At 52.9% G+C, this 445,456-nt stretch overlaps 156 protein-coding genes across 170 annotated transcripts; 80 read left to right on the forward strand and 76 right to left on the reverse strand.

Moving 5' to 3' along the window:
* Nucleotides 1-3,886: 3,886 nt before the first annotated feature.
* On the forward strand, nt 3,887-4,739 carry LMH87_000583 (uncharacterized protein; the record flags this gene model as incomplete). Its single annotated transcript, XM_056198510.1, has 3 exons — nt 3,887-3,936; nt 4,468-4,498; nt 4,545-4,739. The coding sequence occupies 3 exons, from the start codon at nt 3,887-3,889 to the stop codon at nt 4,737-4,739; spliced, it is 276 nt and encodes a 91-aa protein (XP_056055453.1).
* A 14,108-nt stretch (nt 4,740-18,847) lies between these two features.
* On the reverse strand, nt 18,848-20,106 carry LMH87_000584 (uncharacterized protein; the record flags this gene model as incomplete). Its single annotated transcript, XM_056198511.1, has 2 exons — nt 18,848-19,031; nt 19,091-20,106. 2 exons carry the CDS (start codon nt 20,104-20,106, stop codon nt 18,848-18,850), a joined length of 1,200 nt encoding a protein of 399 aa, XP_056055454.1.
* A 1,064-nt stretch (nt 20,107-21,170) lies between these two features.
* On the reverse strand, nt 21,171-24,146 carry LMH87_000585 (uncharacterized protein; the record flags this gene model as incomplete). Its single annotated transcript, XM_056198512.1, has 3 exons — nt 21,171-23,149; nt 23,208-23,838; nt 23,928-24,146. The coding sequence occupies 3 exons, from the start codon at nt 24,144-24,146 to the stop codon at nt 21,171-21,173; spliced, it is 2,829 nt and encodes a 942-aa protein (XP_056055455.1).
* Nucleotides 24,147-26,395: 2,249 nt separating this feature from the next.
* On the reverse strand, nt 26,396-28,154 carry LMH87_000586 (uncharacterized protein; the record flags this gene model as incomplete). The annotated part of the gene is made up of 4 exons (XM_056198513.1): nt 26,396-26,431; nt 26,483-27,731; nt 27,788-27,938; nt 27,992-28,154. 4 exons carry the CDS (start codon nt 28,152-28,154, stop codon nt 26,396-26,398), a joined length of 1,599 nt encoding a protein of 532 aa, XP_056055456.1.
* A 697-nt stretch (nt 28,155-28,851) lies between these two features.
* On the forward strand, nt 28,852-29,880 carry LMH87_000587 (uncharacterized protein; the record flags this gene model as incomplete). Its single annotated transcript, XM_056198515.1, has 5 exons — nt 28,852-28,966; nt 29,034-29,317; nt 29,395-29,519; nt 29,581-29,667; nt 29,847-29,880. 5 exons carry the CDS (start codon nt 28,852-28,854, stop codon nt 29,878-29,880), a joined length of 645 nt encoding a protein of 214 aa, XP_056055457.1.
* A 583-nt stretch (nt 29,881-30,463) lies between these two features.
* Nucleotides 30,464-32,227, reverse strand: LMH87_000588 (uncharacterized protein; the record flags this gene model as incomplete). The annotated part of the gene is made up of 3 exons (XM_056198516.1): nt 30,464-30,699; nt 30,754-30,942; nt 31,000-32,227. 3 exons carry the CDS (start codon nt 32,225-32,227, stop codon nt 30,464-30,466), a joined length of 1,653 nt encoding a protein of 550 aa, XP_056055458.1.
* A 975-nt stretch (nt 32,228-33,202) lies between these two features.
* On the forward strand, nt 33,203-34,919 carry LMH87_000589 (uncharacterized protein; the record flags this gene model as incomplete). Its single annotated transcript, XM_056198517.1, has 3 exons — nt 33,203-33,399; nt 33,484-33,933; nt 34,007-34,919. 3 exons carry the CDS (start codon nt 33,203-33,205, stop codon nt 34,917-34,919), a joined length of 1,560 nt encoding a protein of 519 aa, XP_056055459.1.
* Nucleotides 34,920-35,066: 147 nt separating this feature from the next.
* LMH87_000590 (uncharacterized protein) lies at nt 35,067-36,032 on the reverse strand (the record flags this gene model as incomplete). Its single annotated transcript, XM_056198518.1, has 3 exons — nt 35,067-35,548; nt 35,606-35,799; nt 35,890-36,032. 3 exons carry the CDS (start codon nt 36,030-36,032, stop codon nt 35,067-35,069), a joined length of 819 nt encoding a protein of 272 aa, XP_056055460.1.
* A 584-nt stretch (nt 36,033-36,616) lies between these two features.
* Nucleotides 36,617-36,973, forward strand: LMH87_000591 (uncharacterized protein; the record flags this gene model as incomplete). The annotated part of the gene is made up of 2 exons (XM_056198519.1): nt 36,617-36,709; nt 36,767-36,973. 2 exons carry the CDS (start codon nt 36,617-36,619, stop codon nt 36,971-36,973), a joined length of 300 nt encoding a protein of 99 aa, XP_056055461.1.
* Nucleotides 36,974-37,076: 103 nt separating this feature from the next.
* Nucleotides 37,077-38,237, reverse strand: LMH87_000592 (uncharacterized protein; the record flags this gene model as incomplete). Its single annotated transcript, XM_056198520.1, has 2 exons — nt 37,077-38,137; nt 38,198-38,237. The coding sequence occupies 2 exons, from the start codon at nt 38,235-38,237 to the stop codon at nt 37,077-37,079; spliced, it is 1,101 nt and encodes a 366-aa protein (XP_056055462.1).
* A 396-nt stretch (nt 38,238-38,633) lies between these two features.
* Nucleotides 38,634-39,196, reverse strand: LMH87_000593 (uncharacterized protein; the record flags this gene model as incomplete). Its single annotated transcript, XM_056198521.1, has 3 exons — nt 38,634-38,826; nt 38,980-39,084; nt 39,174-39,196. 3 exons carry the CDS (start codon nt 39,194-39,196, stop codon nt 38,634-38,636), a joined length of 321 nt encoding a protein of 106 aa, XP_056055463.1.
* A 1,165-nt stretch (nt 39,197-40,361) lies between these two features.
* Nucleotides 40,362-42,140, forward strand: LMH87_000594 (uncharacterized protein; the record flags this gene model as incomplete). 2 transcript variants are annotated; one of them, XM_056198523.1, is made up of 4 exons in its annotated part: nt 40,362-40,489; nt 40,552-40,784; nt 40,880-41,351; nt 41,456-42,140. In XM_056198523.1, the coding sequence occupies 4 exons, from the start codon at nt 40,362-40,364 to the stop codon at nt 42,138-42,140; spliced, it is 1,518 nt and encodes a 505-aa protein (XP_056055465.1). The 2 variants fall into 2 exon arrangements, with proteins under 2 accessions (XP_056055465.1, XP_056055464.1); XM_056198522.1 differs by having other exon boundaries at nt 40,898-41,351.
* Nucleotides 42,141-43,021: 881 nt separating this feature from the next.
* LMH87_000595 (uncharacterized protein) lies at nt 43,022-44,032 on the forward strand (the record flags this gene model as incomplete). The annotated part of the gene is made up of 1 exon (XM_056198524.1): nt 43,022-44,032. One exon carries the CDS (start codon nt 43,022-43,024, stop codon nt 44,030-44,032), a length of 1,011 nt encoding a protein of 336 aa, XP_056055466.1.
* Nucleotides 44,033-44,404: 372 nt separating this feature from the next.
* On the reverse strand, nt 44,405-45,553 carry LMH87_000596 (uncharacterized protein; the record flags this gene model as incomplete). Its single annotated transcript, XM_056198525.1, has 3 exons — nt 44,405-44,535; nt 44,613-45,394; nt 45,453-45,553. The coding sequence occupies 3 exons, from the start codon at nt 45,551-45,553 to the stop codon at nt 44,405-44,407; spliced, it is 1,014 nt and encodes a 337-aa protein (XP_056055467.1).
* Nucleotides 45,554-47,704: 2,151 nt separating this feature from the next.
* On the forward strand, nt 47,705-48,508 carry LMH87_000597 (uncharacterized protein; the record flags this gene model as incomplete). Its single annotated transcript, XM_056198527.1, has 2 exons — nt 47,705-48,246; nt 48,346-48,508. 2 exons carry the CDS (start codon nt 47,705-47,707, stop codon nt 48,506-48,508), a joined length of 705 nt encoding a protein of 234 aa, XP_056055468.1.
* A 462-nt stretch (nt 48,509-48,970) lies between these two features.
* Nucleotides 48,971-50,969, reverse strand: LMH87_000598 (uncharacterized protein; the record flags this gene model as incomplete). The annotated part of the gene is made up of 11 exons (XM_056198528.1): nt 48,971-48,990; nt 49,086-49,103; nt 49,147-49,158; nt 49,292-49,587; nt 49,640-49,725; nt 49,776-49,872; nt 49,927-50,000; nt 50,325-50,497; nt 50,558-50,563; nt 50,701-50,829; nt 50,915-50,969. 11 exons carry the CDS (start codon nt 50,967-50,969, stop codon nt 48,971-48,973), a joined length of 966 nt encoding a protein of 321 aa, XP_056055469.1.
* Nucleotides 50,970-52,446: 1,477 nt separating this feature from the next.
* LMH87_000599 (uncharacterized protein) lies at nt 52,447-54,850 on the forward strand (the record flags this gene model as incomplete). Of its 3 annotated transcripts, XM_056198531.1 has the most annotated exons (11): nt 52,447-52,575; nt 52,629-53,023; nt 53,102-53,321; nt 53,379-53,401; nt 53,508-53,535; nt 53,621-53,720; nt 53,771-53,886; nt 53,946-54,259; nt 54,330-54,589; nt 54,646-54,777; nt 54,825-54,850. In XM_056198531.1, 11 exons carry the CDS (start codon nt 52,447-52,449, stop codon nt 54,848-54,850), a joined length of 1,743 nt encoding a protein of 580 aa, XP_056055471.1. The 3 variants fall into 3 exon arrangements, with proteins under 3 accessions (XP_056055471.1, XP_056055470.1, XP_056055472.1); XM_056198530.1 differs by lacking the exons at nt 53,771-53,886; nt 53,946-54,259; nt 54,330-54,589; nt 54,646-54,777; nt 54,825-54,850 and having other exon boundaries at nt 53,379-53,411; nt 53,474-53,535; nt 53,621-53,636; XM_056198529.1 differs by lacking the exons at nt 52,447-52,575; nt 52,629-53,023; nt 53,102-53,321; nt 53,379-53,401; nt 53,508-53,535 and having other exon boundaries at nt 53,668-53,720; nt 53,784-53,886.
* A 280-nt stretch (nt 54,851-55,130) lies between these two features.
* Nucleotides 55,131-58,863, reverse strand: LMH87_000600 (uncharacterized protein; the record flags this gene model as incomplete). The annotated part of the gene is made up of 2 exons (XM_056198532.1): nt 55,131-55,194; nt 55,259-58,863. The coding sequence occupies 2 exons, from the start codon at nt 58,861-58,863 to the stop codon at nt 55,131-55,133; spliced, it is 3,669 nt and encodes a 1,222-aa protein (XP_056055473.1).
* Nucleotides 58,864-59,292: 429 nt separating this feature from the next.
* On the forward strand, nt 59,293-61,408 carry LMH87_000601 (uncharacterized protein; the record flags this gene model as incomplete). The annotated part of the gene is made up of 2 exons (XM_056198533.1): nt 59,293-59,489; nt 59,542-61,408. 2 exons carry the CDS (start codon nt 59,293-59,295, stop codon nt 61,406-61,408), a joined length of 2,064 nt encoding a protein of 687 aa, XP_056055474.1.
* Nucleotides 61,409-61,943: 535 nt separating this feature from the next.
* On the forward strand, nt 61,944-63,889 carry LMH87_000602 (uncharacterized protein; the record flags this gene model as incomplete). Its single annotated transcript, XM_056198534.1, has 5 exons — nt 61,944-61,949; nt 62,379-62,983; nt 63,031-63,163; nt 63,216-63,550; nt 63,604-63,889. The coding sequence occupies 5 exons, from the start codon at nt 61,944-61,946 to the stop codon at nt 63,887-63,889; spliced, it is 1,365 nt and encodes a 454-aa protein (XP_056055475.1).
* Nucleotides 63,890-64,467: 578 nt separating this feature from the next.
* Nucleotides 64,468-65,898, forward strand: LMH87_000603 (uncharacterized protein; the record flags this gene model as incomplete). The annotated part of the gene is made up of 2 exons (XM_056198535.1): nt 64,468-65,450; nt 65,514-65,898. 2 exons carry the CDS (start codon nt 64,468-64,470, stop codon nt 65,896-65,898), a joined length of 1,368 nt encoding a protein of 455 aa, XP_056055476.1.
* Nucleotides 65,899-66,104: 206 nt separating this feature from the next.
* Nucleotides 66,105-69,963, reverse strand: LMH87_000604 (uncharacterized protein; the record flags this gene model as incomplete). The annotated part of the gene is made up of 2 exons (XM_056198536.1): nt 66,105-69,653; nt 69,709-69,963. The coding sequence occupies 2 exons, from the start codon at nt 69,961-69,963 to the stop codon at nt 66,105-66,107; spliced, it is 3,804 nt and encodes a 1,267-aa protein (XP_056055477.1).
* Nucleotides 69,964-71,318: 1,355 nt separating this feature from the next.
* Nucleotides 71,319-73,054, forward strand: LMH87_000605 (uncharacterized protein; the record flags this gene model as incomplete). The annotated part of the gene is made up of 3 exons (XM_056198537.1): nt 71,319-71,363; nt 71,433-72,054; nt 72,114-73,054. The coding sequence occupies 3 exons, from the start codon at nt 71,319-71,321 to the stop codon at nt 73,052-73,054; spliced, it is 1,608 nt and encodes a 535-aa protein (XP_056055478.1).
* A 410-nt stretch (nt 73,055-73,464) lies between these two features.
* LMH87_000606 (uncharacterized protein) lies at nt 73,465-74,402 on the reverse strand (the record flags this gene model as incomplete). Its single annotated transcript, XM_056198538.1, has 2 exons — nt 73,465-74,276; nt 74,357-74,402. The coding sequence occupies 2 exons, from the start codon at nt 74,400-74,402 to the stop codon at nt 73,465-73,467; spliced, it is 858 nt and encodes a 285-aa protein (XP_056055479.1).
* Nucleotides 74,403-74,985: 583 nt separating this feature from the next.
* On the reverse strand, nt 74,986-76,576 carry LMH87_000607 (uncharacterized protein; the record flags this gene model as incomplete). Its single annotated transcript, XM_056198540.1, has 3 exons — nt 74,986-75,155; nt 75,211-76,198; nt 76,274-76,576. The coding sequence occupies 3 exons, from the start codon at nt 76,574-76,576 to the stop codon at nt 74,986-74,988; spliced, it is 1,461 nt and encodes a 486-aa protein (XP_056055480.1).
* A 429-nt stretch (nt 76,577-77,005) lies between these two features.
* On the forward strand, nt 77,006-77,648 carry LMH87_000608 (uncharacterized protein; the record flags this gene model as incomplete). The annotated part of the gene is made up of 2 exons (XM_056198541.1): nt 77,006-77,401; nt 77,460-77,648. The coding sequence occupies 2 exons, from the start codon at nt 77,006-77,008 to the stop codon at nt 77,646-77,648; spliced, it is 585 nt and encodes a 194-aa protein (XP_056055481.1).
* Nucleotides 77,649-77,721: 73 nt separating this feature from the next.
* Nucleotides 77,722-79,420, reverse strand: LMH87_000609 (uncharacterized protein; the record flags this gene model as incomplete). Its single annotated transcript, XM_056198542.1, has 4 exons — nt 77,722-78,152; nt 78,211-78,848; nt 78,911-79,311; nt 79,391-79,420. 4 exons carry the CDS (start codon nt 79,418-79,420, stop codon nt 77,722-77,724), a joined length of 1,500 nt encoding a protein of 499 aa, XP_056055482.1.
* Nucleotides 79,421-80,175: 755 nt separating this feature from the next.
* On the reverse strand, nt 80,176-80,644 carry LMH87_000610 (uncharacterized protein; the record flags this gene model as incomplete). The annotated part of the gene is made up of 3 exons (XM_056198543.1): nt 80,176-80,236; nt 80,427-80,522; nt 80,586-80,644. 3 exons carry the CDS (start codon nt 80,642-80,644, stop codon nt 80,176-80,178), a joined length of 216 nt encoding a protein of 71 aa, XP_056055483.1.
* A 101-nt stretch (nt 80,645-80,745) lies between these two features.
* Nucleotides 80,746-81,827, forward strand: LMH87_000611 (uncharacterized protein; the record flags this gene model as incomplete). The annotated part of the gene is made up of 2 exons (XM_056198544.1): nt 80,746-80,762; nt 80,831-81,827. The coding sequence occupies 2 exons, from the start codon at nt 80,746-80,748 to the stop codon at nt 81,825-81,827; spliced, it is 1,014 nt and encodes a 337-aa protein (XP_056055484.1).
* Nucleotides 81,828-82,529: 702 nt separating this feature from the next.
* On the forward strand, nt 82,530-86,810 carry LMH87_000612 (uncharacterized protein; the record flags this gene model as incomplete). Its single annotated transcript, XM_056198545.1, has 2 exons — nt 82,530-82,647; nt 82,750-86,810. 2 exons carry the CDS (start codon nt 82,530-82,532, stop codon nt 86,808-86,810), a joined length of 4,179 nt encoding a protein of 1,392 aa, XP_056055485.1.
* A 577-nt stretch (nt 86,811-87,387) lies between these two features.
* On the forward strand, nt 87,388-90,486 carry LMH87_000613 (uncharacterized protein; the record flags this gene model as incomplete). Its single annotated transcript, XM_056198546.1, has 1 exon — nt 87,388-90,486. One exon carries the CDS (start codon nt 87,388-87,390, stop codon nt 90,484-90,486), a length of 3,099 nt encoding a protein of 1,032 aa, XP_056055486.1.
* Nucleotides 90,487-90,910: 424 nt separating this feature from the next.
* LMH87_000614 (uncharacterized protein) lies at nt 90,911-97,483 on the reverse strand (the record flags this gene model as incomplete). The annotated part of the gene is made up of 5 exons (XM_056198547.1): nt 90,911-91,257; nt 91,311-96,239; nt 96,301-96,401; nt 96,458-96,778; nt 97,383-97,483. The coding sequence occupies 5 exons, from the start codon at nt 97,481-97,483 to the stop codon at nt 90,911-90,913; spliced, it is 5,799 nt and encodes a 1,932-aa protein (XP_056055487.1).
* Nucleotides 97,484-98,828: 1,345 nt separating this feature from the next.
* Nucleotides 98,829-100,245, reverse strand: LMH87_000615 (uncharacterized protein; the record flags this gene model as incomplete). Its single annotated transcript, XM_056198548.1, has 2 exons — nt 98,829-99,602; nt 99,661-100,245. 2 exons carry the CDS (start codon nt 100,243-100,245, stop codon nt 98,829-98,831), a joined length of 1,359 nt encoding a protein of 452 aa, XP_056055488.1.
* A 1,152-nt stretch (nt 100,246-101,397) lies between these two features.
* Nucleotides 101,398-102,415, forward strand: LMH87_000616 (uncharacterized protein; the record flags this gene model as incomplete). Its single annotated transcript, XM_056198549.1, has 2 exons — nt 101,398-101,666; nt 101,758-102,415. The coding sequence occupies 2 exons, from the start codon at nt 101,398-101,400 to the stop codon at nt 102,413-102,415; spliced, it is 927 nt and encodes a 308-aa protein (XP_056055489.1).
* A 495-nt stretch (nt 102,416-102,910) lies between these two features.
* On the reverse strand, nt 102,911-105,314 carry LMH87_000617 (uncharacterized protein; the record flags this gene model as incomplete). Its single annotated transcript, XM_056198552.1, has 3 exons — nt 102,911-104,745; nt 104,799-104,937; nt 105,306-105,314. 3 exons carry the CDS (start codon nt 105,312-105,314, stop codon nt 102,911-102,913), a joined length of 1,983 nt encoding a protein of 660 aa, XP_056055490.1.
* A 1,803-nt stretch (nt 105,315-107,117) lies between these two features.
* Nucleotides 107,118-110,077, forward strand: LMH87_000618 (uncharacterized protein; the record flags this gene model as incomplete). The annotated part of the gene is made up of 3 exons (XM_056198553.1): nt 107,118-107,135; nt 107,279-109,852; nt 109,907-110,077. The coding sequence occupies 3 exons, from the start codon at nt 107,118-107,120 to the stop codon at nt 110,075-110,077; spliced, it is 2,763 nt and encodes a 920-aa protein (XP_056055491.1).
* Nucleotides 110,078-110,736: 659 nt separating this feature from the next.
* LMH87_000619 (uncharacterized protein) lies at nt 110,737-111,662 on the reverse strand (the record flags this gene model as incomplete). Its single annotated transcript, XM_056198554.1, has 2 exons — nt 110,737-111,245; nt 111,299-111,662. 2 exons carry the CDS (start codon nt 111,660-111,662, stop codon nt 110,737-110,739), a joined length of 873 nt encoding a protein of 290 aa, XP_056055492.1.
* A 405-nt stretch (nt 111,663-112,067) lies between these two features.
* On the forward strand, nt 112,068-117,305 carry LMH87_000620 (uncharacterized protein; the record flags this gene model as incomplete). Its single annotated transcript, XM_056198555.1, has 6 exons — nt 112,068-112,111; nt 112,213-112,279; nt 112,340-112,452; nt 112,509-114,250; nt 114,443-114,541; nt 115,213-117,305. 6 exons carry the CDS (start codon nt 112,068-112,070, stop codon nt 117,303-117,305), a joined length of 4,158 nt encoding a protein of 1,385 aa, XP_056055493.1.
* Nucleotides 117,306-117,672: 367 nt separating this feature from the next.
* On the reverse strand, nt 117,673-119,991 carry LMH87_000621 (uncharacterized protein; the record flags this gene model as incomplete). The annotated part of the gene is made up of 4 exons (XM_056198556.1): nt 117,673-119,392; nt 119,439-119,558; nt 119,609-119,767; nt 119,828-119,991. 4 exons carry the CDS (start codon nt 119,989-119,991, stop codon nt 117,673-117,675), a joined length of 2,163 nt encoding a protein of 720 aa, XP_056055494.1.
* A 553-nt stretch (nt 119,992-120,544) lies between these two features.
* Nucleotides 120,545-121,790, forward strand: LMH87_000622 (uncharacterized protein; the record flags this gene model as incomplete). The annotated part of the gene is made up of 2 exons (XM_056198557.1): nt 120,545-120,675; nt 120,725-121,790. The coding sequence occupies 2 exons, from the start codon at nt 120,545-120,547 to the stop codon at nt 121,788-121,790; spliced, it is 1,197 nt and encodes a 398-aa protein (XP_056055495.1).
* A 2,169-nt stretch (nt 121,791-123,959) lies between these two features.
* LMH87_000623 (uncharacterized protein) lies at nt 123,960-124,535 on the forward strand (the record flags this gene model as incomplete). The annotated part of the gene is made up of 4 exons (XM_056198558.1): nt 123,960-123,972; nt 124,039-124,254; nt 124,331-124,390; nt 124,450-124,535. 4 exons carry the CDS (start codon nt 123,960-123,962, stop codon nt 124,533-124,535), a joined length of 375 nt encoding a protein of 124 aa, XP_056055496.1.
* Nucleotides 124,536-124,994: 459 nt separating this feature from the next.
* LMH87_000624 (uncharacterized protein) lies at nt 124,995-126,295 on the reverse strand (the record flags this gene model as incomplete). The annotated part of the gene is made up of 3 exons (XM_056198559.1): nt 124,995-125,160; nt 125,259-125,624; nt 125,676-126,295. 3 exons carry the CDS (start codon nt 126,293-126,295, stop codon nt 124,995-124,997), a joined length of 1,152 nt encoding a protein of 383 aa, XP_056055497.1.
* A 2,109-nt stretch (nt 126,296-128,404) lies between these two features.
* LMH87_000625 (uncharacterized protein) lies at nt 128,405-130,406 on the reverse strand (the record flags this gene model as incomplete). The annotated part of the gene is made up of 4 exons (XM_056198560.1): nt 128,405-129,294; nt 129,343-129,438; nt 129,489-130,079; nt 130,127-130,406. 4 exons carry the CDS (start codon nt 130,404-130,406, stop codon nt 128,405-128,407), a joined length of 1,857 nt encoding a protein of 618 aa, XP_056055498.1.
* A 751-nt stretch (nt 130,407-131,157) lies between these two features.
* Nucleotides 131,158-132,933, forward strand: LMH87_000626 (uncharacterized protein; the record flags this gene model as incomplete). 4 transcript variants are annotated; one of them, XM_056198561.1, is made up of 1 exon in its annotated part: nt 131,158-132,933. In XM_056198561.1, the coding sequence occupies one exon, from the start codon at nt 131,158-131,160 to the stop codon at nt 132,931-132,933; it is 1,776 nt and encodes a 591-aa protein (XP_056055499.1). The 4 variants fall into 4 exon arrangements, with proteins under 4 accessions (XP_056055499.1, XP_056055500.1, XP_056055501.1 ...); XM_056198562.1 differs by having other exon boundaries at nt 131,419-132,933; XM_056198563.1 differs by having other exon boundaries at nt 131,509-132,933.
* A 60-nt stretch (nt 132,934-132,993) lies between these two features.
* On the reverse strand, nt 132,994-134,971 carry LMH87_000627 (uncharacterized protein; the record flags this gene model as incomplete). Its single annotated transcript, XM_056198566.1, has 9 exons — nt 132,994-133,030; nt 133,123-133,265; nt 133,319-133,411; nt 133,465-133,680; nt 133,728-133,975; nt 134,023-134,551; nt 134,603-134,706; nt 134,788-134,832; nt 134,938-134,971. The coding sequence occupies 9 exons, from the start codon at nt 134,969-134,971 to the stop codon at nt 132,994-132,996; spliced, it is 1,449 nt and encodes a 482-aa protein (XP_056055503.1).
* A 940-nt stretch (nt 134,972-135,911) lies between these two features.
* LMH87_000628 (uncharacterized protein) lies at nt 135,912-137,748 on the forward strand (the record flags this gene model as incomplete). Its single annotated transcript, XM_056198567.1, has 4 exons — nt 135,912-136,487; nt 136,550-136,959; nt 137,016-137,429; nt 137,487-137,748. The coding sequence occupies 4 exons, from the start codon at nt 135,912-135,914 to the stop codon at nt 137,746-137,748; spliced, it is 1,662 nt and encodes a 553-aa protein (XP_056055504.1).
* A 1,393-nt stretch (nt 137,749-139,141) lies between these two features.
* LMH87_000629 (uncharacterized protein) lies at nt 139,142-143,222 on the forward strand (the record flags this gene model as incomplete). Its single annotated transcript, XM_056198568.1, has 4 exons — nt 139,142-142,777; nt 142,832-142,978; nt 143,058-143,128; nt 143,180-143,222. 4 exons carry the CDS (start codon nt 139,142-139,144, stop codon nt 143,220-143,222), a joined length of 3,897 nt encoding a protein of 1,298 aa, XP_056055505.1.
* Nucleotides 143,223-145,640: 2,418 nt separating this feature from the next.
* On the forward strand, nt 145,641-147,105 carry LMH87_000630 (uncharacterized protein; the record flags this gene model as incomplete). Its single annotated transcript, XM_056198569.1, has 2 exons — nt 145,641-146,603; nt 146,665-147,105. The coding sequence occupies 2 exons, from the start codon at nt 145,641-145,643 to the stop codon at nt 147,103-147,105; spliced, it is 1,404 nt and encodes a 467-aa protein (XP_056055506.1).
* A 742-nt stretch (nt 147,106-147,847) lies between these two features.
* LMH87_000631 (uncharacterized protein) lies at nt 147,848-148,709 on the forward strand (the record flags this gene model as incomplete). The annotated part of the gene is made up of 3 exons (XM_056198570.1): nt 147,848-147,873; nt 147,942-148,255; nt 148,324-148,709. The coding sequence occupies 3 exons, from the start codon at nt 147,848-147,850 to the stop codon at nt 148,707-148,709; spliced, it is 726 nt and encodes a 241-aa protein (XP_056055507.1).
* A 260-nt stretch (nt 148,710-148,969) lies between these two features.
* LMH87_000632 (uncharacterized protein) lies at nt 148,970-150,060 on the reverse strand (the record flags this gene model as incomplete). Its single annotated transcript, XM_056198571.1, has 6 exons — nt 148,970-149,134; nt 149,189-149,295; nt 149,355-149,729; nt 149,797-149,807; nt 149,878-149,990; nt 150,046-150,060. The coding sequence occupies 6 exons, from the start codon at nt 150,058-150,060 to the stop codon at nt 148,970-148,972; spliced, it is 786 nt and encodes a 261-aa protein (XP_056055508.1).
* Nucleotides 150,061-150,559: 499 nt separating this feature from the next.
* Nucleotides 150,560-153,153, forward strand: LMH87_000633 (uncharacterized protein; the record flags this gene model as incomplete). The annotated part of the gene is made up of 3 exons (XM_056198572.1): nt 150,560-150,616; nt 150,669-150,839; nt 150,898-153,153. 3 exons carry the CDS (start codon nt 150,560-150,562, stop codon nt 153,151-153,153), a joined length of 2,484 nt encoding a protein of 827 aa, XP_056055509.1.
* A 650-nt stretch (nt 153,154-153,803) lies between these two features.
* On the reverse strand, nt 153,804-154,461 carry LMH87_000634 (uncharacterized protein; the record flags this gene model as incomplete). The annotated part of the gene is made up of 2 exons (XM_056198573.1): nt 153,804-153,946; nt 154,353-154,461. The coding sequence occupies 2 exons, from the start codon at nt 154,459-154,461 to the stop codon at nt 153,804-153,806; spliced, it is 252 nt and encodes an 83-aa protein (XP_056055510.1).
* A 79-nt stretch (nt 154,462-154,540) lies between these two features.
* Nucleotides 154,541-154,956, reverse strand: LMH87_000635 (uncharacterized protein; the record flags this gene model as incomplete). The annotated part of the gene is made up of 3 exons (XM_056198574.1): nt 154,541-154,562; nt 154,639-154,766; nt 154,876-154,956. 3 exons carry the CDS (start codon nt 154,954-154,956, stop codon nt 154,541-154,543), a joined length of 231 nt encoding a protein of 76 aa, XP_056055511.1.
* Nucleotides 154,957-158,473: 3,517 nt separating this feature from the next.
* On the forward strand, nt 158,474-160,212 carry LMH87_000636 (uncharacterized protein; the record flags this gene model as incomplete). The annotated part of the gene is made up of 3 exons (XM_056198575.1): nt 158,474-159,154; nt 159,242-159,293; nt 159,353-160,212. The coding sequence occupies 3 exons, from the start codon at nt 158,474-158,476 to the stop codon at nt 160,210-160,212; spliced, it is 1,593 nt and encodes a 530-aa protein (XP_056055512.1).
* Nucleotides 160,213-160,657: 445 nt separating this feature from the next.
* Nucleotides 160,658-161,536, forward strand: LMH87_000637 (uncharacterized protein; the record flags this gene model as incomplete). The annotated part of the gene is made up of 5 exons (XM_056198577.1): nt 160,658-160,718; nt 160,809-160,858; nt 160,913-161,303; nt 161,386-161,452; nt 161,524-161,536. The coding sequence occupies 5 exons, from the start codon at nt 160,658-160,660 to the stop codon at nt 161,534-161,536; spliced, it is 582 nt and encodes a 193-aa protein (XP_056055513.1).
* A 389-nt stretch (nt 161,537-161,925) lies between these two features.
* On the forward strand, nt 161,926-162,440 carry LMH87_000638 (uncharacterized protein; the record flags this gene model as incomplete). Its single annotated transcript, XM_056198578.1, has 2 exons — nt 161,926-161,985; nt 162,060-162,440. The coding sequence occupies 2 exons, from the start codon at nt 161,926-161,928 to the stop codon at nt 162,438-162,440; spliced, it is 441 nt and encodes a 146-aa protein (XP_056055514.1).
* A 36-nt stretch (nt 162,441-162,476) lies between these two features.
* On the reverse strand, nt 162,477-165,584 carry LMH87_000639 (uncharacterized protein; the record flags this gene model as incomplete). Of its 2 annotated transcripts, XM_056198579.1 has the most annotated exons (2): nt 162,477-164,207; nt 164,267-164,344. In XM_056198579.1, the coding sequence occupies 2 exons, from the start codon at nt 164,342-164,344 to the stop codon at nt 162,477-162,479; spliced, it is 1,809 nt and encodes a 602-aa protein (XP_056055515.1). The 2 variants fall into 2 exon arrangements, with proteins under 2 accessions (XP_056055515.1, XP_056055516.1); XM_056198580.1 differs by having other exon boundaries at nt 162,477-165,584.
* A 464-nt stretch (nt 165,585-166,048) lies between these two features.
* On the reverse strand, nt 166,049-170,667 carry LMH87_000640 (uncharacterized protein; the record flags this gene model as incomplete). The annotated part of the gene is made up of 4 exons (XM_056198581.1): nt 166,049-166,814; nt 166,868-167,478; nt 167,540-170,365; nt 170,470-170,667. 4 exons carry the CDS (start codon nt 170,665-170,667, stop codon nt 166,049-166,051), a joined length of 4,401 nt encoding a protein of 1,466 aa, XP_056055517.1.
* A 783-nt stretch (nt 170,668-171,450) lies between these two features.
* On the reverse strand, nt 171,451-176,443 carry LMH87_000641 (uncharacterized protein; the record flags this gene model as incomplete). The annotated part of the gene is made up of 4 exons (XM_056198582.1): nt 171,451-171,816; nt 171,875-173,386; nt 173,439-175,969; nt 176,035-176,443. 4 exons carry the CDS (start codon nt 176,441-176,443, stop codon nt 171,451-171,453), a joined length of 4,818 nt encoding a protein of 1,605 aa, XP_056055518.1.
* Nucleotides 176,444-177,532: 1,089 nt separating this feature from the next.
* Nucleotides 177,533-179,196, reverse strand: LMH87_000642 (uncharacterized protein; the record flags this gene model as incomplete). Its single annotated transcript, XM_056198583.1, has 5 exons — nt 177,533-177,748; nt 177,815-177,910; nt 177,963-178,282; nt 178,340-179,019; nt 179,117-179,196. 5 exons carry the CDS (start codon nt 179,194-179,196, stop codon nt 177,533-177,535), a joined length of 1,392 nt encoding a protein of 463 aa, XP_056055519.1.
* Nucleotides 179,197-181,326: 2,130 nt separating this feature from the next.
* On the forward strand, nt 181,327-182,232 carry LMH87_000643 (uncharacterized protein; the record flags this gene model as incomplete). Its single annotated transcript, XM_056198584.1, has 2 exons — nt 181,327-181,444; nt 181,499-182,232. The coding sequence occupies 2 exons, from the start codon at nt 181,327-181,329 to the stop codon at nt 182,230-182,232; spliced, it is 852 nt and encodes a 283-aa protein (XP_056055520.1).
* An 862-nt stretch (nt 182,233-183,094) lies between these two features.
* Nucleotides 183,095-186,013, forward strand: LMH87_000644 (uncharacterized protein; the record flags this gene model as incomplete). The annotated part of the gene is made up of 2 exons (XM_056198585.1): nt 183,095-184,231; nt 184,286-186,013. 2 exons carry the CDS (start codon nt 183,095-183,097, stop codon nt 186,011-186,013), a joined length of 2,865 nt encoding a protein of 954 aa, XP_056055521.1.
* A 247-nt stretch (nt 186,014-186,260) lies between these two features.
* LMH87_000645 (uncharacterized protein) lies at nt 186,261-187,621 on the reverse strand (the record flags this gene model as incomplete). The annotated part of the gene is made up of 4 exons (XM_056198586.1): nt 186,261-186,358; nt 186,417-187,230; nt 187,474-187,491; nt 187,601-187,621. 4 exons carry the CDS (start codon nt 187,619-187,621, stop codon nt 186,261-186,263), a joined length of 951 nt encoding a protein of 316 aa, XP_056055522.1.
* Nucleotides 187,622-188,430: 809 nt separating this feature from the next.
* On the reverse strand, nt 188,431-188,874 carry LMH87_000646 (uncharacterized protein; the record flags this gene model as incomplete). The annotated part of the gene is made up of 1 exon (XM_056198587.1): nt 188,431-188,874. The coding sequence occupies one exon, from the start codon at nt 188,872-188,874 to the stop codon at nt 188,431-188,433; it is 444 nt and encodes a 147-aa protein (XP_056055523.1).
* Nucleotides 188,875-189,311: 437 nt separating this feature from the next.
* LMH87_000647 (uncharacterized protein) lies at nt 189,312-190,217 on the forward strand (the record flags this gene model as incomplete). The annotated part of the gene is made up of 4 exons (XM_056198589.1): nt 189,312-189,320; nt 189,448-189,484; nt 189,555-190,044; nt 190,112-190,217. 4 exons carry the CDS (start codon nt 189,312-189,314, stop codon nt 190,215-190,217), a joined length of 642 nt encoding a protein of 213 aa, XP_056055524.1.
* A 194-nt stretch (nt 190,218-190,411) lies between these two features.
* LMH87_000648 (uncharacterized protein) lies at nt 190,412-191,497 on the reverse strand (the record flags this gene model as incomplete). The annotated part of the gene is made up of 2 exons (XM_056198590.1): nt 190,412-191,363; nt 191,460-191,497. The coding sequence occupies 2 exons, from the start codon at nt 191,495-191,497 to the stop codon at nt 190,412-190,414; spliced, it is 990 nt and encodes a 329-aa protein (XP_056055525.1).
* Nucleotides 191,498-192,125: 628 nt separating this feature from the next.
* Nucleotides 192,126-193,741, reverse strand: LMH87_000649 (uncharacterized protein; the record flags this gene model as incomplete). The annotated part of the gene is made up of 6 exons (XM_056198591.1): nt 192,126-192,156; nt 192,206-192,311; nt 192,365-192,506; nt 192,556-192,665; nt 192,714-192,985; nt 193,047-193,741. 6 exons carry the CDS (start codon nt 193,739-193,741, stop codon nt 192,126-192,128), a joined length of 1,356 nt encoding a protein of 451 aa, XP_056055526.1.
* A 1,335-nt stretch (nt 193,742-195,076) lies between these two features.
* LMH87_000650 (uncharacterized protein) lies at nt 195,077-195,566 on the reverse strand (the record flags this gene model as incomplete). Its single annotated transcript, XM_056198592.1, has 3 exons — nt 195,077-195,245; nt 195,327-195,449; nt 195,505-195,566. 3 exons carry the CDS (start codon nt 195,564-195,566, stop codon nt 195,077-195,079), a joined length of 354 nt encoding a protein of 117 aa, XP_056055527.1.
* Nucleotides 195,567-198,631: 3,065 nt separating this feature from the next.
* Nucleotides 198,632-199,125, reverse strand: LMH87_000651 (uncharacterized protein; the record flags this gene model as incomplete). The annotated part of the gene is made up of 3 exons (XM_056198593.1): nt 198,632-198,717; nt 198,772-198,807; nt 199,023-199,125. The coding sequence occupies 3 exons, from the start codon at nt 199,123-199,125 to the stop codon at nt 198,632-198,634; spliced, it is 225 nt and encodes a 74-aa protein (XP_056055528.1).
* Nucleotides 199,126-199,950: 825 nt separating this feature from the next.
* On the reverse strand, nt 199,951-208,395 carry LMH87_000652 (uncharacterized protein; the record flags this gene model as incomplete). 5 transcript variants are annotated; one of them, XM_056198597.1, is made up of 1 exon in its annotated part: nt 199,951-208,395. In XM_056198597.1, one exon carries the CDS (start codon nt 208,393-208,395, stop codon nt 199,951-199,953), a length of 8,445 nt encoding a protein of 2,814 aa, XP_056055533.1. The 5 variants fall into 5 exon arrangements, with proteins under 5 accessions (XP_056055533.1, XP_056055532.1, XP_056055531.1 ...); XM_056198594.1 differs by having other exon boundaries at nt 199,951-203,202; XM_056198596.1 differs by having other exon boundaries at nt 199,951-202,749.
* A 189-nt stretch (nt 208,396-208,584) lies between these two features.
* On the reverse strand, nt 208,585-209,361 carry LMH87_000653 (uncharacterized protein; the record flags this gene model as incomplete). The annotated part of the gene is made up of 1 exon (XM_056198599.1): nt 208,585-209,361. The coding sequence occupies one exon, from the start codon at nt 209,359-209,361 to the stop codon at nt 208,585-208,587; it is 777 nt and encodes a 258-aa protein (XP_056055534.1).
* Nucleotides 209,362-211,267: 1,906 nt separating this feature from the next.
* On the forward strand, nt 211,268-212,668 carry LMH87_000654 (uncharacterized protein; the record flags this gene model as incomplete). The annotated part of the gene is made up of 1 exon (XM_056198600.1): nt 211,268-212,668. The coding sequence occupies one exon, from the start codon at nt 211,268-211,270 to the stop codon at nt 212,666-212,668; it is 1,401 nt and encodes a 466-aa protein (XP_056055535.1).
* A 975-nt stretch (nt 212,669-213,643) lies between these two features.
* On the forward strand, nt 213,644-218,284 carry LMH87_000655 (uncharacterized protein; the record flags this gene model as incomplete). The annotated part of the gene is made up of 11 exons (XM_056198601.1): nt 213,644-213,784; nt 213,853-213,958; nt 214,016-214,100; nt 214,179-214,233; nt 214,296-214,631; nt 214,687-214,857; nt 214,926-215,020; nt 215,095-217,479; nt 217,554-217,672; nt 217,753-218,189; nt 218,258-218,284. The coding sequence occupies 11 exons, from the start codon at nt 213,644-213,646 to the stop codon at nt 218,282-218,284; spliced, it is 3,957 nt and encodes a 1,318-aa protein (XP_056055536.1).
* A 278-nt stretch (nt 218,285-218,562) lies between these two features.
* LMH87_000656 (uncharacterized protein) lies at nt 218,563-220,574 on the reverse strand (the record flags this gene model as incomplete). The annotated part of the gene is made up of 8 exons (XM_056198602.1): nt 218,563-218,565; nt 218,627-218,830; nt 218,892-218,977; nt 219,041-219,104; nt 219,169-219,399; nt 219,466-219,916; nt 220,002-220,288; nt 220,356-220,574. 8 exons carry the CDS (start codon nt 220,572-220,574, stop codon nt 218,563-218,565), a joined length of 1,545 nt encoding a protein of 514 aa, XP_056055537.1.
* Nucleotides 220,575-221,281: 707 nt separating this feature from the next.
* Nucleotides 221,282-222,478, forward strand: LMH87_000657 (uncharacterized protein; the record flags this gene model as incomplete). Of its 2 annotated transcripts, XM_056198604.1 has the most annotated exons (2): nt 221,282-222,197; nt 222,245-222,258. In XM_056198604.1, 2 exons carry the CDS (start codon nt 221,282-221,284, stop codon nt 222,256-222,258), a joined length of 930 nt encoding a protein of 309 aa, XP_056055538.1. The 2 variants fall into 2 exon arrangements, with proteins under 2 accessions (XP_056055538.1, XP_056055539.1); XM_056198605.1 differs by having other exon boundaries at nt 221,282-222,478.
* A 143-nt stretch (nt 222,479-222,621) lies between these two features.
* LMH87_000658 (uncharacterized protein) lies at nt 222,622-224,595 on the reverse strand (the record flags this gene model as incomplete). Its single annotated transcript, XM_056198606.1, has 4 exons — nt 222,622-222,866; nt 222,930-223,261; nt 223,316-223,621; nt 223,733-224,595. The coding sequence occupies 4 exons, from the start codon at nt 224,593-224,595 to the stop codon at nt 222,622-222,624; spliced, it is 1,746 nt and encodes a 581-aa protein (XP_056055540.1).
* Nucleotides 224,596-227,122: 2,527 nt separating this feature from the next.
* On the forward strand, nt 227,123-227,764 carry LMH87_000659 (uncharacterized protein; the record flags this gene model as incomplete). Its single annotated transcript, XM_056198607.1, has 1 exon — nt 227,123-227,764. One exon carries the CDS (start codon nt 227,123-227,125, stop codon nt 227,762-227,764), a length of 642 nt encoding a protein of 213 aa, XP_056055541.1.
* A 457-nt stretch (nt 227,765-228,221) lies between these two features.
* LMH87_000660 (uncharacterized protein) lies at nt 228,222-230,319 on the reverse strand (the record flags this gene model as incomplete). The annotated part of the gene is made up of 2 exons (XM_056198608.1): nt 228,222-230,218; nt 230,301-230,319. 2 exons carry the CDS (start codon nt 230,317-230,319, stop codon nt 228,222-228,224), a joined length of 2,016 nt encoding a protein of 671 aa, XP_056055542.1.
* A 1,906-nt stretch (nt 230,320-232,225) lies between these two features.
* LMH87_000661 (uncharacterized protein) lies at nt 232,226-235,486 on the reverse strand (the record flags this gene model as incomplete). Its single annotated transcript, XM_056198609.1, has 8 exons — nt 232,226-232,467; nt 232,526-233,274; nt 233,333-233,345; nt 233,726-234,046; nt 234,101-234,401; nt 234,450-235,022; nt 235,074-235,243; nt 235,309-235,486. The coding sequence occupies 8 exons, from the start codon at nt 235,484-235,486 to the stop codon at nt 232,226-232,228; spliced, it is 2,547 nt and encodes an 848-aa protein (XP_056055543.1).
* A 635-nt stretch (nt 235,487-236,121) lies between these two features.
* LMH87_000662 (uncharacterized protein) lies at nt 236,122-238,180 on the reverse strand (the record flags this gene model as incomplete). Its single annotated transcript, XM_056198610.1, has 3 exons — nt 236,122-236,504; nt 236,564-237,211; nt 237,424-238,180. 3 exons carry the CDS (start codon nt 238,178-238,180, stop codon nt 236,122-236,124), a joined length of 1,788 nt encoding a protein of 595 aa, XP_056055544.1.
* Nucleotides 238,181-240,412: 2,232 nt separating this feature from the next.
* On the forward strand, nt 240,413-242,341 carry LMH87_000663 (uncharacterized protein; the record flags this gene model as incomplete). The annotated part of the gene is made up of 5 exons (XM_056198611.1): nt 240,413-240,564; nt 240,616-240,911; nt 240,963-241,131; nt 241,188-241,897; nt 241,950-242,341. The coding sequence occupies 5 exons, from the start codon at nt 240,413-240,415 to the stop codon at nt 242,339-242,341; spliced, it is 1,719 nt and encodes a 572-aa protein (XP_056055545.1).
* Nucleotides 242,342-242,551: 210 nt separating this feature from the next.
* LMH87_000664 (uncharacterized protein) lies at nt 242,552-245,443 on the reverse strand (the record flags this gene model as incomplete). Its single annotated transcript, XM_056198612.1, has 1 exon — nt 242,552-245,443. The coding sequence occupies one exon, from the start codon at nt 245,441-245,443 to the stop codon at nt 242,552-242,554; it is 2,892 nt and encodes a 963-aa protein (XP_056055546.1).
* Nucleotides 245,444-246,654: 1,211 nt separating this feature from the next.
* LMH87_000665 (uncharacterized protein) lies at nt 246,655-247,821 on the forward strand (the record flags this gene model as incomplete). Its single annotated transcript, XM_056198613.1, has 5 exons — nt 246,655-246,986; nt 247,084-247,393; nt 247,478-247,533; nt 247,610-247,718; nt 247,780-247,821. 5 exons carry the CDS (start codon nt 246,655-246,657, stop codon nt 247,819-247,821), a joined length of 849 nt encoding a protein of 282 aa, XP_056055547.1.
* Nucleotides 247,822-248,510: 689 nt separating this feature from the next.
* Nucleotides 248,511-250,135, reverse strand: LMH87_000666 (uncharacterized protein; the record flags this gene model as incomplete). Its single annotated transcript, XM_056198614.1, has 3 exons — nt 248,511-249,733; nt 249,808-249,955; nt 250,025-250,135. 3 exons carry the CDS (start codon nt 250,133-250,135, stop codon nt 248,511-248,513), a joined length of 1,482 nt encoding a protein of 493 aa, XP_056055548.1.
* A 528-nt stretch (nt 250,136-250,663) lies between these two features.
* On the forward strand, nt 250,664-252,476 carry LMH87_000667 (uncharacterized protein; the record flags this gene model as incomplete). Its single annotated transcript, XM_056198616.1, has 4 exons — nt 250,664-250,872; nt 250,949-250,983; nt 251,107-251,463; nt 251,515-252,476. The coding sequence occupies 4 exons, from the start codon at nt 250,664-250,666 to the stop codon at nt 252,474-252,476; spliced, it is 1,563 nt and encodes a 520-aa protein (XP_056055549.1).
* Nucleotides 252,477-252,664: 188 nt separating this feature from the next.
* Nucleotides 252,665-255,403, reverse strand: LMH87_000668 (uncharacterized protein; the record flags this gene model as incomplete). The annotated part of the gene is made up of 1 exon (XM_056198617.1): nt 252,665-255,403. One exon carries the CDS (start codon nt 255,401-255,403, stop codon nt 252,665-252,667), a length of 2,739 nt encoding a protein of 912 aa, XP_056055550.1.
* A 1,425-nt stretch (nt 255,404-256,828) lies between these two features.
* LMH87_000669 (uncharacterized protein) lies at nt 256,829-259,340 on the forward strand (the record flags this gene model as incomplete). The annotated part of the gene is made up of 5 exons (XM_056198618.1): nt 256,829-256,867; nt 257,047-257,145; nt 257,234-258,568; nt 258,621-259,071; nt 259,129-259,340. The coding sequence occupies 5 exons, from the start codon at nt 256,829-256,831 to the stop codon at nt 259,338-259,340; spliced, it is 2,136 nt and encodes a 711-aa protein (XP_056055551.1).
* Nucleotides 259,341-259,603: 263 nt separating this feature from the next.
* Nucleotides 259,604-260,578, reverse strand: LMH87_000670 (uncharacterized protein; the record flags this gene model as incomplete). Its single annotated transcript, XM_056198619.1, has 1 exon — nt 259,604-260,578. The coding sequence occupies one exon, from the start codon at nt 260,576-260,578 to the stop codon at nt 259,604-259,606; it is 975 nt and encodes a 324-aa protein (XP_056055552.1).
* Nucleotides 260,579-260,973: 395 nt separating this feature from the next.
* LMH87_000671 (uncharacterized protein) lies at nt 260,974-263,289 on the forward strand (the record flags this gene model as incomplete). Its single annotated transcript, XM_056198620.1, has 1 exon — nt 260,974-263,289. The coding sequence occupies one exon, from the start codon at nt 260,974-260,976 to the stop codon at nt 263,287-263,289; it is 2,316 nt and encodes a 771-aa protein (XP_056055553.1).
* A 423-nt stretch (nt 263,290-263,712) lies between these two features.
* Nucleotides 263,713-265,122, forward strand: LMH87_000672 (uncharacterized protein; the record flags this gene model as incomplete). Its single annotated transcript, XM_056198621.1, has 2 exons — nt 263,713-263,762; nt 263,838-265,122. 2 exons carry the CDS (start codon nt 263,713-263,715, stop codon nt 265,120-265,122), a joined length of 1,335 nt encoding a protein of 444 aa, XP_056055554.1.
* A 259-nt stretch (nt 265,123-265,381) lies between these two features.
* On the reverse strand, nt 265,382-266,695 carry LMH87_000673 (uncharacterized protein; the record flags this gene model as incomplete). Its single annotated transcript, XM_056198622.1, has 2 exons — nt 265,382-266,142; nt 266,203-266,695. 2 exons carry the CDS (start codon nt 266,693-266,695, stop codon nt 265,382-265,384), a joined length of 1,254 nt encoding a protein of 417 aa, XP_056055555.1.
* Nucleotides 266,696-267,147: 452 nt separating this feature from the next.
* On the forward strand, nt 267,148-268,630 carry LMH87_000674 (uncharacterized protein; the record flags this gene model as incomplete). The annotated part of the gene is made up of 5 exons (XM_056198623.1): nt 267,148-267,201; nt 267,254-267,309; nt 267,359-267,555; nt 267,609-268,406; nt 268,461-268,630. The coding sequence occupies 5 exons, from the start codon at nt 267,148-267,150 to the stop codon at nt 268,628-268,630; spliced, it is 1,275 nt and encodes a 424-aa protein (XP_056055556.1).
* A 92-nt stretch (nt 268,631-268,722) lies between these two features.
* LMH87_000675 (uncharacterized protein) lies at nt 268,723-270,214 on the reverse strand (the record flags this gene model as incomplete). The annotated part of the gene is made up of 2 exons (XM_056198624.1): nt 268,723-269,640; nt 269,741-270,214. 2 exons carry the CDS (start codon nt 270,212-270,214, stop codon nt 268,723-268,725), a joined length of 1,392 nt encoding a protein of 463 aa, XP_056055557.1.
* Nucleotides 270,215-270,785: 571 nt separating this feature from the next.
* On the forward strand, nt 270,786-272,087 carry LMH87_000676 (uncharacterized protein; the record flags this gene model as incomplete). Its single annotated transcript, XM_056198625.1, has 1 exon — nt 270,786-272,087. The coding sequence occupies one exon, from the start codon at nt 270,786-270,788 to the stop codon at nt 272,085-272,087; it is 1,302 nt and encodes a 433-aa protein (XP_056055558.1).
* Nucleotides 272,088-274,346: 2,259 nt separating this feature from the next.
* Nucleotides 274,347-274,663, forward strand: LMH87_000677 (uncharacterized protein; the record flags this gene model as incomplete). The annotated part of the gene is made up of 2 exons (XM_056198627.1): nt 274,347-274,427; nt 274,523-274,663. 2 exons carry the CDS (start codon nt 274,347-274,349, stop codon nt 274,661-274,663), a joined length of 222 nt encoding a protein of 73 aa, XP_056055559.1.
* Nucleotides 274,664-274,845: 182 nt separating this feature from the next.
* LMH87_000678 (uncharacterized protein) lies at nt 274,846-276,636 on the reverse strand (the record flags this gene model as incomplete). The annotated part of the gene is made up of 3 exons (XM_056198628.1): nt 274,846-275,144; nt 275,209-276,416; nt 276,503-276,636. The coding sequence occupies 3 exons, from the start codon at nt 276,634-276,636 to the stop codon at nt 274,846-274,848; spliced, it is 1,641 nt and encodes a 546-aa protein (XP_056055560.1).
* A 908-nt stretch (nt 276,637-277,544) lies between these two features.
* On the forward strand, nt 277,545-278,093 carry LMH87_000679 (uncharacterized protein; the record flags this gene model as incomplete). The annotated part of the gene is made up of 5 exons (XM_056198629.1): nt 277,545-277,625; nt 277,690-277,769; nt 277,848-277,901; nt 277,958-278,004; nt 278,071-278,093. 5 exons carry the CDS (start codon nt 277,545-277,547, stop codon nt 278,091-278,093), a joined length of 285 nt encoding a protein of 94 aa, XP_056055561.1.
* Nucleotides 278,094-278,264: 171 nt separating this feature from the next.
* On the reverse strand, nt 278,265-279,764 carry LMH87_000680 (uncharacterized protein; the record flags this gene model as incomplete). Its single annotated transcript, XM_056198630.1, has 1 exon — nt 278,265-279,764. The coding sequence occupies one exon, from the start codon at nt 279,762-279,764 to the stop codon at nt 278,265-278,267; it is 1,500 nt and encodes a 499-aa protein (XP_056055562.1).
* Nucleotides 279,765-282,618: 2,854 nt separating this feature from the next.
* On the forward strand, nt 282,619-283,623 carry LMH87_000681 (uncharacterized protein; the record flags this gene model as incomplete). Its single annotated transcript, XM_056198631.1, has 1 exon — nt 282,619-283,623. One exon carries the CDS (start codon nt 282,619-282,621, stop codon nt 283,621-283,623), a length of 1,005 nt encoding a protein of 334 aa, XP_056055563.1.
* A 160-nt stretch (nt 283,624-283,783) lies between these two features.
* On the reverse strand, nt 283,784-285,421 carry LMH87_000682 (uncharacterized protein; the record flags this gene model as incomplete). The annotated part of the gene is made up of 4 exons (XM_056198632.1): nt 283,784-283,894; nt 283,949-284,204; nt 284,266-284,939; nt 285,020-285,421. 4 exons carry the CDS (start codon nt 285,419-285,421, stop codon nt 283,784-283,786), a joined length of 1,443 nt encoding a protein of 480 aa, XP_056055564.1.
* A 1,363-nt stretch (nt 285,422-286,784) lies between these two features.
* Nucleotides 286,785-287,422, forward strand: LMH87_000683 (uncharacterized protein; the record flags this gene model as incomplete). Its single annotated transcript, XM_056198633.1, has 3 exons — nt 286,785-286,923; nt 287,011-287,312; nt 287,381-287,422. The coding sequence occupies 3 exons, from the start codon at nt 286,785-286,787 to the stop codon at nt 287,420-287,422; spliced, it is 483 nt and encodes a 160-aa protein (XP_056055565.1).
* An 815-nt stretch (nt 287,423-288,237) lies between these two features.
* Nucleotides 288,238-291,193, forward strand: LMH87_000684 (uncharacterized protein; the record flags this gene model as incomplete). The annotated part of the gene is made up of 2 exons (XM_056198634.1): nt 288,238-288,503; nt 288,568-291,193. The coding sequence occupies 2 exons, from the start codon at nt 288,238-288,240 to the stop codon at nt 291,191-291,193; spliced, it is 2,892 nt and encodes a 963-aa protein (XP_056055566.1).
* Nucleotides 291,194-292,325: 1,132 nt separating this feature from the next.
* Nucleotides 292,326-295,974, reverse strand: LMH87_000685 (uncharacterized protein; the record flags this gene model as incomplete). Its single annotated transcript, XM_056198635.1, has 3 exons — nt 292,326-295,225; nt 295,291-295,768; nt 295,906-295,974. The coding sequence occupies 3 exons, from the start codon at nt 295,972-295,974 to the stop codon at nt 292,326-292,328; spliced, it is 3,447 nt and encodes a 1,148-aa protein (XP_056055567.1).
* Nucleotides 295,975-297,518: 1,544 nt separating this feature from the next.
* On the reverse strand, nt 297,519-298,230 carry LMH87_000686 (uncharacterized protein; the record flags this gene model as incomplete). The annotated part of the gene is made up of 5 exons (XM_056198636.1): nt 297,519-297,544; nt 297,612-297,677; nt 297,764-297,914; nt 298,083-298,097; nt 298,183-298,230. 5 exons carry the CDS (start codon nt 298,228-298,230, stop codon nt 297,519-297,521), a joined length of 306 nt encoding a protein of 101 aa, XP_056055568.1.
* A 332-nt stretch (nt 298,231-298,562) lies between these two features.
* LMH87_000687 (uncharacterized protein) lies at nt 298,563-299,293 on the forward strand (the record flags this gene model as incomplete). The annotated part of the gene is made up of 3 exons (XM_056198638.1): nt 298,563-298,750; nt 298,812-298,916; nt 298,984-299,293. 3 exons carry the CDS (start codon nt 298,563-298,565, stop codon nt 299,291-299,293), a joined length of 603 nt encoding a protein of 200 aa, XP_056055569.1.
* A 355-nt stretch (nt 299,294-299,648) lies between these two features.
* LMH87_000688 (uncharacterized protein) lies at nt 299,649-300,846 on the reverse strand (the record flags this gene model as incomplete). The annotated part of the gene is made up of 4 exons (XM_056198639.1): nt 299,649-300,122; nt 300,309-300,504; nt 300,709-300,785; nt 300,844-300,846. The coding sequence occupies 4 exons, from the start codon at nt 300,844-300,846 to the stop codon at nt 299,649-299,651; spliced, it is 750 nt and encodes a 249-aa protein (XP_056055570.1).
* A 1,725-nt stretch (nt 300,847-302,571) lies between these two features.
* On the forward strand, nt 302,572-303,618 carry LMH87_000689 (uncharacterized protein; the record flags this gene model as incomplete). Of its 2 annotated transcripts, none has more annotated exons than XM_056198640.1 (1): nt 302,572-303,618. In XM_056198640.1, one exon carries the CDS (start codon nt 302,572-302,574, stop codon nt 303,616-303,618), a length of 1,047 nt encoding a protein of 348 aa, XP_056055571.1. The 2 variants fall into 2 exon arrangements, with proteins under 2 accessions (XP_056055571.1, XP_056055572.1); XM_056198641.1 differs by having other exon boundaries at nt 303,154-303,618.
* Nucleotides 303,619-304,462: 844 nt separating this feature from the next.
* Nucleotides 304,463-304,973, forward strand: LMH87_000690 (uncharacterized protein; the record flags this gene model as incomplete). The annotated part of the gene is made up of 3 exons (XM_056198642.1): nt 304,463-304,542; nt 304,591-304,900; nt 304,959-304,973. 3 exons carry the CDS (start codon nt 304,463-304,465, stop codon nt 304,971-304,973), a joined length of 405 nt encoding a protein of 134 aa, XP_056055573.1.
* A 478-nt stretch (nt 304,974-305,451) lies between these two features.
* On the reverse strand, nt 305,452-306,285 carry LMH87_000691 (uncharacterized protein; the record flags this gene model as incomplete). The annotated part of the gene is made up of 1 exon (XM_056198643.1): nt 305,452-306,285. The coding sequence occupies one exon, from the start codon at nt 306,283-306,285 to the stop codon at nt 305,452-305,454; it is 834 nt and encodes a 277-aa protein (XP_056055574.1).
* Nucleotides 306,286-307,310: 1,025 nt separating this feature from the next.
* LMH87_000692 (uncharacterized protein) lies at nt 307,311-307,989 on the forward strand (the record flags this gene model as incomplete). The annotated part of the gene is made up of 3 exons (XM_056198644.1): nt 307,311-307,803; nt 307,907-307,914; nt 307,969-307,989. 3 exons carry the CDS (start codon nt 307,311-307,313, stop codon nt 307,987-307,989), a joined length of 522 nt encoding a protein of 173 aa, XP_056055575.1.
* Nucleotides 307,990-308,394: 405 nt separating this feature from the next.
* Nucleotides 308,395-308,931, reverse strand: LMH87_000693 (uncharacterized protein; the record flags this gene model as incomplete). The annotated part of the gene is made up of 1 exon (XM_056198645.1): nt 308,395-308,931. The coding sequence occupies one exon, from the start codon at nt 308,929-308,931 to the stop codon at nt 308,395-308,397; it is 537 nt and encodes a 178-aa protein (XP_056055576.1).
* A 935-nt stretch (nt 308,932-309,866) lies between these two features.
* On the reverse strand, nt 309,867-310,930 carry LMH87_000694 (uncharacterized protein; the record flags this gene model as incomplete). Its single annotated transcript, XM_056198646.1, has 4 exons — nt 309,867-309,986; nt 310,067-310,468; nt 310,530-310,804; nt 310,867-310,930. The coding sequence occupies 4 exons, from the start codon at nt 310,928-310,930 to the stop codon at nt 309,867-309,869; spliced, it is 861 nt and encodes a 286-aa protein (XP_056055577.1).
* Nucleotides 310,931-311,339: 409 nt separating this feature from the next.
* Nucleotides 311,340-311,924, forward strand: LMH87_000695 (uncharacterized protein; the record flags this gene model as incomplete). Its single annotated transcript, XM_056198647.1, has 2 exons — nt 311,340-311,856; nt 311,917-311,924. The coding sequence occupies 2 exons, from the start codon at nt 311,340-311,342 to the stop codon at nt 311,922-311,924; spliced, it is 525 nt and encodes a 174-aa protein (XP_056055578.1).
* A 370-nt stretch (nt 311,925-312,294) lies between these two features.
* Nucleotides 312,295-314,145, reverse strand: LMH87_000696 (uncharacterized protein; the record flags this gene model as incomplete). The annotated part of the gene is made up of 4 exons (XM_056198648.1): nt 312,295-313,103; nt 313,158-313,320; nt 313,389-313,903; nt 313,956-314,145. The coding sequence occupies 4 exons, from the start codon at nt 314,143-314,145 to the stop codon at nt 312,295-312,297; spliced, it is 1,677 nt and encodes a 558-aa protein (XP_056055579.1).
* Nucleotides 314,146-314,998: 853 nt separating this feature from the next.
* On the forward strand, nt 314,999-315,640 carry LMH87_000697 (uncharacterized protein; the record flags this gene model as incomplete). The annotated part of the gene is made up of 1 exon (XM_056198650.1): nt 314,999-315,640. The coding sequence occupies one exon, from the start codon at nt 314,999-315,001 to the stop codon at nt 315,638-315,640; it is 642 nt and encodes a 213-aa protein (XP_056055580.1).
* Nucleotides 315,641-318,079: 2,439 nt separating this feature from the next.
* LMH87_000698 (uncharacterized protein) lies at nt 318,080-318,889 on the forward strand (the record flags this gene model as incomplete). The annotated part of the gene is made up of 1 exon (XM_056198651.1): nt 318,080-318,889. One exon carries the CDS (start codon nt 318,080-318,082, stop codon nt 318,887-318,889), a length of 810 nt encoding a protein of 269 aa, XP_056055581.1.
* Nucleotides 318,890-319,736: 847 nt separating this feature from the next.
* Nucleotides 319,737-320,273, reverse strand: LMH87_000699 (uncharacterized protein; the record flags this gene model as incomplete). The annotated part of the gene is made up of 1 exon (XM_056198652.1): nt 319,737-320,273. One exon carries the CDS (start codon nt 320,271-320,273, stop codon nt 319,737-319,739), a length of 537 nt encoding a protein of 178 aa, XP_056055582.1.
* Nucleotides 320,274-321,782: 1,509 nt separating this feature from the next.
* On the reverse strand, nt 321,783-322,968 carry LMH87_000700 (uncharacterized protein; the record flags this gene model as incomplete). The annotated part of the gene is made up of 2 exons (XM_056198653.1): nt 321,783-322,867; nt 322,959-322,968. The coding sequence occupies 2 exons, from the start codon at nt 322,966-322,968 to the stop codon at nt 321,783-321,785; spliced, it is 1,095 nt and encodes a 364-aa protein (XP_056055583.1).
* Nucleotides 322,969-326,958: 3,990 nt separating this feature from the next.
* On the forward strand, nt 326,959-328,754 carry LMH87_000701 (uncharacterized protein; the record flags this gene model as incomplete). Its single annotated transcript, XM_056198654.1, has 9 exons — nt 326,959-327,129; nt 327,195-327,272; nt 327,325-327,374; nt 327,426-327,570; nt 327,627-327,669; nt 327,729-327,814; nt 327,868-327,937; nt 327,990-328,221; nt 328,271-328,754. 9 exons carry the CDS (start codon nt 326,959-326,961, stop codon nt 328,752-328,754), a joined length of 1,359 nt encoding a protein of 452 aa, XP_056055584.1.
* Nucleotides 328,755-329,770: 1,016 nt separating this feature from the next.
* Nucleotides 329,771-331,919, forward strand: LMH87_000702 (uncharacterized protein; the record flags this gene model as incomplete). Its single annotated transcript, XM_056198655.1, has 2 exons — nt 329,771-331,832; nt 331,903-331,919. 2 exons carry the CDS (start codon nt 329,771-329,773, stop codon nt 331,917-331,919), a joined length of 2,079 nt encoding a protein of 692 aa, XP_056055585.1.
* A 368-nt stretch (nt 331,920-332,287) lies between these two features.
* Nucleotides 332,288-333,693, reverse strand: LMH87_000703 (uncharacterized protein; the record flags this gene model as incomplete). Its single annotated transcript, XM_056198656.1, has 2 exons — nt 332,288-333,458; nt 333,539-333,693. The coding sequence occupies 2 exons, from the start codon at nt 333,691-333,693 to the stop codon at nt 332,288-332,290; spliced, it is 1,326 nt and encodes a 441-aa protein (XP_056055586.1).
* A 636-nt stretch (nt 333,694-334,329) lies between these two features.
* LMH87_000704 (uncharacterized protein) lies at nt 334,330-335,253 on the forward strand (the record flags this gene model as incomplete). Its single annotated transcript, XM_056198657.1, has 6 exons — nt 334,330-334,376; nt 334,426-334,451; nt 334,520-334,608; nt 334,679-334,808; nt 334,865-335,143; nt 335,198-335,253. The coding sequence occupies 6 exons, from the start codon at nt 334,330-334,332 to the stop codon at nt 335,251-335,253; spliced, it is 627 nt and encodes a 208-aa protein (XP_056055587.1).
* A 298-nt stretch (nt 335,254-335,551) lies between these two features.
* LMH87_000705 (uncharacterized protein) lies at nt 335,552-336,700 on the reverse strand (the record flags this gene model as incomplete). Its single annotated transcript, XM_056198658.1, has 2 exons — nt 335,552-335,994; nt 336,067-336,700. The coding sequence occupies 2 exons, from the start codon at nt 336,698-336,700 to the stop codon at nt 335,552-335,554; spliced, it is 1,077 nt and encodes a 358-aa protein (XP_056055588.1).
* Nucleotides 336,701-337,270: 570 nt separating this feature from the next.
* Nucleotides 337,271-338,168, forward strand: LMH87_000706 (uncharacterized protein; the record flags this gene model as incomplete). Its single annotated transcript, XM_056198659.1, has 2 exons — nt 337,271-337,315; nt 337,431-338,168. The coding sequence occupies 2 exons, from the start codon at nt 337,271-337,273 to the stop codon at nt 338,166-338,168; spliced, it is 783 nt and encodes a 260-aa protein (XP_056055589.1).
* Nucleotides 338,169-340,065: 1,897 nt separating this feature from the next.
* On the forward strand, nt 340,066-344,977 carry LMH87_000707 (uncharacterized protein; the record flags this gene model as incomplete). The annotated part of the gene is made up of 3 exons (XM_056198661.1): nt 340,066-340,111; nt 340,184-340,332; nt 340,562-344,977. The coding sequence occupies 3 exons, from the start codon at nt 340,066-340,068 to the stop codon at nt 344,975-344,977; spliced, it is 4,611 nt and encodes a 1,536-aa protein (XP_056055590.1).
* A 675-nt stretch (nt 344,978-345,652) lies between these two features.
* On the reverse strand, nt 345,653-349,304 carry LMH87_000708 (uncharacterized protein; the record flags this gene model as incomplete). The annotated part of the gene is made up of 3 exons (XM_056198662.1): nt 345,653-346,824; nt 346,874-348,594; nt 349,162-349,304. 3 exons carry the CDS (start codon nt 349,302-349,304, stop codon nt 345,653-345,655), a joined length of 3,036 nt encoding a protein of 1,011 aa, XP_056055591.1.
* A 1,214-nt stretch (nt 349,305-350,518) lies between these two features.
* On the forward strand, nt 350,519-352,314 carry LMH87_000709 (uncharacterized protein; the record flags this gene model as incomplete). Its single annotated transcript, XM_056198663.1, has 2 exons — nt 350,519-350,980; nt 351,034-352,314. 2 exons carry the CDS (start codon nt 350,519-350,521, stop codon nt 352,312-352,314), a joined length of 1,743 nt encoding a protein of 580 aa, XP_056055592.1.
* A 174-nt stretch (nt 352,315-352,488) lies between these two features.
* On the reverse strand, nt 352,489-353,127 carry LMH87_000710 (uncharacterized protein; the record flags this gene model as incomplete). Its single annotated transcript, XM_056198664.1, has 1 exon — nt 352,489-353,127. The coding sequence occupies one exon, from the start codon at nt 353,125-353,127 to the stop codon at nt 352,489-352,491; it is 639 nt and encodes a 212-aa protein (XP_056055593.1).
* A 1,120-nt stretch (nt 353,128-354,247) lies between these two features.
* LMH87_000711 (uncharacterized protein) lies at nt 354,248-355,228 on the forward strand (the record flags this gene model as incomplete). Its single annotated transcript, XM_056198665.1, has 7 exons — nt 354,248-354,343; nt 354,396-354,467; nt 354,517-354,634; nt 354,685-354,818; nt 354,869-354,967; nt 355,019-355,136; nt 355,188-355,228. The coding sequence occupies 7 exons, from the start codon at nt 354,248-354,250 to the stop codon at nt 355,226-355,228; spliced, it is 678 nt and encodes a 225-aa protein (XP_056055594.1).
* A 400-nt stretch (nt 355,229-355,628) lies between these two features.
* Nucleotides 355,629-358,644, forward strand: LMH87_000712 (uncharacterized protein; the record flags this gene model as incomplete). Its single annotated transcript, XM_056198666.1, has 21 exons — nt 355,629-355,832; nt 355,893-355,930; nt 355,990-356,001; nt 356,075-356,122; nt 356,178-356,280; nt 356,333-356,359; nt 356,462-356,543; nt 356,597-356,634; nt 356,803-356,821; nt 356,877-356,899; nt 357,044-357,076; nt 357,138-357,321; nt 357,372-357,548; nt 357,601-357,608; nt 357,800-357,822; nt 357,876-357,892; nt 358,014-358,077; nt 358,128-358,249; nt 358,300-358,373; nt 358,510-358,561; nt 358,610-358,644. 21 exons carry the CDS (start codon nt 355,629-355,631, stop codon nt 358,642-358,644), a joined length of 1,383 nt encoding a protein of 460 aa, XP_056055595.1.
* Nucleotides 358,645-359,735: 1,091 nt separating this feature from the next.
* LMH87_000713 (uncharacterized protein) lies at nt 359,736-361,210 on the forward strand (the record flags this gene model as incomplete). Its single annotated transcript, XM_056198667.1, has 6 exons — nt 359,736-359,842; nt 359,928-359,948; nt 359,999-360,152; nt 360,219-360,309; nt 360,364-360,741; nt 360,792-361,210. The coding sequence occupies 6 exons, from the start codon at nt 359,736-359,738 to the stop codon at nt 361,208-361,210; spliced, it is 1,170 nt and encodes a 389-aa protein (XP_056055596.1).
* A 304-nt stretch (nt 361,211-361,514) lies between these two features.
* LMH87_000714 (uncharacterized protein) lies at nt 361,515-362,525 on the reverse strand (the record flags this gene model as incomplete). The annotated part of the gene is made up of 5 exons (XM_056198668.1): nt 361,515-361,599; nt 361,662-361,709; nt 361,858-361,863; nt 361,925-362,046; nt 362,490-362,525. The coding sequence occupies 5 exons, from the start codon at nt 362,523-362,525 to the stop codon at nt 361,515-361,517; spliced, it is 297 nt and encodes a 98-aa protein (XP_056055597.1).
* A 1,573-nt stretch (nt 362,526-364,098) lies between these two features.
* Nucleotides 364,099-366,906, forward strand: LMH87_000715 (uncharacterized protein; the record flags this gene model as incomplete). Its single annotated transcript, XM_056198669.1, has 4 exons — nt 364,099-364,161; nt 364,264-364,407; nt 364,465-364,546; nt 364,604-366,906. 4 exons carry the CDS (start codon nt 364,099-364,101, stop codon nt 366,904-366,906), a joined length of 2,592 nt encoding a protein of 863 aa, XP_056055598.1.
* A 626-nt stretch (nt 366,907-367,532) lies between these two features.
* Nucleotides 367,533-368,263, forward strand: LMH87_000716 (uncharacterized protein; the record flags this gene model as incomplete). Its single annotated transcript, XM_056198670.1, has 2 exons — nt 367,533-367,672; nt 367,732-368,263. The coding sequence occupies 2 exons, from the start codon at nt 367,533-367,535 to the stop codon at nt 368,261-368,263; spliced, it is 672 nt and encodes a 223-aa protein (XP_056055599.1).
* Nucleotides 368,264-368,354: 91 nt separating this feature from the next.
* Nucleotides 368,355-371,220, reverse strand: LMH87_000717 (uncharacterized protein; the record flags this gene model as incomplete). Its single annotated transcript, XM_056198675.1, has 10 exons — nt 368,355-368,950; nt 369,003-369,171; nt 369,229-369,407; nt 369,468-369,520; nt 369,568-369,732; nt 369,796-370,515; nt 370,572-370,743; nt 370,803-370,887; nt 370,938-371,020; nt 371,076-371,220. The coding sequence occupies 10 exons, from the start codon at nt 371,218-371,220 to the stop codon at nt 368,355-368,357; spliced, it is 2,367 nt and encodes a 788-aa protein (XP_056055600.1).
* A 955-nt stretch (nt 371,221-372,175) lies between these two features.
* Nucleotides 372,176-374,945, reverse strand: LMH87_000718 (uncharacterized protein; the record flags this gene model as incomplete). Its single annotated transcript, XM_056198676.1, has 4 exons — nt 372,176-373,661; nt 374,041-374,061; nt 374,232-374,242; nt 374,394-374,945. The coding sequence occupies 4 exons, from the start codon at nt 374,943-374,945 to the stop codon at nt 372,176-372,178; spliced, it is 2,070 nt and encodes a 689-aa protein (XP_056055601.1).
* Nucleotides 374,946-375,940: 995 nt separating this feature from the next.
* Nucleotides 375,941-377,619, reverse strand: LMH87_000719 (uncharacterized protein; the record flags this gene model as incomplete). The annotated part of the gene is made up of 3 exons (XM_056198677.1): nt 375,941-376,121; nt 376,176-377,416; nt 377,482-377,619. The coding sequence occupies 3 exons, from the start codon at nt 377,617-377,619 to the stop codon at nt 375,941-375,943; spliced, it is 1,560 nt and encodes a 519-aa protein (XP_056055602.1).
* Nucleotides 377,620-378,182: 563 nt separating this feature from the next.
* On the reverse strand, nt 378,183-378,714 carry LMH87_000720 (uncharacterized protein; the record flags this gene model as incomplete). The annotated part of the gene is made up of 4 exons (XM_056198678.1): nt 378,183-378,300; nt 378,356-378,480; nt 378,532-378,602; nt 378,654-378,714. 4 exons carry the CDS (start codon nt 378,712-378,714, stop codon nt 378,183-378,185), a joined length of 375 nt encoding a protein of 124 aa, XP_056055603.1.
* A 427-nt stretch (nt 378,715-379,141) lies between these two features.
* On the forward strand, nt 379,142-380,587 carry LMH87_000721 (uncharacterized protein; the record flags this gene model as incomplete). The annotated part of the gene is made up of 3 exons (XM_056198679.1): nt 379,142-379,761; nt 379,824-380,274; nt 380,366-380,587. The coding sequence occupies 3 exons, from the start codon at nt 379,142-379,144 to the stop codon at nt 380,585-380,587; spliced, it is 1,293 nt and encodes a 430-aa protein (XP_056055604.1).
* Nucleotides 380,588-380,966: 379 nt separating this feature from the next.
* On the reverse strand, nt 380,967-383,454 carry LMH87_000722 (uncharacterized protein; the record flags this gene model as incomplete). The annotated part of the gene is made up of 5 exons (XM_056198680.1): nt 380,967-382,742; nt 382,813-382,897; nt 382,975-383,070; nt 383,172-383,218; nt 383,401-383,454. The coding sequence occupies 5 exons, from the start codon at nt 383,452-383,454 to the stop codon at nt 380,967-380,969; spliced, it is 2,058 nt and encodes a 685-aa protein (XP_056055605.1).
* A 1,684-nt stretch (nt 383,455-385,138) lies between these two features.
* LMH87_000723 (uncharacterized protein) lies at nt 385,139-387,017 on the forward strand (the record flags this gene model as incomplete). Its single annotated transcript, XM_056198681.1, has 2 exons — nt 385,139-385,397; nt 385,465-387,017. 2 exons carry the CDS (start codon nt 385,139-385,141, stop codon nt 387,015-387,017), a joined length of 1,812 nt encoding a protein of 603 aa, XP_056055606.1.
* Nucleotides 387,018-387,742: 725 nt separating this feature from the next.
* On the reverse strand, nt 387,743-389,740 carry LMH87_000724 (uncharacterized protein; the record flags this gene model as incomplete). Its single annotated transcript, XM_056198682.1, has 3 exons — nt 387,743-388,866; nt 388,928-389,514; nt 389,574-389,740. 3 exons carry the CDS (start codon nt 389,738-389,740, stop codon nt 387,743-387,745), a joined length of 1,878 nt encoding a protein of 625 aa, XP_056055607.1.
* Nucleotides 389,741-394,988: 5,248 nt separating this feature from the next.
* LMH87_000725 (uncharacterized protein) lies at nt 394,989-396,122 on the forward strand (the record flags this gene model as incomplete). The annotated part of the gene is made up of 3 exons (XM_056198683.1): nt 394,989-395,063; nt 395,165-395,748; nt 395,813-396,122. 3 exons carry the CDS (start codon nt 394,989-394,991, stop codon nt 396,120-396,122), a joined length of 969 nt encoding a protein of 322 aa, XP_056055608.1.
* Nucleotides 396,123-397,037: 915 nt separating this feature from the next.
* On the forward strand, nt 397,038-397,673 carry LMH87_000726 (uncharacterized protein; the record flags this gene model as incomplete). Its single annotated transcript, XM_056198684.1, has 2 exons — nt 397,038-397,512; nt 397,576-397,673. The coding sequence occupies 2 exons, from the start codon at nt 397,038-397,040 to the stop codon at nt 397,671-397,673; spliced, it is 573 nt and encodes a 190-aa protein (XP_056055609.1).
* Nucleotides 397,674-400,087: 2,414 nt separating this feature from the next.
* Nucleotides 400,088-400,491, forward strand: LMH87_000727 (uncharacterized protein; the record flags this gene model as incomplete). Its single annotated transcript, XM_056198686.1, has 3 exons — nt 400,088-400,238; nt 400,295-400,394; nt 400,461-400,491. The coding sequence occupies 3 exons, from the start codon at nt 400,088-400,090 to the stop codon at nt 400,489-400,491; spliced, it is 282 nt and encodes a 93-aa protein (XP_056055610.1).
* A 1,702-nt stretch (nt 400,492-402,193) lies between these two features.
* On the forward strand, nt 402,194-404,971 carry LMH87_000728 (uncharacterized protein; the record flags this gene model as incomplete). Its single annotated transcript, XM_056198687.1, has 1 exon — nt 402,194-404,971. The coding sequence occupies one exon, from the start codon at nt 402,194-402,196 to the stop codon at nt 404,969-404,971; it is 2,778 nt and encodes a 925-aa protein (XP_056055611.1).
* A 332-nt stretch (nt 404,972-405,303) lies between these two features.
* LMH87_000729 (uncharacterized protein) lies at nt 405,304-405,579 on the forward strand (the record flags this gene model as incomplete). Its single annotated transcript, XM_056198688.1, has 1 exon — nt 405,304-405,579. One exon carries the CDS (start codon nt 405,304-405,306, stop codon nt 405,577-405,579), a length of 276 nt encoding a protein of 91 aa, XP_056055612.1.
* A 5,665-nt stretch (nt 405,580-411,244) lies between these two features.
* LMH87_000730 (uncharacterized protein) lies at nt 411,245-413,880 on the reverse strand (the record flags this gene model as incomplete). Its single annotated transcript, XM_056198689.1, has 3 exons — nt 411,245-412,550; nt 412,609-413,767; nt 413,832-413,880. 3 exons carry the CDS (start codon nt 413,878-413,880, stop codon nt 411,245-411,247), a joined length of 2,514 nt encoding a protein of 837 aa, XP_056055613.1.
* A 3,551-nt stretch (nt 413,881-417,431) lies between these two features.
* LMH87_000731 (uncharacterized protein) lies at nt 417,432-421,825 on the forward strand (the record flags this gene model as incomplete). Its single annotated transcript, XM_056198690.1, has 2 exons — nt 417,432-417,623; nt 417,695-421,825. 2 exons carry the CDS (start codon nt 417,432-417,434, stop codon nt 421,823-421,825), a joined length of 4,323 nt encoding a protein of 1,440 aa, XP_056055614.1.
* Nucleotides 421,826-431,695: 9,870 nt separating this feature from the next.
* Nucleotides 431,696-433,349, forward strand: LMH87_000732 (uncharacterized protein; the record flags this gene model as incomplete). Of its 2 annotated transcripts, XM_056198692.1 has the most annotated exons (4): nt 431,696-432,058; nt 432,111-432,156; nt 432,239-432,961; nt 433,027-433,349. In XM_056198692.1, 4 exons carry the CDS (start codon nt 431,696-431,698, stop codon nt 433,347-433,349), a joined length of 1,455 nt encoding a protein of 484 aa, XP_056055616.1. The 2 variants fall into 2 exon arrangements, with proteins under 2 accessions (XP_056055616.1, XP_056055615.1); XM_056198691.1 differs by having other exon boundaries at nt 431,696-432,143.
* A 1,596-nt stretch (nt 433,350-434,945) lies between these two features.
* LMH87_000733 (uncharacterized protein) lies at nt 434,946-435,455 on the forward strand (the record flags this gene model as incomplete). Its single annotated transcript, XM_056198693.1, has 1 exon — nt 434,946-435,455. One exon carries the CDS (start codon nt 434,946-434,948, stop codon nt 435,453-435,455), a length of 510 nt encoding a protein of 169 aa, XP_056055617.1.
* Nucleotides 435,456-435,860: 405 nt separating this feature from the next.
* On the forward strand, nt 435,861-436,316 carry LMH87_000734 (uncharacterized protein; the record flags this gene model as incomplete). Its single annotated transcript, XM_056198694.1, has 4 exons — nt 435,861-435,884; nt 435,950-435,967; nt 436,022-436,133; nt 436,204-436,316. 4 exons carry the CDS (start codon nt 435,861-435,863, stop codon nt 436,314-436,316), a joined length of 267 nt encoding a protein of 88 aa, XP_056055618.1.
* Nucleotides 436,317-436,545: 229 nt separating this feature from the next.
* LMH87_000735 (uncharacterized protein) lies at nt 436,546-437,007 on the reverse strand (the record flags this gene model as incomplete). The annotated part of the gene is made up of 1 exon (XM_056198695.1): nt 436,546-437,007. One exon carries the CDS (start codon nt 437,005-437,007, stop codon nt 436,546-436,548), a length of 462 nt encoding a protein of 153 aa, XP_056055619.1.
* A 104-nt stretch (nt 437,008-437,111) lies between these two features.
* LMH87_000736 (uncharacterized protein) lies at nt 437,112-437,391 on the forward strand (the record flags this gene model as incomplete). The annotated part of the gene is made up of 2 exons (XM_056198696.1): nt 437,112-437,241; nt 437,315-437,391. The coding sequence occupies 2 exons, from the start codon at nt 437,112-437,114 to the stop codon at nt 437,389-437,391; spliced, it is 207 nt and encodes a 68-aa protein (XP_056055620.1).
* Nucleotides 437,392-438,366: 975 nt separating this feature from the next.
* LMH87_000737 (uncharacterized protein) lies at nt 438,367-439,615 on the reverse strand (the record flags this gene model as incomplete). The annotated part of the gene is made up of 2 exons (XM_056198698.1): nt 438,367-439,247; nt 439,327-439,615. 2 exons carry the CDS (start codon nt 439,613-439,615, stop codon nt 438,367-438,369), a joined length of 1,170 nt encoding a protein of 389 aa, XP_056055621.1.
* A 1,782-nt stretch (nt 439,616-441,397) lies between these two features.
* LMH87_000738 (uncharacterized protein) lies at nt 441,398-443,087 on the reverse strand (the record flags this gene model as incomplete). Its single annotated transcript, XM_056198699.1, has 4 exons — nt 441,398-442,285; nt 442,341-442,420; nt 442,479-442,725; nt 442,797-443,087. 4 exons carry the CDS (start codon nt 443,085-443,087, stop codon nt 441,398-441,400), a joined length of 1,506 nt encoding a protein of 501 aa, XP_056055622.1.
* Between the last annotated feature and the right edge of the window lie 2,369 nt (nt 443,088-445,456).

The following is a 445,456-nucleotide window of genomic DNA, read 5'->3' on the forward strand; positions in this document are numbered from 1 at the left end:
TCGCTGTGCTGCCTCGATTCGACATGGTGTCCAACAGCCACAGCGACTAAGGATTCGTGATGATTGTACGTTCATCAAAGGCGACCTATTTTCAGGTTGCTGAGAATGTTTGTGCAGTGTACAGAAGACCAGGACTGTGTGAAGAGCACAAGGGCAGAGTGTAGGCGACCCGCCAAGTTTGTAGAGTTGCATGTCTTTTTCCTTGTAATTTGGACAGGCCATCTGTAAACCTGCAGAGTAGCTGTGTAATTCCTTCTCGGCCAAGCAAGTAGAGCGTGGCTCCAGTTTTGGTCCCCTCTCTCATCTGGTAATGTCTACGCAGTCTGGCCTAGTGCAGCAGAAGCAGGAAAATCTCCAATCCTTCTCGGTTGAACAGTGTCGGTATCAAGCCTGGGAGGTGCTTTGCAAATGCACAGAGCCCTGCTTTGGCAATTTCGTGGCTTGCGATTCTACAACGTACATGCCGGACTAAGACACATCAAGTCTTCTTGGACCCCATCTTGCGTCACTGCCACCATGATACGGGGTAATCTTGCTGCGAAGCGAGAATGAGCAGCGGAAGTAAATGCAGCCTCTTTCGGTCAAGCTAAAGGCCGTTCCCTCATGGAAAATCACGTAGCGAAACTAATCTGCCCTCTCGTCGATCGGTGGAATGAGTCTCTCCGGCCAAGAGTGTCGGTGCGCCTGGCTGGCTGGCTAGCATGGCTCAACACCTACCCGCGAATAGCCTGCCAGCAGCAACGTTGCCATCGCCATTAGCAACTAGGTCAAAAAGAAAAAGAGAACCACTGATGAATTATGCTTTACCACGTATCTACCGTTAGCCTCGGCCTGTTGAGGTAATTACCCAGTAGAGTCTAAATAGGCCAGAGGAACGAAGGCCATGACCTAGATCGCGAGGCCTTTTTCGCATCACGATAATGGCGCCGGCCGAGAGACGTGTGGGTGGTATGCCGATGTCTGCAAAGGAACGAGGACGGTACGTACACCCTGGTAGGTCCCTTGACCGGGGTGTGTGTCCGTTGACCTGCGTCTTTTTTTTAGCAACTGGCAAGGGGTGCGGGTTGCAACTGTTGATCTTTTTTGTCTTGCTGTGCACATGGCCGGCACTCGGGGCCAATCAGCGCAGCGCCCACCGGCAGTTTCACTTAGCTCGTCGTCCAGTCTTTTTGCATTTATTATGCAAGTTAGAATTAGGTGGTGGTGGTGTAGCAGGGCACACTGCACACTGCCACCACCACCACCACCACCACCGGTATTGTGGCCGGCCCTGCGTCATCCCATACGGCTGGGAAAATCCCATCTGCAGGTTCATGTATGGAATATTCCATCGAGTGAAACCCGCCCCGGGACATGCATTTTTCGGGGTGGCCGTCACACCGGGCACATGAAACATTGGTGGGCTGCCAGCGCAGCTTTCGACAACGGGACAATGGGATAAGACATGCAGCACACTAGCATTTTGGCATTTCTCTGTGTGTGTGTACGGACGGATAACACTGGTATTTTCGCCGGGCGCCCTTCTCCCTCCCAGACTGCTGGGCCGGAACTAGTGAGCGAGTCAACCTAGCCTCTCCGGAAATGGCGATGCCGCCTCACTAGCGATCGCTCTAATGCAAAAACCAGCAAAAGCTAATGATGGACTCCCACTTTGCCTCCCTTTTTCCTCTTTCTTTGCGCGCCCGAAACATCAAAACATTTTGTCATCTTCTACCACGTGTTGAATGGCGACATGTCTCTAATCTCTACCGAGCTCCCAATGTAGAGCTGCAGCTGTTTTTCGGAGACCCCGAAGCCCAGTACTGAGAATGGGCAACAAGGTGCGCAAGAGCCGGCGCCATTCCACTTCGAGCTCGCTAGAAGTGGATACCACGGGCAAGAAATTGAAGAGATCGCTGTGTGCAAGGATTACTGGTACAGTGCACTTGGCAGCTTGCTCAGGCACAAAGGGAGGGTTGCAGCGCATCGGATGTGGCCTCCTTCGGGGGGTTTCTTGTCTTGTCTGCCTATCAGATGCCCGTCGTTTGATGGGCCAATCACAGGGCCGGCTGCCTTTTCTGCCAGAATCCCATCACTGGATCACAGAGCTGCAGGGGAACCCCATGCTTGTGTTCCCCCCTCTACGGCGACTTGTGTGTGATCGACTTTCTTGACCCTCAGCCCTATTCTCAGCGCTGGGGGCAGTCTCTCTCTCAGCCCCCAGAGTGGACTTCTCTGTGCTCGCCTGCTGTGTAACTTGCAGTTGCGGAATGCTAGCTGTTAGATTGATGGGAGGTTGTATTAGAATAGAGTGCTGGGCAAGGTCGGTGCCGACAAGCTGTCCCGGGCAGATACACACTGGTAAAGATCCGGCCCGGAGGAGTCGCGGCATGTTTCACCGGCACATGCCGTACTGGTACATGCCGTGGTGGTACAGAGGAGAGACAGAGATACAGAGATGAAAAGCATAATTGGGCATATTGCCTCGTCTAGAGCTTGCTGATTGGGCCCGTCGCACGACGACGTGGTTCGAGCTCTATCAGAGAGTGCGATTCCGGCAGTGTTGCACGGTGAGTGGCACTGGAACCTGCGTCGAACGACGTCTCCAGCAAGCAATTTCGCAGCCTCGAGCTGGTAGTAGCACATCTGGGGAGAGATGCCGCGCGCGTGTGTGTGAGTGAGTTTGGACGGCCAGAACTAGGCATCTGGTCCAATTGTCTCTCACCATCACCTTGGCGGGCTCGTGTACGAGAAGAGGAAATTACTTGTGCTCATCACTTGTGGGCAGAGCGCACAAGGCAACTCAAAAAAAAAAAAAAAAAAAGGAAGGCTGTGCAGCGCAGCTGAGTAGCCTCGCCACGAGGACAGCGCACGGCTGGGTTCTGCCCCCCCCCACGACTGCTACGCTGCGCTCTTCAAAGCACGTACGACTGCTGCAGGCCGTGGAGGCATAGAAACGAGAACGAAAATAAAATACGCATGGATGATAAGTAAACGAGATTCGTCTTTCTAGCTCAACACGGGACACATGCTAGCCCCGACCAGAGAGCGGAAAATAGGGGGAGCGAGACAGATCGAAGCGCAAGCCTCAGCGCTGTTCGTTCCCCTTGGGCAGGCGTGTAGGCCACTGGCTCAACTACGCACGGCTGCCCGGAAACAGGCAGATCTCTCTTTTGCGACGAGGCGGACAGGCTCAGGTCAAGGTTGCGCTGGACGTTGCATTCTCCAACGATGCCGTCCATGGCCCCCCTTCCGAACTGTCAAAAAGCCCGCCTTGCGTGTCCGCTCCGCACCCCCGGTCGTTTTAGCGGCCCCCGTACCTGTAAATTTTGGTGGAGAGCCTAGGTAGGTACGGATACCGTGACAGTCACCACTGGGTGAGCAGCGCTGGCGGGCACAGCGTATCTTGGTCCTATCTTCAGCGCAGCCTCAGGGCTCGAGGCCGCTGTAGCCTTGGGCCATCCGCCGCTGCTGCTGCTGCGGAAAGCACAGACAGTCTCTGGAGCCCCCCCCCCTCAAATTCCCACAACACACAATTCCATCAAACACACCACACCCACAGCCTCGCCCATCGTGCTCCATCCCATCGACGCTCATCATTGGCTTGTTCGCTCGTTCGCTCGCTGCCGCGCGGTGAACTCTGCTCGCAATGGATATCGCATTTCTGGCGCCGTCGCTGTGCCCCCCCGCACACCTCTCCCTACCTGGGCCGGCAACGGGTTAACACTCAACGTTTCTTGTCCCGCGGACCAGCATCCCCGAGCACTGCCAAGTGCTTGCCTTGCCTCTCTCTCTTCCTGGCTGCCCATGAAGGCGTTATGCTTTGGAAAATAAAACGCTTCGAGCGTGTGTTGCAGTTGCAGATCCCACGGTCGCTCCAAGGCGCAATCTGGACACCGCTTTGCACATGATGCGCACTCCCAAAGCTTCTCTCGCCCGGGTTACACACTCGTCCGCGTAAGTTCGGCTGGATTACTCCATACATGATAGATGAGGGGTCGCGACTGTTCAGTACTGGCAATGTCTCGATGGCCTTGTCCAGCTATCGACACAACAGGCAGGGGGCCTTGGTCGCCCATCATTGATCAATGACGCCAATAGTCTGTACCTATCCTTGGCCCGCCCCCAAAACGTCCTTGGCATCTCTGGCACTCGGCCTGGCTGTCGCTGGCTCTCCTGTCTTGCCTCTCTCGCGCTAACCCTTCGCCGTACTGGACCCAAGCCTCTTTTCTAGGCAGCACTATTCTTGATGCAGCCTACCTGCATGGGGTCGTTTGGGCCAGGGAGAAGAATCCTTGCTCGGTTGTCGCGCGCAACATCTTTCTTGAAACAGTCTAGCGGCCTGGCTCTCGAGCAAGTCGCGCTTTCTGGCGACATGGTCTCGCCCCCGCCTCCCCTCCGCAGAGGGCTGTTTTTGCCTTGAACTCGGGTGGTAGGGCGGGCACGTTATAGTTGTAAACGTGTAGTAATAGCTCACGCCGCAATTAGCACTGGTCCAATTGGCAAGTTCCGCAAAAAAGTACGTCCTCTCTAATCTAATTGACACCAGCTGACAAGCCAAGCAGTTCGCCTATTCTGAGTGGCAGCTGCGTGTGCAACCACACCTTGGACTCGGAAGAAGCTGTTTTGTGCTCTTTCCGCGGTCGAAGGCAGCTCTATTGGGCCTGTGCCGACCACAACACAGAATGCGTCACCATGGTCAGTCTCGCCTACGACCTGTCCGTGCTCATTTATCCTGGTCGGGTCCTACCCGAATGTGACCTGCGTCGCAGCCATGCGTTGCGATGTCATCGGACTGCAACAACAACCCGGATATCGGGTGCTTCTCTATCTGCTTTAGCTTACAGCTTCTGCTTCCTTTCGGGCCCTTTTGCTTTGCGGCATTGCCTCCTGCTAGAATTTGTCTTTTTGAATGCTTGGAAATATAAAAAAGACTATTTACGACTCAGTTGCATGGCACCCCGCGGCGCCGTTGTGGATTTACGAGTTTCTCTAGTCCTCAATCACTCAAAGCATGGGGGTCACCAGTGGTACTGTGCTTTGCAATTTGCCACGGTCCAGGCTATCGCCAGTAGCAACCCGGCTATCGCTGTGGAGAGACTTGGCTGGGCCTTTATTTGGTAGTATGGAGCTGCGGCGGATCAGGGGGCGTGCATCGAGCAGGGCCACAAAGCGAGGCTCCCCGAACTCATCCAGCAGCACCGAGTCAGAGAGGACGCTGTCTGGCGGGCCGCATGAGTCCTTCACAGCCGATACCCCTGTCCGTCCACATGGTCCCAAGAAAGTTAAGTAACTGGAGCGCTGCTGCGCGCTGGTTGGCTGGCAGGATGGCAGCGCGACGCCAGCCCCAAAATTCGGGCAAGAGAGCGGACAGCCTCTGATCGTTGCGCATACTCGCCGTCTTTGCGCCATCTCGGTCAGGCATTTCGCTTGTCTTGACCGGCGATTATGAGCCCTATTTCTCTCATCTATCCGTTCACGATGGCTCCTCGCAGACACAGTCAAACGGGAACGTTGGCTCCGCAGCGTCAGCGTTGCGCCGCTGCAAACTCAAATGGCACAAGCACAACGGCATCAACTGGCGCAAAACTCTATCGCAAGAGATCATGGGCAAAATACGGCATTGTGACAGTAATAAGGCCATCGCCACTAGCCCGGTGGCCGCTCCTAACTCAACCACCGTCCCAAAGTACAATTTTTACGCCGGCCCAGCAGCAAACCTGTTCGTTTACCAGAACTGGTACAACGAAATCGAGTTGTGGCCCAAGCTTTGGCTTTTGATTTGTCTTCGGGAGAAGGCCGACAAAATTGGATCGCTAGTCTCTGCCCTATTCGTTATTATTAGTCCATCCTCTCCAGACCAAATCTCCAGTCCCAATCTTGGGGGAAGAGACTAGAGCGGCATTTCCCACCACGCACTGGTGTTTTTGTCGGCAGCATGGCCAGAGCGGCTCGAATCGCACGGGTCACCTCTTTGGGAAGTTTGCGTACGGATAGTCAACTCCTTCTCCCGTCCCTAGGGCAAGCCACACGCCCAAGTGCCAGTACGGCCGAGAGTGTTGTGCCACGCGCAGCCATGCCACCGCCACACGGTGTCTAGCGGGTGGTCAACGCTTCTCCTCTAGCTGCAGCTTCTTTTGCTTCTAGTCCAGCGCAGGTTTTACAAAGTGTCTTGATTTTCTGAAACCGTACCGCAAATAGTCCGGTCTCACGATCTGGCAACCATTTTTATTTTTTTTGCCTGATTACCTTTGTCGCAGGCTGTGGCGTCCGTTCGGTGCAAACTGACTCGTCTCTTGTTGACGAATTTGTCCGCGCCCTAGCTGCGTTGACCTTTCGGCCGAAACGCAAAATTACTACCCGTATGCCCACGCCTCGACTAAGAGACACCCGTCGCAAACGCCGAAATGGTAAATGCCTCGTTTATCTGTGATACGGATACTGATCACCACAGTCGAGCGAAAACCGTGCTCTTGCTTTCTTGGCTCGTGCAGGGTCCTCCCATCTACCAAAACCAAGCTTAGGGAACAAAAGCCAATCCTCTCAGCGCAAGCTCATCTTGATATCCGTCGATACCAGTGCTTACATGGCGCTGCATTGTGCTGGCGAAGGCCAAGACGGCACAGCAGCCACAGTGGGCGCAACCTATCTCGATAATATCGCTCCTCATGTCGCCACTTCGGTCTTACGAAAGAGGGGTAGTAAAGCCTTGTGGTAATGAACATTATCAACGACCTGCAACCACCTATAAACCTTGGCGATTTGAATTCGTTTAGAAAAGCAAATTGCACAAACAGCCATGTTCAGCTCCGGATGTACAGGAGATCGGCAGGGAATACCAGTAGAACAATCGATAGCCCGCCCCCCATGACATAATGTAGCGCGCGCTAGCCACAACAGGTGAACGAGCAAGGCGAGCAATCGTCGCAGCCGTTTTGGGAAATTCGTCTTTTTGGCAGCGCGAACGCTAGTTAGGCGTGTGGAGCTGGCCTGCTCCTGTCCGTTGACCTTGGTGTGTCTCTCCGTCCCATACCGGCCCACAGATCCCTGGGCTAACTTTACCCATTATTTCCTTCGAGAAGCAGGGAAGCTAGACATGACGTCTATGTGTGAGTGGCCTCTAACTAGTGTGATGGTGGGTGTATGTGTGTATGTGTGTGTGCCTGCGCAATGTGCCTGACAGCTTGTGTGTCGCTCGTTCAACTTGATGCCGTGTTCCGTGAACTAGAAGGCAGATCAGCTGCACACATTCCTCTGGTCTGTCCCCGAATCTGACGAGACCCGCCGCACCAAAGCATGCCGATATCCAGGGCCGGCGCAACGCCCGCCCCCCCTGTAAAAGATGAAGAAGGGCACGGCACGTTTTGGGGGGAGAATCAGCACTTGGAGCCGCTTTCGTTCAACTGTCCCATTGGGGATGAAATGCAGACACACACAGGGCCACATCTTTGCCACGAGGAGCAAAACCCAGACACCACCCCACCACACACACACGTTTTCTCTTAGTGCGGTACTTGCCGTAGGCGATGCCTGCAGTAGCACGACTGTCGTGGAGGGTGAATACCACGCTGCCATGATCGCTTGCTGGCATACGTCTCCGTCGCGTGTCTCGAAAGACGTGGAACACTATGTCAGAACCTCGAATCTTTTCCTAATCTGCCAAACGGAGAGGCACACACAGCTGCGCGACGGTAATGCGACGCTGTGTCTCGGGGGGGACGGTGCACCCTGTCAGTTCGGATGTCGTCAAGCTCCCTCCGTCCCCTCCCCTCTTGTGATGCAACTGCTTCGACAGCGACGACATCCGGCACCAGCGCAAGTGACTGCACCGTGTCTATAGCACGCTAAAGAGATGAGATGCCGTGGCCATGTGCATCGACCATTGTCACTTGCTTTCGTGCTGCTGCACACGCCCCCCTCCATCTCCCCATCCCGCGCAAAGAAATCTGGGGGTGCTAAGCTTGATTCTGATACACGATGCTCGATGCGACATGCAATACCACGCAAGACGCAGAGAGAAAAACGTGGTCCGGCCTTGGCTTGAGTGTCTCGCCACCCCGTCGTAGCTCGGAGGCTGGCCTTGTAGAAAGCATATTCGCTCTTGGAAAAGCTTGGGCCGTGCCTTCGTGGTTGCCTTAACGCCTCCTTTCGTGCATTATCCTGCTTTCTGCCCGGCTATCGCGGCGCCCGGGGGGATCTTTAGTCCACCACCACCTCTTCACCTTGACTAGACACCAGATATGTGTGTGAGCCAGATCTAGAGGGGAATAGGTGTGCAATGCTAGCTTCCCATCTCACGAATTTCCCGATTGGGAAGTAGCCGTCTCGCGTGTGACTGTTGCCTTTTGCCTCTGTTTATGGTTCTCATTGCAAATACAAGCTACAGAGGAGAGTGCAAACAGCATCAGTGAAAGGGAAGACCCTGATGGTTATCGCGCCCAAGTAAGTACCTGGGAGTATGCAAGACCACATGGAAACCGGGGCCCAGTTTGAACTATCGACAGCCGGGATAACACCCCCCCCCCCCCCCCCCCTTGGCTCATAGCAAAGCACAGTTACACAGTTACACTGCATTTGCAGGGTCGCAGCGGCGTGCCGCTGCCACCAAGCAGCGTGGACCTTGCAGGAGCTTCTACGGAGTACTCATCAATAAGCATGCCTGGGGTTTGCTCCCGCACCCCCTGGCAGGTTATGTAGGTGGCACAAACTGCATACGGTCTCGGGTTAGCTCATGTCCGGACCGGTTATCGCTGTGAGAAGAACATGGGCATCATGGCCCAGGCAGGTCGGCAATGTGTGGTGATGGTGGCGCCGGGCCGGGGCCTTGGTTGGCTGGTCCGGGGGTTCAGCTTGCCGGATCAGATAGGCCCTTCCTCCGCCACTTTGCTGGGAATGGGTGCCACAAGCAAGTCTGCGGTATGTACTGGATCAACATCATCATATACGTCGTTCAATCTCAAGTGCGACAAAAAAAGAATGTTGCAGTGAAACAAGGTGCAGGGTTGCACCTGGGGTAAACCACCTCTGTCTTTCCCGTTTACAGATTTGGGAATAGGCAGCGTAGTACGGAGCCTTTTTTTTTTGTCCATGTATGTCTCAGGCAATCAGCTGTTGATGTGGCTCACGAAAGTCGAGATGGGATCGACTAGGCGATTCCAGGATCAGGTGTACGCCGCGCGCGCTCAAGTTCACCGTGCTTGGCCGAGAGATGAAACAGCCCATGTCATCATGCGAGGTAGGTAGGTAGGCAGGCGAGCCAGCAAACAAGGGAGTCGGAGCCTAGCCAAGCCCCAAAACACGTGTGGCTCATGGCGGGCGATGCAGATGGGGTCGCCAATCTCTCTTGCGATATGTTTGGCTGGAGAGACGAGCTGGGCACAGAAAGCAGGTGAGATTTCAGCCACACGACCCGGTGAGAGCGTCAGCGCCGCCCGCCCCCGTGGCCCCGGCCCCAGCCCTCTTGCGAGGGGCAATGCTAGGGCCATTTTCATTCCGGTTCATACGGTCGTTTCCGACAGAAGCGATATCCTGCGACTTTTTGTATGAGGTCAGGAGCTTGACCCCCGTCAGTCTGGACTTTTCTTCTTAGCTGCAAGACCGGTGTTGGTGGCGTTCAAGACCCTGCAGACGGCGACCATATAGCGGGCTAGGCGATGATCTGATATATGATAGCTGTTTGTATTATTATCCACTGGTGATGTTTTGGTATGATTGTTTGAGCCCAAGTGGTTGTGCCCCCAATTTGCAGCTGTCGGCATTTGCCCAGCCGTACACATGGCTCGCACTTACACGCAGCGTTCGTTCGCCAGTTGCAGCCACACTAAGATGTGGCTATTTCTAGCGGACCTTCACGTCGTTCAATCAGCTCATTATATGAGGCAGACAAACTGGATACGGCTTTTGGAATAGCATCGTTTCTCATTGCCTCGTGGCTCCTTCGACCACGCCCCCCTCCCTGCTCCTTAACTCAGCTGAACAGCCCGAGGTCCCAAATGTTAAAATGCTTATCATATATTGCAATCACTGTTGCCCCTGTCAAATGCCTCACCCCACGTTCAAAGCGACCAATGCTGTCTCTGCTCCAGTCAACCTCCGGACAATTACTGTTGTACTCGCGGTGAGCCCTACCGTGCATTTGCTGATCTTCGCTTCGTGAATGAGGGGCCGGGCTGAAAGCCTCGTTCCCCCATCCAACGGTAGCGTCAACATTTCGCTCACCTTGATTGCTGTCAAAGCCACGGCCGCCAGCCACTGACGAGTTGATCCGACGATCAGACATGCCTTTTTTGCGTAGGCAAAACAAAAAAGGCAACCCTGCGAGCCTCGTTTATAATGGTTGTGTAAATCGGCGACTTGGTCGCGACGCCTCAAATCGGTGATGTGCCCGGGTTCCTATCAATAGCTCTGATGACGCGCCTTGGCGCAGGATAGGCGGTGCACCAAGATACGTGACCATGCTTCGGGTCCGAAAAGGCAAGATGAGCGGTAATCAGAGGCACACTTTTTGCCGTACTTCCGAGAGCTGGAGCCCAGCTACTGCAAGTATACGGGCGTGGTGTGGATACGACCGCTACGAAACGTGTAAGATCGGGCTCAATTAGAGCGAACAAAGGTCCCTGCAGGCACAAGCACTGGGCTAACGAGACATTAATATCTACAGGGACAAGCCACTTGCGGAATGCGGTTTTTCCTGTGGCCGTGTGCATTGCTTCTCATTAGTCGACTCGTTTGACAATTTGGGAAGCTTTCGTGGCAGATCATAGCTTGCTGGATAGACGACGAACCAACGACACTACACTATGTAACTGCACCAGAACGGTGCGGACAGTCGCGCGCGCATGTGTAAAATACAAGGGTGGCAATGCCACACCGACGTAGCTCGACCGGCACTCCGTACTGGACCGTCTTGCTATTCCTGGTGCTAGAGACATTGAATGCACAACCCAGAGCACTGGTGCGGAGAGCCAGCTGTGGAGAGACAAAGCAAGCTTGGGCCCTTATTCCCTGGTTGCTTTCTCGCCGCGCATCTCAGAGTTTGTCAATGCTATAGATGGCTTGAAGCTAAAAAATTATGCAAGTTTGCGAATATCCCGGGGGGGGGGCATTTACATGCACACCCTGAACTGTTTTTGGAATTACGCGGTGATATGAAGTCGGCCGCGAGTAAGATGGCTGTAGCAGCCCAAGGTGAGGAAAAAGAAGGGTCCATGGGAATCCTTTGCGAGAGCCTCGAAACTATCGTGTTCTTGCAGCTGCGCCTAGTCAACAACAGCAGACCGCTCTGACAAGCGCAATCACACAATCGAACAAGCTGAATGAACGAATCTTATCAGCCCCAAGGCGGCGTAGTGTCGCTCACCCGCATCGTTCTGGGGCTGGGAGCCCACGTTGCTGCCGGGCTCTATTAGTGCCAGCACCTCCCAGACCATAATGATGACAGAACTCCGGATTAAAAGCAAACCCGCTGGCAGTTTGTTCGCCACAAGTACCACTGCGACGGATCTATGGTCAGATAGGGTTGGACTGTACAGGAGTTAAGCCCGCGTTGCTCGCACACACACACACCCCAACCATGCAACAGCGCAAAGCAGCAGCTCATCGGTCCAGCAATCTACATAGGTGTGCATCCACTTCAGCCCAGAAGATGACCGGCCGTTTAAAGAGGAGAAATTAAAGGGGGGCGTGTGCATCACGCCACGCTGAGCAGAGAAGTAACGAACAAAGACACTCAAAGTGGTGATGGTGAGAGCTTCAAGGGTTTCCCGCTAGCGCCGTGTCCACTCTTTGATGATGGCGCCCCGGTTTCTCTAGCATCGTCGAGCTCGGGGACTTGTACCAGTGGATAGCCTTTACGGTAGTTGGGCATGGGCTAGCTTTGTTGGCCGAGATCCAGAAGGGTAGCGAGAAGCGAGAAAATGGATGTAGCCCACATCGTTCATACGGCAAATGGAGGTATTGCTCCAGAAAATAGCTGCTTGCACTTCGGCGCCACAATGGCAGGACAAGCCATTTGAGATCCCCAGGTGAAAGAGCCACGCCGTTGGCCCTGTCGACGCCAGCTCGAGGCATCACAAACCGCCTTGTACATAGGCTGGCTGATTCGGTCCCCACGCGCATCCCATCTCTCACCGTAGCATTGGCCATGCAGACTTGCAGCTTCCGACTTTGCCGTGACAATCTCTTACACCCCCAACACTAGCCCTCTCCCTACCCGCACATGGCATACATACATACACCTTGGGAGATCCATTCCCTGTAAGGTGTAGAAGGTCTCCGTCCCGGACCCCCTGTCGAGGCAGATTTGGGCCCATGCCCCATCAGCTTCAAGGTTCACCAGTGCGTGGTCTCACAATGCTATACTGAGTACGTGCTGGGATAGTGGGCTGTCATACGGAAAGTTGCAACAGCCCTAGGACTGCCACGAGGCCATGTGTGGCGGTGGGAATAGGACCTTGGAGCGTGCTCAACCTTGTATGGCCCCATTCCCCTCATGATGCTCAAGTGCTGATGCTTTTGACGACAGGTTGGCGATGCCCTTGTATAGCTTCTATCAACACGCCAGGACCCAGTACACTAGCTGTCCCTATACGCCTTGTCAAACCGGGAATTATTTGAGAAAAGGGCGGCAGTTGGTAATTCGATGGAGGGCACGTTGATCCAGTAATACGTGGCTGAAGAGTCATTAGCAAATGACGAAGGTGATGTGAAAGCAGATTATCGACAAAAGTAGACGCTGCCGTGTTGCGCAAGGCACGTTGTCGGGAGGCGGTTGGAGATCGGTACCTCTGGAACACTCACTTACACCACTCTTGACGAGCTGCATCTTGTGCCTCGTTACTATTGTAAGAATATTCTATGGTTTTCGTTTACAGTCCACAATTAATTGCTTCATCTAACGTTCGTTCTGTCAGAATACGACTATGTTGTGAAAATATAGACTGAAAAAGGTTAAAAAGTCGCAACTCAGCGATGTAACTGCAGCATGCACAGAATACGGTTACTTCGCTTTGCTTCGGACATCCGCTCACTGTCTGTTGAGCCAAATAAGAGGAGCGGACGTGGTAGTAGCTCTGACAAGTGCAGGCCAATCTCCCAAGGCAAGCAACGTGCACTTTCTGTCAAGCTCGGGCCAGACCTGGGCCATTGCCCAACATTCCCTGACTCCCCTGATTTATCCCGTACAGCTGGTCTATGCTTTTATCGCCTCCGTAAATTGCCTCTTTTGCGGATTGTAAAGTCCGGAACGAGCGCGGGGTTAGAGTTGTAAAGTTGCCGCACGGCGCAGCGCTCGTCGGGTGCTTCGGAGCTGTTTCTCGCTCTCGGCCGCGGAGCTCGATGAGGTCCTGGTCCGATGGCCGACAGCGAGATGCATAGCTGCCTCACAAGAGTAGTTAGTAAAAGCAGAAAGAAAAGGCAGAAGCCAAGCGGATTTGTAAAAGTAGTACTGCCAGCTCGAACTAGGAATCGCCCAGCTAGACCTCGGACAAGGCACAGTGCCGCAGAGTCCGAGCAACATGGACTTAAGTTATGAGAAATGTTGAATGCAGGAGCGATTCCTGATCAACTGGCTAGTAAATGCTTGTTATAGATTGTGAAACGTTAAAATGCATGGCTTTGGCTGATGTTCGCCGGTGCAGAGTCGGTGATTTTGCCCACAACCGAACGTCTTCGCTGCTTGTATCCCCTGCAACTTCAGAATGCGCAGTATAATACCGTAACAGTGTCCAATAAGGGGTAAAAGCGTAAAGTGAAGTGATACACTACTATTTCGGCAGTTTTCTTTTTTTTTTTGCCAGATTCGGGCTTCTTTCACGCCATGGCTGTGATGCGCACGCGTTCTTTGAATGCATCTAGGGTAGGGTTTCGCATATGGTGTCATCGACGTCGACCACGGCTTTCAAGTTGGAAGCGCATTAACGGAGACAATGCAGCTTTGTAGGATATAGAACACTTACCGACAGTGTGAAGCCGGCTTACGATTGCCTGATGTGGCTGTCTCGTTGATGAGGATTCATGCAGGATGGCCGTGCCAAGTCGTATAGTCGTTTCGCGCGACTATCGCAGCAATGGTCTTACACTCAACAAGGTGCATGGCCTCTATTGAGCGATACTTGGTTGCTTTTATGATATAACCCATATGCAAGGCAGTTTGTGAAACTCCAAGTGGTGGTATCTAGAAGCTACAGGTGTGTCGTTCCCCTTCCGGAGGCAGGTATACCGCGACCTGATGTCGCTAGTAAAGACGTCCGACACGAAAAATTCCCAATGTAAATTGTCTGATATTAAATAGCAGATTAATTAGATGTGTTGGAGAAGCAAGACTGTAACCGAAACAACACATAGATCGTCATTGTCGCCTTGAGCCAGTTTCACTCCACACAGGCAGGCAAGAGTCACTTACAAGTCGTGCATAGTTGTGTTGTTGTTCAAAGCCTTGTACAGATACTCAATTGGTATAATGCTCAGTGATTGACAACGAATCACAAAAACGAATTGAGCTTCACGGCCTCCAACTTTGCAACCACCAATCTCTCCTCTTACTTCTCGACACTGACTGTAGATGAAAGGTGCAAGTTGCTCTTCCTCTGAACTGATGACTCAGCAACCTCGCGATGCGATTCACGCACGCCAACGGGAGAATGCCATTCACGGCATGGGGATTCTGCTCGGTGTCCCGCCCGCGCCGCAAGTGCCGGGCGAGCTGCTCCGACCGAGTCCACTGTGGCTTTCCCGCTGCGCTTCTCTCGGTGCGAAATCGACCTCTTGGCAATCAAGATATCAAGGACCCCTCAAAAAGCTGAACCCTTTTGGTTTCTTTGGAGGAGAGGGGGGGCGCGAGCATAGCAACGGGTGAATCGGCAACGCGAAGGATTCGCTCGCTAGCCATATCAGTGGGAAATACCTGGTGCCATCTACGTAGGTGTGTAGAGAGTGGGAGAAACAGAAAGAGAGAGTCTACTTGAAACTCCATTCTGCGAGTCCCAGTCCCAAGGGTCCGCCGCCCATGCCCGTTTTCTGTTCAGGTACATACACCGTCGGCTGCCCCCCAGTAAGCACACCTCATTCAGGATTGGCCCTCTCGTTCGATGGATTGGGTTTAGTGTCGAGTAGAGTTAACGCAAAGCCACATCGAAGACCTGGTAGAAGCCTGTAAAGAACAAGAACCCCCCCCCCCCCCGTAAGCAACCGACCGCCGAGCCCGTGGGTGCAGCTTCTCGCTCTCATGCAGATGGCCTCGTCCAATGGGGGCGTTTGTGGCTGGCCAACTCCCGGACCCCCGGTTCTTTTCTAATCGGGGATCTTTTCCCGCATTTTAGTGCCAAAAAGAGATACAGCAAGGCAAATAGCGTGGCTGGCTGTCGCTGGGCTGGCACTCGCTTGGCTAGCCCAATATGCAATCACACCATATACCAACCCCACGCGGAATTGTAGGGTTCTGACGACCACGTTTCGGATCCCTCATTTTCGGTCAAGGATGCGATGATCCTGCTGTGCATGACTAAAGCCAGGTGAGTGCACTGGCCGACCGATACTATTCGCCGGCTGTTGCATTACAGGATGCGACGCTGGCTGCATGCTGTGTGAATGAAAGCCTTCTTGATTGGCCACGTTCCTTGAATCTAGAAGGAAAATCCCCAGCCGAAAAACTCTCGTGCATGATGAATATGCAGTGTATCCCTGATGGAGGATTTGGAGAATGAACGACTGAAAACAAAACCTCGCCTTCCCTGTACAAGGGTAACAACCGATCCATCTCCGCGCAATGGCCAACTGCAGTTCATAGACACCATTTGCCAGAAATAGCCTATCTGACCTGTAGCAATTGTATAGTATCGATCGAATTGTCGATTGTGAGAAAAGCCTCCCACGAAAATAGCGAGATGGCACACGGAAATGTCTCCGCGGTCGTTCAATCTCCTGCCGTGCATCCCGTCTGGGCAGCAAGCCATAATCGCGTTGGAATCCTTGGCGGCCTCAGGGTCTCTGCGATGCCCGCGCGGGTGTGAGAAAGCAGCGCGCAGATCACAGAAAAGTCAATGCCAAGCCGCATGTTCCCTTCATTCGATCCAGGTCTGTCCCCGCGAGACAGCCGATATCCGTGCCTTGGTGTTTCTTCTGCATAAGTGCCGGGGCCAGGGTGGACTTTGGATGCGGGCGACGCGCGCGCGAAGGCAAGGGGACCTTGATTGCATCTTGCAGCTACGGCCGAAAAATAAAGGGATGGCTTCACACTAGCAAAAGAGCGAGTGTAGCTACGAAGAGCTGTTTCTCTCTCGTCACCTTCGGACTCTCGTTGTGCTTTGGGAAAGCCAAACCGAGAATTGCGACGGTGAAGCTTCCAACTCTAGTTCATAACAGCAGCCGAGCAACTATCACATTGAAAGAGTTCGCCTGGCTCTTTGCTGCACACGCCCCCGACGATCATTGTGAAAAGCTATCATTGCATGAATCCTTCCAAAAGTCTGCTCGACGATGTCCGTCGCCTCCTTGGTCAACTTGCGAGATGGTGGCGCTCTGGAAGTGATCCCTTTTTCATCGGCACATTAGCCTCCAGGCAGCAGTATTTCCTTTTAATTATCAAGCCACAATCCATGCCATCTAGGTTCATCGTGGCGTTTTTTGAAATTGAGGGCGGATTGGTCAGTCGTGTCAAAACCCTTTGGAAGCCCCCGCCGTCGGAATCGTCAACTCCGCAGTAGCTGTATCCCGTGCCTGCAAATCTTCATCTCTATCCCGACATACTTTTTCCCATCTTTTGTGGCTTGATTTTCCCTGCATTTCTTTAATGCACGATCTTGAATCCATGTCCCCTTTATTATTTTTAACAGGACACTCCCCCTCCCTCTTCGCTCGGGCTCTCCGAAGCCACGAAATGCAACCACACACACACCGGCCATCGCAACACCAAAACACGGGATTCAAAAACGACCGTTTTGAAAATGGCTCTCGGTATCCCTAGAGGTATGAAGCCATGATTCGATGTTCCGCAAGTGCCGTACAGGGCCCGACACCTCTCGGTATCCCAAAGGAAGAAAAAGATAGCCACTAAAAGAAGAAGAAAAATACTCAAATGCCGTGTGATGGCTCGCCATTTGTCGTTGGAGAACGCCACGATATCCGCCAACACCGTGCATCTCTCGGGACTCCGAAAGACAAGCCACAATGTCCGTAAATGCCGTACATGGCTTGAGATTGCCCCCAAAAGCTGCTGCCTATCTTCCCTTTGAATGCCGGCAACCTTGCAAGCTCTGATTTCTCGCACCTTTTGACAAACATCATCGGCATCGCCGCTGCTTCGTGGCGTCGACCTGATCCTCCATGTTGACAATCCTAGGGCGGACCGTTCGACCTCGACGTGGGTGGCTGGCTGCCCACTGGGATGAAGAAAAGCACAGCCCGTAGCGAGGAATGCACTCGTCGAGTATTTTGCCCAGTTTCAAACAGACCATTCTGGTCTCCTTTCTTGTTTGGTATAGTCTGCCATTCTCAGGCAAAATCGTCGTTCCCCAAGTTAGCACAATGGCTGCATCCTTGCCAGACCATGCATGGCGTCTAACTTTTCGCCGCCTGCCATGTCGAGCGAGCTCTTCTGTCCTTGAGAACCTCAAAAGTTTCGACATCGGGGCAATAATGCTGCTGAATACTCCGAAAGTAATCAATCTCCGGCCATGCTCGTGCGTAGTGTAAAAGCCCAAATCGCTGCCTCTTTGGCGATGCCTTGTCTGTTGCTGCCGTCCCCAGCAGGATAAGAACCATCAGGCGAAGACGGACGAGCAACAATCACCCCCCAAGCACGCTCGGAAGTACGCTCGTGTGACCTATAGCCTCCCAGTCGCCTTCCTCTTGGTGATACCATGTCTGTTGCTGCTGTCTCCAAGATGTACAATCAGCAGACGCAGATGAACCCGCAAGCACAAACGAAGCATGTAAAAGAACAATCCGAGTAAATTCTTCGCTATCCACTGCCTACACACACCTCTTTTCACGCAAAAAAGGCAAGTTCCCAGTTAACAATGAAGAGAAAAGAAAGAAAAAGCAAATACCACCCAAATAATTTAGTGTCCCCTCCACCCGATGCATTATAAATACACATTGTTGTACAGATGTACACATCATCCGTCCCTTAACCCTGATCCTTGTTCCGAAGCTGCAGGTGTCCATGCCTCCTCTTTCACCGGTCTCACCGTTGCTCGTGAAAGAGTTCCTGTAACAGGCCACGCAAGTCCATGCCCCGTCTCAGCCCTTCCAACCTGTATAATCATTTGTCCAAAACCGAGTCCCAACTCCAATTCGACCGAAAGTAAGCAAAGAATGAGTAGGAAGAAAAATAAATAAACGACTCGAAGCAAGTGAAAAGGAGGGTCGCGAGTGTTTAGCAACAGGCTAAAGTCACAACTCCCTTCTTCCATGGATCTCGAGAAAACATCTCTCGCCCATGGCAGAATGCCGTTCGAACCTGCGCCGCCGGAAGCGAGACCATGATCAGTCTCTTCAACTGATGAAATGCTGCGGCAGTCAGGGCCAGAGACGCCAAAATTGCAATAAACCCAAAGTACAGTAACGAGGCATCAACGCACACAATCGCAGCTGATAGACCGGTGAGACAAAGGCCTCTGTTGCGGCCACAAACTCACAGTGCGTGGTCCAGCCTACAAATTCAGCCGATGGTATCAATGTTGCTGAAATAACAAATGTCGTGATCAAATCCCTGGTTCCGTTTTTTACTCCACGATGTATTGTCGAATGATAAAATCAATTTTCGCCGATCTCCATAATCGCCATTTGAATGCAGAAAGAAAGTAGACGAGCGTCTGCGTCGTCTTGTGACTGCGCGCGTGCGTGTGCGCGTTCTGTCCGGTCAACCTCTTCACATGCCCGAGACGCCAGAGTTACTGTGGTCCCCGACATTGTCGGAGAGGTTGATGAGCAGCTGAGCGAGACAGCGTTTAGTAGCCGCGTCATCGCGCAGAACGGACGAGAATGTAGCATCGCGGAGGGGTTCGGGGAGGCATTGGCGCAGGGCCTCGCGAGCTCTGGCATTATCACTCAGACTGCAGAAAAGTGTTAGCGTACAACGGTAAAGTCTTGTCGAGCCGAGTAGGTCACGTACCGGAGGAAACACCTGACGACGTGCTTGAGCAGCCGCGCAGTTTGGGATTCGACAAGCTGAGCAACCATGTTGCTCAGGACAGTACCGACGGCATAAAATCGCTCGTATGTAGCGCAGATGTAGTTGAGGCCGTTATCATCAAGTAGGATCTTCTGGACAATAAAGATGGCGACAGTCTTGCTAAGTTCTGAGCCAGTCTCCATGATTCGGAGGCACAGAGGAATTATCTCGGTGGTCAGCAGAAAGTTGATGACGTCCGACGAGTCGTTTTTGACCAGTGCACCAATGACACCCAGACTGGTGAGGCGCAGGTATTCAAAAGGCCGCGACTTGGAGGTGGTGTTGAGAAATGGGTAGAGAAAAAGAGGAATGTGCGCGTTGAGGAAAAGGGCGCGTGTGTCGTTGTGCGATGCGACGCACTGCAGCAGGGCAAGGGCATTGCAGACACGGTTGGAGGCCGCCGCGGTGAGTTGCGATGGGTTAAGTAGGGTGTAGACGGAGATGATTTCCTGCAGTAGGGACGTCATGACGCCAAAGGAGTGCCACAGGATGAGGGCCAGCTCCGGCACCTGCTCGCGCTTCTTGCTGAGCTCGAGGAGGGCTGCCTCGCGCGTGTTTTCGTTCAAGAGGTCGGCGATGTAGGCCATGGTGCGGCGGTTCTCCTCGGAGATGTGCTCGTGGCCATTCTCCTGCTGGTTGTGTGCGGCATTTTGGTTGCCGGCGTTGGCGTGGTTGTTGGAAGCGAGGCGGCCATAGTGCTGCTGCTGCTGCTGCTGCTGCTGCTGTTGCTGCTGCTGGGCCTGCTGCTGCTGCTGCTGCTGCTGCTGCTGCTGCTGCTGTTGCTGCTGAACCTGTTGAGCCTGCTGCTGCTGCTGCTGCTGCTGCTGAACGGCCGACGCGCTGTTACCCTGTTGAGGATGCTGCTGTTGGTGATGGCCGGACTGCTGGTGCATCCAGGACGAGTCGGCCTGGTGTCCGAACTGGTGATGTCCGTAGACATGCGCCGCGGGCATCATGATGGGCTACGCTCCACTCAATATCGAGGAAGCGAGCGGATACGTTTTCGCGAGAAACGGCGATTTTTGTGCAAAAATGATTGTTTGTCGGAAAAGGGTGCGCCGGATGGCGATGTTGCGACTCGGGAGAAGAAAGGCGGGGGGGGATACGATGCCAGATGCTTGCGCGTGCGTGGCTGGGGGGTTTCGGCGACTTGGGTTTCGACTGCCGGTTGAAGGATCGCAAGGTGGGAAAAGGCGCCGACTCTGGATGGATCAAAAGATGTTACGTATGTGGTCAATGGCGAGCGCCTTAGATGAGGCGGAAAGGCTTGGATGTGGGCGCGAGGTGTCGTCGAGCCGTGGTCGGGGAAGCTTCGAGGCTTTGGGGGAGGCAAGAAAGGCGGAAACAGCTGGCAAAAGCCCGGGGCTTGGGCGAGTTGCAAGGGAGCAGAAACTGGATTGGCGACGCTTAAACTTTGGCAGCGCTGTGGTTGTGCACGAGCCACGTTGATGTAGCGCGCCACCATAATTTGGTGGCGAGATACAAGCCTTTGTCACACGCCGTACACCGCATGGACACACAGGTGCTCGCTCAGGACAAACGATACTTGCTCAACCACCAACCTTGGCAGCAAACACATGTACCGCCAGGCACCCTCCCGCAACAGTCGCGCAGCTTCGTCGTATTCACTGGTACTTACTTGTCCACCTTCTGTGGCTGCGTGGCACGTACAAACAGTATTTCAATAAAGAAATTCTTTCCTAGTATAGACTATGCTAATGCCATGCCGATGCTCTTTTTTGCTACCAATTCAATTAATTCAAGACAAACAAAAAAGACGTATTAAAATACCAGACCCCCGCTGACAGGGCCCAGCCCATGCAATGGCCATGACTGCTACCCAGTATGCTCAAATGCATTTCGCAAATTATATATCTAGTACTTGCCCTGCTCCCCGCTGTGCGGCCGCTTGGGTGCCTGTAAATAGGACATCCCGTCAATCCAAACGAGAGGAAAAAACGCCATAACGAATCTAGGGATCCATCCACCATCGTATACCAAAAATGAGTATTTACTCGATTTATAGCTTCAGTTCCTTCAGAATCTGATCTGCCATATTCTTGAACTGCCATGTATTGCCTTCCATGCGCTTGAACTGGATGCCGTGCAGCGACAGCAACGGCACCTTGACGATAAAGATTTCAAACTCCAAAATCATGCTACCACCCAGATCGCTCTGTACCTGCGTGCTAGTTTCTCCCGGTGCTCGTCGTGTTGTGCCTCCATTCCTTCGTGGAATGCTGTCGACCGATGTTTCAGAGTTGGAGTAGCTGCGATCTCGGTCGCTCCTCTCCCGGTCGCTGCGATCTCTGTCGGAACGCCCTGGGGTTCTTGGAGTGAGGGGGCCTCTGTCAGAGTCATCCCTGTCATCTCCACGGCGTAATCCTCCGAAACTGAAGCGTCGTCGGTGACCACTCGACTGCCCGCCAGCCGTGCCAGGGGGGTCTTGCACCTTATTCAGGTCAATGCTAGGTGAATGCCTGCAGCTGAAGCCCCCCTTGATCTCCGTATACTGCACGTTCAGCCCGTCCAGCACGCGACGTATCTCGGCTCTGATAGCAGGGACAGATTTGCCGGACGTTGTCGACACGCTAAACAATCCCTTCAAGAAGACAGGCTTCGCCAGCTCACTGGTGCCTAGCCGCTCTGTGGACTGCCCACTCTGCTCAACTTCTCCGTCCGTCTCCTCTGGGACGTTTGATTCAATCGGATTTTCTCTTCGTTGTCGGCGACGCTGAACACTCTCTCGACGGGCGTGACCAAGAGATTTGGCCCTCATAGTCATGGACTGCGAGTGGCTATGGCCCTTGTGGCCGCTTCTGGGAAGATCATTCTCCACTGACTGGTCACTACCGCTAGTGACAGCCTGTTCGCGAGCCGCCCTGGTCACATCGCGACGACGCATGTCGCCAGAGTTGACGCTAGTTGAGCGCCCAAGTCCCGATTTGTTAGATCTGCCTCCCGAGGAAAGCGGGGGGCTGAGAAGCTCTTTATGATGCGGCTGACTTCCGCCAGACCGCAGTTCCTCCGGATCAGGGCGCGTCCTACGCACACTGAAGCTCTTGCGTGGGGGCATGGGTGATGGCTCGGACGGAGATTGAACGTGAACCATGGGCGGGTGTGAGCGGTCTCTTTCGTGACGTTGCGGGTCTCTACGCTTGCGCGTGCTCAAGCGACGCAGAAAGCCGGCCGCTGTGCCTTCCTTCTTGGGTGTAGGTTCCGCCTTGTCCTGTGGCTTCTGCTGCTTGACAATATCGGGTTCATCGTCCTCTCCGTGAGTGCGAGCCCGTGGTCGTGTACGGCCACCCGTCGGCCTCTCTCCGGGCATCTCGAATGCTGCAGCATTTGTGTGCGCCGCCTTCGGAGGGGCGAGTTCAGGCATGGCATCAATAGGTCGATCACGCGCATCACGGTCACGATCCCGCTCCCTTTCTCGCTCACGTTCACGCTCGCGTTCTCTCTGCTTCTCCTTTTCTTTGGCAGACGCCGGTGTCTGCGTAAGCATGCTTTCTTGCTCCCTCACCTGCTTCTCCCGAACGAGGTAGTAAATGGACAGCAGAGGACTAAACGCATTGAGAGGATCACTGCCCAGTTGCAGCGCATCAGAGCTCGGGTGTGTCAAGGTGTCGCGGCTAGCGGAGCCAGAATTGCGCCGCTTATAAAAGTCGAATCCAAAGCTCTTCTTCTTTTCCACTTCTGGGGTCTGCTGGGAAATCTTCCTCTCCCGGTAGTACAACCTGACAGCCTGTTGATATTCGTCCGATTCGATGATTTTGGTCAGTTGGGCGTTGATGCTCTCAGGAGAGCCAAAGTTGAAGCCTTGCATGGCATGCACAACCTCGGGCTCCAGAGGCAGGGTCAGAGGCTCGCGAAGAGGTAGGTAGTTGTCTGGTGGTCCGCTGTAGCCCTTGGTCATCCATGGGTGGATCATGACCTCCTGCATCGTCGCACGCTGCTTTGGGTCGGTGACAAGCATTCGAGACATGAGGTGTTTGCATTCTGCATCGGCGGTCAGTAAAGAAAATGAGCCGAGAAAGGGAGAGGTGAGCCTTCATACCGCTTGACAGGAAGCTTGGATAGTCAACGAGGCCTTTCTTAATCTTGGCATGAAGAGCGGGCATGCTATGGTCATCGAATGGCACTTTTCCACAGACTAGCACGTAGAGCACAATGCCAAAGCTCCATACATCGACTTCTGGTCCTGTGTAGGCTCTGGCTTGCAACAGCTCTGGCGCGGCAAAGTACAAGCTTCCGCAGAACGTCTTCAAGTGGCCACGCGGGGCAAACAGGTTGCTTAGGCCAAAGTCAATAATCTTAATATCGCCAGTCTTGCTGATGAGAATGTTCTCAATCTTCAAGTCGCGGTGAACGATGCTGTTGCGGTGGCAGTAGTCGAGAGCGCTAGCGATTTGGCGACTGAATTTGCGGGCTTGCTTCTCCTTGAGCTTGCCGTGGGAAATTATGTAGTCGAGCATCTGGCCTCCATTGACAAACTCGAAGAGCATGTACCAGTGGTAGTTTGTACGAACGACATCACGCAGGCCGCAAATGTGGGGATGGTTGAGGAGGGTGACGATGGCAGCTTCACGGGCGGTGCGAATCTCTTTCGACTGGTCGGCGCGTTCTTTATCGGCACGGCTCTGGTGATTATCGTCGGTCGAGCCTCGAGGAATGATCTTGCAAGCGACCTGCAGTTGGGACGGCCAAGGTTAGTTCTCATGTGGGGTTGGTGATGGGCAACAGCCGACTCGGGGTGGAATAGGGGCACGAGACGAACCTGTTCACTGCCGTCTTCTTTGCGGGCAAGTTTGACCTTACCCATGCTGCCCGCACCAATGGTCTTTCCAAGAATCCATTTTCCAGACTGCGTAGGGATGGTGGTGCGCGAGCGCGATTGCTTGGTGGCGTGCGAGGGCTGGGCGTCGGTGGCCGCGTGCGAGGAGCGGCCGTGGGACGACGGCGGCGGCGCGGGACTGGCCGCAGCAGCAGAAGGCATGTCGGGCGGATGATGATGATGCGGTTGGGTAGAACGGGAGCTGCTGCGTCGGTGAGGACGGTTGGGGTCGTGGCCCCTGGCGATGTCGCGGCTGGGACTGCGCTTGGGGTGGGAGGCTATGCGCGTCGTGTCGTAGTCATGTTGCGGCGACGGGGCTGGGTTGCCGGAGCGTTGCGAGGAGGAAGCACGGCGCTGGTGGTGGGAGCGCTGTGCCTGCTGGTAAGGAGCAGAGGCAGAGGCAGAGGCAGGAGCAGAGGGAGAAGCAGAGTTGGATGTGGCTGATGCGGCGGTCGAGGGACGTGATGAGTATGATGGATCTCTGCGAGTGGAAAATGACCGGGATGGTGGCGCCCGCGAGGGCGAGGCGTGCGAAAGATCGGAGCCTGGGGGCGCTGTCGTCGTCATGATGGGCCTCTAGCGGAGGAGAGAGGGGGAGGTTGACGAATGCCTTGCTTTGGCGGGAGACGTGAGATGGAAACCTGCCGTGTCTCTTTGGTCGAGGGAGAAGCAACCGGCGATGGCAATTTATTTTACTTGATTTTACCGTCTGTCTGGCGGGCTTTTTTGGGCGCGGCGAAACGAGCCTTTAATGTTTTGTTTGCGACGCTACCGGCAGGCGAGGTACCTGCGGCCAACCGCTGCGGAAAGAGGTGTCAGAGGTACCCTTGGACTGGGAAACCCTGAAGCCAGCTAGGTAGGGACTGGCTAGGTAGCAGCAGACCAGGAGCAGCTGCAGTACCAGAGGCCCAAATTCGGTGAGATGGCGGTAGAATACGGCGGCTTCCTTGCTTCGTTGGACTGGATGCTATAAAGTCAGTGATGTCTGCGAGCGAGGAGCATGGCTGGTTGCCGGGAGGCTGCTGTTGGGTCACCAGCAAGAGGCAATGCAGTGGACAATGCCAATGTACCTGAGTTTTGTTCAGTGGATGCGCGGCTGATGCTACAGTCGCAAGATTCACTACCAGAAATTAAAGCCCAATAGCCCGTTCCTCGAATGATTGTGGGGTTCCCAAAAAATGGCTGGGGCCGCTGTTACCTTGACAATTGACTGTTCGCGACAACACGGACGACGGAGCAGGCAAACAGGGAAGTGCAAGAAATCAAGAGGCAGAGTTCCGGATCCAACGTAAATATAGCAGCCCAATCTCAAGGCCGGCCTGTCAGTTGCCGAGAGATATATAAAGAGGCCCGTGTGAAAGGGGTAGCATGGTGACTACGACGGCGCGCGAAATAAAGCACATTTCAAGGTCAAAAAAGAAAAGACATGCAGCCTCCCGCTAGTACCCAGTCTGCTAGCCTGTTTACTGGTAAATGGCCAACTTATAACAAAGCCTCTTCGATGAAGCGGTCTACTTGGCCAAATATGGTCTTGCGCCGGCCCCTTACTCCGATAGGTTACTATTATCCGTATATCTCGCCGCCATGCGCTTTGCGGTTGCTGCATTCTCTCTTTTGCTTGCCCTTCGTGCCCATGTCAACGCATCCTTCCTTGGCTGGTCTGGACAGGCACGGCTCAACATCATGACGACACAATGGGGCTTCCCTGGCGTACCTGGGCAACGACACCGCCGCTAACTAAATATGTGGATCTGGCGCGCCGTCTTGGGCGCCAGTAATGGCAGCAACCCCGTGCCACCAAGCCGCTAATAACACTCTTTATTCAAGCTCTTGTCTTTGTTGCTACTGCTCTGCTATCATTCGCCGATTCAGTACTTTGGTGATTTCTTTAATAAGAGGTCTGTCGCTCAATCCCAGATTGCTTCTTCCCTCACCCTCGAATGGAAAGCGTGTCGCTCTACTGCACGGTGCATGCATGCCGTTGAAGCCTCAGCCTCCTACAGCAGGGCTGTTCCTTTTTCTCAAGCTCTGTCCAATTACTGGCGATGGACCAATCACTCTGCAGCGGCCCCTTCCCTCCTTGCATGATGCCCGGCCCTTCACGAGCGCATTTGCGCCAGGAAGCGTATTATCAAGAAAAAGGACGTAAAATGTCATCTTGCCCCAGGGCTGCAGAAATTTGCTCGTGGCAGACAAACACACAGCTGTGCAGACTCCATCCGTCAGGTTTCAAGAACTAGACCCGGCGCTACTCCCTATACAATGAGAATCCTGAAACTGCCGACGCAACTGGGACATGGTAAAGTCGAATCATTTTCCAATTTTTATTAAAACCTGTAATTAACCCGCACCTATTTTCAAAAGAACACCCGTACGTTGATTGCGCCTCTACTCAACTCTCAGCGCAGCACTTATGGGCGCTTCGTAAAGACAAGGGGGCACGCATCCTGAAATAGTTTGTTAGCACATGACGCAGCATATTATCGGGATTGACTCACCATCGGGAACAGACAGGCAAATACACGAATATCCTCTGACTTGTCTGTCGCATGGTGCACCCAATCAAGCTCCAGCGAAGCCTTTCCAATCATGGCCGCCATGTACAGCGGCACGTATCTCCTCGCAAGGCAGTCGTGCGGTCCGGCGCCAAAAACAAGCCAGTTCTTGGTCTTGCTCTCTGCGTCTCCCGTAATCCACCGGTCTGGGTCAAAGATGTTGGGCTCCGGGTAGGCTTCGGGATCATGGAGCGCCGGGTAGCAAGAGGGAATGATCATGGACCCCTTGGGCGCCGTGTAATTTGGGGTGACGGGGAAACTCTTGGTTGTCAGATACGGCACAAAGATTACAGGAGGCCGGTGACGGAGCAGCTCCTTGATGACAGCGTTGGTGTATGTGAGTGACTCCAGCATGGGCAGATCGTACGCCTTGTTCCTGTCACCTCCCCTTGCAGCGAGATTCTCCTCGCGGATGCGATCCAAGATATCCGGTCTCTGAGCCAAGATTTGGAAAAGCCAGGTTGTCGCACTGCTCGAGGCATCTTGCGAAGCAAAGAGGAAGGTAAAGAGGGTCTCGGAAATCTCTTCATTGGTAAACTCTCGAATCATGTTGCTTGGCTTCTCGAGGCTCGTCTCACCAGCGGCGGTGCGCTGACGGTACTGCTCTGATTCCATCATGTGAAGCACCCATTGGTCAACAATACAGGTAGGGGTAGCACCAATCGACATCTTAGCCTTGCAAGCTGCGGCGCACTTGGCAAACTCGCGGTGCACCTGGTCGGCGATGCGCTTGCCCAGCCACTGCTTGCTGTAAGGGATGTACATGGAGAACGGTACGTTGACGAGCTCCATGGCTTCGGTAACACGGTAAAAGTCGTCTGCGATCCTTTTTACTGCCTCTTGGGAGATGTAGTCGCCGAAAAATGTGCGGCACGACAGCGCGCAGTTGATCTCGCGGAACCAGCCCATGAAAGGAAACGGCTTTCCATTGTTCGCAACGCTCTCGGCGACGAAACTGTCAAAGTAGTCTGCAAAAACCTTTTCCTGCATAGGAAGGTAGGTGGAAATGGCCTTGTTGGTAAACAGCGGTGTGAGGCCACGACGATATTCCGCATGCGCTCTGCCTTGTAAGAACACCCAAGCCTTGTGGCCAAGGAGATCCTTTGCGATAGGTACAATACAGGGTTCGGCATATGCAGGCGACTTGAATACTTTGTGCGCCAGGTCGCGGTCGGAGACAAGGACGACGAATCTGTAGTCGAATGGTGATCAGTGAGGGTAGGTACTGTGATGGGCGTGCACACGTACTTGTGGAAAACAGACACGCAGCTTAGAGGGCCGCTCGCCCACTGTGCTAGATACGAATCGAACTTGGGGTGCAGTGCCTGGATAAAGGGTCCCATGAGAGGAATCTTGAAGGTTGGGCCGGCGATGGAACCTTTTTGCTTGATGTACATGACTGAAAGGCGTGTCAGCTGCATGCTCGACGATATGAGAGCTCAGAGATCTCACATTGATCGTACGCGACGACTCCCAAAATGACAGTCACGACATACTGCCAAGCAGACCAACCGGCGACGGCGGCGAAGAGCAACTGCTGAACCTGTTCAATTAGTGATGGTAAAGGGAGTGCCGTGAAAGGCAGCGAAGTGCTGTTCGACCCATTCACAGACATTTTTACCAGAGGTGACAATGACAAAACATACGTGTACGAGGGGAATCCGGAAAAGGAGGACAAAGACTCTTTTAAGGAGCAGACACGGCCCGTGGTGTTATTAGTCCAGTGCAGCTCCCCTGCCTGGTAGGAAGGGGAACATAGCAGCTTGTGGGCCTTCACGTCTACAACGAGGCTGTCGACTATAATTATTCAGGTAAGGACAGTTTCATTCATATGCTAATGACTTGACACTCGCGTAGGATCCGCTCTTTGCTTGGTAATAAGCACGCAACGACAATGCCCATTGGCGAGATACCAACGGCGGTTGCTGCAAGTGATGGCCCAAAGAGGACTAGACTCCGATTCGTGTTCGGCTAAGGATGACGGGGCGGAGACTAGTCCCTTTTGGGACGTCCACATCAAACGGCCACGGCCGTTCCGCCCGCAGGTCCGGGACTGAACTTACACTGCAGTCTAGTCCCGCCAACATCAGGCTACCACAAGCAAAGCACACTCTTCTGCTCCATGCCAATTTTTCCTTCTGGCAGGGTGACGCTCCAAGACCAAGGACACACAAGTGGAAATGCGCCAGACTCTTCGACGGTCCTGTAGCGCCTGCGCCCGTGCAAAGAGTCGCTGTGATTTGCGCAAACCCCACTGCTCGCGTTGCGCTGCTCGCAGCATACCATGCGTGTACGCAAACGAGCCATTATCTATGCCGCATGGCCCGCAGCATCAGCAGATATCAGGATTTGGGTCCGTCGATCCATTCGAGACGTATCCTCTGGTGAGGCTGGGGAAAGAGCACGTGCAACGTCTAATACATAGCTGTACGCATTTTTAATGTCCCTCTTTGCGCATGACAAACACAGATATCACGTACTTACCGCCAGGTAGTTCTTCACAAGATTGCCTTTCAATACTACCCTCTGGACCGCAACCCACATTCAAATCCATTCCTAGTATCGTGGTGGCCACTGGCTTTGGGAGACCCCGTCTTGTTTCACGTCTCGTTGCAAACGGCATGCCTCGACGAGGAGTTCTTTGGCCGCAAAGGCTTTCAGACCTCAGAGCAGCTCATGTCTGACTCTGTCGTCCTGCTTCGACGCAAAGTTCAAGATGTCTCGTTGGCTATGCAAGACAGCACAATAAATTCTGTCATCACGCTCGCCACAATAGAGGTAAGAGAGACTTGTGCGCCCACATCCCAGCGTCGCTTCATGCAAACGGCCACCAGCTAACAAATCGGAAACTCCAGTACGGAAAAGGCAATATAGAAACAGCGCAAATGCATGTTACAGGAGCGAGGCGACTCGTAGACATGCGTGGGGGGCTCCAAGCAGTGATGCAGACCAGCCCTCTAACTGCGCGCATGGTCAGCTGGTAAGCAATTCCCTGTTCTGTTGCCCGCACTTTTACAAAACACAAACCTGACAAGAAGAAGGGTATCGATGCTTATAATCGGCGTTCCCCAGTACGAGACCCAAGATGATGACGGGAGTGGTGATGGCATCAGTGCAATTCCGGAATGGTCAATAACTCGATCTATCGACCCAACCGCCTTGTCCGAGGGAGACGTGGGGCCCGATACTTGGAATGTCTTTGCACGCTTATATGGCATATTTCATCGCGCAAATCGTACTCCGCTTCCTCTCCTACGACTTCATGACCTCACCTGTTTTGTGGTACATCGGCTTCTCTCACCGCCAGCTTCAGAGCTACCCTCCTCGACCAACTCCGATAGCATTCGCTGCGCCACAATATTATATATGCTTATTCTGCAAGGACCAATATACTATAGTCATGCAGCAATACTATACAAGACTACAGCACGACTGCTCATGCAGCTCCAAGGCCGTGCGCCCTCGCAAGCGTCTGGCCAGCTGGATTCCTGGCTGGTTGCAGTTGGACTGGTGGCTTCGCACAACACGCCATCTTATGAGCCATTCCAGGACATGGTTCGCTCGCTTTCCAGAGCCTTGGGGCTGCAATCGTGGAAAGAAGCGTCTTCGGTGGTCAAAAGTGTCCTGTGGCTCGAGGCAACTCACACCGAACATGTATTCCAAAGCCACTGGGACATAGCACTTGGCCATGATTGTCAACTGGTGACTTTTGGGTCGGCACAAATTGCTCCGTCCAACACAAGCAATCTAGATACAAGCACGAAGCTTGTAGAAATACGAAACGAATAAAGGTGGCGACACAAATCATGGCACGCGGACAAGAACGGATTTTGGCGCATCTAGGATTGCAAAATGAGGAGCCACGATGATTACCGGCGCTACAGGAAAATATGGAACAACTCGAGATTCGATTTAGAAGAAATGCTAAGATGCATCTTCGCGCAGCTTGAACTCGACACAAGTGTTCAAATCTGGGATAACAACATCATACATGCTTGTGTTTGCAGGACGCTCTGTGGCCCCACCAGCGAAGCGCAGATGGTACTTGATGAGAATGTTCGAGATGATCATTTTGATGGAATGATCAGCAAAGAAGCGACCGGGGCAGACAATCTTGCCGTGCCCGAAATGCAGATTGTTCTCGCTCGTGGTGGTGAATTCTACAGCTGGGTTAGCGGACACTTTATAGACAAGCTCGAACAAAGGCTACTTACGGTGCCAGTTGCCTTGACCAGACTGCTTTCTATTGTTGTACTGCCGCATGCCGTCAAATCTCTCAGGATCGGGCACTCGATCAGGGTCAATGCCGATTGCATAAGTCGCCATCTGGATGTGTGCGCCTTCGGGGAGGACGACTCCGTCGTGAAGAGTAACGGGTTCGCGAACAACAGCATTGAATCCAACTGCGAGGTAAGTAATTTAGTCAAATATCATCAATGGTTTAAGGCTAAGAAACGTACGCTGCGTAGGTGGGCTGAGGCGTTGCGATTCTCTCATAAAACTGTCCATTTTCTTCATCTCTGCCAGAGCCTGTCTGGTATATCCCCCGTTGTGCAGGACTTCGATCGCCTCCTGTCGGAGCGGCTCCACGTACTCCGGGTGTGCGCACAGGTCGAACAAAACTTGCGCCACCGCAATGATTGTCGAAGGACCAGAGCCCAGGTATGTCACCATGAGCCGCTGCACGGTGGTGTCAACATCGTCCTGGATGTCCACGCCTCCGTCCATCAGGTGCTGGAGAAAGTCGTCGGGTTTGGTATAGTCCACGTCCTCGGCCTCGCGTCGGCGTCGCTCGCGGATCAGGGGGATGACGAGGCGCTTGGCCTTGCGGAGGGCCGCGTCGACGCCCCAGCTGGTGGGCAGGAAAAAGGCCACGGTGGGCTTGGTCCAGTCCGGGAAGACGCGGAGGAGGAAGTTGTGCATGAAGCCGTTCTCGGAGTAGCGAATAGCCGTTGACAGGTACTCTTCATTCTCGGCCAGCTCGGTGACAAATTGTGTCGCCACGCCTCGATGGACCATCCGCCGGGCGAGCGCGAGTGCGTTGACGCTCGTCCACTTGTCCGCCGTCGCTGGCAGCTCCTGGGGCAGATGCTTCCGGAACTGGGCCTGGACCAGTGGTACGTGGGCGCCGAGCTTAGGCGTCAACCTCGTCATAATCATGCGGGTTTGCAGGCTGTGGTCGGCAATCACGGCCGTGATGGAGTGCAGACGCTGGAAGGCATCGACAATGGCCGTGTTGAGACTCAGTATCTCGGGAGGCATGCTGGCCAGCTCAGCCAAGTACTTGTTGGGAACGATGAGGAGGTCATTTCCAGATACCTTGAAGAAGGTATCGCGGTATTTGGCGTAGCCCTCGCGGATGAGGGCTGGACCGTTGCGGTAGAACTGCCATCGACCTAGGATGGCATTCTTGTATCCAACGATGGGAGCTTCAAAGTTGTAGTTGCCATAGATGTTTGGCACGGACTTTTTGTTTCTGGTGGAAAGAAGCCACCAGATGAATAGACAGCCGAGGACTGTCGTAATAGCAGAAGTGGACGATGTAAACAGGGCTTGAAATTTTGGAGTGACTGCCTGCAGCTTGGTCTCGTTGTGCATTGTAGACTCCATATTGTCAACGAGAGCCCTTTGAGTTTCAAAGGTCTCATATCTACAGATTCTAGGAATATAGGCGGCCTTTAGAGTCATTTATAGACAAGAATCGGCAGCTGAGCCGTCCGGCGACGGCTGCTTGGAAGGCTGACGCCGGGCGGAAACTGCAAAAGTGTTCTGTTCTCTACTGCCTCCCGTGCAACATGTGCTGCTTCGAGCGTGCGAGTCTATTGTCAGCTCCTAGTACCGCATATTAGGTTTTGATATATGGGGTGTGCTACTCGCTGACGCACCGTTGACAGACACAGGTTGATTGGCGCCCAATGCAACCCACCCAGGTTGACACCCACCCAACTCCAGAAAGGAGCCATCTTGCTCGCCTTCAAACCGCAGGCCAGCCTCACCCCGACTTGGAGGAAGGATTTCGGTCTAATTTATGCCCGCCTCGAAGCCTGCTATGCAAGGCAGCGGGCCGAGACCAGAAACCAATGCACGCGAAGGCGGGAGACCCGCTTCCTCCCGTCTCTTGAATGTTCCGTTTCGCCCGGCAGACTGAGAACCTCACACGAGACGCAGGCTGCTGCGAGCCAATGATAGAAGCTTCATGTATCAACAGGCTGTCTGCCGAAGGAAGCAACCTTCTAATTTTCAGGTTCTTGTAATGATATTGGTTGAATTGAGGGCACGCTTCAGCCTCGTTTGAAATTGCCACCACATGCACACACACAGGAAGGGAACGTGTACAACAGTAAGACGCCAGAAGCATTACAAACAACGCCAAGTATTGGCCAAGGAAAATGACGAGTCCCATCAGTTGACGTGGCTTGCTGCGGCCCGCTGATAACTACTGAGACAAAATCGTCGGCTCGGTTTTGATGTATGATTGGATGCGACGACGGCATGGAGCCTTGCAGGGAGGCTTTGTGGCAGAGTTGAGGATTGAGTGAAAGATCAAGCTGCTTTCAAGTTTGAGAGGGAATACTATGATAATACAGGAAACCCTCCGACGCGGGTAAAGGAACACTAGCAACACTGACTTTGACAGTCCCTACGGAGGCTTCAAGTTACACAATGGGAAAGCTGTCCGGCATGGCTCAGTATCTGGCCTGTGGCGTTGCTGCTACGGTCATACTCGCATACTTTCTCGAGTACCTCATTAGCTCCAGGGACGATGCCGGGGAGCCACCTAGACTCCGCGCCAAGATACCGCTGGTAGGGCATCTACTCGGCATCATCACCAGCGGCCCGTCATACCACAGCACTCTCAAGTACACCACTGCCCCCCCAAACCCTGTGTAACCACCATCGCATCGCTCTTACCCCCTTCGCTAACAGTTGACCGGATGTTTAAGGAGAAGCAACGATGTGGAAATTTTCACCATCGGCATCTTCAACTTTAAGCTGTACACCAGCGTGTCCACGCGGCTGCTGCCGCTGATCCAGCGCCAGTCGCGGCAGCTCTCCTTTCGGCCGATGCTTCGACTCGTCACCCGGCGATGGGGCGACGCCAGCAGCGAGACGGACGCTCTCTTTGCGAGCACGCAGCTGGTGGCCGACTTTGGCCAGGCGATGAGGGCGAGCCTCGCGCCGGGGCCGCACCTGGACGCCCAGAACCTGCGCATGGCCCGCAGAGCGCTGCTCGACGTGGACGAGCTGCTCGTCGAGGCCGCCGCCGCGAAGCTGGGCAACCACAAGATATGGCTCTTGGAGTGGACGCGCCACGCGGTGATGCAGGCTTCTAGCTGCGGCGTGTATGGCAACAACCATCCATTCCTGGATCCAGATACTGCCGCGGCATTTTGGTAAAGTGCTCCCTCTTTCACTCTCTTGAGGGTCGCAACTTGTTTCTAGCACTGACTTTGGAAAAATGAATAGGAAGTGGCATCGTCACCTCTCTGCGCACATCTCGGGCGTCGACTTTGACATTTTCCGAACCGGCTACGCCGCCCGCCAAAGGGTATTTGACGCACACAAGAGATACTGCGCGGCCGTCCCGGACGACGCGTCCCAGCTGCTTACCGAACGCTGGCGTGTTCTTCGTGAAGCCGGCGTGAGCGAGACGGACTGCATCAAGCAGCAGGCCACGCTGCCGATTGGAATGCTCAGCAACACCGTGCCGACGCTCTACTGGACCCTATGGGAGCTCTTCTCCCGACCGGCGCTTGTCGCGCAAGTACGCGAAGAGCTCGTCTCCCACGCCATCATGGCCAAGAATGGCGGCAGTAGCTTCGCGCTCGACGTTGCCGCTCTCAAGTGCCGCTGCCCGCTACTGCTCTCCGTCATGCAGGAGACGCAGCGCGTGCGCCACGTGCACGCCGCCATCCGCAGGGTCATGCAGGACACGCTGCTCGACGACGACCGAGTCCTGCTCAAGGCCGGCCACTACCTCCAGATGCCGGGCTACGCGGTCCACCACAGCACGCGCATCTGGGGCCCGACGGCGGGCGAGTTTGATCCATGCCGGTTCGTGGCGCCGGGGACGGGGAGGGAGAAGAGGAGCGGCCGGGACTTTTTGGCGTGGGGGGCGCCGCCGCACCTGTGTCCGGCGAGGCAGTTTGCGGCGACGGAGATTCTGATACTCGTGGCGCTGCTGGTGATGCGCGCGGACCTGGAGCCGGTTGGCGGGAGGTGGGAAGCGGCGCCGGCTTTGGACTTTAATGACCCGGTGACGATGCTGAATCCGAAAAAGGATGTGCTGATGAAGGTGGTGCGCAGGCCTGAGTGGAGTGGTCAGTGGACGGTGCTCATGTCGGAGAGCACGCTTCGTGTGCCTCTGGCCTCGGGCTGAGCCAAGAATCACACACAGCAGGTCTTGGGTTAGAAGTCACTCCTTGATTTCGTAAATGCATCTTTGTATATCATGTATCCCGACCCCCGAAAAAAACGCCAGTTAGTAGCCCCATGTTGTATCAACTGTCTCGCAAACCCCCCATAACTACCAAGGCGGATCCTCTCTCCGCCGGAACAAAGCTACAAACTTGAGCCCCTTGTTCCTCGCCACCTTCTTCCCCTCCTCCGTCTCGGCCCTCATGACCGCCACGCACGGGTCGCTCTCGACCTCCTCGTCCGCGACGCGCTCAAACGCCGGGTGCGCCTCGAGATGCTCCACCATCCACTCGTGCAGCGCCTCGACGTCGGTGATTGTGTAGATGACGCCGCCGGGCCGCAGCGCAAACGCGTACTCGGAGTTGAGCGTCGTCGACACGATGCGCGCCTTGTGCTTGCGCGCTTTGAAGTGGGGGTCCGGGAAGCAGATGAAGATCTTGGCCAGCTGCGCCTTGCGGAAGAAGTTGGGCAGAAACTTCATCGAGTTGGCGCGGATGCAGGCGGCGTTTTGGTACGCGCCGGGGCTCTGCTTGCGCAGGGCGTAGATGCGCTCCTGGACAAACGCGGTGACTTGCGAGCGAATCTCGAGGCCTAGGAGCGGTTGCTTAGTATATCGAGGGAAGAAACGGACCGGGGGAGTGCTGGTACCTAGCATGAGTTTATCCGGAAGAATGGGGGACAGAGCAACGAGAAGTCCGCCGTAGCCGCAGCCAATATCGACAATCTCGACATCTTGCTTTAGCGGTCTTGGCTGACTTGAGTTGGCTTCCTCAGAGGATGTGGATTCTGATACATATTCGGGGTAGAACTTGGCCCAATCCATATCCGCCGGAGATACAGGACTGTTGGATTGTCAATATAAGGTTGCAAGAAGATAATGAGAGAAAAAAAGAAAAAGACAAGGTTCGCAAGCAGAGCAATATGCCACGTACTATTCTAAAGCATGGTCTGAGAATGGGTTTGCGTGTGCTCTCTGACGGTAAAAGCGCTTCTGGGGGAGCTGGGTGCCATCGTTTTCGTCTCGAGCGTTGCGATACTTTTCACGGTTGGCCCTTTTTGTCGCAGAGGGCGGCATCTTTTGTGTCCTTTTGTTTTTCTTCTTGCTTTGCTGAGAAAATTATATATACAATGGTTGAGATTTAATGTCAAGCGTCGTCGCTGAAAAGAAGTTTTGCGCGGGACGTTGGAGGTCGAAAGGACGCCCGAATGGGCAGGCGGTGAAGCGCAAGGCCAGGTGTGGCGCGTCCCGTCTTTGTGCTGCCGCGATCCAAGTTCCAGGGCGCGCCATGTGCCACTGTCGCAAGCTCTAAAAGCTTGGGTAGCTTTTGGTAGGGCAGCTTTCCAACGTCGTTGCCACGGCTTTCGCATAGACAATAGCCTGCCCATACATCATACGAGACCTAGCAATTACACATGCCATTGACTACTGGCTTGTGACAATTGATCTTGCCATTATAGTTGCTTCTGCTATAAGTTGTCTGCCTCGGCCCATATCTGCCTCGCTTTTCTGCTTGCCAGCCACAGCCCTGCAAGTGGCCCTCAGGGGTGGTGCATTTTATTGCCCGGCCCGCTGAGCACATCCGAGCTGGCCGACAGCGCATCGCATCACAAGCAAAGCAAAAGATGGGCTCGTCAAACTTTGCATCCTACACAGCAGTCATGTCGTCGTCCCTTTCAGATTCGTCGTGGCTCTATGGCGCGGCACTCTTGATTTACTCGTCGTCGTTTGTGAGATTCGTCACTGTGACTTGTGTATGTCCAACTGCCACCAGCTGCTGCATCGCAGCTTTTGCTAATGCGACCTTGTAGCTCCTCATCGGCATCGCGTCCAGTCTGCCCCTGGTCGTTTTTCTTACCATCGACATTGTTCTTTGGTGCTGGAGAATGTTTTGGCATCGCTCGCCTGACGAGCCTGCCCCGCCACAGGACGCCCAGACGGAGCCGGTTGCTACGACAAGCACTTCTGTCAGTACAAATGACGATGTATTAGGAGCACAAGCTACACGGCGAAGATGATGGCGAATCTTGACTTCTAGCGTCTTTTTATTTCATTTTCTCCAGCCAGCTACTTTGATTCCCTTTTTTTTTCTTTTCATTCCATTTTGGCATTGCACATCTTTCATGAAAACTGCGAAATAACCTTGATGAGATCGGCCGTGACGCCCATGGCAGTGACATCGCCGCCAGCCCCGGCACCCTGCACGATGAGCGGATTGCTGCCGTAGCGCTCTGTGTAGAAGCTGATGATGTTGTCGCTTCCCTTGAGGGCGGCAATGGGATGCGAGCGGTCAAACTCTTGTAGGCCGACCTTGACGGCGTTGGCCGCCACGTCGATGCTGCCGACGAAGCGGACCACCTTGCCGGCCTTTTCCGCAGCCGCCTTGGTCTCCTCCATCTGGGTGTCAAAGGCGGGCAGCTTCTCGAGGAACTCGTCGCCGCTGGTGCACGTCTCCAGCTCCTTGGGGATCAGGCTCTGGACGGGGAACGAGGTGGGCGACTCGACGGGAAGGCCGGCGAGACGGGCAAGGATGGTGAGCTTGCGGGCGACGTCGAGGCCGTTGAGGTCGTCGCGGGGGTCGGGCTCGGTGTAGCCCAGGGCCTTGGCCTTCTTGACCTCGTCGGACCACTTGCCGCCCTGTCCCTCGGTGGGCGCAAACGAGTTGAAGAGGAACGACATGGTGCCGCTAAAGACACCCTCAATCTTGGTCACCTTGTCGCCGGTGTCGACGAGGTCCTTGAGGGTGGAGATGACGGGCAGGCCAGCGCCGACAGACGACTCGTGGTAGACCTTGGCGCCAGAGGCCGTGGCGGCAATGAAGATGTCCTTCCACAGCTGGTAGGAGCCGGAAAAGGCCTTTTTGTTGGGGGTGACGATGCTCACGCCGCGGGACAGGGCGAGGGGGTACTTGTCGGCGACATCCTGGGAGCTCGTGTTGTCGACGAGGATCGTCTTCGCGGGGGCAGCGGCGAGGTACTCGATGACCTGGGACAGCTCGGGCGGCGTCTTGGTTGAGGCGGCGAGCGCGTCGATGGCGGTGTCGATGCTGATCTCGCTGTAGTCGTCGTTGAAGAGGGCCTTTTTGCTGGTCGAGATGTAGCAGAGGGTCAGCTTGGGCGAGGGTCGTCGGGTCGCGAGAGCCTGGAGCTGCGACAAGAAGCTCTTGCCGACGCCGCCAGCACCTGTCTACAGGTCAGCACATTTGTGTGTGTTGGTTATCCAGAGCGATTCGTATTCCATACCAACGACGGCAATAAAAACTTGGTTCGCTGCAGAAGCCATGATTTAAAAACAGTTTCTGTGTATATAAAAGAAGAATTGGTATATGCAGAAGTGAGAATTGCGGATTGGGAGTCGGGTGCGAGTCAATTTTAAGATCCGATAGCGGGGTGGTGGTGGTGGTGCTTCAAAAACGTCGCACCACCACGGCCGTCAGGGTCGATCACAGGCGGGGGGGACAGCGCCGACCAGCGCTTGTAGTTAGGTACCTAGGTAGGCAGTTTCAGGCTAACAATTTTGCCTTGGTGGGGGAGTTCGCAGCACGTCATTGCACATGCGCATATCTGGTGTTGCATAATTGATGCGCTGCATTCTCCGTCATTTTTTTGTATTTACAAGAAACTTGTTGCTATATATAAAAGCGGAAACTGCCGATCAAACCTTGACTGGCCATCTCTGTTACAGCGCCTTGGCCAGAAAGGCGTCCAGCTGGGGCGGGTTCGGCTCGAAAATGTCCTCGACGCGGTTGCCGTCCTTGAAGAGGATAAAGGTGGGCATGCGGCGGATGCTGAGCTCCTTGCTCAGGTCCTGCAGCACGTCGACGTCAATCTTGCAAAAGTAGACGTCTTTGAACTTTTCGTCGGCAGCGTGCCTGGCAGAGATGAATACTGTGTCAACGGTTTTTTTCTTGGTCTTTTGAAATGCATGGCAGATAATGGCGGGGTAATGAAAGCAACGAGGGGCAGAGAATGAGACCCTTGGACTGGCATATGCTGGGGGGGCTGATTGTAGGGTCTAGACGTACTTTTTGAAAAAGGGATCAATCATCTTGCAGTCGCCGCACCACAGAGCGTGAAAGTCGGCGACAACCACCTTGTGCTCCTTGAGCGCCGCGCGAAAGGTGTCGGGGCTGTTGCCGGGATGTTAGCCAAAGCCACTGTCCGTGCTGATGATGGAGACTAGCGGAAAAGACGGCTTCCTGGAGATACGAGTACATACTTGGTAATCTCTTCGATGGCCATCGTGTCTGCTCTATTTCTTCTGGTCGGCAAGTGTAGGGAAATGATGCAAGAATTGCGACTCGTGTTCAAAAGCCAAAACGTCCCTCTCGTCCAGCGGGTCTCGGCCTGTATTATAGGCGATGAGGTGCTCCGGCGGCCGACAGGCTAACCCATCCCAGAAGTTCCAGAAGGGAGCAGACCCTGTAGAAGCTTCTATAACGGGCTCGCTGAACGAACGGCGGGGCTGTAGTTGGGAGACTCTGCAGGCCCCTGGGCGACGTGAAGGAGCGCCATGATTAATGCAATATTCTGCCTACCATGAGAGACGCATTTTAATAGTGTTCAGAAATCTTGATCCTTTGCAACATTGAACTTGATTCTGCGTCTCATTTCCATCAAGGCAGAACCACCGTCTTCATCGCCTAGTCAACTGCGTCGTAACATCAAGTAGTTATTCACCACAACGTCACAATTTCCGGCTATTTGACAAACTTGTTTATTCTAAAGCGAGTCACGCAGACATGCAGAAGTACGTCACCATGCAATGAGGCCCCGGATATCAAGCTGATATCCTGCACAATCCAGCCAGACCGAGTTCGTCTCGAGTCGGTAGGGTCAATTAGGCGTGCAGGCTGGTTGGACTGTGGTTAGTAGTCAGCATCGGAATTGAGAAGCAGATTTCGCCTGAAAGAGAAAAAGAAACCGAAAGGAACAGGAAGAGGGAAAATGTCCGACACAGGTCAGCGATAGTAGCCAATCTACCAAAAACCGCCCGCGAATGAATTCCTTTTTGATTGGGTTAGAACCGTCAAAAACGGGTGTGGCTCTATGACATCTCTTATGATATGGGCTGGAGTGGAGACATCCCATCCGTTGTGCATCATGCATAAAAATGTCCCAAAAGTCGACCAACTACATACTTCCTCCCAGCCAGCTAAGTAGAACTGCGTTGGGGGAAAGACTTTGCTGCCATCGCAACGAAACCCCCATATTGGCTTAAGAATTACTAATTGCTGATGTGCTTTGATGCAGACGGGACTGTGAATGATCAATTGACCCGCCCCCTACCAGGGTCAACTACCCATTTGTGAACCAGCCTAGCATTTTGCATCTGACAGCAACGAACACATCCGAAGCCCAAACAACTAGACATATATCAGAAAATCACTCCGCACATGGCATTGAAATGCCTACTCCAAGCAGTTCTGGGTCCAATGCCGTCGTAGAAATCCCTTCGTCAACAACGACGCAGCAGAGCGCACCACGACAAAAGAGATGGGCTCCCCGATCTCGATCTGGTTGTTTCACCTGCCGGTAAGTCATGAAGCTGCCCCCGTCCCTATACCGTTTCTGGTGGCTGATTCGCACGCTTCTAGGGCTTGTCGCGTCAAGTGCGACGAGGCGAAGCCAGTCTGCGGCAGATGCGTTCGTCTCGGCAAGCACTGCTCCGGCTACGGCGTGGTGATGCCCGCGAGGACCACGGGTACCAGCTCAACCTCCAACTCGCCGGCTAGCTCTGATGGCACATGCGCGCTGAGCCGCCGGAAGCAGCGAATATGTATCGAGGCTGAGCCGCTGGACTGGGATCATATGCAAGCGATCCAATTCTGTATGTACAACCCCCACCACTGATATCAAAATGCACCTGTCTCTGCGACCGCTGCAACGCCCTTCGCCCATCGCCCTGCGGAAGCTAATTGGAAGCGAAAACAAAAACAAAAGTCGTGCTGCATCTTCACCCACAGCGTTCGGCTCATCTACCTCAGCCGCCTGCCCCGCGCTTCGACACCTGGAGCCACGTACCCGTGATTTTCATATGTAGAATGATCTCTCAACAGATTCAATGGGCGTCAGCGAGCCGCGGCAGCCTGCTGCGACCGGGCGAAGATCCAGCGCTTGCGGGCACCTGGGCCAAGTACTTTCACTACTATCGGGAGCTCCTTTGGGTCACCAACAAGTGTATTCAGGGCAGCGACCCGCATGGAGGGAAATGCCGTGCTCTTAACTGCATCTTTGCCCTGTTTGGTATCGATGTTCAGTTTGAGGAGTCTATGTGGCAAGCTCATCTCAATGCTGGACTTGCGTACGCCGAGAAGGTGGGAGGCCTCGAGGCGCTGCTCACGTTTCCGACTGAATTCAGTGCCTATGCGCTGAAGGACCTAAAACGTGTGCTATTGTAAGTCGCCTTTTGATTCCACATATGTCCTTGCCACACAGCTTAGAGCCTTGGACAAGATGTCGAGCTCAATTACTAACTTGTACTGCCGTTCGTTTTGCTAGAGCTTCCATCATGTGCAACACTACAAGTCCTGCCAGTAAGCAGGTTCGCGGTGTGGACACCTACACGGATGCGGAAATGACAACGATGATCGAGAGTGTGGAGATCTTGGAGCCGCCTTTGGCAGTAGATATATTCATTGCCATCGCTCGCCTTACCGAGCTGCGCGTCCAGGCAGCCACTGGAGCCGCAGCGAAAACAGTAATCAACGAGGCTGCGCGGCACCGTCTTGACGAGCTCGAATCCTTCGACCCAGATGCCTGGGCCAGAGAGCACGGCCTTGGCGAGTATCCGCTCGTGTCCGCGACGGCGCAAATTTATCGAGTCGCGACGCAGCTCTACGGTGCCCTCACCCTGGGCCGGGCATTTGCGGCCTGGTGGCCAGCAGATGGGAAAGTCCCGCGAAGGGTGCTGCAGGAGAGGCTTATCAGGCTACTGGGTGCGATGTGGGATCGGATCGGCAATCACGGTACCTTGCTGTGGCCGTTGATCATTGCCGGCGTGGCCGCGGCAGACGGCGACGCAGAGGAGCGTGCATTCATTGGGCGCTGCTTCCAGATCGGGAGTCGCACGCGGAGCATGTTTGTGAAATTCTCCAGATGTGCAAAAAAGGTCGAGCGGATATGGCTGGAGGGGGCGACGGACTGGGAAGACTGCTTCGCGGAACCTTTTGTGTGCATTGCATGATAGTAGGATAAACCGCTGCTGAAGACGAATGTCACAGGACACACTTACATGGTATGGCAAGGCACGGCTTATAAAGTCCGTTGGTCGGCATGCTGCTGTAGAATCCCATGTCAGGCGTAATGACTACCCAAGACTTGAAGAGGGCCGCCAGCGAGGAGATATGGGCGTATCGGAAGAGCCTCTTTTGCCTCTTGCATAATTAGAGCATCACTAAAAGGTAGGCGCATTATATACTACATGTATTTTCTCCGTTGGCACATTCACTCTACAATAAACATGCTCTGCTCGGCACCTGAAGCTCCAGCTTCTACCACTCTCCGAAAAGAGGCTAAGTCTCTCGTCGGCTTCTAATTGAGAATAAATCTATTTTATTCAGATTGTTAGTAGAATCTTCATCTACCGTATGTTTCGTTATTTAGTCAAGTCCTATTGTTTCATAACCCTGGGCTAGAGGATACATACAATTCAATGTCATTTTCCGTCACGACATTGACTAAAGAGCATATGCGATGAATCTTAAAATCTTCTGCAAGCTGAAAAGAAATCCTCTCAAAACTTGTATATTCTCACTACAGTTGCTTCTTCTCATGCTCTGCAATTGAAAGCTCATCCGGTGGCTCGGCCCAGGCCGCGACATGGCGCCCCACCAGCATCGCAAACTCGCGCCGAATCTAGCTCCTGCAAAGACAGGATTCAGCTTTGCCATCTCACACCCTCAATATCAAGTAGCACTCCTACATGATACTTTGCGGCAAGCGGGCACGACGAGGACACTTCATTTTGCAGAGATGAGGGTGATGTGATTCGCTTTCAGGAACACGGGTTGCCGCAGACCGTGACACGCATACAACAGACACCACAAACACACCACATCGCCGGAGATGCCCCAAGATCCCAACTTGTACGGGCAGCGGCCCAAGAAGAAGCAGAGAAAAGATGCCACCCTCTCTTCCTCGCTGGACTTTACCGCCCAGCTGACTTCGCTGATGGCGTCGGGCTCCTCGTCCGCCTCCGCCACTGGCGGTCGCGCCCGTCCTTCCAAGGAGCCCAAGGAAGACCTATTCCGCAGCCACACGGCGCGGAAGCGCGAAGCCGGCCACAAACGCGCCGAGGGCGACAAGCTCGTCCTGAAGGACGTGGCCGGCACCGAGGACGAGTCGCGCGAGCTGGTCCGCGCAAAGCGCAACATGGAGAGCAAGGCGCGCCTCTACGCCGCCATGAAGCGAGGCGACTACGTGCCGCCGCAGGACAGCGACAGGGCCGCCGCCGAGCCCCTCATCGACTTTGACCGCAAGTGGGCCGAGCATGAAGAAGGCAAGGGCCTGTCCGACTTGAGCTCGTCGTCCGGCGACGACGAGGGGCCCAGCAACGACGCCGCCGACGACCAAGTCATCGAATACGAGGACGAGTTTGGCCGTCTGCGGCGCGGCACGCGGGCGGAGAGGGAGCGCATGGAGCGGCGCGCGCGTCGCGGCCTGCTCGGCGCCGAGGAGCTCGACCGCATGTCGGCGCGCCCGGCCGCGCCGACCAACCTCATCCACGGCGACGCCATCCAGGCCATGGCGTTCAACCCCGACGACGCGGACGGCATGGCGGCGCTGGCGCGCAAGCGCGACCGCAGCGCGACGCCCCCGCCGCAGAAGCACTACGACGCGGACAAGGAGGTGCGCAGCAAGGGCGTCGGCTTCTACAAGTTTAGCAAGGACGAGGCGGTCAGGGAGGCGGAGATGCGGGCGCTCGAGGGGGAGAGGCGCCAGACGGAGGGGAAGCGCGAGGAGAGGGAGAAGCAGAGGGAGGCGAGGAGGAGGGAGATTGAGGAGAGGAGGAAAGCGATGGGAGATCGGAGAGCGAAGAAGCAGGCGGATAGCTTCCTGAGTGGCTTGGGAGAGTGAAGGATGGTATTTTGTAAGATGAGGTGCATTTCGGGCCATCATCTCGTGTAACACATCCACCCAACTACGGTGGTGAGGCACTTCTTTAGGCTGATCCCTCCAAAGTCGGCATTGCGCTGTGTGTGCGATGCGGCAACTCGCCTCGGAGTCAAGAAAAAAAAAAGGGGGAGTAAAAAAGAAGCTACAGTTTACGAGCTCCGTGGCTCTGAAATCACAGGGCAACAGCACTAGCCTTGTTCAATGCTTGTTTGATTTGCCTATTCGATGCTCATTGTAAAAACGACATGTTCAATGCCCACCATGTTCCATATATTGCGTAAAATTCGAGTTGTATTATTTTAGATTTTAAACATGTTCGCGCAAATAGACTCCCTATTTGTGGAACTTCTTGACCTTTTCCATCTCGTCGTAGCTGCCCATGAAGATGCCGGCACGATCGTGGATGTGTTCGGGGACGACTTCGAGCATGCGGCGCATCTTGCTGTCGAGAGCCTGGCCACCAGCTGTTTCCTAGTTAGCTTGCATTCCGAATCCAAAAGTTCCATGCCTTTTTTCTTTGTAGCAATTCCAGATGACGTACCATTCTCGAAAACCATGGCCATGGGCGCACACTCGTAGAGGATGCGGAGCTTGCCCTTGGGGCTCTTCTTGTCGGCGGGGTAGGCAAAGATGCCTCCGTACAGCAGCGTGCGGTAGGCGTCGGCGACCATGGAGCCAATGTAGCGCGACGAGTAGGGCTTGCCGTTCTCCTGGGCCTCCTTGAGGGAGTTGAAGTAGTCGATGGTGGGCTGCTCCCAGTAGAGCGAGTTGCCCTCGTTGACCGAGTAGATGGCGCGGGCGCGGGGCATCTGCATGCTGGGGTGGGTGAGGATGAACTCGCCGATGCCGTTGTCGAGGGTGAAGCCGTTGACGGTGGAGCCCTTCATGGTGAGGACGAGCTGGGAGGAGGCGCCGTACATGGTGAAGCCGGCGGCGACGAGCTCGGTGCCGGGCTTGAGGACGTCGGCCTTGGAGGCGGTGGAGCCCTCGGGCAGCTTGTGGATGGCAAAGATGGTGCCGACGGAGACGCCGGCGTCGAGGTTGGAGGAGCCGTCGATGGGGTCGCAGGCGACGGCGTAGCGCGCGCCGGTGGCGTTGCCAAAGTAGATGATGTCCTCCTCCTCCTCGGAGACGAGCAGCGCGCACTTGTTGGAGGAGCGCATGGCCTCGATGAAGAGGTCGTTGGAGATGACGTCGAGCTTCTTCTGCTCGTCGCCGGTCGTGTTGGAGGAGCCGGCGAGGCCGGTCAGGTTGACGAGGGTGGCGCGGCGGATGTAGTAGGCGATGGACTTGAAGGAGAACTGGAGGGCGTGGCAGAGGAGGCTTGAGGACGTGTTAGCGAGGCGAGCAAAGAGCTCGGGTAGGGAAGAGAGCAACTCACGTAAAGTCACCGCTGGCCTCGGGGTGCTTGGACTGCTCTTCATTGAGGAACCGGGTCAGGGTGACAATGCTGGTGTTGATCTTTTCCCCCTCGTTGGACATGATGGCGGTGTTGTGTGTGGTGGTGAGGGTGGTGGCCGTAGGATATGTGGACGAGGGCGGGAGAGAGACGGAGAGGTATGAAAGGGGGGTATATGGTAAAGGAGGATGAGTATGGGAGGAATTGGCAAGGAGGAAATGGGAAAGAAGGATAGTTTTAATCACGGTCCCACGATGCGCCGCTGCCGAGCTGGGCAGAGAGGAGCGTAGGTTTATCGCGTATTCTCGGGATGCAAAGCCCGAGAAATAGCTGGGGCCCAGGAGGGGATGGCGGGGGAGGGGCAGCAAGAGACTTTTGCCTGGGCGGGCGAGGACACGCCATGACGACGAGTTGGGTCTAGAGGTGGTGACGGGTATGGCTATGAATTGATGGTTTATAGTATTTGACCCAATTTCTTGAATCTCTCGAATCAATTAACATGGTGCTTTTTTGGCAGTCATCGTGAAAAAAAAAAGCGTCACCGGTCGGGCGGCCCATCGCGGCGGCGGCGGATCGATTGCATTACCACATCATTACCACAGCGATTGGACAAGCAGCCCGCAGCGGTTGAAGCAACGGTTCTAGGCTCTTTGGCTGGGCTCAGCAGTGGCCCAGGGCGGCTATCCGAGGCTTGGCGGGGTGACAAAAGGGCAAAACGGGCATTTTCTCGCAGCGGTCTTGCCCACTGTACAGTCCAAGCCACAGTGCTGTATGCATCTTGGCCTGCACCATGTTTGGCAGCGGTAACTAACTTGAGCTAGGGAGATGCGGGTCAGGAAAAAAGCTCAAGCAGAAGTCCTCTTTTTTTGCGGGCTCGTCCTGTGCAGAAACGCCGGCGCAGCAAGAGGATTTTCCGGGACGCTTTGGGGCGGTCACGCGAGAGAGGCGAGTTTTGCGCAGAGATGTGGCTGCGGCTGGCTCGGGGTAACGAGTCCGGGACAGGACGAGATGAGATTCTCACAGCAGCCGCAGGAGTGTTGCACAAACGCAGGACCAAAGGAGAACTGCGTAACCGTCGAGAGCTCTTTGCGGGCGTGATGAACTCTCTAATCACAGACCTCGCGGAAGGATCCGGCACATGGTATACTGCTGTACCGGTAGCCTTGTGCCTGGACTAGTTTGATAGCTTGGCCTGGTCGCCGCGCCATGTCAATCTTGGACCGGCGACATGGAGCCGCCAGCCAATTGAGCACATCGCAACTTCAAGTTGGGATGATAAGACAGCTGCTGTTAGCAACCAGCGCCCAACATTGTCAAGCTTGGCGCAGTGTATCTGTTTGCAGAGTGCGCTGGCATCTCTCGACGCCTGGCTTCAGATTGCACATGAAAGAGCCAGTTGCCATTCCCGTAAACATCGCTAGCACGTGTTGGCAGACGCAATTTTAATGAAACTCGCCTTGTGTTGGCAATGCGAATCTCTTTTAATGCTCATGTTGCAATAAGATAGCTGACCCATGCCAGCGGCCGCTCTCACGTGCATCAGAGCAGAGCAGTTGGGCCGCCGACCAGCCCAGCCCAGCGTAGTGTCCACTGAGCCTCCGGCTACCGGGCCTTGCAGGCCTGTATTCCCCAGACCGGTCGGTTATGTGATTGAGCACGTAGGGAGCAAGCGATGCGACAGCTCCCTCTTTATATAAGCATACACGCAGTGGAAAAAATCATTAAAATGATCATGAGTAAAACAAATGCGCGAAATACACTGCCAAGCCACTTTTTTTTTTCTTCACGCCTATACCGCCCGTCTTAGTAAACCCTCCCCATGGGCTTACGGTCGTCTGCATCATCTTCCTGGCTGCTGTTTGCTCTTTCTCGGTCGCTATTTTGTGGGGTGTGGACCTCGGCATGTGCGCGCGTTTCCGCCCGGCGGCCATCACCTCATATTCCCTCCGGGCACGGCGATTACAGTCAAAAGCATCTCTCTTCCAACGTCAGCCATTTTTTGACATTTCTCCAACCATCTCCATCTTTCCTCCCCGGCTTTGAGATTCCATCTCTCTCCCTCTGCCCCCGTGTATAGCACCTCTGCCCGAGCCGCACAGTGCAGCCTCAGCCACCTGCGCAACTAATCAACGCCGCTTCACCCTCAAGCCGGCAGATCTCAGACTTTCTTCACACACACACACACACACACACACACACACACACACACACAGACAGCTTTCCTTCCATTCACCATGGTCGCCGACGCCCTCGTCTACCACCCCTCGGTGGCGCACTACCTGCGCTTCGCCGCCACCACCGTCGGCAAGGACAAGCTCCTGCGCCTGCTGCAGTACTTTGCGCGCTTCTACTCGTGGTACCTGCTCCGCACCAACGGCACCCCCGACCAGATCGCGCCCTGGAACGCCATCAAGAAGCAGTTTGGCACCGTCCGCAAGGTGCTCCGCTTCGGCAAGAACGTCGAGCACCTCAAGGCCGCCGCCGCCGCCGCCGACGCCAAGGGCATGGACCCCTTCCTCCAGTACGCCGCCGTCGGCCGCCAGCTCGGCTACGCCTCGTACCTCACCTTTGACGCCCTCGCCCTGCCCGACGTCCTCGGCATCCGCAAGAACCCCAACGTCAAGACGCTCACGACCAACGCCTCGCGCGCCTGGGCCGTCGGCATCGTCTTCAGCATCGTCGCCCAGACGTACACCCTCTACCGCCTGCGCGTGCGCGAGGCGCAGCTCGACCGCAAGGACGGCGAGGGCGTGGTGGAGAGCAAGCGCATCAAGATGTAAGTGCCCTTGGAACCAGTTTTCATGTGAAAATGCCACACACAGAGACCCAGCTTTCGCAAAGGAAAACAGAATAGAGATGCTGACCAACTTCACAGTGAGAGAGCCACGAGCCAGCTCCAGCTCCTCTCCGATCTCTGCGACTTGACCAACCCCGTCTCTGCCCTCGGCTGGGTCGGCTTCGACGACGGCTTCGTCGGTCTCGCCGGTACCACCTCCAGTTTGATCGGCATCTACAACCAGTGGCGCAAGACGGCCTAGGTCAGCCGCTTCACGCCTCCGTACTAGACTCCTCCCCACGAGTCCTTGTTACGATATCCGCCAAACACGTGTATCAACATCTCCTCCCCCCAAGAGGCTGAACTTCCAAGTCAACGAGCCGCTTCAGCCTATATGCAACCATGTCCGCCTACCTACGACTCGCTATCACAGGCAGCAATTCCTGCCCTGTCAACTGTGCTGGGTCATGTCAGTGTGTCTCAAACTGTCAATTTTTATTTTCATGTTGCAACTTTGTCACGGCACGCGCTTAATTCAATTTCAGATCTTAGGATAATACTAGCCAAAAAAATAAAGAAAATCAAGTTCCAGATAAAATACTCATGTCCAATGTTCAATTTTGTAGCCTCGACTCGCTATGAGTTCTTGAAATAGAGTAAAACAAGATGAGAAAAAATGATGAGAATAGATGGGCATAGCATACATCAATCAGTCCTGCGCCGCTTAGACGTTTTTTTGGACAGCTTGGATCGGTTAACCATTCCAAAATCCCGCATGGACATTGCCGTATTTTACAAGGCGCTCTCCGGTATACACGCCCTTGTCTCATGATACTCACCCGCGTCACATTTTTCGTCTGTCGTTCTGTTTGCCGGCTTGGGCTCGTCACGGCTCTGCACTGCGCGAGTCATCTAGTACACGCTTGGTCAAGGACGGTTCCAATGTTTAAAACGCCAAATGGAAACTCGACGAGCACAGCAAGACAACAACTTGATGCGGGACACGACACAAGGAGTGGGCCATGACACAAAAGAAAGCATTTACCAGTAGCGTCCACCACGGTCATAGTCCCGGCCATAGCCCCCATCTCGGGGGTATTGCGGCGGGCCTTCGCGGGGTGGGAAGTCTCTGGGAGGCGGAGGGCGGTCGTAGGGGCGACCTCCATACGGTCCAGGTGGCGGGGGTGGCGGATAGTCGCGGCGGTACGGCTCGTCGTAGTGTCCTCGCGGTCCAGCGGGCGGAGGATAGTCCTCCATCGGGCGCCGGGGAGGCGAGTGGTATCCGGCTCTGTCGTCGTAATAGTCGCGGCGAGGGCTACGTTCTCTGTATCCGTAGGGCGGCTCGTCGCGGCGCGGGCCATATCCTCGGGGAGGAGGTCCACGGCGGTCATACTCGTCAAAGGGTGGCGCATTATAAGGGCGACGGCCGGGGGAACGGGAACGCCCGCGCTGTCGGCTGGTGGGCACTTCGGCTTGAGTCTATACAGGTATTAGCATGAAGTGGATGTCCGCAAGGGTTGGTAGCTTACGTCGACGATGCACTGCACAACCTTGCCCTTGAACTCGCATCCATCGAGTTTCTCTACAGCGGTGCGCAGGTCGCCAGCATTCTCATATTCAACGAAGCTGAGGACAGGTCAGCTATGAAATGAGTACATGCCAAGCTCTCTAGATTCTTACCCTCTGCCCGAGTCGCGGGCTGTTTCCGAGTAGACGACGTCGAGGCCAGCCTGACGCCCAAAGTCCTTGAGATCCTATATCCAGAGTCCATGTAAGTGCCTGGCCAGGTGACGAAATAAAATAAAAATTGAGCAAGCTTAGCCGCGACAGTGCAGAATCTGATCCAAGAGGATGCGCGACAAGCAGAAGCCAGAGCATCGCATCCAGGCAGCGGAGAGTGCGATCAGTGAAGCCGGGCAGTCCCAGGAGAAAGGCGGGAGTGTCGTCCGTGATGATGCAGTGTTCCGGCCGGTGCGAGTTCATGAAGCAAGTCCTCTTGACGCCCGGTCAGGGAGTGCAAGTCCTGGGGGATCCTGAAGCAGGCGCGGCACGAGCGGAAAGAAAAGTGGAAGACAGACCTGCCAGCTGGTTTCGTTGGGAAGTCCGGTGATGGTCATTCGGTGTACGGTTCGTCGGGGCCGAGGAGGCGCTCGCTCGTGGTGACCGCCGCCCGCGTAACCTGGCGGTTCACGAGGACGGGGACCACGCGCAAACTGGACCGTGAGTCGAGTTCCTTTGAAGTCGGATCCGTCTTGGTGGTTGTTAGCAGGGGCAGTCAATGGGCAGAGTTCTGCAGAGGTTGTCCGCTTACGAAAGGCTGATTGACGAGCGCAAAAGAAATATCCAAGGTTAGCTGAGTCGTGTCGAAGATGCATTGACAGAGGTGCGCTTGTCCTCTCCAGCAGTCGCATATTTTTGTCCTCTCCGTTGGGTTGAAAAGTAGGCGCCACTAACCAGGAACGACGTCTCGGGCATCCATGGGATCCTTGTATTCGATGAAGCCAAAGCCGTGCATGAGCTTGACCTCTGTGATTTCTCCGGTGCCATGCGTGGCAAAGTGCGCCTCAATATCGGCCTTGGTAGCTGTTGTGCAGTCGCGCGTGTCAGTAGATGGGGTCCCAGGAGAGCTGTGCAGTTCAGAAGCGGGACGGTGGAGAGAGAGATGGACCATTTGGAGGGAGGTTCCCCAGGTAGAGCCGGGTGTTGGAAACCTCGTTAGACATGATGGGCTGCGGGCGAGCCTTTTGCGATGCGATTGGGAGTGCGGCGACGGCGACGGCGGGTGTTGCGGAGTGGCGAGCAGCCCAAGTCGCTGTGGGATGGCGGAAGACACCAGAGGGGTTCCTGCGATGATCCGATGGGCAGATGGAAAGAAAAGCTAGGATGGCAAGTCCAGATGAGATGTGTCCGGGACGCGCGCGGTAAAGGAGGGGAGGAAGCTTTTGTTGTGTCGTGTAGGTGTGGGCGGGCTGCAAATCCAGAGGAGAAGAGGAGGAGTGTGAGAGGTCCTGTCCTGTCCTGGGGGGGCCAGGCCTGGGGTTGGGCTGTGTCGTCCTAGGTAGAGCCTTGGGGGGGCCGGAGAGATGCAGGGCTGCGCAGGACGCAAGGCAGAGTGAGAGAGGCAAGAGGCAAGAGGCAAAACGGCAAAGGTACAGTCCAGGTGAGGAGGAAGAGGAGAAAGTCCAAGCACCAGTAACTAATGATAACCCACTCTTTCATCGGCGGCAGCTATTTGGGGCAGCTATTCGCACCAGGTGAGCATTCTTGTCTTGCCCCGGAATGTCCACGCGGGATGCGCTGCGACCTACTGGGAGCTAGGCAGAGCTCCCCCGTGCTCTGTGTGTGCTACGAAGCCACCACCACCACACCTTTGAAAGTAGCTGCCGTCTTCTTCGCCCTGGTACTTGGTACTTGTGAGAGGCGCTACACAGCAGCAAGAGGAAAGGTACTTGGTTTTTCTTTTCTTTTCTCTCTTCATCAGTCGTCGCAACAGGAACGGTCAAGGGGCGAGACAACTACACCATGTGGAGGCAGACGGATACCCGCCACTTAACTAGCACTCCCACTGAGTCTAACTAGTCACTCCTCAGTAGAGTGTCGGGATTTTAGTGGCTTTGTTAGCGGGCGACGAGGTCCGACGTCCACTGGCAGCTGGGTCGCTGCAGAGGCTGTTAGGCAACAGGCTAGCCGTGAGGCTGTCCGGGCCGGTCGATGTTCCCGTTACACTCGCCCCGGCCCCAAATTTCAAAACCCGTGATACGCTGCACAGCTTGCTGCTAAAATAGCTGTCATCCATAAATGCCTGTCTTGCCTAAATAGTGGTATTGCTGCACATCACTGCTAGATAGGTACGTTTTGCAAATTCGTAGGCGCACAGGTACCTCCAGGCATCCTGGCAAAGGTGCAGTGCCCAGGCATTGCGTGGCTGATGTTTGTGTTTCGAATAACCCTCTTGGGCGGTGAGGCGTGCTCGCTTGTTGTTTTTCCCTTGTGTACGGACACCTGCAGTGCAATCACTGTCAATCCCATGCCCAGTATTCCCGAGAGCGTTACACGCACGTCGACCCGTAGGCCGTCAGCCGGCAAGATCCCTTGTCTACCGATAAATATACACCAGAGCTCAACGGCGCCTCTGCATGTAGATACATCCAACTCCCAGTTCCTTCTTTGTTCTTACGCCGTTGCGTAGCGGAATCGACCATGGTCGCGGCAACCCTGTTCATACTTTTAGCAGCCGTTCAGCTACCTGCCGCCATGTTGACAACACCGTACATGTCAACAGTCATCAGACTGGGAGAGGTTGCCTGCTACATGCACCCTCTCCCTGATGTAGGGCATCGTCTCTGCCGTTTCGTGTGGTCCGGCTCAACTGATTTTCGTAGGAATACAAGTTGGAATCCCCCGCTTTTGACAAAAGCCCAGTTGCATTACCCTGCACCGTAGTCGCCTTGCAAGACCCGAAATTGAATCTCGCCCAAGAGCTGCAGTCCGCTTTTGATGTCTTTGCTCAAGCTGATGACGTCTGGTCTGCCGACTTTTCAGAAAATGTCATCATTCAGGCGCCAGAGGATCTCCATACACTCTCAAAATCCCAGAAAGTGGCAGCTCAGGAGCTGGGGATAACCAATTTGCGTCTGATACCCGCCAGTCTAGCCCAAAACAAATTACCTCCAGGGCCCTACTTTGTCCATTACGGCCGCTTGTACCAGGCCTACCGGCTCTACCCAGATTCTGCAGGTGCTTTCATGGTCTCGGCCGTCACGGATGACGACGATGGGTAAGTAGTGTCGCTTTAATCGCTTTTTTCTATACCATATGTCTCTCTACTCTATAACGTATTGACACTCTGGCAAAGATTCCGACCGATTGATGCGGCAGCTTACGGAGAGCAGTTTCCGTCTGCCCTTACCGTCGCCGTTCCGTCGCGACTTTACTACAACAAAACAGAAACCAAGCCCTACGCAGGCTTGCGACTAGCTATCAAGGATATTATTGATGTCAAGGGCCTCAAGACTGGAGCTTCGTCCCGTGCATACACCGAGTTGCACCCTGTCAGAGAGGAAACGGCCGAAACTGTACGGCGACTCATAGACCAGGGGTTTGTGGTTGTCGGCAAGCTAAAGAGCTCCCAGTTTGCCGATTCTGAGTGGCCGACGTGCGATTATGTTGATTACCATGGACCGTTCAACCCTCGCGGGGACGGTTACCTGACGCCGAGCGGGAGCAGCTCCGGCAGTGCTTCTGCGGTCGCAACCTACAAGTGGCTGGACTTTTCTCTTGGCGCCGATAGTGAGTTTATCGCGTACAACAATACATTCCATCAATTTAACGGCCTTTCTGATCAACTTGACTCATTGTACTTGCTTGATTGTAGCCTTGGGAAGCATTAGATCACCAGCTGCTGCCCATGCCCTCTTCGCGATGCGTCCCACGCTGGGGGCGACAAGCACAAACGGTGTCGTCCCGTACAGCTCGTGAGCCGGTTAATTTCTATTCTCTTTTGACTACTTGCAAACTAATGTAGTGTCCAATAACAGGAAATGGGATACGATTGGCGGCTTCGCCCGGTCGGCCGCAGAGTACCAAGTGCTGGCGCAAGCACTCTACGGATCAGCAGAGACTGCTAACAAGACTTACGAGGCAAGACACTTTCGAATTTATCCACAGTATCTGTCGCAACTAACGATTTTCACCTATAGAAACCTGTGACGCTAATCTGCCCAAGTGATTATTGGCCGGTCCAGGACGAAGCGAGCCAGGAGGTCTTTGAGACGTTCATAGTCCGAGTGGAAAATTTCCTGGGCATTAAGCGAACCAACATTCATCTCGCCGATACTTGGGAGAAACATCGTCCCGACGGTGTAGATGAATCTCTGAGCGAGTACATGCACTCGGCTTTCGCGTGGTCCGCAAACCGCGACCAGTGGCTGGGGCTCCTCAAGCCATTCATTGATGAGTATACAGAGAAGATGGGCAAGCCTCCCGTTCTCAACCCACAGATCCGCTTCAAAGTGTAGGTACCAGCATATACCTAGAACTCTACCATGCCGCAAAGATTCATGCCTACTAATACTCTCTTGTAGGGAGTACACGCCAACCGTTACAAAGGAACAGCAGGTCGAAGGCGGCCGGCGCCTCAAAGTGTACCACGACTGGTTTTACCAGCACATCATGCCTCCCGCTGAAGACGGGCACTCAAGCAGCGTTATGGTCTTACCCTGGACGACTGGCAAGCCGGATTATCGCGATACATACAAGGCGGGTCCGCAGCAGTTCACGGGCGAGGGTTTCTTTTTCTACAATATCGGCCCATACGGAAACTGTCCGGAGATTATTTTCCCAGGTAACTATTGCCATTCGTTTGTGGCATGGCAGAAATGGGTAACTAACGCAGCTTAGCTGGCAGCACACCGTACATCTCCAAGTACACGGGAAGGGAGGAGCAGCTCCCGGCTGCACTGGGACTCATAGGTGCCCGGGGTAGCGATCTAATGCTCGCTGATTTTGTTAGCAAGCTTTTTGAAAGCACGGGTACAGTCATCACGCCTGTTAAGGAGCAGGTCTAACCTGAGCTGTAGTTCCAGATTGGGCGGAGTTTGAATGACTATGAGAAACACTAGACGCAGTCAGGTGCGCTACTTTAGTTCCTGAACGTGGTCACGTTGCCGCCCTTGCATCGCTTTGCTTTTTATCGTCGTATTATCGTCCAGTACATTATGATATTACTTCTTCAAAATCTACCAACACCAAGGGGGTATCCATGTCTGCGCCTGCCGTGGCTCCCGCTCACCGACTTCTTCTCTGCGATCCACCGCTCGCGAGACAATTCATCCAGGGCTCGCGTCTGACTGCCCGATTCGCCAAATTTTCTTTCCAGCATCGCATCAGACATCATCGTCAAATAGTATCGCAATAATCTCATCCAGCACTGTAAATGCCAAGTGCGCACTAGTAGTAGGACTGTTAGCCAACGCCCAGTGGGATGCTCAATATCGCGTATTGTCAGACTTACTTGAGTCTCGAGTTGTTAAAAGTAGCAAATAATCGACGGCTTGCTGCCTGTGCGTTCACTCGACCAACCACGCTGCCTGCTAGGTCGGGCAGCAGCGTCGCCAACATCAGGCTCGCTTCGGTCCGCGTCTTCCTCTTCTCCGCCGCACTTCGCGGCTGCTTGTCTCGCACCAGCTGTCCCTTGGGCCACATGTTGTCCCGAAGCAGCCCAATATAACGTAGCAGCGGCTCCTCTGTCACCAGCATCTTGAACGTGTCACGTACTTTGCGTTCGATGGTACCTCCCAGCAGCTGCTGAAGCACCACAACCACCGCCCTGCCCCGCAGCCAATTGTTACCACGATTGAGCTCAAACACTTCCAGGAAAATATCGCAGATTGGCTTGATAAACGGTTCCAGCTCTTTGCTCTCGAATGCGTTCAGCTCCGCCTCTGCTTCCGCAGCCGGAAAAGCCTCTGTACTGGTATGCAGCGGGCCTGAGTTGAGCTGGTTCGTTGCCGCCGCAATTAGATTTTGCCCAGCCACTGAAATTTGGTCCAGCACCGGTATATTGCCTAGAATGTCCTCCATGCCATCGGTGACAGAATCGTACAATCGGCTCACAAGATCCTTTTTGTCTTCTCTGTCAAGCAAATTCTCGCCATGCGCGATGGCGCTCTCGGACAAAAAGGCGCGCAAATCGCGACTTCGGCAGACATCTGGCAACAACAGAAGCCCTTGCAGATACCTTTCCAGCGCAACTCGTCTTTTGCGTAGAAACTCGCTTTGGAATTTCATCACCACTCTCCTGCCAGGAAAGTCAAGAGTTCGGACAGACGGGTACCTGGAACGCAGTTTTTGGTGGAGGTCGTGGAACTCACTGTATCGCCGTGCGACCACCCATGAGGCAGCAGGCATCTGCTCGCCTGCATCACGCTGCACTTCGATAACATACAGCGCGAATTCCCTGCCATCATCTTCCCGCCCAACTTGAATAGATTTGATCTTGACCGAGGATCGTCCGTAGAGGCTGTTATCGCTCTCCTGCACCACGTACTGCTGACGCTGGAGCTCTTTGCGTCTGATTTCCCTGTGCAGGCTAGCTTTCGACTTGAACAGAATGCGCAGCTCAGCAGTGTTGTTAGTTAACTCTGCTTTTCTAGTCAAGGAATCGATGATAGCCTCTTGCGCGGCTAGGCGGTCAATGTCGTTGCTCAGTACTGTGATGGCCTCCGCAAGACCGAGGTCACCTGGAGCAGCAGCGTGAACTTCATCCTCGTCTTCGTTATTGTCGTCATCTTCCATATCTTCTCTTTCATCTGACAAATGCTTGTCCTCGTATGCAAATAAATCGTCGTCCACAAAGACGCCAATTCGTGAGGCTGCGCTCACCAGGCCCAGGGATGACAGACTCGGCTTGTCCTCCTTCCCGGCAGTAGGCCGACCGCCATCAACAGACCCTCGGGTTGAGTCCTCATCATCTCCGAAAAGGCCACCAGGGCTTCTGCCAAAATTATCCTCATTTGTAAAAAGAGAGGCTCGCAGGTCCGCGGCTGTCTGGGGCCGGTCGTCCTCCATGATATTATTCAGAGCTTTTTCAACAGCCTGAACTGCCTGCGTGTCAGGTTTGCCATAAGCGTCTTCTTGTTCAATGTTGGGAATGGAGTCTCCCATGTGGTCATGCTCGATTTCGTCGTCATCAAATAGAGGATTGCCCGCATCCTCGTCCAAAGATCTTCTGGTGGCAGCCAGCGGGTCCATGGCGTCGCTCTCCCCGTCGTTAGACGTGAGATCTGACGTCGAACCAGCTCTTCGTGCAATAGCACTTAGACGCGCCAGTGACTTTGACTTGGGTGTTTTGCTAAGCGAGCGTCCATTCGTCTGGCGTGGTGTGCCCATATCGGATGCTGACAAGGCCATGGGTGCTGGCTCTGGAATGGTGGTTGATTCTTGCGAGGCCAAGCACTTGTAAAACAGATCCGACTTTTTAAAAGCTTGGAAATACTGGTTCTTCATTGTCTCCAAAGCCATGCTCTGCACTTGCAATATGGATCTGCGTGCCTTGAAGTATTGTGCTGGGGTGGCGGCCTTGCCTGCCTGTAGGAATTCTCTAGCGTTGGCCTGCGAGGATTCAGGAACGTTTAGTTCTGGCTTTGACAGGTATGCTTGCTGGATTTGACGTAGATCTAGTCGATCCGAGTCCGTCCACATGGGCAAGTTGGAGGGCAACGCTTCGTCATCAGGCCCGTCGTCTTCCAGGGGGTTTCGAATGCCGTCCACCACCAGCCAGAACTGCACAAGAGTCATCATCTTTTGTCGGTCCATAAATTCCATGAAGTAGGAGAGGCCAGAGGAGTCACGCAAAAGCTCTACCAGTCCAGCGTTCTCAAGTCGAGATGTGGAAGCTGCCTTGACCATTTTGGGGGCTTGAGGAGCAGATGTGTGGCCAGTCCTGTCCCCCCCAGCTGCCAAATGAGCCACTCGCTGATCCAGTTGCCTCTTGCCCATCTCTAGTCGGCGCAGGTATACCTGATCCAGATTTTCCTCCAGCGAGTCTCGCTTGAGTTGACTAGCAACCTCGTTTCTGAACCGCCGTGCATCTGACAGGTTATTTACTTTCCGAATTGCGCGAATGAACTTTTCAAATTTGCGCTCGCTGTCGCCTGGGGCTATGCGAGGAGCTGCAGAGACTTTAATGGTCCGTGGCGCAGGCGAAGCATGTTGGTCGAGAGCAGCCCTCAACTTGCGAACTGTTGATCTATCCTGCAGCATCGAGCGGCCCATGTTTTCCATAATCTGGTTCCAAGTGTCTGGCTCTGAGAGAAGTTGCATAACGGGCGAGAGAACGGCGCAGCTGACTATTTCTTTGACAATAATGGAGACGGCCCTGCTCGACAGCATATGTGGAGGCATAACTTTGGGCAGAACACGGGCTATCAAACCTCTGAGATAGTCTTGCTGAACCATCTTTGTGTCAGGGAAAGAAAGGGAAGCCGCAGGATGAAGTTTTCCGCTGTTATACTTGGCAGCAATAGCAAGATCCAGCTCTTCCGACTCGGTGACTGATTTGTTTAACTTTTTCCCTCGAATAGATCGCTCCGCCTCGTAAAAATCTCGAAAATGTGATGTTAGGATAGGGACAACCCTGCTGATCACGAGCTCGACCAGGTCCTTGTCGTGAAGGCAATCGAGCAAGCTTATGATAGCCAAGCGAATGGCGCGGTCGACCTCGTCTGGAAACTCGGGGTTCAGGCTAATATTGTTGTACCAGACTTTCACAAAGTCGCGAAGGATTAGGTTCAGCAAGTTGTCGATTGCCATGGCGACGCGCTGCGAAGGAAGACCCAGCGAGGGACGCTCGTATGTCTGGCGTTTGCGCAGCGCTGCCACCTCGTCGCGCCAACGCTGCGGGCCTAGAAAGAAGGCTGCTCTCGGTCGCGGTCGACGGTCAGATGGACTGCGTGCAAATAGCAACAAGGCGCTCAAAAGTGCCACGAGCCCGACAAGGAGACCACTGCCAAAGGCGTAGCCTGCCCAGCGAAGGGCGCTGAACCAGCTCACGACATAGCCCCAGGCAATGAAGGCGACGGCGCCGGCCAGAATCGCGTCTCTGCGCTTCAAGGCCATCGCCAAGGCGAAGACGGAAACCGAAGAGGGACACCGATAAAAAATTCTAAAAGACGGAGTGAAACATGTCGATACTGTCAAGCAGCAAGAATTAGAGGGATGGTCGACAGGGTCGCTCCCAGATGTCCCCGGTCATGAGGAGCTCTCCTGCTTAATCGGTGGTGCTAGCGATTGAGCGGTCTGTTTGTATTGGTACTTGTTAGTGGATGTGAGCCCCTGCAAGCTAGCTTGTGTCGGAACGTCATTTCTCCTGCACTTGCTCGGCGGTCGCCTTTATCGATAACGATGCAGGTCAGCTCCGTCGAATTTGTTTACTGCGTTGCGCTCCGGAAAAGAACGTCGCACCAACTCGTGACGAACCGCGCGACCCGTACATGAATTGCGAGTGCCCCTCACGCAGGGGTAGAGACTGATCTCCTCCCGCACACCATGTCTTCATACAAGCGCTCCCGCACGACCTTCGAAGCGGACCAGCATGCACCGTATGCTGTCTTCGGCACCCCGCTGCCAGACGAAACAGAAGGCCGTGATGATGGGTCCTATCTACCTCTCTGGAAGCAAGATGTTCGAGACGAGCGAGGTCGAAAGAGATTGCATGGAGCATTCACCGGTGGCTGGAGTGCTGGGTGAGTTGCATTGCATCACATTGAAGAGCGCACTGCTGACGCACCTGGATAGATACTTCAACACAGTCGGCTCGAAAGAAGGCTGGACGCCTTCCACATTCATATCCAGCCGCAGCAACCGAAATCAATCCGATAAACGAACCATTGAACAGCGAGCGCAAGAATTCATGGATGACGAAGATCTGGCAGACGCCGCCGAGGCGCAGCAGCTCAAGACGGCACAAGCATTCGCTGGCTTTGGTGCCTCCGGCGATGACCAGGGACATGCTGGCGGTTTAACGGGACTATTCAAGGCTGAAGGTGATACCATGGGCTTGAAGCTGCTGCGCAGGATGGGGTGGAAGGATGGACAAGGAATAGGGCCTAAGGTTCGGCGGACAGCACGACTGGACAATAATTCTTCGTCAAAGTCAGACGATGCTACCTTTTTATTCGCACCCGACGATACGAACATGATCCGGTTCGTGCGGAAAACAGACCGAATGGGTCTCGGCTATCAGGGCGAAGCTAAGCTTGGCAAGTCACAGCCTGAAAATGGCAGTGATCAGGAAAACGAGGACGAATCTCTCGGCCCCAGGAAGTTGTCAGCTGCTGGATCCAAGCCCAAAGCCAAATCGAACGTGCAACGTGGTGGCATGGGGGTGGGAACCTTGAACGACAATGGCTCAGACGATGAAGATCCGTACGAAATAGGGCCGAGAATCAATTACAATCGTGTTCTTGGTGGCGACAAGAAAAAGAAAAAGAAAGCAGCAGCCGTTCCCAACCCTGCCCTAGGAGCTGCGCCTACTTTTCTACCGAAAGGAACTCGCGCTGGTGGGAGCTTGCGACGGTGCCAGGATGGTCGATTGCCGCTTGAGGGCTTTATGTTGGCCAAAGCGGTAGATGATCTGACAGCTCTGTTGTCAAAGTATGCACCGCTTGCAGTCCCTGAGGGTTGGACCTCAACAAAGTTAACAAAATCTCAATCGGAAGGCGACGCCTACCAATCTGCAGCGGATGCCGCAAAGGGCTCAACGTTAGACCCCAAGGCGAGGGCTGCCATACTGGGCGAAAAGGCTTTGCCGGGCAAATCAGTGTTTGATTTCATCTCTTCCACTACACGGGATAAACTCGTGACAGTCTCCGGCAAGACCAATCTTCCTCCCGGCCTTGGTGAGGTGCCCGCAGGATACGCTTTATCCGAGGAGGAGAAGCTGAAGGCCCTCTGGGAGCAAGTGCCTAAAGTGGACAAAGATACTGCTATTGCAGCGATATCTAGAGGATCATCTGGTCCATATGCCGACGATGAGCGCAAGAGGAATCGTTACCGAGCATACCTTGAGCATGGCGCGAACCAAGATCGTCCACTGCCTGTCAAACCCGCAGCTCTTTCAGACGAAGACTTCCTACGAGAAATGACGGAATTTTACAACTGCGCTCGAATATTTAAGCCGATGACAGGGTTCATGGCCTCGCGATTCATCACAGCCAAGACACAGCCAGGCACCGCAGACACGAAGGGGGTTGAAGTAATATCACAGCCAGAGCCGAAGGTCACTGATCCCGCCGAAGACGCGGCCAAGGTTGGCATGTATGGCAAGCTGACGAGATCCGTACGCGACTTCTATCCGAGTCGACTGTTGTGCAAGCGATTCAATGTGCGAGCGCCGGCCCACTCGCAACCAGACCATGATCCAGATAGTGCCAGAGCCACAGCCGGAGGAGCTCGTGCTCAGGAGCCAACCCAACAGCTGCTTATTTCTGGGAGCGCAGGCGCAGCGCCTGGACAGCAGGGTGAAGCAAAGGTCGCTCACGGCCAAGTGCGGCCTGGGCCGGCAAAGATTGATCCAGAAAAGAACGAGGCTGTCGAGGCCAGCGCCGCAAGCCAGGACCTGCTAAAAGCCGTGTTTGGAGACAGCGACGATGAGGAGGACTAGATATATAGATTTGCCATTTTATGCAGCGACAGATACCCTGAGAAATACACATTATGAGACACGGTCGATGAGATTTGGATGCATCTTATTATCAGGATGCAATGAAATGTGATGAGACGGCTGGTGCAGGTTGCAGGCGGTTAGGATGGCACGTTGAGGGCATGCGATTGGCTGCTGCCGTCTGCAATGTTGCTGTCACCGGCTCAGAGCCTAATTTACAGCGCAACATGCCCATCCCCCAGCGCAGATTGGCCCACTGTTGGGCGCCCAGACCTGGCGTACCTACCCTAGGTATCTAATTAGCGCCCACTGAGCAAATGAAGGACCTCTGCCAACCAACCCCGACACCTGTTTGCTTCTCCACCCGGTCCGCTATCTCTCTCTCCTCTCTGCCTTCATTTCGTTCGTCTCCAGCATCACCATCTGCACCCCCAGCTTTGAATCCCCACCAGTCTTCTACGGGCTGTATCCCAACGGCGACTATTGACGGTCTCATCCTGCCAGAAAGCAAGCCGAATTTACCTTTGCACAGCCCATGTCTGTTTGCTGCTATCGCTCCCTGCCTAGGATAGCCTGACGACCGCTACATACCTACCTAGCCGCCCTCAGTGTCCACCGCTATTGCGATCCGTGCACCGTATCCCATCATTCAACTGCCGGCCTTCAGACCGACGTCCATTCAATAGCCAACACAGCTATCCGTACTCTCTTGCCGCTGCTTCATCTCGACACATACATAGCGCCCGCTGTTACTCGATGACGATTTGATTCCGCCCGCCTATCAGCTGTCCGTGTTGAGACGACCCACTCGCGCCGTTGCACTCGCATCGACAGACAATAGGGTCTTCCAGACATTCGTGCTTTTTCTTGCGTGTTTTCGCTGTCGCACTGTCGCCGGAAACGCACAACAACCGCTCCTCAGCCTACTCTAGCGCGCCGTCGATAATCCGCCACATTGTCTGCATCACAGGAAGCTGCAATAGGGCCTTCAGCCTCCCCGGAGTCAGCTGAGACTCGTGTGCACCGCGTCGCCAGCCTCGAGAGCGCCGCCAAGGGAACGTCCTCCGCCGCCGACCACGACGTCGCCGAGCACTCGCCGCCCCCGCCGCAGTACCCCGTCTCCGAGGCCTCGTCTTCGCCCCGGCCGCCGGCCTTTTCGTCGCTCTTTACATCGCTAGAGCTCCCAGAGCGACCCGTTCGCAAGTTTCATCCCGCCGTCGTCTGCGAAGAAGCAACTGCATCGGGCTCTGTCGCAGCGCCGGCCTACTCGTCCAGCCTCGAAGAGTCTACACCCTTTGACCCCGACCAGGGCGCAGGACGAGCGTTTCAGGACCCTGTTCAGGAGACCAAACGCGCTCTCCCCAACGATACTAAGGCCGATTCTAGCGGCAAAGACGACGACGCAGAACCGCCGCCGGCGTATACCGAAGGAGATAGCCCGCTTCAATCCTTTACATTTCTAATGGCTGCCGCCGGAGGAACGTCGAGTATTATTACTCAGGTCCAGCAGGGTGGACCCCCCATCAACGCCATTGGAGATGTGGGCGCCGATGAGACTATTGTGATGGACCTTCGGTAAGTCTTATATAAATACAATTCTAGTTTTTTCTAACAGACTACAGTGGTACCAGATTTGTACTATCCAGAGATGAGCTGCTCACGCTCCCCGAGTTTGTGCTGCTGTCTCTTTTCCCCAATGGTCTATTCCCAGAAGGCCACATGGGTGGCCCCAACGACGATGCGGTGCAAGTCGATGTATGACATCCCCTTTCTCATGAAGTCCTGTCGAATGCTAACCCAGGCACAGTATGACCCTGTGTCTCTTCAATACATGCTCGACTTCTTCCGTGATGTTGCGCAGTCGATACCCATGGACTCGGAGGGCGCTTCAAACGACGGCGACTCGCACGGGCTGGACTCCCGCGATGACGCGTCTAAGCGAGCCGGTATCATTGTTCTCAGAGAAGATCTTGATTTCTATGTCATTCCTCCTAAAGCGGACATAACAAAAGCGGATATGATCAAGGTCAAGAGAGCTGCCGCGCAAGCCCTCCAGAAGCAAGACGGCATCTTTTCCGGCCTGAAGCGCAGTGACGAGCCTGGAACCACCGAGGCACATCTTATTGAGATGCTGACTGCTGGGTACGCACCAATCGCCATTTGAACGTGACTAGAACATGCTAACCCTTCTGCAGTGGTTTCAACCACGACGACTGCTGGGGCCACCGAGCCGGCGAGCCCAACAAGGCCGTCATTTGTAGCCTGGCGCTGACCCGGCTGAGAAGCGACATCCGCGGCAGCGACCTGGGCAACAATGCGATGGGTATGGCGCAGAAGCTCCTGCTGTTTTGGCGCAAGCCCGCGCGACGATGCTGGTGGGAGGGCATTGAGCTCGACAATGTCGACGGCGTCCAGGGTCAGCTCAAGGTTTGGATCCGACGCGTATGGACGCTGGAGATGTCCGTGATTGGACTCCGCTGAGGGGGTACTCTTTTGAACAAGAAAAAAATGGGCTGCAAAGATACCATGGATCGACTCGGGAGAAAGTAACTAGGGAGTATTACACATGCTGGCGTCAGGGTACAATCGTTTGTTTTTCTTTTTTCTGTCGTTTCTTACATGTCGAGTTTTCTTAATACGGTGTGTAGCAACTTCTACATGCTTCGTCTTGTTTCAATGCGGGCTTTTGACTATGGCTCGGGGAGTACAGCAAGTTTCACCAACACTATAAGTAGCATAAACAGATGGGTTAAAAAAGTCAATAGGAAGTCCAAATTAAAATGACTAGATTGTCCTTCTCTGCACTGTTGGCGAAACAAACGTTTATTAATTACGAAACTCGGAGTAGCATTGCAACGGCGTATAGCTCAAGTGGTTCCACTCTCCACCTCCTAACGTGAAGCTTCTCCAACTACGGATAACAACACCATCATCACCAGTATCCTTTGAGAGCACTCAGAAGCCGCCAAGAAGCACTAGACACAATCGCGTTCCCCCAATGACTCGATAACTCAAGACAGTGACTTCTGAAATCCACCGCCTCGGACGCCAACGCCGCCATGGCACCCAAGTCCGCCGCGCCAGTAGCAGCAGCAGCAGCAGCGCGCTCCTCCTCGCTACCCGCGGCGCTTCCCACCCTCACATGTGCCTTTATCGCCTGGAAGGCCCTTATCCTGCTGCTATCCCTCGGCGCCCTCGTCGGACCCGACTACGACACGTCTACCTCGCTTTTATTTTCACTCCTCCGCTCCTCCTCCTCCTCCTCCTCCTCCTCCTCCCCTCCCTCCAGCCTCGGCGCCACGCTCGCCGCTCGCCTCACCCGCTGGGACGCCATCTACTTTGTGCACGGCGCCCGCGCCGGCTACGTCTACGAGCAGGAGTGGGCGTTCAGCCCGACCCTCGCGCTGGCGCTGCGCTGGGTCGCGGGCCGCACCCGCGTGCTCCTGGCCATTCCCGCCGGCGAGGGAGAGCACCTGGAAGCCCTCGCGGGGGTCGCGCTCGCGCACGCGTCGCACGGCGTCGCTGTGTTTGCGGTGTACCGCCTGACTTTGCTGCTGAGCGGTAGTAACAAGCGGCTCGCGCTCCTCGCGGGCCTGCTGTGCGTCGTCTCCCCCGCCGGCGTGTTCCTCTCGGCGCCGTACGCGGAGGCGCCGTTTAGCGCGCTGTCGTTTGTGGCCGTCTGGGCCCTCGCGGCGGGCTACCAGCGCGCGCGGGGATCGCTGGCGCGCAGCCTGGCGGTGCTCGTGGCGGGCGCGGTGCTGGGCCTGGCGACGGCGATCCGCAGCAACGGGCTCGCGAGCGGCCTGCTCTTCGCGGTCGAGGCCCTGCAGGCGGCGGGTGCGTTTGTGCAGACGCCGGGCGTCGCTCCGGTGGTCGCCGCGGGAGCGGCGGCCGCGGGCGGCATCTTGGTGGCTCTGGGGAGCGTCATCCCGCAGTATGTTGCCTATAGCATCTACTGTGCCGGACCAGAGGGCCTTCTACGGCCGCCCTGGTGTGACAAGACGGTGCCGAGCATCTACAGCTACGTCCAAGACGTCTATTGGTAAGTTCATCTTAACATGGTGGCTTTGGTTTCTTCGTTACTTATATATGCTGCGACGATTAGGAACGTCGGCTTCCTCCGCTACTGGACCCCCAACCAGATCCCGCTCTTCATCCTCGCCGCGCCGGTCCTGACGCTGCTCCTCGTCTCCGGGTACCAGATGCTGCGCAACCCCGCCAGGGTCATGGCGTCCGCGGCGGCGGACCACCGCGTGCTCGTGCAGACGCTCGCCGCCAGCCAGGCCGTCGTCGCGCTCCTCGCGCTCACGAGCTACCACGTGCAGGTCATCTCGCGGCTGGCGTCGGGCTATGTCGTGTGGTACTGGTGGATCGCGGCATGCCTGGTGGACAAGTCGAGCCGGAGTACGGGACGGGCAGCCGTCATCTTCATGGTCATGTATGGTGGCATACAGGCTGTGCTGTTTTCTTCGTTTTTACCACCCGCGTAAACAGGGTACAGACGAGGCTGAGAATCGGCTGAAAAGGAATGTAATTTATATCAACTCGCTATATATCCCAAACTTCATTACACGTAGCCATCTATATGTATTATGGCTGTGTGTATCCAAAATCGTGTACTGAACATTGATTCTAATTTTGCGCAATGCTCTTGACAGTTAAACCAATCTGTAGCCCTGTATCTTGATGACGACCTTTAGTACTCGTCCTCTGAGTCGCTCTGGTCACCGATACGGATTGCGCGCCACCTCCGGTCCGTAAGGTCCTGCGCTGCCGTGCCCTCGCTCTCCGGGTCGACGTAGCCGCTGCCTCCCGCAATGCTCAGCGCCACGGGCAGGAACACAAGCGCATGCAGGGCCGCAAAGACGACGAGCGAAAGCCACACGCGGAAATAGTAAATCTCAAAAATCTTGGAGCGCGTAAAGGCCAGGACAAAGACGCCAAGCAGCTTGGTAACGGTAATGCCGGAAAAGACGGAGCCGCCAACGTTAACAAGCGCCGTCCAGGCGCGTGCATCCTTGCCCCGTAGGGCGTTGGTGTTGCTTTCGAGCACGGTTCGCGAGGGGAACATGAAGGCGCGCGCAATGTGGGCGCAAAACTCCACCGAGATGCCGACGCAGATGATGAGGTTGACGAGGGAGACGGCGTTGAGCGACACGCCAAAGATGGCCATGGCGCCCATGATGTCCACGACGCTCATAATGACGGTCACGGACACGACGGCGGCCGTGGCGACGGAGCCGAGCAGGACCGAAGCAACGACAAATATGATGCCGACGGCTGCGGACAAGAGACCGGCGGTGAGGGGGATAATGGTGAGGTACTGGTCAAAGAAGATGTAAAACACGCTGTAAGGGAACACGTCGGCGCCTGTTCGCTCAGAAATATCGGACGCGATGCGGCGTGCGGATGAATAGGCGTTGATAAAGTCTTTCTGGCTGCGAAGTGGTGTGTGCGATGTTCTGAAGTGACTGGCTTTGATGCCAGTGGCAGCTTGGTCGAGTACCACGGCTTGTCCATAGGCAGCCTTGCCTCCAAGCGGGCACTCCTCGTCGGCGTCGCTCTTCAAGAACTTGTCGAGATAGCTCAAAAATTCGCCGTCCTCGGGCATGCCAGAAAGACTAATATTCCAGGCAGGGTCTCTGTCCGCAAAGCAGGCAGACTGGCCCTTTTTGCAGCACGCCTCGTAGGCCGGGTTCAGCCACAAGAAGAAGTCGTCGATCCAGCTTGCAGTGGGGGAGGCAATGTACGACACATTGGGTCTACGCCTCTCCATTTCCAGGGTGTTTGTCATCGAGAGCTGCTGGCAAGATGTGAAGCGTGAGCACAGCTGTTGCTGCTCAGTTCTCTGCGCGACATTCTCTCTTGCGACAAAGTACACAGGGGGCCCGACGCCAAAGTAGGCGTACATGTCGTTAAAGTACGGGATCAAATAGGATCCATCAGGAATGGCAACCCTCTGGTCAAGGCCGATTTCCATGGTGGGTAGCAACGCTATCGCAGCAGCAAACATGCCAAGGAATATCGTAATGATAATGACCTTGGCTTTTCTGGCAAGAATGGCAGTGGAGTAAGTGTTTTTAATAAACACTTGCAACATGCTTTCTTCGTCAATGTCTGACGCCCGGCCGGTAGTGTACCCGTTGCCAGAGCTCAGGTGTACTCTAGCCGTCTTGACTTGCCACCATGGCCACAGCTCGCAGCGATAGTCCTCAACACGCAGCTGGTTAAGTGTCAGGAAAGACACAAACATGGTCATTTGCAAGATGGCATTGACCAACACAGCGCCAGCAGCGTATGCAGCAAAGTTGCGAACAGCAGGCATGCCGACAGCGGCTCCAAGTGCGAAAGCCACTGTTTCCGTCAGAGCAGAGAACAAGATGGAAGGGCCCATTCTGCCGAGAGCTCGGGCGACACGCTCTTCAACCATCTGGTCAGGGCAGCTCAAGTTCACTCTATCCAACTCGTGGACAATGAGGAAAATGTTGTCAACGCCTACTGCCAACACGATAAAGGGAATTACTTCGACAATAATCAGAGTGGCCTTTAATCCGACCCAGGAAAAGAAGCCGATAGAGGCGCAGATGGACATGAGCACAATAATAATGCCGACTAGTCCGAGGGTAACCTTTGATTCGACCAGGAGCACCGCAGGGTTGCGGAAGATGTGCTTCAAAGGCATGCCTAGGGCCAAGCAGGCATAGATGAACATGACGACATAACTGATGACGACAATCTTGGCATCAGTGTTGGTAGACTTGTTGAGTTCCTGTTCAAGACTGATTTCAGTGTTGAAAGAGAGACGAAGGCCACGTTCGACAGCCTCTTTTTGCACTTCAAGAAGCTTGTCGCGGAGGGTGTTCTCCCAATCAACGGCGTGAGCAAATTCAGCGGTGCCTCCAGGAGAGTTGTTGACTACCCAGGTGACTGTAATTGCCTTGGCTTCCGCAAAATCGGAATCATAGCCGCCCAAAATCATCTCGGGTTCGATGGGCTGCCCAAACTCGGGACGACATTCAACAGGGCTCTTTGCGCAGGCGCGGAGCTCATCCTGCCAAGTATTGCGTCCAAATCCACCCTTGGCCTCCCAGTACGCCGACACAGATTGAACCACGCATGCGTCGTTTGTCGGCTTGAAACAGAGATCCCGAAGATACTTGCCATAGGTAGGGCTTTCGAGATTCTGAATGCTTCTCTCAACGCCAACCCACCACTGAAGAGTCTCGTAGCTGAGAACAGGGGAGGGTCCATTTGTGATTGTGTCGTTGACAAGAAAAGCCTGCTCGGCACGGTAGAATGGTCCAAAGTTGTCATCGAAGTAGGCCTTTTCTTGCGCCGCGGCAGAGGATGGGCTGACCCAAAGTCGCGCAGGTTCCTTTTCCAGGTCAAAGTGGACCCAGCCAGCGCTCAGTATCGCCACAACAACGAGGCAAATGGTGATGGTTATAGCAGGCGCGCTTGCAGCGGTCAGCCCAAGCTGGTAAAAGGCCTTGTCGCACCGGTCGTTGAGCCAGTATCGTTTTACAGGGCGATCGCGCATCGCTTCAGATTGAACAGGGCCGCCTTCGTCTTCATCATCGCTATGAGAAGCCTCGTGCAGAAGCCTGGTTCGCTCAGCTCGTCTCTTGGCAAACTTTCTCCATGCCACATGGCCGGACAAGAGGGCAGCAAGAGCAAAGAGCAGCACACTGTAAGTGAAGATGGAGGCAAAGGAAACGCACGGTAGCGCGCCGACTCGGCATGAACGGTTCTCCTTGACTTCGGGAAGATCGGGGCAAACTTCAGGGCAGTCGACACAGACACAGCGATAGGCCGGGTCTTCGTCATTGCACTTTTTGGGCTTCATGTCCAGGGGTCCCATTGCCGGGTCGTCATAGGTCCGTGGAAAGTTTATCTGGAATGGGGATCCGGCAAAGGGCTTCTTGTCTCCGAGGAACTTGAGGAAAGCTTTGTACTCCTTTGCGCCGCCTCCGATGAGGTTCATGGCCCTTGAGTTGGCGCCGCCAAATTTGACTTCCTTACAGCTGTCGTAGAAGCCAGCGCCGTATTCGTCTGAGACCAGGTGATCGAGCTCGGTAACCAGCAGCTTGTCTCCCTTTTCGGCGGCACTGGTGATGTTGACGAAGAGAGACTGGTCCGGAGAGCAAGTAAACTTGCAGAACGTATTGAAGAAGTTGTGTTTGCATGCCGGGCACGATCCGATCAGAGTGTTGGGGGTGCCGAGTTCGGATTTGAGAGCTTTCACCTACGATTCGTTAGATTTGCAGAACTGTCGCATTAAAGCTCGGCTTGACGCATACCTGTGGTAGGGTACAGCAGACTGGTCCCTCGCGCCATTCCTCACCGCAGAGGTCGACTAGCTCGCTGCGAAGCTCAGCCTCGGGGTCCTGGGCGAGGCCATTATCAACACAAGGCAGCTCCTTTCCAAAGAAGCTCTGCTTTCCGCATTGTCCGCGGAATGCGCATCGTCCCTGTTCGTGCTTTGGAGTATAGTCCTGGGCGCTGACTAGCGCAGCGCCGATGGCGACGACTGCAGTGACAGCGTGATGACGCATTGCAGATCGGCCGAGCGCTCGGGGGCGCGGCGAGTGTGTAGAAGCTGCAGCCAGCTGCAGTTCAAAGATTCTGGGTAAACGAGGCGCCAAACGAAAATCGAATAACGCTTTCAAGTTGTGATGGCGATGCTTGGGGAAGAAACAAAAGGGTGGAGGGACGCTTTGGGAGCTTGAGTGTATTGTCGGCGGCGAGACCTGCAGTAGCTTAGCGTCAAGGCCAGGCGTCGCATGACGAGCTTCCCCAATGCGTTTCCGGTGTGGGGCCTGCTGCCTTGCCTTGTCAGGTACAGAGCTTTCCCGTTTGCGAGGCTGATTCTTTTTATTTGAAAAGTCAAGACCGAATATTCTTGTTCGAAAAATTATGAGCTTGACACAAAGCGCTGATGGACCAAGTGCCCTTGCCTGTTTTTTTCTGGGGACTTGCGTGGCTTCACTGTAGAGAAAATAGTTGCGCAAAAGACGACGCCACCTCCACGATCAACCCGGCCGGCAGCCCGCAACAAGGTACCTATCTCACAATAGGTACCTACACTCACTGTACCGTACCTACCTAGGTACCTACCGCTACACGCAGCCTGACGTAATGCATCTCATCACCACCGGATACCTGCAGCGCACGCAGATGGGCGCTATGGTTCTCATATTTGTCTTTGCAGCAGCGTATTACCCTGTAAACAGCTTATCAGAACCGTTTGCCTAAGTACCTACCTCCACGCTTTGTCTTGGCTGCCTCACAGTTATGTCGCTGCACATCAGCCTCCAGCAATCGTACGCGTCTCTTGACACTACACCAAGTACTAGCTGCATTTCGGTGAAACAGCAATTACAGTCTCTATTGCCCCGACGCCACACCTCACCGAGCTGTCTACTCGGGCACTTGTGTATCCGTGTAGTGCCTGCATTTCGTGTCGTGTTGCTCGCACACCCACAACGCAGACTTCAAAAGGAACATCTAAAATCTCTACTTACCACTCGACTCGAGAAAAAACATCGATCTCTACAGATTTTCACGTCTGTCGTAATCGCATCGACCTTCGTAGTGCCTTCGGGTCCAACTGCCCCGCACGTGATTTTTTTTGAATTCAGCATCGTGGCGCCGCTGCGGCGCTACCAGTTATGCTTCATCGGTTCTGCATGCCTTGCTTGCCGGTCTAACTTGCTCAAATATCCAAGAGAAAGTACTAAATATAATGCATCCGCTTCCCCCGACTCGCCTCCCTTTACTTTCCCTTGATATATTCTGGCTTCATCTTCCTCGGCCTCTCTAGCTTTTCCAGCTGCTTCTGGTCCTCCTCGGCTTCCTCAACCCGGCTCACAATCACACTCACAACATCCAACTTGGATAATAAACAAAAATGGCTCCATTCGAGCGCAACGAACCCTTTATAGCAGAGCTTGTGGTCAGTTAATCCCCATAAGTCCTTGCTTCAAATGACGTAGTGCCTGCTAACGCGTTCTCGCGTTTGTAGGAGTCTTTTAGAGCTCTGCTAGACGAGTCTGTCGTTACAGCTATAGCAAGTGACTATGAGCTGTACCAAAAATCAGGGTTTGCCGCCGCTACCAAAGTCCTCCAAAGCCTGTCACAAGATGTTGTCGCTGAGGAAAACAGCGGCTTCAACCCTACAGGCGTTGCCGGCTTCAAAGACGGCGAGAGTCAAGATACGCAGACAGCCACGTCTGCGACCAGCAATAGCCAGCATGTATCTGGCGGTCAAGAGACAAACTCGACCAGCTCCGGGTCAACGTCTGACCCGGTTGACGTAACCTGGGTAGCACCACGGGTGACTTCATTCAACAACGATACCATCGCGGACAAGTTCCTGCAGCTGCATGCCATGTTTCCTGAGATGAAGGAATTTGACGTGAAATACGCGCTCAAAAAGTGCAACAACGACTTTCAGTCCGCGCTGGATCATCTGCTCAATATGCAGTACTTAGAGGAAACCGGACAACAGACCAGGGGCATTGATGGATTTGCCCAGCTCGAGGAGCCCAGAAAGCAGCGGAAGGGTAAGGGCAAAGGGCGAAAACGAGAGCCGTCGGAAGACACAAAAAGCTCTGTCCCAGCAGAACTTATCCAAGAAGCCAAGGGTATGCTTGCAGGCTGTTACATTTCTCAAATCTCCCTGCTGACATGCATGCCGCCTCAGAGCAAGCAGACATTGGTTACATTGCAGAACGCTTCAATCTCACTTTTGATGCCGTCTCGGAGACATACTACGGCAATGACTGCTCATCACCAGCCACTGTGGTGGCTCTTCTCGACCAGCGACTCTCACAGGACCCCGGCCTTGTCGACGACGCCACAACACAAGAAGCCGTCGGCCTCTTATTCCGCAAATACAAGCAAGTGCCTGAAAAGTACCTCAGGGCTATCATCAACGCGACCAGCTCCATTAAGCCATTTTCAGACGATCTCGCGCAACTCGTCAGCAAAAAGTTCGCTCGCACCAAGAGGAACAAGGGCCAGAAGATAATGCTCGACGGCGTCCTGACCCCCCTCGCTGAAGACGAGCTCGCAGGCTCGACAACCTCCAATGGGTCAAATTCACCTACTCGATCCGCGCACCGTCCCCTCTCCCCCAGCACGCCAGCCACCGCTGCCGCCGCCAGCAACTTTGCCGACGCTGTCAAGATTTCGCAGGCTCTTCACCAGGCGCGCCGCGAAGCCTCGGCCTCGGCCGCCCAGATGCAGCGCAAGGGCGGCTCGCACGGGCTCTACCGCCAGGCCGCCGGCTACTACACGGCGCAGGCGCGCGAGCACGCCCGCAGCGCAAAGGCAGCCACGTCCACGGCAGCCGATCTGCTGGTCGACGAGCAGAGCTACGGCTGTAGCATCGATCTACATGGCGTCTCGGTGCAGGACGGCACCAGGATCGCGCTCCAGCGCGCGGCGGCGTGGTGGCAGCAGCTGGGCGAGTACAAGGCCCAGGAGGCCAAGACGCGCCCACTCGTCGTCATCACCGGCCTCGGCCGCCACAGTGCCGGTGGCGTCTCCCAGTTGAGAAGGGCGGTGGCCGCTGCTCTGATTCAAGACGGCTGGAAGGTAGAAGTGGGCACTGGAAATTTTACAGTCAGTGGACGACGCTGAAATACCTCCTCTTCCTTTTCTCGGGGAATAACGACGATAATGATCATGATGTTTGCGAAAAGATAATAGGCAATGATCTTACCGCCTTTTGCATATTTCAGCGGCATAGAACTTGGGTATATATTTTCCATTGCTAGTGGACGGCGCCGCGGCCTGATATGCTTTGGCACACGATGTAGGATATGTTTGGAATTGTATTGGACAGCCGGTGGGCAACTTCGAAAGTATATATTTTGGCATTACAAGGGCGATGGGAGTTGGAAACTTCAAGGTCGAACAGACCACAATCTTTGTCTGGTGTATTTTGTTGGTATAAAAGCTTGGTCTATTTGAATGTCTATCAAATATGGGCAAAAAAAGTGTAAAAAGCAATCAAGACTTTTTCCCTTCCCGATTCCTCGCCTGAAATTCTATGCCAGAGCTCTACCACAACGCTCCCAGTGGCCCTTGAGCGTAATCAGAGACGTGACCGCCATGGCAACGCCGACCTGGCCCGGGTGAAAGCTGGACCATCCGCAGATATTCGCCGGGATGACCATGTCCAGCGCATCATTGACCATTTTGAGCGTCAGCGCCGCGATTTGCGCATTTGTCTTTCTCGCCGCCTCCTCCTTGTCCTGCTTCCTCTTCCTCTCCGCCTGACGCTTCTTCTCCCTCTTCACCAATCCATCTTTCTCACTCCCGCCGCCGCCGCCGCCGCCGCCGCTCTTCTCATCCTCCGCCTCGGCGCCAAAATCGGCACTGGCCGGCACGGCGCGCTCCGCCAAGAGACGGAGGATCTTGACGCCGCTGCTCAGCACCATGGCCAGCAGCGCCGCGAACCAGCACATCTGCGCCTGCACGTTGAGCCGCCGCGTCTCGTCCGGGCCAAAGACTGCGAGGCCGGGGATGCGTAGCATGTCCGGCAGGGTCGCCGTCTCGAGCAGGCCAAAGACGCCGAGCAGCGAGCCGGCCACCACGTCGAGCAGATCCTCGATGCCTCTCGGGCCTGCGGTAGTGGCGGTGTACTGCGCGTAGCTGCCCTGAAAGGCGCGCAGGAACCAAAAGGTGCGCATGCTCCGGCGCGTCACGTTGAGCCAGTCCTGCAGCGAGACGAGCGTCAGCCGCGCGGCGAGGTGCTGGGCGGCGCTGCGCGAGGGCTGGGCGAGCGCGATGAGGCCAGTGTAGGAGGTGAAGATCATGCCAACGGCCTGGAGGAGGCGCATCAAGCGCTCAAGAGCGACTATTCGAAGAGAGAGAGCGAAAAAAGTCAGCGACGTTGGATCGGGCAGTGAAATGTGGTGCTCAATGAGATGAACGTACATATATCCGCCCCAAGGGCGATGAACGTCTCAACAGTTCTGGCCATATTTGCTTCGCCGAAATTTCCGGTGGTGACCTGGTGGCTGCCGGTATGGAAATGGCCCTCTCAGAGAGTATTGCGTGTATAAATGAGAAAATTCAAGGTTGTTGGCGTGCGAAGGATTATGACGACGCTTACGCTGGTACATAGATTTGTTAGGCTGCAGACGTTGAGCCCCTAAATAGTTCGCTCGCGCCGCCTGTCGGGTTTCGCAGATCGCGGCGCTCGGCCCACTTCAGCAGCTCATTATGAGCAACGAAATTACGATGTCGGATTGATAACAAGCCATGTCCAAAAAATAATATCAGAGTCACAAATAAGTGCACCGATAACATGGCATCAGACACCGAGGCGTGGAGAATAGACCATCGGAGACTGGCGGAACCTGCAACGATATGTGCAGCTTTTGGCAGCATACACACAATGCAATTGTCGTTTGAATTTTTTTGAAATTGTAAGGAATAGATTGATGACATAGTAAAATAGATACAACCGCAACAATGTGCGGGCAGGTTGCGCAATTGCGCTTCGAAGGCCGCGAAACCTATAACCCTCGCTCAAAAACCCTCTTTTACTCCAACTGTTACAATTATTGGCCAGGTGACAGAAGCTTGCCCTCGGCACGCGCAGAGCGCGGCAGACCGCCAGCGAAAGCCTGGCCACCGTTCTCCTCAGCAAACTTGGCCATGCGCGCCTCCAGCTCCGGGCGGAAGTGGCGGATGAGACCTTGGATGGGCCAGGCGAAAGCCTCTCCCAGAGCTAAAGATGCATTAGTTTCCAATGTTAAAAATAGTAGTTCGTTCAGTTTACTTACCGCAGATAGTGTGTCCTTCGACCTGCTTCGTGAGCTCCTGCAGCATATCAATCTCACGCTCGCGGCCTTGGCCCTTTTCGAATCGCGACATGATCTGCTCAGTCCACTTGCTGCCTTCACGGCAAGGAGTGCACTGACCGCAAGACTCGTGGCGGTAGAAGTGGCTGAGACGGCTGATGGCACGGACGACATCGGTGCTCTTGTCCATGACAATAACAGCGGCGGTGCCAAGACCAGACTGGCTATCCTTCAGGGCATCAAAGTCCATCAATTGGTCGTCGCAGATATTCTTGGGTAGAATGGGAGTGGAAGAACCACCAGGAATAATGGCCAGCAGGTTATCCCAGCCGCCACGGACGCCACCGCAGTGCTTGTCGATAAGCTCACGGAGAGGGATAGACATCTCCTCTTCGACAGTGGCGGGGTTGTTGACGTGACCGGAGATGCAGAAAAGCTTGGTACCCTGGTTACGCTCGCGACCGAAGCCGGCGAACCAGCTGCCGCCACGACGGCAGATAGTGGGAGCGACAGCGATGGTCTCGACGTTGGCAACGGTGGATGGGCAGCCGAAAAGACCGACAGCGGCGGGGAACGGAGGCTTGAGACGAGGCTTGCCAGGCTTGCCCTCGAGAGACTCGATAAGGGAAGTCTCCTCGCCGCAGACGTAAGCACCGGCACCACGGTGGATGAAAACATCAAAGTCATATCCGGAACCGCACGCGTTCTTGCCGATGAGGCCGTCCTTGTAAGCCTCATTGATGGCTTTTTGGAGAACCTCAGCCTCGTAGACGAATTCACCACGGATGTAGATGTATGCCGCGGTGGCGTTCATGGCTCGGCCAGCGACGAGGCATCCCTCGATGAGCTTGTGGGGGTCCTTGCGCATAATCTCGCGGTCCTTGCAGGTGCCAGGCTCGCCTTCATCGGCGTTGACGACGAGGTATCGGGGCTTGCTGTCCTTGTCCCAGTCCTTGAAGTTCATGAAAGACTGCATGCCCATTGGTTAGTTGTGCCGTCCGTGATCGCATCCTCGCCACACCGAAGCAGCCGCGCTAAAACGTACCCATTTCAGACCCGAGGGGAAACCGGCACCACCACGGCCGCGGAGACCAGAGGTCTTGACCTCGTTGATGATCCAATCGTGCCCCTTGAGGATAATCTCCTTGGTCTTGTGCCAATCGCCCATCTTCTTTGCGCTCGCGAGGTCGGCCGGGTATCGTCCGTACAAATTCTGGAAAATGCGGTCCTGATCCTTCAGGCCGCCGTAGGTTCGCTTGGGGGTGCCATCCTGGACGGTGGCCAATCCTCTCACGGCAGTCCGGGAGACGTTGACGGCCGTCTTGGGGGCCGCTCTCGTGGACAGCATTTCGGTGGCTTCCGTTGAGCGGGTTGGGGGTTGAAAGACGTACTGTGCGCTACTTGGACGGGCGAACTTGCAACTAATCTGAGCATCAGAAATGCGGACGATGTGGTTGGTCAATGCGAGCCAAATACATGACTAAGCATGAGTGTTAGCAGATACCCCATGGACCATACAACTTACTGTGGGTAGCTTGTACTGCCCAGCATCATAGACTTGCCACCATTCAGAGAGCCGCTAGGCCGAACTTGGACCTGCAGTTAGGAGCTCCCACCTCCGAACGTGGATGGCTTGTTACGGGCGCGTCCTGGCTCTTGAACCTTAAAGCTCGCCATAACTTTCCCGCAGCCGTTAATTTTACATCACAAGCAAATCTTTCCATCTCTCAAGTCGGCGATTCTTATCAATCTTTCACCGAGTATTTTGGTACCTACAATGTCGAGCAAACGCCACTCAATCCTACCCGCAATTGACAGATCCGGCCCCAAGCCACCAGTCAACTTTTCATCTACCCTCATTATATCCGACAATGCCATTCTCCAAGGCACACACTCTATAACTATGCAGGCTGAAACAGTGATTCATCCTCGCTGCCGCTTCGAGTCTAATGAGGGTAGTGTTCTTATTGGACGACGCTGTATTGTGCACGAGCGCGCTCACATCGGCGCTCGACCGGAAAACCCCGAAACCGCTGGCACCGGAGGTGTCGCCGTGGGTGACTACGTCCAGATAGAGGTCGGTTCCATAATAGAGTCGGGCGGTACAGAAATCGGCGAAGGCAGCTTAATTCAAGTTGGAAGCAAGATTGGCAGCGGCACAAAAATCGGGGCGGTACGTGTTTTCGTTTGTTCACCTCTTCGACACGCTTGCGAAGCTAATGGCGACCAAGAACTGTACGATATCCCCAATGTCCGTTGTTCCCGCCGGCAGCACATTACCCGACTATACTGTCGTCTACTCGAACGGCACGCAACGAACGGACCGACGCGACGCATCCGATCTAAGAAAACTAGGCATGGTTAAGCAAATAGCTGTCCTACGACACATGATACCGAGCAATCCGGACAAGTTCAAGTGAAAAACGTCAATGCACGTGTATTGCCACTACTTCTCTATACAACTCCAAGAAAACAAGCGCGCGAGTTCTACCGTTAGTGTGTCATGGCATTTTCGAAGAGCTTCCTAAGCTGGTCCCGCTCAGTCTCCAGTTCCGTAGCCAGACCAGGCGCGAGCATGAGCACACGGGCTTGAGGGAGAGTACCCTCAACCAGAGCTTCGATGTGCTCGCTACCGAAGCCGAGGCCCTTTAATCCGCTAGGCTGGTCGCCGAGGTCGGCCAGGAACTTGGTCAGGGCTTCAGCAAGGACTTCGCCAGCGCTCTCTCGCTTAACGTTCGAAATATCGACACCGAAAGCCTCGGCGGCAGCAAGATGGCGTTCAGGGTTGGAAGCGCCAGTGAAGCGGAAAACGGCCGGTGCCGAAACGGCAACTGAGACACCGTGGGGAATCAGTGGTGCAGGAAGCTCATAGCCAGCGTGTTTATATCCAGTCGGATTCTGTCCGGAGATGGGATACGACATGCCTGTACATAGTTGTTAGATGCCGGTCATCTTCCATAATTATACTAATACATCACATACCATGACAAAGATGGACACCAGCATTGCCAAATCCAACACCGGCTAGCGTAGCAGCAAGCAGCATTTCGCTCTGAGCCTCAAAGTCATCGGGATTTTTGACGGCGCGGGGCAGGTACTTGACAGTGGCGCGTAGGGCGTGGAATGAGAAGACGTCGGAGATGGGGTTTGCGCCCTGGTAGGCAGGTCGCAGAATGGGGTTTGCCGGGCGGGGAGTTCGTTCGTTGTAAGGAATGGCGGTCCAGGACTCGAGCGAGTGGCACAGCACGTCCAAGCCGGAGCTGGCCATGACGGCCGCCGGCATAGTTCTCGTGTTGAGCGGATCACAGATGCCCAGCGTCGGCTTCAGGTTGCGGTGGGCAACACCGGTCTTGGCTTTTTTCGCAACGAGATCAAAGATGGCAGTGCCAGTGGTCTCGCTACCGGTACCGGCCGTGGTGGGCACAGCAATGAGAGGCTTCAGTTGCTTGTCGACAGGGCGGCCCTTGCCGAGGGGTGCATTGACAAAGTCGAGAAAGTCGGCATCGGGATAGCAGGTATACAGGTTCATGAGCTTGGCGGTATCCATGACCGAGCCACCGCCCACGGCGAGGAAAGCGTCTGGCTGGTACGGGCGCGCCCAGGCAATGGCTTCCTTGACACTGTACACAGAGTTGTGAGCAAGGTGCGTTCGTCATCTTCACAGCAAGTTATCCGGACTCACGAGCTATCCTTGGGCTCCACGCGAACATCGGCAAAGACTTCAAAGGGGACGCCCTCGCGCGTGAGGCCCTCGACGACCTGCTTCATGGCGTCGAGCTTCTCGACGGTGCGGTCGGTGACGACGGCGACGCGACGGGCGCCGAGGTTCTTAAAGTCCATGCCGACCTCCTGCGTGACGCCGGGGCCGAAACGGATCGACGAGGCCGCCATCTCAAAGGCGTACTCCTTGAGCGCCTCGGTCGTCTTGGTGGGCGTCGCGTAGCGGCGGTGGCCAGGCCGGGACGCCGGCCGGGGCAGCACCGCCGGCTGCGACTGGTGGTAGCCCGGGTTGGAGTGGCACGGGCACGACGGCGGATGCGTGTACTGGATGGTGCGGAGGAGGCTGCTCGCGCGGACGGCCGCCTTTTGGAGTAAACGGGACACTTGGTCAGCAAATTGTATATTGTTGTGGGAGTTGCGCATTTCTAGGACGTGATCCTACATTGGGCACAACTCGGACGGGCGCGACCATTGTGATAAATCAATCTCTTTTGCAAATCACCCAGCTATCGGATTGCCAATTGAGGGTTGAGAGCGTGTCTAGATGGGTTGTGAGATTGGAAGAAGAGAAAATATCAAGCCAGGTGAGGGGGAGCGAGACCGCTCAGCACCCCAAGAGCCTCGGGTGTTGCGCCGTACCCCGGATTTATGTGGTGCTCGCAGCGGGGCGAGCGGACCTGGCAGCATCACGGCGTTGACAACGAGAGCCAAGTCCCTTCGGCATCCGCATACCGGGCTCTGGTGGGTATGGTAAATGCTGGAATTTTTTATCACAAGACGGCTCTAATTCTATGATTGCTGATTCGAAATTAATTTGACATATGTTCACGAATTTTAGTGCTCGGCATCTCGTTGCCATCTCCACATCCTGCCCGCCGATCAGCACCGGGCCGTGACACCCGCAATACCCGCTGGAGGATTATCTGCACCGCGGCCCAAATTCGTCGAATAGGGTAGTCATTAGTTTTTATCTCGATTGGGTCTTATTTCTTACATTATGTCCCGTTCTTCGAGTTGATGAGCGTCAAGATCTATCTCGTGCTCTACTTTGGGCAACATTGGACAGCCTCCATGACGAGCCTACCCTGTAGCATTTTTCGGTATGTCACAGGCTCATGTACCGCTACGCCAACTTGCAAGAGACTAGGTATTATCGGTCCGAGAATCAATCAGGAGTCTAGCTATGGCTTATATAGCTGCTTGTTTACAACCACGCAAGTCATGTGACTAAAGAGGTCTGCCGATCCACTCACGCGTATTGGTATCACGAGTGCTGCCGTCACGAGAACTAGAACCAATGATACATGTAGGACACAAAAAGCCACCGAATGTGACCAAAGCCCAGACAGCGGCCAGGCTCAATTATGATCGCGAATAGCAGTAGCACCTGACAAGTAATACACCTATATCCTTCTTCCATCTCTGAAGCTGCCGAGTCCTCCGGGTGAACTGTTCCTTCTGTCATCCCGCAAACACACTTCTGATAAGAAGAAGAATAGTGAGAGCGATCGGGGCTAGAGAATCGCAGAAGCTTCAAATCGGGGCTGAAAGAGCTCCCCGGCCACGAAAATAACCTACAATCACAGTCAGCCCCCCTTAGCTTCTCCACAACAACCACAATCATGTTGTTGAAGTACTTCGGATTCGATTCCACGCCAACTGGTGTGGATTCCACGTCTTGCTCTCCGCGACACATAGGTCAAACTGAACCAAAGTCTAACCGAATGAGGGTGCGCGAGGCAATACCGGGACTTCGCCTCGGCTTCTTCAAGCCTGGAAAACTCAACTCTATTACCGATGTTCCTGGCGTGCTGGTAAACGTCACGACTATTCAGTCCGAAGACAAGAACGTCAATACTGGACTTACGACGATTCTATCAAGGCGGGACTGGCACAAATACTACGCTTTCTCTGGCGTATTTCGCTTCAATGGATGTGGCGAGCTGACAGGATCTCACTGGATCAAAGAAACTGGCCTCCTCACATCGCCGATTATCCTCACATCGTCTGCAGCAGTTGGCGATGCCTACCGGGGCACCTACGAGTACTGTTACCGATATCGTCTGAATACTGAGGGCGAAATGCCTCTTGTCATTGTCCCCGTCGTTGGAGAGACTTATGACGGTTTTCTGAGTGACAACGGCCGATTCCCATTGACAACAGAGCATGTCATTGGCAGTATCAATAATGCTTCTTCAGATGCTGTCCTCGAAGGCTGCACTGGCGGCGGGACCGGCTCGGTTTGCCACAAATTCAAGGCCGGCACAGGGTCCAGCAGCCGGATTGTAAAGGGTGTAGACGCAGCTGGCAACAAGGTTGTCTACACCGTCGGCGTGATCGTCCAGGCCAACTACGGCCTTGCGGACACATTCCATGTCGGCGGTGTTCCTGTCGGGGCGATCCTCCAGGAAGAGCAAGAGGCCGCGCAGAAGGAGAGAGTGGCACCGTCTGAGAAGAAAGTCAGGAAGGACGGCAGCATCATTGTCGTGATCGCGACAGATGCACCTTTGCTGCCCATCCAGCTGAAGCGACTGGCGAAGCGTGCCACGGTTGGCCTCGCCAAGGTGGGTGGCTATGGCTACAATAGCTCTGGGGACGTTTTCCTGGCCTTTTCCACCGCAAACAAGATTCCTTACGAGGAGTTGGCCCTGCCGGGCCAGCCGCCGCGTCCGGTGGACCCTATGCAGCCGAGCCCGATGATAGTGCAGATGACTGACAACGAATCCATCGATGGGCTTTTCGAGTCGACGGCAGATGCCACCGAAGAGGCCATCTACAATGCCATTTTTATGGGCACAACAATGACTGGGCTGAAGGGCAGAACGGTAGAGGCGGCGGATATTGGAAAGATCAAGGCAATTGTTGAGAAGCGGCTGTGATGGGATGATGTACTGGGTAGATTAAGTCAGCCCCTGGAGGCTGGCGAGGTTACTTGTGCGGGTGAGATCATGGGGTAGGTACCTAAGCTAGCTAGAGGGGTACTGCAGCACAACCAAGGTTGAGACTGCAGAGCACAGCTTCGTATATGAGATTCTGCAGAAATGAAACGATGAAAAATCTATAAAGACTAATGAAATATCTTTGGCCGGAAGGTGATGAAATTACTCGCACATGGCGTTGCATTGGGCGGAACAGTGTCTGCTGTGCTTGTCGTAGCCTAGCGTCGGGACGAAGGCCTTTTAGCTTAGGTACCTACCTACCTACCTAGGGGGTTGGCGCTGTCGCTTCAGGGGTTCTAGGCAGCTGCTGAGCGGGGTCTGCCACTGGAAAGAGAGGCCAGCTTGTTGCTTGTCAGCCAAGCACTGTAATGAGGTGCCTACCTTAGGTACCTACCTTCCTAAGCACCGCAGCGCTAATGAAACCTCGCGGAGGACAAGCTGGAGGTCGTCACCAAGCCAAGGCAGACCCACCGCCGCGTTCCCGCACCCGCACTCCTGAACTCCAGCCGCGACACTCCCGCCACCTCCAAACATACTGACTGCTAGTATTCCCGACATCAATCCTTTGTGCCGCCGCTGGCTGCACCATTATGCTGCGCCATCATCTCCCGACCTCTGCTTCGTGATCATTCTCGCATCGACATGGACCGCGCAAACGGAGCCGGCTCTGGCGCGGCGGCCAGCAGGGCCGAGCGATTCGAAGATGAGAAGCGTCGCATAATCGAGAGCTGCTTCAGCAAAAAAGACCAGGATGGCTCCAGTAAGCTTGCACCTTCTACCATACCAGCATGGCGCAGACGAGAATGCATTTTCAGTAGCGCTTTTCCCGCGATAAGTTACCAAGCTAATGCTTCCTCTTCAGTGATCGAGACATACATCACCCACATTAAAATTACAGAATACTCAACACACCCTACGTCACCCCCTCCTCCCCAGGCCCGAACCCCCGATTCCGAGAAACCTCGAGTCATCATCGTCGCTGTCCGTCAGTCAGGCCGAGTGCGCATGCACAAATCCAAGGAAAACGCCAACGGCACCTTTTCAATCGGCAAGACTTGGAACCTCGATGATCTTAGCCACATCGAATCCTACACCGGGCCTCAGGTCAGCCTCAATCTGCGCGATTGGGCTGGGGATACTGGTTTCACAGTCACTCTTGGAAAACAATATTACTGGCAAGCTCAAACAGACAAGGAAAAGAAGTTCTTCGTCGCAAGCTTGATTAAAATATACAGCAAATATACCGGTGGCAAGGTTCCTGAGCTAAATGGCTTCGACCCCAGAGAGCAAGACCAAGTCCTCGGTGCTGGTAGACGCCAGGCAAATGCGCCTCCAAGGCCAAATGGGACGCCAATTTCGCAAGTAACCCCCGGACTGGACTCCGCGCCTTCGTCTGTTACATCGACACCGTCTGGTGCACCTCGCCAAGCAACCCCCGACTCTTCTAGGCTCCAAAAGCCGCCTTTCCGGCCCCCTCTGAATGGCGCAAACTCTCCAGCAAGCAGCTTCGAATCCTCGTTTTCTAAAGAGCGATCTGATCGGCCACCTCCGCCACGATGGGCGGCTCAAAATAACAAAAGTCAGGAGTCCTTTGCCACGTCCATGTCGGCCTCGGCGCGAAGTGACGACACCGCTAGCCAGCCTCCTAGATCGCGCAACGGCCCCAGTGTTCCCGCCATCCCCGGAAGGTTTGGCGATTCTCGCGATATGCCAGAACAACCGCCCACTGTGCCCCAAGGCTCTGAACTTCCGCCCCCAGAGCGTCGTCGACCCCCCATGGACCCCTCGCGCCCAATGGACAGAGACGTTGTACCGCCGCCTTTGAATAGCCCCATCAACAAGAAAGACCCCGTGTTCCCGCCTCCGCGCAGCAGCGACAGAAATTCACCCATGACAGGCCCACCCGGACGCGCTGTGGAGGGCGAGTCCTCTCCGGAGACACCGAAGCCGCGCGGTATGACACCTCCGGTTATGACGCGCGTGAAGAGTGAAAGCGGCTCTGTTTCTCAGTCAGACGAGTCCGTACGATCGCCACCCCCCGTTCCCGCTGAACCTACGGAGGAATCGCGACCGGGGCTGGGACCCATGATCAAATCGAAGCGGTCCAGAGGTGATATTGCCGGCGTGTTTTGGAAAGCCGCAAATGCTGCCACTGCTGCGTCAGCATTCAAACCACGCCCTGGTGGCGCGGCAGAGAGGCTGCGATTGGCCCAGGCCCAGCAGAAGCCGACTGACGGCCCGGATGGCATCACCGGCGTGGTCCCTGCACCCCCGCGACCAGTGTCAAGAGATAAGCGGCCAGAGACACCTGAGGCTGTACCAGCAGCTCTGGCTGCTGCACCGGCTGCTACCGCTGCCGCTACTGCTGCTGTTATTCAATCCAACTTGCCTGCTCCCTCTCCTCCACCCACTGCCCCCGTACCACCACCGCCGGAACCCACCGTCCCCGAAGTCACGGTAACCCCTACGCCGCCGCCAGTATCAGAACCCCAGCCACCGAAGAAGGCAGGCCCAAGCGAAGCTGCTATCAAAAAGGCAGAAGAAGAAGCCAAGGAGAAAGCAGCTCGGGCGGCCGCGGCCAGCAACGACTCGAGATATCTTCAAGCGCTTGGAGTCGACGCAACACTCTTGGATGGGCGAAGTCAAGAATTTGGAAAATGGCTGGACTATTTTGGCTGGGTCCCTGGCGACAAAATGCGTTCGCACAACGTCGAAGAATTGGGAGTTGATATTGACAGAGAGCTAAACAAAGCGCAGGCTGGTGGTTGGCTTGCTCGATTCCGTGAGGAAGACGAACGAGTGGGTGCTATCAAACAAGGTGTTGATCTGGCCATCGCTGAATGTGAAGAGCTGGATAATCTCCTTACTCTATATTCTGTGGAGCTTTCGACATTGTCAGACGATATTGCCTATATCGAGGCGCAAGGCCAAGGTCTGCAGGTTCAGACTGCAAATCAGAAACTACTCAAGAAAGAGCTGGAGTCACTTCTCGAAACATGCGCAATTACGAGTAATGATCTCGAAGCCCTGCACCTGGCACCTCTGGACAATTTGCGTGGCTTGGAAGACGCAGAGGCATCTCTTGTTGTCCTTTTCAAGGCAATGGTCAAGATTGATCCTAGACTGAAAGAAGGAACGGCAGGTACTCGAGTTGATCAAGAGTCGAGTCTCAACAGTAACTACGGCCAAATGCGCATTGTGCAAGAGAAGAAGCAAATGTACATGCAGGAGAGCGGCCTTTTCATGCGCCGTTTCGTTGAGTTCATGGCAAGACAGTTTGACGAAGCATATGCGGAAACAAAACGTGCTCTGGATGGCGCCTTATCGAAAAAGGCCGACTCCAGTCATCACAATTCCGGGAGAGAGCTTCTCTGGAAGTATAGCCCCTTGATGCTATACGCAAGGGATGTTGATCTCGAGAACTGGAACCGTCTCCTTCAAATATACCAGGACAAGAGCCAGCCGCTTTACAAGACCGAGTTCCAGAATGTCATCACTCATTGGCGCAAGAATGCCAGGAAGATGACGGGCGATGAAGCCGCGATGCTGTTCACATCGCAAGTCGAAAAACAACAAGAAGGCGTTGCCACAGCAGCAAGAAAGCTGACAGTTAAGAGAAGTCAAACATTAGCGAGAGCTCTGCGATCACCGCTTGCAGATGGCAGCTCGCGTGCTGCTGAGAAGACTGCAGGAGATAGTCGTTTCATGCCGTTCGAAATTTTCGGTGCTGTCCTGGACGACCTTCTTCCGCTGGTCGAGATGGAACAGAATTTCATCATTGACTTCTTCCACGCCTCAACGCTCGAGTCGCTTGACTTCACTGACACGGTAGCAGCGGTACCTCCGCACAATCGCCGCGGCGGGGATTTGAAGCGCCATCGGCTTATGGAGCCTGATAGGGAGCTGGCTCGCCGCGTAACGCGCTCTATGGAGATTATCTTTACGTTTTTGGAAACGGAAATTCAACGTCTGATGGAATGGGTTCTGGGCCAATTTCCACTGCAAGGTGTTGGAGTGCTCGCGGTCCTCGAGAAGAAGATTTCCGAAATCAGCCAATCGAACCAGGACTATTTGAATACCACGCTGCGAAAAGTGCTTGGTTTACTTGAAGGTCGCTTCAACAAGTTTGTTGAGGAACAACTTCATGCTATTGAAGAGACCAAGGTCAAGATCAACAAACGCAAAGGTGTTATATCCTTTATACGCGTGTTCCCAACTTTCCTCACTGCAGTCGAGAACATGATTGATGGCTCGGACCCAAAGCTGCCTCTGCGTCGCATGATCGACGGCCAATACGAACGAATCCTGAAGCAAATGTTCGACTCGCTCAAGGCCATTGCACGCGAGGATCCCACGGGTGGTCTTGCTGCTGGCACGAATGATCCCGAAGGCAAGGAAGCGCTCAATTTCCATATCCTGTTGATTGAAAACATGAACCATTTCCTCGAGGAGACAGATGCGCGAGGCTTGGAGGTTCTTGAAACTGGCAAAGATGAGGCCAATCGTGAATATCATGAGCACATCGACCTTTACCTCAATGCAGTGATGCGCCGACCGCTGGGCAAATTGCTGGATTACCTCGAGAACATAGAAGCACAGATTCAGACGGGCAAGTCGCCGACTGCTATTGCCAGACAGCCATCCAACAGCCAGGCCGTCTTTGTCAAGGTACTCAGCCTGTACGATGCCAAGGATCTTCGCAAGGGCATCGATGCCCTGCGCAAGCGCGTCGAGAAGCACTTTGGTGATGCTGACGAGCCTGCGCTCAGCCGCGGCCTCGTCGCCAAGGTACTGACGGAGTGCGAGAACTACTACGTCAAGGTCGAGAACAGGATCGGCAGTGTGACGACTAATGTTTACGGAGGCGATGTGCCGTTTGAATGGCCTAGAGCGGAAGTCAAGGCAGCCTTCCGAGACAAATGATGAAAGACGCACGTACTGGTACGCGGTTGAAGCTTACGACGAAGACTGGACAGGGGTCAAGCGTGACCAATCTGAATGATTTTTTATTACGTGTACGATTACGGGCATTTGGACTTAGAAATGTTGATAGTGAGAACTTGCATGTACTAGGCCGGTTGTTAACGGCACAGCAGCACTACTGGCCGGCAGTTTGAATTTCAGTATTATTTCAGAATAAAAATCGTCGAAAGCCAACGTCTCTGAGTACAGTATTTTTTCTGTTCTGGAAGCAAATTGTAACATTTTGACTTGTCTTGTACATGTCCAAGGCGCTTGAGGCTGCGGAACCAATTAAAGTGGAATTGGGCGCGTCTCGTGCACCGTCTTGTGCGCGTCGACTTACACTGCACCCCGCCACTTAACACGACAGCGAGCCATTACCAAAGGCACCACACCATACCATCCCGCTCGAGATTTATCTGTTGGAAGCTTGATAACGGCCTTGAAGAAGTCTTGCAGGATTCGAAGTCTATTCTGGCCCACGAATTGAGGCGCGACGTTTGTTTACGTCTTCACCCACCGCCTGTTCCAACCAGCCATGACACCACGTACGAGATCGGGAGGTGCAGCGCCTCCATCCAGCATCGTTTACAAATCGACACCCACGCTCAGACAAACTCAGTTTCCTGCTCGACGAAGGAGGGTCCGCACATATGGCAAGCGAAGTCGCAGAAGTTTGGGGGGCGAAGACGAGGAAGAGGATGAGGAGGGCAGCAGCGCGCATCCGACACCGAACCTGAAACAAAAGACGCTGACGCAGTATGAATTTGCCTCGAGCAGCCTCAACCCAGAGAGCGTGGTGGAGCTTTCTGATGCGAGCGACGTCGAGGAGTTGGAAAAGGTCGAGGACGCTGGCGACGCGGAAAAGGAGAATAATGTGCCGAAAGGCACGAAGCGGAGGCGATCAGCTACGGCGGCGCGCGCGCCGCTACATCCTATACTTGATCTGGAGGAGGGAGGGGAAGAAGAAGGAGAAAAAGAAGAAGAGGAGCTACGAGTGCCAGATACGGAGGCAGAAGAGGAAGAGGACGAAGAAGAAGGCGACGAAGGGCCTATCGTGAGGGGGCGTCGCCGGGTGGGGTTCACAAGCACAGCAAAGGCAAAGCGCAGACGGACACTGGGCGAAGAGCACCGTATGAGCACCATGAAAGAAAGCAGGGCATCGCGAAGGAGGACGCTAGGCGACTCGCCAATTGCCGGGCCCTCCAAATCTCGATATCACACGCAGACCTTGACTCAGTTTATCGGCCGCAAAACGTCCTTTGTCGTCGCCGACTCGGACGACGAAGAGCTGGCCAGCCCAGAGAATGATGGCTTCCTGGAATGGCTTGGTGCGGAGGAGGATGAGCCACAGAGCCCGAGCATGGGCACACAGGCGAGCAAAAGAGGAGGCAAAGCTGCGGCTGCTGCTGCTGCTGCTGCTTCTCCCGCACCCGTCGTCTGGGAGGACCACCACAGCCCCTCGCCGCGCCGCAACGTCAGAAGACCAAGACCAGCGACGACTACACAAGCGGGAGGTGAGCAGTCGCGCGAAGAGTCGGTCGTGCCGCAGACGCCCATCAAGAGTATCCGCTTCGACCTGCCGCCTTCTGCGCAGCACATGATCACCTCGCCGTCGCCGACACGCATGGCCGCCATCTATGGCGCGCCCAATGCGGACGCATCGCCGTCGTCTCAACGACAGAGGAAGCAGAAGAAGCAGAAGCAGAGCCCGCTGAAGCCGCTTGCTGAATTAATGGGCCAGCCGAGGAAGCGCCGTGTTAGCAGCAGCAGTAGCGCGACCAAGAAGCCAGAGCTCGTGATTGAGGACTCGTACGCCACAGAAGGCGGCTGGAGCTCCGTCGGGGGAACGCAGGCGCGCCTCGGCACGCCGTCGCAGACGCAGACGGAGGTCTTTAGCACGCCGGCGGAGGAGATGACATCGCAGCAGCCTCCTGCTGCAGGAACTGCATCGGCCTCGGCCAGCAAGAAGAAAGGCAAGGAAGCTGCACCGGCCCCGCCACATACGCAGAGCCAGGACGGGCAGGCTGAGGAGCAGCAGTTCTACGGCGCCCTATCCCAGGTTGTTCAGGACAGCGCCGCCGCGAGCCAGCAACCTGTACCGGCAACGCCCAAGAAAGCCGCACAACCCGCAGAAGAAGAAGAAGCAGCAGCTACCGTCAGCGAGGAGCGAGAGATTCCAGACTCGGACGACGAAGATGTTGGCTTTGGCGCGGAGAGCGACGATGCCGGTGACGAGGCCGAAGAGTCGCGCTTCGCAGCCGGCGCCGAGACGCAGCTCCTCATGGACCAGCTTCAGTCCAGTGTCCGTAAATGGAGCGGCGTGCCGCGTGCCGGCCACGCGTCGTCATCGTCGGTGGCATCGCCCCATCCCCCTCGCACCTCGAGTCCCGTTCCATCGCCCACGTCCGCCGCCACGCCGGCCTCTGCACCTCCCTCGTCCTCCCTCAAGCCTCTGCCCACGACGACGACGAAGCCCAAGCAGCAGCAGCCGCCGCCTCCGCCACGTCCTGCTGCCATCGTCGCGCACGACATCCCAGTCACGCACCGCCCAGGCAGCACGCCGCTCCGCAAACCCCTCCACCGCCCACAGGAGCCGCTGGACACGCAAGGCCTGCCGCTGATCGAGTCGCAGCGCGTCGCCCTCGCCACGCTGCAGGGCTTCACGCCTGCCTCGGCGCGCACCGACATTCTCCTGCCGCTGTCTGACCTCACGCTCGCCAACCTACTCTCCGGGCACCAAGACGCCGTCATCTTGCCCTTTAAAATCCCCGCGCAGGTGGTGCGCTTCTGGCTCCTCCACGACGGCGTCCTGCGGTACCTCGCCTGCGTTGCTGGCGACCACGACCACGACCACGACCCGAAGCAGGAAAATGGCTGCGGCGGCCACGGCACCTGGACGTACCGCGTCGGCCAGGTCTACGAGCTCAACAACCCCATGCAAGAGGAGGACATGCGCGCCGAGGACTGGATCCACGGCCGCGTGAACCGCTACGTCTACTTTCCGCCGGCGGTCGTCAGCCAGCTGCTCTGGAACCTCCGCCACGCCGTCTTCCCGGACCCTGCTGACGACGAGGCGGCCGCGGCCACTACCCCGGCGCGCCACACGCTCACCTCGTCGTCGCCGCTGCGGCGGTCCTCTAGGCTGTCGACGCCAGGGAGGACGAGAACAGGCCATCCGATGAGCTCCCCCTCCCCGCTGCAGCACGCGAGACCGCCTGCATCGACGATGCCCGCGCCGCCGCCGCCTGCCCGGCCCAGCGGCGCGGGGGCCAGGAAGCACCACACGCAGCAGGCCCTCATGCAACCTCCTTCGCAGTCCTTTGTGCGTCCATCACAAGCTACCACGGCCTCGCAGACGTCGACCGTTGTCGACATCCCTTCGTCCCTGGCAAAGACGACAACAGCCGCACCGGCCGTCATTCCCCGTGCTGGGGACGAGTCGTCCGAGAGCCTAGTCTTTGACGACCACGGCGGGTCGTCGATCCCGATGCCCTACAGCAGCGGCGCTTACTCGGGCCTGGCGAACCTCGAGGCCTCGCAGCTTCTGACCAAGAGCCAGATACTACCCGACAGTCTCATCCAGGATGAGGAGCATGCGCCACCGGATGAGATCTGGGACTCGGAGGAGGAGTAATCGAGGGATGAGGATGATTTAGCCGCGTACAAACGATGCCAGGAATGAAGAAATGACACGAATTATGACCCTGATTTTATTTACTCTGCAACCGTTATTAGCCAGTTTCGTTTACATAGAAAATGCACTCGAACCACATGTTCGTTGTCGGATATCCCCATACTTCATTTTTGATGCTAATGCCAGGTCTATATAGCTAAGGAAAATAACAAATTACAAGTCCGTGACCCGTTGATACAATGGTCATCCGCCTCTCTGATGCCCTTGTTTCCACTGACATCTGCCATAATCTCAATGATATATCAATAATGCAGATGCTCATGTCGGCGAGAGAAGCTTGGTTTTGCGATACTGTTCGTTGGTGTCATACTTTAAACACCAAAGAGTAGAGTGGTGAAAATGCCCATATTTTAAAACATAAAATTTAGGAAAGGTGGAAGGCGCCTTGGCCCTCCTTCATAGCGGTGAGCAGCCGTTTTCTCATGGTATCGTGGCCGGTATAGTCGGGGAGCTTGAGATAGTTGACGCAGGTCATTACACTCGGCAAGTAGTCGTCCGAAGTATATGGGTGCTCGCTTGGTTTGCAGACGACAGTAAACATAGGCGTGAGGCTGCGGAAACCCCCAATAGGAAGCTTCGGGCTTCCCGTAATGAACTGAAGGAATTCGCGGCGCTCGCTCAGGTCAAACTCGCTCATGACCTGCAACAGATTTTTCACGCTGCGGCTATCCATGTTGTAGCCGTGGTCGGCCTTGATGGAATCGGTGAGGGCTGGATATTGGTTAACTTCGTGTTCAATGTGGTAAAATATGAGCCTAGCTTACTTTCAAGTGACCAGTCTTCATTCACTTTGCCATAGAGCGCGACCAGCTCGGCAGGAGTGAAGGCGCTCAACGCGTCATACGGGAATACCTGTGAGAAGCCGATTTTGAATGCTTCGACTTGTACACGCACACCCGAACCAAGTGTCATGTCGATGACCTTGTCCAGATAAGCGTCGACATTGTCAATTGTGACACGCTTCTGTGACCCGTTCGGTTCTAGCTCAATGCCAGGATAGCCAGGAAGGGTAAAGTCAAGGCACAAATCATCCAATCGCACGCCGTCGATGGAGATGTTTTCGGTGTCAGCGACCTTTTGCGCCGGCGTTCGGCTCGGATGCTCGTCTATTTCCTTCTTTGCAATAGAGTACTTCTTGATTGCCTTCAACGATCTTGCAAGGCCGGGATCGACGACCTTGACGGCGCCCAAAGATGGCTTCACACCTACTGCAGCAGCATCACCGATGCGGAAAAAGGTTGGGTTGAAGTGGATGTCAATGATGCGCGAATCAATCATGGAGCGTGCAATAAATTTCCCAAGAATCTTGAACAAGTGCAAAACACGTTCTCCGTTAGGTGTACTCAATTCTTCCGCACTTAGTGGTCGAGGGAAGAGTCCAGATGGACCAGACACAAATTCGTCGGATCCAGTGTTATCAATGTCACGCCAGAGACGCAACTTCTTCTTGGCGAATTCCTTGGAAACTGTAGAGTAGAATTCCAAGGTCGGTCCTAGACCGGTACCGACTTCTTCAAAATATTCGACCTCGAGTATACTCTGAGAAGCGCCATACAGCTCCATGACCTTGAGAGCCGATTCGAGAATCTTGAGGCGAGAAATTCGGACCTTTTGCCTTTGCAGGCGGCCAAGGAAGGGGCGCTCATTGTGGCGATCTCGGCGGTTGTCCTCAGCCTGCGCATTCTGCCATCTTGCCATCGATCGGGCATATCCAAACGAGGTAGACTGAAGGAAGAGATGACGCGTCTCAAACGGAAAGAGGAATGGGTAGAGCCGAGCCAAGTCCTCAGACCAGCTGGGCAAACATCTGCTGGCCACAATGAGCGGCTCTTCCAGCTGGCGGTTGAGCTTGGCTGTCAACTTTGTGCTGACAAACTGGGAAGGCGGCTCAACGTTGAGACCAACAGACTGCTGGTCGGTTGCAACTAAAACGTCCTCAATGTTTTCGTTGAGTTCATGCAGAATGTTCAGGAGACGAAGGATGGAGGCTGTGGTAGGGTTTTTGGCGAGCGATGCCGGGATGCCATCTGGAGACTCGGACTCCGTCTCAGTGTTTGCAGTAACGGCAGTAGATTCGGCCCCCGGGGGACCAGGAACTCGTTTGAACTTGATGGGATGCGTGGCAGACCATATACTGCGGCTAATGTGTTGATCTTCGGCCTTGCTAGCAGACATGAACACCGCGCGATAAATTGTTGTCTCGTTGGAAATCACCTTGTCATCCAAGGAGAACTCAATGTGCCAGTCCTGTGGAACAGATTGCAGAGCCGAAGAATAAGACATAGGTCGCGATGAACCAGCTGGCGTAGAAGTTGCCGGAGTTTGCTTCGGTTCGGTGGGACGCTTATCAGTGCTCGACGGGGTTGCGACCTTGGTACCGTCTTCCTTGCGAGCGGTCACGCCTCCAGTTTTGGCAACCTCAAAGTCAACAGCGGAGGGGTCGTCGGGGTTAGGAGCATCTGGTTCTTCGTCCATATCCTCAAGCTCACCAACAATCGCATCCAGAGCGCTAGCATCTGCGAGATCTTCATCATCGTCGCTGATTTGCTTTTCGTCAGCACACTCCAGGTTGCTTTGCTCACCCTCGTCATCGGGGGCAGGGTTAGCAGGAGACTGAGCTTCAGATGTCGGCGCCTGGCGACGAGAAGATCTTCTCAGACTCTTTCCAGAGCGTGAAGGCCCCCCGCCTTGGTCAGCGTTTGTAGGGGTGGTGGGATGGCGCGGTGGCTTGCTGCTGACCGCGCGTCGCAGGTGTGGTGCACCGGGTGGCATCCCGGCCAAAGGAGGAGGAGGGGGAGGTACTGAGCCAGGAGCGAACGGAGAGCTATCAGCAAGGCGTGAGCCAGGCGGACCGCCCAGAGGGAGGCCGGCCATCGCAGCAAGAGCCTGGGTCAGTCCATCGCGTCTTGCAACGCGTGGGCGCTCAGAAAGACTGATGCGTGGGCGTAGATAATCATCAAGTGACCTGAATGTGGCAATCGCATGTATAGAAACCATTATGTTTCTATACGGACGAGGAATATTTGAGTCATCGTCAGCCACAAGCCGAAGACGAATCTGCTTACCGAGCATCGAAGCTGGGCTGGTGCGGTTTCCGTCAAAGGTGTTGTGATGAACGGTGACAACTTCATAATGCTCTGACCTACTGAGCAAGTCTTGAAGTTTGTGGATCATCATGCTGAATGGCGTCGCTGGAGACTCAGCCGTTGCCGTCTTCGGCTTGGACTTCATACTCTTGCCCATGAAAACTTCCAAGAAGGTCGATTGCGCCGAACGACCCAGTTCTTCGTCGGGATTGCTCAATACTTCTACCAAAGATCGTACAAGGCCGGATGAAAGAAGCTCTGCACTTGTCACACTCTCCAGCACATCGGTATCGAACTGGGCCGCTAGTCGAGCAAACAGAGCCTTTCCACTAGATGGCGACAAATCAGCCGCTGTGCGCCGCAAGTAGAAAGCCTCTAGATCATCAGCCAGCTTCGTAAGGCCTTCCAGAATAAGGCTCGCCTTTGCCTTCATATCGCGGCTGTGATTTTGATTTTCGTGAGATTCTAGGAACTTCTTTGCAACCTGGCAGATGCGGATCTTTGTAGCTCGAGAATCCGAAAGATATCTGCGTGGAGGCGCGGTTGGTTCAGAGGAAGAGGACGAGCCGGAGCTAACAGGAGATTCAGCGCCTGCGTTTTCGCCTTGCTCTTGGTTATCCTGGCCGTCATCCTCTTCATCCTCGGGCTCGGCGATCTCGGGTTCACCATGTTCCTGCTCAATCTGAACATTTTCCTCTTCTTCGTCGTCATCACCTTCTTCATTGGCATGATCATCATCGTCTACTTCATCGTTATCGTCTTCTGATGTGGGTAAGCTTTCTCTGCCATTGTCGCCATTGCTTTTCTTAGCTGGGTCATCGACTGACTCCTCGAGAGCCTGGGTGGAGAGTTTTTCGATTTCAAGAATGACGCCTTCCCTGTAAAGCTGGTAACGGTATATTCTGTCGAGACGACTGAGAAGTAGTTCCGTAGCCTGCAGGCCAAGCATGACGAGACTGGGGTGATCTTGCTGGGAAAGAATAGAAGCGAGGAATGAGGCGTATGGCACAGGAACAAGAGATTCCTCAAGGATCTTTTCGTCAAGGTTTGAGAGCATCTTTATCTGTGCTTGGAGAACTTTTTGCCGAACGCTCAAGTTGACTGTGCTTGAAAAGACGTCCGTCAGGGTAGGGAATATGATCAAAGCGAAACGTCTAACTTCATCTTTGCAGTCGTTGAGAAGCGATAGACGTTTTTCAGCAGGAGACTGCTGAGTGTCGTCTGCAGCCGTGGTTGATTCTGGAACTGGGCCATGAAACTCGACAAAATCGCCATACAACGGGTCGGCGTCCTTGGGGAGCCCAGGAAGTAGCTCGCAAATGACATTCAGAGTTTCAATGATCTGTTCGCGCGGCCGGTGGATAAGGGCCTGCATAATGACGACGCTGTCGAGCTTGGATGCAACGTCCTCTGTACCACTTGGTGGGGAAACACCAGTCAAAATTTGGTATAGAGTCTCGACAACATGGAGCTTGAAGAGCTCTGCAGAAAGATGAGGACTGGCCCGAGCAGTAAAAGCCAAGACGCGCAGGAACTGGGTGTGGATGCTAGACCCAATAAGATTAGTCGTTCCAGGAACCAGCAAGCGCAAAACAGCACGCAGCAGATCAACGCTGACAAGCTCTTCAAGCTTCGAGGATTGGTGTTTGAAACTCTCGACAATGCCGGAAACACAGAGCGAAGCTTGCTCAACAACGCGCTGATCGTTGCTACCCAAGACGTTGAGAAGAATTGGCATGACGTCTCGAACGACCGGGAAGGAATCGTCAGGAATATTTCTGCAGCAATTGGCCGCAATAGTTACGGCAGTTCGCTGAGTGCTCGTGGCAAAGAAGTCGAGATATGATAGACAGGCTGTGAGGCCACCTTCACGGACAATACTGGAAGGATACTCGACGGATATCTTTTCCAGAGTGCTGAGTGATTGCTCAGCCAAATCGATAAACGAAATCTCTAGAAGCTTAGAGCACAGCACTGGCACGGCATTCCCATACACAACATTTGCCACGCTGGCAGGCAAAGCTTCCATCAAATTGGCTAGACAGCGGCAAGCAAGGAGCATTACCTCTGGACTTTCTTCCTTGTTCATCAGCTGGACTAGCTCCCTAACAAAAGCATCGGGGGAGAAGTGTCCAGCGAGGTTGTCTTCGTTCGAGACCAATAGAAGCTCAGATAACTCTTGCAAAGCAATGACCTGGACGGAGAGATCATCTTGACGAAGGCTGTTAAGAAGCTCACGTAAACGAGCCGTTAAGCCCGACATCATTCCTGTCAGAGCACGAAGGGTATTGGACAATCCTGCGGCCCCGAATGCGCCAAAAGGGTCACCATCATCGTTGTCGCCAAAGGCATCACCGTGATCGTTTTCGTCGTCGTCATCGTCGTCGTCGTCATCCTCATCCTCATCGCCGTGGTGCTCATCTGCGTCCTCGTCATTGTCGGGGTCTTCGCTATCGTCGGCGTTGTTTGTTTGCTTTGTGGAGGCTTGGTGGGTTGACTCAAGATCATCTTTGCTGCCACCGGTACCGCCCATGACGATGTCTTCATCTGCCTCGGCGGCGAGACGCTTAGAACGTCGAGAGAGGGGGGAATGCTCATCCTGAATGTCTATTCAGTGGTTAGAATATTTGATACGGAGGTTTGTATCACGATGTGTACAGAAACTCACCTGGAGGGCTATGGGTCGACTTTTTACTGCGGCTGCCCCGTCTATTCGAAGTGTTGGACGGCGAATGGTCATGTGTGGCTTCTCTAAGACCAGGGCGATTACTAACAGACATTAGCATGCGTTCAGAGCAACAGGAAGAACACAATATGCTTTTCACCTGGAGCCGTCCATTATAGCAGAAGCCTTTCCTTTCCGAACCTTAGGCGGTGCTTTCGTGTTTGCACTGGGAGGCAAAGCGGTGGCCGTGTCTTCGGGTATCTTTTGCCTCTTAGATCTCCGGTCCGAGGAGCTGGGGCGTGCTATGGTGGCCGGCGGCTTGGAGCCTACTGAAGCCTTGCGCTTGTTGCGAGGAGGCAGCAGAGGGGTGTTGGGGGAAGTCGAGCGATTGGCGGAATCGGAGAGAGGTCTCGTGGCGTTTGGCGCCGCCGAAGTCTGGGCCACCTGGCTGGCAGCTTGACGGGCAGACGACCTGGTAATTCTGGGACTCATGAGCAACTGATTATTCGAGAAAATTTGTGTGCGTGCAGAATAGGCCGACGAAGCAGGGGGGATGCTGTGCTACAACGTCGAGGGCTGGGGAGCCAAGGGTATTGCACTGGCAGAGGGCTATCAAGAACGAGACGGCAGGATGTCTCCAAAGCACATGCTGGAGACTGAAAAGGCCCGCGAGAAGAAAATTGGGATGGTGCTGTGGAAAGAAGCTGGGGACGAGTTTTGGGCGTTTGTGATAAACGCTCGCTGTTGGGCACATGTGACGCTGGGTCGAGGAAGAATTGATTGTGGGCTTGTTGCGTTTGTGGCAAACAGGACGAAGAGGTCAAACGGCGTTGGGCCAGCAGGCGGCAGATGGGAATCGCGTGCGGCGAATTTGTTGGCAGTTGGAGGTGACTGGGACCTTGAAGACCGGAGCCGACAGGATGATGACAGTGAATCGACTCGGCCGGCCGAAAGGTAAGGTAGGTAGCAGTGGCTCGAGGCACCCAACGTCACAGCCAGGATGTCGAGGATGCACAAGGGGGAAGCGATACGAAGGGGATGGCACAACACAGGATTCGCAGGTGTTGAAGAGACGGGGGGCGTACCTCTGAGGCGCAACTGGCGTCAAACCTGCGCTGTTGGCCGTAGCAGCGTCGTCTGGAGAAAGTGGCACTGGGTTATCGCCTGCCGGTGTTCGTTCTGCCATGCCCGGACTACGCCATTAGTAGATTTGGCGCGGAGCTCGAAGCGGGCAGCAGAGTGTTTCGCCGTTGGCTACGTCGATGATATACGGGTCGTTGGTGCGCGTGCGTAGAGAGAGGCCGAAGGGCAGACGAGAATGAATGGCGAAGTCGTGGGCGTGGAGGAGGAAGAGGAGAGGTGTGGTGGTTGTCGTGAAGTCTGGCCTCCGGTGTGCGGGTAGCAGTTGGTGCGGGCAGATGGTGCGCGGTGCGGCGGTCAGGTGTCTTATTAGGTAGGAGAGGTGCCAGAGCACAGCACTTTATTATCGGCACCAGCTACGACGGTGCCTAAGAAGAAGGCACAAGGTAGGGCCTGCTCCAGATATATATTGTGGGCATTCGCCGTTGTATGATGCAATTTACTGCATAATTAATTATTGCTGCATTTTTCAGGATGGAAATTATACAAGACAATGTGTTATTAGCTGTCCTCGAGGCTTAATAATACGTCCTCTGTCGGGCCATACCTGCACACTGGAGGCACAATCGAGACACTGGATGGTGTGCGCGCACGACTCGGAGAATGTACCAGATGGCTCTGTAATCTGTTTCATCATCGGGGGCACTTGGCTCATAGGTACATCCCCGCTGGAGTAACCACAGGGCCTGGCAATTCGCCCATAGCGAGTCCAGTCCCCTGGGAACCCTGGCCGCTGGTGAGCCCGCTGACAGCCTGATTGTCACCATGAATCGGGTTCCGGCTCCGGCGTGGTGGGGAATCTTAGCGCCCGCGGTCCATCGCTGACCGAACAGGGCCATAACACAAGGTAACTACCATGATGAATATGTAGGTGGTGGCTGGGCGCTCGCTACATATTTGCCAGCTCGACACCTTGCCCATGATCGGAACCATCCAGGTGCAACTTTTGTCTTTTCATACCTGTACCTCGAAAGAAGAAATGTCTTGTGCATTATGACACAGAAAACACCCCTGTCCGTAAATTCTAGGAGTTGCGGGGAATGAAAGCAGGACATATGGAATAGAAAAACAAGAAGAATAAAAGAACAAGACAAATAGAAAGGCCATGAGACGGGAAAAGGTGACCGAAGTAGGAGCCCCGTAAAATAACACACAATTCTTTATCATAATATAGTCAAGACGCTACTGAGGAATATGGTACAACACAGGCAACTGTAGTGCCCGTCACACGCGACAAACCTCGATGGGAAACTGCCCATGTACAGACACCTCATACCGGCCGACAAGCTCTTCCAGAATTATTGCGCGATCTACTTCCTGACTTGCGTCTATATATTTACTCTGTTTTTCCAAAGTTTACTCTTTTTTTTCTATTTCATACATTGACTCGTTTATGACTTCAGCGTCTCCTTTCCACCCTCAAACTCACCCACGTCATACTCGTCAGGGTACTTGTCAATCAGCTCCTTCAGCTCCTGCATCTGCGCCTTGAGCCCCGGCGTCAGCTCATCGTAAATGTCCTCAAACATGGTGTTCATCGCCGGCTTCTTTTCCTTCTCCGCGGCGCTAAACTCCCTGAGCACCTCCTTGCGCAGCGCGTCGCGGGCCTCTTTCTCCTTGGCCTCGTCCCAGTAGCCCTTGGCCTCCATCCACTTTCGCAGGCGCGTCAGCGGGTTGTCTCGGCGCTTCCAGTCCTCCACCTCGACGCGCGCACGGTACGCAAATGAGTCGTCCGAGGTGCTGTGATGGGAGACGCGGTAGGTCATGGCCTCGATGAGCACAGGCTTGCCGCCGTCCTGAAGGGCGAGCTCGCGGGCCTTCTTGGTGGCCTCGCGGACGGCCCAAATGTCATTGCCATCAACGCGGATGGTGTCGATGCCGTAGCCGATACCACGGCTAGCAATGCCGTCACCGCGGTATTGCTCCAAGGTGGGAGTAGAGATGGCGTATCCGTTGTTGCGGCAGATGAAAATGACCGGGCAGGATCTGGTGGCAGCAATGTTCATGGCGGCGTGGAAATCGCCCTCACTGGCAGCACCCTCTCCGAAGAAGACGGCGCAGACGCGAGCCTTGGACTCGGGGTTCTGCATCTTCTGTAGCTTCAGCGCATATCCCGCGCCGGAAGCCTGCGGCAGCTGCGTGGCTAGAGGTGACGAGATTGTGTGCTGTGTCCACCGTCAGTTTACTGCACTTCAAGTTCTTGATCAAGAAGAAAATACGTACCACATTAAGCTTCTTGCTGCCGTAGTGGATCGGCATATTTCTGCCCTTGCCGGGGTCGTTTCTGTTGGAGAATAGTTGCGACATGAACTCCTTGGTTGTGAAGCCTCTCTCCTTGAACAGGCCCTGCTCGCGGTATTGGCAGAAGACGACATCCTCGGGGTCCAACACGCTCGACGTTCCCACGCTGACAGCTTCTTCGCCGGCGCTGACCATGTAAAAACTAAGACGTCCCTGTCGCTGAGCATCAAACATAATCAAGTCCATGATGGAGATGAATAGCATATCCTTGTACAACTTGACAACCTGCTCCTCCGCAATGTCCGGCTCAAAAGAACTGTCAACAACGACGCCATGTTGGTCGACCACTCGGTACGTGGGCAGGGCTTTGTACGATTCCGGGTTCTCAAAGTTGAGACTGTGTGTGAAGGCGCTCTTGAGCGCACCGGGGAACTGGACAAACTCCGAGTTGGGTCGCTGCGAGACGCTGCTGGCAGCGCGGACGGGGACAAGGGCGGCCACGCGCGACCTGGCGACGGCGGCCGTGGCCCCACGCAGTTGTACTCGTTGCAGCATGCGAGCCTTCATTGTGTGTCGTCTGAAGCCGTATCCCGCCTCGTGGGTGATGCAGAAAAAAAAGAGTGTGTAGTTGTAGAGCCCGCAGCGGCACGGGAATTCAAATTCTGGGGAAATGGCGTTGCTCGGCTCGTGGTGGTTGTTTGGGGTCGATTGGGGACGAAGCCGACACAGAGCGACGTCACTTTGAGCCGACTGAACCCGCTAAGCCGTAGGCCGAAAGCGTGGGTTGCGGCACCAGAACCGGCCAAGACTTTGGTCAGCACAATACCGCTGCGAGCGGGCTGGGCCGAGCAACAACACCGTAATTAGTGCCTAGAACGCTTGGCTGTTGGGAGAAATTTATTTTTGCGTATACTTGCAAGCCTGCTATCAGGATTACTCGTCCGTTTGCTACTGTGATGCTGGCACTGCATCGATGTACACAGCAGTGTGCGCCGCCAGCTGGCGGCGTCGTTTGCTTACAGCCTCTCGCACAAAACAAAACAGTGAATGAGTGTCAAAATATGAATTGGGTAGAAAATTCCCATTTTGTAATACTCACAATAGTCGTTCGTTCCTAGTCGACAAGAATCGGTGCATCGCCAACTGTCGGCTTAACAATGACCACGTCCAAAACCGGCCTCCTGGTAACCATTCTAGTGGTCCTTGTCGTTGTCGCCCTTGTAGGTTTTGGGCTGCGATTTTTGATCAACCGTTTAGTGCACACGGTGCAAGCCAAGAGAGCAAGAGACGAGGAAGAAGCAGAGGAGGAAGACGCCGAGGCGGATTCAGAGGCAGCGACTGCATTCAGCGCTGAGCCACCTACTGAGGCGCCGGAGCCTGAAGCATCAGCCAAGAAATAGCAACACCGCGTTGGCAAATCAACCCGAAGCTTGTCTGCACAAATTCCAGCCTCAACAGAAGATCTTCTCGGGCCATCTCATAACCAAACGAACCCGTTCATAATAAACCAAGATCGTCGGTGCACTAGATCGAGCAGAGCTGCACCGAACGAAGCGGCAGTGGAGCCCGCGTAACTGCATTGAGCCGCAAAGGTCCAAAAAAAAAATCCAGGCACGGCATCGACCTCTCAATCGACCCATACCATTTTCCATCGGGGAGGGACAAGCTCAATCGGCCGAGTTCCAACACAGAACACACCGTCACGGGGAAATTACAACAATGGCCTCGAGACATGGCCTGCGGACGTGCGCCGCTTCTATGCGCGCCGCGGCTGCGCGACAGCAGCCCATCCGCCAAATCAGCACCACGGCGGCCCGCCGCCACGACACCGAGCGGCAGCAGCAGCAGGGCCGCACCACACATTTCGGCTTCGAGACGGTCAATGAGGCCGAAAAGGCCGGACGCGTCGCCGGCGTCTTCACCAGCGTTGCCGAATCCTACGATAAGATGAACGACCTCATGTCCTTTGGCGTGCACCGTCTGTGGAAGTACGCACCCACCGCCGGCCTCCCCTGCCGAGAACCTCTCTCGTGATAATGAGAAACAATTGCTGACTCTGTCCTTTCCTTTCCACTACAGGGACTACTTTGTATCGTCGCTGAACCCCGGCGCGACGACGCCCCTCGGCCGTCCGCAGAGGATCCTCGACGTCGCCGGCGGCACCGGCGACATTGCCTTTCGCATGGTCGAGCACGCGCACAGCCAAAACGCCAACCCCAACATCCACGTCACCGTCTCCGACATCAACCCGGCCATGCTCGACGTCGGCCGCCAGCGCTCCCTCCGCCTGCCCGCCTCGCACCAGACGTGCCTCGGCTGGCTCGAGGCCAACGCTGAGCAGCTACCCGCCAGCGTCGCCGACAGCTCCCTCGACCTCTACACCGTCGCCTTTGGCATCCGCAACTTCACCGACATTCCCGCCGCCCTGCGCGAGGCCCATCGCGTGCTCAAGCCTGGCGGCGTCTTCGCCTGCATGGAGTTCAGCAAGGTCGGCAACCCGCTGCTCAACGCCATCTACAAGCAGTGGTCCTTCAGCGCCATCCCCCTCATCGGCCAGCTCGTCGCCGCCGACCGCGACAGCTACCAGTACCTCGTCGAGAGCATTGAGCGCTTCCCCAGCCAGGACGAGTTCAGGGATATGATCAAGGATGCTGGCTTCGAGGTTGCAGGTTGTGGATACGAGAATCTGACGGGTGGCGTGGCCGCCATTCATAAGGGCATCAAGCCACTGAAATAAAGTGCATCTTCTGACGTCAAGAGCCAAGAGACGAAACAGCTTGTATTACTATGAGAGAGAAGATCCAGTGGCAAACACGAGGGCGGCGAGTTTTACAATTCTGTTGCTTACCTCTTGCCTAGAAACTATTGTATAGAATGTATTATAGACAAGAACGGAAAAATCACTCCAAAAAGTCACCACTGAATTAGTCCACAGTAAATGGATATATGTTCCGTTGTTTTTTTCGCTGCTTTTTAAACAAAATAACTCTCTGTGGCTGAACTCCGTACAACTTGGAAAATATCAAGGCAAATCCCCAATGCCGCCGGCCGGGCAAAATGTCCGTAGCATCATAAAGTACAAGTACCAGGAATCGCCCATCCTATTCTTTTTTCTTCCTTGCAGAAAACAAATAGTAAATACACACTTCTCCCCAAATATTGTCGTCTTTCTGCCACCACCAGATACCAAATTAATTTTTCTTCCAATCGGCCAGAACATTACGCCGTCTCTTTACTCTGCGCCGGCGCCAGCGGGCGAGGATGTGCCAGCGTCACCCTTGCCTCCGCGGCCGCGACCACCTCGGCCGCGGTCACCGCCTCGGCCGCGACCACCGCGCCCACCGCGCCCACCGCGAATGTTGCTTTCAGAGTCACTGGCTCCTCCAGCACTGCGGTATCCGCTGGCGCTGGCACCGCCGCGTCCACTGCCGCCCCAGTTTCCAGCACCACCACGAGCACTGACCTTGGTCTCTCGGGGCTGGAAGATCTTAACCCAGGGCTTGCTGCGGTCCTCCGAGGTCCTTGTCTTGACGGAGTCTGGCAGATTGTTCATGGCAGTGTCTCGTTCGATGATGTTCTTGAACTGAACAACCTTGTTCGAGCTACCCCACTTGTCGATCTTGATAATCTTCGCCTTGTCCTCGTTGTTGAACAATTCGCGACACTGATCCTCTGTGCTGACATTCATGATGAACAGACCGATGATATCGGAGGGGACAATCTTGGGAGGTGGGGAATTAACAGGCTCAGGGCCGCCGTTGGCTGAAGCAGGAGTCTTCTCCGAGTCCTTGTTGGCGTTGCTCTGGTTGGGCTGAGGAGTGGCCGGCTTGGCTGGTGTGGAACCCTTGGTCTGCTTCTCATGCTTCTCATGCTTCTCGTGTTTCTCGGGAGCCGGACGAGAAGCGAGGGCTGCAGAAGCGGGAGGAGGTGTAGGGGCACTGGCAGAGGTTGATGTGACGGGCGCACTGGCGGCAGAGCCAGGCTGCTGCTTGGCTCCTCTATGAGAAAAGTTGAAACCCTGAGCGCGCATCTCTGTGCCAATACGGCCGTCTTGGATCTCCAAAACAAGATAGCCAAAAGCGGCATCGGCCAAGTTGAAGTTCCACATGTTTTTAAATGCGCTCTCATCAACCTGTCCGAGGGCAGCATGACCACTAACCGGGCCGCCGAAGGGGTTGCCGCCAGCGGCGGTAGTAGGCATCTTTTCTACAATCTGGAGGGCGTTCTTGAGGAGGTTCTGTTGAGCTTCATTTTGAGCGATGGCGGGCTCAACCTCGCCCTTGACAGTTTCCCAAACGTCGTTGAAGGAGGCCTTGGAGGCAGCGAGCTTGCCACGGTAGTGGTCAAGCGTAGGGTTGACGCTGAACTCGTTGTAAGAGCTTCCGTAGCGGAAATGAAGGCCAGCCGAGACTGAGAAATCGGCCTTCAGTGCCACGGAAAGCTGGTTAAGAATACCCTCTCTAGCGGGAGAGGCATGGGTGATGAAGACGCGAGTTTCGGTCGGATCGTAAACTCTGTGAGCAGTGTCTACCAGCTCACCCATTTGGAGAAGGGTAGTCCACATCGTGCCCTGTCCACCGGCGATGGTGGTGCGGCCCTCTCCATTGTCAAAGAGCTTGTGCATAACAACTGCACCACCGAGACCCAGCAGACGCAGCTTGACGCCGCCAATCTCTAGCAGCATGGATCTGGCCTCATCAATGATGTGGAGATTGTGGACCTTGTATTCGGAGGATCGAAACTTTTCAAGGACACGAACATCTTCGCAGGCACCCCAAACAGTGTGAACAGGCACGTCGAGCTTGAGTTCGCCGCTAAGAAGCAAGGGGAGCTCGGAGAGAGGCAGGTCGCTAGCGGGGAATCGAGACTTGATGGGGCCAGGTCCCCCTTGTTGGATGGCCTTCTTGACGGGCTCTGGGATGAGGGGAGAGTACTGGGCGACGTGCTTCAGCGTCTTCTCGACGATCCTATCGAGAGATGTATCATCGTAGAAACCGAAGTCGCCAGTGTGGATGATGTAGTTGGCGCGGGCCTGTTTGGCAAGGTCGTTGAGCGATCGCAGGTTACCTAGGGAAGTCAGCTTTGCATTCCGAGAAAACAAATTTGCAGGTGGTAAGTACCTCGGACATCAGCGATGCAGAGAACTCGCATAGGACCATTCTGGATGACACGGCCCTGGTTCGGCAGAAGAGGAGCAGCTCCCGGCTGAGGGACACCACCGTTCTGCATGTAGCCTTGGTTGTTGTTATATGTCCTAGGCTGGTTCAAATTAGCCATGTTGTTTGGAAGGCGTTGCTGACCCCATTGAATGGAAGCTGGGTGTGCGTTTGTCTGTGCTGGCGGCCGGGCAGCGTAGAATGATTGAGTCATGGTTTTTTTTTTGCGATGTCGCGAACACTGTTGCAGATGCGAAGGGAAGAACGAGGCACAGGAGGGAAGCAAGAGGGAGAGAACGAGGCAGATGCAGTCGCACGAGGGGTGAGCAAATTGCGAACGAGCCCGTTTGCTGTATCACCTGCTGGGCCGGCAGCTCGTTACAGCTGGCAGCACGCGTTGTTGGAGGCGGCGCCCCGACATGCACAGCAGCTGCAAGGCAACCAAGATAGGGGATAGAAGCAGTGACTTACCGCGGCCATTCTATCGCGTAAAAAACAGATGCGCGCGGAACTGGTATATTAAAAGAGGAGTCAGGGAATCAAGGACGGTTGGCGATAGGGAGGATGCGACGCCAGAAAGGAAGACGAAATGGTGGAAGTCGGGGGTTGGAGATGAGGCGAGGAGAATAGGTTGCGGCGCGCGCTGCAGCAAAGGCGATTCGATTTTAGTGTTCGCGCGGTCGCCAGAGTGCTGGAGCGGTGCTAAGGCAGTGAGCTCTTATGGGGCCCTGGAGATAATTTTTTGGTACAAAGACAACAAGGGTGGGTGCCACAGCTTGCGAGGCGCAAGGGGAAAATGCGCTGTGGGGCAATTTCGGGGTGGTCTTGTTAGCTTTGGCTAGATGGCTGGATGGCTAGGTACCCAGTAGGCAGGTAGGTAGTTATTTATTGGTAGGGCAGCAATTGAGTAATAAGATGGATGTTGCACAGTCTGGGTGCAAGTTAAACGAGAGCTATTTTTATTTATTTTATTTTCTTACTTCTTTACTTTTCATGTCTGAGACTTGTGGTGTCATTAAATATTTTCTTTAAGCACTTGTGGCTATGCTAGGCTCATCACCGCTAGCAGAGTTGCAGACAGGTGACAGGTTGGGGTGTCTCCAACTTACAGCCTGTAATACTGGTACAATACGGCTACACTGCACCACCCCCAACTGAACCCGCGATGCAGGCATTCACTTTAGCCCTTTTCAGAGGAATAGAGTCTCTCATGTTATATGCTTAACGTGTGTTTACTTTCGTCCGTTGCTATCCCATAAGCCGCGTGGATGCAGTTTCTTCACCAAGCTTTCCTCAGCTCCGTGGCAGTCTGTTTCCAGTTCGAGACCTGTACTGGCATCGAGGCCTACCCCTGTTTGGCGGTCTGTTTGTAAAGGTGGCGACGTTGTCTGGCAGGATGTCACTTTCTTGTTGGTGTGCCGGGTGGCGGCCAACACTCTTTGCCCAAGTTGGTGGCTTTGAGCACAGCCAGAGAATCTCAAAGGCGCTTGCGCGCGGCCACCAGCCACAGACTGAGATCTAGCTATGGGATTGTCCAAGTTTGCGTCACCAGGTCAATGCACCAACATCTCGGCTAGGGCTGGGCGTCGGGCCTGTGGTCGGTCGGTCGGTGAATAACTTCTTGGCGCAATACTACTAGTATATATTACAGTATTGCGTATTTTATTACCCAGCGAGTGGTAATAAATGAACGAACGGTCGTACAGATAGAGAGTCCCTCGCTCCATGGGCCACGTGATGTGGGCGGCAATTGGGAGGAACTCGACTAGCCTTGTGGACGCTGCCAGCCACGGCCACTGATAGGTACATGGAGGTACCTTGTGGGGCCGCTCAAGCACGCCGCCAGCTGCCCCGTTTCCTTGGCACAGGCACTGTCCAGCCAGGTACCAGTGACTTCTCCAGGTTGCTGCGCCATGAGGGCCTCCAGGGACAGGACATCGCCGTCAGTTACCACACCGGCCCAGCAGTGAAATCGTCCAACATAGCCCGCTCTTGATCGCCCTCCCGCAAGATATCGCGAACCGACGCCTTATCCGGACCATCCGCTTCCTCCTGTTTCGCTTCGGCGCGTCATGCGACAGTAGTACTTACATGACAGCCACCGTTCTCAGGAGTTGTCGGGTTTCTTGACCCCCCGTTTTGACGACAGCGCCACTACGCGCCAACCGCAACCTAGGACCCCTACATGCAGGACGACAGAGAATAACGATCAAAATCGGCTGCACTGTGCGAGACAGTCTATAGACGGGGACTTTTGGCGGGTCGGCCTTGTCTTCGGCCAATATGCCACCCTCAACGATGGTATGTCGTGCTTCCTCACGTTACGTCCGGCGCGACTACCATACGACGCTGCTATTGCTTCTTCGGCAGAATCCTCAGCCTTGGGAACCCTCCTGCACCCTTCGCTGGACACGCTGCAAAGCCTTTACTAACGATATCTCCAGAGCCAAGGGCCGCAGTCCAGATTGGGCGACGGCTTCAACGTCAAACGCGGTCATGCGACCCAGCTCTCGATATCCGATCCCAGCCATCATGTCACCGAAGCGATTGGAACCCTATACGGCGATGAGGATGACTCTCCCCACTCTCCCCAGGAGAGTGGCCGGCCGCTTAGTTACGTTAACGACGGGTATCAAGAACAGATAGGGCCGCACAACTCTCGCTTCGGCTCCCACGCCAGCAACGACAGACAGCCGCTCAAACGCTCCGTTACCGATTACCCAAATGCCTCACAAACTTCGCATCACGACCAAGGGCTGAAGAAGTCGCAAACACTGCATCTGCCCAACTCTATGCACCGATCGAGCTCTCTTGAAAAGGGCCACCGTGGGCAGCCTCCGTCTGTGCCCTCCTCGCCGGTATCCCTCAGAGATGTCCAAGCAGACGCTTCCGGCTCGCAATTTCCCCTCACGAATATTGACAACCCAAATGATATCGCCCAAGAACTCAGCAATCTGCAGGCCCTGCGTCGTCTATCCATGGATGTTGGCAACCGAGTTGATCCGGATATGCCCATGACGCTGTCCTCAATACCTTCGATAGCACCAACCGGAAATGACGACGAGGATGACCCATCAAGACTACTCTGGGTGCCGGCCAGAGTTCACCCAGAGCTAGCCCCGTCAGAATTCAAATCGTTCCTAGAGAATCGAGTCAACTCAATCAGACGGCGCTCTGGCGACAGCCATCTGTCCATAGATGGAGACGGGGAAAGCAGCGAATCGAGCTCTTTGCGACGCAGAAAGTCTATGCTTTCTCATCAAATAGATTCTAATGGCTCTGGAGTGGAAAGCTATATGGACGGCGCTGAGCGGTTGGAACGACAAAGATCACGGCAGCGTGCCCAATCCCGCGAACTCAGTTTAGAGGAACTAGTGAATGACCCTGCCGGGGCTGTACAGAGGCTTTCGCAAGAAACACAGGCTCAATATGGCGACGCGCAAGACAATCGAGACGATATGCCAATTTTGCCTATGGCCCCTGGCATGGGCCTTCGTCGGTCAACGCGGACAACATATCGCAAAGGAGGTAGCCTTCGCACCAGCAATCGAGGAACTGCGTCTCGGCGCATCACAAGCCGCCAGCAGGAGAGCGAGAGTTTGCCGATGGCTAGCCCTCCTCTCCCAGATGCGCCGAGGGACCACGGCCTAGTGCGAGTTCAGTCAGAGCCGATTCATGAAAATTTCTCAAGACCAAACCGTGCTGTTCGCCGCCAGCACAAGTTCTCACAAGAGTCACCTGCTGCGCTCGCAGCGCTTGAAGGCACAGCACCCGGTTCTAGGACGTCCAACGATTCGAAGGATATTTACGGAGAAGAAACCATATCCGTTCGCAATCCGTCTTCGCCTCCAGCCATCTCCGTTACCGAACAACCAACTTCACCAACTTCACCAACTTACGAAACAAATAAATCCGACTCTTTTCCTCAGAGATCCTCATCACAAAGAAACGCTCCCAGCGATGACGCTCAATCTGACGCTGTCCAGGAAGACGCTTTTCCGCGCAATAGTCGCGATGCGGGAGCCAACGATGGAAGCAAAACGTATGGAGCCCAGCATCAGCAACAGCAGGGCCCACACGCGCAGTCTCAGCAGCAGCAATCACAGCATGTGCAGTATCAACAGCACTCACCTCAGTATACACCAAAGTCACCGCCGCCTCACTCCCAAACCTTGAGTGAAGGTCTAGCCTCAAACCCAAGCTTGCCGGGAGGCGGCAACACCAGGACCGATGCTTTGACCTTTATTCCTACACTTGGCCCAGATGAGCGCAAGAACGAAAAGAAGTCCAAGAAAGACAAAGATGACGACGCTTCTAGCTTCAAGTCAAGTGGCGCTTGGAAGTGGCTCAAAGGTGTGACTGATGATAAGAAGAAGGACGAGAGCAAAAAGTCAAAGGCCAAGGCACTTGCAGAAAAGGTCCAAGACAACGTTCGATTGGATGTGCTCCAAACCTCAATTGACAAGACTGCTTCCAAAGGACGTGAGAGTCTTGTCCTTGATCGTGACTCCTTTGATGGCAAGTTGCAAGAAGAAAGGAGAAAGGAGAGCATGAGAAAAAGTGACTCGAAGAGAGAAAAGGATGGGAACATTTTTACATCGATCTTCGGCGGAGGCAAGAAGAAAGAGGAGAAGGAGAAGGAGAAGAGCACCAAGAAGAATTCTCTGCTACATGTGCCAGATGAGCCCATCTATAAGCCTTTACAGCCAGATGTCGACTACAACTGGACAAGATTTCCTCTGCTGGAGGAGCGTGCAATCTACCGGATGGCGCATATTAAGCTTGCTAATCCGCGCAGACCGCTACTTAGCCAAGTTCTCCTCAGTAACTTCATGTACAGCTACTTGGCCATTGTGCAGGCTATGCATCCACAGATGAACATTCCCGTCTCTCCACAGCAAAAGCGTTTGGAGGAGGAAGCCAGACGCAAGCAACAAGAACAAGAATATCTCGCGCAGCAGGGCATGGGCGAGGGCGACCAGCAAGATATGGATCAATATAATTTCGAATATCATCGGGTACGTAATAGCGTGGCCACCGCCAAGTATGAAGCTAACGAAGTCAATGGATAGTCTACTATTCAGTACGCCGAGTCCGGTGGCGAAGGCTCGGTTGATTACGTCGACGATGCTCAAATATATGAAGATGACCATGGAGATAGCCAAGACAACGACTATGACTACGGAGAGTCCAAGTCATACGACAAAGGGGATAAGGATTATTATGAGTACCGCGAAAACTGAAGGGCTAGTCGCCTGAGCCAAGCGGCTGTTTGACGCTCACATCTCTGTCAAATGGCTGTGCTCTTGTCTAGGAGCAATTATCTGCAGCCGGAGACTTTTCCAGCACAAGAGCCAATACCAACACTTAGCGTGCGTCGGTCCTCTTTGCATATGCTGGAGTTTCTTTTCTTTGTACATGTATCTTCTTTTCTTGGTCAATTCAGATCGGGGGTCATATATAAATTTTCGAGGCCTGGTCCTCCACCATTTGGGAATCTTCAGATTCGGCGCAAGTCATTGGGTGGGATGGATGTTCAGAACGTGTTTTCTTTTGTTCGATTCTAATATCTTTTTTTTACAAGCTGGAGCCAGGTCTTCATTTTGTGCCATCGTTTCTTTCTTGGTGCTGGTAAGAAGGTTAGAATGGGCAGGCATAGCGAATAGTGAACTTTGTGAAATATTCTTGAGTCGATGGAACGATCAAACGTGGTACAGAAGGACTTGACATGCTCAAATGTGAACACAGTACATGTTTTAGCCAGATTTATTCGCAAGGCAAAGCATTGAACGTTGAGGCGGGATAGTTGTGTAGGCAGGGTGATGATTGTTGAACAAAAGGGCTTGCATTGTTGCAATTTCTAACACTGCAAAGAAAATGTACACTACAGAGCAGAGGAAGACTATTTCTTGGGTTCCTCCTTCTTCTCCTCAGGCTTCGGCGTAGGAAGTTTGAAGGATTCAGGCTTGCGGTCATCTCCTTTGCCAACCTGCTCCCAAACACTGGAGCCACCCTCAAAGTTACGGAAGGCCTGCGTAAGCTCCAAAGGCTCCGTGACAATGCGCTTCTTTTCCTCATCATATCGAATCTCGGTGTAGCCAGTGAGAGGGAAATCCTTGCGAAGAGGGTGGCCTTCGAAACCGTAGTCGGTCATGATTCGGCGGAGATCGGGGTGGCCGGTAAAGTAGACGCCGTACAGGTCGTAGACTTCGCGCTCGTACCAGTTGGCGCCGTCAAAGAGACCAGTGATACTAGGGACAGCCGAAGTCTCGTCGGCATAGGTCTTGACTCGGATGCGAGAGTTGTGACGGACAGAAAGCAGGTTGTACACAACCTCGAAGCGCTTGTCGCGGGTGGGATAATCGGCGGCAGTAACGGTGCTGACCTGGGTGAATTCGGCAGCGGTATTGTCTAGGAGGATTGTCAGCTAGGTTTTGACTTGACCTGCATGCAGCTATACGAACATTTGAGAAAAGTAAAGGTGGGAACAACGCCGGACGGGGAAATGTAGATGGTGAGCTCATCCTTCCAAACGGAGAACTGCTGGACGTATTTCGGGAGACAGCCCATCACCCAGGCGCCGTAGCGGTGCATGTTATCCGCCTTGCTCTGATACTTGTCGGCGGGGTTGACAATTGGGGCCTTGAGCTCGCCAATGTGGTCGCGCGGAGCCATTCTCATGTTTTGGACATCCTTCGGCATCGCGACCAGCTTTGGCGCAGTGGTCGAGAGGCTGCGGGTGATCGGGGCATTCCGGCTCTGGAGGGACTGCTTTCCTGACCTCAGAGTTGAAGCCAGCGAGCCGCTTCTGGTCATCTTCGTCGCCATGGCCGGTTTGGTACGCTGATGTGGCCAATTGACAAATAAATAGGTGGACTGGGTAGTTTGCGATGTTCGACGGCTTCGATGCTTGGTGTCGTTCAGGGCCTCACATTAACTGCTCGCTGTCCAAATCTCCGGGGATCTGCCGATCTTAGTAGATTACTTCCTAGCACTGGAACAGTTCATGGTAACACATGTACCGCACTAATACTTTCCAATAGGTGGGTCGGCACTTGTATCACGTGATGATGCAAATGGGCCTAATCCTAGCCGGGTGTCGGGCGCTAGGAACTTTCTCGCCCGTCAGAACCTGAAGTGCTGGATTATTCACGTTCTCCTGTTCATTAGTAGCGCTACATCTTGACGCGTTGTTTCATTTATTAACCCCTCTCAACCCCTCACACATTCACCATGGCGCCGCAGGATTCATTCTTGGACGAAGAGGAAGATGTCTGGTATGTTTACGCCTGGCCGCGCTCCCAGGGAGCTATAAGGAGCTTGCCGCAAACTGACAGGCTCGCGCCACCCGCCCACTGTGACTGACTTTGCATCGCAGCCCCCTCTGCATCGAGGAGTTCGACTTGTCGGACAAGAACTTCCGACCATGCCCATGTGGCTATCAGGTGCGTTCTCAGAAATCGCTAATATACTCGTTGAGGAAGGAGCTAACAGCCGTCCCGCAGGTCTGTCAGTTCTGCTTCAACAATATCAAGAGCAACATGAACGGGTTATGCCCGGCGTGTCGAAGACCTTATGACGAGAAGACGATCGAGTGGAAAGTTGTTACACAAGAAGAGTATGTCTCACAAAATGCGTTTGAGTTCAGGATTCGCTGACAGTGTCCGTCGACAGAGTCGCCCAATTCCGCGCCAATATTCAAAAGAACCAAAAGAAACGGGTGCAAGAACAACGGCAAAAAGAAGTTCAGAAGCGCGAGGCCGAGAAGGAGAATCGCAAGAACCTGGTCGGTGTACGAGTCGTACAAAAGAATTTGGTCTACATCACCGGCTTGGCACCAACTGTACGCGAGGACGAACTACTTAAGACGCTACGAAAGCCCGAATTTTTCGGCCAATACGGGAATATCCAAAAGATCTCGATTAGCAATCGCAAAAGCCCCGACGGCCAGCATCATTCACTCGGCATATATGTCACCTTTGAAACTCCGGACGAGGCTATGCGTTGCATCCAAGCCGTTCACGGCTCTCATAACGGCGACCGGGTTTTGAAGGCGCAGCACGGTACGACTAAATACTGTTCCGCCTGGCTGAAGAACGAAAAGTGCAACAACCCGGGCTGTATGTTTTTGCATGAGCAGGGAGACGAAGAGGATAGCTATACGAGACAGGATCTGTCCTCCATGAACAGCATCCACACCCAGCGTCCTCTACCTGGCGGTGGTAACTCTTCTCGAGCCGCCTCGCGACAAGTTTCCCATCCGACACCGCCACCTATGCCTGTGCCTGTCTCCGCCCCGGCACCTGTTGCACAGCCCATGGCTAGGTCGCTGAGCAAAGAAGAGTCGGAGACTGGTGACTCGTCTGCCCTTCCTTCGTCCGCGAACTGGGCCAGACTGCCGGTGCGCAGTCGTAGGGGATCTTATGCCACGAGCGGTGCTGCTTCTAGCCCTGCTGCCTCAACGTCGGTTCCCGTTGCCGTGGAGAAGCCAGAGCGTGTGGAAGTCCCGGAACTTTCCACCTCGAAAGCGACATCCTCGAAACCAAAACCTGCAACGGCAGAGACTTCTCCGCGAAACCCGCCTCCTACTGCTCAAGCTGCTACGCCGCCTAGTGCAATCAAAGCACTTCTTGACATTCTTAACACGTGCACACTACCTAATTTTATAACACAGACTGGCGAAGACACCGGTCCTCCCATGTTCGACATCCGCGGGGGTGAGAAGCGAAAGGCCATGCGGGAAGACAAAGACTCGCGCACCGAAAATGAGGACCAGCTTGAAGTCTTGGAAGGCTCAGAAGATGGTGTTGAAGGTGGCGGCAGTCATGCCCTTGGTGGTGAGCCCGAAGGGAGAGACCGGGACGGCCACGGATTTGACCAACGACGCATTACTCCAATCCAAAGAGGCTCGGCCGACGGCATGTTTAGCCCGACGCTCGGTGGCTCAGCTTTTGGCGTGGCAACTGCAACCGCCACACCCAGATCCATGACACCTCAGCAGATTGGTCTCCGTTCTCAGGCTTCCTACACCGACCAGTATCCTCCCGGTATTGGTGGGCCAAGCAACTCATCTCAAGGCCAGGGACAGGGCCATAACCGCCAGTCATCCCGATTCAACTTCGCCAACGATAGCGGCGCATCGACCACGAACGTCAAGCTAGCTGCCAACCCGCGCATCATGGCACAGCAGTCTTCTATGATGCCCGGCTCCTTCCAGTCACAGGGCAGCCAGTTCTACGCCTCATCGATGCCTGGCCCCCCCCCTGGCCTCAAGTCTACCGGAACGCCACCAAGCATGTTTGCTCAAGGATTCGGCTCTTCGGGCTACAATGTCCCCAAGGATTCTTCAAACGACCTTCTTCAAAGCCTTATTGGACGAAACCGTGGAAATAACCAAAGCCACGAATCAGGAAAGCGTGAGTCTATCTTATCTTCTTTGTCCAGCCAGTACCCATCCTCCACCTCTACCCCAGCTCCTGCTTCCGGTCTCCTTGCATCGCTCTATGGCAACCATCCTGGAGCTTTCCAAGACTTCGCCTCGAAGCAGAAGAAGAAGGGGAAGAAGCATAGACATGCTAACACTTCCTCCTCGGGGGGGAGTGGCTTAGTAGATCTTGCGGACCCGAGCATTCTCCAAGCTAGAATGCAGCACCAAACGCAGAGCAATGTCGGAGCCGGACAGGGGCTGTTTAACAGCCAGAATCAAGGTGGGTACAACAATCCCAACATGATGTACAATGCCGGTTATGGCCGTTGGTAGTTGATGCGATGTCATGGCCATGACTGTTTTTTCTTGCTATTCCTTTTCTTTTGCGCTTTTCCAGAGTCATCGTGGTGGCGTTTGTGTACTTTTTTATCACGGGGATAGCTTGAGAGCTGTTGCCCACGAGGCATGGGACATGCATCAAGCAGGCGTTTGCGAGATCATGGTTACTCAGGGCGAGAACCGAAAAGATTTGCAATATGGCATGGCGTCAGTTTCTTTCTTGTGCGACACGGCATCACTCAATGCTCCGTGCCTTCACACAGGAGTTTGTGTTTCTATATATATTATACGCTGGAGGGCCCGAAGCAGGCTGCAGGCGAGAATGGTCATTTGGTTTCGGGGTCAAGTCAGGCAAGCCATCATCGTCCTCCACAGTTCCCCCATGTACGTTAACAGCTCGCCTGAACCCCTTGGGGTGTCGATGGACGAAATATAGCACCAATACCCCTTTATTTTTACGCTCTTTGAGTTCTTGTATACTGTGGAACGCGATGATGGGAGCCGTAGCGAGACTTCTACTCCTGTATCTAAAATTGGCATTTCGTAGCATCTGACATTTGCTGCGCACATCTCACACCGGCCATATATCATGGACTAACATTGCTCTGCTAGACGACGATTTGCCTTCTTTGGCGGATGCAATAAGCTCAGTCGATGCTCTTGTTGCGGACGACATAAACGACATAGAGGACCTGGCTACGTCACTCGATGGATACATTACAGCAACGCATTCACACGGGCACCCCGAACCCATCTACAACCCTGTGTCTGATGGAGGAAGCATCGCACCTCATGGTCATCCTTCTCCGGAACCAAGCGTGAGGCGACCACCTCCAGGATTGGAGCCAAGACCACCAGTCGTCTCCAAAGAGCCTCCGTCAACACCTGTTCCAGCTCCGATTGCTAAACCTGCCTTGATGCACAAGCTGCCAACTCTGGCTGACGAAGAATTCCCTGCTCTCGGTTCACCCAAGGTTACGAAGGGCGCCTCTAGTGTTCCTGCCGCTCCGAAACTGGCAATCCCCAATACTGCTATTCAAGGGAAGCATGCTGCGGGCAAGAAACCAGAAACCATCGGTAGCCCACATGACAGCCGTCGCGGCTCCTTGAATGACAGTGAGCCAGCAGAGACTGCCAAGGCCGTCGCGGTGACACCCAGAACAGGACCAAAATCTATACGGGTCATGACGCCAGCCAAAATGGAGTCGCCTTCCATCATGTCGCCTATCGCATCGCGTATCATGTCCCTCGTTCAGCGGCCTGAGACACCTGCGAGCGAGACTGTTAGCGATAGTGCGTCCATTGTCTCGGCTTCCGTCTCAGCTTCCCGCGCTGGCTCGCCTCCACCCAGCCGAATTGGCAGTGCGGCGATCCGTCAGACCACAAAGAGCCAGCAACGCAAGCAGCGCAAGGATGCCCTGAAGCAAGACACGAAGGCCATTGCCGAGGCGGCTGCAGCTGACGAGGCTGTTCACGCGCCTGTTCTTGGTCGCAAGAAGAAGCAGAAGAAAGAGAAGCCTGTTAAAGAGAAGCCTGTCAAGGAAAAGCATGCCTCAGCGCCTGCGCCAGAATCCGAAGTCTCTCAGAAGAGAGAGCCTAGAAGCACGGAGCCGGAAGTAGAGCCTGCCGAGAACAAGTCGCCCGTGAAGAGCAAGTCTGGGAAAGTTCTAGAGCAGACTGTGCTTGTGCCACCGCGACCGCAGCCTCCATCACCGACAGCACAAGATTCGGCTCCCGAGGATGATGAGCCTATCGCACCTCCTCAGGGTCCTTCGGTCGTATTTGAGGATATTTTTAGGAATCTCACTACTGCCATTGAGCAACTCAGCCTCCTCAAACCAGTTGCCCCGCTGAGTTCCATTGCTACTGGAAAGCAAAGCGCTGGCAGCAAGCCTGGCGCCTGCAAGGACAGCGGATGCAAGTGCGGCGAAATTCAGCCTGAGGACCTCGCGGTTCTCGAGTCTGGCAAGCCAGTCCGCAAGCAGTGCCGCGTGGACGGCAGCCGCATGCTCATCAGCCGCTATGGTGACTGCGTCCGCAGACTGGCAGAGGACGAGGAGGATAAATTTTTGCAGCTGCAAGACGCGGTTGCGCAAACGGGCGACTCGGCGGGTTCTTTCACAGCGCCTCGACACCAGAAGAGCTCTGGCGCGTTTTCGATTGTCAAGGGCCGCGCCGTCCCCAACGGGCGACCCAACATCTTTCCCGTTGCCGCCAGGCCCGAGTCGCAGGACCCTTTTGGCAAGCTGCAACGCGACGAGGCCTTGAGCTACATCAACCAGTACGTGCTGCCACGCCTCAACCTGGGCGCCAGCGGTAAGGCCGCTGCCGCCGCGTCGGGCAGCCTAGCCCCCCTGCGCGATGCAGCCGCCGCCAGTCTCAATCAGCTCGCGCCGTACTTTTACGGACCGGAGGCGGCTGCCGGTGTCGGCATCTACAGCGCCGTCGACAGCGGCAGCGCGCGGCCCGTGCACGACTTTGGCGCGCCCCCGGGCCTGACGCTCGGCGGCAACGTCGACATGGTCAAGAACGGCGGCGGCGGCGGTGGCGCCAGCAGCACCCAGCGCGGCGTGGGCACCATGGCGCTGATGAGCGTCGAGGAGGCCGAGGCCGCGCTGGCGGCGACGCGCAAGGACACGGACAAGCTGGAGAAGGGGCTGAATGCGGTGATTAAGAGAAACAAAAGACTTCTACTTGGCGATTAGAGGTTGTGAGTTGTGTATGTATGTGATGGTTTATATCGCGTGTTTGAGAACTGTACGGAATATTATGGTTGGATGTGGCGTTGAGCTCTGATACCCAATGCTGGCACGATACCAGCATTTCATTCTCCATGGCACAACGTTGCCGATGTAGCGTCGGCGATTTTTTCTGTACTTGACAACGATAGGTGTAGAGTACACTCCAAATAATAAGCAATGACAAATGTCAATAAGTGCGTGATATTTGATATTTCAAAGAAATGTAATTACATGAAACAGTACATTACAGAAAGTGATGACATTTGCCAACTAGTCCGCCAAATTTGATATTTTAAAAACATGTAAAAACATGACAGAGTATACATCGCGATCATGACTGTTGGGTGCGCGTCATCTCCAACTCTGTATCCGGAGCCATGCACCTTTTGGCGGCGGCCGCCGCAGTCTCTTCGCTATCGGCGTCTTCCTCGAGTGCCTTTTGCAGGCGAAACGTCAGGCGGTCCAGCACCCACTCGCTCTCTTCCTGATCAGCCGTCAGCGGGCTCCGGCTGCCGACCCACGACCACTTGAACGGTTGGGCATGCGCGTCCTTGTGCCGCCGGTTCTGATCCGCCGCGACGTCGTGGTTCCGCTTTTCGTCCGGCCTAGCCTTGCGATGCGTATGGGCGTCCCGCTCGTCCTCGCCGAGCAGCCACAGGAACCAGGCCCATTCCTCAAACGAGTACCGGCGCGGCTTGTCCTCGCGCAGGTGCTGCGTCACGGATTTGATCTCGGCAATGAGGAGCAGGTGAAACTCCTTGCCTGTGGGCAGATCGTCGAGTTCGCGATGCTGATGGCCTTGATTTTGGGCGGATACGGCAGCAGCGTGCCGAATCTTGGAAGCCACGCTGCGCAGATGCGTGTGTCTTGCGGCGCGCCTCCGACGTTTTCGCAGTGTACCTTCGTCGGCGTTTGGGTCGTCGGCGCTATGCATTGCGTGTTTCGATCCACTCCGCCAGCGCGAGAGACCACTTTCGATTCGCAGGCTGGATTGGTGACTGTTGTATTCCTTGAGATGTTCCTTTTCCATTTGCGCAATAAGTCTGTCGCGTGGGAGAATTGTGACGGCGCCGAGTTTGATTGTTATATCTCGGACAAATTTGACAACAGTATCCTCAGCGTGCGAAATGAGGACAGTCATGGTGGGTAGGGCCAGTAGCGACCAAAAGACAAAGAAGGATTTTCCGGCGTTGGATATGGGCACTCGGTCGCCATACCCGATGGTAGTCAGCGAGACGAAGCAGAGGTAAAATGAATCAAAGTAAGACCATTGGTCCTGGTAGTGTCTTTCTGACGCCCAGAAAACCAATGCACCGACAAGCCACAAGACAACCAAAGTTCCAAATGAGGCTGACACATCCATCCACTGTCTCCACGTTACTGCGCGGTCTTGAATGCTGCGCATCAGCTCGAACTCGACTCTTCGGCGTTCGTACTCGTTGGTGACATGAGGGCTCAAATTTGTGTCCTCGCCAGACATGGGGTTCAGTATCTTGTCATTGCCCGACCTTGTCAACCTGCGGACAAGTTTTCTTCTTGTCTTTTCTTCCATTCGAATGCCAACACGCCGCCGAGCACGGTCCAAGATCATGCTACGAATGGACGCAATGACCAGACCAAGGCTAATAACGCCAATAAATGCATACGGTAGCACTAGGGCCCTTGCTAGCGACTTTGTTGTGGCAAAATCACCAAATCCGATGGTAAAAAGAGTGACGTTAGCCCAGTACACGCCGTCGAGGTAGTTCCAATCTTCAATCTTGCTAAACACAAGAGCTCCGAGGAGGAGATAGGTGAGAAAGAGGATGGTCTGGAGCATGAGCGTGCGCTGGCTGTTGGTCAAAGCGAAGCTTTTGCTGAAATGGCTAGTTGAGGCACCCCAGAAGGTAACCGTCATGAAAGAGGCAACCACAAAATAAAGAATGGCAGCCCAAATGCCGTAGTAAAAGGCCTGCGACATGATGTAGTCCTCGGCAGGTTTTTCTAGACCCTGCTCCAGCGGTCCAGAAGCGGTGGCGCAGAGCGCAATGAGACAGAATGAAGAGATGTACCTGCACATGTCAGCTTGCATATCTTGCGAGGAGCTGGGTAGCGCACCATCCAACGATTGTGATCGGCTGCGCAATGGAAAACTTGACTCGTCTGGCCATGTTGAGAAGCAGAAAGACGTTGGAGACGAGCGCCATTGCCAATTGGACGGCGTTGACGGCAGTGAGCCTTGGGACACTGGTCAGTAAGCTACATTTTTTGGGGACAAAGCGACATACCATGGCGGATCAGTCACAGACATGGCAGTCTGGATGTCTTGACCAGGTGGCGCGTATTGGCGCCATGGTCTGCCCAGAGCGCAAATACTGAATGCCGACGCTACCGGGCCTAGTGTGCCCGCGATCATGGGGAATGCAGAAGCAACCAGCCACCATCGCCTGTTACTAGTTAGCATATGCGTGTAGAGTGGCAGCAGAGACGGCGCGGCGGTAGCATACGTATGATCGAGATTTTCCTCCTCATTTGGCTCGTTGGCCTTTGCCCGGGGGGGGTCATCAGGCCCCGGGGCAGCGGTGCCATCGGCGTCGTGCCGGGGCTTCAGAGGGTCCTGTTTGCCGGAACTAGGAGAGCTGTTGGGTGGTGACGAAGAGTCGGCTGTCATGATGGGCGACGATATGTAGAAGCCTCATTCCGTCATGATGGTAGCATGCCGAGCAGTTTTGACCGGAGGCGGGTGGTAGTATGCTGATGAATGAAGAAAGTTTAAATGGCGAGGGCAGATTCTGGGGCACGGTTCACATGCAGCGGCACTTGACCAGATTTGGGCCACACTACTGGTAACTAAGTGGCAGCCGTTGCTTGGGGCCGTTTCTTGGCGATAAGGGTGAACGTTCCCCGCTGAAATTCTCTTAATCTGCTTTGCGAAAGAGGCGGCATCCAAAACACAGATCGCTGCCAAGAAACAAGGAAGGATACCGTCATCTGGGAAGTCGGCACGCTGCTGCCCTGTATTCCAGCAATGACAGGCCAGCCTCAGTGCACCGTTTGGTGCTTTTAGCGCCAGCCTCAGCGCCACAGTCCACTGAAGTCCCCCACTAACGCGCCTCCACGGTTGTCACGCAGCGTCACCAGCTCTCCACTGCTAAAGCCACCGTGTGGTCTCATGAGGCGCATCATCCCATCGCGTCCAATCCATCTGCAGCGCCAATGGCACCATGCACAGATGGCTACAGCTGCACCGTCGCCATTGCCGCTTTAATACGCCTTTTCGACGCGTCTTTAGCACCAGCAGTGCCATTGACAGCGTAGAAGTACGATGTGGCTCCTCTGGTCATGTCACTGTCGAGTACGTTGCGCGTCTCGTGTCCGTGTCTGTCGCTAACATGCCTCGACAGCCTGCACAATCTCGGCAATTTACAGCATGATGAGCCCATTCTGATTCACCTTCCTCCTCTTCCAGCTCATCCTGGCGCGCAATCCAAGCTGCCAGACTTTTTGCAGGGACTGCCCGTGGCCAGCATTCGTTATCGATGGGACGGCCTCTCAGGGACAGCTCCAGCATTGCTCGACAGTGACAAGCCGTCTTCGGCGCAATGGCCGGCGCCGGTTCACGATACCGCATTTGCCTACACATGGCTGTCTGAAAACTTTGCACCGGGGAATTGTGCTCGTCGTGGCGTCTACGTGTACGGCTCCTTTCTCGGTGCCAGCATGGCGACGTCGCTAGCATTGACGGAAGCACACCCCCACGCACGGTTTGCTGTCCGAGGCTTCATGGCGTACAATGGCATATACAACTGGACCATGTTTCTGCCCGACCATCGCATCAATCGCCCAACAACGCGGGGCAGCAAGAGCATCATGCCGCCTCAGCCCCGAGAAGGGTCTCCTCTGCAATTTTTGCAGGAACAGATGCCTGGCCTCTTTGGCAGGCCTACTCATCTCTTCGACGCATTTGCCAGCCCGAGTCTCTTGTTCCATTCGCCTGGCCTCATAGTCCCGCGCTCGTTCACCATGACGGTTGCCGAGGCTGCCGCGATTGACGCCATGGTTGGGAAGGAAGCTGACCCGGCCTTTGCTGTCAAGACGCCGCGCAAGTCTCGTCTTGTCTTTCCGCCGCGGAAATCCACTCTCAAACTACCCGAAGCACTGCTGATGTACGACTCGAACCCAATACCGCTGACTGCCACCGGAAAGCCGTCGAAGCGCAAGCCCAAGGCCGCCGGCAACAGCTTTCAAGCACAAGCGGCCGAGTTGGGTGAGCTTATGCGTCGCAGTGTTGAGGCTGTGGAGCTCAAGGAGCGAGTGAAATGGGATGATGATATTCAGGACCTGGCGGGTGAGGCCGAGAGGCGGGTGCAAATGCTAGACATTGGTCAAGGCTCGCTGGATCATGAAATGAGTGCTGCCGGTCAAGAAGCCGCTCTAAAGTGGCTAAAAGATAGAGACCTGGGTGCTTAGATGACTGTTCACCGTTTTGTATAAAAGACGGACGAAGGGCATGTACAACATGTACAACATGTACAACATGTACAACATGTATAACAACTGATAAATGTAAATAAAATATAGAACGCGTTAAGCAGATGTGACAACGTCGAGCGCGGCGAATCATGACTAGTCTTGGTCTCGCCAGAGATACAAGATGATACGGCAGTCCCTTAGCATACAAGAAAAATCGCAAAGGGTCGCTTCCTCGGTCGAATACTCCCGGATTAGAAATTACTACATATTTGAATCCCCAGCAATGAAGAGGTGCTGCATTTTGGCTGGGCCGACCCAGTGGTCACCCACCAGAATTGCACATAAATGCGTCACGTCCAGCAGGTTGTACTTGACACCCAACCCGTGTAAATGCAGTCATTACATACAACGCTCGAACAGACATAAAACAAATATAACTACACCAATTATTTGGTAGAATTTTGAACAACAATTAGGAGACGACACATAGACAACAGCGGTAATACGTTCCCGTCTCATACCGTCCCTACCCTGCAAGGCTGGGCCGAACCGTAAATACATCACCCAACAGCCCGGACGCCTTCATGTCCTTTCAAACATAGCGCAGTCACAAATTATTATTTGAAAATATCCATAGGCAAGCTTTTGGCGTAATTGATGTCTTAAATGCACATCCGTCGGTATTCTTTTTCACTACTCCCTATAGGTACCATAATAACGAGCTTCCTACCAAAAAAGTACTAGATACTTTGGTCTGATGGTCTAGTGGTATGATTCTCGCTTTGGGTCCGCATAAACGATCTTGTGAGAGGTCCCGGGTTCAATCCCCGGTCAGACCCTTTCTTTTTGCCTTTCTCTGGTTTTGCTACGTTTTTGTGACGATGAGATGCAACGGAATCAATTTGTTTTGATATTGGATGAAATACTGCATTTGGAAAACTCGTGGCAACGACAGGGAAGAGCGCGGAATCGCGATGGGGAAGACCCACACGGCATGGGTGAGGTTGCAGGACCCAGTACGGACAGTATGATTGGGTCCTTACAACGTGCTCATCAGCTGGCAGCTGCGCGGCCGCATCGCTGGCAAACGGCGAGGAGAATGGGAATGTCTTCTACGGTACAACGCCTACCAGTCGTCCCTCTCAGTTCTTTGCTTTGTGTGCGCGATTTCTATACTCTGCGACAGATACCAAACTTGCGACGCAATTTTTCTTAGCAACTTCGCAGTTATGACCGCTCCAACTGGCCGCGACAACAAGCTCAGTGTCAAGTGTGTGCAAACGGAGCGAGTGGCAGCAACTGGCAGCTTATTTGCTGGCTAGCAGACTGACCAGCTTGACAAAGGCAGAGAGGGTTTCACTATTCGACGAGAGTAATCACAATACTCCCCACCTACAATGTCGAGCTGTCGGTTATCCAATTAATAAACTGGCCATATGACTACCCCTAGTGTGCACCAGCCTGCCGAAAGGTCACTATGCAGCGTGTCGCAAAACGTCCTCGTGGGTGCGATAAGACGCTGGGGCGGGGCTGATCGTCTGAAGTTACGGTGGCTGCCGCTAGTTCATGTAAAACGACGGGACCCTGTTTAGAATAAAAGAGCAGGCTGGAAGAGTCTTATTTTCCCACTCCATTGCGTAATTTGCCTGAAAACGCAGGCTTCCAATAGGTGAGTGCGTTCTGATATGGCTGGCTAGTAGTTAGGCACCTAAAAACAATCAAAAATTGCCGGCGGCTGTCAGCTACTGTAAAAGGAAAGAGATTAAAGGAAAATAAATAAAATGAAGCAAATAATGAGGAATCAGAGTAAGTATGCAGAATAAGGGAGAACAAGAAAACTAGGAAACGAGACAGGTAAAAGAAATAATAAGCCACTGCTTCTATTGCTTTGAACGGCGTCTTTTTTTGTCACCCACTTGGTACAAGGTGCCACTTCAATCTGCTGCGGCTTCCGTTTGGGCGTCAAAGTAGAGGCAGGTAACGTGCAGGCCGCCTCTTGCTGGGCGGAGGCCTCGACATTTATTCTTCTCGCTCGCTCGGCTTTTCTAACCTTCTTGTCTCTACCAACATCGGCAACCCAGAATACTATCTGACATTCTACCAACCCCCAGACGCTCTCCCAACACACAACACCCTTTCAACGCTTTCAACAAACAGACCGTCAAGATGCCTGGCGTTCGTAAGTTTTTCCGCAGCTCGCCCCCCCCAGACCTGACCTGTTGCTGACGCACGCGCACCTTGGCAGCTCTCGGCGCTCTGGAGAACCTCAAGACCAAGGTCCAGGAATTCATCAGGAAGAAGCTCAACAAGAACAAGACCGAGGACAAGCCCGCCGCGGCCGAGACTACCACTACTGCCGATGCTGCGACCCCTACTGCACCTGACGCCACCAAGACCGAGGCCGAAGCTCCTGCTGCGGCCACTACTGCCACCGCTACTGGTGCACCTGATGCAGCTCTTGGTAGGTTTTGCTTTAGCACTGCCATGCTAACGACGCCCGTTGACGATGGCTTGAGCTAATAATGTGGACGCTGCAGCTACCGATGCCCCACAGGTCACTGAGGCTGCCAAGGAGCCGACCGTTGACACTCCTGCAGGTATGACATGATTTACTGGCGATGAAGCTGGCGGTGCATACTAATGCGTGGAAATGCAGTCACTACCGAGCCTGCTGCCGTTACCGGTGCCGCCCCGATTGTCCAGACCGCCGCTACCCCGGCTCCCGCTACCGCTGCGGCCTAAGCCGGCATCGATTCCGGTATCGCGGTCCACGCCCCACGGCAGCGTCGGGACCCATGACGAGGTGTAGATGTCTACAGCGTCTTCTTACTTTCACAGCGCTTTTGATCTCGATATTATGATCTGTGCCTCACGGCAGCGTCTGGATTTACGGCGACCAGCTGTAGTTGTCTACAGCGTCTTTTTACTCTCACAGCGCTCTTTGAATTGTCTCGTTGCGCTTTCTGTCTGTGTTTTTGTTTGCTAGCTACTGGATACCCGCCATGCCGCACTGCAATGATACCCTGTGCGCTGGTCTGATGAGTTGCCTCGACTGCTATATTCCCACTAGTAATTTTTCTACTTCTTTATCGATCCTTAATCATCCTCTTTCGACAGCAAAATTTAAAACTTCTATTTTCTAATCGCTATCGTATCTATTTGGCCCATGGGGCTTTTGTAGGAGGCATACCCGTGTGCCCATCACCTGGTGGCGGTCCAGGCCGTTGTGTGGGCGGTGGCATGCGACTCGCTGGTACGGCAGTCGTTCCAGTAGGCGGCGGCATTCTCGATGTTTGAGCCCATGGCGCTGCCGTACCTCCGACTGGCGCGGCTGTGGTTGCCGGGGCAGACGGAGCAGACTGCGCTGCTGGGTTTTGCGCATTGGGGTCATTTTTCCAGGAGAAAAGCGAGGCAAAAGGAAAATGTTGCACGACAGGAAACTTGGACAGCACCTCGGCATTGTACATTTTAATCATTCCCTTGTTAATCTTGCCCCAGCCATCTTTGACGCCAGATATGTCAAACAGCATCGGGCTGTGCTCCCAGAACGGACCTTTTTTAATATCGTTGATGAAACCAATGGCGGAAAAGTACATGTTTGTTTGGCGGTTGTCCTCGACAACCAATGATTTGGTAATGTCACCGGTCTTGGGTGCGCCTCTCACAGAACCCTCGAGCGGCATGGGGTCATTCTCGTCAATAGGCCTCGTCAGCTGCGCAGAACCAAATATGTATGGTACAAAGGAGTGGTCATCTAGACCCCAAACGCCGTGGGAGCCCGCAGGCTCGAGCGTATATGTCGTGATGAGCTTTCGGACAAGCGCCAGATATCTGCCTCGGTCAGTACAGCGCTGGCGCCGTTGAACTCGGTAGGTTACTCACGGTTCAATGACGGAAAAGACAATCTCTCTCTCAACCTCCACCTCTGGATTGTCCGTTTTGAAATGGCCAAGCTTCCACAGACAACCGAGAAAGGCCACAAAGCTGAGCTCATGGCCGGTGCCGTAGTCGAGGCGCTGCGCGCTGCCGAAGCCGCCCAGCAGATAGCTCTTGATCTCCTGGCGCGCCGCTCCGGAGCCCGCCATCGTCGTCTCGCCCAAAGTCGTGGCCCTCTCCAGCAGGCCATCCGCCTTGCCCTCCAGCAGCGCGTGCCATGCGCGGAAGCTCAGGTTGCCGAAGCGGCGCGGGCCCGGCGCGGGCGGCGCCTCGTCGATGAGGCGCTCCATCTCGGCGAGCAGGTCCCGCAGCGCCTGGACAGGGGGTAGAAGCGGCGCGTGTTGCTGGGAAGGGATGACAAAGATCTGCGGGACGGGCGTGTCTTTGCGGTGGCGCGGACACACGGCGTGGTTGAGTTGCATGATGAAGATGCCAATGTCGCGGTAGGCTAGGCTGGTGAGGAACGCGGGCACGTCGCTGCTCTCGTGGATGCACTTGACCGGCGTGGTGAATTCCGGCAGCGCGGTGCGGTCCAGGACCTCTAGCCGGTGGAGTTGAGTAGCCATGGTTGCCTGAAAGAATTTCGGCGGTGATGGTGGTTGATGCGAGGATGAATGAGTAGGTTCATGGCTCTTGGCAGGTGGTTGCGGCAGTGGGTGGCACCCTGTGGGTTCGTTTGGTCGTGGTAGTTAGTCATCTTAGCGATGAAGCACGCGACATGGTGTATAAACGCATCGACGGGTTTTTCTTTTTGGAAGAGTATTCAGTTTTGAAAAGAATAAAGAGTCCTTGTGAATGGGCTTCACTGCGTGTCTCCGAATGCATGGGGGCGCGCGCACAAACCCGCGCAGGGTGCCCGTTTGCTCACTTGTGGGTAGCTAATTATACTGCAGCACTTTGTTGACCTTTACTTCTCGCATACAATTTTCTACGTGGAATTTTACAGACATTACGGGGAAAGGTCAAGAAAATGATGTAGAAAGCTGACCGAAATCTCTGGCTATTTCAACATGTCTGATCAAGAACCGTTCCCCAACTGTTCGGCCCAGTTTCCTGGAACGCCATCAAGCAGCCACTCTCAACAGCGACTCTTGTCCCCCGTCTCGTACTATCGGGAACTTTTTGCCACAGGCCGAAAACGAAGAAGAGTTAGCCATGGGCCGCTGATTTCAGCACAGCAGTATCCTGTGCAACCTGGGCCTATCGAACTAGCACAGGTGCCTCCAGCGACAAACAAAAGTTGGCCAGCCTGCAGAGCCGATGCTGCGACATACATGTATAACTTTGCGCAAGATTTTGCGATAAGCGAAGATATCATTGAAAGTGATGCCACGGATGACTGCTCAGACTGTGAGCCTCCTGCACTGGGCGAGGATGCCGAACATTGCCCAAGCCCACAGCGACAGGCGTCACGTATAGCAAAGAGGCAACTAGGCGATTTGAAGGGAGATGGCCCGCCACAAGAAGCAACACAAGACTCGAAATCGGATCATGAGAATGATAAGAAAGGAATCCCCCATCGCAATATCAATCGTATCCACGTTTCACCTTTGCCAGCTCTGACTAGCGACAGTTCAAAGGGAATCCTCAGTGCCAGTGGCTGGGAGAGCAACGTGACCCCGGAATCGAGCCCGCCACTCCTGGAGTCTGAAAATAAGAGCTCGGAGAGAGGGCTGGTGGAAGATGAAGGCAGCAGAGGACGACAACCATCACCTCAACTAGGCAACAATCCTAGATCTATTCGGGAAGAGCATCGCGGATCATCGCCCACAGGTTTCCAACACAAGGAACAAGGCTTTGAAGAGCCAGACTTAAAAGATACCCGCCAGCCTCTGTTAGCACTTGCAACAAGAGTCCAAAGTTCTCAGAGAATCGAAAGTTCGCAATCTGCGATCGAAGAAGTCTTGGTCGAGAGCCGTCAAATACCTCCGCCAGAGCCACCAGCCTCGGACGAGTCAACGCAATCCATTGTACGTATAGACTGCGGCAGTCTATCTGCCAGTAAAGAAGAAGACGACGACTCGATCCTTAAATACACAATATCTGATGCGCTTCTGGCGATGCATAAACTCATGAGCAAGTCATTCTGGGCAAACGATCACCAGTGGCTTGCCCAGATGGCGTTGCCGGTACCACGCAGCCAACCTTGCACCCCCTACTCTGACGAGATTATCAAGACATCAGCAAAGTTGATTGAAACCATTGATTCGATAAAGACAAAGGAGGGAAACTCCAAGCAGGCACGGTTCGCTGACGTCTTGAGTTATCGCATTAGTAGCTTCATCGGAAGAATACGAGAGGCCTGCTCGACCATGTGCCATCATCTTTTCGGGACCCAACCGCAGAATCCTCACCAAAGACCTCATATACACGAAGAAACAGTGCACAGAATGCGGAAATATGCAATTCCGAGGCTGGTCGCCGTTCTAGGCAAGGCGTTTACGCTACTGTGCAACCCAAAGCCTGAAATGAGATCCCTAGCCATCTTCGTCACGGAGCAGATTTGTTTTGACACGGAGCGTATTCTCAAGATTATCGAATTTGGAACAGAATTAAGCGAGGATGGTGTGGTCGTTGAAGTTGAGGAGTTTGTGCGTTGCTTGGCTGTCGTGCGAGAGTGGGCCAAGGTCGAAAGAGACATGAAGAGGGCCTCGAGATCTATCGCTCTGTAGACTTTAATACAAGATGTCACCGCCAGTGACCGAGCTTCGCCCAGTCTTGACCTCTGATATCAATCCAGTCTCATGCATTTTCCTTACCAGCGAGAACAGCATCCCATCGCATCCTTTAGCCGCCATCAAGTCCACCGTAACGGGCAAATACTCCGTGTGATGCGTCACCTGGGACTCGTACTCAATCTCGCCAATCGGAATCACAATATCCGGAACCTCTGCCATGACCGAGATTCGGCTCGTGGAAAACGCACCCGGTGCCTGCGGGCCCATCCAGTAGGTATCCCTGTACTTTGGCGCGGGCGTCCGCGGGACGTACACGAACAAGTCGCTCGAGCAGCTCGCATTGCCCGGCTTCAAGACATTTCCGTTGAACCAGTTCATGAACCGCGTCTTGTTGGCCATGGCCTCGTCAATGGTCGCGTTGGCATTGTCGCCCAGCGCCCAGCGGCGCAGCGGCGCGGGATTCACGTGCGGACGGCGTCCGTCGTGCTGGGCCGCGTAGTCGGCGTAGAACGGATCGCGCACCAGCCGGCCCTGCTCCTTGGCGGAGAGCACCTCGTACGTGCTGTTGATGAAGGCCAGCAGCGGTTCAGCGGTGGGATTGGTGGCCGCCCAGCGCTCCGTCAGGTTAAAGTCGGAGACGCTGGCCGACAAGAGGTCCGTCATATTATGCAGAAAAGCCTGTAGCATCTGGTCAAACTTCTTGTTGGTGCCGGCGGGAAAGCCGACGGCGAGGATGTGCTTGGGGTAAATGTCGGAGTTGCTAATGTTGAGCTGGTAAAGTACCGTCGCGGTGTCGGCCCAGAGAATGGGATCACGAGCCAAGAGTCCAGCGGTGTCGTATTCGGGGGAAAGTGGCATCGTATAATCCAGTGCGATTAATCCATGGCCTTTGCTCTGTTAGCATGCTATCCAGAAACATAAACAGTGCTGCTCACTTGGTCGATTCCCGTAGATGCCTTGAAGCTGACTGGGGCTGCGAATGCTGCCTCCCGTGTCTGAACCGATGGCCATGTCAAGCCATGGATACGAAGCTGTTCAAATCGTCAGAAATTGCGCCGCTAGTTTCGGATGCTTCACATGCCTTCTCCCGCCGCTGGTCCGGCAGAAGACGAGGACGGATCGAGGTACCCGTCACCGCGCGGGTTAAACGGGGCGTGATAGTCTACCCAGTCGGCCGTGGCCGTCTCCCCATTTGCAAACTGGCTCGTTTTCATCTTGCCAACAATCACAGCGCCAGCGTCGACAAGCTTCTGCACGGCGCTGGCCGTCTGGTTAGCCTCGGGGTACAGCTGGTACCAGGCCCGGTTGCCGTTGGACGTCTTGAGGCCGTCAATGTCGTAAATATCCTTGACCCCGAGGCGGAGCCCGGCAAGCGGCCTGTCTGGCGTCTTAGTAGAGGATAGGCGCGACGGTACGGCAATAGCCAGTGACTGTCCAGGCACATTGGCGGGCAAGACGGCGTGCGACCCGTCTGGCGCCGTGATGCTCGTCTCGCTAAAGGCGCCGGCGAAATCTGTGTACAGCCGGTACGCGCTGTATAGCCTTCCAGATGAAGATAAAAAGTGCGGTCCATCGGTTACGGTGGCGTTTTTTAAATCTGCCCATGCAATTGTCGCGTTGCTCAACGAAGGCGGCTCTGCAGAGTTGGCCGGCCCCCCAATCAGGTATACCACTTACGATAGTCAGCATAGTTCATAATACAGTAGACATGTAACACACCCTTCAGAAACTCATCTTGTATGACATCGTCATTCGCCAAAAAGTCTTTTGTGATTTGCGACAGAGCTGATCCGTTGAGAGAAGCTGACTTTGTGTTGACGATCGTGACGGGAAGCAGAGCATCGCCTTCTGCAACGGGTGCATCACTGATTGTGCCCACACACCACGCTGGAACAAAATAATGAATGCCGCCCACGTTGATAGTGCGTCCAGTCGACACTACTTGCGCAGTAGTGGCGGTCGCAATATGCAGCAGTGCTGTGACTAGCGATGGCTTCATGTCGCCTTCGTCGCAGTTCGTGTGGTTGTGTAACAAGCTTCCTTCTGGACCAACACCTTTACAGGTGATGTGCTTGTTCTGACATTATAAAACCCACCAGATGTTTCCCATGTGGATTCTGTTAGAGCAGCATTGCCATCGCGTACTTGGTGGATACGCGAACATGGTTACATCAACCGGGATCACAGAGCTGAGCGATGATCCTACCCTGAGGGCTACATTGTGTAAATGAGCAAACAACGCGTGGGGGGAAACAACCCTGAGAGCAGGCTAAAACTATCCACAAAGAGGATTGGCCCATGAATCCCTGATTCATGGGCCAAGACGGAAGATCGCGGGTCCCTGCTTGGCGAGCCCTGTGGCACCGCTTCAAGTTCCCGTTCCAGGATAGGCAACTGCACAGATTAGATAAGATGGCTAGAAACAAGGTTAAAAATCTTACCCAGCCAATTTTTTCCCTTAACGTTGTCCGCGTTCTGGGCTATCTGGTGTGGATCTCTGCAAGCCTCAAGTATCCATTGCCCATCAAGGTGAACAGAACAACTGCCGGCACTAACACGAACGAAGCATCAGCTTGCTGGGATTGACGCACATCAGCGGCTGCGAAATGGTGCAACAGACGTCGGGGGAAACAATCCGAGGGCAAACTGGTTCAGTGAGGGTTTTGTTGTAGGTCAATATTAGCCTTATATTTAGAGTAGCTCCCGGCCATGGCGTGTCTAAAACCAAGCGTACGGATTCACTCAGCGCAATGGGCAACTTTCACACTGCCAGCAAGCTCCTCGTAGCTGCTCTCGCCAGCATTGGCACCGCAACGCCGGTTTTCAACAACACCACCAAGCCCACCTGTGGGAGTCCTCTCCTCGAAGACTTTGACTCTCTGGGCGCGTGGTTCGAGGGCGTCAACGCCATCAACTGCACATCCATCCCGCGTCGCGAAAATGCCACAATTGCCATCATCGGCGGCGGCGTCTCAGGCCTCGCCACGGCGCTCATGCTCGACAGCGTCGGCATGCACAACTGGGAGATAGTCGAGGCCAGCGAGCGCGTCGGCGGGCGCTTCCGCACCAAGTTTGTCGGCGGCACCGACGAGTTTGCCGAGATGGGCCCCATGCGGCTGCCCTGGAGCATCACGTACAAGAGCGACAACAGCACGCACGCCTACACGGACCACCGCATGACGTTTCAGCTCGCCGACACGCTCAACCGCCTCAACGGCGACGACCCCCGGTACAAAATCGGCTTCATCCCCTGGATACAGCACCACCCCAACGAGCTGCTCGCCCGCGGCACCGGCCGTCATCCGGACGGCCGCGTCCCGACCCGCGCTGAGATTGCGGCCGACCCGAGCCTGGGGAAGAAGGCGCCCATGGACACGGCCGAGTACAAGGACACCAAGGCCAAGATGAACGCCATTCTCAAAAAGGAGGAGACGCTCCGCTTCATACAGCGCGACGTCTGGCGTGCGCACGCCTGGGCCATGAACCAGGGGCTCGACGACCTCAGCGAGCAGGCGTTTATGCGTGCCACGTTGCACGCAGGTGAGAATGTCACCGACGCCATCTGGACCGACACCGACTACGACATCTTCTGGGACGAGCTGCACCACAACTCCAACCTCGCGCAGGACGGCTCCGCAGGCACCCTCGGCGAGACGGAGTGGAAGTGCGTCGACGGTGGTTTCGACCGCATCACCGACGCCTTTGTCCCACACGTCCGCGACCGCCTGACGCTCAACCGCAAGATCCGCAAGATTGAGCCAATTTACAACTCTCAAAACAACCAGACGACGACGGGCACCCGCCTCTCCTGGTACCCGAGCGTGGCCAACCGCACGCTGCTGCACAAGGACTACGACTACGCCATCGTGGCGGTGCCCTTTACCATGACGCGCTTCATGGACCTCCCGCCGTTCTCCTCCGTCCTCGGCCGCGCCATCAGCGAGGCCGGACTGCGCTTCAAGTCGGCGTGCAAGCTCGCGCTGCTCTTCTCCGAGCGCTTCTGGGAAAACGGCGAGCGGCCCATCTTTGGCGGCTACTCGCAGCCCGCGTCCAACGCCGTCGGCGCGCTGTACTACCCCGTCTACGGGCTCAACGAGTCCTCCCCCCGGCCGGGCCTCATCACGCAGTACCGCGGCGGCGACTGGAGCGACCGCTACGTCAGCTTCACCGACGACGAGTACGCGCAGACGGTGCTCGACGCCGTCGTCAGCCTGCACGGCGAGCAGGCCCGCCGGCACTACACGGGCCAGTACGAGAAGCTCTGCTGGCTCGAGGACGAGCACACGGCCACGTCGTGGTGCCGGCCGGACATTGAGCAGCACCGGCTGTACATTCCCGCGTACCACCGCACCGAGTTCAACACAATCTTCATTGGCGAGCACACGGCGCCGACGCACGCTTGGATCAGCTCGTCGCTGCACTCGTCGGTGCGCGGCACGGTGCAGCTGCTGCTGGAGCTGGGCATGGTGGACGAGGCGAAAAAAGTCAACAGGGAGTGGATGGGCCAATGGATTCACGGCGCATAGAGTAATGGTTGCATGCATTTTCAGAGCAGAAGAGTGGAAAAGTTTATTGACTGCGGTAGGCTAGATGTACGTGCAGCCGAGAATCTGGAACTCGTTTCTTCATTGTTCATCAGCGTCAATTTTCAGAGCTTGTGATTCGTCTCCTAAAGATACACCAGCTTATGGAAGACTAGTAACGAAATTGCCTACTCTACTTGGCACTGGCCAATGTTTCTTTGGCTGTGAGGGCCATCCTCAAGACCATTGCGGCGTGGGGCGTCGGGGCGCCAGCGCCAGAAAGGGCGCAGGAAGCTTGTGGCGTTGTCGCCGTTTTGCAGAATGTCCGCAGCGTGCTAAGTAATTGTCAGCCCGAACTGGTGAGCAATATGTAACGTGTTTGTGCTACCTTTCCCAGAACGGGTAGAAATTTGGCGCCGTGGCCGCTGCCGCCAGTGCAGACAAAGAGCGAGTTGTCCGTGTAAGTCGGGACATGGTCAATCTATATGTGTCAGCCTAGAAATTGCATCGCGGCTGGAGTCGCTGGTTACGCACCACGAAAGAATTGTCGAGAGAGTCAGTGTACCAGCAAAGCTTCGTCGAATGAAACGGGACTTTGTCAAAGTCAGGCAGAAATATTTTGACAAATTGTCGGATCGAATCTATGGCGGCCTCGGGAATAGCACTCGAGTCACTGGGCGACATCGGGATGGACCACTTGCCATCCTGAGTGAATGGAACGCCTTCAGGCGCCGGCTGAAAGTTGGTAAACTGTAGAAAGGGTCAGCCAAAGAAAAGGATACGCCATGGTTGCTGACCTTGATTCCGCGGAACCCAATCTTGACCAGGCCATCTGGAGTTCTCGGGAGCACATAAACACTGCCGGTGTCCTTTCCAATCTTGTTTCGAGGAGTGCTCTTCCAGGTAATGACGGGAAACGTCTCGGGCGAATACTTGTTCCAAAGGTCCTTGTTCTCCTTGTCAATCTTAAAAGTGGCGAGGCTGCCGCCAGATGATTCGAGGTGAGTCGACAGGTCGGGAATGAGCTGCGTGGTAAAGGAGCCACCTGAGAGAATTAGGCGACGAAATGGAAAACTTGGATCAAAAGCTAACCTGCAACGGCCACTACATCTGCTTTGTGGACAGCGCCGTCTCTGGTCTTGACTCCGACAGCCTTCTTCTTGCCGCCGACCGTCTCTTCCACGATGGATTCAACAGCACCATGCTCATTGCCAAATATAAACTTGACGCCTTTCGAGACCGCGAGTTGATGGAAATATAAGCACGCATTGGAGCAGCGCATAAAACCACCAAGGGAGTCAAGGACTGCTTCGTAAGTCCGGCCATCTTTGCTGTCCGGAATAGGAAACTCTAGAAGCTTGGCATCCCAGCCTTCAGCCCTGGCGCGCTCTCTGTCTTCCACAAGACTCTTGACAAACTGAGTTTCGCGGATACCATCACGTTCCATGTTAGCAAGGGTCTCCTTTTCCAGGGCACCGAGCTCATCAGACGGCTGGACGCGAAGCATGCCGCTGGGGACAAACAGGTCGGCCCCGGAGGACTTGTTGATGGCGACCCATTCTTCCCGGCTTTCTAGTGCCAGGCGTTGGTAATGAAGCTTTGTGCCGTATGAAGCACGAAACTAGACTGCATTAGTATCATACGTCCAGTATTTGGATACCCGAAAACTTGCAATTTTGTTATGGTCAACAGACGCTGCCTGCACGTTTTCATCGGCTACAGGATCATACTGGGTCTCGTCGTAGGGGTGGCGATCAAGAACAGTAACATTGTAGCCTACTCCAAGCCAACCAGGATTTGGTGTGTGAGCAGCGGCAGCACTGGACGGGAATAGCAAAGGCTTTGGGGTCGGCTTACCCTTTTCGCGTAGCGCAACAGCCAACGAGAGGCCAAAGATTCCAGCTGAATCAATATTAGTTTGTCATCCTTTTTCCGACGGTAGACGCTAGCGGAAAGTGATTGATAAAAAAAACCGCATCAAGGGGGGGGGGTTCGCGTGATACATACCACCAACAACGGCTACAGACATGGTCTCGCTCATTTTGGCAAAGAGAGGCGGTGGCGTGAACCAATCAAGGACGGGTGGAAAGAGGGTTTGTGGAATAAGCTTATCAGGATTAAGAACAAAAGTAAGGGTAAACGCAGCAAACTCTTATTCTTCACCGTGGCGACGGCTGCTGGGGTTCGGCGAGCTTTTGATTCGAGAGGACGCCGGCCATCCATGAAGCTGCGGGGCCTTTCGCCGTGTGAGGCTTGCCCAGCCGGGAGTGACCGACATGGGGATCGTCCACGTTCGGCTGCACGGTTGCGGGCCAGAAAAACGCCATCCGCGAACCTTTATGGTTAAACTTAGCCTCAGATTATTGTGGTACTCTGCTTCACGCCTCAAAACATTGGCCGCACATTGGGCGAAAGGTTTTTGGCCGATGGGCTATCGACTCGTCCATGTTGCTGGGCAAAAGGGACCCGAAATAATAGCCTGTTCTGAGCGTATGTTCCGTGTTAGTCGTTTGAGGCTGAGGAGGGGAGATGAGACAAAACAGGATCAAGGGCAGAAGAGGCCGCATAAACTCACTCGCACACCTTGATGTCTGTTCGTGTTCTCGGCCACGGATACCACCTTTGTTATAGCGCACGGCAAGCATTCGGCCGTACGTCTCCCGCACCCCCTTGCTGGACTCCTGTGACCCGCAGCTTGAGCTTGAAAGGCAAGTTGGCGGAGCTCTTCCTGGTCTGAGCGAGGTGAAAAGGTCGATGGCTAACGGGGCAAGGCTGTAGCTCCCGCTGGCAGAGAAGTAGAGATTTCGTATAAAGGTTCGTTTGTCTCAGCGCTTTGCATCAGTCGGATGTAATCCTGCCAGAATCAAATCGCCCCGAGGGAGAGACCTTCGAAAGATCCGATTTTCCCTCCTCCCTCCTCGTTTATCTGCACCAAGCGGTTCAGTCTGTTGTCCTGTTTTCATTCACAGCCGCTACCAACCATGGCCGAAGAGGAAAAGGAAACGCCCAAGGGCCTGGGCGAGGTTGTCGAGCCCATCGAGGACTCTGGTTCCGATACTGGATCTCCCCAGGCCGCAGCAAAAGGCGGCTCCAAGGTCGCGACGGAGAAAGATCCCAAGACTGGCCGTGCCCTTCACTTTGTGACGAAGCGTGACATTGACGACACGACGCTGTGGTACAATCAGCACAAGGCCTCTGCCCGCGCCCTCTCCCCCGAAGAGGCCACAAAGGTAACGCGCAAGAACTTTTGGTTCCTCCTGATGCAGACATGGTGGGTTGCCTTTTTGATCCATCTGGACAAGTCGACGCTCTCCCAGGCCAGCACCATGGGCATCTTTAAAGATGTGCACATCGACAAGAACCAGTTCAACCACCTATTTGTAATTTTCTTTGCCGGCTACCTGATTGCACTCTGGCCCGGCGCTGCTCTGGCGCAGCGCGTCGGTCAGAAGCAGTTCATTGTTGGCTCCCTGGCCATCTGGGCTCTGCTTCTGGGAATGCACCCGCTTGCCAAGAGCTACTCGCATCTGATCGCGCTCCGATTTCTTCTTGGCATGGTAAGCCACAACCGCCACGCATCGAGTGCCAAGCCTTGATCGCTAACCCCAATGCTTGATAGGCCGAGTCCCAGATTGTGCCGTCGACGACAGTCCTGCATCAGGCCTTCTTCCCACCCAAGAAGAGTCCTTGGGTCCAGCTGCTGTGGTGGGCGTCGGGCAGCTTTGCCAATGTTCTCCTCACCATGGTGTCTTACAGGCTCATCCTCGATGACAACCACCACTCTCTTGCTGGTAACCTAAGCTCGTGGAAGTGGATGCACATCATCTGCGTCATCCTAACTTTCATTGTCGTCATTCCGCTGGCCATCTTCCTGCCCAACTCACCGGTCGAGGCCAAATGGCTGACAGTGGATGAAAAGATACATACGATTGATATGATTCGGGCCACACATGCTGGCATCAGCAACAAGACGTTCAAGTTGTCACAGGTTCGCGAGTGCTTCACCGACCCCAAGAGTTGGCTCTTCATGTAAGTCGTGTATAGCTCGGGACCGGTAGATACCGGCAAGCTAACAATGTGTGTAGCCTCCACATGTTCTTCAACGAGCTGCCCAACAACACTTCACAGCAGCTTCCTCTCATTCTCGTTGGTTTCGGCTTCACTCCTGCGCAGAGTGCCTTGTTCAACATTGCCAAGCCCCTGTGGGGTTCGTTCTTGATTATCGTGTCGGCGGCGATGCTGTACTCGACGGATCTCGGCGTGGGCTACACCTGTGCCATCTCATACATTCCTTGCTTCGTCGGAGGATTGATTATGCTGACTGCGCCGTGGTCTAACAAGATTGCGCTCGTGGTTGGTACGCAGATTTCGACTTTTAAGCCATCTTACCTGCTTGGCCTCTCGTGGGCTGGCACGACGACGATTGGCTACACAAAGAAGCTCTATGTCATGTCTACCTGCATTGTGGCTGCTTCAGTCGCCAACATGATTTCACCCGAGTAAGTGATGACGCTATTCGTAAAGAGAAGCTCGAATGCTGATGCGCCGACGTCCAGATTTTGGCAGAGCAAGTATAAGCCTCGCTACACTCTACCTTGGGCTTTCATGACGGCTTTCTGGTTCATTTCTCCAATCATGTGTCTCATTATTCGTTTCTACCTGGTGCACGAGAACAAGAAGCGTGCCGCTATACTTGCAGATCGAGGCATCGACAGCGACAATGACGTTCTCGAAGTCGGCAGCGAGATTATGCACCTGAAGGACGACGATCTCGATCTGACTGACCGCCAAAATCTGCGTTTCGTATACCCTCTGTAGATGGATAGCGCGGATAGCCGAGGGGACAGAGCCCACCGAGCATTGGCTCAGTTGAGGTGTGGACGTCAGGCGGAGGAGGCAATGCACTACAGTTTCACCTACCATATAGAAAGATACCGGGCGTGCTATAGGTATGCTGCAGGCCATGGTGGTGAATTGACTGGCTGCTCTGAACCGTCTTATGATCTCTGATTTCCATGCTGCTTTCTGTGGTTTCTGTCTAAAAGCATTGTTTGATACATAAAGGGTCATGATCATGGCCATCTTGTAGGTGGAGCGACGCCACATCGACGCGTCTTCTGACTACCTACGTCTGAGGCGGTGCGCTGTTTTCGCGTATAGCGCCGTGGCTGGAAGCTGCCCGCCTCAGTCCGGCCTGCCTGTAGCTCAGGGGAAACGCCGCTACAAAATGGCAAATCTCCACTGAACCCGCGCGCACAGACGAGACCCCTAGCGCGTGGCTACAGCGGGCGACAGCGGCCTCGAGCGGGTTCCTGGCTGCCCGTAACTTTATCTGGCTGATGAGGACGGGAGAGGCAGCTTGCATGAAGCATCGCGAAACAGGAGCAGCAACATCAGATGCAAAAGGCCTCCATTCACGGCAGGACCGTACATGCTATTGTCTATCCGTACTCCTATCGTCGTCGCATTATCTTGTCACTCCACATCATGTGCTTTGGAAAATTCACTAGACTCTGAGCTAGCTACAACGTCGTGGCTAGTCACCACACCCTGGTTTATTGGTTGGTCGGACCTAATTTCCGTGTTGTCCCTTGACAATTTAGAGGGCTACTTACCGATGTTACCAGTGTCGAATGGGGAATCTGGACAGGTCGGCAGCATGTCCCGTACGGATACAGTGCATCGTTCTTTGTGCGGTAATGGACAACGCGCCGGCTCATTCCTTGGCCACACATGTCTCTTGATTCTTCGCTGTGGTGATTCATCAGGATGCCCGCCGGTCCGAAGCTCGCCACTGTCTTGGCGCCTACGTAAAAGACATGCCAACGCTGACCTGGGAATAAAAGACTGCATCATCAAGTGAAATGGACAAGATATCTTGTGGCGAGATGATCGCCAGTGGATAAGAACGGACTCGGGCTGGCGGGCAGCTCGACCCAACCCCTAAACCGTTTCCACCTCCCGCTAATGCCTCCCACCAGTGGCCACCACCACCACTACCACCATCTCCCGGCCCCAACGCCCTCTTTCCCCTGCTCATTAAACCTGGCCAGACAGGGTCCAATATATTTCCATTGCTTGTATTGTGCCGCCTCTCCCCCCTCTTTGCATCTTCATCAAGCAGCTCTTTTGTCTTTGATACCCTAATTTTCTTTATCGCGCCTTGAAAGGTCGAGCTCCTGTGTAGCATCTAGCCAGCCGCACGCCCACCATGTCGAGCAGTGCTACAGCTCCCAAGACCGCGTCGCCGCGCGCTCCTGGCACGGCTGCCTCGTCGAGGGCAACGGGGGCTACGGCCACCTCTGCCTCTCGCCGTCCAACTGCCGCCAGTTCGACAGCTTCAGCCTCCAGGACGACCACCGCCGGTCTTAGCAAGCCGCCCACCCGCCCACCGTCGTCGACAACGGCCACCGCTGGTGCTGGTGCTGGCGCCACCCGTCGCCCAACGTCGTCTTCCACCACCGCCACTCACCGCAGCCGGGCCAGTGTCAGCGCGAGCGAGGATGAGAAGAAGCCTGTGACCTCGACGACTGCTGCCAGGCGCACGAGTACCCTGATGAGCAGCCCAGGCAAGTCTGCGACCGAGAGAAAGCCAGCTGTCCCTACCGCTGGCACTGCTAGGAAGCCCGTTACTGCGGCCGGATCGACTGCCAGCCGATCCTCTCTCTCCGGAACCACTGCGCGCGCGGCTACTACTCGTCCTACTCCCACGACCGGAACCACTGCCACAACAAAACGACTGTCCACTGTCGGGGGTGTTTCTTCTGCCGCTGGACCTCGCCTGGCTGCCCGCCCTGCCTCGCGAGCGGGCAACCCCAGCGACGCCTCTCGAGAGCTCGAACAGCTCAAGACTGAGCTTGCATCGAAGAACGAGGAGATTGTGTCCCTCCACGACCAAATTAAGGCTTCTGATGTCACCATTGCCGAGCTCCGCGATCACGCCGAGAAGCCTGCCGACTCCATTGAGACCCCCACGCCCGCTCAAAACGACGATGCTATTGCTGCGCTCAAGGCGGAGCACGATACCAGCATCTCTGCCCTCGAGACTCAACTTGGCGAGGCGCTAGACGCTCGCCATGCTCTCGAGGCTAGCTTGGAGGAAAAGACAAAGGCTCTCGAGCAAGCAACGGCCAGCCTCGAGCAGAATCAGTCTGGCGCTTCTGCCCACGAGAGCACTCTAGCTGACCTCAAATCGGGCCACGAAGCTTCTGTTGCTGAGCTGGAAAAGAAGATTGAAGAGCTGACCGCTACCAATGCTTCCCTGGTGGCTGCGAGCAGCGACAAGTCCAAGTCTGACGAACAGCTGGCTGTTCTTCAGGCTGAGCTCGACAGCACCAAGAAGGAACTGAGCGACGCCAAGAACAAAGCTGAGCAAACATCGGCCAGCGCAACCACAGAGCTGCAGAAAGAGCTTGAGGCAAAGACCAAGGAGCTTGCCTCGACAAAAGACAGCCTGGACCAGCTGCAGCAGAAGAACAGCGACATTCAGACATCGCTTGCTGACAAGGACGGCGACATTGCCAAGCTCAAGACTATGCATGATGAGCGCATGAAGCAGCTTTCTCAGGACTACGAAAACGAAATTGAGAGCCTGCGTGGAGACGCCTTCTTCAAGCGCAAGTACCAGGAGCTCGAGGGGCAGCATGAGGCTCTCCAGGCCTCTTCCACCGAGCTCGAGCAGCAGCATGCTGCTCTCAAAGCCTCGTCTGCCGAAGCTGCCGAGACATACGCCAAAGAACTTGCCGCCGCCAAAACGCTGCACGCCGATGCTGCCGCCTCTATCGAGAACAAGAGCACCGAGCACCAGAAGGCGCTTGATGAACTTCATGAGAGCCACGCCAAAGAGCTCGCTGCTGCCAAGGCCGATGTCTCATCCTCTAGCGATTCTCACATTCAAAGCCTGGAGACTCTCAAGACCGAACACCAGGCTGCTCTGTCCGAGTTGCGCGACAGCCATGCCAAGGAGCTCGAGGCCGCCAAGAATGACGCTTCACTGGCCAGCGAATCCCACATTGGAAGTCTTGAGACTCTCAAGGCTGAGCACGAGAAGATCTTGACCGAGCTACGCGACAGCCATGCCAGTGAGCTCGAAGCGACCAAGGTCAAAGCTGCTTCTGCTGGCGAAACTCACCAGGAAGCTCTCGAGGCTCTCAAGACTGGACATCAGCAGGCCATTGATGAGCTTCGCAAGACCCATAGCAATGAGCTCGACGCCGCCAAGACCGTTTCCGGTGAACTCGAAGGAGAACGGGACGCTCTCAAGACCGAGCACCAGAAGACTATTGACGCGCTTCGTGAGGCTCACGCCGATGCACTCAGAACGGCCAAACTGGACGCCGAGGCCTCTGGACACGCGACCCACCTGCAAAATGTTGAGGAACTCCAGGCCGAGCATGCGAGGGAGTTTGATAGCTTGCGTGATACTCATGCCAAGGAGCTTGAAGCAGCCCGGGCCGACGTTGCCTCTGCAAGCGAGTCTCAAGTCGACGTCGAGGCACTCAAGGCCGAGCACGAAAAGACGCTGAGCGACCTGCGTGACGGCCATGCTACGGAGCTGGCTGCTGCCAAGGCCGAAGCCGCCACCAGTAGCGAGACCCATCTTAAGAGCCTCGAGGCCTTGAAGGCCGATCATTTCAGAGAGCTCGCTGAACTCGATTCACGACACACCGAGGCAGCTGGTGAGGCTGACGCAAAGCTTCAGACTCTCCTCCAGGCTGTCAAGGCCGAGCATCAGCAGAAGTTCGACCAAGCATCTAGCGAGTATGAGAAGCAGCTTGAAACCCTCAAGGCCCAGCACCTGGAGCAACTAGACCTCGCCAAGAGTGATGCTAATGCTGCGCACACTGCCAAGACTGAGCAGCTCATCGCTGCCCATGCTGAGGAGTTGGAGATGCTTAAGAAGGAGAAGGCAGAGGTCAGTGAGAGGCTGTTGGCTTTTGAGTCTGATGCTGCCAGTTACAAGGATCAGGCTGGCAAGAAGCACGCTGAGGAGTTGGCTGCAATCAAGGCCGAGCTCGAGGCCTCACAGGCCGCTCTTGAAGAGGCTGAGGCCGGGGGATCCCATGCCCTCGAATCTGCTCGCATTGAACTCGAAGAAAGCCACGCCAACGAGGTTGAGAAGCTCATTGCCATGCACCAGGATGCCATGGATGCTATGAAGACACACGGCGTCAACGCCCGCAAGGATCTAGAGGAGTTGTCAGCCCTGCACTCGAAGACGATAGAGGACGTCATGGCCGAGCACCGCCAGACCACTGCTAGCCTGGAAGACAAGGTTGCCGCTCATAACGCATCCAACACTGAGCTACAGGAGGCTCTGGAATCCGCCAAAGAAGCACTGGCCAAGGCCCAGGAAGAGGTTGAGGAGTTTAGCCAACAGCTTGCCCATGAAAAGATGGAGCGTATGACTGCTCTTGCTGAATTGGACGCTGTCAAGAGTGCCAAGCCCGACACTTCTGTCGCGGACTCGTTGAAGAAGGAAATGCAGACCTCGAAGCAGGCATTTGAGGAAACACTTGCTTCTGCCACTGACGATATCAAGGCCAAGCAGGCTGCGCTCGACGAAGCCCTTGAAAAGCTCAAAAAGTCTGAGGAGAGCAGCAAGCAGATTCGGCAAGAGCTTGTTGCTCTGCGAGAAGAGGCCGCCACCAAGGAGCAGACTGCCAAGTCTGACTACCGAGATCTGAATGACAGTATGACTGTTCTTGTCGAGGAGGCATCGAACAAGGCCAAGAAGCTAGAGTCGGAACTCGCGGAGGCTATTGCCAAACTTCAGTCCTCGGAGAAAAGGATGGACGAGCTGCAAGCGCAAGTCAATGTGAAGGATGCTGAGCTGGCAGAGGCAAAGGTAGAGTGATGCGTTGCAACTGTAGAAGAACACGGATGGCTAACTTCGAAACAGGCAAAGGGAACACTAGGCAAGCCCAAGGGCCTGGCTGCGAGCAGATTTGCCGCCGCCGGCGATGAAGAAAAGGAAAACGTGGCGGCGGAAGACGGTTCCTCTCAAGGTGAGGCCGACGAAGATCACTCCTCGATAGCACTGGCATCGGTACGAATATTCCCTGCTTGATCCAGCGCTCTTTGAGGTGCGCATCCAGATTGAATGCATGCTAATTCGGACCGTGCAGTTGTCTAAGGCCCGCTTGACGGCCAAGCAGATTGACTCTCTTGACCGCGAAATGAGGGATCGCAACCTACAGTGCGTATCTATGACCAATTTATAGGGACTCCTTGCTAACTTCACTTCTAGGCTGCTGCAATCCATCACCAATTCCCAGTCTCAGTCTTCGTAAGCCCGAGAATTGAAGAGGAGGGTGTCTTTTTGGACTGGCTTTCACCTATCCAGAACCTGAATGTGATGAAATCGGCGTCATTCCCTTTGTCAGGCGCGCGTATATGCTGTCTTTACCTGCACTGTAGTTTTATCATCCCTTGTACCCCCGCCTACCTCCCACCTTCCCTTGGCTGTGCTTCATAATGCTGTTGCTGGGCACGACCTTGAGGAACACAGAGTGACGATACCCCATGATAGTTAATAGTATTAATTGTTTCACCTTGTCCCGCTCATGGTCCACATATTTCTTCATGGTGCAAATGTCGCTGCAGTTAATGAACAATTTGGTCAGCTGTGTACTACAACGGCGCCGTGATTCACCAATTTGCTTTCTTTGATGGGCCCTTTGACGGATAATGTGGCGCACCCAGACTAATAATAAAGGCGCCCGCCGCCAGTCTTCCCACACAGAATTTGGTTTCTCTCACACTTCTCTACTCAAACCGCCAGAAATGGCTTCGTTAATCTTTTACACATACACTGGCGGCTTATTGGCCGTCTGCGTCGGCCTAGCGAACGAATCGAACGCCGCCTTGGAACCGTCAAACGATGAACCCCACGATGACCCTCGGCCAGCGGTTGACGATGCAAAATGAAGAGGCATCCTTTCAAGCAACAAGAAGCCTCCGTGGTCCAACGGGCCAATAGGTAGGCTAACCTTTTGTTAGCTGTCCCGCAGGTAGGTGAACGGTCCCGCGACGGCCCGTGTTCGATTTCCGTGCCCCCGGAAATGCCCCTTTCTTTTGGTGCAGATGGCAGTGGTTACCCGGAGCTATATTACAATGAACTTTTCGACCGCCACCCTTCAACAAGTATCCGAGCTGGTGTAGTGGTCAGCACACTCAGTTGACGGCCGGTGAGCGCAAGCAATCCGGTCCCGAAAGGGCCAGGTGACAGCCAGTGTCGACTCATGGGCTCGGTCTTCTAAATACGCTTCTTATTTTTTTTGCCTGTTGGCATTCTTGTCGTGTCGCGTGTCGACGCGCGCCAACGCCGCCGACATCATCATCTGGGGGCGCTTAGCGAGCGCTTGCCCGATGTGATTGACTGCGGTGGAGACGATGGCGGCGGGAGTTGATGAAATAAGGACAAGTGTTTAAAATCGCCGTTCGGCTGTATCATTCGAATACGAAGCGCTTCCGGGGCGCAAAGTACTGGGACCTAGAGCTTACAGCGTAGAGGGAGCTCTCAAGCGATGAGCGCGAGACATGGTCTGATGTGACGTCAAGAGCAGATTTGACTCCGGTCGGCTTTCCCAGCACACTTGCATCTCATGTCCTGAACCGGCCCTGCCCATATGTCAATCTAGTTGTCGTCGTAGTAAACGGAAATACCAAGGTCGTTGAAATGAACTCTCAACCTGCATAAGTAGCGTGCAGCAGAGGGCACCAAGATCGGCGCCTTGGCCCACGTATTCCAAACGTCAGTGTGCCAATCTAAGCAGTGCCAGAGCGGCGCTTGCATTTCTGTACAGAAGTCACCAAGCAGAATTCGATCCATGAATTTGTTAGTGCATGAACCAGTTCCTGATGAATATGTGCCTGCGGCAAGCGCCCGCGGCAGTCGACCCAGTTCCGCGGGGAAAAGCGCCGGTGCTTCCGTTGTCTGACCAGAAGTGATTGTCACAGCATGTCCGGGTACTTCATGTACCGGCCTTGGATACACAACGTCGACGCATCATTTTGGCGGCGCCGACTCTTGGCGTCGGGGCCGGCGTTTTGATTAAGGACCGACAATAATATGGAGGGCCAGATCTGCCCAGGCGGACACAACGGATCGTCCCAGGACCAGTCTTGTTGGGCGCACTGTGGCGCCTGCAAGAACCTGCAAGAGGGCCATCTGCGGCGCGCTTTTTACTATTATTAGGGGGTTAAAAGGCCCAGTAGGCTTGACAGCAGGCCTATCAGCAGTGCTTGCAGGGCTTTGTTTTGGAGCGCTGTAGCGCCTCCAGTCAGCACCTTGTAGTGGGTGCAGGGGCCACTAGCAGGGGGCTTTATTCCTCTTTCCGCCATCGCTGACGCCGACACTTTGGGAGGCGAAAACGACAACACTAGAAAAAATATGCCTTGTTCACCATCACTCTAGAAGCGCGGCGACAGTTGCGATTCTGATTCCCAGGACAATTGCGCGTTGGGCATTTACTCGACACAGCGCCCCACAACTGTCACCCTCAACTGTTAGAGAATCCAGGTCAATCCCTTCCGAGTCTCCGGCGATCCGGCAGGTGGTACAGAAGCAACCTCAGTTCCCGTGCCACGACTTGGCCTCTCTGACCCGTATCCCCGCCCTCCTTCTCCTTTTCATCGCCATTCTTCCAACCGAAACGGCCATAGACAATCATTGACGGGCCTTTGAACCGCCCGCACACGCCGCCGCCATGCCAGAGATTCGTCGTGGCAGCTCCATCCACGCGAGCTCGACCCCGACGTCTCCCGCGGCCGCGTCGCCATCATCACAGCTGCCGCCGATTCTCCCGCCCGTCCCCGCCACGCAGACGCAGAGCCACAACGACGGGACAGCAGCGAACGATGCCGCCGGCGCCACCACCTCCACCAACATGCGATCCGCCTCGATCGATCACGCGGGCTACAAGCCGCCGCGCCGCTCCATCACCCTCTCCGGCCTGAAGCCGCAGCGTCACTCGACCGATCTCGCCTCGTCCATCCTCGCGGGTCATCACATCAGCAAGACGACATCGCCGTCCGCCGCCGACGGGCCGTCGCGCCGCAGCCTCTCGTACGCCAACCGCGAGGCTGCCACGGCCTACTACGACTCCCGGGCGGCGACGCATGCCGAGTGGCAGCGCCGCGCCAAGACGCTCGAGGAGTACTACGACGACAACCCCAGCTTGCTGCCCCAGCTGCCCTTTACCTGGCACCACGGCTGGCGCCGCTGGCGCCTCTTCTTCTTTGCCTTTCTCGTCTTTGTCGACGCCTGCGCCGTTCCCATCGCCCTCTACTACGGCATGTCGTACGCCGGCAACGTTCAGGGCTACATCATTTTCGCCGTCGTCACCACCATCTGGGGCGGCCCGACCTATCTCGAATTTGCCATTCGCACGCTGCGTCTGATCAAAAAGGAGCGTTTCTACCGCCCTCTGGGCACGAACAGCCGCTGGTGCTTTGACGTCGTCACGTACACGTCCGTCATCACCATTACGGCCGTCACAGCACTATTTGTCGTCGGCAGTGTGCCGCATATTGTCTGGCTTCGGGTACTCTGCATGCCTGCGCCGGCAATTCTGTACTCCGTTGGCGGTGTCATGGCCTTTATTCAGCTCTACAATCAAATGGGCTGGAAGGCACCCTTCCGACTCAGTTCTACGCCAAAAGGCGGCAAGGTATGTTGAACAGTTGCGAATTGTATGCGTCCCCGTGCTCTTGATGCTGACTTCCACCAAGGTTCTACCCCCCGTGTACTACTTTATTGAAGACGTTATCGCTGTCAACGCCGGTGCCGGTCGTCCCTTTCGTGAGGCCCTAGCCGCCCGCTACAAGGCCAGTCCTCGTTTTCGCCGCATGCTCTACATCCAGTCTATTTTCTGGAGTATTCCGGCAATCATTATTGCCATTCCTCTCACCGTCATCGCTGTGATTCACCCAGTCCCGGCTACGGCGGCTTACGGTATTTGCTGGGCTGTGCCCTTTCTCTGGATGGTCATCTGGGGCGTCATCAGCGTCTACTGGTGCAAGGCCGACATGGTCCGCGAGCGTCTCGAATGGCAGGCCGGCAAGGTCGACGGCGGCACCACGCCGATGCCGCACGCATCGCCATCCTCGACACCACCGCCAGACAAATCGCAGCGAAGCGATACAACGACCAGCGCTACCGAGGAGGCATAATTCTCACCTGTGCTTGCATAGTGCAGTGGCTGTTTGATTTAGAGGGACGTCTCGTTTGGACTTCGAATCTTAATCGTGTATGCATATAATACCCTTGGCCTCAGAGCGATGCCAATTTGTTTTCTCATTCATGAGCCGCGGAGTTTTTTTTTGGAATTGGGCACCATCTGTTGAATAGAAATCATAGAAGTACAGCTAGGGTGTCTCGAGTAAACGAACATGCTGTCAATAATAGATAATTTCTTACGAACATTTATTTGCGATCAGAGGCTTGAAAAAAGCGAACACGATACAATGCTCTCCAGTTAAGCCTAGGTTCAGGTTTCGCCGTCGAACAAGGCGATGTTAGCACTCGTAGCTCACGACTTTAATCACTACGAACCCACAACATCGAGATCCGAAATGACTCTGACTCTTAGGGATTTACATGAGGAAAATTTGAGCGTTAATACATCTGCCAAATTTTTTAACCAATTTTACATTAACCAATAGAGCAGAAAATATTTATTTCCGTGGAGCGTAGGGTAGCTTGTGAGCAGCCTTACCCCGTTACGTGCAAGTCTTCCGTCGCAGCGCAAGCGGCTAGCGTCGCGAAAAGCTACCTGGTACTGAACTCATCAGCTCGCGCAAACACCCAACTATCGCGTCCCGAACCCAACCGACTCGAAGACAGAAACGAAAGGAGAAGAAATCGACTCAGATAGCGAGAACAGTTCGCCGATAATACATGCAAAGCGCAACCATGGCGGAATCAGCGCCCATCTCCACGTGCGTGTCATTGCACTCCGACACGCAAGTGAAGACGGAAAGCTAACACATGCAACGCAAATATACAGTGTCTATATCCAGAACCTCGAGGAGCGCGTCAAGCCCAAGCCGCTGACCGAGGCGCTTCGCACCATCTTCTCCGAGTTTGGCCAGGTCATCGATGTCGTCGTCAAGACGAACCTAAAGGCCAAGGGCCAGGCGTTTGTCGTCCTCGACTCGCCGGCCGGCGCCCAAGAGGCCGTCGACGAGATCAACGGCTTCCCGCTGTTCGACAAGCCCATGCGTATGGCCATGGCCAAGTCGCGCAGCGACAAGACGATTGAGCTGCACGGCTCGACCGAGGAGCTCGAGGCGCACAAGCAGCACAGACTCGCCGAAAAAGGTTCGCCCCCTCTCCGCCGTTGAAACCCGAAACGCAAGAAATACTGACAAAAGTACTCTGCCTTGCAGAAAAGAAAAAGGCCATCGAGGCCGCCGAGGGTCCCAGGCAAGGAAAGCGTGGCGCCGCCGCCGCCGACGAGCGCCCGTCCAAGATTGCCAAGCCCTCGGGGCTCAAGTCGACGTCGGTCGCGCAGGCGGCCGTCATCCCGGACGAGTACCTGCCGCCCAACAAGATCCTGTTCCTGCAGAACGTGCCCGAGGAGTACGACGTCGAGGCGCTCACGGGCATCTTTGGCCGCTTCGAGGGCTTCCGCGAGGTGCGCCTGGTGCCGGGCCGTCGCGGCATCGCGTTTGTCGAGTACGACGCCGAGCAGGGCGCCGTCGCAGCCAAGGAGAACACCGCGGGCATGACGCTGGGCGACAAGAACATCAAGGTCACGTACCAAAGACAATAGAAGAGCAAACGCCCACGTGTAACTATAGTGTCATAAGGATAATGAAATTTCAACCATCAAAATCACTGCAGCAAGCTTGTCGCGAGCATGTCAGGGTTACTATCGAATGCAAGGGAAGCATCCACGCGTAGACTTGGTGTGCTAAGGATAATGCGAATTCAACTATCGTCAATTACTATAAAAACAACTGGTCGTAGACAACCTGGACGTGAGGTTTAAGGTGGCATGTGATTTGGTCAATACGAGGGCAGCTTCACCCATCAAAAGATGACATCGTCGTCCTCCTCAGCCGCCAGCATATCTGTAGGCTCATCTTCGGTGGCCTCTTGTACTGTCTCGTCCCCTTCGGCCTTGGCTTGTGCTAGGCGCTTCGCCTTCATCTCAGCATCCGCAGCAGCATTGTCTCGTTGCTTCTTGCCGGCGACCTATCATCCATTAGACTCTGCGGCAACACACACGTATCCTGACAATTGACTTACCTTCTTTAGTCTGTAAAACTCCTCACGGTCAACCTCATCCAGCTCGGAGTTGATGTATTTGATGGTATTTTCTGTGCGGGGTATAATGACATGCTCAATAGCATTGACTTGCGGCCAAAGTTAGTAAGGGTATAGTAGCGAACAGCATATCCTGCTCTCATCTCACCTCGTCTGTTGACGACTTTGATGACCTCGTCTAGGATGACAAACGCCGTCTGCAAGCTGGCAAGCTCAACGAGAGCTTCCACGGCTCGAGCATATGTTTCACGGCAGCGCTGCACCTGCTGACCACCCTTGCCGAGACCGGTAAGGCCGAAATCGTTATTTCCTTCCGTCAGATAGCTCTCAAAGGCGGGTAGCAAAACACCAGACACATTGTCCTGGCGCGTTCGAAGGCGGAACCGGGCCGACTTGGCAGACTCCTGCACCTGGTACCCAATGTCGCCTCCGACAGCGTATGTAACTTCGGCCAGGGAAAAGGCGGCAATCTGCATCACGCGACCCATCTTGCGCTTGGCTTCGTCTATCCTTCTTGTGATTTCTGTGGCGCACCGCGGCATTAGTAACGGGGAATCGAGCCGTGGGGTAGCTTCGGTCGGACGACAAACCTCGGAAACGTCTAAAGGCACCCAGTTAGTACGGTTCATCTAGCTACCGCCGGTCAATGGCTTCATAATAGAGACACCTACTTTGTGAGAGCTTCACTCTTTCTCTTCAGCAGACTGTGACCAGTCTCGGCTCCCTTGAGCTTCGCCTTCATAATACCCAGCTGCTGCCGAGTCGGGAAGACTGGCTCGCGATCCTGCATCTGTTGTTAGCGACCGCTATCCTCCCAGCGAAATTCGGCCGCCACTCACAGCTGCGCCAGACATGTTGAATAATGGAGGTCGGGGCGCCTAGGAATAGATTGACGAAGAGCAAGCGACAGCGTCTACGATGGCAGCCAGAAGTAGATGGCCTTGGATGCTGTCGAATGCGCCCCACTTCCACCAACGTCACAGCGGCCAGAGCAACGTGCCTCATTATTGGAATACTTTGAGGCCCCATATTAAATGCAACTAACAATGCCAGCGATTTTGCTAGGCGCCTGTCAAATGTCCTGCAGCCTGCGCCAGCCTCTTTTCCTCAGACGACGCGAATTGTGCTCAGCAACAGCTTCTCTCGCCGACAATCCCAGCGACCAATGCCAGAATCGTGTCGCGCGCCACGGTCCTGAGCATCACGAGCGCCGCATCCAACGTCGAACTCTCACCGGCTTGCACCACCATGCGCTGCAACGACGCCTAGGCTCCTTGAAGTTCTCTGCACCACAGCTTCGATAATATTCGCCCACCCGTGCTCTCCCTAGGCACCGAACGCATTATTTTCAACATGGCAGCTATGGTAGCAAATGGACAGGCGCACCAGCGTCAAAACCTGCACCTTGTGGTGAGTTGGTCCCGTCTTGGGCATGTGACCTGAAGGCTAACAACGCACGCAGTCAAACGAGGACTCTGTCTACGAACAAGACATTATTCGCGACCCGTCGACCGTCAAGCCGTGGCTTGTGTATATTGAGTTCAAATCTCGCTATGGCAATGTCCACGAAAAAGCTTTCGTCATGGCCCGCGCCTGCGCGCAGCTGCCACGATCGTATAAGCTCTGGAAAATGGTGAGTCTGGTGGCGTCGCCAATAGAATCAAATGGATTGTCATGCTAATGAACTACAGTACTTGGAGTTCCGTGTCAAGCACGTCTCGAAACTGAACCCTGCCATGTTCAATAACGAATACAACAAGGTCAACGCGCTCTTCGAGCAGGCTCTGATTCTGCTCAACAAGATGCCCCGAATCTGGGAAATGTATCTCTCTTTCCTCATGACGCAACCAATCGTGACGATTGCCCGCAGAGTCTTCGACCGAGCCCTCCGCGCACTTCCGATTACACAACACAACCGCATTTGGGCCCAGTACATTCCCTTTGCCAACGCGGCGTCGGGCCAAACAGCCGTCAAGATCTGGCGTCGCTACATGCAGGTGCATCCTGAGCATGCCGAGGACTTTATTGAGCTTCTTGTTAAGACTGGCCTGTACACCGAGGCTGCAACGACGTACATCAAGATTCTCAACAACACGCGGTTCGTGAGCAAGAACGGCAAGGGCCATTTTGAGCTGTGGAACGAGCTGGTCGAGTTGCTCGTGAGTCATGCTACCGCTGTCAAAACTGGTCACGAAACTGGTATTGATGTCGAGGCCATCATTCGTAGTGGAATTGCCCGATTTTCAGATCAGCGAGGCAAGCTATGGGCCGGTCTGGCTACCTACTGGATCCGGTCAGGTAGCTTTGAGCGTGCGCGTGATACCTTTGAAGAGGGAATCACTACTGTCATGACCGTCCGCGACTTTACATTAATCTTTGACTCTTACGTGGAGTTTGAAGAGTCTGTGATTGGCGCTCTGATGGAGATGGCGACTGCTCGTACCCAAAAAGGTGTCGATGACGAAGAAGCAGACTTTGAGCTCGATATTCGCATGATGCGATTTGAGCACCTGATGGACCGACGGCCGTTTCTCCTCAACGATGTGCTACTCCGACAAAATCCTAACCAAGTGCTGGAATGGGAGAAGCGGGTGGCGCTCTGGGGCGACAACAAGACCGAGGTTGTGCAGACCTACACAGATGCCATTGCCAAGATCCAACCAAAGCATGCCATTGGCCCCTTTCATCAACTTTGGACCAATTATGCAAAGTTTTATGAGGCAGGAGGCGATCTTCGCAACGCTCGAATCATCATGGATAAAGCTGTCAAGGTTCCCTTCAAGTCAGTGGCAGAGCTTGCGGATATGTGGATCGAATGGGCCGAGATGGAGCTTCGAAACGAAGAATTTGACGAGGCTGTTCGAATCATGGCCAAGGCTGTTCAGGCACCGAAGCGATCGAATGTGGACTACTTTGACGAGACGCTCTCGCCGCAGCAGCGAGTCCACAAGAGCTGGAAGCTGTGGAGCTTCTACGTGGATCTTGTCGAGAGTGTCGCGACAATGGAGGATGTGAAGAAGGTGTATGAACGCATTTTCGAGCTCCGTATTGCCACGCCGCAGACTGTGGTTAACTATGCCAACCTGCTCGAGGAGAATGAGTACTTTGAGGAGTCGTTCAAGATCTACGAGAGAGGCCTAGATCTGTTCAGCTATCCCGTGGCTTTTGAGCTGTGGAATATGTACTTGACCAAAGCCGTGGACCGCAAGATTGGCATCGAGCGACTGCGTGACTTGTTCGAGCAGGCTGTCGAGGACTGCCCGCCCAAGTTTGCCAAGACAATCTACCTGATGTACGGCAATTTGGAGGAAGAGCGAGGACTGGCGCGCCACGCGATGCGCATCTACGAACGCGCGACCAGAGCGGTATCGGATGAGGACCGGGCTGACATGTTTAACTTTTACATCACCAAGTCGGCATCCAACTTTGGGCTTCCGTCTACGCGACCGATTTACGAGCGTGCCATTACCGCGCTGCCAGACGAAGAAGCCAAGGACATGTGCCTCAAGTTTGCGGACATGGAGAAGCGTCTTGGCGAGATCGATCGTGCCCGCGCCATCTACGGTCATGCGTCGCAGTTTTGCGACCCACGGACCAACGCCGACTTTTGGAGCAAGTGGGAGTCGTTTGAGGTGCAGCACGGCAACGAGGACACGTTCAAGGAGATGCTGCGCATCAAGCGCAGCGTACAGGCGCAGTACAACACGGATGTCAATTTCATCGCCTCGCAGGCGCTGGCGAAGAGCCAAGCTGCTGCCGCGGCAGCAGGCCACGAGATGGACGCCGACACGCAAGACGCCATGGCTGCGCTGGAGCGACAGGCTCGCGCGCCCCAAGGGTTCGTGGCTGCCAGCACGGGACCCGTTGGCGGTGGTGTGCAAGATGACAAGCCAGCTGTGGCGGCCAATCCAGATGCGATTGACATTGACAGCGGCGATGACGAGTAACGCTGTACATTTTTTCTTGGCGCGAGAAATTTTCTTTACTTTGGTCGAGGGGACCGATTACTTTTAATTTCTCCTAACAGTCATTTCTTTACTATTGTGTCATTTGGACTTTGCAAAAGATGGGGAGTTGTATCCGTTTGCCTTTTTTGCTCGGTGATAACATGGACATTCCTTGGGAGGCGAGTCAATTCTCCGTGTTTCCTTTTTTTATTACTCTTTCTTGTTTCAACACTACTCGATATTTTTTTGCCTTGTTTTGATTTTTTTTACTTTGTGTACTTGCTTTTCCATCCTGTACTCGGAGCATTTTCATCTATCTGGGTCTTTTTGATATTGGTTACCGGGCTTGGGGCGGCAAACAAACTGGAGAGGCGATCCGGGAGCAAAAGAGTAGAACATATCACAAAGAGAGAAGAAACAAACGTTTGTTTTCTGTTGTATACCATGGTTGAAAAGACAAAATTGCAAGTGATTAGGGTGTGATGATAAGTACAAGGTAGAAGAGTAAGTCGGCCGTGTGAAGGTGCGAGCGAGCGAGCGTCCTTCTGCCACCTCTGTTTTTTTATTCATATTTTTGTTTTTTACCCCCCCCCTTCCTAATCCGCTGAAAAGTCCCTGTTCGGATGTCAAAAGTGGTATTTCGCTGCACATTACTTGGTCTTTGCCATTTCCGCAATCTTGGCGTGGTACTTGTCTTGATAGTTGCGGTCGACGTGGCCGTCACGCGAGCTGGGCGTGGCGTAGATGGAGCCCTTTCGTTTTTGGAAACGGCTGGGCGGAACCTTGGCAGCATCTAAAGTTTAAAATATGATTAGGACTGAAGCTTCGGTGCATTTGAATAGAGGTGTATGTGATGGACAGCGAGATTGGAACGCGAGAATTGGGGACATTAGTGGCGCGAGAAGGACGAAGCTTCAGAGGGGGATCGGAAGCTGGTCTAGCGGACGATGGGGGCGGGTCAGTCTTTTAGCGGTGTTTCTTTAGCGGGCGTTGGCGCATGATCAGGCTTTCTTTCGGCACGGCAGACAGGACCTTGCAGCGGGGCAACCTTGTTTTCTGGGGGGCGAACCATGGACCCAGGACCGTGGGCAGAACACCGTGAGAAAGGCGTCCGAAGAAAATAGGGCGGAAAGGAGCAAGGAGAAGGAGGAGAAAGGGAGGAGTGACAGCAGGTATTCAAAGACGGCAGGTTAACTCACCCCATTCGTCGCTCATGCGACGGTCTTGCTTGGGCACCGAGTCCACGGGAGACTCTGTGAGCACGATCGGGCCTTGGCCGGTGGCAGTAACGGCGTCTTCGCTGGCCATGATTGCGGCTTGATAATATGAGACCAGATGTAATGATGCTTTCGTGTGTGGGATGAAGAGCGTAGTGAGGATTTCTCGGTCAGGCGGATGACGGCTCGAATCTGATTCCATGACCGTGTTAGTCCATGACTCCTGCCTGCTTGCAACTCATCATCATTGCATTGCAACAAAACGTACCTGGTACAAGTTGCCGAGATTAGAAAAAAAAAAGATGATGTAGATGATGGTTCAGAGAAAATGATAAAGATCAAATGTGCACCAGAATGAAAATCGGTTTGCCACAAGATGGGCGGGCGCCTTATATACTGGACAAACTACACCTGGCCCTTCCCCTCACACACACACACACACCACGCTTGCACGCCCATTTACACACACACGCCACTAGCTTCCCACCCTTTCATCACACGGTACCACGCTTGTGCCCTTTTCTCTCCTCCCCCGCCCATCGCCTGCAGCAAAGAGGACGCAGCCCTTGCTGCACAAATCGGGCATGGCCTCGTTGGTGTGTGTGAGTGGGGGAGTTGCCTTTGCTGCGGCCACTCACGCCGAGACCCCATCCCATCTTCCTTCACTGCCTCATGAAATAAACACACACACGCACATACCTACTGGGTCCTGAGTAGACAGCCTGAAAGCCTATATGTTGCCAGTTTGGCGCTGCAACCCCGCTCCCATCAAAAGCAGGATTCGACGTCCCCCGGTAACTCAAAATACCCTGTCCTTGTCTGCATAACGCCTGCGCCCTATGCGATGATGGGTCCGAACGCGATCCTCCATCCCTCATCAGCGGGCGATCATACCCCCAAGGTTCGACGTCACGAGCTAGACTTGGGTAGATGGGCAGCGAGCCACTGACGGTTTGTTGTTAATCAATCTGCCTATTTAACGAAGAAACGCTAGGGCAGACGAAGCAGAGGAAGAAGAATATGGATTACGATCCACGCCCCCGGATCACCAATTCGTCAACTTGTATATACTGTGAACATGTCTCTTGGCGAAGCTTTGAACACTGCGGCCCGTGTAAGAACGCCCAAAAACAACAACAAACTACCCAGCCACAACTTACACGAAGCTCTCTCCTGATACAAAAAAACACCTCGCCTAACCTGTATCCAGAAAGGTGACATTTCTGGTTCGCCGAACGGCATGGCGGGGTTCACGGGTCCCGTTGCCGGCTCTGCATACCGGCTGGCGGCCTCTTGTCTTCGTTTACACCCCAACTACCTATTCTGTATGCGCGAAATTTCCAACACTTTTCTTACACGATAGTTACAGGTGAGAGAGATAAATCCCCCCGAGACCATGGCTCTTTCCTGCTTAGCGTCGTTGTATCCTGTGACGCAGGTTTGCCTCGCTTTTGCCTCTTTCGGATAGCTCTTGCGCCGCGCCGCACCACACCTTCCTCCACCCCATCACCATCACCATCACATCACGGCGTAGGTCGCCCATTGTTTCTGTTGTTGCGACGATACCAGACCCATTCCGTCGATAGCTTCGATTTTTGATTGAGTCATTTTGTCGTAGGCTGTTCATACCGCTTCTTTTGTCCACATGGTCGTGCAAGATTAAATTCACTCATACGGCTTTCGCGGCGCTTGCCACGGTGGCGCAGGGCCGAGCAATTCAATAAGAAACGGCAATCTTTAACGAGGCTCACGGTCTCGTGACAGTGGATGACCAGGCACCGCTCTTGCACCCTAGGCATGGGTTGAAAAAAAAAAGGTTTATTGGGGGGTGTGGCAGAGCAAAGCACAATAATCGATGAGAAAGGAAAGGGACGCGAATCATCCAACGTTGACTAGTCAAAGTGACAGCCGGTCGCCGAGGGACCGCATGCTATCGGGCTCCTAACAAGGGTCCATCCCGGGTCAACAGCAGCAGATGGCTACAGCTGCGCCATGAACATGTCTTTGCTGCATTGCATTTGCATGTGCGTGCCTTTCTCATTGCAGCACATCGCCCTTGTCGACGGCTTGTCCGTAGACACCGCCCCCCCGGCTCTACGTACGGCTTGCGACACACACGTAGACACAATACAACCTTACGACACGCATGGACGCACACACACACGGCTCTTCTCCGTCTCCGGCGTGGCATCGGGAACTCCAGTTTGCGTGGCGGACGGTGAGTCGTCATCGCCTTTGCTCATTCTAAGCAACGGCAGCGTGGTAGGCAATAACCGAACCAAAGGCAAGGCTTGCGACGTTTATTTTACCCCAGACGCCCAGACACTTGTTCACGCGACCCTTGTCCGCAATCATTCCATCTCCCCTCCCCTCCCCCTCCGCCACTCGTTTCTTTTCTGCCCAAGTTAGTCACTTTGCATGGTTTCAAGCATGTCCAAAACGCTATCGGCACGCATTCGCCAAGATGGCTGTCTGGCAACAAGTCTTGGCGCAGCAGCAGCCCACTCGGCGGCCTGCTTCGCCACCTGTGACGGGACATTTGCCCATTCGTGTATTCGCCGAAGCAAAAAGACTCATCTATTCTTGCATATGATGTGCCCGGATTTTACCCTCTTATCGCTTGCCATGTGTTTGCTTCCCGGCGCTCGTGTGTCACCCCCGATGCAAGCCACGTTGAGATCGGGCCAGCCCTTGGCCAACTCACAGATGCTGCTGCTCTTTCTGTATCTTGCGCCATCTTGGCTTGCGCATCTCGGCAGATTTTCCTGCAGACACGTAGGAGCAAAAGCGCACTGAGATGTGCTATTGTTTCTTTTCTAATAAACAATGAGACAAGGCTGGGTGGCGCACTGCGCCTCTTCGGCCTCCCTGTCTGCTCTCTGAGACCTGCATTGGCGCTGCCACCATCTATTCCATGGAAGACGGCAGATAAGCAAGTTATACATCACCAAATCTGAGCCGTTGGGCAGAATGAGACCCTCTCTCTCCCCGACGGAGCGGCATAGATCACATTTTTTGCTGGATGATAATATGACAAGACGAGCAGCGACACTCTGAATAGAATCCTGTAGAACCATGCACGCCATGATTGGGCCGCTGAGTTTTGAGCGGAGGTGGACGTGGCTCAAGCTCAGTTACGTTCGGGGCCCTTTGCTGCTGCGCCCGCCTTGAAAGCGGAAGTGATGCACCGTCGGCAGCGTACCGAGACTCGAATTGTAGGGGTACTTTTCGCCAAGGATTGAGCCGCCACGGGGATAACAAAAAAGACGTTGCTCAAGTAGAAGCAGTGACTTGTTATGTCTTTTGTCTTTTTGTTCTGAATGATTCTCACATTTTTTATTCTTAGCTTATTTCTCTCTCTTTCACCTTTAATTTCTTTCCTTTACAGCAACTGGAAGTCTCTGCCGTCCTATTTTGGTTACCCCCGTGGCCGCCAATTGACATTTGTCACGACTCGACACAGGAGGCGGGTCTTGTCACGTTGAACACAATATGGTGACGCTTTGAAACCACAAAGTCCCAAACGAGGGCTTCACAAAGTTCACGGCAAAAGGAATTATTGACTCCAAGTCAAATATTGCAGTTGTATCGGTTGAGACTACCATGTAGAGCTGCTTATCATGTGTGCTGAGGACTGAGTAGATTGACGGATACGATAATCCTAACCCCAAGACATCATAGCAAACACGAAGCTGACTTGCTACCTGCTCAGTTTCGCAAATTACTAGAACACTATAAATGCCAAATAAAAAGCATCGCAGCAAGACTCATTTGGGCCGGTTACTTTATTTCGAGGCGCGCCTTCATTTAGTAGCACGGCCTCAATACCTTCATCATCTTCTGTCTCTAGGCAGTGCTCCACCAAGCTCAACCACAAGCGCATATTTTCGCAATCGCACCAGTGTTACTCACACAATCACCACCAACCAGACGGACTCATCATCAACGCGGCAAAGAGTCACACTTCGCGTCACACTCATCCCGACCTCAATCACCAACCGCTAATCTTTACAGCCATTGAATCCCAGAGCTCCGACGACGCAGTCCTCTGGAACCTGCGTAAAACACCCACCTGCTAGCGCAGCGCAGGAAAAGAGTGATTCATGCTCCTGTGCTGCCGCCCGCCCCTCCGTGTCATGAAAAGGAAGCTGGACGCCTTGCTTCACGGTCCCTCGCACGCCAAAATGCCCATCTCCACCAAAATCCAGCTCGACCCGCGCGAGCGCCGTCTGCGCAACCTCCTCGTCGACGTGGCCCGGTCCATCGACGGGCCGCAGCCCGTCGTCCTGCGCTGGGCCGGCGGCTGGGTGCGCGACAAGCTGCTCGGCTCCGCGAGCCACGACATTGACGTTGCCATCAACGCCATGACCGGCGGCCAGTTCACGGCCCACCTGCGCGAGCACTGCCAGAAGCCGGACGTCATCGCGGCCCACGGCCTGGCCGACGGCGACATTGGCAGCCCGCACACCGTCGCGCGCCAGCCCGACAAGTCCAAGCATCTCGAGACGGCCATCCTGCGCCTCTTTGGCCTGGATCTCGACTTTGTCAACCTCCGCAAGGAAACGTATGCCGATGACAGCCGCAACCCGCAGATGGAGTTTGGCACCCCCGAGGAGGATGCGCTGCGGCGTGACGCCACCATCAACGCGCTGTTTTATAACCTCAACACGGAAGAGGTGGAGGACTTTACCGGCGGCTTGGCTGACATGGAAAAGAGAATTATCCGCACGCCGCTAGAGCCTCTGCAGACCTTTAAGGATGATCCGCTGCGTGTTCTGCGACTGGTGCGCTTCTCAAGCCGACTCGACTTTTCCATCCATGAGGGGACAAGAAGATTTATGGCTGACGAGGGCGTGTTGGAGGCGTTGAAGATTAAGATTAGCCGCGAACGTGTCGGGCAAGAGCTCGAGAAGATGCTACAAGGTAGGATGACAAGATGCCGCAATTTTCATCTTACAGCACTAACGTGCCTCTCTGAACAGACAAGCATCCTCGGTTGGCACTGCAGCTCATTGATGACATTGGTCTATACCATGCTATATTCACAGACCCTACACGCCCAGATCTACAGCAACCGGACATCACCAGATGGCCCGTTGCCTACAATGGTCTTGATGACATCCTGCAGACGCAGACCCCAGGCTCCATTGCCGCCACCCTCATACACACAGACGAGTACCGCTGGATCGCGTGGAACCTCGCCGCCGTAAGCCCATGGATGCGCGTGCAAGACCCGCCCGGCACCAAGAGAAAGGCCAACGCCCTCCCCCCCGTCGGCGTCATTGCACGCGAGGGCTACAAGGCCGCCAATAAGCTCACCGACATCATGGCCGCCTCGCACCGCCACCTCGACGAGATTCTCGGCTTCAAAAAGGACGTCCTCGACGGCGCCGCGCGCATCCACGAGCGCGACCGCCTCGGCATGGCCATCCGCCGCTGGGACGCGCAGGGCGGCTCTTGGCGCCTGCAAGTCCTCGCGGCGTTGTTCACCGAGGCGCTCGAGCGGTTGTCCGCCTGGCCCAACGCCGCCGTCGAGGGCGGCGGCGGCAGCAGCAATGCCGGCGCGCACGCGACCAAGCGGGATGAGTTTGTCGCCGAGTGGCAAAAGTTCCTCGACCACCTCGTCGAGATGGACGTCATGGACGCGCCGCAGCTCAAGCGCCTGCTCGACGGCCGCGAGCTCGCCAAGGCGCTCGGCGTCAAGCCGGGCAAGTGGACGGGCCAGGCGCTCGACGTCTGCGTCGCGTGGCAGCTGCGTAATCCGGATGAGACGGATCCAGCACCGGCGATTGAAGAGGTGCAGAAGCAACGAAAGGACCTGGGCATCCCGGATGCTCAATGATGAATGAGCGAAGAAGAGGTAGCTGTTGGGTATTTGCACACCTCTGCGCAGCGACGAAATTTGGGCTACGGAAAATTTAGATATTATACCATGGTAGACTGCGTATCTATCAATCACGAATAAACTTGAATTGAAAAAAAGGTTATACCTCTTTGAGATGAGAAAAAAAGTCCCATGCTAGCCATATGGCAGTAAGTTGAAGCTCTCCACTGTGCCAATATTGACCCACACATCCCACCTCGCACTATGCGACAACTTTCCAACTTTCCAGAGTCACACTTCACCAAGCTCCAGAAGCTCCGAAGCTCTATGCGATCTGTTTATTCCCACCGTTCCATCAAAGTGTGTACGAAAAGCTGTTTTCCCCAGATTCTGCTCAAAATCAGCAAATTATTGAAGCTCCGCGAGGATTCGGTGAAATTCGTGTCCTGGCGTAATTTGGAAAATGAGCGTCAACGAGCTGCTTGGCAGCGACAACCAAGCTCGACTGAAGGAGCTTGCGAAAGGTATTCCGTCGCATGTTTCCCAATACCAAGTTTGAGAAATAAACGAATACATCTGTGTTAAAGGTGGAAGCTGACTACAAACTCGTGTAGACACGCTGTCGGCTGAGAGCACGCTCAAGAGCCTCGCGTCCGAGGACCCTGTTCGTCTGCACAGTTGACCGCCGCTGACTAGACACACTAACACTCTAACATAGTCAAGCCGACGAGATGCGGCATTGATAGTCTTTGACCGCGCTTGTAACAAGCCACCTACTCTGGAGAATACTACTCTGGTAGATGCCCTCGCAGAGACATTAAAGCCACCATTGCCCAGAGCTCAAGAGAGCATCGATGCCCTCGCCTGGGCAACGTCTGCCGAGGCAGCCCTGGCAGCTCTGTGGTCCCTCGACGCAGAGGTCGACCAGATACATGATGCTCTACTGCTATGCGTTATTCCGTACGCCAAAGCCCGTAAGCCCTGGGTGACAATGACTGCAGCCTCCACCGCCGAGCGCCTGCTCGACAGGTATCGACCAGGCGAGAAGAAGCAAGACTTCATCATCACTGGCGTCCTTGAGCGCTACCTGCGGCCCATCTTCTCCAAGAGTACATCCGCAGTCACAGCCGAAGGCCGTCCGGCGCTGTTCCGCGAGTCGCTGCCGCCCGACGGCGGCCTCCATGCGCAAAGGGCCTCTTGGAAGGACGCCGGGCCGCACATTGTCGCCGTCTTTGACTGGGCCGTCGAAGCGTCCGAGGTACTTAGCCGGCCCTCCCCGATACCAGTTTCTCTTCATCTGACTCCCTTTATACTAATGAGCCTCGATAGCCTGCTACGATGAAGAGGCGCTGGCCGCTCTACATCCCCGTGCTCGTCACCCTCGTCGAGGACGCCGACGTTGCCGTCCGCCAGCGCGGCATCGACATCCTCGACCGCTTCCTCGCCACGTGCCCCGCCGCTGTCCTCCGCGCGTCCGGCATCGACGCCGTCTTTCAGGAGTCGCTGCTCCCGTCGCTGCTCTTCCTGCCCTCGCTGACGCCCGAGGCCGAGTCCGTCCCGCTGCTGCGCGCCGCGTACCGCACGCTGCTGAGGCTGGCCCTCGCTGCCGACGACGACGACAACGAGGCGCGGGGCAAGAAGCGGCGCGCGCTGCTGGACAAGGTGCTGCGCGAGGGCGTCCTGGCGGGCTACTTTCACGCGTCGCAGCACATTCGCGTCGTCGAGGTGCTGATGCAGTCGGCCGAGCAGATTGTCGAGGCGTTGCAGGTCTACGCCGTGAAGCACTTGCAGGTATGCATTTTCTCTTCTTCTAAACGTGAGGAAAACAATAATAATCAACATGTCGCTAATGTATTTGGTTACAGAGTTTGCTAGATCTTTTTGCTCCGGTTCTGACAGATGCCTTTGCGCTGGCCCATGTCCCCGCCGTCATCGCGGCGGCCAAGGCGCTCAACACCACGATTCTCAACTGCTGGCCCCGTATAGTCGGCACGCCACACGCCGAGCAAATCACAAGCATCGTCGCTCGATGCTGGACAAACATCTACGACACTGATCATGGCACTGGTGACCCTGAGATGGAGGCCCTCACCCAGGAGCTGAAAAAGACAATGGCGCTGCTGGCATCGATGTGGAAAGCGAGCGACGAGCCAATGCCGACGGACAAGCTCGCACAAGTCGTGAAAAAGGCGCCCCATCTCAAGCCGCTGTTTGCCCCATTTCAGCTGGAAGCCCCCATAGCATGAATGGCAGAAGACAAAAAAAAAACCCCAAGCAATCTTTCAATCCAAGGGCTGCTGCTTGAAGAAAGACTTGCCCCGCAGCCACTTCCTGTAGGCCTTGTATCGCTTCTTGGGCGCGTCCTCCTCCGTCACCGTCAGCGGGTTCTCCCCAATCTTGAGCAGCTCCGCGTAGAGGTCCACCTCGTCCTCGCTGCCGCTGACCATGAGGCCGCGGTCCTGCCATCCGCCGTGAATGTAGTCCTGGTACTCGGACGAGTCCATGTCGGCGGGCGTGTCGCTCGACACCACCAGCGGCAGGTTCTGCGGGTGGTGGATGTAGCGCGCGTAGTCGTCGGCCTCGTGCTGGTCGACGGACGGGTCCAGCGAGTCCTTGAGCGCCTTGGTAAACGTCCACTGCTCGGCCGTCGACTTTTCCAGGGCCGTCTGCTTCGTCTTGGTGGCGCCGCCTTCATTGACCGTCTCCATGGCGTTGATGAGGCCGAGCGTCTTTTCCTGCGTGGGATGCAGCCAGCGCCCGAGCGACATGCCCCGCGGCTGCTGCTGCGCCTTGTCCGAAGCCATTGAAGCGGCTCCATCATCGGACATGGCTACTTGTGAAAGCGGCGAGCTGGATGTCTTGTTTGCTGCGTTGGCATTCTTCTTGGCAGCCTTTTTCTTCTCAGCGTCGATTTCGTGATGCTCGATGCGCACGCGGAACGGGCTGAGGTCGTATTTCCCGTCCTGGGTGGATTTTATCGGGATGTATTTAATGGTCGAGTTCATTTTGAACGCAAACATTTTGGGAAACGACGACAGCGTCGACGGGCGGTAGTACTCTAGCCAGTAGTCGTCAAAGAATTCGACGGGCTTCAGCACTGGCGCGCTCCGTACCGGGACCACGGCGCATTCTGCGTTCTTTTCCAGCAGGTTTGCCGGATTGTACCAGTTTATATAGTTTGCAATGTTATTCGGCGACCAATCTCGCGGATTCGTATGATGCAAGTAGTAGTCTGTCGTAATCTCCCACAGCATCGGCTGCCCTGCCTTGTAGACGTAGTTTCCGAGAAACAGGTTGTAGGCCTCCTGCCGCTGGCTGTCGAGGAACGAGTTGTTGTAGTAGCGCTTGAAGCTCTCAATCATGTCGCGCGAGTGGCTCGTCCACTGGTTGATTTTGCGGTACGTCTCCATCGTGTTGACCAGCTGCGAGCCGCCGTACTGCACGGCAATGGTGTCGCCGTGGTCGTGCCACATGTGCGTAAACAGGTTGACCGCGTCCGTGTCGTACTCGATGGACTTGTCCTCGAGAATGCCGAGCGCGTGCAGCTGGTGGCCCAGGGCGCGCTTCCCAATGACAAACTGCGCGGCGTTGGTGCGGTCCAGGCAGTCGATGCAGTTTGTCCGCGCGACGCCATTCTGCGCCGTGAGGGGCACCGAGACGCCGTCGCCGTTTTGGAAGAAGCCCGTCGCCTCGAGCACGCTGTCGGCAATCGTCTCCAGGTTGCCGATGACGTCGCCGCCGCGGACCTTGGAGGCGCGGCTCATGTCCCAGGCCTTGTGGATGATTTTCTTGTCGGCGGGGAGAAACTGGTTCAGGTAGTCGATGCAGTTGGTGTACTCGTCGAGAAGCTTGGATTCGCGCGGCTGGCGTTCCTTGGCTTTGATCAGATTGAGCACGTAGATGGGTGCGCCGTAGCGCTGGAAAAGGTCGTCGAAATGTAGCGCCGCGGCGCTGTAGAAGGGATCGACGAGGTTGAGCTCGATGGGCGGCTTCGGCGTCACACCAGTGCTGTCCTGCGTCCAGTGAAGTGGGATACTGCCGCGGTGCTGCACGTATGATGTGTAGTGCGGACTGCAGTATAGCCGCGGCCCGGGCGCATGGAACGAGGTGGTCTGGCATTCAGCAACAATTTGCTCCGTTTCGACATCATTCGCGACATAGCCTAGGTCATTTGCTCCACGCTTCAAGAAGCGGGCACCGGCAAAATGACGAGATCGCCTCGCGATGACGGTTATGTATGCCGTGCGGCCATATATCGACAAGGCAGCCTGGTCAACATATCCATGAATGATGGGATGGCACCAGTCAAATGGATTCTTGATCACAGCCGCAATCGGCTTCAGCAGGTAGTTGTTCCACACAAACATGGAGTTCAGCTCCCCGTCTGTCTGCGGGACAACGCCCCGTGCAATCGACGCTCTCTCGCGCATAATGTTGTGCTGCAGCGTATGCGTGACATCGTACGAGTAGCTGTAGTAAAACGACCGGGTCAGGTCCAGGCTGTTGAAGATGGACAGGAAGCGCGTCTCCTCGGCGCTGTTGTTGCGCGCCTCGGGCTTGGACGACTTGCCCATCGCCAGCGGGATCAGCTCCGTGCCCTCGACCTGGTAGATGTAGTGGCCGCCGATCATGGCGACGGTGCTCTTCTTGGTGATGAGCAGCATGTAGTAGCAGCCGGTGAAGCGGATGAAGCCCAGAAGGCCCCACGTCGTGCAGCGCAGCTTGATGCCACCGGTGCCCTTGTTGCCGTCGTCGATGGTGTCGAGCAGCTGGTTAATCTCCTTGAGCGTGTACACAATCTTGTCGTCCGTCATGCTGGGCTCGTCGCCGCCCTCGGTCGTGCGGTCGATCTTGAGGATGCGGTACCGCTTCTCGCTCACGTCGACGCCGACGACGTAGTACCGGCTCGCCGTCTCGTACAAGCTAAACTTGTGCATCTTATACAAGAGCCTGTCGGAGGTGGGTTCCTCCTCCTCCCCCTCCTCGTCATCCGCGACGGCGGCTTCCCCGCCATCCTGGTCGTCGTGACGGCCATCTTCGGAGCGCAAGTCTCCGTTCTCCTGCGTGTTCGCGCCGACGGACGGCTCGTTTGTTCTTATGCTTGGTTCGGGGCTCGCTGTGCGCACAAAAGGCTCTGCGACCGCTGGGTCGCCATCGTAATCGTCCACAGGCGTGGCCCCTCCACCGCCGGCGGAACCAGTCGCACCGCCACCGCCTTTGGCCGCCGACTTGGCAGGTCGGGAGTCGCTGCTGGCATCTTCTGTATTCTGCAACTGCGGAAATACAGGCGAGGATGGCTCGGCCGTGGCTTCGGGGTTCGGGGTTTGTGGCTCGGCCTGCAAATCTGGCGGCAACGCGGTGCTTGGCGATTCGGCTGGGAGCTCTGCCATGATCGGCAACGCTGAGTTCCTAGAGCATGGCCTGAATACAGTATCGTGAATTCTCTCACCAGTTGAACTCGGGTATAGAGAGAGATGCGCTTCGACTGGCGTCGTGCTCGTTGTGGCTATGTCACCTGCAGGCTTGGAGCTTGTGACCGCTGAAGGCGAGCTGTTGATGTCTGTTGCGCAACTGCCCCACCTGGTAAGGCTAGATGTAAGTCGGACAAATCATTCCCATTTACACCAAGAGGGACGGTGGAGTGGGTTTTTTTCATGTAGACCATTCTTTCTTATCTTATACGTGCTCGAAGGATGCATATCGACAAAAAAAAGTAAATAAATGAGTAAATCAATGCGACATACCGAAACACAGCCCAAGCCACCGAGTAAAGCCCCAGGAATCGGTATATAACGTTATAGGAAGAATTACAGAATATAAAATTAGACGACAAGATGAATGCAAAAGTACAAGACTATTTATTGGAGGCCTTGACAAGGTCACCGAAGCGAGATTGTTCTTCCTGCGCAAGCGCCACAGGGTTTCCAACCTCAACAATCTCACCCTTGTCCATGACGACGACCTTGTCAAAGTCCATAATCATGTCGAGGCGATGGCTGACTGCGATAATCGTATACTTGGCAAACTCGCGCTTCATCACGTCTTGCATGATGCGCTCCGTCTCGATATCAACACTCGAGCTCACCTCATCCATGAGCAAAACACCACCCTCGGGCTCAAGAGAGCCCTTGTCGATACCCTGATCTCTCGCTCGCATGCGCCGCCTGAGCACCGTACGACCAAGCGACATGAGTTGTCGCTGGCCGGCACTGAGGGTGCCGCTGCTCATGCCGGACTCCAGACCACCTCGCTCTGTGACGAAGTCCCACAGGTCAACCACTTTCAACACCGCTTCACAGTCGTCGGCTGTGGCACGCTCAAATGGGTCCAGGTTGGCCTGGAAGGTGGATCCATTGGGCAAGAAGACTGCTTCCTGGGGGACGGCTAGAATGCGCTGCCGCAGAGCAGAACGCTGAATGTGGCTCAGAGCGATACCGTCGATCACTATGCTGCCCTTTGAAACCGCGGTAGGGTCAAGGAGTTTCAGCAGTAGGGCGACGAAGCTGGACTTTCCACTGCCAGTACGGCCACAAACGGCAATCTTCTCTCCAGCAAGGATCGTTAGATCAATATTCTTCAAGGCTAGGTGAAGCGCATCGTCCGTCTTTGACTCGGTTGATCTATTATCAAGAGATTAGCACTACTCGAAAGCTGCAGCACGAGAAATACTGACTCATAGCTCGCCGACACATTCTCAATCTTGATTTCACCCTTCTGCGGCCATTCTTCAGCAGGAATCACATCCTCATGATCTTGGTTTTCAGGCTTGACGGTGGCGCTAAAAGTCTTGAGTCGCGCGATGGCACCAATCGACGTTTCGAGTCGAGTGTAAAATTGAACAATCATCGAAAGGTTCTCGCCAAAGCTCATTAGAGTCACCATGGACGCGCCGGTGAACCCAGAGCTAGAGTGCATACGCGTAGCGAGTGCTGTCAATCCAGTAGCCAAGACTGCAACAACGATGCCGAGAACCAGCGTCAACCATTGCTGAATCATGACGAGCAGATACGCGGGACGCTGGCTAGTGTTCAGCAGGTTATTATTTTTGCTGATATCTTCGGCAATAAAGCCAAAGGCTCGCATGGTGACGACGCCCTTGATGGTGTCGAGAAAGTGTGCGTACAGCGGACTCTTGGCCTCGAGATCAAGCAGTCGCATCTGCCTGGACGTACGCAGATAAAATTTTGCCAGGAGAAACAAAAGTGCAATCAGAAATGGGTACGTGATGGCGATGTATGGTGATGCGGTAATCATAACGCATGCCTGACCGAGTGCTTGGAAGAACTAAATCCGCCACAGTTAGAGATGGAGCGCTAGATGGTAGTTGTACTTGATCAGAACCTACTGCAAAGAAACAATTGATCAGAGCCATGGGCAGCTCTGTATCTACGAGATTCAAATCTTGAGAGAACAGGTTGGTGACGACGCCCGTGTCTGTGGTTGTAAAGAAAGATAGCGGTGCGCTAATCATGGTGGTGAGGGCGTTTTGATGAAGGTTTGCGCCTGCGCGCTTCACGCCAATGACGAAGAACAAGATGATGGAAATCATGAGGCATATCATAGCAGACGCCATGAGTGCACCGTAGACCCCAGCGTAGTAGCCGAAAGAGTGGTGTATGAAGCCCTTGCCGACGTCGTCGGACCAATACTTGAGCCAAATGGTGGGATAGTTTTCAAAGAAGCCATACGCAGCAGTAAAAGCAAGACCGGTCGTCGAAGTAAAGATGCCCATGCTCACAGCGTAGTGCTTGTATACTGTAGCGTCACCCTGCTGGCGCGCTAGATCCGCACCCACAGCAGCTTCGGACTGTTTGGTAGCGATGGCCTCAAGCTGTGGCAGCGTGGCATCTTCTTCGGCCTTGTCGGGCGTGGCTGTCTCCTCAGACCCAGCCTCGCTGCCAGATGCCGACTTGACGCCGAGGCGGTGTACGTAGCCGTCGGGGTTGGCCATGAGTTCTGTGAAAGTGCCTTGCTCTGAGATGTTACCAGCACCCAGTGCAATGATGTGGTCGGCAGCAGGAAGATGTCTGACGCTATGCGTGCAAAGAAGAACAGTAGATCGTCGCTTGCGAAGCAGGCCGCCAGAACCAAAAACCTGACGGAATACAATCTCCTCGGTATCGGCATCCAGACCACTGAAGACGTCATCAAAAATCAGAAGCGTCGTGTCCAGGTATAACGCGCGGGCGAGGGCAACGCGCTGCTTTTGGCCGCCGGAAAGCGTGATGCCATCGGAGCCGACATTGGTCTTGTCGCCTTGCGGAAGGTTGTTGAGATCGAAACGGAGGGCAGTTGCATCGATGACCTCGTTGTAGCGTTCTGTGTTGAACTCCGACTGTCCAACGATGTTGTCTCGGATTGATCCGTTGAACAGAAATGGAGTCTGGTCGCAGTAGCCGACGTGAGGATTACGAGTGCCGAGGGTCACTGTGCCTTCATTATGGGCGGTTTCGCCAAGCACGGCTTTGCAGAATGTCGACTTGCCTGACCCGACAGGTCCCACCACCATATTGAGAGAAGATGAAGAGATCGCGACGTTGACGCCTTGTAACACAGGCTTATCTGCCTCCCACCCAAATTTGCCGTCCAAAACCTCAATTGCGTGACGACTAGACACAGCTACCTCCTTCTCGGACACAGACTCCTCGTTGTCGAAAATCTGACGAAAGTCTTCATGCGTCTCGCATTCGAAAAACTCTTGGATACGACTTACACAAGCATTGGCTCCGATGAGCAGTGGAATCTGCTGAAAGACAATACCCAGTGGCAGAGTCAAGAGGACGAGGTACGACAGACTGGTAAAGGCCCGCGTGGCATCCAGAGTCCCCTGCGAAAAGGCGAGGGTGAGGGGCGGCGAGAGAAGCATCGGCGCGAAGCCAAAGGCAGCCGCCACGACGGCAAGCTGACGGAAGAGCGATCCCGCCGCCAGCTCGTCCACCCGGAGCTTCTGCACAAGTGCTTCAATTGCTGACGAGAGGCCCGACATTTTCAGGTTCTTCATGTGGCCGACGGTCGTCGCCGTCAGACCCACGCGCTTCTCCACGCCCTCCATCCACGCCTTTTGTGAGCCGCCCATGAAGCGCGAGACGAAGCTGACGCCCGCGAAGCTGACGAGAACGATGCCGAGCGGCACGAAGAAGATGAAGCCCAGCTGGCGGTACAGCATCCACGACGCGAGGCCGACTTGCACCATGCTCACCCAGATGTCGTGCATCGCCTGGAAGCCCTCGTTGATGCGCTCCCAGTCGGTGCTCATCAGCGTCAGCGCGGCATTGTCGCTGGCCTTGCCGATGGAGAGCCGGGTCGACTGGGCGTAGATCTCTGTGACGAGCATGGCGCGTGCCATGGCCAGCATGCGGAACTGGTAGTACCAGTAAAACGAGGTCGAGATGGCGATGCCCAGGTAGATGAGGAACGCGGCGCCGATGAGGCCGTAGCTGGTGTTGGCGGGCACGACGGGCCGCGACAGCGTGTCCAGCAGCCGCTCGATGAAGAAGGGCTGGCTGAAGGTGAAGCCGAGGAGGCAGAGCCGCGGCACGACGGCGAGGAGGATGGTGCCCTTCATCGTCCACGCCAGGACCTTGAGGAGCGCGAGCTTGTCGCCCTTGAGCGTGGCGGCGCGCAGGTTCTTGGCAAACGCGGCGTGCAGGCGCTTGCCGTCGAGCGTGCTGTCGAGCGGAAAGAGGTCCGCAATGGCCATGACCTTTTTGTAGCCCACAAGGAAGAGGCCGTTCAGCCAGAAGAAGACGCCGAGCGAGAAGACGCCGCTCGTCTCCTCGGGGCTGTGCTCCTTTTCGTCAGCCCACCGCACCCATCTCGCCTTGCGCTGCGACTCGAGCAGCAGGATGACGAGCTTGACCGCGACGGTCGTGACAAAGAGCGCGCTGTAAGTGAATTCATGATGATTGCCTGCGGAGGAGGGAGAAGAGAGCAGGAAGAGCGTCCTGGCCTGCGCGGCGTCGAGGATGAGCGTGAAGAAGACGTAAATGTTGAGAACGATGGACGGGCGCGCGCTCTTGCTGTGGTCCGTGAAGCTCAGCACAACCATCAACAGCGCGGCGAGGAGCTTCAGCGCCGAGGACGCGAGCAGCGTCGGCGTCGTGCGGAAGCCACCGGCGGCAGCGACCACGAGCAGTGCCAATTCGAGGATGGCATACACTGCGGTAACGGCCTGCAAGACATTGTCAGTCGAGTTTCGTTTATCGCAGTTACACACACAACGCCTCGCTTTTTTTCGTTGGCCTTGACTCATACGACTAGCACCGGTTACCGTACCACTTTAGTAGCCTGAAAGATGGGCGCGACAACGACGGCCGGCTGTCTGGCCTTGGAGAGTGCTCGCCATAGGGAAGCGACGATGAATATGGCCGAAGGAATGATGGAGAAGAAGACTTGCTCGAAGCGCAGGTTAAAGTCAAACTGCGTCTCGTTGACCTGGAACAAGCCCTGGCTTGCCGATTCGGCAAAGGACATTGTGCTGTGGGTGGTTGAGAGCTTACGTCTCGTTGGCCTTGAACCGGCTCCTTCAAGGACTGGGAAGGATATGAAGAAAGAGAAGATGAAAATAAAGAGAAAGAGAAATGAGCGACAGAAGTACACGAAAAAGCCACTGGCAAAAGATACTCAGGCTCGGTCTTTTGTCGAGCCGGACCCTTCCATATTTGAATACTCATTACATATAGAAGCCATCTTCGTTTAGTTTCAGCACTAGCCCCAACTTGGGTTGGCAGCGTCAGCCTGGCTGAAGAATTATCGCTCCTAGTTCCGGCATATGAAGTAGAGAGGGTCCGCAATAATAATAAAAAAACAGATGTCAGAATTTGCGTGGTGGACAGGGCTGCAAGGGTATCCCTCGTTGATGAGGCTGAAGGCAGTGAAGGGATCCTCCGTCGTGCATGACCGGCTCTCGACGGCAGTGTCAAGTCGTTGAAAGGGAAGCATTGGATGTGGATATAGCCCGGTTAGTCTACTCTTGGCAAGGAGATTTCATCTGGTCACCACAAAGTCTGATCATCACAAACTCTCACTTCTATTCATCGTCTCGCAATGTTCAACACTTTCTGCTATCCCTCCTCGTGCTTTTTTCCCTAGCTTCTCAAGCTTACAAAGACGCGATTTGTATCGTCGCTCATGCAACCAACCTAATATGTACAGAAATTCAGGGCCGCACCTAACCGCACGAAAATGACAACAAAACCGGAGCCATGCATATGCTATACATGCTTCTATAGCCCCATCAACATTACATCACCTCATTCAATCCACATCTTGATCTTCTTTCGCTGCCTCCTCAGTGTGCGTCTTTTCAGCAGCGTGGCCCTCTGCAGCGCCTGTCTCAGAAGCCTCTTCGCCAGCTACCCGCTCCTCTTCGGACTTCGCCTCCTGCGAAGCATCGACCACCGCGCTCTTCGCTGCATCATCTGCGTCAGCTGTCGGCTTTGGCTCCGGCTCTTCTGGCGCGGGTGCAATCTCGGCTCGTAGATCCGGCAGGAATCGGTCCACGCGCGTCCAAGTCTCTTCCCACATTTCTTTCTTCGTAGCATCTTCAGTGGGGGGGACCAAGACTCCGTTGCTCTCCATAAAGAGGAGTACGTTCTTCAGGTTCTCTCGGACCGCTTCTTCCTATAAAACTATTAGCATATTACATCGTTTTACGAGCCACAAGCCACATGAAACCTACCAGTATGTCGCCTTGGCCGCTATTCATTAGACGGTCCATGATTTCAATAATCTTGGTCCACAATGGAAGCAGCCCATCCCATTCAGCGAGCAATGTCAAATAGTGCAGATACACCTTGCACAGTAGTGACGTGGCCTGCACCCGCAGTTTGCTCATGCCCTCGCGATCTGCCGAAAAAACCTCAGGCTTGAGCAGGCGAATGATGAGTGGGAAAAGCACCTTGGTGAAGATAGCTGTCCACTCCTGCGGGTCGTTGGTGGTAAGCTCTGCAGAGAGAAGTGAGCGGTGCAGCGACGAAAAGGCTAGCTGGCGAACTTCTCGGCACGGGTTTCCGCACTGGTGCATAAGAGACTGGAAAATGGGTAACCAATACGCAGACCAGGCTTCACCGCTCTCCAGCTGCGACTGCTGGATAAGTTGCGGCACGAGTGCGGTCATGCTGTAGAGGCTATCGATAGCCTTGCAGCCGCGGTCAACCGCTGCACTGTCCACCTTGACTTCCCGCCGAGGTTGGTCATGTCGTCGTCTTTCTTGCTCTGCTTGTTTGTCTGACGAGGCTAGCGGGTTTGCGCTTGAGGCAAACTGGTCGAGTAGGGCAACAGCGGCCATGTAGTTGTCTGCCATGATAGCCGGGGGCGAGCCGGAAGTCCCCTTCTCGAGAATCTGGAACACCTGCGCAGCAGATTCGCGGTTTGTGGCGAGAACGCGCAGCGTTGCCCAAAAGTCAGGCGAAGTCATCATTTCGCTTCGCAGCGGGCCTGGTTCTTCGGTGCAGGCAGCCAAGCCGGTGAGAATGGTGCCCGAAGTTTTGGCCAGGACATCCTGAGGCAGACCTGAAATGGTGTGTAGGAGTCTAGGAACGTTGACAATCTCGTAGTCAAATCCATCTTTCAGTATGCGCAGAGCGTAAAAGACAGCACGGGAAACAGTAATGGCATGCCATTGAGCCGAGTGACGCAGAATACCTTGGACTCTCTGGAACACCAGCTCCGCCATTTCGTCAATTGACTCAGTGTCTCTTGTAGCCAGCAGGGTACAGAATTCGAGAACGTAGGCGATTGAAGGATCGTACTTAAGTGGCCCCGTTGCTGTGCTGTGGTTGCTGGGGGGCGGGTTGGGTAGGTTTTCGTGCTTGACGCTCATGATATTTGTACTGTCATCTTCTGGAAGTTGATCCAGAAGACCAGATACAATCAGTTTCGTACTTGCAAGAGGTAACTTTGCGACATTTTTGAAGACATTGTCAAGCTTGCAAGAGTTGATACAGTCGACTGTGCAAAGGGTGCTCTCCAGCTCTTCGTCAGACGGCTCCGGGGGATCGTCGGCGGCGTAGCTGGAAATGTACGAGGTGAAGGCAGAGAAGAATCCTGTGTCGGATGCTCGCGCTCCGCGGTCAATAACCTGCGACGGCGATTGAAGAGGAATATCAGACAAGCCAAGAGCAGGGAGGCCAGGTGAGCCAAATTGAGATGCCAGCGAGTTTGAAAAGAGGTTGACCCAGATACGAACAACCTATAACTTGTGTTAGTCTGAGAGATGGCTCGATTCGTGCATGATGGCTTACATGTTTCCAGCTGTTCTTGATAATGTGCTCATTGCCAGTAACGACACGAAAGAGTACGAGGGTAGCGAGCTGAGCGCGAAAGTCACGGCCAAGCTTGACTGCCAGCTCGCTGACCATGACACTAGTTTCGCCCACCTGGACCTCCGTGTTCAATGCTGTGTTAAAAGTGGCGTCTGTTGCCAGCGTCGTCATGTAGCTGAGGCAGTAAACAATCTGATCGAGTGCCTCCACGTTATTGTACTTGGCTGCGATGCGAGCGCATTCATCAAAGCCAGTTACTATTCTAGCAAAGACGGCATCATCACTGGCGGACATGAAGACGTATGAAAGCGTAGAGACAATCGGCTTCCATGTCGCAGCAAACATGTCCGCGTCGTAAATATTCGTATCACAGACAACGAGGTTGCCGGCCGACTCCGTCTTTAGCAGCAGCTCTCTCCAGGCGTAGTCGAATGCATGCTGATTGTCGTGCTCATCTGGCAAGATGATTTCGTTTGACTTGATTGATTCGTAAATGTCCCGGAGGTATTCAGGAGAAAAGTTCTTGCCATCGTTAACGCCACGCAAATTTCGTGAAAAGTCCTCAACAGTCATGCGCTTGTTGGCCTTGATCGTTGGGTTGTGCTGGTCAGTATTCAGCAAGATAATCGCGTAACTCAGTACGTAAGCGGCATCCTTGTTCGCAACCTGCTCAGGCGTATCGCATGTGCAGTATTTTTCGGAAAAGCTTTCGACAATGTTGGCGATCAACTGTGCTTCACCAGGAAGGCGGAAAGTCTCCAAGAGTAGCCGCAGGCCTTCGTCAAGGCGCTTTCCAGAAAAGTCAAAGAGGTCCAAGAATTCTTTGAGAAATTGTTCATTGCCGGTCTTGGAGAGATACTCACCAAGAACCGACTTGGATACTCGCGAAGTTTCCTTCAAGAATGCGGCGACTTCTGCGGGATCCTGTGCACTCTTCAGAATGCCTTGTGCCTCCAGATATCCTAGGCCATTCTTAGGTTTCTCGTTGAACATGCTCGTGCCTTTGATAATGATCTTCTTTCTCCGACGCTGCTCGCGCAGAATATCGGGATTGGTATAGCCGTCTGTCACGGGAGCCTTGCCCAGCCTCTCAGCGACGAACTGGATATATCTCAAGAGAGCATCAAGGCAGAGAGGGGGGACACTTGTAGTACTCCAAGTGGCAGAGTCGGGTAACGCGTTGCGGGAGAGAAGACCAATCATATCCTCACACAAGTCGGCTCGGTCGACATCGCAGTCATAGTTGACAAAAAGTTCAGCCACAAAGGTCGGCATGCGCGAGAGTACGCCGATACTCTCAACCATAGCTTGTCTGGCATCTGGCTTACGCGAGCCACCCTCCATACCAAGCTTTTGTCTGTCTTTGATAGCGACAGGTGTAGCGCGACCGCTTCCAGCTTGAGAAGATGGGGGCTTGACGAGCTTTGGCGTTTCAGGAATACCTGCGAAGAGAGAAGCCTCGATACCCGTATCACGGGGAATAGGGACGGTAGGATGCAAGCAGGCCACCAAGTAAGAAAGGAAAAGCTCTTGCTGCAGCTTTAAAACGCCGCGACATGTAGCAAGCATAGTGCCTGCGACAATGAGAGACTCTTGCAGGATGGCCATGTTGTCTGATCGAACCAGTTGGAAGAGATGGGAGCACAATTTGTCCTCTGCAATCGTTGCTAGCGCAGGGTGTCGAGCAATAAACGGCCCAGCAACTTCAAAAGCCACATGAATAATCCTGAGCGCCATGACTCTCATTGTATCGGTATGGTGTCTGTCATTCGGGTCCAGAAAGTTGACCAGAACGCGGAAGAGCTCGCGGACGGAGGGCAATGAGTAGGGTTTCAAATCTATCGACTCCGAATCGTCGCTTCGTTCACTCTCGTCGTCACTTTTTAGCTCAGCATCGGGGGTATCTTTTTTGTTTTCTTCGGGTTCGGTCGCTTCAGGCAATTTCTCGGGCTCGTCGATAGTCGGCGTTGACGTCGAGTCGCGCTGTTCAGGAGTGGTAGCGGATGCATGTGTCTCCATATGCAAGTTGCCGTCTTTCTGTTCGAAGGCGTCGGAGTCGTCGCCGATTTCGACGTCAAGGTGCTTTACGTCCTCGAAGATGATCTGACACATTCTAACCATAGCAGCCTCGGCAGTCCTGCGCAGAACAGGAGAGAAGCGCGGCTGTGAGCAAATGGCGAGTCCACGGCCCATCATATCACAAACGCTCTCATCACTCAGGATGTCGCCACCGGGGCCTGACATCATGTCTTCCATGAGGTTCAGAATCATGAGAAGAACAACTTCGCCTTGCGCCGAGTCGCTAACATCAAACTGGCAGTGTGTTACAGCAGAGGAGAGTGACTGCATGGCAAGCGCAAATCGCGGCGAGCTGGCGCAGACAAACCCATATGCGAGGAACTTTCGAAGCGCTCCGAGGGCGAGGATCGTGATTGGCGCGGCGGTACCCTTGGCCTGAATGACAAGCAGAAAGGGCGCGAGAAGCGTGGGCGAATCAAATGCGCGAATGTCTACACATGGACTGGTTAGTACGTTATACTTCGGGCCCCTATAGCCACGATATCTGCCCTCGTACCTTTGATGCCAGCAATGTCATGGCGCAAGGCGCCAAACCCCGAAATCATGGGATCATCCTGCATGCTCTTGCCCGTTTGCCCACGAAGGCCCCATCGCGTGTTTATCGTGAGATCTTGAGCATCAGAGGCAGCGCCACCTACCTGGGACTTGCGCCTGGGCTTGAGGCGGGAGCTCGGCGCGCCCAGGTTGATGGGGTTGGGATTGCCTCCAAGAATGGCGGAGACGGAAGAGTGCGGCGAGCGAGCATGCTTCTGGATTGCCGAAGTGATTGATATGCATTCGGAGATGACGAGGGAAACGGGATCAACGGCAACCGAGACGGGGCGGCTGCGGTACTGCATTCGGGGAGCGTCGATTTGTAGAATCTCGGACTCTAGAGGCGGTTCGGCGGGGAGGTTGGGCTCCATGGCTGCGGAGGAGAGCCTGGCATCGCGGCTCATTATCTATTCTAGTACAGCGGGAAAAGGGCGACGTCGTGTTAGCAGAACTGCGGTAGACGTTGGTGCCAAAGTTGCAAGGTGGCTTGTGGCGACAGGTAGGAGCGTTGGCGGCGAGGCAAGGCGAACGGCGCTGGCTCAGGGGCGGAGACAAGGCACGAGGGACTGACGAACCAGCTAGCGAAGTGGACAGAGATGAATCCGTCACTCTTGAAGCATGAGAGACGTGCTACAGATTGTACTTGGGCACCAATGGCGGGTTGGTGACTGGTGATGCCTCGGCGAAGCTTTCCAGGCAGATTGTATGGCGGTCGGTTACAGGCTGGCAGCAATAAGAGGTCCAGCAGTGTAAAGCCACTGGTAGCGCTTGGCCCGCCCCGGGACTCCGCTGGATCGACAGGCCTTCATCGACAATACGTGTTAATATTTTTTTCGGCTAGGCCCAGCTTACTAACAAAGCCTGCCCACGCGACTACGGCCAGCTGTTAAGGACATATCAATCAGCGGACTGTGTAAGCAAACACAAAGGACAATGACTACGGCCGTAATACATTTATAGTACAGCATGTCATTCTGACCATTTTTTTTATCAATAATATTCGTCGTGTCCACCGGAGCAATGTCGCTGGCAGAGCATTTACCGTCTCTAGTTAACCTGTACATCTTCGGCACAAGACCTCACACACAGTCATACACCCGTCATACACCGGTTCGTGACAACGAAGAAATTTCTATTTTTATAGCCAGCCTGGATTCTCAATCTCCAAACCTTTCTCGCCATCATCCAGTCTTTTGATCCCGAAAACGCCGGTAGAAATAGTGAGCTGTAGGCATCGCCTCCTGCCATTGGCGTTCCCTTGCCAGCCGAGGCCCGGAATGCCGCGAGCCTCGTCACTCCAATGCGAAAATAGTGTACTGTACAAAATAATAATAAAAATAGAAAAAGAAACCCGAAACGAAAGTGTCACTGGCACGTGGCTGCGTCCTCCGAATATTCCAATACCGTCCCATCTGTCAATAATGAACCCCCTCATCGCTGCGTCAAAACAACAACATCACTTATATGCCGCCAGCGGCGTCCGCAGCCTTGGCGGCGGCACCCTTGGGCTCTTCTACCGCCTGGCCAGCCTTGCGTTGAGTCTCGAGAGTTTGCATTTGAGCCTTGTCCTGCTCCCACTCGCCCTGGCTGTCACCAAAGGTTTCCTTGAGCTTCTGCTCTTTCAGCCTCTTCTCTTCTTCCTCTGCTTCCTTCAGTTTTCGCTCAGCCTCCATTTCCTGTCGCCATTTGTTAGCTATTCTCTCTCTCCATAATATCGTTTGTTCAAGTGTGGATCTACGTACCTCCATGTGCTTAATATCGTCCACACTAGGCTCGTAAAGATGCCAAATGGTGTAGTGAGGCAGTCCAACCACGGAATACTTCATCTTTCTCGCCATCTGCATGCTTGTTTAGTATCCCAGGATGAAAACGTGATGCTGACAGTCTTACCTTGCCAAATCCCTCAGTTTCAGCGTGCTTTTCAAAGCTAAAGGCTGGGAAATGAACACCGCTACGGAATACCTTGGCCTTGGCCAAGATACTGACACCACCAACACCGTCAATTTCCATCTCCATATCGGGGTCACCGTAGGGATCACGAAGATAGGCAAGATGGGGTCTCCAGGTGGCATATTCGGCGTATCCTTCGACAATGACGGCGTCTTCGTCCAACGTATCGGCCAGGGCAAGGGCCGTCTCGGACTCCTGCCAAGAGTTCAGGTCGTACGGCTGTTCGCCGCCAAGCCAGTCGGGCAGCGGTCGCCAAACGTCTAAGTCATGGTTAGCGCTAATGCTTTAGTAGCAATTATAGTTATGAATATACTCACTGGGCACAATAACATCCTTGTTGTGGCGCATCAGATCCTCAAGAATGGTAAAGGGAGCAGTCTCGACATCGACGTCACGCCAGTAGACCCAGGAGTGATACGGGCGCAGAGCGGCACTGAGAAGCCAGTTTCTGGCCTGGGCCATGAGCTTTCTACGGCTAGCCTGGGCGGCGAAACCGTGACGACTTTCCACATCCTGATTTACCTTTTGACCAAAGTCCTTCTCAATAATAGAAATCTCTCCATATGGCTGTCTTGGGTCTTCGTCAGCCTGGATCGCGTTCATGTTGTCGACCAGAAGCTGAAGCGTGTTGTCCTTGGAGTCGGAAACCAAGAAAGCGAGATCAATCAGGTTGTGCGGGTACGTAAAGTTGCGCAGGTGAGAGAAGAACATGGGCAAATGCGCCGAGGCATCACGGAGCGGGACGCAGAGAAGAATGCGCTCTTCCCTCTCCCATCCTCGAGCAGTGCCGCCGACTGTGTTCAAGTCATAGTACCGCACGGTTTCGAGGTCGAAGTCGGGGTCGCCGCCGAGGAAGCCTAGCGAAAAGACGGACGCAATCGAAATTGAGGGCCCAAAGAATAGACATAGCGCCGTGACGAGAACAGCTGCAATAGCGATACGAACATAGAGCTTTCTACGGCGACGAGACGCGGGACCGGATGCGCGAGGCTGGAATCTGTACGATAGCAAGAAGCTGCTATTAGCATAGTGCCACGTAGACAGCGGGTACGTTCGAAGCATTCGAGCATTTCACGCAGAGCCAAGAAACTCACCTGTGCGGCGAAATATCAAATGTATCGCCTCCTCTCGGGTAGCCATTGGCAAACCCTCCGGAGTGGTGCCTGGGCATCATCGTGATGGGCGGTTCAGGCGAAGTGTCGAGAGCGTCGTTGTCAAACTGTTACCCCTTGTTGACGCGCAAGTTGAGCGGCGCGGCGTCGGCGGGCTCTGGCAGTGTCGAGGTATCCAGAGCCAATGAAGTAATCGCACACCGGCTAATTGAATCGATTTGATAGAGGAAATGCACACGCAGGGATGCGTGGTTCTCTGTGTGCGCTGGCGCTGGGCGTCGACAAGAATGAAGGTGAAAAGGGCCTTGGTGTCTAAAATCAATCGTGGCAGCTTTTGCCAGGTGTTGCGCTGCGCTGCTAATTTAGTGCTGCCCGTGCGTGAAGGGCTAAAAGATCAGGGGCGGATGGGGTACGCAGAGACTCGCTGAAGGTACCTCGGAGGGGTCCTGCTTCCCGCTTAAAGCACTACGCCACGATTAGTCCCAAAGTAACCCGGGATGCCCCTCAAGTACCTCCAGTTATCAACCCATCGCCTGTCTCCCTCTAGCAGCCCCTGAAGCAACACGAAACTGGCGCCAGGCCGAACGCCAGGCCGAACGCTAGTCCACAGAGAGCCGCTACCAGGCTGCGCTAGCACCATTGTGATAACCAGTTTGCCCATGCTTTGGCCCAGTATTATGAGCACTTTTGATTCAAGCTTGACGATCAGTCACTCAACTCGTCTGGATCAAGTGCTGCCACAGAAAAGAAGAGAATTCGACATGTGTGACAACAAGTACAGCTGCCAGTCTAAAAGCAGCGCGCGAGCTCACGCCAGACGCATATTCACTTGCACGTGCATTGAGCTACGAGTAGAGGGAGCCAAGTAGACAATATTATGACGTGGTATTCTTCTAGGTATGATAGCAAAATATTGAATCTTCCTTCTGCAGTCGGCAGAGTCTACAGGTGCGGGCTACTCTTCTCAACATGTCTACAAGTCTATGCCGTAGTTAGCAAACCATTACTACCAGATTGCCTGTACAACAAATGATGTGCCAACACATGGATCAGACAAGCCGGTGTACTCAGCCATCCCAGCCGGCCTGGCCCAGCAATGGCTCCAAAACGGAATCAAAGCCGAGCCGAGCACGAAAGTAGAATCACACCAATTAAGCAACTCCACAACTTTCATCGCAAATCCGAAAATTTGCTCCAGTGCGGGAGGGCTACTCGGCTGGGATGATTAGTAGAATGGATAGAACTTGTTGTCATCAGGTCGTGCGGTGGTTGCGTTGGTACAACAGAGAGCATGGTTGGGGGTGCCTACCTAGTATAGTAATTACTAGTGTGTTCGAGGATCGTTTTGGGTCATCTACATCTTCAACACGGTTAGCCAGTGTCGCAATTGAGGTGTGCAAAACAAAGGTAGAGTAGATAAATGTTATCAGAGATCTTGGTTTGGTAAATTAGGAGTCATCAAGGGGTTCAGCAGCAGAACTGATTGAAATGGTTTCTCATCACGGACATTTGGGCCGGAAAAGCAAGGGAAGTTGAAACAAAACAATATTTGACTTACCAAAAGAACAAGATCTGTGCAACGGCGGTCAGATACATGCAACATTGGCCATGGGATACTAATTCGACTGTTAGCTTGGCTCAAGATGCACCATAAATCGAGGCCGTCTAGCGCTTGCGTCGAGAGTAATGTGGTCAGATGGTAGTGCATGTTGTTCAAAACGCTCAGGTGTTCGCGGGAACAGTGGTGAAAATATCATCATTTGGCCTCGAGACGCTGCACCAGAGGCCGTCCAGTGTGAGAGCTTACCATTTCACGTCTAGCACATTTCGGTATGCTAAGCACGGCAGTAGCCATAGCTCTTGCGAATGCCGGCTACCAGTCAAGCTTCAAGCTCAACATTGGCATAATAAAGTCTCAGCCAAGGAGCGCGCAAAGTGCGATGTTGAGAAAGCTTGGAGGAGAAGAGGAAAAAATAAAATAAATTTGAGCGCTGCCGCTAGCTATGGTCCAAGGTGGGGCGAAGACTCGTTACATGCATGGACAGAAATTTTGGCAACCCGCTGCCCCGCTAACTAGATAGATGTACTGGTGCTTGGCTAGAGCTTCAGTTTCTAACAATTCAAGTCTAAACCAAATCGTATCGCGAGCTGTGGTCGAAATAGTATAGCTGTACCAATATACTATCTCCACGATGGCCGATAGAAGGAGGGTGAATGGCCCCTCAGGCGCAACGGTGCCTCCCGCCTACGACGATGAGGACGTTGTTTCCACCCAAAGAACTCGACCAGCAAATGGTATCAGAGCTATCTGTAAGCTTATTCGCGATGAAATGATGCTGGAATGAGTAAGCTAACTAGTTGAAGATCTGAAGACCGGTGTCACACCTTCTGCATCTGGCTCAGCCTACCTGGAGTTTGAACCTAGAGAGGGCTCTTCAGGGTCTGGCATGAAGCTCACATGCACGGTGCATGGACCGAGATCGTTGCCACGATCAGCTCCGTTCTCGCCTCATATGGTTCTATCAACACACGTCAAGTATGCTCCATTTGCGACAAAGCAGCGTCGAGGCTATTTGCGCGACTCCAGTGAACGAGATCTCAGCACACATCTCGAGACGGCACTTCGTGGCACCTTGATTGCTGATCGATGGCCCAAGAGTGGTGTTGATGTTATTGTTACGATTATAGAGGGCGAACTTACCCGACAAGCTGCCCAAGACCAGGGAATTGAGAGCTGGGAGATGATGAACGTCTTGAGCGGCTGCATCACGGTTGCTTCGGCAGCCATTGCCGATGCAGGCATCGACTGCGTCGACACGGTGGCCGGAGGTGTTGCCGCCATGGTCAGCAAGGACGAGAATGAAGAGCCTGTAATTGTACTCGATCCCGTGCCTTCTGAGCATGGCCAAGTATTGGCAGCTTGTTGTGTGGCGTATCTGCCTACACGGGATGAGATCACAAATCTCTGGTTCAAGGGGCGCCTGCAACCGTCAAATGCAGATTCGCAGCGTCTTCTTATATCAAGAGCGGTACATGCAAGCAAGGGCACATGTCAGGCTATTTCAGCATCATTGGGTGAGGCCATGGCTGCCCAATGAGCCGTCTCCGGGCAACTCGGCCAAACTTTATTTGAGGACCACAGCTTCGTCTTTAGATGGGCAGCTCTTGCAACGAAATTTGTAAATATACCCAATAGAATCATGAACCATAGGGAATTTGTGCGACGCCAAGCTCGAAGGAAAGCTTAATGTCTCGCCTAAGATTTCGAACTGCTGTGACACCGTAGCTCTCGAGTGGCAGGTGGCCATTTTGAATAGACAGTGCGGCTGCATAGGTGACTGGATGTAGAAAACTGTCTAATGCTGTAGTTGACTAGCTGCCTATGCGACGATAGACTGGCTGTCTAGAGCGCTAGCTAGAATAATGAGGGTATTTTCCAACGTTATCACTCGACTTGGGTACCCAAAAGAACTTTGTACCAAAGCCGCCTCGGGTGTGAGATTGGGAAAGAAATGAGCGCGAAAACAATGTTTACGATACAGGATTTATAAAAAAAAAAAACGAAAACCAATAGGTCGCAGTTTCCAAGAGCATTACTACATTTTCTATTCATTACTCGAGGTACCAAATCTGCCCGCGCACCTTACTACCTTTAAGGTATAGTAGTTTCCGCCTACCGTGCCTACCTACCTTGGCCCGCGGAGGTACGTCACAGTGCCGAGGCGCTGAGGCGACCCCAGAAGCACGCTACAACTGCACACACGCGGGTCTCAACTCCCGCTTCATCTCACCACTTGCATCAGCGCACCGTCGCTGCGGTTCTTGGCCTGCCATATTCCACGATCATTCGAGTCGTCTCGAATCGCTCTCGCCCATCGCCAGTCGATTTATCGCTTCCGAAATTTATACAGTGGCTGGGCCACGCCCCGGGCACGCACGATTCGCGTTTCGCCGACGGAAATGGACGAACCGCCTCTGGTGCCGCTCGGCGCCGTCGCCGGCGTTGCCAACCTGGGAGGATGGTCCAACCTCTCGGCCTGGGCTACCAATATGACTCGATATGCGCCGTCGCTTGACGATCTGGTCTGGGCAGGGCCTCGATTCCTGGAGAAGCTTGGATCCTACCTTAATCTGGCTGACCAGCCCAACCTTGCGCCGAATACCGACGCCGGCCTCCTCGGCACCACGTCTGCTGCCGCGTACAACATCATGGAGAGCAACACTTCCCCTGCGGTTGCAGCGGCTGCGCAGGATTCCTCGGCTTTCCTGTCTTTGGAGAGCGTACGCAACTTCGGCAGTGTCTTCTCATACGCTACCAGCCGATGGGCCATGTCGTGCATTGCCATGGCCCTCATACTTAACCGAACACACATCTTCGCTGCCACCCGTCGCAGACTACGTCTTCAGTGGAAACTGAGACTGTTGCTTCGCTCCCTTCCCATTGTCCTCCTGGTCATGCAGGTGCGCCGTCTTCTCATGTCGATGCAGTGTCAGACCTCAGCCAACTTTGCCGAGCTCCGATGGGGAGATACCACTAAACACTCACGATTCTTGCACGCGCATACAAACTATTTTTTGAATACACTGAGCTCCATTCTACTTTTCGGCGCAACAGATGAGCACTCTTGTGCCGCGGTTCATATGATTCCGGTAGCGGACCAAGTCAAAGCATCCAAGTTGGTAGGATCGCTGTCTGCCATGTGGCCGCTGTTTGGTACATTTTGCTTGAGCCACTTCATCGAAACTGTGTCTTGTGCGGTCCAGGGCAGAACACTTTCCGCGGAAACTGGCATGACGCTCTTTGAACAATCCCTCGCCTTTGCCGAGGCCGATGCCACTATTAGCAACCAACTTGCACAGCTGAACTGGGAACCCAAGCCACAAACGGAACCGACTGCTTCATCGTCTGCCACAGGTGCAGTGGTAAATTTGCTGACAAAGTCAATGTTGATTAAGCGAGTCAACACGCCGCCTGAAGTGCTTCTCGTGGCCTTTTTGTCGTCAATGACACATCTCACAAGCCACATCCTCGGACTTTTCGATCTACAGGCCAAGTATCGACTCGTCAACACCGGCTTCTGGGGCCTTTGCTTCATGGCAAGTATTGTTTGGAGTGCTTTTTCGTTCGACCTTGACGACCCCAGCTCACAGGGTCTCTTACGATTTCCAACCGTTTGCATCATCGGCTTCGTGCCTCACGTCTTGGTACTGGGCGGCATCATACTTTGCTTCATCATATACGGCCTCGCATTGCTGCTATCTGCACTGTCAGCGCCACCCAATCAGGAGCGTTCTGCCATGTCGTTTAGACAGCGGCTCATCTATGCCCACGAAAACATGCAAGCAAACGTTTCCTTTGCGGAAGTCAGAATCACCAGAGACATGGACTTCTACACAGCTCTCCTACGTACAGGCTTTGCCGCCATCACAATGGCTAGTGAAGCTGTGTACTTGAACGAAGACAACGGTGTGAATTTGACGCGTCATACATGGCTCGAAGAGGCTCGCTACAGAGAAGCAGAAGAGTTGCAGAAGCAGTGGGTTGGACTTGGCCATGCTAGCTCTCAGTACGATCGTATTGGTGCTATTGGTCTGATTCCTGTCAAAGATGGTCCGGTATTGGCCCCCAATGGCTACGCTCGGGAAAGGGCTGCACAAAAAGTACCGAAGGGCCGCGCAGAGCGAAGCTTCAGAGCCGGAGTCGGAGCCACAGATAGAAGCTCAAGATGGGTGATGGCGCTCGACTTTTTTCTGAGCATTTTCAAGCTTATCGGCCGTGTCTCTGCGCTCACGACACTACGGGCCCTCCGTCTGGTTCGCATCCAGAGACAGCCTGCCTGGCTGAAGTGGCTCGCAGAGAGACCAAAGTCAGCCAAAGAAGAACCAAAGCCAGTCCCTGTGACGCAGCGTGCAAGCCGCACCATCTTCATCAGCCGCAACGGCCGAGTGTCCAGGAGCGACGGAATTGACGTCGAAGCCGAGTTTCGACGCATCGGGCACAATGGCAGTGAAGAGAACCTGGATAGCGACTTGTACAACTACTTTGTGGAAGGCGGGTGGTGGGGTTCTGGCGATTCCAGCGGCGACTACGCCCCGAGCCATGGCGACGACGACGATTGGGACGCAACCAGCGTGATTTCTCAATCCACATCGGCCGACGAAAACGACGGCGAAAATGACAGAAACCCATGGGAGCCAGCTGACGATGAAATCGACGAGGGCCAGAGGACGCCCACTCAGCGATCCCCTCGCGCGGTGCGTGAAAACACCCCCGTGGCCGACAGCCCCATGGGCATGACAGATCTCGCCCGTCTCCTGCGTCCCGCCAACCGCGAGGAGCGCGAGGAAGCGACGACGCTCGCGGCGCACCTTGTCAGCGACGGCGTCATGACGCGCGGCCGCTTCCGCCGTCTCGAGCAGCTCCGCCGAACCAGCATCCTCACGAGCCCGCGCCGGCCCGGCGGTACGCCCACCGCCTTGGACATTGCCACTCCGGCACCCGTCTCCGCCGCCACCAGCCTGGCCAGCCGCGATATTCACACCAAGCTTGATCCCGACGAGGAGGAGACGCTGCTCGAGCAGCTCCTGCTGTCGCGCCGCGAGGAGGCCGCCCGGCCGCCGCCACAGACGCCGACCAAGAGCACCGGCACGACGTCGGATCTCGTGACTGCCGGCGGCAGTAGTGCCAACGCCGGCGGCGACGAGCAGGGCCCGCAGTGCGTCGTCTGCCAAAGCGCGGCGCGCACCATCATCGTCTGGCCCTGTCGCTGCCTGAGCCTCTGCGACGACTGCCGCGTGTCGCTCGCCATGAACAATTTTGACAAGTGTGTCTGCTGTCGCCGCGATGTGCTCAGCTTTAGCAGAATCTACGTTCCTTAGATTATGAGGGAAGTTCAATGTATACATTCTTTAATATAGGACTACGACATGCTGTACTGTTTTAATGGCTTTGATTGGTTATTCACGCGACTAAATACGAACAAGTACTTTGTCGAAGCGGTGATTCCTTTTGCCTTCGTCTTCCTAGACGGCGAATTTTCGCGGTTGTAACTGGTTTTGTTTCTGGGTAGGATGCAGAAGCGTTTTGTATTGTATAAGCCTTCATTTCCAGGGGTATTATTCTCCTCTATATTTGTCCTGAGTCCATAAAACGCCGCTCGTAAAAAATGCAATCATGGTTTTTGTGTGTAATGTTACATGGCAGCCCATTCCAAGCAAAATGTTCTGACGTGAGCTTTAGACTCGCTCTGACCTTCAGTAGTAGCAGCAGCAGGTTGCTCACCGCCGAGCAGAAATGCCTTCTTGACGGCCGTGGCGAGCCGGCCGCCAGCGACAATGTCTAGGATGGGAATCGGCTCGTCCCAGTCGTACTGGCTGGCCATGAAGTGGGCGTGGAAGCGCAGGGGGTCACCAGGGTATACGCTGTACTGGGCGCCGAAGCGCAGGCCGGGCGTCATGTGGTAGCCGTTGTCGAGCAGGTGCCTGCACAGCGGCGCGGCCTCGTGCAGCGACAGCTCGTCGGCGCGGCGGTGCTCGGCGAGGGCGCTGGCCGGTACGAGGTCAGTGCTGGACGTGGGCGTGACGCCTATGGTCTTTACTTGCGATACGCCGCCGTCTGCTTTGTCTGGCGAATCTGTAGCGGCGACGGCGACGGCTGCCGCAGCGGCGGCAGCAGCAGCGCCCTTTTTGTTCTTGCCGCGCTTCAGTTTATCAGCCACCTCGGCGGCACGCTGGGCGCTGCGCTCGGCGAGGGCAGCCTGTGCAATTTCCTTTTGCTTGCGGAGGGACTCTATATACGCGCGGCGGAGGGCGGGATCCCAATACGACTGGAGGGTGTCTCGGTGCGCGGCGGCGCCATCTACGACATACGCGGCGCCCTTGCGCACCAGGGCCTCGACCTCTTCGGGCCGCAGCTCGATGGGTAGGCCAAGAAAGATGTTTTGCGTCGGCTGCTGCGGTGCCGTGCCCACCAGCACGCCGTTGGTGTTGACCTGCCGCCGCAGCAGGGCCGCGGCCTCGGTGTCGAAGACCAGGTAGCGGCCGGCGATGCGGGCGATACGCACAGGAAACGGTGCCTCCAAGGCAGCCATTTGTCTCTAAAATCAAAACCAAAATGTCAATGTTAGCTAGGTGCCTCTTGTTAAGAGATTGGCAGATGGTTGTGAGGAAAAAAGTGGTTTTGAGCGGGAAGAGTCATAAGTCGTCTTCGTAATTGTTGAATGTGTCGTCACAGAATTTCAGTGGATTGACAGATATTCAGGGTAATAATCATGTAGATCCCGGAGGTACAGATGGGAGAGGCATTGTGCAAAACAATTCAAAATACCAAAATGACTTACCCTGTGCTTACCCACGTCCTGCGCGAGTGTTTATCGTGGGATTGGTTGGGAGGGAAGAGCTTGTTGAAGCAGAGGTGAATGGCTAAATTTTTATTTGATGCCAGAAGTGGATATGAAGGCGGTCTACCCTTGTAGAGCTGTTATGCATATAGCGGGGCAACAGCAATTGAGTCGACAGCGATGTGCAATGGCTGGCAACAGATGTGTTAAAACTCAAGAGACTTTTTCTTTTTCTCAGCTTCCGCGCCTTCTTCGGCTTGCTTCTCATCCTCTCCCACGGGTGGCAGACTGTATGGTGTGATGATGAGACCGGTGGAAGCGCTGAGCTTGAACGACAAGTCTTCACGCCGCCAGCCCTCGTCAAGGCCGCCTCCCCGTTCATGGAAAATGGGCAGGCTGTGGACTCGCAAAAGGCCTTGGGCTTTGTCCTCGCTGGTGGGATCGCGGCTGACTTGTATCTGGTGGCCAAGGGGGACCAGCTCGAGTACCCCGTCGCAAAGCAGCTCGGCCCATCGCGTCAAGCCATTGGCTCTGGGATAGAGCGAGATGGGTAGGGTGGCGATAGAAGACAGTCTGTTGGGATATTGGCGTAGAAGACCGCGGAGGCCGTGGAGAAATTGCAGGACTTCTTGCGGGTTGCATGCGTAGGATGGGTACAGTGTCGGCGACAGGAGGCTTGGGACAACTACCCTATGGATCGTAGACGGCGGCGTATTGGCCAATTTGGCGGCGACGGACGCAATGAAGTCTCTAAAGAGAGGGGTCGGCCGTGAAAAGGCATTCATTATTGGGGAGCCGAAGAGGTGGCCCTTGATGTCGCTGCTCTCCAACTTCTTCGTGAGATTGAAGGTATGGCAAAACGCGGCGGCCGTGCTCTGCGTGCTTTGCTGTGCGGCTGTAGGTTGTGCTGGCTCTGAAACATGTTAACATGGCAAGTAGTTTTCTTGAGACGAAGAGCTATGAATTACCTCTAAAGGGTGAAACTCTGTTTCCTAGAGTTTCATATCGCCATGCAATTTTCATCTTGCTGTCAGATGGCGACTCGGGCTTGGCAGCCTTTTCCTTGGTATCGCCGCCCAAGCCAGGCAGCTCTCGACGCCACGAGTCGTCGAAACCAAGAACGTGAACATGGTGACCCTGAACCAAGCCCTCGGCAGCATAATAGCGCAGCAGCATGCCGCCGAAATCGGTTGTGCCGGTTTCTTCTATGAGAAGCGAGGTGCCCATCGGCAGACCGGCATGGCCCGCCAGCAGCTGGTCGAGCGACTGTGTGCCGGACGAAGTAGTGAGACGGCCATCGTGCGGCGACGGACGAGTGCCGGTGGGAAGAGACTTCTCTACCTTGGCAACTGCCGGCGTTCGGGGATTGCCCAGGACGACTCCTCGCTTGCGAAAGGACATGGTGGGCAGCGCAAAAAATTGAACAGATGAGGGCTGCGACGCGGCGCCTAGTACGAAAATTGACGGGACCGCGAAGTGGTCTAAGCTGTAATATGTATGCTTGATCCTGGGACGGAGTAGACAGCTATCAAATACGTCGACGAGGGAGTTTCGCGGGTAGTTTGAAGAGCTTTGATTTGACTAGTGCATTCGAGGTCGCGAGCGTGGAATGGCGAGCTGTGTTGGTGCCCACTCAACCTGTCAAGCAGCGGGTATCCAGTACGGCTCGAGTAATGCTGTGCCAGAACAAAAGTAATGACCATTAGTAAAATAAAATAAGAATGATTAATGATGTCTCTTTGAGAAAATACACTTCTTTTGAGTATTCTGAGTAATATGCTAAATATTGGTGTTACAGACTGCACATTTTGTTCAAGACCCTAGTATTTTAACTGGTGATGTCTCTAGTATGTAATCGAGCACCAGTAATTTGCTCGCCCATAGAAAAGATTGAGTCCTAAAACTAGACAGAACTATCTTATTCTTCTCGTAATCACAAAATTCCGAGTCTCTCATTCTTAACCCAATAAAAAGACAGTGCTGTTTGCAGGTCGCAGTCAACAACTTATATGTACGTATCGCAGCGACGGCCCCGCGACCGCCTTGTCCGACCCCTCTGATTAATTTTCTGCCGTCTCCAGCAAGCTTCATCCTCCAACAACTTTTTGCCGACATCTCCCCCAACGATACCCAAAACCCCGAGGCCACGAAGCCAATTGCCGGCGCGCATACTTTTCTTCTTCTCTTTCACCCCCACACCACACGCAAAACGATGTCTGGCGGCGGTGGCGGCGGCGCCGGCGATGCCACCCTCTTCGAGGAGAGCTTCACCATCACCGACTACGACCAGTCCAAGTACGACCGCGTGGCGCGCATCTCGTGCACGTCGGGCGACTCGCAGACGGTCATGGCGCTCGACATCAACCTGGAGCTCTTCCCCTGCGCCGTCGGCGACTCGCTGCACGTGGTCCTCAGCACCACGCTCTCGCCCGACGGCGCGCGCGACGACGACAAGGGCTGGCGCGACGTGGGCAAGGGCGGCGACGCGCCTGCGACGCTCGCAGACCTGTACGACTACGTCTGCTACGGCAAGCTTTACAAGTTTGAGGAGACGTTTGACGGAGCGACCATGTGAGTTTGTGGCAAAAAGGCAGACTTTTTGGTGTGGCGTGGGTGTGCTAACGTTTTTGGATTCCAGCAATGCCTACGTTTCTTTTGGTGGTCTGCTCATGTCGCTGCAGGGACCGGTCAAGAAGCTCACACCTCTACGAGTCGACGCCGTGTATCTTTTGATCAAGAAATAGGCAAATTATAAAACCGCGGCAAGGAACAGACAAAAAATCGAGAAAGAATATTGGCGTTATAATTTGGCATCTTTTGGGGGTTCTGCTTTCAGCATCTAGGTTTCTAGTCTCGTCCTTTTTTAAACGGGGATTTCTTCTTCAATACTATAGAAAAAAGCCTTTTTCAATAGCAACCGCGCCTTGTCATCCTTTCCTCACGCACTGTGCCAGTTGCTCCAATGCGGTCCCGGGAACGGCAGCTCTCTGTGCATCCTCCTCTCAATCCCCGCCAGCTGCGGCTCCTCCTCGGCCGTCAAGATGCCATGGCGGATAAAAAAGTCCAGCATCACCACGCCGCAGTTGGTCTTGTACTCGCCCGCCGCCAGGTCGCGCCGGATCGTGTCCACGTCGCACAGGTAAAACTCGTCAACCTCGCCGTCCTTGGGCTGCGGCACCACGTCCGCCGGCAGCTTCAAGTCATACGCCCACTCCACCTCGGGGTAGACGAAGCCAGCCTCGCCGTTGTTGGGCCCGTCGGTGATGTAAATGTACGTAATGGTGCCCGCGGGCGTGGTCCCCGCGCGCACGACGGCCTCGGGCAGGCTCGCCTCCTCGTCGGCCTCGCGCACCATGCACTCAAATGGGTCCTCGCCCGTCATGAGCCCGCCCGCGACCGTGTTGTCCAGCATGCCGGGGAACGTCGACTTGTTGGCGGCGCGGCGCGGCACCCAGATCCGGACGCCGTGCGGCGCCGATGCGTCCTCGACGTACGCCGTCAGGTGCACGCCGTAGCGCACGGTGCCGAAGAGGCCGACTGCCGCGCGCTCCACGCTGAAGAGCAGCTCGCCCCGGCGGCCGTGGACGGGCCAGGGCTCGTTGCGCCAGCCGCACAGCAGGGGAAAGATGTTCTGCTCGCGGAGGTGCTGCGTCAGGGCGGCGACGGCGGCGGTGCGCGCGGGCTCAGTGGCCAGGTCCTGGAACATGAGCAGCGTGCGCGCGGCGCGGTCCACTCGCAGGTTGCCGGTGAGGGAGGCCGGGAGCTGCGTGAAGACCTCGACCACGCGGTCGAGGACATAGCCGATGGGGTACTCGCCGTCGGCGTCGCGCCAGAGCAGGGTGAAGAGGCCCTGGCCCTCGATGGTGATGGGTCCGTTCCCGTATGGGAAGCTGTAAGTGTCAGCACAGTTACTTGCTATGCATGTAAAGATATCGCTATGATGAAAAGAAAATTGACTAAGAAATCTATGTGCCAGGTCAGCTTACCCATCAGTATCATTCACAAGATCCAGGTTGGACTTCATGATGACAGTCTCCATAAGGCCACTTGGGTAACTCTAAGAGAAAGGCTTCGGGTGCGGCTGGACAGATTAACTTAACAAACTGAAGAAATACTCTGAACTAATGCCTGACGTAAGAAAGACTGTCAAAATTTGGGAAGATTTTGATGAAAGGTCTGGGTAGAGGGCCACGATAATAGCGCCAAGTTGGGGTCGACGGTGTGGAGCTGTGACGCTGGTGCTCCATCAACGTTGAACAAGCCCGTTATCTCGCAGTGCGGTCAGGCATGAGATATTGTCGAAATCGCATTTTTCTAGCGATCCATTGAGGCATAGAAAGTAGAAAAAAGCACTCGGACAAATTATCGCAATGCCACAGTCATCATTATCACGAGACGGCCAATCAACCGAGGTTTGTTGCTCAACTACGTCCAAATGCTGTTCTGTTTCTTTTGCAAATATCGCAAATAACACCAGCACTTTTGCTATCATTCTATAAATCATTAAAATTTTCGTAAATTTTCTACGACGAGTTCTCTCTCGCATGTTCACTTTACATGAAACCGGCGCCCTGTTTTGCAGACTTTGTTCATGGGTTGTGTTGTGACTGTCCAGATTACCGTGGATAGGGTATACTTTTGCTCGTACGACTTCAGTTGAGAATCTTCTCAGTGCATTTGATGCTGCCAACAATTAGTCTGGTATCGATCGTTAGATCACATATCCACTTACCCGTATTTCTCGTCAAGCTCCTTCATGATGGGGCCGTTGAGCTTGCCGTTCATGGGTGCTAGAATGCCGCGCTCGGAGATGGTACCATTGAGGACCTGCTGCACAGCTAGTTGTTTGTTAGTGGCCTGACTTGAAGCGATTGTTGGAGGTGCTACATACCGACGGCGCCGGGAATACCGACAAGCTTGGCCATGGCGGAAGGGCCACCGGAGCCGATGGGAGCACCGTACTCGCAGAGAGTGGAAGAGATGGTGTTCTTGCTGCCGTCCTTGTTCTCGACCTCAAACATGTGTTGGAGGAACTAAAGAATTAGTCTCTGGTCTGATTTACGAACAAGATCATATACTTACGACCATGTCACGCTCGCCTTCCTGGAAGGTCATCTTGTCCTCAAGGGTAGCGCAGAGGGTGTCGAGAGGGTTGCCGCGGGGGGTAATCTTCTTGGTGGAGAAGATGCCGACTGGAACATTGTTAGCAGAGCTCGTCGGCCATTTTGATGATTACATACGCCACTTGAGGTCCTTGATAAGCTGGCTCTTGGCCTCGGCGGTCTTGAAGGTGGTAGCCTTGGCCGAAATAGCAGCGACGAGGTCCTCCTCGCTGCTGGACTTGGCACCAGAAATTTTGGCGAGAGTCTCGTTCCAAGGGAGGGCCTCGTTGAGGAAGTCCTTGGGCTGGTCGTCGAGGAAGCCAATGTCGACAAGGGTCTTGATGAACGGGGGGAAGCCGGCGTAGCGGAGGGTGCCACGGACGCAAGTCTGGGCCTCGGGGATGTGGTAGCTGGAGGATTTATTAGCAGAGACTCGCGAAGAAGACAATTGACACTGTTTGTATTACGTACCGCTCAAGGTAACCGGAACTGTCACGGTTGCCGTAGGCGACAAAGTTGAAGCCGGTGAAGCCAGTGTGGTAAGTCTTGGCAGTGTCCATGAGGTCGAGGCCAGAAACCTCGACAATCTTGCCGTCCTCGACATACTTGGCATTGTTCTTGAGGGCGAGCAAGACACCACGGGAGCTCCAGCTAAACTTGTAGCCGAGCGGGTTGTCCGAGTTCTCGGGGGCGGTCAGGCCGCCGCAGAAGCTCTTGAAGGAGAGGATCTTGCCGCCCTCCTTGTGGACACGCTCAATCAGGTCGACAGCGTAGAGGTGATCGATACCCGGATCGAGACCAATCTCGTTCATGACAGTAATGCCAGCGGCCTTGGCCTCGGCGTCAAGCTCCATCATGGCGGGCGAGACGTACGAGGTGGTGACGACGTGCTTCTTGGCCTTGATGGCGGCCTTGATGACGACGGCGTGGAAGGTGTAGGGGATCAGCGAGACGGTCAGGTCGTGCGCGGCGACGGCAGCCTCAAGGGCGGCCGTGTCGTTGACATCGAGGCTCACAGCCTTGGTGTTGGAGTAGCTGCCCGCGAGCGCCTGAGCTGTTGCCAGCGTGCGGCAGGCGACGGTGACTTGAATGCCAGCCTTGGAGAGGACCTCGACGGCGGGGGTGGCGACGAAGCCGGAGCCGAGAATGAGGACGGACCGAGACATGATGAATTGATTTAAAAGAAAAAAAAACACGATCAATTCAGAAGAGAGGGAATAGTGAATGAAGGAAACAAAAACTCGTCAGTCGACGAAATCTTGGAGGGGCATCTTCACCTGGCCTGGTTGGGCCAACTACGTAGTACGAGGGGCACAGTTCCCCACCAAGGCCTTCCGGGTTCGGCCTTGCGTGAGTGGCTCGGTGGGAAGTGCGAGGGCTGGGAGGTACCGGTCTACCAGCCGGTGTGGGGGTAACTAACTCATTTTGGTGGAGCTGACCGAGCAGGTACCAGTGACGTTACCTGACATATGCAGATGGTCCTGCGGACCCTAACCCTGAGTAACCAGGAGCCGGAACAGCAGTCCTTCAAGTGTCTAGACGCCATGAGTGACGCGTCTTGTATGTGCTCTTGGCCCCCAATATTCCTATGAATATGTAAGAGCTATCGCGGCACTAGTAGCCCCCCTTCATTGATTCTTTCTCTCTTATGTGCTCCAATACGCTACATTACCCTAAGCCTAATACGACCACGGTCGCGCGGCCCAAACAGGAAGGAAAGAGCGAGGATGGATGTACAAATCTAAAGACCATTACGGCGAAATGCTAAGGAGGCAGGAATTTCGGGCTTGGCTAGAGCTATAGGTGTATTGTCCACCAGAAACATGTCGCATAACTTGGGGGCGCAACGGCGAAAAATTATGCAAGCAGTGTACACCCAGCATGGAGGACATGTGCTGCTGTCAAATCGGCGGCCTGACCCAAAACCAGTGAAGACTCAAGACGCGAATGTGGTTTGCTATCCACACTTTTGTGATGAGCTTTTTTTCTCCCAACTTGCAATTGCATGATGTAGAATTAGTGTCTAGTGTACGTTTGTCGAGGTCGCTGGGCTGGCAAGAAGCTGAGGTTACAATAGTTTTGCTGTATCATATACTAGAAATAGCTTTTCTTAAATAAGAAAAATGGCCTTGAGGCGTAGGAGGTATGGAAAAGATTAAAAGCTGTGATCTTCACAAACTACCTGCCACAGCGGAGCTGTGTGAAGACCGGCAGCGTTAGGTAATCTCCGCCACGGAGACCAAAAAGATCCAGCAATGGTAGCCAACGAGGCCAAACATCCCTAACGGCCACTATATATATCGGGTTCGTAACAAGCTGTTTCACGTAGTTTGTTTCCTGGAGCCAATCGAGATTTAACGACAGTGCTATATTTGTTCATTACCGATAACATAGCAGTAATACTACTACTATACAAGAATAAACAAAAGAAGTATCCACGCATCCAACCCACATCATGCCTGTAAACTTTTTCACCGCAGCCGCGTTCCTCCTCTCCAACTTCAAGTCGGAATGCTGCTCAGGGTACACAAAAAAGCCCCGGTGGCAAGGTCGCTGCAGATGCGGCGGCCTAGATAACCAAAAAGGAAAAAAAAAGCCCTCAGCGCGGCGGGATCAAAAGTTAAAGCGTCGTTGCGAACAGGACGCAACGTCAGCTCCAGCGGTTGAATCCTGTATGCAAATGTCAGCAATGCTCAAAATCATGCATAGTATGCCTGGCACCGCAGAATCACAGTGGGAAAGTTTACTCACTTGTAGGTAGGAAATTTAGCAGTCCGAGTTGCCACCGTTGTTGCCGCAGCAGCTGTTGAAGGTGCCGAGATTGCCGCCCGTGCCGGCAAAAGCACAGTCATCGCCGGTCCAGCGACCTCCAGCCTGGTCGCAGCAACCGTGAGAGACACCAAATTGGATGTTGGCTCCCTGGAAGCACTTGCATGCGTCGCCGACGGCAAGCATGGTGGCAATAGCGAGGAGGGTGGAAGTGAACTGCATTGTGACTGGTAAGATGCTTGGGGTGTTTGTAAGGTACTGAAGAAGTAGTATTGATTGATGAATGTGTAATGTTGGTGCTGAATATATTGCCTCTATATACGAGGGAATCGTCTCCTTTATACCTTTTCAGTTACCAAATATAGCTTCAGACATATACTTGCAGGTGTCACAATAGAGATGACCTCTGAGGCCTGCTGATCTTTCCGTGTAGGTATATTGGGCAACACCGGTCTGACATGTAGCCTCGCAGTTGTTTTCCTTACGCGTTTGTATGACGTAGATTCCTGGATGGGTAAACAGGGTATGGAGCTACTTATGTTCCCGAATAGACGAAGCGCAACTCACGACAAGGATATAGAAGTGCCACAGTCTAACCGTACATAGCATCATGTTTCACTGACCTACAACCCTTGCTCAGCTTCTACGTAGCATCGTTCGGGACCTCTCTTCAAGATTCTCATGAGATTCACTTGATGGTTGCTTCACGAGTCGCCTGCACGTTATGGAGGAGTAATCCAGGACCAGAATCCTTCGCTGGAATACACTCCTCTGCTGCAGCATGTGTGCTGGTCAGACGTGGCAAGACAATCACGATTTCATATTTGTCACTACACTGGCGACTATTGATTGAGCTAATGCATGTAGAACCCCCAAGGACGCTCCGGCTTAACGTCATTTACCGCAAATAGACTAGGACAAACACCCAAAGCTCGAATTTTATTGCTATAGTACGTACAGGTACACCGTTGAACGTGGAATCCGTCGTGTCGGAGGTTGGTGGCCAGTTCCCGGGTTACTCGGGCTTACATGTATGCTCATTGATTTTTGAACATACAGGTGCCTTGTCTGGCCACCTCGTGACGACAGCCATTTTTGTGCATTACCCCCCTAATACAAGGGGCTGGATCGGCGATTTAGGAGTGGCTTCCTCAGGTGAGGCTTTTCTCCTATTCGCGGGAACTATGGTTTATAGTAAGCCCGCACTACCTCGTATTGTGCCCAAATTTTTACCTAGTGACACTTCTGATCCGCGCTAATGCCGGGATCGCTACTCCAGCTCTGGGGGAAGCTTCGCGCTAGAGAATAGAAAAGGGCTGTGGAGTGGGGGCGAAGGATCTGGAGCGGTTTAGATATCGATCATCGAGTATTTTTTTTTTAGCGTACGTCTAACAGCCCCTTAGAAAATCAATACTCCGAGGTGCTATTTGCGGCGTCACCAATGGCGTAGACAGGAATCCTCCGATTTAGATTTGCCAGTGGGGTGTAAATAGGCAAGTAAAATGATGAACCCGAGAGAGTTTTCCCGCATCTCGAGCTCTCAAGTGCCGTGCTGAAATGCAGGTCAGGCTGCAGGGCCGCAAACTTTTCAGATCGGTGCGGTGTCGGCCAGTACTACCAGGAAATGCAGCCAGTCAGGGACCGGCTGCTGCTCTAGAAGTGTTTGGAACTTGCAAGAAAATGCTCCCTCCTTTCCGGTAACCGATCTGCACGGCGAGGCAGAATTGGGCAGCAAGCAGACGCCAGGGCCTCCCAGCCTTTCAGAAGCCAAGCCTCAACAAAGCACGAAAACTCCCTTCTTTAGGCACAAAAGTCTTGTCGATAAAAAATCACTTGGTGGCTTTGTGGAGCCTGCTGTAGCCTTGAGATCCGACGGCCCGTGAACCCACGCCGCGCGCGAGCTTCCCGTAAGCCTTCACCGCCGCCACCAAATGCAGCTGGCCTTACATTTGGGCCAAGACTGCCAAGGAAAATGAAAACTCCGGGGGTCTCAGAAACCTTTGTCGCACAGGTTTTCTGCCTGGTCAGCATCAGGGTGAGGCTGTCAGCGAGATTGAACGAACTGCAGAAGCTGGCACACCTGAAAACCTGTGCCGAGCGCGTCTCACTTTGATCTGCAGCAGGCTGAGACAGCCAGCCAACGAGAAGTCGGCTCCGCAGGTCGGAAACTTTTTGGCTACGAAAGCCTCCTTTGACCTACATTCAGGCTGAGGTTGCGGAGAGCAAAGCATATGCTGGGCTGCAGGTAGGTGCAGGTGCTTCTGGCCGAAATTACGGGACTTCGTTGCGCGTGCTGCCGATATATCCGGCATCTCTGGACAAAATCACCGTTCCAGACCAATGGACGCCTTCGCCACGTCGGGCAGCTCGGATAAAGACAGAAAGGCAACGCATGGCACTTTTGCTCTCGTGCGTTCCATGCTCGCATGAAACGTCATTCCGAAATTGAGTCCACTGCTATTACTGTGCCAATAAAACAGGTGCTCGGCAATTTCTCCAGCATTGCCTAGTGACGCGATTGACTGCTTCCAAACGAACAATACCAGTCAAGCCGTCATGGTACCTTTGCTCAATCCGGTGCCAATTTTCGTATCCTGACCGCCTGGACTGGGACTTGTTCTTGGCAGAACCGAAAAGAATTGGTCGAGCAAACTTGAATTAGACAGTTGCATGGGGAGCTACTACCCTGAACCCAGTGTTGAGCCCTCATCTCCCTCTCGTTTTTGTCGAACAAACGTGGCTCGTTATATATAATATCCAGCCCGAGCAGTGGACGTTGGTCGTTGATAACTCGTCTTTTCCTTGTATTTTGGGCGAGGTAGTAATAAGCGACGGACGGGCATCAGCGCCAACAGTTCCTCGCTCTTGAGCGCGATAACTGCTTCAGCCTGGGGAGGCTGCAAGCAGAAATGTTTGAGGATATAACATGGCGAGAAAACGAATAGCGCGAGTCGCACTCTGTGAGTCGCCAAAATGCGCACTATGCAATGCCCCTTTGAAGCTCGATAGTACGGCTCATGCCAGCGCTAGGGCACCAGTAGACGTTGGATCTAGCGCACGATCGGCAGTCGTTGCACGATCAGCATATACCGGACCCGATCTCGTCACCAAGCTGATTGTCTAAAAGAAACGATAATATATTTGTTACATCTCTACCGTAGGTGAGTGCCGCCCTGCTCAATAAGGATGCCGGTTTCAAGATTGTGCTTTCGCGCATGGCTCTGGCGAGTTTTGCTAATAACCACCAGCACTAATACTCCCCCCACATCTCTACAGAAGAACAAGCATCATGAGAGGAGCCTGCGGCTGCGTTCGAAGTAGCTGGCCTCCCGTCGATCATTCAACAGTGCCATGGGGAAGGCGGCGGACACTACTTGTATAGCCATTAGAGTTTTTCCTGAGACAGATCGCTGATTGAGGTACATACCGCGATATATTAGACGACGCTTATTGTCACCCTCATCTATTCTTCTCTGGTGCCACAATCCACATGATTTGGCCAATCACAAAGCTGCAGTTCGATATTGAACTGAAGACCCTTGGGGCAGTCTAATATCGTGGCGTGACGGTTCGTGCACTCGTAAAACTGATTGCAGCGGCTTGCCGGGAGGTAAAGAGAGTGATCGATAGGGTCTATAAGAGGGCATCGATCATCAACACCATCATTAACACCATCACCGCCCAGTAGGTCTTCAAGTATTCCGCCAAGCGGGTCCTCTGCACCATGTGCGAACCTCGCAAGTTGGGAGAGGGTGTAGACAATGACGGCGAACGTTCTCATTTTGAAGCGGTGAGGGACGGGCGGCGGCTTTTGCTTGTATACTTTTGCTTAGGTAGAATGACTTTCGCCGTTTTTCTGGAGGACGTTCAAGTAGCTAGACTTTATATAGGGCAATATGAAGCGGAGCAAGCATTTTAATTACTAAATGTCACCTACATTATCAATGTCAGCAAGTGTTCCACGTGCTTGATTAATGTAAGACATCTTCCTGCTAATTTGGGGTTTTAAAAAAGACGATCTCTCGGAAGCATCCATTCCGAGGCTGAGTCTAAGCACATCTACGCCAAAATCTTTCTTTGCATTTGCTTTTGGCGGGCGGGACGTCCCGTGAAAGCCAACGTCAATGATTCATACAACAATGTAAATGCCTTGAATTTTTTACGGGGGGTTTTCTTTCTCACATGCATGCTACCAACAGTGTAACTGGTGGATAAATTTATTGAGCCACGGCCAAGCCTCTTCCAGTACACCTCTCGAACTATACACGGCTAATGGCGCAGTCTCAATCAATGCCATTCCTGGTCCATACCAAGTGTCCACTAATAAATGTCCTTTTAACCAGCTGGGCGCTGTACGACAATGCATATCACCACCGCCCCTGTCTGGGCACTCGCGACTAGGTCACAGCTAGGGAAAAGGCACGGCCCAATCGAGCAGAATAGGGCCTAGAGACCACATGATAAGAAAAGGCGCAGCTATTTAGCTGGGAGCCCGCGACCTCGCTGGGAGCGTCCAGCGACAATTCCATACACCCTCGCAACCATACTTGAGGCACATATTGTGATACAGAACACTCTCTTTTATTGTAACCTCACAGCACCTCTCTCACAGAGACGAATTCAAGGCCTGGAACGTCTTACAAACCTCCTCCATCAAGTGCGTGGCGGCCTCTTGGCTGAATAGCGCCGAATTCACGACCACGGTAACCTGCAAGTGAATTCCGTCAGGTTCAACCTCTCCTGCTATGGCCACGTCGTACAGCGGTTCCTCCTTGATCAGTTCGGCCTTCTTCGCCAGGATGCCCATCTCGACCCGCTGTTGGTCAACCTCGCTCGCCGGGTGGTACTCGAAATTCTGATATGTCACACAGACGCCATAGTTATTTGAGGCTTCCGGCCAGTCTGTGCAGCTGCGCTTGATCTCATCGAAGCCGATAGTCTCAAACGGCAAGCTCAGGAGGTATTGCTCTTGCAAGTCGCGGAGCATTTGCTGATGATTGCCCTCCGTGTCCACCACAGCGCGCACCGGCACCGCATTTGTGCATGGACCGATCATGTTCTGCCAGCTCACTGGCAAACCTTGCCGACCTGATACGATGCGACCGAAAACGACGTCATTCGCCCCAGTCTCGTTCGACAGTACGATGGCACAAGCAGCGTTGAACACTGTCGCCTGCGTAATGCTGCCGCGGACGGCTTGAGAGGGACCACTGATGACCTTGCCGGCATGCAAGACTCTTGGAGCTCCAACTTCCGGCTCACGACTTCTACTTCTGGTATCGCTCAGGTTTGTAATTGGTGCGTTCTGTATGACATCCCGCCAAAAGTCACAACCAGGCTTTCGAGTATGGTCCAAATACTGCATGTACCGCGAAAATTGGTTCGCTGGCGGGAGCGATCTACCCTTGAAGAGAATGTGGAGATCTCTCACAATGTGCTCCCAGCTCAAGCCATCATACAAGGCGTGGGAGAGCCACAAAAGTACTCGCACTGACGATGTCTGCTTCAGAATCGTAACTCGTATCATTTGCTGTCCAAGACGGACCGGTTCTTTGGAGACCTTGTCCACCAAGTCGCTGCTCGTCTTGTGGACATTGGCGTCCGTTTTAATAACGTCAATGCCAAGATCGAGATGCGTCAAGATGACTTGATAGAGATTGCTCGCGATCTCCATGAATATTGTCCTAAATATGTCGTACTTCTCAACCAGAGATGAGCATGCTCTGGCCAAGGTATGAGGATCCGAGTCAGGCGGAAAATCGATGTAGAACGGCACAAGAAGCTTCGGCTGTCCGGAAACATCGCGGAGGAAACATTGCTGCAGATGTGTCGCTGGGTAAACATCCTGAATCATATCGTGTGGGAAGTTGAATTGTGGGTAAATTTCGTCTTGAATGAAAATTTGCGCATCCTCGGCGGGAACAAGCTGGAATGCAGCGTATTCAGGCAGCTTGATGTCGCTACCACCGCCGGGACTTTCCAGCTGAGCAACCTCTAGTTGGGCCGAAAGTTGGAAAAGAACTGGATGATCAAAAATGTCTTTGACCGAGATCGTGGTATCCAATCGATGGCCAATGCGCGCGGCTAGCCTCGTAGCCATGAGTGAATGCCCGCCGAGGTCGAAGAAATTGTCAGTAATTCCAACCTCCATACCAAGAACGTTCGCAAACTCCTCGCACAACATGCTTTGCATTTCAGTGGTCGGAGCCACGCCTGCGGACCCTTGCTTGTCCTGGCCACCAGCTGATATTGTCGGGAGGGCATTCTTCGAGGCCAATTGTTGGCGGATGACGTCTGCAAGCTCAGAAAAGACTGGATAGTCAAACACGTCTTTCACCGTCAGTCGCGCGCCGAGTCTATGACTGATTCGTGCGACGAGCCTAGTCGCCAAAAGTGAGTGTCCGCCAAGTTGAAAGAAGTCATCCGTAATGTTGATATCCATCTCAAACGTTTTCGTCAGCTCTTCGCACAGCCTGATCTCCACGTCACTCAGGGGAAACGCTGGCGCTGTTGGCGGTGCTGATTTCTGGGTGTTTTTAATTGCTCTGGCCTGGCGAGACAATTCTTTTCGGTCGACCTTGCCACTGGTATTGAGTGGCATTTGGTCCAGCGCGACAATGTGGGAGGGAATCATGTACGATGGGATCCGGTCTTGGAGCCATTCACGAACCTGTACTGCAACACGTCGCTTCTGAAGTCGCTGAAGCGGCTGATTGGTGAGGGTGGCAGACACTCGAATGGCATTGTCCGTGGGGAAGGCAAATAAGGTTCGAGCAGCAGGTTCAGAAATTGGGTAGCGATGAAAAACAGCATCGAGCGCACCGCTTTGAGACCACTGCCTTGCTGCACTGACCTCTACACGGAACCCAGTCTCCTCAGCAAGCAGCACTAGATCAGGCACGGAAAGCGATGGCCGACCTTTGGCATCGGACCGTACAGCTGAGATCCAGGCTGCACCATCCAGTGTCCCATGTAGCGCATCCTCGCTGCTGTCATCGAGAGATTCAACAATCTGTCTCTCAAAAATGGTCTTTCCGTAAGGAATATTGCTGATCGCCACGGCCATGGTATTCTCGGCCAGCCGCAGATACTCTCGAAGGGCATCTTTGTGCATGTGAGAGGCTTGAAAGTCCACCCAGTCGTCCATCTCAATCGAATACACAGGGCGCCCAGACTCGTCTGAACTGCGCAGGTGTACAACAGCTGCATAACGGTACGCGCTCAACTCGTTTGTTGCCTGCATATTCTTTGGAATAACTTCGACGTGTCTGACCAAGTCGGGAAACTGGTTCGCTAGAGTGGTGAAGAACGCTGGTTCAACGAGGAACTCTTCCTCCCGTTCCTCCATCTCTGCCATCTTTTTGCGGACGTCCTCTTTGGTCGCGTTGTTCCCGAGCGAATGCATCGCTCGAGCGGCAAGGAAGTGCCTGTTTGTCGCTTGCGATCGTACATCGCCAAAGAATACACGCTTGGCGCTGCCCAAGTGCACGAGGGTGTCCACAACTTGCGCCAGGTATTCTGTTGCGGGGAAATACTGAAGAACGGAGTTGAATAAGACAAGATCCGGATGCAGGTCATTCAGTTGGTCAGTATCTGTCGCGGTTCCGACAAAAACCTCCGCCTTTCCTGCTAGGGTTGGGGTTGACTTGATGGCGTTGTTGGCAAAAGCGGCTGCTGACTTGGATGGCTCAAGGCCCACGTAGCTTTGTAGTCCAGAGCTGAGATTGAACAAGACCATGCCGGACCCAGTTCCGATTTCGAGTACATGATCTAGCGCTTGGCCATCGACGAGCGTATGTATAGTGTCGTCCAACCACTCCTGCATCTCTGCCTTGTCAATCTCGCTGCCGTCGTACATTGAAGTCCATCCCTTGAAATCTTTGCCAATTTCTGATGAGCTGACAGTTTCAAGTTCCGTATACGTGGTGGTCTCAAAAAATGCTTGCCATCCTTCAACTTGGTTGCCCGCTCCCTCGTGATGGGCGGTTTCGTCATGATCTGCGACAACGAACCCGACTGTTTCTGGCTCCTGCTTCTCTTCAACGCGAAGAACAACGGCGGCATTGCGAACAGAAGGATGACTGAGAATTGCAGCCTCCACTTCCCCAGCCTCGATACGGTTGCCTCGAATCTTGAATTGGAAATCCATGCGCCCAAAAAACTCTAGAAGGCATTCCCCTACCCTGTAGCGCACCCGATCCCCCGTCCGGTATGCTCTCGCGGCCTTTCCGTCAACGGTGAGCTGAATGAATCGATTTTCATCTAATGCTCGGTCGGTATAGCCGCGAGCAAGCCCGACACCGGTCATGACAAGCTCTCCCATGATACCAGGGCCGACAAGCCGCTGGTTGCGATCGACGACGTACGCTCCCGAGTTGTTGACGGCTCGCCCCAAAGGAACACCGTTCACGAATGGATCGTCTTTGCCAACCTTGTATATAGTACTGAAAACTCCATTCTCGGTTGGACCATATCCGTTATGGCAGGAGCCCCGAATAAGAGATACTGCGTCAATGGCGTCCTGGGGATCGAATCTGTCGCCACCAGAGATGAGTACGTCGAGTCCTTTGAGGGCATCTCGTGCCTCAGCCAGATATAGCTTGAGCAATGCTGGCGCCATGATGGCGACGTTGACCTTCTCCTTCTCAAACACTGCCTCAAGTGATTTGGGACTTAAAGTGTCCATATAGTCAACACAAACCAGTGTTCCGCCGTTCAGAAGCATTGTGTAGATCTCATAAGCAGCTCCATCAAAAGCGGTGTTGAACATATGAGCCATAATGTCGCCGCACGCTGGTCGGAACTCTGGGATGATATCACTCCTTGCCAGTCGTACAATAGCACGATGTTCAATCATAACTCCCTTCGGACGGCCGGTTGACCCAGATGTGTACAAAACATACGCAAGGCTAGTTGGTGATGGATTCGGCATAGGTATATGCTCATCTGCATTCAGGCTGCTTATGCAAGAAACCTCCAAAGCTTCAGAAATACGCACGAGTTCCAAATTAGGGAGCTGGAAATCAGGCGCAAATACATCGGAGCCAAGCAAGGCAATAATGCGACCGGGCAGAGTTGACAGCACATCCATCATGCGAGCGACAGGAGACCTAACATCGAGTGGTAGATACGCCAGATTCGCTTTCAAGATACCGACAAAAGCCATGATTGTTTCGCATGAACGTGGTGCCAACACCACGACCAGTGCCTCGGCCGGAAGATCCTGCCGGCGAAGCCACGTCTCGAGCAGGTCGGACTGACGGTCAAGCTCAGCATATGTTAGGCGTGAAGACGAGTCAACCGCTGCGACAGTATCTGGGTAGGCAGCGACTTGGGTGCGGAAGACGTCAACCACGCTCGAATCCCGTGGGTATTCGACCTCATTGATCTTGAGCAGTCCCATGCTGCGGAGCTCCGCCAAGCCGTCCGCGAGTGGAACGACCGAGATCAGAGTTTGAGGATGATCAAGGCCATAACGCAGGATCTGCAAAAAGACGCTGACAACATTTTGAATTGTTTCCAGTTTGAATAGCTCTGTAGCGAAGTTGATGTAGCCGGTCAATCCGTCAGGCGCCGGGAAGAAGTGGAACTCTGCGTCAAACCGGCTGTAGGCCTCATTTTGGACCGGCTCTGATTCAAGACCCTCGAGTTCAAACTTTCCAAGATCCTTGTGCGAGTGAATAGCAAAAATGAGTTGCACCAGCGGATTCTGAGACAGATCTCGGGACCCAGGTAGCATGGCAGATACGACACGTTCGAACGGCACATCTTCATGTTCAAACGCCGCTGTCGTTGTTGAACGGACTTGACGTACCAAGCCTTCAAAGGTCTCCTCATCATCGACAGCTATTCGCATACACTGAGTGTTAACAAAAAAGCCAATTAGGTTCTCCAACTCATGCCGGTTGCGGTTGGCGATGGGTGTACCGATAACAGCATCGTCAACTCCAGTGAGACGGTAGTGTGTCGCACGGAAGGTAGCCAAGAGTACAACGAAAGAAGTCGTGTTGAATGCATTGCAGAATTCCTGCAACTTCTGGTACAGCTCACCAGTGACAGCAACTGGCACGGTGGTTGCTTTGCCAGAGAGCAGTGTCGGTCGATGGAAGTCGGTCGGCAATTTCGCCGGTGAGCAGTCTGCGAGCTGTTTCTGCCAGTACTGGAGTTGTCTCATATGTTCAGCAACCTGAGCGTCTTGCTTTTGCCATACAGAAAAGTCTCTGTATTGTATTGGGAGCGGGCTCAAGGTCGAGAGAAGGTCTGCACGTTGAAGAGCGGCGACGTAGAGTTGACCTAGCTCCCGTCGGAGTACGTCGATTGACCAACCATCGGAAATAATATGATGCATGACAATTGAAAAAACATGATCACCATCGCCCAAGCGTATCAGTGATGCTCTCCACCCAGCAGCAGATTGCAGATCAAACGGAGCTGTTTGCTCTTGTTTCAGAAGTTGAAGGTAGTCGGCACTGTCAGTCGAAGCATTGAGAATTCTCAACTGGTTCAGAAGCGTTTCGTGAACTATTTGCACCCCAACGCCATCTTGGTTCTCAAAAGTTGTCCGTAGGGTTTCATGCCGTCGCTCCAGTGCAAGAAGAGCGCGGTTGAGCGCGTCAATGTCTAGTGGCCCTCGCATGCGGACGGCGTACGGAATTGTGTACCAATTGGCACCAATTTCCAGTTGCTCCAGGAACCATAGTCGACCTTGCGAATATGATTGCTCCACAGGTCCATCCAAGGCCGACGCCGGGATGCGAGTGATAGGCATCGAGTTGCCACTAATCGATGCCTGGAGGCCAGCAAGGGTAGGGTTTTGGAAGATATCAGAAACCTTTAGCTCTATCCCGTGTGATCTAGCCATGTTGACCATTTTAATCGCAGTAATCGAATCTCCACCAAGCGCAAAAAAACTGGCTCTGATGTCCGTAGAGCCCGACGCAAGATCGAAAATTTGCATCCACACCTCCTCCAGTTTCGGCAATTCGTCAAATGCATCGAGCATTTGGTTTGGCTGAGGAGACTTGCCCCGAGCCCGCAGTGCTAATAAATTGCCGCCGATAGATCTAAGGCTTCTCCTGTTGATCTTGCCCGTAGCAGTGCGCGGGAGAACGTCCATGCAGATGTAAAATGACGGAATCGAGTGTGCAGGAAGAACCTGTCGCATTTTCGCGTTGATGTCTTGCGTGGCAGTCTCGCCAAGGATGTAAGCGTCTTCCGTACATGCGACATTGACGCTTTCTTGCGGCGTTTGAAAACCAATCAGGAATCCAGTGATAATGACGCTGCTGGGTAAATCCGACCGCTTGACAGCTTCGGCAACAACGGTCACCTCGCTGGAGAACTGCTGTCGCAGACGGGCTTCTACTGCGCCTAGTTCCACCCGTTGACCACGAACCTTGACTTGTGAGTCCATGCGACCGAGGCAAACAATTGTACCATCGGAAGCATAACGAGCCAGATCGCCAGTCCGGTAAAACTTCACCCCCTCTGGTAGCTTATTCGAGGCGTACCAAGCCGGAACTCTTTCAAGAAATGGTGTCTTTTCGGTCAATGGGGCAATAAGATAGCCGCGTGCAATACCAGGACTCTCTATTAGTAGTTCTCCGATAGCACCGACCGGTACAAGAAGATTGGGGTCATCGGGATTAACGATCCAGGAATGGGCGCCGACGGCCCGACCGAGGTTGTTGGGATCGGAAGATGAGTCACCAATTTTGCCCACGAAACATATAGAAGAACTTTCACTCTGGCCGTAACCATCCAAAAGTTGCAGCTTAGAGACCCAGACATCGTTGACCGATGCGGACATCTGTTCTCCGACGAGGACAAGGGTTTTCAGACTTGGAACATCCTCCGGTTTCATTGTCGTCATATACGACGGTGTCGCCATAGCCCAGTTGACCTGATTTTGTGAGATGAACTCAGGCATATTGTGCATTCGATCGTGGTCTGACGCAATGCAAACACAACCGCCGTGAATCAGGGTAGTCAGGACCTCGAGCAAAAACGCACCAAAGCCATGAGTTGCAAATTGAAGAGCGCGCGTGCCGCCATGGATGCCAAGTGCGGGACCAAACTTGACAACACAAGAATAGAATGCTTTATGCTCAATCATGATGCCCTTAGGGTCTCCAGTACTACCAGATGTGAAAATGACATAGGCCAAATCATCTGGCTTTGACGCAACATGGAGCTGGCTGTCTTCGCGGCTAGCAGTCAAAGACTGGAGCAGGTCATCATCAACCACAATGCAGCAGCTAACTGCGGCTTGTATCTTGCTCTGAAGAGATGCGGAAGTGAGCGTAATCGTGGCAGATGTCTGCTCGATTATTTGGGCCATCCTTGCTGGTGGATCGTTTGGGTCAATGAGCGTGAATGCATGGCCAGCTTTGAGCACGGCCAAAATTGAGGCGATGACCCATTTCGACTTCTCAAAGTAGACCGGTACAATCAACTGCGTTTGGTCTAAGTAAAGCGATCTGATATGCGAAGCCAATCGAGAGGACACAGTGTTCAGCTCAGAATAAGTCCAATGTCCATCCCAAGCCAGGACTGCCGGCTTACTTGGGGAGTCATCAGCCCTCATAAGCATCTCGGTGTGGACTAAGCGATTGTATGTCTGCAATGGATCTGAATTCCAGCTTTCAATCTCCGCACGATCCTCTGGACCCAGGAGATCCAGCTGTCCCACGCACAGCGCATCGTCCGCCAAGCTCTGCAGCTCATTGATCAGAAAACCCAGCTGTCGCAGAAGACGAGCGATTTGAAGAGGTTCAATGATTCCCTGGTCATATCTTGCGAGCAGCGAGATCCCCTCATCGGTCATCTGGCAAGACAAGAGAAGGGCGCGATCGGCGCATGGCATGAACTTTTCCGGTTCTTCCAGAGTCTGGTGAATTTCATCCGCAGTAGCAGTGCAGCCGTCGGTGACCATCAAGACTGTCTGGAAATTGCAAGCGGCAGTGGCATCATCTCCAATGCGACTAATGTCGCAGAGCCCAGCGTGTGCAAAATGACGCATGTCATGGTCATAGGCCTTGATGGCTTCCATGACATCCAGGATGGACTGATCCGGAGCACAGAACACGCGGAAAGGAACAACGGTGCTTGTAGGTCCATCAAGTAGAAGAGGCTGCTCCCCATGTAACTGCTCGGTCAATACTCCAAACAAAGCCTCGGAAGATTGAGTATAGCGGGAGAGAAGAATTGCCAGCGCGGTTTGGCATATAGTAGTGTTGGACTATTTGTGTTGGACAGAGGGTGGGTATGGAATGTGGTGTTTCGCCTCCTTGTCGATGGCAGGAGCAGTCAAGTGGGACGACAAATGAGGGAACACGGAAGCATCCAGACCGCCCAGCTTTTCTCGCCAAAACAGCGTAGCTCGCAACATGCCCACGGCTGCGTCCGACACTGGCGTGCCGGGATATCCCTCATCCTCGGAGTCAACCAGCTCAGGTGTTGGGGGAAGAGAGACTACCCGACCATGTTCGTCCTTGTACGCTGCGAGGACCTGCTTGAGGATACGGCCCCGGAACGCAGTGTCCACGAAAGCATGGCTGAATGTCCAGATGAGAACTCGCTTGGTATTCGGCTCTCCAAGAAGAACGAATCGGTTGCAGCGCGGGCCAGCAACAGCAGCGGAGGCTTCGTCTCTCATTATTGTGGACTTGAGGCTTGCAGATGTCCAGGACATTCGTGCGAAAACAAAGCTTTCTCTCAGAACGAGCTGAAAAGAGTCACCGGCTTTCGAAGTAAATATACAGGCTCGCAGAGCCGGAGTACATTGCACGCTATCTTTCCACGCGGCAGCCAGTCTATCGGCATCGACGTCTTCGGAGACCTCGTACACGGCATTGCCTATGGCGTGTCGGCCTTCGTTGGAAGCACAATTGACCACGTCGCGCTGGAATGGCGTACACGGTGAAATAGCTTCGATCACATTTCGGTCCAAGCCGAAATGACGAGTAATTTCCTGGCAAAGATCTTTTGACAGATCAAGCGTGCCACTTGCCGTCATGTGCGGCATGGTTGGGCACAGTTGCCCGGTGTTAGCGTTGTTGGGTGACTCCATGGGAATGCCTGGAACAGACGTTTATGAACAACGGGCCGTATAAAATAATAGTATTTCTGACGATAATTTACTATCAACTGATTTGTATCAAATCTTTGGTAAAGGACTTTTTTCTTCCTCTTGACATTGGGCTTTCGCTTCTACATATACAAGACTCGCATCGAGCGGCAGGCAATATCCTTCTGCCACTGCCAAGCAGCTTGCATGCTAGCTAGACCATCAAATCGTCTGGGATTGTCTTGTAAAGTCTCAGCGTTCTAGATCCCTGCAGTGTACATCTTCTTTCCCAGTGGATAGGAGAAGGATATTCGCGGCCGGTTGGATGCATATGATACCAAGCACAACAGCAAAACGCTGTAAGACTCCAAGATGCGAAGGCTATATGACACCGAATGTTATTGAAATGTCTCATTATTGATAAAAAATCGTCTACTATGCATTTTATTTGCAGCTCAGCCAGCCACATAGCAAAATTTGGTGAACGGAGATTGTACTCGTGCAAAACGGGCGACTTGTCTTATGAGGCGGGAATACCAGCCTGTCATATTCCGCCAACAGTTCATATGCCGTATGGAAAGCCAAGCTCTGTGTGTAAGCCAAGTCTGCCCCGTGGTCTTATTCATATGAAATTTCGAAATATTTCCTACTCCCGGTGAGAGACCTGCATGATTGCGCTGTATCGCGCTCAGTGTGTGGCGCAGACACATGTCAACCCAAGCCGCCGGGCCCGCCGCAGCTGAATTTCGCCGTACACCAAGATATAATGGCAGGGGTGACGCATTTGGGGTGTGTAGCACGAGAGCCGGCTTTCAGCTGCCTTCACGGCCCGTGGCGTTCATGGTCTTCGATGCAGCCAGTGAATTCGGCACTTCTTAGCAGGAGGAAGTGGTTCCGAAGGTATACTTGCTTTTGGCTGGGTCCGCTATCTCGGATGTAGCCGCATGTCTCGGCTAAGGCGACGCAGGAAGTGTACGGAGTACTCTGTATAACACAAATGTGGGTGGAGTGTGGCACAAGCCGCATATGCAGCTGAAAGCAGGGATAGATGGGATGATTTTTCGTGATCCGTAGCCGATTGCTTGAACAGATGGCTTATGGAACTTACTGAAAATTCCGAATCCCCTCATAGTCTACCCAGGCCCCTTCAAAGGAGCCATCTTTGAGACTTATGATCTGCCGCTCTAGGTCCAGTTTAGCCAGAGCTGCTGAGCTTTCCTTGATCACAGCCGATTCTGAACACGTCGATCAGTACTTTCCATGTGACAATGACATGTAATTTATGTCTTGGGATGTGCCAAACAGCGCAGCACCTCGTTATCACTTCATCTGGGGTGTTTGTGATAGGTGACTCCATTCAGAAGCGGCCCTCGCGCTGCTTGCAAAGCCCAGAGTGTGTTGATTCGACAGCGCGTAATTTATGGCCTGAATATCTCTAAACGTGCCCAGGATTGTTGTCTCAAATGCATAAATGTCTCAGTAACAGCAGGAAGTCGTGAAACATGCCAGATTCACACTGCATTATGAAGCTTTCAGCTCGTGCATGTAAGTAAATGCATGCAGAGCAACGGAGCCAGCAACATGCGGTCGTCTTGGCGCCCAGCCGTCAAAATACGATATTGGCTTGAACAGATTGCTGAGCCGCACTGTAAGCTATTCCAGTCATGTTCTGACGTTGCTTTACCACGTTTCGACGCTGTCTTGATGCAAAGCACCTCCTTCTCCCGCCCAGCTCCACTACCACGATGCCAGTTTTCCAGGTTTGGCTCTACAAATTAGCTTGAAGTAAAGCTTGCTGAGTTTTCGCAGCAATCTAGCAGTCGCATCTGCTCAGTTCGCCGGCTTTTACGACGCGATGGTCTCTCCGCCGCATCCCAACTGGCTAGTCACGCTTCTAGCTGATACAAAACCACCGCCGAAACTATTTGCTTGGTGTCCCGAGAACATTAGTCCGCTATCGGGGGGGGGTTTTGTGAAAGCTTCTGGTAGTGAGTACGGAAACCATGCTGCTGCCGACCCGAACGACTCGACACCGGACTCTGACGACCGCATTTTCATTGTCGGCCCTGGCAACATTGGCAGACTCTATGCTAGCTACATGTCCAGACATACCGACGCCCTGCCCATCACTCTGGTTGTCCATCGGAAAGAACTTTTATCACAATGGCTCACGTGTGATGGGGTAGTGCTTGCCGACCGAGATGGCGGCAGGATGCTCAAAAGCAAGCGGTTCAACATCGAATGGTGGACAGAAGCCAAACCTCAATACGGCCCTGTGAGAGAGGTGGCAAACGGAGGCACTTTGGGCAAAGTGTTCATATCGACGAAGGCTGATGCTGGATTGGCCGAAGTAGATCGATTCCGCCGATACTTGGGGCGATTGAGCTCTGTTGTCTTTGCACAGAACGGCGTGAGCAAGCTGTGGCCTCCGTACGGCCCCCTGTATCTTGCCCATCGGTATGATTTCAATGATACGCCGACCTTCTCAGCCTGTGTGGTGAACCATGGCGTGTCATCAGCAGGGCCCTTCTTGAGCATTCACGCCGCTCCCGCCGACGCGTCCATTGGGCCGATCCTGTATAGTTCAGGGCCACCGCTACCTTATGAGGGACACACAAAAAAGAAAAAGGCGAAGTGGAAATGGGGCAGCTCTTTCTCCCACTACATCAGCACTACACCTCATCTTGACACGAAATTGGTCTGCGCTGGCGAATTGTGGTTAATCCAGCTGGAGAAGCTTGTCACAAATGCCACAATAAATCCGCTCACAGCTTTGCTACGATGCAAAACGGGAGAATTGTTCACAAGCTACGCCTCGGAGGATTCCCTTGCGCGTGTACTCGACAAGCTCCTGTGGCAAGCGAGCGCTGTAATCCAAGCGCTAATCAACCACCACGCCAGCCTCGACATCGTCACTTCCTATGCGGAGACGGTGCAGCGACTCATACCAGGCGCCGACGACTACTACAAGAATTTTGCAAATATCCGCCGAAAGCTGACCGTCAGGTTTTCGCAGCCTGTTCTAAAGGCGAAGATGTATGCATTCGGTCGCAAAATCAGTGAGCACCGAAGCTCGATGCTTCAGGACGTGGAGGCGGGGAGAAGAACAGAAATACAAGACTTGAACGGTTGGATCGTCGACATGGCCGATTTCTTGGGCACGGGTCTAGATGTGAGCGTCCATTGCGGTTTGATAGAGCTGATTGAAAGTGGTCGAGTCTTAGACAAGAGGGAGTTGGCAAGAGAGTTACTGTAATTGTGTGAGGATGGCGTGACATCTCTGTCGCATTCCTCCTCACGCTCATCACCTTTTTTTAGCAGTCGTCTAATGTTTCACATATCGCAGAATGCCGTACTTAATCTACCTAATACTTCCACTATATAGCACTGTAATTGAGTGCTGCAAGACTGAACCCTGAAGAATACCTAGAGCTGAAGACCCAGCCACGGCACCGACTAGCGCGACGGCTATCTATGGGCCACGCCTGGATATCGCCCGCTGGCTAGGCTAATTGGGTGTTTAATTACCGGGCTATTTTCGTATTCTGTGCCTTTGGACGAGTCAAAAAGGTGGGCGGTGCATAAGGCGGCTACTGGGTAGGCTGGCAGCGACGGCCGTGAGGTCGCGAGGGTCGCAAAAGGTTTCTGAAGCAGAGCGCTAAGCGGTGAGCAATGACAAAGAAAAAGAGAGAATGTTCACCCCTTACCGGCGTCTTACCATGCCACTGTTTGCCGCTAAGATGCTGATCCTTGTTGAAGCCACGGTGGTTTGTACCCGCGTTCGATGACGTGGAGCCCTGCTACCAGTAGCTAGAGGCATGCCTGGTAGGCACAAGCCGGGGTCGTAAAATTTGCCGATCCTTATTACCCAGTATTTAGGATGGCCTATCCGTATATCTGCATTATTCTGCCCATGACGGGCTCTCGGAGTGTTGTCTGAGCCCGACTGATGGTGGAGTCTAGTGCAGCCGGGAGCCCGACAGAGACGCAAACACCAAAGCATGTCACACGTCAAAAAATAGGTACGTACCAACCCAGCCTTGCTGTTGCACTGCCTACTATGAATGCTCCATCATATTACTGATATTTTTATGCTGCATTTGTTCATCTTGCCAGCTGAGAACAAAAGCATCTGCATCCAGTTCTTCTCCCCTTCGCCGCATCTTGATCTGCCGGCTCCGTGTCGCACGCTGCCGACAAGTTTTGCATTGCTACCTACTGAGCTTTCACCATGGAACAAGGTGCAGTCGACAAGCAAGCTGTGGCCGACAAGGCAAGCAGATCATTGCCCGCTGGTAGCAAGGAACAGCCGACCCCGAATGCTGATGACAACGCTGGCCCCCAGCGAGAGGCTACCTTTCAAGACTACTTGGTATGACCACTGCCACAAGGCTCCGCCATCTCTGCCCTGACGACAATTGGCTAACCCAAGCGCTGCAGCGATTATTCAAGTATGCCAACACATGGGACTTCGTGGCGTACGCTGCTGGTGCTGCTGCCGCGATCGGCTCCGGCGTGACAATACCTCTACTAAACGTCGTCTTTGGTAAGAAAAGAAGGGCATCGAGTTTGATTCTTTTTCTGACGTCGCATATGCATGCAGGCAAATTCACCACGCAGTTCTCTGCGTATGCTGGAACGGAGACACTCGCCGAGGGCCAGTTTCAAAGTCAGCTAAACCGATTCTCGTATACTTCATGTCCTTTCCGTCATTGCGAAAGCAAGCCTCCCGTTATCAGTCAATACTAATCTTTTGCTTTAATTAGTCTTTATATGCTGGGTCTGTTTCTTGGCCGCCTAATTTTGAGCTACATCAGCAAGGTACGTACCAATGCTTCTCTACGTTGCGCCCAGCTCGCATTCACTTTCTCATACGATTTTAGCTTGCTTTCCGTATGATTGGCCTTCGAATCTCCGCCGCGATTCGACAGGATTTTCTCAATGCCATCTTCTCCCAGAGCGTCCATGTGCTGGACTCGATGCCTCCTGGATACGCAACCGCCGTCATCACCTCTTCCAGCAACACTGTGCAGCTCGGAATTTCCGAAAAGCTTGGTGTATTTTTGGAGTTCAATGCCACCCTGGTTGCTTCCATTATTGTTGCCTTTGTCTACAGCTGGCAGCTTTCTCTCGTCACATTCACTGCAGTCGTCTTTATTGTGCTGTGCGTCAGCATCGCTCTTCCAGCTATTACAAAAGGCAGCACACTCCAAGGCCAGGTATTTTGTCCCTTCAATTCCCTTGTCTTAAATACTGATGAATTGGTGATTATAGTCTGACGCCAAGTCTACCTCAATCGCTAGCGAGGCTCTGAGTAGTTTGAGAATGGTTGTAGCATGCGGTGCCGAAGCTCGAATTAGCACCAAATACGGTCGGTTCGTGGATGAGGCCAAGAAACACGCACAGTCTGTCGGTCCATTGATTGCCACTCAGTTTGGTTTGATTGTATGTCCAAGTACTTCTATTCTCCGCGCGCGACAGTCATCACCCTCTAACATGACAACCCACATTAGTTTTTTAGCAGTTATGCTGCTTTTGGTCTGGCGTTTTGGTACGGCACCAAGCTTTTAGTTGAACACAAGATCAGCGAGCTTGGGGCCATTGTCATGTAAGTCTATACTTCTTCTTTGTTGTAACAGGGAATTGAAAAAAAAAGGCGATGCACTTCTGACCTTTTATCAGTGTACTGTTTTCCGTCATGATGATAGTGGCTTCAATGGAGCGCACTTCGGGACCTCTTCTGGCAATTAGCAAGGCCATGGTTGCAGCTTGCGAATTCTTTACCGTTATCGATGCGCCCCGGCCCGAGCCCGGCCATCTTACGGGTCAGGACGTATCGGCGACCGAGGATCTCGTTCTAGAGAACGTAACCTTTGCCTACCCTAGCCGTCCGCGCGTCAAGATTCTTGACAATCTGAGTCTAACGCTCGAAAAGGGTAAAGTTACAGCTCTTGTTGGGCCCTCTGGCTGCGGAAAAAGCACGATTGTCGGGCTTCTAGAACGCTGGTACAATCTCAAGAGCCAGCACATCATTCCCAAAACTGTCGAGAAAAAAAAAGAAAAGCCGGGCAGCAAGAAGGGTGATGACAACAGCGGTAATAATGGTCAGGAATTGAATCCAGGGGCTAATGCAGATGACAACACCGGTCCGCCTATAGAACTGCGTGGCCGAGTTTCCATTTGCGGTCACTCCTTAGATGAAGTCAACGTCAAGTGGTGGCGGTCGCAGATTGGTCTTGTTCAGCAGGAGCCGTTTCTATTCAACGACACTATCTACAGCAATGTCGTTAGTGGCCTTGTCGGAACGAAGTGGGAAAATGAACCGGAAAACAAAAAGAGACAAATGGTCCGGGAGGCGTGCAGAGAAGCGTATGCAGATGAGTTTATCGAGAAGCTCAGAGGAGGCTATGACACATCCGTCGGTGACAGTGGTACTAAGCTCTCCGGTGGTCAGCGTCAACGTATCGCTATTGCTCGCGCCATCATCCGACAGCCCTCAATTCTCATACTCGACGAAGCGACGAGTGCAATTGATGTACGAGGCGAGGGAATCGTGCAGGCGGCCCTGGATAGGGTGTCAAAAAACAGGACCACAATCACAATCGCTCATCGCCTTTCTACCATAAAAAAAGCAGACAGAATTGTAGTGCTGAGGCAGGGACAAGTTGTCGAGTCCGGCACCCATGAAAGCCTTCTCGCTGATGAAAACGGCCTCTACCACAGCCTTGTTCATGCTCAGTCACTATCGTTGGGAGAGGTTGCCGAGGCGGACAACGTGCAGGAGAAGGAAAAGCACGCTTCCTTGATACAAGAAAAGAGTCGTGCCGAGTCTGCAAAGGCAGAAGGGGTGGTAGAGGAGGGCAAGAACAGCACACACGACAGAAATTTGTTTTCCACCTTTGGCCGCTTCTTATATGAAACTAAGTCGAATTGGTGGATGATGGTTCTGGCCCTTGTCTTTGCTGCCTGCTCCGGTGCCGGCATTCCTTTCCAGGCATGGCTCTTTGCCAAGGTCATCATTGTCTTCAGTTACTTTCCGGACGCTGTCAAAGTTCAGCATGAGAGCGCATTCTGGTCCCTCATGTGGACTGTCCTGGCTATCGCCACCGGTGCCAGCTACTTTGCGACGTTTCTGTTTGCCAATCGTACTGCCACCAACATTCGTGCCAAGTACCAGAAGCAATATTTCTCATCCATTCTGTATCAGAAAATTGCTTTCTTTGACGAAGACGATCATTCTCAAGGCACGATGACGGCTCGTAGCGCAACAGATCCAAAACAGCTGGAAGAAGTGCTCGGGACAAACATGGCGAGCGTATTCGTTGCACTGTTCACCTTGATTGGGTCTCTGACCATCGCATTCGTCTTTGCTTGGAAGCTAGCGCTTGTGTCTTTTTTCGTTGTTGTCCCGATTCTATTTGGCACTGGCTACTGGCGAATTCGTTACGAAATCAAATTCGATGAAATGAGCCACGCCGTGTTCGCGGACAGTTCTAAATTCGCATCGGAGGCTATTGGTGCTTTCCGGACTGTAACGTCCTTCACGCTAGAGGATGCTTTTTGCGAGCGATTCCGTAAGCTTGCCCAAGGCCATGTTACGGACGCCTATAAAGAGGCTCGTTGGGTGACGCTTTTGTTTGCTTTTTCGGATAGCGCGACTATCGGGTGCCAGGCTTTAATACTTTGGTATGGTGGACGGCTTCTCCTTCACGGTGAATTCGGCCTGGAGAGCTTTTTTGTGTGCTTCATTTCGGTGCTGAACGCGGGTGAGACGACGGGGAGAGCACTCGGCTTTGGTCCCAACGTAGCCCAAGCCGGTGGAGCGGCCAAGCGTATACTTGGTCTGAGGGACAGTCAAGTGAAGGACGACCCGGCTGCCAGCCGCGAGTCGGTTACGACTGACGGTAACGGCATGAAGATTGAGTTGGATAACATCACCTTCAGATATCCTACTCGAGACGCGCCAGTGTTCAAAGACCTCTGTCTCACAATCGAGAAGGGCCAGTTCGCAGCCTTGGTCGGTGCATCTGGATGCGGAAAATCAAGCATTATTTCCCTGCTTCAACGGCGAGTAGAGCACGCCTAGTCCGGAATGGGGACGTCTTGACTTGCAGCACTAATACTTTTTCTTCGAGATACAGATTTTACGATCTTGATCACGGTCGCATCCTCTGCGATGGCAGGGACATTACTTTGAGCAATGTGTACGCGTATCGCAGCCGCCTCTCGCTGGTAGCGCAAGAGTCCAGCTTAATCCAAGGTACGGGCAGCAATGTCCCCGATCAAAGATGAAGATGAAGAATGAAATCGAAATAGCCCATTTTATTAACTGTTTCAAAGGCACACTGCGCGAGAACATTCTTCTCGGGGTCGACGAATCTACTGTCACGGACGAAATGATTTATGAAGTATGCCGCCAAGCATCGATCCACGACTTTATCGTGTCGCTTCCCGAAGGCTACAACACCGACATTGGCTCGCGTGGCGTGTCTCTCTCAGGAGGGCAGAGGCAACGCGTATCTATCGCGCGTGCTCTCATCCGCAATCCCGACATTTTGCTGCTCGACGAGGCCACCAGTGCGCTGGATTCAGAGAGCGAGAAACAGGTGCAGGCGGCGTTTGAGCGCGCAGGCAAGGGGCGTACCATGGTGGCCGTTGCGCACCGGCTCGCGACGGTGCAAAACGCCGATGTCATTTTTGTCCTTGGCGACGGGAAATTACTAGAGAAGGGCAATCACCAAGAACTTCTTGCTAAACGCAGCGTGTACTGGCAAATGGTAAGTTTACAGGAGTCATGTTGCAGCGCTCGTCAGTTACATGAAACGCTAACCTGCGAGTCAATTAGTGCCAGAGCCAAGCCCTCGATCGCTAGACCCTAAGTTACGCTCCCTGCCGAACCTATCTTTGCCCATTTTCATGGAAAAGTTTTAATCTGAAAGAAAAAAAATACCTTCTTTTTAGGCAGCGAGGCTCTATGAAGTCTTTGCTGTTTTAATTGACTCCTTATCTGCACTCTATCCTCGTCACTTTAGACCCTACAAGAGGAGAATTTAGCGGTTGGTGATGGACACTGCTGCGCATGCTACAGTATTTATCTTGGTTAAGCTTTACATGGTACTCTCTCTATGTTGATATAGATCCCTCTCATATTTACTATTCAAATTGAAATCAGTTTCTCATCCCATACAATTATAGAAAGACACAAGAAACGTACCTTTGCATATCGGAACTCGGGGTTTTCAACATCTGTCAAGTCCAGAAACTCGCTGTTCTCAACATGATTGTAGCCTTGGGCGGCCTGGGCAGCATCGCGACGACGATTGGCGCGCATGTTGAGAAATCGCAGTAGCATGATGAAGACGAGGCAAATAGCCGGGCATACAGTGATTAGCACCTTGACCCGTGCATACGTCGGATCCTGCAGCAAACGATACCAAATTAGATTTGGCTCTGACAAAAGGCAGAAAGAAAAGACGTACATTCTTGGTGATTTGCGGGCCGGTCAGGGTTCCAGTGGTTGAGCCAACCAAGAGAATTGCATTTGTGAGGAGCTTTTTCGTGTGGCCTGCCATGGTCGGGTTAGCGTCGCCCATTTTCGACAAGAAAGCTGCAGCAGGAATCAGCATACCGGCGGTATTCTCCGACACCATACTGAAAGTGAGAATGTAGAGAGGCGTAGATGCCTCGCTAAGCTAGACACGAGGGAAGCAGGTCAGCATGCAATGTAACTTTGCTTGCTTTTTGGTCGCATCTTACCGAAAACGCTGCCAAAGCCCCGGCAGAGCTTTTGTGCTGAAGCCCAAAGCACAAGGCGCCGAAAATCATGCCAATGGTGGCGCTGATGGCGGCCCAGAGTGTCTTGTCCTTCATCCTGTCGGCCATATAGCAAGCGACGAGAACCGAGACGAAGATGACTGCTCCTTTGGGCATATTGAGAATCAAGGCGTTGCGGCTAGAGTAGCCCAGCGCTTTGATTAGGAGCGGCGACTTTTGGAAACGAAAAGCACATTAGCTGGTAGAAAGAATAAGCAAAGCATGGACAGTTTCACTTACAAAAGTGCTCGTCGCTCCCCAACCAATGTTGGCGACAAATTGAATACCGAAGAAGAGATAGGTGCGGGGATCGAGAAGCAGCTCCCGCATCTGGTACCACTTGAACTTGCGGTTGCCGATGCCCTGCTGGTTGACACGAAGCCGCTCAATGGCGTAGACCTTTTCGGCGGGCGACAGGAACGAGGCCGACCTTTGCGAGTCGGGCACCATGAAGAAGAAGACAATGGCCACTAGCACGGTCAATGCGCCCGACAAAACGTAGAGAAACTTCCAAGACACGAGGACGCCAGTCCTGGGGCTCCCGTCAATCGCGTAGGCAATGGGCGCGCCGACAACGCTGGCGAGCCCGGAGCCCGCGTACCAGATGCCGAGCCGCTTGGCCTGCTCGTCGCGCTTGTACCACATGCCGGTGATGACGACAAAGGTAGGTGTGATGCTGGCCTCAAAGATGCTAAAGTGCAGAGAGCCAATTTAGTAATTTTCTTCTTCTCCTGGACGTTTTGGAAATGGAGTAGGGGGATTGTTGGTCTTCATACCCTAAAAGTAGACGAATGGCAAAGAGCTGGCCAAAGTTGCGGCCAACCGCCATGAGGGCCAGGATGACACCCCAGATGCTCATCATGACGACGATCCACTTGGACAGGGGCGCCTTTTGGATCATGATGGCGCAGGGCAGGTTGGACACGAGGTAGCCGAGGCTGAAGATGCTGCCGAGCCATGCGTATTCGCCAGAGGAGAGATGCGCGTCGTCTCGAATTCCCATGACGGATGAGTAGCTGAGCGTACTCTTGTCAAAGGAAAATAGCATTACCGCCGTAAACATCTATGTATGCGTGTGTTGGAAGAAGAGCTTTCTCGAGGGGGTTGTTGGACAAGGGTGGACAACTTACAATGGGGAGCATGCGAAGGTCAACCTTGCTGAGAAATGCCTTTTCGTCCACGGCCGCGACCTCTTCCGGCGAGACGTCAATGTCGTATAGAATCTGCAGGGCCAGGTCGGCATTCTGAAGGTCAATCGCGGCGGCCTTTTCAACCATGGAGATGCTGGGCTCATCCATGGTGACTACCTTGGCGATATTCTCGTTGGAAGTCTTTGCCATTGTTTCCATCTCAGATGGGCTGCCCGAGTCAGAAAGTGTTCTGACCCAGAAACTCGTCTCGGGCAGCTGATATTTAAGCACATGGCATGTGGCTTTGGCGGAAAAGGTTGACAATTAAATTAAGCTCAGGTGTGTCCACTTGCCTTCCCCGCGATCACTGACTTCGTTCTCTCCGCGAAAAGACCCCATACACTTGTCGTCCGGTGACAGCTGAGTGTGCTTGTTGGGAGTTATCCTAGAGGGCCAAGCTAGCGCAACCCGTTCGCCGATGGCCGGACCCGGCGCCCCCGCTCGCCGCCCGGCCGCCGGTGTACTGTGTGGCATCGTGGCCCCCGCTCGCCGACGGGCCTCTATTCGCGCGCAAGACCCGCTCGCCGACGGAGGAGGCGTGGACCCGCTCGCCGCCAGCTTGTTGGTCTTCTATGGCTTCGTGGGCTTGATACACAACATGGGGGTAAAAGCAGCCGTGCCCGCCGGTGGTGGTCTTGCTAATGCATTGAAGCCACCCCATGTTCCGACGGCAACCTGATGGCCCCGGGGAGAAATGCCGACAACGCTCATAATGGATCCATCACCTCGTTCAGCGCCAATTACTTTCTAAAAGTCCCTCGTCACTTATATAAACGGCCGACTATTCACTCCACCCCGTCGCTGCAAGCTGGCCTGCCGTGTCGTACCCTATCTACGCCCTCAGCACCGCGGCGTGTGCTCCCATCATGTCCCCTTCTAGAGTCTCAACAAATAGCTATCAGCATGTCCTTGTTAAGGGTACTCCATTTGAGCGCGGCCAGCAGCATGGCTCCCAAGCAAGCACCAAGATCCACTTCAACATTTCAAAGTACAAGTCCTTGCCGTCGATGCCAAGCCAGGACATTGTTGACAGGTATGTCCGCGATTACTACATCCCGGCCATCGCGGCAGAGTTTCCCCGCGGTCTGGAGGAGATGAGTGGAATCGCCGAGGGGGCCAAGACGAGCCTCGAGGACATTGTCATGCTGAATGCCAGATACGACCTCTCGCGCCATGTGCGCAACGAGCAAGGGCCAACTGAGTGCACAAGCATGTCTCTCGTGACCAAACCGGCCGACGGCGAGGGCGGAGGTGTTTTTGTCGCCCAGAACTGGGACATTTCGCCCTGGCTGCAGGACAACGACACCATCATCATCCTCCACAGCATCGACCCTTGCAGCAATAATGTCAGCCAACCACGTTCAACGATTGCGCTGACAGAGGCTGGCCAGCTGGGGAGATCGGGCATGAACTCGCTTGGCATGGCCGTCTGCGCAAACAGCCTCTGGTCCAGCCAGGACTTCTTCCCCGCGATGAACGAGGCCAGCGGCAAGCCAGTGCTGCCCGTGAGCCTGTCGCGCCGCATGATTCTGGATTGCGGCAATGTCGGGCAGGCTCTTCGGACCGTGTCGAGAATGTCTCGCCACACCTCAAACAACCTCATGATTGGCTGCAGGAGTGGTATCACCATGGACGTCGAGCTCACTCCCCACGACGCCTTCATTATCCACCCAGACACAATCGACACGGTTTCCGGGCCGCTGCAGCTGTTGACGCACGCGAATCATTTTGTCTCGCCCGCCATGCTGTCGCGGTCTGACATCAAAGACGGCTATGGCGGTGGTTCGTCGTTCTACAGAGACAAAAGGTTGTACCAGCGTCTCGCGCAGAGTGCGCGAGCTAGCAGTGGGGAGTTGGGTGTCAAAGACATACAGCATGCCTTTAAAGACCATGCGGGGCTCCCAGAGAGTTTGTGCGAGCATGCAACGTCCACGAGCACCTCGGTGACAGTAGCCTGTGTTGTGTATGATCTGAGCCGCTTAGAGATGCATGTCTCTACAGGGAATCCCTGCCAGGGCATGTGGGATACATACAAACTAGACGCAAAGCTGGAGGCAAAATAACTATAGTCGATAATAATGGTTATTGCTATTCGTATAGAAGTCGGTAAACAAAACTCGGGTAGTATAACGTGATTTACCTCACTTTTTGAGTTTTACCTACATCAGCGCGTATTTTTTCTACTCAAGAACCAACTCCACCACATTCATGTATACAATTGGTCGCTATTTACATCCGCGAGTCGGACGTTTCCGGAGTCGACCGCTGCCAGACATAAATCAAGTCGGCTCATGGCCACGCGCACCAGGTCGATGTACTTGCCATGCGTGAACAGCCATTGCCGGAGTCTTGCGGCTGATTCTTTGGCCGACGCCTGATCCGCTGCCGTTGGGGCGACTGAAATCAAGTACGGCAGAAACTCGGAGAATGCATTAAAGTGTGAGTGTGACCCTGCCGTACGTGTTAGTGAAGCCAGTCTAGTGGCGCTTGCGTTGGTGGTTGGAGAAAAAATACAAGAAAACCAAAACGACGTAAAGTCGGAGAGTCCCAAGCCGCTCAATTCTTTGCAAATGGTCAAGGAAAATGACAATGCCGATTGGAAACTTTCTGAAAACTTTTCGCTGCCGCTTGTCGCCCGGATGAGTGTCTTTTGGAGGAGCAAGTGGCAGTACAGATGGGCAACGATCAACACACCGTAGGCAGATCCCTCTGGCTCTCTCTCGCTGGGAAAAGCCGGGTTCTCGCCAATGGAGTTCCTCCAGGCCTCAAGTCGATTTTGAAAGACGCCGACCTTGCTGAGAGTCTCAGGGATGTTGATGTTTTGTGTAGACCAAAATCTCCAGTGCCTAGAACTAGTTTTAGCTGATTCGACGAGTTTCAAGTGCGTCGAAGGATAATACATTAATGAGTCCAGAATATCTTGTAAAATAAACGTCAGCGACAACAAGTATTCGAAATGAATTCCCAGAAATGAGCCGGTGAAAGTAAAAATCGGTGTCGCGACGTCATAGTCATTCTCTCGAATCGTGACGGGCTTTCCGGCAGCAGCCGACACCCATCTGTCCTCGACAAAGACCAGCCACCAGAGCGTTCTCCTCTTCTGTTTCTGCGGCTCCGAGATAGTCTCCCACGTGTCCGGATTGCGATGCAAGCCGAGGGAAAAGGCCATCGAAGTGATGGCCGCCTGGAGGGACGAGTTGAATGGGCTGTCGCAAAGATCCGTCAGCGGGATCCTCCTCTCAATCAGCAGCAGAGCCGCTTGGATGGTGTCATAAGACGGCGCGTGCATTTCTCTGGAGATGCAGGCCCAGACATACTTGTGCAGACAGTCTGCGTCTGGTGCGGGCGTCTCCGTGACGACGGGCGTTGCAATGTCAAAAGGCGCCCACGGGAGCGTCGCGTCGTGCGCTCGCCAACCCAGCGCCGTGGCGCAGACGGCAGCGCCGAGCGTTGATGTGCTGCTCTGCCAGCTATCCTTTACGGGCAAGGGAAAGACGGGATACACAAACTTGTCAAAGAGTTTGTACAGCCGAGCGGTAAACGGAAGGAGGTCATCAACCAAGGGCTCGATAGGTGCACTCGTAGTCGTATCCGCCATCTTCATTGTCCTGTGCTGGGGAGTAATGGCAAACAAAGCGTCATTGCTTGCGGAAGCTCGCTGATACCTGCGGAGGGTAGCTTGGTGAGAGCCAGTGGCATCGAATGCATATCGGCCACGGAAGAATGGATCAGGATCTGAGGAAGGGCCGAGCAGGAATGCATTGTTTTGGAAGGGGTCAAGCAGCGCACCGAACTGCGGTACATCGAGGGGGAAATTTGGATAAGCTGCTGCTGCTTCTGCATGTAAGCCGGACGGAAAGGCGCCCATGCCCAGAAAGACGTCGTCGTCGTGGTTGTCGTCCCATGCAAAGTTCTCGACATCCACTGGTGACGGAGTAGCACGCACATTGGTCATCGGTGGTTGCGTGGCTTTTGGGTTATATGTTCTGGGCGGATCATCGTAAGTGCAGGCAACCCGAATTTTGTTGCATTGGTCGCAGCCGCCATCGTCGCGGACCACGCATCTCGCCTTGCGCTTTCGGCACACGTCACAGGGTCGCTGGTCCCCACGACCTCGATGCGGCCGCCTGCTTTGTACGTGAGACATGGTTATCTTTGGCGTGGGATAGTTATGTGGCATGATATTATGAAAAATATTTATTCAACTGCGGACCGCCCATCGGATTGGTCATAGCACTCACACGGCCGCCGGATCTGTTGTGGAATAACGCTTGCTCTGGGGGTGCAGCAAGGTGCAGTCCAGCACCAGCTTAAATCCAACTAACAGAATGCGGGGCAGAAGGCGCGGGCAGTCAACAACTGAACGGACAAGAAGCTTCTACGTGACAACTCCCCCGACACTTGCAGCAGTAAAATTACTGCATATTGTTAAAGATCGTCCGCGAGACCTGCTGTTTCCGTGCACGTCATCTATACGGCCCAAGTGGCTGGTGTCGAATTCTGTCTCGCACCGGCACTCTAGTTACAAACTATCACTAAACCAACTCTTCGCAGGCCGGGGGCAAAATTGCGCCGTCGCTACAGCGCATATTCCAACCGCCCCAATCTGCATCAGGGAGCGCACAGGGATCATGACGTTCCCAAGCGGGCCCATCAACCAAGAAGCTGAGCTTATAGCAGTCAAGGACGGGAAGGAGTACATTCTCCAGCCATGAGAAGGAGGCCCAAACTGAGGGCCCAGGCGAGAAGCAAAGCGAGGAGTTGGTGGCTTACATCATTCAGCATGCCGATTTGATTCGCGACCACAAGAAGTTCGATTATGGCAATTGCACTGTAAAGGCTACAAAGGAATGAATAGCCTCGCGATGGTTGGTAATAGTATTTTACTCGGCCGCTTTCGAATACAATTCGTTTTGCAAGTAAGACGGCGACAAAGCTGGCTGCCATCAAAGTAGCCAAACTGCAAAAGTTCCTGTAAGTGCTTGCCTGAGCGAACCAACCAAAATTTCGCATCGCAGCACAACAACAGACAATCAGGCTGCAGACTGGGCAGACGCTTTAAAACGCGGGCGCCACAGCGCCTTTCATTTCTTTCCTTCTCACTGGTCTATTAAATGGCTTTCATCCTCAATACCGCCCTGGACACCACGACACCTTGACACCGTGTCGAATCCTGCCGCCGAGAATACTGCAGAAGACGCTTCGCCTGGCTTCAAGCGCCTTCCTGGCGGTACTTACCAAGCGGTTTGTAACGTGGATGCAATCTTCACAAACATAAATCTAGCCTTGGACTTCCGTTTCGTGCGAGCAAAGACTGATGAATCAATCCGAAAGGCAATTCTGCAAGTCGTAAAGCACATTTCTTGCGGTATCTACAAAGTTGTGACTTTGCATGCGAGCGAGCGTATGCTTGTGGTCACCATCGACGGAACTGCCACGCGACGAGTTGATGTTTAAAAATGGGTTTCCTTGGGATATGGATAGTGTTGAATATGCGAAGCAAGAATACCAAAACGGGATAGCTGGCTGTGTAGGGGTCAGCTGGGTTATCTTATTCATAAATCGGAATACTGGAAGTATTGAGTCTGAGAGAAATCACACCGATGGCTCCGTTGGCTCAATGTCGAAAGCCCAGGCAGGGACGCCTCAGATACGCCAACACAAAGCAGTATTATCACGACCAATGTGTACACATTGCAAGAGGGCGCATCCCAGCCGGTGAGCGCATTTATTGTCTGCACAGTGATTTATTTCGGCAGCGGCGAATTGCTCACCGGCTGTAGGTGAGGGGACTGACTTGAGTGGTAATCCATCGCAAAGGGGGAAATATTGCAGACGAAATTAGTGCTGTGTCCGATATGGTTCACCTTGTCTGGGGACAGTGTCGAAGAGCGCGCGGATCGACTGGATATGATGTCTGGAGCTGTCCGCAAACAGACCCTGGCTGTCGACCGCCGCTCTGCCTGGGAGGTAGTAGTCGCAGGTGGTCAAGTTTTGCCCGAGTGGCCAATTCATCGGGATGGCTTGCGATGTGAGAACAGATTGACCCTGGTTTCTGTCTATCCGAGGCCGATGAAGAGAAGGAAGAGTGCGCAAGACGTCCACTGCAGTGCATAGGCAGACGCTCGTGGCCACCAAGGCTCCCTTTTCTTTCTATCCGTAGACTATTTCCTCACCCCAGCTAAGCAAATGATGCCGTATTCTTTTTCTTTCGCCTGAGTAATGCGCCCAAACACGCCTGCTTCTCGACTTGCGCGTTTTCACAGTTCTACTACTCGACAATAAGCGGCAGACATGTGACTGACAGCAAGGCCATCTACGGACGTTTAGAACAACTCGCGTTCCCATCTCAACGTTCCTTCTTTCTTTCTATCATACTTGACTTACACAGATTGCCAATACCGCCTAGAGCAAGCTCATTAGTTTTGTTTTTTCTAGTTTTTTTTTACTTGCGTTCGTCAGATGGTGGCTTTCAGCCAGCTACCCCGGTCGGATCTAGATGCTGCTAGATGGTGCTTCCGGCGCGGGGCCGTCAAACTGCCCCGCCAGTACAAAAAAAAAACCAACCCCTCCATCGTCATACCTCTACCTAGCTACGAATCAACTCACGCCAGCATCCTCCTCCACGACATCTTCGATTCCGCGCCCAATCCGCTCCTCCCTCTTCGACACTCTCTCCATCTCTCTCCGTCCCCTTTCCCGCAGCCATGTCCGGCCCTCTCTTCGGCCTCATCCCCGCCGGCCTGCCGCTCATCACCGACCCGACCTCGTCCCCCTCGCCCACCTCGCTCCTCTACGCCCTCCCCTCGCAGCAGGCCTTTTCCCACCTCGTCCTCTTCCTCCTCCCCGGCGTCGCCCTGCCGCCCAACACCGCCGCCAGCATCTACCTCGCCACCGCCGCGCAGGTCGCCGCCGCCGAGCAGTCGGGCGCCGCGCCGCCGTTCAAGTTCCTCGGCGCCATCGGCCCCGGCAAGGAGAGCGCCATGTTCAAAGTCGGCAACACGACCGCCGGCGGCAGCGGGTCCGACGCCAACAACCACAGCCTCGTCATTGGCGTCTCGATCGAGGCCGAGGCCGAGGTGGCGCAGAAGCTGCAGGAGTTGAGCGCCAAAAAGAGCAGTTCGTCGCCGGCGACGCAGCAGCAGCAGCAGCAGCAGCAGCAGCCGTCGACGGTGGTGCTGGCGCAGCGCATCATACAGAACGCCTTCAACTTCCTTACGGGTTTCAGCGGCACCGCTGGGCCAGGCGGCGTCGAGGTGGTGCCGCTCAAGGCCTTCGAGGACTGGTGGCGCAAGTTTGAGAATCGCATCCGCAACGATCCCAGTTTCCTGGAAAAGCAATCCGATTAGCGCTTGCGGCAGCACGCAGTGCCTCTTACATCACCCTCTCTCTTTGTCACGCCCATCATGTCTTGCAAGGCGTTTTTGAACATTCACTGCATCTTCAGCATGGCCGCTCTATTGCCGGCGGTCTGCTGCCGCCTTTGTTTTCATTGTATAATACGGCAGCCTATGTACAGGGGACATTGAAGTTCCCATGCGCTCTCACTCGCGCACCCAGTCATTTAAATTTAATAATCCAAACCCTGTTAATTATAGTCCACATTAGTCCTTGCGCGAAGAACAGTAACAGATGAGTTGACCCGGCGGGTGGAATTTCCCTCTCCGGAATGCAGAGCTCAATTAAGAATATAGAAATGAGCGCGAATAGTATCTTGCTCTAGAAGATTGAAAAGGGAAAAAAGAAGAAGAAAACGCCAACGCTCTGTATGTAAAAAACCAGCCTTCGTCAAATGCTTCATTGAAATCAAACGGCCAGAGGGCTCTTCATTCGCGTGGGGCTAACGTTGCGACTGCGCCGTCCGGCATTCAGCATTTGCAGCGGCGCAAGACGCTCGCGGCTCTCTGTGCGCACCACCATTCCCGTACGGTCCATGGCAGACGGCATGCGAAAGTCGTCAAATCGGTCCAGGTTCAGCTTGGGCGTCGCGAGCCCGGAGCTTCGCCCGCCCTTGGAGCCCTCTGTACTGTCAGAGTGGTCATTTTCGTCCGAGTCCACATCGCCGAGCTCGAATTCGGGTGTCTCGCCTTCTTCCAGAACTCGCTCATATGCGACCGTGGGACGTCGCAGTAGCTTGTTGATGAAGCCTCGCGAACCCTTTCCGTTTTTGCGCGAGCGACGGCCAAAGGAAAAGAGGTTGTGCCGCCTCTCGGGTTTTCGAAGCCAGTACGCCAGAAACATGACAAGTAATAGAAACGTCAAAAACGGTAAGAACGAGCCCGAAGAACGGTGCACGTCATCGTCATCATCGTCATCGTCATGGCTACCTCCCAGCTTGGGTCCAAGAGGAATAGGCACCGATCCAGCATGCTCAAAGTCAGAGGGAACACCAGAGTCCAGGTTGCTGCCAAAGCCCACAGGGAGCTTCGAGTCTTTGGCGGGTATTTGTCCAGTGGCGTACAGCACCATCTTTCCAAGTGTCCAGCTCACTTCCATATCGTGAATGGTGTCAACCGGCTGGAACGGATCGCGGAAGCCCTTTTCGTCGGCGCCGGGGCGCGTGCCGTTACCAGAGCCCTCGATGCCGATTCTGGGAATTCCAATACCATCGTGGAGCATGTTGATTAACCAAGACGCTTTGAAACAGGCCTGCTGGGCGTCGGCCATCTTCTCCTCGGCGGTCTTTTTGCGGGAGAATAGATCGTCTTTGATCGACGACCAGTCTCTTCCGCAGTATTCAAGCACCTTTTTCTGGTAAGTGGCCAGGTCGTATGCCGTGTCCTCCTTTCCGAAAACACCATGGGTCGTGTGCCAGTACTCTGAGACACCCACGAAGTGGTTGATGTCGAAATCAATAGCAGGGGCGTGCTGTCCATTGAGCAGGCAAGGTGAGTCTTCGCAGGGCTTTTCCTTTCCCAGCAAAGGATACGTTTTGCGCACACATTCGTCAAATTTGCCGGTACCTAGCAGCACCTGCTGATCACTGCTCGCTGCAGAGTCAACAATCGCACCCTTGAGTGTCGTTCGCAGGCCCGTGGGTAGGCACGGGTCGGGAATCTCGTGGACTGTGGTGTCGTATTGGTCGGCCAGCTTTTCAATGAAGCGATCTCGGGCTTTGTTGGCACCGTAGCCAAGCCAAGTGGACGTAAACACTTTGTATTCGATGGAGGAGCCATCGAGCTTGCGCATGCGAACCAATTTGAGGTCATTGGAATGTTTCTTTGCCTCGGTCGCGTTGGGCGCAAAGGCGATTTGCGCGGAGGCGCCTCCCATGTCGAGGAAGCCATATGTATGATGTCCCTTGGTGTGCAGGTGCTCGTTGGGTCGCTCGAAGCCACCAAGAAGATAATTGGCGGCAATCCAGCCGTAGAGGCCCTCGGTCTCGCCGGGTATCACTTGGACGTGTGCGTCGCAATCGGGCAGCTGGAATTTCGTATTGTTCTTGAAGTACGAGCAGACGGCTCCAAGAAGGGCTTTTTGTTTAGGTTCTGGTAGAAATCGCACACCGGCTGTAGCCATGAGGAAGATGGGCGTCTCGGGTATTTTATGGGAGGGCACTTTTTTAATGGCCACGTCGACAAGTTCCTGCAAGTGTTCATGGCCAACCGAGTCGACGGCGTCGGCAAACGTCGAGATACCGGGATGGATCTTGTGGTTCTTCTTTAATTCGATCTTGGGCAGCGAGCGGGCTTCATCGTCGTCGTCGTCGTATTTGTGTTTCGGAGGTGCTGAGGGGTTCCTCCATTTATAGACGTAGACGCGCGTTCCCGAGGAGCCAGCGTCTAGGACCACGCCATATTGGGCTATGGTTGCAAAGCAGAAGTCAGCTCCGTGCTCGAGGCGAGAAGTCAATCAAACAACACTGAGTGCGCGAATTGAACCTACAATTTTTGTGTTTACCCATGGTGCAGGTCGTGAGCTATAGTGGCATTGGCGCAGTGCCAAAGTCGAGTCGTCGTTGGCTCCTGAAAAGGGCGCAGGAGGGGTAGATACTGGTCGAAAAAATGACAGGCTCCGTTTCGCTGGGATAATTGAATTTGATAGCAGGGCCTTTTCGGCGTGCAGGGGCGTCAATGTGTCGAGGCGTCTGTCAGGGGGGTCGCGAAAGTCGATGGTTGATGGCGTGGCACGACCAGCGCAAAGACACAGCAATGTTCCACAGGCGCGCAATCGCAGCGAGTGCAGGGGAGGAGTTTTCTCCAAAAGGTAGAACGAGTGTTACCGCGAGGGGCGTAAATGTGAGTCGCAGCCTGGCGAACAAACAAGAAGAATAATGGACAAATTAAGCGATTGGGGGGGTTTGCAAGTGGAAGGGTTGGGGAAATTTGATTGCGTAGGTACTAAGGGACCTTCAAGTCGCATGTATTTTTCTTACAGGCCACTGGCATGGAGCGACCACACCACACAGTGCCAGCACCACCACCGAAAGCGACTACGTATGCCTCTCCGCCCCTCTACTAATCTACGTGGGAAAAAAAGCCACACAACGGCGCTGCTCCTGCACAGTGGACCAACGTGGTATGATTCAGTGGCTGACAGCAGTATCAGGACGCTAATCATGGCTTGTTTTAGCGCCTTGTGCTAATATTGGCGGCGCCGGCGTCCCAAATCTCGTAGCAAGCATTGCCATGTCTTGGGATGGGCGGATGGCTGAGTCCGCTAGCAGCAACCACCAAAACTCTGAATCCGGCCACAGCACTGCGAGCTACCACTGTCGGTACCGGAGACTAGCTATCGCGCCCGGAAATGCATAGCGCTTTCGGTACCTCGTACCAATACTCCTATCTCCATAGGTATCTCCACACCACCACTTCATCTCCTGTGGTTGCAGGTCTTGGATGCGCCCGGCCGCCGTCCGTTGTCGATATTCCTCCCTGATTCCTCCCACAATATTGGCTTCCGTTTACTGTTGTCCCCAGCCCCTCGTTTCACGCTGGAATTCTGGGGTAAACAGTGTCATCGTCATTGCGCCCGCTTCTTCCCGCTCCCTTCCAGAAGCCATCGTTTCAACAGCCGTCACTTGAGCAAAGACTTGGTTATCGTAGGCATGCCAGGCCGCGGGGGTTCAGGCGCATGGTTGATGCAATACGAGCCTCGCGTCCCATGATTGGCCCGCGTCTTATCGTCTCATCTACACTACTAGGAGTCGCTGCAACGCTGGCACTTGTACGAGCCGTTTGCTTGGCAGAGGGCACATCAACGCTAGCATCGATGTCTTGCAAACTTCATCATGCAATCTGCGTCAAATCAATCATCATTTGATTGGCGCATTCCTATTGTGTAGAGGCACCGGGACTTTGGCCTAGCATCAAGCAATGTCGTCGGTAGGCCAAGCGCATTGAGTACCACCCATATCGGCCGCTTTAAAAATGCCATCCAAATGGTCTGAGCTGGTTTTGAATACTTTCTGTTTCTTGTATGATTGCAGAATCCCAAAATGGAACATGGACTTCGTTATTTCTTCTCTTTTCGAACAAAACGAACTTGATTGGCGATAATCATGCTCTGGTGGCTTGCGCTTACCCTATACCTGGCCCAATTACATCAATCATCGCGGCTGGATCTTTAAGTTGGACAAAGATTGGCTTAACAGCTCGATCTACTGATTGTAATAATATTGCAAGTTGCCCACGGCGCCTCTTGTTCGAACCTGATAGCAGCTGGTCAAATATTGAGACTGGAAAGTAAGCCACACGACAGATGGCAATCTGCACCATTCAAGTGGGCGGTGCTCTGCACCTGGGTGACATAACTTCTGCGATGTCGATAGAGAGTGACCCAAAAGAAAACCTCGATACTCTGGTATAACTCTAAAGGTTACGTGCACCCATGAAACCTTCCACCGCGTGTTGCAGTCCATTGGCACTCATTGGCTGGCTGACCTTGATTCCTGAACTGAGACCTCCAATATGCTTCCCTACACCTCCCAGCTCACCATGTCTTCTTCGCTCTGCACTGTTTGGTGCATGCCCCATTCCCAGTCCGTGCTCGCCGGCCAGAACCCCTCTGGCCCCAAATCGTTGGTAGTTAGGCGGAGCATTTGAACTGTGGCCTGGACTGAAAGTTAGCCCTCGCTATCGAACACATACACCGCGTGGTTCTTGAAGTACAGGTTACGGGACCGTCTCGTCTCCAGGATCCGGGGCCCGTGTCCATCAGGCCGCCGCGGATACCACCCTCTGATACCCGTTCCGGATCGACAGCCGTACCATACCCGCGGAACCCTGCGGAGCTCTCTGGCCGCGGATTGGCATTGCCATACGGCGCAGGCTGCTGAGGCGCAAACTGTCTCGACGACTGCTGTTGTTGCTGCTGCTGCTGAAATCGCGAATCAATCGCATCCGTGGCAGCGCGCTGAATGTGGCCCATCTCCACCGTATGTCGCAGCTTGTCGTGCAGCTCCTGCGTTTGCAGCAGCTGCCGGTTCTTCTCTTTGTACGCCTTGGAAAGCTCCTCGTTCTTCTTCCGCGAGCTGTCGTTCTCCGTCGTCAGCGTGCTGATCCTGCGCTGTAGCGTCTCGATCTGGACGTTGGCCTCGCTGACCGTCTGCTCGAGCCGCCCGTTGAGCGCCGAGTACTTTTCCGTCAGCGTCTTGTAGAGGTACTGCTGGTAGTAAATGTTCTGCGTCGTCTGGTACGCCCAAAAGCTGAGAGCGCGCCCCGCGCACTCCATGATGATGCTGGGCGAGAGGCCGCTGAGTATGCTCGTCTTGTACGCCTCGGACGGCTTCAGATTCGAGATGACGGCGTCGTCGGGGCTGCTAAGCTGCGTGTCGCAGGCTGGGCACGGGACTCCATTCTGCTGCCGATCCTGTCCAGAGAGACAAAAGCGATTCGTGCAGTCCAAGCAGAAAATGTGGCTGCGTTGGTCTCGATTAGCAAGATCTGGCGCAGCAAAATAAGATGCGCTGTACATACCTACACGTCGTGACTAGCGCACGATCGTTCAGCTCAGCTCTGCATTTCAAATTGTTACAGGTTAGTGGAAGATCCATGATGTTAATTGCACAGTGTATATCCGTGAACGGTTGTGCAAGTGGTTGTGGGTGGCTGTTTGATGCTCACTGCTTGTCCAATCGTTCAGCAGAGGACCTTCTCAGCAGCCAGCCGCAATCGCACCTTCACGTCCGCCTCGAGGGGACCACAAACCCTGACGGTAACATGTCACAGTGAAATTTATTCAGTCTTCCAAATTCTGCATGTCAAGTCATTGCAACCATGTACCTGCATGTTTTCTGTCCATTTGCTGGGCTTGAGGCTAGATGTATTTTCTCGGCTATGTACGCAATACCTGACAGCGGCTCTCTATACCGTCAAAAATACAGGTATTATCTACCGGAATGTATTGTTTGGTTACTACCTTGATCACTTCTTGGGCCACCATGCCTCCAAGAACAGCTGAAACATTATGCATTTCGCCCCCTGCAGCGCGTGCCACTTCTTCAGTAACCTGCGCGGTTCTTTCATGACCTTGCAAGGCTGGAGCCTGTGCGTAGATGGCCCTTTGCATTTCCTCTGCAGAGGGTGCAAATGAGCTTGGCACGAGGCTCAGGGCAAGGAAGACGGATATCAAGGACGACTGCATTTCAGGGCCGGCAATGGCGGCGATTTCGTCTTGGCTGAGCTCATTTGCTGGGTGATTCGTGTTAGCTAAACGCGCTTCATATCAAATCGTTTTGTACATACCAACAGTGTCTTCCATCTTTGGCGTACTTTGGGCGGAATTGATGAGCTTGATGAATCGTGCATTTTTGCAAAACTGGTCGACCTCTAAGGGGTCGATTGTTACGTCACTTGCAAGGCCTTGAGCAATAGTCAGAACTTCGCTGGCATCTTGACGAGCTTTGCTCTTGTATATATTTTGGAGCTGGATATAGACGCTCGACTGAGCCTTCATATCGGGCAGTCCACCAGTCACAGGAAGTTGGCCATGTTTCTGATAGAACTGCGACATTGCTTCTGCGATTATCCAGAAGGAGGATCGGGTCTAGGAAAATGTCAACAGAGGTCATGTAGGAGAAATCAAATTGTGTACCTTTTTGCTGTTGTCATATTCGAAAACTTCGCGCAGAGAACCGGGGAGAGATTGTGCGGTTACATGCTTCATAACAGCACCGACCGCCTCTTCAAAATTTTCTTCCCCTCCTTCTGCATTGTCCATTCGCATACCCCCGGAAACGAGTTTTCGAAATGCAGTCTTGTCAGAGTAGGCCGTCGGAAGCGCGCCATCGTGACCCTGTTTCCAAATCTCGAGGTAATGCAACAGGATGGCCACGAGAGGCAAGTGCCCGTGAAGGTGGTTGTCCAAGCTGTCGATGTCCTTTGTCAAGTCTTGCGCAAACTGTGATAGCTCTGGCCACGGTGTGAGTAGTCGCAGGTCGGCAGTTGACGTCTCGTCGGGGTGCGTTTCTACAACAGGGAAAACACCGGGGAGCGTGACACGAAAGTAGCCGTAAAATCCCACAGAGCGAATGGCCACCAAAGGAATGCTGTGTAGACGACCATAGTCTTCAATGGCTTGTATTGTCTCGGTCGGCAAGGGTAGCGCGTATAGTATAATGGTATATGGTGTCGCATTCGAGAACAACGATTCGAGGTCCAGGGTCCCCTAGCCCGACCGTTAGCTACACAAAGGGATGTCACAGGTCTAGTCGCTTACTGGTGCCTTGGGGTACCATTCACCGGTGACCTCGGGATTGAGCTCCAGAAGATATGCCGTGGTACAATGCGCGCGCGGCTTGCCACGGCTCGACTCATCCAGGAAGAAATTCACGCCAAGATCGGCGTCTTCTACGACGGCATCGTCTGCGATCGTGAACTGGCCGACTCCTATAGGCAAGAGGACGTTAGTTGCCACTCATCGAGCATCAACAAGGCATTCAAGGTCTGTGTACCTGGTAAGACGAGGTTCTTCAGTGTTTCGACGCCTACCGTGCCAGAGCCGGAGTTGACGAGGAGGATGTTGGATGACTCGAGGGCAGCTTGGCCCGAAGCGGCCCATAGACGAAGCTGCCGATCGTATTTTCTCTCTTTGTCCGTGGGGCCTCCCTGCAAAGGTGGCGCCTGCGACATGGTGAAGGGAGATCTGCTAGTATCGTGGCAGATGCTTTCTCCGATCGAAGCTCAAGCTGGCGTGGTGTAGGCGGCAAGTTACCCACCCCCACCATCCCAATGTGGCAGTACAGTGCCAGCCTTGGCTGGTCGTTCGATTCACGGCTTGTTCACACAGTGTTCCGTTTCTGCCCGTTTGCACGCTACGGTAACTTGTGCGACAGCAATTTTGTCTACATGGCAGTCACAGCGAATATGAGAATGGCATGATTTGACACCGTTAATCACTTGCGGTTTGCGCTTGGCGATGAAAAAAAATGCTTGGCCAACACTGGCGAGGCGGCGCAGTGAGTCCTCGGCGAAGGCGGGAAGTTTCACAGTGGCAGGTGCTGTGATTTACAATTTACATGTGGCGCCAAAGTACTGCTATCGCCGGCACAAGACAGGCCAAAAAAAAAAAGGGAAAAAAGAAGAATTTCCTCTGAAGATCGACCATCAACTAGCAGATATCGCTTACCTGTGGCCCTGGCTCGTTGGGCACCGCGGCGTTAGGAGAAGGCTCCCCATCCTGCAGATATCTCTTGAAGAAGCGCGCCTCCTTCTTCGCAAGCCAGTCCGACGACGCATAATGCGTATCGCCCGGCACAATCACCAAGTCAAAGTCCCGGTCCGCCTTGATCAGCGCGTCGGCGAACTGCATCGTGCTGGCCGGGTCGACCACGTCGTCCATCTCGCCCGTGCACAGCATCAGCGCCCCCGTCAGCTTCCGAGCGTGCGTGCCGTTGGCATTCTCCGCGTAGCTCGCGTCGACCGGCCAGCCCATGTACATTTCCTCCCATCGCGCCGTACCCAGCCGGGGATCGTGGCACGCCGCATGCGCGACGGCGGCCTTGTAGAAGTCGCCGTGGTGCAGGACCGCCGACGCCGCGCTGTGGCCGCCCGAAGAGCTGCCCTGTATGCCGACGCGCTCGAGGTTCATCCACGGACGCGTCTCGGCTGCCGCCTTTATTCATGCAATGTGGTCGGGAATACCCGCATCCTTCATGTTCTTGTAAGCGACGTCGTGGAAAACTTTGAAGCGCCAATTTGTGCCCATACCATCAACCATGACAATGACGTAGCCTGCCTCTGGCATTGCACGGAGCGCTCCAAGGTTCTTGAAGTTCTTGGGCACAATGAATTGGGATGGGTGGGCGTAAATGATATCGATGACCGGATACGTCATGTCTTTGTCGAAATTTGGAGGCTTGATCATGATGCCGTAGATATCCGTCTCGTGATCGCGGCCCTTGGCAACAAACCGCTCCGGGAAAATATACGTGCTCTCCAGAGGGCCAAGCTCTGCTTTCTGAAGAAACACGACCTGCTTCCCCGTAGTGGCGTCAATCACGCCGGCACGGGGCAACAAGTCGACGTGCGACCGTGAATCAATGATGAACCGGCGATCTGGGCCAAACCGCAACAAGTGCGAGCCATCCTCCTCCGTTACGAAACGAAGAGCAGAACCGCCAAAGTTGACGCACGCGAGGTGGGTATGGTACGGATCCTGCCCCTTGACCCCAAATGCCTTGAACCAAATCTTGCGCTCCCGCGTATCAACAAACTCAACCGACCGCACCAGCCAGTCGCCCTGGGTGATTTGGCTCTTCAGCGTGCCGTCGGCACTGAACCTGTGCAAGTGGTTCCGCCCATCTCGCTCACTAGTCCAGAGAATATCATTGTCCTCGGGTAAGATTTTGTACCATGCTTTTGATCATAATCGACGACAGTCGCGCTCTTTTCTTCCACCAGCAGATTGACAACGCCATCAAGGCCAATCTCAAGAAGCCTGACGTGCCCATGTCCACGTTCATTGAATTCATTGAATATAAAGCGGTACCTTTGCCCACGCTTCGACCATCCTATATATCGCATATTGTATGGTTTCAGAAACAACGCATCGTCAACTGGAATCTCACAGCGCCATATGTTATGCTTTCGGATAAACGCTTGGTACTCTGGTTTCGTTGCCTGCGTCTTTGAACTTTCGAAGTCGATGTCTGCGAGAGCATCCTGCTCCCACCTCAAGACCAAACCGTCAGGCGTGTCCTCAATGTTGACGACTCCCATGGTTATCTTAATTTCCAACGCAATTGTTCTCCCACTCCTATTCACGACGCGGAACCTGTAACCAAGTGGCGATGCGAGCCGAACGGAATCTCGAGGCGGAATCGCGCGAATGCGCCAGTTAGATTTGCCGTTATGATTGATCCAAAAATATTCCAACATCTCCGACGTTAGATTGGCGATCAAGAGATCCGTCTTACCCTTGGCATTCTTTGGTGTCGGCGTCGTTGTATCTCGGCTGGCCTCAACTTCCCCTGTATCGAAGTCGCCGTGCCACTCCTCCTCCAGGCTGGCGTCCTCAGAAAACTGCCAAGTCTTGGACTTGAATTGAAATCGTGCCCAAGTGCCTTCTGGATCAATGTTCAGCCAAGCTAGTGCTAATTTGCCCGCTTCTCCTGCCCCATCTCCAAGCCTTGAGGCTAGTTTCCGATGCTCAAATGCTGGCCGGCGGATCTGTCTTTCGCAGTCGACAAACACGAATTGCCAAGTTTCTGACGGCAGAGTCTGTTTGTACCAGAACATGCAATTACTTCCGGGCGACCATCGCGGCACAACCATAGCCCTAGCGAGACAGGCCTTTTCAACTGCTTTGCTTCCGGCACTGTCCATTTTGGCAATGGAATGAGTCTGAAATTGGCTGCTATCGAGCGCAATTATCTCTTCAGTTGCCTAGTCATATACCTGTTTCTCTGTTAAACTCGAACTTCATGATACTAGGCGCGCGGCTTTTCCCAATAGCAAGTCTTCAAGGCTGGATAATTCTATCAGTGCTAGCACTCAAATTGTATCTTCAGGAAGAGCGCTATTTCGGGCTGTTCTCATTGCACATTGAGAGGCATTTATTCTATTGTGAGATATGACCGTCCTCATCCGCGAAGGTGCGTCAGGTGCGCTACTGACCAAGACCTCGCACCTACCTACCCTGCACCAGAGCAAGCCAAGCAAGGCGCAAAATGCGAAGAAACAATAAGTACGGCAAGGAAAACGGAATGTACTCAATAACATGCCACATGCTTCCGCACATCTTGCAGGCTCTGCATACCCGGTAGATGCAGCAGCATTGCTTTGGTCAAGGGCGGCCTCTCGCAGGGCGGCACTTCGACCTCCAGCTAGGCGAGATTGGCGGAACGTCGGACTCTGCGCTTCCTGCTACGGGTGTATTTTGGGGCTCCAGGGCTTGTTTGGTCTCTATTCCCGCGGTCCGTCTCAGATACCTCAACTACCTAGCTACCCATTCACGAGTCCGCTGTTATTCGCTACGTCTCCTGACGGGTAACACAGCGTGGTGACTAGCGATACCCGTGACAGTCACGCGGAAAATCTGCATTGGGCATGGCTGGGCCGGGGGGCCTTGTGCGTCTTGCATGTCAAAGTTCATTTGACTTGCAGATGACAAGCCACTCACGTCTCTCCATTAAGCGAGCGCCGTGCTACAAAGTTCCTTTGCAGGGGTCGAGACTCAGCCTGAATCCATCTGGTGTGCAGCCGCTTCGGCCCCATTCACGCCACGAATATCAGACTGCCCAGCCAAGGTGTTTGCCAAAAAGATATTCACTGTTTGCGGGCCGAGGAGGAAGAATGTGAAAAATAGGAAAAGAAGTAAAAAAAAAAAAAAAAAAAAAAGGCATAGCAGAGGACTATTATTTTCAACTTTCAATTCTTTACGGAGTACTATTTTGAGCTTTAACCATGTTGGAGTAATACCTACCTATGATAGCTGATAAGTTCCCTGCCCTGCCCAATTCACATGCATTACAACAGCTGTCAGCCACGTCGGTAGCTTGCAGAGCGGAATGCATTCCTTCCCCACACTGACTATATGTGTAACGCCCGCCAGCAAGCCCTCGGACGTGTCGAACAAAGAAAGAAAGCGTTGCCGTTCGTGCATGTCTTACATGTCTTACGTCGCTCAAGGAGTCAAGGGTGGCCATGACCATGACGGACAGGAGGCACAAAATCGGAGCTACAGTTGCCATTTCACAAGCATTCTGTGATGGGACCACATACCCCAGGATGCAACCATCACCCCAGTATGACGGCAAAGATGGCGTCGTGACATGGACTGCCTGCTGGCCGCCCACCTGGGCCCGAGGCAACGCGCGCCGCCGCCACCTGCGCCCGCCTCAAACCTGGACCCCAAACTCGCGATGCCGTAGACTCTTCCGGGACAAAGTCACCGCGGTTTGTTTCCGGTAGGCGGCAAGCCTCAGCCGGCGTCCGTCCGTTCCCGTTGACGCTCCGCCAAGCCAGCCGTCTCTGTTCACGTCCGTCTCACGCGTACGCAGTACGCCTTTGCACCCCCGGTGTCATGCTAAACCAAACCGTTTAACCACGTCGTCATCGACCTGGAAAGCCGCGCCTAGGCCCTCAGCGATACTCGGAGCGTAATTTGGAGCACAGTACTAGCTCAAGCATTTGGCGACTCTGAAGAAATATTCGAGGCAAACTTTGATTTTCGGGCGTTCGCTCTGGCGCCCGCTTGCCCCATTGCCAGCTGCCGCGCGTTGGCAGATTTTGGCTGCCAGCCTTGGGCAAACGGAGCTGGAAAGTGCTTTCCCTCCTTCTCATCTTTAACTCTCATCCCAGGCTAGCCTTCGCTCTGTAATCGGCGAATCGGCTCTGCCGGTTGCTCGCCAGTGCAATCCTTCTCGACGCGCGCTAGACATTGCTTGCTCTTTCTTTTTTGCCCTTCCTATTATACGAAATTGTTTGGAAACCAGTCTCTGTATTCCGTCAAGCATCGTCTCTCAAAGGTGGAACAACACCAGAACACACACCGGCAAACAATGCCACCATCTCGTCTTTCTTTTGACATACATCAACTACAGAGCCCGTATCAAAATGGGCTTTCCATTCCTTACAAAGCCTAAAGAGGCACCGCCGAACAAAGACGCACCACCAGTCAAAGAGGCGCCTGTAATATGTCCTTTTGATGAGGAACCACAGCCTCCCCCCGGAGCATCTCCTGCGCGCTTCTGGCTTCTGAGTACTGGGTAAGTAGAGGACCCGCAGCCTGGAAATCATCTCCTAACATGCCTCTTCAGCATCTGTCTCGGATTGTTTCTGTCTATTATCGATTCTTCCATAGTGGCGACAGCTCTTTACACCATCGGCAGCGACTTTCGAGACCATCGCGCCATCAACTGGGTTGCTCTCGCCTATACCTTAGCCTACCTCGGATGCGCGGTGGCCTTCGCTCATCTTTCAGATGTCATTGGCAGACGCAATGCATTTATTCTAGCATATGTGATATTTTTCGCGTTTTCTCTGGCTAGTGGTTTTGCACAAAACCTTCGCCAGCTTATTGCCTTCCGAACAATCCAGGGCATCGGGGGCTCAGGTTCGTTACCCACGCCATGCACTGGCCATCCGCGTTGCTAACTCTCCCCAGGACTGTACTCCTTGACCATGATCATTCTGCCAGAGACCTGCCCCCCCAGTCGCATAAAATTCATTGGTCCTATGATCGGCATGGTCATAGCTGTTTCTGGCGTTCTCGGGCCTGTTTTGGGCGGCGTCTTGACCCAATATACACAGTGGCGCTGGATCTTTTGGATCAAGTGAGTACTAATAGTACCACCAACATGTCGATTATCCATACTAACTGATTAAATAGCGGTCCCATCGGCGCGATGTCGATGATCCTTTTCGTGCTCAGCTGGCCCAGCAAAGAGCAGCACAACCCTGCAAACCGCCTGAAATGGAAGGACTTCGATTTCTTTGGCACCTTCCTCATTGTTGTCGCCTCGGTTCTAGTTGTGTTTGCTTTCCAAAACGCCGGAGAGTCTCTTTATGATGCTTTCAATAGCTCCAGTTTTATCGCCCCGATCACCATTGGCTTGATATGCTGGGTTGCTGTATTCGCTTGGGCAGTTCTGGTGGATAATGGCCAATTTGGAAAACACCTTGTGCCTGCCGTCCCTTTCAGATTGTTTCGAAACCGACATTATACTTCTGCGGCTCTCACCACTTTGCTGATCGGCTATCCCTATCTGCAGATCATCTTCACATTCCCGACTCGCGCTCAGGTTGTAAGTGGTAAAACTGTTTTGGTCAGTGGACTTGAGCTGCTTCCTATGATCGGAGGTTCGGCCATTGGGAGCATTACCAGTGGAGCGGTGAATAGCAAGAAGAATTTTCTTTTTGAGACGATTGCCACTGGTTGCTGTCTCACCTTGCTTGGGTGCGGACTTCTGTCTACAGTTCATGGACATGAAGATGATGCCAAAGCGCTAGGCTTTTTAGTCTTTCCTGGACTGGGATTCGGGCTGTCCACTGCTGCAGCCACAATGTTGGTCACCTTCGAAGCATCCATCGCTGACGCTGGTAGGACGAATCCGCCCCCAACTTGGAAATCCTTCTAACTTTTGGTCTATAGCTCCAGCACACGGTATTCTGGCTCAGATGAGAATCTTGGGTGGAAGCATTGGTATTGCTACTGCTTCGATTCTTCTTCGGAACAAAAAGGCAGCGGCGGTGGGCGGCCACGTCCCGCCTAACGATATAGGACATCCCGGCGAAGGCGTCGGACGTTTCGATTCACATAAGCATAATCCCGTCGTTTCGGCCTATTCGGAAGCTTTCCGAGATGGAATGCGAATATGCAGCATAATTGCCGGCATTGCAGTCCTGGTGTCCATTTTGGGCTTCCGTCGAACGCGAATGGATATGAACGAACAGCGTGCGAAGCTGTTTCGCGAAGAGGAGATGCGACGTGCTAATGAACATGCACAGAGCAGCGAAAGCGTCGGAACTGCGCGAAAGCGATAGCCCAAGTCTAGCGATCACACGAAGATGCGGAACAAAAAAGAGATGAACAGATAGCATGGTGTAGGTACGAATGACCGACTGGGTATGCAAGGGCTGGATATAATGTGTAATTGTGCGAGCATTGTAGAGCTTTGCTCTCTTGATTTCAGCTGTTGCAGTATCAGCAGAAAGTATAATTACATATATTTTATTGTCTGCAAAGATGGCGGCTCATACGAGCTGGACTGGCTTAAAGCCGTCTTGTTTACCCTCGGCTGCTTCGCCATCCATGATGCCATGTACGTAGGCTTCGCCAACAAAGGTGAATTGGCCTGGCCGGCCTGTGGGGCGAATGATGTAGGGCGTACGTCCGCCAGAAAACAGCCAGACCTGGTCGCCTGGTTGCGCGGCCCGCGGCACAAGGCCAAGATAACCGTTGGCCGTCGACATGACGCGGCGCAGGGGCCAAACGCACCACATAAAGTACTCAAACGAATTGACGCCATCGCTTTCTTTCTCGTCCTCGTCTTCCTCTTCCGTCTCCTGCCCTTCCACTGTTTGCGCATCTTCCTCGTCCTCATATTCCCTTTCGGTCTCCTTGCCTTCCTCTATTTGTGCATTTTTCTCCTCAACTCCGTTTGTAGTCACAATCTCTTCACCCGACACATCATTCTGGGCTTGATCGTCAGCGGCGCCCCTGTGTGGAAGCTCTCTGTGCACATCGCCATTTTGGGCTTCCTCTGCTTCTGCTTGATTACCACCATCTTCGTCTTCTCCCCTCGTCTCGCTTTGCTCTTCGTGCTCTTCAGCGACCACACTTCCTTGGTGCTCCTTGTCTTCCGTTTCCTCGCCGTCATTGTTCTTTTCCTGCTTGGCCTCCTTGACAGCTTTCAGAATGTCCTCGAAGTCGGGTAATGAGCCAGACGTGTCTTGAACAAAGACGTCGCGAAGCCAGCCTGCCGTCTCGGGGTTTGGCACACCGTCCGCGTCGCACAGTCCCAGGTCCACCAGCTCGCTGGGCAAGGTATCCTTGACGTACTCGGAAAAGTCTTCCCCGACGGGATCCTCGGCGTAGCTATAAGCCGTAAGAGGAAATGCGCGCTTCAGGTAGCAGTTGGCGCTCAGAACCTGCCACAGTGCCTCGACGCGATCGCATCCTGTCGGGTACATGGGGTCGATGGTGGCCATGGTCTTGAGCCACCCGAGCACATTGGCTGTACCGCAGTAGCAGTGCGACTCGGCATGACGCTGCTGCTCCACATGGGTAATAGTGTCGACCATTAGGCCGTCGAGCTGCAAAATATCAGACTGAAACGGGTAGATATGCGGCACGGTCAGTCCGGCGGCGCAGAACTTTGTGCTGAACAAGCGTCTGGTGGCCAACGGCCAATGGAAAGACGGCACCCAGGAAGGCAAGTCGTCCGGCCGGGGAAGCAGGTTATGGGTATCGGCAAACGGCCGCACCCAACACCAACCTTCGTGGCGCTCGCTAATGTCTTGGACAAAGGATAGCGCCTCCAGCGGCTCAAAGTCTTCAATCTCCCCGCTCCTCCAGTCTTGGTATCGATTATCCCCCTTTGCTTGGATATAGGCCTTGCCGACTAGTGTAAATACCTCAGTGATGGTTTTGTGATAGTCCGGAACGATGGGATCGTCGCCAGGCACGGGTTGCGCAATGCCCAGCAATGCAAAGATTTTATCGCGAGGATCCGTTGCGGCAAAATTCCAAGTCAATGCAATAAGTGTCGAAAGGGGAAGCTTCGAATGCCACCAATTGTGCTCCAAGGACACGAAATCCGGATTGTTCTCACGCAGAGACTGGAGCTGCGCGGTTACAATGCTGTCTTCAAGTCTGGTGCGCCGCGAATGCAGCCTCACATCAGCCAACGACCATGCCAGAGTGCCCATGTCGCCGTAGCGGTATTTGATCACTTTTGTGTTGTAGTTCATGCCGACATATTCGAAATCGATGGCCTCTTGAAATACCTGGAACAGTGCAGCCCAGGGAAGATCGTCGCCTCCAAACATGATTCGCACGTCTCGTGCCAAGGCAACTTCTTGCAGAACCCATATTCGATGAAAATACGACCTGCGAACGAAGTCTAGCACGATGTCCAGATTTTCTGAAGAGAGAATTGTTCCATTTTGAATCTCTTGGTCGTCTTCGTCGCTTTCCCCATTTTTGCGGCGACGGTGCCAAGCTTCCCATGAGCGTTTGAAACACTCGGCCGACGAGGATAGGATTGTTGGCAAGGTGTGATGCAACTCACTCGCAGCAGTCTCTGAAGAAAAGCCGCCCAGCCAAATGATGACAGACTGAGCCTGGCCATATATTTGCGTCATCATCGAGACCTGGGTGTTTCTCTCCGTCACATCTTGCTGATTGACGCAGATTGCATCGATCCAAATCGGCTTGGATCTGTGGTGTCGCACGCCGGGACCAGAAACTGTCACAGAGGTCTCTGATACGTTTTCCAGTATGCGGGCAATGTCGAGGTAGCGTCTGCGCTTGCGCTGTACGCAGCAGTCTAACGGGGTGCGGTCGGTGCTGTCAATCATGGTACGATCCGCGCCTTGGGCGAGCAAGAGCTCGACAATCTCCACATGGCCATTTTCTGCCGCATAGTGAAGAGCGGTCTCGCCGAAGCAGTCGACGTTATTTATACCGGCACCGTGACGAAGCGAGTCCTCAACATCGTCGTATCGACCGTCCTCGGCGGCCTGGATGAGCCTGGTCTTGTTGTAGGGCTCATACCGAGAATCAACTTCGGCATCGTCAGACCACTCATCGACTCTGAGCTGGCTTAGACCATCGTAGAGGTTCTTGGTGATGAAGAACAGGCGACCGTTGACAGTAATGGGCCACTGGTTGTGCGGCGCGAATGGGTCCACGCCGCCATCCACACTCTGGTCCAGGGGGTTTGGATTGCCCCATGTGTAGGAGAGGCAGTTGAAATTCGGCTTGTCCTTGAGATCGACAGTGACAAGCTTGCAAGACAGCAGGGTGACACCGCAGATTGTGGGGGATGCTTTTGCCAACGGATTGCGAACCGTCAGGAGGCGGATGCTGGTGGAAGTCGGCAGCGGCTCGTACTGGAAAAAAGAGAAGTTGGGAGGTGACATGCTGAGCCGTGTGCGGCAAGCAATGCCTGTATCTGGATGGATGGCATTTTCAAAGAGGGGAAGATCAGGAAAGATGCTGGTAATAAATAAGCGGCGACTGGAAGTTGCAGTACTGGTAAGGCTAGAACGGGCAACGAAAGGAGGCCTGACAGTCGCACCGCCACAGACGAGGCTGCAAACGAGGCAGCTGAGAAGTAGCTAGGCGTTTTAGAAGAGCAGGGTTCCCCAGAGGCCGAGGGGGGTGTCAGCGTTGCTAATAATGGAAGCGGCGAGTCCCGGAAGCTGTGAGTTATGGAGAGAAGGGGAATGTGATGGAAAAGAAGATTCGAAGCAGCTCTTTCGACAGAGAAGAGGCCTCGTGGTGTGGTTGAAGGGACGTGGTGTTGAGCCAACGGTCGGCGCCACAATTGTCCTCGGCGGCCTCTCTGCTGAGCCTTGTCAGCAACGCTTTGTATAATCTCGAATGCGTAATTAGCTCATGACAATAGAGCAAAGATTCAAGGAAAGGCAAATGGCAAAAGATAGAAAACATCGGAATTGTTCGAAATAAAAGGTTCGTATTGGGCCATGCATAACTACCTAGGTAGGTACCTAGAGCTGCCTTCTCTGCAGCGGCCCGCCTAGCTGCTGAGCGCTCAACCCCTTAGGTACCTACCTAGACTAGAGCTTCAGCTGTGGCCATTACATCATAGCACGTTGTGGTCAACCGCATTTACAGACCAGTCGATTCAATCTATCAATAATTCAATCGTAATCTAGAATCGACTGCAAGCCAATTTCTGCCATCTCCGGCGACTATTAGCTTAGATTTGACGCCCTTAAAGCCGATCTGATATCGACTATCGTCTTCTAGTGACTCCCCCACAACCGTTGCCCAGCTGTCGACCACCAGCCAGACGGGCGAACTGTTATCGCATCGGCCACTTACCAATCCCCTCCGGAAACCCCGCGACGGATCATCCTCCTCCATGAGCCTCTCAACCCGCCCAGTTCGTCGTTTCGGTTCTTTCTGTCGAATTCCTAGCCGTCCCATCGCCTGTCTCGGTGTCGTCTCGTCATCGCATCGCTTAGTGTCGACATCCTCCTCCCCCGCAATCCCACAAACCCCGCGACCACGGCCCGCCGCCGCCGCCCATTGCCTCCGAACCCGAACCTCTTCCTCCTCCCGACACCTCAATAGCACGACGCTACAACCGCCTGCCGCTCGCACCATGGCCACCAACGCCACCTCGCAAGTCGTCCCCGCCAGCGCCGGCCAGCGCCTCGCCGGCAAAACCATCCTCATCACCGGCGCCTCGGCCGGCATCGGCCAGGCCTGCGCCCTCGAGTTCGCCCTCGCGCAGCCGCACGACCTGCGCCTGATCCTCGCCGCGCGCCGCCTCGACGTCATCAAGGAGATTGCCGCCGCCATTACCAAGCAGGTCGGCGACGGCGTCAAGATACTGCCGCTGCAGCTCGACGTCAGCAAGCCCGACGAGGTGCGCACCTTTGTGGGCAAGCTGCCGGAGGAGTTTAAGAACATCGATATTCTCATCAACAATGCGTAAGCTATACATCCTCCTGGATCTTGTCTGGGTCATTGAAAGAAAGACGAAGAAAAGTAAAGCGCAAAAAGCTAATCGGAAAACACCAACACTCAGAGGCGGCGTCCGCGGCGTAGAGACGGCGGGCAACATTGCCGAGTCCGACATCAACATCATGTTTGACACCAACGTCACGGGTCTCATCAACGTCACCCAGGCCGTTCTGCCCATCTTCTTTGCGCGCCCCGACGGCGGCGCCGGCGACATCGTCAACATTGGCTCCATTGCCGGCCGCGAGCCCTACGCTGGCGGCTCCATTTACTGCGCGACCAAGGCCGCCGTCCGCAGCTTCACCGACAGCCTGCGCCGCGAGACCATCAGCACCAAGATTCGCGTCATGGAGGTTGATCCCGGCGCGGTCGAGACTGTACGCAACCCCCCCTCCACTATTGCTACTACGAATGGAGAGAGCGAGAAAGAAGAGCTGTTGGCTAACTCTGTCGGAATGAAGGAATTCTCGGTCGTTCGCTTCCGCGGCGACAAGGCCAAGGCTGCTGCTACTTATGCGTAAGTTCAGAGTCTCAAGCACCAAATTTCGGTAGCTATCAATCTCGATCTATACAATGCTGACAATCAACCATAGTGGCATGGAGCCTCTGACTCCTCAGGACATCGCCGAGGTCATCGTCTTCAACGTCACCCGCCGTCAGAACGTTGTAGTTGCCGACTCTCTCATCTTCCCCACGGTCCAGGTAAGAATTGCCACTGCCCTCTTCTGTAAGCCGACAATGACCATCTAACACGATTATGTAGGCCGGTACTGGTGCTGCCAACATGTACCGCAAGCCCGCGTAAGCTTACATGGACACGCTGGCCAGTCAAGAGGCAGGCAGATACACGGTGACGCAAAATAGAAATGTAAAAAGCAACAGGTTGAATATAATAGATTTGAATTGAACATGTCTATAGACAAAATTCTACCAGACATAGAATAAAAAAGCTACAACACATGCACGAGTTTCTTGAAATGTTCGAAAAATTCTCTTGCCCCTCACCCACGCGCCCGAAGGCAGTAGCCACACAAATGACTTAGAGTGAGGGGCCTTCTAAGAACGAGAGTTCAATCTACCGATGTTCCGTTAAGAGCCCATTCTGAGGTGAATCGGGCCCTTGCTGCCTAAGTGGCGAGCACCACCGGGGTTTGTGTGTGTTTGGAGGGTTCTGAGCGTTTGCCAGACCTTCTTTCTAAAAGGCTACGCAGAAGACTGAAAAGCTTGCAGAAACCCTCCTCACGTGGAAAAGAAAGGATTCACGAGATTGGCGATGGGGACTGGGAAACACTCCATGTTTGCCATTCTAGCTGCTGCTCGCCCAAAAAAATATAAGCAAACCGAAACAGGCAGCTACTGAAAATTACCTTCCAAAAACGCCACGCTAGCGTAAAAAAATATCAATAAAGATGTCAAATCATGGCATCGTCAACATCGACATGTGCCATCAAGATGCAAATGCATCCGTCGCATTCTGCTGGCTAGCAGAATGGCCTAGTCCGTGTGCTGGTACAGAGGCGAGATTGACTCTCCGTAGTGGTTGCGTCGGATAGCCTCCGAAAGTAGAATCGACAAGTCGAGAATGACCAGTTTGGTGATGCCCTTGACGCGGTCCTGGCTGATGGGGAAACTGTTGGTCACGACAATCGAGTCGATGCACTCGCATGCCTGTAGTCGCTCCAAAGTGTCCGCACCAAAAACGCCGTGCGTCGCAATGCAGTACACCTTTTTGGCTCGGCCTCGCTTGACGACTGTCTCGGCGGCGGCAATCCACGATCCGGGCTTGTCGATCATGTCATCTATTAGGAAGACAGTCTTGTCCTTCACGTCACCGACAAGGGTAATCATGTGCTCGGTCTTGGTGTCTTGGAAGACGTTGTCCTCCTCGTCAGAGCTAGCAGTGGGATCGCTGCTCCCACCGAGCGCCTGCTTTTCCGGAACAAAGAAGGATGAAGCACGCGACATGGCCATAGGGTCCTCCTCAGCATCGCTCTGTTCTTGCTCGGGAGAGGGGAAATCATCCTCAACAACGTGACCTTGAATGAGTCGTCCGCGAGTGACCTCCTGTGGCCGATGATCATCGTAGCCTTCTTCGTCCTGAGCAGCTGCGCCGGTAGAGCTTGTAGACGGGGTAGTGCTGCCATTGCGGGTCGGCGTCACGTTTCCGCTTTCGACCTTTTCTGCGGCAGCAGGCGACCGCTTAGGAGACCCTTGCGAGTCCGCTGAGATGACCGCTTTCCTGGCTTGGGCTTGCTGGGAGGCGAATACCTCTTCAGCATCACGGCTGGGGCGAATGCTGGCCGAGGTGGATGTCTCCAGGGCTGGTGAACGATTTTCTCTGTCAAAGTGATTCATAATCATGCTATGAGACATGTTCGTGGTTCGCTTTCGGTCCGTCGTCACCATGCCGAAGTTGAGCTTGAGCGCATCAGCCAGAGACGTCACACGTTTCGTGCCACCGGCGTTCTTGGACACGACTACAGCCTCCTTCCATTGTGGCACGTTGCGACGAATCCAGCGAGCGATGATAGGCTCGGCGTGCAGGTTGTCGACCGGGCATCGAAAGAAGCCCTGCATCTGCGATGCGTGCAGGTCGACCGTGATAACGTGCTTGACGCCAGCGACGTTAAGCAGGTTGGCCAACATGCGGGCGGTGATAGCGCCTCGGTGAGACTTTTTCTTGGACTGGCGGCTGTAGGGAAAGTATGGAAGGACAGCTGCAAAAAGGAGCATCGTCGTCAGCAAAACGAACACGACAACTTATTTGCAGCGCCTGTGACTCAGACCATACCTGTGATCTTGTTGGCCGAGCCGCCTTTGCAAGCATTGATCATGATCAGCAGCTCCATGATGGAGTCGTTAATCTTGGGACTGCCCGACTGGACGACAAAGACATCCTTTTCCCGGACGCTCGTGAGAATTCGTACGCTTGTCTCGCCCTTTGGACCGAAAGGTTAGCCTCGCCGCACGAGCTGTCGGGGCGGTAGAAGCAGGCTAGGGGAGCTCACATTGGAGAATTGAGTCAGCTCTGCGTCGGCCGGCGTCATGCCCAAGTTCTCACATATCTGCTTTGTGAGAACAGGGCACGAATTGCCCGCAAAGATGAGCGTGTTGCGCATTCTCTTTTTCAGGCTCAAACCATTGGCATAGACCGACACAAGAAAGCTGGGAGAGGCAAGAAAATTCGGGGCGAATTTTTTTTCCGCCTGGCGTAAACCTTTCCCACCAGCACGGATGGGGCACTGTGCGAAATCTTTATCTGCACGCTAACAATGGCTGCGTCAGGGGCCGCTCTGTTCTGCCATCGTTCACTGCAAAAATCGCTTCAGCGTATTAAACACAGTGCGCATTGGCCCCCGCTACAGGTGGGACTGTGGCTCGCGAACCCTGCTAGGCTGAGGGCCAATTCATTATGACACCACGGTCTAGATGTTTCACGAGAAGGCGACTGAGAGTCTCAACCACAAATTGTCGGGTGGCCTGCGTTGAGACCCAAGGCATACACGACAGTGTCATGTGGCCTCTGTAAGTGCGAGACAGCTTTGCGTGCACCGGGTAGCCCTCCCCGATTGGGCGACCGACATTCTCTCCGCTGGAGAGCGCCCGCCCCAAACTGAGAGTAGGCGCATATCCTTGTTAGCCTGATCATGGGCATTCCACATCTCATCTCGACGCTCGACCCCTACGTGCAGCATGTGGTGCTGAAAGATGTAGATGTGGTGGTGGATGGACCTGGGCTTGCACATCATGTACTCCATGTGTGTCGCGTCAATGGCGTTGATCACCCTTCCTATCAATTACTGGGCAGAACCGCTGTGGCTTGGCTCGATAAATTGGCTTCCCAGAATGCAGTCATGTAAGACGTCACACTGGCTTCATTGCGAAGATGGTCCGCACATTTTATAGAGCCTGCGCTGACTTGTCCAATGTAGTAAGATGGTTTATTTTGATGGATATCTACCGAAGAGTAAACTGCCGGTTCGGATGCAAAGATCTGTAAAAAGCACGTCGCAGCTCGCTTCCTTTTGTGGCTATAACAGCCGCGGTTGCCCAAGATGCCACATTACGGAACCTGCTGAGACTGGCTCAGTAAAACCCTACAAGGATGGGAGACCTGAGACCAAGCCGCTTGAGGCACCGAGCTTCTTGGTCCCTGCAGTTATCGAGGCATTACGGCGGTCCAAGCAATACAAGCCCATCGTCCAGGTGGTGCCCGGTGAGGCAGATGGCTACTGCGCCAGGACAGCCGTGGAAATTGGAGGAGTCGTGATCACGTCTGATTCCGATCTCCTGGTCCACGATCTCGGCGCGGGGGGTGTTGCGCTGCTACGAAACATATACGAAGACGACGGCGGTGTTGTACGAGCTGCCGTGTATCAACCCCGAGAAATCTTTCACACTCTCGGCCTCTCCGGGAGCGCGAACATTTGCCGTTTTGCCTACGAGCGTTCGTGCTCGGTACACGCTACTGCCGCAATGTTGGTACGGCTTTGTTCAGAACCCGTCAAGGATGAGCAAGGCTATAAAGAGTTTTGTATTCAATATAGCGAAGAAGAGCGGGCAGCGATTCCCACGTTCCACCTGGGAGATCGCCTCGCGCTGGATGGGCTTGACCCGCGCTGGTCGGAGCTGCTTCTACAAATATCACAAAGCACGCCAAGCAACGAGACAGTAGACACGTTTCGCATGTTTCTTCCCGTGCTTATCGACAGCTCAGAAAAAGGTACGGCGTGGGAGAATAGCAGATACATCAGACAATTGGCGTATTCGCTCGCACGGAACATGTTGCCCGGCATCAGCGGCTCCGTACACGAGTACCGGAGAGTCCAGACCCGGGACCAAAGTGGCCGCCAGGTGACTCTGCTCTCCCAATCTGCCATCCACACTGAGGTCGCAGATCTGGCAGATACGCTTGAGCGGTTAGCTATACTCCTACCCGGAAAGCGAGACGCTCTGCATTGGCATCTGGCCTACATCATCCTCGACATTCGCGGATCCGCGGCAGACGCAAGAGCTTCCTTTGTCGTGGACATGCTGCAGCAAGCAAAGTGGCCAGGCGAGCACGCGGACACCATTCCATGGACCTTTGTCCATTTCGTAGCTCATCTACAAGCGATATACTACTCGCTACGAATGCTCACACAGCTGATACACGCAAGCAGGGCGGACGCGAAAGCACTGGCCGGCCCATCCTTTGCAAAGCTTGCGCAGGCATTGGACAGATTGCCACTGCTGGAAGACTCGCCGGACGCGAGAGGCGTCAGCAAGCTGTTAAGAACTGTTCCGGCGGGCAAAATCTCTGGCATTTTGGCGCACTTTGTCGAGTTACCCAAGCCGCAGAAGGAGAACGAGAAAACTAGAAAGCGGACCAAGAAACAGAAAAATAACGGTGCCGTTTCAAAGAAACCAGCGAAGTCCATAGCAGCGAGTAACATGTTTGGGCTATTGCCGATGGATTAGCCTGATGAAATCGCTCAGATCTTAATTCACGCTACTAAAAGTACAGTAACAAAGACACCCTGAACACATTTGCTTCATAAGCAGCCACATGAACCATGTACACCACTCTGCGCGACCTCACAAGCTTTTCTTGAACGATACTCATTTCCAAAACAAGGGCAAGGCATATAATGACCATATCATACATTTCATGAAGTCTCCAAGCCATGAATTTCGTCAATAACCTTGACAAATTGATTTACACCTTCCTCGGCCTGATTCACGTCTCGCAGTAGGTCGTCGTGAGCAAGTCCTTGGCCTGCTGCCTGAATGATTCTCCAGGCCCTTCGAAATTCGTCTCGAATAGACACAATACCATTGTGTGTAACAGTGCGCGCGACATTATGATCAAGTTCAAAGGGGTCTTCGATTGCAAAGAGATATCGCAGTCGAATCTCTTTGACAGCTGCGCTCCTCGGGGCTGCCCCTGTGTGCTCGGGAACTGTGCCGCCCTGGGAACCGTCGGCGGCGGTTACTGGAGGCTTCGTCGATGTTTCGTCTGGTTCTTGCGCTTGATAAACCGTTCTTGCACCAGTCCAACCCTTTTCTTGCTTTGACAAAAGGCCACCAGGGGATCGCAGGCTCAAAACATCTCGACCCCAGTCGAATCCTCGCCCAGGCACAGTGCTCATTGGTCCGTTCTGCGCGTAGTACTCAAAGAATCCACGTAAGAGAAATCCAGTGCTTTGCCCATTTTGGTTGATCTGGTTGTTGTCGCCTAGTTGCTTGATGGCCATTTCGTCGCGCCAAAATTTAACATTGTAGCCCTTGCAAATAATTGGCTCTTCTGGAGGGCCTACTTGTTGCAGGTTTGGGCAAACAAATGGTGTTGCAATGTTGACAAGGTAGTGGAGAACCATCAATACGTAACCGTAACTAGATAGTGTGCCCCTATATCCAGAATTGATGCCGCGGACCTTGGCCCAGTGTTTGATGAACAGGACCATCTGTCGAACTCGCGGATCTGTCCAGGAATAACACCGAAGCAGAGCCGTGTTCTCCAAGGCGAGTTGCGCAGCAAAGTTTATATCGCACTGAACCCCGGCGCCGTCTTTGGGAAACTCGAGAGGATCGCGGTACCTGTCGCGTGGTTGATTTGGCGCCATTTTGTGAGGATCTGGCAGTGTTTTCATCTTGGCGACCAGCTGTAGCGTTTCCTCATCGCGAATTGGAATAATGAACGGGCTTTTTCCACCTTTCGCAGGCTGCGCTACACCTTGTTGAAGTGGCCGTCGCAGAAGTTCGATGTAGCGGGCCACATCTTTCGTAACAACATCGTCGTAGAGCTGCTTATTCAGAGCTCTCGACAATTCTCCAGCCAGGTGCAAGCATTTGTGCTTGTGGCTAACGATAGCCAGCTCCCCAATGTCGGCAGTTGACCACCATGACTTGACATCGTTGCGGACATCGTCGTAGCAAATGCCGGCAATATACTTATTGATGGTTTCGCAGTCAAGCCTGTGGGGACTGTCTTTGAGGGACATCTTAAGATGCCTAGTGATAGTTGACGTTCGTTGGTAGTACTGTGACACAGATTCTTGTTGGCCCTGCTCGAGCAGTAAAAGCTGAAATGACGGCAGCTTTTTTAGCCTTTCCAAAGCAAGTTGGAGCTCCTTTGAGTACCAAACAGGATCCTGGCCAAAGTTCTGCTCACGCTGTAGCTTGTACCATGAATCAATATTGCTCTCGATAGAAGGGTCAATTTGCACGAGATCGCCGGCGAGAGACCAGTTTTGCCATAGGTGCATAATCTGTTCACCCTCAACTTGGACAGAAACACCAAGTAGCGAACGGTTATGCGGAAACTCAGAATCAAGCTCGAACGCAAGAGATGGATACCTGGACAAAGTTTTGCGCAAAGATGCGTCTGCAAGGCCGTGAACGAAGGCTTGACAAACGAGATTCAAGACTGTCCAATCGTAAGGCGAGAATTCTCGCATGTTAGACAAAGTGATATCTCGCCCGCCTGCCTTACGCAACACGCGTTTTGCCAACCCATAGTAGCCAGCGAGATTGTGCTTGGGTGTTTGCCGCAGATGAAATTCGTGCAACTGTCCCTGTTCATCCGGAACCTGAAATGAGGTGAGATCAAGGGTGTTGGGGGCTTCGCCGGATTGATGCTTGGATTCCTCGTCTTTTGCTCCGACTATCTGCTCACCATGTCGCTCGTCTTCGTCATGAGAGTCATTACTCTCTTGATCCAGCCCGGTCTCCCATTTTTCTCGCTGGGCGAGAAGGCCTTTTAGCAAGCTCTCTGGTGGAGATTCGCATAACTTGATAATTGGGACTCGGGTTCGGCTGAGGAGACGAGCCCCAATGCCAGCATCCAAGAATGCTTTCTCAATGAGCCGGGGGATTGGAGACCCAGGAGCGTCTGGCTGAAGTATTGAAAGGGGGGAAAGCAGCCCAAGGTCCATATCGGAAGTTTTAGTTGCGAACCCGGATGTTAAGCTACCGAAGCACTTAAGTTCCACGGATGGCGGTGGGAAATCCTGGTTGGCATTTGTGTTCCACTCATGTTCTGTGACGACGTGACGGCAGATGGCCTCGATACGGTGACGAAAGTTGTGTTTCTCCAAAATTGCCGACCTATCGATTTCGGAGCTAGCCAATGTTTCAAAACATAACTTTTCGAGAAGCATAGACTGGCCGATGAGCTCCTCTTGCGTCAAAGGCTGTCTGCGATGTCCCTGTGACATGCCGGGATGGTGTCGCGGGCGCTGTTCAAAGTGACTATTCTGACCACGCTGTGGCTGATGGCCGAGATGATTGGAGCCGTTGTGTTGGAAAGAGTTGCCGCTGGTGGGGACTGCAAGGCCGTTGTTCCAAGGATTCTGGGCCTGCTGGCGTGGTCTGGAATGGTCTGCATTGGAGAAGGGGTGTGACATTGTGTGTTGGTGTCGTGGGAAAGGCGCATATTGGCCGCCTTGGTTTGGCCTATGGTCGGGTCCACGCCTATTGGATGGGGGATGTGTAGGGCGAGTATCGACAGGTATAGAGAGCTGTGAGCTCATCTGTCTTCGCTGCGCTTGGTTGGGCCGTCTTCTGTAGGGCCCTGTCTGTCGGAAGCTACCGGCACTTTCATCTTGTATCGCTGCTGGTGAGATAGGATGCGCCCCCAGATCCATTTGTGACTGCTCACTCGGCACAGCGGAAGTATTATTCAGCGCGAGACTTTGAAAATCGCCCTCCAATCCAGTAGCAGGATGGTTACTCCTCGGGGCTGCATAGTTGTTGCCCGCATACGAAGACATCGCGGCTGCGAACCCAGGCTGCGTTAAAGTATAGCGAACGCCGAAATGTAGAATGTCTGTGCGATGCCTCGGTGAAGTGCAGGAGCTCAAATCCTTGGGAAGCGGACAGCCTCTTATGGCTCGACTCTGGCGCTAAAAAGGGCTCCGGGCGCAATGTGAAAGTCTCAAAGAGATGCAACAAGGGAGTGTTCAGGAAGGATGGGCGATGAAGAGTGGATCAGTCCCTGCCGAAGGGCGTGGTCAGAGCAGCCAGGATAGAAGCCGAAACTGTAGCAGCGGCAAGAGCGCCATGAGACAGCTCGATGAAGTTTGCCGCCGAAAGTGATGAAGTAGAGCCGCGTCGCGTTGGAGAAAACCAGGAACGATGAAATGCGACGAAGAGAAAGTGAGCTAGAGACAGCTTATGCCCCACTGTGTAGCTCTCAAAATCCAGTCAACGTGGTGATAGGGCTGCAGTAACGTGAAGTATAAAAACCAGGAGATCAAGTGCAGAAAAAGCAAAGAATGCCTCGAGTTGCTTTGTAGATGTTCGTTTGCAGTTCGTTTGCCCAGGGTGTTGTTGGCCCTGGCATCTACCGACTCGGGTGTAACAATTGGTTATAGGTTATGCTGGAAAATGCGGTTTATCCAGTGCGTCTTGGTATGATGATGTGGCGGACTAATAGGAGAGAACAGTACGCAGTGACTGCGCCGTGATACTTGCAATAGTGTTGTTATAAAACGTTTGAGGAACTGGGCAGCGTTTGTTTGCAGAACGGCGGATGTAAAGTGACTGTAGTCTGGCACGGAGTAGATGACCGGCTGTCTGGCGGTACCTATCACGTGGTGTAAATAAAGTGCGGACGGAAGTATCTCTCCGGCCTGGGACGGGGATGTCTCCCTGCAAGCGTTGAAATACTGTCTCTACCTAGGTATTTGTTAGGCCAGCAAACGCACCCCGCTAACGGCCCTGTAGTGCAGTGGGCGACTGACCGAGAGGTAGCTCTGATTTACAGCACTAACGTAACTCCCTGACGTAGATACCCTGGTCGCCTGGAAGTTTACCGGGGTGGTACGAAAATGGCACTGGCCTTTTCCGACCAGCGCCTGTCGCAGAGTGTTAGCAGGCCAGGCAGGCTAAAATAACCAGCTGTTAACTACCTCGCCCCGATAGCGTGCTTCCCGTCAAACACAGCTGCTCCATCGTCATCGTCTGTTCCAACACTTTCCTCCAGGCGGACGCTTCTTCATCCTTCATCAAACAAGAACGACCAGCCGTCTAGGCTTACACCTCGCAGAGACATACGAGACGCATCTCGTGCAATTCGATTGCCATCGTAAATCCGTCACGTCGCGCAGGCGGTGCGACCCGAGCAGGCGCCGCCACGGGTTCACGCGTGAGCTTTTGATTCTGCCTGTTGCACTCTGCATCCGCGCAACGGCACCTTTCGCGTCCCATTCCATCTATTTACGCACCTTGAGCAGTTCCCGGCAGTCAAAATGAGCGCCCCTCCGCCCAAGAACACAAATGGCCCTCCCAAGAGAAAGCCAAATCCCCTGCGCCCAATGCGCCCGAAGCCTCGCCCGAACCCTCTCGTGGCCGCCAAACGACCAGGCCAGAAACCCCCAACAAAGCCAGATGCTGCTGGTCCGTCACGATTAAACGCGCCGAATGGTAGTAGGCAGAGTCTTGAAGAGCTGCGCAGGCAGTATGGCGGATGGTCCGAACCGCCGCCACCGTATCAGTACAGCGACATCCCCATCATGACCACCAAGAAGGCTCTTCTCGATGGAATCCGCCATCATCTCATGAAGCTGTCTTCGACCAAAGCCGACGGAAAGCCCATCGACCCGACCGACCAGGAGGAATTTGCCCGGCCCGTTACTCTGCACCGGCGAGACGCCCGGTTGCCACCACCGGGGAGAGTGGTCAAGGAGGAAGCCCCTCAGCGACCTCCGGTCGACGAGCAAGAAAGAGAGAAGCTAGCGCAGGTCAAGGCTGAAAAAGAGGCGCAACGTGCCATCAACCAAGCCAAGATTGCGCCTGTCGCCAAAGAAGTTGTGCCCAAGAAACCAAAGAAACAAAAGGAAGAACGAGCAGTGTTCAATAGAGGCCCTCGCACAGCGGCAGCAAAGAAAGAATCTGATTTGCGGTATGAAGAGGCACTGCCGTGGCATCTCGAGGATGTGGACGGTAAAAACGTCTGGGTTGGCTCGTACGTAGCGGCTCTCTCAGAATCTAGTGTCGCCTTTATGATTGACGGGGCCGTCTTCCGCATGGTACCTCTGGAGAAATGGTATCGCTTTACTGCAAAACCTCATTTTCAGGCCTTCACCCTCGACCAGGCCGAGGAGTACATGAACAGAAAGGTTGACGTTGGTCGCTGGGTCATGAAGGATGAAGAGAAGAAGGCTGGTCAGGAGGATCTGCAAGCTACACGAAGAATGCTGTACGGCGCGGGAATGATCAAAACCGAGAGCGATACCTTCAAGGCGGCATCTCGGGCGGAAAAGATGGAGCATGACGAGATTGACATGTCTGGGGATGAATTCCAGGACGATGACGAAACTCCCATGTTTGAACGGAATGACGACGAAGACACCAAAGATTCCAAGGATCGCATTCGTCGCGAGCAGCTTGGTGCCAACCTGTTTGGCGATGGTGATGAGGGTCAGGTTGACCAGGAGCTTCAGCAGCAGCTGAGAGAAGAGCTGGAGCGCCAAAAGTTTGGCAAGGCCACTCGAAAGGCGCTGATCAAGAGAGATCGCGAAGATATTTACGAAAGTGACGACTCGGAGGACAACCCTTGGAGTAGTTCTGTAAGAACCTTGCAACTGCTGATCTTTTTGCAATCTTACTAACGCGCTGCAGTCTGACGATGACTCTTCAGATGAGGAGAACGAAGAGAAAAAGGATGATGAAAAGAAGGATGGTGAGAACAAGGATGACAAGGACGACAAGGGCAAGCCAAAGGGATCAGGCACGCAAGGCTCTACAACGCCCCAGGGCAAGCACAAGCACGGAGACAAGAAGAGCAAGTCCCTCAAGCGTGCAGGATCCCCTGCACTATCCGAATCTAGCGGTAACGAGTCGTCACGAAAGAAGATGAAGAAGACTGCGGCCACAGCCCCCGGCAGCCGCTCTGGTACGCCGATACCTGGCGCCGCTCGTAAAAAGAAACTGGGTGCTGGATCCACTAGTGATGGCGAGGCTACTGCTGGTGAAATGTCGGACGGCGCCGGCCCCAGGAAGAAGATCAAGCTTGTTGGAAGCACCAAGGGAACACCGTCGGCGTCTCGAGCCGGAAGCCCTGCCCCTGCTGGTAAGTTTGCTGTTTCGTTGGTTACTTTGCCCCTTTCAACGCTAACGTCGACAACAGGTGCATCGCCGCCACCTTCATCCGCAGGTATAGAACCCTGGGAGATTCTTGAAAAGATTCCTGATGGCGGCATTAGCATTGTGGAGCTCATCAAGCCATTCCAGTCTCGTGTCGGCATCAAACCCGGCCAAATGGCAAAGGCCGACTGGATTAAGCTTGTCACGCGGCTCTGCGAGTATGGCCCAGATAAGTTGCTGCGCAAGCGCAAGTAGAGAATGCGTTGGGTGGTTTGAAAACTTGTGCACGCTCACAAAAAAGGTTCTGTTTCACGGCAGCGGCGTTGTCCTGGTTGGGGATTCCAATATCATCATATCGTGATGCCCAGTTGGCTTTCGTAGGCACGGACGCTATACTAGAATTAATACATGCGATTTCTCTTCAATTTATATAATGCCATCATGATGTTGTAAGCCAGCTCGACTGAGAGTACTATGCAACTGACAGCGGGTATCTATTATCCATCATCTCTGCTGCTCTACTCGTCCATCTGCCATGCGTAGTCGAGCCCTTCGTTCCGCTTCCTCCTGTTTAGAGCCTTGAAGCGCTCCGCCTCGAACCCTGTTCCTCTGTCCACGCCGTCCCAGCGATAGCCGGGCTTGATGCCGTATCGGTTCGGCGGGGCCGCGCCTGTGTATACCGGCCGTCGTTTCGACTTGCCCTTGCCTGTCGACAACTCCTTGCCGCTCATGAACTGCATCATCGGGTCGTTCCACCTCTCCTGCTCCTTGAGCTCCCTGTTCATGTCCTCGTCGTCGGCTTTTCGCGCCAGGGGCATGAGCTTGGCGTCCTGCAGCTGCTCGCGGCGCCGGCGCGCCTCCTCCTGCTGTACCTCGCCCTTGAGCGCCTCCTTGGCGAGCCTCTCCTTCTCCTCGGCCTCGGCGGCCATGCGGCGCGCCTCGGCGCGCTTCATGGAAATGTCTATTCGTCGGCCGGTCGCGTCGCGGTACACCGTCTCTTCTTCCTTTGCGTTTTTGCGATGGCGCTCAAACTCGTCGCGCTCTTGTTGCTGGCGCTGGCGTAGCTGCGCCGAGACGGTGGCCGCGGACTGCAAGCCCGCGTGGGTTCCGTCGCTCATCTTGACGACGCTGGGGTCTTCCTCCACCAGGGGCATCTCTTCGTCTTCGGCTCGAGCGGCTGCAGATTCAGCGGCGACCGAGGCTAGGATGGCGTCTGCGGCGGCGGCGTCATCCTTGTCCTTGCTCGCGTTGTCTCCGCCCAAGCTTTTCCAGTTGTTCTTCTTTGCTCGTCGGAATTCTGCGGAAGCACCCGTCACGGTAAGAGGTCCATCGTCGTCGTCGTCGTCCGGTCCTGTTTGGCCCCAGCCGCCATCGTCGTCGTCCGTTATGAGCAAGCCACTGGTCGCGGCGGCTTGCTTGCGCTTCTTCTTTTTTGGCTTCGAATCGGCGACGAGATATTTCGAGGCGAGATAATTTGATAGGTCGGAAGGCATTTTGACAGAATAAGCTTCTGCCAAGATAAGTCGCACGGCTGTTGATGCGCAACTTGGCAAAAAAAAAATGCTGGAGCTGTTGCGACAGGCAGCTTTGATATGCAGCTATCAAGAAATGTTGGCCGCGGCTCTGCCCCGCTAGAGCAATGTGGGATTGGGTCGGGCGAGAGCTCACGCAGGAACGTGTTCCCAAAGATCGCCGGGAACAAGTCGCTTCCCGATCGCGCGCCATTCCATGACGTCTTTTGATAATTTTCTCCTGCGAAATTAACATGCTAACTTGGCTGCACCAAGACGACACCGTGCAACTCTGCTTCTTTTCCTTGGCACACCACATGAGTCTCCCAAGCACACTGCGAAGCTCGGCCCGGACGTAGCGCCGCCAAACCCGCCTCATGCCACAACCTCCTCGAGATGAGCCGCCTACGGAACCGATCAAGGCACTCCCGACGGCGGCCTCTGTGATTCAGGTATCGAAGAGAGGACAGTCTGTTCCGTCGGGTGACCCTCTTTCCATGTCGCAAAGCGAGCTCTCGCTGCCCTTTCGCAGAAGCAACCCATCAGCCGCCTCGCTGTATGCCTCGACGCTTTCGCCGCCCGGCTCCCGTTCCATGTCCCCGTCTGGCCGCGGCTCGCCTTCGAGATATCTCGCCAACACTGTATTTGACGTCAGCCAGGGGCGCGGTCTCCCTGAGGATGCTGGTGATAGCCCGGGGGAACCCCTCAGTCTGGTCCTAAGGGCCTTTGTCCCGCATGTGGCTATATACCCCTCGGCAGATACTGAAGTTCTGATGCGCGAAAAAGGTTTCAAGAATGGCCTATGGGAACTGCTGCGACCGTTTGGTGAGAGAATACAAGGAAAGGTCAATGTGCGCGATAGCAATGGCGTTAGCCGCGTCGCAGAGGACTTCTCTATCCGCTTTACAAAGTTTGGTGACAACATAGAACACCCTGATCCAGCCATTTCGGGCCAACGACCATCCTCGACAGATGAAAAAAATGGGTTACCATCCACGTCGGCCAGGGACAGAACCATATTGTCTGATGTTGAGGCGGTAGTTGACAAGCACCTGGCATACGCCGAGCAGTCTTTTCAGGCGTCACCGAACCACGAGATCTTGAGAAAACAAGGCCTTGATGTGGACACTGCTTCTCCTTACTATGCTTTATACCTTCGCCGACTCTTGTCAGGTCTACCAATAACTCCACACGAAACCTTTGCACATCCAGTCGCTTGTGTGGTTGCCATTAGTTCACGCAACGAAACTCCCATTGAAGAACTGCGACGATTGTACGCCGAGACAAACCAGGGCGACCATAGATTGCCCCCTTGGGTTGATGGGGAATACTTACGATATTATGTACTTGTGCACGATGAAGAAAACGGCGATATTACGAGGTCCATGGCACTGTTTGAGCAGATGAAACGACATCTTGGTCTACACTGCCACCTCTTGCGACTGCGATCTAGCCAAAGCGCTGAAACAGATGATGACAGCATCCCATTACCTCGTAGTGATTGGATGACTGCAGCGGAAGAACTTTACGATATTAAACGAAGCGAAGACGACGAGGATTTTGATGATCCATCGCACTACATTTTCGAATCTGACGCCACCGCTATCCGCACCTTTGTCAAAGAAATGGTCACACAATCTATCGTTCCTACCATGGAAAGACACGTATCTGTTTGGAATGATCAAGTGGCATCTCGTCGAAGAGGTATTACCGGCAAGTTTATGAACCTGTCGCGCAAATGGACCGGGTTTGGTGGAGGAGGACGAACGTCTGTTGGTGGCGGTGCTAGCAACAAGGACGTATATGACCCTGCTGGATTCTATCATGCAACCTCGGCGGAAGCAATCATGCGAAAACTGGCCGACTTTGCCTTTATGCTGCGAGATTGGAAACTGGCATATTCAACATACGATTTACTACGGCCGGATTTCAGCGAAGCGAAGGCGTGGAAGTACTATGCTTCAGCTAATGAGATGGCTGCCGTCAGCATGCTCATGATGCCTCAACAGCTGAGCTCGAAAACGCGCTCAGAAACCATCGACCAGATGCTCGAGTCGGCATTCTACTCCTACCAGACGCGATGCAGTAGCCCATACGGTGCCTTGCGAAGTCTAACACTGGGTCTTGAGCTTCTGCGTTTGAGAGGAGGATCGAATGTCGACGACGCTGGCAGGTGGGGACTGCGACTGCTAGAGTCGAGAATTCCGGGCAGAATAGGCGACGCTCTCACCAAAGAACGTCTAGCCATATGTTATGCATCAAAGCCTGGCATCGGCAGCTGGAACTGGGGTAGTCGCCGGCGCAAGTCTGCCGCCTGGAGTGTCCTGGCAGCTGAGGCGTGGGCAGACCAGTCCAAGTTCATTCCTGCACAGCGCTGCCTTACTGAAGCGCAAAAGATGTACCGGTCCAAGGAGGCGCAAGATGGTGTTACACAATTTGCCATTGCTATGGCTTACGTGGATGGCCTTCAACGCGAACTCGCGGATAGGCTTGGCCATCTAGACGAGGCAGCGGATGAATCTGCGCTTGACGAGTCTCAGAGCGAGATAGAAGAGGAGAGCGAGGCGCTCACAGATATGCGCACACGAAGGCCAAGTATAGTCGCTCGTGGAGGTCTAGAAACAGCACCGCTTCACACTGAGCAGTTGGACAGCTCGGCTCCTGATGCCACTCACCAAGAGGGCTTTAATTAAGCGGCATAGCGCCTGCAACGGTTCAGGGAGGAGCGCTTCTGCATTTACATAGAGATAGAAAATCATTTCCTACCTTCTCTGGCACTTGCATAATAGATCGATCGTGTAATTCATATATTTTTTCTCAGGAAAAGATTTCCTAGTCTTGCGTGCTGCAGCCTATGCCGTGCCTTGATCTGCACGCTGGCGCATATGAAGTATGACGGTGGGCTGTCCGGAACGCGGACTAGTTTTCCAACTGTTGCTGGGAGACACCGTCATTCACAGAACAAACATGTCACTGCCGACCTCCAAGTGGCCATGAATATACCCGCACCCAGCTATTTTCAGTTTCTAGATGGTTGATAACTTTATTTGACTTTCGCGTGGCCCTTTTATTTGGCCCTTGGCGCCTCACTTTTTTACCACAGTCAGCTCGCCACCATGGGTGAGCTTGCCGAGTTTCTCGCCCAGAACGACGCCGCTTTCCGGAAGTGAGTTCTCCTCTGCACTGCATTACTTGCGCTGCTGCTCTATTCGCGATACTGACACTTCTTGTCGTCTTGCAGAGCCAGACTACCCGCCCTCTACGCCGACTTCCGACCGCAGCGAACGTTGAACCCCGATGGCTACAGCGCGAACGTGACGGCTTGGCGGCACGCGCTGTCGCTGCTGGCGAGCCGCGGCATGTTATCGCAGGGCGCCAACGCCAACGTGCTGATACTGAACCTGGAGGACACGCTACTTCGGAGGCTCGAGAGCCGGCAGTTTGGGCAGCCGCTGGCTCTCGGCACTGTGGTTCGCGAGTCTGTTGCGGCCAACGCCATGTTTCCCGTGCAGACATTTCTGCAGGCGCAGCAGAGCGTGTTCCAACGGAGCTGGTCCGGCGTACCTTGGGCCGTTATGGGCTGGACACTGCGGCAGATGGGCATCGTAGACCCTTCAAGGGGCGACGACACTCTGCCCAAGGGCCAGTACGTGCTGCTGGAGAATGTGGAGGCTGCGACGAAGCACTTCAACGACATTATGACCGAGCACACGTCAAAATTCGATCGCGTCTTCACAAAGTCGCAATTCTACAATACGTTTGCGTCCGACCTAATACCTGGTCAACGTCTCTCGGAGGCAGACGTGAATGTATTACTATGCTATCTGTCTCGGGACAAGGGAATTATTGAATACGACGGCAAAATCATACGGGTCAAGGGTGTTGGGGATCAGACCGGCATCACAGAGGACGACAAGGCCATCGCCTCGCTAAAGGACGTCACCGTCAAGGTCAAGCACCAAGCAGACCTGCTCAGCGCCCGGATCGACGAGCTAGAGCTCGACGCGAAAAAGGCGCTCGCGCGCAAGAACAAGGTCTCGGCGCTCGCCGCGCTGCGGCAGAAAAAGGTGGCCGAGCAGACGCTGTCGACGCGCTACGCCACGCTGAACCAGCTCGAGGAGACGGCCAACAAGATTGAGCAGGCCGCCGACAATGTCGCCATTGTCCAGGCCATGGAGGCGTCGAGCGGCGTGCTCGCGAGCCTCAACGCGCAGGTCGGCTCCGCGGACAAGGTGGACGCCGTCATGGACGAGCTGCGCGACCGCGTTGCCGACACGGACGAGCTGACGGCCATCCTTGCCGAGTCGACGGACAGCCAGGCTGTCGATGAGGGCGAGATTGACGACGAGCTCGCAGCCATGGAGCGCGAGGCCGCGGAGAAGGAGGAGGAGAAGGAGGCGGAAAAGGCCAAGGACAAGATGGACAGGATCCCAGAGGTGCCGGCGTCACCGCAGAAGCAGACTCCGGGGAGAGAAAAGTCTCCCACGTCGGAAACAGGCATCGGGAAGCTGTCGCTTGCAGAATAGACGGGATGAGGGTAGTGTGTAGTGGTCGTATAGAGGGCTGCGTCCCTGGAGACGGCACAAGTTGTAATATTAACACCATGTTCATGTAATGATTTTATACACTGCCTGCTGCGTATCCTGCAGCTTTGCAGCCCCGGTAGTCTTCGACCCGCTAACCAAAACTCCGGCTTGTCTCTATGCAAAGCTAAAACTAAATGCCATCCCGTGATATGTTTGTATACCATTCCCTTTACGCCTCATGCCCGGTGACTTCCACGCGCTATGAATGTTGTTCTTGCATAAACCCACTGGTTTGACTTGATATCGGCGCCGCAGGCTCCTCGTACGCTGCCTTCATCGCGGTGTCGAGGTCCGGTGACGCCCGAATCAGTTCTTGATTCAGCCCACCATCATCACCATCATTCTCACCGTCCGCCCTCTCCTCTTCCGCCGCCGCATCGTCCGATTTTTTCTGCGCCGCGAGCCTGCTCCGGCGCGCATCTGCAATCAGGTCCTTGAACGAGTCCCCGTGGCGGCTGGCCCACGCCGCGCCGTCAAAGTCCTTGTCCCTGATGGCGGCGGCCGCCTGCGCGGCGCGGCCCAGCGTCGCCGTCGGCGCCCTGCCGCCCTGCGTGCGCTCCCACACGTCCAGGTCGTGCAGCAGCGCGGCGCGCCGCCGGGGCTGCGCCGCGTCGCAGTTGGCGTTCCAGATGGTCAGCCACTCCTTGTGGCGGCGCTCCAGGAGCGGCCGCGGCCCCTGGTTGGAGATGCCCAGTTCGGCGAGCTTCTTGCGCAGGGCCTGCTCCTTGAAGATGGAGTAGCTGAGCGACGGCAGCCGCTCGAGTGTCTTTTGCTGCTGGCGCTGCATTTGGCCGGTCGGCTGTGCTTGCTGCGTCTGGGTGGTGTTGGTGTTGATGTTTGGTTTTCGGGGGCTTGCGGCTGCGGCTGCGGCGTCCGGGCCTGGACATGACTCGAGATGGGCAAAGACTTGCCATTCCTTCATTCTCCGTTGGCACATGGGACAAGGTACCAATCCGTCATCTGTGCGTGTCTTTGTTAGTCCCCGCGTTCACCCTTTCTGGGTGTAGCATGCCAACGTACTATTCTCTGGCTCAAAATCCTCGTCCTCGGAGTCCTCTACCACATCTATACTCGGCGCAGGCGGTGTAACGTCGGCACGGCTGCTCAGCCTAGCCGAGGATCGTAGGCGTTTCGACTGTGGCTCGGGCTGCGAACTCTCTTCGTCGTCTTCCGCCTTCCGCTTTGGCGACTGCTTCTTCTCGATACTGGCGCTGCGCGCAAATTTGAGCGCCTCGGCCCTGGTGTCCGAAAAGGCGGCGACGGTCTGCTCCATGGACCAATTGCTCCGTAGCTTCAGCTCCTGGTCGGTGGCGCGGCACAGCGGACACTTGCTGTCGTTGGCGAGCGCCCGGCGGATGCATATCGAGCAGAACGTGTGCGCGCACGACGTAATCATGGGCGTCTTGTAAAAGTCCTTGCATACTTCGCATCGCAGTGCCGATTCGACCGCGTACAAGCCGGACAATGGCGTCGACAGCCAGTCTGTGGAATCGGCAACGTCGTCCGCGGGCATGTCGCCGGCCAGCGTGAACAAGATGTCTCTAGGATAGGCTGTGGCGCAGACAGTCCGTTGACAGCCTGCTGCTCACTGACTCTCGCTCGTAGCGTCGGAGAACTGCTTCAGCTCGAAAAGAATTCGATCAGACTCTTTCTCTATGGATCCTGGCGCAAGCAGAGCTCGATTGGCGATATGACAATTCGCGTCGCGTGAGTGGACTCTTCACTTCTCAATCGGCCCACTGAAGTGGCGGATATTTAGGGATGACGTCCACTAAACGGCCTCTAGATAGCGCTCTTGTGGCATCTTTCGTTGCGGCCGCAGTGGTGGTGGACGATGGCGTCACGTGCGGACGCGTTCCACTTCACGCGTGTCTGAGATGACTTGAACAATCTTGTCAACCTATCGTAGCCGTCTCGAATTGGTGCCATTTCTACCAGATACCTTGGATTTCATTGACTTCCAAGATGGATGAGCACAAGAAATTTCTGGCAGATCGCATCCTGAGCGAGGAGCGTCCAGTAAGTCTCGTTTACATTCTACCGGTAACCCTCCGTTCTAACTTGGCCATAGATTACCTATCGCATATTGAGTCGCGCGTTGGACGTAAATGTCAATACGGCAAAAGAGTGCGCATTCAATCCCAGCAACTATAAATCGACTACTGACTGTGTTTAGAATGCTCTATGATTTCTACAAGTATCAAAATGCGCTGCGTGCCGAGTCCGTCCACGCCACGTACCTGGCCTATGGAGTCAAGGACCCCGTGCCGCAGCCTGACGTTGATGTTGAGATGGACAGCTCTCAGCCCGAAGCTCTCACCGAAAAGGTTCCAACTTTGACAATGACTCTCTTCAGCGACGACAAACTCAAAGGTTTGCGTCCGTTTCTTCGTCATGCCCCCACCCCGCTAACAGTCTCTCTCAAGAAACTCTCTCTCTATATAGCAAAGTCACAGCTATCCACATTTACAGCCTGGCTCCCAATCCCCAGAGAGATTTCGTATTGCTGGCTGATGTAGCCAAGTCGATTTCCGAGTACACCACAAGCGAGGATGCTGCTACCTTGTCTAAGAAATACGGTACCATCTACAACCCTCACACCCGGCGGCGAGATCGAAAGAAGGGTGTCCCTGCGGCGGCTCCTGCACCAGCTGCTGTTAAGAAGCCAGAGCCTACCCTTAGTCCTGCCGCCAACCCTGCCCCTGCCTCCGCTCCTGTGAAAAAGGAACCATCCCCAAGTGCGCCAGTCAAACGGGAGATCCAATCGTCTAGTTCAACAAAGAGTGCTCCAGCGCCCAGAAAAAGTGCTGGCGGCGGTATAATGCAGTCTTTTGCCAAGGCGGCGGCCAAGCCACCAAAGCCCAAGCCAGTCGTGAAGAAGGAGGACACCGCCATGGCTCTAAGTGACGACGGCGAAGCCGACGCCGACGACATGCCAGCTCCGAAGACTGCTGCTGAAACAGAGTCGCTGAGGCAAGCCAAGAGGAAACGCGAAGAAGATCTGCGGCAGATGATGGAGGAAGACGATGAGGACGAGGAAGAGGAAGACAATGAGCCCGAGGATGCCGAGATGGAGGAACCAGAGCCCGAGCCAGAGCCCGAGCCGGTAAAAGAAGAGGAGAAGGAGCCCGAGGAAGTTGTATCTGCATCCGCTAATGGTCGCCGGCGTGGCAAGCGTCGCGTGATGAAGAAGAAGCGAATTTTGGACGACCAGGGTTACATGGGTAAGTTGATTATACACTATTGCCCTGCGCAAATAATCTCTAATAGAAAACTAGTCACGATCCAAGAGGCTGGGTGGGAGTCCTTTTCTGAAGAAGACGCTCCTGCGCCGGGGAAGAAGGAAACGCCGAGCTCTACACCATCGTCATCTGGCGCAAAGCCCAAAAAGGCGCCGGCCGCCAAAGGCAGCCAAGGAAGCATCATGTCGTTCTTTGGAAAGAAGTAGCCAGCGCATGGATAATAATGAGGATCACCTGCAGCTTCTTAGTCGAGGTCGACTGTCTATTTTCTCTTTTCTTTTTCCGGATAGTCCTTGGTCTATACGTGCTGCTTCATGTCCTTTTTACCTACCACGGATTTCTCCAGAGCTTTGTACTGCTCCTTGTTCTGCTCCATTCGAACCAAGACCTTTTCCAGCCTCTGAATGCCCTCTTCCAATTCCTCCTCCGGCAGCCACGAGAAGCACAGCCGGAAGTGATCGTCAAAGACCGCCTTGGCCTCCTCCCCCTCCTCCTGCACAGCAAACATGTTGCCGTAGCCAATGATGACGTTCTCCTCTTCGCTGGCCACATGCGCCACCAGATCCGCAGAGAAGCCCGTCCGCAGCTCCAGCCACAGAAAGTAGCCGCCAAAGGACGCGCCACCCGTCAGGCTGGACTCGCGGGCCGTGATGCCGTGGGGCGCCAGGCGCTTGTGCACCGCGTCCAGCAGCAGGCGATGGCGGCGCTGCAGCGCAGGGCGCAGGACCTGGTCGATGTTGCGCTCGAGCTCGCCGCTGTCCACCATGTCGGCGAGCATGGCGGCGCAGAGCTGGCTCGGCGCGCCGCCGGACCGTGTCGATCCCGTGCTGGCGAGGCCGGCCACGAAGGCGGGCGACGCCTCGGCCCAGCCGGTGCGGACGCCGGGGCCGGAGATTTTGCTAAAGGAGCCGTTGCTCACCGTGTGGCCGAAGCCGCGAGGGTCGTCATCTGCGCGCGGCATGGCGAGGTCAATGTCGCACAGGCGCGGGAGGCTCATCTCGGGCGGGCGCTCGACGGTGACGGGGCCGTGCAGCGGCCACTGCAGGAAGTCGTAGACATCGTCGCAGATGATGAGGGCGTCGTACTTGCGCGCCAGCTTGACCAACGCCTCACGACGAGCGAAGGGCATGGATTTACCAGAAGGGTTGGCGCATGTCGGCACGACGTAGATCAAGTGGCGGTAAAACTTGCGCTTTGGGTGAGACAGCTTGGTGGGCTTGTGACGAGACCTTTGTTAGTGAAACGGCCGCGAGAAATAAAATGGTCAACACCCGGAGGAGGAAAAACAAAAGTGCCAAGTAAATGAAATGACAGACCTTGCCGAAATCTTTCCCCTTTTCCTCCCGCTCCAGCGCCTGAATCTTGCTCTCCAGCGCGTCGACGTCGACGCCGTCGTCATCCTCGGGCGTCGCCCGCACGCGCCCCGCACCGAAGCCGGCGTCGCGAAAGATGGGCACGGCGAGGTGGTAGACGGGCGCGACGGCCCAGACGGCGCGCGTGGCCACGGCGTCGCTGAAGCTCTGCAGGATGCACGCGAGGTTCTGGCTGGCGCCGCCGGTGATGCACAGGCGGCTCGGGTCCGGCGCCAGGCGGTAGTGCCGGGCGAGCCAGCCGGCCAGCCCGCGCCGCAGCGGCGCGTAGCCCTCGTCGGCGCCGTACTCGAGCACCGGCGTGTACAGCGCGGGCTCGTCCGCGCGCAGCACACGCTGGCAGGCGGCCGCGAGCTGCGCGGCGGGCAGCAGCTCGGGGGCCGGCCAGCCGCGGAGAAAGTTGATTTGCGTCTTTTGCATCTGGGGTGCGGGGTGGTGGTGGTGGTGGTGGTGGTATGCAGAGAGAACCCGGGTTACTGTTGCGCCGTGTGCTGGTTTCCGCAATTGGACAATCGGGGCAAGCTCACACGATCTTGGCCGAATACACGAGCGTCGGGGTAGTTAGTGTGTGGGAGCTTGACCGCTTAGTTTGAAAGTTGAAAACCCCGATCCTGCCACCCCCCAAGCTCGGGCTCTCGGTCGACGATTAGGAGTCCGGTCGTGGCGGCCCCAGGTTATCCACCTCTCCGCTTTCCCCCCAAGTTTGCGGACCTTGGTAGAAGTCCGATCGCTTTTTGCTACTGGGGAACGGCGTCTTTTTCCGCGGAGTAATGAGCCCTGGAACCTATGCACTGCGCCTGCTCTAGCACATCGTCGCCTGGCTAAGCTGCATTGGTGCACATGGCGACTAGTTTATGGCTGCCCCGACGTATTCGATGTATTGAACAAGCCGTTGCGTGTGGGGATTGGCCATGTTAGTGGTGCCGCGCGTTGATTGATGAGCATTTCATTCCTACTTGCCGAGCCGAGGCCAAACTGGGTATTCTTATAAATGCACTGGCCGCCCGTATTCCGGACACTATCCACGCCCTTGTCCTCACCTCTAAATCTGACCCTTTTTTTGTTTCTCTTTCTCAAGTATACTTATAGCAGCACAAGGCAAGAAATGGCGCAGGTTCAGGGCACCAACGACGAACGCTTTGCGGAGCTTCGAAAGATCTTCCAGGAGCACCTCGACTCTGGCGATGACCTCGGCGCCTCCATCACAGTCAACCTCGACGGCAAGAACGTCGTGGACCTCTGGGGCGGCTACACCAGCAGCGAGCGCACCCAGCCGTGGCAGGAGGACACCATTGTCAACGTCTGGTCGTCGAGCAAGACCATCATCTCCTTTGCCATTCTCATGCTCGTGGACCGCGGCCTGCTCGACGTCCACGAAAACGTGGCCAAGTACTGGCCCGAGTTTGCCGCCAACGGCAAGGAGAACATCAAGGTCCGGCACCTGCTCTCACACACGTCCGGCCTCAGCGGCTGGGAGCAGCCGCTCACGCGCGAGGACCTGTACGACCGCGAAAAGGCGACGCGGCTGCTCGCCGCGCAGGCGCCGTGGTGGGAGCCCGGCACCGCCTCGGGCTACCACAGCCTCACCATGGGCTTCCTCCTCGGCGAGCTGGTGGTGCGTGTCGCCGGCAAGACGATGCGGCAGTTCATCGCCGACGAGATTGCCGGCCCGCTCAAGGTCGACTTCCAGCTCGGCGCGGCCGAAAAGGACTGGCCGCGCGTGGCGACGCTCGAAACGGGCGGCCAGGGCGACATGGTGATGCCGCCTGGCGCCCCGGAGCTCACCACCAAGTCGCTCCTCAACCCGACGCCCAACGGCAACAACGCCGGCACCGAGGGCTGGCGCCGCGCCGAGATTGGCGCCGCCAACGGCCACAGCAACTCGCGCGCGCTGGCCAAGATCATGTCGGCGATTGCGCTCGGCGGCGAGGTGGACGGCGTGCGGCTGCTGTCGCCCGAGACTATTGACCTCATCTTCGAGGAGCAGTCGCACGGCGTCGACATGGTCATCCACCGCAACGTGCAGTTTGGCATCGGATACGGCATCTGCACGGCCGGCGACTCGGCCGTCAACGAGATCCTGCCCAGGGGCCGCGTCTGCTACTGGAGCGGCTGGGGCGGCTCCATGGTCGCGGCCGACACCGAGCGCCGGCTGACCTTTTCGTACACGATGAACAAGATGTGGATCAACGCGGGCACCCTGGGCAACCCAAACACCCTCGCGTACGGCCGGGCCGTGTACGCGGCGCTGGGCGTCAATGTGGGCACGCAGGACGGGCCGGCGAGCGGTTGAGAGTAGTCCAAGTCGATGCCAGGTTGGCGTGTTGTGTCGAAAGCAAGATAGATAATGGCAATAGGCTCTGAACCCGCACCTCGGGCAGTATAAGAGACTTCTGTGCATATGTTGAATTAATCGGTATCATATCAGCCTGATCGACAAGTCACTCGGTGCTGGGTGAGGTTGTGTTGGATCCCAAAGTTGCTTGTACTCCGAAGGGGGCAGTTTGGCCACGCTTCCGGGCAAGACACTGAGAATTACCGATACCTTGTAGAGGCGCTTTGCATTTTTTTTTTCCAAGCCCACGCAATGGTTGTATTCCAGTATGTCAGTTGATCAGCCAGTTTAGAGGCGGCAACTTCATGTACGTCGGGTTCAACCCGTCGCTGGCCGTGGTGCGCCCTGTCTCACTGGTCCCATTACAGCGGCAACGGTAGGCAGAAATGGCTGCCTTGTGCTGTATCATGGCCCAGGCACATGCGTCCCTTGATAAAGAAGCAGCAGCTTCCCGCAGAATCGCATTCTACACCTTGTGCAGAAATGGCCGTCTTCAGCCGCAGTACTCGAAAGTGGCCGGGCTGGGATGCATCCTCGAACAAGACAACTGCTCAGAACGGTAGTTGTGGCTAGGGAAAAGTCCTCTATCCTCACTCTCAGAAAAGGTTCCTGGCATGAGACATGTCGGCTCTTGAGCTTTCTGGGAGCGCACCCCTCAAGTACATAAAGAAGCGACCACCTCTCCCCGCTGTCCAGACCCTCACTGCATCAGCACAACCTGCAGGTCACCTTGACATGGACCAAAAACTCACTCGTCATCGGGATGCTCAGTTCTGTACTACTTGCTCCCTTTACCGGCTCCGCTCTGGCACGGATGAGGGCAGATCCAGCGACGCTGAATGCCCGCGACGTCCAGCAAGAAGGCGCCTCTGCACCCGCAGGAGGTGTCGCCGCCGCCCGGTAATTACGCCGCTTCCCTCCCTGTAAATACCACAGCGGGAGCTCCAAGTAAAATTATCCCGTTATTCAGTGCCGCGACTGCCGCCGCGACAAGTCCACGCTCCTCAGGCCCTAGTTTACGACTACGAAGAAGGCCAGCCCAACGAGCAAGTCTCAAATTCTGGCTATGGTGACGGTGTAAGTCAAAAGAATAATTCTGTCTTTTTTTCAAGACTTTTCCAAGATTCTTCGTACAGGAGCATGCGGAACGAAACGTACCGTGATAAAGGTCCTAATATAAATTGTTTGGATCGTTCTGGTCGTCCTGTGGAATTTTCTTCCAGGAGTTTGCAACTCTACTCGATCGACTGGTTATTGCTCGTCTTTCTGAACTTCTCGTGGGTGCTTCCATTCGTCAGCTGTTCTGGGCAGTACCAACTTTCTTGTACCACATTGACGCACTCCATAAGCTCATCTTCCTTGTTGGACGTCTGGCCTTGGCGCAGCTGGCTTCCTGCCAGACGTCACTCGTTACACCGCTTGGTAATTTTGGGGTTTTTGTTTTCAACCTCTCGTTCTTTCAATCATGACTTTTGTGAAAACAGAGCTTCTGTAGTCTCGCGCAATATAGTTACAACATTACTTATAACCTCTATCAAAGACTTGGGTCCGTACTGACCCATCTACACATGGCATTAGCGGCTGGGGGAGACGTGCGCGCAATTCCATGCCGCTGCCCGCCCTCGTTCCAAAAGCTGCGCATCCAAGCCTCTCTCGTCACTTTGCTGTCACACCAGTACCAAAGATTCCAGTGCGCGGTAAACTAGCGGCTGCATCATCATCTCGCACAGGCCGCACTGCCATGGCTGCTTGCGACTACGACTCCGACTGCGGCTGCCGGGCGGGAGGGCCAGACAGACGAGAGGCGACAGCGAAAGCTCAGTACTCTGCAGAGGTTCCCTGGGCATGAAGTTAGCATCATGGCAATGCTATATACTCCTTGAAATTGCTGTCCTACATACGACCTCATCTTTTCAAAACGTTTATCGGCTCTCGCAGTCTCCTGCTGACCCGGGTAGGACACAATCTCCGTCATGCGCTCGTGCTTCTCGGCCTGGGTCTCGCAGGAAGGAAGAGGAGGCGTCATGTAACACGACATGATGTCCAAGCCCGACGCGGGTCGCAGGGCAAAAGACAGCCCGATGCCAAACATCTATATATATTCCTCACAGTCCCTCCGAATGTCGGCACATTATCGCGGTCGACATCTTGATTTATATGCACCCCCTCTGGCACTCTGTCAAAAAAACAAGCCATCCATACTAGAAGTATTTGACAATGCGCTTCCTCATTGCCCTCCTTCTTCCCACCGCCGTTTTCGCACGGTATGGTTTCCCGTACCAATGCGGTTCCGGCAACGTAAGTTATAGACAAGTCACACCTTCGTGTGCCTTTCCTACACTTCTTTAGCTGTCGTGCTCATGACACTGACCACTTTTCCACCGGTTATGTAGGGCGCGGTCTGGTGCAAGGCCCACGACTGCTGCAAGGTGACGGACGGTCAGGGGTCGTGCGCCCTTGTATGCTACAACACTGGCTGCTCCTGCGACACAGGGTTCTACTGCGATGGCGAAGGGACGTGTACTGAAAAGTGACAATCTGTTGGTTCTTGTCTATCCTAGGAGTGTCGGATGACGGCCCAACAGACAGCGATTGCTATAGGCTGCCGTGAAAAGAAAGGAGGACACTAGAAGAAAGGCTTTTGGGGAATTTATATATCGTACCGAAGTGTTGGGTTATAGGGCAGTTCATCAAGGTCATTTCTATTCTAAAAGGCTTATACTTTCCCTCCACCGCCGCCAATGTAGTAGGGCTCTGCGCCGGCCCCAAATATGAGGTGTGGTTTGCGCTGGGCCAGGTCAAGAATGGTCACGGCAAAGACACCGTTGGCCCAAGCAAACCAGCTGCGCGTAAATGAGGCAACGTAATTAACATCAATACTTTCGTGGACGAGGCCTTTGAGGGAGGCGCCGAGAACCATGTTGACGCACTCCATGATCTCTTCGTCATCGTCAGAAGTCTGGGCTTGAACCAGCAAGCTCATGGGCCAGGCATTCTTCAAGCCGATGTGCGGGCCTGTTAATATGTTAGAAATATACTGCAGAGTAGCTACACGCAGCTGCGCAATTTCTGTACTCACCTCCGATACCCTTAAACTTCCTACCACTAAGGTAATACGGGTTTCCTTTCTTGCTTAGAAGCATCTTGCGTGTATTTTGGTAAATTGGGTCCTTGACGTCGACAAAGCCCATTAAAGGCAAAGCCAGCAACGACGGGTAATTTGCATCGTCCATGATGATAGATGAGCCGAACCCATCCACTTCGTACGCAAAGACTTTGCCGAACGTCTTGTGCTCAATGATTCCGTGCTCCATGACACCTTCGCGCATGGTTTTGCTCCACTTTTCGAGCTCAGCGCCAACGGTGGTCTTGCCAATCTTGTTGAGCATGGCAGCGGCGCGGCCCAGTTCAACCGACATCATGGCGTTTGCCGGGATAAAGAAGCCAAGGATGGTGGCATCGTCACTGGGACGAAAGGCGGATCGCACAAGGCCGGTACCACCGTTGAGGGGGTTGCCCACGCCGGCCAAGTTGAGCGTTTCGGTGCCTATGTTGGTCGTGCGTTGAAATGTGTACCTATTTCTAACATAATTGCCATCTTCGTCGAACGTCGGTTTCGATTGCTCCTCCAGGACCGACAAGACGGCCTCGACTGCCAGCAGCCATCGCTTGTTAACAAACTCGGAGGATCCGGTGTGTTCGTAAAAGTCGTTGCCAATCTTGAGAAAGTGTGCGAGCGAGTCGAGCTCATATTTGCACTCAAAAACGGCGCTGGGCTCGTAGGCCGGGTAGACGACGTCGTCCTGGCCATTTGCCGTGACGGGCAGGTCGCTAATGGGCGGCGGCTGGAAAGCATTGCAGTATGGCGCCTTAATGACGTACTCGGACTGCGTGTTGATGGCGCCGAGGATCAGCTCGAAGATGGCTGGGTCCTTGCTCGCAAGCTCCTGGTACGGACGCAGCTGGTTTGTCGAGTCGCGCAGCCACTCGGCAATAATGTCACCGGTGATGACAAAGGACTGGGGTCCATTCCAGGCTTCGTCGTCCTCGGCCCATCGCAAGCCGGTCATGCGGACGAAGCCCTGGTCCTTGTCCTTGCTGTGGAACTTGACTGTTGTATCAGTGGTCGAGGGAAAGGCGTTCTCGAAGAGGCGGGCAAGGTCTGCGTCCTTGATACGCGAAGTGACGTCTTGGATGACTTGCTCGATGGCATCGGAGTGAAATGTTCGGCATTCGGGAGAAGGTCTTTGGAAGGGGAGCTTGAGCTTGCCGGTGCTTAGCGGGCGACTTTGGCGCGATTAGCCATGCCGGGACAACCTTATTTGATAATTTTGCACCTTTAGGTAGGCAAAGAGAAATACGGAGAGACTTACTGTGGAAGGCTGGCATAGCTGGCATAGTTGGGACAGGCCTTGCTGAGGGGAGCTTGCTGTTGCTTGTTGGCGTCTGCTTGAACAGCGACGACAACAGCGGCGAGCAAACCGCCGGCGAGCAATCGCGCAGCCATCACGCAGGTTAAAACAGACGCCTTGCTCTAAGCCCAGCGGAGTCAATTTTTCAAGGTAGCCTAGACTTGGCAATGGCTGAGGTGTGATGCGAGGCTGTAGACGGGCCCGAAGTCGTTTGGTTGTAGCTCCAAGGTCCAAGATGGATGGTTGGCAGCAGAAACAAGCCTTGGCTCAGCGCCGCCGGCCAGGTACCCGGCGGCGGGGCAGGTTAGCGGGTATAACTAACGCAGGAACGGCTGTAAATACTCAGCCAGCTACGTATTGAATTGATCCAGGCCCTCCGTTAATGGTGCTTATTTATATATACACATCTATAGTATAGCTCTGGAAAGAAAGAAAAATGAAATACTGAAAGGATAAGCAGTTTCTTTGCCCATTGTGGCTAACTCACGCGGATACCATCACCACAGAATGATGGCCCGTGTTATCACCGGCCACCGACACTACAGGTACTTGACTGAAATAATTCGTCCAGGGTTCACCTAAGTTTATCAGTTTTCTTCCGATATTATACGCGCAGACACAACTGATATAAGACGAGTCACGACAGCAACTCCTTCATTGGTTCACCTGTAGGGTACCCTTCTGCGTCGGGTTACGCCCAAACTCTAAAAACGAATCACAAAGCGCTGTAACCGTGCTGCATTCCCGAAAAGTTCTGGGCTGCCAACCAAGGCTGCGAAAAACCTTCCGGTCGCCGTTGCTCGGGCCTCGAAAACGTGGTTGGTGGGACTCGCATCGGGAGGATGCCTTGAAGACGCTGCCGTCGGGGCCGTGAAAGATGCGAATACCGAGCTCTTTTGGTAGTATAAATGACGGGCGTACTTCGCGATTCTCAGCTGAAAGTGTTTCATCTAAACTCGAGAAAGTCGTACATCAGTTGACACTTACACTTGCACCCACCATCATGCGGTTCACCAACCTTCTCACAAGCGTTGCCTCCCTTGCCGCTCTAGGTGCTGCGGACGATCTACCCAAAGGCGTTGCTGTAAAGACACCCTCATTCGTCCCTTGCCAATGTTTCAAGAAAGATACTAATATCGCATCGTCAGATCCGTATATTCCCCGTCACAGGCTCCGGACACTGGGACATTGCCGCCGGCCAGCACTGCTCAAACCTCGGCCTACTTAAGTGAGTGCACCACACCAGCTGACACACCCAGAAGAATTGCTTCACTTTTCCGGGCGTCACGAAACTAATGCTCAGCAGACGCCTCTTCAACGCTGCCACTGTCGCTCCTTGGGCTGAGTGTCGACTGTACCAGTACGTGGCTGCCCCCATTCTCCCAGTCTACAACAAGACGGCTAACATGACGCCAGACACCTTGACTGCTACGATGAATTCCGCGATCATAGATTGGAGGGCGGTGAGTATAATCTCACCGAAATAGACTTCCAGTCTATCTACTGCCCGTTTCGCTAAGGTGACGTAGACCGCTGGCGCAGCTCGATTTGAGTATTCCGTGGCATTCTTCACCTAACATACAGAACTCAATACACATAAAAATTGTCACTTTGGTAGCTACTGTATCCTCCTCAAAATTGACAAGTGGAATGGGTATCATAATATATTGAGCCTATGCTTAGAAAAAGCTTCCTAACTGAAGTCGAAAGAAGGCGCCCGTCCTTACCATCCCCATGTACGGCTAGATGCTGTAAAGATAGGCGGTTTCCACTGCACCTTGGCAGCGTCCAGTGTCCGTCTTGGTTTTAGCAGGCGCTTTTCTCGCTGCTGAATTAGCTTCTCCGGAATCACAATCTTGTGATCACTCTTGTGATAGACCTGCATCTTCATCGCTTGCAGCGTATGCTCCACATCCACAGTCGTCATCGCCAGCGCCGACGAAATCGCCTCAATCGTCACCTTCTCACCGCGCTCGCAGGCACCCACCAACAAGTCCAATATATTCTCTGCCCAGTACTGACGATAGCTCAGCAGTCCCAAATCGGAGAGCGGCTTCTCAGGGGAGCCCAGCTTGCCTTCAATCTTGGATAGCTCGTACGAAAACTGGATCAACAGTCGCCCATAGCCTTTTCTTTGATATTGTGGTAATGTCAGGATACACGCAACGTTGTAACCATCTGCGCTTTCCTTTTCTTTAGAAAAGTACCCCACAAACGGGAAACCCTTGTCGGTGCGGGCAGCCATGACGTAGAAAAGGAATGGATCGACATCGTAGTATAGCGTCTTGTGATCCAGAAACATTTTTGACACCAAGCACAGGTTGCGACACCACGTCCGTTGACGTCTACCATCAATCTCGAAGAAGGATACGTAGTCGTCTCTATATATTTCGTTGCCGGGCGGATGCTGCAGCGTGCACTTGTGGCGGTGGCGGTTAAAGGAGAACTCGTCTCCATAGTAGCTCAGGCAAAACTCGCAGATGAAGATGATATCTTCGCCGCTGAACGATTCCGGGTAAGGTGAAAAGTACCATGGAAATAGGTCAAATTTGCCAAATTGGACCTTGGATATATTTCGAATACGGGAGACTTCGGTCGGGTTCTGCGTCATGGAGCCGGATGTTCGAAGCTTCTCGATTTCCTCCTCGCGGCTAAACTCCTCCTTGTCGTCCTCCTTTTCGTCGACGTCCATCTCGTCGCCGCCTGCTGGTGTCGCGGGTGTCGTGCCTGGCCCCGCGCTGTCGGGAGCCTGCGAGTCGCCGTCGGGGCCGACAGAGGTAGACTTGCGCTGCGATTCCACAAAGTCGCTCCAGGGATGAGGCGTCGTCGCTTCGGATTTTATCGAGTCCTCTCGCTTGCCAGGCCGTTTTTGATTCTTCTTGGCCACGGCCGATTTTTTGATCGCGCCCGACGGCACTTTTTTCTTGTTGGCTTCCTTGGGCTTGTCTTTCTCGGGGTTCGGCCACTCGACCTCTTGCGACAGGTCGATGCGCGCGAGAGGGACCCATTCGTCGAGGCGCTTGTTGAAGTTGTCGAAATTGCAGTAAAATTGCTTGCCGCTCTTGGTCTCCTTAATGCTCAAAATCTCGGCACGGCGCGGCTGGCCGTCCTTCTTGACCCATGCGATGACACCGGTAGCGAGGGTGTCAGCCGTGGCAAACGACTTGAGGCGCGGCACGTCAGCGCCGACGGCCGGCTCTCCATTTGATGGGCCGGCAGTCATTTTGATGAAGACCTGGTGGCGCGCTGGCAAAGTTGATGAAGATGATAATGGCTAGGTATGCAATGCGACGCGATGGAGCGAGATAATACGGCGACTTTCTTCTTGGTGGCGCAACGGCAGAAACTGCATTTTAGTGGCGGGGCCGACGAGTTGGGCAGGCGGTGGCGAAGGACGCCTGCTATCGCTCCTAGGTCGGTCTCTCTAGTAGACGTATTGAGATAGACAGGATTGAAGGATCGCAACCGACGAGACGCGTGGCAAAAATGTGAACTGAAATTGGAAACCCACCCTCTTAGGACAAGCAGCTCCCCCCAATCGTCATAGCGAAATTTCCCCAGCTTCTTTGGTCCTTGAGTTCGAGATCGAGCCACCTTGCTGTGCCAAGACCTCGAAGAGACTCATGACCTCCAGACTAGATCGCCAGTCACCGACTTGCCATTTTACCGTCGGTGCGGCGGCGTCGCCGCCCTTTTCACTTCGACCGGCCACGTACTTGACACCCCACCGTTGAGTCTTGGTGTCAATACCCTTCTCAGAGCCAACGCCGTACTCAGCTGCTCTACTATGTGACGGGTGCCCACCACAGATAGGTACATGTGTCAGCAATCTCTAAACTCGGCATATTGTCATGAGCCAGCGCTTTGGCAAACGCTGCAAGGAGTGCCTCGATCCTCTCCCTGCACGGCTCTGCGGAATAAATCTGGCTCATAGTCAAAGTTCTTGCCGCCATTGGGGTCATCCTCCCACTCTTCGTCGAGTTCTTCGTCCTCTTCATTGTCATACCCACGAGGGTAGTGTTCTGACCCGGAAATTACAAACCCGCCTCCTTCAGAGTCATGCGGATCCTCACCACGAGGGCCAACAAGCTACCATCGTCCGTCTGGACGGAGGGCGTGGAACTCGTCGCGGAGACGCATTTCCGACCACTGCTGTCCCATTGACGCCTCAGGATCAGAGTCCAGGTCCTCAGTAATCAATACTCGCACATCGAATATGTGCAACTGCGCAGCCAAGCCCTATGGATAAAGAGTCCTTGTACGCTGGGTAGATCAAGTTTGGGTCTAGGCACGCCCTCATCCTCGTGTACAATCTGTTGCGGCGTCCAAATATACAACGCCGCTTTTGTTAAGCTCGCGGGGGTACTACGTCTAAGGAGGTATTTTTCAAGGTCTATAAGGGCGGTCACGAATTCGTGACGAGCATCTCATAGAGGCCCTTCCCAAGACCGCGGATTGCTCGCGCATCGCCCTGTTTGGTGCAGTAAGACATGGGACGCTCCCACATCCAAGGGACCTTCAGTGCCTCCACTGCCGGCAACTTGACAAGACACTGTAGCGGCACGAGTGGGTGTAGATGACGGACTCCCTCCGACTCCTAGTCATAGCCATAGATAGGCTTCCATTCCATAGTCAGACTCGACACGAAGGGCAAGTCTGGAAGCGTCGCAGGCTCGTGGAGCTGTAGCAGGCGCGAGTGATGTTTTCGGTGGCTGCAGAATGGTGCTCCGTCAAAAGATCGGCCGGTGACTTGGTAGTGATTACTCTGCGGAGTGTAGGAGCAAAGGCAGCGTGACATCATATCTGATGGGTTCGAGAACCCCGTCGGGCGAGACACAGTTAGTTTTTTAACTGGCCCAAAGCCTGGTCCTCATAGTCTGGGTCGACCGCGCGGCACGGCTTGATTGCTGTGGAAGGTTGTGCAGAGGCTGGATGTCTGGACTCTTGTGGTGGGGAGAGAAGAGAGGACGTCGCTGTTGCCAACTTCTGCGCCTGCCCAACCATGACCGGCTTGTCAGTGTTCGTGGGCATTGACTCGCTTCGGAGAAGAATGCTGTTCACTGATTGGTTTGAGCCCCCGGGTTCGAATTTGTTCCTGCCCACGCATGGCTCCCTCAGGCCTATGGGACTACAAACCCAGTACCTGGATTACACAACAGATACACTTATGCATTATAAAACGAATAGCCATACATCGCGCCATCATTCCCTTCCTTGCTGCTAAACAGTTTTCATACAAAATATCACATTTTAAAATGCCACTAGAAATAATCAGAGCGCCTTCGACATCTGCAGCCCGACACCCGATATCCTTCTTTCTCGCTGGCATCACCCCCAGGATCGGTCTCAGCGCGGATTGGCGCCAACAAATATGCGCTTCTCTCACAGATTGCCCCATCACTATATACAACCCCTGGAACCGGCGGATACATGCTCAAGAACCGCCTGGTGGAACTGAATCGTTTTTCAGAAGAAATGCGTGGGATAGGGAGAGACAAGAGAGTGCCGATTACATTGTCATATACTTCCACCCATTTGACTTATCGTACGAGAGCCTGTTTGAGGTATGCATGGCAACGCGCTATCCAGAAAAGACCATCATTGTATGCCCTCTGAGCTACATCAGGAGAGAGCATATCATATTGGTATGTCAGCGATTTGGTTTCAACATGGTTCATACTCTTGAGCAATTGACGGCATGCATTCGGAGGACTGTACAAGAGCGCTATTAAATGTTGCGCCATGTGAGTTATTTTGTAAGTAGAGACAAAGAAGACGAAGAAAGCGGAAAATACAACAAAGAGCGGGTCAATCGTGTATATCATCTTCCAATAAACAAAGAAGCGATCATTTTTCGTCTGTGGTTCGCATTTCACTGTAGTTAGTCGCCGTGTAAATATAAGCCGCTGCGCAACGTTTACACCAGGCGTGGCCCACTGATATCCGTGGCTGGTGTGGCCCCGAAACCGAGATTTTTCTTGACTTTACCTTGCGCAATGCGGATTTCGCAAACCACCATCGTCCACAGAATATTATTTCCAAAACAGCGCTATGAACTGAAGTCGCGGTACTCCATCATGGCCAGTCTGTCGTCCAACTGGAAAAAGCTCCAGGCAAAGCTCAAGGCCGAATCACAGTCCAAGCCCATTGCGAAGCGCAAGGCAGACGACGACTCACAATCCTCGGCACCGGCCAAGGCAAAGAAGTTAAAGAGCAGCAGCAACAGCAGCGACGGCAAGCCCGGCACAGTCACAAAAAAGGGCCCGCGGGAATCTGTACCCAAAAAGTTAAACGGCATCGGCGGCCAGATGGGTGCCGCTCAGAGCACGCTCGCCAAGGGTGACCAGAAGCACGGCGTGAGCCCCTCGGCCGCTCTCTGGGGGGCCGCGAACGGCATCTCCCCCGAGGCCCTTGCCGAGGCCTACCAGCTCGGCGCGCGGGACAGCTCCATGATGCTGTCGACGCAAAACGACAAGATCAACCAGGGCCTCGCGCCGGGCCTCGAGCTGGGCAAGTACCTGGCCCTGGACTGCGAGATGGTCGGCGTCGGCCCGGGCGGCCACGAGTCGGCGCTCGCGCGCGTCAGCGTCGTCGACTTCCACGGGCGGCAGGTCTACGACTCGTATGTGCGGCCGCAGGAAAAGGTGACGGACTGGCGCACGCCCGTGAGCGGCATCGCGCCGCGCGACATGCGCTTCGCGCGCGCCTTTGCCGACGTGCAGAAGGAGGTGGCCGGCTTGCTCGACGGCCGCATCCTCGTCGGCCACGACGTGCGGCACGACCTCGAGGCGCTCCGGCTGAGCCACCCGCCGCGCGACGTCCGCGACACGGCCAAGCACGCCGCGTTCAAGCGCCACGCCAACGGACGCAGGCCCGCGCTGCGCATCCTCGCGCAGACGCTGCTCAGCGTCGAGATCCAGGGCGGCGCGCACTCGAGCCTCGAGGACGCGCGCGTCACGATGCTGCTGTTTCGACGGCACAAGTCCGAGTTTGACGTGGATCACGCCAATCGCTACGTGCCCAGGCCGGTGGCGATGCCGGGCGGCGCAAATACAAAAAAGGCGAAGAAGAAGAAGCGGTAGATTGTTTTTCAAAAGAGTCTATAACGACGCACAAAAAAACAAATCGTGTATATATAAGCTGCATCTCGATACCCCCAAATAGCACATTCGATTATATAGAAGCATAAACATTTGTCTAGAAAATGTACACAAAACAAAAGCAGTCGCTGTCGATCGGCCGTTACAAGGGGATGCCTTCCATGAATTCGAGTGTTCGCTCGCGTCCTACAGTGATGATGACGTCGCCAAGGGTCTTTGTGAGGAACCCTGCTTCGCAGTAGGTAAAGTAGTACTGGTACGAGTTAGCACACACTGGGTCGCACAAGATGGCGATTGTTAAACTCACCTCCCACTTTCTCTTGAACACATTTACAGCCTCCTTTGTCATGTCGGGGTGCTGCCTGAGAAGAGCGGGGCGGATCTTGCTCTCAAAGGTGCCCATGAATTGCTCGCGCCACAGACGCAACGTTCTCGCGTAGTGGCCGCCAATGTTTTCAATGTTTTCGATGATGAGCGTGCCCTTGGACTGTGTGGTGATGTGGTTGAGAAGCTCGGTGATAGAGGGGAGATAGCCACCGGGGAAAATGTAATGCGAAATAAAGCTAAGACAGCAGTTAGCAACGAGGGGGTGGGTTACAAGTCATGTTGATCAGATGGACTCACTCTTCCGATTTGGCGTAGGCGTCAACTCGGCCTTCTGGCATTGTAATGCACTGAAACATGGCTACGCCGCCGTCTTCTTTTAGCAGCCTGTCAATACAGCCAAAGTACGTCGCTAGGTATTCCCTTCCTACAGCCTCCAGCATCTCAATTGAGACGATCTTGTCGAATCGTTTTCCCTCGGGGAGCTCGAGCTCTCTGTAATCGCACAGTAATACCGTGATGCGGTCTTGCAAGCCGGCCGCCTCTATGCGGTCTTCTGCAAGGGACTTTTGCTCCTTGGAAAGCGTCAGGCTAGTAACACGGCACCCCGTCTTCGAGACAGCCTCAATGGCAAGGGAGCCCCATCCGGTGCCGATTTCCAAGACATGGTCGTCGGCTTTTATTTTGCAGCCGTCGATGAAGCGGTGCAGCTTTCGTAGCTGTGCGCTCTCGAGCGACTCCCTACTATCCGTCTTGGTGATGTCATCGAGGCGGTCCCACACGGCGCAGGAATAAGTCATGTCGGGGGAGAGAAAGGCGGCAAACATTTCGTTGCTGATGTCGTAGTGGGCGGAAATGTTGAGAAGGGCGTTGCCAAGGGCATTATTGGCACGGGCTACGGCTGAAAGCGCGGCTGAGAGGCTGGAAATCCAAGTCGCACCGTTTCCTAACTGATCTCTGTTGACGATGAAGAGCTACACGTTGTAAATTAGGCTTCGCACTCTCGGGAATGAGGATTTATAAAAATAAAATAAAAGTGTAAGTGCAGTCGTACCTGGAAGAAAGCTGTCAAATCCTGGCATTCAAAGTCGCCGAGCATGTAAGCCTCGGAGAATCCCATGTCGCCAAACAGAAACAGGCGCATCCAGAACGCGTCGTTCTTGACCACCACCTCGACCCGAGGCACCTTTGTGGCGCGGCGAGTTGCGCTCGCCTCGACATTGGACAGATCCGCCGTGTTGTCGAGCTTCTGGCCAAAGACGTGGCGGGTGCCAGCCGGCTCGTCGACCAGGAGAAGGGTGCCGATTTCAATGTTGGACAGAATGGAGAGCAGCGTCGGACGCGCGATGGCCAGCGCCGGCTTCCATGTAAAGCCGCCAATGGTGCCTCGGGCTGCCTCGACGGCGCGGGTCGCCGGCGCCGTGATGACGGCTGGCAGCGAGGGAAACGAGACCATTTCTTTCGAGGACACACGCAACGGCAGAACGGTAGAATAGAGTCCAATTGCTTTGCTACAACCTTGTTTGGTTCAAGAAACTGACCGACAGGAACTGGCCAGTAGCTTGGGGGGCACGGAGAGGAGAGAGAGGGAGGGATGTGACGAGCACATATACTGGGTCTGGCCGGTCCCGAAGCTTCGGTGCAAAGTCCCCGGTTGGGGGAGGGTAGGGGAGCTTGGACGCAGCCTTCTCTGACAAGCCGATCCCCGGAAACCTTTGCCCATCTTACATGTTGGGTAACGCATCGCAAAATGTGATGGGGGAAACTGGGCTGCCTTAGCGATGTGGGTTTGCGCCGGCTCAAGCTGCGATCGGGGACAGACTCGCCCCAATCAGACACTTTCGGAAACTCTGTAAGCCCGAATTACACAACAAAATGAAATAAGAAAAATAAGTGGGAAAGGGAAGCTAGCCCGTTACTTCTAACGTTCTAGCGTGTAGATTGATTCCAAAGCGTCATTGATTAAAAAAGAGGCACCGCAGATTGATAGCGGCTCGACTTGATTCTCTGATTTGTCCAGCGAGGGGCAGAGAAATACCCGCCGCCACCCCCGTCGTAAACCTATCCTGATGCAAGACAGGGAATGCAGGCCACGGGCATCGGAGCGGAAACACTGATTGCGGCGCGCGAAGTGGGCGAACCGTGCGTGTCGAGACAGTGTGAGAAGAGGGTGCGAGTCCCTGAAACTGTCCATGTTACTGGGTGGCGATGTACTTGACACGATTCACGAACGGGGAGCTCGTCTCGTCATAGCGGCCGCAACGTTGGAGCCGAGATGTATGTACCGGTAGTTAGGACATGACGCCCGTGTGCCTGGTTCGAATCGGAATGCCGTTGCAATGGCCACAATTCGTCCCTGAAACTGCGACAAGAGTAGATTTGGGGCCTGTTCTTAAAGGTTGGTTGGTTCGTAGACTTGACTGTACCGGGGAGCCGGGACGGCCGTCCACGGCACACAGAGACGGCCGATGACATGGCACGAGACTCGCGTGCGGCGACATCGGTCAACTCGACCGTCCAATGTCGCTCTGAGTGGTCAATGAAGCAAGGTGGCAGGCTGCAGGCAAGCTGTAGCATGAAACTCATCGGGGCTTGTGCATTCAATGCGAGTACAACTTGTGATGCAGCGGATGGTCCGGGAATACTGCCGCTGGTCAGCCACCAAGTGGCTCATCTGCTCGACCCGTCCTGGTGGGTCAAGACGCGGTGCGCGCCACGTCCCAAGTCAAGCTGTGTAGAGAGCCTAACAGGGACAACGACCCAGCAGGTAACATCACATATAACCAAATATACGTCATTCAAACCCAATTCGCTCCAGAATGGCTGCTCTCCCAATGCTCTCTCTGAAGGAAGCCGGCGAAACGAAAAAGATGACGGCCAATCTGCTGCCCTGCCGCATCCATCACGACGGCTCAATCGACCCCGTCGGCGCATACTGGATGCCCGTGGACAGCACCGGTACTTGCTCACCCGCGCAGATTATTCTTGCAATGAACGAAGAAAAAAGAATCGAAATTTACCAACTAACGCGTTACTGTTTTACAGACAATAGCAAAGAAGCATACTTTCGCGGCCGAAAACTAAAGGGCAAGACGCTGCCCCTGCCCGAAGGCTACCGGGGTGTAGTCGTGGAGCGCACTGCCGACGAGTTGAAAAAGGAAACAAAACTGCCCGAAGACGACCAAGAAGACAATGGAGACGATGTCGTCGCCATGGAGACTATTGGAACGATGCAGACCACGGGCGAGTTTGACGAGATGGTGATTTGGTCCCACGAGTCCATGGCCTCGGCGGCGGCAGACCCCTACGTGCGAAGCGTTGAGGAGTGGCTACAAGTATCCGGAAAGGCAAGAAGTGCAATCATACGCCAATGGTATATACATCTTGCGAGGATGCAAAGCTAACATCAATGCAGATTCACAGCTTTGAGGACGAGACGAGCGGCAAGACGAAATAAAGACAAGCCCTCTACTACGTCTCGGTATACAGAGCCTCACAGAGTCGGCGAAGAATCATGTCCACACCAAAAAATAAAGTTGTAGACTGCCGGCGGCAGGAAAATGACTGGGCAGCCGACAAGGCAGACGCGACTATAATCATGAGCGTGGGACCTGTTGCAGCATTCTCCCGGACTGTCATCGTCCTAACCCCGATCTCTGAGTCGTTGCGGCCGCGTCAAAATGGCACCCGATAATTGCTATGCCTAGCCAGCACCTTCAAACACAACCAGCAGAAAAGGCATGACAGCCGGGCATGGTCCTGGCGGTAGTGCTGCACAGGCCATTTGGCACGACTGGGCAACCTAGATGACGCGATTCTCTTTGTGACGGCCACAGAGAGAAACAGATAGGACAAATTCATCAAATGTATATAAAAGTAAAGCACAGCCTCGAATTAACCACTCTCCCACGCAGAATACTCTTTGACACTGGTGCCGCCGTCGAGAGCGCCCCACGCTTTCTGCCCTTGTGGTCGCTCCCTAGCAAATCAATTAAAAATCGCGTCAAGCGCTGCCCCTCGAACGCGACTCGGACGCGTTTTCGCGTAAAGTGCTTCCCGGATGTCCCACCCTCCCGCAGCTACCCCATCGCATTTCACACATTTGCATTGGGCTTCATACATTTCTTCGCCTCTAGGAAATTTGATCACCGGCATCACATCTACAACCGTCCAGATTGCTGCTGAAATCCCCTTGCGCCCCCTGTCCACCGAACACCTTTCATACGAGCCGATATACGCAGCGCACACCCGTTTACCCCCCAACCACACATCATGTCGAGCGAAGCCGGCTTCATGATGTCGGACGCTCCGTCCATGGCGCCGCACCGGCGCAACCTGGGCTTCCCCTCTTCCTCGTCTGCGCGTCCTCGCGGGCCGCCCTCGGAGAACCTCGGCGCTCCCAGCGAAGATGGCACCGACGGCTTCGCCGACGACCAGATGCCTGGCAGAACCCGCGCCAACGGCCAAGCCCACGTCCCCCGCGTGCAGGATCGCATCGGTGTCCTTGTCCAGGAGCACTTTGCCGCTTTTGTTGAAAGGTCAGACTTCCTTGCCAACGGGCATGTATAACGATGTTTCATGCTGACACGACTGGGCACACAGCTTCGCCGAAGAGCCCATTTCTTCAGGCGCCCCCGCGTCCAGCGCCGTCACCACCGACAAATTCTACATTGCTCAAATAAGAGCTCTGCGCACATACTCGCTGTCGACATTCTACGTCGACTTCAAGCACCTGGCGTCCTGGGAGAATGGCAGTTTGGCCGACGGCGTCATGCGCCAGTACTACCGATTCCTGCCGTTCATCACAGCTGCCCTCAATGAGCTCATCGCCAAGTACGAGCCTCAGTACTACCGCGACCACAGACAGCCCACGTCCATGTCGAGCGCCGTGTCCACCTCGGCCGCCAGCCAGATGGGCTCTGGCAGCCAGTCCGACTCCACACACCGCATGAACGAGCACCAGCAGACGGACAAGCTCTTCTCCGTTGCCTTTTACAACCTGCCGCTCGTCTCGCGCGTCCGCAGCCTGCGCGCCGCCAACATTGGCCAGCTGCTCTCCATCTCCGGCACCGTCACCAGGACCTCCGAGGTGCGGCCGGAGCTTTCCCTCGCCACCTTTGTCTGCGAGGCCTGCCGCGCCATGGTGCAGAACGTCGAGCAGACGTTCCGCTACACCGAACCTACACAGTGCCCCAACACCAACTGCCAAAATCGCCTGGCCTGGCAGCTGGATATCCGCCGCAGCACCTTTGTCGACTGGCAAAAGGTGCGCATCCAGGAAAACAGCTCCGAGATCCCCACGGGCTCCATGCCCCGTACTATGGACGTTATTCTCCGTGGTGAGATTGTCGACCGCGCCAAGGCTGGTGAAAAGTGCATCTTTACCGGCGCCCTGATCGTCGTCCCCGACGTCAGCCAGCTGGGTCTCCCTGGCCTGAAGCCTAGCGCAATTCGCGACGACCGCGGTGCGCCACGCGGTAGTGAGGCTGGTGGTGCTGGCATCAGCGGTCTCAAGGCCCTTGGTGTCCGCGATCTTACCTACCGGTTGGCTTTCCTCGCCTGCATGGTGAGCCCCGATACGGCTGGTCGATCTGCCGCTGCTGGTGCCGCGGACGCCATTGCTTCCATGACCCAGAACATCGACCCCGACGATAAGCAAAGTGTCGAGCAGGCGCAGGCTACCATCCTATCTTCCATGAACCACACCGAAATCGAAGACCTCCGAGCCATGGTGCACGGCGACCACATCTACTCCCGTCTAGTCCAATCCATCGCGCCAATGGTGTATGGTCATGAAGTCGTCAAGAAGGGTCTCCTGCTGCAGCTCATGTCTGGTGTCAGCAAAACCACCCCCGAGGGCATGCAGCTGCGCGGTGACATCAACATTTGTGTCGTCGGTGACCCGTCCACCTCCAAGTCCCAGTTCCTCAAATACATCTGCTCCTTTGCCCCGCGCGCCGTCTACACCTCTGGCAAGGCCTCGTCCGCCGCTGGTCTGACGGCGGCCGTGATCAAGGACGAAGAGACGGGTGAGTTCACCATTGAGGCCGGTGCGCTGATGCTGGCCGACAATGGCATCTGCGCCATTGACGAGTTTGACAAGATGGACATTGCCGACCAGGTCGCCATCCACGAGGCCATGGAGCAGCAGACCATTTCCATTGCCAAGGCCGGCATCCAGGCGACGCTCAACGCGCGCACCAGCATCCTCGCGGCCGCCAACCCCGTCGGCGGGCGCTACGACCGCAAGGCCACGCTGCGCTCCAACATCAACATGTCGGCACCCATCATGTCGCGCTTCGACCTCTTCTTCGTCGTCCTCGACGAGTGCAACGAGCAGGTCGACCGCCACCTTGCCAACCACATTGTCGGCATCCACCAGCACCGCGACGAGGCCGTCGAGCCCGAGTTCAGCACCGAGCAGCTGCAGCGCTACATTCGCTTCGCGCGCACGTTCCGCCCCGAGTTCACCGACGAGTCCAAGGAGGTGCTCGTCGAAAAGTACCGCGAGCTGCGCGCCGACGACGCCCAGGGCGGCATTGGCAAGAACTCATACCGCATCACCGTCCGCCAGCTCGAGTCGCTGATTCGCCTCTCCGAGGCCATTGCCAAGGTCAACTGCGTCGAGACCATCAGCAAGGACATGGTCGTCGAGGCCTACAACCTGCTCCGCCAGAGCATCATCTCGGTCGAGCACGACGACGTCGAGATGGACGGCGTCGAGGATGACGACGAGCAGCAGCAGCAGCAGCCCGAGAGCGGCGACGCCCTCCGCCGCGCGGCGGCTGCCGCCTCTGGCATGGACATCGAAAACGACGACGCCGACGACGCCATGGACGACGGCAACGCCGCAGCGGCGGACGGCTCCGCCGCTCCATCCTCAGGCCGCCCCAAGCGCAAGATTACGTACGAAAAGTACATCAAAATGGTCAACCTCTTTGTGCACCGCGTCAACTCGGACGAGAGCGGCAGCGGCGACGGCGTCCAGGGCGCCGCCCTCATCGCCTGGTACCTCGAGCAGATGGAGGCCGAGCTCGCCGGCGAGGACGACTACCACGCCGAAAAGGCGCTCGCCACCATGGTCCTCAAGAAGATGGTCCGCGAGAACATACTCATGGCGCTCCGCGGCGAGGGGCTCGCCGCGGCCGACTCGGCGGCCACGTCGTCGGCCGTCGACGAGAACATTGTCTACGTGCTGCACCCCAACTGCGCCGTGGAGGATCTGTAAAGCACGTCCGCCCGCTAGGGGTTCATGTGCACACGGAGTATGGTTTGTTTAATTTGGGTATGATCTGGCGCCCGTTGCGGTATATTTTTTTTTTCGGTTGGTTTCTCGCGTGACTCTTACGGGATATGAGCTTTTTGTCGATGAAGGTGAAATGTAATTGCAAGGGGGGTGTGTGGCCTACATATGAGCACAAACGTACTATTTCATTTCAAAGTACATTCTGACAGGGCAACGACAATGGTTAGTGAAACTTGACGGCGTTGGTGAGATTTCTTTACAGCTGTAACAAAGACAAAAATCTATTCTTCCTTATTCTTCTTCTCTTGCAATGACGCGTCTGTGTACCATGTGTCGGCATGTCCATGCTATTTCGAAACCAACATCACAAGCCACAAGAGGGACAGGGGTGAGCTGGCATACCCAACGAGGACTTTCTTCTCTCTCAGTCTCTCCGACTTTCTCTCCGTCTTTCCAGCTCGCCCTCGAGACACCAAGCTACTACCGTAGTTCCAAAAAAAACTCGCGTATATCATCCCTTCTGTATTCCATTGGCATTTGCCCACTTGCCTTGCCCCCTTCCACCTCCCATTTCCACGCCAGGGATGATATCAAGGTTTCTTCAAGAACCTGCTGATTTGTGTCGAAGAAGAAGAAAAATTTAAGGAACCAAGCAATATTAATACTTGAAAATAATAGTTTTGTCCTGTTCCGGTTCATGTAGTATCAAGACGAAGAACAACATCAAAACTCTCAGATAAAAAAGGAAACAGTCAGTAAAAAATGAGAACAGGTCCTCATCGTATAAGAGTCTTGCTAAACATACTGCGCCACTTCCAATTCGTAGTCGCAACATGAATAAGGGGGCCAATAGCTCACAGTGCAAAGCTAACAATCGGAACAATTGATCCATTTCGAACGAGTACATGTTCACAGTACTCAAAAGTTGTACATTTCAGCTGGCTAATCTTGGTCGGAGAAGCAGCATCGTTTTGCACCTGGGTGCGATTGGTATTGGTGGTTGGACGGTGATCCCGCAGCGCTTTCTTGTGCAGACATCATGCCACATGACAAGTGATTGATGCCCTGAAAGCCGCATGATCCAACGCCGCGGAGCTATCAGCCGGACAGTTCACTAAGCCGAGAGCGGCGGTTGAGCGCGGGTCGAGGCAGCGTTGCGGTTCCAGTTGTCGGAGCCTTTTCCGCGGTAGCTTCCACGGCTGCCACGACTGTGAGTTGTAGGCGACTCTCCGTGAGAGCTCGAAACCTCTCGTTTGCTCCCTCGTCCACTACCACGAGGGCGAGGAGATGGTCTGCCATTACCACGACCGCCACGGGAAGAGCTTGTTATTTGGGGAACAGCGACGGTCTTTTGCTCTTGCATGCCTGGAAGATGCACGCGAATGATGCTGGAGTTGCCGGAGTGCTCATCAGCGATTCGAAAAGGCTCCATGATAGCAGCGTGAACAAGGAATCGTTTGGGCAGGGATTTGAACTGAACAACAACCGGTTGCCAAGCAGCATCAGGAGTCTTGGTAGGAAAGCGAATAATAGGAAGAGATCCCATCTCCTGTTCTTCAAAGCATTCCTCTGCCATAGGCTTGGATTCGGGAGGCCTCGAAGTAAAAGCGGCTTGCTGACAACGGCGTGGGACCCCTGGAAGCATAACTGTTGCTGCAGTTCCTGGAATGTTGTGTTCATAGCCAGACCGGCTTGCAACATTGACAACATCCATTCCAATAGTTGCCTTCGGAGGCGATGCCTTTTGGTGTAGCAAGCTGTTGATACGATCTTGCCATTGTTCTTGAGAGCTCTCCGCGCTTCGTTGGGATTGATGGGCGTATGGCTGAGGTCCCCGGCCGTTGGCCTGTCCTCTGTTACCCCAAGCAGGTTGCTGTCGGTTGGTGGGGCCCTGATGCTGAATGCCGGCCGGTGGAAGCTTTACAATCGGCTGCGGCTTGGGTAGCGAAACTTGAGGACGCTTGGCATCACCTTCATACGCCGGATGACCCTCCATGGTAGGGGGAGGAGCTGACGGCGACGGCGGTCTAAGTGTCCCCGGCGGCGAGTCGAGGCGCTGCTCTCTTGTTGGAAAGAAGCGAGAAGTCCGTGGCTGCGAAGATGCGTTGGCATTTTGCGGAACCACATGTGGCGGCGCAGATCCGATGACTCCAGCAGGAGCTGCAGGGCCTGCTTGTTTCGAATGCCTCAAGTCTTCTCTGGCGGATTTCCAGGCATTGGGAGCATGCATTTGCACCTCAGAGGCATTGATGACTTGACGTGTGCCATCGCCAGGTGCATGAACTTGTCGCCAAGTTTCCTTAATCACAGGCTGGGCATCGTCGGCCGAAAGACCTCTTTCTGCCAGCTGGCGTTCCATGCTGGCGAGCTCAGCTAATCTAGCCGCACTCAGCTTCTTGTCGGTATCGGCAACTGCAGCAACCCATGTACTGGCAAGATCTGTCCTGGGGGCGTCATATCGAGAAGCCCGAGATCCGATGGGGGCCGTTTGCAGCGCTGCAGGCAATGAGAGTGGCTGCGGGCCATTGCTGGGTTGAATTGTTGTGCCTGTCGCACCAGGGATCCGGCCCAAGTCAGGATTGAACGTTCCATTGCCAAGGCCACGGTCGTTATCCGGAGAACCCCACACATTTCTTCCCAGGCCATTTGCTCCAGCTGCCCAAGCAGACAATCTGTCTGGCCGAGGACTAGTGCCAACCCAGGGTTCGGCAGGTTGTTGCTCCTGATTCTGAGAAAGGCGTCTCGATCTCGGGTCATTGGGGCTCGCAGCAGCATGCTGTGGAGACTGTCCATCAATAGGACCTTCACGACGATGGATTTGGGTTGGCCTGGTGTCGTCACGAATCACACCTTCCTTCTTCTCGTTCTTCTTCTCCGGTGCAGGGCCAAGTGCTTCGAGTTTCTTCTGGATGCGTTCCTTGCGCGCCGCCTCCTCACGAGCGACTTCTTCTTGTCGACGTTTTCTGGCAAGCTCAATGCGCTCCTTCATAAGCTTCTTCTGGTACTCGACATCGTCTTCGTCTGGCACTTGAGATTCCATTGACGTCAGATCTGGCATATCCAAATTGTTCCAGCTTGGATGTTGGCGATTGGGGCCATTCATGTTTTGATGGCTAAATCGACCTTCAATTGAACCAGAGAAGGATGGACGACGAGGGCCACGATCGTCGGTGGGTACCTGTTGCTGCCCATCACTAGCACGTCCACCACGTTGGAGAAAACCACTGCCGCCGCTAACGTTAGATGATGCTCTTCTTCGGTTGAAGGAGCCCTCTTGGTTGGTTCGGTTGGTTTGGAAGGCGCTGGATGGCTCTGGGTGGTCCATGGCTTGTCGCTGGAGAACAGCGGGCTGTCTGCTTGAATGGTCGGAAAGCATAGATCCGCGGCGGTCTGCGACGGGTTCAAGTCGTCCAGACTGGGAGTTGTAAAGTTCACGGCCACCACCACCGTGGCTATCTCTCCAAGAAGATCTGTTAAAATCATCTGCGGCGATTTCTTTGGGCGGGTGGCCCATCATCTTCAGCGGCGATGGCTCCTTGTAGGAGCCCCGAGGTGAGCCCGTCGATTCACTCCAGGGCTGCTGCGGCCGCTCGACGGGAGGCAGCGAGGCCCAAGGCGACTTGGCGGGAGCAGGTGGTTGTGGTGGCTTTGCAACAAGGGCCGGGCGGTCCTGAGATGCGCCTTTAAGCACGAGGCCTTTTCCAGAAGGTAGCCCAACAGGCTTTGGTGCAGAGTACTCTGGTTGAGGGGCTTGTCCCGGCATCTCATGCTGCGAATGAAATCCTTCCTCTGAGGCCTGAGGAACTTCGTCATGCGGCGGCTGTTCATCGGGATGTGGCAGTTTCGTTTTTGTTCCATCCCCCCATGTGATTGCTTCTGGTGCCCAGTCATCGTCATCATCGTCAATATCGGCCCACTTGTTTTGCCCTTGTGCATCGTCTTCGTTCAGGCGACTAGCCATATGAATGCCGTACTTCTTGAGCTCTTCGTCTGTGAATTTCTTGGGCTCCGGCGCTATTACGCAGGTTAGTAACAGAGTATAGGATGTTTGGAAGATGAGTGATGCTGGTGATACGTACGTCGGTTCTTGTTCCAAACTGCGTTTGCATCTGGTACAGATCCTGACTTGCCACCATTCATGGCAGAGAAACGCGGCATTGATTCTCGCGCGCCAACGCCAGCTTTGGCGACAAGCCTAGGTCTAGATGCTGATAACGCTGATGACCTGGGAGGAGGTGTGCTGGAGCCTCCCGAGGGTCGTTCTGTCGTCTTTGAGGCTATACTCGAGCTGTTCGCCTTGGCGGCCAAGAACGTCTTGTTGACAGAGACGGCCTTGAACGTGGACGGTTTCCTGGCGGCAGAGCCGGTTCGGCTATGGCTGTTGTCGCCATCTTTTGCACGTGAGGTTTCCGTGTCGGATCCGCCGCTTACACTAACGTCGGTGGAATGTAATTGCTCTTCGACACTGGTGATGCGTTTGTTGGCTATATCCTCGTTGTTGTGGAAGCTGCCATTTAAAGCAGAGTAATCGACGCCATGCTGGGCACCGTTGGGAAGCTAAGAAGAACAAAGTGGTCAGTTTTTCCCCTGCCGTTTGTCATGATGGCGGAGGTTGCTGCCCAGCCGTTTGGAGAAAATGGGCGGCTGGCGCAAACCGCGAACGAGGATCCGCCTTGGCAACGGGATGCACTCACGTTACTCAGTGAATGGTGCGAGACAGAAACTTCAGCTAGCTTGTCAAATACAGGCTCTGTGGCCATCATCCGTCTTCGATACAGGCGTGCGCCGCTCGCGAGGGGGACGACGACTGCTGGGCCAAGTCGTCGGTCGACAGGAAAGCTTCTCAGCTGCAGGTGGTTCAACGGCGTAAACGGGGGCGTTCAGGCGGGACGAGGGAGCGGCTGCAGAAGGATTTGCCGGTCGGCGATTGCTGCGTTTCGTTCTAGTGATGCGGATGAACGGCGTCAAGAGGATGGAATAGGTAGGATAGCGCGTGGCCAGGCAGTGCCGCTGTTCGAGAGCCTCGAATTGGTTACCTATGGGGTATGTCGCCAGGTGTGACTAAGGCAGGGTGAGATATGGCTGCCGTGGAGGTTCCTGCTTTTACTTGCGGCTGGCTGGACGCTTGGGGCTGCTGGACGAACAAGGGTTAGCGTCAAATCTTAGCTGCTTCAAGGCTTCAAGCTGCGCCGCCCAAAGCATCCCTTAACGGCAGTCAGGTGACACCGCTGTACTGAGTTCAGTCCGCCTAATAATGAGCCACTACCCACTGTAGGTAATATGTGCAAGGCGCAAGTTTAGCAGGCCGCGTTCTCGCTCTTAACGGCTGGCCGCAGCGATGGGGACAGCTTGGGCAAACAGTACACTGCGCCACTCACCTATATTATGTTCGTGTTGTTTGATAGCAGAAAATGTATCAGTAGAATATCGCTTTCGGTTGTCCAATGAAAGTCTCTGAAGGAATCCAGTCAAAAAATTTCTCTTTTCCTATATTCCTCTTCTTGCGTGTTCGTGAATCATCCTCAGCTTCACACCGCGTGTCCTGCATCGTTTCACTGTGCTGCCTCAGCCACCGACTTTTGTGCACTTCTGCCGATGCACTGCTGCACTGGCAGTCTGCAGGTCTCGATTGAAATTCTGCTTTATGGGTAGTTATTTGCCAGCAGCGGTGTACTATGCGCGCATCATGGCCCATTTATTGCCAAACTATTGCGGCCTAAATGTGGCGTCGCTGCAGTCACCAGCGCCCAGTCAATGGTGGACAGCAAAAAAAGACACCGACGGCTTTGGGCTGCTATAAAAGAAGGAAATTGAGAGAATGCGAGAAGGAAAAATAAGAAAACATAAGAAAGCAGAATGGAACAAAAAAGTAAAACACACACGTCACTCACTGCCTCTACTATTTGAGCGGCGTCTTTTTTTATCACCTACTTGAGTGCCCAGTGCCCAGTGCCCAGCTCCACGCAAGGAAGCAACTCATACTCGATGACCTATACCTACAGAAAATGCTGCCAATTCCAACACTTATTTCCCCAGTTCAAGGATAGTCAATCCTTCACGCTTAGCTCCCGTTGCCCTCCAGCCAAACGCAAGGCGATGGTCCCAGTCCACGTCCACCATCGAACGCAGCCACTACTTAGGTATACAACATGCACGAGCCAAACCACAACAGAGTCCAGATGTTTTGAATAATGTTTGAGTTGTTACAAAAGGAAGTACAGGTGTGGAATGACAACACCCTCTAAGAGTCTATTTACACAGCCCCTCCGTTGCCACCGAATGTGCTTCGCTTTACCGAGGGAGCTCTTTAGTGAGCGTTGTTCTTGTGGTGACCTGCAAGTTTTAAGTTAGCCATGTTTCTTTCAGCAGTCGTCAACAATTGATTGCAGGGTCGTCTTACGCAGGTGGAAGTAGTAGTTCTGGGCGTAACCAATACCGACGAGGAAGACAATGGCGTGAATGATGGCTAGCAGCATGTTAGCGAGAACTGTCCTGCAAAACAGTACCAGTGCTTCTCCTTAGAAGCCCGGCCCTCGGAGCGAGTATCCATACGGGTAGCAGAGGCCTTCTTGCCAAAGTAGCGGGCCTGGTAGCGACCGAGAAGGCCCTTGGCCTTGGCCTCAGGGGCGGCGCCACGAGGAAGCTTCTCGTAGAAGCTGACGACACGCTGCATACGCATAGCGTCGGGGGCACCACCAATAGCCTAATAATTTTCCAATGTCAGCGTCGTCGGTTTCAATGTCGGGGCGCCTGCGCTCGAGCTGTAGCATGTTCGGCGCGTCTCGGCGATAGGTCAATCGGCCATTGGGAAGCGTTTCGCATCGCGACGATGGCGAAAAACTGGTCGGATATGGGGTAGTTGGCTTCGTACCTTGGGAGAGGCGACCTGTTACGATTTCAGTTAGCAATTGACTATCAAGGCGAGCTCCGGGTCATCACGGGGGAGGCCAGCGAAAAATGGCGTTGCTTACCTTGGGAGGGATGAGGGTGGAAAGACCACGGCGGGTGACGAAGCTCATGATGTCGGTTGTTGGCTGAACCTGTGTATGATGCAGTCAAGTTGATTTTTTCCTGCGACTTCGTTCCGTCGACGGTCGTGCGGGCTGTTCAATTTCAAGAAGTTGAAGTGGTGGTGGTGCTCTACCAGGCTAAAGAGTCGCCGTTCCGAAAAGCACTCGTCTCGGCAAAACGTCGCTCCATTGCCAGCCAATCAGCACCCGCCCTAAGCTGCTTTGCATGCCGCCAGCCTGCAACTGTGCTCCAGTTTCCATCGACGCCGCACTGCTCATCTCAAGAGAGAGAAAAAAAAAGACTCGCTTCGTCGTCAATTGCGCAGCAACAACAATCCATCATGGCTGCTCTCCGATCCCAGGGCGTTGCCCGCATTCTGCGAAGCGCCGCCGCGCCCCGTCTGGCGGTGCCTATGACCGCCCAGCGCTTCCAGAGCTCTATCGCCAAGCACAGCGAGAAGGAAGTTACTGGCACGCCCAGCGACGCCAACCAGCCCGACTTCGACACTCCCCACGACAAGGCTACCTCGTGAGCGCGCCCGAGCCCACATCCATGACAGAACTTGCAACTGTGTTAACCGCTGCCGCAGGACCTTTACCCCCGTACCGAGAACCATCCAGGACGGCACTGACGATGTTCGCTCCGCCGCCGTCACCTCCGGCGCTCCCATGGAGCTTCAGGCTCGTACCGTCAGGTAAGCCTCCCGAAAACTTCGATTCGGGCTTCAACCTACCGAAAGGATTGGATGCTAACCTATGCAGAATATACAAGGAGTCCAAGGCCGCCACGCAGTCTGGAACCTGGAGGGGCCACGATTGGCGCATGGACTGGGATATTCTTCCCAAGGGCCACCGCTGGGAGAACCCTCTGATGGGATGGCAGTCGTCTGGTGACTACATGCAGGGCACACATCTCAGCTTCGAGACCAAGGAGGATGCCATTCACTTTGCTGAGAAGCAGGGCTACGAGTTCTTCGTGCAGGAGCCGAACACCCGGAAGTTCACCCCCAAGGCTTACGCCAACAACTTCCTCTACAGCGCCCGCAAGCTCAAGCATATTCGCACGAAGTAAGAGCGTGGTACCATTTGTTTTGTTACAATAGACTCTGTAAATATCCCATTTGTTCTCAATCAACAAATTACTTTCCCATGTGTTCTATTGAGATGCTGTGCGATCATCACACCGCTACGTCAGAATCTGCGTAGTGTTTGATAAGCAGAGGATAGCAAATAAATGTTGCCAGTACGGCAATGAGGTATCAGGTATAAAAATCAGGCTACACCTGTAGCAATCACGGACTGCCGTGAACGTGTAGCCAACTGAAGACTCCAAATCAAGCGCCGCGCAGAAACTTTACAAATTACATGGTCGGATCACAGATCCTGGGTAAACAATGAAACACCTGTCCCGTTCATAATCATAATCATCATACCGTCACCATAGGTTCGTGCCCGTTTTCAGGGTTTGTGTGGCGTCGATCAGCGTCGTCGGCAGTTAGGCCAACATCGAGGCGTTCCGGCAAGCCGATGTTACGCTCCCGGGCCGCAGACTCTGCCCAGGCCCGCATCTTTACAAGCTGACGAATCGCTGCCTCACGTCTCGTTGACTGTCGCTCTAGAATCGCACGGTTGACGCTGTCCGCCGCATCCCGCCGAAGCTCAGGATTCAACAATGCGGCTAATTGCGGCTCGAGAGTTTCTGGCGGAAAAAGCAGAAGAGCCATGGTCTTCTCCAGCTCTTCAAGAAATTTGGGGTTTGTGGGGGCACGTGGGCCCAGCTGCTCAGTGGCAAATTTCAGTGCCGGACTGATGTCACCTCCCGAAGCATTGCAAGCCCGGATTAGCTCGACAAGCTGCAAACGCAGGAGAGAAAAGTGCAAGGCTTTATCTGCGTCGAGTATCTTTTGTCTTTCGTCAGCGTTGGCTCGTCAATGGAAGCAGGTACATGAGGGTTAAGTGAAGAGATGAAATCATGAAGTAAGTGGTTGTTTATCATCACGGACCGATGCCGGCCCATATGCGTGGTGCATGTATAACTCGTGTTTTAATCATTTCGAAAGGGAGATGCCAAAAGTGATGTGTCTTACCTCGGGGTCTAACTCATTGAGCATCTCAATGGCAGACTGTATATTTCCACTGTGAATGCAGTTCTGTATTGCCTGTCGGGTACGAATGGAAGCTATATCTTGCTGAGGTTGCAGATTTGCCTCTTTGGAAAATCTTGCAGCAGCATTGGGGTAGCCTTCCATGGTCAAGTAGTCTAGGATCAAGGCATTGATATCACTAATGATGCAATTGTTAGCTGCGCCGTTGGGAAGATGCGAGAGTATGAAGAAGTTTTGAAAATTTTGCCTGTCAGACAAGAAGAAGATAAATATCGGTTTCTCCGCATTAAAATCTAGGAGAGATTCCCATTTGATAAAATCATCATATAAGGCGAGCGTGCTGGGTGGAGTTGTTGCAAGGTGCGAGAAAAAATTGTCTTACCTTTTGGGCGACTTGATTTCGTCGACGCGCCTTTCGAAGGGATGCTTCGCCGGAGTGGCGGTAGAAACTGAAGATGTCTGTACGGAAGACAACAGTGAGCCATTGTTCATCAGGTCGTTAGGAAGAGGCTCGTACCATGATGACGAATTCCGCTGACAGCTGGGAAAGTGGACAAAACGCGCGGCAGTTCCTCACAAGGCCAGCTGGCGGGGTCGCACGGTTCTATCGACTTTGCATGTGTCAAAGCTGAAGAGGAGAGTTCTGCAGCACGCAGTCGTCCTCTCAGGTCATGGGTATGCTTTGGGGATTCTGAACCAAGTAGTTCGTAGAGGTGAAAAGCTGGTTAGGAAGAGGAGTGAGCTCGCCGCGCAAAGTGGATTGAAGCGATAGAAAATCCGGAAGGCAAGTTAAAGCGTTCCGTGGTGAAGAGGGCAAGATCCACAGTTTACCGAAAGCCGTGCACTGTGTGGCAGTGTGCAGCCACCAGCCACCAGCCACCGACTAGCCGAGGAGCTGATCATCAGTGAGGCGATGGCCAGGAAACTGACGCGCATGTACTTGGTAGGGCTGAGGATGGCGGTCATTTCAGAGAGTTTGAAAAAGCCCGAAGTGAGGCTTCGGACTGGTCGCAAATCTTCGCGCCGCGTGCTGTAACCGCGAACTACTGCGCACCTCTAGCCATACGAGCGCAATTTGCAATCAGCGAAACAGGAGATGGCCGTTTTGGCCAATTACGGAAACCCCATCAAGAAAGCTGAAATTTTTTAAGTGATTCAGCGAGAATTCGCAACAAGGCTGATAAAATAACCGACCGCAGATACAGTCACGAACGCAATGGGCCCTCGTCTCAGACAAAGGCCCCAGGGCTGAAGCAAGCACGTCACGTCCACTGTAAATCGTAAGAGAAGTGCATGAACCGACGCGTCAGCCAGCAATGTTCACTAGTCTCAACGAGATTGCGGAAGGACGATGCCAAGATCAGCCATGCCGTCCCCACCCGCCCTGAAAACAGACCTCGGCACATTCTGAGCAACGCGCGGAGGGACTCGTAAAACGAGCTACGTTATCATACTTTGTTCTTGGGTTAGGTATACGCACTCAGCCTGGCCGTTGATCTGTTGGCACCAGTTGCGGCTTACCCCCGCCACTAACAGCCCTGCGGCTCCTCTCGCAACATACTAGCTAGCCCTATCAAGATGTTGTCATTGTGTTTGCTGGAGACAGCACAAGTACCATCGCATACCGCAACAAGTAATACGCATCTATGGCCTCATTTCATATACTATCTAGTTATCACTCATACACTTGGACTACGGAGCTGAGTGCTAAGGTGGCAGAGTAGAAGCTGTCAAAGCAAGCAAGTTACAGGGTAGTTAGCCAGCATCGCCACTCGGATGAATTTGGGGGCCAGACACGAAGAAGAAAATTTTCTTCTTCTATCTCTGGGTTGCATTAGAGCAATCTTATCTCAAGATTACGCAAGGGGTCTGGCCAGGCTAACTGTCGACGTCTTGATACCCAACCCATTGTCGAGGGGTTGCCGATCAGCATGCCGAGGCACTACATGTGATGGTACCGAGACGTCGACACCCGAGCAAATGCGACTATTACGTGTGGCGACACGTATGCCTCGGTGAGGAGACCAAGGTATGTGAGAATTATGAAGTCTGTATGGCAGAGCTCTTTTATTGCAGAACATAATTGCGCGTGGTTTGCCGTGGATATAAGGGTGTTGTGGCGACCCGAGGTGGCAAATGCTGGCTTCATAAAGGCCGCCTCTTTTCCCCTTTGCGTTCGCTCGGAAAGAACGTCTAGACACTTTGGTTTCTATTCAATTTACGAATCAAGAGACAGCTACACAAGATGAGCGCGCAGCGAAACCCCAAGGACTCCATAGCGTCCACCTGGCGGCAGAAAGACCGCTCGGAATGGAACATTGTCCATTGGTTTTACGAAATCTTTCGTCTTCACCACGTCGATCTCGACAAGCAGATACCGGTGCACCCAAAGACCGACAAGGTGCCCTACCTGAATGACTGGTATCAGCATCGGTGGATTCTTGCGCATGCCTTTGCGCCGATCTTGCTGCACCAGCTATACTACACCTACACCGGCCGCAACTTCACCACCTTACAGGCAGTTGTGTTTTACGCTCTTGCCTTCAAGCTCAATGCCATTCGCGAATTGCATCTCTTGCGCAAGATTGGTGAGCAGACAGGCTTTCTCGATGGCGATGTTCATGAACGCGATGGTGTCCCAGACTCTAGTGTCATCAAAGTGTTTCGATCGCTCGTGTCGACCTCTACTTTCCGACCAGTCTTTACCGTTTTCTTGGCCTATCAAGTCGGCAAGGTTCCTGCATCCATGAATCTATATCTCCTGCCGCTCGAGACCGGTCTTTACGCGATCATCCTCGACTTTTGGTTTTATTGGTACCACCGGCTGATGCACACTGTGGAAAGACTCTGGCAGTACCACCGCACCCATCATTTGACCAAGCACCCAAACCCGCTCCTCACACTATACGCCGACACTGAGCAAGAACTCTTCGACATTGCTGGTATCCCCTTGTTGGCCTACTTTACTATGAAGTTCATAGGCTTTCCGATGGGATTCTACGAGTGGTGGGTGTGCCATCAATACATTGTCTGGGCCGAACTTGCTGGCCACAGTGGTCTCCGCATGGCTGCAACACCCCCAAATCCATTCAACTGGCTACTTCGCATGTTCGCGGCCGAGCTCATCATTGAAGACCATGATCTGCATCACCGCAAGGGATGGAAGACCAGTGCCAACTATGGCAAGCAGACCAGACTATGGGACCGCATTTTCGGCACTTGCCGCGACCGTGTCGAGTGTTATCATGCCAATATCGAATGGAATGAACAAGTCACGATGCCAATCTTTTAAGACTTGTTCTGTGGCGAGGAAAACTGCAATGCGCATGTAGCAAGCAAGCTTCTGCGCGGCTGGCAGTAATGTGGTTTTGAGGGTTGTCCGGGTGGCCAACTGGAGGCGCTTGATGCTGCAAGAGGCCGCTTAATCACGTTATAGAGCAACGCATAGAAACTCAATAGAAATTTTCATTATAGAAAAGACTAGCTAATGGATAATGAATACCATCTAAACATTGTTTCATCGTCGATGGGTATAGACACTATGGCTCCGACCAGCGCAAAGATTAGTATAACACTTCGTTGTGCAGATAGTTTTGTACGGATCAACCAACGAATGCTTTTTAATGTAATGTATGTACGTGTAAGACAAGTTCAAAGAGTAAATGTCACGTCAAATGCGGTTGAGTAGCGTGGCCAAAATGAGCCGAACTTGCTCGGGAGAGTGATGGCAATTGCCGCGGGTATGAAGGAAATGCAGACACGTGATATGACTCACCGAATGACACGATAAGAAAGTCATTCTAAACACATGTGATGGGAACCATGAAAGCAGCCCATAGCACCCAGAAAATGACGCGGCAGCAATCTCTTGATCCGAAAACACAAGGCGGACGCGTAGGGCAACACGCACACGCCTGTGTACCTCAACAATTCGAAAGACGAGTGTTGAGAGTGCTTGAGATGACAGCCATCACTTAAATAGCTGTATATATAATATATTACTCGTACACTTCTTTTAAGCTTTCACATTATTACTGCATCACCTCGCGACCGAAAGCTATTTCCTCAGGTACAGCTCTGACTGCTTCTAAAGAATATACGCAGCTTTGCGACAAGATTCTTTAGTTCTTGTCAAAATGAACGCCATTACTCAAGCAATTCTGAACAAGAGCAAGTTGGAGATCGAACTGATCAAAATCACCAAGGCTACTGAAAGGTGAGCTACCAAAGCTTATAGAATACACACAAACTAATACGTGACCAGCTCTTTCTCGATGTCTATGAAAGGCAAAGCGACCAAAATTGGTGTGGCGACGGCTACCATTTCGGCGATGACGGTTGACTTGGTAGGACCTCGCGGTGCGTTTGGCCGTTTGGATGTGCCCTCCATAAAGATGGGCTCTTTTGGTGCCGATGTCACCATCGTTGAGCAGAAGATAGGCATCATAGACATGGACGCTTTCAAAGCGTTCGTTGAAGCCATCATGAAAGATGAAGATTTGATCCTACGACTAGAAAACGGCCACACCACAGTCAAGTCCATGGGCATGAAGTCTACCATTGTTTATAACAAGGTGATTCATCTCAAGGGTCTCAAACTACTACAGACAACACTACTCAAAATGGAACCAGACGCGGGTGGCATGAAAAGCACCATCTCGATGATGAATCCGTCCCAGTTCGAAGTTGATCTCGGAACTGTGATATACGAAGTGCAAGATAAAGACGGACGCCGGATTGGAGAGCAAAAGGGGGCAACACATGTACAACGCGGACAATCAAGCCTGACTCTGCATGGGTCTATTGCAGGTGAAGTGTCAAGTGGCGAGACAAAGTTTGTTGGGGTGGATGTCGAGGAAGAAAACTGGCTGAAGCAGATTATGGGCAGTATTGATGTAGTAGTGACCGTTTAGAAACGAGAGTATCAATAGTTGTAATTCACAGGCAATAAGGAGAAATGTATTCAGAAAATATGTATTCATAAACTCTGTGTCTTTTGTATAAGTTGATCCGCCACAGCACTAAAACTTTCTGGCTCGCCCAAACTCAACATGTAACTCTCATCTAAACAAAACTCACAAGGAACTATCGCGCAGCCAAGAAATAGAACCCATCAGTGCATCTTTTAGAAAGGCAGCTTAGATCCAGTAGGGCAAGCCTTGGTTGTAGTCGTCACGGTGACGGGGGCAGTCTTGGTGCAAGTCGGAGTGGGAGTGCAGTCCTTGGTGTCGGTAGAGGTGACAGTGACAGTAGAAGCAGCAGGGCAGGTTCCGTTGCCGGGGCCAGGCTTGGTGGTGGTGGGAGTAGTTCCAGTCGTTGTAGCGGGAGGAGTAGTAGGAGCCGACGTAGTGCCAGGCGGCTTCGTGGAAGTGGGAGCCGCAGTGGTGGTGGGAGCCGCAGTGGTGGTGGGCTGAGTAGTCGGGCTGCCGCCGCCGCCACCGTTCTGGCAGTTGGCAGGGCTGAACAGGTCCTTAGCTTCGGCAAGATCCTTCTGGAGAGGAGCGACAAGGCTCTGAGCAATGGACTGCGCAGCCGCGGGGACCTTGGAGACGACTGTCTTGATCAGAGCGTCAGAGGCATTGCTGAGGTCGGTGACCTGGAGCAGGGTGACGTCGCACAGGCCAGCGGCGGCCAGGGCGCTCTTCTTGTCCTTGATGGCAGCGAGGAGAGCGTCGCCCTTGGTCTGCAGATCCTTGGCGGGCCCGGTGAGACCAAGAGCTTCGTTCAGGGTCAGAGCAGGTAGAGGCTGAATCTTGGCATCGCCATCCTTCAGGTCCTGGATGACCTTGTTGGAGGCATCGAGAAGCGCAGAAGGGTCTCCAGTGAAGCCCGTGGTGGCAGTGGTCAGGCCTTGAAGGTCAGCACCAACACCGTTGAGGACGCCTTGGATGGTGGCGAGATCACGGGGGAGGACGCCGGCAGCAATGCCGGTGGCGAAGAACAGAGAGAGGAACTTCATTGTAGATATGAGAATTTCTGTAAGTGAAGAAAGAGTGTTCGTTGAAGTGTGATCTGCGAAGCTGCCAGAGGATGCTGCTGATTTGGAAATGAAACCAGCTGATCCATGCCTTTTTATGTATCCAGTTCAATGACTGTCAAGGCCAACCTTGGCACATGTGTGGTTCTTCGAAGCCGAGCAATTAAGCCAATTGATTTCAGCTGAGAGATATAATTCATATTGCAAGTGTTTGCCGTTCTGTCATTGCACACCAAGCGCAGGACCAAGGCACGGTCCTCCGGTGTCATGGCGGAATTTTGGTGGCTGAAATGCGGCTCATCGGCAGTTCATTGTTTAATAACAGCCTGCAGTCTCCAACTTTTGGTCAATAGCGTATTATCTTGCAGAATGCGGGGAAATGGAGTGCAATGAGGGGGAGAGTCTGGGGAACGACCACATATGATCAGCCATGCAGAAGCGGGCCGCATATTACTCCAAGTTCGAGAACGCCTGAACTTACACGAGCCTTGATTTCGCTGCATTTAACGACGCCACAAAATGAACAATAAATTAAAGAGCTAGCGACTAATCCAATTAGGTACTGGCGTGGTATGGTGTCAATGGAGGTGCCTCGATTTGGCCCTGGGTACATATGTATGGGCACACATGTCTTAGTTCGTCACCACATATGTGACAGCAAACGTTTGATCGCCGAGGTACGGTGGAGCAAATGCAACCATAACTCTTTCCTAGTCTAGAGACACTTGTTCAATTTGAACATTTTGGGGTTTGTTTTTGTCATCTCATCCTCCAGAACAGGGTTGCCATGTTCAATGGTCATGGGGATGATGAACGCATGTAGTGTCGACATTCCGTACGAACTAACACAGAATTACATCAGCGTAACCTCAAATTACTGGTACATGTCAACGTTGGCTTGAGTAAAGATCATCTATAAATACTCCTGATGCTCTCGAATGGTCCTGATTTAGAAGCTGATCATCACTCACTGACCCCATTCACCTTATCTCTACCTCTTTGCCAAAATGCTCGTCTCCAAGCTCATTGCCCCGGTCGCCTTCGCCGCCACGGTCTTCGCCGATGGCGCGGCCATCAACGACGGGCTGAAGACTGTCGACGCCGACATCAAGGCTCTCACTGCTAGCCTCACGGGATTCTCAGGCGATCTCTTCGCCGCCATTCCCGTCCTCGGCGCGACCTTGACCCTCAAGTCTGCCATTGACAAGACTACCAAGACCGCCAATAGCTCCGAGCCTCTCTCTTCCGATGACACTGTCGGTCTTGCCGACACTGTCGGCACAATCATCACCGATGCAACTGCCGCGATTGATGCCTTCATCGCTGTCAAGCCCAAGTTTGACAAGCTGTTGATTGTCACCCCTATTGCTGCTGGTCAGGTCAAGGGCCTCAAGACGTCGACCGCCGCGCTTGGCGACGCCATCATTGCCAAGGTCCCGGCCGACTTCAAGGACGTCGCCACCCAGCTCGTCGGCCAGATCAATGCCCAGTTCGACAGAGGTATTGCTGCCTACGGCGGCGCTGCTGGTGGCGCCTCGCCATTCCCTGGCTTCCCTGGCACTCGCCGATCCACTCGTCTGGACCGCCACTACTAATATCCCAGTAAGCAAGGTCAGTGATGGGGATCATTGATCGTGCCTGCTGGTTTCATTAATGCGCCGGAAGTATAATAGCTTGGCAACATAGATAGCATTAAATGGAATCTGATACAACAAAAATATGCTCATGTGCCATGTTTGTATCTTGACTCTCGCGTACTTTGATTTTTCAATTCAACTCGAAAAAGTTGAGTAAATATGTCCGGCCCGTAGCTGCCCAATACCATTTCCGAGACTGGCGCCGATGATGAAACTCTTGCCAGCAGCCACAATATGTTCGACGAGCAACATCGAGAACTAGAACTATGCTACAATCTGGCGTCAGTTGATTGGGAAAATTAAGTGCTTTAAATGCAATTGAGATCCTGATATGAGAAATCTAGATATTGTGCCTCTTTTAATTGTACGCAAGAAAGTATTCATGGCTAATCGCCGGGACTATGCGTGTCGCGGCGGCGAACGAGCGGTCGCTGCGGCAGTCAGGCTCCCCAACCTATTTCACATAGACTTGAATGGTCTGATAAAAATGAAAGTCCAGCGCCGAGACAAGAAGGGGCGCAACATCCTGAACAGTCTTGACAAATTTGCCTGTCAATGCTGCCGCGAACGCATCCGTGGTGTTTTGAAGACCTTGCAACTCATCCCGCACAAAATCAGTAATAGCGCTCCCGCCCAGTTGATCGAAAACGTCCCGCTTCGCCGTCACCTTCCCAAGCACCGCGTATGTAACATCAGTAATTCCGACAACGGAGTAGGCAATAGTGGACGAATCCTGGTCACTGAAGGCCGTCGAATTCTTGACAGAGTCCGTGGCTGTCTGAAGCTCAGTCTGCAGCTCCATGGCCTGGTTTTGAAAGTCCACAGCTGCTTGAGCGTCGTTGGGGCCCTGGATCTTGTCGAGTGTCGTATTCATGGTCTTGAGCTGGTCAGTTATTTTTGATATAGTGCTGACCACACCTGTCACGTCGCGTTGTAGCAGATGGCCGATGGCCGGCGCGACGAAAAATGGGAGGAGTGTCTTGAACTGCATTTTGGTCCAGGTGCTGGGGTTTCGCGGATTCAACGAGGTCAAACGATGCGTCCAGTAGGGTAGAAAGACGGCAGAAAAGTTTGAATAGGCGGCCTTTCAAGAATGACAGAATATTGTTTATTTACTAATATCTCGCAAAATGGCGGGGATTGGCATAAATGAGCGTGTGTGAGCTTGGTCCTCGGCTTCCCACTGCAGCATTTACCTTGTGCTCGGAAAGTAAATAGACAGCGAAGTCCAAAATGGAAAGGCTGCCACACAGTGGAGAACTCACGGCAGTTACCCAGTAGAAAGTAATAACATTCTGCATCAGTCCGGTACATATGCTGCAGTGCATCCATAAAAGGATGCGGAGTACATGTGAGAATCTCTCGGCATCGACCGTGCTGATCTCTCCACTCACACCGATGCAGGTACCTGCCCATCCCGCCACCTACCCCAGAAAAGGACATTCCGTGCTTTTGGGTAGTCTGCTGCATACAATGACTGGTCTAGTGTGGCGGACCATTCCTACAGCAGTTGCACGGGCTGTCTCGGCACCAAGAAGTAGCCCGACATTGGAGAGGCCTAGACGGCGCTGATCAAGAGCCCATCTTCCGTCTGCCGTAGCGAAAGAACGCTGTAAGTAGAGTTACGCAACTTTCTAAAATGCAGATAGGAAAATCGAATAGATTGTGCCATGCAATTTTTGCAATGGCTTTTGGGAATGCAACAATTTACAGGACAGCTTTCGTATTACAAGCCTCCAACTAGATAGATCTTAATCAAAAGGTATTTACCGCAGGAACCTAATACTGTCTTCTCTATCCAGACTTTTCATTTTGTACAATTACTGAAAGAATAAACTCGATGCAATTGTACGATTTACTGCATTATCGCTGATATTCTATTAGCCGAGCTAGCCTCTCTTTCGATCGGCACACAGCACATCCCGTTCAGGGCCACACTGCGCCACACGCAGGAACAAACAAGACACTACCAATCACGGTGTTGCTGTATGTGATGTGTGCATTATTGATCAGAGTGCTTCCGAAATCTTGACCGGCGTTGCATTTCTATACGCAAGCATGTTAGACTCGTAAAGCAGATACAGCTCCACCTCACTCAAGGAGGGGGCAGCAAGTGAGTGTCTTACCGGGGAGTCAATTTCGCATTTCAAAGTGGTTTCAGCCGAGTTGTTTGTCTGCTGGCTTTGGAAATATTCCGGAGAATGGTGGGCATATCCCAGCACCGTTGGCGGAATCTGCGGTACTCCGTCTGAAGAGTGCGTCACACGGTAGTAGTGGTCATCCGAGATCACTGAGTTGTAGTGTTTGGCCCAAGCCGCATCGCCGTTGCGCGGCTCACCAAAGGTGAATACTTCGGACACCTGGAAGCCCATACCCGCGAAGGAGGTTGCCGCGATAGAGGCAATACCCCCGCCAAGGGAATGACCGGTAACAACAAATCGCCAGTCTTCCTCGCAGAGCAATCCCTGCAGAGTGGTTCCAATTGGCTTCATGACTGAGGTGTAAGCGCTTTGAAACCCATTGTGGACCTGTAGGAATTGAGTTTTATCAGTATTGATTGCAGACTTCAGCGAAGAATTCGCGTCCTACCTTGCAATCGGAGCAATTCGTGCCAGGGGCACTGAGGGGGACAAGCGCGAACGCAAGGTCCGAGTCGAGCTCCTTAGGCGAGGAGGTACCCCGAAACGCAACAATTATTTCCTTCGCTTTATCGTCGCGGAAGATTGTAGCATGAGTACCCGTAGTGGCATCGTCGACACCCTTGACAATGGTAGAGCCAAATGGTGGTGTTCCGCAATCTTCCTGATACGCAGCGGCAGAAAATGCCGTGTATCGCACCAATTTGTCGAACAGGTCCGATGATACTTCAAGGACACTTTTTAGCCATCTTTGCGACACATTTCAAGAGACGGAGTGAGAAGCTTACCTGGTGTCTGGGCGGAGACAACTGCCTGTGTGAGGCCAATCGACGCGAGAAAAAGCCAACGCATTTTGAGTGATTGCAAGTACAGAGTTTTGTGAGTTGAAGTGTCCGAAGTCGAGACTTAGTATACAATCCAATGATGGCCACCGAGTCTTAGGCTGGCTTAAATGACCTATCCGCCATAGACCATGCTACTCCCACTACTGGTCATACGTATTGATGCATGTGTCACGGCATTGGAATCCGAGCTGGGGAAGCTTTTAGTCACCCTCGGTAGAATCGGGAGCGTGCTGGTGCACATATGTGTGCACAGTCCGCCAATGTAACGCCTTGACAGATGGGGGTGTGGTGGAGTGGTAGGCCGCACTAGACAGCGCCGGCGGCGGATCGTCTTGGTTTAATTGAAGACAATCCGTCGACGTACCCATCTTCGCATCTCTCCCAAATATTCCAAACTTTTTGCAAGAAAAAACAACATGCGGTTTCTGGGTTTATTCGGCGTGTTCGGGCTCTTCGTCGCCGCAAAGGCGGCTGATTTCCAAACCGTGCGAGACGACATCGCCAACATTAGCGCCATTCTTCAGCACCTGGACACCGATGCCAAGGGCATCCAGGCTGGTTCAGTAGGCATTGCCCGGTCGCTCCAGCTCGAGGTCGATTCTGTTCAGGTGCACAAATTGCTTTTAAGCACTACAGACGACACCAAAGCATCGCCTCCTTTTGAGGATCATTCCATTGATGTCGGCGGCGACTTCTTGAACCTGCAGCCCGTCATCAATGGTGTGCTGAAAACGATTACCGATCTCCAACCCAACTTGAAGGAGCTCAGCCCCGTGGTGGTGGCGATCCTGTATCAGTTGAAGCAGGACTCGGATGTGCTTGGAAAGGAAGTGTCGGGCAAGCTAAGCGCAGATTTCCAAGCGGTGGCACAGCAGGTTCTCGGGGAAATTGACGATACATTCAATACTGCAATCACGACATACGGCGGGAAAAGTAAGTAGACAGTGTTCTGTTTCTTTGTTCTCCTTGGATATTACCTCTAACTTGAAGTAGAGACCTGAGGAATTTGGTTGGGGAAACGGCAGCTCAGACAATACGATAGTTTGACTTTTTGTAGAGAAGATTAGCAGCTAGATAACCCAATTAAATTATCAAAGCTTCAAAACTAGGAATTAGTCCGTCATAATACGGTTTACGTCGTTGATTACGCGCACCTCGCTCTGGCCTGTCTTTTTTGGGCTGTCCTGTGCAGCACAATGAAAACGCATTTAGAATTAGGAAAATGCATTGAAGTCAAATTTTTCTATTTCTATACAAACAATAGACGACATGATAAACCAAAGCCCTACTCTCATTTCCAAGCCCTATCCTCCTGCAATAGTGTCGCTGTGTTCCTTCAGAGGCTACAGATCCTAATATTTGCATCATAGATCAGTTTCTGGGAAGCGCAGGCCAGCGCTTTCTCCAGCTTGCGCCCCATAGGTAGATAACCGGGATGAAGAGGATGAAGGCACCCAGAATCCCAGCATACATGGTGAAAGTCTTAAGGTATCCAAGCTCTGCAACCCACTCCGAGACACGGAAAGAGAGCACAAAGGCCACGATGAGACGGAAAGATGCAATGTTGACCAATGCTGGCCCAGTGAGATGAGGGTAAGATTCCAACACGTAAACAATGCCGATGGTGTTTGTGGCAAGGAAGGCGAACCCGATCATTCCAAGACCAACGAGGAACATCATCCAATGATATTCTGCAGGATTGTCACCAGAGATGCCAAAGATGATACATCCTGTAAGACCGACGAAACAAGGAATAATCAGGTTTAGGGCCTGGAACTCCGGGTTTCGCTTGCCGCTCTTCCTTGCCATCCAATTGGCAACCCGATCAGCCCCCCATCCGGAGATGAGAAAGGAAGCGCCTGCAGCAATGATGAGCGGAAACAAACAGAACCCCAGATGATAGAAGTTCCAACTCCATGGGTCGGCTAGAAGTTGCGGGGCTGCAGTGTACCCAGCGGCAAGCGCCATAGCAATAACGGCCGAGTTCAACAGCGTGACGAAAAGCATGTGAGGGTAGAAGAAAGTGCGAAAGCAGGCCCAAAGAGCATCAGTGCCACTTCGCCAGTCAACCTTGCACTGAAAAAGCTTGATGTCATCCGTCCAAGCACGGGGAGGATAGCTGACGTGATCAAGATCGGGACGGTGTTGGCCGGGTCGGAGAGGCACAGCCGGGATGCCTTCTATGGACTGGGTCAACATGGCTAAATCACGAATAGTCTTCGTAGCAAACTTACTATTCTCGTCCTCTGAACGCTCGAATCTCGTCTCTGGCAAGAAAAAGAACAGGCAAATCCAGAACAGAAGACCGGCACCTGCAGTTGCAAAGTAGATGACTCGCCAACTGGCGTAGCCAATAACGTAAGGTGCCGCCACACCTAGTGCAACAATGATTAAGCCCTTGCGGCGTACATAAGTTAGCTTTTTGATGACTGGCAGGAGAAGCGAGTGGTAATTTTGAGGCTTACCTGAGTGGCAAAGACGACGCTAATGGCAGCGTTGCGTTGATGGTAGAAGATGATGTCCTGGAGAATGAACGGGATCAAACTTTCGATAGTTCCCGCACCGACCGCCTGAATAACACGGCAGACAAGATGCGTTGCTAAAGAGGTACTGAACCCGGATCCCACACAGCCTGCCAGAGCGACAACGCCAGTAATGAGTAGAACGTTACGGCGTCCTGTGGCGATGGCAAGCGGAATGAGCAGGATGTTGGTTGCGCCCATCATCAAAATTGGGAGAGATGCCAGCAGATAGATCTCCCAGATGGGCGGTCCAGGGAACTCGGCAAGGATTGTAAGCGCGTTGACACCCTCGGGTAGATGAACCTTGGTCAACAGCTTCGGATTAATACCAGCGTACTCAAAACTGAACACGGGCAACATGGCACCGAGAACCAGTTCAGCTGCAGCTGCCATGGCACCGAAAAGGCACAGGGACGCAAGCGCTGCCATCTTTCGCCAGGTAGGGAGGTTCAGAGGATCTGCTTAAGAGTCAGTAACGCTTGCGTCGCATGCCTATCGAGACTCGCATACCTCTTGGGTCCGCTGTGGGCATTGGAACGAGCGGAACCGAGTTTCCGCCTTCATTTCTTGCAGCTTCATCGGATTGTTTCTTTTCACCAGGGGACGATGAGTCCTCGCGCAGTTCAACCATGGTAGTTGCCGTTGTTTGCGCGCTCAGCTTCTCATTCGAGCCGGAAAACCACTTTGACAGAGAAGGCATGGTTGGCAGTGAAGGGACCAAATCATGAAAAAGGGGAAACCAGTGTAGAGAGAGTGTGTGATGATTTAGGGGAAAGCACTGTACATAAAAAAGAGACAGAAATCTGCGGAGTTGACTCTATCGGGTGGAAACGGTGGTGAGCCGTGCACATGTATTCGCCAGGTGTGGCGGAGGATGATCTGCGACAATGACCCTTCAAGGAGATCTATCAAAAATGTGCAACAATGCTATCCTTGGGTCTCACTGGCGCTGGGGAAGATTTGAAATCTCTTCATCCAACCGCGGCTCAATGCGGGGGGTAGATCAAGCCACTTGCACGCAGAGCATTGGGCATGCAGAGAGCCGCAAACTACTTGAAGAAACGAAAGTGCGGAGAGCCAAGCCCGCGCATGCCAGGCAGATCATTTCACAAGCTTTGCCACCCATGGTAGGAGTATTGGTGTGGCCCCCGTGTGCAGTGCTGCATGGTACTACTGGTAGGTGGTGGCGAGAGATCCCTCGGCAAGCGCATCAACGACCACATATGTAGCGCGCGTGTTCTAGGAAACACAGCCCAACAGTCCAGTTCATGCTCGTCAAGAATGTGAGTGGAACTGTGAACGGATGTTTCAACAGTATCCGTACACCCGCTCGCATTGTATTTGTATTAGCATTATTTCGAATGGTTATCCCGCCTTTCGTGCCGTCCTGGAAATAGACGGCACTACATCTCTTGCCCAAACCGACAATAGCTCAACACTAATCTGCAACGATCGATTTCTTCAAGAGCCTCTTTTTTTTCCTTTTCCAACAGTCTAAAAGCACCCTCGCAACACCTTCTTCACATCTCGCCTCTCTCGTGTCGCAAAGCAGTATGCGGCTCTCATTTGTTTTCTGCGCTCTTGCCAGCGCCGCTTTTGCGATGCAAGAGTCTCTAGTCGCGCGAGACTACAACGTCATCACGACAGTGCTGGCCAATGTCACAGATGCCGTCAAGGGCCTGTCCACCGTGGCCGAGTCTGGCAAGGCTGACCCGGCCACCCTCCTCAAGGCCTCGGATCGCATCGTTCAGTCCATCAAGAGCGGTACTGCCAGCGTCAACGCCACGGGGAACCTGACCTTTGTCGAGACCGTCCATCTGATCGGGCCGGTTCACAAGATGTCGCAGTTGTCGGCTGGCCTTACGAAAAACATGGGCAACATCAAGGGCTCGATAGAGAAGCAGAACCTGTGCGAGGTCGTGCGACTGCAAATAGGAAACATCAACCAGGGGGCAACTTCATTGATCAAGGCCATCAACAACCGGGTCCCCACAGCTGCCGTTGACATCTCCCAAGCATTGTCTCAGGGCATCATCGATACTCTGAACGATATTCAGGACGAATTCTCAGACCAGAACTGCGTCAATGGCCGCAATGAAACGACTACGTCGGCCAGTTCACGCCTTGCCTCTGGACACGCACAAGTCGTCTTCACTGTTTCTCTTGCCCTCGCTGCAGTTTTTGTCATCTTCTGATGGTTTTTTGTACTATGGTTGAGCTACTGGCTAGTCGCCAATCTGAAGAAACGGTCCGGAATTGGACTTGCGACTGCCCTTTGCTGGAGGATGCGGCTCGGAGAGTTTGCTTAGGTCTACTTGGAGGTCTCGTCTTGCGTTGTTGCAGAAATGTACTTGAGAAATATATAGGGTCCATGGTATTGTTAGACGATCACACGAAACAAGCAGTTTCTGATTTGAAGCGCTGCGCTGTCCAAATTTATTCATGCACATGCACAAGAGCTTCTACCAACCGCCCGCAACTCGTGAAGTGGTGTTCTCAGCAACGATGCACAATGCAGCGATGGCACTCATCAATGTCACAAGCCGTATCGCCTACTCCAGCCTCAAACACTTATGAAGCAGTTTTCCCATTCTCCAAATCATTCCTCTATTTAGGGTAGTTTACATGGGCGGCGGTGGCTGTGGGGGTTTGGCACTGGTGGTTTCTCCACAGCGTGGGTTGGGTGACAAGACAAGCTCGACAAAATGCCTTGTGCACTACAGATTACAGCACGCTCAATTCAGTGAGTGGCTTGATGTTTGCTGGGCGGCGACAACGGGAGCCTCACTCCTGCTACTGCAAGGCACAACTACCCCGCACAGGTTGACTGGATACTCCCGAGGCGCCTTTTGGGGCAAGCGTGCTCTTTCGGCAGAAGAGAGCGACATGTGAGGTGCCCTGCGCAGGTTTGTCTCTCAATGACAGCATGTCTTAATCTGGAACAGCCATGACAGGGCCTGTGTGGCATGCCAGTCAACCTGGAAGTACATGTGTCGGGTGGCATCCTCAGCTGGGTTGGGGGAAAGCCAACCACAAGGGCTGGCGGGAGGCTTGCCCGGATGCACTGTGTCCGGCCGTGCGCTGCATTAGTGCCTCGAATCCCCCGCATTGAGGAGACGAGATGTTCCATGGTGTTGTGGGCCAGACAACCATCTTACTAAAATGAAAGGGTGTATGTCTAACACGACAGGGCTGGCGCACTTCGGCAAAACGCCCCTCCCCTTCCCTCCCTATGATTGCCTTCCAGCATGTCCCTGGGCACACACATGTAGGCCTAAAAAAGCACAAGAATATTGGGACGCGATCATGGATCTACACTCCGCAGATTCGATTTGATCGCGTTACTCTAATGCAAGCCGAAACGATCATGTAGAGCAAGCCTGCCAATGCCAAGCACCCATGATGGAGGACAGACGGAACTGGACGGAACCACCAGAGAGCCCAGTCCTGCAATGTCTCATCCCTCAGCCATTCCAATGGCTGCCACAGCAGTTAGCGCCGACGGGTGTTGCCATTCTGGAAGCTATCGAGCTAGACACACGTTGGCGCCACAATTTCGCCGCGACCAGTCGTTGTCTTGCAGCTCCTTGACAAGGGCCACCAACCATCTTCTGGAGCCTCCTCGACATATTATGGTCCAATGTAAATTGCGACTAGAAACCTGGTAGTCCAGGCCAATGGCGCAATCGCGTAGCCGTGGCACTCTTGCGCCGCAGCAGGCTGCCACACTGGGCATAAAGTATTTTGATTGGCTCTACGGGCAGAGAGCGAGAAATGGGAGCACCAGCTCAACTCGTATTCTCCTGCAGCGCCCCGTCATGCATCGTAAATCACTTCCTTGGCTTCTGCAGATTGAAGAAACCCCCCGTTGGTCCATCAAAAGGGCCTCGGCCGTGCATGCATGTTCATTCTCCTGTCTCAGCACATGCGCATACAGGGTGGCTGTCAATATGAACAGCGCCATGGTTGGGGTAAAATTCTACAACTCGCATTGACGTTGGTTGCAAAAGAGGCAACTTTCAGCTGCGCAGGAAGCCAATTGGAGGTAGGATCGTCATGCAACAAGCTGCATTCTGCTCGCAAATACAGATTACTCTGAAAGGTGCGGCATTTGTTCCATCTTGAGCCACGCGAAAGAGACAAAAATAGTCTGGCCGGGAGCGGCGTGTTTCTCCAAACCGTTGGACCAATACTTCCGGACTTCGGCGGATTTGAATCCTTGGAAATTAAAATTTGTTTTGCATCTGATGGGTGTAATTACGGGGATGTAGATGACGATCCGAATGCTACCATAGAGGTGCGCCGCAGCATTTGTACACACATGGGTGGCCGCCTCGGCACGCGCCATTGACTACATATGTCAAGCGCTTAGAGGGGGCCGAGCCTACTTGGTATACTCGGTGCACTGATCGCCGATCCATAAACAAACGTTGCCAATGCTAAAGAGTCAACTTACTGCAAAGGTTAAATAAAGCAGGACAACAGCCAAATTTAAAAGCTGGCATCAGTTCGTTCCTCATCTGTTTCTCGCTACTCTTGACAACTCAGTCGTTTCAGTCACACCAGGCCGCTTCCACCCAAAACTTTGAACTATTCACTCTGAATTATATCCTCAAACCTTTCCTCCCATCAAAATGAAGTTCTCCGTCATTGCCTGCGCCGTCACTGGTGCCCTAGCCCTCAACACCCACGTTGAGCGTGATGCCTCCGAGATCAACTCCATCCTCGCCGATGTCAAGAAGAACCTCGAGTCCCTCGACTCGGCCGTCAAGAGCTACAACGGCGACAAGTCCACCCTTCTCAAGGCCTCCAACGACCTCATCTCCACCCTCAAGGACGGCAAGACTAAGGTCGACGCCTCTGCCGAGCTGGACCTCAACGACGCCGTCACCCTGACCGCCCCCGTCCAGGACCTCACCAAGACTGGCGAGAGCCTCGCTGGCGACCTTAAGGCCTTCAAGTCCACGGTCGAGAAGGAGAGCGAGTGCACCCTGATCCGCACCCAGGTCGGCAACGTCAACGATGCCTCCCAGGCTTTGATCAAGTCCGTCGTCGGCAAGGTCCCCGAGGAGGCTCAGCAGATTGCCTCTCAGCTCTCCGCTGGCCTGACCAAGGTTCTTCAGGACACCGTCACCGAGTTCAACGAGGACAACTGCAAGGACAGCGGCAACGGTGGCAGCTCCCCCTCTGGCTCTTCCTCTGCCCCCGCCTCCTCGTCCGCCCCTAGCTCGTCTGCTGCCGGCTCGTCCTCTGCCGCTCCCACTGGGTCTGCCTCTGTCCCCGCCACCTCGGCTCCTGCCACCTCTTCCTCTGCTGCTTCTGGCTCTGCCCCTGCTAGCAGCTCTGGCCCCGCCAGCACCGCCCCTCCCGTGGTCACCGCTGGTGCCGCTGCCCTCGCACCCCTCGGTGCTGCTGCTGTCGCTGTCGCCGCCCTGCTGCTGTAAATTATCGGTGGTTAATGGTCTGTACCGTCGCTATGATGGTCGTTAAAAGAAAGCATGCAACATAGACTGAGCCTCAGTCAAGTGTTTACTTCTCTTCTGACAAGGCTATTACACGGGCTGGGACAAGGACACAAATGTATCAATATCCGGCAAACCATAATTGGTTCATGAGTTGGCTCGCATATGGTTTATAGAAACATGCTCTTGTACGGTTATCTATGTACTTGTCTGATAGTTTGAATAGCACTTGATTAATTTAATTGTGATTTCTTCTTTTGGTGCAACTTCTGCCGTACATGCTGATTCCCCTGTGGTGATAACTTACTACCTCGTGCAATGAATATAGTAATAAATGATGCCACTATATTACGGTAAGAGGTAATTCGGTGTTTTGAATGCAACTCAAAGTTTTTGCAGCATCCTGCTCTGTTCTTTCATCCGTCTTCCTTCTTTCTTTTTTCCGGCGCTTGCCCTTTTCGTTTCTTATTATTGTTTTTCCTTCTATCTTGACACTCGGCAGGCTTGTTTGTACAGCGCAGTTATTTGTCTGACTTTCAAGTACAATCGAATACCGTAAAAGGCTGTGCTCTACAGTCCTTCCCAGTGAAGAAAATATCGATAGATGCCTCGAAGAGATTAAATATCACGATTCGGTTGTAGTATTTAAACAACATGCATTTGGCAAAATCTTAGACAAAGTCAAGGGAGCGATAGATGCGAGTTTGACGAATTTCCATTCCAAATTTGCCTATTTAATGGTTTCTTGCTAGCAACAATATATTTCCAGCAACCGAACAGAGCCCTTTGGACAGATTCTAATCTAGATCGATCAGCATCCTTGCCTAATCTAAGCGTTCTTGCAGTTATCGGCAGAGAAGGCAGTCTGGGCATCCTGGAGGATGTCAAGGAATCCCTGTGCCTGCTGCTTGGCAATGTTCTGGGCACCAGCGGGGACCTTGGAAACCGTGGCATCAATCAGGGCCTTGCTCTTGCCGCTAATGTCGGTGACCTGGCTGCTGACAGCCTCGCAAAGTCCGCCCTTCTGGACGACGTCCTTCTTTCCCTTGAGGTCGTCGACCAGGGTCTGGGCGTGTCCCTTGAGGTCCTTGACGGGACCGAGAAGGCCAATGGCCTCGTTGAGGGTGAGCTCGCTGGTGCCCTGGACAGTGGTGGCGCCCTGGCCAATGGTGGCCACAAGCTTGTTGGAGGCGTCAAGGACCGGGGCGGGGTCGGCGGTCCACGCCTTCACAGCAGAGTCCAGACCGTCAATGTCAGTCTGCACCTTGGCGAAGACGTCGAGAATGGGCTTAGCATCACGCTGGACAACAAATGCGTGAGCGCCAGTGACGGCAGTAATCAGGACAAGAGGGGCAGAGAAATGCATTGTGATAAGACTGGATTTGAGTTGAAAAACGGGTAGATCCGAGCGTAAGAGATAAGGCGCTTTGACTTGATTGTTTGGAGAGATTTGTGGCTTGCTTATCGAGAATATTTTCGTGGGGTTGGTGGTGTGCTGGGGATTTTATATCATAGATTGAGCTATCTTCACAGCATGAACATGATCACCTCCAGGATACCGAAGCAATTCTACATGACGTCGCAATTCATTCTCTTGGCATATTAGACACAGAACTGCTGAGCCGAGTGAAACCTTGCCCCCTTGCCCAACCTTGCTCATTCCGCATAAGTATTAGCAAGTGGCATCAGAGACGACCTTTTTTGTTTCTGCAGGCTCAGCGAAAACAAGTGCCGACACTCGTGAGAGCAAGACATACCGAGATCCGGCCAAGTCAAACCCACGAGGGTCTCAATTGTATACGGGTGCCGCATCTGGTGGCAGGGACGGCGTTGCATCCGTTTCCAAACAAGACAACGCCAAGCAAACTTTTTCACCTGTCAGGCTGTCATTGACATAATTTAGGATTTCGGAGCCGGAGCAGGATTGACATTAATGCTCCAAAGAAGCTCACGCAACCCGGCAGTATGTATGTTCCACGACCGGTGAGACATTGAGGGGCGAGGGTGGGTAGGATGGTGGAGTGGAGGTCTTCCCCCTCCTTCATTGTCTGTGCCAGCGGCCTTCCTCGACCGAGCACATATGTGCTTCTTTTCCGAGCCTCACGGCAAGTTGCTTTGGCGTCCCGCAAGGGAGGGGGTAGGGGTGGGATGGCACGGTGTGTGAGTAGTGTTTTGCAGTTGGCAGGCAGCAGGATTAGTCTGAATGGGACTAACATGGGACTAGCCCGGGAACCCTGGTCTAGGAACTGTTGGGCTGGGCGAGGTTTCTACCGGTACTGAGCACTGGCGTGACAGCCACTCAATCCTCGTCAAACCATGGCCGCACATTTTAGCTTTATTAGCCCACCCAACAGTGTAAGCGATATCACATTGACAGTGCGCGGCGCGAATATGGCAAGCGGATGACAGCGTCGGCCGAGCGCGTGCTTTCCCAGCTTCTGGCAGCAGAGCGACAAGTGGCTACGACAGAAACATCAGCCCACTACGGGATTAACCGCTTACACGCATCTTCACTCAGTCGACTGTCCAAGCGCTCCCTTGTGTCTGCCAGCCACAGCCACGAGCACCACCACCACACCAAGACACCAGGCGTAACTCAGCCTCCACCTTGCCCACCCTGAGAGTTGGAGAAGAGAGCGTGCCTGGCGACGTGATGATCAATTCGCAAAGAAAGATGGTGGGGCAGGGTCTCAGGCATTGGAAGGTTCGCCAACGCTTCTAGACTAGATGCTGTCAAAAAGCAAAACTTATTCTGAGTTGGAAGTTGGAATGAAGCGAATTGTAAACAAATGTATGGGATCTAAAAGTGTCTTTTTTCTATTGTACAATCTGCTGGCGCGCCTCGCGCGACGTGACAAGGTCGCTGGCGAACCCCTCACAAGCCCTGTTCGCTAGCCTTCAGAGTGTCCAATTGCTCTTGCAATGCCTCATTTTTCTCCAATAGTGTCTTTAAAAACTCGACCGCCTTGAACAAAATTCTGGATCTTGACCAAGTGCCTCCTCGGAGCTCCGGGACGAGCTCGGTGAGATCGTTGAATCCATCACGGATCAGACCACGGCGTTTCTTTTCGTGCCGAATGTGGTTGCTCCGCTTCTGCTCGATCGTGAGCTTTTTGCGTTGCCCCTTTGGCTCCCGTTTGGATATAGAAGGCCCTCCGGCAGAGGCTGCGGAGCTTTCTGTGTATGCCTTCTTCGGGACGTTTCGTCTGCTGCGGCCGATGGGTCCTTTTCTGACGGACGACGCGGGGCTGCGAGCTGGACTTGATCTGGATCCAGTCGATTGCGCATCATCAGCATCAGCGTCTTGTTCCTCCTCGTCATCTTCTTCGTCTTCCTCCTCCTCCTCCTCTTCTTCCTCTTCGTCCGGCATGAATTGGAGTCTGAACTGGGTGAGTTGCCTCACACCAACTCTGCGCCGTGGACTTCTGGCCTCTGTATCAAACATAGCATCGCTTCCCCACTGCACTGAATCTCCGGCAAAAGTTCGAGACGGCGACCCCCTCTCCGGTGGGTACACCCACTCCATGAAGGTGTTCTCATTGTCGTTTATTTGCCGGTTGCGCAGCATGTCTTCCTTGAAGTCGACTGACGTCTGGTGACGCAGATTGGAAGGCAGACATCCCCCGGCAGGCTTTGCTTGCCTGTTTCCACCTGCGGCATCAGGGTTCAGCAAAGAATCCGGTTGGCTCGGATAGACAGTCGCGCTTTGGTTGACGTCCGACGGCCCCGTGTATTTTTGCGATGTACAGGAGTTGGAGTCATAGTTCTGATTGTTCAGACTCATGCCGTAATAAATGCTTTGGCTTTCGTAAGGGTCTTGCACAAAGGCAATGAATGGAGTGCCACGCGGATCGACTAGTGTAATCGGTAAGGCGTTGGAAGCGTTATCAGGACACGACATTGCCGTGTAGGATGGTGTCCAGCCTATCTGGCCCAACTGAGTGGTCGAATACATGTCAGCTGCAGACTGTCAGCGTGGATTCACAGCACCGAATACAGGTCCATTTTTTGAGTCTGGAGGCGGGCGAAAACAGCAAGATAATGCACGTACCTAACTGCATATGGGCGCGTAGAAAAGTGAGGTGGCTTTGCTGCAAGCAGGTATAATCACAACTGGTTAAAGCGTAACCTACAGAGGTGGTTCGGAGCACACAAAGATAAGGCGATCGCGAGGGATTTATCTATCCAGCTATTCCCCAGTCGGCTGGTGAAAAAAACAGTCCAACGGGCCTTGCAGATGCGACTCTGTGAGGTCAGCCACTGGGGCACAAATTGTCTTGTTCAAAGGTCGTGCATCGAAGATTCTCATTGGCAGCAGTGGAGAGTGTCTCGAAGGTCGTGGCTGCAACAGGGCAGCTGTCACCCTAGCGGCTTGGGAGGGAGCGGCAGCGATCACTGCCTTTCCAGGCCTCCCGCCGCCTCTGTTGTCTTTGAGTAGCGTCAGTTGACCCACGCGGTGCATTCCTGCAGAGAGATTCCTGGTGGCAGCAGCTGCAAAAGCCGCCGTCAAAGCACCCCAGAGTCACGGACGCGGGGAAGTGTGGAGAGCGAGGAGACAATAGCGAGGTAGTTGTCGAGGCTCACATGCAGTGAACCCTCAATTCCTCTCGACCATACAGCAAAGAGATGAAAAACTGGACTAATTAACCAGGCACATGGCGGGGGCACTAGTGCGCCTCCATTCTGCTCGAGTGACAGGAGCCATCGCAGACCGAGACGCGGGAAACGAAAAAACGAAACCCCCCTCATCACCGCATTTGGAGTCGGCAGACCCTTGCAAGCCCTGTGAGCCTACAAACTAACGTTAGTCTCCCAGTGCTCGGCTGATCTCCTCCTGCCAACAGCAAGCCTGTTCTCCCATCAATGGGCCCGTCTCCTCTTGATCTTGATATCCACATTGGCAGGAGATTAAAAACGGCCTTTCCTGTCCTGGACGCCACAGGTTGGAGAATGTCTCAGCGATACTCAAGCCAGGCAGATCGTCCTAGCGCTACCCCCCTCAAAGGGCGTGCCCCGACTGGATGGCGCACACACAGCTACAGATTCTTCACCAACGAGTACTGGGTAGAACTTGCTCCGCGACTGAGGCTTAAGCCAGAAACGGAGGACAAGCCACAAAATTACGCCGAATGCGCAGCATCTCCAATTCAGCCTGAGCTTCTTCAACCCCACACTTTGCACCTCGCCAATCCTCTTGCAAGGCAATCCCCCCTGTCAAGCTGCATTGTTGATTGCTCTCTGCATGATCTGGTGTACATGCTCCCCAAGACTCGACTGGACCTCGGACAATGAGGCAAGCTGCCCTGGATTGTTTCTAGGAACGACTGGCTCCTGCGAAAAACGGATGAGGTCAGGATTGATGCGCGACATGGATTTGGTACCGGAAGATCGTACTGATTGAGTGCTTGTAATTAATCTGCGGGCCTAATATGTGAATGCAGCATATGCCATGATATGCACTTATACGGGGCGATCTCGTTTTATCGCTTTCATTTACATCTTACTCTCACCCCGCCGGTAAACCAATGTCGCCGTCATCACTCTGTCAATGATTCAACGTCGTCTTACCAAGTTTTCCGGTAGCTGATGATGCCGTGATCAAACATCTTGACTGCATGCATGTGATGGTCTCAAGCATTAATCATGCAAGCCAGTGTGCTAAGATCTATGCTCCCCTGACTACTTGCATGCGGAAAAAAGGCGAGATGAGTTACCAAGCGATGTTGATCTCCCGCCGTCGCATCCTGGCCTGATTTGACACGATGCGCCTCGGCTCGTTGCATCGTCCTAGTGCGCCGAACAGTCCCCCAGGCTTCTCATGCTACTGTACACATATGTACTCGTTAGAGCCGCAGTCCTGCATGTTGACTGGAAAGGGTGTTTGGCACGTTGGCCCACACCCCAGGTCCCAGGCATTGCGCACGCCGAGATCCGAACAGGTTTGCCCATCGTGCAAGCACGAGCCAGATCCCTAGAGATATAGTTGCTTTCAACGTTCAATACACCTCGGTATTGGATGGATGACAATTTGCAAACATGTGAATGGTGAAGCCGGTCAAGACCGGAAACAGAGTGATGTCACGAGGGCCATAGCGACGATAAGTGTCCGTTTCATGAAAATGTTGAGCGGGACTAATTTGCAATTATCTCGTTGAGTATCTATGGTGAGACAAGCTGCAGTCCATGATATGATAATGGACGAAACGCATGAAGATTGAAGGATTGCGAGGATGCACAGGCTCTCTACTCGTAGTATCAAAGATGGGGAGGCGAGCTACTTCACTGTTGCGGCTCTTATAGACACGATGTGCTGCTTTTCATGGTCATATAAGAGACTTTCTTATGCATTATACATATTGTCTGCACATATTTTATGTAAAACCTATCGATAATCATTCAACCCCGAAACAGCCGGTGTCAGTCCAGTCGATGCACCGTCCATCGACACAAGTGGCTAGCATACATGACAGCAAAGTGTGCGCAGAGTCGCTCAGATATTATTCAAAAGCAGTCACCTGCTTTAAGCTTCAATATCTTCAGCTGTGGAGCTCATTTTAAAATCGAGGTCGTTTCGCAGAAGCGCCAAAGAAAATTGCGCTCCACGATGTCCATGGTCATTTTTGCTTTGTGGGAGTTCTCTTTCCGAAATCGGTTTTCACAGTAGCATCATCAGAGCAATCGCGACCTGAGACACTCCAAAAGAATACCACCACACGATTTGAACCTGCCGTTGCCATCAAGGTCGATGTTGAGACGAAAAAGAGGGCTCTCAAACTTGTCGAGACGAGGTAGGCTGCTAGACTGAAACGTCGAAAAGAAGACGAATCTCCCTATACTCTTGTATAATTGATTTTGACAGAATCTTATTCGCGACCGGTACAGTCACGCAAATTATTTTCTTCACTGGTCATAAATACCCGATGGTCGTCGGCATAGTGTTACGTCTGACTGGCACAAAAAAGAGTTTGCCTCAAGCAAGAAACGCAGGAAAATATGTATTTTTATCGGTGCACTGCAGAAAATCCCTCAATACCCTACACCAGCTGTTCAAGCAATTAATAGCCAGCGAGTCGCAACCGTTGGATAATCAGCGCATCCAGCCATCCAGCCTCGATTGGTTATAGAGAAGAGGTCAGCTACAAATCTGCGTCATGGTCACGACCACATAGTAGGCTCATCTTCGTCATCAATGAGCTCCTTTATCGGTGATGTCGACCAGGTACTGGACAGAATTGACTTGGTCTGACGCTCACTCTTTACTTTGGTGAGAGCAACAGTACACCCAACGATTTATTTTATTTTCAAATAATACGTTAAATACAACGCAAGCTGATGAAAGTACATGATATAAAAGGAAACCGCTACTTTCCTAGTGATCTCAAGTCAGCGCATGTAAGAAAAACCATCTGTTGAATACTGGTCGCGGCCGGCCAGATCCGGTGCTGATACGCGCCCGTCCTCCTCAGCAATCGACAAGGTTGATATCACACGAGCAGGGGCTAATCTGCACATGCGCGACCCCAGAACTGCCAGCGCAGACTCGATAAGAATGAAGAATCGGAACAGCCTTCTCATTCTCTTAGTCTACTGTTAGTATATCTGATTTCTTTTTACGTTAAAAGAACTTGACAATTCAACACAATTCTACCTCTCGTGGGTTGTATGCAGTTAAGACTCGAACCTTGCATGTGGTGCACGTGACACACCAGCTGCGGGAGGCGCTGTCATGAGCCAATCAGGGTCTCTCCGCACAAGCAAGGCACCAGGGCAGGGTATCTTCGAGGTCATCGTGACGGAACAAGATTCAACTCTCGACTGTTGCTTTCGCTGAATCAAAATTTGCCATCTGTCAGTTCCGCAACATCGTCGCGCAGAGAGTCGTGCTTTCGTCTCTTCCTCGGAGCCCGCACTATTTTTTGCGCTGTCGTGCCCCGGCGCTGTCTCCAGGTGGATCACGCGAGGTCAAGTCTGCCCTGCTTGTTTGTAGCTTGGGTTATTGTCCGACGGAGAAGACTGTCCTACCCGCTTAGGCGGCCTCGAAACAGCAAGTCATGTCGAATCTGGAGACGCACGTCACGGTGCAGAAGCGAGCGTACTATGCACCGCCCTGGGCCGACGTCAGCATTATTGGTGTGGCGGGCAGCTCCGGCTCTGGAAAGTCGACTCTTTCTCAGGCGATCGTCAAGAAGCTAAACCTGCCATGGGTGGTGATTTTGTCCATGGTACGGGCCTTTTACCAGCTGTCTCCTTTTTTCGGTGTTTTGTTCCGGTGTCTGACTGTGCATAGGACTCGTTCTACAAGACTCTCACACCTGAGCAGTCGAAGCTGGCTTTTGACAACGACTATGATTTTGATTCCCCCGATGTGCGCCCATCAACTTACTTCATCCCTTCTTGGTGCTAATAGCAACTTCCAGGCCATCGATTTCGACATCTTGGTTGAGCGCCTCAGGGATCTCAAAGCTGGGTAAGTGTCTTGATGAGGCGCAGTAATGTCGCATGCTTAACGTATGTGTAGAAAACGAGCCGATATTCCTGTGTACTCGTTTGCCAAACATCAACGTCTGGATCAAACAACATCAATCTATTCCCCACATGTTCTTGTTCTGGAAGGCATTTTCGCTCTGTACGACCCACGGGTATTAGAGCTTCTGGATATGGGTGTGAGTGACTGCCATGGCAACATGTTGTCTGCTCTTTAGTTCTGACATCCGTACAGATTTATTGCGAGGCTGATGCGGACACCTGTTTGTCACGTAGAAGTAAGTTCATGCATACAGCTGATGCGGTGCACCCTGACTAAGACATGCATGAAAAATAGTTGTGCGAGACGTGCGCGAGCGTGCTCGAGACATTGAAGGATGCATCAAGCAATGGTTCGCTTATGTCAAGCCCAACTTCGAGAAGGTACATTTCTCTCTCGGCTGTGATGGTCGAATCTCGGCTTACCAAGATTTTAGTTTGTCGAGCCGCAGAGGAAGGTCGCAGATCTCATCGTGCCACGAGGCATCGAGAACCGGGTCGCACTTGGTAAGAGATGCTGTCTTACGCTGCCTGAGTCAACATCTAATGATGTCTGTAGACATGATGGTTCAATTCATCGACAAGAAACTAGTCGAAAAGTCCACACATCACCGAGATGCACTGTCGAGACTAGAAGCGGAATGCAAGGAGCAGCCGCTCTCTGATCACGTTGTTGTGCTGAATAGTACACCGCAGATCAAGGCCATGAACACGATTTTGCAGGATATTGACACGTCGGCGGAGGACTTTATCTTTTACTTTGACAGATTGGCGGCGCTGGTGCTTGAACAGTTAGTGCCGTGCCTGACATTCAGCTGAACAAGCCGCTAACAGAGACAGGGCGCTCAACAATGTCCAATTTCAAAGTCTATCCATCAACACTCCCGCCGGGTATGAATACAACGGCCTGGCGCCCAAGGGTGAGGTCAGCGCCGTCATTGTGCTGCGCGGTGGCTCGGCGTTTGAAGCCGCGCTAAAGCGCACGATTCCTGATTGCCGAACCGGCCGCCTCTTGATCCAGTCCAGCTTCAAGACTGGCGAGCCGGAGCTGCACTACCTGAAGCTCCCCGACGATATTGGCACGCACGAGAGTGTTTTGCTGCTGGATACGCAGATGGCGAGTGGTGGCGCGGCCCTCATGGCCGTGCAGGTCCTGGTTGACCACGGCGTGGCTCTCAACAAGATTGTGCTCGCGACGTACTCGGCCGGCAGGATCGGACTCCATCGGCTCATGACTGTCTTTCCCGAAATCAGGGTGGTCGTGGTGAACGTCCTGGCGGACCAGGAGCAACGCTGGGTTGAGAACCGATATTTTCGTTGTTAAGTCATGCATTGCTCGGGAAGGACGGGATGGGCTTCAAGGGTTCGCGGCGTAGTTGGCATTGCATTTTGCATATGAGCATATAGCACTTTCATATATTGTTGGCCGTATGCCGGTCTGACGTGTTATGTATTGAAATCCGTTGTTTCATGCTAAATTGTGAGTCTGTTCATGGCCAAGTTGGCTTGGCACCACGTCCATCCATCGGTGCCCGTCCGGTGTCCTCGCTATCGGGTCGGAGCTCGGGCTGCCGACATCATGTCCGCGGGGAGTGCGGTCGACGCATACCGAGCTGATGGCAGCGACCGCTGTGGCATTAGCAGCGCGCGACGCGGCGCCAAAAGCAATGGCAGCTCGCCGGAATAACTGCCCAAAAATCGTCTCCCTCCCAAAATTAACAAAGTTCCTTCTTTTCCTGTGCGACGGCTGCCATGGACTATGCACGGAGCGGCCGGAAAACAAGCCCAGCTTGTGTTGCACGATCGTGTCCTTCAGTGGAGCGAGCGCCGATGCGCTGCGCCGGTGCTTTTTCAGACGGCCCACAGCGCTCCCACTGGACCAGTACAGGCAGTCATCATCCGGAAATGGCCCTGTCGAGCCCCAACCCACGGCAGCCACAGTGGCTCACCACTGCTAAGCTACCTAGGTATCAGTCGCTGGGTACCTATCAGTGGCTCGAAAAAGTCCGTCTGATGAGGGTCTCTCGGCCAGCCTATGACGCCACTACCTGTGCCGTGCTAGCCAGCTTCAGCTGCGCCTAAACCTGATTGCTCGAGGTGACCCAGCGCCTCTTCCGTCGACGCCGCGATAGCTGTTTACGGAGCCTCGAATTTTTCACTCCCTTCCATTCATCCTTGGCTTGTTATTTTGCATTGCTAATCTACTCCGGGCCAATTGCTCTCAAAACCGTTATTCTCGTCATCTGCGACTGGCCATCTATGCCTGCCTTCAGGTAGCTTTGCTTCGCTGTGTTTGCGTGTGTTTCCCGCGGAGCTCCCGCCTTCGTTGTTGCGCTGGCCATGGCTGCGCCGCTTCGTCCCGTCGGCAGCGCGGCTGTCCGCCGTCTTCTGAGACCCTTGCCTCGCGGCTCGTCTGCTCAACCCGTCGTCCAGTTCGCGCCCAGGTCCAGAACCTTTGCCCAGCTTCATCGCCTGACGTCACCGACCTTGAAAGCCGCCGCCTCCCAGGGCTACTGCCGCGCCCAGCGCCCAACAGCAACCACTCTGGTCCATCTTCGCGCCCTCTCTGGCAAGCCATTGCCTCAGCGGCAGTCATGGACGCTCAACTTTTGCTACAGGATGATGGCCTGGATTGGCACGTCCATTGCCGTCGGCGGTATCCTCGTCACGGCCTTCTTCGTTTACGATGCGACCACATACAAGGAGGGCGCGGACGCCGGTGACATCACCGTCGGCCAGCTCGCGCTGCAGCCGCGCCGCGGTGGGCCTAAGAACCTGCCCATCGCTGACGTCCTCATCGATGACAATGACAAGAATGGCAAGAGCGAGAACCAGGACAAGCCCAAGCTGGTCATTCTCGGAGGCGGATGGGGCGGCGTTGCTCTCCTGAAAGAGCTGCACGCCGACGACTACCACGTCACCGTCATTTCGCCCACCAACTACTTCCTGTTCACGCCCATGCTACCCTCTGCCACCGTTGGAACTCTTGAATCGCGATCCCTTGTCGAGCCGATCCGCCGCATACTCGGCCGAATCCATGGCCACTTTATCCGAGCCAGCGCCGAAGACGTATGCTTCCACGAAAAGCTCGTCGAAGTGTCGCAGACGGACTGCAATGGTGAAAAGGTTCGCTTTTACGTGCCCTACGACAAGTTGGTTGTTGCCGTCGGCTCCGTGACCAACCCGCACGGCGTCAAGGGCCTCGAGAATGCCTTTTTCCTCAAAGACATCAACGACGCCCGGATGATTCGGAACAAGATTATTCACAACCTCGAGCTCGCATGCCTGCCCACCACGTCTGATATTGAGCGCCGCCGTCTTCTCTCCTTCTGCATCAGCGGTGGCGGCCCCACGGGTGTCGAATTCGCAGCCGAGCTCTACGATCTCCTCAACGAGGATCTGACCCGAAACTTTCCCCGCCTGCTACGCAACGAAATCTCTGTCCACCTGATCCAAAGCCGCAGCCACATCCTCAACACCTATGACGAAGAGGTTTCCAAGTATGCCGAGAAGCGCTTCGCCCGCGACCACGTCGACGTCCTGACCAACTCGCGCGTGCAAGAAGTCCACCCGGACAAGATTGTCTTTTCGCAGAAGCAGGCCGACGGCACGCTCGTCACCAAGGAGCTCCCCATTGGCTTCTGCCTCTGGTCGACCGGCGTCTCCCAGACGGAGTTTGCGCAGAAGATTGCAAAGAGCCTGGGCGACTTCCAGACCAACCGCCGCGCCCTCGAGACCGACACCCACCTGCGCCTCACGGGCTCGCCGCTCGGCTCCGTCTACGCCATCGGCGACTGCTCGACGGTGCAGAACAACGTCGCCGACCACATCATCACGGTGCTGCGCAGCATCGCCTACAAGCACGGCAAGGATCCCGAGAACCTGCAGCTGCACTTTAGCGACTGGCGCAAGGTCGCCACCGAGGTCCGCCAGCGCTTCCCGCAGGCCGTGTCCCACCTGCGCCGTCTCGACAAGCTCTTCCAGGAGTTTGACAAGGACCAGTCGGGCACGCTCGACTTTGGCGAGCTGCGCGAGCTCCTCGCCCAGATCGACAGCAAGCTCACCTCGCTCCCGGCCACGGCGCAGCGCGCCAACCAGCAAGGCGTCTACCTCGGCCAGAAGCTCAACAAGATGGCCCACCTCTCGCGCGGGCTCGAGGTCAACGACGTGCGCGACGGCGACCTCGACGCCGCCGCCTTCAAGGCGTTTGAGTACCGCCACCTCGGCAGCCTGGCCTACGTCGGCAACTCGGCCGTCTTTGACCTCGGCGAGGGCTGGAACTTTACCGGCGGCCTCTGGGCCGTGTACGCCTGGCGGTCGGTATATTTTGCGCAGAGCGTCAGCTTCAGAACGAGATGTCTCATGGCCATGGACTGGGCCAAGAGAGGGCTGTTTGGCAGAGGTAAGCTCCTTCTTCTTCGACAGATGTCTTGAAAACGACGAGAGCATGATTGGCTAACTTGACTCGACAGATCTCATGAGCTTCTAGGCAGCGAGGCTGTGCGCTGTTGGAGGTGGTTTATAAATGACAGTAAACTAGTAAAAAGAAAGGAGTTGCTGAGCGATTGTTTGGATGGGAGTCGCATGAGACTCTGGGATGTTTTGCTTTAGACTGGTTGGTTGCTTTTGTTGCATTGCTTGAAAAAAACTCATTATTTTAATCTATGTCATTGTATACTCGTGCATCACAACCATATTCAACATGAGAAGAAACAAAAATGTCGACAAAACAGCAATGATGTATAAGTATGAAAAGAATATGCCAAGCGATAAATTTTTATATTCCCGAGCCCACCCAAACAACATATGAAAATCCGCACCAAGTCTTTCTTTTTCGCGCTCCCCGTTTCATCTTCTTTACAAGACAAAGTCCTTGTGCGTCCACTTCTCCGTCGCCTTTGTCCTGGCCTGGCGGTGGAAGGGAATGTGCCTGCGGGTCTCGACGCGGCCGCGGACGACCATGCTGCGGTAGCGGTCGTTGATGAGGTTGCCCTCGGGCCGGAGGCGGCGCAGCGAGTCCTGCAGCTCGTCGGGCAGGACGAGCTCGAGGTCGCGCTCGGGCAGCTTGAACTTGCCGAGCTGCCGTCTGCGGAGCTTCTCGGCGCCGCGCAGCTCGCTCTCGCTCGTGCTGTCCTCGCCGGCGAGCAGGGCCAGGGCGCGGCTCTGCTCCGTCTCCTCGATCTCAGTGGCAAGGTCCGCGATGCGCGCCTCCTGGATGCGGCGCGCCTTGAGGGCGGCCTTGTGCTTGGCGAGCTGCTCCTCGGCGCGGCGGCGCTGGATGCGGTTGCGCTGGGCCTGCGTCTTGCGCTTCGGCCGCTTGGCGGCGGCGGCGGCAGTGCCCTCGTCCTCGACGCCGCTCTGGAAGCCCTCCCACTCTGAGTCCTCCTCCCACTCGGACATATTGGCGCGCTCCTCGGCGGCCTCGGCCTCGGCGGCGGACTTGGCGGCCCCCTCCTGCTTCAGCCGGGCGGCTTCCTCGGCGGCGAGGCGCTTCTTCTCCGCCTCGACGGCCCTTTCGCCTTCTTGCGCCAGGCGCTCCTCGTAGTCGGTAAAGACGGGGTTGTAGCTGTAGCCGCCCGTCGGCTTCTGGACGGCGGGCACGGGCTTGCCGCTGGCGACCAGGGAGAGGGGCGCGTGCTTCATGGTCTTGGGCGTCCTGACGTTGAGTTTGGTATGGTCGAGGGCGACCTCGGCGGGCTCTTCCTGGGGGGCATCCCACAGGTCAAACGTGGCGTCATTGACCTGGATTGTGGTGTCGTGCTGGCCGTCGGCGATTCGCTGCAGTCTGGCGAGGTCCTTGTGCGTGACCCAGTCGCTACGCTGGCGCTTCACGGGAAGCAGTCCATTCGTCGTTCTATCGCTTGCTCGCTTGCGCGGGGCTACCGCCGCCACGGCAGATCGCCTGTTGAGAATCTCATCGGCCTTGAGAGTCTTTTTGGCATGTTTGGGGAATTTTTTCGAGATTTGCGAGTCGCCTTTGATATCAATGGCGAACAGGTCTGCCGAGTCTCTTTCGCGGATAACACCACTGCAATCGAAAGTGTTAGTGTCTCAAGATTCCGTTGTGTAGTGATATGGCAGGTTTCTTTTGGGCAGTATTGTCCTTACCCTTGAATAATTTCCTCGTTTAGGTCCTCGAGACCCTTCTGCACTTCGGTCACATCAACATTTTTTCTCCAGGCCTTCTTGCCCTTTCTGGAAGTTTGTTTATATTGGCTCGGGGCCTCGTTCGAGTCACCGGTCAGGGGTTTTATGACGGGCATTTTGGCTGAATTGTGTGGGATCAAGAAACGCTGCACCGGAGGTATCGAAAACTCGATGGCTAGTTTTGCAGCGCCAGTTGGGCCTGCGACGGTCGACCTGCGCAGTCCAACTTTTGAATTTTTTGTGGGGGAAGCGATAACCCCGCCAGCACACAGTGTTATCGGCCGCGGCTGACCGACTAATTGGCACGGCCAGGACCAGGCCGGCTTATTAAGGCCATCCGCCCTACCGTGGTGGCGAGCGGCGCCACAGGGGTCGGCCTACAGCGGCCTACAGGCGATCCCCAGCTCGCCACGAGCGCTGGAGCAGACGGCACGTGCAACTTCTAGGGGGCCCCGGTCGCAAACGCTGCCAGGCCTCTGGCAGCTCAATATTCCGGCTGCGCTTACCGATTCAGTGTAGGAGTTACGCCAGAGAAACCAGCGATTGGGAACAACCTCCGTTCTCTCCGCTATCAACTCCGCCACAGTCGACCTCGACCTGCATCGTGCAATTTTATCTGAACTGGCAGTAACATATTTTTATATTTACCCCTTTTCGTCACAACCATATCGTGAATCGAGCGACTCCCTCTCAGTGCCGCGACTTGTTCAAGCTGCCTCTTTGTCTACGCCATTCAGGTACCCGAACTCAAGATGGCGCAGGCGGGCGGCTCCTACAACAACCCCTTGAAGAAGTTCAAGTGCGTTCAGACGATGTCATTACTTTCTCACATGTGCTAATTGCCTTAGGCTGGTTTTTCTCGGCGAGCAGAGTGGTAAGTTTGCGTGCGCTGCGCTGGTGCGGTGAGAGGGGTTCCCCTGTTGCTAACGTGGCATGCGACAGTCGGCAAAACGGCTCTGATTACGAGATTCATGTACGACTGCTTCGACAACATGTACCAGGCCACTGTCGGCATCGACTTCTTCTCCAAGGTGAGCGACGACGCGCGCCCCAGCAATTATTGTCGCCCTGGTCCGGTTATTGACAAGCTGCGACCATTAGACCATGTATCTCGAGGATAGAACCGTACGACTGCAGCTCTGGGACACGGCCGGCCAAGAACGCTTCCGAAGCTTGATTCCCTCCTATATCCGCGATTCCAGTGTCGCCGTTGTTGTCTACGACGTGTCAAGTGAGAGCACCACGGCAACTTGACATTTGCGCACATAGCTGACGGCAATTGAACAGACGCGAAATCATTCCAAAACACAAAGAAGTGGATCGACGATGTTAGAGCCGAGCGAGGCAACGATGTCATCATTGTCCTGGTGGGCAACAAGACCGATCTTAACGACAAGCGCGAGGTCACGACGCAACAAGGCGAGGACGAGGCCAAGAAGAACAACTTGATGTTTGTCGAGACGAGTGCCAAACTAGGCCACAACGTCAAGCACCTCTTTAAAAGGATAGCGCAGGCCCTGCCTGGTATGGAGGGCACAGATGCTGCCGCCCAAGCCTCGAGCCAAAGTTTGTATCCCCATGTGCTCTGGTGCGGAAGTAAACATTCTAATTCTCTGGCAGTAATCGACGTTAAGACCAACAGTGTGCAGCAGACCCAGGAGGGCTGCTCGTGCTAGATGGTGCGGACAAGCGAGATCCTACATCGGCCCGAATTTGCGAGTCTGTTTAGTGTTGCAGTGACTAACCTAGCCGCTCGCCGAGGTAGATGTTGTGCATGGCTGGCGCATCTGAGCATAGAGCTGGTTTTACTAGTCCCAAACAAAAAGTACGAGCCTATGATCTTTATACATATAAACTAATACAATTTTGGCATACACGGATTCAATTGTGGAAGAAATCATTTGACTTTATTGTCTTTTATCGCCCATCATAAACTATGCAAAAATATCCACGTGGCAGCGTTGGATTCCTCCTCTAGGCTGCTTTTTGAACCTGGACCTCCCCTGTAGGCAGGCCAAAGTAAGCAGCAATGGGCTTCTGCGCGGGCAGCACCTGTCTGGTCTTGACAGCCTCGTCGCCGTTGAAGCCGTAGAAGAGGCCAATCTCGACAATGCCGGGCAGCTTGATAAGGGTTTCGGCAAGCTTGTTGATCTCCCAGACACCGTCCTTGCCGGAGCCGTCCTGGCCGTCCTTGAGGTCCTTGGGCAGGAGCAAGGAGGGGAACGGAGCGTCAATGATCCACATGCCATTGTCACTGACGCACTCGCCAGCCTTGCTAGGCAGGCCAGATCGCACCGCTGGGCCGGTCGAGCCCATGTCCTTGAGCTTGTTGAGGACGTCGGGGGCGGCCATGGGCAGGACTTCGATTGGGATAGCCTTCCACTTTGTGCACAGGCGGGCCGACTGTTTGCGCGAATCTACGAAGGGAGTGTCAGCTCACGTTTCTGCTTTTTCTTCTCGTGGTACCTCAATAGAAGAATAGTGCATACCGGCAACAGCAATAAACTGCTTGGCCGCCGCCGCGACGAGCTTTTCTTGGAAGAGACAGGCACCACCGCCCTTGATAAGGTTGAGCTCCTCATCGACCTCGTCGGCGCCGTCAAAGGCCACATCAAGCGCCACGGCCTTGCCGTCGACGACAGGACGTTCGTCGAGGTTGTTCATGCGGAAGCCGGCCAGGGTGATGAGGCCCTTGGACTGGCTGCCGGTGGGGATAAAGGTCATGCCGCCGTAGAAGGCAGGGCCCTTGGCCTTGATGGCCTCGACGACGTAGACGACGGTGCTGCCGGAGCCGATGCCGACATACTTGTGCGAGGGCAGGAGGTAGTCCTCGACGGCCTGGTAGGCGGCGGCCTTTTTGGAGGACTCGATGAGAGCCACTGCGTCGGCGGTGGTTGCCATGATGCGAGCTGTTGGTGGTGGTGGGGGATGAGGTAGAGGGGTTGATCTGCAGGGTAGTGGTGATCTGGTAACGGAGATGCTGCTACTGCTTGGGAAAATTGGTGGTCTGGCGCGCGTGGAATATGATATGGCGCCAGGGAACTGCACAGCTGGGATGAACCGAGATCGAGACTGCAAAGATGGTGTGCGGCTATGGTGGTAGATATTCGCAATCCTTCTCATTGAAGTTTATCAGAGTATGAGTGAGACTTTGCTGCACAAAAAAGTCGCCAAGGAAAAAGAGCAAGTGAATTGCAGTGTCGGATGGAATGAGGGAATTTTTTTCCTCTTAAAAATTTATCGGGAGATAACAATTAGAATCCCGTCTAGCCGTTGAGTCGCTTTTTGCACCGAAGGACTGGAGACGGTCGACAGAATGATACAAAAAGATCCAGTCACATTGAGCAGAGCTGGCACAGTGGATGGCCTGTGACGCCATTGCTGTTGTCCCAGCTCCGACGCCCCCACCGAGGCAGCAGGCCGAGCTCAAGCCGTCATTTATGATGGATCCCGTGACTGTGCACGTGACTCTTCCAGTCTTCCAGTCTCGTTACTGCAGCCTTTACGTCTTTGATCTCGGCAGCCACGGACCAAGTGGGCCTAATTTGATGTCAGATCCCCATGCAGCACACTCCCGACGCTTAACCAGGTTCTGCCTCTTTTTTTTCTCCGGGTCATACTCTTGTTACGGCCTCCCCCTGTGACTCGACACTCGAATACATTGACAGAGGTCGCGAGGCCTGCATTTCTACCATGTCCAAATTCACCAGACTATACCTGCGCGTGCCGCAGCCAACGGTACGTCAGCTCTCTGAGCCCCCTCGCGCGGAACGGGGGTGGGCGCCGCAAGCCCATTGAGCGGAACAGAGCGGTCACGAGGGCAACCATTTACTAACTATTTTGACCCGGACAGACGCTCTTTGGCTGCATCAGCCTGCAGACCGGCACGGAACTCATCTCGCTCGCACTCGTTTTCAACAAGGTGACGGGCGTCTACGGGCTGCTCGCCATCCTCACGGGGTACCAGCTGTCGCTGCTCCAGCTGTCGACGTACGTCTACTCGATTGGCGTGCTGGGCCTGCTCATCTTCCTGATCCCACACATCCGGCGACAGACGCCCTTCGAGTGCCTGGCGCTGGCATGGGTGTACATTCTGGACGCGTGCATCAACGCGGCGTACACGGCCGCGTTTGGGCTGGACTGGTACTTCCACAGCACGGCGACCGAGTCGGACACGCGGCCGGCGGGCCTGTCCAACACGGTCATGGAGAGCATCGAGGGGTTGAAGAAGGAGAGCGCCATCCACGGGAAAGTGGTGCCGCAGGAGACTGCTATGAGCATGATCTTCATCGTGGCCGTCACCCTGATCCGCGTCTACTTTAGCTTCGTCGTCATGGCGTACGCGAGGCAGTCGCTGCAAAAGTACATGCAGCTGATGATTATGGAGGGCCCCGGCGTGGACGACTACGACGGCCCGTTTGCGCTGGATCTGCCGGACGGCGAGGGCCGCCGGGGCCGTCTGGGCCGCATCATGGTGTCGCTTGGCCGCTCGTACTGGCTGGGTCACCTCGAGGACAATGGCTGGTCGGGCAACAACAGCAGCAGACAGCGCAAGGTCAACGAGCCAGGGATGCTTGCCGGCGAGGTTTAACCCCTGTTCGAGCATATATCATGCTAGCTGGGTGGATGGGCTTTTCTTCGGTTTGCCCGGCCACGCGGCCGAATGGCGACGACACCAGCTGGCAATGTAAGATATGAGACTTTTCAACGCGTGCACTATGCAGCTAGCGATGATGGACTAATGGCTCGGTGCTTGAGTGCCGACAACCAAGAAGGGTGGAGCGCATTTGTTTTTCCAGGATGCACGCTATTGGTATTGGGGAGGCGCAGATAATCATTTCGTTTTCCTTCTTCATCCTTATTCCGGATGAGTTGAGCATGCGACAACATAGAGATAATGTATACAATTTTTCGTAAAGAAAAAAGGTGGTTTGCCTTGTGACAGTGGTCCATAGCAAAGCAGACGGAGATAAAAAAAAGATGTAGGGACAAGCGGTAGTGTTTGGGTGCAGTATTTCTGCAAGCCACCCGAATGCAGGGCGAACCAGGGTTAGATGACGCCATTGCGACCCTGGGACTCACCATCTTGGGGAAAAGCGCTCAGAGGAGCGAAAATGGGCGGGCAAAAAACTGTTTCTGTGGCGAACGGATACCTATTGAGCACTCGGGTGGGGCTTTGCGGCGTTCGGAGAGAGATGGATGGTGATGAGCTGAGGCGTGGTTTTTGGCATGGGTTTCTTCGGTTCGTCGGTGGTTGAGAGAATGTCGGCAGGTCGGCGGACGATGGCGAGCTAGTTGGTGAGTGGATGGGCGAATTCGGGATGGGGAGGAGGCGAATCTGCAGAGTAATGGAATGTGACAATGGAGTTGTCCAGGGACTTTTTATTTAGTAAACACAGGATCTGTCCAACCGTGCGCTTTGCCTTTCTTCTTGTAGAACTGCTGCGATGAGTTTGGAGTACATGGCAAGGCCAGGCACGTTTTTACAGTGTTGGGTGTTTTATTAGGTTGACGAATGATGGGCCGCCATTTGTAATCCAGAAGCGGCAATGCAAGATGGCCCGTGGATGGATGGAGAGGTGGGACAAGACGAGATGCGCAGTGGGCGACTGCTAGACTACCTACGGACCCAAGGCTACCAGGGTTCCTTGCACGGCTGCTCGGGACAATGGGAAACAAGCTGGCACCATGGTGGGAAATGATGCATGATGAGCCAAAGGTCAATTGCGACAGCGCGAGGAGGCGGCCGGAGCGATGCAAGATCGTGTGTCCATGTGTCTACGGATACTGTGTAGAAGAATGCGAAAAGCACGTACACTGCACTAGGCAATCACGCAATTCAGAGAAAAACTGGCTGACCTGCGGGGAATGGCCATTTAGCTGGCGGCCTACTGGGCGGGCGGGGAGTTGACGGTTCCACAATCGGCGACAGGGCGAGGTTAGTGCCTGCAGCGGTATGTGGCAGCGCTGCAGCTCGTGCCTCTTTGAGCGCTATCGGCGCTGTGAAGCAAGTGACTGTGCAGGGCATCTGCGGGCAGTTTCAGCGCTGCGCTGCTGGATAGGCAGTTAGTGGACAGTGGACACTGAACAGTGCTGCAGTGGACAGGCTCCAGAGCCATCTTGCCCCTCTCAGTCTCCGAGGCGGGGGCCCCTTCGTCCTCCACCGCAGCAGCAGCTCCCCCAATCCCCCAGCATGGCCCAGCATGGCCCAGCATTGCACCACCATGGAAATCCACCAAGACCGCTGAGACTAACAGAGGCCATCGAGCCTCCCAGTGGGCTCGCCATGTGCCAGCTCGCCAGCCAGCCGTCCTCCGTTCCAGAAAGTCTGATTTCCATGACCGGTCCCCTGCTTTCCTCTTCTTCCTTCTTCTCTTCCTCTTTTTACCTCTTCTCCAACCTTTTAATTCCTTTGCTTCCCATTCCTCCTCTCCTGTCGTGTTTGCTGTCCCTTGTCCGTGTTGCAGAGGGACGCCTACACTGCAACCATGGAGGCTGCCGCTCAGCACCAGGTGCGCACGCCGCAAGAGGCTGGTACGTTTTGCTCCCCTCTCCCTCCCTCAGTGTCTCCCGCACCACATGCTAACAAACCGACAACACAAACAGTCGCCAGAATCGCATACCTCGCCTCCGACGTCGTCGTCTCTGTCCAGCCCTCGCTCGCCACCGACTCTGAATTCTCCTCCCATCTCAAGCGATATGCTGCCCGCAAGGACCGCAGTCTTGTCGCTGCCGGCGCTGGCGCTGTCCCGGATGTAAGTCCCCTGTACTCTACCTGTTTGCCCACGGCGGCGCGCGGCGGCTGCGCTGCCCACCACTTTTTTTTTTTTTTACTTGCTTCCTAAGCCATGGCACGACGACGACCCGAAGCACGTCACCCGACCACCCGACCCAAGCCATTGCCTCCTCAAATCAACACACCCTCATATCACCCAACTGGATTGACAGTGCAAATCAATATTCGTTGCTAATACGCACCCCCAGATCCTCTCTGTCCGCCACAATGCTGACCCGCTGCTCTCCGTCTTCACCCCGATCCGCTCCGGCAAGCTCGTCTCCGTCACCACGCCCTCCTCGGTCCTCCTGCCCGCCGTCTCCCACCTCTACAAGCTGGCCAATTATCCCGTAGTCCTCCACGTTGCCCTCCAGCCCCGCAACTTTGCCGACTACTCCGTCATCACCGCCATCCGCAACTCGGGATGGACCTTTGTCCAGTCCGAGACCCTGCAGGAGGCACAGGACATGGCCATCACGGCCCATGCCCTCGCCGTCCGCACCGGCAAGGGCGTCATTCACTTCTTCGCCCCTGACACCTCTTCCCAGGACGAGCCGGTGACCGTTGAGGATGCCAGCGTCGTGGGGAACCTCCTCGACCTGGACAGCGTGCGCCGCTTCCAGTCCGGCTCCGTTGCCGCCGCCGGCTTATACGCCGACGACGGCCATGTCGCCGTCTCTTCGGACCACCCAGAGGTTGCCCCCAACGCCACCGGCGACAGCGTCGCCAACCTGCGTCCGCCTGCGAGTGCCGATGCGTCCAAGTTTGCTTCCACCGGCACGTCGGTCAAGTCCAGCCAGGCCAGCCAGGCCAGTGACGCTGGCACCCCCGGCGCTCCCTCATCCGTCGCCACCACTGTCGAGTCGGCCCCGCCGCCCGTGACCTCCGAAGACATTTACACGTGCGCCACCCGTATCTGGACGAGCCTCAACTCTGCTGTCGGCCGCCAGTACAACGCTTTCGAGTATACCGGCCCGGACAATGTCCAAAACTGCCTCTTCATCTTTGGCTCCGATACCGGCACCTTTGCCCAAGTCATTGACAACGCCAAGCCCGACGAGATCTTTGCCCACACTGGCATCGTCACGCCTCGCCTCTACCGCCCCTGGCTTGGATCCAAGCTCGTCGATGCTCTCCCCAAGACCATCAAGCGCATTGCCGTTCTCGAGCAGATTCACCGCAAGACCACCAAATGGGGTCCTCTGCTGATTGACGTCGTCTCCTCCATCAAGAGCGGCCCCGGCGGCGTTGAGACCATTGTTGGCCACCAGCTCGGCTACATTGCCGCCGAGGCTGCTGACCAAGCTCTTCGTGGCATTCTTCAGAACCTCACCTCCGAGGCCCCCCTCCAGAACCTCGAGGTCGGCGTACGGGACGCCCCCGCTGAACGCAGCGACTATGTCCTGTCCATGCCTGCTCTGGAGACGGCCTACAACAAGATTCTCGACCAGCTCTTCGGCAAGCGAACGCACATTGCCAACGCTCTCCGATCCCAAAACACCGGCATTTCTTCTACTGTCGCTGCCACCCCCGAATTCGGCTTCGGTTCCCTCATTGCCCGCAAGGAGCTGCGCAAGACTTTCATCAGCGAGGTCAAGGAGGCCGCCAAGAGCAACGAGTTCATCACCGATGGCCCAAAGAACTGGCTTGCCAAGTGGGCTGTCGCCTCGGATGATCTGTCCAAGTCTACCGAGATTGCCGACGACGTCATCTCCCGCCTCCAGACGGACGGCTCGCCCATCTCTCACAGCCTGCTCAAGAAGCAGGGCCTCTTCCGCAAGGAGTCGCTCTGGCTCGTCGGCTCCGATGCCTGGTCCTATGACCTCGGCAACTCAGGTGTGCACCACGTTCTCGCCTCTGGTGAAAACGTCAACATGCTCATCATCGATTCTACCCCCTATTCTGAAAAGTCCAATGCCGACGCCAACCGCAGAAAGAAAGATATTGGTCTCTACGCCATGAACTTTGGCAACGTCTATGTCGCCTCGACTGCTGTCTACAGCTCTTATACCCAGGTCCTCCAGGCCATGCTCGAGGCTGACAAGTTTGACGGTCCCTCCGTTGTTATGGCTTACCTGCCCTACTTTGGCGAGTCTGACTCTCCCCTCACCGTTCTCCAAGAGACCAAGAAGGCTGTCGATGCTGGTTACTGGCCTCTGTACCGATGGAACCCCGAGAACGAGAAGAAGGGCGAGCCCAACTTCTCCCTCGACTCCGAGCTCATCAAGAAGGAGCTCAAGACCTTCCTTGCTCGTGACAACCAGCTCACTCAGCTCATGAACAAGGAGCCCCAGTTTGCTGCCAGCCTGGCCCAAGACTTTGGTACCGAGGTCCGCGCTCAGCAGAAGCGCAAGGCTAAGGATGCTTACAACCAACTTCTCGAGGGCCTTTTGGGAGCCCCGCTCACCATTCTCTACGCCTCTGACAACGGCAACGCTACTTCTTTGGCCAAGAGACTTGGCAACAGAGGCCGTGCTCGCGGCCTCAAGACCACTGTTCTGGCCATGGAGGACTACCCTCTCGAGGACCTTCCTACTGAGGAGAACATTGTCTTCCTTACCTCTACCGCTGGCCAGGGAGAGTTCCCTCAGAACGGTCTCGCCTTCTGGGAGGCCATAAAGGACAACACTGAACTTGATCTTGCCACTGTCAACTACTCCATCTTTGGTCTTGGTGACAGCCATTACTGGCCACGCAAGGAAGACAGGATCTACTACAACAAGCCTGCCAAGGATCTCGACCGCGTTCTGACCAACCTCGGTGGCAAGCGCTTGGCTGACACTGGCCTCGGCGATGACCAAGATCCCGACGCGTACCAAACAGGCTATTCTGAGTGGGAGCCCAAGATTTGGCAGGCGCTCGGCGTCGACAACGTCTCCGGTCTTCCCGATGAGCCTCCGCCCATCACCAACGAGGACATCAAACTGGCCTCCAACTTCCTTCGTGGCACCATTCTCGAAGGTCTTGCTGACCCTTCCACTGGCGCCATCTCTGCTGCCGATCAGCAGCTCACCAAGTTCCACGGTACCTACATGCAGGATGACCGTGATGTCCGTGATGAGAGGAAGGCCCAGGGTCTTGAGCCCGCCTACTCCTTCATGATCCGATGCCGTCTACCCGGTGGTGTTTCCACCCCCAAGCAGTGGGTCCAGATGGACGATATTGCCAACGACCTCGGCAACGAGACGATGAAGCTCACCACTCGCCAGACCTTCCAGTTTCACGGCGTCGTCAAGGGCAAGCTCAAGCCCGCCATGCAGGCCATCAACCGTGCTCTCATGACCACCATTGCCGCTTGCGGCGACGTCAACCGCAACGTCATGTGCAGCTCGCTGCCCACCCAGTCCAAGTACCACCGCCAGGTCTTTGCCTGCTCCGCCAAGATTAGCGACCACCTGCTGCCCTCGACCAACGCCTACCACGAGATCTGGCTCAAGGACGAGAACGACAAGAAGACGCAGGTCGCCGGCGAGGCGATCCAGGACTTTGAGCCGCTGTACGGACCTACCTACCTGCCCAGAAAGTTCAAGATTACCATTGCCATTCCTCCCCACAACGACACCGACGTCTACGCGCACGACATTGGCCTGATTGCCATCAAGGGCAAGGACGGCAACCTAGAGGGTTTCAACGTGCTTGCCGGCGGCGGCATGGGTGCCACGCACAACAACAAGAAGACGTACCCGCAGACGGGCCGCATGTTTGGCTACTGCAAGGCCGAGGACGTGCACATTGCCTGCGAGAAGATTATGCTCGTGCAGCGCGACCACGGCGACCGCAAGAACCGCAAGCACGCGCGTCTCAAGTACACCATTGACGACATGGGCGTCGACGTCTTCCGCGGCAAGGTCGAGGAGCTCTGGGGCCAAAAGTTTGAGGCCGCCAAGCCCTTTGAGTTCAAGTCCAACGTCGACACCTTTGGCTGGGTCAAGGACGAGACGGGCCTGAACCACTTTACCTTCTTCATCGAAAACGGCCGCATCGAGGACACGCCCGACTTCCAGATGAAGACGGGCCTGCGCGCCATTGCCCAGGCGCACAAGGGCGAGTTCCGCCTCACCGGCAACCAGCACCTCATCCTCAGCAACGTGCACGACGACGACCTCGACGCCATGAAGGCCCTCATGAAGCGCTACAAGCTCGACAACGTGCAGTTCTCCGGCCTGCGCCTCAGCTCCTCGGCCTGCGTCGCCTTCCCGACCTGCGGCCTCGCCATGGCCGAGTCGGAGCGCTACCTGCCCGTGCTCATCTCCAAGCTCGAGGGCTGCCTCGAGGACGCCGGCCTGCGCCAGGACTCCATCGTCATGCGCATGACGGGCTGCCCCAACGGCTGCGCCCGCCCCTGGCTCGCCGAGGTCGCCTTTGTCGGCAAGGCCTTTGGCGCCTACAACATGTACCTCGGCGGCGGCTACCACGGCCAGCGCCTCAACAAGCTCTACCGCTCCAGCATCAAGGAGGACGAGATCCTCGATATCATGAAGCCGCTGCTCAAGCGCTACGCCGCGGAGCGCGAGGACGGCGAGCGGTTCGGCGATTTCTGCATCAGGGTCGGCGTCATCAAGGCCACCACCGACGGGCAAAACTTTCACGATGACGTCGCGGAGGAGGAGTCGGAGGAGGAGTAGACCGCATCCCCTCCTCTTGGAATACATGTGCCTTGGAAATGAAGCACGAGGCATACTGATCTTTTATGGTAATGAGATGTTGGGTACATGTCATGTTGTCCCTTTTTTTTGTTCTTGCTTGTTTCTTTTTGTTTATATCAAAAAAGGCTGGATTATAAGAGTCGAGCGTATCTATGCATGTACATGATGGTTCTTTTTTTTCTCTTCTTCTTTCCTCTTCACTCATGTTCTTCTTTAGCTCAAAAAGGAAACCGAATAAAAAAAAAAGGTTCAAAATTGATCGACAGTCCGCTCTCGATATCTCACGTGAACTTTGAACTTGGTACGAGGAAAGGGAAACGATACATCATGCAATTTTGCATTCGAGGAAAAACTCATTTCCTACATTAAATCACCTCCAAAAATCTTCTCATCATGACTAGTAGAAACTTTTCCTCTATGAGGGGTTCAGTTCGTCCTTGTCCAACATGTACAGCACAAAACTACCACAAAACAAAGCCAAAGAAATGTAGCAAAACAGACCGAAAAAAATCCTTGTAAAAAGAAAACACCAGCCCTTGGAAAAACACAAAACAAGCCTTCAGATACACATGGTCGGCGATCAATGCAAAGATGCAACACAAAGGTTTTCAAATAAAAGCTGCGAGTTAGTAACTTGGAAGATCTTGTCTTTCATCAGCGCTTCAAGCTACTGCCGACGCTGCTCGCCACGTCGCTCATCTTCTCGCCCAGGCCACCCATCCACTTGGGCGCCTTGAGGCTCATGCGTATCCTGCCTTCAACAATCGTGTTGACGAGATTGATAATGGCAAAGGTGGTGGAGCCGAGGGCGCGAAAGACGGCGAGAGCGGCGACGCTCCACAGGATGAATCGCAGGTAAAAGTTGTCGCCGATGCCCTTGTTGCTGTAGATCTCGGACACTGCCATGGCGAGGATACCATTGGCCACCATCCACGTGACAACCATGTACGTGCGCACGCTCTTGTAGTAGTCTTCCTGGAGCTGGGACTCGCTGACGTCGGGCTTGGCGACGGCGAGGCGATCGCGGAGGTTGCGCAGCGCCTCGTCATAGCCACTGTCGATATCCAGCTGCTCGCTGGGCATCTCCAGCTCGACCGTCTGGCCCTTGCCGACGGCACCGCCGAGGTCAGTCTTGAGGACGTTGTCACCCTTGGTGCCCCATGTGATATCGTGAGTGTTGCAGAAGGCATACACCTGCAGCGTGCAAATGTAGCTGGGCAAAAGCATAAAGTACTGGAGCGAGGACGTCACCATGTGCCAAGGATCCAGGTAGACTAGTGACATGATAATGTACAGGCCGACAGTAGAGGTGAGCGAAACAATCAAATTCGTAAAGACATTGTTGCCAATGTTGAACTTGTGCAAATTTGACTTGTCCGTCAGTTGGCGTATCACAATGTAGATGACTGCAAACGTCGTGTACGCCATAATGATAGCGTAGATAATCATGCTGGCCAGGTACATTTTCTTTGCACCCTGCGGTCGATTTCCCAGGGACAAAATGAATTGCGTAGCAATCAGCAAAACACATGTGTACCGTAGGATGATGAAGATGACAGCTCCTATATTGTGGCCGAATGGATCAACGTCTTTCTTAGTTAAGCCGCCGGCGACAAAGTAGAAAGTCAGGTAGAAGTTGGCGAGAGAGAAGTAGGTAAACAGTAGTTGGCAGGCCTGGTAAACGAATTCCATGTAGAGGAGGATCTTGCGAGCAATGGTATGATCAGTAGCGATAATCTGTTTGAAGTTGACAAGGGAGTAGACAGCAGCAAAGAATGCACCGTTGAGCCATCGTCGGCGTTGGGAAATGAATTCGGGAACAGCGTCTGTACTAAGTTAGCAACAATACCTCAAATGGAAAACTTTGTAGCTTACCTGGAACATCAGTTTCACCAGTGCAGCCCTTGACGTATTTCAGGACCCAGCGCTCGCCTCTCTTGGCTACTAGCTCCCAGCAGAGAATGCGATCTTCGGCGAGATACATGTTGGCGGTAAACACATCTGCATGCTGGCCGTGAAGGGTTTCACCCTTGAAGTATTGGCTGAGGGGTCCGTGTCCATGCTCGTCATTTTGCAGAGCGTGGTATCGGTAGGCACTCAGTGCACCGGGAAGCACAGTAATGTAGCCGAAAACGGACTCGAGAGGCTTGTCGAGGATGTTGGACATTTTGTACTCAAAGTTCTGGGAAGCAACGAGAGGGTTGAGAAGACTGGAGCCGTATTTGCCCTTCATGGCCTTGATCTCACCACAGGCGCCGGCCACGTTAGAGTCGGTATCAAAGGCCTTCCAGAGATGGTAGAGGGAATTGCCGCCAGGCCGAGTACCAACATCGAGCAAAATGCAAATGTTGGGGTTTAGTGCCCGGCCAAAAGCGTTGAAGAACCATCTGTGAGAGTTGAGTTTGCCGCGATTCTTCTCCTTGAGGCAGAAAATCATCTGGCAGGGAACAATGCCCTTCTCGGCACCCTTGAATTTGAGATCCGAGTCGAGCGATACCTGAGTGGTGTACTCATAAACGTGAGCCTGTACGGCACGGTTGTTGACAAAGTTCTTGGCGATACCGTGCTGAAAGACACCCATGGCAGCAAGGGCGTCCAGCGTACGAGGATGGATCTTGGGTCGACCGTCGCAAATGATGCAAACCACAATCTTCTGCCAGCCAGTTTCGCCCCATGTTCGAGAACGCGAACGGGAGCAAAAGTGCGAAATGTTCTTCATGACAGCGTGCATGGTACGTGTAAAGCCGATCTCGTCTTCGTTGTACATGGTGATGCAGATGAAGAGCTCTGTCTCGCGGGTGGTTCGGCCAATAGACTGTCTGAGCTTGTATCCTCGCTCAACAAAGTCATCGGGGTCGCAAGTGACGGCGGTATATCTCATATGTGTGAATTCAACCTCGTCGCGGCGCGGGAGGAAACTGTACAGAATTGTGGGAATCTTGCACTCGAGGACCAGCTCGCCATTGATGAGCACGACTTCCTTTCGCGACATTTGAGGTGCGCGAACACCTCGTCGCTCTTGTGCGCCGTCGGGCGCAGGTCCATAGCCATCAAACTTTTCGTAATACTCTTCGTTGGCTTCATTGAGCGTGTCTTGGGACTCGGAGTGGAAAGAGTCGCGAGTTGTCGGCAGAGGCCGCGAATCACTCAGGTCAGAGCCGGGGCCAAAGACATCGTCACCGCCATCGAGAGGAATGTTTACGGTGGCATCGTCGGCAAAAACCTGCGAATTGCGGGCCGAGTTGGAGAAGAGTGGTGCAGGAGGCAGCGGGCGTCTGGGACTGCCGCCATATCTCGAAGACGGCGTGCCTGGTCGGGGACTGCCATTGAGGTCGGAAGGCTCAAATGACAGGTTTGTGGGCGGTGGGCGAGAAAATTCGGAGACTCTTGATGAGGGAGTCCACGGTCTTTGTGGCGAGCCGGCATCTCTGTTGGCAAAGGGCACGTATGTCGAGTCCGGAGGAGGCATGGCTCGCGCCTCGTCTTTGATAGAGCTTGCCCGAGAGGGAGAGGACGTGACGCTAGGCTGATATGGTTTGTACGATTGACGAGTCGATGTATCGTTGAAAGTATCGTTGAAGGTATCGCTAAAAGTACTAGAATTGAAATAACGTGAGTAGCAGTTCGCGACAGAGGGTCCTTTGAGTGGTGGCTCTGAAATGGGAGTGTCTTTGCAGCGTGACGCAGCTGGTGGCCGCAGTGTCGCATCGCCATCAGCTCGCTGGAGCTTTCGCGGCGGCCTCGCGACTGAAAGACCATTGGAGCTCGAAGGTGCTTTTAAAGGGTGCGCAGCGTCACTGCCAGTGCGTTGGAGCTGGAAGCGCTCGCTTGGGCCCTCTGGCAGCTTCGGGAGAACCGATGGTAGCTTCGCTGGCAACATGGAAGCGGGTAGTTGTGTGTTGGAGAAGTTGGTGTGTGGTTTCTTTTGCAGCTTTGCAGTGTTTGGTCTGACAGGAATCTTGGAAATGGACGGGACTTGGGTCTTGGGCTGTGATTGTGGAAGTGATTGGTTTGCACGAGTCGCACAGTGTGAATCTTGGTGTTGACGCCGGAGGCTATTGGACGAAACTGTGACGGATTTCTGCCTCGTTGCTGGCCAAAACTGCGACGGACAAGGTGAAGCTGATGATGGGCGCGCAATGGCGCTGTTCATGAGTACGTACGGTCTGGACTCGTCAATGGGTGATTCCACCGAGGTCAATAGTCTGATGGCAGCTGAGTTGGTGCCGCTGGGAGTATCATGGTCATCGTCATAAGTGTGCAGGCTATAGTCGGGAGGCCTTGACGGGGTATTTGGGCGATCCATGGTGTTGACTGAGCTGGAGCTTGTTGGGCTTGTTGTGTTTGGAATGCAATTGCGGCTCAGCCAAGACAGCCAGTGGTGGAGGGGCAGCGGAATGTAAAACGAGGACTAGAGGGTATAGCCAGATAGAAAAGCAAACGAGAACCAGTCTCGAAGGAAAAGCGGCAAGAGAAAATATCATGTAAACATCAAGAGTGAGCGCAGCAAACAGGAGATGAGATAGGTAGACTGGCTGTTGACGTAGGATTGATTACACACTCAATGGCACATCCATACTGCTGCTGGTACACGCAAGCACTGCCCTGTTTGCCTGGTCCTTATTTGGTTTACTTGCACCAGTAGCGGGGCCACTTGGTTGACGGGGCAACAAACGCTGGGCGTTGGACGCCGCGCTAGGCGAACCCAATCCAATGCAAGGGACCGACCCGGTGTGGTTTCAAGCAAAGCCGACTGGTCCGATGCCGTCATTTTGAGTCGCCTGGACCCTGACAATGGAATTGATGCCTTATGTGCAGTTTACACCGCGATCGTGGCCATTGTTTGGGCTGCCATGTGTTGGCTGTCAACAGGGCGTGAGTACTGTAGGGTAGGCTGTGATACTGCGTATTCGAGGGGTGCCTGCACACCATAACAGAACGCCCGGGCCAGAGTTTAATTCCGAAATTAGACCTGTTGTTGTGGCCAACGCTTTTTTTCTTCTTTCTTTAATATTCTCGGCGTGGTGTCTCGTCCTGTTGTGCTGTTCCTGACTCAGTTCGCGCCAGCCAACCATCCTCCCTTGTTGGGCAAAAGAGATCCAACGTCGGGGTGCTGCAAACACCTCGTCAGGTCGTTCTTCGGCGCTATCACAATGCTTGACTCGCGCAATAATTGGCTAGCTGGCTCTACTATCGACCCCGCATGATTGATTGGCGTTTTTACCCATAAGTGCGCCTTTTTGACTTAACGTACCACCCGTGATGCTCTCCGCACTCTCGTCGGTCCGACATCTCCAAGCTAGCACGCCGCCTGGCGGAGTCGATCGTGGGGCAGCCTCTTCCGGCAACAACCTTTTCCCCAGCTATTGTCCAGTCCCTCCGTCAATTTACATTTGCCGGCCCTGCTAACCAGGGTCCTCCAACGTAATAAAAGTTCTCGAAGCCTCGCCTCAACTCAGACATGTTTCCTCAACCTCCAACCCCGCAAACTGCTCCTCCGCATCTCGCCTGGCTTCCACCATGCACTGGCTGCAACCCATCTCGCTGGCCGGCACCTTGAGCCTGGCCAACATCTGTCTAGCCGCAAACACCACATCGACATCCAACAGTACCTCTGTATCAACCTACATTGACCCCAATGTGCCTACCGGGGTGCCTATTGCTGGCGACTATAGCGGCCGCTATCGCCCCCAGATTCACTTTTCTCCTCCAAAGCATTTTATGAATGACCCAAACGGCATGTTCAGAGATGACCAGGGTACGTGGCATCTCTACTATCAGTATAATCCTACCGGAATTGCCGCTGGCAATCAACACTGGGGCCATGCCACTTCCGAGGACCTCTACCACTGGGTTAACCAGCCAATCGCGCTGTTTCCTCCCAGGAAGACGCAGTATATCTTCTCTGGCAGTGCTGTCACCGACCCCAACAACACGTCCGGATTCTTCCCGAGCCAAAAGAATGGTGTCGTCGCCATTTATGTAAGTCTATATATACAACCTGTATGCCGTTGAGCAGCCTCTGACAGCAGCAGACGCTCGCCGAATACGGCCAAGACGGCAGCCCTGGGCCACAAACCCAGGCCATCGCATACTCCCACGACGGAGGGTACACATTCACGCCATATAAAGGAAATCCCGTCATACCAAGCAACTCGTCGCAATTTCGCGATCCCAAGGTTGTCTGGTACCAGGATCACTGGGTGCTGGTCATAGCCTATGCTCAGGACTACGAAATTGGCATCTTCACCTCCCCTGACCTCAAGGAGTGGAAACACGCCAGTAATTTCTCCCATACTGGCCTCTTGACCCTACAGTGGGAGTGTCCCAACCTTGTGCAAATGCCATACCTAGATTCGGATGGCAAGAAGCAGGAGGACATGTGGTTGCTGGCTGTCAGTGTCAATCCAGGAGCGCCGCTCGGGGGCTCCATCACCCAGTACTATCCCGGCCACTTCAACGGTACGCATTTCGAGGCCGTAGACAACGCCGCTCGAATCGCGGATTTTGGAAAAGACAACTACGCTGGCCAGTTTTTCTACGGCACGCCCGCAGACGAGCCCCCGGTCTACTTGGGATGGGCCTCCAACTGGCAGTACACGCAGGTCGTGCCTACTGGCGAAGAAGGCTGGCGAAGCGCCATGACGCTGCCTCGTCGCTCCTATTTGACAAAGGCGAAGCGAGTCGGCTGGAGACTTGTGACGGAGCCATATGATCTGGAACCGGTCATGGGCTCACAGCTGGCCAGCAACAACAGCCTGGTCAATGGCAGCCTCGCAGTCGACTTTGCCCGCGTTGACTCGAATGCGCTCTACTGGGAGGCGAACATCACAAACCTCCCCAAAACTGGCATACCCGAGTCGGCAACGCTCAACTTTACGCTTTTGGCACCCCAGACGGGCGAATTCATCCGTGGCGGCTACTACCTTGGTGGAGACACACCCTTCTTCATCGACCGTGGCGGCGCCAAGGGCTTCGATAATGTCTTTTTCACCGACAAGTTCTCGACAAACACTCTGATCGACGGAGACTCGTGGCGCATGAGCGGCATCATTGACCGGTCCATTCTCGAGGTGTTTCTCGACGGTGGAATCGAGAGTGCGACGGTCAATTACTTTACGACGCAGCCACTCAGCTTGATGGTTTTGAGCACGTCCGACATGCCCAAGGGCGCCAATGTCAGCGTCAGCGTGCACGCCCTGGAGAGTGCCTGGGCGAACATGGCTGACAAAGGCGACGGGTTGGTGCATGGCAACCAGACTGGAAACGGCACTGCCAGTGAAAGTAAAAGTCGGCTGTTCGGCGTCGCCTTGTGAAAACAACGAGGCATGATTTCTTTGTACATTGACGAGACGGCATACGCTTACCGGCCGCTATATACTTGACGATATATACATCCTTCTTCGACATGATGACTGTAAAAACTCCGGTCCGGGTATTCTTGACCGTCATATGCATGATGGACCGGTTCATGTCAACAGGGATAACATTCACCTCGGCCGTAGGCAGTAGCACCAGTAGAAAATGTCGGGATCGGTCGCTCTCGATTTCGGTGTCTGCACCTTTGACAGCACCTCGACATGAAACGGCAGGTCGCTCAGCTGGAACCTATCCGCCGAGAAGCTCAGCGCTATCCACGCACCGTCCGGTCGGAGGCACTGGTACACGCTGTCGCACATTTTCCGCAGGGCGTCCTCGCCGCCGCACGAGATGGCGTCGCAGGTGCTCTTGTCCAGCACGAGCTGAAAGCCGCTTCTTCCTGGCACACCCTCTTCCTCTTCGCTGTCGGACTCGCTGGCGAGGTCCTGCGGGAGCCGCGTCGCGTCCGCCACGGCGTACCGTAGCCGCACGTCGCCAAAGGCGCGCCGCTCGAGCTCCCGCCCGCGGCGCGCCGCCAGCGGCTCGTAGTCGACGTTGGTGACGCCGAGGAAGCCGCGCCGCCGCAGGTGGTTGTGCAGGTCGCTGGTGCCGGAGCCGACGTGCAGGATGGCGGCCGACGACCGGTCGAGGCTGGCGAGCAGCGGTTCGACGAGGCTGAGAAAGTCGGACGAGGAGAGGAGCCACTCGAAGGCAGTCTCGGAGCGGAACCGCTCGTGCCAGTAGGATTGCTGCTCGAAATCTGCCGCCATTTTCCTTTTTGCGGTGAGCATCTGCTGCCCCCGGGGTTCTTGGTCAAGTTGAGAAGTGAAAGGGTTGAGAGACGACGAGAAAACTGTGTATACAAGAAAAAAAAGATGAAAAATCCTTTTTGTTTGTACGCGAGAGAACCAAGATGCCGTTACATCATTCTTCTCCACATTCACGTGGGTAAAAATGAATCATTTGAGCATTTACGCCATGAGTTTGTCCGGGATCAATTGGGGCCATCTCACGACCGCCATCATTTCCGGCTCTTTACCTCTGCACGAGCTCCGATCTACGGAAGCGTATGGTTTTGCAAATCAGCAGTTGGTTCCGCCGTTGGCCCGATGTGAGGGCATTCACAGATGGCTGATCAGCAAGTGGGGGCCACGCTACGTAGCTCTGAGGCTGGGAGGAATCCGCCCAAACTGACTGGCACGCTGTTTCCGCAGAAGCCTCTGCAGTGTTTGTCAAAGTAGCCAGGCTGGCTGCTTTATTCGAATCTGTGTATTCCAAGTTCTCAGCACAAGTGTCTCAGAGTCAGCGGCACGCGTCATCCAAAGTCGTCCAAAGTCGTATGCGGCTCTGCAAGGGCTTCAGACAGCCTTGGTTTGGCTGGAGCGGGGACGAGCTAGTCAGTCGATATGAATCGGTCGCTATTTTTACCCAATGTTGGAACTAATAAGAACAAGAAAATTTAGCCTTTCGTGTTTGGATTGTGACTTCTTACCTGTTTTGCCCAAGGCCAAGCCGTGATTGGACAGATTTGTGGCGCAGCGGCGGTAGAAAGGAGAACTGCTTTGTGGATGGACATAACCTGACCATCGCTGAGCTGATAACCTGACCAGAGGCGTGTTTAGCCGGGGTTCGGCCGGCGCGCCCTTGTACCGTTACACATAGTTTTTCAGCAGCCAATGAGAAGCCGCGTTGCTTTGTTGTGATCCACTCTTTATGCACGAAAAAAAATTCACGCGTACCTATTTGGAACCGGTTCCAGACCAGTTCCCATCCCTTTCTTTTCTTTCTCCTTCAAGCTCTCCTCTCTTGACGATTGCGCTGCCCTCCGACCTTTCGTTCTTTGCGAATTAATTCACAATTGTCTCCGAACCGATTCCGAAACAATTCCAAATGGCGCCATCATACAAGAACTCCGAGGCCTACCAGCGCTACCGCACCGCCGGCCGTCCCTCCGCAAACAAGCTGCCTGTTTTGCAGCAGAATAATGTACGTGTCTATTATTCTTTGAATAGAATCAATACTGAATCAGTTCTAATAGGATGGCCGCTTTATGATCATGTCTGGAGAGCTGTACTGCCGCTGGCGAGAGAATGGCAGGCTCTGTGTCTATGTTAGTTCTCGAATTCCTTCAGAAATGATTCCAAACTAATTCCGATTAGGAAGACATCTTTTCAAGCGAGAGTGCGCTGCACCGGCACTACGATATGGCCCACGAGGCACTGGTTAAGGACCGTACCTCTGGCCGCAACAAAACCAAGCAGGAGATGAAGTTGCGCCGTGAGTACTGCTTTGGAATTGATTCCGTGTTGATACTGAAATATTTCCAGGCTGGTACGAGGACATTATGGAGGGCAGGAGGCCAACCTGGCTCCCGCGCAAGCCTCTGGACGGCTCTGCAGCCCCCCCGGGCGTGGCAACCTCGCCGCCTCGCCGCCGTGGTCAACACCACGATACTTCGCAGGTATTGTTTGGAATTGGTTCTGAAATAATTCCGATGCTGATGAGAAATAGTTCGCGCCGCCCTCTGATTCTGATTCGGAGGAAGAGAACGAGCCAGTCGAGTCCTCTGAGGAGGAGGAGGAGGAGGAGGAGCGGGAGATCCCCGAAGAGGTGAGTATCGCTGGAACTATAACGGAATTAATTCTGACCTGATTCCAAAAGGATCTGCACCGGCTGCCAAAGAATGACGATGGCAGCCTCGATCTGGATGCCATGCATGAGAATGCAGGCTATGTTTTCCGCACCATTCGTTGCCCACACTGCACGGCCAATGATGATGGTAAGTTTGACTGGAATTATTCCGGAATCAATTCTGACATGATTTCCAAAGAGTGCCCTGGCCCCCTGCCCGACCCTGATTGCTCAGTTTAGAAAACGCACCAGGGTCGAGGCCTGGAATGGCCCGATTCGAGCGAGAGTGAGAGTGAGAGCGAGAGCGAGAGCGAGAGCTCTGACGAGGATATGGAGGATTGATTCCGAATTGATTCCGAATTATCGCAGAGATAATTCGAAGAACGGCGTTTTGTTTTTTTATATACCAGGGAAAGATTCCCAATGAATGAATATGTTGGCTTTTTGTAAAAGAAACTTTATTTGTAAAAACTGTGAGAAGATTGATAAGATTTCACTGTGGAACTGATTCGGAACCGGTTCTACACTCGTTCCGGACTGGTTCCAGACCGGTTAGTAAGCAACTTTTTTGAATACTTTTTTTTTTTCAACTTCCTCAACACTCTTCCTCTTTTCCTCCTTCTATAACACAACCAAAGTTATGGAAACTAATTCGGAACCACATTTATATACTCTAACAGGGTCTACTACCCTAGAGGATAATAATTCGTCACATTTACGTGTTGAAACAATCTTTTATTCACCTTTAATTCCTGATTATCCTTCTACAAGCTTATCTGGAATTGCTTATATTATTCCAACAAATTCACTTCAACAAGAGGATATAATCCAACCTTGGAATACAGTATGTTTCTATATCATTTATTAACTTATTTAGAATTAATTCTAATTTACTTTCTATTAGATTCAATACTGTTCAGCCCGCAAGATACCTGGAAAGAAGTCTTCAGTTACTATCTTCCATGGTAGACCTTGTTTTCGTTATCAACGCACTTGTCAAGGTGGACAAATTTGTGAATTTTTCCGAAATATCACTTCTTGGAACCATTCAGAAGTTAATTCGGAATTATTTCAAAAACTATCAAGACTTCAAAAAGAAGCTGAATTAAATTCAGTTAAAAATAAGGCTATTACGTTAGTTTTTCTTTTATTTATTCTCTTATTCCTCTTTTATTAATAGATATAATAGGTGGGCACATGCCCAGTTAAAGGCCTTTTCCCATCCAAATCAACGAGGTTGTAATCCTCGAAGAGATACTTGTCGGTTAATATTATATATAACTGATTTAAGTGTGAGTTTTATTTCTAAATTAATTCTTAACTAGTTCTAATTTATTTTTATAGCGAATATCACACACAGCAGAAAAGCATGTATGCTGTTCTCATTTTCAGACAGTACCAACAGCCTCTTTTGAGCTACATTATTTTACTATATGCCCTTTAGAGTATCAAGAATATTCTAATCTTATAGAGGCTATTTTTAATAATGAGGCTCTTAATGAGGAAGATTCTTGTTATGCTATACACTCAACAAGACGGAAAAAGAAAACTTGTGGTAAGTTTATTTAGAATTATTTCGAAATTAGTACTAATATATTTCTCACTTAGATATGAATCACTTACAACGCCAAGGAAGACTACAACCAGTACATTGCTCTGTTATTTTTAATTTCCTGCTGCCTATTGGTAGTGATTCTTCTTTCCCAGGAATTATTATTACTTCTCATGGAATTCACTCTCATCCTCCAATTGCTCCATCAATTATACCAGCTTCAATTACAGCACAGCTATATACTCTTTTACTCCGGATTAAGGGTAAAACTACCTCAATTAGTAAGTTTCTAACTCTTTCTAAATTAATTCTAAACTATTTCCTAACTATTTCTAGTCCCTTTTCTAGCGAACCCACATGTTCGTGAATTCCTTACAAGCTATGGGGCTTTATCTTTTACAGAAATCCATCTAGCATTTGCAAATATGGATAGAATAAAAGCACTTATGACTAAAGTGCTATTAATTCATAATCCAGCTGGTGCTGATCGGGTTGCTACACAGTTAGCCTATTATAATCAACCAGAGTCATCAAGAGTAAGTTGATACTTTATATTTATTTCGAAATTAATTCCATACTAATTCTAATATGTTTTAGTATATCCAATATTTTGAGGATAATGGTGAAGATTATTTAGCTATTTGTTTCTTTCAAGAACAAGCTAAATTATTTCAAGATCAAAAGGTTATAACCTTTCAAATGGATGCAAATTATAAGCATCGATTTGGACAACAACATGTGGAATTAATCTGGGCTTATTACTCAGATAATGCAAATAAAAGTAAGTTCTATCTTGAATTAATACAGAATTAATTCTAATATATCTTAAAGGTATTACACTTTTACGCGCCTATTATAATAACGAGGGTGCAAATACTATTGAATTTATATTCAAAAAAGTACATGAAATCTTCTACCAACGATATAACTTCACTTTAAAGTGGAATTATTTACATGGTGAAGGTTTAATTGGAGTTACAATGGACCAGGCATGGGATGGTATTAAAGGTAAGTTACATATTAATTATTAAGAGTTCCGAATTGATTCTAATCTATTTAGGATTTGGTGTATATCTACAATCTCTTGATACACAACAACGAGGTTGGGAATGGCATTGTTTAAATGTTATTAGATTTTGCCTAGTTCATTTTGAACGTGGTATAAGTCGTATTTGTGGAGAACATGCCTCTCGTGCTCCTAATTCTTTATATGGGCAGATGGCTTCTATTTTAGCTGTTTCTTCAGCTGAAAGTTATAGCCGTATCTTACGAGGGCTAATGTGTAAGTTATTTCTTATTTATTTCAGAATTAATTCTAATTTGCTTTATTATTAGTTCATCAACGTCAAGATGTACGAAATTGGGCTATACATAAAAGCTCAGCTATTCTACAATCTGGTTTAAACCCACATTGTAGTCTAATTCGAAGAGAGTTTTGGAATTTAATGTCTAGGCATACAAATATTGTTGAAGCGCTTCACCAACAATCATATGTGTGGACTGGACGTTTTTTACCACTACTTAACTGTATTGAGAGGTATACCATTGAACTATTACTAAATTAGTTTATAACTAACTCTAAATCAGTTCGAAAATACTTGATCGAGTTATTATGCAAGCTTTAGCTGCAGCATCAGGGTATAATTTAACCCTATCATATACCGATAATAGCTTTCATTCAAGGGTTCAAAGACAGGTTAAAAGAACAAGTAAGTATTTTCTTTTAACTAAAAATACTTTAATATTAATTCTAAAATAGATATAAGCCGGGATACTCGGTTTAGACAGCGTTCTAATACTCCTCTACGAGATAATTCTCGAGTTCGATCTAGAGTAAATTCTCAGATTAACTCAGTTACTAATTCAAGAGAAAACTCTAGAAATAGTTCTGAAGTAAATCCTGGAATTAATTCCGATTTAACTCAAAGAGAAATACAACCAACAGCTTTATCAACTATTGCTTCTTTAGCACTTTTACAACGTGCAACCTCCTCAGGAACACTTCCAAATCAACAACAAAGGTATTATATTTTTATTTTTATAATAATATCTTATTAATTTTATCTTAGAAGACCTCAGCTTACTAGTCTTTCCTCTGATGTAGATTTAAGGCAGCTAGTTCAACAACAAGCTGAACAGATTGTATTATTACAACAACAACTTGAGAATCAGTCTAGAACTAGTTCCTAACTAAATTTTATTATAGTAAAATCTATATTCTTTATTACTTCTTTACTAATAGTAATAAATAAAGTAATATATTAAGAGTTATAGTATTAATATATAAAAGTATAATCTAATTATATTAAATTAATTCCTAATTATTACTTAAAGGTTCCTCAAACCTCTCCCAGATAATACAGTCCTTATCATAAAAGTTAGGAGGACATTTTCTTCCTTTTTCCTTACATAATACACAATTATTTGGGTTTCTCCCACTTTCAAGAATTAATTTTGAAATATTAACCTTTTTATTCCGAAATATCGGTGCAGGGAGCTTTATAGCCTTTTGGTTATTATAATGAATTAAAGGCTGTTGCTCTTCATCCATTCCTTGTGATAGTGGGGAAGGTTGATTTGGAGTTGGAATTAATTCCTGAGTAATTTAAAAGTTAATAAGAATTAATAAAGAAATAAATATAATATACCTTTTTAAATTGATTATACCACTTTAGTATTATAACCTCACGGCTTGCATTTATTCTTCCAACTGATGGTGTGTAAATATCTACACCATGTCTTTTGATATGCTTGCGTAGGTTTGGTGTAGAGGTATAGGGTAGTGCATGTATACACGGTTCAGAATCAATTCGGTATCGACAATACACCTCTCCAGGGTAGATAATAGCCTTGCCATCACAGTATTCATACTCTGGTAGATTATCTGGGCGTATTCCGTTATTTTGATAGGCAATATAGCCTGCAGTTGTCTGATAAAGAGGTGGCATTAGAATTGATTTCGTGTTGTTATTGAATTCTTTCCGAAAGAGTTCTGAAAGCGCTCTGTATTGATTACGTTAAGTACACGTTAGTATCATATTAGCTGCGTAAGTGCATAAATATGCAATATCTACATGTGATATGCTAGTAATGAGGTGGCCCGTGGTGATAAGTGGAGACGTGTAAGGCACAGTACAAGGACTCGCCGGCCGGACCCCGGCTAAACACACCTCTGGTCAGGCTATCAGCTCAGCGATGGTCGGGTTATCTATGAGCACAACTGCTTTGCCCCTATCCCTATCCACTCACAAGGCTAGATTGCTATCGCATCAAATTTTAATCTTGAGAGAAAGTCCTGCTCTGTAAGCGATACTCCTTTTTTCTCATTCTTTCTCCCAGTCAGAGGGCTGCTGGTCTGGGTACTCATAATCCACGATCATTAAACAGCAACCTCTTTCCAGAAGGACAGTGAGCAATATATTTGCCCCAGGTGAAGAAGCCATGACGGTCAACAGTAGTCCACCTTCGGGGCCTGCCTCCGGAGGTCTGATCAGCAACTCCAACGCGTCTATTCTGGCATATTGCGTCGCCTCGATTAGCATGACCGCTGTCAACAAGTACATCTTTTCTGGCGGATCATGGAATCTCACATTCTTCTGTCTCACGGTTCAAGTACGCGTCTCTATCTTTTTTTCTGAATCATCGTGTACACTCTGCTAATAAGTCTGGATTGATTAGTCCGTTGTCTGCTTGATTGCCGTTGTCGTCGGTAAGCGCCTTGGCATGGTCACCACCCTGGGACCATACGACACTCTCAAGGCCAAAAAATGTTTGTACACAGACCTCAATCTCAGCCTGGGGCTTCTCAACTGACCGGAATCAGGGTTTCCCTTGTCCGTCTTGCTCGTCGGAATGATCTACTCCGGCGCCAAGTCGCTTCAGTATCTCAGCGTGCCAGTTTATACCATCTTCAAAAACCTGACCATTATCGTCATTGCGTACGGCGAAAACGTGTTTTTCGGCACCAAAGTCTCGCGCATCATCCTAGTCTCCTTTGGCTTGATGGTTCTGAGCTCCGTCATTGCTGCTTGGGCCGATATCCAGGCCGCGCTGAATGGACTGCACTCTGTCGATACGACGGCCGCAACGGCGCAGCTGACGGCTGGCTACACCTGGATGGGCATCAACGTGTTCTGTACCTCGGCCTTTTTGATCGGCTCGCGCAAGGTCATGAAGGCGTTCAACTTTAGCGACGTCGACAGTATGCAACTCACCAAGCTCTCACCTTTACACAAGCTAACATCCGCATAGCCATGTTCTACAACAACCTACTTTCCATCCCTGTTCTTATCCTGGCGTCCGTGTTGCTGGAAGACTGGTCGAGCGAAAACGTCACCAGAAACTTCCCGCCAGAGACGCGGACTGTCCTCATCATCAGCATGATTTACTCTGGTCTCGGCACCATTTTCATTTCGTACACGACTGCCTGGTGCATTCGCGTCACTTCTTCGACGACGTACTCCATGGTTGGCGCGCTCAACAAGCTGCCCATGGCCGTCACGGGCTTCATCTTTTTCGGCGCCCCCGTCACTCTCGGCAGCGTGTCGGCCGTCTTTATTGCTTTTGTCAGCGGCATCGTGTATGCGTGGGCCAAGGTGATGCAAAGTGAAAAGGCCAAGCTGGCCCTGCCTACGACAAACGATACCAGGGAGAAGGATATGAAAGTTTGAGCGCTGGGCAGAGCATCCGAAACCCGCAGTAATGAAATAGACTTAAAATTCGTGTACCATAGTTGGAATCAACCAAAATTATCAGCATCTTGAAAGAGGAACAGAAGGGAGGGGATGAAAACCGAAGAGAATAGAGCAGCCATGCCCGTATTTCGCCAAAGGAGCCCGTGTCTTGTCCTTGAACGTTTCGATACAGTGCCCGCCTGGTCTCCGCCCGTAATCTTGCAAAGGCGTACCACTGCAACTGTTTACCCACCTGCACTCCGCCAAAAAGGTCCTTCTGTAAAGATCGTGCGATTCCCCGCTAGGAGGGGATGAAGGATTGCGGAGGGATCCCCCGGGGGTGCCCTGCTCCGCGGCCGACAGGCTTTGTGCTAGATGGAGATGACCTTGCGACCAATGGATATCAGCTTTGAGCTTGCTTGCAGCAAACTTCTGAGACGCCGCCGACCGAGGTAAAGGCGGCCGGAAATCACCGCCGATAGCAACATTAATTGACCTGCAGCAAAATGGTGTGCATTGAGGCTGGAGGCTGCAGGTGCGACGCGGAGAAGTGGCTGGAAATGGGGAATTAATTGTAGCCCGGTAATAGGAATACCAGGACGCCAGCCACCGCACGATTTTCTTCTTAGCTTATTGGTAGCGACTTATTACTACTCAATAGTTCTTTGCATCAGCGCAGTGGAGGCTTCGTAGTCTTGTAGTATCACGCACTGGGCAGTTGACGGCGAAATGCTCAATCGTAGCGTCTCCGGGACTTTCCAAATGCGAGAGACGGGAGTAACCAGGCTGAGCTTTGCGCCGGAGCGGACGGGAGCGTCAATGGCAACATGTTGCTGTTTTTAGCAACGCAAATGCCAATCCGTACGCCTCTCTCGTCAATGGGACGATGCTCTGTCTTGTCCGAGGCGCCACGTGGGGGATAAATGGGAGATCGGGCTGACTACAACGGCAGAGATGAGGCAACGCTAAATAGCGCGCTGGGCCAGGGCTGGCACCATTGCGCAGGGAAGCTTTCAGCTGGGGATAGGGGCTCATCGCCGTCGCCGGTTCACCTCTGTCTGCCTCGCCTTGCTTGCCCGTCTCTCTATTCAGGAATGCGCGCTACGGCGTCAACAACAATACAATCCGGCCGCACTGCGGGTGGGCAGCATATTTAGTGCAAATTGGATGAATCTGAGCCACATAAATCCGATGCAGACACAAATTCTCGACAAATTCGACGCTCAAAGCTCGCAAAATTACCTCGCTCCATCCTGGCATGCCTTGGTCTGTGTACCACACAGCTTGCTGCTGGCGATCTGCCAAGCGACATTGTGCGGAGCTGACCATTTTAGCACAGGAGACTAGTGAGCCTTGTCAAGTTGCCCGAAGCTGACCACATTATTCATACTTCGAAAAGCTGTGCAGATTATGCTTACATATAGAGAGTACCTTACATGGCAGTCGTAGAGTCAAAGTGCTGTGTAAAATCAGCAAGCTGCCGCGCAAAGATGGGCTCTTTCTCCTATGATACTAGGGGCCTCGAATACAATCTCTCTGTTGGCACAGTGGCTTGCTTGAAAGCCACTACCGAGCACCCGCTAGCTTTTGGCTGCGGACCCCGAGATCCTCAGTAGCGTAGGGCGCAACGGCAGGATGAGCCCACCTCAATAGTTTACTATTGGCGCCTCCGGAGGATGTTTGCCCTGCACCTTGGCGTGGCGGCGACATCGGGGCTTGCCACGGCAGTGAGAACCGGATTGCGCCATGGCCGCTCGGCCTTGCCCTGAAAAGGAACATGTGGCTGGCGCCAGAACGGGCCCGTGGGAATAATCAGCATCACCACTGCCGGCAGTAGCGCAAGGCTTTCAGCGCGGACAGTCTCGAGTTTGTAGCAACGTCACTTGAGGCTGGAGCGAGTGGCAATGTCCCACCCCAACTTGTGCCACAGGTAGAAATCGAATGGAAGCCTTGGAAGACACGATCCCGCGTGGAATTGCAAAACATTTGCAGCTAGTGACCCATAAACAGGGACTTTTGGGGCGAGACATGCAGCTCGCGAATTATGCTTGCGCTATTGCCAGGGTTGGCTGGCCCCTTGCCCCAGAAGCCAGCCGCCCACCCGCTCTGGCCATCTTGGTAGCGCAATGATGGCCCAGTTAGGTGCTTGACAAGAGGCAAAAGTCCCTGCACCAGTGACCACTTGACCAGTAAAACGGGTGACTGGTAGTTGCGCTGACCCATCTATGGAGCGGCGTATGGGGTTCCGTAAGCACCTACTGTGAGCTGCCCCCGTGTAGCTTGCATGATTCGTGAGAAATGAATTCGATCAACGGCTTGGCTAAGAAGACTACCCGCCTGCCCGCCTATTGAGGAAACGCCGCAGCAACCATCTCATTTTGGGGGCCGCCTCGCGCCCACATGCCCTCCCCTACGGCACAGGGGTGGGAACATGGGCCGCCCAGATATCTGCAGGCTAATATTGACTTTACTGATAGTTATGTCCGGAAGAAATAGTCAAGCAGTCTAGTCTGCTCTTTAGCTGGTAATTGGCAAATTCAAAATCTTCTGTACAGAGCAAGGTAGGTTCGGCAAGGCACTTTCCAGTGTCTTACACAGGCGTCTGTGGGCCAAGACCGAGACAATCTCCCCATACCAAGGCTGGACACTTGAGGTGCGCTGCACAAATGAGTTGGTGTATTGACGTTTCATCGGTCCTGTTGTAGTCCAAATCTAGTCGCCCCATCCGCGCAGCCTTGTTGGTACTTGGCATTGCCGATAACGTTAAATAAAACCCCTCCCCCCTTCCAGTCTTACTCTTCCGATGTTTCCCAGCGTGCCTGCGAATACCAATTGTTGTATCTGGATTCGTCGCGAACCAGAGTCGCGCACATTCACTTTGCAAAATGGCCGACAAAACAGACCACAGCACCACCGTCGTGGAGCCGGGTGTGGTCGCTGAGAAAGACGTATGTCAGCTCCGCTCGCAGCTTGCGCAATTGCGCCAAGTCGAGAAAGCTAGCTGCTGGAGGAGTTCCATTTGCTAACCATTGAAACGCGCCCATCTGCAGAATGAGATACGACACAGTGCTCACGGTGTCGAACTCAGCGACGATGGCATTGAGAAGACGGAGCGCCACCTCGATGTCACCGAGGACGACTTGCTCGAGGCCAAGGAGCTCGCAGCAACCTACTCGCTCGAGGACTTGCAAAGCGTAAGTCTTTTGCGTCCGCCCTGAAAGATGCGACAGCAACTGAACCGGGATCGATAGATGATGCAACGAGTACTGAAGCTTCATGGCCGCGACCCCAACTTCCCAATTAACATTATCCGCGAAATTGAGGAATTTCTCGGTGAGCATACGCATCGTTTCAACCCCAAAGGGCGACGCGTCTAATCATCTTCAACAGGGAATGACGACGTTTTCGCCAACCCGGAAAAACATGAGGAGCTCATCAACGAGATGAAGATTGAAGCCGCTCTCATCACCAACAACTCGCCCTATGCTGAAGTTCGCGCTGTTGTCGACAACCACGATGATCCCACCACTCCCGTCTCTACCATTCGCGCCTGGGTAATCGGCATTATCCTCTCAGTCGCATGCGCCTTCGTCAACATCTTCTTCGGCATCCGCATGCCCGCCATCAACGTCACCTCCAACGTTCCTCAGCTACTAGCCTATCCACTAGGTAAATTCTGCGAGACGGTGCTACCCGACGCTGGAATTACCCTCTTTGGTGTGCGCCACAGCCTCAACCCCGGTCCGTTCAACAAGAAAGAGCACATGCTCATCACGATCATGGCTAGCATCTCGATTGGCGGCACTTATACCAGCAGCATCATCTGGATCCAGGCACTCCCCAAATTCTTCAATCAGCCGTGGGCGATCAACTTTGGCTACCAAACATTGATTGCGCTTTCGACCAACTTTATCGGCTACAGCCTAGCTGGTATTACCCGCAGATTTCTGGTTTATCCTTCATTTTGCGTCTGGCCTGAAGCTCTGGTCACCATTGCTCTCAACGCTTCATTTCACGATGACAGCAACCCAGTTGTCGCTGGTCCTTTCAAGAGTTTCTGGAAAATGAGCCGCCTGAGGTTCTTTTGCATTGCCGGCGGTCTTATGTTCATCTACTTCTGGGTTCCTAACACGCTTTTTGCCGCCCTGTCCTTCTTTACATGGATGATATGGATTGCTCCCGACAACCGCCTCCTCACAACTATTACCGGCTCCCGAAACGGTCTTGGAATTAACCCCATTCCGACATTCGACTGGAATATCGTCACCTTTTTTACCGATCCTCTTGTCATTCCCTTTTTCAGCACATTCAACCTATTCGTTGGCATGTTTTTCAGCATGTTCATTGTTATCGGTGTCTACTTTAGTAATGCTTGGTACACCGGGTACCTCCCGATTACATCCAACGCTCCCTGGGACCACTATGCGAAGCGATACAATGTCACACGGGTTCTTGACTCCAAGGGGATCATGGACATCGAGAAATACCAAGCCTACTCGCCGCCATACCTCTCAGCTGGAAACATTGTGATCTATATGTTCTTCTTCAGCGTATACACCGCATCCATCACTCATGCCATTCTTTACCATCGTCTGGAAATCTCCATGGGCTTGAAGGAGCTCTGGAATACGATCAGCCGAAAGAAAAACACCGACGAGGACCGCGTGTTGGATGTTCATAACCGTCTAATGAAGGCTTACAAGGAAGTTCCTGAGTGGTGGTATGGAATCTGCCTCATCTTTGCCATCGCTGTTGGAGTGGCTGGTATTGTTCACTACCCAACCAATACGAGCCCCGGGACGATCTTTTTCGGAATTGCTCTGACGCTCATATTCATCGTACCCACTGGCATTATTTACGCCATGACAGGTGTGCAGGTCAGTCTCAATGTCCTGGCCGAGTTTATTGGTGGTTCTTGGGTTGAAGGCAACGCCCTGGCAATGTGCTTCTTCAAGACATATGGCGTCATTACATGTCTGCAGGCACAAGCCTTTGCCAGAGACTTGAAGCTCGCGCACTACCTTAAAATCCCCCCGCGCATCACTTTTTTCGCGCAAATGGTCCCCACGCTTGCAACTACGTTTGTGGCTGTAGGCGTTCTGACCTATCAAATCACGCTCAAGGACGTATGTACGGAAAATGCCCCTTTCCGTTTCTACTGTCCCAACGAGACGACCTTCTTCACTGCTGCTGTCCTATGGGGTACTGTTGGCCCAAAGAGACTTTGGGGTGTCGGTGGTCAATATGCCGTCACTCTGCTTGGCTTTCCACTCGGCGTTGTCGTTGTGCTAGTTTTCTGGGGTCTGGGCAAGAAGTACCCCAACAACGCAGTCCTGCGGAAAACGCACCCTGTGGTAATGCTTTTCGGTGGTATCCAGTGGGCTCCGTACAACATTAGCTACATGTGGGCAGCCGTTCCACCCGGGGCCTTGTCGTGGCTCTATATGCGCAAGCGATTCCTCGGATGGTGGTCTAAGTACAACTTTGTCCTGTCGGCCGCTCTCTCCTGCGGTATTGCCATCTCGGCGATCGTTCAGTTCTTCGCAGTCGCGTACAATGGCCACGAGGTTTCCTGGTGGGGTAACGACATTGTCCAGAGCCATTGCGAGGATCCTTCCAACGTTGCCTGTCGCCTTAAACAGCTCGCCAAGGGCGAGTTCTTCGGTCCTGCTCCCGGAACATACAACGTTTGAGAAGCATATTTCGGCGAACTGACCAAATTTTGCTATGCTGTGGCCTTACTCATAAGAGCACATATTTCATGTCCGGAATGAACACATTGTATATAGCGGTTGCACAGGCGTCATTTACATTAAATTGCCAAATTGCCTTCAATTATTGACCGACGTACCATGATAATATACTACGCAACAGCTCGAAAGTATTATGCACCTCGTTTAGTATCGAAGAGGACAGTATCCATTCTCTTATACCTTCCTCCTCGCAACTCAGGCTCAAGTACATTTACGTGGAAACACAACACCATGAAGGCAACAGCCGAACAACCGACGGTGACCGAGCGTTCACACCTCACCAGCCTACTGGCCAGCCGATGATGTCAACCCCCCCCCCCTTTTTTTTTACAATTATTTAAAGCATGGCATTTGGACATATTGACTCATACGCGGGATTCCAGTCCATTCTGTGGGCATCTCGGCGGTTACGCCACAGGGAAGTTTCCGGAGCCTAACACCGGATTTAAGCGCTATCGCCAGTTTAAAAGACACAGTCTCACCGCGCGACAGACGTATTTTTAAAACGATTTATCTATTCTTGAAAGTTAATAAAGAAAACACAACCTCGTCAACAAAAAAGAAACATGCTTACCCTTCACCATTTGCAAAGATCTCAATCTGAGCGCATTGTGTGGCTCTGCGAAGAACTCGGCGTTGAATATGAGTTGAAGACGTACCCTCGTGATCCCAAGACAATGCAGTGTCCACCCGAACTACAAGCGCTGTGAGTTTCCAAGTACAGTTGGGGATTTTGGAGCATTGCAACTAAACAAAGGCTTTCAGTCATCCTACAAAGGCCGCGCCCGTCATCCAAGATGGCGGTGTTACGCTTGCCGAGTCCGGCGCAATTGTGGAATATATACTGACCAAATATGGCCATGGCAAGCTGTGCATCTCGCCTGAAGCAAGGAATTATGCAGACTATCTCTACTTTCTGCATTTCGGCAACGGATACTTTATGCCCGCTGTGCTCGGCTACGCGCCATATCTCCGTGGCACTCTCGTCTACTCGGAAGGAAACCTGGCTGCTTTTTTCTCCAATCGTAGCTTCAAGCAGGCGCTACAGATTCTTGATGATCGCTTGCAGACGAACAAGTGGCTAGCTGGAGACGAATTCACTGCGGCTGACATTATGAATGTCTTTGTGCTGACGACTGTACGGCTCTTTGTTCCTTATTCACTGGAAGGACGTGATGCAATTCTTGCGTATTTGGAGCGAGTCACCAAGAGGGAAGCATATGTTCGCGCGATGGCGAAGGGGGATCCTGGACTCGCACCAGTCATTGCAGCTAAAGTGGCTACACCGGGGATGTAAGGGGCACTGTAAGAACGAAGAGAATGATACCCGAGAATTGCAAATCTCATCTCACTATATACTAATTCATAGTTAAAACTTACTTCACTCATCATGAACCATAAAGGATCTTCCCATCCTTGTTCGCAATCTTGATGGGCAAAGATCTGTTATGGACCGTGACTCGATCGACGACGCTGTCGTCGCTCCATGAAAAGTCGACAGAGCCGCCCCCCCGTAGTCGGAGACCCTTTACTTGGCCGCCCGCCCACTGCTTGGGGATTGCCGGACCCAGTATGACTGAGTGGGTGCTCGAGTCACCCGCCAGCTGCGGGATATCCGTGATGAGCATGGCAAGGCCCGCCGCGGACTGGCCAAAGTTGGCGTCAATCTGGAAGACCTTGCCAGGCGGCTCGTACACCGACAGGACATTGGGGGCAAAGTTCTCGGCAATGGTGTACTTGAACTCGTCATACGCGTGGTCGACGTCGCCGGCGCGCGCCCAGCACGAAGCACGCCAGGTCTTTTCCCACCCAGTGTTGGAGTCCTCGGTGCCGTCGCCGCGGGAGAGCAGCGATGTGACGACGGCATCGTGGATGGTCTTGTTGCCGACGTACTTGCCGGAGATGGCGTAGCCAGGATACCAGCCGTTGAGGTGGGAAAGATGGCGATGCTTGTCTCCTTTCACGTCCATGTCCATTTTCCATTCTGCGAAACGCGGTTAGCAGGTGAATTTCAAGTGATCTGCGAGAAGGCGTACCCTGAATCTGGCCCCAGCTGCCTATGTGAACGCCGTCATCAAGAGTGTCAAACGATTTTTTGACACGCTGAAGAAAGTCTTGATCGGCATCACCAGAAGCATCCCAGTCTCGGATGACATGGTCAAAAACCTCCCACACTACCTGTTGGAATTGAGCGCAACCGAAAGTCTTTGAAAAATACTTGTTAGATGATGTATCGGCAATGATTCAGGCATTGACACTTACGGTCGGTCCGTGTTCGGGAGAGTTGCATGGGTTGGCAACCAATGTGCCATCGTTGAAGTACTTGTCTTCAACGAGCACGTCGAGCCAGAAAGCCGCGATGCCCTTGATCATGGGATAGCCTACGGTTTTATACCACTGCGAGTCACGAGTGTAGTCGAAATGGTCCCAGACAGTAGCCACTGCAAGCAAAAGTCAGAATCATTTAATTTTTCGATTTGATTTCGGAGGCGGAGTCATACTCATCCAAGCTGGGTCGTGGTAGACATTTGCCCACGACGCGTCGTCTCCTTGGCTACAATCATGTTAGCATTGAGAGCCAGCTATCCCGGTAAAGCTTACCCTGTATGACCGAAAATGTTCAAATTGGTAAAGGCAACCCATCCGGTGGCGTTGTAGATCAGGCGCGCCGACTCGGTACCTCGCGGAACCCAGGTGTCAGCGATGAACTCGAACAACGGGTCTGTGATGTCGCCAAGGCCCATTTGCTCCGTCAGCCAATTATTCCTAAAGTCGCAGCTTGTTAGATAAAAAAAAATCAGGAAACATCGTGTGGAAAAGGTCTCTTACATTTGTACATTAATGTCGATGTGGTAGTCGGAGCTCCACGGCGGGTTCACGTCGGGCGCCCATTTCCCTTGCAGATTAGGTGGCAGGCTTCCCGGGCGCGACGAAGAAATAAACAAGTACTTTCCGTAGTCAATCACCAGACCATCAACGTATGGGTCGCCGTTGGCTCTCGTATACTCTGCCAGAAGCTTGGCCGTGTCCACGCTGGCCGAGTTGTTGGGGTCAGGCAGATCCAGCGTAAAGCGGTTGAACAGGCTGCTAAAGTCCTTGGCGTGCCGGGCGAGGATGTCGCTGTAGCACTTGCTGCGCAGCTTGGAGACGGTTTCCTCAACGGCCGGGTACGGGTCCACGCCGCGAAACGAGTACTTGTGCTCGGCAGTTCCCTTCTTTGGGTCGTATTCGGTGCCAGAGGCGAGCACGAATGTCAGCGAGTTGGTGCTGCCCCCGGGAATGACAATTTGGCCAGTGTCACCGCATGTCTGCGAGAAGTTGCCACGACCTACGACGCTGAGGAGTGCGTCAAACTTCATGCCAATGTCGCCTTGGCCCTGGTTTGCTTCAGTGCGTCCGCTTAGGTGAGTGCCGTTGGCGGAGCAAGTGACGGCAGATTTGGGGCGTGTGCGGTATGTGTCGGTAATGGCGGCGGTCACTTCTGGCAGTGCTTTGTTTGACCTGATATGATAGACGCATACTTGGTCCGGATACGAACAGAACTGCGTCCTGTCATCTTATGTTAGTGAAGCGCGCCATATTAGCCGGCAAGGGTCGAGACTTGCGTGTTGAAGTTGGCGCCGTTGGCAGTGTACGACACCGTATGCACGGCCGTCTCCAAGTCCAGCGTCCGACGGTAGCTTGAATAGTCTTTAATTCCGGCAATGGACACAGTGAGATTGGCCATGAGTTCATAGGAACCGTAGTCGTCCATGTTTCCAAGCAGAGGACTCTCGTCTATTAGATGCAGCACGTTAGCGACAGGTCCAAGTTGTAAATGCATGCGCTTCCCTCACCTCCAGTGCCATTTTTGAAGATGTTCTCTTGTATACCGGGGAAAAAGTGAGCTACTGACTCATTTGGGTTTCCGCCATTGTATGTCTGCAGTCTTGTTAGTCAGAGACGCCAGATGCGACAGGTGAGCTTCTCACTGAGCTAGTGAAAGGGCCTCCGCGCCACAAACTATCGTGATTGATGGGCACGACATCGCTGCCGGGAATACCAATCGGCAATCCTGATGTCCCTAGTTAGATTTCCGAGTCTACAGGAATGGCTAACGGTAATCATACCGGCTTGTCTTCCGTTGCCAATGGTATAGGCTGTCTGTACAATATTATTCAGATCAGCTGCGGAGCCAGTCCAGAGCTTTCTTGCGACGACTGGATGCTGGACTAAGCCAGCTGCCAGCAGGGTGGACTGAGTCAATGGCTTCATAGCAAAAGAACTGAGATTTCTTCTTTTCTTTACCGAGACCAGTACTCGTAGGTTCGCAGCCGCACTTGTGGTCCTGTGAGGTTGGGGAGAACGGCGCTTTTATGTATCCAGCTCCTACTATCATAGACTGCACAATGACCTGACACTACTCCACTGTAGGTTAGTGCTCGATTCCACTAGTCGGGCATAGTTATGTTGCATGTAATCAAATGACTAAAATACGACGGATGCTAGGATATTCGATTTGGAGAATGATGAAGCCCGACGGTTCGTATCCTCTTCGTCTGATACTTGGGAGGAGTCGACGAATTCTAGCAAAGCCGTAAACATGTTTCTGATTCTAGACAACTACAGTTTCTTTCAAGTAGCCAAGTCCCGTTTGGGCTACCTTTTGTCCACTCTGTGAGTCCACTGGAAAGGTGACGTTCCGCCGAGGACTGTATCCAATCCGTCGCAGAGCAGACAGTTTTGGCGATTCTCTGCACACCTCTGGCATCCGATATTGCTCCAAAGGCATACGCGTTACCCTGAATTATAAACCGTCGGGTATTTGCTGGGCTGATGTAGGCGGGGATCGTGCGGAGCAGTAAGACGCTAATCGAACTAGAAGAAGTGGCTGCGGGGGAAAGATGCTGAAGCATCTTGGAAATACCCCTGTTCATGGTTCGTGGCCCGGAATTCATGACATCTCAAAATTTAGGGGGTTTTCTTTGCTGCAGTGCACATTGTCGCATAATTGTCACGGAAGACGGGCGTTTTTAGAACGTCCCGAACAAGTCAAGCACCAACTAGAAGATTTCGCCAAGCAGGAGGGGAATGTCTATAGTGCCAAGTAGTAGGCTTTAACTTATTACTAAGTAGCTAATACTACAAACCTTTGTGGGTTTTCTGGAGTTTTATTTCATTTTAGTGACAAGGGAATATTAATTCAACCTGCGTCGTCCCGCTCGGCAGCTTAAATGTGCATTCTCGGCGACAGTCGCTTCCAGAAACTACAAGACCATCTGAGGTGGCCGGTATCCTCAACCTTTGTTTCCCCGCCATTTCTAAAGACAAGGCGTGCGCGTCTTTGTGGCCTCCACCGTTCCCAATGGGTAAGCTTGACCTTGTGAGGCCCAACCTTCGATGAGTCCTTGCGTTTGGTGTCCGTGTTCGGGTCGAGCGACTTGACAAAGCTGGTCCAGTATCGCTGCTTGAGAAACGGGACGTCCTCGTTGACGCCGCCCTCGCTGTAGCGTCCTGGGCTGAAGCTGACGGCGGGTCGCCCCCAGAGCGTGGCGGTCTCGATGTTTTGGCGGACGACGGCATCTTGAATCTCCCGCTCCTCGACTTGCCAGAGATAGAGCCAGGCTGAATCGATGCCTTCTTGCTTCATGACTTCCGCCGCGAACAGGGCGGGGCAAGTGTAGCGCGAATCCTGATGAGCGTTGCTGATGGTCTCTGGCCCTTGGCCGTGTTTGAGCGTGTGCTTGGGATACATGGGACCAATCTCCTCCAAGTCCTTTGGTAGGAGGTTGGGGTACAGGGCGTGCATGTACTCGATGGAGTCTTCCGTGGTGGAGCCGCGGTGGTACGCAAACTCGGGGCTATTGTTGACAATGTTGCCGATCATAAACGGGACTCTGGCGTAGTGACTCTGCCCGAAGTTGTTGGAGATGGTGTCGACGATGACGTCGTCGTCGATGAGCGGCAGCCACGGGTCCCAAGGTGGTACCTTGAGGTTGGATAAGGTCGCATTGCGGCTCGCAGCCTGGATTTCCTCGGCGGAGAGTTTGCGCATGCACTCGAGGCTAGAGTCTTCGCCATTTTCTATCGGCGATCTGGAAAGAAGACCGTACTCTGTTGTACCATCACAACCCACCTGCTTCACGAACTCACGGTATCGCACGTCTGCTTCGGTCATGTTAAGCATCGGGGCAAATGAAGGAGACTCTGCAATGATGCCTGTGAAGCGATGATTACTGCTCTTTTGCATGGTAAGAAGAATCAGAACATTTTGCGCGCCAATGCCAGATCCTCCAATGACAACGTGCTTGGGATCGCCACCGAAGTGATGGATGAAATTGTTCACCCAGTCCAGAGCCTTGACCTGATCCCTGATTCCATTGTTGGTGCTGGTGTTATTGCCCTTGATCAAGAATCCATATGGTCCAACGCGGTAGTTAAACGTGATGACGACAAAGTTCATGCCGTTGTTCTCCAACAAATGTGTAGCATTTACGTTGGAATCGGCCCGTGTGTTCTCGTACCCATCCCCAGAGACGTAGACGAACACGGGCAGGTTGGATTTTTCTTTAGCATTGGAGGGAGCCTGGACATTGATGAAAAGGCAATCTTCGCTATGGCCAGGATCATCCACTGGATTGCCCGTGACAAGGCAAAGATCGCCGTGAGCTCGCGCAGACTGCATGTCATCCTCGTCCTCGGGCTCGTGTGGGTGCCTGAAGCGTCAGGGTCCGGTAGGCGGCGAGGCGTAGCGCATGCCCAGCCACTGAGTGATTCCATTGGAAAGAATCAGTCCGTTGTAACGGGCGGAGGGAAGATGAACTTCGCTGTCGACTGCAAGTGCCGGCGGCGCAATGAGCGACGCCACGACGGCGAGAAGTAAAATCGAGCGAATCTGCAGGCGGTTGACAATTTGAAACTGATGATGGGATGAATACTGAAGAACACAAGCAGACAAGAATGAAACATGCTTATATATTTGTCGGAACGCCGCAGTTCTTGACTTGGCGGAGGGATGAAAGTAAATGTGGTGGCGCCGTATGGCGCTCGCCTCGTTCGCCTCCTTTCTGACTGGCGAGGAACTTTGAAACTAACTTGGGTATGGGACGATGATTTCTATGCCGACGAGCTACATATCAGTATATGTGAATTTCAGGGCAGCATTTCTGGCAATGACGTGAATGCTAACGTTACGAGACAGTAACTAAGCAGACCAAGTTGTCACGAGCATCGACCCAAACACGGTAGCATAGCAAAATGTACAATTTGTTTTTATATGTACTCACATAATGTCGATCTACATACGAGAAAATATGATGGAGGCTGACCAGCAACCCCCCAAGAAAGAGGAAACTTTCGTCAGCTAAGCCACCAAAGTCTACCTACTTAATCCCAAACGCCTTTTTCGCGCGCGTCAAGTACGCCTGTCGCTCCGGCGTCACACTCACGCCCACGCAGGCCATGTACGCCGCGAACCCAGCATCGATATTCTTCTGCAGCGCGTCGCGCACCGCCTTTGGGCACTGCGTCGTCAGGAACCACGGCCCGCTCGCAAAGTTGTGCTCGTCGGGCTGCACCAGCGACAGGATGTAGTTGAGCTTGTCCGGGGCCAGGCCGTCGACCGACTCGACGTCGGCCACCTTGTCCTTGACGCCGTCGAGCGACTTTGCGTACAACAGGTTGTAGTTTGCCATTTGCATGTTGGCGGTGCCCTGCCCGGGCCGGCCCGGGTAGACGTTGTGCTTGTAGCGGAAGTCGACCGATTCAAACGCCATGAGCGCCAGCACGGCGGCAATCTCGTTGGCCGTCTCGAGCTTGTAGGCGGCCATGGCCTTGATGAGGGGCGTCGCGGCCTGGTCGGCGGTGCGGCACTCGGCGGCCTCGCTGGGCGGGCAGCTAACGGACCCGGGCGCGATGATCTTGATGGCGTCGACGGCCTTGTTGGCCGCGGCGAGAGTGGCCAGCTGCAAGACAGCAGACAGGGCCAGAGTGAGTTTCATGGTTGTTTCTTTTTTTTTTCTTGACTTTTTCGATGGGAAAATGTTGAGAACCAGGGTTTCTTCTTGTTACAAGGTCCAAGGCCAGGGTATGGGGATGAGCAAGCTTAAATATTATCGAGGGAGTGGGAAAGCGAGGTGTGTAAGTCGTGGACAAGGGGTTCTTGTCCTGCACAGCACAATGAATAGGTAGGACCCACCCGTGGTATATTAAAGACAACATGATACTGCAAAAAACTAAACGACAATGGACAAATTAATTCGCTTCCCGTGGGGGGCTAGTGCAGTTTGACAACTGTCTTTTTAATTACTGATTGAGCCGCATGCGTTGAAAATGCTTCCCTGTTTCCTACCTACCGTGTGGTTTCATGCCAACGACGCCTGTCAGCGAATCGTTGCCTCTTCAGGCGCTTACCGCTGAAACGCTACGTTGCGCGGGGCACTAGATCCCCTGGGACAGCGCCCGAGCCCGCTGCGGCTTGGTACGTTGACCCTTGCGGACATGGCATAAGGTATGTCGGGTTTATAGGTAGTTAGCGCTGCTTTCGGAGCATCAACAGCGTATTCTTAGCAGTGGGACGTTACACGGTGGCCGCTGGGAGAGTGACACCAGAGAAATAGATTGACTACACATCAAAGACGCACTGTCGCGGGCCAAGGAGCCCACCTGATTGATTGCTTCTACCGCTGAAGGCCATGCAGGGATATACTTGGATCAAAGGACCGTCAAACTGTGGGTGAGACGCAACTGGGGAACTAGAGATGTCAGCTGAACACTCTCCTGTCCGGCTGTACACATTCCTCCAGGTCGGCGGTTGTTTCTGTCCGCTCTGTGTTACTGATTAGAAATGATCACATTTGTAAATGCCGTGCACAACTTTCGACAGCGGTTCAACTGCCCGCGCCCTTGCGTTCACATTTCAACTAAGTATGTCACCTCTATACAGGATGGGTATCGTACAAGGCCATGTAAGCAATGCCATCTATCTCCGCTCCTCTCATTGCGTTCTGAGGTCCTGTACATAAAACGGCAGCTTGTCGCTCTCGTACACGTGCCCAGTAGGATGTTCCGTCTCGCAGTACAGGTTGTCAACCGAGTGCGGGTGAAATGTGCTCGTCTGCTTGCAGTCAAGGATATGGCTCAGGCCAGGCGGGTGCGTCAGTCGGAAAATGCCATATCTAGTGTCCGTTAGTGAGTCTTCAGAGTCGAACAACCGTCCACAGTGTACATACGATGGGCTGAACTTTGGCGCGCAAACAATAGCCACACTTTCTGGCATCATAATCTGATAACCAGCGTGGGTGTGCAAGTCCCGAGAGCTCATAAAGCATGTCTGCGTCGGGTGTGTGTGAATCCACCCGAGCACAAGCAAATCTTCATTCATGCAATACTCGGCCATGGTGGCTTCGTTCACCGTCTCCACGGTATCCGATGTGCATTTTTGGTCAGGTATAATGAGACAGCGCACAAAGAGTGCGTTGTTGACCGGACTTCCGCAAAGAACTCCACACATCTCGAGCCCTGCGGCCGTGTTCTTAGCAGCAATGTCCAAGAATGTCCGGCGAAGCTTGCTGGGTATAAACATGGACCGAATCGGATCTCCATTCTCTAGATAGGCACCAGGCTTGAAAGTAAGCCGCTCCTTCTTCGGTACTGCCGGTGTCGACAAAGGCGCTTTCGGAGGTGGCGTTGGCGCAGATGATTGATTGTAGTTTGGTGGAGGCACAGGCGGCTCTTCGCGTGCATCCCACGTCGGAGGTGCTTCCTTGGGTGGCCGTTCCGGTACTAGAGGAGGAAACTTGGGAGGTATCGCAGGCTGCTGCTCGTGCTGGACATCTATCGGCCGCGGCTTGGAAACCGAGGGATAGTGATACCGTCCGGTTTCTGAACGACCCTGGCTATACGCATCGGTATCCTGCTGTGCCTCGGCGTTGCGATCAAGGTTGTTGCGAACCGCTGCCATTTGCTGCTGCAGGTCAACGTCCTCCGTTTTGCTGAGATAATCGTTTCGCCAACTGTCAAAGTAAGGCCTGAGAGATGTTGTTCTGGAATTATAGCTGTCTTGTTTCGTCCGACGCACACGAGTCCGGCGGTCGAGCTCTTCCTGGGCCAGGTCCACAGCCAAGTCCTGGTGGTCTGCGGCGTCGAGAATCGTCGTCTGGCGTTGCAGAGTAGGGTCCTGCGCCGCAAATCCGGCATACGAGCACGCTGCACCGTCGCTCGATGCGGGGTGCTGAGGTTTTCGCGGTCGCATTCGCTCCCATTCCTGGAGACTGCTCTCGATAGCAGGTTTGAGCATTTCCAGCTCTTGAATGACATCGCCGATGCGAGCTTGCAGCGCCTTGACAGACTTGCGCGCGAGCGGATCTTTGTACTCTGGATGCGTGGCCAGATAATTCAGCACGAGGACAGAGTGTCGGTACAGCATCATATAGGCTCGGCCGTAATCGCTGTCGGACATGGCAAACGCTGCCTATCATGTAGGTTAGCTCGGCGGCTGGGCAGGGCGGCGGCCAGGCACGTTTTTGGGCACCATACTTCTTGGCATAGCGTCTCTGCTGTTCTTATCCAGTGTCGGAGCGGGATATTGACGTTAAAGGCAAAGTTCTCGGCCTGGGCCACAAGGTCCTGGACAGTGGGCGGCCTGCCCGGCCGCATCGCTGAAGAAGCATCCATGACGAAGCAGCGCGGTAGATGGAGTCGAAATACGTCAGTTCTCCCTATCGGAAGACGTTGGAGGAGAAGAGCATCGCAAGTTGGTCGTCAGCCCGTGGCAAATGTTTTATGTGCCACGCTTGGGCAAATGTTTGCCGATGATGGACTTGGAGGGGTAGCTGCAGACCTGGTGCCTGGAAAACGGTGCAGTGACGCGCATCCACACGGGTCACAGGTATGCACATGACGGGGCGGCGAATGACGTCTGAGGGAGCTGTAGGCCCCGAAAATGTATGCTAAATGCTGAGACAACAATGCGGTTGATTCTACTCTTATTTGGTTTAAATTGCTAGACGTGGCAATTTGACATCCCTAAAGCTCTGCCACGGGTTTGCGTACTAGTATCGCAACCGCAGGCAGCCACAACTGCCATGTGCTGAGCCGGCGCCACGTATGCTCGCAGAGCACGCCGATTCCTGGAAAGATGAATAAATAAAACTCAGGATGGGTATTTCATATCCTCTAAAACTTTTGGCCAAGTTGCAAATAGCTCTCTTCCCATGTCAATTGGTACTTCGCCTGGTTTACTGGGCGCCGGCGTTTCCAGCAGCTTGCTGGGCAGCCGTTTGGACCTGAATGATTTCCGTACGCTTGTTGTCAATCTTTCCCTGCGTTTCTTTGATTTGGGTCTCAAGACGTGACCTGCATATATCAGTTGCTGTTCGCACATGTCTCGTATGGAGCGCATCTGACATACATCTCATTGCTGATAAAGTCAAGTCTTCCCTTGACAGTGTTTTCAGCCTCAAATTTTTCTTGCTTTAGAAGAACAGGACCAGCAAGTTTGTAGATGGTCTCGCCTTCAGCCAACGTCTCAAACTCCTACAAATGGTGAGCTAGTGTTCCCGTCAACCTCTCCTGCTATGACTATACCTTTTGTACGCTGAGGTTCTCTTGGCGCTGTCCGTCAAGCTTTTGTCTCGAGTCAACAGAAGACTGTAGATCTGAACCAGGCGTTAGAAGCAGTCCGTATTGTTGCGTTGCCATCAACTTGCCTTGCTGAAGTTTTTGATACTCCTCCGAGAGCGCCTGCAGGCGGGCTTGCGGTGCAGCCATGGCGAAGACTGATGCAATCAATTGCTCCCGGCGCAATATAAAACCCCTTGAGTAGTGAAACAAACAGCCGCAAAACTATCTTACAGCTGAATTCGGCTTCGGCGTTTCTGTTGCAGTCGCTAGAGCTTCTCACCCTCCCCAAAGATGCCCCGCTATGGGCGGCGTTGGAGTCGCCCCGATAGGTACATGTTACCCCGCCAATGTTGACTGGTTGGCGACAGAGGCAGCCACAGACAGATGACGACTCGAGCACTTCAGGCAGACGCCCAAAAGTCGAAAATCACCACGCGGAGCTCACCTTGCGCGCAACATTCGCGAATCACCTCTGTCTGGTGCCCACATACTGTCCCCCTTGCGCGGCGCAACTCGAATTCACATTCCCCCCTCCTCCCTGCACGACTCTCGCGCCCAGTGTGCACCGCACAAAATGTCGACAAACTTCCGAGACCGCGCCATCGCCGAGGTGCAAAAGGCTATTGCGGCCGACCACAACAAGGAATACCAAAAGGCCTTTGACCTGTACATGTCCTCGATGGAGCTGTGGGTCAAGGCGCTCAAGTGGGAAAAGAACAAGGCCCTCAAGGCCACCATGCAAGAAAAGATGGCGACGTACCTCGACCGCGCCGAGAAGCTCAAGCAGTTCCTGCAGGCCGAGGCTGACAACACCAACGGCGGCAAGGGCCTCATGGGCGCCAACGGTGCCAGCGCTGGCGGCAAGGCCAAGGGCTCGAATGACGACGACGACAACAAAAAGCTGAGAAACGCACTCTCGGGCGCGATTCTGCAAGAGAGGCCGAACGTGCGGTGGGAGGATATTGCTGGTCTCGAAGCAGCCAAGGAGACGCTCAAGGAGGCTGTCGTCCTCCCCATCAAATTTCCAAGCCTCTTCCAGGGCAAGCGACAAGCGTGGAAAGGCATCCTGCTCTACGGTCCTCCCGGTACCGGCAAGAGTTATCTTGCCAAGGCTGTCGCGACAGAGGCAAACAGTACCTTTTTCAGTATAAGCAGTTCGGATCTGGTCAGCAAATGGATGGGTGAAAGCGAAAGGTGAGGCTATGCTCTCCGGCACGGCAGAGATCTGCATCCCGCTAACGAATTCCAACCCCCAGACTCGTCAAGTTGCTGTTTTCCATGGCGAGAGAGAACAAACCCTCCGTCATCTTCATTGACGAAATCGACGCCCTGTGCGGCCCGCGCGGCGAGGGCGAGTCGGAAGCCTCGCGGCGCATCAAGACGGAGATCCTGGTCCAGATGGACGGCGTCGGCAACGACAGCAAGGGCATCCTCGTCCTCGGCGCCACCAACATCCCCTGGCAGCTCGACGCCGCCATCCGTCGACGCTTCCAGCGGCGCGTGCACATTGGCCTGCCCGACCTCAACGGCCGCGCGCGCATGTTCCGCCTCGCCATTGGCGACACGGACACGGCGCTGCAGTCCAGCGACTACAACACGCTCGCCGCCAAGTCGGACGGCTTCTCCGGCAGCGACATCGCCAACGTGGTCCAGCACGCCCTGATGCGTCCCGTCCGAAAGATTCTGCAAGCAACGCATTTCAAAGCCGTACGTATCTTCTTTTATTGACAGATTGGACTTGTTTCATTGTCTGCAGCTCAAGATGGCTGGAATGCTAACCCTACTCGCAATCAAACAGGTCATGAAAGACGGCAATCGCATGCTGACGCCATGCTCACCAGGCGATCCCGAGCAGATTGAGATGACGTACGACGACGTCAAGTCGGACGAGCTGCTCGCCCCCGACGTGGCTATACAAGACTTTGAGGTCGCCCTCGAGGACTCGCACCCGACCGTGTCCAAGGACGACGTTGAGAAGCAAGTCGACTGGACAAACGAGTTTGGCAGTGAGGGTGCCTAATGTTTCTGGAATTGTGCATGGCCTAAACTTGAACTGAGGTAAAGGGGGTTGTATACATCATAGCGGCGTCTTTGGGAGTTTTTCAGAGATAATTTTGCATCTAGTTGAGGGACTCGTTTCTGAGTTTTGTGCTGAATTGTGAAGCGGTTCTCCACGGGGAGAAGGTCAAAATGAGCACACTGACGATATTTACATCACGATAAAGTACAAACATGAGTATTGGTTTTGAAAATAAATGAATAAATAGCTAAGCAACTATAGATTTTGTCCTGCTTTCCCAACCCATAATTCAGTTATCAAACTGACTGACATGTATTTTTGACCTTTTTTTATTTGTTTTATATTTACATCATCATCGTCTCATTTTATTGTGGTATAATTAGATAAGCTGCTGGAAGGCGCGGTTCAGAGGAGAGCGGACGTTGGGAACATCCTTCCAGAAGTCGACGGTGGCGACGGCGCGCTTGGCGATGCCCTCGGGGGTGAACTCGAACTTCTTGTAGACGTCCTTGTAGGCGCCAGAGGCACCGAAGCGGTTGAGACCGAACTGCTCGTGCGAGTAGCGCTCCCAGCCCATGGTGCTCATGACCTCGACCGACAAGATGGGGATGCCGTCGGGCAGGACAGAGAGGCGGTACTCCTTGGACTGCGTGTCAAAGACCTCGAAGCAAGGAATAGAGACAATACGGGCCTTGAGGCCGTGCTTCTCGGAGAGGTACTTGGCGGCTTCGACACAGATGGAAACCTCGGAGCCGGTAGAGATGAGGGTAATGTTGGCGCCCTCGACCTCCTGCAGGACGTAGGCACCCTTGGAGGCCTTCTCGATGGTGCAGCCCTCGAGCTGGGGAAGGTTCTGGCGCGACAGAGCAACGATGCTGGGGGTGCTCTTGGAGGTCATGGCGACGTAGTAGGCAGCGGAGGTCTCGTTGCCGTCAGCAGGGCGCCAGACCATGCAGTTGGGCAGGGCGCGGAAGTGGGCAAGAGTCTCAATAGGCTGGTGAGTAGGACCGTCCTCACCGAGACCAATGGAGTCGTGGGTGGCGACCCAGATGACGCGGAAGTGCGACAGAGCGGACAAACGAACGGCTCCGGCAGCGTAGGAGACGAAGTTGAGGAATGTGCCGGCGTAGGGCAGGATGGTACCGTAGGCGGCGAGACCGTTGAGGATGGCACCCATGGCGTGCTCACGGACACCATAGCGGACGTAACGGCCAGAGTAGTCACCGAGGCCGGTGGCCTTGGGCTGGAAGTCGACGGCATCCTTCCAGCGGGTAAGGTTGGAGCCAGTCAGGTCGGCGGAACCACCAAAGAGCTCGGGAACGGTAGCCTCAATCTTGGTAAGGACGGTCTCGGAGAGCTTGCGGGTGGCGACGGCATCGTCGGCGGGAGTGTAGGTGGGCAGGGACTTCTCCCAGCCCTGGGGAAGCTCGCCAGCCTGGCGACGGACAAGGTCAGCGTGCTCCTTGGGGAAACTCTCCTTGTACTTGGCGAAAAGCTGGTTCCACTCGGCCTCGGCGGCGGCACCATCGGAAGAGTGCTTGCCGTAGAGGTCGTAGACCTTTTGGGGAACGGCGAAGGTCTCGTCGGGGTTGAAGCCGAACTTCTTCTTGACCTGAGCAACGTCGTCGGCCTTGAGGGGAGAGCCGTGGACGCCGCCGGTACCCTGCTTGAGAGAGCCGTAACCAATGGTGGTGCGGAGCTTGATCATGGAGGGCTTGTCCTTGACAGACTGGCACTCCTTAATGGCGGCCTCAATGCCATCGAGGTCGTTGTCACCGTCACCGACGGTAACGACGTGCCAGCCGTAGGCCTCATAACGCTTGACAACGTCCTCAGTGAAGGCGCAGTTGATGTCACCGTCAATGGAAATGTGGTTATCGTCGTAAATGCAGATGAGGTTACCGAGCTGGAGGTGACCAGCCAAGGAGCTGGCCTCACTCGAGACGCCCTCCATCAGGCAGCCATCGCCGAGGAAGCAGTATGTGTAGTTGTTGAGCAGGTCAAAGCCATCCTTGTTGAAGATGGCAGCAGAGTGGGCCTGGGCCATGGCAAGACCAACGGCGTTGCAGACACCCTGGCCGAGGGGGCCAGTGGTGACCTCGATGCCGGGAGTATCATGAGCCTCGGGGTGGCCGGGAGTGATGCTGTCGACTGACTGTGTGGCGAGGGCCCGGTCAGCTCTGGTGCGCTGGGGCGGGCGGGCAGAAAATAGGGGAAGTACTCACGCGGAAAGCCTTGATGTCATCCATGGACAGCTTGTAGCCGAAAAGGTGAAGCAGAGCATATTGGAGCATGCAGCCGTGACCGTTGCTGATTGGTGTTGTTAGTTGGAGATGAGCATGGCGGAGCTACCCAGTTGGGCAGTGGCGCGGGCGGTCAGAACTTACGAGAGGACAAAACGATCGCGGTTCAGCCACGAGGGGTTCTGGGGGTTGAAGCGCATGAACTTGTTGAAAAGGACGTGGGCAACGGGAGCCATGCCCCTAAAGTTGTGAGTTAGCTGATTGTTCTCTCGTTGTTGCGGCCCGACCGGATGAAGCATGGCGGGGTGGCAAGCTGCGTTCGACAGCGTGAGGGAGCTTACATGGGAGCACCGGGATGGCCCGAGTTGCTGTGGAAGGTGGCATCCACCTGGAAAGAGGCTCTCGTTAGTATTCTGACTCTCTTTTTGCCATTTTGTCGACGGATTCGGCACGTGTAGCAGCTTGCCCGCGATGCCAAAGCTGAGACGCCAGAGTCGCTGCAACGGCATGGCGGGGTGCTAGCTATGGAGGGGTCCCAGCGGTAGCATGAGAATGGGAAATAAAACTTACCGCCAGAAGGCGGATGGTGTTGATAGCCAGTTGATCAATTTCTCCGTAGGCCATGATTGCGAATAATTGGTATAGTAGGAAAACAGATGGAAGTTTCCCGGGGCAATTGAGTGGTTTATGAAGGGGGCAGAAACAGGAGGAGAGGCCGAGCAACACCGTGAGCGGCAGAAAAAGTTGTAGTGGATCTCGAGAGTTTCTGTTGGGAGGGGTACATTATGTCATTTGCCATGCTGAAAGTGACCCGTGCTGATGGAGAATACTTCATTCGCCCACAGTGGAGGCGCTTGGTGCAGCTGCTTGTCTACTGGTGCTGTATGTCTAGCCCAAAGCCGTTTCTGACAGAACAGCCATGATTATACTTTGCTTATTCCATCGTTACCAATTTCAATGCCATGGTTACGGCAGCCATCTGCGATGTAAGCGGCTTGAGGCTGGAACAGCGACGGGCAGTTCGCCTCTAGACATCATCGTGCCACCGCAAAGGCACATACGCAGGCAGCATTCACCAGTCGAACTCTGCCTCCCCGCCACCTGCTAAACGCGTCTTTTTCTGTCCCAATACTCGTGCCATCCGCCGCTATCTACATTTCTATGGATACACACACATCGCTGCGCCGAATGGATGCACAAACACCGGGCCCATCTCCATCGCAACGCCGCGTTCCCCCTGCCGGAAAAACGCTAGTCGTCGAGAAAATAGGGCCGCTGGCAAATCATATTCACGCACGCTCGTGATAACGATCAATCTCTTCGTCTCTACTGGTACTAGGTACATGTCAGTGTCCGTTGCCGTCATCGGCTGCCTGCGACAATGACGACAGTGTGGATAGCCTCTATTCCAGCTCGGTACCTAGCGACGCAGAAATTCTCTTCAACGTAGCACTAACAGCATACGGAGTTATGCACCTCGGTCTTGGCCGTAAATCTCTGCCGCTGCTACTGCATCGAGATATTCCCTCGGCTGGTTTTAAGAAAATATAAAAATTCCGGCGGTAAGCCAACGCGGTCTTTCCCGGGGACCTGTGTGCAATAGCCGGCCTATGTCCTTACGTGCACAGTCCGCTGGGCGGACGATCGGGCCTCAAGGCTATCTACTGTGAAATACATTGGTATGTAAGAGTCCATTCCAGAGATGCATATCCTAGAATTTCCGAGGCTTCGACCATTATTGCTGTTCCAGAGCAGCAGCTTGTAAGATACAGTTGCGATAGCGAAGTACAGGCGTGCTATTACTTCTCTTGAATGAGGACTAAACATGAGCCGCGAGTTGAGCTGCCAAGAAAATCAGCAAAGCCCAAAAGGACATGAACGATGCCACATAGTAATCCAAGCATGATTTTCAAGCAAAGTGCTTCCGCAGAGCAACGAGAATACCAACCAGCAGTGGCCTACAGATAGCCATTCTTTTAGTGCTGTTGGGAATCAGCTTGCAGCTCTACAGTAAGGAAGCGAGATGAGCCTTGTGAGTTTACAAATACGAGGATAATGTGCAAAGAGGAGATCTTCTATTTCTCGGAAGAAACAAGATAAACTGCCAAGCGGACTTGGAATTTATTCTACCCTACCATTATTCGGCCATCTACCCGTCTGCCTGTGGTGCCTGAGATCGTGCTGTGGGCTCCACCAAAAAGTTGTCGCACAGCTTCTGTCGCTGGCGCTTGCCCAGCGCTCGACCTTGATTGATTGATTGATTGCTTTTCGGCACAACATCTTGCTCAATCACCCTCTCCCCCGCTTGATGATCGCTTGCCCGGCCTACAAACGAGCCATCGCACGCAAGCTGCTTGGCAGCTTGAGATGGCGCAGTGGCCAGCCTTCTAGAGGCGTCGCCTCCAAAGCCAGGGGCCGGTCGCCGCCTGTCGACTGGCTGGCGGCAGAGACGGATGTCGCGCAACAGCTCTTGGACACTGGTCTCTGGCGGAGCGCGCGATCACGCGCAACCAAGAATGCACCGGTGGATACACGAAGAGTCAATATAGTGAGCGAAGAGCTCTGCTGTACGTTGCGATCCTCGTCAGGCTCTGCGTCATCTACTCAACTACTAATTGCACCATCTGGCCGCAGCCGACATTATCAAATACATAGGGAATTCACTCGAAAGACATGCCGGATGCGACTTGCTAGATCTGAATCCAGGGGCTGGCCTCTGGAGCAAAGCGCTGCATGAAGCTGTGCAGCCGCGCAAGCACGTCCTTCTCGACCTCGACGCCGACTTTTACCAGCCATTCCTGCGCGACCTTCTATCCAAGCCCAATGTCGAGCTTATAAAGAAATCTGGAATAATCTGGGGAAATCTCGAAGATGTCGTCGCCTCTCGCTTCACCGCGCAAAGCAAGGTCGCACCCCAAACAGAGGCACCCCCGCAGCGCAACGACACGCTGCTCGTGACGGCAAACCTGTCCATGTGCCCGAAGCGGCCTTACCGTGGGTTCGACAATGTCGGCACAATGGTGCTGTACCAGTTCCTCTCCAGCATCCGGCAGAGCAGCCTGCTGCAGCAGTACGGGTTGGTGCGTTTCCTGATCTGGACCAACGACGAGGACAAGCACCGCATCCTGCCACGCAGCATCCTGCGCCGCCGCCGCGGCGCCTTCGAGGCTGAGCTCTCGTGCGACTGGCTTCATGAGGTCTGCGGCAGCACCGTCGACGTCCATGCCCGCATGGCCCTGCGCGACGAGTGGTTGAATGTGGAATCGTGCGCCGGCGCCATGTCGAGGATGGCGGCGCTTGGAATCGAGATGCCGACACACCGCCAGTCAGAGACATATAAGCGAATCCGTCGAGATCCGGCAGCGCTTATGGGCAAGAAGCTCGCGGACACGGAAACGCCGCAGCTCACGCGACCCTACATCCAAGAACTCAACCGCCTGCGGGACTCTGTTAGCCCCGACAGCCCCAGCGAGGACCTGCGGCGCCTGAAACAGCTCGAGTACCGCGATCGCCACGAGCACAAGCTCGCCGGTCGATTCAGCACCCTCCTGCAACAACAGCTCGCAACCGCCGCCCTCGCCGGCACTGACGACTTTGCCGCGCACGACGCCGCCTACACCGCCGCCGCCGCCCGCCTCCCCAAGAACAAGGCCGCCGAGTACCGCCGGCTCGTCGACAACCACCACCTCTTCCGCCAGGCGCCGCCCGCGATGCTCTGGGACCGCCGCGCCTACGAGCCGCTCGTCACGCGGCCCACCGAGTTCTTCCCCAACGCGCCGACGACGCTCCTCGATATGCAGCCCAAGGCCATGGACCCGATCCTGCGACAGTACGGCCCCGCGACGACGCGCTCCGGCGAAATGTCCGACGTCCTGCTGCACCTGTGGTTCGCCAACACCCTCGGCCCGCTCGAGGCCGGGCTCGACCGCCTCTGGGGCGGCTTCGGCAGCGAGATTGCCAGGTGCCCGAGCTTTGACGACCCGCACCGCGGCGGCTCGCCGCTGTCGGGCGCGGGCCGGGTGCCGGCGCGCTGCGTCAACGAGGAGCAGTGGCTGGAGGTGATGCGCGCGTGGATGGACTGGCCGTTTCGCCCGGCGTACACGCAGCTCCTGGGCCGCTGGGCCGAGGAGGACAGCGCGGCGGACGATGAGGATACCAAGTCTGGCGCGCAGGGTCTCGGATTTTGAAGAGGTCAACATGTAGAAATGCTGTATACTACTTGTACTTTTATTTAGAAATGGGGCAATAGAGGCGTCTTTTTCGGGCAAATTTTCGGGCAAATTTTAGTTGACTATTGCTTTACGCTGTGCAGGTGACATCAGGTTGGCCAGGAATATCAATGTTTCGGATAGTATTGTGTTGGCAGCTGTTCAAGGGACAAGGAAGCACTGCCTTTTCTGCTTTCGCTGCTAGGAACACAAAGGCCTGCAGTAAAAAGTAACTAGAAGTGAACAGGGACGGTAGTAGTACATTGAAAACCAGCGCAATACTGTAGCTTTTTTGCTTCGGTTCCTCAACTGCCAGGCTGAAACTGGAGTCAAAATGTAGCTAAAGCAAGAAACAAATATGGAAGACAAAAAGATCCAGATATCGTGGATAGCCCAGCCAAACGCCGTACGGGGGAATGGAGATAAAAAATGTAGTAGAGTTGGTCGGCGCCGCAACACTCCAAAGGTATAAATCATCAGCAGCCAGCTGAATCTTTTCGATGCAAAATCAAGAAGTAGGATGAAGAGAGTCAAGCACCCTTTTGGAAGTCAAATGCTACAGGAGGTTCCATGTCATGCCGCTTATAGGTGTAAAGAAGGGAGAAGAACAGGGGGAAGAAGAAAAGCAGGAAATTCGATGCATATCGGTTCGTATCAGTCTTGAGGGCAGAAAATAGCTAGACACATGCTGACGGGGGGGACCATCACCATTGCCTCCATTTGCGCATCAACGACGGCTTGGCCAGGACGTCGCCGACCCAGCCCATGGATTCCCTACGGTCGTCGAGGAGGCGTCCGTACTCGAGCAGTAGGCGCAAGACGTAAATCTCCATGTCCTCCTTGCGCAGGACGCGCTCGGCCCACTCCTTGCCCTCGGTGGCAATCTTCTCCGCGGCATCATCGTGGGCGCCGCGGCCCTCGTAGCCGAGAAAGTAGTCGAGGATGCCGTAGTAGTCGGTGAAGCGGTTGTCCATGGGGACAAAGTGCTTCCAGGCTACGAGACGGCTGTCGTGCCACTCGCGCCAGACGGTCGACTTGATGGGCAGCGACGTCGAGCGGAGGAAGCCAATATAGCGGCCTGAGAACGAGTTGCCGTCAATGTCGGGCAGGATCTTGCTGTTGAATTGCTCCGTCAGGTCGACGCCCTTGACAGTGTCGTACGCGTGGTCCATGTATGCGCAGCGCAGGTCGCCCTGCGCCGGCGTGCAGCTGAGGTCCGTCAGGCCGACGTCGGTCAGGTTGCCGAGCCACTCGCCGAGCCTGCCGTCCTTTTGCGCGGCGACATTGTACGACGCGTCCGGCAGGACGAAGTTCTCGGGCTGGTCCTGGGCGCCGCCCGACTCGGCGCGTTTCACCGTGGTTGCGTTGTTCATAGCAACGAACCGGTGGCGCTGGAAGCCCTTCCAGGTGTTGTCGCGGTTGCGGCCGCCGGTGCCCACGCCGCGCCAGATGACGTTGTGCGACTTCTCCGACCACTCGACGCCGTGTTCGTCGCCGCCGGTGAAGCGCTTCTCGCCCTCGTAGTACATGGCGGCCGGGATCAGGATCTCGTTGTTCACAGCGAGCTTGGAGCCGCCAAACAGCGGGAAGAGAACCTTGGTGGTGCTGGTGGACAGCGGCTCGATGAAGACGCCCGCGAGGCCCTGCAGGTCCGGCTGGTGACAGACGTCGCGCGAGAGCGTGCTGTTGGAGACGAAGCCCTGGTACGAGTGCGGCTTGCCATACGACGTGTTGAAGGCGGGCGTGCCGGCGAAATCGGTCTGCACAGGCGTCGTTCGGGCCAGGCTCTTGGGCGGACAGCCACGGCGGACCAAGTTCCAGAAAGGGTCTGTTCAACGGTCGTTAGTATACAGATGCGACTCGCCCGAAATTGGCAAACGGATGCTTACTCGTCTCTGCGCCCTCCCACTCCTTGTTGCGCATCTCGCCATCGTCTGCATTGCCGCCGGTCGGCAGAGACTGGAACTCGCTAATCATTTTGTCGGGTTTCGCGAGGCCCATCGTCTTGGCAGCCTTTGTCATGTAGTGCTGAATATCCTCGTAGGGTGCGATGATGCGGGGCTCGTCCATGGCGTTGAGGGGAATGTCCATGTCGGGCAGCAGATGCTCAACATTCTTGATCATACGGAGCCAGATTGCAGTCCAGAACCAGTCGGATCCCGCGGTGGCATTTCCGTTGCGCACGTTGATGGTCATGTCAAAGTGTTGCGACTCGCGACGCATGAGGGCCGGCTCGACACCCCAAAACGGCTCAATGTCGTGGTGAATCTGGTCGAAGAAATCTTCAACGACAATGGCGCCCTTGGACTGGGCAAACTCGAACCATTCAGCGAAGCCGGGAGGCGGGTGGCGGCCTCTGCGTTTGCGGTATGCTTGTGCGGCATCCTCGACGGTTTTCGATTCCTTGGAGAGGAGTTCGGCAAACTTGTGTTGGGCGTCGAAAATCAGACTGTCAATCGGATGAGCTTTGTTCTTTCTGTACGACAACCATGTTAGAGAAACGACTCGTTCAATAAATTTTTTTGGCATTGGTACCCTTTGTGCAAACGGTCAGCTGCTGAACTCAGGCCACCAAAGCCACCGGGGCGATGGAGGTTGGAGACTGTGGCTTCGTAGGCGTTATTCTTGAACGCATAGAGCGCACAGAGTATAATCAAGGCAAGGCCCAGATAGCGGACAATGCCGGACGGTCGGGCAAACATGATGAATACAATCTGTTGTAGCGTAGCCGATGGCCGGTGCGTTGCTTGGTGGTGATGCGCGAGGCGTGGCGAACGTCGTCAGCTTGCGCAGACGGGTGAGGAGATGGGCGGGCACTAATAGCTGGCCGTCGCGAACACAGTTGAGACACCTTGCATCACCAAGTATTCGAGGCTGCTAGTGAAAGGAAGGGGCGGGACGGCAGCAGGTCAAGATTGGAAGATGCGAGGTTTCAGAGCAGCACTGGAATGCAGGTCGGGCGGCAAACGGGAATGACTGTCGCGGGGTGGGAGATGGTGGAGGTGGCGGTGCGTTGTCGTCAGGCACGGAGGACAGGCGGCTACCCGTTTGTCTAGCGCCAACGTGTAAAATCGAAGAAGCCGGGGAAAAAAGGAAAGAAAGGGCGAAAGCGGCGAGGAAAAGATGGGAGATGAGAGAATAAAGGAGCGTATCAGAAAGGTCCAGGGGAAAGAGAACAGGGCAAGCTATCAAAGGCTGCCAAGCGTTGTACAGACGCGCCAAGAAGGGGCCGACGAATTGCGCAGACGACTGTAGAGTCTTGAGAGGAAGAGAGGAAGCCAGGGAATGGAAGCGGAAACTAGACGAAGAAGAAAGGTGGCAGATGAAGAAGAGGAACGGGGAACGGGGAAACGAAACAAGGAATTGAAGAAATGGTTTGAGCCGCAAAAGATAAATCAGAAACAGCTAGTGCTACCTACGCAGTGACGCTCCAGTACTAGACAATTGGCCATGCGAAATAAAACAATGCAAGCCATAGGCTACTTTTGGGGGTTATAAGCATGATTCAGCGGGGGCGCGGAAGAAAAGGCCCATGTTGATCGACGGGTCGGTGTGCCATCTTTTACTCCATCCAGGGACAGCTCCAGCTGTTATTAAACGTCGCCTGCGCATGCTGCCTACGCAACGGTCCTCTTTGTGGCGACGGATGGGCGAGCCAAGGAGGGTTTATTCTACGACGAACGGTTGGACGGTTAGGCCCTGGCGTCTTTCGGTCGCGCCATGGGGACGTCTGGCCACGCAACCACGCACTTGCAACAAAGCTTGTTACTGGCTCAAAAGGGTGAAAGCCAACGCTAGCCAGGGGGGTTGATGCGGCTCGCGAACTGTCGATATTGGATGTGAATTAAAAATAATAATAAATGAAACCTGTTGCCAGCACTGGTAAATGGATTTCTGCTGGTAGAGGCTCCTGGGCCTGGTCCCTGGGGCACTAATGCTGCTTTTGGACTGGTCCGACGAGGCTACTGATACTGGCGCCGGCCTTTCCCTTGACCAAGGGTGTCCCTGTGCTAGGGTCAAGGGGTTTCTGGGCCTTCACGCCGGCAAGGAGGGCCTTGGCCTTTGTTGAGTTTTCGATTTCGATAGTCCAGACTCGCCTCGTCCCTTTCTCCAAGGTTTGAATCTTGTGACAGCACCAGTGAGTGGCAGAATGGTGGGTTCCATCAAGGCAAAACGTGTCCATTACCTATCCACTTTCTCGTGCTTGTGCAATGCCCATCTGTCAATCAATGCCTTGGTCGAGCTTGCTTGCTTGCGCCTGCGGGTCTACCTTAATTTACCCTGTGGGCTTTCTTTTAGCCTCTGCAGACGTGATTGCGCGGCCCCCTTTGTTGGACCAGGTGGTGGCTTTTTTCTCCTCCGAACTTACCACTTCTTCCAACTTCTTACTATGAACGCCAGGTAGGCACGCACGTTGCTTGCCTGGATGCTCCGTTCTACCAGTAGCATGGCTTGATGGCACGAGTGAATTGCGATCGTCACCTGAAACAGGCGTTGGCTGTGTCGCCCTCCGATAATCATACTAGCTTGATAGCACCAACGCCGGAAAACCATCGCGTGCAATGTGGCAGTGTATTAGTTTTCATCAGCCATCATTTGAGGCTGTCCTGTACCATTTATTACTTCCCTTGTCTCCTCCCTTGTTTGAAAATACATCCCTCGTCCGATCTGCTGCCACATGCTCGCGTGCCCTGCATTCCCATCCCCCGACAAGCAGTCGCCTAAAAACCAGGCTACGAGTCCTGCCACTACTGGTAACTGGCTGGTCGGTGGTGCTGCATCGATTTCTACCTACCAGTAGGTCGCCCGCGAAAGTACCAGTAGTGTGAGGCTCTGCTGGCCCGCCCTGGCTTCCCGTTCCTAGTGGCTGGGCGCGTCCGATTTGCTTTTCTTGCTTCCCCACCACGGCGAGGCGCGCAGCTTGCTTCAAGATGCATGGCATCAGGCGGCTGGCAAAAAAAGAAAGAAAAAAGAGGAGTCGCATCGGCGGCTCAGATGGCATTTCTGGGGATACTATCGGTAATTTTCTCTGTATGCCATAATGAATCTGATGTGAGATGATGCTGTTTTTGTTGGAATGGTCTCCACTACGGATAACCTCGTGCGCATCGGACGGCCCCAAGAGGGCATCAGGACGTACAAAAAGGGTCGGGAGCAGCCAAAATTCAAGCTGCTACCGCTATCGCCGCATTGACCTATGCTGCTTTGCCGCGCGCATTCCGATGTGTGATGAGATGGAAGCTATATGCATGCTAACCGCCCAGTATATATCTGTGATAACGGTGACTGCCTGCACATGCATGCAGGTACCCTAGGCGGCTAGACTATGCCTGCCACTGGGGGTTTAGCATCTGCCCCTTTAGAAAACCTGCTGGTATCATAAGTGATTCACGTTGAAATAGGCTCGGGAGTAAAGGATCTCTACTCGGACTACGCAGCTGGCCAAACCAAGTGTTGGGTGTTCGAGTAGGTGGCAAGATGCACCACACATCAAGGGGGCCTTGTTCCGCCCATACTTTGTAAAAGTCTGGCCGCTGCAGCGTCCACGAGATTGAAGCGATACAAGTTCCCCGAAGCTGTCTTGTCCCTTGTTTATTGCTAACCATCTATGCGGTCCGCAGCGTTGTGAGACGGCGGAAGACAGGGAATGGTCTTTGATCGTATAATCTCGCCACGCAAACTCACGAGCCGCAGGTGTGCGGCTTAGGCTTATCGTTAAAGAAGCTCCTTGATCACGTATTTAGAAAGCGTCAGAGGCTGCTATGCGACTCCATGCCAAGCGCGGCTGCCACCGCCTCAGGAAGTCTCTTCATGGCTGACATGTCCAGAGCGAGCTCCTTGTAGCGGCCAGTAGACACGCATGATAGCCACGGAGAACGAGACTGGCCTCGTATCGCTCCGCAGCTCCTCGAATGGGGGTTATGGAGCCTGTTGCGGCTGCCGTGACTGCGAAGCTGCCATGCTTGTAGGTTGTACTCTGGCATTGCTATGGGCGAGCTCCGTCCTTGGGTGTCAGGAGCCAACGCTGGCGATCAATGCGTTTGTTTGCCCGCTTTTACTTTGTTGACTCACGTTTTTTTTTTATTGCTTGGGAATTTTCGTGGCAGGCAAGACAAGCGACACAAGCTTTGGCATCAACTGCAAAAAAGAGCGCATTCGGTCAGGCGTCGTGCAGATACTGCTCGCCACTGGCCAAGTCGGTACCGTTTCTGATGGCCGCTTCACAAAGACACCGTGGATAAAGGGTAGGTACCCGATACATGATGAGATGGGAAACCATCCGCATGCTAACCGCCCGGTGCATCTGCGATTGCGATGGCCGCCCGCGCGTGCTAATGCAGGTACCTCGCGGGCGGCTAGACTTGCAGGTACCTCTGCCGGGCAACAAGTCTGCACCGCAGCGCATGTACCTGCCATTAGGGGTTCGGCATCTGGGCCCCCTGCAAAATCTGCAGGCCCGCTGAAGAATGACCTGTAGCGACGGGCCTAGGCGGCTTGGCACATTCCTCTAGCGCTATTTAAGTGGTTCAGCACAGGGGGGCAAGCAGGCGTTTCGTCCTGGCTACCGCCGGCTTTGCTTGTCGGTTAACCGCACGGACAGAGTGCCAGCTTTGCCAGCCAGCCTCCTTTCACTAGTTTCCGCTGTTACTAGTTGTACTGGTACAGAAACGCCTCTTTGCACCCTACGGCGCGGCAGCTGGACTTCGAAATGTCGTCATTTTCATGTTTGTGGAGGGGCCAGTGACTGGAAGGGGGGTGCCATGGCAGCACCCTTTACTCGCACAGCGTGAGAGGCTGATGCACGACAATGCAGCATGAACCTGCGCCAAGGACTCCACCGCCCGTCTGCTGGCCGGTTCAAAAGAGCAAAAATAATGAAAATAATAAAATAAATCGCATGTTGCGCTGAATATCGCTGTCAAGAATTCAAACTAGTCTTTTTTCCCCGAATCCCAAATGCTGTCAACGCTGTCCAGATCGGATAGAGCCCCGGGCGCAGTCCGGACCTGCGGGGCCATCTGCAAACGGGACACACCGGGTGTACAGGTGGCGGAGTAGATGTCAAGAGCGAGAAGAACCTCTCGGCGTAGAGGCAGTCCTTTTGCCATATCATCAGTCTCCTTATCAAAGGGTAGATTTTAGTTGCAGACAGACAAATCGAGATGATAACGCTCAACCAATTCCAGCTCGCCACGATGGCCATGGCTCACGGGTCTGCTGACCATTGCAGACACACACATACCTCTGAAATAGGCCGGATCCCGTGAGCAGCGATGGACTTTGCAAGCGGTCTAAACCGGCGCAAACGGCCGCCTACAGATTGACGATTCAATCCAAAGAGGGCAACAAGCAAGCCAGCAATCTACGCAGTGCCGATTGAAGCCATGGCGGCGGCCACTCTCCACTTCTTCTACCGTCACGTTGGCGACCTTTTTTTCTTCTTTCTTCTTTCGCCCGTGCCGGGCGCGCTGCGCACCTTTAACGGCATAGCTTCACCCACATCCTCCTGCGGGCATTCACTTCCACTTAACTTTAGAGGTATAGCTTTATGGTCCTTGCTCGTCACATTGGGGGTATGAAGCTGGGGTCTGGCCACTTTTCCGTAATTTTTTCCCTCTCTCACGGAGTCCGCGTCCCCCGCCGAAACGCCGCGCCGTGCTGTTGAACACCACCGAGGGAACCCCCCCCCCCCTTCTCGGTCGGTCGAGCTTCTTGCTCTTGGCCGCCCACTTCCGAGCCCTCAGATAAAAAGCTTGCTCCCTCCCTTCCCCCCGCCAGCCCGTTTTCGTGTTTTAGTTCTGTCTTTGTGTTAAAATAAGAAAAGCACTGTTTCTCTTCCTTTTCTCACTCCACCAAGTGTTGTAGGCTCTTGCGCAAGAAAACAGCAAACCGCGTTTCGTCGCTTTTTCACTCTTCGTCGCATATAACCCCACCAACAGCATCGTCACCATGAACGTTCCCAGCAAGTTCCTCAGCAACCCCCAGGACCTCGGCGTTGTCGCCGTTGGCTTCTCTGGTGGCCAGGTACGCGCATCCTCTGCGCTTCTTGCGCGCGACTAAGTGCACGCCTCGCAAAGGCAAAAGAAAAGCTCCCAATTGCTGACACACGCACTTTCTGCCAATAGCCCAAGGCTGGTGTCGACAATGGCCCATCCGCCCTCATCCAGTCCGGCCTCCTCACCCAGATCAAGGAGGAGCTCGAGTACAATCTCCACGGCGACTCCGAGGTGCAGTTCTACAAGGACCTCGCGCCGGCCGCCGACCCCGACTACCGCGGCATGAAGAACCCGCTGCTCGTCTCGGCCGTTAACCGCAAGATTGCCGAGGCCACCTACAGCCACTCCTCCCAGGGCCGCCTCACCCTCACCCTCGGCGGCGACCACTCGGTCGCCATCGGCACCATTGCCGGCACCGCCAAGGCCACTCGCGAGCGCCTCGGCCGCGAGATTGCTGTCATCTGGGTCGATGCCCACACCGACATCAACACGCCCGAGGGCTCCGGCTCGGGCAACATTCACGGCATGCCCCTCGCTTTCCTCACAGGCCTCGCCAAGGACGACAAGGAAGAGTACTTTGGCTGGATCAAGGAGGACATGCGCCTCAACATTAACAAGCTCGTCTATATTGGCCTCCGCGACGTCGACAAGGACGAGAAGAAGATCCTCCGCGACAACAATGTCAAGGCCTTTTCCATGTTTGACGTTGACCGGTACGATCTTATCTTGCAAAGCTTCTGACGCGCGCAGAAACATTTCGCTAACATATTTGCACAGCTACGGCATTGGCCGCGTCGTCGAGATGGCCCTCGCCCACATTGGCAACGACACCCCCATCCACCTGTCCTTCGATGTCGACGCTCTCGACCCCATGTGGGCGCCCAGCACCGGCACACCCGTCCGAGGCGGCCTGACCCTGCGCGAGGGTGACTACATCTGCGAGTCCGTCCACCAGACCGGCAGCCTCGTCGCCATTGACCTCGTCGAGGTCAACCCCGAGCTCGCCGCCACCGAGGAGGGTGCCAAGGCCACTGTTGGCGCCGGCTGCTCGCTCGTCCGCTGCGCTCTGGGCGAGACCCTGCTGTAAATGTTTTTGTCACGCACTCACCACAAACCGGGGGACGAGTAAAGAGGAGGAAAAAGAAACGTTAGAGCGCAAGCGATGCTACGCCGATTTTGTTTTGTCAAGCAGGGGCATTGACGGTTTTTGATCTTGGTCTGGCGTTCTAGGTGGCATATGAAAAGAATGCATTTAATGAGATGGAAACTCCCTAGTAACGAAAATAGGTAGAAAGCCAACGTCTGTCACGATATATATACACACACAATACTGAAATTATTCTTCGTTTATTTCGGGAGGGGTTTTTTTTATTGCATTGCGACAGCTCAGTAAATCATTGTGCATGACGTACGGAGTAGATGCATCCATGCTGAAGATGTAACGCCGCTGGGGCGCACCGCGTGGCTGGGAACCCAGGCCCAGCCACCCCTGCCCTGCCCTGCAGCCGCCGCTCGATGCTTCTTTTGTCGTTTTGCATATGCCATTTTTTACGATTTCTGCTTTTCCCCTCATCGGCATGCGACTTGAACCAATCCGCATGCACCTGGTTTCCAAATCGGCCTTGAGATTTCAGCGTCGCTGAACAATACAGCGCGCGCCCCAGGCGCAAAACCACTGCCGAGTACCCCGCCGCCGCGCGCGACCCGAGTCAAATAACACCACGCCCACCAAGAGGCAAAACGAACCAGCGCGGCACTTTGAAAAGCGACTTTTCGACAGCGACGCGCATTCAAGGGAGAAGACGAGTTCGAAGCGATCCGGTTGCGAATTTTGCGTCGATAACAAGATCAAAGAACCACGACGGCGCAGAACGCTCCCGTCGCAAACCCGGTCCAGTCGGCGATACCCTCTCTCGGCATCCACGGCCCTCGATTCGAGTCGTCGCAGCCCTTGCGCAATCGCCACAGCAACAAACAAGACACATCCTAGAAGACCGTCGATATGGTCCTCTCCTCCACGCTGACGGGCAGCTCCGTCGTCTACGAGGCGCGCCCGGCGCGCGTCATCCACCTCAAGACGTACGACTGGCCGACGTACCAGATCAACATCTGGCTCTTTGTCATGCTGCTCGCGGCCTCATCCATCCTCGGCGTCTTTGCGACCTTTATCCAGACGCAGATGCAGATGGGCCTGCCGGTGCCGTGGTACTTTCCCTACTACGTCACCGTCGCCGCCGTCGCGCTCGCGTTCCTGCTCGCCATCATGTGGCTCATCTGGTACAAGCGCCTGCTGCCGGCCATTGTCATGATTGGCGCCTTTGCGCTGTTTGTGCTGTGGATGGTCGGGCTCGTCGCCAGCGCGGTGCAGCTCTGGGGGCCGGGCGGCGTGCAGAGCGTGTGCAACCTGCAGGTGTTTAACCAGAGCCCGCACGCGCCGGACGTGCAGACGCTGGCGTGGATGCAGCAGCGCAATATCTGTAAGTTTATTCTAGAGGGCGAGAAATTGGTTGAGGATTGGGCGGGGCTAATGTCTTACACAGGTCAAACGTGGTATCTGGTCTTTGCGATGGGCTTGACCGGTGCCATCTTTCTGATTTGGGTCATGATTATAGCGTATCAGGTATTTGTTCGTTCATAGGTTGTCCGTTCAGAGTTTGTTCGTTTATAATCTTGTATGCTATAGAGTCTATGTTGTAATGAGCCATGTTGATACACAAAAATGTCATTTACTACAGAGCGTTCAGCCTTGTTAATATAGTCAGGCCTTGAAGGCTTCGTATTGCACTTCTTAACAGCCCGCGCCAGGCATCGAGCGCACAGCATGTTCGTCCAAGACTTTTTTGACCCAGACGAAATATAAGGTCCCCCAAGTAAACTTTACCAACAAGGCGAGCCGCTACTGATCCCAATACGCATGACGAGATTTTACGAGATGAATGCTCTAATCGTGAAGAAGATCCAGGGTAGATCTGTGCTGGGGCAGGAGAGATTTCCCGGTGTCGGCTTAAACGCGGCCTGGCAGTATCTCTCGGCGCAAGAAAAAATACTCCTCCAAGAACCAGGCGCGCGACATCTGGCAAGCTCTACGCGATCAAAGCATCTGATGCTGCGTGGCGCAGCGGCCTTGGTTACTTGGTCGCGGACCTTGACCCTGTCGCCAAGCGCGGCACTCAAAAGCTCGAGCACGAGCTGCTCTTTGGCAGCAGCAGCAGCAGCCAGGGCGCATTGATGCACAATGGCTTATCCCAGTCAAATCTGATTGTTGATCGCGGCAAGATTGTTGCAGTTGTAGACTGGAGATGGCGGGCGGGTTTAGCTGGGATATCGCTCGGGAGGTGCATTTGCGCATCCGAAGCCCTTCCCAAGAATCGTATGCCCACCTCGACCTACCCCAGGACGTATTGAGCGATAACTATTTCTGGAATGACTCGTACGAATAGTAGCGATGTGCGTTGTTGGCTTTCGTTGTGCGAGTCGGTGTTTTGTCGCAGGAATCGGCGTTGTTTGGCTGACAAGGATAGCTAGATACACCATGATGCAAGATTCCTGGAGAACAAGGGTCTAAGTAAGCCTGCAGCCTTTGGAATACAAGTGATGCAATGGATCCCAGTCTGCCTAGAGACGACTCGACGACGTACCTGTATCGCACATCTTCCCGCCGTGCCGTCTGCCTCGATTCTCTACACGGCCACGGTATTCCCCGAAACGAAGGCCAGAGCCCCGCCATCTCAGCTGGACCAGCTGCCCTCTGCTAGCAGTGTGCGGTGACGGGCGGTGCAAGGCTAGCTTGACCCCCCTGCTCAGCTGTAAAGGGTGCAGCGGCAGCCACACCAGGCTGGCCTTTGCGCTGGGCCGCTGGCCTAGACCACCAGCCACGTTCCAGTGCAAACCCCTCCCTGAACCCCTCCATGATCCCTCCAGCGGAAGAAACCCATCCATGCCACTTCGCTTCTCCTCGCGCTCATCTTCCATCAATCTACTCGTCCGATTAAAAAAAAAAGTGAGCATCGTTGTGCTGCTTTGAGAGCATGGAAATGCGTCATAGCGTTGCTGCACCAGTTTTCTGGTAATTGTAGTGTACAAGCTTCCCACATTTATGAAGTCATGGAGGTAGGTCTGCTTTCGGAACATGGCGAGCTTAATCGCACCTTGCTTTTTTTTTGGTCTTGATCTTCGCTCTTTTTTTGGATCAGCAGTAGCCGATAGCTCTAGCTCGGCCTGCCCACATTAGAGCGGGATACCGGTATGCAGCATTACATGAGCACCAAGGCGACGTTGCTGCAGCTCTGGGTATACTTCAGCTGTAGGTACACTTCAAGCTCTGGGAAACTGCCTATACCTCAAGCCATGGTTATCTTTGCTACGGGCATTCATGGCGTATCACCGAGTCTCTTACCCAGTAGGCTCCGGTGCAAGCTTCGGCAAGCCTCAGCAATGTGTCTTGCGAATTTGGTAGCTGCCGTCCTTGCCGTGAGTATCCCCTTGCCATCCACATTTCATCTCTAGCGTCACTTGCACCGCCTGGAGATGTGAAGCCGCTCTGTGCCTTAGTCGGCCGCGCTAGACCAGAGCCTGGCGAGCTGACCTGGAGAGCTTCCAGCTGTGGACCCCTGGTCAAGGTAGCTTTCAGAGGTGAGGGGACGAAGCTCGCCTGTATGACGTATCCCGCCGTGCCCGCCCACGCAGGCGAGGGGTGTGTGGAAAGACTTCGTCAGTATGGTTGGTGGCCTCCAAGCTAGCTCCCCCCCCAGAACAGTGTGAGTGAGCTCTTTTTGGTCTAACTTTCCCGGGGGCTTGGCTTTATGGACACGCCGATGGATGGATGGATTTGCGTTCCCGCCCGCGATCCAAGAGGGGGAGGGGAAGAAGACGAAGCTGCTGAATTCGAAGTACGTAGGTGGGCAGGTCCAAAGGGTATAAGATGGACGGACCCTGCATACCTTTCCTCTATTGACCTTCTGATAATTCTACTCTCATACTACATTTTATACACTTTTCTGCAAAAACCCTTCTTATCCTCTCATACCCCACCCACCCCAACTCTACACCACAATGGATTTCATCAAGAAGGCCGGCGACGCCCTAAACAAGAACAAGGGCGAGTCCAACAACAACGAGCAGACCCAGAACCAGGGCGGCGACAACAACCAGCAGCAGGGCGGCAGCAGCACCGACCCCGGCAAGGAGGACTACCTCGACAAGGGTAAGCGCGTCTAAATAACGTCGCCGACTCGCCGCTAACGTGCTTGGCCAATCTAGGCATCGGCTTCGCCTCCAAGAAGGCTGGCTACAACATGGACCGCAACACCGAGGAAAAGGTCGGCGACGGCATGCGCAACGCCTACGAGAAGTACTCTGGGTAAGTTTCTCAGCGACGAGCTTGTTGACTACAGCGCAATAACTGACCCGGCGTGCCCTTTTACAGAAGCAAGGTCCCCGAGAAGTTCTCCAACTAAGAGCCTGCCAGTCATGGTTCTGTAAAGGCAAACGCGATTGGCCGCACCGGGCCCTGCAACCAAATCGGGGGCAGTAATAGATTAGTCGCTGTATGCAACAATTAATATACCACTTGATTTACTACTCGTCTTTTTTTTTTTTTTTTTTTTTTTGGTTTCCAGGCGCATGCGAAAGTGCTGTGTTAATGCCATTACGTGATATACTCCATCGTTGTCTACGCGACATGAGGAAGATACTACAAGGTGATGCTGGATTGACCCGGCGAGACCGTTGTGCGAGGAGCTGGTCTTCGCGCAGAAGGGAGGATTGACGCTTTTTAGCACTGACGCCGAGTTGGCAGCCAAAGTTCAAAACCGAGCGCGAGCCAGGTTAGAGCCCGTTGCGGACGCCATCGACAGCGCCTTTGATTTATGAAATGAATGGCTCGCAGGGGACTCGTTGAGGAGGCTCGTACCGCCGGCGATTGCAGATGTGTCGCAAACGAGATGCAGATGCCGTTCGGAGATGTGACGGGATTGGAGCGCGGCGGGCTTGTAGTGACGCTGTAGGAGGCTGCGAGCAGAGACAGGCAGTTTGGCGACGTCTCCTGAGCCTTGCATGTTCAGCTGCCGCGTTCATGGCATACGACAAACTTGTCTTGTACACATGGCCTTCAGCAGTCTGCGGCTTATGGTCACTTCGAAGAAGTAAATGCATGCAGTGCTGCCAACACGTTCAAGACGTAGCAGTAGATACTGAGACGGGCAGAGAGTCTCCGGTTTGCTGGTGTCGTGCCTGGACAGCGCTACCAGTAAAGAGATCGAGTACAGGGGCAGGGGTAGGTACCCAGGTAGGTAGGCAGGTACCTGGTGAAAAAGAGCGCGGCCGCGATTCTGTGCAGCAAGTAAACAACATTCAGGGGGAATCCGAAAAGGGAAAATTCAGGCGAGTGGCGATGTCAGGAAAAAAACAAAGCCAACAGAAATAAAATCTGCCCAAATGCAATGGGACAGAATAAAATATTCTGAAGTACTCTGTCTTTGAAGAGCGGTACATCTGAGATCACCCACTTGGTGCGGCAAGGCAGGGAAAGTGCGGGCACTTGACAGCCGCCGAACGATGGGGCCAAAAAATGGTGTCCGAAGGGCCAGATATTCTGCTCCTCCGTGGCGAATTCAGACGAATTCTTTAGTATTGTTCTTTTTGCTTGCAATCATCAGACGACCGATGAGTCAAAAATAAGGTTTCTTGCGTCCTGCATGCTGCCTGCTGCCCTGGGCAACCAGAGGCTCAGGGGCAGTTTCTCGCCACCCGACAGCGCCTGGAGGGTCCGCTGGAGGGCACCCAGGTCCCCTATAAGAGCGCTGTAGCAGAAATCGCATTGAAGACCCGAAATGGCCAAATCCCCTCTTGGACCCTCATCGCGACGAGGTTGTCGTGGAAATTCGACGTCATTGATGAGGCCTGCGGGCGCACGCGTCCATCAAGCGCGACGCCCCACAGCGCGATAGAGTGATCGTCTCGAGACATAACTAAAGTCTGTCGTGTCTCACCTTTCTCTCCTCCTTCATCATCACAACGCTTTCCCAAGATTCTTTCAGACACTGTCAAATCACTTTCCAAACACTGCAATTTGCTTTCCAAGCACAAACAAAACCAACCGAAACCACGATCACATCCATTTGTCTAAAATGCACAATGGCCTTTTTCATGAGTTCAACCATGGACAACCGTCCTAGATCCCGCCGTTCCAACGCATCGCGTGGTTCGTCTCGCAACGCGAGCCCTCATGCTGCCGATGCCTCTTCTTCCACCGTGGCTGCTCCAGTCACCAATAACAACGCCTCCCAAGCTGCTCTCAGACAGCATTTTCAGGAAGTCGAATCAAGCTTCCTCCCCACGCTTTCTCCAGTTCCAACAGCCCCCGCAAAAGGCCAGCCGGCCACCGATGACACCTTCCTCTTTGATTCTCCCCAGAAAATCGACCTACCACACCTGCCCGCCTTACGCCGCAACGAAGAGCCAGACTCCGCCTCGCTCGACCGCGAAATCTCCCAACTCGAGGAGTTTGACTCTCCTCTCAAGGCCGCCGCACGCTACAATGAAGAGCCAGACTCCGCCTCGCTCGACCGCAGAATCTCCCAGCTCGAGGAATTCGACTCGTCTCCTCTCAAGGCCGCCGTTGCCCGAACCATCGAGCGTGTCCTGACTGAACAGCAAGCCAAAAATGTTCACGTCCCCGATTCAGTCGCCGATGAGCTTAAGGAGTCTCTGGCCGATGAGTTCGAAAAGTCTATGATCGAGGAGTATATGCGCAATTCTATGGACCAAGACATTAAGGAGTCTATTTCCGGGGAGTTGAGGCGGACAATGGCCGAAGAAATTAAGGAATCCGAGGCGGACGAGTTTAAGTTTCAGTCCGCTCTGGAATATCCCGCCAATAAGCGCCATATCCCCGACACACTCAGGGGCCTTACGCTGAAGGAGCAGAACAGCACAATCGAAAGGCTTTCCAAACAAAATTTCGATCTGAAGCTCAAAGTCTCTTTCCTCACCAAGCGCCTCGGCGACACGTCAGACGAAAACGTCAATGCAACCCTGGCAGCCAATGTTGAGCTCAACAATCGAGTGTCAATGCTTCAGAGCGACAACAAGGTTCTACGCAAACAGATCAAGGAGCTCCGGAAGCGTATCGAGGAAGACGAAGACCGCCCTAGCACTAGTGGTTCCGGCTCCGACCAACCAAGCGATCGAGAGCAAGAGCTCCTCAAACATGTGTTCTACCTTGAACAGCAACTCGAAAAGGTCACGATCAGGAATGAGACGCTGGAGGCTAGCATGGCCAGCACTCTTCACGTCGTCGAGCAAGTCCGCCACGACAACTCTGAGCTGCGTCGCGATCTCGGCGCTCAGACCTCGATGCTTACGTCACGCAACCGCGAGGGGGAAATTCTTCGACAGCAAATCGAGGAGCTCAAATTCGCCCAAGGAGGTAGCGGCCCCGTCTCAACAGCTGACAGCATCCTCGAGCGGTCCGCATCGAGAGCTGGAGCTCGTCGCTCGCCCCCTAGTTCCCACACTCTGCTCACCGCAGCCCAAGATGCTGAGCGTGAGGATTTGGAGAACAGACTTGCCCGAGCCAGAGATGGCATGAACGAGGTCAAGCTGAAGAATCACGAATTGGAACGTGAGATTGAATTGTGCATGACCGACTTTGAAAAACAAGTCGAGAGGGCCAAGGCGGCTAAGGACTATGCCGACTCTCTTGTGCCACAACTCAATGTCGCCGTGAACGACTGTCTCGCATTGCAATCAGAGCGCAGCGCAGCGGAAGGCGAACGCGACACTGCACGTGCTGAACGCGACCAGATTGCAGCCGAGTTCGAATCGCTCCAAGACCAAGCGCAAGCAGAACTCGACACTTTGGACCTGGAGATCGAAGAGCTGCAAGCTCAACTTGCCGATCGCGACCGGGATTTCAATGCCCTCCAGATCTCGATGCGGGATATCAGCGAAAAAGTCATTGCTTTCGAAGACGACACGCACAAGAAGAACCGGATGATACAGAGACTCGAGGCTGAACTGGACTCAGCTAACCGCGAACTGGGAGCCTACGAGCAGAAACTTGCCGAGGAGTCGGAAAAGAACCGCCGACTGTCGGTGCAGCAAGAATCTTTGCAGAGCGAAATTGCCTTTTTGCGTGAGGAGCAGGAAGCTGACAAGATTCGCATTGGCAATCTGGAGACAACCGTGGCCGATGAAAAGGACAGGGCCAAGGAACTCGACGAGCGCCTTCAGCAGGAGCGCACCCAGCGCGAAATGGTCGCCAACCAGGAGAAGCAGCAAGTGCAACAATTTGTCAACGAGCTCAACCGCGAGGCATCCGACGCCAAAGACGAGGCTAGAAGGCTGCGTAAGAATCTGACTTCGCGCGAGACCGAGGCAAAAGTGTGGAAGGAGCGCCTGCAAGAGCTGGAAGACAATCTCCGCAACGCGCTGGGAGACCTCAACATCACTAGAACTGGCTTTGTTGAGTCCATCACCAAGATGCAACGAGAGCATGAGAGGACTCTCCGGAAACTCGACATGGCCAAGGCATCGGTCGCCGAGAAGGACCGCACCGTCCGACACCGCGACAACGCCATTGAGCAGTTCGCCATGGACACCCGGAAGAATGCCCACCGCATGGAGAAACTGGAGCGAATGGAGATCGCATACCAGAAGCTCAAGGTCGACTACGAGACGCTCAAGACGGCGAACGACGTCCGCGCCAGAGCAGCCGCGAAGAGCAGCACGGGTAGCTGCCCATCGCCCAGCGTCCACCGCGGCCCCGGCGAGCGTGACAAGCCTCTAATGATGAGACTTAAGGCGATGGAGACGAAGCTTCTCGCGGAAAGGGAGGCAAGGACTCAGGACAGGGAGATGGCGCGCGGGCGCCTTGCCACTCTTGAGGCGGAGAACAAGGGCCTGAGAGGCAAAGTGGCTCGTCGCCACGAGTAAAATTATGATTATCATTATACGGCGTTTTCATGGGGCATTGTTATTATCATCACGACTAATGTATTATTAATGATAACGAACTTTTTGTAAAAAACAAAGAATCTCTTTATACCAGTCTATTACCTCCATCTTGACCTCGTGATACCACTGCTACCACTGCTACCACTGCTAACATTCTTGCCTCTGTTGCCACTCTTGCTCCGGTTGTCGCTAATGCCTCTATTGCTTCTATTGCCTCTACTGCTTCTGTTGCCACTGGTGCCACGGGTGCCTCTGCTGCCTCAGCGTGGGAATCCGAACTGGATGGCGAACGACGACGAGCCTAGCTCTGGATGTCGAGCGCTCGAGGATGCTGTTCTGTTGCCGGTGATGCCACTACTGCCTCTGCTGCCGCTGCCGCCACTACTGCCACTGCTACCGCTGATGGTACTGATGGTACTGATGCCTCTGTCGTCGATGGTGCCACTGTCACCGCTGTCGCCGGTGATACCTCTAATGCCGCTGCCGCTGCTGCCGCTGCCGCTGCCGCTGGTGATGTCTCTGATGCTGCTATCGCCTTTATTGTCGTGAATGCCGCAATTAGCTCTATTGCCGCTGATTTCGCTTAATCCCGCTAATTCCGCTAATTCTATTAATTTCGTCGATTCCATTAATTCTGTTAATTCTATTAATTCCAACTATTAATACTAACGTCGGCCACCCCTGAGCCGTCACCCCCCCTGACCGTCAGCCTCAACGCACCCACTCTATCACTATAACCACCTTTTAGTAACCGCGTTTTCTTATATAATAATATTTATTCTCTATTAATTTTGGTGTTATTTAATTGCTATAAGTAATTATACCTAGGAAAGCCTAAATAATACCCTATAAGACGTTTATAGTAGTGTTAGTATCTCTATAAGCGCAAAGCGATAGGGAATTCCTCAGATAACACTATCTGGTCGCGTTAATAGCTGTACTGACTAAGAGGAGGCCTTTAAGCCTTATTAACGCCTTTTAAAGGCTTAGGAAAGGCATCTCTGCCACTAGATCCTTATATAAGACGCCCTAGGCAACCCTCTAACACACATATAAGTTAGAGAGATAGTAGGTAAGATTATTTAATCTAGAGGCGATAAAGAACTAATTAGTAGGAACTAGTTAGAAGGCTTTTTATACTATAACTTAGAGGTTAAGACTTTAAAAGGTAAGAGAATTAATCTAAAGAGAGTTAATAGAGCCTTAACTAATACTATTAAGAAATTCTTTTACTTTCTTACTATTCTTACTATTAAAGATATCTAATTAGTATAATAATATAATATAGATAAGATAGGCCTTATAATAGGCTAAGGAGATAATAGCCTTATATTAGAGTTAGCTATAAAGAAAATAGCTATTAAGAAATAATCTAAGCTATATTATTAGAGTATAATTTTTAAGTATATCTTAGCTACTAGCTAGAAGTTTAACCTACTAATTATCTTTTAAAGAAAGACTATATAATAGTAGTAGTTTCCTAATAACTTAAAGCTTTTTAAGAAGTAAAACTTTAATACTTTTAATAAAGGCTAGATAAATAATACTATTACTATCTACTAGCTTAAGATAATCTTTATCTTAAAGATAATAATAAAGAAACCTTCTTACTAGTTATTAGTTATTAATAGTTATAAAAGTTATTATATAACTAAATTTCTATATAAATATTATATTAATAATATCTTTATCCTTTTCTTACCTACTTATAACTCTTATATCCTTTAACCTCTTAATATAGCTATCTTTAGCCTAGTTAAAACCTATTATTACTAGCAGGTTAATTACTAACCTTATACCTCTAACTTAACACTAATTAGAAAGTAAATATTCTTTAAGTGTTATATAAAGACTTAAAAGCTTAGGATAACTTTAAAAAATATAATTATAGGCTAGAGGGTGTTAGGGCTATAATTAGAGAATACTATAAAGCTACTTATAAGCCTATTACTAGTTTATAAGCCTTTACTACGCCTAATTATACTAAAAATATAATTAGAGTAGCTTCTTAATTATATAAACATACTATTAAATAGATAATATATAAAGAGGTTATTTTTTAACCTTTTAGCTAATAAGAAGGACTCTCTAATAGTGTGTCTTATTATAAAGAAGATATAGAAGAGATTTAATATATAAGATAGTATTATCGCCACTTTAGAGACTGATTTTATTAGGCTTTAAGAGAAAAATAAACAGGCTATAGTATAGAAGCGTACTTAGGTTCTCCTAAGCCTAAATAACTTATTTATTAAAGTTATAGACGTAGAAATAATATATTACTAGCTTAATATATAACTACTTAATACCTATAAGTCTAGTATAATTAATTTAAAGGAATTTAAATTATATAATAATAAGGCTATTAAGACTTAATTTTCTAATAATAATTTATATTTATTTAGTTATATTATAAGGCATTAAAGTGGTATAGTTATGTCGCGTTAAGGCTAACGGTTAGGGGGGGTGATAGCTCAGGGGTGGCCGACGTTACACCTTCGCGACCCGATCCCGCTACTTGCCCGTAGCGCCCCTAATATTAGGTTAAAACCTGAAAATAAGTATTATAATTAAAAGATTATATTAAATTACCCCTAGAGATAATAATAGCTAATAACCACTATATCTTTAAGGTAGGTATAATAGCTTTAACTTAAAAAGGGGGTAATATATTAATATCTAACCCCTAATAGACCACTTAGACTAGGAATATACTATAAGTAAGTTAGGTATTAAACCTTAATATAATTAGAACTAAAAATAAACTCTTTCTTTTAATACTAACTTACCTTTATAAATAAAGTAAAGCCCTCTTTAAGAACCTATATATTAAGCTAATTAAATAAAGCCTAACCCTAATATATAATTTAACTAAATCTATTAAATTTATAACCTTATTTATATTAAAAATTATTACTAAAATAATTAAATAACTTTAATTAACTTAATTTTAAGTTATAACTATTATATAAAATAATAATAAACTAAAAATAATAAACTAATAATAGTAAAATATTATATCTTTATAATAAAAATAGTTTTAACCTAATATATTTAAAAGATTATAATATAGTTTATAAGCGAGCGGGCTATCTTAGTAAGTAGGCCACTTTATATTATTTTTTAATTAATTATATTTAAACTCTATTAACTTAATAAGATAAAATAGTTTTAACTCTAAATAAAAAAGATATTATTAACACCCTTAAGGCTTTAAAAAAAGACCTTATACTATTACTTTAAAGTATAGCTTATATTTATAATATACTATAAATAATACTAATATATTATTAATAAGAATAATTAAGCTAAGCTAATATAATAATATACTTTTAAAAATTAATAAATAAAGAAGAAGATCTTCTTATTTAGTATATTCTTAATTTAGATATATAATCTTAGCTATCTTACCTATATAATATAGAAGTTATAACTAACTACCTACTAGAGCTTAAATATAATATTCTAGTTAAAAGGTACTAGTTTATAAACTTTATTAGGTAATACTTAGAACTTATTATATATTTATTATATTAAATTAACTATTAAAGAGTCTAATATAAAGATCTAAAGTAATATTAAGACTAGTTTTAGCTTATAGAAAATACTATTATAAAATATAGTATATAAAGGGGGGAGATTTATAACTTTAATAAGATAGGCTTTATAATAAGCTAAATATTATCTAAAATAGTTATTATAGATATAGAAAGATATTAAAAAGGTTAGAAAATATAATAAGGAAATTATACTTAGATAATAATAATAAAATATATTAGTATAACTAATATTATTATTCCTCTATTTATTATTATTATAGGTAAAACCTATCTCTCCTTTTAGTATAAAAATAGCTTTTTATCTTATAATTAGACTATTTTTATTATTAAAAATAGATAGACTATAAATAAGAAGTATTTAAAATAGCTTAAATATTTTAATCTATATATAAAGACTAAAAGAATTAGTAAATATAAATAATTAATCCTTAATAGGTATAAAAGCTATTATTTTATAGATTTTAAGTTATATTATAAAGTAAATAATATAATTATATTATATATACTTACCTATTTATTATATATACTCTAACTATTAGATATTATCTATTTTTAGCTATTAAAATATATATATAGTAATATAATTAATAATCTAATATATACTAAAACTACCTATATTATTAAAGAAGAATTTTTCCTTATAGTTTACTTAGTATATAAAGCTTTTATAACTAAATTAAATATTTTTAGTAGTTTTTAGGGTATTAAGATTTATCCTTTTAATTTAAAATATATTATTTTATAGCTTAATATAAAGTTATAGACTTTATTACCTTTTAGTACTACTAATAGTTAAGAACTTCCTTAGCTTCTAAAAACCCCTAATAACCTAATAGAGGCTCTATTTTAAATAGAATATATTAAAAAAAGGATAAGGATCTATTAGAGTAGCTCTCTAAGTAAAATTATTATAAATATCTCTTAATTATTAAAGTATATAATAAAAGTAATATAATAGATAGTATTAATATAAGAATAAATTAATAAACTAGAGGTAGTAAATATATAACTTTCTTAGTGCTAATATATATAAAAAAAACACTTATAAACTAAAAGATCTTTTACTCTAAAGGCTAGTAAAAATTTAGTTATTTAGTTATAAAGAAAGGGTAAAAGAAGATATAATAAGTCTAAAAGTCTAGGTCTATTAATATAGTCTAAGCTATACTATTAGTATTATAGTAATTATAGTAAAATTAGCTATAATTTTAGGATATATAAAAAGGTAATAGAAATCACTTTTTTAGATAATTATAATTAATTTTTATTAATTAGATTTTATTTTAGTTTATTAAAGTATATTTTTTATTATAAGGTCCTAGAAGGTAGCCTACTCACTTAGGTGGCCTACTTACTTATAAACTATATTAGTCTTCTTTTATAATAATAATAATAATATAAAGAACTACCCTCTAATAGAGACTATAAAGATAATAAACTAGAATTTAAAAGAAGATATAATAAGAGTTATTAAATAGCTCTTTTTTAAAAATAATATCTTTAAAAAAGAGCTATTTAATTAGTTATATTTAAAATAAGTAATAAATTAAAGATACTTTTAGTCTAAAAGTAACTTTATCTTATTAAATCTACTTATTATAAACTAGCCTTATAGCTACTATAGGTAAGTGTTATAATAGTTATTAATTCTCTTAAAAAGAGAAGAAAGAAGAAAGGAGGGGGAGGCTCTCTCTCTCTCCCTCTCCCCTAATCTAGCTCGTTATTACGGGTTAGACCCTAAAGGAGACTTAGGCTGAAGCCCTTATTATATTATCATAATAAGGTAGACCGTGACTATACGGTCACGATACCTATATCTAATAGTTACCTACTTAATCACACTATAATTAGTATATTAATAATATTTTAAGATAGATCTAGGGGATCTCTCCTCTTAATTCTTTAATTCTTCCTCTTTATACTAAGATCGTTTAGATAGATTAAATAAATCATCTAAACCCTTATACTTATAATCTACACTATAGAGTAAGTACGATCTACGCCTAATACGAGAGCTTACTAAGCTCGTATATTAAGTCCCTAGGGAGCGGGTAAAGCCTAAATCCTTCACACTACTTTATAATTATAAAAAGTATAAATATAATAGATCTCTTTTAAGATATTATTATAAATATTAGGAAGTAATATAAAGTGGCCTAGAAAGGCGGCTATATAGCGCCTATAAGCTCTCTAGTCGAAGCCTTATAGTCATATAACCACACTAGATCACTAGAGCGAGTAAGCTAGTAAGCTATAAAGGGATTATAGGAGTAAGTAAGCTAGTAATCTAAGGAATATAATAGAGAGGTAAACCATTATATAAAGAAAGAGGATTATAGTTAGTCTAGATAGTTTAGATCTCTATTAATTAATTTAAGTAATAGTTTCACTATTAAGAGTTCTACTTTTAATAAACGCCTATAATACTACTTAACGTGCTACCCTATAGCTTTAAGCCTGACTTACTCTCTAAGAAATAGACCTACTGTGACTTAGTAAAGAAGCTATCGTTACAACGACCTGCAAGCACGTCAAGATCTTGCCAGCAGGCAGTGCAACGGGCCCGAGGGGGTGGCGCTTCAAATTGTCGCCATAAATGTGCAATATCGCGTTCAGTTTTAAAACTAGCTTGATAAAGCACTATGTAGGCAGTCTTCAAATAGATCAAATCAAGATAGATCGGACTGGGAGACTAATCGATGTCGTACAGCTCCACCTCGTCCGCCCGAGACATGGCATCATCATACAACGACTCCAGTTCTTCCTCTTGTGATGTCTCCGTCAAACCCCCTCCAATTTCTGCAGATTCAGCCGTATTGAAGCTGGGGACTGCGTCGACATAGTTCTCTCCGGTATCAGACTCCTGTGCGGCGTCTTCATTCTGCGCCACAGCGCCTGCCCCTTCATTGCCACCGTCGCCTTCGTCCGGGTTATCGCCCCTGCTATTTCCAGTGTTACCGTCGTCATTGCTTCCATTGTTACCGCCAAACCCAACCGGCGGTTCCCCCCCATCTGTGCTTCCTTCGCTGGAGGAAGATGCAGCAATGCTCAATGGAATGTCGAAATTTCGCATATAGCGCTCTTCTACATCCGGAATGTCATTGGCAGCGTCCGCTCCAATCGGATCAGGGTCGTTGTCTTCTGTCTCCGGAGCAAGTATAGCAAACAAGTCGCGTGGATCACGGCCATCAACTGGCGTCCGGTCGCGAAGAACGGTTCGAACCCATATTGTAAGGGCACCTGGCTGACCGTATATTTTTTCTCCGTTTACAGCCCTTAAAACGCTCTCGTGCTTTTGAAGAGCGTGCCTTCTCATGCGTAAGGCCGACTCGTACCTGATGGGGGGTTGTCGGGGCTGTCTGCCGTCCAGCGCGAAGTAGGTGGTCCGCCAGTAATGCTGAAGCCCTCGAACCCGTCTCTTCGAGTTTAGCCACTTTTCTGGCACAAGTAGGCATTCAATGATGCTATGGGAGATTTCCGGCGGAATTTGAGACATAAGGCAGATTTTCTGATAGTCAATTGCTTCCTCCCACCACTCTAGGCTCTGGGGTGGCACAAAACGTGTTGAGCAAACAATGTAGTGAGGATCCACGAGATGTATTTGCATAAACTGAATATAACCAGACCGTGCGGGTTCAGCCAGCGTAGGGGCCTCGAACTTGTGCTGAAGCGTGTTCGGATAAGTCACTATTCGGCCCTCTGGTAGCTTGATAGTACCAAGCTCTTGAAAAGAAGGCGTTTCGCGAGTTCCAGGTTCGAGGGGTTCTGCCATAGCTGGAGGAACAGTAGGGTCGGGAGGCCTACGAGATGGGCCAGCAACCGTCTCTGGAGTCAACTTATGGCATTTCTTCGGTCTGTCCTCCCACGTATTGCGCTTCGTTTCCGTGCGAAATGTGATTCCGCCAGAGACAGGATGGAGGTTCTTTCGGTGCAAGCAGACAAGTGTAGTAGCGACAATTCTCTCATTTCGATTACCGTTGAGATTCCAACATAGGTGCCTATGGGTTTCTTTTTAGAAAAGAATAGTTCATGTTGCCTTGAATGCTGTCGACTTACTGTTTACTATCTGTAGTAACGTTGCCGTTTTCGTCAAGGTTGATAGTTGTAATCTCCACATAGATCTGTAGGCCACGATCTTTGAAACCGTCGCGAAGAGAAACGTTGTCGTAGACTTTTCGCGAGCTAGAGTACCGGCCGTCAAGGGCCATAACTGGATTCCAGCCGCGTTCGTACCAGGCATTTAACGGAATATTGTTTTGCCTGCCATTCGCCCATGCCGAAGACTCGCGGAAGTTGATAGGGCAATAGCATAAGCTAAAAGTACCTGCAGAGCAGGCGGCACATTTGAAAGGCTTTGGCCGGATACGAGAAACACCTCGTGCCAGGGTTTTGTATAGCAAGGTTTGGTTCCAGTCTTCGATAATGCCAGACACGAGATGCTCTAGTGCGGTATAAACAGGCTTGTGCTTGATCGGATGTAAGTTGTTTACTGGCGAAATGATGCTGACATAGGCACCGTCATCTGAAAACCTGACATCAGTAGCCAACCACTGTGATCTCCCTGAGTAGTACGACGGGTGCCCGTTGTTCAAGGCGTCGGGATCCCACGATGACAGCCGACGGATGGCCCCCACTGTCATAGAGTTTAAGAAGTTGTCTAGTGTGATATCTTCACCATCTGTTCGAATAGGTGAAATATCAAAGATAAATGGGAACATCCAAGGCGAAATATGGAGGAATTGCGTGTCGACTTTGAGCTTTGTGATAAAGCCGCTGCCCACCAAGCGGTCAGACTTGCAGACGCGAGAAGCAGAGTCCAAGACGAAAACAGAACGTTGATTCCTGGTAGTAAATTCAGTAGCTTTCCTCTGGAGCTCAAATAAGCACCATTCCCAGAGAGAATTGTTGTCAGGAAAGTAGTTCTCAAAGGCTTCGCTCTTCCACGCCCGACAGGCAGAAAAATCATTGACGAGGGTTTGCCAGTCCTTTCGATCAGTAATATCATTAACGAGTCGCATGATCGCAATCTCAGGCTGACTCAGGCGATCCTGTCTCCAGAGTGAAAATCCATGAGAGAAGTGAAGGTATACATAGCGCTCAAAGTTGATGCTGAGATTAACTCCTGGGACGTGATGTGCCCCCCCAAGATTCTTCCGCTCGACGAAGCTCTCAGCGCGACGACGAACGGAACCATTGTCTATTTCTTTTCTTTCCACTGCAAATAGAACAATATTAGTTATTGAGAATGCCAGAGTATGTAGGGGATGATCAAGACAAACATCGGCCGTGTTGGAACGACACACTCAGATTGACGCCCCAGCTGGTCATGGTGCCGACAGCTAGGTAGTGGGATGCAGACAAGGCCTTGAAGGTGTCTGGGACTGGTTTTCAAAAGATGAGAGGTATATTAGTGTCACAGAAATATAATTCAAGTGCAATAGCGTGCATATGTATCATCAAGAAGCTCTGTGTGGATTTTTCTGTCTCGAAGTTGCGTTGGTTGGTTGGCTCGCTCTCAAGCGGCAGGCCGGGCCTGGTCGCAAGGCTACTGGCATGGATGGCGCTTCCTCAGTGGCGTTGACTTCGGTAGCTTCCAGCCACACACGTGCCTCACTCGACCACCTACAAGTCGTTGTAGGTCACTTCGTCACGTTGTATTTTGTCCATGTTCATCTCACTAAATTGTTCTATGGGATGCTGATTCCTATGTAAGGTGTTCTGTTCTAGAGCAAGCTAGTATGGAATAACCTGGCGTTTGCCTCTGAAGGTGGAATTTTTGACTTGTGCAGTGCGGACATAGAGGCTCGGTACGTATGCGTCGTCGTGGTTCATTGGCAGCCTTTCCTTCTTGAAAAACGAAACATTCATATTTCCTGATTTCTAGCTGGCTTGATATATGGCAGCTCGAGCGATTGAGTGCAGCAAGCGAAGGAACGTGGAGAAGCCTGCAAATCTAGTCGTGCGTCTAACCTAGACAGTAAATGCATGTCCAAACACTATGTAACTCGCTTTGTCTGAGCTCAAGACAATGACCGATGCTGGCCAGGGTCGTCAATCTTTACGGCACCAGCCGCTCAAGTGCTGGAGGCCGGCGTATGCAGAGGGTTTCAGCCACGGCGTCCCAGAGTAAGATTGGGATTTACTGCATGCAATCAAACTTCTTCGAGAAAGAAAGGTCGGGTTCGGCTGCGACATTTCCCGTCATGGAGGCGCCCAACTGCGTGAGGCCAACTGATTGCAACCTTGACAAAAGCTACCAGTGGGTGTGCTTAGCCAGGCTCTGCGACCAAGATTTTCTGACTTGCCCTTAGCGACAGGTGATGGGGGTAGCAATAAGTGGCGCTGCACTGGGATGGTAAGCCGAGGAGTCAATTGGAATATGCAGTGCGATAGCCTTGTCGAATGCTGAGGTACCCGTTTGCTGCGCACCTCATGACCGTTCAAGCCAGTGCCGCAGCTGCAGATTTCTCGAAAGTAACGGAGAGGTAGAGGTATATCGAAGCCGAGGCAAGTCCCAGACAACCACCCAGGCGAGAGCTTACTAAAATTTGCGCCAAGTTGGCTGTTCATCAGGCCAAGTCAACGACGCGTGTATTGAGGTGCCTCGCGCTACGCACAATCAAGCCGAAAGGCCGAAGCTATCAACAGCTATCCGTGTTGAGTTATTTATTATGTATATGTATTACGTAGTACCAATTCGTGGCACCATCGTCCAAGAGCGCATTAGGAAGGACGTTCCCGCGAATCCTTCAATATTAATTTGGGTTGAGCTAACTGGACAGCGGTGGGAGAGGATGGTACTGCCTCGGCTTACCATCTCTTGGTGCTCACTGAACTCGGTCTTGCCGACCCCCCCCCCCCCCCCCCCCCCCCCCAAAAGTGTTTGAAGAGAGTGTTCCATACTATGTACAGGACCTGACGTCTTCACCTCCATACGCGCCGATTCTATTGTGGCGGAATATAGCCAAGAAAGATGATCGCCTGCCCAGAGACAAGGACCAGGGCCGGCCCAAGCGGCCCTACTCGATTTTAGGAGAGAGCGGCTCATCTCCACAATGTGGGCTTGGGATTAGCTTCGGAACGGTCAGATGCAACTCCGTTAGCGTGAGTATCTGGTCCCCCGTGCGCCACCAAGAACTTTTGTACGTATACTGAGTAGCGTCTAATGCGAATCCGCCAAGGACCAGGCAGACAGGGCCGCACTCCACGCGACTGCGTCGGCCCTGATCTCATATGTGAAAGCCGAAACATGTTCTTGACAGCAAATCCTAAGTCTGGAAGCTCGACTTGCAGGATGCATTACGATGCAGCTCACATGGGCATGGGCCGCATGGCGTAGCAGCCCAGGTCTTGTCTGACGGTGTCGTTAAAGAGGCCGACTGATGGTGCTGATACCGGCCGGCTCTGATGACCCTCCACACACCATGTTTTTAGTGCGCTGCCTGGCAGGCTAAAAGGGCCTACGGCCCACTGCCCACATCACATCGCAGCCGGTGGCGCTCCAATGGTTGTGGTCCACAGACGATGCGACTAACAAGATTGCGCTCGAGTCAGCAGCATGGGGGGAAGTGACGGGTTCTGGACGGCCCATTTCACCCATGGCCCGATCTCTCCGGTCAAGGAGCTGACGATTGCGTACTGATCAAGTCTTTTGTAGGTGCTGCGTCACTGACGACAATGCGGTTGGACATAATCCCAGAAACTTTGCCATTCTCTCGGAGTAAGCAACTGCTCTGCAGTACTGGTAAGACTCCGCGGCGCTATGCACTTCCGCTGGTGGCAATCCGCCTTTCGGGCGGCGCGGTGTTTTAGTCCTCCGGCTAGCCTCACTAGCGGCCACATTAAACGAGCCACTGAACACGAGTTGCGCAGAATAATCGCCCGACTTCGCGCTGATACCACTTTCTTCGTAAGCCCCGCCCAGGTGCAACCCCCAACATGGACTTGAGACACTCAAAACATTGGCCGTGGCCCAGTTTTTGTAGAGGGCTGCATACTACCAACATTGTACCAGTATCCGTAGTTCGTTCTCGTTTGGTACGTACCAGACAAAGCTTCATTTCACGTACTATGGCGCGCGTTACTATTTACCCCTCTTCATACAATCACATCACCCACCAACTCTTGTCACACACGCAATGCTTGGTCCCCAGATTCTACTTTTGGCCACTGTCGCCCTGTGTGCTCCGGCTCTCGCCATGCCAGGTAAGTCTGGCGACTACCTACCAGTGAAGACTGGCAGTATAGCTGACTGTACAGTAGGGTTGAAGGGCAATCCGAATGCTCAGTTCATCGAGGGTGCGAGCGACACCTCTACCGTAGCCCTGGAAGGCGCATCTTGAAGATGGACGGCTGTCAAGCTGATGGAGGACTCTTTCCCGCTCGTGTTTGTGTCATGTTCTTTCTTTTCTCACACATAGATTCATTAGTCACTAGAAAGCGCTGAAAGTGAACAAAGGACTTTTCATTCTCTGCCCCCAATATATGCAAGCGGGACAGAGAGGACGCACCCTAACTAGTGCCGCATGGCCTGCAGTTTGCAGACAAGCATTCGCAGCTTCGAGCATGACAATTGGCCGGCAATGCGGCGCACAGCTGGCTCTGACCTGCGCGACCACCTTAGCGTCGCAGTGCGTCCAGCCGGCGTGCAAATATATCTCACAACATACCAGTTTGAAGCGACCAACGAAAAGTCGTAGCCGGGGTACCTTTGAGCCTGGTCCGGCCGAGCCCACCACCCCCAGTCGCCTTCCGTCTCCCCCGCATATATGCTACCGCTGGGTGTCTCCTCTGGTGTCCCAACCCAGCCAACCTTTCCTGCTTGTCTCTCACCGTCTTCAATTCTTCTTGTCGGAACTGCCTCTCGGCTGGAGTGAGCAATGTTTTCGCACGCCGACCACTGGTTCTGGCCGGTGGCATTTCCCGTTTTTGACTTCAGCTTGAAGTTCGAGGAGACGATCCTCCAACTCCTCCCGTCATGCTCCTTCATTCTTTTTGCGTCAGCCACTTTTCTGTATTACCGACAAACCAACGCCCGTATTCGTCGGAGCAGACTGCTATGGACTAAATTGGTATGTCGAGAGCGAGAGTGCTTTCACTGGTACTGCTGGCAATACACACAGCTAACAAAATCTGTACACAGAGTGTTGCGCTCATCCTCGTTGCCTTGGAGCTGGCCAACTTGGTGTTGCGTTCGTTGTCGAGCGATTATACTGATACGACATCCCCCGCTGCGTCTCTCGACTTCGTTGCCGCCTTGGCTATTGCTGGTGTGGTATACATTGAACATCGGCATGCTATTAGAACCTCTGCAGTCCTCGGCCTCTATCTCGGCATCGGCATTCTGATTGATATCACCAAAAGTCGGTCGTACTTCCTCCGCAATTTGACAGCTTCTGGGGCTGTTGCGGCGGCAACGGCTGCTGTGCGGCTGATTTTGGCTGTCCTAGAGGAAGTACCGAAGACCTCCCTGATCATCGACCCCGAGCTTCGTACCGTCTCTGATGGCGAAGCTACATGTGGATTCTTCAGCAGGACATGTTTCCTCTTTCTGCGGCCAATGATGCGCATTGGCTATCGCAGTATACTCGCTCTAGACGATCTGAGTGACTTAGGCATCGAATTTGCCTCTAGTTGCCTCTTTTCCGAGCTATCGAACAGCTGGCCAACCTCACAACGATCATCGAAGCACTCCTTGTTTACCGCCTGCTTAAAAGCATGGAAATGGTCTATTGCCCTCATATTTGTTACTCGATTATTCGTTAGCGGCTTCATGTACTCGCAACCTTTCGTCATGCATGCCGTGATTAGCGACATCGGAAAGCCTGATGAAGGACAAAAAGGAGGTCTCGTTGCAGCGACCTTGTTCGCATTTTCCGGGCCTGCTCTATGCCGAGCGGCTTCTACGCAGCTAAAGAATCGCCTGGTCACTCGTGCCCGGGGTGGGTTGATTTCTCAAATGTTTGATAAGTCCTACCGGCTCAAGGTATCTGAGGCGAAGAAGCAGGCTGCAATAACCTTGATGAGTGCCGATTTCGAGAGTATCGCCGGGGGGATCCCTGCCTGCATCGAAGTTCCATTCGCAATTCTCGAATCTTGCCTTGGCATGTATTTTCTCGCTCATTTCGTGAGATTATCCTGCCTGGTCGTTTTTGCGCCGTTGTTTTTGACTCACGTCATTGGTCTGGCGTTTGGAAACGCATCGTCTTCTGCTGTGACGTACTGGAATGAGCATATTGAAACCAGAGTGGCAAAGACTTCTCAAGTTCTTTCCCAGCTTCCAGCTATCAAAAGCCTTGGACTTGGGCCTAAAATGGCACAATTTATTCAGAGCCTTCGAGTTCTTGAAACAGCTGCATCGAAGAGATATCGCTGCATCCAGGCCGCGTCCCTCTCCGCAGCTGTCATGGTTGATCAGCTTACGCCTGTTTTCGTCGTAACAGCTGGAATATTTACTTATGTGTTCGGCGATAAGCTTGATCCGGAAATTGTCTACCCGACGCTCGGTGTCCTGACCCTAGTTCAAGGACCACTCGCGGATCTGCTGACAATGTATCCGGAGGTCATGTCCATGCTGGGGTGTTTCGACAGGATCCAACAATTTCTGTGTCAGGACGAACATCAAGATCCGCGTGTAGTTTCACGCAGAGCCGATGAAACGGAATCAGAGAAGGCATCCACGTCTAATGTACGAATCACGCCGGAGAAGACTGTTGCTCGGACTTCACTTGCTGTCATCTGTTTCGAAAAGGCTTCGATCGCTCCGCGTGGATCAGAAGAAGCGCTGCTCTCAAATGTGGATTTCTCTATCGATGCTGGATCAATAACGTCAATGTTTGGTCCTACATGCTCCGGAAAGACTATATTCTTTGAGAGTATATTAGGCGAGGCCGAAATTCTCGAAGGCAAAGTCTATATAGACGAGACAGTCGTCGCAATAGCTGTCTGTGGTCAAGATGTCTATCTGCCAAACAGTACAGTTCGTGCCTGCATAGTTGGAACCTGCGAATATGAGCCAACTTGGTTTAACACTGTTATACGATACTGCCAACTATTAGAAGACCTCGAACGACTGCCAAACGGTGAACACTATATTATTGGTAGTGGCGGCATTGCTTTGAGTGGTGGACAGCGCCAAAGAATCGGCATTGCCCGAGCTGTTTATTCCCGCACTAGAGTAATTATCTTAGATGATGTCTTTAGTGCGATTGACAGGAGAACAGCTCTCGAGATCTTACAAGGCCTATGCGGTCAAAATGGGCTTCTTCGTCAGCTAAACTGCACCGTGGTACTCTCTAGCTACTTGCCTGAATGCCTCGAGATTGCCGACAACCTTCTCCTCCTCGACGGGAGTGGCAGTATCTCCTTCGAGCCGCGCAACTCGCAAGGTAAAGTCAAGTCACAGGTAGCTTGTCTACTTGACGAGGGGCTACTTGGACCTAAGGAAGACCTTTATGATGAAGAGCCAGCAGCAGATCAGGCTAGCGACACGCCGACCGTGCCAACTATCGGCGTCCAGCGAGTCGACGAATCTCGGCAGAAAGGAGACAAAAATCTGTACCTTCTGTGGATCGATTCTGTCGGGCGCATGGCAATGACCTTCTTTACCTTATTGATGGTATTGGTAGCGGCGTCGGATGCATTTCCCTCCATATTTATGAGGGTATGGATTGAAGTCGCCCCAACCAACAAGAAGTACCTTATTGGCTATGCCTTGATAGCGGCATCCGCTGGCATACTCGCTGGCATCTGTTTGGTCACTATGTTTATCAAACTAGCACCGCGTGCTTCCAATGGCCTCCATGAAAAGCTGACAAGTGTAATGACACAAGCTACACTTGGATTTCTGAGCACTACTGATTCCGGGGAACTTTTGAATCGGCACAGCGAAGATATGGAGCTGTTATCGAAGCGCGTACCGACCAAAATGTACTCAACCCTCTACAGCTCCTTGGGAGTGTTAGCTCACGTAGGAGCGGTTCTGGCCGGCACAACATATATGGTCGCAATATTGCCCGTGGTTATGTTTTGTCTCTTCGTTATACAAAGATACTATCTTTGCACGTCCCGTCAGCTCCGACTTCTCCAAATCGAGGCCCAGGCGCCCCTTGTCACCTCGCTACGTGATATCGGAACTGGTCTGGTTTACATTCGCGGATTTCGCTCCCAGAAGCACGACTTTTCTCGCTGCCTATATCTCTTAGATCAGTCACAAAAGCCATACTACTACCTGCTTTCCTCACAAGCACTGTTGTTTATGGTTGTAGAGCTTGTTGTCGCATTGATGGCAGTGGTCCTTTCAGTCCTTGCGCTCTACGTAACAGACTCAACCTCCCCAAATGCTACGGGTCTTGCATTTTTGAACCTGATCAATCTTGGTACCGGTTTCAATATGGTCGTTAATGCTTGGACAGCAATGGAGACCGCAGTTGGCTCTTTGGCAAGATTACGCAACTTTATCCGAGACACTCCCACTGAGCGCAAAGCCGGAGCAGTGGACCTGCCAGAAAGTTGGCCCTCCAGAGGTGAGGTTCTCTTTGAGAACGTCGCCGCGCGCTATAAACTGGACGACAAAACCGAACAACCTGTTGTGCTTCAGGATATTAATCTTAGAATTGAGCCTGGCAAGAAGATTGGTATCATGGGGCGTACAGGCAGCGGCAAATCCTCTCTTCTGTTCTCCCTCCTGGGGTTTCTGGAGTATGAAGGCAAAATCACCATCGATGATGTGGATGTTAAGACTGCTCCTCCGGATCAGCTTCGCGCTCGTGTTATCACCATATCGCAGGATCTAGTCGAATTAGACGGCACAATTCGCGATAATCTCCTTCCGTACGACAAATCTTGGGACATGACAAAGCCAGTCAAGGTCGGCATAGAGGAGCGAACTGAAGCTGAGAGGAAAGATCAAATTGTGCGAGAAACACTTGTGCGGTTAGGAATCTGGGAAAGACTTCCCGCAATGGGTGGTTTGGATGCGATCTTGGACAAAGTCGGCTACTCTCATGGAGAAAAACAACTGCTATGTATCGCGAGGGCCGTTGTTCGCCGGCGTCTTACGGGTAGCAGGCTGGTACTGGTGGATGAGGCGACAGCTAGCGTTGATAGCTGGCGGGAACAGATTGTGCGAGAGATGATGCTGGAGTATTTCCGCGATTGTACAATCATTGTGATCGCACACCGCGAGGAAACTATCGCAGACTCTAATCGCACAGTACATATGGCGGGCGGCCAGGTTGAATATGTGGATGACTGGGATAATTGGCAGGACTAGTCTGATTTACACTTCGGCATTTCATTTTCCATGTATATATTTCTGTTGGTCAACTTGTGGCTACCGAATTTCTATTGCGTTGGCAATTTGCATTATCATTGTTAATTTCATTCATAACTGGGAGGAGCAGTCACTCCAGTACCAGCGCATTGTCTTGTTTCTTCTTCCATCATTGCTGGGCAATATTATCTGTATCTACTGTCGCTTTGAGGCTGTCTTTGGCTTATTGGCTACTATCATGATTACTACTACTTGTTCCCAAAACAAACAACGCCGGAGAACTATTGTCATACTATCAGCTGTGTAGTGAAACGATGCCACCTTTAGGACGTGGCATAAGAGTTGCACCATATTGTAGTACTCTCCTGAGTGCTTCAGACGCAGATCCAGTATGTATCGATTGCTAGAAATACACCATTTTCAAGTAAAAAAGCAACAATAAATTATCCCGAACGCCGTCGCTGAGGTTCTGGGCCAACCCGATGCAAAACCTCGTGTCGTTTTTCTTTTGCATTTTACAATAAGCCTTCCCTCTTCACGCTCTATATTGCCGTCGGCTCGCGCTATTGGCAAATCGTCTGGTGCAGCTCCCGCCCGATTTGATAAAGGCGCCAAAGTACCATTCATATGCCATATACTGGTTTTGGATCGTCGGCAACCAGTCCGTTATGCTGCCGAAGCCGCCTTCGAGGTTGGCGTCGGCCACGCCGCACTTGCCTGCCTCGGCAAAGTCCTCCATCCAGTTGACGCGGCCGTACTCGCTGGGCGTGTGCGAGTCGCTCCAGATGCGTGAACATTTACTCCCAGGACAAATCCACTCCCGGGATCTTGGTGTCAGTCCCGGGATCTTGGCATCAGTCCTGGGCCAGAACTTTTATCCTGAGATGAAACTTATTATCTTGGGATAAAGCTTATTATCCTAGGAATTACTTGCTGCCCTAGGGATTGCTTACCATCCCAGGTCTTGCCTGCTATCTTAGGATTTGCCTACTATCTTAGGACTTGTTAGCCATCCCAGGACTTGCCTGTCACCCCAGGACTTGCCTGCTAAACTAAGATCCATCTATCACCAAGTATGTTCACTTCTTTTTCACTTCACTTCACTTTGTTTATAGACTGTCCTAGCCGCCCTTTACTAGCAGCTATATAGCCTTCTATCTATACCCTGTGAAAAAGTACCTAAAGATTATTAAGGCGTACTAATAATTTTTAGGTGCTTTTTTATAGTATATATAGGGGAAAAAAACCTTATATAATAGTAATTAGAGCTTATTATATATTTTAATAAAGATATAACTATTAGAGAGTTAAATATAAAAATCTAATTATAATTTATAGTTAGTTTATACTTTTAGAGAATATAATTATAAAATGTAATATTATTAAATTTAATATTTATAACTTTAATAAAATTAGGTTTTTATTAAGTTTTATTATAATAAGAATAGTTATTATAAACTTTAATTAGATTAAAAAAGTAAGAATAATATAATATAGTTATTAAATAAGTAGTATAAATAAGTAAGTAATATATCTTTATTATAAAATACTAACTTTTATTTTTATATTATAATTACTTAATAATAACTTATAATAACTTATAAAAAGCATTTATATAAAAAGTAATATAATTCTTATTTTATTTACTATTAATATATTCTTTAAATTAAGTATTTATAAAATAATAAAGATTTATAATATTTTTATAATAACTATTTAATACTAATATAATAGTTAAAACTTATAATATAATTAAATTATTAACTTAAAAAAACTTATTAATTTAAAAAAGAGAGTTAATATAATTAATAAGTGAGTTATCTAAATAAGTAAGTCGCTTATTTTACCCCACTTATTTACTAAAGTTAAAATAACTCTATAAGAGTAAAGCTAAAATAGCTAGGCTTTTAGATTTAATGTATTAAGTTATTAAACTATTTATAGTAAATAGTAATAATTATAGATAAATAGTAATTATATATTATATTATATAATATATATTAGATTTAATTCTTTTCTAAATTCTTTTTAAATTTAATAACTTTATAGTCTCTGTATATATAACTATAAAACTTAATAGAGAGCTTTAATAAAAGTCTATATAGTTAATAAGGCTTAATAAATAAATATAATTAATCCTTTTAATAAGTTATATTAAAAATAAGAAATTTTCTTTTATTTTTTTTATTTTTCTTATTTAACTTATTAAAAAGATTAATTATATTTTCTTTTTAGCTTTTATATCTATTCTTATTATTATAGTATATTATATATTAAAAATATATTTTATTTTTAAAGAGACTAAGATATAATTAATTTTAAAAAGAGTTTAAAAAGGAATTAAATCTAATTACTATTAAATTAGTTATTTAAATTTAAATAATTAATATAAAGTATTATTCTTAAATATATAGGTAATTTAATAGTTCTATATCTAATATTAAAAGAGACTAGCTATTTTAGCCCTATTATAATAGAGTTATTCTAGATTTAGGAACTAAGTGGGGAAAACCGGGCGACTCGCTTATTATCAGGGCACCCGTAGGGCACGCTGGTTAGTAGGAGGTTATAGGCAACCAGAGGTATCACGTGCGAAGAAGCTACTATATAGCTGCGAGCTGCCGACGAGGGAGTAGCGAGGAGGCAGCGATAATTCCACCATCATTCTAAAAACCTAAGGATTATCTAGTGAGTGAAGCTCTTCGCCGACAGCACCTCACACTTATCTAGGCGACTCACTTATTAACTATATTAGATTAATTAGCTTAATATATAGGTTCTTAAGGAGGGCTTTACCTTATTTATAAAAGTAAGCTAGTATTAAGAGAAAGAGTTTATATCACAGGTTAGACCCTAAAGGAGACTCAGGCCGAAGCCCTTATTATATTATTATAATAAGGTAGACCGTGACCACACGGTCATAATACCTATATCTAATAGTTACCTACTTAACTATACTATAGTTAGTATATTAACGATATTTTAGGATAGATCTAGGGAATCTCTCCTCTTAATTCTTTAATTCTTCCTTTTTATACTAAGATTATTTAAATAGATTAAATAAATTATCTAAACCCTTATATTAGAAAGAATTTAAAATAAAATTAGAACTTATATAGCCCCTTATATAAGTATAGTAACTCTTATATTTTTTATCTAAGTAAACTATTAGAAACTTATATATTTACTTATATTTAAGTAATAGCTTTTATACTAACCTATAAGAGATTATTAGAAAATTCTAATATATACTCTATAATATATATAGAAAATAGTAGACTTATTTTATAATAATAAGGAATAATTATAAGTAGATAGAAGTTAGTGTCAGGGACCTCGAAGCTATATAGTGGATGCTAGGGATACTCGGCTACGGTCTGGTATTGCTTGATCTTTTTGATCTCTGTGGCCGAGTGGTTTACCTAGCGCCCCGGTTCCTCACAGTTAGCCTCTAAGAATAAAAGATAGGTATTTAGTTTAGAGTATTCTATATAAAGGGATAAAAACTAGTTAACCTTTTAAATAAACTAGTAATTAATCTAATAATAGAAGTAAATAGCTAAGATAGGAAATCTTTTAGGAGAAATACCTAACTAATATTATAAATAATAAGTTAGATATCTAAATAACTATAATTATTATAAACTAAATAAGAAAATAATTAAAAAGCTATATAGGTATAAATATAAGTATTATAATTAGCTTTTATAATACTAATAATAACACCCTAATTACTAATTATTAAGTTTAAACTAATATATACTAGCTTAATTAATAAAGTTATAAGATAGAAACCTATATTATTAGACCCTTTAAAGTTTAATAGTATATAAAAGAACTTTAGGCCTTAATATCTAGAAATAAAAGCTTAATTAAGCTTTAATTAGTACTCTTTTAGGAGTAACTAAAAGCTATTTATATATATTTATATAAGATTAGAAGGAATAGCCTAAAATATAGCTACTACTTACTTTAAATAAGATATAGTAAATAGTACCTAGATAATAAAATAGTTTCTTAACTATCTTAATAAATAGTATAGTAACCTAAATACTACTATAAGAGTACTAAATTAACTTAAAGAACTTAAATAAAAGCCTAATAAAACCTTTATATCCTTCCTCCTAAAATTTAAAAAAAAGCTTACTAATAGTAATAAAGCCTTATAGAATAACACTATATAGATTAACTACCTTAATAGCGCCTTAAATAATAAGCTAGTAGACTACCTAATTAGTATACTAAGTCTATTAAAGGACTTTAATAGTTTTATAGAGCTACTACTAATAATAAGCTCTTAACTTAATAGCTAGCTATTTTAAGTATATTAGACTAAGAGATATTAAAAAGATTAGAGGCTTATAGAGAAATATATCTTTTAGTAGGAACTAGCTATAAATATAATAAATTAGGAGAAAACTAAGTTAAATTCTATAAACTCTAATTAGAGAGTAAAATAGATAATAAAAGAAAAGGTTAATAAGTAATAGAGAAGATAGGTATATTTATAGTATAACTATAATAGCTATTTTATTAGATAATATAATATAAGGGTAGTAGTCTTACCTATATAGGTATTATAATCCTATACTAGAGTACTGTCAGGGCACCCGCAGGGCACGCTGGTTGGTAGGAGGTTATAGGCAACCAGAGGTATCACGTGCGAAGAAGCTACTATATAGCTGCGGGCTGCCGACAAGGGAGTAGCGAGGAGGCAGCGATAATTCCACCATTATTCTAAAAACCTAAGGATCATCTAGTGACTGAAGCTCTTCGCCGACAGCACCTCACAAGTACCTAGAGAGGACTTAAATAAAGACTTAAAGGAACTAGGAAAAGAGTAGCTCTTAATTAAAAACACACCTAAGAGTAAATAAAGAAGCCTAATATATATAAATTAGAAGATTACCTAATAAAAAGTATACTATTTACTATTTTAACCCTAATAAATAATATTATTTTTATATTTATATTAGTAGATACTAATTATATCTCCTATAAAGTGATTAATAAACATTTTATATAATAGTATAAACTTTAGTATATCCTAATATTACCTTAAGAAGTAATAATATTTAATAAAGACTAAGATACTATAATCTTAGAGATTATTATTATCTAAATAGATATTAATAGATATATATAGTAAAAAGTCTACTTATATATTATACCTAAAATAGATAACTATAATATAATTATAGGACTAGCTTAAATAAAGGACTAGGTAGTTACTATCTATATAAAGGAAAAGTACTTAGAGATTAGACTATAGTAATTAAGAGTAAGTAGTAGTACTAAAGGTATAATAGGGAGCTTACTAGCCTAGATATTTAGAGTAAGCTTCTATACCTAGTTATAATACTAGAGAAAGGATAATTAGATTAAGATATTCTCTATAAGCCTAGTAGATATTAATAAGGCCTTATAATAGAAGATTATAGCTAATTTATAGACTAAGCTTTTACTATAATACTAGGAGTTCTAGGCACTCTTTAATAAGTCCTAAGCTAATAAACTTCTACTACTAAGACTAGGGGCGGACTATAAGATTAAACTAGAATAGGAGAATAGGAAAAAAGCCTAGGTCCTATAGGGCCCCCTATATAATATATTAAGAGAGGAACTACTAGTACTCTAGAAGACCCTAATAGAGTTATTAGATAAGAACTTTATTTATATAAGTAGCTCCCTAATAGCTACTCCTATCTTATTTATTAAGAAGCTAAGAGGGGGCTTATACTTTTATATTAACTACTAAGAGTTAAATAAAGTTATATATAAAGACTAATACCCCCTCTTATTAATTTATAAGATACTTTATAATAGTAAGAAAGTAAAGTAATTTACTAAACTAGATATTATAGTTATATTCTATAAGATATAAGTTAAATAAGAAAATATATAGAAAATGGCATTTAAGATAAGGTATAGGCTCTTTAAGTGGCTAGTTACCCCCTTTAGGCTTACTAATACCCCTAGTACCTTTTAGAGATATATTAATTAGGCACTAAAAGAGTACCTAGATAAGTTTATACTTATTTATACTAATAGAATAGAGGAGAGTTATAAGGCCTATATAAAGAAGGTACTTACTAAGCTATAATAGATAGGGTTATAACTTAATATTAATAAATATAAGTTTAGAGTTATTAAAATAAAGTACTTAGGCTTTATTATTAAAGCTAATAAAAGGATATAAATAGACCTAATAAAGGTTAAGACTATTATTAACTAAAAAGTACTAAAATTAGTAAAAGTAATATAGAGTTTCTTTAAGTTTATAAACTTTTATTAAAAATTTATAAAAGGGTACTTAGCCCTAATAGCCCCCCTTACTATATTTACTAGAAAAAACTAAGCCTTCTAATAGACTAATTAAGTTAAGACTATATTCTAATAACTTAAAGAGCTTTTTATAAAGGCTCCTATTTTATTCTAGTTTAACCTAAAATAAAAGACTATCCTAAAAATAGACACCTCTACCTAAAGTATTAATAGAGCCCTAATATAATTTAATAATAATAGAATACTCTAACTACGTATATTTTACTTAAAGAAAAATACCCTAGTAGAATATAACTATAAGATTTATAATAAAGAGATATTAGTAATTATTAGGTACTTAAAAAAGTAAGATAAAGAACTATATAGTATAAAGGAATTTAAAATTTAGATTAACTATAAGAATTTTAAAAACTTTATAATAGCTAAAAAGCTAACTAAATAATAAATAAGATAGTCTTTTATTTTATTAAGATATAACTTTACTATTTTATATATACCTAAAAAAATAAAATAAAAGAGTAAATATACTATCTTAATAAGAATAAGATTTGCTTAAAAGATTAGATAATAACTAACTATAATATTATATAGTATAATTACTAAAACTAGAAACTATATATACTCTCTAAGAACCTATTATATTAGTTTTAGTAAGATCTTTTTATTATAAACTAATATAGTTTATAAAGTAAGAGTAATAGTTCCTAATAGAGTTTATATAAAGAAATAAAAAAAATAATAAAAATAAAGTTACTAATAGAGACTAAACTACTAGTAATAATAAAATTACTAATATAGACTATATCCCTAATAGAGGATAAGATACTTTAAGTATAAGGTAAAGAGTAAAATATAACCTATAATAAAATTATTAGTAATATTATATAATAATAGTAAATATTCCTTATAGAGCTTAATCTAAAAGTCTCTATTAGTAAATACTCTTTATTAGTAAATAATAAGCTATTATTTTAAGAATAGTAATAAATTCTAAACTAAGAACTACTATATACTAAAATAATATAAAAGATATATAACTTACTATTAATAAGACATTTAGGGTAAGAGAGCCTATTAAGCTTATTAGCTTAGTAGTTCTTTTAGTCTAAAATATTAAGTAATATATAGTAGTTTATATAGAATTATAATAATTATAAAGGAAATAAGTCTTAAAGAGAAAGAAAGAGTAGATTCTTTAAACTATTACCTATTTTAGACTAAATCTAATAAGAAATCTCTATTAACTTTATTATAGACCTTCTAAAAAGTAATAATTATATAAACTTTATAGTTATTATAGATAAACTAAATAAAAGTATTATCTTTAAGCTATATAATAATATATAAGCTAAGATAATAGTAAGGAAGTTTATATAAGTCTTTTATTAATACTATAATCTACTAAGATCTATTATATTAGATTAAAGTATATAGTTTATTAGATAACTATAAAAATAAGTCTATATATTACTCTAAATAACTAGACACCTCTCTCTAATATACTATCTTAAGATAGATAGTTTAATAAAATAGATAAACTAGATAATTAAGGCTTATATATATATATTTATAAATTATAACTAAGATAACTAGATAGGCCTATTACTATATATAGAATTAGCTATTAATAACTAAGATATAGCCTCTATAAAAGTTAGCCTATTCTTCTTAATATATAGGTATTATATTAAGCTAATAATATTTATAAATAATAAGCTAATATAAATAGCTATATAGAGCCTAATTTAGTAAGTAGATACTATTATAGATAAATTAAGGTAGGTAATAAAATAGGTATAAATATTAATAGTAATAGTCTAGTAATTCTAAGAAGAAATAGCTAACTAGATATATTAATAGATACTAGTATTTAAGATTAGTAATAAGGTCTAACCTAATCTATAAAATATATATATAAAGTAACTATATAAAATATACTAAGTTTACTATAATTAGGTAGATTAGCTCTTATAGCTATTATCTTAATATACTACTAGACATTTATAATATTTTTTATATAGCCCTACTATAACTTACTATAATAGACCCCTTACCCTTATAGGTTAAGATAGATAAATAGCTACTATTATAGCTAGTTAATAGTAAAGAGGAGTAAGAACTAAAAGCTATTCTATAAGAGAAGTATATCTAATAAGAATAGAGCTATAAGAAGAAATACCTTATTAAGTAGGTAGACTATTAAGAGCTAATATAAGAGCTTATAGCTACTTTAAGTGACATATTTATACTAGAAACTTAAAAATATTACCTTATAAAAGAGGGGAGTATTATTATAAGTTAGACCCTAAAAGAGACTTAGACTAAAGCCCTTATTATATTATTATAATAAGGTAGACTATAACTACACAGTTATAATACCTATATCTAATAGTTACCTACTTAACCACACTATAGTTAGTATATTAATAATATTTTAGGATAGATTTAGGGGATCTCTCCTTTTAATTCTTTAATTCTTCCTTTTTATACTAAGATCGTTTAGATAGATTAAATAAATCGTCTAAACCCTTATAGTTTATTTTTAGTTTTAGTTATATTAAAGTCTAGTACCTAGCTTACTTATAGTATATCCCTAGTTTAGGTAGTCTATTAGGGGATAGGTGTTAATATATTACCCCCTTTTTAAGCTAAAGCTATTATATCTATTTTAAGGATATAATAGTTATCTAATACTATTATCTTTAAGGGTAATTTAATATAATTTTTTAATTATAATACTTATTTTTATTTTTAACTTAGTTTTAAAGGTATTATAAGTAAATAGTAAGATTAGGTTATAAAGGTTATAAAGTAATATATATAAATTAAAGAATATAAGTAACTTACTTATTTAAGTAATTTATTTATTAATTATACTATAAAAAAATAATAAATATTATTTCTTTTAAAGAATTTTAAATAGATTTTATTAATTAGAATTTTATTTCTTTATTTTAATATATTTTAAAATATAAAGTTATATAAAATAGTCTACTTATTTATATAGCTTACTTATTTATAAACTATATTAAATATTAATTAATAATATATTTATTTCTATTTTTATATAATAAGCTATAATAGTCTAAAAGGCTTTAAGAATTATTTCTTATAATAAGGATTATCATTTAAAAAGCTAAGTGCTTTCTTTTCTATTATTTATTTATACTTTTAGAAGACATTAAAGCTATTAAGGGCCACTTAACTATAGACTAATCTTAGAAGATTATACACATTTAAAGAAATATGAAAGATTAATCTAAAGAAATCGTCTACCAGATTTTGCAGGCAGCATTACTAGGTATTAATTATTTGCAGGCATCAGTGCTTTCGACGATTAACTAACCTCCGTCCCGACTCGTGATCCGCGCCACGAAGTTGAAAGGGGGGGGGGGGGGCGGACTTCCCAATTGGGAATCCCCGCACAGCACCCAATGTGTATAAAAACAACCCAACATGAATGGCAGTTAATCAAAGTACATAGGCAGCTTCGTTTCTTCTCGTCAATCAGTCAGCACAGGCTTCAAAGTTTCTACTGTGTAATTTCTATTGCATTCTCTCCACGCTACTATAGTGTACACGATCATGTTGCGGTCTTGTGTAAGCAAGTCCCAACGCCGGACAAAGGCCACCATGGCCATGGGCGGCGGGGCAGCAACCCAGAAGTCCCTAAAGAAAGAAGGCGACATTTCCGATGCCTTTGTGTCTCTCTCCGGAGCGAAGCGCGACCCTTTGCCGGACCGCTTCAGACAACTCAAGTGTGATTTGGTCCGTGGCCGGGAGAAGCAGATTGCAGAGAGCTGGAACCACTTGCTGCGTGACCTTCGCACGGAGAATGAAATCATTGCGCAGAAAGGATCGAATGTGGTCCCGCAGATTGAATTTGCCAATCTGGAAAGCGGCGTGCGCGGCCTCAGGGACGAGATCAAAAAGCGAGGCGCCGTGGTTGTCAGAGGCGTGGTGCCCGAGGCCGAGGCCAGAGCTTACAAGGAGGAAGTAGAGGGCTATGTCAAAGAGAACCCATGGACCAGAGGTGCGTGATGCATGTAAAGCCCGACCCCGTTACTACAGAGCCTCGACGAGGATCTCTATCCCTCCATCGTAACTCGTCCGCTAACTCATGGGCAGCCTTCCCGGCCGATAACCCCCAAGTCTACGAACTATACTGGTCCGCGCCGCAGCTCAAGGCCCGCTCACACCCCAACTTTATGCGCGTGCAGCAGCAGCTCATGTCGTCGCTGTGGCACACGTCGAACCCCGCGAGCCAGATATCCATCACCGAGCCGCTGTCGTACGCCGACCGCCTGCGGATCCGGCAGCCCGGGGACGCGACCTTTGCGCTGGGCCCGCACATTGACGGGGGCAGCGTCGAGCGGTGGGAGCGGGACGGCTACGGGCGCGGCGGCGTCTACGACGCCGTGTTTGACGGCGCGTGGGAGCGCTACGATCCCTGGGACGCCAGCGGCCGCGTCGAGGCAGTCAACAACCTGTACGACGGGCTCGGTGCGTGCACCATGTTCCGCATGTGGCAGGGGTGGCTGAGCATGAGCGCGACGGGGCCGAGCGAGGGTACGCTGCTGGTGAATCCGCTGATGCACCGCGCGACGGCGTACGTGCTGCTCCGGCCGTTCTTCGAGGCGGTGAATAAGAAGAAGGGGGATGAAGGATATCTGGACGAGAGTAACTGGGAGTTTGTAGGTGCCGAGGGCATGACGAGCGATCTACAGGGCGCGAGTCCGGGGCATGGGCAGGAGTTGACGGACGAACTCCATCCGCATCTGGAGCTGGATCGGACCATGGTGCACGTTCCGGAGATTAGGCCCGGCGATTTCGTTGCTTGGCACTGCGACAGTAAGTGTGGTAGTCGCAAGATGGAGTTTGGCCCAGGGCATCACCAGCTAACATGTGCGAAACAGCAATCCACGCAGTCGACAAGCTGCATCAGGGCACGTCCGACTCGAGCGTCATGTACATTCCCATCTGCCCGGTGACGGCCATCAACGCGCAGTACGTGGTGCGGCAGCGCGAGGCCTGGCGTAATGGCACGCCAGGCCCTGACTTCCCAGGCGGCGAAGGCGAGGCTCGACACGCGGGACGGCCGACGGAGGCGAAGCTTCGGCAGTGGGCTGGTCGTGAGGCCCTGCAGTCGATGGGCTTGGAGAAGTTGGTGCCTGGTTCTGCTCCGACGCCGGGCCAGCGAGAGGTGGTTGGCCAAGCGAATGCAATTCTTGGATTTTGAAGAAGAAGAGAGAGTTCAAGCCTGCTCTGTGGGGGGCGGGTCGTGCCGTTGACTGACATGGAGATTTTGTTTTGTTTTACCGATGCAAAGTCGGACTGTCGGCATGTCACCAGTAGCAAGCAATCTATAGCAAACATGATGAGATTTGATTTCAAATCTACCCGTGTCAGATTTCTTTTCGAATGCAGTAGGCATACGATGACGATGTTTGACCGTTGATTTGCATTTGTCAGCCAAGGCCGCACACAGTAAGACCCTGCAAGGCAGCCCAGCGGGGGGAGGACGCCTGAAACTCCGCCGTGTAAGACGGGCTGGGGTTGTCAACGTGACGACGTGACGACAATGGCGATTGATGGAGATGGCCAGTCTCCGATTCTGGCGGCTGGCGATGCAGGAAAAAGGCCAGCTTTGCGAGACAGACAGGAGCTGTGTGAGCTGTGTTGAGGAGCCCCCTGCGCCATCTACGCGTGACGCAGAGTCGTGCATCGACGATGCACTCCACAGATACCAATAAGGCTCGTGAAATGAGACTGGAAATGAGTTAGAGATTACCAATCAGCCTCTACGACAAATTGAAGGTGCATAATATGCGTTTGGAGACGAGCGTCAAACTAAGCACGTACAGAGATCGTAGTACACAGTTACAGCACAGCTAACTTGGTTTGCGGTGCTGGAGGATGCTAATGTGGTACGCCTGTACAAGTGCACGCCTGTCTACGTAGCCAACAAACTTGTGATGCGATCCTCGTTTTGGCTTGAGCTCAGCACATGACGCAAGATCTACGAATCCTTGCTATTGTCTATAAATTTCAACGGCTTGATCGCCACAGCTCCGGGTTGTACGGCTGCCAACCTGCGCTATCGCTCAATGTTGGTGGCATCTCCACTGGCGTATTGAATACGAATCCATCGCCACGCAATGGATTGATTGGTCGGGCGAGGTTTGTTCGACGTTTTGTCTGAAAGTGCGACAGCCCAGCCAAGAAAGCGCCGGCCGGGCGACCATCCGTCCGACAGGCCGTGACCGTCTCTGCGCCTCGTCCACCTCCACCTCTCCAGCTGCTGCGGGGAAAGATACGTCCTCAACTTTCCTCGTCCTTCTAATTAGTCAACTTTTTTCTCGCCGATGCCACATCGACAATTAGTAAACAAGTTCGTGTCACTGCTGCCGCCCAATGGCGAGGCTAGCCATGATGTGGGCTGGTGGAGCGATTGTAGGGATCTAGCAATTGGCAAGGTGAGAAGTTGCGGTGATGTGGATTCCCGAGGGGCAGCGGACTTGGGAGGACCATGGTTGCATGTAGAATGGAGGGGCAGCTAGTTGGACAAGTCGACACAAGCGGCTTTGTGTCAATCCCTAGGTCGAGGCAGAAGCAGGCTGGAGGGAAGCTACTGGTAGAGGAAGAGGAGGAGAAGGAGGGGCTTCGTAGGAAGGAGCTTGAGAAGCTCTGTTTATATAAACCTCGGAGCTCGCCCACTTGCATCATTCTCGCCATCAATTGCATCAACTCTCACAAACTTGTTGCTTCCTCACTTACACCCCATACACACACACACACACACACACACACACACCCCTCACAACCCGCATTCACTATGAGCTTCTACGACGTCTCCATTGGCCAGGCCCTCGAGGTCCTCGACAGCCTGACTGCCATCCTCAAGAAGGCCGAGGCCGCCCCCAACGCCGCCACCCTCCCCGAGGCGCGCATCCACGAGGACATGCTCCCTCTCTCGTTCCAGATCTACATTGTCACGGACCTGGGCACCAAGCTTGCCGCCCGCCTCACCGGCCAGGAGCCCCCCTCCAACGAGAACAACCTGAAGAGCTTTGCCGAGTTCCACGCCCGCATCGCCGAGTCGCGCGCCGCCCTCGAAAAGGCCGACAAGAACACCATCAACAGCCGCGCCAGCGAGGCCGTCACCGTTGGTCTCGGCCCCGGCAAGTCGGCCCAGATGAACGGCCTCACCTACAACGCCGGCTACGCCACCCCCAACCTCTACTTCCACCTGGCTACCGCCTACAACATCCTGCGCAAGGAGGGCGTTCCCCTGGGCAAGATGGACTACCTCACCTCGTTCCTCGGCAAGCATGTTGACCTGTAAATCGGGGCACATGGTTTGGTTCAAAAATAAAATAAACACACAAATAGCATATCATCCTCCTAGTAATAGGAGGACACGGCGTGCGTCGCTTGGCATGGATTTGATTGAAATCGGTCTAGTTGCGCAAGACTCTTAAAAGTTGATTTAGCAAAAATATATATTCATACCCCTGAAGATACTAAAAATCGTCTCTTATCCTCTTTCGTGCTCCTGTCAAGTAATTCCTGTTAGCGAGGTCAGTCGCTGGTCAATTTCCTTTAGTCAGCCAGGCACCATGTCCAGGCTGCTACACCCACTCAGGCCACTGTAGTTCGCCGCTCTACAACTCTCTTCTTCTCAAGGACGACAGCTTCGTCAGCCGTGCACATTGACCTATCCATTATGGCACACCCATTCATCTGGGCCATGCGTGTAATTCACGCGTTCGAGGTATGCTTTTTCTTGCCCACGGCTACGTTCAGCTCCTCTGCGCAGCTTGCTGACTCTGTCCACAGGATCGCATCGTCGCTGCTGTATGTCGCCACATCCCCGACTCGCGCCATCTTGCATTTCTAACGAGAGGACAGATTCTTCGACAGCCGGGCTTCCATCGCGGCGTTGGCCGCATCCACAAATATATCGACGAGAAACAAAACGGTCGCCACCCGCATGAGCCGCTTGCTCCTGGCGAGGCTACCGGTACGCAACAACGATCTCTCAGAGTGTGAACAATTATTGTCGTATTACTATTGCTAACGATTATGTGCAGCGGACCCCAACGCCCCCGAACAGACTCGCAGCTTCGTCAAGCACTTTGTCGACGAGCTGCGCAACCAAGCACGCGGCAAGCCGACCGACATTGACAAGCCGCCTCACAAATGAGGCAACAACCAAGTTTAAGCACCGAGGCTGCTTTGTGATGCTGAATTGTAGCTGAGCTCTTGGCTTGGCTGCAATACCACCGTCCCTGCCAAGAAATTCCGCTCATCTTTCCTTACAAGGGCAAGCCACTTTCGAACTGGCGGTGCGAACCACAGCCACGATGCGTCATTGATGCAGATGCTGTGCATACGACTGGACCTTCCCGAACGACCCGCCGCTAGATCCATACTCAGCCTCCGAGGATAGTACTGACTATGTCGATGCCGTCTAGAACTTCTCCCGTCGTCGTGGAGGATTTTCCAACCATGCGCAGCTGGACCTTGTTCTTGCCTTGGCCGCTATGCTTGCAGCGCTTGTCGCTCCGCCTCCAGCAATTGCTGCAGAAGTTGGGCTCAAAGCAGCTCTTGCAGTGCCAGCATAGCATTCCCTCCCTGAGCTTCGCCTTGCAGCCATCGCACTTGAGGCCGAAGCCGAGGTCGCCGTCCTTGTTCTGGTTCTTGAGATCCTTGCCCGGTTCCAGCTTCGCTGGCGCGACCTCGTGGTAGCAGCGCTGGCCGTGGCCATGGCACGAATCACAGAAAGTGCTGATTCCGAACTCGCACTCGTCGCAGCGGTAGACAGTGTCTCCTGAGACCAGACCTGTGTCGCAGGCCTGGCAGATCATGGGGTCGAGCATCTCACGCTTTGCCATGGCTTGTGGCGTGTACGGGTTGTATGCAGCTGCAGGAGGATTCGCCCCCGTCGACTGTGGCGGTGGCCCGGGGGGAGGTGCGACTTCATAGGGAACATGATTTGATGGGGCAGATGACGGCGGCGGCCCAGGGGGAGGTGCAGCTCCGTAGGAAACGTGGCTTGGTGGGACAATGTTCTGCTGCTGCGTCTGCTGAGGATAGGCTGGTGGTTGCGTCCAAGAACTCGCATTTTGGTGAGTAGATGTAGGCGCGGTTTGTGATGGATAGTTTCCCTTTTCCTGGTCAATTAACCACATGGCAACGCAGAATTCATCGCACGAAAACCTGCCATCGCGAGTGACGTCTGCTTGTTCCCATATATTCGAGAGCACGTGTTTGTGTAGGTGACTGTCGAGGAAAATGATGGCGGCTTCGATGCCCGTGAGATACGGCTTGCCTTGACATTCTTGGTGGAACATCGCCTCGTAGCGGGCTCTGTTCTCTGCCGGCACGGCCGCAGGTGCGGCGCTCTGTTGTGGTGGTCGTGGTGGCGGTGGTGGTGGTGCCGGAGACACGGGACGCAACGAGAGTCGGTTCAGGCTACTCAAGAGTCCTCGTGAAGAACTGGAATTATGTTCGCTAATCATCATTCCGCCGATGTTGGAGTTACTTTTTCTGTTCTGTCGAAAGGTGCTGTATACAGTAGATAGCTGCGCTGTCGTCAAGATTGCAAGTCGCCTGCCCAGAGTTGGGCTTAAGTACTCGATTAAACTTGACATCATCGATGGCGGCCTCAGAAGACCGTTGCGCTACTCCCAGTTCTCGGGCTTTGCCCAGTTGAGCACTTTGCTTACAGGCCCAGCGCGGCTGAGACTGTTGGCCGTAGCCGATTGGGCAAATCAGTGCGACAGGACTGCGGCTGGGCGGGCGATGTGGAGAAGGGCTTGCTATGATCTGCACACTTGTACTTGAATTTCGGCGACTTTTTTTTAACCTTAAGGTCTTCGTCAAGGTGCTGCTCCTTTGTGGTTGGATCTATGGTCTAATTCTGCCCGGGGTGGCTTGGCTGTCTGCCAAGTGGCTTCCAGTGACGTCTAGATGATATGTGGCTTTGTTGCGCCGCGCCTCGCCGCATTTCTTGATGCTGTGGGGATTAAACATTCAGAGGTCTGCAGAATCATGTGCAAGGGAGTTGATTAAATGTTTCAATGTTTTCAGTAAAGCTTCTAACTAAACCAGTATTCCGTTCGCGTTAATCACCATCAATTTTCGACCACTAAATATGTCGGCGGGGGGCAAAGGCTCTGTATGTATAAATGTATACTCAGCCGTCACCGATGATCCTTTCATGTTATCTGGCTGTTGCTGCCCAGGAAAATTCAAGCAGCCTTGGCGAAACCAATGCGGGCGTTGGTGGTGTCGTAAACGGAGTAGTAGTTCTCGAGGAACTTCTGGCCGATGATGGTGTTGACGCCGCCGGAGCCACCGTCGTTGATCCAGGCATAGTACTTGCCGGACGACAGGCCAAAGAAGCTGTACTGAGCCTGCGGGACGAGGTACTGGGCGGGCGTGAGGGTAAAGGTGCTCGAGCCGAGCTTGATGCTAAAGTTGGCCGTGGGCTTCTTGGTGAACGAGGCGAGGCCCGAGCTGGCGTCGTTCTTGCCGCCCGACGCCGACAGGAACTTGCTGTAGGCGGCCGAGGGGATGTAGATGAGCGTCGTGCCGGTGTCGACGATGCCGGTGGCGCCCGAAGCGAGCACGGTCGAGCCATAGGTGAAGCTGGCGATGCTGACGCCCCAGTACGGAGCGGCGGCGCCGGACTTGAGCGTCGGGACGTAGCTGATGCTGCCAGAGTACTTGCTGCTGTCGGCGCCGCCGAGGGTGAGCTCGCCGTTGTTGTCGCTGCTGTCGGAGCCGCTCTCGGGGCTGAAGTAGACGCCGAGGACCTCGGACGGGATAGAGCCCTGCTTGTACAGGTTGTCGAGGAAGGTCGGGACCGTGTTGGCGTTGGACACGGTGCCCTGGGTCAGGTCGACGGGGCCGAGGCCAAAGATGCCGTCGACGCCGTTGAAGCCCGACGCGCTGGTGGCGGAGCCGATGGACTGCGACTTGACTGTGAGGCCGCCAAAGGTCACCTTGTCGGTGTACTCCTCGCCGGAGAACTGGCCGGAGCCGTAGCTGACGGAGACGCGGCCGCCAGTGTCTTTGCCGGTGGAGTGAGGCACGTACGAGCTCTGAGCGCCGGTCCACGTGTTGGAAGCTGTTTGATACCCGGGTTAGAAAAAGAAGAACGTGGTACAGTGGAGCTTTTTATTCTGCGTGTGCGGTTGCCGACTTACACCCAGTGTCGACGATGAGGTTCCAGTTGGCATTGCCAATGGCGACAGAGGCAATGTAGCTGACGTCGTCGTTTTCGGCAGGGCCAGAGGCGTCAATGTTGCCAAACGTCGCCTGGGCGCCGCCGTTGATCTTGTTGATGCGGGCCTGGCCGCGCTGGATGAGGCCGCTGGCAGAGCTGACGTTGATGACATGCTTTAGGGGAAGAGTGGCGGGCTTGGCAGCCCGCTCAACCGGCGATGCCAAGACGGCATCGGCGGCCACAATGAGTGAGAGGGTGATGAAGCGCATGGTTTATAGCTCTCAAGCTGCAGTGTACTGGGAAATAGTGTTATTGTTGTTGTGCTGATGAGCTGATGTCTGCAATGCCCAAAATCATGGCCAAGGTCGACCGTTTTATAGAAAAAGCTGCCCACAGCAAAGCTCAGTCGTCCTTCCATTATGATACAAGCTCCTTCGCATGAAGCTGTTCTAGACATCTTCATCATTGCCGTTCTATCCGGCCAGAACCAAGAAATTACTATGAAAAAGCTGGTGGCGTGCTATTCGGTGCAAATGGTTGCGTATGATCGTGTGAATCGCTTCCACGGCCGGCCCTCCCACCTGCCGTATCGGGCAATTCAGCTCTCCAATAGCGGGCACGCATCTGCTGACAGCCATCTCGACCGGTGGCGTTGGCGGCGCCGTCTCCTGCCAAGCCATCGCGGGCATGCGACCTCGTTGGAGATGGTGCAAGATGCTGATTGTCTGAACCATGGTGGCTTGCTTGAAAGGGGCAGGTATTACTGCAAATGGGGTCCGGCGAGCTTGCGTCCTATGGCGAGAGGCTGCAGGCCGGTATTTCCATTGGCCAGTCGCGGCGCGCAGAGTGTTTGTGACGAATCCAAGATCCAAAATGGCGTCGCCGAGCGCGCCCCGGTCGGATAATGCGTTGGCCGACATCAGCCAATGACAGGCGGCAACCTCCGAACCACTTGTCGCCAGCGCGTGGGAATAAGACGTGGCGCCGCTTTCAACATCTGCCGATGCTCGTTAAATGGCAGTCCTAGTTACACTTGTTGCAAATGCCCACTGGCTAATAGAATATAGGTCTTGAGATAGACCCGGAGCTCCATAGATAAGTCTGTATGTTCAGCATCATGCGTGCCAGTCAACGCTAGGTCTAGCTTGCAGATGTCAGACTTGCTATTAGTTGCTCCGCTCCACCGATAGCACCTACACTGTCGTAATGCAAAGTCTAAACAAAAAGCTGAATATATTGGCTGCAAGAAAGCGCCCTTAGTCTCATCCTCCGTAATGTTTCTTGCATCGTCTACAGACAATGTAATTGGTGTTGCGCCACAGCAGTTCGCATTTTTAGATTCCGGGCGCACGGCCTTGGCACCTCGGTTACCAGCCGGTTACTAAATGCTGTATTTATTTACACGCACACTGTATTAAATCTTGTATGTACTGTAAAAGCTCTATTTCTGCAGTTGTGGCTTACTCTAGCCTCTTGAGAATTCGTTATGATGTGACAGCGAGCACCAGTTACGTCTCAGCCAACGTGCGACTTACAGCAAACCACATGACATACAAAACGCACGGAACACTCAGCGCATTGGGGAAATCTGGACCTCGCGTGTTTCTACACCAGTCTCGGTAATTATTTCGTTTAGACTTGCAAGGTAATGCGGCTGACCTTGGCCATACATTTCCTGAGACGACTTCAGAGCCGTCACAGCCGTCCCGGACCAGGTGAGTTGTTTGGCTACTCGGGGTTTAAGGTTTACACACCGTGCCTTGCGTAAGCGCAACTATCCAATCACTCAGCTGAGAATACTCAGACTTCTGATTTACTTAATCTCTGGCGAATCCAGCGGGGAGCCAACGGATTAACAATAGGGAAAACCAAGAACTGTGCTAGGGCGCAGTGCACTAAAAGCGTGTGCAGTCTTTCCCCGCTCATGGAACCATGGGACTATGTTGGCTGGACTGAATGTAAACAACTGCTAGACCAATTTCTTCCATTAATACTATAATATAATAAAAGAAATACTATAACACATCAATCATAAGCACCAATAACTGCAGTTAGTAAGTGTAGCGGAAGTCGGGAGCATCATCATCGTCATGGCTCTCGGGAACTTTGCCTCCCTTATCCGCCTTGGAGTTGGCAACCTTGAAACCTAAATCGCAGGCCAGAACGAGCAGAATGCTCAAACCAGCGCATGCCATGCACGCATACATGCCCGGCTTGTAGCCCGTGGCCTTGTCCTGCTCTCTGAAGATGAGACTGCCAGCGATGCCGCCGATGCCGCCAAAGCCAACCAGCGTGGCGCTGCAAAAGGCGCGCTTCCACTGGCCGCGCAGGTTGTTGGCCTGGAAGGACATGACGGTGGGGACGTTGCAGTTGGCGCCGGCCGTGACGAGGAAGACACCAAAGTAGCGCACGCCTGCGCTCGGATGCCACGCCATGATGGGCAGGCCGGTCAGGCACAGCAGCATGTTGAAGATGATGAGCGGGCCGCGGAAGCGGAAGCGGTCGCCGATCCAGCCGCTGGTGAACATGACAATGCCGGCAAAAATGTAGGGCGGCGCGACGAGGCACTGCGCCTGGCCGACGGAGAAGCCCATGTTGCCGATGAGGAGGAGAGGCATCGTGTAGGCCAGGGCGTAGGTGATGGTGGTCGTGTTGAAGAAGATCATGGCAAACACCCAAATCTTGATGTCGAGGCTGTGGCGGAAGAACTTCTTGAGGTCGAACTTGGTCACTCCGCCGTCGCCGCGGTCCTTGTTGATGCGCGACACCACCCACCGCAGCTCGTCCTTGCCCAGGAACCTCCACGTGGGGCGGTCTGAGTCGGGAAAGTCGACGAGGAGCCAGTAGGCAGCAATGGCCAAAGTGACGGTGATGAGACCTTGGACGAGGAAGATCCACCTCCAGCCGGTGAGACCGCCTTTTCCGCTGAGTTGCATGAGCTGGTAGAGATATGTCAGTACGTGGTGAGCGAGACACTGAAGGAGGCGGACGTACACCGTAGCAAAGAACGCCAGAGAAGGCCGAAGCTACACATCCTACAATGTAAAACACAGAGTACCGCTTGCCGATGTCGTCTATTTCATGCAATGTCAGTATTTTGTCGAAGATCGAAGGTAAAGGGTTGCAACGCACATCGTGTGTACCAGGTGCTAAGCAAGTACACAGCACTGGGGAAAAAGCCAGCTTCAAATATGCCTAGAATAGCTCGCAGCGCGGAAAGCTGGGCATGGTTCTTGGTGAAGCCCATGCCCAAAGTGACGACACCCCAGAGAAACGTAATTGTCGAAAGGTGTCGACGCGGGCCGACAGCACGAATCAGGATGGTCGACGGGGGCTGGAAAATGATGTACGTGATGAAGAAGACGAGATTGGCAATAGCCTGCGTTTCATGCACAGTTAGCGTTACTAAACTAAAAAATGTATTAGTTGGAAGAAGTTTTTTCATCTTACATATTTGAAGCCAGTAAGTTCCAACTCTTTGGCCATGCCAGCAATGTTGGCGGCGCTCATGTTGACTCTGTCCATGAGGCTGACGCAGTACAGGGCACCCACAGTGAGCACAAGACGGCGATCAATACGCTTGATGATGTTGTGCTGCTGCTCTTCCGTGAAGCCGCAGTTGTCGTCGTCGGAGCCGCCATCTGCCAGCGCACTGCCATGCTTCTCTAGATGATAGACATCTGTCGTCTCTTTTTCTCCGGCGTCAGCCTGGTTGTAATCGGGAGGAGGCATTTTTTCCATTCTGCTTTAGGATTGCGAGGCCAAACTGGGGGAGGGGGAGGAAGCCGCCGATGCAAAGGACGCAAGGTTGCTGTCTTCAAAAGAAAGCGGGATGGAGGAGGTGAGACTTCAAGATATGAGTGAGCACAAAGCCGGGGGTGCACAGAGGGTCGCGGCAAGCAGACCGTCTCTTTATAGTTGTTTGCTCTGGGTTCAAGGTACGAAAGAGCAAACTCGCTCGCGTGAGACATGTCTCTACCCCGCAATCTGATGTAGGCAGACCGGTTGGCCGGCCCTGTTCATCAACAAGGGCTAGAATAAGTCAGTTTGCGCCACAGTTTCTTGCTCCGTACCCAGCGGCGCGACTCCAAGATTGCGGGGTGAAAAATATATGCTTAAATTCAAAATGCAACAGTTTACGCACTATTACTAGCCCACGCTAGCCACTTGCCAACGTAGGTTCAAAACTACCGATAGTCTAGCTCTTTCTTGGCGCTGCAAACATCGCCACCTGGGCTGGCCATCAACCCGGAATTCTACGAAACAAACTCACCAACTTCTCTGTAATCAAGGGTCCGACTACCGGCCAACGTCTGCTGGCTGGCTGCTCACACCTCTAATTATAAACTTGTTCTTCATGTTTGACCGCTAGGAGCACAAAGCCAGAATGAGGACCCATCAAGCTCGACCGTGGTGCTCACAAACAAAGAGCCTCCCCCATCCTCGCTCCCCCCAGAGGCGTCTGGGGATGGGCTTGTTTGGCTAAAGCTGGGCTGAGCTGGGGGGACTAGTGGCAGCCACAGTACGGATCAATGTCTTGAAGGAGTCGGGTCCGCGCGCCCGCAGCCTGCGCAGCTCGTCGCCCGCAGCTTGGAATGCACTCAGCCGACTGCCCCCAAGGCGAGATCAATAGCTAGCCAATAGGCCCCGATCCATGCCCTGATGGGGTTAGTATGTGGGAGATGGAGGGCGTACGGCCCCAAAATTCTGGACAAGATGCGCCATGGCCATTGGGGGGGCTGCGCTTCGTGACCTCGAGACCGTTCTTGCGGCGGCCGAGTTTTGTTTGCCAAGAGGGTGGACACATGTGTATGGGTCTGGCGCGAGGGCGAGCCGAGGCTGGCGACAGTATTCCATGTTACTTCATTGGTCGGCCGCAAGTTTTCTTTGTCTTTGCCATCTTTCAGACGGGGAACTGCCGTCTTTTTCGTCCGACATTGCTCTTATCTTCCTCGTATGAGTGGCGGAAGCCCTTTCAAGCCACCAGCTCTTTGCTGTCACACGAGAATCCGGCCCAGACTCGTTTCCATGAGAAGCGGGCGCCTTTTTTGCAATGCTGCAGAGATTTCACCCTCCGTGTCACCTCCCAATTTCCGTTGCATAGGAGAGCGCTTGGTGAGACATGTCAGCTCAATGGCCCGGGGAGCATGGGAGATCCCGCATCCGACGCGCGGACTGTGCAACGCATGGCACGATCCCCTTGCGTAGTGTGCAAGACATATGTCAATCTTGCAGCGTGGTTCTTGGCAAGTGAAATGAGGCTTTGTTGCGCGAGCAAAGACGGGTTCAATGCTGGGCGACGATCTCTTGGATGGGGAAGCGCCAGAGACACCCTGCATGGCCTGCCTAGAGATTTGCAACTAAAAAGCAGCAGGGAGGTGGACAAGCGAGGCGAACTTGCTCTGCAGGGTATCACAAGAAACGCTTCGTGCTTTGCTCTCTGATTGCCAGTAGGTAGGTGCGGCAGTTCAAATACCCGGGAGAGAAGAAAAGTTTGCAGCCTCTTTGCAATTGCTGTGTTGCACAAACTTCCTGCGAGTCAGCCCAGGCAGATGGTAATTAGCTGCGATGCCGGACAAGCTACTCTACATTGGCACAGGTGCGATTTTGGTTTCACATTCAGAGAGGCCAAGCTGGCGGAACAGTACGCGTAAACCAGAAAGCGACGCGGCTGTTATTATAACTTCAGCTGAAAATTTCGACGTCGATCGCGCAATCTCGGGGTAGTCTTGACGCTAGTCGACGATTGGGCTTGCACTTGCAAGCACAACTACGGAGCGGCTTCTTTCAATCAATAAGAGCAGGCCATATAGCGTTACTGGCTGCGGAGAGACCTGCAGATTGCTTCAAGGCTACAATGCGCGGACACCTTCCTAACCCGGGGCTAGTTCATTGCCCCGCGGGGTAAGTTGGCGCACCTGGCTGATAACGGGGTTTCTTGCGCTCAAGCTGTACGGGCGCCGATGTGCCGTCTTAAGGAGATTATCGTGGTCAGCCTTTTCTCACCGAAGGGGGCGTCTATTTCGCGATAAACCTCAATCACATCCTCACTGGTTATGCCGTCGTCGACCTTATGAAGCTGCCCAAGCGTGACATTTGAAGGCGCGTTG

The sequence above is a fragment of the Akanthomyces muscarius genome, chromosome 6, assembly GCF_028009165.1.
Source record: "Akanthomyces muscarius strain Ve6 chromosome 6, whole genome shotgun sequence".
Lineage (NCBI taxonomy): Eukaryota > Fungi > Ascomycota > Sordariomycetes > Hypocreales > Cordycipitaceae > Akanthomyces > Akanthomyces muscarius.